The 575,521-nt window shown below is 37.2% G+C and overlaps 43 protein-coding genes and 1 long non-coding RNA gene across 59 annotated transcripts; 26 read left to right on the top strand and 18 right to left on the bottom strand.

Annotated features, from left to right (window-relative positions):
* Nucleotides 1-1,977: 1,977 nt before the first annotated feature.
* Nucleotides 1,978-12,300, bottom strand: LOC123312969. The gene is made up of 11 exons (XM_044897609.1): nucleotides 11,327-12,300; nucleotides 7,982-11,003; nucleotides 7,812-7,922; nucleotides 7,445-7,575; nucleotides 5,010-7,383; nucleotides 3,567-3,753; nucleotides 3,162-3,457; nucleotides 2,867-3,084; nucleotides 2,617-2,803; nucleotides 2,403-2,557; nucleotides 1,978-2,323 (listed from the first exon to the last, which is right to left on the bottom strand). Exons 1-11 carry the CDS (start codon nucleotides 12,038-12,040, stop codon nucleotides 2,156-2,158), a joined length of 7,563 nt encoding a protein of 2,520 aa, XP_044753544.1. The 5' UTR covers nucleotides 12,041-12,300; the 3' UTR covers nucleotides 1,978-2,155.
* Nucleotides 12,301-12,747: 447 nt separating this feature from the next.
* Nucleotides 12,748-14,122, top strand: LOC123313362 (tRNA methyltransferase 10 homolog A). Its single transcript, XM_044898220.1, has 5 exons — nucleotides 12,748-12,789; nucleotides 12,839-13,273; nucleotides 13,364-13,654; nucleotides 13,714-13,819; nucleotides 13,913-14,122. The coding sequence occupies exons 1-5, from the start codon at nucleotides 12,778-12,780 to the stop codon at nucleotides 14,059-14,061; spliced, it is 993 nt and encodes a 330-aa protein (XP_044754155.1). The 5' UTR covers nucleotides 12,748-12,777; the 3' UTR covers nucleotides 14,062-14,122.
* Nucleotides 14,123-15,072: 950 nt separating this feature from the next.
* On the top strand, nucleotides 15,073-16,778 carry LOC123314163 (reticulophagy regulator 1-like). Its single transcript, XM_044899285.1, has 5 exons — nucleotides 15,073-15,450; nucleotides 15,508-15,700; nucleotides 15,758-15,941; nucleotides 15,992-16,081; nucleotides 16,142-16,778. The coding sequence occupies exons 1-5, from the start codon at nucleotides 15,293-15,295 to the stop codon at nucleotides 16,606-16,608; spliced, it is 1,092 nt and encodes a 363-aa protein (XP_044755220.1). The 5' UTR covers nucleotides 15,073-15,292; the 3' UTR covers nucleotides 16,609-16,778.
* A 396-nt stretch (nucleotides 16,779-17,174) lies between these two features.
* LOC123313587 lies at nucleotides 17,175-18,214 on the bottom strand. The gene has a single exon (XM_044898529.1). The coding sequence runs from the start codon at nucleotides 18,123-18,125 to the stop codon at nucleotides 17,295-17,297; it is 831 nt and encodes a 276-aa protein (XP_044754464.1). The 5' UTR covers nucleotides 18,126-18,214; the 3' UTR covers nucleotides 17,175-17,294.
* A 341-nt stretch (nucleotides 18,215-18,555) lies between these two features.
* LOC123313717 (sphingomyelin phosphodiesterase 4) lies at nucleotides 18,556-22,054 on the top strand. Its single transcript, XM_044898701.1, has 11 exons — nucleotides 18,556-18,699; nucleotides 18,761-19,060; nucleotides 19,118-19,217; nucleotides 19,330-19,549; nucleotides 19,607-19,820; nucleotides 19,945-20,228; nucleotides 20,329-20,524; nucleotides 20,604-20,945; nucleotides 21,018-21,248; nucleotides 21,308-21,514; nucleotides 21,628-22,054. The coding sequence occupies exons 1-11, from the start codon at nucleotides 18,670-18,672 to the stop codon at nucleotides 21,985-21,987; spliced, it is 2,484 nt and encodes an 827-aa protein (XP_044754636.1). The 5' UTR covers nucleotides 18,556-18,669; the 3' UTR covers nucleotides 21,988-22,054.
* On the bottom strand, nucleotides 21,996-23,199 carry LOC123313718. Its single transcript, XM_044898702.1, has 3 exons — nucleotides 22,666-23,199; nucleotides 22,189-22,490; nucleotides 21,996-22,137 (listed from the first exon to the last, which is right to left on the bottom strand). Exons 1-3 carry the CDS (start codon nucleotides 23,033-23,035, stop codon nucleotides 22,045-22,047), a joined length of 765 nt encoding a protein of 254 aa, XP_044754637.1. The 5' UTR covers nucleotides 23,036-23,199; the 3' UTR covers nucleotides 21,996-22,044.
* Nucleotides 23,200-23,453: 254 nt separating this feature from the next.
* Nucleotides 23,454-25,888, bottom strand: LOC123313716 (uncharacterized protein C2orf42 homolog). 2 transcript variants are annotated; one of them, XM_044898699.1, is made up of 6 exons: nucleotides 25,028-25,884; nucleotides 24,871-24,975; nucleotides 24,551-24,636; nucleotides 24,010-24,273; nucleotides 23,822-23,950; nucleotides 23,454-23,755 (listed from the first exon to the last, which is right to left on the bottom strand). In XM_044898699.1, exons 1-6 carry the CDS (start codon nucleotides 25,680-25,682, stop codon nucleotides 23,507-23,509), a joined length of 1,488 nt encoding a protein of 495 aa, XP_044754634.1. In that variant the 5' UTR covers nucleotides 25,683-25,884; the 3' UTR covers nucleotides 23,454-23,506. The 2 variants fall into 2 exon arrangements, 1 of the variants encoding a protein (XP_044754634.1); XR_006537763.1 differs by having other exon boundaries at nucleotides 23,615-23,755; nucleotides 23,822-23,967; nucleotides 25,028-25,888.
* A 212-nt stretch (nucleotides 25,889-26,100) lies between these two features.
* Nucleotides 26,101-29,132, top strand: LOC123312905 (nucleolar protein 14 homolog). The gene is made up of 3 exons (XM_044897481.1): nucleotides 26,101-28,076; nucleotides 28,224-28,717; nucleotides 28,817-29,132. The coding sequence occupies exons 1-3, from the start codon at nucleotides 26,184-26,186 to the stop codon at nucleotides 29,070-29,072; spliced, it is 2,643 nt and encodes an 880-aa protein (XP_044753416.1). The 5' UTR covers nucleotides 26,101-26,183; the 3' UTR covers nucleotides 29,073-29,132.
* A 1,921-nt stretch (nucleotides 29,133-31,053) lies between these two features.
* On the top strand, nucleotides 31,054-33,528 carry LOC123312906 (E3 ubiquitin-protein ligase MARCHF5). The gene is made up of 4 exons (XM_044897482.1): nucleotides 31,054-31,434; nucleotides 31,486-31,731; nucleotides 31,855-32,042; nucleotides 32,160-33,528. The coding sequence occupies exons 1-4, from the start codon at nucleotides 31,258-31,260 to the stop codon at nucleotides 32,473-32,475; spliced, it is 927 nt and encodes a 308-aa protein (XP_044753417.1). The 5' UTR covers nucleotides 31,054-31,257; the 3' UTR covers nucleotides 32,476-33,528.
* A 1,309-nt stretch (nucleotides 33,529-34,837) lies between these two features.
* LOC123313195 (2-aminoethanethiol dioxygenase) lies at nucleotides 34,838-35,817 on the bottom strand. The gene has a single exon (XM_044897955.1). It carries the CDS (start codon nucleotides 35,659-35,661, stop codon nucleotides 34,969-34,971), a length of 693 nt encoding a protein of 230 aa, XP_044753890.1. The 5' UTR covers nucleotides 35,662-35,817; the 3' UTR covers nucleotides 34,838-34,968.
* Nucleotides 35,818-36,006: 189 nt separating this feature from the next.
* On the top strand, nucleotides 36,007-36,447 carry LOC123313122 (40S ribosomal protein S29). Its single transcript, XM_044897843.1, has 2 exons — nucleotides 36,007-36,155; nucleotides 36,217-36,447. The coding sequence occupies exon 2, from the start codon at nucleotides 36,240-36,242 to the stop codon at nucleotides 36,408-36,410; it is 171 nt and encodes a 56-aa protein (XP_044753778.1). The 5' UTR covers nucleotides 36,007-36,155; nucleotides 36,217-36,239; the 3' UTR covers nucleotides 36,411-36,447.
* Nucleotides 36,448-37,352: 905 nt separating this feature from the next.
* On the bottom strand, nucleotides 37,353-38,624 carry LOC123313121. The gene is made up of 2 exons (XM_044897842.1): nucleotides 38,394-38,624; nucleotides 37,353-38,260 (listed from the first exon to the last, which is right to left on the bottom strand). The coding sequence occupies exons 1-2, from the start codon at nucleotides 38,442-38,444 to the stop codon at nucleotides 37,637-37,639; spliced, it is 675 nt and encodes a 224-aa protein (XP_044753777.1). The 5' UTR covers nucleotides 38,445-38,624; the 3' UTR covers nucleotides 37,353-37,636.
* A 125-nt stretch (nucleotides 38,625-38,749) lies between these two features.
* LOC123313120 (nuclear cap-binding protein subunit 3-like) lies at nucleotides 38,750-41,144 on the top strand. Its single transcript, XM_044897841.1, has one exon. It carries the CDS (start codon nucleotides 38,941-38,943, stop codon nucleotides 40,891-40,893), a length of 1,953 nt encoding a protein of 650 aa, XP_044753776.1. The 5' UTR covers nucleotides 38,750-38,940; the 3' UTR covers nucleotides 40,894-41,144.
* A 1,387-nt stretch (nucleotides 41,145-42,531) lies between these two features.
* On the top strand, nucleotides 42,532-45,119 carry LOC123313753 (RING-type E3 ubiquitin-protein ligase PPIL2). The gene is made up of 8 exons (XM_044898751.1): nucleotides 42,532-42,696; nucleotides 42,749-43,272; nucleotides 43,356-43,634; nucleotides 43,785-43,933; nucleotides 44,178-44,329; nucleotides 44,388-44,577; nucleotides 44,830-44,969; nucleotides 45,025-45,119. Exons 1-8 carry the CDS (start codon nucleotides 42,665-42,667, stop codon nucleotides 45,107-45,109), a joined length of 1,551 nt encoding a protein of 516 aa, XP_044754686.1. The 5' UTR covers nucleotides 42,532-42,664; the 3' UTR covers nucleotides 45,110-45,119.
* Nucleotides 45,120-45,770: 651 nt separating this feature from the next.
* LOC123313488 (dynein axonemal intermediate chain 4-like) lies at nucleotides 45,771-51,110 on the top strand. Of its 2 annotated transcripts, none has more exons than XM_044898396.1 (4): nucleotides 45,771-46,176; nucleotides 46,344-46,612; nucleotides 47,773-48,279; nucleotides 49,874-51,110. In XM_044898396.1, exons 1-4 carry the CDS (start codon nucleotides 45,893-45,895, stop codon nucleotides 51,019-51,021), a joined length of 2,208 nt encoding a protein of 735 aa, XP_044754331.1. In that variant the 5' UTR covers nucleotides 45,771-45,892; the 3' UTR covers nucleotides 51,022-51,110. The 2 variants fall into 2 exon arrangements, with proteins under 2 accessions (XP_044754331.1, XP_044754332.1); XM_044898397.1 differs by having other exon boundaries at nucleotides 46,054-46,180.
* Nucleotides 51,111-53,464: 2,354 nt separating this feature from the next.
* LOC123313772 (cationic amino acid transporter 3-like) lies at nucleotides 53,465-67,271 on the top strand. Of its 2 annotated transcripts, none has more exons than XM_044898779.1 (12): nucleotides 53,465-53,700; nucleotides 59,736-59,961; nucleotides 60,890-61,018; nucleotides 62,514-62,669; nucleotides 64,858-64,962; nucleotides 65,021-65,304; nucleotides 65,441-65,678; nucleotides 65,746-65,848; nucleotides 65,954-66,117; nucleotides 66,496-66,662; nucleotides 66,827-66,935; nucleotides 66,992-67,271. In XM_044898779.1, the coding sequence occupies exons 2-12, from the start codon at nucleotides 59,736-59,738 to the stop codon at nucleotides 67,141-67,143; spliced, it is 1,833 nt and encodes a 610-aa protein (XP_044754714.1). In that variant the 5' UTR covers nucleotides 53,465-53,700; the 3' UTR covers nucleotides 67,144-67,271. The 2 variants fall into 2 exon arrangements, with proteins under 2 accessions (XP_044754714.1, XP_044754713.1); XM_044898778.1 differs by lacking the exon at nucleotides 53,465-53,700 and adding an exon at nucleotides 56,834-56,991.
* A 375-nt stretch (nucleotides 67,272-67,646) lies between these two features.
* On the top strand, nucleotides 67,647-74,459 carry LOC123313801 (cationic amino acid transporter 2-like). 3 transcript variants are annotated; one of them, XM_044898826.1, is made up of 14 exons: nucleotides 67,647-67,778; nucleotides 70,710-70,967; nucleotides 71,115-71,243; nucleotides 71,302-71,457; nucleotides 71,526-71,630; nucleotides 71,698-71,847; nucleotides 71,992-72,116; nucleotides 72,279-72,376; nucleotides 72,514-72,653; nucleotides 73,160-73,262; nucleotides 73,421-73,566; nucleotides 73,639-73,805; nucleotides 73,927-74,035; nucleotides 74,089-74,459. In XM_044898826.1, the coding sequence occupies exons 2-14, from the start codon at nucleotides 70,724-70,726 to the stop codon at nucleotides 74,196-74,198; spliced, it is 1,782 nt and encodes a 593-aa protein (XP_044754761.1). In that variant the 5' UTR covers nucleotides 67,647-67,778; nucleotides 70,710-70,723; the 3' UTR covers nucleotides 74,199-74,459. The 3 variants fall into 3 exon arrangements, with proteins under 3 accessions (XP_044754761.1, XP_044754762.1, XP_044754760.1); XM_044898827.1 differs by lacking the exon at nucleotides 67,647-67,778 and adding an exon at nucleotides 67,800-67,930; XM_044898825.1 differs by lacking the exon at nucleotides 67,647-67,778 and adding an exon at nucleotides 69,452-69,860.
* A 924-nt stretch (nucleotides 74,460-75,383) lies between these two features.
* Nucleotides 75,384-79,707, top strand: LOC123313754. Its single transcript, XM_044898752.1, has 11 exons — nucleotides 75,384-75,548; nucleotides 75,671-75,852; nucleotides 75,977-76,252; nucleotides 76,316-76,610; nucleotides 76,767-77,404; nucleotides 77,467-77,631; nucleotides 77,802-78,057; nucleotides 78,118-78,340; nucleotides 78,429-78,616; nucleotides 78,669-78,840; nucleotides 78,931-79,707. Exons 1-11 carry the CDS (start codon nucleotides 75,485-75,487, stop codon nucleotides 79,160-79,162), a joined length of 2,691 nt encoding a protein of 896 aa, XP_044754687.1. The 5' UTR covers nucleotides 75,384-75,484; the 3' UTR covers nucleotides 79,163-79,707.
* Nucleotides 79,708-80,102: 395 nt separating this feature from the next.
* On the bottom strand, nucleotides 80,103-80,709 carry LOC123313592 (39S ribosomal protein L52, mitochondrial). The gene has a single exon (XM_044898536.1). The coding sequence runs from the start codon at nucleotides 80,613-80,615 to the stop codon at nucleotides 80,226-80,228; it is 390 nt and encodes a 129-aa protein (XP_044754471.1). The 5' UTR covers nucleotides 80,616-80,709; the 3' UTR covers nucleotides 80,103-80,225.
* A 101-nt stretch (nucleotides 80,710-80,810) lies between these two features.
* On the top strand, nucleotides 80,811-83,969 carry LOC123313591 (protein Star). The gene is made up of 4 exons (XM_044898535.1): nucleotides 80,811-80,961; nucleotides 81,042-81,246; nucleotides 81,302-81,504; nucleotides 81,591-83,969. Exons 2-4 carry the CDS (start codon nucleotides 81,048-81,050, stop codon nucleotides 82,131-82,133), a joined length of 945 nt encoding a protein of 314 aa, XP_044754470.1. The 5' UTR covers nucleotides 80,811-80,961; nucleotides 81,042-81,047; the 3' UTR covers nucleotides 82,134-83,969.
* Nucleotides 83,970-84,068: 99 nt separating this feature from the next.
* Nucleotides 84,069-84,957, bottom strand: LOC123313593 (acylphosphatase-2-like). The gene is made up of 3 exons (XM_044898537.1): nucleotides 84,779-84,957; nucleotides 84,383-84,509; nucleotides 84,069-84,321 (listed from the first exon to the last, which is right to left on the bottom strand). Exons 1-3 carry the CDS (start codon nucleotides 84,834-84,836, stop codon nucleotides 84,207-84,209), a joined length of 300 nt encoding a protein of 99 aa, XP_044754472.1. The 5' UTR covers nucleotides 84,837-84,957; the 3' UTR covers nucleotides 84,069-84,206.
* A 778-nt stretch (nucleotides 84,958-85,735) lies between these two features.
* LOC123313365 (putative zinc metalloproteinase YIL108W) lies at nucleotides 85,736-88,609 on the bottom strand. Its single transcript, XM_044898224.1, has 5 exons — nucleotides 88,477-88,609; nucleotides 87,367-87,983; nucleotides 86,921-87,133; nucleotides 86,397-86,732; nucleotides 85,736-86,343 (listed from the first exon to the last, which is right to left on the bottom strand). The coding sequence occupies exons 1-5, from the start codon at nucleotides 88,579-88,581 to the stop codon at nucleotides 86,082-86,084; spliced, it is 1,533 nt and encodes a 510-aa protein (XP_044754159.1). The 5' UTR covers nucleotides 88,582-88,609; the 3' UTR covers nucleotides 85,736-86,081.
* Nucleotides 88,610-114,586: 25,977 nt separating this feature from the next.
* On the top strand, nucleotides 114,587-118,467 carry LOC123313527 (cytochrome P450 18a1). Its single transcript, XM_044898449.1, has 5 exons — nucleotides 114,587-115,028; nucleotides 115,291-115,679; nucleotides 115,761-115,923; nucleotides 116,005-116,269; nucleotides 117,025-118,467. The coding sequence occupies exons 1-5, from the start codon at nucleotides 114,662-114,664 to the stop codon at nucleotides 117,428-117,430; spliced, it is 1,590 nt and encodes a 529-aa protein (XP_044754384.1). The 5' UTR covers nucleotides 114,587-114,661; the 3' UTR covers nucleotides 117,431-118,467.
* A 190-nt stretch (nucleotides 118,468-118,657) lies between these two features.
* Nucleotides 118,658-158,195, bottom strand: LOC123314263 (cytochrome P450 306a1). The gene is made up of 7 exons (XM_044899429.1): nucleotides 158,124-158,195; nucleotides 124,554-124,866; nucleotides 120,149-120,294; nucleotides 119,894-120,096; nucleotides 119,561-119,839; nucleotides 119,142-119,509; nucleotides 118,658-118,846 (listed from the first exon to the last, which is right to left on the bottom strand). Exons 2-7 carry the CDS (start codon nucleotides 124,864-124,866, stop codon nucleotides 118,665-118,667), a joined length of 1,491 nt encoding a protein of 496 aa, XP_044755364.1. The 5' UTR covers nucleotides 158,124-158,195; the 3' UTR covers nucleotides 118,658-118,664.
* Nucleotides 158,196-159,376: 1,181 nt separating this feature from the next.
* LOC123314436 (serine/threonine-protein kinase fused-like) lies at nucleotides 159,377-162,919 on the bottom strand. Its single transcript, XM_044899726.1, has 11 exons — nucleotides 162,534-162,919; nucleotides 162,362-162,475; nucleotides 162,122-162,267; nucleotides 161,957-162,069; nucleotides 161,654-161,865; nucleotides 161,383-161,573; nucleotides 161,070-161,326; nucleotides 160,683-160,939; nucleotides 160,244-160,502; nucleotides 159,883-160,184; nucleotides 159,377-159,716 (listed from the first exon to the last, which is right to left on the bottom strand). Exons 1-11 carry the CDS (start codon nucleotides 162,642-162,644, stop codon nucleotides 159,666-159,668), a joined length of 2,013 nt encoding a protein of 670 aa, XP_044755661.1. The 5' UTR covers nucleotides 162,645-162,919; the 3' UTR covers nucleotides 159,377-159,665.
* Nucleotides 162,920-163,340: 421 nt separating this feature from the next.
* On the bottom strand, nucleotides 163,341-173,412 carry LOC123314435 (TBC1 domain family member 9). Of its 2 annotated transcripts, none has more exons than XM_044899725.1 (17): nucleotides 173,115-173,412; nucleotides 172,884-173,054; nucleotides 172,649-172,819; nucleotides 172,453-172,549; nucleotides 172,135-172,398; nucleotides 172,018-172,074; nucleotides 171,728-171,932; nucleotides 171,441-171,655; nucleotides 171,102-171,385; nucleotides 170,646-170,996; nucleotides 170,100-170,440; nucleotides 169,368-169,553; nucleotides 169,107-169,295; nucleotides 168,681-168,964; nucleotides 164,258-164,471; nucleotides 164,054-164,200; nucleotides 163,341-163,763 (listed from the first exon to the last, which is right to left on the bottom strand). In XM_044899725.1, exons 1-17 carry the CDS (start codon nucleotides 173,122-173,124, stop codon nucleotides 163,590-163,592), a joined length of 3,360 nt encoding a protein of 1,119 aa, XP_044755660.1. In that variant the 5' UTR covers nucleotides 173,125-173,412; the 3' UTR covers nucleotides 163,341-163,589. The 2 variants fall into 2 exon arrangements, with proteins under 2 accessions (XP_044755660.1, XP_044755659.1); XM_044899724.1 differs by having other exon boundaries at nucleotides 172,888-173,054.
* On the top strand, nucleotides 164,772-166,321 carry LOC123314439. 2 transcript variants are annotated; one of them, XM_044899728.1, is made up of 5 exons: nucleotides 164,772-165,013; nucleotides 165,057-165,334; nucleotides 165,435-165,593; nucleotides 165,720-165,858; nucleotides 166,082-166,321. In XM_044899728.1, exons 1-4 carry the CDS (start codon nucleotides 164,938-164,940, stop codon nucleotides 165,816-165,818), a joined length of 612 nt encoding a protein of 203 aa, XP_044755663.1. In that variant the 5' UTR covers nucleotides 164,772-164,937; the 3' UTR covers nucleotides 165,819-165,858; nucleotides 166,082-166,321. The 2 variants fall into 2 exon arrangements, with proteins under 2 accessions (XP_044755663.1, XP_044755664.1); XM_044899729.1 differs by having other exon boundaries at nucleotides 164,775-165,013; nucleotides 165,081-165,334; nucleotides 165,720-165,861; nucleotides 166,085-166,321.
* On the top strand, nucleotides 166,582-167,967 carry LOC123314440. Its single transcript, XM_044899731.1, has 2 exons — nucleotides 166,582-167,202; nucleotides 167,772-167,967. Exons 1-2 carry the CDS (start codon nucleotides 166,789-166,791, stop codon nucleotides 167,856-167,858), a joined length of 501 nt encoding a protein of 166 aa, XP_044755666.1. The 5' UTR covers nucleotides 166,582-166,788; the 3' UTR covers nucleotides 167,859-167,967.
* Nucleotides 173,413-173,500: 88 nt separating the features above from the next.
* LOC123314438 (stress-induced-phosphoprotein 1) lies at nucleotides 173,501-176,137 on the top strand. The gene is made up of 4 exons (XM_044899727.1): nucleotides 173,501-173,702; nucleotides 173,796-174,128; nucleotides 174,443-175,211; nucleotides 175,375-176,137. The coding sequence occupies exons 1-4, from the start codon at nucleotides 173,688-173,690 to the stop codon at nucleotides 175,905-175,907; spliced, it is 1,650 nt and encodes a 549-aa protein (XP_044755662.1). The 5' UTR covers nucleotides 173,501-173,687; the 3' UTR covers nucleotides 175,908-176,137.
* A 516-nt stretch (nucleotides 176,138-176,653) lies between these two features.
* LOC123313077 (protein mothers against dpp) lies at nucleotides 176,654-181,357 on the bottom strand. Of its 2 annotated transcripts, none has more exons than XM_044897773.1 (2): nucleotides 181,200-181,357; nucleotides 176,654-180,672 (listed from the first exon to the last, which is right to left on the bottom strand). In XM_044897773.1, exon 2 carries the CDS (start codon nucleotides 180,663-180,665, stop codon nucleotides 179,295-179,297), a length of 1,371 nt encoding a protein of 456 aa, XP_044753708.1. In that variant the 5' UTR covers nucleotides 180,666-180,672; nucleotides 181,200-181,357; the 3' UTR covers nucleotides 176,654-179,294. The 2 variants fall into 2 exon arrangements, with proteins under 2 accessions (XP_044753708.1, XP_044753707.1); XM_044897772.1 differs by lacking the exon at nucleotides 181,200-181,357 and adding an exon at nucleotides 180,938-181,078.
* An 847-nt stretch (nucleotides 181,358-182,204) lies between these two features.
* On the top strand, nucleotides 182,205-256,311 carry LOC123314539. The gene is made up of 10 exons (XM_044899878.1): nucleotides 182,205-182,394; nucleotides 206,682-208,855; nucleotides 210,022-210,137; nucleotides 228,996-229,091; nucleotides 230,862-230,948; nucleotides 251,057-251,193; nucleotides 251,353-251,518; nucleotides 252,005-252,438; nucleotides 252,542-252,726; nucleotides 254,616-256,311. Exons 1-10 carry the CDS (start codon nucleotides 182,344-182,346, stop codon nucleotides 255,517-255,519), a joined length of 4,350 nt encoding a protein of 1,449 aa, XP_044755813.1. The 5' UTR covers nucleotides 182,205-182,343; the 3' UTR covers nucleotides 255,520-256,311.
* Nucleotides 256,312-257,207: 896 nt separating this feature from the next.
* On the top strand, nucleotides 257,208-259,382 carry LOC123314556. Its single transcript, XM_044899905.1, has 7 exons — nucleotides 257,208-257,436; nucleotides 257,499-257,597; nucleotides 257,654-257,863; nucleotides 257,974-258,191; nucleotides 258,243-258,461; nucleotides 258,656-258,786; nucleotides 258,837-259,382. The coding sequence occupies exons 1-7, from the start codon at nucleotides 257,269-257,271 to the stop codon at nucleotides 259,229-259,231; spliced, it is 1,440 nt and encodes a 479-aa protein (XP_044755840.1). The 5' UTR covers nucleotides 257,208-257,268; the 3' UTR covers nucleotides 259,232-259,382.
* Nucleotides 259,383-259,715: 333 nt separating this feature from the next.
* LOC123314557 (inositol-pentakisphosphate 2-kinase) lies at nucleotides 259,716-261,824 on the bottom strand. Its single transcript, XM_044899906.1, has 6 exons — nucleotides 261,287-261,824; nucleotides 261,003-261,199; nucleotides 260,885-260,943; nucleotides 260,507-260,674; nucleotides 260,042-260,452; nucleotides 259,716-259,958 (listed from the first exon to the last, which is right to left on the bottom strand). The coding sequence occupies exons 1-6, from the start codon at nucleotides 261,624-261,626 to the stop codon at nucleotides 259,799-259,801; spliced, it is 1,335 nt and encodes a 444-aa protein (XP_044755841.1). The 5' UTR covers nucleotides 261,627-261,824; the 3' UTR covers nucleotides 259,716-259,798.
* Nucleotides 261,825-262,142: 318 nt separating this feature from the next.
* On the top strand, nucleotides 262,143-264,650 carry LOC123314558 (radical S-adenosyl methionine domain-containing protein 2-like). The gene is made up of 5 exons (XM_044899909.1): nucleotides 262,143-262,484; nucleotides 263,414-263,634; nucleotides 263,697-263,860; nucleotides 263,924-264,113; nucleotides 264,206-264,650. Exons 1-5 carry the CDS (start codon nucleotides 262,223-262,225, stop codon nucleotides 264,368-264,370), a joined length of 1,002 nt encoding a protein of 333 aa, XP_044755844.1. The 5' UTR covers nucleotides 262,143-262,222; the 3' UTR covers nucleotides 264,371-264,650.
* LOC123314555 (transmembrane GTPase Marf) lies at nucleotides 264,639-269,691 on the bottom strand. 2 transcript variants are annotated; one of them, XM_044899903.1, is made up of 9 exons: nucleotides 269,472-269,691; nucleotides 268,640-268,901; nucleotides 268,347-268,567; nucleotides 267,994-268,293; nucleotides 267,794-267,901; nucleotides 266,884-267,170; nucleotides 266,268-266,825; nucleotides 265,813-266,215; nucleotides 264,639-265,513 (listed from the first exon to the last, which is right to left on the bottom strand). In XM_044899903.1, exons 2-9 carry the CDS (start codon nucleotides 268,845-268,847, stop codon nucleotides 265,301-265,303), a joined length of 2,298 nt encoding a protein of 765 aa, XP_044755838.1. In that variant the 5' UTR covers nucleotides 268,848-268,901; nucleotides 269,472-269,691; the 3' UTR covers nucleotides 264,639-265,300. The 2 variants fall into 2 exon arrangements, with proteins under 2 accessions (XP_044755838.1, XP_044755839.1); XM_044899904.1 differs by lacking the exon at nucleotides 269,472-269,691 and adding an exon at nucleotides 268,977-268,998.
* A 2,909-nt stretch (nucleotides 269,692-272,600) lies between these two features.
* On the top strand, nucleotides 272,601-274,454 carry LOC123314160 (solute carrier family 25 member 35-like). The gene is made up of 4 exons (XM_044899280.1): nucleotides 272,601-272,945; nucleotides 273,385-273,608; nucleotides 273,705-273,927; nucleotides 273,990-274,454. The coding sequence occupies exons 1-4, from the start codon at nucleotides 272,714-272,716 to the stop codon at nucleotides 274,274-274,276; spliced, it is 966 nt and encodes a 321-aa protein (XP_044755215.1). The 5' UTR covers nucleotides 272,601-272,713; the 3' UTR covers nucleotides 274,277-274,454.
* A 134-nt stretch (nucleotides 274,455-274,588) lies between these two features.
* LOC123314161 (solute carrier family 25 member 35-like) lies at nucleotides 274,589-277,392 on the top strand. Its single transcript, XM_044899281.1, has 4 exons — nucleotides 274,589-275,020; nucleotides 276,010-276,572; nucleotides 276,672-276,897; nucleotides 276,947-277,392. Exons 2-4 carry the CDS (start codon nucleotides 276,090-276,092, stop codon nucleotides 277,162-277,164), a joined length of 927 nt encoding a protein of 308 aa, XP_044755216.1. The 5' UTR covers nucleotides 274,589-275,020; nucleotides 276,010-276,089; the 3' UTR covers nucleotides 277,165-277,392.
* Nucleotides 277,393-309,040: 31,648 nt separating this feature from the next.
* LOC123314117 lies at nucleotides 309,041-478,301 on the top strand. Its single transcript, XM_044899235.1, has 123 exons — nucleotides 309,041-309,144; nucleotides 349,218-349,273; nucleotides 365,710-365,905; nucleotides 374,444-374,548; nucleotides 375,356-375,472; nucleotides 391,694-391,825; nucleotides 393,070-393,441; nucleotides 393,859-394,104; nucleotides 394,853-395,106; nucleotides 395,168-395,528; nucleotides 395,586-395,954; nucleotides 396,012-397,391; nucleotides 397,477-397,770; nucleotides 397,830-399,400; nucleotides 399,483-400,920; nucleotides 400,979-401,132; nucleotides 401,189-403,654; nucleotides 403,711-403,886; nucleotides 403,946-404,869; nucleotides 405,579-405,716; nucleotides 406,454-407,236; nucleotides 407,596-417,495; nucleotides 417,866-418,009; nucleotides 418,117-418,188; nucleotides 418,302-418,385; nucleotides 422,867-423,049; nucleotides 423,165-423,656; nucleotides 423,743-426,490; nucleotides 426,584-426,880; nucleotides 426,972-427,286; nucleotides 427,424-427,741; nucleotides 427,798-428,109; nucleotides 428,244-428,552; nucleotides 428,665-428,991; nucleotides 429,114-429,419; nucleotides 429,529-430,167; nucleotides 430,283-430,591; nucleotides 430,806-431,120; nucleotides 431,310-431,636; nucleotides 431,716-432,027; nucleotides 432,284-432,604; nucleotides 432,740-433,060; nucleotides 433,139-433,456; nucleotides 433,588-433,905; nucleotides 434,115-434,756; nucleotides 434,821-436,407; nucleotides 436,481-436,800; nucleotides 436,879-437,503; nucleotides 437,599-437,904; nucleotides 437,999-438,313; nucleotides 439,959-440,291; nucleotides 440,345-440,656; nucleotides 440,710-441,042; nucleotides 441,098-441,400; nucleotides 441,523-441,828; nucleotides 441,883-442,527; nucleotides 442,580-442,897; nucleotides 442,956-443,288; nucleotides 443,343-443,645; nucleotides 444,524-444,826; nucleotides 444,885-445,523; nucleotides 445,582-445,896; nucleotides 445,954-446,292; nucleotides 446,345-446,644; nucleotides 446,700-447,383; nucleotides 447,436-447,756; nucleotides 447,810-448,127; nucleotides 448,185-448,514; nucleotides 448,568-448,870; nucleotides 448,924-449,868; nucleotides 449,925-450,245; nucleotides 450,307-450,633; nucleotides 450,696-451,001; nucleotides 451,059-452,063; nucleotides 452,117-452,431; nucleotides 452,487-453,176; nucleotides 453,238-453,543; nucleotides 453,595-453,912; nucleotides 453,967-454,290; nucleotides 454,347-454,664; nucleotides 455,836-456,150; nucleotides 456,291-456,617; nucleotides 456,672-456,983; nucleotides 457,082-457,408; nucleotides 457,488-457,787; nucleotides 457,845-458,150; nucleotides 458,226-458,543; nucleotides 458,601-458,921; nucleotides 458,979-459,983; nucleotides 460,064-460,369; nucleotides 460,422-461,060; nucleotides 461,115-461,429; nucleotides 461,519-461,851; nucleotides 461,907-462,209; nucleotides 462,268-462,573; nucleotides 462,643-462,963; nucleotides 463,021-463,344; nucleotides 463,402-463,716; nucleotides 463,774-464,460; nucleotides 464,518-464,823; nucleotides 464,875-465,192; nucleotides 465,247-465,582; nucleotides 465,634-465,939; nucleotides 465,994-466,326; nucleotides 466,380-466,682; nucleotides 466,741-467,049; nucleotides 467,107-467,442; nucleotides 467,617-467,940; nucleotides 468,065-468,649; nucleotides 468,769-469,533; nucleotides 469,759-469,950; nucleotides 470,008-470,205; nucleotides 470,278-471,051; nucleotides 471,133-471,345; nucleotides 471,472-471,657; nucleotides 471,717-473,194; nucleotides 473,251-473,501; nucleotides 473,607-473,983; nucleotides 474,240-474,674; nucleotides 475,147-475,385; nucleotides 475,565-476,074; nucleotides 476,458-476,638; nucleotides 477,146-478,301. Exons 1-123 carry the CDS (start codon nucleotides 309,135-309,137, stop codon nucleotides 477,382-477,384), a joined length of 63,411 nt encoding a protein of 21,136 aa, XP_044755170.1. The 5' UTR covers nucleotides 309,041-309,134; the 3' UTR covers nucleotides 477,385-478,301.
* A 1,473-nt stretch (nucleotides 478,302-479,774) lies between these two features.
* Nucleotides 479,775-492,706, bottom strand: LOC123313446 (vigilin). Its single transcript, XM_044898331.1, has 18 exons — nucleotides 492,667-492,706; nucleotides 492,530-492,605; nucleotides 491,734-491,965; nucleotides 490,588-490,795; nucleotides 490,379-490,526; nucleotides 490,045-490,242; nucleotides 489,740-489,943; nucleotides 489,495-489,682; nucleotides 489,257-489,437; nucleotides 488,914-489,201; nucleotides 488,611-488,837; nucleotides 488,255-488,548; nucleotides 487,995-488,192; nucleotides 486,353-486,509; nucleotides 486,033-486,296; nucleotides 483,828-484,238; nucleotides 483,457-483,767; nucleotides 479,775-481,151 (listed from the first exon to the last, which is right to left on the bottom strand). Exons 3-18 carry the CDS (start codon nucleotides 491,922-491,924, stop codon nucleotides 480,900-480,902), a joined length of 3,720 nt encoding a protein of 1,239 aa, XP_044754266.1. The 5' UTR covers nucleotides 491,925-491,965; nucleotides 492,530-492,605; nucleotides 492,667-492,706; the 3' UTR covers nucleotides 479,775-480,899.
* Nucleotides 492,707-492,925: 219 nt separating this feature from the next.
* Nucleotides 492,926-494,554, top strand: LOC123313447 (succinate dehydrogenase [ubiquinone] iron-sulfur subunit, mitochondrial). The gene is made up of 6 exons (XM_044898332.1): nucleotides 492,926-493,227; nucleotides 493,311-493,600; nucleotides 493,659-493,793; nucleotides 493,852-494,014; nucleotides 494,149-494,271; nucleotides 494,327-494,554. The coding sequence occupies exons 1-6, from the start codon at nucleotides 493,189-493,191 to the stop codon at nucleotides 494,429-494,431; spliced, it is 855 nt and encodes a 284-aa protein (XP_044754267.1). The 5' UTR covers nucleotides 492,926-493,188; the 3' UTR covers nucleotides 494,432-494,554.
* Nucleotides 494,555-494,700: 146 nt separating this feature from the next.
* Nucleotides 494,701-502,122, bottom strand: LOC123313443 (phosphatidylinositide phosphatase SAC2). Of its 2 annotated transcripts, XM_044898328.1 has the most exons (10): nucleotides 501,779-502,122; nucleotides 501,100-501,719; nucleotides 500,238-500,942; nucleotides 499,881-500,042; nucleotides 499,756-499,826; nucleotides 499,313-499,537; nucleotides 498,274-498,332; nucleotides 497,364-497,852; nucleotides 496,944-497,156; nucleotides 494,701-496,891 (listed from the first exon to the last, which is right to left on the bottom strand). In XM_044898328.1, exons 1-10 carry the CDS (start codon nucleotides 501,873-501,875, stop codon nucleotides 496,038-496,040), a joined length of 3,495 nt encoding a protein of 1,164 aa, XP_044754263.1. In that variant the 5' UTR covers nucleotides 501,876-502,122; the 3' UTR covers nucleotides 494,701-496,037. The 2 variants fall into 2 exon arrangements, with proteins under 2 accessions (XP_044754263.1, XP_044754264.1); XM_044898329.1 differs by lacking the exon at nucleotides 499,313-499,537 and having other exon boundaries at nucleotides 501,779-502,121.
* On the top strand, nucleotides 501,896-502,401 carry LOC123313445. The gene is made up of 2 exons (XR_006537741.1): nucleotides 501,896-502,037; nucleotides 502,138-502,401. It is a non-coding gene; the product is annotated as an uncharacterized LOC123313445 (long non-coding RNA).
* Nucleotides 502,397-504,138, bottom strand: LOC123313444 (dolichyl-diphosphooligosaccharide--protein glycosyltransferase 48 kDa subunit). The gene is made up of 6 exons (XM_044898330.1): nucleotides 503,943-504,138; nucleotides 503,625-503,863; nucleotides 503,311-503,568; nucleotides 503,123-503,257; nucleotides 502,913-503,071; nucleotides 502,397-502,831 (listed from the first exon to the last, which is right to left on the bottom strand). Exons 1-6 carry the CDS (start codon nucleotides 504,073-504,075, stop codon nucleotides 502,442-502,444), a joined length of 1,314 nt encoding a protein of 437 aa, XP_044754265.1. The 5' UTR covers nucleotides 504,076-504,138; the 3' UTR covers nucleotides 502,397-502,441.
* Nucleotides 504,139-507,020: 2,882 nt separating this feature from the next.
* Nucleotides 507,021-573,778, top strand: LOC123312982 (cerebellar degeneration-related protein 2). 6 transcript variants are annotated; one of them, XM_044897623.1, is made up of 9 exons: nucleotides 507,021-507,427; nucleotides 565,619-565,731; nucleotides 566,148-566,516; nucleotides 566,709-567,007; nucleotides 567,193-567,370; nucleotides 568,786-569,101; nucleotides 569,230-569,439; nucleotides 569,585-569,946; nucleotides 573,021-573,778. In XM_044897623.1, exons 1-9 carry the CDS (start codon nucleotides 507,349-507,351, stop codon nucleotides 573,495-573,497), a joined length of 2,403 nt encoding a protein of 800 aa, XP_044753558.1. In that variant the 5' UTR covers nucleotides 507,021-507,348; the 3' UTR covers nucleotides 573,498-573,778. The 6 variants fall into 6 exon arrangements, with proteins under 6 accessions (XP_044753558.1, XP_044753560.1, XP_044753561.1 ...); XM_044897625.1 differs by lacking the exon at nucleotides 507,021-507,427 and adding an exon at nucleotides 539,413-539,612; XM_044897626.1 differs by lacking the exons at nucleotides 507,021-507,427; nucleotides 573,021-573,778 and adding exons at nucleotides 554,982-555,304; nucleotides 570,155-570,548.
* Nucleotides 573,779-575,521: the final 1,743 nt, after the last annotated feature.

Genomic DNA, 575,521 nt, shown 5'->3' with positions numbered 1-575,521 from the left:
TTATCAACGCTGATTACGAAACCGGAAATCCCAATTGGATCAGACGAATATAACAGGAGATATCGCAGATTGAAATTTGCAATTTTTGAAAAAATGCCATTTCCAAGGTGAAAATCTAAACAGAGGGAGATAGGCTTTCGAAAATGCTTGCAATAGATTAAGCGTATTCGAAAACCTATATTTTTATACCAAACTTTCAGATATCTGACACTGTTTAGAAAAAAATCGAATTTATTGTTTTTCCATTTTTCATTTTCCAGTTCACTTTGAAGTGCTCTCTGGAGTGCAATTCTCTATGGAATCATCAACTATTTGGTTTGGTGGAATCAACAAAGTGAGTATTATACAGTCCATATCCTAAGACAGTAGTAGGACACCCTGATTTTCAGGCAGAGGAGCAAATAGGTCATTTTAGGGGGGTCTAACCCCTTGCTCATTTTTGACCCAAAAAATCGAGATTTTCGAAATTGAGTTTTTATGCTAGGGTGAAAGCCTTATCAACGCTGATTGCGAAAACGGAAATCCCAATTGGATCAGACGATTATAACAGGAGATATCGCAGATTGAAATTTGCAATTTTTGAAAAAATGTCATTTCCAAGGTGAAAATCTGAACAGAGGGAGATAGGCTTTCGAAAATGCTTGCAATATATTGAGCGTATTCGAAAACCTATATTTTCATACCAAACTTTCAGATATCTGACACTGTTTAGAAAAAAATCGAATTTATTGTTTTTCTATTTTTCATTTTCCAGTTCACTTTGAAGTGCTCTCTGGAGTGCAATTCCCTATGGAATCATCAACTATTTGGTTTGGTGGAATCAACAAAGTGAGTATTATACAGTCCATATCCTAAGACAGTAGTAGGACACCCTGATTTTCAGGCAGAGGAGCAAATAGGTCATTTTAGGGGGGTCTAACCCCTTGCTCATTTTTGACCCAAAAAATCGAGATTTTCGAAATTGAGTTTTTGTGCTAGGATGAAAGCCTTATCAACGCTGATTACGAAAACGGAAATCCCAATTGGATCAGACGATTATAACAGGAGATATCGCAGATTGAAATTTGCAATTTTTGAAAAAATGCCATTTCCAAGGTGAAAATCTGAACAGAGGGAGATAGGCTTTCGAAAATGCTTGCAATAGATTAAGCGTATTCGAAAACCTATATTTTCATACCAAACTTTCAGATATCTGACACTGTTTAGAAAAAAATCGAATTTATTGTTTTTCCATTTTTCATTTTCCAGTTCACTTTGAAGTGCTCTCTGGAGTGCAATTCTCTATGGAATCATCAACTATTTGGTTTGGTGGAATCAACAAAGTGAGTATTATACACTCCATATCCTAAGACAGTAGTAGGACACCCTGATTTTCAGGCAGAAGAGCAAATAGGTCATTTTAGGGGGGTCTAACCCCTTGCTCATTTTTGACCCAAAAAATCGAGATTTTAGAAATTGAGTTTTTGTGCTAGGGTGAAAGCCTTATCAACGCTGATTACGAAACCGGAAATCCCAATTGGATCAGACGAATATAACAGGAGATATCGCAGATTGAAATTTGCAATTTTTGAAAAAATGCCATTTCCAAGGTGAAAATCTGAACGCAGGGAGATAGGCTTTCGGAAATGCTTGCAATAGATTGAGCGTATTCGAAAACCTATATTTTCATACCAAACTTCCAGATATCTGACACTGTTTAGAAAAAAAAATTTCTTTTGGGAATTTTTCGATGGTAAACTGTCGAGTTTACCATTTTCCTCCAGGAAAATTATCGTAGATCTTAATGTGATACATATTCTGAAAGGGCCTTTCTTCTAGTAATAAATGTGAGAATTTCATCCATCTCGGCGCAACCGTTCGTTCTTGACGAATTTTCAACTGAGCCTATTTTTTCAGTTTCCTCTCGAATATCCACTTTGGAGCAGTGTATAAACTTTAAAAACCTTATCACAGGGGTACCGGAAAAAAACACAATTATTTTTGCACATATTATATAAAGACACACTTCATACAAATTCAAAAATAAATTCAACATCACAAAAATTTACAAAGTAAAGAAATAATCTAAGGATCTGAAATAATAGGAATCTGAAATATGTACATATATTCATACTCTGCCAAATGTAGCAGGAACTTAATATTTGGTAACTTCTATTCATTTATCTAATTTTAGTCTCTTTGTAGGTTCATTGGTCTCCGAAGTTCTCTTTCTGTATCTTTTCGAACGCAGTGACTCACTCGTTTCACCCTCTATTACTCCCTCCTTCTGAGGAGTGTCTAACCCAGTTAATGTTCGGTTGCTACGTCTTGTCCTCTTGTTAATCTGGGAAAATAATGTATTTGTCAACTTCTGGCACATTATAGGCGTCGCACAAGCATATTAGTGAACTAAATTTGCTCACCTGGTCATGCTCACTGCATAAGAATCCCAACGAATCGTCATGTCTAATATTTCCATTGGAATGAAATGGGCAGTATGAATTATTGCAAAGAACACATATTCTCGAAGTTCTCTTAGAACATATATTACAACTGTGAGAAGGGCAGTTCCACTTGCCTGAAAAATTCATATTCATCAAACGATAATTAAAAATCAACAAATTTAGACAAACTTACCGTTAGGCCAAGAATCTAATTGAACACACTCAAGGTGATATGATCTAAAGCATGTCTTATTCGAACATCTACCAACGTCCCCTCCTTTTCCACACACGAAGCAGCTATCTTTAATTATTGCATCATCCGGTTTCTCCGGTTCCACGGACTTCACAGAAGAATTTTTCTTCAGGGGCTTCTGATCTTCCTGTAACAAAATTATGCCGAATGAAATTGAGCTTTTCTACTCGTCAAGAATGAATTTACTCACCGGTTTGACCCCTATGAAACCGCTACAGTTCGGAGCTCCACACCGACAAATTTTCTTCTCCGTCCCAACGCATTCCAAGTTGTAATTGAAAGTGAGCTCGCTATCGGCTGGAATGTCTTCAATGGCGAACAATCCAACCCTGGTGTCGCCATTCACTGTCCACTTTTGAGTTTCACAGTTGGGTTGGCACGAATGGTTCATGAATCTTGCCACGTTACCTAGAAAATAGCACATTTTTTGTGATTTTCGGGGCTCTGTTGAATATATGAATCGAAAAATTCTGAACTAATAATACCTTTCGGTCCAGCATCGAGCATCCTATCTTTATCTATAGTTAGGAAGTAATAATTTTCATCCTTTTGTTGATGCATCCTAGTTATCCTCCTCTGGTACTCCTCATCGTCAATTATTTCCCCGACATACTCAATGACGAACCTTCCTTTTTTGATCGGTTCCAGAGTTTTCAACCCCCAACCCCTTCCCGTTGTCCTGTAAGGTATCACTTGGGGATACTCCCTCTTTTCGAAACTTTGATTCTTGCACCTTTGTCCAGCCGGACATATTTCCGGATTGCACTCTGTTAAAAGTATCCTGAAAGAGTTCAATGTCACCACAAACCAAACTTGATACACAAACTATCCACTTCAATTTTTGAGAAGTTTCTTTGATTTGATTCATGATTGAATAATCGCATTCTTACCTATTTAAACAGCTACTATTTGGTCCACAAGGGCTCTTATCCTTAGGATCGCACTCACAAGGAGTCGTGTTACTCAAATTTCCCTCAAACACCTTCACATTACCAACAGGTCTATTGACCTTGATCCTTACATAAGAAGGGGGCTTCAAACCGTTGTTCACCTCTTTCTGCTTTTTCGCCCTCAAGCCTACAACATAATGAAATAGCAATGAAACACGAAATGTGTGAAAAGGCGATAAAGTATCCAGAATAGGTAATTCTCCTCAACTTGGGCTACTACGGCAAAAGAAAACTGATTTAAAATAGCCTCGTTTCTCGTACACAAAGTGGCAACAGCGCCCAGACTGACTTTTCTCTGACAGGTACCAAGTGTCTGTTGTTGGAGACAGAGTACTTTCTATCCTGAGACAGAGAGGATCGACTCCTGTGAGACGCAACGGGTTTTGTCACTTACAGCTGTCAAAAAATAAGGTCATGTCTTGTTTACCAGTTAAGGTGGCATTCGGATCCTAGCGACCGCGACGCGCGACCGCGACCTGCGACCACCACCCGCGACAGACGACGTACTGCTTGTACGTATTCATATGGAGCCCCGACGGATCCTAGCGACCGCGACAGAGGCGACCAGTGGGCGTGGCTGTCGAGTGACTTTGGTCTCGCGACCTGGTCGCCACAGGAGCAGTGCTGTCTCGCGACCGAAGAGAAAAGCGTAAAAAAATGACTTCGTTTTCTCCGCAAGAGGACGAGATATTGATAGATTCAATTACCAGAAACATTTATGGACAACATAATCTGAATGTTTTTGGAATATTTGGAGCATAAATTCGATTTAAATCTAGTTTCTTCTATCGATAAAATCTTCTTGCCATTAAACTTGACCAGCTGGACTGGAGAAAAAGTTTTTCAAAGAATCGCGAATTTCGAATGCAGCTAGACTTGCAAAGCCACCTCTTTGTGACATTGGTAACATGTTTTCTGAAGGCTGATAAATTTTTGTAATACGGAACTTATTTTCTACATAAGCATCCCGTAGTAAATTATGTAGACAACAAGCTGTCAAAATCAGATAATCTTCAAATGCAATAAACAGGGACGCGGGCCTCAGCTACGTGTCGCAAGTCTCGGTCGCGAGGATCCGAATGCCAGTGGTCGCGGCCGCGACAGGCGACCATGGCAGCTTGGTCGCTGAGTCGCGGTCGCGCGTCGCGGTCGCTAGGATCCGAATGCCACCTTAAGTGATACTCAAGAATCCAATCTATGGTCTTTAATAACCTACGTTATCTGTAGGCGACGTTGCCAAATAGCGAAATGGAAACGAAGCCTTTAAATTTTAAACCTCCGAATTTATTTTTCTTATCGAGTACTTGAAATGAGTTTTTCAGGAAAATTTTGATATATTTCATAAAAAACACTCAAATATTCATCTGAGAGAGAGATTCTCACCTTTTTTGAATCTATAAACATCCGCTGCTTCCTTCAAGGCCCGACTGAAAGCCTCATCGATTTTGTTCTTGGTATTGTTCAAAACCCCAGTATCCCCTTCTTGGTACAAGAACGCCCTGCCTCTCCCCACCCAGAAATAATTGTAGGTTCCGAAAAATTTCACCACAAACTCCCCCTTACTGTGCGGCTTACTTTCGACATTGGCAGGCACTGCATTCGGAAAGAGTATTATGGCAGGCCACCACCTAAAGGTTCCACACTTCACCCAAACCACTTCGTCGTACAATGGGAATCTGCCCGATTCACAATCCTCACATATGTAAGTATCGTCTTCCAGCAGATTAACAGGTAAACACTCCGCATGCACACTGGTCGGGCAGGTTTCGCAACAAATGAGATTACCACCTTCCGAACAAACAAAACACCAAATGGTGTTGAGGGTGTTGGATTTCTTGTTACCCTCGACGTGTCTAGGACAGATGATCTGCGTTGAAGACAAAATATCAGTACCAGCCGGGACGCAATGATAGCTGTTGTGGTAGGTGGCCGGGCACCTCAAACATTTCACCAATTTGTCGTTGGGGCATCTTCCCATCGAAAATCCCGAATTTTCGGACGCGCAAATATGGCAGGAGTGGCGGGGGCAGACGAAACTGTCGAAAGCTTCGGTTTTTCTCTTATCGTGCAATATGAACGACCACTGGGTCTGATGCCAGACGTTCAGACATTCCAAATGGTAGTACCTCCCGCATTTTTGCAGCGAACACCTTTGTCTCATCGTACTCCCCTTTTTGGATACTATCGAGTTGCAGACAAAACAGGGCGGTATAACTGTGGACGTGCAGTATGGACATTTGTAAACCTCGTCTGCATACATCATTTGTTCGGAAATTTCAGCTTTCGACTTGGAAATCTCTGAATCGAACAGGTTTATTTCACGGACATCGTCCGCGGTGACGTGTTTGAAAGAACCTCTGCTTTTCTTGGGTTTTTTGCCGTTTTTATCCTGAACCGAACGATTCTTGTCAGCATCGAGGTCTTCGATACTCGATTCGCTGGATTCTATAGAGATTCGCGATTCCACATGATTCATCAGTTCTTTCATCTTACGATCGAATTGCTCTATCATGGGGACTTTGTTGTTGACCGGAGATAGGATGACGTTATCAACAAATTTTTTCCTCGATACAATTGTGCTTATTTCGACTTGCTTGTTGTTATCCGACATCCCATCTTTCTCTTTCAGCGCTATCTCCTCCTTCAAAGTACATTCTTCCGTTACCTTCAGAGAGTTCTCTATGCATTTAACGTGAAAATCACCATTACAAGGTCCCCTACATTTTACCACCTCCCCGGATTTCTCACAGATCTGACACACCTTTTCCTTGGGTACCCCTCGAAATATGTTTTTCTTATGTTCGGATAACCGTGAGACACAGTCGTTCAACAACACATTATCCACTGGTACCATCCCGTTGCTCTGAACAACTGCTATCGTTCGTCTCTTCAATTTCATCCTTCGAGGACTACACTCCACGCTCGCCTTCGATTCTTTGGACTCATCATCTTGCTTGAATTCTTGAGTGAGTCTCCTTCTCTCCAGGTGACCAGTTCTCAATCTGGTCCTTTGGAAGAAAGCTTCGCTATTTTTTCTACGAGAAACAGGCGTTCTATTGGTGGTCATCGCCTTAGGTGAATTTTGATTTGTGTCTAATTTTCGATTATTCACTGCTTCAAGATCAGGTGATTGTTTCGTTTTTCCTTCGTCAAAATCTTCCGATGAACATTGGGGACCTTGAGAACAACTCACAACGTCATCTATGCAAGAAAGAACTGAACTCTCCTTCGTAGAGATATTTCTCTTCCTTGATGGCGATTTCGATGGACTATCTTTAGATGATCTAATGGTTTTCTTCACATCCCTCGCTGAATAATCCGATTTATCCTCGTTACAATCAGTAACAGAAGGTTGCTTTAAGGGACTTTTTTTATTTGGTGGTGATGATGTACTTCCGGGTTCGAAACTTTCAACAGAATTATTTTTCACAACATTCTCGATACAAGCGAGAAGTGACGATACTTTCATTGGAACTTTTGGTTTTTCTATCGTTTTATTTGTTTTGAACTGATTTCTCATGTCCTTATTCAAGCAACTGAAAGATTTACTTCTCACTAATTTGAAACTTTCTTTAGGGTTATCTTCAGATTCAAAGTCATTCCTGTCTTCAAGAATTTCTTTACTAGACAATATACGATCGAAAAACCCTAATTTTTTCTCAACAGGTTCGTTTTTAACCGTTTCTGCTTCTTTGACGGCTCTTCTCCACTTTTCCTTATGTGATGCTCTGACCACAAAATCGGAACTTTGAGCCCCCTAAAATGTGAATTTAAACAAGATGAAGAAGGATCGAAAAATTTCCAATGAAAAATCTTACCTCAGCACGAGATTGCTCCCTCAATACATCCAAATCATCCGCAGTCTCAAACGGAATACAATGCAATGTCCAAGCTCTTTTACCCTTGTCCCCAAAAAATCGAACATGATAATATGGAGTGGTCCTTAATACTAAAAAAAAATTCATTTGAAATAATTAAGATTGATCAATAGTGATGATTTGTTATTATTATCGTTTCAACTGACGTTTCGCCCTTAAAACAGCATCTTCAGAGGAATCTTGGTCTAAGTTCGATCTCACTAAGTATTCAAAAAGAAGAAGAAATAACCCTGTGAGATGCATTCTTAGGTGGGTTCTCTGAAGATGTAGGTGAAACGCCGTCAATTCAGACAAAAAATATACATACGCCTTATTTTTTTGAAATCTGATGTTTCGGGATCCTCAACTACCAATCCTGGCCAATATGGATAATTGCCTATCTTGCCCCAAACTAAATCTCCCACTTTGAATTCATGAACTGGAAAAAAATACTCAATTATTCGCAAGAACAAGAACAAATTTCAGTTGACAATTCACCTTTCTTGATATTGTTCAAAATGGGACTCTCCACTGCATCAGCAGCCCTATTTTTTTTCAATTTTTTCTTCATAACTGATTTACTCTTAGGTATCACCTTATTTCGATGGCTGGCTTCTGAAAATGACTTGCATCTTCTTCTTTCATAAAATTTATCAGACGATATTTTTCCCAACAGTAAATTTTCAACTTCTAAATCATTTTGATCTAAATTTTTCTCTGCGGAATTAGTAGAAATAATTTGTCCCGAAACAGAATTGTTTTTCCTTGATTTTTCTTCACATATATCTTTCTCACAATTACTATCTGTGTTAGTTTGCTCAATCTCTTTTGTAACGTTTTCCGAACTGCTTTGTGCACTAACTATGAGTGATATATCTTTAATTATTTCTTCTTTTTGTCTTATTGAATTTGATATAGGTTTAAAACTTGTTTCTATATCTGTATATTTAGCTTTATCATTTGATCCAACAACAGCTGCATGAAATGATTTCGTCCTTTTTCTCATCGAAAAATTACTGTCTTGAGATTTTGAAACTATATTGTAATCCAAACGTTTCCTAACTTTCGAAAAATCCACGTTTTTTATGTTTAAATTTGCGTTCTTCTTATCTTTCAAATATTTCAGTTTAGAATCTGCCGAGAATGTTTTGAAGTATATATCACTGGCTTCTCTGCCACAGTGGAACTCTTCATGGGGAACAGACTTGCACCTTTGGGTCCTCAGCTCTCCCGATTTCATCGTCTCCATTTCTAACCTACTAGCTTCCATTACCCTTTCCAAAATTTTGCGGAAAGACGTTCTCCTATGAATATCATATCCAAAATCAAAGTACCTCTCGGTAGTTTTAGTATCATTTGGAGGTTGTACTATACTTTCAGATTTATCCAAAAGTTTAGTAGATGTTGAGTATGCTTCATCAACTTCTTTTTTTTCATTCATCGAATCATAATTTATCGCATTACTTTTGTTGCATTGTTCCAAATAGTCTGACTTGATCTCAGTTTTTTGATCTATTTTGATTTTTGTCTCTGATTTATTTTCTTGATCAGATGGTTTTTCAGGTATGGATATCTCGGATGTTTTCTTTTCTTTTACTAAAGAGTTCGAGATGTTCTCAATATTTTCAGTTGATTCTTTAGAGACCTTCTGTTTTTTTTCCTTGCAAGGTTCAGTTGCTTCATCAGAAATTCCATCAAAATGTTTATTTTCTGCTACATCTCCTAAAGGTTCACTAGTTTTACATAATAATTTATTTGAAATGCCATTGGTTTGGCTTACAACTTTTTTTTCACAATGGTTTAATACTGTAGAACTTTCTTGCTCTTCTTTCTTTTTTGCTTCATCCGTATTATCACGTATTTTATCCTGAGATTTCATTATATTTGAATATTTATCAGTTTTAGTTTCATGATTGATATCATTCAATATATCTGAATTAGCATGTTTCATTTCTTTGTCAGTTGATTCTGTTATAGATTTTGGTTCAGGTTCCTTAAGTCCGATAATTATTTTCCTAGGTCTACCCCTTTTTCTTTTCAATGGTTCTTGTATATGTGGAATAGAAGTAGTCTCATCATTATTTTTAGAATCATTACTTCCATTCAAAACAATTTTATTGATAGGTTTGATTTTATTTTGAATATCTTTCCCGTTGTTTTGAGATTGACTATCAAGTTTCAGAAAATTACTATTTTTCAATAAAATATTGTTGTCATCCATTTTAAAGCATCCTTGCTTGGAAATATCTGAATTCTTGCCCTCTTTTAACTCGCCTTTGTCCTTTTCATCATTATTACTTCTTCGAATTACTAATAACTCTGTCGATATTTCTTCCTCATCTTTTTTCGTATGTTTTCTCAGTTTATCATTAGCAATTCCATTCTCCAAAGGTTCTGATAATACTGATGTCCCCACAAGTCCCACCTTTGCTTTGGGAGGCCTTCCTCTTCGTTTTTTTACAGTTGCTTTAGTATCTAATTCACTGATAACCACTCCTTCCTCGATAGATGTATTCATATTTGCATCTGTTTCATTTAATGATGAGTCTGCAGAACACACTTCCATATTTGTTGCATTTTCCAAGGTGCATGATGTCCCAGATGGATTTACAGAAATTTTATCAGACTTTGGTTTCAAACGATGAGATTTCCTTACAGATGTATCAGTGTTCTGATGAACATCAGTATCCTTCTGGTTGGACAACTTTTTAACTGGAGAAGTTTTACTCGAGATTCTTGAACTGATTTGCGATGCATTTAAAACATCAATATTCCTCATTAAAATCTGCTCTGAACTTTTTTCTTCAATGATACCCTCATTTTTCATTTTATCACTAGTTGTATTATCTAATTTGAAACTTCGTTTTGCTGCAATATCATTTTTAGAAACATTTTCTGTCTTATGTTTAGTTAAGCTAACTCTTTGAAGTTTTGAAGGACTGACTTTTGGATGATCTTTGTTATTTCCAATTTGCTTGGAAGTGTTGACTGAAAGTGGATCAACAGCCTGTTGTCCACTTCTTCTCATTGACCTTCTAGGAGATAAAATATCAAAGACTGGGAATTTACTTGAAATTGGTTCTTCAGTTTTTTTTTCCTCTTTTTCTTCAATCTTCTTTGATGAGTTATGAAGTAAGTTTTGCTCCTTTATATTAGATGCATTATGAGTTTCCTTAGAGTGACTGGTATTATCAAGACCTTCCGAATCCACCGACAAATTATTCAAACGAGTACTTCTTCTTGAATAAGTCTTACTGGCAACACATTTTACAATATTGGAAGTTTTAATTTGCGGTTTAGATTTAGAAACTTCACTCTTATCAGATAACATGGAGTCATTCAATTTAGAATGGAATTTATTCCAACGCTCCAAAAGCGATTGTTTCCTATTTTTCAGAGGAGACAAATTATTTGCTTCGAATTGTCTGATATCATTGAAATTAAAGGGTTTTAAAAAAACTACTGGGCATCTTTTGCCATCAATAATATTTTTTTTGGTTGAAGATTTCACATCTGGAATCTGAAATCATGATGAAAATACATAGTTTTCATTCAAACAGCTATATTTGACTTATTATTTATATCCAAATAGGGATGTCTAGATGAAAAAGCGTCTGATAATGAAAAAAAAATATTTGCAAATGTTTTTCATTAAATATACTTCTTCAATGTAAAACAAGCAAGATGAATCAAACTAATTACAGTAAATAATTGCACAATGTGGGATGTTAATATATGAACTACATAGTCCATCACCCAAAATATTACTTACTTTTGTTAATATCTATTCTACTTGAAGAAAATTGTTAGAAAAACTAGAAATTCACACAAAAATTTACTCACCAACACATCTTCCTCAAAATTGAAACCTTCTCTAACCTCAGTTTCTACGCTAGCTTCTCCTAAAGGAATATTCTGAATAGTAGAAAAAGATTTCCTTCGAAAATCTTCATTTATATTGATTTCTGAAGGCTCTGTTTGATTGAATATCCATGAACTGAATAAGGAAGAAATATCAAAGCTGTCATCATCAGTTTTTGCATCTAAATCAATTGAATCCTGCTCATTCAAATTAGAGGTATCTACTGACACAAAAGGTTCGTCGGGTAAACCAAAGCTTTCAACAACAAGAGATTTATCTTTATGTTTGTTAGAATATGTCTTCAATGCTTTTGGAGAATGTTTCAATTGTGGTTTACAAGGAGTATCTTTGAGAATTTTCTTCATGGCCTCGTTTATCATAGGTATCTCATTAGAATGAACTGTTGGCTTTTCCTCTGAAGATTTACTTTTGAAAAACTTATTCTTTTTAGAATCCTTGGAGCTCCTGTGGAATTTTCCCTTGATGTTCTTACTTAGGGCATTTATAGTTGAACATTCTATATCTTGTTCAAAATATAGGATCTCATCTCCATCCCCAACAGATGAATTTTTGGGTAATGGAGTATTTAAATAATTTTCGAGGTCTTCACTGGATTCATCCATAAACAATGATTGATTGCAATTCAGAGTTGAACTGCCAGAATCTTTTCTAGGAGAGCCTTTGGAATAGTTCATTTTGGTAGACTTAACTCAAAATTCTAAATGCATAGTTTTTTTTCTGAAACTCATAGATCCTTACTCATGTTCTGATGACGACGGTAATGCCTCGATTATTCAAATTTGAACATTATTGGAATTTCCGACATATATTCCATAAGCTTTTTTAATTCGTTATTGCCAATTATGTCTAATGTTTTTGATAACATACTTTGATTCCACTAGTTTATCTATGGATTCCATATCCACCCAAACATTGAGGTTAATGTCAGTTTATATTTTTCCCGCTCTCATGAAAGTTGACAGACCGTCAACAGAAAACAGACGGGGAAAATTTATCCCATGGATATGTGTGGCATCTCTGTCTATCATTCGAAAGAGCGCATAAGTCTGCCTTTGTCACAAGCAGTATGCGGTTCGAATAGGAGATGGAGCTACCATCGATACTTATTTCGTAACAGAGACCTTTCTTATGTTTCGGGATTTTTCCTTTCAAATTTTTCCTTTCTTCAAAGGGGCATATGCACACACTCGTAACTGAGCCTCACAGATTACAGAGATGCTGAGCCTTCCAAAATTATTGAGTTGCCAAAGAGTTGACCAAAGATTCTCTTTGGGTTGGCACAAAGAGTAAGAGTTGTTACTCTTTGGTTGGCATATGTAGTAGGCACAGACTACAAAGTAGGTGGTCTGTGATCTGTGGTGGTAGGTAAACTGGGAGGTAGGTTTTTTGCGCTCATGTTAACCTCTAAAATATGGAATCAAAAGTTCGTATTTCTGTTTGTGGATTATTTAATTAATTTTTATTTATTTTAGAAGATGGATGAAAATATCCTCAAAAGACCGTTGAATGATGATAACCCCAATTCCAATAAAAAAACTTGTATTGATTTGGATAAGGATAATAAGCCGACCAAAGCTTACAATAGTGATGAATATCCTGAAACTACATTAGAAAACTCAAATGAAAATATGTTGGAAAAACCTGAACTTTTCAATGGTGTAGAAATTTCCAAGTTGACTAAAAGGCAACATAAGAAGTACATGAAAATGTTGAAATGGCAAGAAGTTAAGAAGGAGAAAAGAGCCAAAGAGAGATTAAAGATGAAGGAAAAACGAGAACATGCAAAATTAAATAACATTGATTTAGGTCCTAGTAGAAAGGAATTGAAACGTATGAAAATGGCTGACAGTCCTTGTAAAATAAGTGTGTGCCTGGACCTCAGTTTTGATGATTTGATGATAGATAAGGTACATTTTGATTTGATAGAAACATTCCACTGCAAGAAAAGATTCTTATTTTATTTTTAAGTGAATAATAAGCATTTTCTGTTTTTCTAGGATATGGCAAAAGCAATCAAACAAATTTTACGTGTTTACACTGAGAACAGGAGGGCTAAAGAACCAATGCAATTGCACCTTACCAGTTTTAATGGTAAAAGTAAAAGTGAAATGAGCAAGCATCATGGGTATGAAAATTGGGACTTGAATTTCCATAGTGAAGATTATATGGAAGTTTTCCCAAAAGATAAATTAGTATATCTTACCAGTGAAAGTGATAACTTAATTAGTAAATTAGAGTCAGATAAAGTATATATCATTGGGGGTCTTGTAGATCATAACTTTCATAAAGTAAGTTGAATGTACCTACTCTTATATTTTGAAATTTTATCATATGATTTTTATTTCAGGGTGTATGTTATAAAAAAGCTTTAGAACAAGGGATTGCTCATGCGCAATTACCTATAAGCGAATATTTTTGGATGAAGCATCGAAAAGTATTTACAATAAATCAAGGTAGACTAATAGCAGTAATCATTTAGAACTGAAAGATTCCTTCATCTGCTTCATATCTTTGCACAAAATTTTCTTTAAAATTTATTTTTTCAGTTTTTGAAATATTGTTGAGGGTAAGTGAAGGCAAAAGTTTCAAGGAAGCATTTGAAATGATTTTACCAAAAAGAATAAACATGCAACCATCAATCAAAAGTGACTCAGAAGTGGAAAAGATTGAGGAACCCATTGAGTTGAGTTCGTGATCAATTGTACATACTTTTAATATTTGATTCTAGCAATATATTTAATAAAGTTTTTATTATTCCGAATGTTTCTTTTTGTTATTCATGGTGAAAATGTATCTTTATTAACAATGAGTACATAATGAGTAGTGGCTAAGGCAAACAATCTCTTGACAATTATTGATTGACTACTTTCACAGAAACCTACGTAAAAATGCAACATGATAAAATCCCATTGACATCGGCATCTCCTATGGACATCTCTGTTGACTTTTTGTTTAAATTATAAACAAATTAAAAGTAGGCGCCCAAATCCTGGTAAAGACAAACATCGGTGATGTCATGACAACGAAAAACATCAAAGCCCTGTGGTCAAAGATTGACGCATATGAATTTTTCGGCCTTAAAAATCGCTAAATTTTCGTGAATAATTATGTCCTGTTGCCCTTGTCCCTGCCTTACACCGTTTTGTCCACCGTGTGCCCCTATAAAAGGATGTGTTCCAGTGTCTGTATGCCCCTGTCCACCACCCCCGAAATGTCCTGTACCACCAGTGCCAGTCCCTTGCTGTCCTCAACCCTACATTCTCTATCCGGTAGAATGTTATAAGAGAGTCTGGTGTGATCCTGTACCCCCATGTCCTTGTCCTCCTTGTGGAATACCTTATACTGCAAGGCCCCGTTGTTAGGTACCAGTCGGCTAAACCGTCCAAGTTTTATAATGTGAAGTAAGGTGTCGAAAAATAAAATTTGTCAAAGAAACGAATCTTTTAATTGTTTAAATATCCAAAACAATAACTATAACAAAGTGAGATTTCATTCATAAACTTCTTTTACTGCATGCAATCAAGCATCATTCTAATAACGAAACAGAAATGCATTATAAATGGACAATGCTATTAGTAAATTGATAGACCGCTTTTCGGAATCGACCGATGCGATGTGGATTATGAATGTGATTGTTAAAAAATAATTAATTTACGATTATTCAATGTAAATCACCTTGAATATTTTTCTGTGATCTGCGATACAGAAAAGTGTGGTTAGGTGAATGGCATTGGATGAGTTGTTGTTTCTTTGTTATGATGTTATTTTGGTGTATTTGTGCGTTCATCCACTAGCTTCGTCTACAGTTTTGCACGTGTTTTTCTCAAGGGGATCAAAAGAAATAATTCTGTAATGGAATAATTTAGTGACATTCATTGATATTGAATTGAATCAATTATATAGTGTGTTCTTATTCAACCTTCAGAATGGAAAGCTTATTGAGTATATTGCGTCGTTTTAAACGCGACGTAAATATTTTGGCGAAAGATGAATATACCTACTTCGGAGATATTTGCATGATGCTCAGCTGGAAATATCCATATTACACTCTAACGAATTTTATCGTTTTGAATTTTTTCTTATGGTAAAAATAATTCCTTAATGGAAACCTATGTTCTTCCTCATTAGATTATTTTTTTAGGCTGGCAGCATATTCTCAATTTCAATTACTAGGTCTTATTTTTACCATAATCTTGATAAAGTTTCTTTATCAAAATACACTTGGCTTTCAAATGAATACACAATCATTTTCTGCGAATCATGAGGAATTTCTTGATAAATTTAGGAATCTCATAACAAGCATTTCTCTGTACAGAAATGATAATCCATCAGAGGTAAGAAGTATATTTGCATTTTTGATTTATTAAGATAATAATATTTCATTTTTACAGTTTTGTGTGATGATGTCATTGTTCTTTTTTATATTGGCTTACATTGCAAGTATTTTTTCTGGAGTGCTTTTGAGTTTCTTTAGCTTATGGTGTATTTTTCTCACACCATTGGCTTATGCAAATATGCCGCCTAATATGAAAGAGAAGTTGGAAAATGTTTTATCTACTCTTGGAAGATTTCAAGGTAAGATGGTGAACTATTCCATGTATCATTTAAAAAGCTTAAAATTTCAGCAACTATTCAGGAAGAAGATTTGTTTCCTCTTCCAGTAGAAAATAATGACAATGAAGATTTGGAGAGTTTGGGTACAGACAGAACTGCAGGTAATTATCAGCAGTGCAGTCAATGTTTTCTGAGAATTTAAATCTGAATTTCGTTTATAGATTCTGTAACTAATTCTTTAATCAGTGGAATGAGTTCCATGCCTTCTTTTCTTGACGCTGAAGACGATAATGAAATAATGGAAGAGGACTTGATGCCAATCAACCCATCCCAAAATCATGAACTCTCCCCTAACTATGCAGAACTTTCTACTGATTCTGAATCTGAAATTAAGGATATTGCTTTCAAAGAATCCCAATTCAGCAGGGGAAGTTCATCTGACGAGGATGGTGCTTTTGAAGAGGGTTTACGTTTTGAGGAAACTCAAAATCAATCTCAGCAAGAACCTAAAGGTTTAGTCCATAATATTGTAGATTATGTGACGTCAACTGGAGGCTTCCAATTACCAAATTTTTTTAACAATGCTACAACTAGCATGCAAAGTACAGGAAACAAAAATATTTCTAGAGAAAGTAGCACTAGTGAGGAGGATTTTGAGATAATCGATGCGAATGAACTGAAACAATAACTATCAATTTTTTGATCTATTTGTGATATGATTTTATTCTTAATTTTATGTGTTTTTACTTTGTGATAGTATTGTGTGGATTTCTTTTAGTAACTGGTATGTTCTACTTTATTTATGTGTAACATGTATTTAATTTTTTTAAATATACTAAGTAAAGTCTTTTTACCTCACTTCTGGGAATATTTCAAATTGCCTTAAAAAATCCTGAATAAAAAGCACTGCTTGCTAATTTCACATGCTGTGTTATAACTTCTTTAGATTTTTGATCTAGCTGCTGTTAGTAGCTACGGGAAAAAAATTCTGGATAACAGATGGATACATATTCGCGTTTTTCCAAAATTCTTATGGCTTGAAATGACGAATTTCCCATATTATTCACGTTCCGCTAAATCTTTTGATTGAACCTAACATTTTAGGACCACCAGCATCAATTTCATCTTGTTTTAATACTTGCTCGATATATTTATTTCATTCATAGTAACATTTGATTTGATATAACAGTTCAGATATTATATATAATACAAATAAAACGCCTTAAAATATAAGACGAAATGAGTAAAACAGAATGAAAAATACTATTTCAATTTAGATGTAATTGTATTCTTAATTTGAACCCATGGAAAGAATATGGCGAATGGTGAAAGATGCGCACAAATGTTGGACATTATTGGCAAACAAACAAATAATTAATTGTAGAGGAGATGTCCTTTTCTCATCTCTTTATTTCTAACTTGTTGTTCGAGTTCCTTTTTCAATGGCTCCTTGGCCTCGCTCACCACGTGCTCGCCATTGAAGTAAACCACCATAACTTCATTGGTGAAAACAACAGATCTGCTCGTCTTCGGTTCGTAAGCAACATAAGCGAAATTATCACCCGAAAGATGAGAAGTTGACGGTGATGATGCCGCCTTCTCATCGTCTCCCGATTTGAAATCTCTATTATCACATTTCGGTAATTTAACACTTATCGCTTCCACCGTTTTCCCGCCCTTTTTTTTCCTCTCCTTCGATCTACGACATTTCGTCATTTTCTCGTTAGATTCCCATGCTGAAGATTTTGATGCAACCGTCGATTTTGTGCTTTCATTCAGGGCCGGCAACGAACGAGGGGATAAGGTATCAGGCGATGAAGAGGTTGATGGACATCCTATATTCAGCTCGGGGTTTTCCAGGAATCTCTCGGTTTTGATTAAATTCTCCAAACTATCTTTAGCCCTCAATAAGTTCGAAGAACAGTCGAAGTCGTCCGATTCGTTGTTAATATTCAAATCCTGAAAATTTGTAAGATTGTCGTTATCTAAGTTATTACCACTTTTTGTCTTGGCGTATTTCTGATTCACACTCAAAGATTTTATCGAGAGGGACGGTTTCAATGGCTTGCTTTTCTTCAGATTGTTCTCGGAATTGCTCGCTTTCAATTTGGAGGCTCCTTCTCGGTTCAAAGGTTTCACAGTGATATCAGGTAATAATAACGAATTGGCGGGATATTTATTGGATTTTTTTGAACGTTTAGACATTTTGTAATTTTGTCGAAATGTCTTTCCAATAGGTTATCGTTGACATTTCGATTTTGAAAACAGTTTCTGCTAATAAAAGGGGGGCACTGGTATTTTTGTGAATTTTGAAATACTCCACATTAACTCAACCATAACTTCAAAAGGCTCATCAAATAACACAATCTCATTATCTAATAAATAAAATAATAGTTGAAATCAGCAACTAATATTGTAATCACGTCTAGCGTAGTTGTATCGAACAGACACTGCCCACCATTTTTCATCTACGCCTATGGATATTCCCTTATCAAAATTTTTCATCATTTGTATGTTTTTGATGAATTTCATATTACTTCAGCATACCTCAGAAGCCATAATAAGAGTGGATATAATGGAATGAAAATAATTAAAACATGTAAATTAATCAAACTTACCATTTCTAGAATCATGAATATTCTATGTTATGTTTACAAAATTTCAAGGTCATGTCATGACATAACCTATTTTACTAAACTCAACAAAGATTTGAAATTTTGTTGTAGAGCGGGAAAATAAAACATTAAAAATGCAAGTGAAAGTATCTGAGAATTTTTTTGTTAGTATATCAATAACTTATTCCTTTTAAGGCACTCTTCATCTTTCATTTCCCTTTTTAGAATCGTGTTACAAATTCATTTACATTGCCGATAACTACTCGATGTGCAGAACTTACAGTTCTATTGGATAGGGCTAGTCTTGTAGAATTGCAGAGTATTTTTCCGTATCTAATAGATAACATTTTCGCCCCTCAAGGAGGCACAACAGGTTGGGGTTTGAGAACAACACCAGAATGTATTGGAGAAAATTTCAAGCAGCTTCGGCATTTTTTATCTCCCTGTGGGCCTCTTTTCAAATGTATATATGCTCTTCTGAAAGACACATCTACTAAATATGACTTTCCTGTATCTTATTTACCTGTGAGTATTGAAAATTATTATGAGCTATGAATTTTCAATGTACTCTTATATTTCCAGCTCAAAGTGAGGAATATTTTGGAGAGTGAATCTAATCATCCATTTTATTCAGATCTAATACAGATATCCCAACAATCAAAACAAATATCTCTCAGTTTAAGTGAGTATTTCAAATATTGATGATTCTGCTTTTCTGGTACTCTATATATTTCACATTAGAGTAACCAGCATTGCTCAATTTTTCCTTGAATAGTATTGATTTAATTTTTCAGATCCCTTTGATTATTATATTTTTCATTTTGCGTACTACTTAATAAATCCTTGGCATCAGAAATCTCCTGTAAATGTTAATTATTCTTGGAATACAGTGTACTATGTTCTGTGCTGTGATTATATATTACATTTTCTACCAACTGATCCGAAGACTCCCATATTACCGTTAATTAATTACAATGGAAAAAATCCTTTCCAAGTTATGCCACAAATCCATAGGTAATTTTTGATCTGTTTCTGGTCTTATTCAAATGATCTCATCATTTTTTCTTGTAGACCTCAATATGTTCCTTCTCTCATATCAGCAACTGTTTGGAATAAGACAGGGGAAGATTATACATTTCATCAGAATTTAGATAAACATCCTAGAAATGAAATTTGGAGAAGTGAAACAATTTTGACTGTGTTTATAGATTTGTGGTTGAACAATGACCAAATCAATCAGCCAATTCAAAGTTTAAATGGTTCATTCAATAATCCTCAAGCAGTGGTGAGTGAAGTTTTTTTTGTTTCAATTATAGATAGAAGTAAACTCAACTGTTTTACACAGAAGTTTATTGTTATTCGAGTTTTTTTTGTGCTATATATTATCCATATCCTTAAATCTATAATAGCCACGTCTTCACTACAATGAACTTCCATCTGGAGAGTATATGAGAATCGTGAGAGTTTTCATAAAGCAGATACATGCATTTGCTACCAGTGCAAAAGCAGATGACACACATTTGGGCGAACTGAAGAAAATAACTATACCCATGGTACAAGGAAAATTTTATGTTTTCATTAGGAATCTCATACACCGATGGCCTTTGGATGGATCATTCAGACTTGTTTTGGAATTATGGTTAACTTACATTCAGCCCTGGAGATATCCTCCAGACAGTCTGGGTAAACATCTGTAAGTTCAATCAGTTTGGATTCACTTTTATGGAAAAAATTCACTATAAGTGGATGAAAAGTACTTCAGTGGTGTTCTATATTTCATAAAATCGTTTTAGTAATCTGAAACAAACAAATCCCGATGTTGAAGATGTTACGCTCTCCCAAAATACTCCCGTTGAACGTGAATGGTTACCCTTTATTGTTGATAATTTATTAGCCTATATAGTGATATTTCAACAACTTCTACCAAGGTTTACACGTGTTGATTTAATCAGCCCAAAAATGGCCATCATGCTTTATAGAATCACAAAGGTAGGTATCAGTAAATTGAGAATAATGCGTAATTTTTTCATTTATTAAACATTCATTAACATGTGATTACAACTTGAAGGTCTTCAATCAGCCCAATCTAGTAGAGTTGCTCAAAGAAGTTGAACGTTGTGTTGAAAACAATACATCACCTTCACATGGCTATAATTCCCAATGGTCCAATGTTTTGCCGCCTCTTATACATACAAGTATGTGGTCTACGAACACATCAACATCTAATAACACTTATGAGTGTAATGCTAAGCAGCTATTCACTCCCGATTCTACAAACTCGAGCGTGTTATGTAACAGTTATTTTCATGGAGACAAGAAGTGGGCTTGTATTCTGAGACAGAAGATCTATGAATTGGAGGGGCCCAACTTCTACTACAAACCACTGTTCACTAAACCACCAGCACAAGAGGTAAGTCATCTTGTGAATATTTCCAGCAGACACAGGTTTGACCTTGGAATTCTCCAAATTCTGCGGTTCTAGGTTTATGATGTATCTCACCACATTTCCCGATCAGTTATGGTAGCCCAAGACATAATATGCGTCAAACAGCAAGAACAAGCGATGCAATATGCTGGCATTTGGGGTTTTTTCAAATCTATTTTCGATTCAAATAATTTGAATGATGAGTTCACGCTAGAGGAAAGGATGAAAGTTACGTCCTATCTGGAATTCTCTCTTCAGAATCTGGTTGAGATGTTCGAAATTGGTGAAGTAAGAATGAAGAAATGATCACGAGGTGGAACTATTGTGATTATATTCTGATTTTTCAGCTAAAGGAGCAAGAACCGGAGAGCAGTTCTGTCAATACAAGTTTTAACGCTTCAGATGATCTCAGCTTTCTGACCCCTTCTAAAGTGAGGGAAAGAAGGAACAGAATTAAATATGAAGGTGATCCTGATTTGAAACCCATTATGACGACAGAGAACGCATTTTTGGTCCGTTTACTGTATCATATTGCGGTGAACATAAATGAATATGTAAGTTTTTATTAAATATCTTCAAAACTTCGCATTTCAAACAAAAAATTAATCTGGTATTCAAAATTTAAAGAGCTTCATTCGTATTTCACCATTTACTTTTCGTTTTTCAGTTTGGATCGCATTTTCATCGTCTGTATTATGATCCTTCTTTCAAAGGAAGATTAGCTAGGCAGTTGTTGTGTGGACCAGTAACAGTTTTCAAGTACGATAAGACAAAAGAAGGATCGCCAAGGGTGCCAAAAATGCTACCTCCAAGAGTAAGCTTTAGGCAATTGGCCAGTTATAAATTTATTATATATTTCTTGATGGGTTTGGTATTATCTGAAATCTTAGGTTTTGGAACGTCGCTTTATTCGATATTTTTATTAGTCGTATTTTTGTTATATAAATGTGTTAAATCTATACCAAAAACACAAAGACGTTTGACAGAGAATTTTTGTAACAACATAGTTTTTAATGATTCCTTTTGATTACATTTATTTTTACAGACGTATTTGGTTTCCTTCAAATTTTTGTAATATATGTTTTCAATCTTGAGCTTCTTCTTTGATATTTCCTAATAGCAACTTTTTGGATGGGCTATGAGGACCTGTACTCTTCACTAGTTCCTCGTTATCTCCCTGAAATAACACTCCATGAGAGAAGGAAAAATTAATAAGAATATGGCATACATAAACTAATTTGGAGAAATCATGATCTTCATTTTCTGAACTATTGTCATCTTCCTCCGAACTTTCAGCTTTTTGAAGAAATAGTTTAACTTTCCGGATACTCTTCAATGAGGAAAGACTTGCCGACCTTATGGGTTTACCAGAGAAACTTGTGAAAATGTCCTCTGGAACGGGGGGTAAGTTAACTACATTATTTAGGTCGATCAATGATTCTTTCGATAAGTTTTCTGGATATTTTTCGTCAACATCAGATTTGACGCTTCTCAAGCTGCTCGTCGTTGGTAGATCATATGTTTTTTTCACTGAAAATGGGAAAATTCTCAATCTTCTACTTTTTTATGTTCAATGAAGATAACTCAGAAAAAACTGTCCTAACACTTTGGATAAAACTACTTAGCTGGTAGATCTAGAGATATTTTTTATTGGTAGATATACTTTTTCCGCATATGCAACTCATCTAATTGGAAAAACACGTACTATCTGGAATTCTTCGAATCTCGGCATTCCAAGGTGCCTCAAGATTTTGAGGCGAGTCAACTTCTGTGGATTGCTTATCGATTATCTCTAAAATTTTTTCATACTCTGAATATATGGGATCGTCCTGGTTGATCCCTTGCAATGTGAAAATCGCCAGTTTCTTAGCTCTTTCCAGGGCATTTCTGGACAATTCGTTCAAGGTGTGCACGGTTCTGTTGGCTCTGTCAAAGGAGGCTTTCAAATACGAAATATATTTTTCTCCAGAGGAACATCTTTGCTGTAGGTCTATACCTAGCTCGGTTATCATGAGAATATTGTTCAAGATTTCTCTTTTATTAAGTATATCGGTTGGATTGGTTTCTTCCTCCATATCTTAATATTGGGAAGTTAAGTGAAAATAGACGAATTGTCAATAAAGTTCGAATTTATTTTGTCACATATTTTATGAATTTGTTGACATGTAATGACAGGAAATTGGCTCAAATTATTGAAAAAAATTGAATTCTGAATTCTTCCAAATAAAAAATTTTAATTGTAGAAAAACGAAAAACTAGAATCAAAAATAATCCTAAATGTACGTACTGTACTTCTCCTACGCGGAGATTTCGATGAAACTTTGTGTGAGGGTTTGGGTAAGAATTTAGGCCCGGATGGTTTAGATCACAATTGAGTCGGGTAGGTGGCGTTGCAGTCGAGTAATTAGTACAGTGACTCGTTGGAGTTTGTTGAATCGGATAATAAATTTTATTTCAAATAAAAGGTTTGAATATGCAATGAAATGAAGAAGAAAAGATTTAGTTTTGTAATTATTTTCTCACATTTAACACAAGAATTATATGTTTCAAAGGCATTTACGTCCATACTTGAACTGCAATTTGAGTTGTCCAACCCCTATTCTTTCGAATGTCTGCATCCATTCAATGACGAATGAATTATTTGTATTATCACTGTCGTCCACTGTCAGCTGACCCACATTAAGGAAGTAAATGAAATGAGGCATCATTTCATCTGATAATTCTTCGTTCTCGTCTATTTCCCTGTAAACCGAATTATCTGATAGAATGAATCTCTTGGATACCTTGAGTTTCACCTACAAGCAGATTATTTAATTGACAAAAAGATTACAATTTTTTTACGCTCTCGATAAAAAATTTACTTTAGAATTCCAGAATATTTCTTTAACATGTCCAATATTCATGATATGCAACAATTCATAGTTCAACATCTCTTGACCTTGTGAAATATACATCGAGGGTATCCTTTTTCTGAAAGTCTTATAAAAATCCTGAAAGTATTCAGAAACTGGTCCATTAATAGAAGAGATTTCTACTGATAACTACTCACCCATGGAATATTATATACCAAAGTATTCATGATACCAGCATTTTCAAATGTTATCAATTTATTCATAGACTCAACAACAAAAGACAGCCAATTATCGAAAGACCACGTTGGATTATTGTCATCCTGATGACTTTCTTTGCTGTTATTCATTATATTTATTTGTATCGGGTATATTTTAGGCCAGATTTTTCTGTGAACTATTGGGTTTCTGGCACCTTGAAGTTTTTTCTTTTTACTTCGTGTGGAATTGATGACTGTTTCAACCTTCAAAAAATAAATCTAATAAAATACTGAGGAATGGAGAAAATGTAATAGCACAAAACAACAATTCAAACAAACTCTGAAATTATTTACATTTCTTCTTGGTTTCTCATCAAATATCCTAGACTCAATAAAAAATTAGAACTCTCTTTTTATATTAAACCATGTTATTGCAGAGACATTGTTAGTAGGTACATAAATATAATAATCCAGAGCAAAAAACATAATTATTATCATGCCAAAATATTGATGATTCTTTTATGAATTCCTCGTTACTCACACAAGCATTTTGATTGACTTTTGCACTGACTAATGTACCACAGTCATGATCAAGTTTTGGACTTGCTATGTTTGTAGTTTCATCTTCTGATTGAAAAACAATAAAGTAATTAGTATAGAAAAATGACCTCACTCAAAGCTTTTTAGCATTCTAAAAATAATGAATGCCCTTATATATTTGGATCTTAAACTATATATTATTTATAAAAAATTTCATTGAATAGTTGATGAATCTAGAGGTGCAAATGAATCAAACTGTATTTCTGTTTTATAGATCATAATCATGATCAATCAAAAAGTGTCACATACACATTCACTTACTTTCTAGCTCAAAGTTAATGAAACTCTTGAATTCCTGTGCATATTTGGGGTCACTTGCTAAAGCACAGATGCATAGATAATAGTGTATGCATTTGTAGCTATGAGCTGTAAAAAATGATTCAATTAACATATTCAATTAATTTGGTGTTGAACTTACAAGTTTTTGAACAGTCGCATATATATTTATCGCACCTCTTATCATTCATGTCCCCACTGAACGTAAGATGCAGATATCCAAGAGGATGTTTAGGTGTGACTTGACATCTTATAGCCATTACGGTTTTTGAAACCTTCTGAACTAAAGGTATATCGGTGTCATTAACTAAAATCCATAGTTTCTCTTGAATTTCTTTTGGAACCTTAAGCTTCAAAATTGAGTGTAATTTTATGGGCAAAGCTGAAGCAATAGTGTGACTCTTCCCAGATGCAATGATGTGTTGACACGAATGAATTGAAGTGGAGAAAGAATTTTGAAGAAGTCGAGGGCAATTATCAACAAAACATAATGCCACCTCATTAAACCGTTTGTTGTTAATATTCAATGAGTGGTTCAAAGGCAGTTGGACAAAGCCTCTTTGATCTGTACAATGTTCTGCAATTCTAACGGAGTAAAGTTTACGCATGTTTAACGTAATTAGTTGAACTGCATCAGAAATAGATTTCTTTTTTTCTGTATAATCCTTGAACATCATATCACAATCTTTATTTTTACAAAAAATACTTTTGGTTCCATTATGGACTCCACATTTCTCACATTTTCTGATTCCTCTTCTTGTAGGTTTTCCTATTCCAAACGTTTGAACCGTACTCATTTTTGAAATTATTTGAACGCGGACCGTACCTATCAGCTTTGCAAAATGAATATATTTTTTCCTAAAACTTTTTCACTCTTGAGAATTGATTAATCCTATGGAGCAACTTGAAATAAGCTAGCGGAAAATCAGGAATAATTTTCTCTAAAAATAATTTTGAATTCAGGATCATCGATCATCATAGCTAAAACCATAGAACACTAATATACTAGAACTATTTTTCTACAGGTCTACTCTTGAAAATGTGGATGGGGACGTCCTAAAGAAAAATGTTTCTTCGAAACACAAAATAGTATTTGTCTGAAAATCTGAAATCGAAATGGTAAGTTACATGGTTTTCTTCCATCATGAGTAAGAAGAGTAAGAATAACAATTCTATGCTTCAGGTAGTTCCATTTTAATTAACCTAACCTTCAAATTTTTAACCCTACTTTTAAAACGAGATGCTTCTGGCAGAGTCAATGTTTTTACCAGTAAAGTTCATGAATAGATTTGTTAATAATGGCAAAATCTAAGGGCAAAAAGAAAAATTTATCTGAGAAGATACAAAGTAAACGTACAAAACCCAAAAGTTCCACTAAGAGCCCGTTCGAAGTGCATATAAACAAGCAGAAATTAAAAGTCCTAGGAAGGAAAACCAAACATGATAAAGGTTTCCCTGGTTTATCAAGGTCCAAAGCAATTGATAAACGGAAGAAAACTCTACTTGAAGAATTTAAGGTTCGTAATAAATCTAACGTATTTAAGGATAGAAGGATAGCTGAACGTGATCCTACTCTGAGTGTCGAAGAAAAACAGATGGTGAGGTTTGCTGCCATCCGGCGAAAAGCACATAAGAAATCTATTTTCAACTTAGGCGATGACGATAATTCCTTATATCCAGACGAAGAAGATATTCTAACACATAAAGGACAAGCTCTTAGTGAAATTGAAAAATTTGAAGATCCTAGATCTGATGATGAAATTGATAATGAAGATGATGGAAAACTTGATAAGAAATTTGTTGAAAAATTGCATTTTGGTGGAGGATTCTTAACAAGTACTCGGCAAGAAGGAGCTAAATCACATAAAGATATATTGGAAGAAATTATTGCTGAATCTAAGAAACGAAAGGCGGAAAAGAAACAAACAAAAGATGAGATCATGGAACTGACTGAGAATTATGATGATGGTTGGAAAGATTTACTACCGTTCGCAACTTTTAAAACAAGAAAACTTGAAGATAAAACTAGTGATCCCAGAGTAAAGATGTTTGGGAAATCAATTAATAAATCTAAATTTGATCCACGGGGTACTCCATCAGATCCTGTGAAAAGTGAAGATGAGGTTGCTAAAAAAGAAGAGGAACGGCTCGAGAGGCTAGAAAAAGAACGTTTGGATAGAATGATGGGAATTGATGAAGATGATTCTAACATATATAGAAGTGCTGATGACTTGGATGATAATTTTGTGTACGAGTCTCTTTCAGAAAATGAAAATAATGAAGAAGAAAATGATAATGAAAGTAATGAAAAAGAAAATCAAAATGGAATTTGTGAGGATGAGAATGAAAGTAATGAAGGTGATGATGAAGAAGAAACTCAAAATGGAATTAGTGAAGATGATGATTCTGAAGAAGAAAATCAGAATGGAGTTAGTAGTGAACATGATGATGATGATGATGAAAATATGGTTGATACTGAGGATAATCCATCAGAAGAGGAAACAGATAATGAGGATGATTTGTCTGACCTGAAAGCAGATACAAGTGAGAGTGAGGAGGAGGACATCGATGAGGGAAAATCAGCTTCACAAAAAAGAAAAAATTTAGAGCAGCAAGTTGAGAAAAGACTCGTTGAAGAACAAAATGAAGACATCCCATTGACTTTCTCCTTTCCTGAAGATGATGAACAATTACAGAGTTTATTAAAAGATCATTCAGCTGTGAATCAGGGTATCATCATTGAGAGGATAATAAAATGCTTTCATGCAAGTCTTTCAGAAGGAAACAAAAGTAAGTTGGGTTTACTTTTCAAGTACATTCTACAGTACATAAATGATATGGCCTCTGAAGCACAAGACGCAGAATCGTTAAGAAGAACTTTCTCCATTTTTGATGTTTTGGCTCCACATTTATTCGATCTAGCTCAAATGAACCAGAAAACGTGTCATGATGCAGTGCTAGAAGTCATAAAAGAAAAATTTGAGGAATATATTAAGAAACCTAAGCTTTATCCGGACCTGGAGGTATTATTTTTCTTTAAATTGGTCAGTCTCCTATTTCCAACATCAGACTTCAAACACAGTGTGGTTACACCATGTTTTCTCTTCATTGAGAAGATGTTGATGAGTTGCCGTGTACGAACAAGGAAGCATATTGCTTATGGACTTTTCTTATCAACACTAGTGCTGGAAGTAAGTACTGAAATATTGAAAAAATGTATCCAATGCAAAGAGCTGTTTTTCTTTTTAATTTATTCATTATTGATATTTTTTGTTTCAATGCAAGGTGAGTAACAAACATTCTTCGTTTATAACACTATGCTTTTCTTTATTTTTCAGTTCACAACATTGTCCAAAAGGTACATGCCAGGATGTTTGAACTTTTTGGGTGGAATTATACATATGGCCATCCCTAAATCTACTGTGAGAATAATTAAGGTTTTACCACCATTCAAATCCCTTTCATCTGATTTGGTCTTGTTGGAGGATAATTCCTCATCTGATTATCGTCTCAAAATGGAAATTGAAGATTTAGTTGATGAAGAAATTACGGAATCCTTCAAAGTTAGAGCTATTTGCACCGCTATAAGGATAATTATGGAATTCTTCAATAATTTTAAAGAGTATCCCAGTAATTTGGAAATATTTGAACCAATATATCAATATTGTAAACTCTTAAATTTGGACATGTACCCAAAAGAAGTGGAGAAAGATATCAAATCATTTATTGATTCGTTTGAAGATTCTGTGAAGAGTCGAAATCTTGTTTATTTGAAAATGGAAGCGGCAAAACCAAAGCTTTTAAGGCTGTATGAACCGAACATTGTTGAAGTGTAAGTATATTCCTCATAAAATAATTAGTATGTTTCATTAGTGAAACATTCAACTTACTGATTTTGTTGCGCAATTGATTTCATTCAATATGTTTTCAGGTATGACAGAAAAACCCATAAAGTGCAATCCAAGGAAAAAGCGGAGAGAAGCAAGTTGATTCATAAACTTAAACGTGAAAAGAAAGGTGCCCTCAGAGAAATTAGGAGAGATAATGCCTTCCTTGGACGGGTGAAAATTACTCAACAGATTGAAAGTGATAACCAAAGGAAAGAAGCTGTTAAGAGGATATATGCTGAAGCCAATATTCAGCAGAGTGAGCTCAATGAGTTGGATAGAAAGAAAAAGAAAAAGTAGACTATTTTTTGTTAACTTATGTTTTTATTTAATGCTACAAAATAAAATTATAATATTGAATTTTTTTTTCATTTCGGCACCTCAGAGTATTTATATTATTCGTAACATTCTACACATATTACTTCGAATGTTTTGATATATTTTAATCAATGGATAAGATAAAATTTGGCGATCATAATATTTCTAAGGGCCTTCATAATTTTTCTTCATGTACTCTGGAACTCTAGGTCTTGCAAAACAAATCGGATCCCAGACAAAACTTTCCGGAACACTTCCAATAAACTTATTCAAAACCCCATTTCTCCTTTGTTCTGCCTTATCATCAGCAAGATCCAAATTTATCACCTTAATTTCTTGCCAACACATTTTACTCTGTTTTTGTCTCCCGATACTCTTTGATTTAATTTTCCAAGTTCTTCCATATTTTCTAGCTAAAATTAATCGCCTTCTTTCGTTTTCTAAATAACGATCAAGTTTATCGTCCTTTTCTTTAAGTGCAATCTTAATCACAAGTTTGAATGTTTCTCTCACTAAGCATTGCTGATAATATTTCTTAGCCTGTACTTTTTTGGAGGCAAAAGTGCGCTGTTCCAAATTGAATATTTTCCAGTTATCAAAACTACGTTGTAGGGTCCTTCTATAATGAAATAATTCAACTTCCACCATTTTTCTTCTCTTTATTTTCCTGTAATTTTTGTAGAGAATCCAAAGGCGAAAATATTTCTTTTTTAGCATAATTTCATAGTTCATCTCGGCAAGATGGAACCTTTCTTTCCTAAGTATTTCGTTATAAGTGAAAACTTTCCATGTACTGAAACAAATACGTAATAATCCCCTCTCGAAAATGGATTTAACTTGGACCAATTTCATTGTTTGATAATTTTTCTTCAATTTCCTATTCAAACGATATATTTTCCATTTACGGAAATATTGTTTTTTGCATCGAGAATCGTATAATTCTGAGGCAGCTAGGAATTTTTGTTGTTTAATCTTTTTGGTAACGGCATACATCTTCCAACATTTCAGAGATTTTTTTTTCAATCGTATAATTTTTCGTTCAGCGAATAAGGCCAATCGTTCCCTTTTGTAAAGCTTACGTTCTAAGTTAATCCAGAAAGATCTCATTGCATGCCTGAGTAATTTGTTTCGATAAAAATTGTCAGCAAATTTAATTTGATTTCTTTGGAAAGATTTATACATTTTGTATGACCCTAATTTATTGAACGTTTTCTCTTTCAATTTATAAAAATAAAACTGATCCGCACGTTCCATCTGGTCCCTCCTCATTTTTCGATATGTAATATACGTGAAAAATGCGTTGAATACACGACTCATCAGTTTTCTTATATAATATTTGTAAGCTTCCTTCATTTTTAGATTTAATGCTCTACGATTCAAAGTGAAGAGTTTCCATCTAACAAAAAAAAACCGAATTCTCCCAGTCCTGAAATTATTTTTGAAATATTGATCAGCAATTGATTTTTTCAATTTATTCGTTTTTTTAAGAGACGAGAAATGTTTCCAATTACTAAAGGTTGATTTTAAAATACGTTTTCTGAAATTTTTTTCGAACATGATTTCGGCAATCTTTGTCTTCAATTTTTTAGTTTTTTTTCTAACATAATATACGGCGAATCTTTGGTAAGTCCGTTTCTTCAATACGAAATTGTAATGCAATTCAGCACGCAAATTGTGCTTCCACTCAATTCTTTCCTCATACCAATTAATTTCCATATTTTTGAAAAGGGAATCATGACAATACTCAATACATAGAAATCAACAGAATAGAATTTTCAGAACACTCAAAATTCCATTACAAAAAAAATCCAGGAGTTTTCTGAATATAAATAATAATAAATAAATTCATATAAAAAACTGCTGAGCAGAAGTCATCGCGACTCGGAACAAATCGTCCGACTCGGAAATGAGCATCTGCGGAAGGTAAATTTCATTTATTTTTGAGGTTGGTTAAGTCTGGGCGAACGTGAGAGAAAGAACAAGAACCAACTTTCCATTTTGATGAAAGTGACATTTTGTCGAACGAAAGCGAAAGTGGTTAAAAAAACTGGAACGAAAATCAAATCAAACGTCATGCTCATGCAATAACATTTTTACATTGACACCTGGAACGTTGAACCATAATCTCTCTTTACTTCAAAATTTTTTGTTATGAATTGATTTCAGTATGAACAACGAAACACATTCTCAAAATTCACAGCCGTCTCCAAACATTGAACCCCCTCTCGTACCATTAAATCAAAGGGATTCCTCAAGGTATTGTTGGGTTTGTTTCGCCACTGAAGAGGAAGATAGGGAAGCTGCTTGGGTACAACCATGTAATTGTAAAGGAACCACTAAATGGGTATGATAACGTACCTTCTAATGTGTCTAAATAATAAGGATATGTTTTTAGGTGCATCAAGCTTGTCTTCAAAGATGGGTAGACGAAAAACAAAAAGGGGGTAATGTTGGAAAAGTTACTTGCCCGCAATGCCAAACAGAATATATCATAGTCTTTCCTAATATGGGGACTTTGGTTTTAATTTTAGATACAGTAGATAGTTTCATATATAAGGGTTGTCCTTTCTTGGCTGCAGGTATTGTTGTAGGGGCTGTTTATTGGTGCGCTGTTACATATGGTGCTATAACAGTAATGCAAGTAAGTAGCATTTAATTTGAATTTGAAAGAACTTTTCCTTAATTGTCTTTTGTGATTTATGGACGGTTTTAAAGAAACAGTCCATTGTTAAGAATTAATAATAAAAATTGAACCATCAAATAGGTGATAGGGCAGAAAGAAGGACTGATTATAATGGAACAAGCTGATCCGCTCATTCTTCTAATTGGACTGCCGGCAATACCTGTTGCACTTGTTTTGGGCAAAATGATCAACTGGGAAGATGCCGTACTCAACTTCATCAGGAATAGTCTACCCCATTTTCCACTAGTTAAACATGTGTTGCCCTTTAGGTAAGAACATAGCTATGCAATGAAGATTTCCTACTCATTTTATATGGTATATCTCTACCATTCAAATACCCTTTACATGTGGCAGATCTTGTATAGAAGGAGACAATTATATTACAGAATCGATGTGGGCCCCGCGGAAGCTTCAAGAGAAAATGACCTTCCTCCTATATCCAACCCTGTTTCCGCTACAAGAATTCTTTGCGGAGCTCTGCTGCTTCCTACTATCGCTAACATCTTTGGAAAGCTGTTTTATGATAATTACAAATCTAATTTTCATAAGACAGTTTTGGGCGGAATAACTTTTATATTACTCAAGGGATGCTTCAAGATTTATCATAAACAACAGCAATATATAAGACAATGTCAAAGGAAAATCCTTGACTACACCGAGTCAAACATCGCTACTTATGTACGAAACCGATCTTCGGAATAATCAGTTTTTTTTAATTATCATCCAGTTAATTCGCTTTATCAGTTGATGATGTCGATCCAAGTATAAACTATTTAACTGTTGAATAATTTTAAGGACATCGAATTTCTCAATAAAATATTTATTCAAATAATTAATAACTTGACTGCTTGAAAGAGATACATTTCAACTCGGCCTTATGGTGAGCAAGCGAGTGATATTCTGATTTACAATTTAGGAATCTATGTTATGTCCTTAAAATGAAATCTTGGAGGAAAGGTAATATTGATTGATTTTTGACAAAGTTAGGTAATTACATCAAAGCCTCTCTGAATATTGAAAAGGTTAATTTTGATGAATAGATCCTTTGATTTCAGAAATCTTTATTGGTTATCTAGTTTGTAATAATTCAAATCTAAGGATGAATCATATTCCGGATTTATGAGAAATATAATAACTTCAATTAACATCTCTATTGTGACGTGATGAGAACAAAAATTAATAGCTCTTTGGGGAGATCTAAGTTTTTTATTAGGTAGGCTTGGATTTTTTTGAAGGAAGGAAAATGAAGCATTATTAGCGTTTGAGCATTTTAGATTATGATTAGCAGTAGATAAATTAATAAAGTATGAGAAATTTTTCAGTTTCATATTTCTGATTCTTTCAATTTTTATTATAAAAACATCGCCTACCTAATTTAAACAATTTTCCATTAAATAACTAATGAAATTCAGTATTCCCTGAACTTTTAGGATTAATAACGATATATGCGGTCATTTTACGTTATGATAATTATTTTTGAAAACTTTGCAATAATGACTGTAAATAAATAATGGAAGGATAAAGGCAGTATGAGTAGTATCATTCCATGAAGGAACGTTTCAATAATTATCTGATCACTTCAAAAATGACCTGTGATTTCTGAGAAAGAATTATGAATATTTATTTTTGTTCTGAACTTACTTACCAATGTATGATAATATTGTATATATTCCATTATTTTTATTTTTGTAAAAACATTGAATATTCCCTTCCTGTTACTTGATTCATAATTTGTCAATAAATATTTAAATTGAACCCTTTATTTCAGTTGGATTGTAGGAATAGTAAAGTTTTGAAAAATAGGATAATCAGAGAAATATAATATGTATGTATTAAAAAAGTTGATATATAGAATCTTTTGCTTAGTAGTTGTCCATTTGGCTATTTTTCGTAAATGTATCTTCCATAGTTGGCAATCTCCAAATGAAACGTCTTTGTGGTAAATTAGGAAGATCGCTTCTTTTTCTCATGAAACTAAAGCAACATACTCTGAATCTTCGCGTTCCACATGATGATTCACATTCAGATCCGCAAGATTTACATGCTTCCGAAGTCAGAAGCAATGAGACTGTAAAAATAAATAATATATCGTCTCTCAGATTTAGATAAATTCATTTGAAAAGAAAAAGTTAGATAGCTTGGGAGATCTCCAGTGAGGTGAATGAAAAAAGATGGGGAAACGATCAATAAGATGAATGATGAATGTAGAAAATCTGAAATACTTACAGACAAAGAAGACTACAATGATGCTCTTATTTTTCATTACAATAATCTTGTTGTAAACCACGTGTGTTGTACTGGATAGCAAAAATACGAATAGTAAAAAAACCCCACTTATATTACTAATAAAAACTCTTCATCATGATATAAATCAATCAATTCAAGTAGGTTCCAACTTATTGCAATCGTAAATTTCCATTTAGATTCTTGTCGGTGCGTCCACGACAAATATCTCGTATCAGAATGTTATAAAACCGTCATTCCTATCAAATAAAAACTGGAGTACCAGCTATATGTTGAATCATGAATGAAATTCTTAAGTGAAATATCAAAATCAAATGCTTATGATGATAAAACGAAAAAAGAATTGGAAAAGCCAATGTCAAAACTAAAAATTTGTTATAATCTGATTAAGAAAAAAATTCTTTCTCATTATACAGAGTGTTCCACGCAAAATGTCTACTAGAAGTATCCAGAGAACCAAGTGAGATATTTTCTGAAAATCTGAGGATCATATAGGGTGTCCCATCTGAAAAATCAAAGTTAGTCTCAACTAACAGGCATAAACAGAAGTTGGATCTCAACAATATTTCAGTTGAATAGATCCCACAACAAATTTTCATTTGGTTCTCCAGACACTTATAATAGACAGTTTGTGTTAAAAAGCCTGTATTAGAAAATGGACATTATAGGGAAAATAATCCAATGATGTTATTTATTTTGAGTACTATAATTTATTTTCCTGATCAAATTGATAACATCTAGTACAAAACATTCACTATACACATATTATACAGTTGATTGCGCTAGTCAAAGGTGGAGTGTGTGAGTGATAACAACGATATAAATCTAATATTTTTTAATTTCCAAGAAAATTAGTAACATTTGAACACAGCACAGTAACATTACTTGCACATAAGCAATAAATAACTATACATAGGAAAAACCTAACTATCAGGAAGCGTTCTTGAATCATCACCCGAATAATTTGCCTATAAATGGTGCAGAATCCGTCCAGAATGTTGATGGTGAATCAGTCTTTTGTAACTTGAAAATATTGGGTGCAACCTCAGCTAATACTCTATAATAGTTGCATCTCCTCATTTCTCCATGTTCATTAATAGTATCATAGGGTGGAGATAAAATGTCCATAAATGCTGCTGGTCCATTTATACATTCTACTTGATGTATATTCTTATGTTCAGGATATAAGATTGAACAAGCATTGCTAGAGTCAACAGTAATTTCAGAAGTTTTTTCTGCGATGATTGGAGTCAGTGGTTCTGAGAAAGCTTGACCATTTTCATTATTGAATATTTCTACACTGTCTGTATTCAATGAGTAACTCGTTATTTTTACTTTACCATGAATAACTTTGATCAAGCCATGCATTTCTGGATGATCATGAAGAGGTAATAGTAAGCCAGGTTTCAAAATGAAAATACCCATAGTGATATCGAGATCTTCGAAGATATGGACATATGTTGCTGGTGCTTTGTTAGGTTTTTCCCAAATAACATTACTAAGCAGGACTGGATTTATTCTGACATCATCCAAACATATTTTATTCATGAGCTTCACTAGAATATCCAAATTTTGGTGAAACAATTCTCTTGTACAAGTGAATGTCTGAAGAGCCTGTTTTAAGAGCAAGTTTAACTGACTCATCTTTAGGTCACATCAAATAAGGTTTTTCAATAGCCAAAACTCGGAGGCAGATTATTAGATTTTAAAATAAGCAGATTATTCAACTTGTCATGTAGATTTTCTTTACATTTCACATAAATTTATATTTGTTTTCATAATTATAATCACAGAAGCACAGAAGTAGCAAGTAGCAAGTAGCATCGATTTCATAGAAATTTTTCATTTTTTAGTAGCTGGTTACATCAAAAACCATTTGAAAATATTTAAATTTTACAAATTTATTTATTATCTGGATAATTGCCTTTTGAGATGAAATATTTCATTGATATGATGGCAGAGATAAATTACTGGTTCAAAAATAATAATCGACCTAACTACTAAGAAGAAAAATATTATTTTCTATCTTTCTCCTCTATAGCTGCCGAGTTGCTGTCTGGGGAATTTCATATGTCATACTTCAAGAAATCGCTTCCTTTTCGAATAACCTTTACGAGAGTTTGCACGTGTTGAATAAGGTAAGTTTATTAATTTTTTCTAAGTTCTAGTTGTATTCATGAACTTATTTATTTTTTTCAGGCGAAAGTCCTCAAGCTAGCATAATGGGTCACAGTAATATCTGGTGTAGCCACCCCAAAAAATATGGTCAAGGATCTAGGTCTTGCAGGGCATGTTCAAACAGGCACGGTCTGATTCGTAAATACGGTCTCAACCTATGCAGGCAATGCTTTAGGGAGTACGCCAACTACATTGGTTTCAAGAAACTGGACTAGTTGTAATGTTATAATGTAATAAAATTAATTGTCTCAACCTCGTCTTTCTGTAAGTAGAAATAATCCTCCCTGTTTCCAGTTCATTAAGATAACTATTTCTAAAAAAGGTCAAAAGTTGCCTTCATTAAATAAACTGTAGTGTTCAATTCAATAACTAATGAGTCTTCAGTGGGGCCCTTAAAATATCGTAAGTTTCTTACTAAGCCACCCTTGAAATATACAGATAGTAAGTAAACTGATGAAATTTTGGAGTAGTCATATTCAGGATGAAGAGAAACTAAACTTTTGCTACTTCTCAAATCAATTGCACAGCTTATATTTGGTGATATTTTAATTGTATGAGTCATTATTATTAAAGTTATACTAACTTTCATATCACCACTGATATGGATAAGTAATATTCTCTAATGGCATTTACTCAGAAAATTGAGAAGGATTCATGAAAACCACTCAAAATCACAATATCATGAACCTAACGAACTCTTTGGTGCCACTCAGCCGTGCTGTCAGAGTGTGCTGATATGAAATGCCAAAGGTTGCGTTCACAAACTTACTCCGAGAGTAGAGTATGGGAAGGGCCATGCTCGGAGAGCATACTCTGGGTGTGTTCATAAACTTACTCCGAGAGTAGAGTATGAGTATGGTCATGCTCAGAGAGCATTATCTGAGGAACTAAAAGTACGTTTGTAATCGCTTCGAGTAATCAAAGCTTACTCAGAGTATGTTTGCGAACGCAACCCCATACTGTTCATTTTTTGGCACTTATGTCTTTTAAATTCTACAAAAAAATATTGTTTATAATGATAATATAATATAAAGGCACCATACTGTGGTAATACTATTCTTTTTTTGCATGATTACTGATTACTGAAATTTGCGGATAAATCTGAGCAACTTCAGTTTTACAGAATTATAATAAGGTATGAATAAATCAAATCTCTGTATGTTTTAATATTTTATTGTCAGATAACGTAATGAACATAATTATATATAATTTGAATTAGTATATTAATGAAAAACTGGTTGTTGAATAACATGGATCAGCCATTAAACTCCTTCTCCTAATTTAATCCAATTAATAAGTAATATATCCTCCATCCATTCAATATCTTCCAAGTATCTCACTCATTTCACAATGGTCCTAATTCTGTATATTTGCGAGTACTGCAGCATTGTGAAAATTTTCAGTTGCCACAACTTCAACAATAGGTTCTATGTAGAACGGATTATCTATAGTTACGTCTTCTGGCTTTGAGGTGCACTCTTGAATTAGGGTCATCATAATTTTGTCGTCTCTGATCTCTTCCAGATAGTTCGTACTTTTCATCCCAAAATTTGGACAAATTTCCCCATGGATTTTTTTGATTAACGGGCTCAGATTGGACTGTAGGATTATTATTTCTAGAATACTCGCTACACACTTCCTTTGTACGTGGCCTCCTATCCCCCCTCATTGAAAATCTTAACAGAACAGAGCTCAAATTGATGTGGCCTTTTCCTAATAGCCAGTATCCAGGAGGTATCGGCATATTATCAATCATAAGATCCCTTGTGGCACGTATAGGCATGCCATCATTATTTTGCGAAGAGAAAAAAAGTGCCTTAGCTGCATCTGATTGGTCATACCAAACAATATTGTAACTCTCATCATTTACCAACTCAACATATTTGGGGTTAAACTCTGAAAAATAATCTATAACATCTTTTACAGTCAACTCATTCGAACTTCTAAGATGGATTGCTTCAAATCTGATTTGGTTATAATCATTAGACCTTATTCCTAAACTGTTGTAGAGACTTCTCAATTCATGATCTGTGAATTCTCTCTGCTTCCTTATGGATCCCGATGTCTGTAACCATGAAAAAAAGAAACTTAATAAAAATCTTCTATCGTATTCGACTGTTACAACATTTGGACAGCTTTTGATTTGAAATTAAATTCAAAAGAACTGATAATTATTCTACATTGAAAATATAACTTACCGAAGTTGCCCCTGTCTCGGAGATCTCCATCTGTTCACTATAGTTTTGCATATTAGTAACTCTAATCAAAACGAAACCGGTATACCACGAAACCTAACGAAGTTCCAACAACATGAAACTGAAACGTACAAAACCCTTAAACGTTTTTAACTTTTGTTGATTTTCAGAAAGTAAAATAATCAACATCTGATCTGATCATAAATAATAATATTATCTATGAATCCGACGAATGTCATCAGAACTCACAGAACAAATCCATTTTTTCTTTTTCTTTTCATTCTTGTTCAAAATTTTTCAGTGGCCTGAGAAAAAAAGAAAAATATTCTCTGGTTCACAAACGTCAGTTTGTGAAATTTTTGATGTTTTGTGTATAAAGCCAACGATTTATTTATGTTATGCAGTTCCACGTTCTCCTTTTGATAAACGAAAATTTTTATAATCTGAATGTGTTCTATTACATTAGGTAACAAAGCTATTTCGACTGAATATTCAGATGATATCGATGAGTTCTTCCGCCTAAATCTGAATATTATAAAACATTTCCATAATGGCCACCAATTTAGAAAATGACAGATTGAATATACGAATTGAGATTAAAAATAATGCTCCAGAGCCGATGGATATAGACGAGTTAGAAGAAAATAAGAGTGAAGAAGAAGGCGAAATCAGAGATACTTCTTTAAGTGATGCAATAAATTTGAAAACGTCGAACCATGTAAGTTTCTATCAGTTACCTCTGTTAAATAAGAGGAATGTGAAGGAAGACTTAGGTAATTTCATTGAATTGGATAAGAAGAAACTACAAGACAGGGCAAAAAGGTTTTCCCTCAAACCAGATGAAATAAACATATTTAGTGAAGAAGATTTGAATGAGTTGTATATCAGTTTAGGGATAAATTCAGAAAATATCGATCAAATCAGATTTGAAGCTGTACATTTGAGAAGTTCTGATAACTTAACTTTCAAAGATGTTGCGACTTATTTCATGAAATATGCTCCCACTTCTGTTGAGATGATAGATGATGAAAGCTATAACCTTGTTTGGGAAAGTAAGTTGGGTGCAGCCAGAGCACTATTCTTCAGATCACAAGTTGTTCGAGGTATGCCTGTGCGAGCTGTGTCGGAACATGTAATTGATAGCTTCATATTAGATGACCCAGAAACTAATAAGGAATCATCTATTCTGCTGAATGAGAATCGTCAAGTAGAATTAGCAGATGATAGTGCTGAAGAATATAATAAAATAGTTAACAGTAATTCAGTTGATATTTCTGCTATCAATATACCAATACCACCAGGATATTGGAGACTAGGAAAGGAGGATATTAATTCCTACTCTGTTTTATTGAGATTCTCAATGGTAACTGATAAAAAACCACAATTGATCGAGAAATGTAATAAATATTTTAAGAATCCTTTTTCAAAAGATCGTTTAGATCAGCCAAACAAAGGAATTTTTTCTAGAAATAAGGACATTAGGTCAGACACTGTAAATAAAGATCCCTGGGGAATTTTAGCCAAAACATGGAATGAGGATTATAAATTCAGGGAACAGGAACGATACAAGGATACCCAGTCAATAGAAGATAAACTGCTACCTCAAATATCAGTCAACCCTGAACTTAGAGTGCGATTAACTGCAAAGCGACGGCTAGGTGAGAAACAAAGTGATGATACTAAACAATCTTCTTCGGAAAAAGAACAGAGTGAGGAATCAGACAGAGAAAATAAGAAGAAGATTACTAAAGTGCCAAGAATGCGTATGTATGCAGATGAAGAAGAAGAAAAAATTAAAAGGAGAAAACTGCTTCATACATTAAAGAAACAAACTGAGAAAATTGAAAAAACAGAGATTGCAAATACTGACCTAAGAAATATACTGAGGATAACAAATAGAAAGGCAAAAGCAAGTGTTGAAACCTATGAAGATTTGGATTTATCTTTGAATTTGAAGAATAGGAGAAACAAACTTGTTTTCACAGTAGCCCAAGATGCTTCTGAAAAAAGATCAGAAAATCACATAAGAAACCATTCAGAGAGAATACCAAACAGGGCGAGACAGACAAGGTCACCTATTCGTTTTAAAAAGAATTCTCCTGAACCAGTCGATTCCTTGAGAAGAGAGACCAGTGGTCGTCAGAGAAATTCTGTTAGAAGACAAAATAGGAAAATATCAGTAGGAAGTTTGTATTCAACTAGAGAAGAGACTGATGATTATTACTCACATAAACCAAAAAGTAAAGTTGCCTTGGTTATCAAGACGCAGAAAAAACCGAGTGTAGCATCAACTGTCAGATCAAGAAATCGAAAATATGACACAACTTCATCTTCAAGTGATAAAGACAGTTCCAGCGAAAGTAGCGGAAGTGAAGAAAGTTCTGAAGAGTCGGATTCTTCAAGTTCTGAGGATTCAGATTCTAGGAGTAAACAGCGTTCTCGCACTCATTCACAAACGAGCAGATTGAAATTTAAAGTGAAGAAAGAGAATGAAAGAAAGTGAAGAAAACAGAATTAAAAGTGGAACCATAGAAAGTTATATCTGATAGGATCACATCCGGAGCATGGAGATGCATACATGATAATATTCAGATTTCATTTGGAATATCGGCATTCTAATGGTTTACAATTTTTTTTAACAAATATTTATACCAAATTTGAAAAATGAGTGTATATTTCTGATATATGAAATTTATAATTTTGTTCAAATACATTAACATATAGACATAAGACAATAGAAGTTTATCTAAGTGACTTCATTCAATTGGGAATCCTCCGAGACAAAATGAAAAATTAATTAGTTAAAATTTAAAGAGCACATTGACATCGACGGCAGATTTCGAACACATTAAATAGTTATTGAAGATTCAGTGGTTTTAATCTATTTTTCTGTGGTTTCATGTTCACATTTTAGGTTAACTATAATTTCTTAAAATTTAAAATCACTTTGAAGGAACTGCAAAAATTATGGTTTTGTCACAACAGATAAGTTTTTTGTATTGTATAATATAAAATACGCAACATTTAGGGTAAACGTTGTTTCAACAAGTACAATTTTAAACTGACGTCCTAATGGCACTGTGTATAATAAGAAGTGCTGCCTATAAGACATTAAGATGCAACCTAAGAGAGAGTTTCAAGGTTTCAAAGCAAGTCGCTGTCAGATTTCATAATTTCCATTTAAAACCTTCAAGAGCTTCAAATCTAATGATTCAACAGAGAAGTCATTATTGGGTCAGTGGAATTCTGGGAAAGCAAACCGAAATAACTCTTAAGAACTTGGACAAAGTGCCTAATGGACTCAAGATGATTTACAGGCATGATGATTTGGATCTCCATTTTAAATGGTTATACCTTGCAGTGTTTGTGATGGCTGGCATACTTGTAACATTAGTAGTATTCAAGATTGATAAACAAGGTCCTAAATTTCATTTGGAAGAAGAAGCTTTTACAATGAGATATGAATATGTGATGGCTTTATTTATTTTCTCATTGTGTTTTATGGCTTTTCATGGTTGCATGAAAAGGATGCCAGTGAGGATTTACAAAGTACCTAAGACAGATAACTATATAATCATTGTCTACTCATCGATTCCCTTTACTACAAGAAAAATACCTTGTAGAAGAGGACAATGCGTTAAGGTAGATCCCAGTTCGTACCCTTCCTTCATACCATGTTATGATTTATATAGAATAGCTGATGAGCAAAATGTATATATGTTTGAAGATGCCTTCAAAAGACCTGCAGATCTACACGTAATGCTTGGGATACAGGAAGATTATGATGATGAATGATGAACTATTTGATATATTTTGCGTGTGAATTTCATAGCATTAATAATAGATTGCATAATTGATCTGAATTCATTGTTTCAATTTATGAAACTTTTCCGACACATTGAGAACAAAACAGAGCAAATTTAAATTATAGAACATAGAACAGGACTTTCATTCTTTTGTAAATATTGAACTCAATAAAGTTCAATATTTGTAAATGATAAAATGCTCAAATAATAAATCATTGATTTGGGGGAATGGAGATCCGAATCGGAAATTATTTTCTTAGGTCTATTTAATAAAAGACGAAGAACCAGAAATATTTATAATAGTGTTCTGTGGTCATCAATGTCATATTGACATTAACCTTTTTTTTCAAGGTCCTGTCAAAATATTTATGTCTTTCATCTCCACAAAAATATTATCTTTTTAGAATTAATATAACTACTTTGATCGATTACTTGAGCAGCAAGAGGAATTATTAGAAATCAAGCAAAATGGGGAAGAGGCAACATCAGAAAGATAAAATGTATGTTTTTAAGTTTCAGTTATATTCGTTGCTCACATTCGTATTGCTTCAGGTATTTAACGTATACAGAATGGACTACTCTATATGGTGGCAAGAAAGCAGGTCCATCTAAGGAAGAAACGAATTTCAAACGTCTTCCTCTAGATCACTGTTGTTTGTCATTACAACCTTTTGAAAATCCGTACTGTGATAAGCAAGGAAATATTTTCGATTTGGAGCCACTAATCCCATGGTTAAAAACATATAAAGTGAATCCAGTCAGTGGACAACCACTTGAATTCAAACAACTCATCAAGTTGAATTTCCACAGAAATGATGGAAAAATGGAGTGTCCTGTGTTATTCAAACAGTTTACTAATAGTTCTCATATAGCAGCAATTGCAACCTCTGGAAATGTGTATCTTATGGAAGCTATTGAACAACTTAACATTAAGAATAAAAACTGGAAAGATCTTATTACTGATCAACCTTTTGAAAGAAGTGACATTATAGTAATTCAAGATCCCAATAACTTGGGCAAGTTCAATATATCGAATTTTCATCATGTTAAAAAAGATCTCAAAGTAGAAACAGAAGGTGAGAAAAATTCGATGAGAAAAAATGAAAAATGGGTGAAATCCATAATATTTGGCATGGGAGGTTTAATTGATTTTTTCTAGAACAAATTGAAGAAAGAAAAAATTCCAAAGCGAGATTGAAAAGTATTAATCCAGAGACCAAGTATGCATTGGAAGAATTGGAAAGAGATTATAAAGAATCGTCTTTTGATGTGAAGAAAGTTGTTAATAAGGAAAAAGCTGATAAATTTAATGCTGCCCATTTCTCAACTGGTGCAGTTGCGGCTAGTTTCACCTCTACAGCAATGGTCCCTGAATTAGTTCATGAAATGGCCATTTTGCCTGAAAATGAGGTTAGATATCAGTATGTGAAAAAAAAAGGTATTTTGATTTGCTTTACCAATTGCTAGTTATGAATTGGAGAAAATTCATTTGCACCAATTGATATACTACTTAATTTTGCACAAGTTACATATCATCACAAAAACGATGTTCACAGGAAAGTGTAACTATTATTGATCATTTCCACAGGTTATGTTAGGTTGATCACAAATTTGGGACATTTGAATTTGGAACTGCACTGTGATATGGTACCTAAAACCTGTGAAAATTTCATTAAACATTGCCTGAGTGGATATTATGATGGTACCAAATTCCATAGATCTATTAGAAATTTTATGGTGAGTTATAGAGGGCCTAAATATTTGTCGAATATTCGATACAGTATTCACTTGGCAAAATCGAAAATTGTAAGCAACAGACTAAAAAACAATGAGAAATATCTGTATGAGATTCCAGAGTTGGTAATTCATGACAATTAATCTAATTGTAAAAAGAAAAAAGTTGTGGATAAAACATTATGCTTTTATCATAGATTATGTTACTCTCTCTTTGATGCTTTGTAAAAATGAATTCATCTGATAGATTCAAGGTGGTGATCCAACAAATTCAGGAAATGGGGGAAAATCCATATGGGGAGGGCCTTTTGATGATGAATTTAGGCCTAATCTAAGTCACACAGGGAGAGGTATTCTCTCTATGGCAAATTCAGGCAAGAATACAAATGGTTCACAATTGTTAGTGCTGCATAATAGTATTTGATTTGAGTTGCAATTGATTCTTTCCTTATTGCAGTTTTATAACCTATCGTTCTTGCAAGCATTTAGATAATAAACACACTATTTTTGGATGTGTAGTAGGTGGAATTGAAACTTTAACTGAGATGGAAAGGATTGAAGTGGATAACAAAGATCGGCCTATAGAGGATATTGTTCTTGTCAGGGCACAGGTTTTTGTAGATCCTTATGAAGAAGCAGATGAACAGGTACTCAAAGATTAGATGGCAAAATTTTTACATTCTGGTTGTTTGATAAGCTGGTTTACTTCAATACATCATTACAGATGAAATTTCAATTGTATCATTATATTATAATTGAAATGATCTTCATTTGATGTTGAAGTTAGCATGATTTTTGCAATTTTAATCTGTTGGTTCAACATATGTTTATTTTACCTCTTTTTTATTTTGTCTGCATATTATGTTTGGTTGTAATTTTCACCATGAAATCATTTGTAGCTGGTGAAATTGAGAGAGGAGGAAAAAACTAGGGTTTCAGCTGAGCAAATGGAAAAATCTACAAAGTCACAGCCCAAAATGGAGTTAAAGGCGTATCGTAGTGGAATTGGAAAATTTATAAATCCAGCCATTTCAAAAAAGTAATAAAACAAGATTATAATTTACTGATATTCAAATAATGTTTTTGTTTTTCAGTTCCAGCGCAAAAACAGGAGAGTCTCAAGAACCTCAGCCTAAGAAAGTGAAAATTACTAATAAATTCAATTTTGATAAATGGTAATAATATTAAATTTCGTTTTATTTCACTAAAATCCTGAATTTTTTTATAAACAACCATAGACCCAATCACAGTAATCTAATATCTTCCTTCAAAAACCATAGATGGTTAGGGATGGGGCAATGATATAACGACGAACGGAAAATGTCGGTATTTCCTTATTATAAACCACAGAATACTTCAGAAACCATAGATTAATGGAACTAAGTTAATCGATGTTCTAAAACCATCGATGTTTAGGGATGGGGCAACGATGTATCGAGGAATGGAAAATATCGGTGTTGATTTTTGTCGAACCATCGATGGTTAGGGATGGGGCAACGATGTATGGAAAATATCGAGGACCACTTTTGAAATTTTGTCGTATATTTTCCTTGTTACGCAGTAAATATGTAACGGCGATGGATAAATATTTGATATTTAGGAGTTGAATAAATTGCTCATATATTTGACATTAAGTTCCGCATCGTTTCGGGGAGCAAAATATCGCATGCTATAACAGATATTTGTGAAGATCGCCTGAATTGCCGGGTAGAGATAAAAGAGATAAATAAATACATGAAAATAGGGTTTCACTAGGGATCTTCTTGAGTGGTTTGAGTTCATTTATTCTATGCGGCTTTGTGAAAAGTACATAATTTTCTTCCTGAATGATACCATAGTTACTGAATGTTGAATCGATTGAAAATATCAATCAGAAGTGTTTTTAACTATATGTTCATAATAATTGGTTAAAAATAAATACTGTTATATTCCATTCTCAAGTTTTTCAACGCTTCGAACAACATGAATAAATCGGGCAATAGAAAATTGCTGTCTGGTCAAGCAGCTCAATCCAGCATGTACGCCTTGAAACCCAAAACAGGAATCTTGCACAAGTCGAAAGCCATCGATTACAACGTTTATTACAATGGTCTGGATGTTACCCCAAAACCGTTGAATCAGCAAATTTTCAAGGCCGGAAAAGAGAGGCAGCTTAACGTAGTGAATATGTCTGGAGCTGGAGTTGATACGAGCTCAACGAAAATGGACGTCAGCAATCAGTTTCAGAAATCGATGTCAGCAGGACGGTTTGTAAGATGTTTTCATATACTAGCTCAAAGGTTTTGTGCTTCGCAGGAAAATTCATGGGTACAATTTAGGACGGTTATGATTCTCAGCAAATGAACCGTTCCGATTGTGATTTCACCTCATTTTATCAGAGACCTGATTCGAAATAATCAACATTGTATTACAGATTCAAGACAGAAATACACACTGTCGACTTCAACAGAAGTTTTTTGGGTAACACAATCGATGATACTTTCATTCTTCAATCGGTGATGACCGACACCAATACCGAAAGTGAGAGGTTGTTGGAGGATTCAGAGGTTAAATCAGATGTTGAGGATAAGCCGCCGGAGGTTATCCCAATAGCTGACAAGATCAGTCTCATACTCAATGAAACGGAAACATTTTTCATACTAGATCTACCTAGCGCGTCGGAAATCAAAGACACACCAGAAGGTTTGTAACATTAGAACATTTTCCATATTTAAAGCGCTGAAAATCTTAGATGGCATAAGCGGAGCGTAGAATGATTGTCCTTTCAAGTAGATTAGCCTATTAAGTAGATTCGCCCATCAAGTAGATTCGTCCTTTAGGTACATTCACCTATCAGACAGATTTGCCTATCAACAAGGAGAATCCTTCCTTAAGAAGATTCACGTATTAAGTAGTTTCTCCTATCAGTAGATTCGTCTTTTAAGCAGATAGGCCTATTAAATAGATTCGCCTATCAAGTAGATTCAGTTGATTCACCTATTAAGTAGATTCTCCTATCAGTAGATTCGTCTTTTAAGCAGATAGGCCTATTAAATAGATTCGCCTATCAAGTAGATTCAGTTGATTCACCTATTTAGTAGATTCTTCTATCAGTAGATTCGTCTTTTAAGCAGTAGGCCTATCAAATAGATTCGCCTATCAAGTAGATTCAGTTGATTCATCTATTAAGTAGATTCGCCTATTAAGTAGATTCAGTTGATTCACCTATTAAGTAGATTCTCCTATCAGTAGATTCGTCTTTTAAGCAGATAGGCCTATTAAATAGATTCGCCTATCAAGTACATTCAGTTGATTCACCTATTTAGTAGATTCTTCTATCAGTAGATTCGTCTTTTAAGCAGATAGGCCTATCAAATAGATTCGCCTATCAAGTAGATTCAGTTGATTCATCTATTAAGTAGATTCGCCTATTAAGTAGATTCAGTAGATTCATCTATTGAGTAGATTATCCTATCAGTAGATTCGTTTTTTTAACAGGACAGGCCTATTAAATAGATTCGCCAATCAAGTAGATTCGTCCTTCGGGTAGATTCGCCTATCAAACAAATTCAGTAGATTCGCCTTATTAAGTAGATTCTCCTATTACCTAAGTAGATTCGTCTTTTAAGTCTAGTTAATAGATTTGTCTATCAAGAAGACCTATCAAATCCTTCACGACCTGGATTTGAATGCTATATTTCATTGATTTCGCCTTCTGCAACATTATTTCTTTGAAGGCTGTGGAAAATAAGTTGAGCATTAGATGTGTCTGCTCACATATATAGATATAAAGAAGTGATATTAGACGATATTTTTCTTGTAAAGTCCCTGGATGACCGAAACCCTAACATCGCCTCTTCCAGGAAACTACGTCGAGAAGCTGAACGCCGACTATGAGTACCTGACAGTAGGAAAGGGTAAAAACCGTAAAGTCATAGACGCCATGGTGCAGACCCACGGCACCCTGCGCAAATCTAGAGAAACCGAGGCTGTCAAGGTGAAAACGGCCAGCCACTCGACCTTCGCGTCCAACTGGGAGATGTACGACACTTTTCTGGACGACAACTCGCAGGAGAAGCACGTGGAAGAGGACAACGACTCGCAGAAAGACGAGCTGCACGGACTGAACGATACGGTGTCCGTGGAAAGCTTCAGGCAGTCGATGGAGGAGAAGCAGCTCTGCAACTTGATGAAAAACGAGAGATTCTTGCAGGCGGCCACGGTCGTAGAGAGGCTGCTCGCAAACAACGCCTACAACGTGCAGCAGAAGAGGTTCAAGGGTTTGACTGAAGGGAATGAGCTGAGGGAGAACATCGAGTACAAATACGAACTGGACTTGCTGTGGACTTTCGCCAATGACCAGACGCAAGGTGAGAATGATATCCATATCCACATGGACATGGAGTGAGCAATACCAGCATGAAATTAGAAAGAGATAAATATAATCTTCAGGCCAATACAGGTCTCTTTGCTGTTGACATGGACGTGAGTGTGGACTAATCAAAATTCTAGAAAAAAGCAACTAGCTGACCTGTTGTTCAGTTTCTCCCTGTCACCTTTTTTGTCCATTGTATTTCAGCATAGATGATGGAAAGGAAATGCTCAGTCCATGTCTTATTGTCTATGGGTATCCACTTGTCCATAAGATGACGAATTTGGATTCTACATGGTCGATGGCGATGAACTAGAGGTTACATTTTGAATAAAACTCACTATTTTGGCAGCTGTCTTTTTTTTTTCGTACTATCCTTTTTGACTTAAATTGATTGAAATAGAAAGATTCATAGTCCATCCAAGAATGATTGACATTTTGGTTGGAAAATCGAATTTAAATTGGTAATAGGCCAAGAGTTTCATCGATTTTGCTCTAGGTTCTCTAGTTTCTGGGATCCCCTCAGCGGAAATCGAATTTGGCACAGCCTGTACAGCCATACAGAAATTAGATTCAAGTGCAAAAAAAGTGTTGCGTTGTACTCCCCCCTTTAACGCAAGTTTCTCTGGAATATCCACTTCAATTGTATACCATGAAAGCAAAAGGCGTGCTAACCCATTGTTAGCACAGAGATATACAGGGTGGGTCTTTGACTCGTCCAAATATTTTGACAGCAGATTCTTGAGGTCGAAAGAAACACATTTTTCCTTTACTATTTTTTCCGAATCAGCTTGGTTTAAAAGATACAGGCTGTTGAAAAACCATAAAAAAATTGTTCTTTTAGTTCTATCTCACAAACGGTTTCATCGAATTGAATGAATTTCGGAATATAGTTTTTCATTTATTTGATGAATCTTTTTCGAACACAAGATATCACCCATGTCTTCCAGTTTTCTCATTACGACCATTACGTACCATAAAATACCAAAAATTCAAAGAACCCAACTCTTGAAACTAAGTTGGACATTGTCTAAGGAATGTTTGAACGTTTTGTAAAATAAAAGTATTCTTCATATTTTCTCGTATAATGCGCCGTTTTCGAGTAATTTGATATTAAAAAATAAAAAGTATCCATGAAATTCGGAAAATTGGGTACTTCGGCTGAATGCAACTCTGTTCGAAAGATCCACAGATCTGTAATGTCATAGATTCAGCTTGTTATTCTGAAGGGAATTTTGTTTTTCCAGAGGCGGCATAGCACATTGTGAAAACTTAAAACGGCTATATCTTTTTATCAGGGCCGAACTGCAAAAAATGGTATAGGAAAAAAGTGTTTCTTTTAACTTCAAGATTCCAATGCTAAAATATTTGTACGAGTCAAAGACTCGCCCTGTAGAAACCGACTTTCACTTGGTTTATCAATGGAGGAGAGCATCTTTCGAACAGATAATTCTGAATGGAGTTTTGGCGTTTATCACCGATACGGATGCCGTCTATAATTGTAATTAGCGAGCTTGTTGAAACGTTTCGCTTTTATCGCCTCATTAAGTGGATAAACTAATTTGTGTATTGCTGTTTTGTATCTATTTCAGGTAAATGTGTAACAGCAATAAACTGGAATCCGTCTAACGAAGATATCCTCGTGGTGGCATACGGAAAGTTCTATTTCACCGATAAAACGAACGGTATGGTGATGATATGGAACATAAAGAACCCCGTCCAACCAGAAAGACTGTATTGTTACAACGAATCCGTATCTGCTGTCGCTTTTTCCAACGTACAGCCTCATCTGATAGCGGTGGGCTTCAACAATGGTATCATCGAGGTGGTGGATATCAGGGAGAGAAACCTGACCATTGTCCATAGGAGCGGCAGAGACAGTAACGCGTCTTTCGAGACGGTAAACTATCTAACATTTTACTCAGGCGACGAGCACTACAACTACGAGGAGCAGATTTTAGCCTGTTTTAACGACGGCAGGATCTGCAAGTATAGGTTGAACCTCATGACTGTCATGCCTTGCATCCAGATTATGCGAGCGCCGGAAGCCGATGGAAAAATCAAGGGGATTCAGAAGATGACGGTGTGTGGGATTCCGGCCATTCCCCTCACCAAATACACGGGTGCTTTACTGATCACCTTCCACCCGGGTGACCCTAACATTTATTACCTCTGTACCAACACCGGGGTTATACATAAGTGTTCGACGAATTACTTTAACCAACACCTGGACCTACTGTTGGCCCACGACGGTCCCATTTACCAGATGGAATTTTCCCCGTTCTGCAACAAGCTTTACGTAACTTGCGGCGGGGACTGGTACATCAGGATTTGGGCGGAGAGCATACACGAACCTCTGCTGGAGTTGGTAACCACGATGTATCCTGTGCAGTACGTTCTGTGGAGCCCTGTACACTCCACCATCTTGGTGGCGATCCAGAGCAGTCAGATCCTGATCTGGGATCTGCACAGGAAGGTGCACTATCCGCAGAATATCATAAAATCACCTAGCGGATCTCGGAATTCCACCATCAAATTCACGGAGAATGGGAAGTGTCTGACTGTGTGCGACGTGGATGGTCATACGCACATTTATTCGTTGGAGAATATGCCCATACCGGCGTTTTTTCAGGATCACTTGTTGTATTCGGCGATCAAGAGGAATCTGATCACTAAACCGGACCTTTTGAAGAAGTTTATGGCGTTGAAGACTATGAATTTCGAGAAACCTTCTAAGTAGGAGGGTTCGAGATTGAGATGGATGGTTGTGAATTTTCGCTGAAACCAGATTTATGTATTATTTTTGTATTTGAAGCTCAACTTAATAGATTTTACAAGGAAAATACTTTTTTTGTGTGTTACATCTTTCAGATATCGTCTTCCATGAGAGATCAGCAATAAGCAATACTCAGTATGTTTTTTACAGAGTGTGCTACGTGTAAGACGTTTATAAAAAAGTGCCTAATCACTATTCTGTGCTGTTGGCGTTTTCGACGATGTCTGTAATGTCTGTAAACAAATGGGAAGGACTTGGGGAGATGATTCCTCGATGAAAATAAGCAGGGGTAGTTCCTATAAATTTTTTTCGAAATCGACCTCCCTTCCAAGATACAGCCTTTGAAAGGCGATGACGAGTTGACAGTTTTTAATTTTTTTTAAGGGTTCTAAAAACCACTGAGTCATGAAACTATACATAATATGAAGCACTTAGTTGATGTTACTCACACAATTTTTTTAGATCTCATAACTTAATTATCAGGGGTTAAAAATAACAACCCCTTATGATTTTCCTTCAAAAATTGTTTTCGTGGGATAGATTTTCGAAAAATAAAATTCTCTTATAGTTTCCCATTAAATTCTGGAGGAAAAAAGTCTCTTGCAAAATTTCGATACAGTCGATACTTTTCTCGGAATAAATAAAAACTTACAAGCAGTATACAAAGGTCTATGAGACAGAAAGTTGATGCATGTATTTTAGCGGGAGGTAGTCATTCTATGGAAAACTAAAACGATGAAATGGAATGAGTGATCAGGACTGCTTGTAAGTTTTTATTTATTCCGAGAAAATTCTCTCTCTTTCTCTCTCCAGAATTGAATGGGAAACCATAAGAGAATTTGATTTTTTGAAAATCTATCCCACGAAAACAATTTTTGAAGGAAAATCATGAGGGGTTGTTATTTCCAACCACTAATAATAAAGTTATGAGATCTAAAAGAATTGTGTGAGTAACATCTACTTAGTGCTTCATATTATGTGTAGTTTCATGACTCAGTGTATTTTAGAACCTGTAAAAAACCATCTGGAATGGTAATAACTTTGAAATTTTGGATGATGTATTCCTTTTCTCAATCTTCTATTTTACATTTCATCGAGTTGATGTTCTTCTCAATGCTAAATTTTTTAATGACTATACAGGGTGTTCCTAAATTGAACGTACAAACGAAAAGGGGAGATTCCTTAAGTGAGTTAAAAAAAAAAAAGTCCCATAAACATGGGGTCGCAAACGTTTCGTTTTCGAGATACAGAGTGTTGAAGTTTGAATTTTTTTCAAGTTTTTTTCTCATAATATCTACACTTCACAAGATATTCAACTGAAATTTGGCATAGATATTACATTTTAGAGTTCTCACCACGTGACATGGCAATTTCGATAGAAGATCTACAGGGTGATATTTTTTCTGGAACACTGCCACCTGTTCTTCTGCAGAACTTTTTTTTGGTGAGCAACTGTTAATTTGAAAAAATGTAAAAAGAAGCTTTGTTCTTATACTAAACTTTTCGGTCTCTTGTAGTTTTGTCGTATCTACCAACGATTTCGAGAAAAAAACTTGAAAAAAATTCAAACTTCAACACTCTGTATCTCGAAAACGAAACGTTTGCGACCCCATGTTTATGGGACTTTTTTTTCTTAAACTCACTTAAGGAATCTCCCCTTTTCGTTTGTACGTTCAATTTAGGAACACCTGTATAGGTTCGCTGGTGAGTATATGCCATTCTCACGTGAAAATTTGACGGTTTATGAGGTATTTATTTTCATGCAAAAAATGGTGAAATAGGGAGCACACACATTTTTTTGAATATTTCTGCTATGGTTATTTTTTTCGAAAATTTATTTTCAATTTTGCTGTTATGTAGTATTATAACACTATTTGCTGTTTGGGTCGAAAATGTACAGGATGTTTATCGAGTACCATCCATTTGGACGTATCGAATTCAGCAAAAAATCTCGAATGACAACATGTTTAAGTCTTCATTCACCTACCTTCATATGGATAGCAGCAAATAGATTTATTAGAAATGGGGCTAAGCAGGCCACTTTTCATATTCTGCGGGAATGTTTTTAAGGATCCTTGTTGTAAAACGTCTATCTCAAATGAAAATGTCGCGTTTTTCTTGGTTCATTGAAACGTTCTCTAGGAATTTTATGGTTTGAGTAACCTTCCCCAGATCCTTCAAGCACAAAATCAACTCCGCAGATAATTATCACTGGGACATTGAGTGCCACATCACGAGAAAAAATTCTCTCCGATCTGGATACGCTAATAAAATTTCCCACGGTTACTAGTGGAGATTCGCCACATCTCACGTGTCCGGTGAATGCAAATTTTTATCTTTTTCAGGTGCTCTACACCTCGACAGGTCGAATATCTCTTAATATTTATTTACCGGATCAGACGGTAGTGGGGTCGCGGCTCTACATCTCCTTCCTTCCAATTATTGGACGAAATAGCAACATTTGGATTAATAACAACTGTCATATACTGTTCAACTTCTGAACTGGTCTCGTATTTAGCATATCAGGATAGCGCGGAGTGAAATTTTATTATACGACCGAAATTTGACGAGTTCGCACGTGGTTTGGTTATAAATTGGAGATCTCTCTCTTTATGTGATTCCACGAGCGCGAGAATTTTGACGGTGAGTTTGTTTACGTCTGTGAAATTTAAGGGAAAGTTTTATAGTGTTTTCATAATTTTTTTCTTCAAGAAGATACATATTTCACGTATAGATGCTGAACGAATCTTTACCTTCATCAAACATCACACGAAAGATTATTTCTTATGAGATAAATAGCATCTCCTCTACAAAATTCTAGTATGTACCCGAAAATTTGGGAATTCACCCTCCATTTCAGTCAGTAAAATCTACATTAATCAGAATAATGTACAAAATATCTCAATCTCATATATCAATATATGATTAAGGTAAGATGAAGTAAAATCCCGAAATTATTGCAACAGAATTTGCTAACACATTCTTGACACAATATAAGGAGACCCCTTTTTTAGATTTTTACTAGGAGGCTCTTTCTTTGGAAGTTACTGCACTGCTCCCAGAATTTCGACTAAAAAGTTGTCTTATTTTGGTACAAAGCAGTTTTATAATATGCGCAATCTCATAGTGGTACCTATTTTGGCAATGGAATCCGTTAAGACAGTTTTTACTGGGCCACAATGTCTTTGGAACTACTTAACATTCACCGCGTATTTAAATTCCTTCAAAATTAGTTAAAATGTCCTCTCAATTGAAAAATTTTCTTGTCTCTGCAATTTTTTCATGAAACGCAAGATATTTGAAGAAATATCTAAGAACTTGATTCAAATTAATTAGTTTTAGTGCACTTTGATGTACTTATGGTTGAATTTCAATTTTATTCATGAATTTCAATTTTTGCTTTCTGTAGAATACATATCCCATTTGAGATTTTAATTAAATAAGGTATAACTTAAAGTTGTTAGTTTAACTTTCGCACAGCACGTGGAAAAATAATAAGTTTGTGATTTACTGGGCCAAAATTGATTTTTTTTACGTTTCGGAAACATGTTTTTCATATGAGGATACATCGATCTAGTCCAGTGAATGTTCTTGATTTCAGTGCCATATTCAATCCCTCCAACAGTATACCTAAGTATAATTATGAACGCCTGAAATTCATTAGGTAACACTGAGTTTCAAAACATTATACAATTTCTGGTCCATAAATAGTAAACCGGGTTTTCATTTCTACATGATTTGTGATCTTGACTTCGTGAACCAGATGAGAGCTGTTATTTATTAATATCGCAATTCTTCAAGTTTGAGACAGCGTAAATATCTTATTAACATGTTGTCATCTGGTTCTCTTAACTTCGTGAGCTTCTCTGACTATTTTCTGTAGAAAATAAATAATAAAAAATTTCAAAAAAGTTAATGAAACACGTTTTTAAAACAGATTGAAACTTATGGAATATCTACTATTTTTCTCCTCTTAAGCAGATTTGAAGCATATAGATTGGCATGGAAAAATGCGATTGAGAATTGAGAAATAAAAATCTATAATTCATTAGGGAAATTAGGAAAGCGATAAAAACAAAATTTTAAAGAAAAGTTATTAGTTAAGGGCAGATAATGAAAACATCTTGAGTTATCTGAATTGGGTTAAGTTTCGAGAACTCAGAGGAAATATGTGGTTTTGAAAATCATAATTCATAATTTTCTCCGCCATATTGAAAGTGATATATTGCATTTTCAATATCATTGTACCTGATTATATTGTTTGATGTCATATTACTCTCAAACAAGCAGATCATAAAAGAATTATGGGTCATTCAGTTGACAGTTTCAAACAAATGTACGCACATAAATGTGAAGCTCCATTTCCTGTTTGCGGAAGATGGAAGTGAAAGTTGTCACTTCTTCACAGTCTACGACAAAGAAGAAATCAACTGAATTTTTTATCTTCAAACTGAATATCCTCATTTAGGTATACATCGCTTTAATTAAGTCAGCATATTCGAAGGCATAACAGATAATTGATGATTATATTTTCAATGTCATGATGATCATCATATTGCATTGATTATTATAAACAGATTTTCGCAAAACTATTCATTTACACCTTGTATATAGGAGGATAATTTATGCTGAAATTATAGATGTACATAATCCTAAAAGTTTATTGTTGCCGATTTTGATGAAATTGATCGGAAGAATAGAGAATTCTAGTTTCGAACATAAAACAATCAATGCACCAACTGAAATCATGGAAGACACGAAAAACATTTCATCAAGTAGCGATAACACTCCAGATAATGAATTACATACCACATTATGTTACAATGAAAAAGATAATGAAAACTGTAGTTTCACCGGAAGAAAAACTTGAGAATTCCCAGAATCTACTTATGAAATTTAGAGATTCAATTCCTGTTATAATATTTGGCGTTTTCAATGAATTCATTCGGAGTATAAAACTCATTCACTGAAAATTCTTGGTGAGGAACTAAAGCTTCATTTTTCATCGGAAAAGATCAGAAAATTTGAATTTTATATTCACAAATCGAATTGATGCATGCATGCACAGAAAGACGACGTAAATCTCAATCATTTCATGGAAATCATAATGAATTCATATGGTTTATTCCAGTTTAAAAGTCTTTGAACGTCAATGGATGGGATTAGGAGAAATTATTTTTTATTATACCGGAATTGTTTCAGGAATGACGCTGTCTAGAAAAAAGAATGGAATTAATTTGTACCGTACTTAAGGAACTCACTAAGTAAATAGATAAAATGTATCAGTGTTTGATGAGTCAATAAATTCAATTTTTTTTCCTAGAATGCCATTTTTACGAATGTGGAAACTCGGAGAATCGAATGCCTGGAATGTGAAAAATTTTTACAGTATGGCAGCGTCAATCTGCGTCAAAAACGTTTTAATTCGAATAGGCGATATGATAAAAATGTTGAAAATCCACGAAGATAACTTTTGTATTTCATTATACAATTCGTATGTATAAATATATTTAATATAACTACTCTTCCAACTGAATCTTTGAAAATTCCAGAGAGTTTTTTTTAATTGGAAATAACAAACCAAGAAATGAGACAAGTGGAGTTATTTGTATGGACAATCATTAATACTTCAGTAGATGAAATAGGTGTATATTGAAAACTCGAGATTTAATACATTTTCGAAAATTAATGATCTAGATAGCTTCTCGATATCTGAGATGATAAAATCATATCTGGAGATAAATTCTCAAACTCTGCCCTTTACGTAGGTGGTTTCTGGTCAGGTAGATATCAGAGCGATAATATTGACTACTAATGAATGCTAAAAAAATTTATGTACTCTGGTGAAACCGTCGAGTGTTTTGTTTCACGGTCAAACCGCTCCACCTTCTAGTGTTTTGTGGTCGTAGGAGTGATCAACTACTGGTAGTTTAGGTTTGTTAAAACTATAAAATTAAACACTATCAATCCATTCCGTAGGTGTAGTGCAAAATCGATGCTTTCTAGATTCCCTTAAAACTGAGTTGATAGGTACCAGATTGTTAATAATCCAAATGTGTTAAATCCGACGATATTGAAGGACAATTGGTTTGTCCATTGTCCATGTTACTCCTTGATATTCTTTACTGGACTGTAGTCATATTAATTTCCATTTGAACCCTTTATAATCAATAATCATACTTGTTTTAAGTTTTAAGAAACCGAAGAAAGTATTAGTTAAATTCTTCAGTCAGTAAGGTAGTACCTAACTCATTATTCGTATGAAATTGAAACCCCTAAATTGAGTATACCAAAATGAACTCATCTCGATGTGGAGTTCTACAAAAATTACCATTTTTCAATATTTGCTTCAGTTTAGATTATGAACCCATATTCATTTCAGTACCTACAATTCGATAACATTGAAATTTTCAGGATTTTTTTGTGCCGGAAAAATTTACTTAATTCCAATTTGACCTTCATCGTTTCACACCAATTTTCAAAATACTTTTATAGCACTAACGACAGAAGTGTTTCGCGAATAAATGCATTGTTTAAGGTAGGGAAATATTTCCAATTTCATCATTAATTCTACTTTAAGAAGTAGACTGAGAAACCTGTATTCCGATTGATTGGAATTAAGTTTTTTATGTTGCAAGTTGGATTGAAATTGTCCGATGCTAATGATCCATACCAACTATACGAGTAGGTGTATAATAATAATTCTTCAACCTGTTCGTAACTGAAAGAAATTTCTACACAAAGTGGATTTATTCATCTCTGGAATTTTTTTTTGGATTTAATGATCCCCAAGATACAATCGACAAGTTTTGTCTAGTTTTCAAATATGATCAATTATAATCCCTGCGGGATTTATTCATTCTTATATTCGTCGAAATATATTAGATGAGTAAATATTTCTCTGTTTGTTTAGTAGTACCATTATCAGTTTGCTTTCAACTTGAATAAACTTTGGTTATTTTCTGCGCTAATTAGTGTACTTCTTCTGGTGATAGTGCAGTGAAATTTCGAAGTTTTTCAGCGAGTTGCTCGAAAAGCTAGTCGTGTATGAAGGCTTGTAAAATCATACATATCAATAGGTTTTTAAAACGATTATTCAAGATGAATGAGAAGTTTTGGTCATTTCGAACAGAGATTTCATTGAAGATTATCAAACAATTACAATTATATGAATTCCCCAATGATGATATATGGTACTCCAGATATACGTGGATGATTAGCTAGCCTATTGTTTTATCTAGAATATTTCTGCAAGTTGCGTAGAAATCAAACCAAAATCAGGTGAAGGTTCAAGAGTTGATCGACAGATATGAATGTCTATCACGCAGCAAACTCATTCATTCATGATTCGATAATTTTTTTAATTATACTCGAAAAGAAGCATGATTGCAGTAACCAGGGAATTCCTGCCTTGAGATGAATCTCTATTGAACAAAAATAATAGACATAAATATCATTAAACAATAATTCACATGATACTTGGATTTTTTTTTAAATCTGATCGTATCAAAACTAGGTAGGTAACCGAATATTGGGTTCAGTTGCATTGATAGGTACCAATGGTACCAGTAAATTCTGCAATAGTTTCAGTAACCAGGACTTGAAAGCTTTTAACGGAGTAAATTATATGAAATGCTAAACTGAATTACCATATCCTTAACAATGCGAGCAAGTTATCCATTTGCATAAATGGTTCATTGAATATTTCAATATTAAAATGAGTATATAATAATCAATCATATTATAGGAAAGTATTTGCTCTGACAGTATAATTAAATTTTAACCTTGGAATTTTTGATGCTATATATTTGCCTTTTAATCATTTTCAGCCATTTAACCGGGAATAAACATTGAAATATATGAATCTTATAATTCATTGTTACCTATAGAATATCATAATATATCAACAAAAAAATTAAATATAGAAGTCAACTTTCAAAATTGCAAAGTCTACTCGATGAGGTTTTTTCGCATATGGGAACCAGAGGATTGAATTCTTCGGCTCATAAAATAGTCAGCATCCATTCTTTCTTTGAGTGATGATAGTGGTTTGCTAATTTCAACATTCGTTGATTTTATATCAATGGATCTGAATCAGTTTTGTATACAAAGTGAAATTCATGACTAAATTAAATTTGCATTTTAATTGTAGAGCTTGGTTTTGACGCGGAGTGCATAAAATCCTCATTATCATCATATAACAGAGTCCATGGGATGAAATGTCAATGAATGCCTCATTCGTATGCATATTGTGCTACAAATAAACACCAAAATCCCAACAAGGTAATCCGTTTTAATCGATGTCAAGGCGATTAGGATAAAATTGACTGTGGTTTGGTAGACCTCATCCAATGTCTTTATATCCCACACAAATCATCGAATTATTATACAGAATTATTCAATTCTTTTCGTGAGAATTCCCAAGCTCAGATCCAATGCGAAAAACAAACAGTATAGGTACTACAGGAAAAATTAATGTGCAATTTTGTTTGTTGACTACGTTTGCCAAGAATCTCTAAAATCTGTTTTGGATTTGCCGACTAAATATGATTCAACTCTAATTGGTTTCTGTGAATTATAGGTTTTTCTACTTGAAACCCTACAATAATCTACCCTTAGACGAGGCTTTAATTTATTCTTATTTATATGGCGAAATAATATGTCTTACTTCATTTCAGATGGCCAGAAATCTTCTGGCTGCTCTATCAAGGAAGAAGAGGAACATTGATGGAGCTGAAAGTGAGCTTGCCAGAGTGTTGAGCCTTGTTGATCTTACAGCCTTAGGGGTTGGGGCCACCTTAGGTTTGGGGGTTTATGTTCTTGCAGGATCCATTGCCAAAGATGTAGCCGGTCCTGCTGTAGCCATTTCTTTCTTGATAGCAGCGTTTGCTTCAGCTGTGGCAGGTAAGATTTCTCTCGAATGTGTGGGTCTTTCACACAATTTTTTTTGAACAACCCTCAAATATTCATGTATACCCTGTATATAAATAAACAACAGCAATATTATTCCTATTGACTTGAAATTTGAATTTTTCTACGAAAACTATGTGAGACCAATAAAGATAATATTAAATATTTCTAGTTCAAACTCATTCCTTCTTCAAGTTCATGCTTGCGTTCCACATAACATATGTGGAATTATTATAAAAATTTTTCACCAAGGATACTTGAGCATTCACTATTCATGAGACATAAGAATTCTGAATTTATGTTATTCGCTACATACGGGTGGGTTAAAAATGATCTTTTTATAATTCAAGAATGTGGAATTAAACTTGAACAACTGAACTTTTCCAACTGGTAAATGATAAGGATAAAGACTCCATTCCCCATAAGGATGAAGTGAATCAACCAGGTATAATTTATGTACGTAGCTGCGAAATGAACATTAGTGATGTTTCGTTTTATGATTTCTTTTCGTTTCATGCTGCAATCTTTTGAATCAATTGAAACAATCAGGGATAAAAAAAATATAGGAGAGAACAAGGATATTCACAATTAGAGCGGTCGTCATCCAGGTAGTGAACTCGTCAAACGCTGCTTATCTTCCGGATTTTTTCCCAATATTTCCAAAAATATAGAAATATATTTTTGAATTTCAGCTCACATACAGATTTCTGCTCGCATATTATGGGCATAATTCATATGGTTTACAGATTCCAAATCCAAATTAAGTACTTATCTGTCGATTATTTCATGCACCTATGTTCGTTGGCACAAAATGCAAATAGGTGATGTTTCCTTTATAGCAAAAATGTCACTGGAATCTCATCTCATTGACGACTGATTTTCTTCAATCAAGGTTTGGATAACTTCTAGTATTTTTTTTCAGGTTTATGCTATGCAGAATTTGCATGTAGAGTACCCAAAGCCGGTTCAGCTTACGTTTATAGTTATGTAAGTGTGGGGGAATTTATTGCATACGTTATTGGATGGAATCTCATACTGGAATATGTAATTGGTGAGTAAACCGTGAATGTTTCCCTCATATATTTGTTGCACGCATGCACTACGACATTTAAAGATTTTTGCAATCTTTATTTCTTCCATTTTACACATACGACTCCATCAAAACTTGAAATCTAAGAAGAATAATCGGAAAAATCAATTTTGGGAGAGGATACTTAGTTGGGACACCCTGTATACTCCGTAGTAGAGAAAATTTTCAAGCGTTTATGTCTTTCCTATTTATGAAAGCTATTCTTTTATATAAGATTCAATGATCATGTTCTAGCTAGGTAGTTAAAATTAATGTACAGGAAGCGAATAGTCACATTGCTTCACTATTTAACGACACTAAGAGAACCTTGAGGACCAGTAATTTGCACGTACGGAAAATAAATAAAGTATTCGGTAAGTTGTGCATGCCAGGAAAAAATTAGAATTCAATTGAATCGAATCGCTGTAATTTTTCAAGAGATTCGTCAAGGAAAACGTGAGATTTAGTGATTTTTTATTTCAAATTGCAAGAGAAAACAACTTATTGTTTCATAGAATATAAAAATTATTAAGTGACACGAGAAAACAATTCAGATTATTTATTACTGAAGATGTGTCAAAAATGCTCAAGGACATGGTTTCATCTCCTGCATTTTTGCATCATCTTCAGCGAAAAACCTGTATACCAATTTCTGTTGTGTTTTTCGAGCACCTCTATATAAGGAATTATTGAATTCTGCACCTGGCTGGTGAACACTTATTTTTGACTGGTATAACTAAGTCATGGCAAACTTGCAAATGGATTATTTGATGTGATGGAGTTCGTTAAACTTTGTTTTTACGGTCTCCTACCTGTCTATTGATCTTTGCAGAAGTTAACTCGTAGTCCTTGAACAAACAACTTGTTTCGGGCAAATTTTGTGGAGTTGTTTAGAAGCAGCATTTTTAAGATCACCACTGACCCAGAAGCCCTTGATATTTGGAGCGGCATTTCACACTAACGCTATGTTTTTCCTTCCTATCTGAGACATGGTTTAAGAAGCTGTTAGAACATTAGCATTATAAACATAAATCTTCAACAATGCAGGTTTATGACAGATAATAAACCTTTGTGTAAAATTCGCACCCTTTTTAACAGATGGTGACCCTTGTTAAACTATTTCATTATTCGTTTCTCCCTATAATAATGCTACTAAGGACTTCTATTAACTTTTTAGTTTACACGTCGAAAACAACTGTTGTTATTTCGATGGAGTTGGTGCAAAATTTTAAAACCAAGCGACACAATGCTTAAAATGAAAATTGACCAGATATAAAATTGTGAATACGGATAAATATGAATTTTCGTGCGTCAGTTTTCACTCACTCTGTAGAGAAACTCGATATGATTCGACTGCATGTTCAGCTATAAACCTCATTGAAAATTGTTGGAAATTTGCAGTATTTTTTTCATCACATCTATACTGTTTATAAGCCCAAAGGCTTCGACGTATTTTCTATCTTTGCTTTTTTTGTAGGTACAGCGAGTGTTGCAAGGGGATTCACGAATTATTTGGATACTTTGGTAGATCACAAAATAAGCAACACATTGACTGATTGGTTACCAATCAATATTTCGTTTTTATCTTCTTATCCTGACTTCGTTTCTTTTGCCCTCGTGCTAATCCTGACAGGTGAGTGATACTTACCGTATTTGTGTCTTAATGATCGTTGCCATTTCACAACTTTTCCAATAAAACCGGTATTTTCAACATGAGACATTTGCGCTTTTATGGTCATCGACCTAGAGACATCAGTTCGTTGTTTATGTAAAAGAAGATGTGTTGGAGTAGCTACCTACCATGCATTTTTCATATTATTGTCGTATTAGAGTTAATTGCTTGTTTATAAATCTTTTTGTTAGGTACCAAATATTTCAGTTTACCTTCGCCAACCTGAAGATGCTACTATTATACCGAAACACTCCTCATCCTGCTGAAAATCATGTTTTTTCAGTTTAATTATCATTTTATTATTAATAATTATAAGCTCTGAAATACACTGCGCAAAAAAATTAACGCACATTATGGAAATCTCAAATTTATTCTACAACTGAAGGTGTTCTCAATGATAATTATTTTTATCAGAATTATGCATGCATATGTTATCCACTTTCAACGGTTTTCTTCAATACAGATGTTTTCTCCCAGCAGGAATGAAAAAAGATGATATTATCAGATTTTGAATGTATTGACTCCATTCTAAAATCAGTTCTCGATCAATTCTAGTGATTAATAGTTTTTCTTTCGTTTGATTTTCTACACTCGATCGCTATGCAACGCGAAACACGCAATTTGACCCAAGAGGAATGTGCCCAAGCGGTAGTTTTGCGAGAAGAAGGGTGGACATACACAAGAATTGCAGAAAGGTTTGGAGTTTCCCATACAAGTGTGTCCAGAATGTTGAAGCGATTCAGGGAGACAGGTATGAATGTCCGAAGACCAGGACAGGGTAGACCACGGGTAACAACTGCCATTCAAGAACGTTACTTGAGAGTTTCTTCGTTGAGACAACGGTTTGCAACCGCTCGCTTCCTTCAAATTCAGCTTGAGCAAACTCATGAGGTGCAAATTAGCACTCAGACAATAAGAAATCGCCTCAGAGAATATGATTTAAGGCCTCGTGTCGCGGCAAGAGGCCCAGCCCCAGCCCATCGAAGGGCGCGTTTGGATTTTGCGAGAGAGCATATCCATTGGGAAGAGGCCGATTGGGAAAGAGTTCTCTTCACAGATGAGTCTAGATTTTGCCTGAATACTACTGGTTTCGGGGGAGGATCGATTATGGTATATGGTATGGGGTGGAATATCTTTGACTGCTCGCACAGACCTAGTGGTCGTTGATAATGGAGCTATGAATGCTGATAAGTATATAAGGAACATTCTTGAAGAGCATGTAGTGCCATTTGCCCCATACATTGGTGAAAATTTCATTTTTATGGACGATAATGCCAGACCCCATCGTGCGCGCATCGTTCAGGAGTACCTTGAAGAAGTTGAAGTCTCTCGAATGGAATGGCCAGCAAGAAGTCCAGATCTCAATCCGATTGAGCAGGTTTGGGACAACCTCAATAGAAGGCTGAGAAGTTCTGAAAATAATCCAGCTACTCTTAATGACTTAGGAATCCAACTCAGAGAAATCTGGGAAGGATTAGATCAGAACATTTTAAGATAACTCATTTTGAGTATGAACCGTCGTTGCCGAGCTGTAGTTAACGCAAGGGGTGGAAATACCAAGTATTAAATCACTTATCAGCATTTCAGTAGTTTGAAAATTGTTCATTTCTCTTCTTTCGGTGAAATCCTGAATTTTTCTTCCATTTAATGTGTCTTGTTTCGTTCAAAACCTTCCCGAGAGAACATAAAAAATAAGTGATAAAGTCGATGTAGAGTTGACTTTCATTAAAATTGAGATTTTCAGAATGTGCGTTAATTTTTTTGCGCAGTGTATGTGATTCACTTCAAAAGTTTTTTATTTAGTCAAACTCAATAACTTTTAACCTTCACTTTCGGAAAGTTTATATTCAAAAAATACAGCAATGATAATTGATAGCTTGCAAAAAGAGATAATAATTTATGGTTTATGATTGATTTTTTCTGAAGATATCAGAATGGTGGTCCATTTGAGAAAATCAACCTTTTGCAAGACGAAGAATTTTAGACCACTCTGTATATCATAAGCCAAGTATCAGGAATAGGGATAGGGAAATACTCAGACGGGGAAAAGAGAAGTGAAAAAAGTTCGAAATAACGAAGTTTGCAGTTCTTTTTCGTGAAAAAAGCGACGATGAATGTTTAATCATGTTATCCCATGTGTTTTTTACAGCTTTGCTTTCTGCTGGCGTGAAAGAGTCCACCAGTTTCAATAACGCCTTCACAGTTCTTAATTTGGCCACAATCGCCATAGTTCTAGTTGGCGCAGGCATGAAAGGTAAGCCAAAATATCAACGACTAAGTTAAGGAGGCAAAGTTATCTCTTCCTCTTCCAGCTGACACTGCAAATTGGAGAATTTCGAAGGATGACATCCCAAAAAACGTTACCTGGGCAGGAGATGGTGGATATTCCCCACACGGCTTCGCTGGCATTATGGCAGGAGCTGCTAAATGCTTCTATGGCTTCGTTGGTTTTGACGCCATTGCAACCACCGGCGAAGAAGCGAAAAACCCACAGCGAGATATCCCCCTGGCCATTGTTATATCACTACTCATCATATTTTTCGCTTATTTTGGAATTTCCACTGTGATTACCTTAGCCTGGCCATACTACGATCAAGTAAGACATTCTTAGATCATATTAACATTGGGTCATAGCAAACATAGTGCAGTGGGTCGCGGTTTACAACTTGTGATGGGAGAGGACTAGATAATATTAGTCGTGATGGTTTCATTATTTGGAATCTTTATTTCAGGACAAGGAAGCCCCTTTACCAATTCTCTTCGAACACCTAAACTGGCCTGTTTTGAAGTGGTTGGTTACTATTGGAGCATTGTGCGCTTTGAGCACTAGCCTTCTGGGCGCCATGTTTCCCTTACCAAGAGTACTGTACGCTATGGGGGATGATGGAGTTATCTTCAAGGCACTGGCTAAGGTTCATCCAAGGTTTAAGACCCCCTTGCTAGCGACAATAATCTCTGGATTTCTAGCAGGTTGGTGTTTCTCAGCTCATGGAAACCTAGGTGACTTATTTACGTCAATTATGTACTTCCTTTTCAGGTTTTATGGCTGCTATTTTCAATTTGGAACAGCTGATAGACATGATGTCCATTGGTACCCTTATGGCTTATGGAATTGTAGCAATTTGTGTTTTGATACTCAGGTGAGATGCTCGTAAATATTTTCTATTCCTGCTTGAAGATTAGTTCATCAGAATGATTTTCATTTTGCGTTAGATATGTTGAAAGTAATCTGTATTCTGTTGTAGGTATGAACCTTGTGACGCCAATAAGAAATACCTCCATAATTTGGAATTGGGCGAAAAAGACATAGGGCTACTTTCGTTGTTCAAATTAGCTTTCAATTTAAACAACAATAAACAAGCGAATTTAACAACTGCCCTGTTGACTAAATGGGCAATAGCCTTATTCAGTAAGTACATTCAATTATTACTCTAACTAATTTTGAGAAGGTGAAGAACTGGATTATACGATTTCCCCTAGCATGAGGTATTTAACCACTACACGTGTTTCGCTATCACAGGAGCATCTTCAGGTTGTACCACCCTAAAATAGTGGTAGTGGTAGAATAATCATTTTGGTGAAAATTTTAAAAATTGGGTACTTTGGCTGAATACAACTCTGTTTAAAATATCCACAGATGTGTAGTGTCACAGCTTCCGCTAGTTATTCTGAAGGTAATTTTGTTCCTCCAGGGGTGGCACAGCTCATTATGAAAACTTAAAATGGCTATATTTTTTTATCAGGGCCGAATTTTTTTTGCAGAAGTATAAATGAATTTTTTTTTCAGGCCTCCTTACTATTTTTTTCTGCGCTATTCTGGCGTGCGCAAGTGAAAAAATCAAGCCCTCTGAACCGTTGATATTCATATCTTTCATCTTGATATCCGTGTCCTTGCTAGTCAATGTATACATTATTGCACGTCAACCAGTCGATGATATTGAACTTTCATTCAAAGTGAGTATTCTCATTTTATTATTATTCCATTTTATCATTCCAATTAGCACGAAAATCATAATTTCTTTGAAGATTCAACGCTATAATAAAATATAAAATGTATTAAAAGACAATTATTGAAAAAAAGACAAACTGAGAAAAATATTCATAAAAATTTATTTTAGGTTCCATGGGTTCCTTTCATTCCATGCTTATGTATAATATGCAACTTATACTTGATGCTACAACTAGATTGGCAGACTTGGGTCAGATTTACTGTCTGGCTAGCCATTGGTGAGTTTTGAGAGTCAAATGTGGTTGATATCATCTAATATTTTCGCAAATTTCAGGATTTCTTATATATTTCTTCTATGGAATCAACCACAGCAAAGAGGGCCTCTTGCAGTTGAAAGAAGACGAAATTTCTAGGATAAATTCAAACAGAACAAACGGACAACACTCAAATAATGATGTTGACAACAGAATCACCTCAAAGCTCTGAGTAAAGCGTCATTTGAAATGATGTTCGAGTAACTCTACTGAATTCCGCAATATTGTGATACTTTTAAACGATAACACTTTAATTTATTGATTGATATATTTTTTGAATATAAAATACAAAAAATCTTATCATATATTTTATTTTGGTAGTAGAAATGGGGTGGGAGAATTAGGAAAAGAGTGAAAGAGGTAAGAACTTCACAGAAGTGAGTATTATTTTTCAATACACTCAAATCGACATAAACAGGTGAAAATTAGAGGCTATTGAGTTACAGTAAATTAATGAATTACACGTTCTAGAAAATAGGCATCTCTCAATTTCATCTGAACAATGATTCCATAAAGACGAAAAATATACCTACTCCTATTGCACTTTTTCCATAAAAAGAATAATTACCTAAGTTCAAATACCATGAACAATTTTATAGAACTGAGTAACTATGAAATATCGGAATCATCGAGACAATGTTCATATTCTCTTCTTAAAATTGATTTCAGAATTAGAACGGATTATGCTTATCTCGCTATCTTTATAGATACTCCAAACTGTGAGCTGTTGGGAAACAATTGTTCGGGATGTTTTGTCATCCTTTTGCTTTTTTCTGCCAGATTTGTGGTTGTTGGTTTTCTATTAAGGTGAGTAGCTGAATACATTAGATAATTATCAAAGGATAAGTAGAGATCAAACAACAACAAAATTCCCAGCTATTAAGTACATCATAATCCGCGTAATCGACAGGTTCTGAAGTAAAACGTGATAAACTGCGCTGCTGATTTTACATTTGTTGGTAAGGAAATTCATTTTTTTTCTATCCCTAAAATAACAAACTTCCTAAACTTAGGGCTGCTTTCCAGTCAGGTGCTTTTATGAACAACTAATGGGACATGTGTTATGTGTTCATTATACAGGATAATTCGAACTTAAAATGAAATCTAGAGACTGGATGACATACTTCACGTAATAATACCTGCGGTACACAAATGTTGAACCACCTTTTACAACTTTTACATACTCAAATTCTTTTGCTTGTCCTTGTTAAGATCCCCAAAACTTTTCTGACACTGCTCAACAACACAAGACTACCCCTGTTAACAATATTGCGCCTCATAATAATTAGAAGCAATATTTATTTTTCACAAGAATTGTGTTAATTCACTTAACACATTTAATACTTCCTCAGTTGAAGTGAAAACAGTATCAAAACTTTATTCCAGTTTCTCCCAATTGTGTATTTTTTTGTACCCTTTCAATATTTTAGGAATAACTCAATTGGTGAGTTTGTATAGAGAACTTTAGATATGAACCAGTTTTCACTTCAATGATTACTCAGCTTGATAACTTCTGAAATTTATACTCCATTATATTCCATGATAAGAATAAGAAATAAAGTTACTTGACCCTTCATTCTATAACAGTTCCAGTTTTTCTCTTGTAGTTAGTTTTGTATTTTGTGTTCGTTGGTGGTAAGATCCAGAATGAAAAAATAACTCAACATGATTTCAGGCAGAGGTAGATGATTTTCCCCATATTCACCTGAGTAATATCAAAAAAATGGTTTATTCATCCAGTATAAAGCCATCTCTATATTCTGCATTCATTGGTCATGAGCAGGGCCGGATTAAGATTATATTTGAGATATGTATGAGGCCGTTTGAAAGTCCTGGTTTATGAAATATGCTTTTAGGACATCTAAACTCGAACGAACTATAAAGAATCACATTTAAGAAAACATTTTCGGTAGGACATACACTGCGCAAAAAAATTAACGCACGCATTCTGAAAATCGCAATTTTAATGAAAGTTAATAACTCTACATTGACTTAATAACTTATTTTTTATGTTTTCTCGGGAATGTTTTGAACGAAACAAGACACATTAAATGGAAGAAAAATTCAGGATTTCACCTAATCTTATGTGAAAGAAGAGAAATGAACAATTTTCAAAATACTGAAATGCTGATAAGTGATTTAATACTTGGTATTTCCACCCCTTGCGTTAATTACAGCTCGGCAACGACGGTTCATACTCAAAATGAGTGATCTTAAAATGTTCTGATCTAATCCTTCCCAGATTTCTCCGAGTTGGATTCTTAAGTCATTAAGAGTAGCTGGATGATTTTCTGAACTTCTCAGCCTTCTATTGAGCCTAATTATCATTGAGAACACCTTCAGTTGTAGAATAAATTTAGGATTTCCATAATGTGCGTTAATTTTTTTGCGCATATCATGAATGAAAACCACTACCATCAATAAATAATGGCGAATGCACAGTTTGGATTTTCTGTAGACTGTGGTGAATGTGTATTTTAGTGCTCAGTCGAATTAAAGGTGATCGTACTTATGACTAACAAACTATCGCACAACAGAAACCGCATACGGTTGGTTAGTAGCGTTAGTCGTGAACCTGAAAATAGCACGTGTTTCGTTTCATAATTATCATTTTAATTGGAAGATTCAGAAGTCGCAGACACACTGGCTGTCTCTCCATCCAAAAGTCTTCACCTTTCAATTGTCAGTGCGAAGAAATTCGATCTTATCTGGATCAATAATTGATGTACTACTGGACTTTTATTGATATTGATCCAATTGCCCAGATAGGATCGATACAACTTACCATTATAGTGGCTATGTGAGAGTTCGTTGAAGTTTTTAACGTGTCAGTTTGAGTTTTTGTGGTATATTGAATCTCAGGAAAAATGGAGTTTTTGGAGGAACTAGGTAGGTTTGAATTTCATGATGTATAAGATCATGGTTGAGGGTAGAATGAAAGCTATGCAGAAATGTGATTTGATATTGCATCATACTTGAATTTGCAGATACACATAGCTAAAAAGCATATTTAATTCTCGTGCAATTAAAACATTTTTGAATAATTACATAGACTCTTCAATTTCGATATTCAAACGAGAACAAAATGAAAATTTTCATTCGAATTTTGAAGGAATCCAAAACTTTTCACTATATAAAATTTCAAGGTGAATATAGTTATTTTGGCATCTTCAACTGAAGCATTAAACGAACCTCTAAAATGCTGATTTTGCTGGCTCATTCAAATTATTCTTCACAAATATAAAAAAATTCAGAACAAATATAATAAGATTCATCGATGTTATCTCATAGCAGAATTGTTAACAGTATACTTCCGCTTGAATAAATTCATTTCTTTCAAGAACCTCACAACGAAAATTGTTTGAAAATGAAGGATTCATAAAAGAGATTGATCAAAAAAAAAATCAATCATAAAAGAGATTAATCATAAACAGAATCTTACAATATAACATGGAACTTATTTACTAATAAACCATCGGGAACCAAGAGAACGTTTTAAATTGCTTTCTGATGTATGAAAAGCGTAGATTTTCTTTTTTGATATGAACACATCTGAGATAATTTCTCCAACCTCGATTGAAACTATAGTTTCAATCGATTTTTCTTATTCTACGTTGGGAAAGTGTGAGTAGGAGGGAGCTGTGAAATAATAAAAATTGGTGTGAAATTTTCTTATCGCACTAGATATTCTTATCGCACTATATAGTGGTTATATTCGAATTTTCCTTCAACTCGCAGGTTTCGACAGGACTATGTACCTTAAACCAGTAAACTGGTCCAGCTTCAAACATGCCTTGACCAGAAAAAAAATAGTAGACTATGACGAGGAGAGTAAACTCAGCAAGGTGTTATCTACGGTAGATCTTGTAGCACTAGGTATAGGAAGTACCCTCGGAGCTGGTATATACGTGTTGGCTGGTGATGTTGCTAGAAACACCGCTGGGCCAGCAATCGTGATCTCATTCTTTATAGCCGCAGTAGCCTCAGTTTTAGCAGGTAGATATCAAAATTGTTGATTTACCACCATTTAATTTAAGCCAGACTGGAAAAAAATGTATTTGCAGCTTATTTTTTCTTGTATGGTCAAAATACTGAGTACTTGAAAAGCATGGGAATTTTCTTTTATTTGGGTCTTTTTTGTAGGACTATGTTATGCTGAATTTGGTGCAAGAGTTCCAAAAGCTGGATCAGCTTACATTTATACCTATGTTTGTATTGGAGAATTTTGTGCATTTATTATAGGTTGGAATTTGATTTTAGAATATTTGATTGGTGAGTTCCCAAATTTTTCGTATATCCAAAGGATGTAGATCATGATATTGATTTTCAGGATCTGCAACTGTTACCAAAGCAATATTCACTTATTTGGACAAGCTAACGGATGAAAAGATGTCGGACTTTTTCAATAGCACAGTCCCAATACATGCGGATGGCTTTGGAAACTTTACAGATCTGTTTTCTCTCACATTGGCTATACTATTTTCTGGTAAATTTTGAAAATTCACCGAAGCTAATAACTATTCCTCTAATGAATAAATTTTATTCTTTATCCAGTCGCTATAGCTTTTGGAGTCAAAGAATCCTCTTTCATCAACAACATCTTTACACTGACCAATCTGACTGTGGTATGTACTGTTATAATTTCTGGATTTTGGAAAGGTGAGTCCTTACACTTGATTTGACTAGTATTCATCAGGGATTTTGAATACATTCATAAAATTCACAGCGGACACGTCTTACTGGAGTATTCCGAAGGAGAAAATACCAAGCGGATATGGTGACGGTGGTTTTGCCCCTTATGGCATTAAAGGAATAATCAAAGGTGCTGCTAGATGCTTTTTTGCCTTCATTGGATTCGATTGCATCGCTACAGCAGGTATACAATCATCTTTGACCATAACTGTGTTAATTCGTTGAGAGAATACTGAAAAACTTCCACGTGAAAAATGATAAACACTTTAGATTACTTCAAGAAGGACTTGTAACATGTTTTTTCAACTTTTCCTTCTATCTTTTTCAGGCGAAGAAGCCAAAAATCCGCAGAAATCGATACCAATTGGAGTGGTCGTTTCTCTCATCATCGTATTTTTGGCGTACTTCGGTGCCTCTGCTATGATTACACTGATGCTTCCTTATTACGAACAGGTAAACGAAAATTCAATTCAATCATCGTTACCTACATCTCGTAGGCACTGATATTGGGGAGTGAAATTGAGGAGGCAGCAACTCCGAAAGAGTGGGCCTTGTCTTTTACCAAAGTTCTTGTCGATTAATTTGGAAATCTTGAGAGAAAATTATTTTTTTCAGGACCGTGATGCACCTTTGATTTATGTGTATGAAAGAATGGGGTGGCCTGTTCTGAAGTATTTAGTCAGCATTGGGGCGCTTTGCGGATTATTTGCAAGGTTAGTGAGTTCATTACGTTGAAATATTACGAAATATTCTCTTCAGGGAAGAAGGTCCACTTTTTTATTTCTATAATCTTCGTGAATTATATATGTATTACGGTTATTTTTAGAAAAATTCAGTGTATTTTATGAAGTCTTTTAGGTGCCATGTTCCCTTTGCCCAGGATAATTTACGCCATGGCTTCTGATGGGTTGATTTTTCGATTCTTATCGAAAGTTCATCCAAAATTCCACACTCCTTTCATGGGAACCTTGGTTGCTGGTACAATTGCAGGTAAATGTGATTTTTACAAGATTTTACTAAAAAATATCGATTGATTTATGATATTATCCACACCGTCAATCCAGTATTGAAAAAAATCTAGCTGAAAATTTTCGTACGAAAGTCTATGTTTGCGAAGTTTTCGAAATATAAACTTTCATGGAAGGAATTCAGAAAATAACTTTCGGATCCCCTAGATCACCATGCATTATGTCATCATTCAATGAAGCTACAATAGCATTCCTTCATAGTCATATCGCAACAAAAGTCTTGATATGAACTTTCAGTGTTGGAAATGAATAATGTCATCTATTGTATTGTATTATCATGTTGAAAGGTGGGCAGGATGTTTAAAACCATATATCACATTGATTATACAGTGCGAATCTCTCGGTGACTTGAACTTGAAAAAATTTATTAATTCAGAGAAAGTTTTTTTTTGTTGTATATAATGATATTCAAAAGAATTTGATAATAAAAAAATGTGTAAAGTATTGGCGGTCTTTAACTATTTCCAGGTGTTCTGGCGTGTCTCTTTGATTTGGAAAAATTGTCCAGCATGATGTCCATTGGAACGTTGTTTGCTTACTCCATGGTAGCAGCTTGTGTTATGGTTTTGAGGTAAGTTGAGTAAATTAATGAGTATTTGCCAATCGAATAAAAACTATTTTTGATGATTAACATTGCAGTTTCACTCCAGAAATATTGAAAATCAGAAATACCTTTCGCACTATTATTTTCTCATTATTATGAATCAACAACAATAATAATTTTTTCAGGTACAGCGAAGAAAAATCCGTCAAACCAAAAGACAGTAAAGAGGAAACTCTTTATAAAGTTTTCCTAAGGCAGATTATTTTTCCCCAGTCTGATGTTCCTACGAAACTCACGTCAAAATTCGTTTCAAGTATGATTATGTCTTTCGGTGAGTAGGCACATACATATACTTTTGATCGTTGGGAGATTGAACAAAAAATATGATCTCTGAGTTTTCCAGGATTTCTCTGTTTGTTTGGATCGGGACTCTTGGCAGTTTTTGAGGAAGAATTGAACAAAGGAGAAATCTGGCTATTTACCCTACTTGGTTTTATTGCCGTGTCTTTGTTTCTCATTTTGTTGTTAGTATCACTGCAACCAACTTCTTCTCAAACATTAACATTTACGGTGAGTATCCATTTCAATAACGAACAAAAGGTTCTTCCTCATGTTTTCTCAACGCCGAAATAATCATATTTCATCCGGTGTTTATTTACCTATTGAATTATAATTTTTTTTCTTTTTCCAGGTACCACTAGTTCCATGGATCCCTGGTTTGAGCATAATGATCAATACCTACTTAATGACAACTTTACCAACTTCAACATGGATATATTACTTATGTTGGATGGCTATCGGTAATTTCTATACTATTTTTTGATTAATTTTTTCGGAAATATCGATGTTTCAGGTCTTTTAATATATTTCCTGTACGGATTTTGGAATAGTTTAGAGGGCCATAAAAATTCGGATACTTATCCACTGAGGAAAAGGAAAGATGTAGAAAGTTCTGGATTGTGAAGAAGCGAATTGGAAGACTTGAAAACCAACCGGAAAGCTGTGAGCTACAACCTCTTTTGGCAGCTCGTCAATATACTCATTGCCCATTGAATGCACAAGCCAAAGACTGACACTTTTATAAGATGATATCTGAATGAAGAATAACTAGAGAAATTGTAATTAGTTTGCTTCAACAATATTACAGTCAAAGGTGCATTGGATGATATAGGATTATTTTTCAATATTATTGACTTTGAATGAAATATAGTTTACTAAACAAATGCTGGTTAGATGGATCCAAAATCATTTTTTTCTGTCAAACTTCATCTTGATGTATAGTCTTGATTTCATTTTGATCAGAATGAAAAATCCAAGGTTTCGTTACTTCATGCTGCTTCTGCAGAAGACTTCTTCTGCGCCTGACAAATAGGAGCGTCAACTACACATACAAGCCTAGTATGATAGAACAGTATGATGTGTTGCCTGTATCAGTATTTTCACGGCGCGCTTTTTTCTTTGGTTAGAATCAAGAATCTAGTAAAGAGTAATCTAGTCTTCGATTTTGAAGTGCCTCTTTACATGTTTTTTGAATATTTTGCGCACGCAGATTCTAAATTCGTATTTATTTTTCTTGAAAAAAATAATTTTTTCCCATTAAATTTTCAGAGATTGTAAATGGTGTACAAAGAAAATAAATGGTGTACAAAGAAAAAATAATACAACTAATGAAGTTTCCGATTGAGCATGATCCAATAAGATTATTTCCTAAATTTCAAAAGGATACGACAGAAAAGAAATATTCTGCCTAATTTTATCCTGTCTTGGTTTTATTCCGAATAAATGGAAGAATCCAAGGCTTCGATATTGAAGAGCTTACTTTTCACGAAGAAAAATTATTTCCGCTGCTTTAACTCATAACTTTTCTTGCGCCTGACAAGTCTGAGCAGCAACCGCACATACAAAGTTAGTATGCCGGTGTAGTATGATGTGTTGCCTGCATCAGTATATTCAGGGCGCGCTCTGAATAATTTTTCCTACTCCAAGCAATTAGGAACGGCAACCATACATACTAGGTTAGTATGATAGCCTAGTATCATGTGTTGCCTGCCCAAAGTTCGATATCGTTTTCATCTCGATATATCGATGTTGTCAGTGTCACCCCTATAGAACGTTGGTTGACATTTAACAACATTAGTCATCATCTATGGCTGATGGGTGTGTTTATTTGTGTTCATCAACAACCACTTGTAAATTTTAATTAATAATAAATGTTTTTTACATTCCCATAATTCAAAAAATTTCAAAAAATGCTTCTAAGGATAAATATTATCGTGTTAATATTGTTTATTACTATATTAGGCCTATGTACAGGTAAAATGGAATTAATTTTCACTGTTTCTCAGATTCTATTCATTATTCATGCCTAATGGGTTAATTGTATCAGAAATACTTTCTCATGAATGAAAATTACTAACATAATTTATTCTTTTCAGCACAAAATTTTTGGAAAATAACTGAATTCAATAAAGATCAACCCAAAGATGATAGAGTCAAAATTGTATGGTGTACAATAAGTTTTTACGAACAAGAAAAATGCTATAGATTTGGAAATGTTACTACTCTGAGAGATAGGATAAGCGTAGGTTATAAAAAGTTCAACGTTTCTTGCATTCAAGTAAGTACATGGTCCTTCAATATATCAATGAAATGTATCATCTTTAATTGATCATTACTCATATTTTTAATGTTCTTCAATAACAATTGACATAATTACACATTGGCTAAAATATTCTTTGTAGGCATCCAGCAAAGAAGAATGCATGAAATTATTAGATGAAGGTAAAGCTACCTTAACAACTTTAGATGCTGGAGAAATATTTGTAGCAGGACGATACCATAGTTTAGTGCCTATTGCACAAGAAGTACTGAACGAAAACCAAACTTACTATTACTCAGTAGCGGTTGTAAGAAAGGGAACTCTTTCAGATGTTACTAGTTTGAGGGACTTGCGTAACAAAAAAGCATGTTTCCCAGGTGTACAAACTTTTGCTGGCTGGGCTTCCCCAATATATACAGTAAGTTCAAAATTATAATTCAATTATCATACAAATCATGCATTTTTTATTTCTAATTTATAGCTTATGAAGTATGGTGGTATGGAAATAGTTGACTGCAACAACCATGTGAAAAGTGCCACCGAATTCTTTGGTCCAAGTTGTGCTGTTAATTCCCTATCAGATAGATTCAATCCGATAGGAGACAACTCAGACAAACTTTGTAGGATATGTATAGGAAAAATTCCTGGTGGAAGATGCACAAATACTGATCCTTATGCTGGTTACGAGGGGGCTTTTAAATGTTTACTAGAAGCTGGAGAAATAGCATTTTTGAAGCATACTACTGCCTTGGAATTGACTCGGGATCAATCTTTCAGTAAGTTCCATTATCAAATTTTCATATTTCCCTTCACTTCTCTACTCTATTCTGCTCTAAACTCCTCTGCTCCAGTTGACTCCAATCACTCTATTCTAATCTGCTAGATTCTTTTTGTAATTTTTCATCAAATTTTTTTTATTCTTTTTTACTTAGTTGGCCTGGGAGGTCAAGGATTTGAGCTTTTATGCTTAGATGGTGGTAGATATCCTGTTGAACAATATGAAAGTTGCAACTGGGGAAAAGTTCCATCTGATGCTATAGTTACTTCATCTGCAGCATCTTATGAAGATAGGAAACTTTATCAAAAATTCTTGAAAAAAGTATCTAGGTTTTATGGATCAACCAATTATACATACTCCAATAATAATTATAACGGTGATGAAAATGCTAGTTATGATCAATTTGGTAACAGATTGAATAAAAGAAAAAGAAGGCAAAATTACGATTCCTACAACAGAAATAACCAGCAATATGGAAGATTCGACCCGTACGAACCAGATAATTCACAGAATCGCCCAACTGATCAATACAACGACCAGTACGATCAATCAAAGACAACCGATCAATACGGAAGACCTGTAGATCCTTTAGTTAGGGATCCATACCTGTTGAATAAAGATTATTACGGCCAAAATATTGATCCTTACGACCAAGAGCCAAGGCGGAACCAAAATGGTTACGATCAAAATCAAGACCCAAGACAAGATTTCGACGATAACGCTATCCAAGACAGTTCGGATCCCTTCTATATTTTCAAGTCGCCCAGAGACGCAACCAATTTAATGTTTCAGGTGAGATGAAAACATTTCGGATGAGTTCACACGTTGGTACTTAATCGAAATGTATCTTGCAGGATTCCACCCAAAACATTTCTCCCATTCCTGAAAACCTCCAAACGTACTCCAGTTTTCTGGGGCAAAGTTTGGATGTCATCATGGGAGTTCGACAATGTCCAATCGCCACAATGACCCTGTGTGTCACATCGGATGCAGAACTAGAGAAGTGCATTAGAATGAAGGTAGGTGAAAATGAAAAAATGGATATTTCTTATGTTGGTGAAGGATTGATATCGATTTGAATTTAAATGAATAACCCAATTGTGCACATGCTTAAAATATGTCATCTGTCATTATTATGTCATTTGTCATTGTCATTTTACCTGTCACAAAATACTTTTTCTTTGAACAGACGGCTTTGAAAGCCCAACTTTTGAAACCAGAAATGGACTGCTATAAGGGGCATTCGCACATTCATTGCATGCAGGCAATAAGAGCAGGAACAGCCGATGTTTCTGTATTCGATGCTAGTGATGTTTATACTGCGGGTCTAAATTACGACTTGATACCTTTCATTTCTGAAGTGTACAATTTGGATGATGCCGAATACTATGTGGTAGCAGTAGGAAAGGAGTCTGATCCTAGTACTGAACTAACCTATTTGAAAGGTCGGTATCAAAAAAATCTAATATTTTCTAGATTTGTCTAAAAGACAAGTTCTTTCTTAGGTAAAAACACTTGCCACGGTGGTATAAACACGGCAGCAGGGTGGGTATATCCCATGGCTTTTCTTCTTAGTAATGGATGGATCCGTCCATATGGCTGCAACAGTATTAGGGCAGCGGCAGAATATTTTTCGAAGAGCTGTGTTCCTGGAGCGTTGAGTACAGAATATAACAGTGGGTTACCCTACGACAACATGTGTCATCTATGCCATGGTTCTAGTTTCAGGTAATTATTCTCAAGGAATGATATCCTGAAAAAGATTGAAGAGAAATTTGTGTTCCCAAGTACTGACAAGTAATTTTTGTTTGTTTAGATATTGCAGAAGGGATGCATCTGAAAGTTATTACGGTCATACAGGGGCATTCAGATGTTTAGTGGAGGGTGGTGGACATGTGGCATTTGTCAAACACACAACTGTCACTGAAAATACTGGTGGTAAGAAGAGAGAATGGTGGGCTAGGGATAACCTCAACGATGACTATGAGCTTCTTTGCACCGATGGTATGTTCAATACGTAATACATAAAAAAAAAAGGTTAAAATTTCATTTCTAGGTACAAGAAAGGAAATTCATGATTATAAAAAGTGCAATTTGGGAAAAGTAAAGGCGAATGCTATAGTTGGTAGAGGGGGTTATGGTTACAACAACACAGAAATAAATACATACATTAACCTGTTTCTCTATGCTCAAACATTTTATGGACGGAAAACAACTGATGAATTCAGGTGAATATAACCTCAACTGTCACTATAATCACGTTTATCAATTTCTGAAGGATGAAGGATTCAAGGTATCAAAAATAATTTTTTTTTCAGTTTCAGTATGTTCAGCTCAGAACCGCCATTCGCAGATCTAATTTTCCAAGATGCGACCACACAATTGAAGGTAATCGATCCACAGAAAAGATACTTTTCTGCTTACTTGGGTTCCGATTTTATGAGAGCTAGAAGAATAGTCGACTGTCATGCCGGTAGCTCCAGTATGACTGTTTCCATATTTACCCTCCTCCTTTCATCCCTATTCGCCATTCTGGTTATGAAAAATTGAACCTACCCTAGCACTGTAGTCGGGTACCAGGAAAACAAGTGCCTTTTTGACAGGTCGATTTCGATTTTCATGATGGAAAGTTGTTTTCCTTCAAAATTCAGTTAACAGATAAGATTTAATTTTTTTTTATATTTATTTTGATGCTGAAACCCAGGTACCTGTTTTTAAAATTTCTCGAATAATATTGACAAATGAATATAGAAAAGTGTAAACATTTAATTGAATTTAAATTGTCTATCATCACTCGTTGTGTAGAAAAAGTTAAACTGGATAATTATTATGATAGTTGTGAATCATTTAGCATCTTATGAAAGTACTTTTACATTCTATTGATATAAATATATTTGCTGTTATTCATAGCAGCTGAGTGATGATGAAATATTCCATTCAAATATATTGTAAATAAAGCACCATTGTGCAATTTTATCCGTCCATTTTTCATGATCTGGTTGTTCTGAAATTGTCAGAATATGATTTTATTTGATGATTGTTATTTTTATATTTATAATTGTAATAATTTTATAATAAAAATTAGAAACCCTTCAGTAATTTATTTCCATTCAAAAACACTCTAGTAATGAAATGAAAAGAATTACCGACGAAAAATAACTCGAATTCACTTCAAAGATGTCTCAGAAAAACTTTAATCCACTTAAAAAATCGCGAGTTTAGGAATCACACTGTGGTTCACGCCATCTTTGACAATTTTTTAGAAATATACGCTCACATCTGAGAACCGCAAAACCCATATTGCAAATAACGCAAATTTCTTCCCCTTCAACTTAGTACTTTTGGATCATTGCTACGAATTCCGAGTAAATAGTTACGTCTATATTTGCACGACCATTTTTCGTCTTTCTATCGTAATTTGACGTCACGTGATCAAGTTTTACTACATTGAAGTAAAATTGTTCAGGGTTGAATAAAACATTAGTTTAAATATGTTTTGTCATCTCTTTAATCTTCAGCAACAATTATAAATAACTAAAATAATCTACTGGGTAATAGTAGCGCAGTATGAAAATCATTACAGTACCCAATTCTTATATACAATACATTTGTTTTATACTTCATTTTTTGCTTTCAATAATGCGGAACCTTTGGGTTTGAGTTTTGAACTTAATATTTTCATTCGTTGTTGTTCTTCAGCTTTTTTCAATTCCTTGTGCCTCTCTACTGCGAAATCAACTTCACGTGTTAACCTTATTATAGATTCGGCTAGTTCCCTCTGCTTGGATATTCGTTTCATTTGACCAACACCATAAGGTGTTGGACGACCGTCTAGGTAAGTGTAGTCTTGGCCGTCTGTTAAATTTCCATGAGCATTTGGATTTAGAGGCAGTCCTTTCTCCTTCCTCCATTTCTGAATCAAATTATTTGTGGAACTTAAACTTATGGATCTCGCGCCTATAGAATTTGAAGAGAAATGTACCAAACTCCTTGATAACATCATAATTCGAGAGACTTTTTAATTTGAAATATCAAAAAATAAATTTTTATCCGAAATTTATTTTGATCATAGAACTAGAACATCAATTTGAGGTTAGGTTGCTTTTTTTACCGGCAGGGGTGGCAATGATACATCGATATATGGAAATCAAATGAATCGACAAAAACGATGTTTACAAAATGGAAGACCACAGATTAAACTGTCACAATTTGTAGGTTATGAAAACATCCTTAAATTGATCTATGCTTAAAATGCCTTTTGTTATTGTTTCAAGTGAACGGGGTTTTTGCTTTAAGTGATTATAGGAAAATCTTCAATTTAATTAAGAGGTGTTTCTCGATTTATTAAGGTAGTAATCATTAATATATTGTACTGATTAGAACCATTCAAAATTATGAGTCATTCATCATTACTTATTGGTTTTCTTAGGATAAAATGAAGAACCAAAATCACCCCGTGGAAGCACCTCCACTTGAAAGCCCTGCATCAAATCCTTCAAACTATGACGCATCCAAAGATACTCCTGTTAAAGAAACAACTCAATCTTCTCCGGGGTTAGTTAAACCTTTAGCAACATTCTTCATGGCATTTGCGACTGTCATGACTGTTCTTATCGTGTACATGGATAACACAGGTATATATTTCCATTATAAATCATAACAATTACCTTATTTCAATGATTGTTTAAGCGATGAAGCATTATCAATTTCGGATGAACCTCAGCCAAGATTTCGACTTTTTGAGTGTTACACAGGATAATCCCCAGTTAGTGACTTATATAAAGGAGGTGTTTTTGGGACCGGCTGTAGAGCCCCATCACAAGCCTCTTGAATATTTAGCAGAGGAGCCCAGTGAAGAAATAGTTTTTGTTTTGAAACTTTTGAATAATAAGGTACATCTCTACTCGCAAATTTAATATGAGTCAATTAATTGACTGTTGAGGTGAATCTTGGTATAGACAAGACAAATTTGTTTCAGGTGAATGGTTATTTCGTAGAGGCTGGAGCTTATAATGATGGAAAAACATCGAAAACCGAATGGTTGGAAAAAAAATTATTGTGGAAAGGATTGTTGATTCAGCCAGATCCAAGACATTTTTTTAATCTTCGTAGACACAACAGATTGAGATCACAAGCAGCGCATGCATGCCTCAGTCCAATGCCTTATCCCAAAGAGGTAACACTCCATCATGACCACGATGGTGTCAGAATCAACACTGCTCTTTCCAATAACCTCATCGGGGAACCAGAGTGGTTCAATACCAGAGTAAAATGTTTTCCTTTGTATTCTCTTTTACTAGCTGTAAACACTACCACTGTTGATTACTTCAGCCTGGAGTCCCCAGGAACTGAACTGCAGATTCTGGAAACTATACCATTTGATCAAGTGAACATCAAAATCATATCGGTCCACTTAGAAATGGATCAAATGAAAATGAAAGTGATCAAACAGTTCTTGAAAATGAAGAATTATTCTTTGATGAAACGATTCAACGATTCGTACATTTATCAGATTCAGTGAAACCTTTTTTTAGATTCAACTGATTGTTGGAAAAAAGACTGATAGCAGCACAAACCATTTTTGTGTTTCAAATCTCATCATTCCATTAATTTTGTTAAGTTATTTATTGCACTGCCTTTGAAAGCCAGAGATTTCTTGTTTTGTTAAGTCTGATCTCAGTAAGTTCTACATTGATTAAACAGTAATAGTGTTCAATAATGTTTTTCAAGAAAATCCTAGGATTTTTGAGGTACATCCAGTGAAAGCCGCTTTGAGTGCCAATTTGTGATTTTTTTGGTAAGTCTCAAGTTTATCTTGGTCAAGTTATTAACTTGACAACTACTTCATTTTAAATCTGTTAATCAAAAATATCGTTAATTGTTTGTCTATTAGTATAAGCAATCCTCAACCAACATTTTATCCTCCATTTGAAGAAACCCGCTATTCTTATTTGAAAGAATTTCAGTATCTACAATGTCAAATTCTATAAATACTTCTTTTGAAGCAGATTCATAGCTGTTCTGATTTCCTAAAAAAAATGTCAATTATGTTAACTTTTCATGTAACATGAAATTTTTGAAAGTTTAATCCCCAGTTTCACAAAGCTTCGTTGATTCCGGTGACTGAATAACGAATTGTATTTTTTGCTCGTCTTACAGGGTGTTTCATAAACATTGCGAACAAATTCAGAGATATTAATTCATACGTTATTTGGAGTCGGCAAGTTGCAGGAGCATATTTTCTAAATAAACGTCGATGTTCGGCAATTGGACTCTTATATCCGTACCGCAGGCGGCCACTTCAACAATTCTTGTGATTTGAAGGTCTTTTTGCTGTAATAAAATTTATTGTTCAATCTTCTCCGGAATTATTTTGAATAACAAACCGTTCTCAATTTTTTAATCCAATGTGGTGGATCCTAGAAAAAACGCAGACTCTTATGGTTCTAAATCGAATGAGAATTGTAGAAATGAATTTATTTTTGAAAAATGCACAAATACAATTTTTTTCTTCCAAAATACGAAAATCAATGCCAGTACGCACGCCACTGTAGTTGCTGAAGACGAGGTATTCAACGTGAAATAATCACCTCAAAGTGTCATCCATTTTTACCAAATCTCGTTCAAATATATAAAGCCGTTTCGAAAATATGGAAGAATTTCTTGACCAAGGCCTTAAGGACCTTTCTGACTCCACATTACTCAGGGGAACAATATCCTGAATTTGTTCGCAATTTTATGTACCACCCTGTATACTCAGACCAAAAATATCAAATACGTGACGAATATATAACAATTGCCTTACGCATGAATCAGGAAAAGTCCTTCAGATTTGTGACTGAATCGTTGGAATATATTGGGAAAATCTATTATTATGGCTGAAAAATAATGCAGCACTGCATACTGCATTAGTGGTTACACATGCCACAAATCAATTAGATAGCATTTCACACATGTTGTTGCCTTTTCCAGAAGTACAGAAATATCGAATTTTGTTCAGTTGTCATCAGAGACAACTTATCTCTGGTCGTCGTATTATTTTCCACTTCAACATGTAAATTTTTCCTTAATACTCGTGATTGTGATGTATCCTAAAATATACAACAAAGGATCAATTGAAGATATTTCCGCTGTCATATATCGAAGAAATAGTTCATCAAATTAGTGCCTTTTTAAGAATATTAGTATTGTAATTTTCACTTGTTATAGGCATTCCTATATTTGTATAACTTTTTTAATTGGTATTTACTTTTTATACTAAAGCGTATATTTGTATTCGACGGGACTTGAGCCTCCCTTTATGTTAAGTTGCGATGTCTTTTGTACTTATTTTCATCACATTACACTTATACTTTAACATGATGTTTCATTTATTCGCCCCTTTGTTGATAAATAAACAAAAAATCTCAAGAGGTTAACATTTTTCTTGAATGAATGGAAATCTTACATAAGCCCATTAGTAGCGAATGAGTTTATTCATTAATTGTAAAGGTAAAAGAAAGAAAATACAAAATTTATGTACATCCGTGAATGGTCAAGTAATCATTTAGGTGAAGTCGTTTCTTCCGACTGCAGATCTATCAAAAAAAAAAGCTTAAAACCTTATGGAAAACCCTTTGATTTCAGGCTTTGCCAGTGTCTGCCAATTGGTAAGATTACAACGTTCAATTACACTACCGGGTGATCCTATACTAGTCAGCCAGACTACCCTGAAAAAATACGTAGACATTGGGTCCAAATTTAGGAATAAGAGAAAAATAACTGTCTTACATCTGATCTATTCCTGGTTTGGGTCCTTGAATTTTCCCGCAAATTGTGCCTTGTTTGGTGTTTTTACACCAACCGTTTAGGTTTAATTGTTCGCTCATTTCTTTGAGATATTTGGTGAAAAACACTCCTAAAAGCAAGACAGTAATACAGTCAACGGTTTTGTATCAGTTGGATCCTGAAGATAATGAATTAATAGAAATAATGATGGAGCCTGTTATTTTAAAAAATTCTCCTAATTTTTTCCAAATTCGTGTGGTAGCCAGGATAGAACTTGGTTTGAAATTGTAGATGAATATGGGAGTGTTTTCGATGAGCCAAAAATTCCCAAAAAAGTTTCACCCCATTGATCGATATGATACAATACGTAAACAAGAAAAATGTCAAGAACACGCATACCTTGAACTTTGCCGAAAACTTCGAAATCCACGGAAACCAGCGGTTCTAAAACATTCATGTTTGAGGATGTTCGTATTCAAATCGCGATAAATCAATTTTCACTGTCCAATATTGCGAAATAAGAGTGCGATCTTTGGCGTTGTGCAGATCGAACACATTTATAGTTTATTTTGGTCCTTACGAGTGATAGATCTATTTAAATCAAGTGGAGGCCGATTGAAAAGGAAGGATTATATAATGCTGAATTACTTCCGATTGACGAACGCGTGTGGCTCGAAAAAAATTTAAATTGAACTTTATTTTTTTTGGCATCCTCATTCAGTTGTGAATGATCCTGAATGAAATCATTTTTCTTCGAAAAATTCCGAAAAACACGTGGTCTCTTGAAAATTCGTCAACAAACGATTGTACCGAGGTCGATGAAGTTTCGAGATTTATTACTACATATAGAAGAGTTGCTCTTTCAGAATATGTATCACCTTTTGATCTACGATAATTTTCCTGGGAGATAAACGACTAGAAAGTTGACCATCGAAAAAATCCCAACAAGATGGGGTCAGTTGAAACTTCCTCAAGACCGAATGGTTGTGCCGAGATGGATGAACTTCTCAGATTTATGACTAGAAGAGTTGCTCTTTCAGAATATGTATCACATTTATATCTACGATGATTTTCCTGGAAGAAAAACTACTGGCAAGTTGACCTTCGAAAAACTCCCAAAAAGTTGGGTTCAGTTAAAACTCCCTCAAGACCGAACGGTTGTGCCGAGATGGATGAAATTCTCAGATTTTTTACTAGAAGAGTTGCTCTTTCAGAATATGTATCACATTTATATCTACGATGATTTTCTTGGAAGAAAAACTACTCGCAAATTGACCTTCGAAAAACTCCCAAAAAATTGGGGTCAGCTGAAACTGTGTATTAGGCAAGTGGGGTTGTTAAGAGGAATAACGCAAATTAAACATGTATCTAATAAATTTTATTTTCAACAATACGATAAAATATTACCCATCGTTTATATTGTAATTTATATTAGGTTACTCAGAAAAATACTTATAGTATTGAAAGAGTTTCAGAACAATTAAGTAACTGAGGAAATTAGAGACCGCATCTATGGATTTCCATGCATGCAACATTTTCTTCAAGTTCAGTGTAATATCAAAAATTCTAATCTGCAGACATCCTATATCCCTACGATATTCCAGTCTACTTTATCGAAGAGTTTTTTTTGCAGTTTTAGAAATGACAGAAATTTCCACGTTCAGAATTGATAATATTAGAGGCATGATGTTAATGATGGTTTTCAATATTTCAATTTCAAAATATTCCCTACGTTGTCCTCGGCGAACACTATCGAGTCTAAAGAATCGTCTGCGTTTGGATCCAGAGGTACAGGAAATGAATACTTCAAGATTTTTCCGTTGAAAACCCAGTCCTTCAAAACCATCTCATCGCTATTTCTTCTCAACTCGATAACTCGCAAACCAGCCGTCGATAGGAAAACTTTTGAGTTGTCATCGTACTTGAGAACGTATGTTGAATCCTCAGAAAAATTATTGAACCATCTGTAAGAAATATTCATTTAATATAAACTGACTTTACAGATCTACAAACTCACCTATGGTTGCTTAGTATGGTGGCACAGCTCTTAGTCCAAAAAGTATCATCAGCGTCCCTCTCAGTCTTGGTGGATCCTGTCACTTGGAATTCCTTTGGCATATTTTTCAGTCTTTCCGAAAGCAACTTTGGCTCGAAATTTTCCCTGAACTCTATTGTCTTGTGAAAATTGGTCGATATTTTACGATCGTCTTCGGAGTGTGGCGTGAAGACTTTATAGATGTTGTCGAAGCCCCTAGCCATAATTCCCGATTTTGTATGACCCAGATCGAAAGTATGGCCCAGCTCGTGGAGCACTGAACCCAGGCTGGTGGAGAAGCACGCTCCTAGTGTTCCCCTACAAGAAGCCCTATTGAACTTGATTCATAAAGAGTGTTATGAGTTGAAAAATAAGGCTCAACCAGAAGGTTATGTAGAAATAGTCAGATCTGCAAGATCTAGCCTTGGTTACTGTGAAAGGTTGTCCCGATATGCTTATCAAGTCTGGAGAGCGTGGTGGCCAATCAATTATCTTGGAAAACTCACCTATAACCGCTGTCGTCCAAAAATTTCGTTTTGTCAACGGGGGTCTGATCTTCGAAACATTTCACTATGTCTTCCATATTTTCTGGCCACGTATATAGACTGGCTGATCCAAAAAGAGCCAATCCACCTCCACCAAGAGCTACGTAAGCGTCAGTTATATTTATTAGGTCGCTGTGAGAGACGAAAGATTCGTCATACTTTTCCGAACAATACCTGAAAAATATCATGTGATACAACTTACAGCTAAATAAGCTTGTGACGATCCAAATCATGGCATGCTTCTAGAAAAGATCAACACATAGCCTTTTTTGAGCCATAATCATGAGAGAAAAGGCTCGAAAAGCTTGTTTCACTTATTGAACTGAAGAAGCAGCAAAAATTAAAAACTACTCTAAACTGCGAGTAGAAGAAGAATTCAGCTGTGATTATAAAATATAAATGCTCACCTGGTACACGAAAGAAATCCCAAATATTTCCGTCTAGCTGTACCTAGCGCAGACCTCATGATTTCCCTGCCGAAATATTCCCATAATTGCTTCTCTTCCATCTTTACAGCGTCGAGATAACATAATTCACTATAAAAAATTTGGCACTCCTCTTCCAAAACGAAAGTTTTTCTGTTCAGTGTTTTTTCGTATAATTTTTCAGCAGTAACGCACTGGAGCATTTTAGATATCAACATTATCCTTTTACAAGCGCTTTCTTTCGAATTATTCTGGTTTTCAGGAGCTTGAAACCTGCCGTCATGTCCTTTACATATAATGTAAAGGGGACACACTGTATATGTCAATATTCTCGGAACATATTGTAAACTAATTTGAACTTCATGACAGCAATACTTTATTGTTATATTGTTCGGTCCTTCCCTCAAGCTGAGGATGAATTTGAACTGATAACTTTGGCTATTGTGGAAGAATTGATTATCGAGATGTTGTAAAAATATGTTATTTTCATCGCTTTTGCCATTAGAATCTTTGTGGATGGTTCCCTTGAGTATGATTAGTTGGTAGGAAATTATTTCACCATCAGAAAAATTGTCTATTGTTATATGCTTCGGATGTGTCTGCAAACGGATCAATCAATTAGAATTGAGAAATTAGGTAGATAGAAGTCAAAAATTAACCGAAAAAGTGATAAAAACAGTGGGGCAAAGAATTAAATCTTTTGAATATTGAATTTTTCAAGTTGCGCCATCTGTGAATTTTTAGTGGAAAATTAGTGCTTCATTAAAATGAGAAGTGAGCGCCTAAGCTCAAAATGAATAAAGAAATGATAATACTAAGATAAAATTACGCAATGCATGGGCGCTACAGATGATATAACAATTTTGAACTTCGAAATCGATTATTGGGATAGGAATTCTACCCGAATATTCTCAGAAACTAAGTAACTAGAAGCTACTTGATCTAGATGGCGCAGTATGTTTTAATTCTTCTATTGATCTACTGCGGGTGTCTTGCAACCAATCTAACCTATTCATCTACGTTTCTATTTCCAAGAATTTCCTCAACTAAAAAAATTCCGGTGTTAATAATTAAGTCGCATGCAAAATTTACCATTTTCAGTTCTCGAACACAACTAAACCGAATATTTGCAGAATTTCCTCTCTTGAATGAAGCGGTTTCCACACTTCCATCGCCTTTACTCACGCACAAGCGCATAACGATTGTACCTTTAGCGTTATGTTCATTTTCTGTACCATTTAAATGGTATATGTAACTGGTATAGTTTTTTGTTCCTAGCACTTTTGTTTCTGGAAAAATCTTATAATCATGTATTAAACTCAATTAGAGATAAAGGTACCAGGATTCTAAAAATCATAAATGTTTTCGGTTTTATATTGGATGTTTACAATGAACTACTAATTTTATGTAGAAGATTGATTAGTTTTAGCATCCATAAAAATTCAAATTGACTTAGTAGTAATTCTCTATTCAAATTCGACTCGAAATGAATGATATCCTGAAAGATCTGATGTCTGCGACACCTGAATAGGAGATTGCAAATTAATTTTCCTCTTCGGATGGGACTTTGCATAATTTTGCTTTTTGTCCGTCTAGTCCGAATGGTTTCTTGGTATGAGTAGGCCAGGTCAAGGCAATCTTTCGGGACTAACAAACACGGTCAAAAACAATAAAACTTGTCTAGACTAGAATGATTCTCAGTTTTGTCCCCCAGAATTTTATTTTTTACTAGAAAACTGGTTTGTAGTAAAACGACGACACAATCGATCAATGACTCTTGTTTGGCGGCTAGATGGGGGTCTAATATTTCGGAAAACATCCTGGTGTGCATAATGATGTCCGATTCGGAGAAAAAACTTCCATACGAAGGCGTAGAAGGGTCACATACCTTTTAGAAATAATATGTGGGCCTTCAATACTTCGTACTTCCATGAGTTCAATTCGTAATATAAGATTTCTTGAACTGGTCCCAGGAATTAAAATTAAAACATAGAAATTGCTCGAGCAATTCTATAGAGATTGCTGGTTTGTTGAGTATCAAAAAAATCTGGAAGGTCATTATTGAATATCCTATTCATCATTTGTATTGCCAGTTTTTTCCGGATGAATTGCTAAAATCATCTATAAGTAGATGCAGTCTTCAAGGTCCTCTAAACACCTTAAAATATTCATAGTAAACCGATCCTTGCTATTTTGATAGCTGCATTCGCTGGCCAAAATGCACGATCACCATATTCATGAGGCCCCTCTTGGCTAGACTCCTTTTTTTAAGTTATCTGCATGGTCATTGAGTGGTCCTCAAATGGCTTCACACATCATTATGAATTTTTAGATGTCTGGGACAGTGATTTCTCTCCATAGATTTTACCTTGGGTCTGATGGTGAATTGCATCCTTCAAGGTTTCTAGATTAGAAAATAGATAAATGCCAAGGCTTTCCAGGGAGGTGCAGGGTCGGGCTATTGAGTTTTTTCTGGTCCCATGAATATAGGTAGAAAAGAGAGGAAAAAACAAAAAAAATTACTTATTATTATAAGGAAATACTGGAGTAAGAGATTATTGAATTGATTGAAGCAGTGATAAGTGGATAAATAGGACGAAGAAGGGTGTTTCATCAGGTTTTGAGAGTGCAGTGGCTTTTGCTCGATCACATTTTGTCCGAATTGCGGGTTCAAGATCATAGATTGTCGTTGAAGCCGAATAACAATTTCTTCTGCGTTGACAGTTCATGGAAAATGGGATAAATCGATGAATTATTCATCGGCAACACCTATCAAGGTTTTCCACTCAATTCGAGATATTTAAATCGTTGAACTCAAGTGAACCCCTACTGGTCAATTACAAATCGATAAATTATGAATTAGCGTCAGCTCATGTTGTTTCTATTCCGCCGTATTTTTTTCATATTTTATGTTTATATAATTACGACTTACTTTGGGATTGAATGAAAAGAAATTAAATATGGTCTACTCAGGATAGAAAGGCCTTTTAAATGAGTTATTACTTGCTCCATCATCCCTATTCAAAATATTGGGGTTGGGGTTGTGTTTTAATGGCCCACTCTATACAGGGTGAGTGTTTGACCCGTACAAATATTTTAACACTAGATTCTTGAAGTCAAAAGAAACACTCTACAATTTTTTGCGAATCGGGTCGGTGTAGATACAGGCTGTTGGAAAACCACATAAGTTATTTTAAGTTCTACGAGGATATAATAAGTCCTTTCGTTTATAAAAAAGTGTAGCACTTTTCTACACTCGATTTTAGTATTCGTTTGATGATTGGATTTACACCAGTGTAGAGGAGGTGTAGATAAAATACACCTCCTCTACACTGGTGTAAATCAAATCGAGTGTAGGAAAGTGCTACACTTTTTATGCAAACGAAAGGACCTATTGAAAAATTCTTAGCGTACTATAGAACCAAACCTTTGAGTATTCAACATTGAGTGAATACTCAAGGACCAAACAAAATTTCAATGTCAAAATATTTATTACTCAACATATTTTATTCTCAATTGGATACATTTATTACAGCGAACCTGCAACGTCTCTAGACCTTTAAAAAAAAAAAGTTTCTTCTTGCTCTGCAAACTAGGCCTCCACAGCTTTTATTACCTCCTCGTTGGAAGAAAATTTACGACCTTTTAAACTTTTTTTCAGTTGAGGAAAGAGATGATAGTCGGATGGAGCCAAATCTAGTGAATAAGGGGGGTGTTTTAGTAATTCAAACCCTAAAACACGATTTTTTTGCATGGCAACATGAGATTTGTGTGCAGGGGCGTTGTCCTTTGAAAACAAAACACCTTTGGATAGCTTTCCGCGTCTCTTCTCTTTAATTTTTTCCCGTAGATTGGTCAGTAATGTCGAATACTAATCTCCTGTTATTGTTCTACCCTTATGAAAAAAATCAATCATGGTTACTCCATGGCAATCCCATAAAACTGAAGCAAGAACTTTTCCAGCAGATTTTTGGACACGAAACTTCTTAGGTCTTGGAGAACCAGAGTATCGCCAGTCCATCGATTGTTGTTTTGTTTCTGGATCGGTTTTTAATATTTTCTCGTATAATGCGCCGTTATAGAGTAATGAAAAATGTCTGTGAAATTCGAAAAAATTGGGTAATTTATCCGAATGCTACTCTGTTCAAGAGATCCACATATGTGTTATGTCATAGATTCAGCTTGATATTCTGAAGGGAATTCATTTTCTCCAGGGGTGGCATAGCTCATTATGAAAACTTAAAATGGCTATATCTTTTTATCAGGGCCTAATCGGAAAAAATGGTATGGGAAAAAAGTGTTTCTTTTGTCCTCAAGAATCTACTGTTAAAATATTTGTACGAGTCAAAGACTCATCCCTGTATAATAGACATATCCCTTAGCTTCAACTGTATTAGGCAACTGTAATTGCTTCGTATCATGAATTCTGAATTGTTTCATTCCTTTTTGAACCATTTTCATGTAGGTAGACTGGCTCCTTTTCGAAATACTCCAGTATTGAGATCAGTAGGTAAAAGTTTCTTCTTTCATTTTGGAAAAACCTTGTGAAATTTTGAACTACCTACCCAACTTTCTACACCTGATGATAGTCCAATACCCCGATACTTGGAACAGGTGTGACGTTCCAAGAATAAAACTCAGAGGAAATCCTATTAGTGGGTCAGATCTTAAGGAGGGTACCACCTCAATGTAATCCCCATAATTTTTAACCGAATTTCAAGCGAAAAACGTAAACAATGATTAAGACTATTAAGAGAACCCGTTCCAGGAGACAGAGAAATTTTCGTAAGATGTACGAGGGTTGCTCTGGAATATGATACCCCTCTAACTTCTCAGAAGATGCGAATTTGCAACTGAATCCTCATTCTTGAAAATCTTGGGGTGTTTTCGCTTTAAGCGAATAAATTTGCCTTGGAGAGCAGAAAACATTAATCAGCTTTGGAGTGACAGCTTTTAGAGTTGAGAACACACATTCTGCTTGTTTCACTTAACCCATTTCATAATTTTCTTGAATAGGAAATGTACATCGAAAACTTTATTGTTTATGGAACTGTGTTTGACCAGAAAAATATAGGTAATGTTTTCGGATGGAGAAATTTGTTGACCAGTCCACGTACATCACTATTTCGGCTGTGTACCCATAACAATTTGGTAGGCCGGTCAGTGGCGCTTCTGGGAAAATGAAGTAAGCTTGTGGTTTAGGCTTACAGGTAGATTATAATGAACTTTAATGAATAATGGACTAAACCATGCAATCGGATCAATAGGTCAGGGGTAGTAGCACTTGCTCATGGCCAACTCCACCTGTTTTGTTATGGTTCTTTTATACCGTGGTACACTCATCGATTAAGTTCTGTGGAGCGTGGTTTTGACCAACATACCTGCTCGAAAAGGATGTTCCATCTGTGCAGTTTTCATTGAATGGATATATTTAGATCTTGATCCTGAATGATTCGAATTTTTGGGAATTTATAAAAGTTTCCACAGAATTTCAACCAGGTTTTTGTTAACAATTCCCTCAGTAACCAAAGACTGTGCATCAGTTTTTTGCACATGAACAGTATAAATCCAAACGGGGCAACAATATTCAGCAGCCGAAAAAGCCAAAGCTAGGGCTGCCGTTTGAAGAGTAGTTGCATCAGCACCCCATGAAGTACCAGCTAGTTTATGCAGGATATTGTTCCTAGTTTTCAACTTCAGACGCAAATTTTCCCAAGAAACTTTGTAATTCAGCGAGGAATCCAGCTTAACTCTTAGATATTTTGGATTGAAGTTATGTTCCAAAAAAGAATTACCGAAAACTACGCTCAATTTTTTATATTTTTGATGATTATTCAAATGGAAACAGGAAACTTCGGTTTTATTTGGGTTAGGACGCAAACGCCACTTGAAAAAGTAATTCCTCAAAATTTCTAAATCTGCAGATAGATTATTATCTATATACATCTCAAATCAGAATGCTAGAATGCGAGGGCAACATCATCAGCGTATATATATTTCTCAGAAGAAGAAGTAGGGATATCACAAAGATATAAATTGAAAAGAAGAGGGGCTAAAACATATCCTTGTGGAAGAATATTATTCAAAGTTTTGAAATTACTACTATCAACATCAAGAAAAACAAGAAAACCTTCTATCTGACAGCATGTTTTCTAGTAAGCTCACTGATAAGGGTGGATAATGTGAAAAATGATCATACACCACACTGGAAAGCAAATTATTGTCGCAAAAGATGCAAAGATCTTTGGAAAGGAATCATTCCTCACTACAAATGAATCTTGAAGTGAAAAATTTATTAACCCCTGAGAGGCTAAGTGAAAACCTGAATTCAGGAACCTTTGTTCCAATGCTCAAATTCATTTTCACTTGAAGCTACAATAATAGGATATTTTGGTAACGTTTTGGCAGGAGCTTCATTGTTATAGTTTTCTAGCTTACCACAGGTATAATTCTACTGACCGTTATATTACATATGATTTCTCAGAAATCTCTAGTTAAATCTCGACAAATTGTTATAAAAACATCGATGCATCTCGATGCAATAGTGAACATACAAGTTTAACATGGGTGAAAAATCTATATTTCCGAAATATTAATGTAAGGTCCACACCCTTAACCACAGGAAATTGTCGAGTAGGAAGTTGTTCATGGATTCTCGGAAGGTGCAAGGCAAACATCGATGAAAACATCCTCCTTTGAAGTTTCCATTGGCACACTGGATCAATTTAAACAGCTTCAAAGTCCATAAGACGTAAGAATTATATAATTCTCCAGAGAAATTCGTAACACATTTACGACCTTAATCGTCTAAGATTTGAATGGATGGGACCTTCTTTTGGCGTTATATAACCGTTGAATTTTCCGATAGGCAGCCAGTATGCTGCTCAACTAACGACTGGCTAAGCTTGGTGGGAATTTTGAAAGTTGGTCCATTTCGATACGGCATAAATTATGAAAAATCAATCAGATGCGTAACGTGTAGGGGAAATTTTTTCAATGCCGACTGGTTTGGCGCTTTCGCAATCCCTTCCAAGAGGAATCGTGGAGATGTGAGAGATTATTCATGAAGATTTCAAAAAAAAAATTGATTGTATAAATTACCAGATCGAAGCATATTCATCTGAGGGAAGGAGTAAACCGAGAGAGGCGTATAAGACGAAAAGTGCGTTAGCCAAGTAGGTTGACGTTGTGTAACTGCGATTTATTGAATATCGAATGTATAGTCAAGGTTGAAAAAGACATATCATCTAGTGTAATTCTTACAATTGCCGAAATAAAAACCGGACCCGAAAAATTTAACCTTCATCTGCCATGATGACACAATTTGGGGTCGAACTGCAATGTCTTTGGGCGTTTGCACACCTACAACATACAGTTGGGATAAATTACTGGTGTGATCAGGAATTGGTCAATGAAACGCATCAGCTGAGAGGAATATCTTTTGAGGAAGCAGATGCAACTGTGATATTAGAACGAATAAACAACTGGTTGCATAATCAAAATAATTCCCACTAACACTAAATCATCAAAATGCTTTATCTATGTTGTTTATAGAAAATAGAGATGAGAATTGACTATTGTGATTCTTTATTACCACTATCAAATTACGCATTATTGCAATGCTCAATTCGTTATCTAATAATATTCAGTTGTTTTGTTTGGCATAAAGTTTGATAACCTTGAAACGTCATTCGTCATAACGTTATGAAAAAGGTAACACAGGGCCACAAAATAAGAAGTATACGGGGTCTTTGACTCTAACGAATATTTCAACAGTAGATTCTTAAGGTCAAAAGAAACACCTTTTCCATTTACCATTTTTCCTGAATCGTCCCGGTTTAAAAGATACAGGCTGTTGAAAAGCCATAAAAAAATATTTTTAGTTCTATCTCACAAACGGTTTCATCAAATGGAATTAATTTCAGAATATAGTTTTCCATTCATTTGATGAATCTTTTTCGAATACAAGATATCACCCTGGTCTTTCAGTTTTCTCATTATGACTATTACGTCAAGTTGAACGCTATCTAATGAATATTTGGGGGTTTTGTATAAAAAAAAGTGTTCTTTACATTTGATCGTATAATGCGCAGTTTTTGAGTAATTTGGTGTTCAAAAATTAAAAAGTGCATCTGTGGAATTTGAAAAATTGGGTAATTTGGCAGAATACAAATCTGTTTAAAAGATTCACAATGAGTAGTGTAACAGATTTAGCTAGCTATTCTGCAGTTAAATTCCAGGGGTGGCACCGCTCATTATGAGAACTTAGAATGGCTATATCTTTTTATCAGGGTTTCTTTTGACAACTGCGCTACAGTTTTTTGGAGTTTCAGTTCATATTGACAGTCCAGGACTGCAGTTCGCCGGTGCGTGTATAGGCACTTTTAACATTAGGAAAGCTGGATAAATTCACCATATTATATTGGCTAAACCTAAACCTTATGGATTGTGATATTGTGATATGGTCCCTATAAGACCAATTTTGTGATGTGTGAATGCCTACTACAGCTTCACTGATGAACTATCTTTCCACAGTCTGCTAAGCATTTAACATTAACGAATAAAGTGAACAATCAATATTCCATCGAGCATCTAGTATAGACAATTAAGTAGGTTCTTTCACATTGACTCCAATTTGCATGCATCGTACACTTTGCGATTTCAGAGGTTATCGCCCAAAAGATGCGAACTACAAGATCTTATTTATCGCTTACCTAATCGCATTCGAAAATTTTGAAATATTCTGATACGTAAATGTGTATGAAGGTGTATCAGTTACAGATGAACCTTAAATTTCACTACGAGAGGGAATTGGCGCAAAACAATTTCATTCAAAATAAAAATTTGGACATGACCTTTATTATTATTGCATCTAAAAAGCACGATAAGGAGTTCTCGGTAGAGATTTGTATGGAATTCATGCTTTTGGTTAGGAGAAAACATTCAATATGGAGTAGGATCGGTCAAATCGAAGCATTTGAGCATGGGTATAATTTAAAGCCCACTGGGATCTTTCAATTCTTTCGAAATCTTCACAAAATCCTCTGAATATTGGCAATCGTCAAGAATTGAAAACAAGTGTTTCTTTTTACATCAAGAATCTACTGTTAAAATATTTTTACGAGTCAAAGACTCACCCTGTATAATAGAATATCTATTTGTTCAATTTTCCATTAATTTTCAGAATAAAAAGCCAACGATGTATAAATGAAAATTATTGACACTTTGTGTTTGATAAGAGCCAGAAGTAGTGACCGATGATGGATACTTTGTTGATTTTTTTCTACAGATTGAATATAAGTGTTCCTCGACCTTCGTTACATATGCAGATATATGAAAATTGGTCTAGACATTTGTATTCTGTGAGTTGTCCACCGTATTTGGGTCGGTATATTTCGCAACAAAAATTCGGCGTTTATCCATATTACCAAATCTTATACAATCGTATGGACACCCATGTGTATGTTGCCATTCATGTGAGAAATACGAATGGAATCAACCATCACTGTTTCAAAATTCAAACGCCAATACATAAACCTACAGGGTGAGTGTACTAGTGCAAATATTTTAACAGATTCTTGACATCAAAAGAAGCACTTTTTTCCCTCACCATTTTTTCCCTATCTGCTCGGTTGAAAAGATACAGGCAATTGAAAAACCATAAAAAATGTTATCTTTAGTTCTATCTCACAAAAAGTTTTATCGAAGGAAATTAATTTCAGAATATAGTTTTTCATTTACCGATTTGATTAATCTTCTTCTCGTCTTACAGTTTTCTCATTATGACCGTTACGTACCATAAAATACCAAAAATTCAAAGAACCCAACTCTTGAAACTAAGTTGGACACTATTTAATGAATATTTGAATGTTTTGTAAAATAAAAGTATTCTTCATATTTTCTCATATAATGCGCCGTTTTCGGGTAATTTGATGTTCAAAAATTAAAAAGTATCTTTGAAATTTGAAAAATTGGGTACTTTGGCTGAATACAACTCTTGAAATATTCACAGATGTGTAGTGTCACAGATTTAGCTAGTTATTCTGCAGGTAATTTTGTTTTTCCAAGGGTTGGCATAGCTCATTATGAAAAATGAAAATGGCTATATCTTTTTATCAGGGCCGAATTGGAAAAAATGGTATGAGAAAAAAGTGGTTCTTTCGACCTCAAGAATCTACTGATAAAATATTTGTCCTAGTCAAAGACTCACTCAGTGTGTTATATTCGGTCAAGGCAATGACGTCACGAATTGGTCAGGAACATTGTCAGAATTTCTAAACTATTTTCTTAGTGTTCAAAGTATCATATTAACGAATTTTAGCATGCTGTTAGACTGACCATATAACCAGTCCTATAAGACAATTTACCTGTACACCAAATTTTTCAAAGAAGATTCAAATCCATGAATCTTTTTCGATGGATAAACCTTAAACAGAGATTAAAAGAATTTCCTTGTGACTTGGATAAAAAAAAATCATGAGTCCATAAGGGCACACGAGATTTCAATTTGGCACTTCTAGAATCTGATATACAGGGTCACAGGGTGTAAATGACTTGTTACGATAAAATTCAATCCTTTCAGCTACATGCTAAGAAATATTTCCCATAATATTATTCCAAAAAACATTCTTTGGAAGTCTTGGATGAATTTTGATTTCAATTTTCCCAGATCGAATTCTCAGAAGAAAAGAGCAACAAGTAAACAAGATATCAATGCGAAATGAAAAAAATAACAAGTTGCTTTTTTCGATTCAAAAATCCATTTCGATTATACGTTCCCAGAACACATATCTGTGGGGTTTCTCATCCCGCTGACTATTTATCAGCCTGTTAAAGAATTCTGATAAATGGACTATAGCGCACTGTCAATGGCCTTGACTAGGTCGCTGAATTTCATTCAAACTCGTTCATAGTCATCCTTCCTGATGTGTCACGATGTTTTCCAGTTGGAAGGATATAAATCTTCCTTGAGGCCATTTAAAAAAAATCACACGTGTTTGTCCTTCTATGTTCAACTGGGGAACGACCCAATAGTGTAAAGAGGACAAAAACCTCAGCAAATCCATCACGGTGAACGACCATGATTGATTGAATTCATTATATAGATGCCAGTTCAAAATCATGGAATTGAAGAGTTGAATATTTTGAAAAACAAGAATCAGAATGCTGAAAAAAAAACAATCTGGAAAAAATAACCGAACTGCGTTTTTACCAAAATCCTAATCTTTTCCTTGACATCTAGTTGCCCAAAAAGTGATGAGGCGATAAACTTCAACGACTTTTTACTTAGGAAATGTGCAACATTGATTAAAAAATGTTATTTATCACTGATGTTTGCGAACGCATTTGCAATAGTATTACGTGTAAGCTGAATTAAGGTTCATCAGGTTCAAGTTCAATGAATGCATTAAAATTATCTGCTTTTCTAAGAATTTTGTTCTGGAATATGCCATTATGTCACAGATTTTTTTGAGAATTTTTTAATCAGCCTACTTCCAAAGACGAAATCAAAAAAGAATCAATAATAATTGGTAGATGTCTGAGGGATTTTCCGAAGAAATTTTAAATAATAATAAAATTGGACTATAAAAAAAATCATTTTGTTCTTATTCGAAAACAGCCCAAATACATATTTTTTTTTGTAATATTATTTTTTATACTATACAATTTCCATGCAAGAATGTATAGATGGGCTATGACAGATGCCGATTCAAAGAGGAACGAAGAAGTTATTGAGAGTATACAAGTATACTACAGTATGTTGAAAATGCATTGCATTGATAAATCCTGTATCAATTGTAACTGAAACTTCATAAAATTGAATATTCCGTTGAAATTTTCGATGGATTAATAATCTTTCACTATTCTAAGCATAAAAACTAAGGATATCCGCCTACTGTTTTTTTATTGGTCTTTTTAGGAGTGAAAACCTCTAACTTCTCGCAAGGTTCATATTTGCAGCTGAAAAACCTAAATTCTCTGTAACCTTGAAGGGTTTGTCGAGAAAAAAAGATACTCGTTGTTTACCTAATGCTTTAAACATAAATAGTGGAAATCTCTGACTTCAATATACTGAATACGACAACAATTTAGTTACCTGAAGCTGGCATAATTGTCAGAAAATTCTATAATTGCTTCTCGTTGCCTCAAAATACCTTTTAAGAATATTATTTCTCAGGAATCAGCAGATCTGATAGCATTGTTTGCATCTCAGCGTATACTCTTCATATACTAATCGCAGTCAACCTTAATTTTATGTCAACTGGGGTCATAGCAGAATGACCGACCTAAAACGAATAACCCTTCGTGGAGGTAACAGGCAATTGTTGGTCTCCCAAATTGTCATTTAGCATAATTTACAGCTCACTTTTGGACGTCTGCCAACAACCCTATTTAAACGCCAATAAAAGAACAACTTCCTGGTTCATTCGCGGATCAAATACAGCCGAATGTGACTTTATGCTGGGTTGCCAAGCTCTTCTACTGAACATGCTGAAACAAAAGTCGAAATTCCCAAAATTGCGATCGAAAATCACAAAAAATTCCTAAAAATTTTGTCTGACATTCAAATTCATATTTTAATTGGACACATGTTATTTATTCAGTATTCTTGGTGATTTTGAAGAAATAAATTTGATTTTAGCGTAATATAATCTTTAAATAACGCCTTAACTGGAGGCAATGAATCAATAATAACAAATAATTCAGATGCATACTACCCGATTCTACGAATATCAACAATTGTTACGATCTGAACTGAACTAGCCAATTTGCCATCGTCAAGACAACGAAATGGAGAAAGTGGCATCGAAGAAGAGCAGATGCAGACCATGGTTTTGGTCTCATTTGACTTCGTCAGAGCAACACAACTCCTTCTCCAATAAAAACGCTTGGAATTGACAGACCCTAATGAAATACTGGTAGTAGCTTCTGAGTATTATCGAGTACTTAGTACTGGAGTGCCATCCAGTATGAAACGAGAGGCATTTTTGCAAAGAGAGAAACAGGATTCAATTTCTTGAAAATCTGTCTTTGGAAAAATTTGTGAGGAGTATCAAAGAAATGTTTGGATTACTAATCTTTCTATATGTCTCTATTTGAAGTAGATGGCATGTCGAATTAGAATATCTTCGAAAATGATAACTTCCCAGCTCATCCTATAAAAAAAGTCCAGACAGGATAACCTAATTTTCGAGAAAATCCCTTATATTGGCAACCCCGACCAGTGGAAAGTGGACCACGTTTCGGCCGTAAAATTTTCGGCAATAAACCTCCTTGGGAGTCGTATATCATTCTCAGGAAACGTAAACATCAAAGGGTTCCGCATTGCGTAACCCAAATTCGGAGACGTCGGTCGTATTTTTTTTTAAATGAATTTTAATGGCTATTGAAGGATTTCGTGGAGAAGCCATAAAAGTCCGAACTTATTGTGGACTCCATTCTTCGTGAAACTGATGAAATGATCTTCCACTCTGTGCCCGCGGTTATTAGCGGAAAATTAAAGAACCAGTACGTGTTTGGCACCGATGGAACCGCATTGAAAATTCCGTTTGTGTCCAATTAAAGAGGCTTTTGTGGGATGGAGGTAACTGTAAATTCAATTGACTGCAGGTTATGATACCTATGGGTGAATTTTCGGTACTGGAAAAGCTCCAAAGAAAAAAGTTTAGAATTTACAAGTTGCGAATGCACTTGTACAATACGATATTTTGTATCATACCCGTATCATTACTTCAATTTCAAAGCTCGACATGATTTCCAGTTCAGGCTATAGAACTAAACAAAATTTCAATGTTAAAATATTTTATTAAACAACATATTCTCCTCTTAATTGGATACATTTATTACAGAGAACCTGCAACGTCTCTAGAACTTTCAAAAAAAATGTTTCTTCTTGCTCTGCAAACTAGACCTCCACAGCTTTCATTACCTCCTCGTTGGAAGAAAATTTACGACCTTTCAAACTTTTTTTCAGTTGAGGAAAGAGATGATAGTCGGATGGAGCCTAATCTGGTGAATAAGGGGGTGTTCTAGTAATTCAAACCCCAAATCACGAATTTTTTGCATGGCAACATGAGATTTGTGTGCAGGGGCGTTGTCCTGCAAAAACAAAACTCCTGTGGATAGCTTTCCGCGTCTTTTCTATTTAATTTTTTCCCGTAGAGTGGTCAGTAATGTCGAATAGTATTCTCCAGTTCTACCCTTATCCAAAAATCAATCATGATTACTCCATGGCAATCCCAAAAGAATGAAGCAAGAACTTTTCCAGCAGATTTTTGGACACGAAACTTCTTAGGTCTTGGAGAACCAGAGTGTCGCCATTCCATCGATTGTTGCTTTGTTTCTGGATCGTAGAAATGTACTCAAGTCTCCTCCATAGTAACAATTCGGACAATTCGGTTTAAGAAGTCTACATCGTTTTCAAATCGAGCACAGGTCGAATGCTATGCTTCTACACTTGCACGCTTTTACTCAACATTCAAACATTTGGGGATCCATTTTGCAGCAATTTTTCTCATGTCCAAATTGACTTGAACTATGAACGCGTTCGTATGAAATATTCAGTGCTTCAGATATCCGTTTTAGCCCAATTCGACGGTCTGATAAAATCATGTCATGAACTGCATCGATATTTTCGGGGACTGACACAGAAACTGGCCTTCCCGAACGGTCATCATCTTCAATGGAAAATTTAAATCTTTTTGAAGCTTGCATTCCAATTTTTCACGGTCGCATACGAAGGACATTGATCACCAAGGATATTAAGCATATATCTTCGTAAATCTGCTTACCTCTTAACCTTTTAAAATACAGGTACTTAATGATGGCTCGATACTCCAATTTTTCGATTTCCACAATTTCGGTGGACATCTTCTTTCTTTTAATTTATTGCGTAACTCTGGTTTACTTTTTTGACCTCAAACTTCACACTAACACTTCCAATGAGTTATTGTTCGTTGCTTTGGTAACGCAATATTCTTTTTATGCAAAGAACTGGTCTAGGCTAACTAGATATCAATACATCCTCTTATAGAGGTTTTTCCGATATTCCCAACTTGGGAAGTTGGGGATGTTTGGGAATACTGCCACTACTTGCCTCAAGAAAAATTATGAAAGACTCACACTATTTTTGACAATAACTCACCCCTGTATATCTGATCTGATTTTTGATTCACACAAAGCCTTCAAATGGCTTGGCTCAGTCAAATGGCTAGTGGTTACATCTGATATGATATACCTCTCAATGCACTTGAGCGAATTTTCAAAACTATTCCTTTTTTTATTGTCAGTATAAGTTCATGATTGTTATAACAGGTAGCTGAAATGCCCAGGAATTTCCCAGTTCATTTATTCCTTCGCTCAATTTTTTCCTTGGCATTAATTGTGAAAGTGAATAGCTAATGGCGAACAGGAAATAGTTTATTCCAAAACGTGTACTTTTAGCATAAACATTTTGTTTACTAGGAACTAGGAATACAACCTTACGAGCAAGGCCAACACTAGAAGTCAATAACCAACACCGTATTTGTGTTGATAGGATGATAATTCGTTAGAATAACTATCTAGGAATGCTAGATCAAGCGATACAACTACTACGTAGAAATCTTAATGGAATTTCTGTATAGATTGGCGCCCAAATCATTTCTAATTTGAACAACATCCTCAAGGATTTTTTTAGAACGTACTCGCAATTCACACAAACAACAACTGAAGAGCGAAAAAAAACCGTAGGTACATTGCACTCTTTTAAAGATTCCAACAGGTCCAAAGTCTAAACTCTTCAAGCAGATCCTCTAACACTGGATGACTTGAACATTTATTGCCAATAAACGCTTATCATAGTGCGATACGAAATTTTGATTTCGGTAATAGGAATAAAAGAACACTTTCTGTAGTTTTTCAAACCTCTATATGCAAGACACACTTGACACTGTTCATTTGTCAAATGCAGCCTTAAAACCAATTTTCTGGTAGAAAACGGGAATGGGAAATTTATTTTTCCTGACCCATTGTAATTTTTCAGAAACATGACATAGGAGTGTTCAAGAGGAACACCCTGTATGCTTCAGGTTTAAACTATCAGGATATGTGAAGTAGCCTTCATCATATGATTCGTATTAAAAGTCGTTGATTGAATTCGAAGCATAGTAGGTTTTCCCTTTTCCAAATGTATCCTGTATATCGAGAATTTAAGGCAGGAAATCCTATGTGAGATACGTCGAAGATGACTACGTAGTGGAATCGATGGGCTGTGATGCCATTACCCCATCTAAAAGCTCCTGGGTTTGTTGATCCTAACAAATGATATCGGACACCTTGTTTGAAGTGTGGGAAAATTTGTGGTTTGCGTATTTCACATAGTCCGCCACTTTTGGGTCACTGTACCATCATGGTTGAAAGCTCGGCTAGCGTATATAAATAAACGGCGTTATAATGTAAACAATCTTCATTGAAATCGCTCATTCATTAGGATCAGGGCAGAAATCAGACACCGGGGTTATATGATTTATGATTTTCGGGAAATTTCTTGAAAGAGATTATTAGGAAAGATATTTTTTGAATAGTCTTTTTCACTTTCCAGCACAGGCTAAAATCTGGAGACGACAAGAAAAAGTTTGATAATAAAATCGTCAAGCAGATTATGCAAATAATCCTGTATCATCCAAGATTTCCTCCGATATGGGTGCATTCTTCTACCCCCTAAGAAGGCCTCCTGACAGCAGATGCCAAAAGGAATATGTTACTGCTTTAGAATTCATCGGAAGAAGATCCTGTGGAAGACTTCTCTGGACGACTGTGTTTCCTAAATGATGAAACCGAAAGTGTGAACTTTAACTTTTATGAATCGGCGTCGGTTTGAATAAAAATGAGTAATAAAGTAGATTCTTGTACGACCTTCATTTCCAAATTTATATTATGGTAATTTGAAGGTACTCCCGAAAGGTGATTGGCCAGACTTGACAAGAAATATGATTTTGACCTCAAATGTCTAGGGAAAATGTTTCGTTTTCAGGAAAATGGGATTGGCAGGTAAATGACCTATTCACTAGCGCTTTAGGTATTCTGCGCTATTCTGTATCGCCATAAGACAATATTGAAATATTATTTGCGTTGAAACTAAGGGTTGTTATGGAGGAATTTGAAATATGAGTATGTGTTTTTGTTTAGGAAAAAATACGCATGCTTCTCCAACTGATATGTACAGCAATATCTACTGCCAAAAGTAAGTTTTTCCTCGAATATATACTTAAATTTTTTAGCAGTGAATCAGGAGTAGGTGCAAGAAAATTCTTGCCGATTCGGAAATGAAAGCCTCAACAGAAAGTTATGTTGAAAATGTCAGATGTAGAACGTTTGGACATCTGGTAATAAAATCATCTTTAAGTGACTCAATAAGTTCTTTCGTGAAAAAATTTACGGATTTTTAATTAATATTACCGATTCTCATTGATGATACTTTCTTCGTTTTCATAAGAATAGGTACTTTTTTGTTTCACTATAGAGTACCTACATATAAAATCTCTGTGTTCAAGTATCATTACAAACATTCATCAAGAAGGTATGCAAAAATACTGACATAATGTGTGTGAGCAACATTTCTTAGAATAAGGCGGATAAATCCAGACTTGTTTGTAAGACGGCCATTAGGAAATTCAACACCACTCGTCAATGGAAACTGTTCCAGGATTTCTTCGAAATATAATGAAAGTACAAAGAGTTATTCGAAGTAAATCTATCGATTTTTTTTTGATCTGCCTACCCTCAAAACTTCAATTTGAACGTTATCAGGCGAGTGGATCAATTCTTCTTTTTTCAAGAGAGTTCACGATGAACCGATGGTTCCAACCACCATTATAATAATAATGTGGTGGTTGAAGGTCAACAAGACGTCCCTAATTCGTCTAATAAAACGCAGGTAGGTGCATGGTTTTATTTTGGGGGCTCATCTGAGGTTGTTGACCTAAGAAAAATTATGTAAGAAGGCATACCTGGAATAAAAAAATGATTTCCTGCCTCTCTCTATTCACTTTTTCAGTCTCGTCTAGGAGTGGGTGCAATGAACTTTATACCCTTACATGTTTCCAACTCCAACATATTGAAAGAGGTTGTCGAACTTTATTGGATTTTATTTCCATGTCACCCTAAAGAATATGGTTTGAAAATTAAATACTAACCCATCTGATTTTTTCATATAACATCGTCTAGTTTCAAAGTGTTTTGAAGACGATGAAGATTGAAGTTATCCACTTCTTCACCCTCTTAAAGATGCTGCTTTCTTACCGAAACACGTATAGTAGTTTGTGAATTAGTAAGTCAATATGTCAAATATAGGGTTCTATTGAATATTTGAAAATGATCTGAATAAGAAACATTTTTTGTAGAATCATATCTATAATCTTCATGTTGTATTAGAAAAAATTCAGCTGAAATATTTTGGGCCAATTTGGGCAAGTTTCAAAAGTCCAATCTCCACTGAAAATTTCCAAAAATGAACGAATCTTTGGAATCGACCAATAGGAAAGTTTTGAACTCTTGCCTCTTGGAATATGAAATATCGAGAATTTTGGACAGAAAAAATGAGTCTTGCTGTGGAATTGGCAGTTTATTTTTGGAATATACATATTTCTAAATTACTCAAATCTTAGGGAATATCGATAACTGATAGAAGCGAATTCCTGATTTGGAAAGGCAAAAACCAAAAGCATAATTGATAAATTTCAGGAACTATTCAGGATTTTGATTTTACTGAGAGTCAAAATAGTTGGAGAAAGGAATGTTTCGTGATACCTAAAACTGCATAGGTAGGTACATATCTAAATTCAGTGTTACCTTCAAAATTCGCGCTTTTTGAAACAACAAAATGTTTTTTTTTTCATTTTAACGTAATAATATAATAATTTCATGGATAAAACTTAAAAATATCCTCAATTGAAGGAACAATGTTGGCTTTCAAAGTCGATGACAATCTTACAGCGGTCAGAAAGAAAAGAACCCAATTGAACTCCAAAATATACAGGTTAACGCCCTTAAAGGGACAGACTGACGAAGTCAGGTAGAAGATGAGTTTTTTTAGGCGAACGGTCGCATGGCTCAACATGTTAGAGATAGAAAAAGAGGATGCAGACACTGAATAAAAAATACCAGAATATTCATTGACGTAGGTTAAGAGTTCAGTGAACCTCAGTATCTAGAAAACAAATGATGGGGTTACCGAAGAAGTTTGAAAAGAATTGGAAGAATTTTCTAGAACGAAATTCGGTCTGACTTGATATTTTTTAGTTTCTTAGGGATTCTACACCATTCGTTACTGTTTAGTTTCGATTTTCGTCAATTCTTCTTCGAGTAATAACCATATAACTGAAATTTGGTAGCAAAAATACAGAATCTCTATCGACATTGAATTTTGTTGTAAGTCGAATCATTATTTTTTTAGAGATCGTTGGAAATATATAATTAGTAAGTGAGTTGAATCAAATTTCACTAGCCTACGTTGTTACCTATATAGATAAACATGAATTTGTTGTTATATTTCTCCGTACTACATTTTTTATATTCCTTTCGGTGCCCCATTTCAAGGGTTAATTATTGGAAACGATGAACGTCAATAAACATCCAGAAATGTTCAAAATCATTGAAATAGTTCCATATACAGTTTCACATAACAATAATATTATTTTTGGAAGCTATATGTTCCTTTTTGAGGACTCAACTCATGAACTGAGTCTCCCTTAGATAATTTCGAGGCAAACAAACTCAAAATTCAAATGCACTCGATCCATATTGCAGTGACGACTGCTAAATCAACAATTCATTCACTTCGAGTACTCTGATCTCAGTACTACATCCGTGAACCTCATATTGAGAATTACGATTACGTATTTTGATATCGAATATCCCCTGCATAAGTTTGTTGCACTCTATTATCGTGAAGGTGAACGTTTTTTGACTTCGATCTAAAAAAATCGCTTTCCACGCTAACAGATGTACGAATGCCTGATGCATGCGTGTTCTCCGGAGGAATCTATGAACTTTGAACTTGTCTCATAGAATGAAAAGTCTACGCTTATTACACTGCGCAAAAAAATTAACGCACATTATGGAAATCTCAAATTTATTCTACAACTGAAGGTGTTCTCAATGATAATTATTTTTATCAGAATTATGCATGCATATGTTATCCACTTTCAACGGTTTTCTTCAATACAGATGTTTTTTCCCAGCAGGAATAAAAAAAGATGATATTATCAGATTTTGAATGTATTGGCTCCATTACTAAAATCAGTTGTTCTCGATCAATTCTAGTGATCAATAGTTTTTCTTTCGTTTGATTTTCTACACTCGATCGCTATGCAACGCGAAACACGCAATTTGACCCAAGAGGAATATGCCCAAGCGGTAGTTTTGCGAGAAGAAGGGTGGACATACACAAGAATTGCAGAAAGATTTGGAGTTTCCCATACAAGTGTGTCCAGAATGTTGCAGCGATTCAGGGAGACAGGTATGAATGTCCGAAGTCCAGGACAGGGTAGACCACGGGTAACAACTGCCATTCAAGAACGTTACTTGAGAGTTTCTTCGTTGAGACAACGGTTTGCAACCGCTCGCCTCATGAGGTGCAAATTAGCACTAAGACAATAAGAAATCGCCTCAGAGAATATGATTTAAGGCCTCGTGTCGCGGCAAGAGGCCCAGCTCTTACCCCAGCCCATCGAAGGGCGCGTTTGGATTTTGCGAGAGAGCATATCCATTGGGAAGAGGCCGATTGGGAAAGAGTTCTCTTCACAGATGAGTCTAGATTCTGCCTCTACCATTGTGATCGACGTTCCCTTGTATACAGACTTCCACATGAAAGATATGCTCAGTGCAATTTCCTGAATACTACTGGTTTCGGGGGAGGATCGATTATGGTATGGGGTGGAATATCTTTGACCGCTCGCACAGACCTAGTGGTCGTTGATACTGGAGCTATGAATGCTGATAAGTATATAAGGAACATTCTTGAAGAGCATGTAGTGCCATTTGCGCCATACATTGGTTAAAATTTCATTTTTATGGACGATAATGCCAGACCCCATCGTGCGCGCATCGTTCAGGAGTACCTTGAAGAGGTTGAAGTCTCTCGAATGGAATGGCCAGCAAGAAGTCCAGATCTCAATCCGATTGAGCTGTTTTGGGACAACCTCAATAGAAGGCTGAGAAGTTCAGAAAATCATCCAGCTACTCTTAATGACTTAGGAATCCAACTCGGAGAAATCTGGGAAGGATTGGATCAGAACATTTTAAGATCACTCATTTTGAGTATGAACCGTCGTTGCCGAGCTGTAATTAAAGCAAGGGGTGGGAAAACCAAGTATTAAATCACTCATCAGCATTTCAGTACTTTGAAAATTGTTCATTTCCCTTCTTTCACATAAGATTCGGTGAAATCCTGAATTTTTCTTCCATTTAATGTGTCTTGTTTCGTTCAAAACCTTCCCGAGAGAACATAAAAAATAAGTTATAAAGTCAACGTAGAGTTAACTTTCATTAAAATTGAGATTTTCATAATGTGCGTTAATTTTTTTGCGCGGTGTATTAAAAAAAAAAAATGCAGCATCTGGAGATCATGATGAAACGATTCTAACTCCCCCAAGGGTGTTTTAGGACATAGATTGATATCTTTGGACTAACAGTATCTTTCCTTCTTAAAATTCTTTTTGTATGGGACGAAAACGATCAAAACATATTCCTGTTATGATTTGAGTTTTCTCGTTCCCCCAGTATACTTCCACTTCGCCTACTTTTATCTACGCACCGTTTTAAAGGCGGTGTTATTCAAGTTAACTGACCTATTCGAATTGTGAACTTTTCGTGTAGACGGACGTGTAACGTTATGTCTATTACAAAATGTAGGCCCCAAAAGTGCGTATAGAGGAGGGCCAATGTAAACTATGTCGTGGGAATCAACATTAGGACAAGAAAACGCATTTGTAATTCGTACGCAACGCTGTTACAACATAGCTGCGTATTTTTGAGAGGCGAGACGAATTTGAACCGGGCAGTCAATCAAGAAAAAAATTAAGCGGTGACCTTGTTATTCGGTGTTCGTTGAACTTCTGTTGGGCAATTTCGAAATGGTCTCTGATGAAGAAGCAGCTCATTATGCTGTTCGACCCACCAGAAACTAGGTGGAATAATCAAGAAAAGTGTCGGAAATTTTCGAGTCAAAAGAGAAGAGAATAAAGACCCAAGCGAACCACTAAGAAAAACTCTATAAAGGACATCCAAATTTTACTGGAATCCCATATACAATGTCTGAAAATACGACTGACGAACTTTTAATTGTCCAAATCCATGAGAGATGACTTAAAAAATTCAGGAAATTAACACTCTGTTTATTCTTCATGAATTTTGTGACATAGCATTCCAAATAAAGTGAATAATTGTTTTCATTTAATTATATCTAAGGGTTTATGAACTGGTGGAATAAAGCCTAATTATCAATTTGTTTTTATCTAAATTCTAAATCTATATTAGGCTGTTTATAGTTAAAACTATTCTGATTATAAAATTAATAACCGATAACGAGTTTGTTGAACGATTGCTGCTTTCCCAAAGTTTCAACCTTGAGAAAGATGTGGATTTTTGAACCAATCTATTTTGAAAAAAAATTGGAACTATAGGTAGCTTATCGGTCAATAAGCTATTGTTTAGAGATAATTTTTCAATGGGTGATGAACTATTTGATACGGTACAATGATTCTGGAGTTCATTCGAGAACTTTGGGGAAAATTGAAATTGGCATTAGGTAAGTTGGAAAAAAATTGGAAAGGTGAATAACACCACGATTATAGAACGGTGTTCTCTATGTCAAGCCTCATACGGTATCGTAGGTACATAAAGTTCAACGATTGAATTCTTAAACAACAATTCTAGCTGACATTCAGATTTTTAGCTGATCAATCAGGGTGACAGAATCAAAACATTGGTTGCAACTCAAGAAGTGTGAGTTACTGATGGTAATTTACTCTTCTATTAACGATTTTAATTTGAACAGAATTGAAATCTTTCAATATAATTAAAAAATTAGTCGATATTCTGGTCACCAGGAGACTTTATTTTATTCACAACAAAAAGCTCCAGAATTATACAGAGTGTGAATGAATGGTTGTGAAAAAGTTTGAGGAGGGATTCTTCGTCAAAAAATTGTGTGTATCTTTCATATAATATAATGAATGCATGAATGTAATTATCCCTTTGTCCTTGCTGAACAACTTCTTATGTCATCCTTCCTTTCCGTGTCCTAGAAATTAGACTTATTTTTGGAATTGATGCTGTAAAAACGAATCCCCCATGTTGTTCTAAATTTCGCGTGTTTCTCACAATGAATATTATCCAGAGAATCTTTTTCATAGCCAATTATCCCGTTGTTTTTTTGGAATAATAACAACTTTCGCGGCAGGTTCGTGTAAGGAACGAATACAGTTGACAGAATTCCGTGTATAAGCTTTACGATCATTATATAATATCATCGTGAATCATACCATGCGAAACTTCGCTCAAGTTACGTTCATGGTCAACGCCGACTTACACTTTTTATTTTGACTGAAATTTGGATGGGTCAAGGCTGAATTAAATTCGAATTCTCTGGCTGTATAAAAATAGATTTATGGATGTGAATAGTAAACAGGAAATAGAATACTCGATCGACCAATTTGTATTTACCTAATGACCATTAGGAATTTGTGTTCTCCTCTCTTTCTACGTAATATAAAAAACTACTCAGGTATACAGGGTGCGTCTTTGACTCCTACAAATATGTTAAGTTAAGGACAAAAAAAAACACTTTTCTTTTACCATTTTTTCCGAATCAGCTTGGTTTTAAAGATACAGACTGTTGAAAAACCATAAAAAAATCGTTATTATTAGTTCTATCTGACAAACAGTTTTATCGAATGAAATGAATTTCGGAATATAGTTTTTCCCTCATTTGATGAGTCTTTTTAGAACCCAAGATATCACCAAAGTCTTCCAATTTCCTCATAACGACCATAACGTACCATAAAAATACCAAAATTTTAAGAACCCAACTGTTGAAACTAAGTTGGATACTATCTAATGAATATTTGAACGTTTTGTAAAATAAAAGTATTCTTCATATTTTCTCGTAAAATACGCTGTTTTCAAGAAATCTGATGTTCAAAAATAAAAAATATCTGTGATATTCGGAAAATTGGTTACTTAGGCTGAATTCAACTCTGTTTAAAAAATCCACAGATGTCTATTGTCATAGATTTAGCTTGTTATTCTGAAGGGAATTTTGTTTCTCCAGTGATGGTATTGCTCATTTTGAAAATTTAAAATGGCTATATCTTTTTAGAAGGGCCAAATCTGAAAAAATGGTATAGTAAAAAGTGTTCCTTTTGATCTCAAGAATCTACTGTTTAAATATTTGTACGATTCAAAGACTCATCCTGTATATCTTTCAACGAATGTTAATTTGAAGCAAATTTTTCATAAAAATAAAGATGCATTTTGTTCGCACTCGTTTCCCTTTGAGTCTAAGGCTCAAAGTCCAACAAGATAAGACTTGAAATGAGAAAGTTTGATGAGGAGCCACAAAATTACTATGTTTGAGATCGTTACCTTCTCTACAAATACGTTGACCTGCAGTTCATTGTTCCAAATTTTACCGGCACTTACCTACATAACAAATTGAATTTTGTCATAGATTTGATGATATATTTTCGAGCATTTCAGATAAGGAGAATAAAGAAAATGCGAATACTCATAGAAAAGGTCGATGATCTCTAATCGGTTGCCTTTTCCAACAGGATAAAATCTACCAAAAAAATTTTTTATGGATTGAGAGCCCTTAATTTTTTCCATAATTTCTGAAAATCACTAGAAAATTAAAGCCTTATCAATAGTTATCTATGATATTCTGGACTAACTTCTGATCCAAGTAGATATTGAATCGAATTAATTCAAAACTTACAAAAAATCAATTATAGGTTGAATCAAACTTGTATACAGTAGAAAACCCAAAAGGTAATACAAGGATCAATAACCTTATCATCAAAATTATTCGTTCACTGACAGATAAGCAAGGAATGCTTAGAAGGCAATTTTCGGATAAGATAATTATGCTGTTTACTGCAACCAGCTCTGAAAATACTTATCTGTGCATGTAAACGAATTAAATGAAAAATAAAATGTGCAAAAATTGTATCCACATTAGTAAATACGATTTGAGATATTAATTTTGTTGTTTGAGAAGTATAATAAAAAATCTGTAAAAGTATTGAAATAATTGAACCCCTTAATTAAAAAGGAGTATATTCTGACCCCCTTTTTTTCATTGGAATAAAATACATTCTTGATTCATTCAAGTATATTTCCCAGAATATACAGGAAGTAGATTTCTTCTTTGGAGGTAAACTGATGGAGGTGAATTTTTCAACCACATAGTACCCATTTTGTAAAACTAACTCGAAAAATTCCATATTAACGGTAAAAAACAGAAAATAAACAAAAAGTCTCGAAGGAGAATGGAAAAATTCCATAATCTATGAAACCCAACTAAAAATTTCCATTGTATCTCATTGTCGACGAATCCAGTCAATCGAAAAAAGAAAGACAACGGTTCCCTAATTTGGTGAGATCAAAAAATTTGGGGCACACGCACAAAGATTCAGCACTCAAAGTAGGCAGAAGTGAATGTGTTGAGTCATTCCTTACACAGTGAATAACACAGATAGATAGGGGAGAATGCAGCTAAAGAAACGCAACAATAGAATGATGATTTTCTTTGTTGGAAAACAAGAATGTAAGAAGTGCAATGAACCAAACAGTTGAGGGAAAAATGATAGATATCCACCTCCTCAGACTTTGACAGATGAGGTACAGAACGCTACATCAAAAAAGAAAACCGATCAGCACATTAGAAATACGCCTAAATGATTTATATTGGTCGAAATATCTTCTTTCTGGATGGATTCATGTTTAATTTTGAACCATAACTTACATATATTTAAAAATTTCATGAAAAAAGAATTTACGTTGGAATTGTTTTATACAACACATTGTATAAGTTTAAAGTATTTTCTGTCATTTCATTTTCCTCATTTTTTTTAGAAAAACTATAAAAAACTGTGTGATCATGTCATTTTATTTTCAATAAAACCAATCTGGAATGGATAAAAATTTCCGAGAACCCTCGTAGACATTCATTTTCACTTATGCTGATAAACTTGCTGGTACCTAGCAATACCTGCCTCTGGTATTGACCATCAAACATCTATCTTCTAAGAACTTGATCTTGCAGCATGAATGTCCTCAACATTCAACTATTGAGCAAATTGACTTCTGTTGGCATTATTTCCATTAAAATAGAATTAGTTGCGCAGATAGATTGGTTTAAAAAAGGCTTCCTTTCTAAAGAACGTCACCGCTGGCAAAACAATGAAGGAATTTTTCAATTTGTTGGGAAAATGAAGTTAGTACACCCAATTTAAGTATATCAGCTTTACGTGAATTGGAGATATACTCGTTTCGAATTTAACACAATTTTTTCCCATAATTTCTACGTAAAAAAGTGTGAAATTTGATATTGACGTTGTTGAGCTTTTACAGCCATAAGTCGTATTTTTTTTGCAGTGGTTCTTTTTGTTGAATTTTGTGAAATAAATAGAATCAAGAAGATATTGTCTTTTGAATTTCGTTCCAAAATTAATTTTAAATTTTTACAGGAATCCTAGTAAGAAAAATACCAATAAATTTCTATTCAAATATTAAAAAATTGAACTTGATATAGTTTAAATCGAAGAGTGAATTCACTGATGAACGCTTACTCTATGAAACATTGAATGCACCGGTAATTCACTCGTCAACACAATGTGATAATCGATACTGTAATACCCACATAATTTTATAGCCTTGAACGCATTCAATAGTTCGTTTGAAATCTTTTCAATTTAAAAAAACCGCCAAAAAGTAAAGGCATGAATACACGATGGCCATGCTTGGGTAGACGCGACACAGCATCCAGCAAGCCGTGGACCACACTGAATAAGCAATCTATGAATGAAATGCACTCAACGTACCAATAGAAGAAGGGATATCAGGAACTCTCATTGGTCGATTAAGTAGGCTCCACCTGTGTTCTCCCACTATAACGTCTTAAGTCGCTACTAGATCTTATATAAAGCTAACTCTACTCTGTAAACCAAAGAATAGATTTCGTGCATTTGAGTAAATTATCCTCAAAAAAAAAAACTAAGACTCATAGGGCAAAATGTTGATTTTCGATAGTGCAAGAAGGGTGTTATGGGAAATACAGCAGGGGGATGTATCTACAATTCTGTTAGTTTTCTTCAGTGTACTAGTGCTTGTTCGATTACTGCAAAAATTCAGGGAATTCATTTCCCTGCCACCAGGACCCTGGGGTTTGCCCATAGTCGGTTGCTTGTACTTCCTCAAAAAGGATCTACATATCCACTACAGGGACCTGGCAAAGAAATATGGCTCCTTGTACTCCACCAGATTCGGCAGTCACCTAATCGTTGTTTTGAGTGACCACAAGATGATAAGAGAATTGTTCAGGAGAGAAGAGTTCACTGGAAGACCAATCACTGAGTTCACTAAGATTTTGGGAGGCTACGGTGAGTCCAAACTTAAATTCACCAACGATGAATGCGACAATATACCGGCAACACGCGTTTCTGTTTATAATAGTTGAGTCAGTTTGTTCGTATACGATTGACACACTTTTCTGGCCTTCTGGGGTCATCTCCCAGTAAAAGTGATGGTGTAGATCTTATTGTTATCATTATTTACGTCCATTAACCCAAATTCGCCACGAGCATTCTAAATCTGATCGAGTTTCGTCACTTCAACGTCATTGCAATTTATCACTCGTTCCAGGTCTTATCAATACCGCTGGTAAACTGTGGAAAGACCAGAGAAAATTCGTGCATGAAGGCCTCCGCCACTTCGGGATGTCTTACCTGGGATCCAAGAAGGCCCAGATGGAAACCAGGATCACCAATGAGGTCCAGGAATTCCTCAGCGTTCTCAAGACCAAGAGAGGAGAAAAAGTCGATTTGAACCCTTACTTCGCAGTGTCGATTTCGAACGTCATCTGCGAGATTCTGATGAGTGTGAGGTTCTCCTTCGATGACAAGAGGTTCAGGAGGTTCATGCAGCTCATCGACGAAGGTTTCAAGCTGTTCGGGTCGTTGGATAAGGCTGCATACATCCCAATCATGAGATTCCTCCCAGGAAACTGGAAAACTTTGAACCAGATCAAACAGGTCAGTGTTGGTGATTGGGATGACGACTCATCTCGAGTTGTTCTGTAAGGAGCTCTTGGTGAATGTTATTTTTCTTTGCAGAATCGTAACGAGATGGGTGAATTCCTACAAGAAACCATCGATGAACATAGAAGAACGTTCAAGAACGATCAAATTAGGGATATCCTCGACACTTATCTGTTGGAAATCGAAAGAGCTCAAGAGCAAGGCACCGGTCACTGTTTGTTCGAAGGAAAAGACCACGGTAAGTTACTGAATCATCCTGAGTTATCCAAGATCTTCATCGTTTGAATCACTTCAAATTCTCATGGTTAATTTTTTGCAGATCGCCAAGTGCAGCAGATTTTGGGAGATCTCTTCACGGCCGGTATGGAAACCATCAAGAGTTCTCTGCAATGGGCTGTTCTCTTCATGCTTCACCATCCGGACCTCATGAAAGCCGTCAAGGAAGAATTAGACGAGGTGGTTGGCAGAGATCGCCTTCCTCGATTGGAAGACATGCCCTACTTGCCAGTAACAGAATCCACCATCCTAGAGGTCCTGAGAAGATCGAGCATAGTACCATTGGGGACTGCACACGCACCCACAAGGTGAGAATTCAAACACACCCGGCATATTGATGCGTTCCTTACGAAAATAGACTCGCGATAACAGAGTTCATTGACACAGAAGAGAAATTGAACTGCAGCTCTTGAATGCTGGACCTCCAGACGTCGTATGTCATTGAGGTTATGCTGCGTAACAAGTTTCCGCTTGTTTCTTTAGAAATCTGGTCCCAATTTTCATCATACACAAGACGGGCAGAATATGCGTTCGCCACTTATTCTCGCCCGGACAGAAGTGAAAGTTCGGCGTGCCAAAATTTTCGACGCAGAGTTCAATAAACTTTTTTTAATACCAGTTCGAGGTTTCACAAAGGAGCTTTCGTAAACCACGCAACGCTAAGTGGTCGGAAGACAATTCCTTTATGTAACAGTACGCACTTTGGGAATATTCATTTTTAATTATTAATTTTCGGCATATGGAGCTGCAGATATTCTCATTGTGTTGTGAAACCTCGTGCGCAACGTTAAGATGGCACCATAGTTATGACATAACTTCGCTGAGACTCTGGACCGCATCTGCAACAATTCGCAGACATTCGCGAAAAAATTTTCACACGTAGAGCTTGGAGTTTGCTTTTACTGGCTCGGTGCAGTTTCAAAGGGGATTTAAAATTTTTTTTAAATTAGTTCTGGCTTGAAGGAGTAGCTTTAAACTCTACAAGGACGTCTGGGCCATCTCAAAATATCTTCACAACCATGTAGACCAAACAACAAAGCCTAAATTACAATCTTCTTTGCAGGGATATCAAACTGAACGGCTTCCACCTACCAAAACACGTCCAAGTGATCCCATTGCTCCACGCTGTCCACATGGACCCCAACCTATGGGATGACCCAGAGAGATTCAACCCTTCTAGGTTCATCAACGCGGAAGGAAAAGTCGTGAGACCAGAATTTTTCCTACCCTTCGGAGTGGGAAGAAGGGTGTGTCTAGGAGAGATTTTGGCAAGGATGGAGCTGTTCCTGTTCTTCTCCAACTTCATGCATACCTTCGACGTATCCACCCCAGCGGATGAAACCCTTCCCAGCTTGACCGGCATCGCTGGCGTTACCATAAGTCCAAACCAGTACAATGTGATGTTAGAGCCAAGGCCAAACGGTTGGGACAAACCGTCCACTAGCATAAGATCAACTGGAAGTCACTAACTCTTGTCAAAAGCATATTGCTGTTGCGCACGGGTCACAAACAAAGTACAATTGTATAGTATTTAGATTAAGTAAGTATTTATCGCATGATATATGTGTCAATCCATACCAATCAAGCAACCAGACGAGGTATAAAACAGAAAAGCGTTGTTACACATCATCACAATATTTGCGGAGTTTGTTCGTCTATGTATCTTGTATACCTGCATTTCTCAAGTCTTCTGTGAAGACGATGTCTTTAACTTTTCAATTTAGAGCGGTTTATCCATTTCCATAATGGCAGGGACATTAGCTGTCATAATAAAAATGGTACCAAATCATAGAAAGTGGCTGTTGCCTCAAAAAATTGAGTGGAATGTTAGCTCCTTTCTATGCTTCATCACTTTGAATAGAAAAGGAAGATAACCAAACTCAACACTGCCATTCAATTCCAGTTGTATTCAATGTTCCTGAATTCCTCATCAAATTGATGAGGAAATTATGATTCCATTTTATCGCAGCTATTAGATACTTAGCAACTTCGCAATAATACAGGACCACTACTATGTGATGTTACCTCAACCATTCGTAGTGGTTCTGAGTTTTAGTTTTAGGCGTAGTACTTATGGTACTTACATTTTATTTAATTGCATTCCATTAAACAGATCTCTTCTGATTTGAATAAGGCTGTGTAAAAAGTGTTCAATTATCCAGCCAATTTAAAACAAATGTTTCACCATAGTTTTAAGTGTACTAGTCAATCGTCACTCTGATTTTATCATAGTGAATTCGTCGTTTGTGTTCTGAATTCCTGAAATTTGAAAATTATAATGTTTCAATATTGTTTACCTGTTTTGTTACCATCAGATTTCCACAATGGAGCTTTGTGTTCGATTCAGCATGTTTATTCAATCTATTCGATGTTGATTCACTCCCATTTTCACACTCGTATTAATATGTATATATGTAATTTTATGTACCAATTAAGTGTGTTCATTTAAACTTTTGCCTTTTAAGTTATTTGTTATTTAAAATAAAAATGAATAATTCAGTGAAAACAGCTGTTTTTATTTCGACGCCCTAATGAATTTATTTGGTCGAGCATCATGATGAATGTAGCTCGGCGGAATCATGAGAAATATACCAGAAAATTGGTACTTTTACTCTTCGAAGTTCATAATCTGGATTCAAAAGAAGAAAGAACTTCTTCGAAATATTCATATTTAGAAGTGAAATAAAAGGGTAAGGTAATATTTCAAGTTTTTATTTGTTTGAAAACTATTTCATAATTATCAGGTGACAGAGTTATTCCACAGTCTCCGTTCAAGTTGACAGCCTCTCTTCTATTCACAGATAACTCATACTTTTGTAATATTGCAGATGCGAATAAGTACAGCAACATTTTTGCCAGTTCCTCTCCAACACATATTCTTTTTCCTTGAAGAAAAAATGTCTTATTCGAAAAAGAATTGTTCCTCATCTCAATGACGTCGTGATAAAAAAATATAATTCTTCAATCTTAAGAGTAGTACACACAGGGTGTAAATGAGTAGTTTCGAAAACATTTAAGGGGTATTTCCTTGTCAAAAAATAGCAAGTGATATCTTTGGACAACCCCTGCTCAAATACATCTTCCTAAAGATACCACCTGAACAGGAATCACCCACTGCTTCTTTATGCCATTTGAACTTTGACCTACCCTCAAAGAAAACCCATTAATAAAACAACTCACCACTTTGGAAAGGGATAAGATTGTCCGGCCTAAAAAATCTGCCATTATCGTCAATGAATCTTCGTGGATCGAAAATCTCTGGATTTCCCCAAGCATCATCGTCCATATGAACAGCCCATTGCAGTGGAATAATCATGGTACCTTTCGGTATACGATATCCCTCTATTTCAATTGGTCCCAGTGTACCATGTGGTATACCCACAGGTACTGTAGACCTAATCCTCTGTACTTCAGCTATGGAAGCTTCGAAATATGGTAAATACTGAAAATCACTCATGGTTGCAGGTTTTCCTTGTAATACCGTACTTAGTTCTTCATGCACTAGTTTTTGGAAATCTTCGTTGAGGCTTATGAAGAGCAAGTACCAACTGGAATTAAATGTTACATCGAACCATCCTCACACAAGTCAGAAAACTTACCTCAAAGTAGTTAATGTAGTATCCAGCCCTGCACCGAACATATCTGCCAGCAAATATCTAAGTTGTTGGTCGCTATAGAATTCTCCCTCTGCTGAATTTTTCTTCTTATGTTTTTCGTACAGAAATGCGTCCAAAAGATTACATGGTTCAAAATTGGGATCTTTCATATCTTCCTCTAAAGCCTGGCGATGTTTTTCGATGATGTCGTCGTACAACTTATGAGTTATTTCAAGGCCTTCTTGAAGAAACTTGAGATTCCTTCGAAACTCTGGAAGAAACCTTAGAAACCGTATTCAATAGTGAAAATGATGTGGTCAATTCCTAAAAATTTACCTCAGTATTGGGATGAAATTAACCGGACCAGCGATGCCTATATACTTAGTGCCTTCCTCTTGCAAGTGCTGTAAATATATCCAGGTTTCATCCTCCTTCGACCAAGACTCACCGAAAACAATTTCGTTCATAAAAGAACCAACGGCATGTCGTAAATGTTCCAAAGGTCGAAAAGAAGAGGACTCTCCTTTGCTCTCAACATACTGAAAGGAAAATATTTGAAAACTTGCAAGAATCACGTTTACTCCACCTCACTTCAACAAAACCGTTGGCATGTTTTAGAATCAATTTTTCCATAGCAGTCCTTTGTGAGCTCACTTTGGCACCACCAATGTTTCGCAGAAAATTGAATACGAACTTTCGTTGGTCTTTCCAGAGGTCTCCTTGGGCACAGATCAGACCTATTTCGGATGAAAAGCAACATTTCAGACAATAAGAACCTGAAGAATTCGTCACACACACGTTGACTCATACAATGCTATGATTTTGGCTTTCCCAGGCATAGAAAGGATCAAATATGTAACATTTGCCACTCTGTATTCAATTATTAATTGCTGATTTTTGGTGCTTTTACCATTCAAAAATTGAAGACAATATTCACCAGAAAACTTAGTTTATGCACATGAACAATTTTCACCACACAAAATATGGCCTTTCTCTAAAAAATATTCCCAATCTGTAGCTAGATTTTCATCATAGAACGTGTAGATATGACGACTTCAGGGCGATACGGAAAACACGTGTAAACTTGTCGTCAAACGACAAATAGACCGGTATGCCATCGTCCAAGACGTCATTCTTTCGTGGTAAATGAAATGAAGAGTGACCAGTTAGTCATCGACGGTTATAAACGGCATTTCCAAGGCATTAACGTTAGTAGTTCTCCATCAAGAATCCTTGGCGGCGTCTAGAACTACACGTGATTCTCGAGGTTCAAAGACACGAGGAGTTTCCTATACATCGAATGAGTCATGTCCACAAAAAATGTTACCATTTGAATTTTCTGTGAAAATGAAAGTTTGCAGAATCATTATCTAAACTTTCCATTCATTTTATGCCCTTCTGTGCGGTCGTTGACAATTGAAGACCGGAGTAGACGGGCATTATAGTCGTTTAACATTAAATTTTAGCCGATAGCTTCTGCAAAGGACGCAATAACAGGTTCTACAATCGTATAATGAGGTCTGTGCTCCCATTGAAACAAATGCCTCTCCAAACTCATACTGAGCCACCACCGATGCTTTTGGCATCATTATACCGCTGACCCCGTTCTCGCCACACCAAAATTCACCCATCAGACGTATATAGACGAAATCTGAACTTATCAATGAACAGGCATGATCTTCATCTATTCCAGTTATTATGTTCGAGAACGCAACGATATATCCCACGCCACTGCTTTCTAAATAATCTTCTCGCCCTCCAATTGGAGCGATTTTTTAAACATAAACTATACTACCGGTAGTTTGTCGGAATGAGCTATAAACTCGAGATGCTGTGAAGAAGGAATTTCGTCGTGCAATCAATCGTGTCAGCCGATCTTGTGCGACGGTTGTAGCTCTTCCACCCCTATGAATATATTCAGCAACCACCACTAATACGATAGAGATTCTAAGCTTCTCTAAGTACACAGTTAGCAAGATCTTGTTCAATTATACTTTCGTTTGATCAACACACGAATTCTTCAAGTTGGACTGCTTCTGAACACATGTTAAACTAGTGACAATTAATCCACAGTTATACTTTACAACACCAGATGAGTTGCAATAGCCCATTATCATCCAAACGGACATACACCTACAAGAAATGAGATTCTTGTAATTTTTTCTTTAATTAAACCATTTTCTGTCTTGAGGACCATATTTTGTGTGTGTAGGCAAACATTCGCCTCTCCATATACAGCAACACTGTTCTCTATTGCTATTCTCTCGAATAGTCGCTTCAATTTTTGAGCAGTGTGTATCGAGGACCAAGGGAAGCTGCTAATCTCTACAAAATTGATCTAACTCATCAGGAGAGGATGTGACAAATCTGATTATCCGAAATGAAAATAACGATTCACTTGCAATCAATTGGAAGGTTAACAACCAGGAAAGTGTTTCACCAGTTCAACACCTATACTCTCAGCAATATTTCGAATCAGTTTGTTGAACTCTAATACCGGGTTATATAAAATGTCATACATGATAGAAAATCCGATTGACCGCTCAAAACACGAGCCCAGCTTTCATTTACGATAAGAGTACCTGCTATTCTCGAACGAATGTATAACTTGGCCAGTGGCGTTCGTGCAGATCGGAAGATGTGGGCGTTCTTGGTTAAGAGACCAATGTCTCAGCTCATTTCAAAAATGACAGAATAGCACCACCAAAAATTCTGTAAATATCAATTCATTTGCCTCAAATTTGACGTATACATGGTACCTATTGAATGAACTCTTATAATTTTTACTACCATAAGTTGCACAATTGAAAATTGTCCTATCCTCACAGAATACTCCTCAGATTCTACTTGTTCTAATTTGACCAGAATGTTTCTCGAGTAAAAAGGTTGAAAAGGCTGTGCTCACTGTCTCAAGAACTGCCTTGCACCTTGGAGTTCACACTGTACATAAGGTACATAAGGTCAGCATCCGATCTATCCTTTTCATATCCATTCTCTCCGTTTTATATCTGTTTTATATCACTTTCATATCCGTTTTATAACCTTTGAATATCCGTTTTATCTGTTATATATCCGTTCCACGTATATCCCATCCGCTGTATATCCGTTATTTCCGTTTTATCTGTTATATATATCCGTTCCACGTATATCCCATCTGCTGTATATCCGTTATTTCTGGTGATATCAGTTCCATACCTCGTATATGCGTTTAACAGTAGTTTTGTATATGTCTTATCCATCGTATATCCGTTTTATATCTGTTTTATATCCGTTTTATATCCGTTTAATATCCGTTATATATCCGTTATATCCATTTCACGTCTATCCATCCATTTTATATCTGTCTATCCGTTTTACATATGTCCCATCTGCTGCATATCCATTATTTCTGCTGATATCCATTCCATACCTCATATATCCGTTTAAGAGAAGTTTTGTATATGTTTTATCCCTAGTATATCCGTTTTATTCGCTTTATCTGCAGATATAGCAAGTGACCCTTCGTATCTGAAGATGTTTTTATAACTGTTCAATATCCGTTATATCCGTTTTATCTGATATATATCCGTTTCAAGCATATCCCATCTGCTGTATATCCGTTATTTCTGTTGATATCCGTTCCATACCTCGTAAATGCGTTTGACAGCAGTTTTGTATATGTCTTATCCATTTTATATCCGTTTTATATTTGTTTTATATCCGTTTAATATCCGTTATATCCGTTTCACGTATATAAATCCATTTTATATCTGTCTATCCGTTTTACATATGTCCCATCTGCTGCATATCCGTTATTTCTGGTGATATCCGTTCCATACCTCATATATCCGTTTAACAGGAGTTTTTTTTATGTCTTATCTCTTGTATATCCGATATTACGAGTGACCCGTCGTATCTGAAGATGCAAAGAGTGGATATCAACGGATATGAAGTGGATATCGACCGGATAATCATCTGAGGCATTCCCAATATGAAATTATACATTCCTGCTGCATGAACCTAATATTGGGAATTCACCAAGCCTCGAACCGCCTATCTGCGAACGCATAATCCTCCCAATGGACGCCCATGGTTCGCCATTCAAGATTACCATCGGAAGCGAAAAGAAAAGACTATTAATCTTGAATAATTTCGGTGAAATTTACAGTATTCATTTCCCCTCGCCATAGGCCCTCGGGAAGGAAGGTTCAACGACCGTCATACACACAGAATATCTCATTTGTTTCCACACTAGGTCAGTGTGCCAGTTATGGTCGCAGCAGTGTGGCGTTTGAACTCACGCACGCTGATCTACGTTGGAGGATGTTTTCGACTGTCCCAAAAGATTTGGACTATTAGCTTTTGGACCATAGGATATACCGCTGTTGCTAGGCTGACACGACACGAAAATCAGACTTGCACGCACTTGGACCACCGTTGGTCGATGGCAATTTCTTTTTTGATGGATCGCGCCGCGAAGAATTCGACGATTTGATGGTATGCGTACCATTGGGTTAGGAGACGTTCGGGTCGGTCTACATTGGAGATTGGGAAACAGGCAAGATGTTTTTTTTGACTCGATCGTCTGCACAGTTATTCTTTCTCTGTTCGAGAATGGACACAAGGAAGATTCTGAAAGATGAAAGGATGAGCTGTTAACCATAAGAAGATTATGTGTTTCTGCGTCCTTATGCGGCCATAGTTGGAACTCATGATCTCCAACTGTCTGTTTTTCTTGACAATTCTAATCTAATTAACAGAAGCTATGTCATAGCTTTGAAAAAAATGGGTTTCGTGAGAGAATTTAAGTTTTCTATTTCGCTCTACAGTATCTGCTTCTTCAGTTACCAATAACCCCTAACTTGTTCATAAATACTTATACGAGACCCTTGACACAATGAGAATATAATTATCTTGGGTAGAAATACCCAGTAAGAATTGGAGCCAAGACACTATTGTTACTACCACTTTGAGGAAAATCTTTATTGCAGGACCATGATAACATTTTTAAACTTACCACATCCCTTCATCAGGCCATGAGTGACATATAAAGGAGCCCTTCCTGTGGTAACCTCTTTGGAAAGGACCTTTTTGATGAGTTTGGCATCGGAAAGAACCACTGTGTATATATTTCCCATATAGAGACCATAGATCGATCCGTATTTCTTTGCAAATTCGTGCAGCGTCTTGTATGGTTCTTTAGCATTCAGCCAGAGCAATGAACCAATTATTGGGATATTCCAGGGTCCTGGTGGGAGCAAACTGTTTTTTCTCCAACTTGATATAGCGAAAAGTGAAAGAATCACTATTAAAAAGACTACGGATAACATCTGGAACAAATTGATAAATAGGTACTTCCAGAAAGAGTCAGCACATGTTTATATTATGTAATCAGCAGAGCTTCATCAAATTTTGTTACCGTTTTTTGTTCTCGTCTATTGAGGAGATCGTCAACGTTATAGTTTTGGCTGTCTAGATTTTCTTGTGCCACCAATATTCTTGGTTATGCAAAATATGAGACCAAATTGAATTTCTACCTTCCACAATTTTCATCAATATTGTCAAATGAGTTCTAACAAATTTACCAGATGGTTACACATGTATTTACTTCACTTATCTTCCTTAAACTCATCTCAGTGTAGAAAACATATACGTAAGGAAAACTTTTTATTTCAGTTGAAGGTATAACTGCACATCGACGTTTTCACCACAGCCTAAAATCAAACACAAAGACCTCACTTCATCGTTGTATATCTGCCAACTGCCAATACAGAGAAGGTTAGGGTATAGACTCATATTTTTATACGGGTACAAACCGTCAATCTTCCTTTTGAATTTGAGATTCCCTCAATGAATATGAATGCGGGTTTCGCATTACAATATTCAACATAAATCTCGGTGTATGGTTCAATGGTCATGATGGTATGGAGTCCTTGATAACAAAAGATTATTTCACTTTTCAGCAAACACCGAAACAACGAGATGAATCTGTTACGAGGATATATTGAACAATTCTTAGCCTACTATAGAACCAAACAAAATTTCAATTTCTCCTCTTAATTTGATACATTTATTACAGCGAACCTGCAACGTCTCTAGACCTTTCAAACAAAAGGTTTCCTCTTTCCCTGCAAACTAGACCTCCACAGCTTTTATTACCTCCTCGTTGGGAGAAAATTTACGACCTTTTAAAAATGTTTTCAATTGAGGAAAGAGATGATAGTGGATGTGGCCAAATCTGGTGAATATGGGGGGTGTCTAGTAATTTAAAACCAAAATCACGAATTTTTTGCATGGCAACATGAGATTTGTATGCAGGGGCGTTGTTCTGAAAAAACAAAACACCTTTGGATAGCTTTCCGCGTCTTTTCTCTTTAATTTTTTTCCGTAAAGTGGTCAGTAATGTCGAATAGTAATCTCCGGTTAATGTTCTAGCCTTATCCAAAAAATCAATCATGATTACTCCATGGCAATTCCAAAAAACTGAAGCAAGAACTTTTCCAGCAGATTTTTGGACACGAAACTTCTTAGGACTTGGATAACCAAAGTGTCGCCATTCCATCGATTGTTGCTTTCTTTCTAGATCGTAGAAATGTACCCAAGTCTCATCCATAGTAACAATTCGGTTTAAGAAGTCTACATCGATTTCAAATCGAGCACAGATCTAACGCGATGCTTCTACCCTTGCACTTTTGGTCAATTTTTCTCATGTCCAAATTGACGTGAACTATATATGATGAACGCGTTCGCATGAAATATTCATTGATCACCATGGGTATTGAGCATATCTTCCTGAATCTGCTCACCTCTTAACCCTTTTAAATACAGGTACTTGATGATGGCTCGATACTCAAATTTTTCGATTTTCACAATTTCGGTGGACATCTTCTTCCTTTTTATTCATTGCGTAACTCTGGTTTACTTTTTTGACCTCAAACTTCACACTGACACTTCTAATGAGTTATTGTTCGTTGCTATGGTAACGCAATATTTTTTTTTATGCGTGGAACTGGTCCTAGTAGATGTTTGTGGTCTAGCGTTGTGCTGATAGAAAACAACACCCTTCTTGTGCTCAAATAAGAGTTTTTTTTTAAATAATACTTTGTGTAAATGTCTATGGTCGATATTTAGATCCTTGGCGATGCTACGACTGCTTACATGTGCGAGATGCATATTTATCATCAAAAACTTATTCTTGGTTGAAAATAGTGCACGTATTCCATTCAAACTGTCGAATGTCCTTGTCCCTTACATTCAAATCAAGAAAAGAGTTGGGCCATAAAGGTTTACGCAACTTCAGTCTGGGAATGTAGGACAGAGTTGGAAATGAGTCGGGAAAGGACTGAAATTCATTCCGAAAATTCAAAACTGCAATCTGTCTACGACTATGGAGAAGTACAATGTTTGAAAGGACTGGTAACTATTGAATAGGTGAGGATCTAATAGTTTCAGTGATAATTCTCGTAGAAAAATTGAGCTCTGCACCGTTTTTTGCACATGAGCACTATTAACCCAAACGAATCGTTGCCAAAATGTCCTGAAGATGTTGCTGAAATTTTTTTCTATGTAGGTATTGATGGTGGTATCTGGTACCTTCGAAGAGTACAGTTTTCCTCCACCACAATCAGGTAGGTACTATTGCGATCGTCGACTGCTTGAGGTCGTCGGCACAGAGCAAGATCAAGTGGCATTTGAGCGCTCAATTATGAGCACGTTCAACCGGGAATCACCTGGTACGTTTCCCATTAAGCGACTGAAAATAAAAGCGAGGAGAAATAAGAGTGTTCGCGTATTTTTTTCGACGCGAACGGCACCGCAGCAGCGGCTCTGGAATTTAATGAACCCTGTTCCGAAGCAGTCGTCCTTAGATTTTCATAAAAAAGGTTTCGTTGCCCCGCCGGTAACTGACGCCATCGTCCGATGGGATTTTCGACGAGGCCTTTTAACTCGACTGATCGTTCACATGGCTCGAATCGTTCCTCGACAACCGAAGAAACGGAGAGTTCATGAACAGTGGACTTAGGACTAATACCTAAGAAAGGTACCAATCTAATTGGCGGATGCCCTTAGGAATTAGTTTTTAGTTTCTCTGCATAGACTCACCAAAACCCTAGTGGAAGCCAGAGACAAGTCTGGTATCATCATCTATTCGTAGACAGGGGTGTCCACAAGGAACGGTTTTTAGAACTATTCTGTTCATGTCTTTTACTGGTGGTACAAATAGTGCATGCCTCAATCTACGAGGATGTAGTGATATCTAGTTAGCCTAGACCAGTTCTACACATAAAAAGAATATTGCGTTACCATAGCAACGAACAATAATAACTCATTAGAAGTGTCAGTGTGAAGTTTGAGGTCAAAAAAGTTAACCAGAGTTACACAATAAATTAAAAGAAAGAAGATGTCCACCGAAATTGTGAAAATCGAAAAATTGTAGTATCGAGCCATCATCAAGTATCTGTATTCAAAAGAGTTAAGAGGTAAGCAGATTTACGAAGATAGGCTTGATACCCTTGGTGATCAATGTCCTTCGTATGCGACCGTGAAAAATTGGACTGCAAGCTTCAAAAGAGGTGAATTTTCCATTGAAGATGATGACCGATCGAGAACGCCAGTTTCTGTGTCAGTCCCCGAAAATATCGATGCATTTCATCAGACCGTCGAATTGGGCTAAAACGGATATCTGAAGCACTGAATATTTCATACTAACGCGTTCATCATATAGTTCAATTTAGACATGAGAAAAATTGCTGTAAAATGGATACCCAAATGTTTGAATGTTGACCAAGAGCGTGCAAGGGTAGAAGCATCGCGTTCGATCTGTGCTCAATTTGAAAACGATGAAGACTTCTTCCACCGACTTGTTAGTATGGATGGGAGTTGGGAACATTTCTACGATCCAGAAACAAAGCAACAATCGATGGAATGGCGACACTCTGGTTCTCCAAGACCTAAGAAGTTTCGTGTCCAAAAATCTGCTGGGAAAGTTCTTGCTCCAGTTTTTTGGGATTGCCATGGAGTAATCATGATTGATTTTTTGAATAAGGGTAGAACAATAACCGGAGATTACTATTCGACATTACTGACCACTCTACGGAAAAAAATTAGAGAGAAAAGACGCGGAAAGCTATCCAAAGGTGTTTTGTTTTTGCAGGACAACGCCCCTGCACACAAATCTGATGTTGCCATGCAAAAAATTCGTGATTTAGGGTTTGAATTACTAGAATACCCCCCTTATTCACCAGATTTGGCTCCATCTGACTATCATCTCCTTCCTCAACTGAAAAAAAGTTTAAAAGGTCCTAAATTTTCTTCCAACGAGGAGGTAATAAAAGCTGTGCACGGTTGGTTTGTAGAGCACGAAGTTACATTTTTTTTTAAGATCTAGAGACGTTGCAATAAATGTATCCAATTAAGAAAAGAATATGATGAGCAATAATATATTTTGATATTGAAATTTTGTTTGGTTTTATAGTAGGCTAAAAATTTTCCAATATATGCTCGTATAGTGTTTGGCCAAAAATTCTAGGAGCTTAGATGAAAAGAAAGTCCGGACCTGGATTGTAGAACTCTCTCAGAAATTGGCATCAGGGGAAGATTGTTAAAGAGAATTTTTCATCAATAGGGACTTCTAAGTTTCTATAAGAGAAACATCAGCTAGCTTTAAAATGGCCACAAAATATAGAACAAAATGTTGCATCTTTGACTTAAAACGAACAATTCAAAACACGCCAAATGAAGGCTCGAAAATCACAAAAAATAATGGATTTATTTCTTCCAAACTATTATCTCAAAAAACTACATTCGAAGGTTGCTGCTGGAAACTATTTGAGAGTGGTTATAAAATAAAACAATGCAAATGTAGTATATTTCTGTCCTGAAACTACATAGCTACATTGTATATATCAATGATAGATACAAAATACTTTTCTTCAATTTTTCACTTCACATATTTAAAAAATCTCATAGATCCAAGTTAACAATTAATCATCGAATTCTCATATGAAATACGTTATTTGTGAATGAATGAAAACATGAACCAATTAATTCTTGGCACAACATATTCAACAGTGAAACCTCAGCAGACCACATCGAAGATAAGACATAATCATTCATGTGAAAGATTAATTGAAAAAATAAACCTCCCTGTCTATTATTAAACAGCGACCTTGCTCTACTATTCAATAGAACAAATATTTATAATTGTGTCATAATTACCAGTTGAGATAAATTTTTACACACTGCTCGTTAGAGATAATGTTGAGCCTTCGGGTAATCTTTTTTTTATTTCTGGAATTGCATGCTCTCTGTAGGAATTCACTCATCTGAAAGGGAATAATGTAAAATAGGTTCATTCAGGGACCCTGTTCCTTATCCATCTAGCCAACATGTTCCAAGAATGCTGTATTGGATTAAGGTTTGGAAAACATGTTGGCCAATTCACTAACCAATTAGGGTGCTTGTGATTCTTCTCAAAATTAAGATATCACAATGAATAAAAAGAGAGTAAATGTAAAAAAGGATGGACAACATCCCAATACGACTCCATGTACCTAAAACAACTAAACCAGATATCAATAAATGATATCACTATTAGCTACATCGGAAGTACAAAATTCCATTATAAAGATTCCAAAGAAATGGGCAAAAACAAAAACTGATCTTAAGAATTTTGAATACAACTTATTTTCTTCTCTACCACAGAAGAAATTTGGAACCGTCCAAATCTATGAAGAATCAGCAAAGAAAAATAACACTCTTTCTCACTTCATAACCTGTATTTACTGAAAATATCCCGCAATTTTCAATCGAAAAAATTACTGCGAAGCACAAGACCGACTGGCTGCGACTACTGAAGTCGAAATGAAAAATTGAATTCCATGAAGATGGTATCAAAATAAGCCTACGTTTAACGTGCTATGTCACCCTTGAACCTGAGGAGACCTTGATTGTGCGAATGAGCAAACAGAAACAAAGATTGTAACCCAATTAACGGTTAAAGTGGAACATGACCCAGTTATGGGAGATCTAAAAAGCGATTGCTTGACTTTATAATATACAATAATACTTTCTTGACATGGAGGTGTCTTCACTTGCGTCCACTGACCCCCCTGATTTCACTGCCATACGACCTTTCTCTGATCGGGGAGGGCGTTGATCTGCCATTATGCATATGCTATGCTCTTTCTTCAGTATATGCTCCTTTGCCCAGAGAAAATACATTGGTCTACAGGGGAGTCTTTGACTCGTCAAATATTAAAACAGTAGATTCTTGAGGTTGAAAGGAATGCTTTCATCCTTTACAATTTTTTTCCGAATCAACTTGGTTTAAAAGAAACAGGCTGTTGTCATTTATTTGATGATCTTTTTCGAACACAAGATATCACCCATGTCAAAGAACCCAACTCTTGAAACTAAGTTGGACGCTATCTAATGAATATTTGAACGTTTTGTAAAATTAAAGTATTCTTATATTTTCTCGTATAGTGGGCCGTTTCGAGTAATTTGATGTTCAAATCAAAAATTGGGTACTTTGATCAAATGCTACTCTTTAAAAGATCCACAGATGTGAAGTATCATAGATCTGTAACTCAAAAACGAAGAATCCTAGAAGGCTTTCTTTCACCATTCTTTGTTTCTCTGAAAAGAACTCCGAAATGTGTCACTTTTTTTTCTAGTTCTCGAGATCCCCTCAGTAGACAACGAAATTTGCCCACCCTGTACAAAAACAGCTATCTGCTACAATTTTTAACCAGTTTAGACAGGCACAATTTCTGATCCTGTCATGACTCCTAGAGGTGAAATAAACCGTGTGAAAGAATACATGGCTCCAAAAATACACATCGAAATCCTGAAGAAATTAAGAGCACCGATCATCATACATGTAATCATCGATCATCCGGAACTCTATGCCCGAAAAAACTGATCTCGTAATAATTGAGATATAAATCTATGTCATTTTGCCCCTGTGCGTGATCGACGAAAATGATACAGGCCCACTTAAGACCCCCTATTATCCAATAAGATCCTCTTCCGAATATCAGAGTGGCACATCTCGGAGAGAATGTGGGTCGATGTACTTTATTCAAACCGATTTCTGAGAGAAACTGGCGCTTCGGGCGCCATGTAACTTTGTTTCGCCAAAAGGAAGTGCGATCGGATCACTGAATTTGCGTTTTATTGATGCACAGAAATATCGGAGATGTGAACGTAATGCTGGCTGATCAGTATTGGAGTTCGTAGGTTTTGTCTGCCACTGAACGAAATGGGTTTCATTCGGATTGTTTGTAGCTTCTTCATGCATAGAACACGTATGAGGATTATAGGATCATAGAATTATTTCAGTGGGACAGAGATAACCAAATGAAATTTTGCAGTGGTACTTTTCAAATGCAGATGCACCTATATATAACTCAATTTCCGACTCCCAATAGCTACAGAGAGGTGGAATCGGAAACCCTTGTTCAAAGACAGAGAAAAGGACATAATTTTCCACGGAAATAATATCATATGTACAGGGTGGGCAAATTTCGTTGTCTACTGAGGAGATCTCGAGAACTATGAGAGGTAGAAGAAAACGGATGATACATAACTCTTTTTCAGAGAAACAAAGAATGGTGAAAACAGTATCCTCCTACCATTCTTCGTTTTTGAGGTATTAGTTCTCATAACTTTTTTTGAAGTTACGGATCTGAAACTTGAACCTTCTTAGGCACTTCCATACCTAGAATCTACTGATAAAAGATTTTTTACAATCCACAAGTAACAAATTCAATAAAAGTTTGCATTTAAGAAAACGTTCGCCTAATGATTGGAAATGAGAAGATATTTTGAGCTCGTCAATAGATTCTACGTAAAAAAGTGCCTGTAGAAGGTTCAAGATTCAGATATTTAACTTCAAAGACAAAAAAAACTATGAGAGCTTTTCGAAAAACTTGAATAAATCCATAACCAAGTCTCCATCTTTGAAGCAACATAACTCTTTATGGAATGGTTATAGAGGAGAAGAACCTTATAGGGAAGAAGAGCTTTATAAAGAATGATAGCCTTATAGAGACAAAAATCATTATAGAGAAAAGAAGAGTTATTATGATTTTTCTCTATAAGGCTTTTTGTCTCCAAAGACTATGAGCCCTAATAGGGAAAACGAGCCTTATACAGAAGAATCATAATAACTCATCTTTTCTCTATAATGCTTTTTGTCTCTATAAGGCTATCATTCTCTATAAAGCTCTTTTCCCTATAAGGTTCTTCTTCTCTATAAGTCTCATATCTCTGTAAAGCCCTTATTCTCTTTGCAGCTTCACTCATAATAATCTTCCATACCTAGAATCTACTGATAAAGATTTTTTACAATACAAAAGTAGCAAATTCAATAAAAGTTTGCATTTAAGAAAACGTTCGCCTAATGATTGGAAATGAGAAGATATTTTGAGCTCGTCAATAGATTCTACGTAAAAAAGTGCCCGTAGAAGGTTTAAGATTCAGATATTCAACTTCAAAGACAAAAAAAACTATGAGAGCTTTTCGAAAAACTTGAATAAATCCATAACCAAGTCTCCATCTTTGAAGCAACATAACTCTTTATGGAAACTTTTGGTCTTATTTTGAGGCTCTGATCCTACATCCACTAATCCTGGGACCCTGTATATACAAAAAAATTTTTTCGATAACTAAACGAAAAACTTAACTCTTCATCCTGGATCGAAAATCCTCGCTCGTTCTACAAAACCCATCATCTTAGAGTCAATGAGATCCTCCAGACTGGTTCAATAACTTCATAGGTAGCGGAATCAGGAGTTGTTGACCGACCATGGGGGTGAGCGATCGTTACCGTGATTCTTATGGTAATGAAACCATGGTAGTGGTCAGTGTCAAATAGAACCTGCACGTCTTCGGATGCTGATAGTACATTGATCTTGAACAGGGGACTGACTCTACGGTGTTATTCCACCAAAGAAAGATGCACTCGAGACGAACACTGATCATCTCTTTCTTGTACAGGGTGATCCTTATATAACACGAAGAATGTCAAAATTCAATAAAGCAGAACGTGAAGCTACTAACGATTCAATCAATTCAATATACAGGATAACTCTTCGACTCGTACAAATATTCTAATAGTAGATTCTTGAGGTCAAAAGAAACATTTTTTTCCAATACCATTTTTTTCTATTCGGCCCTGATAAAAAGATACATATAGCCATTTTAAATTTTTATAATGAGATGTGCCAACCCTAAAAAAACTAAATTACCTTCAGAATAACTAGCTTCTAACTAGCTTCATCTATGATGCTACACTTCTGTGGATCTTCTAAACAGAGTTGTATTCAGCCGAAGTACCCAATTTTGTGAGGTAGAACTGAAAATAATTTTTTTTGGGTTTTTGTATCTTTTGAACAGAGCTAATTCGTAAAAATGGTATAGAAAAAAAATGTTTCTTTTGACCTCTAGGATCTACTATTCCAACAGTTCTGCTCTTCCAAGCATCCTTTTGGAAGATATTTTTTCTTCGAGTATTGACAATTTATCACAAAAAAAACGCTTAAACTGAATCACATTTTCCAAATCCATCAACCAAAGTCGAATACTGGTTCTGGTTGTCTTCTATTTGTTTTGCTCGAAAATTTACCAGTGTCACTGAACCCAATGAATAATTCATATCAGATGTGCCTTCACCTACTGAAGATGGTGATTGCAACAGAGACTGGGCTAAAAATTCTTATTCGATGGCTCCAAAGTTCAGTTGAGGATTATGCCCTCGTATATACTACTCAATATGAAACGTTACAGTGAAGAAACTGTAACTGATTGCATTCCTTTCCAGTCCTCAACATCAAAAAACTTTCGAAGAAAATACGTTTCATCAACCACCACAAATAAAGTTTGATACATTAAAAGTGGTAGATGATTCGAAAACGAATAACTTGGTGTAGATTCAATGGATTAGTCTTTGGCCTTGGTGGAATTGCCTATTACCTGGTTCCGTCTAAAGGGGTTCTGGTCAACGATCTAAGAACATTATGCATCGTCCTTTGCCCCACCAAGAACGTGTCTGGGCTTACACCACTATATCCAAAATTCCCCCGATCTCTTAGTGATGTCCTATTTTTATCTGAAGGACAGCCAAATTCACCAGAGAATTTTTCGTGAGAATTCTCTGTTCGAAAGATGTAGAATTTCGATAAAAATACGACAACACGACTACTATCTATGGTTCTGAAAAATAATAGAATTTTTTGTTGTGTTCTAGTCTAAAAAGATTAGGTACTCCAGAACCTTCTTCAAATTGAAAACTTAAAAGGATGCTTCGATGAGAGATGATACGTAAGGCAAACCATGATGGTAAGCCGAATCTTCACGATTTATATTCGATTGATTAATAATTGGCTGAAAGGAACAATGGACCAAGTATCCACTGAGAACGCCATCTGTTATGAAACACTAAGAATAAAACCAAACCGACTTTATAACCATAAAAATTGACAACTCCGTGTGACTTTTTCAATTCTTTCGGTTTACAGATCTCCAGTCTCACCAGTCCAAGATGAAAATTGGTCCTCTCGGTCAGCGTTTGATCTCGGTGAAAGATCCTGCTCGACCTTGCTGATTTGCATTCTCGCATGTGCGTGAAATTCAGGCAGGCACAAAACAGTTACGAACTTCATGATTGAGTCAATAACCGAAAAGAAAGTGACACAACTATTCTATAGATATCCAATCCCCAAAATGAGAGTTTGTTGAACCTTCTGTTATGCCAGAGGGCGTGAAAGCAGGGCATTGGCTTCTGGCATAACAGATTCTTGATGATAATATGATAAAGAGAATTCCATGAGGGGGTCCTATTCGAGCATTCGAACAACAAAAGTAGAGCATAAGCTCAACCATCTTCAAATCTTTTCAAATCAACTAAACTTCCCTTTTCTCAATACAGAACACTCTCTGCCTGTTGTTATTTTCAAAATCTTTGATAATAGGAGACCAAAAGTGGCAGTGATGTACCCATAGGTTGCAATTCAAAGAGATATATTTATGAAGCAAGCTTATTAAAATCTGCTCAAAGCAGGCGTTGATTTTGAACAATCAATATCCAAAAAGATAATTCAAAATATCCAAATCCGATAGCAAATTGTTTAATTTCGGTCTCTCTTACAGCACACCAGTTTATAATTAGAAATAATTAACGGTAACTCAGATAGAGCTTCTTTCGGATCATATCAGATACCCATTCACCTCGAAGGTTCTTGAGACTTGAGATTGTGCATTTTTTTCGTCTAATTGCACTGGAATAGATGACCCAGAATTAAGAAACGTGATTAACGTGGGTGTCTGCTACGACATCCCAACTAAAGTTCAATAGGCCTAACGGTAAAAAGGTCTTCTACTGTTGAATAAAAATTCAATCGATATTCATCTCAGCAGAACCTCTCGTTTCCTAGAGAACAACATTGAAGTAGGAGAGGAACTTATTCAATGATATCCTGGAGAGATGGAAAGAAAACAATACTTCTATAAGGCTCTTCCTCTCTATAAGGCTTTTCTTATCTACAAGGCCTTTTCTCTCTATAAGGCACCATCCTTCAAAAGTGTTCTAGTCTCTGAAGAACTTCTCTATAAAGCTCAGGCTTGATAAGGCTAGAAGATACGTATTATCAGTGGACCTTCAGAGGGCTTTACAGAGATATGACTTATAGAGAAGAAGAACCTTATAGGGAAGAAGAGCTTTATTGAGAATGATAGCCTTATAGAGACAAAAAGCATTATAGAGAAAAGAAGAGTTATTATGATTTTTTTCTATAAAGCTTTTTGTCTCTAAAGGCTATAAGCCCTAATAGGGCAGACGAGCCTTATACAGAAGAATCATAATAACTCTTCTTTTCTCTATAATGCTTTTTGTCTCTATAAGGCTATCATTCTCTTTGAAGCTCTTCTTCCCTTTAAGGTTCTTCTTCTCTATAAGTCTCATATATCTGTCCTTATTCTCTTCGAAGCTCCACTCATAATACGTATCTTCTAGCCTTATCAAGCCTGAACTATATAGAGAAGTTCTTCGTGACTAGAAATCTTATGAAGGATGGTGCCTTATAGAGAGAAAAGGTCTTGTAGATAAGAAAAGCCTTATAGAGAAAAATCATGATAACTCATCTTTTTTCTATTCTCTTTTTGTATCTATAAGGCGATCTTTCTCTATAAAGCTCTTCTTCCCTATAAGGTTTTTCTTCTCTTTAAGTCTCATACCTCTGTAAAGCCCTTATTCCCTTTGAAGCTTCACTCATAATACGTATCTTCCAGCCTTATCAAGCCTGAGCTTTATAGAGAAGTTCTTCAGAGACTAAAACTCTCATGAAGGATGGTGCCTTATAGGGAGAAAGGGCCTTGTAGATAAGAAAAGCCTTATAGAGAAGAATCGTAACAACTCTTCTTTTCTCTATTCTCTTTTTGCCTCTATAAGGCTATCATTCTCTATAAAGCTCTCCTTCCCTATAAGGTTTTTCTTCTCTATAAGTCTTATACCTCTGTAAAGCCCTTATTCTCTTTGAAGCTATACTAATTATACGTATCTTCTAGCCTTATCAAATTGGTAGCTTGTTGCGTAGAAACGTTTGCCTTCAGAAACTGTAATATCTACTCAAGACCAAAAAACATTCGTACCAATTCTGATTCTTCTTCTCCATGAGGCATACGTGGTGCAGATCACTACCATCATCTTCCTCACTCGTGGAACACCCTGTACGTTTGTTTCGGAAGTGGAAGAGGAAGACGGAACGCCTACTATGGCAAAAAAATTTCCCTGACATTGAGTGCATCTTGACCGTGAGACGATATTGGCGAGAAAGTGTTAATCATCTATGAAGCGCCATTTAAATAGGTCAGACCGCATGTTCTAGCACACATTCACTGAAAAATGCATCAGTGATTTCACTCAATTATAAATGAACGGCGTCGTGTAACCCACAGAAGGAATTTGATGCAGAAGAGTGCCCCACATCGCTGGATCACAAAGGCCTGCCTTCCATTCGGACTTTTACTTGTTTTATAGCCTTTCTCGCTGTCGTTTTTCACCGCCGATTACACCGTTTCATTGTGGAAACTTTCAATTTTTTCACGTCGCGGAGAAAAGTTCTCGCACTATAGGATGTTCCACGAAAAACGATGAGCCTTCGTTATGCTGGGACTTCGTCCTAATTGCCAAAACATACCAAGACCTTCATCGCTTATGCTTTCAATAAACTATCACTTCTGTATGAGAAGACCAGCAATAACTTCCTACCTCTCTGTCGAACAAAGGAGACCATTCATATGAATCACATGCAAAAAAGGGTAGATGACAATACCCTATATTGCTAAAGCCATATACATTCAAAAATCTCCTGGTGAACCTAGACGTTTTTCCAAATACACAAGACATCGTGAAGGTCCGAAATTGCTGTAATAAATTCATTAATACTGGGTGTTCTGCTTTCTATGTCACTTAGCTTATTAACATAGTAATTACGTTATAAAATTTCCCTATACCACGAGCGACATTCGCCAAATCAGAGGATATTCAGCTCTGCTAATGAAATGTGATCTGAATTCTTAATCTCATTAACCCTGACTCACTGAATACATCTCACAACATAAAAATATTATCAGCTACAGCCTTCAGATCGTTTCCAACATTTATATGTATTATTTTAGCAGCGATGGAGGTGCCCTACAAACAAAAACCGATGACCCATTTTTATGGAATTAAATCATTATCAATGTCGCGTTCTAGTTTGAGAATGTGGTTCACTATCAATAATAATTATTGTGCTGCGCTCAAAACTAATATGAATTTCGAAAGGAGAATGATGATAAAGAAATTCCGTTACGAATTTGGTTACCAACTAGATTTTTGCAGATATACTGGCTCGGAAACCTCAGCCCAGTTCCTTGGGATAAACCCAAGAGTTATGTTCGTATTTTTTAGGAGTAACTTGACCCCTTATGGTTTTTGGTAGTTTTCTGTGTGTGGATTGGGTTAAATAAACGAATTTTGTGCAAGTGAATTGTTTATGTGCTGTGGAATGATTCTGTGAATGTTTCCAACCCTAGGAAACCTTTAATTTTGTACAATTTTGTATCTGTCAACGTTTTTCCTAAACCTAATACCAACAAAGAATATAATTGAAGTTAGAATAATGGTAAAGAGGTCAACAATTATACCATGGGATATCTCAAATCATCAAGGTTGTGCAGTTCAATGTTCGATCCATAAATTTAACCATAAACTTTTCTCCAGCTTCAGCAATTTAGGCTGAAGCTTGCCTCTGTAAAATCTCCAACATCTAGAACAGACCATGGTACATCTGTTATACATCTGTATCACCTTCTTCTTTCCAATTCCAAAGGGTGCTGGCTTGGTGAGACATCCATTTATGGCAGGCAGAACGAGTATGTCCTTGACCTATGTTTGAAAAGTAAAAAGAATGAAGGACGGTTGGGGTGTGTCTTTGAAAACCCCAAAGCATTCAGCAACACCAGAAGATCAATGTTCCCCACCGACCTCGGCAAATGGGACAACAGTCTATACGATCAACATTGTTTCTTCAACTGCCTGATGATTTGGATCTCCTTGGCATTTAGTTCAGCCCTTAGAATTATTATGAAATTTATCGTGTTTGTGTGGTTCTTGATGTAGTTTTGGAAGACTGCCTGGAATATTGTTTTGCTCAATTTTTTCCAAACCGCACTATGTATTAGCAACCCTCCATCAAAGACATCATACGGATTCGATCTACTGCATTTGTGCAATCCTTCTTCTGTGAAGGCTGTAGGACATAGGAAATAGGACAAGGGCTGTCCTCAGGTCAGCTTTAGACTGTTTTGAGATGCACACTTGTTAGAATAAATTCAGCAAGTCTACTGTAATCTTAATTCTTTGATCTTCAGAAAACAAAAAGGAGGAATTCCTCGTTTTTGGTCAATTTTGAGAAAATTCCTCTTGGATCTTGGTCAATATTAGGTTTGGGGAAATTGTATGCATACAAAATTGCAGCAAGCTTCTCTGAATTTTAGCAGTCGAGTCAGAACTACTGTCCTCGTCTGTGGGCTGCGTGCAGAGCCTTGGCAGAGTAGAGAGACAATCACTTCTTCTTGCTTCTAGTTCAGCGTTCCGGATTGTGAATACGGAAGACCATATTTTAAGTAAATGTCACAATATCATAGGCGATCTTAATGGGACATGTCGTGTAATGGCATTATTTATATATTAGTACCGTATTCGAATATTCATTGTAATCAATGTACGCGAACAGAGAGGGCCTACCACAATAGATGTTGATTGTGGAGTTTCACCTAGTGCACTAGATTCGATGGTAGTAAATAGGTCGCCGTGGCTTATCTCAGGGGTCATCTCTTTTGCTTGGGGAACATTATTCGCTATAACAACTGATGAATTTCGCGGAGATAACTGTTAGAGCTATCTGCGACTGAAAAATTGATTATTTTGACCCAGAAAAAACTGAATCAATGGATAGAACTTTTGGTAGTGATGAATTGCTCAATTCCAGAAGGAAGAGACTAAAATTCTCGGAGGAAAAGTTACAGGTCTTGCTGTAAGATTTTTTGCAGCTAGTCCTAGTGTAAAAAGTTGAATTCCAGAGAAACATCGAGTAAATTGTGTCGAGCAGTATAGCTCGTGGTGAATTCACGATATTCATGTCATAAATATCCTCCTGAACATCATCAACATTCTTTCAAACGGACCTGACAAGTTTTCTTGGGGGCATTCCCCATTTGAGAGCTGCAATTCCACTCGAGCTAGTATAATAGTACGGTTATACTCATAAAACACCATTAGAATTCAGCCAATAAACTGTGAATCACATATTCCTTTCACTTTCGTAAAGTTTATTTTTAAGTGCCGTTGAACCCTATAAATAACATTACATTGGACACTAATAAAATTTTATCATCTGTAAATGATCATTAGTAGTTTTTGTGTAGGTTGTTTGCTGTTCCATTACGTCGAAATACTTACTCCAAATATTGCCTAGTTCCCTCTTTCACATAGTTTTTCGCCCAATGCAATCAAAATTTTCGACATGGGAGGAAAAAATACATGTCAGAATATTGTTATTATGACGTCATCATGAATCCTGAAAGACGCTGAAGCCATAATATGAGAGCAGAATACTGTACTTTTGAAAAAATTATTTTCAAAATATTTCCCCTGATTTTCAATAATATCTGTATTCAATATTGCTATAAATATAAGGAAATCTCTATGTTCAGAGCCACTGTTGGAATATTCTGATTCTATAAATATTTTTGAATGCTTTAGAAACTCATGCCACAATAAATATTCAAATATACAGGGTGAGTCATTGACTCGTACAAATATTTTAACGGTAGAATCTTGAGGTCAAAAGAAACACTTTTTTCCTTTACCATTTCTTCCGAATTAACGTTCAAAAGATATCGGCTGTTGAAAAACCATAAAAAAATGCTATTTTTAGTTACATCTCACAAACGGTTTCATCGAATAAAATGAATATGGGAATATAGTTTCTCATTTATTTGATGAATCTGTTTCGAACACAAGATATCACCCACGTCTTCCAGTTTTCTCATTATGACCATTGCGTACCATAAAAATACCAAAAATACAAAGAACCCAACTCTTGAAACTAAGTTGACAACTGAGTATCTAATGAATATTTGAATGTTTTGTAAAATAAAAGTATTCTTCATATTTTCTAGTATAATGCGCCGTTTTCGAGTAATTTGATCTTCAAAAATTAAAAAGTATCTGTGAAATTTGAAAAATTGGGTACTTTGGCTGAATACAACTCTGATTAAAGGCCCACAGATGTGTACTGCTACAGATATAGCTAGTTATTCTGAAGGTAATTTTGTTTTTCCAGGGGTGGCACAGTTCATTATAAAACCTCAAAATGGCTATATATATATATATATATCTTTTTATCAGGGCCGAATCGGAAGAAATTGTATGGGAAAAAGTGATTTTTTTAACCCCAAGAATCTACTGTTAAAATATTTGTTTGAGACCAAGACTCGCCCTGTATATATAACAGAATATAAATCAATTGAAAATAATCAAATTGACAGTTGAGAGCGAAAAATCAGAGGAAATACAAGAAAATGTTACATACCTGACGAAAGCAAATACATTTCAAAGACATATTTTATACTTGATTTAACAGGAACATTATAAGTTTTGACTATTCGAAGGAATTATTTGAAAATTCTCACTATCAAATTTGTATTTCAGATAATCAGTGAAAATGTCAAAAATCAACCTAATTCATAAAATCAAATTCAACTGCAATAGGATATATAACACAAACATAGTTGCAATGAGCAAAAATCAATATCACACCTTGCTCATTTTATCAAATATACTGGCTTGATATTTTGAGCCATGAGATTTCGTTTATAAGACTGGGTATTACAGATGAAGTTTCAATGTATACAAGGGATACAAGTCTTATCAAACTTGGGAAGGTTCAAAAGCAAAACTAATCCATCTTTTAACCATCATATTGAAACAATTCATCTTAAAAATTGACGAAATCAAGACTAACATAGATACATTGCTCATTATCGAAATTACGTAGGTACTACTTCAGATTTTGGGTCTTCATATGAGCATAATACAACACAAAAAATTCTAATGAAGACATTCGACTCCAACATCATTTCATTTATGCAAAATATAGATCTGCTCATTATCAAATAACTATCTCATAAGAGCAAAACACCAAAACCAACTTGGACCAACTGTTCATATAAAATAAGATGATTAAAACCTCAAAATCGAGAGGAACAACCAGGGTACCTTCGGTAGTACCAAATGTACTGCCTCGCGAATGCTCGAAAAACAAAGGCCACGGTCCTAACCTGAGCCACTCCAATCCATAGGCGTATTCCCATCTGGTCGACGCTCGGCACTGGGTCAGTAAGCTCACCGATCGACTTCGAAGAAGGTTTCAACTTTCAGTAGGTGAATAACCCCACGGGACTGCTGAAATGTCAACGAACTCCCAATGCTAACCACGAGCGACCGGAGTTGTCGATACACTCAATTTCGATCGACTCAGATTCAGTTTCTTGCCTACTGAAGATTTGGATCGATTTTTTTTTCTTTCGGTTTCGTTTCTTCGTGGTTTTCAGATGAGCCAATTCAGGAAACATCGAAGGGATTTTTGCAGAAGGTTCTTCTGTGAACTGGGCAATGGTTTTCAAGCTGCTGCTCCCTTGGAACCTTTTTTTAACATCTCCAGATTCTCCTCACATTGGAAGACACATACAAAACGCTTACAATCCAGGAAATAACCAAGGGAATTTTGCAGAAGGTTCTTCCGTGAACCGGGCAATGGTTTTCAAGCTGCTGCTCCCTTGGTACCTTTTTTTAACATCTCCAGATTCTCCTTACATTGGAAGACACATACAAAATGCTCACAATTCAGGAAACAACCAAGGGATTTTTGCAGAAGGTTCTTCTATGAACTGGGCATTGGTTTACAAGCTGCTGCTCCCTTGGTACCTTTTTTAACATCTGCAGATTCTCCTTACATTGGAAGACACATACAAAACGCTTGCAATTCAGGAAACAACCAAGGGATTAATGCAGAAGGTTCTTCTGTGAACCGGTAAAGGTTTTCAAGCTGCTGCTCCCTTGGTTTCTTTTTTTAACATCTCCAGATTCTCCTTACATTGGGAGACACATACAAAACGCTTACAATTCTGGAAACAACCAAGGGATTTTTGCAGAAGGTTCTTCTGTGAACCGGGCATTGGTTTTCAAGCTGCTGCTCCCTTGATACCTTTTTTTAACATCTCCAGATTCTCCTTACATTGGAAGACACATACAAAACGCTTACAATTCAGGAAACATCCAAGGGATTTTTGCAGAAGGTTCTTCTGTGAACCGGTAATGGTTTTCGAGCTGCTGCTCCCTTGGTACCTTTTTTTAACATCTCCAGATTCTCCTCACATTGGAAGACACATACAAAACGCTTACAATTCAGGAAACAACCAAGGGATTAATGCAGAAGGTTCTTCTGTGAACCGGTAAAGGTTTTCAAGCTGCTGCTCCCTTGGTTTCTTTTTTTAACATCTCCAGATTCTCCTTACATTGGGAGACACATACAAAACGCTTACAATTCTGGAAACAACCAAGGGATTTTTGCAGAAGGTTCTTCTGTGAACCGGTCATCGGTTTTCAAGCTGCTGCTCCCTTGGTACCTTTTGTCAACATCTCCAGATTCTCCTTACATTGGGAGACACATACAAAACGCTTACAATTCTGGAAACAACCAAGGGATTTTTGCAGAAGGTTCTTCTGTGAACCGGGCATTGGTTTTCAAGCTGCTGCTCCCTTGATACCTTTTTTTAACATCTCCAGATTCTCCTTACATTGGAAGACACATACAAAACGCTTACAATTCAGGAAACATCCAAGGGATTTTTGCAGAAGGTTCTTCTGTGAACCGGTAATGGTTTTCGAGCTGCTGCTCCCTTGGTACCTTTTTTTAACATCTCCAGATTCTCCTCACATTGGAAGACACATACAAAACGCTTACAATTCAGGAAACAACCAAGGGATTAATGCAGAAGGTTCTTCTGTGAACCGGGTATTGGTTTTCAAGCTGCTGCTCCCTTGGTACCTTTTTTTAACATCTCCAGATTCTCCTTACATTGGAAGACACATACAAAACGCTTTCGAAAGATTTTTGACCACTCGTTATGCAATACAAACGATCAAAACTGTACCAACACCAGAAACTGGCAATGCAGCAGTGCGGTAACAACCTTGCCTACTCAAAAGGATATGCAGGTCGTTGATCGTATTCTGTAGAAAGCAAAAATTGCCACTGACAAAATAATGCGAGAAGGTGCGGAAACATCTCGACATGCCATATTACCTTCGGCTATACATGCTTGTTCGATAGATATCCGATACGCACATTTCAGAGCTGGAAACATTACAACATACACTGCCTGACACTCAAATAGGGCTGCCATCACAGTCTCATTCTGTGTTCGCAACAAATACTCAAGCTCCAGTTCCTGTAGTGATTTCTCGATCAATCTAAGTTATTGTTCAGGGAGAAACGGGAATAAATCGTAGAAATATTCTAATACGAACGTATTAACTTCCAATTAAACAAACAATGCAGACGTGGGTGTATCAGCACTGGTTAAAACTACGCAGTATAAGACTGCATAATGAGGTATCTCGCTTAACCTTTCAGCGAAGCGCTGACTTCACAACTACCTCATCTAAATTCATACCAAAATGCCAATGAACATATAAATAACGTTTTTCATCGACCGCTCGCTGTGTGGCTGATATGTTTTTATAATTGATACCTTAATGACTGAGTTATTATTGTCCGTTTCAGGATTACTCAGTGATTGTTGCATAATCGTTGTTTGTAATTGTTATTTTCAGAGCGTATCTGGGGGTTCACCTGTTTCGACCTTGTCCAGAGCACTTCAATAGGACATCTTGCTTGATTTGAAAAGATGAGTAAAAATTATTCAGAAGTTTCTTATTTCTCATCTAGATCACCTCCATCTCGATCGTCAGTAGTTATCTACTCAGGTAAGGCTCATCATTTGCCCAGAAGAGAAGAAAATTTTTTTACTAAGTTAGTCCAAAATCAAGATCTCCATATAGGCATGGAAGAACTCCTTTGATAATAATCAGTGCATCTTTTCTCTAGTTGTCTATTACGCTTCTCTTCTCTGAAGAGCTCTTCTTCTCATGAAGGCTCCTTTTTTAGGATCTTCTCTGTTAGACTCTTTTTCTCTTTTAGGTTCTTCTTCCCTAAAGAGCTCTTCATTTGTTTCAGGCTATTCTCTATAAGGCTCTTATTCTCTATAAAGCTCTTCTCTTCTATGTTGCCCTTTTTGTCTACATCGCTCTCTTTCTACCTAAGGCGGTTTAAGTTTTCATTATAACCGAAGTCAAGTATTCTCTGCCACTATTTGGGACATAAGCAATATCGTCTTTTCATGCGCCTCAATTTGGAGGTAGGTACTATAGACATGGAAAAACACCTCTGAGAAAATTCAATACCAGGTAGGCCCTTCTCTTCAAGGCTATTATTCTCTTTAAAGCTCTTATTCTCTTTAATGCTGTTCCTCTTTTTTCAGGTTATTCTATTTTAGGTTCTCCCTCTCTTTTTCTCTTTTAGGCTCTTCTTCTCGTGAAAGTTCTAGTCCTTCAAGAAGCCTTTTTGTCTACGAGGCTTTACTTCTATCTAAGAAGAAGCGTAGAATTCTTAGCATTTATTTGGAAGAGAAAACATAAAGAACGTTTTCTTGTAAGATGCAATGTGAGACACACATCTGATTTTGGGACAGAAACACTGCCAAGAAGACTCCACTGAGTCTTCTTGGCAGTGTTTCTGTCCCAAAATCAGATGTGCTTGACAGGAAAAAAGGCTCCATAGAGTAGAACAACTTTATAGAGAAGAAGAAAAAGTCTTTTGGGAAGAAGACTGACAGTGAAGAATAGCCTTATAGAGACAAAAAGCCTCAAAGAGAAGAAGAACTTTGTAGGGTGAAAAGCTTTATAGAAAGGGTAACTAAATTGTGAAGAAGAGCTGTATAGGGAAGAAGTGCTTTATAGTAGGAGAGCCTCACAGAGAGGGAGGATCTTATAGAGCCTTACACACAAAAAGAGGAATGACGCACTGTCATTCCTCTTTTTGTGTGTAAGGCTCTATAAGATCCTCCCTCTCTGTGAGGCTCTCCTACTATAAAGCACTTCTTCCCTATACAGCTCTTCTTCACAATTTAGTTACCCTTTCTATAAAGCTTTTCACCCTACAAAGTTCTTCTTCTCTTTGAGGCTTTTTGTCTCTATAAGGCTATTCTTCACTGTCAGTCTTCTTCCCAAAAGACTTTTTCTTCTTCTCTATAAAGTTGTTCTACTCTATGGAGCCTTTTTTCCTGTCAAGCTAGAAATCAAACGCTGTTTTCATATTTGTTATTTGGCGCCAAACAGATGAAGCATAATAACTTGATCAATATCAATGCATTGTTAAACGTTGCTGCCAAGTTTGATAGAAAAATTCATACCTCATATCGGAATTGCGATTCGCATGTCATCTGTCAAAAAATGACAGTTCTTTTTTTGACAAGTGACAGAAAACCGTCTCAGTCGAATGAAGACCGTCTTCCCTCGCATTCTGACCAATCCTTGCGCTCCAGCACCACGTGGGACCGCCGGATCTGAGCCGTTTAGCTACCAGTCCACTTCTAACGCATCTCTAACGTCTAATGCGAAAGGAAAGTCATAGCCAAGGCTGGGTCGTCGACCCTACACAGAAAGCAGAACCATGCAACAGTACCTCGAGTATATCAAACTGTATTCGTAGTAGCCCCCACCATAGAGCACCATATGATCTTCCTCTTCTTCTTTGAGGACCCCAGCGTCGAGAGCCATCGAACTACGTAACTGAGGTACGACATTCCGCGATTAATAAATTAATGAATGATTATGGTTATTGGTCGTTTAATGGGAAGGAGCTTTCAATGTCAGCAGTTCCTGTTCGAGATGAAGACATAATTATATGTGCTGGTTCCATGCAGCATTCCAGGGAACCTGACAATGATTTTCGGGTATTAACGATAGATATATCTATCTATTGGTGATCAATGTCCTTCGTATGCGACCGTGAAAAATTGAACTGCAAGCTTCGAAAGAGGTAAATTTTCCATTGAAGATGATGACCGATCGGGAAGGCCAGTTTCTGTGTCAGTCGCCGAAAATATCGATGCAGTTCATGACATGATTTTATCAGACCGTCGAATTGGGCTAAAACGGATATCTGAAGCACTGAATATTTCATACGAACGCGTTCATCATATAGTTCATGTCAATTTGGACATGAGAAAAATTGCTGCAAAATGGATCCTCAAATGTTTGAATGTTGACCAAAAGCGTGCATGGGTAGAAGCATCGCGTTCGATCTGTGCTCGATTTGAAAACGATGTAGACTTCTTAAACCGAATTGTTACTATGGATGAGACTTAGGTACATTTCTACGATCCAGGAACAAAGCAACAATCGATGGAATGGCGACACTCTGGTTCTCCAAGATCTAAGAAGTTTCGTGTCCAAAAATCTGCTGGAAAAGTTGTTGCTTCAGTTTTTTGGGATTGCCATGGAGTAATCATGATTGATTTTTTGGATAAGGGTGGAACAATAACCGGAGATTACTATTTGACATTACTGACCACTCTACGGGAAAAAATTAAGGAGAAAAGACGAGGAAAGCTATCCAAAGGTGTTTTGTTTTTGTAGGACAACGCCCCTGCACACAAATCTCATGTTGCCATGCAAGAAATTCGTGATTTAGGGTTTGTATTACTAGAACACCACCCTTATTCACCAGATTTGGCTCCATCCGACGATCATCTCTTTCCCCAACTGAAAAAAAGTTTAAAAGGTCGTAAATTTCTGTGGATCCATGAAAGCTGTTTAGGTCTGGTTTGCAGAGCAGTAGAAAACATTTTTTTTGAACGGTCTAGAGACGTTGCAGGTTCGCTGTAATAAATGTATCCATTTAAGAGGAGAATATGATGAGTAACAACATATTTTGACATTGAAATTTTGTTTGGTTCTATAGTAGGCTAAGAATTTTTCAATATATCCTAGTACCTTCACTACCAAGTTTTTGAACAAGAAAACTATGTTATCTTAGTTGAATCCAAAGTAGCAGCACGGTTCAAGACGCTGCAAAAAAAACCGAATGAACTGAATATCATATGATTCATCTTTTCTTTCGAAGCATTAATGTTCTTGGACGTTTACAGAAAAACACTCTGGCATCACGACCAAATCGAATGAAGTCAAATGAGGTTTCGTTCTTGATCGATCATTGAAGTCTCCACGCAATACAGCTTCTGCATTTATTTTAACCCAGAAATGGGAGATATCAATGGAATATAAGATGGTTATGGGTAACTTTGATTCATTATAGTTCCGTTAATGAACAGATTAATCGATTACATTGTGAATTGCGACTGTAAAAAAAAATAGAACTTGTTTTTCAGGGAAGTTTCGAAATACAATGATATTTCCGGATTTCCAAACTGTTTCTTTCTGATTTTCCTCGAATGATTCCCCTACAGGTTGCTTACGATAGTTTTTTTCGAATTTTGTCGATCATCATTAGGTAACAAGGCCATAATGCGCATCCCACATACATTTTCTCGATGAGCATCATCTTGAACGCTTGTCATCCAGTTGTCGACAAGTTTATCGAACAGATATAATTACGTAACGGTTCATTCTTACTGAAAATAGCACGGTTTGTACCGAATGCGTGTTATGCGTGCCATTTTGATGAGCCAAGCCGAAAAAAGGTGAGAGAATGTACTGCGTTCGAGATTATTATTCATTAGCAGGCGCCATTGTTCGAAAATTCAGTATATACTGAGTCTTTGACTCATGCAGTAGATTCTTGAGGTCAAAAGAAACACTTTTTTCCTATACCATTTTTCCCGAATCGGCTCGGTTTAAAAGATACAGGCTGTTGAAAAACGATAAAAAAATGTTATTTTTTGTTATATCTCACAAACGGTTTTATCGAATGCAATGAATTTCAGAATATAGTTCTTCATTTATTCGAGGAATCTTTTTCAAACACAAGATATCACCCACGTCTTCTGAAAATCTCAATTTTAATGAAAGTTAACTCTACATTGACTTTATAACTTAATTTTTATGTTCTCTCGGGAAGGTTTTGAACGAAACAAGACACATTGAATAGAAGAAAAATTCAGGATTTCACCGAATCTTATAGTCAGTCAAAGTCAAAGATATTCCACCCCATACCATAATCGATCCTCCCCCGAAACCAGTAGTATTCAGGAAATTGCACTGAGCATATCTTTCATGTGGACGTCTGTATACAAGGGAACGTCGATCACAATGGTAGAGGCAGAATCTAGACTCATATGTAAAGAGAACTCTTTCCCAATCGGCCTCTTCCCAATGGATATGCTTTCTCGCAAAATCCCAACTCGCCCTTCGATGGGCTTGGGTAAGAGCTGGGCCTCTTGCCGCGACACGAGGCCTCAAATCATATTCTCTGAGGCGATTTCTTATTGTCTGAGTGCTAATTTGCACCTCATGAGTTTGCTCAAGCTGAATTTGAAGGAGGCGAGCGGTTGCAAACCGTTGTCTCAACGAAGAAACTCTCAAGTAACGTTCTTGAATGGCAGTTGTTACCCGTGGTCTACACTGTCCTGGTCTTCGGACATTCATACCTGTCTCCCTGAATCGCTGCAACATTCTGGACACACTTGTATGGGAAACTCCAACTTTCTGCAATTCTTGTGTATGTCCACCCTTCTTCTCGCAAAACTACCGCTTGGGCACATTCCTCTTGGGTCAAATTGCGTGTTTCGCGTTGCATAGCGATCGAGTGTAGAAAATCAAACGAAAGAAAAACTATTGATCACTAGAATTGATCGAGAACAACTGATTTTAGAATGGAGCCAATACATTCAAAATCTGATAATATCATCTTTTTTTATTCCTGCGCTGGGAAAAAACATCTGTATTGAAGAAAACCGTTGAAAGTGGATAACATATGCATGCATAATTCTGATAAAAATAATTATCATTGAGAACACCTCCAGTTGTAGAATAAATTTGAGATTTCCATAATGTGCGTTAATTTTTTTGCGCAGTGTATTTTCTCGTATAATGCGCCGTTTTCGAGTAATTTGATGTTAAAAGTGGCACAACTCAATATGAAAACTTAAAATGGCAATATCCTTTTATCAGTGCCGAATCGGTAGATATGGCAAGATTTTTCATGAGACCTCACAAGCAGAAATAAAGGAAACATCATTCCACCTTCGTTATAACCAGTTACATATTGAGCAACACCCGGTTCAATATTCTCAGTTTCGCAAACGATTTTTTTTTCGGCTTTGAAGCTGACAGTTTTTTGTGGAATATTGATTATATCTGGGTTAGTGAACTGATACTATTCGAGTTCATTACCTCTGCATATATTAGAGGAATTAATTCAAAGGTGAAAGCTTCAAATAAAAAGTCCGATTATAAATATTAGGTAATTTACCTTGCTTCGAATGTCCTTGGGGGTCGTTAACCCTATGTAACTTGACTGGCGCGAACTCAACAAGGATTTAAACAGGCAAGCTGATGTTGACGATAGGTACCTACGTATTTCTACGTTCTACAGAACAAAAGTTTGATTCGTTTTCTCCCAATATACAGGAAAATTGAAAGAACAAGTTTAAAGTGGCGAAGAGTTGCTCTTTCAGAATATGTAAGTATCACATTTAGATCCCAAAAAGATGGGGTCAGTTGAAACTTCCTCAAGACCGAACGGTTGTGCCGAAATGGATGAAGCTCTCAGATTTATTACTAGAAGAGTTGCTCTTTCAGAATATGTATCACATTTATATATCTACACGATAATTTTCCTGGAATAACTATTCAAAAGTTAACCATCGAAAAATTACCAAAAAGTTGGGTTCAGTTAAAACTTCCTCAAGATCGAACGGTTGGACCGGGGTGGATGAAATGTCGGGATTTAACACTAGAAAGGTTACTCTTTCAGTGTAAGTATCACGTTTAACTCTACTATGATTTTTTGCTAGATACCACACCACCTAACTCGAAGGTTGAAAAATGGAAAAAATAAAAATTTCTGGTGAACAGTGTTGGATATACGAATGTCTGATATGAAAATATAAGTTTTCGAACACGCTGAATCTATTGCCAGTAATTTCGAAAGCCTATGTCCCTTCGTTTAGATTTTCATCTTGGAAATGGCATTTTTCAAAAGTTGCAAATTTCAATCTGCGATATCTCCTGTCATATTCGTCTGATCGAATTGGAATTTCCGGTTTTATAACCAGCTTTGCCAAGGGTTCCATCCTAGCACAAAAATCGATTTCGAAAATATCAATTTTTTGGGTCAAAAATGAGCTAGGGGTTAGACCCCCCTGAAATGACATATTTGCTACTCTGTCTGAAAATCTGGATGTTCTATTACTGTTCTAGGATATGGAGTGCATTGAAGTTGTTTTGAAGATTCTTGAAAACCAAACAGTGGATGATTCAATAGAGAATTGCACTCCAGAGAGCTCTCCGAAGTCAACTCGAAAATGAAAATTGTAAAAACAAAAAAATTATTTACTCCTAAACAGTGTCAGATATTCCAAATTTGGGCATAAAAATATATGTTTTCGAACACGCTGAATCTATTGCGAGCAATTTCGAAATCCTATCTCCCTCCGTTCAGATTTTCTTCTAGGAAATTGCATTTTTCAAAAATTGCAAATTTCACTTGAGAATTCGTCAAGACAGAACGGTTGCGCCGAGATGGATGAAATTCTCAAATTTAATACTAGAAGAGGTGCTCTTTCAGAATATGTATCACATTTAGATCTACGATTGTTTTCCTGGGTAAAAAACTACTGGAACGTTGACCTTCCAAAAATTCCCAAAAAGATGGGGTCAATTAAAACTTCCTCAAGACCGAACGGTTGTGTCGAGATGGAATAAATTGTCAAATTTATCACTAGAAGAGTTGCTCTTTCAGAATATGTATCACATTTAGTTCTACGATTGTTTTCTTGCGAAAAATACTACTCGAACGTTGACCTTCCAAAAATTCCCAAAAATATGGGGTCAGTTAAAACTTCCTGAAGACCGAACGGTTGTGTCGAGATGGACGAAATTCTCAAATGTATCACTAGAAGAGTTGCTCTTTCAGAATATGTATCACATTCAGATCTACGATGATTTTCCTAGAAGAAAAACTACTCGAAAATTGACCTTCGAAAAATTGGATAAATGTGGACGAAACAGTGCGCCCATCTTGAGGTCACAGTATAGTGTAACCCCCAAAGATTATAGAATACTCTATAATCTTTGGTAACCCCTTCTGAAATCTAGTTATCAGTCTTTAAGTAAAAAGGACCAATTTTGGCCATAATCCCAACGCCGATCCATTGAGGTGAAATTTCCCGAAGGCAAGGCGCTTGTTTAACAGTAGCCACTACAGTCCTGTCCCCGTCAGTCAAAACAAGAAGATTGCCCGTGTCAAGCACACGTTTATTTTCGGAACCAATAAAAAGGAAATACAAAACGAGTCGAAATTTCGCAAGATCAGGTTGGTAAAAACTGAGGTGGACGGCGACGTCTGCAAACCAACTCGAATTCAAGGAATATTGCCCAATATCACTGGAACGAACAAATCAGCCGTTGCACAATGCCGCTTTTAATGTATGGTAATTCCGAACAGCCGAAATCGTACTTTTTTTATGGGCTCAAACGAATATTTCATCGCACACGCCTTTCCCAACTTGCCTTTGCCAATAACGATGAGTATGCAACGCAGAGTTGGATTTCAGACTGCGACTGAATTTTTATATTGATAGTATCCTCGTGAGTTATCATCAGCCTCAAGTCTTACCATGTTACTTCAAGAATTTTCGAGGTTAGTGTTCAGATTAGCGAACAATTCTTCACTTCAAGGGAAAAAATCTACAGGATAGGAAAGTGAGAAGAATCATTAGTTGGACAGCATTTTTGAACAGGGTGGGAAAAATTAGATGGGATTGGATGGCAGCTCTGTAACCCTAAGACCTAGAGAAAAATGGATGGCACGTTTCCGACCTAAATTTTCAAAAGATTGTCAAAACCGTATCCCTCTATTTTTTCAAGTTATACCTAAGTGAGAACTCATATTTCGGCTCTTTGAATTGTTGCCTCTATCCCAAAGTTCAGTGGTATCAAAAAACAAATGAAACACTTTTTCATGTGGAATGCAGTGGCGTAGTCAACGATTCTTTTCAGTCCGCCACTTCACTGATGTAATAGTAATTCTCATTTGGTAGTTCAAATAGCTGACGCTGAGGTATTTTGTAGTTAGTATTCCAAAAACTTGAGCTCAGTTTATGGCTGAGATCTGCAGAAAATAGCATTCAACTCGGAGCTCGCTAATCCGCCAAATATACAGGGTTTCTGTAATCAAAAGGGAAGGACTTAGGGAGATGATTCATCGATGAAAATAAGCAGGGGAAGTTCCTATAATTTTTTTTCGAAATCGGCCTTCCTTCCAAGATACAGCCTTTGGAAGGCGATGACGAGTTGACAGTTTTAATTTTTTTTTTACGGGTTCTAAAAAACACTGTGTCATGCAACTATACATGATACGAAGGACTAAGTAGATATTACTCATACGATTTTTTTAGATATCATAACTTTAGTATGAAGGGTTGAAAATAACAACCTCTTTTGATTTTCCTCTAAAAATTGATTTCATGGGATAATTTTCGAAAAATAAAATTCTCTTATGGTTTCCCATTCAATTCTGGAGAAAATTTGTCTCTTTCAAAATTTCGATAGAGTCAATACTTTTCTCGGAATACCTAAAAACTTACAAGCAGTAAACGAAGGTCTATGCGGCAGAGAGTTGATGCATATATTTTAGTGGAGTTAGGACTAGTTGCAGGAAAGTCCATTAAGATTTGATGCCCTATCAAAATTTAAAATTGTCATTTTTGAAGGGGAAAATGGAGGATTAAGATTTCAATGAAGTATTAAATTTTAATGGACTTTCCTGCAACTGGACGTTAGTCATTCTATGGAACACTTTTATACGATGAAATGGAATGAACAGTGATCAGAACTGCTTGTAAGTTTTTATTTATTCCAAGAAAAGTATCGACTGTATCGAAATTTTGCAGGAGACTTTTTTTCTCCAAAATTGAATGGGGAACCATAAGAGAATTTTATTTTTCGAAAATCTATCCCACGAAAAAAATTTTTGAAGGACAATCATAAAGGGTTGTTATTTTCAACCCCTAATAATAAAGTTATGAGGTCTAAAAAAATGCGTGAGTAACATCTACTTAGTGCTTCATATTATGTAAAGCTTTATGACCCAGTATTTTTTATAACCCGTAAAAAAATTAAAAACTGTCAACTCGTCATAGCCTTCCAAAGGCTATATCTTGGAGGGGAGACCGATTTCGAAAAAGATTTATAGGAACTACCCTTGCTTATTTTCATCGAGGAATCATCTCCCTAAGTCCTTCGCATTTGTTCACAGACACCCTGTATGTCAATCAATCATACTTTACCCTGGTGTGCCAATTTGTCAAGCATTTTGTCGATGGTCATTGTCATTCTTGAACCTAAACTTAAGCTTTAGCTCCTCTGAGGGGAAAAACCTAGGATAGACATATCGGTTCATCAATGAGGCCATCAGGTCCAGAAAATCTTTTGTGGGAATTTAATCATTATTGAGTCACAATTGACAGTTCAGATCTGCCTTGTCCATCATAGAATTTCAAAATTAAAGCCTACTGCGTTCATATTTCGTTTGGTTGAAGACTAAAGAACACCTCTTTCGATCTTATCGATGGAATTAGGCTTATGGCCTTAGAAAAAGAGCTCTAATGAAAACATCTTGCCAAAACTGCTGGCATCTGCTTGGCTGCTCTCAACCCTAGAAACCTCGCAGTAACCCCTTTGAACAGCATCCGCCATCAGGCTAAAAGGCGGCTGTAAATTGCGGTCAGGAATTATTAGTACCGGTTTTGGTAGCAAAACAAGCGCGTAATGAAGATCCACAAGAACGCAATTCGATGAAGAACACCAAAAGAAAATAAACGACGATTTGATCCACTAACCCACTGACTAAATTGGTTTTTTACTGCCAACCGGCAGGTTAACGACCTCCGAAATCGAACAGAACAAGAAGTGTTAGCAGGGAACGGTAAAAAGGCTAAATTACATTCGAGCATTATGCTAGCAATCCCTTAAGGGAGCAAGAAACAAACTCCTACAATGAAGTATCATCGACACTCATACGATTGCAGAAATAAGAAATGTTCTGTGTCTGCATCATCAAGTGAGATGATCAAAAACCTTGTATTCTCACTGATACAAACTGTCAACACCAGCCATCTCGATAGCATTCATAAGTTGATCATGCAAATCAATATTTGTCTATAATGGTTGAAAGTCTGAGATCTATCTCATCATCTTGGATTGGCGTCATGCTGAGGGATGCACAAACCATCTATGATCACAAAACATCAAATTGAACTTGTCAATTGGAGACAACCTGTTGTCAATGAGTTGTCTTTATCGTGAGGGTTTTCGTTACATGCTTTTTAAGTTTTTTATGTTGATTGTTATTCATTATTTTGTTTTTCATAGTGAGTTTTGTTGATTTTCTGCCCATTTTCTTTGTTAAATTATTTTAATTATATCTCAATAAGCGTTTCAATATGAAACGGCTGAGTTCTCTTACTTCAACATGTCCTGGAAAACTGTGGGGAAACTCTGGTAATCAAGAAGCATTCCGGCAACGTCGTACGGGGATCGAAGTTGGTGTGGTCACAAGAAAGGGCCAAACAAAAATAGATTGGTGTAAAATGAGAGGGTCAATGTCCTCTAGAAGAACTTGAATTCATGACGTATTCGTCCGTTCATTGTATACTAACGGAGTATAGTACCAGCCATCCACTTTCACTCTCAAAGGTAGACGATCGTTCTTGGAATATCGGACAACAGACTCAGGAGCTACGAAGGGTCATCGACACAGTCCGTGTTAGCAGACAGACAACACGCTGCTTGGTACCCAGCTAGCATCTAGTGCTACTTGGGGTACCAAAATGTACTAAATATCCATCTTAGGTTCGTAAGCAAGCTGTCCATACTTTTTGACATCCTGAATCTATTTTTTGATCGTTTATCGGGGTTTGAAAAACTATGGCAGCATTTATTTTTCATTGAAGGGGGCAAAAAAGCATAAACGAGGTATTCTACTTAGATCATTCGAAGATTATCATACTGGTCGATCATTTGGTCTTTTTTTGAGGTAAAATGACTAGCTCGATTCGAACAAATTGTCTATCTGTCAACTGTGATCGTAATTCTGCTCTTTAGCATTTGCAGCCTTGTTTTACAAAGGAGTAGATTACAATCTTTAGGTGGATATAAAGACCATTATTCACGGTAAACAATCTGAAGTAAGCGAATATTTAGCGCACAATGAGGCTAGGAGAGGCTAGGCGACTCTGTTTTAGGACTGTCTACTGAGCTAGCACAAGACACATCATTTCAATCAAGAGTGTACTGATGAACATCCATTACTAATGGCTGAAATGTTGAATTGCGGTCTATTGTAGTTCACAAACAAGCCCAAGGAGCTAACATCTCAGTCCAGTCCCATCTTCTCAAGGAATGAGAGTAATTTCTGACCCTCTCTAGAGTCAGATGTAAAGGGCAGTCACAAAGGATATGCTCAGTGGTCTTCCAAGCAGCAGTCTGCATAAGGATTTCTCGACATTCTTCAGTTGTGTTGATCTGCTGTGATCTGGACAGATCCACTCAAGATTTGGTATTTTTTGACAGCCAAGGATTAGTCCTGTGAAAGTATCGCAGCCGCGGTCTGCTACGCCAGTACTCACCGACGCTGTGTGCTGAGATACGTTCATCTGTCATTCTATATTCCTTCAACCTGGTGTTGGGAACTCCGAAAACTAGTTCAGGACGAATGCACGCTGTATTCACGCCCTTCCTGTCCAGTGCATTCGATATTTCGTTGCCTCAGAAGAGTCCTGGTACCAAATTGAGTAACCCTCCTCTATAGGGGAGATTGTGCAGACCGCAGGTTTTACTTTAGGGAACCCTACAGGGTAATTTTTACCGAAAATGAATCTATGGTCTACACCTAGTAGATTTGGCTCATCAATGGCCTTTCAGTCTTGTTTCTCTTGTTATGAGAACAAGCTGTATAGCAGGACGTTCAAAGTTCTGGCCACATCTCATGCCCAGAACCCCATATTGGCCTGTATTTCATCTGAATATTAGCTGGTAAAGCACAAAAACTTTAGTCTGCCTGGGTCGTTCAGAGCTTAGATGTGCAGTCTATGAGTTGCTAGTCTTGCCTCTTTTCTCACTGACAGATGAAGGTCTAAAGAAGCCTCACACATTCAAGATAATCGCATCAACGGCAAATTGATCAAAAATCTTGAAGTGATTCAGTAAAACAAACTGAACACATTGATAGAGGATTTAACATTCAACCAGTGAAGGGTGAATAGCCTTATTGGCAGAGGGTAACAACAAGTTGTTACTCTTTGGTACAAATAAGGGCAGTAAATCACCCACATATTGTGATTATATTATCTTAATCACTCTACTCTGTAATCTGTGATCTTAATGCAGAAAGCTACATGGGATGGAATATGTTGAGTATACTAACTGTACAACTATAGTGACTGTATCATTAGTAACAGTTATTTTTATTATTTATTATAATTATCCTACATCAATATCAATTCATAACACTTGAATTAACCTTCGACATCTAGTGGTCAAAAACCGCACTTACGGCGATGGTGGCGTACCACCGTGGAAGCCATAAGAGTTAATATTAAAAATAAATTTTAGAGGAGGTATTAATTCCCACAAATCAAACTACTTCGAGTATGAGCAATATTGAGGGTACCACTTGTACTACTTTTCATGTGACTTAAATTTACTTGAAGGAACTTTAATTCAACTTACCCTATAATACTTATGAAAAACACAACAAAATCAAAACAAAACAAAAATAGGTTAGGTTACTTTTCAAATTCGACTTTGGATCTACCGAGTACTGGATTCATAATTTTTTCATCGTACAATGTGGAAAAATAAATAACAAAATGTGAAAAAATATATTGGATACACAGCAGAGAATAGTAATGTTACAATATTTATTATTATTAATTAATGATAGTCATTTGACCCACTTATCTGAGCAGTGAGTTCTATGCTTTGTAGTTCGCTATCGAAAAGTAGGCATTTTCCCATTTTCGTCAGTAAACATTTTCAACTTCAAATCTTTTAACGGTTTCTTGATTTACAATAGTTTTTTTTCACTTCTTAGAGGAAAAGTATATTTGAATTTCAAATTGTCACCTCAGATGTACTAAACTAACCGTGCTGTGTGATATTAACTCCAAAAAATGGCTAGAACTAAAGTTAAACCTGTAGCTAAAAAAGCGTCCTCTTCAAAACAAGAAACTTCCCTTCATTCCAACAATAATAATAACACTCTAGATTCATCTGCAAATTCAGATTCAACGCAAAGTACTATACAAAGTACAATAGACAATGAAAACATTTCTCCTGCTAAGCCAAAATCAAAAATAAGAAGATCAATAGTAGAAGAGAAAAGGGAGAATTACATGTTGAAAAGATTTGGAAAACTGGAAAAAATCTCGAAGAAGACTTACAAAAGCATAAAGTTTTTACAAAGTACAACCCACACACTCATACCAAAGTTACCTTTTGCTAGGCTTATTCACGAACTTGTTATGAAATATAATCAGAACGGTCTTCGAATACAAGCTCGGGCATTGGAAGCAATTCAGGAAGCTGCAGAACTACATATAATCGACGTGTTTGCCGCCTCTAATCTCGCTGCTGCTCATGCTAAAAGGAAAACTGTGAGGTGTAATGATATGTTCTTTGTTCGTACACTTTTGAATTGGCCAACGGCTCGCTATTAAAATATTGGAATTATTTCTCTGAGTACTTGAAATGTGTGTTTAAAAATTTGTTAGTTCTATAATTAATGTAAAAAGTGTATTGTAATAGTCCAATATGAGTTTGTAAAATGTATACTTTAAGACAAAGGTACTGAACTAGATATAATTGATTTTTATGACGAAACGTTATTTTTATAATGTAATGGAAAGCAATAAAAGAATTTTTTTGCTTTTATACCATAGACTTGAAGAACTGGTTTCCTTCAGCCAATAAAAATTAACTAGATGATTATAGTTTTTTATTACCAAAAAGTAAACACATACAAAGCAATTTAGCTCTTAGGATATAATCTGGAGATCATAAGATCTGTAATTTCATGCTGTTTAGCATCTAAGTTGGATATCTTGAACTGATGAGGAACCATAGTCACTGATCTATGTGTGCTTTTCCTTGATAAATGGTTTTTACATTACATTGGCTGATATATACATATCAGCAGGTATTATTCAACAGAACTAATTTCCATATGCACTGTTATAATTTGAAAATAAATTCCGAATTCTTAGGTGAAATCTATTTATAAAATTCCATCATTTTTAGTTCATCAACACATCTTTCTGCAGCCTGCAATAAACGTGTTACTTAGAGAATGTTAAAGCTATAACTAGAAAATATATTTCCACAAATTTTCATGAAAAGCTTTTAGTGTTTGCAAACTATGAACATTGAATACAACGAATTGAAAGTATGTTTTTGTACTGAAATATAATACCAACTTTTTCGAACTTACATTTCTCACAGATCCAATTGAATCAAACATTAGAGCCTCCAGAGTCTCCTTTACATTATCATCCCAAAGCAACTCGAGATTTTTGGGACATTTTTTCCCTAAAAAGAACATAAAATAGCACACTCTCTCCCTCAAGAGAGCATTTTCATGACGAAGAAGATTCACAAAATTGAAAGGATTTTCTTCATTCCCAACATCGTTTGTCAATATTTTTTCGACTAACTCTGAATATGTCGTCGATTTCCATATCATAAGAGTTAGAATGTTGACCACGTCCAATACCACTCTGGGTTTTCTTTTTGCTTGAAATTTTTTTACCTGTTAGCAATAGAAGCAACACAAGAAACACTTTGGTACTCACACAGACTGAGAAATTTGCGCAATAAACTGAAAATATTCAAGATAGCCAGTGTGTCGCAGAACTGGCTGAGGAATTCCTCTTCCAAATGTACCAAATGTGAAATGAGGATATAGAACGAACTTAACACTCCCAAATCATCTTCCGTCCAATGTAGTATGAGTTTATATCTTTCTTTGCAATCTGAAGTAGGGTTTTTCTCACGGAGCAGCAATTTCGATGAATAAACCAAGTTGGGCACTACTTTTACTTCGAGATAAACCTAACAAATGAATAAGAACCATGAAAGCAAAGGAGAGTTCAATTTCAATGGAAACACTCAAATTACTTATTTGATACTGAGTAGTTCACTTCATTATAAAATTTTCCCAGGCATTATATATTATGATTCACCACGAAGTAGATAAAAAGATCTATTTGAAAAATCACTGTCATTACTCACCTTCATTATAGTTTCAAGAGTTTTTTTTGGGAAGTTCTTTGTACTGAACGGAATTGACATCAACTTTGCAATATGAGTCAGCACTTCAGGACTTGTTGTGGAATTTTTTAAGGGCGAAACTAATATGCTTGTTAAATGAGACTGCGTTAAATAAGCTAGCTCTTGACTCATAATTTCTGCAGTAGCCTTTCTCAGAAAAACGCTCCATTCTTCAGTTTGGATTGGATGCGTCTCCTCAGAGAATTTCAAAGGTGTAACTGAAAAATGAGTAAATGAACTGAACATGTAGGGTGTTTTATGCAAAGTATCTAGGGGACAGAATGAGATTTAATTGGAAATAATTATGTATGTTGGATCAATGAGGATAATACTGCAGTTTTATTTTACCTCGATTATGACTTTTACTGCTCTGTAAATCTGTATCTGTATTTGAATCACACTTTTTATCCTGCTTTGCTCGACAGTCTTTATTTTGTGTTTCATGAACATTTATATCTTCCTCCTTAGAATCTAATGAAAGACGATCCATCTTATCACTAATTTCTGCATTGTTATTTTCAGCATCTAAGTTTTCACATTCACTCTTTTCAGACCCCTTTGGTGATTTGGGCGTGTTCTTTTTCACTTCATTCTCTTCAGATACCCTAAATGATCAAGGATAAAAAAAAATATTCCACATCTACAAATTTCATTTACTTACCTATCTCCGGACTTTTGACTAGTTCGTTCCTTCCTTTGAATATCTTTTAGTGTCATTGTATTCATAGATAACGTTTTTGTGAGTGGCTTTGTAAGATCATCTCCTAAAACTAAAATATTACCCTTTACCCAAGGATGGTTTAATAATTCAGTCCAACTAAATCTTTTCTTTGGATCCTTTTGCAATAGTCCCTAAAAACAAAAAATTAGACTGCAACTTCTTCTAAGAAAGGTACAAGCATGCTTTCACAAATTTTATACTGGTCACAAACCTTAAGAAAGGATACACAAATGCTGCTCAAAAAAGAAGGCCATTGGATCTGTTCATGCTTAATCAGCCTTATGAGGTGAAGTATAGATGATGTACAAAAAGGCGGTGCCCCTACTAGTAATTCATATATAATACAACCCAGAGACCACAAATCTGCATTATGGTCATAAGGCAACTCGTCTATTAATTCAGGGGCCATATAGAGGGGGGTGCCTGTGAACAATCATTATAAAAAGTCATTATCATTGTGGATCCAACTATTTCAACTTCAAGCATTATTTATATTGCCCATGTGTTCCCTCACCTTTGATTGAAGTTAAAACATGGGTGCCTGTACTCATATTCCTTGCAAATCCAAAATCGCAAAGTTTTGCGTGCTCTTTTGTATCCAGAAGGATATTCTGAGGCTTCAAATCTCTTGAAAACTCATTTTATAGCTTGGAGCGATAACCAACAAAAGTATACATACCTGTGAAGTACACGGTGTGAATGTAAATAATATAGGGCAGAAACAAGGTCCCAAACAATTTTTTGTACACGATCTTCTGCTAAATACCCATTTTCACCAAGAATAGTGTTCAATGCTTTATGAGCAAACTCTGTTATCACAACTATCTTGAAAATATACATATCATTGTAAGTTTTTATGGCAACGTACTGAATTGAGGAGGAAAGAATTGAAAAATATTTCTTTGAATAAGAAGCCTACCTCATTGTCGCTCTCAAAAGAATCTAACATTTGTATAATATTCGGATGGTGCAGATGCCTTTGTATCTCGAATTCTCCTCTAAGGTCCTTTATTTCTTTTAATGACCGTCCTCTCTATTCATAAAAGAAAAATGTCAAGAATTTCAAAAGTAAAAAAGGATATTGCGGGTACCTTGCTTATAACTTTGAGGGCGACGATTTGCCCATTACTCAAATGTTTTGCTTTATAAACTCTACCAAAAGAACCTTCACCTAGCGATCCGAGCACTTCATACTGGTCCATTTTTGTAAGATATGTTTACAATAATTTTAGAACTCTGGGTGATAATTAGAAGCGAACAGAAAAGAATTATACCAATTTCAAATTCATAACATAACCTGCGACAATTATTTACAAACAATGAAAAATTTAAATGTCAAAAACAGATGGCACAGGACATTTGAACTACTTCACCTAAGGGCCGGTTTACACGCACAAGCTATTTGTGTATAAACTGGCAGAGTGAAGAGGTTTTTACACCAAGTCGTCGGTTAATCTTCTAATGATGAATTTTATATCGTTTAACATTTTATTATACATCTGCCTATTTATAAAATTCATCATTGAAGAGAAAAGTTAATGATACCTGGGAATAAGATAAAAAAAAATTCATTGGGGCCTCAAGGAAACAATCGAACCAAAAGTAATACTTTAACTTTAAAATAGCTTTATTGAAACATAACATTGCTCAATCTGTAATTCATTAAATGGCACATTTGGTGTCGATGGTATTCATTGAAAAATATGCATTTCAACTCTGGACTTCAATTTCGATTGGAACACTTCTAAAAGACAAATTTCACCGAAAATCATACATGTGGAAGCAGTACTGGTTCATTTTGTAATTGAAAATTCAATATATTGAAAACACTGCACAAAAACTTTACAGGGTATAATAAAATAATTGCAAGAGTAATAATTCTAGAATGACTCATAAAATAAAACTAGTTATATTTTATATTAAGGTAAATTCATAATATACAAATTCAAATATCAATACATCATCTCAAATATGAAGATTTCTTGGGTGCAAACAATAGGTACACATAAAAATATAAAAATAAAATAAGCTGGTCGACCCATGAAATATATTCTGTCAGGGATTTTATGTAAAATTATAGGTACTGAAAAATGCAACAACTATTTCGATTACTTGAATATAATACATAACAGCTGTATATTGAAGATTCATTTGAACCTCCTTCCTTTCAATTTTTGCACATGCTCAGATATAGAGTATTTCTTTGAAAAAAATTCGGACAGAGATTCGGAGTTCAATACTGAAGCTAGGAATTGTTCCACCGTTATGTACCACTGAATTTCGCTTTGGGGTGTTGTTGGATTTCCGTTTTTATCTGGACTCTGAAGAAAAAAACGAATAATCTTAACAATTAGCAGCGTTTATGTGGTACAAGTAGACGCAAAAGTCACTTTAAATTCAATTAAATTCATTATGGAAACTGAGCTTGTAACTAATGAAAAATTAGAAGTTACACAAATTATTTCCATTGAGTGAAATACACTGCTCAACAATTGAAATTTTCTATGAAATTCTTCATTCTTTTCTGGAAAAAATTAATTGATAGGGTGATCCCTGTTGAGCAGTGCTTATCGCAATATCAATACATCTTGATCTCGCATAAAACACTCACCAAGTCTTCAAATCCCGAAGAACTATGGACAGAAGCTGCCGCCAATAGACTATCATCTGAGTCATCCCTGGAAACGAAAAATTTTCGTCCCACATCGCCCATTTTGAAGAGCATGATTCCAACGTCACCAACGGCTTGGATCATTTTCTGCGTGAAAAATAAACGATCATTCATGTTTCGGCGACGAAATGAGTTGAGACCTACCTCGTTATTCGACTCAGACTGGACAATCTCGAACACGTTCTTCCATAAGGTTATAAAATGGTGCTGTCCCATTTTGGGGACCGATTTTAGGTTCAGTTTACCGTCTTTGGATTGGACCACCGTCCTCAAATTGAGAAGACTTTTGGTTTCCCAGTTCAAGTCGTCGGTTTTTTGGTTGTTGGAGTCTGTGGACAGCTGAGAGTCGCTTGAACGTCTGCAACCGAAGATTCTCCGTCAATAATAAATTTCTAGAGATTTATCTCATTCAATAATTCTCTCAAGGTCTTTGAAAGTGCCTAAATATTCCGTTGGAGTTAACAAGTATTTTTTCAAGTGGCCAAGACAAACATAGAGGTGCACTTTAAAATGGTCAACCTGAAATGGGCACTAGTTGCACGATACACTAGAATTTTTCATTTTTTATTTAATTTTGCCCACCCAGTACATATAATCGTCATACCTTACACAAAATTTCGGGCTTTGTGCGACCTCCAATGTTTAGAAATTGTTTCAACATCAAGCTAGCAGTAGATTGACCGGCAACGAGTTGAAACTTTCAGAATCAATTTTGACAAAAACTCAAAACTTTCATCCGATGTCCAAGATAATAAAAATTCTAGTGAACAACGAAAAAATCGCAGTTTTACGACAAAACATATTCGGCATACCCAAAAACCTAAATGGCCAGCGTAGCTCCGAGATGTCAACTCTTAACACGTGGACTTTTTGCAGCAAGAGAATCGGTCAGAGCCATAAGTAAAGAATTTCAATAGAATTTTCGAATTACCCGTTTAATTTGTGGATTTTTACCGTTTTCGAGCAGCGATAAGGGCGCAATCAAGAAACTGTAGTTCCAAGAAGTGCAACTGCGATTGTCCACAAGGAGAATCCTTCATTAAGGATCCGAGGGACACGGGAGAAGAATGCGAAACTTATAAAAAATTGATGGCTAAGAAACACGTGGAGAATACCTGCCGCATTAACGAATGGCCTTGCAGCAGATACGATACGACAGTTTGCGATCCGATGGAATGTAAAGTGGAAAAAATTGAAGATAGACCGCCTATACCAGACGAAGTAATTGATAACAAAGGGTGTAGACATCGTAATAGGAAATTTGAACTACTAAGGACGATTCTGCTTCTAAATAATCATTTAAATCCGCTTTCTGTTCAAGGTTTTCGAACAAACACCGCCGTGTATACCTTATGAGGGGGAAGGTATGCGTTTCAGGAATATGTGCGAAATAGCACAGCTGAGGCGATGTTACGCTGAGAACCTAATGAAAGCCCATCATTGTACGAGTGAACGCCCAGCTTGCTTCAGTTGGGATAAGGTAGGCACACACAACATACGGTCCTCATGGCTTGATTAAAAAAAATAAATAAAAAAGACTTTCCTTTCCAATGCAACTCCCATTATATCGAATTCAACCTTATAAACACGTTCCATTTCATTTCAGACCTACCCTATGAGACACGCTGGAGCAAAACCAGAAATAGATGGCCGACCCATAGTTGGAGAGAGTTGGAAGAAGAAAACATGGGGAATCAAATGCTAAATGACTATGTACGTTCAGAAAAATATCTCTGATAATAAACAATCAGGCCTATTCTATTTGCGTATTGTTGTTATGGTCATATTGCTATCTTCCTAATTTATAACAATATGGCTATGGTAGCAAACTGAAATAACAAGATCTTCTAAAAATTGACAGTTCATATTGCTCCAAATGAATGATTAGAATACCAGTTTTTCAAACTTTTCTGTGATAGCAATATCTTTTCTATAACCATATTACTATTTCCAAACTTAATCGACCTGAATATCTGAATATCGGAAGAATATGCTGAAATTGTCGTAGAGTTTCTTCATAACAATTATTCCTACAGTTATATACTAGCCTAACCTAAAAAAAACGAGGGGATCCTTTTATAAACTCTCACATGACTCTGCAGACCCAGGCTCGATCTAAGTTCTTGCCTTAACATGCAATCACCGTGGAATATCAGTAAAAAATATGCCGTATGGGGTATTTTACTCAGAATAAATGTCTAGCATGAAGGCCACCACCATTTATACATTAATTAGTTTCATGCCAGCCATGATCTCCTCAAATGGACCTTATTTTTAATTAAATTAACATTGTTAATACTGCTTGGATATCCTCGAAAGTTGAAAATATCTCTCATCGTTTACTCAGCGTCTGCCATGGCTTGACGACGAAAAATAGTTATTTTTTCTAATCACTTCATTATGTGGGGATGAAATCCACATGAAAACTTCACCAAATAATTTCTCTACACTACAGTGGACTCCTATGAAAATCTGACTCATTTTTCGGAACTCACACAAGGACAAACAAACAAACATAGGGATTTCACATTTACAACAGAGAAAGTATAAGAATATTCTGTGGGTCTTAGAAATAATCCCTCAAAAATGAAGGAAAACCCTTCAAACTGACCCACACTGTCAAAAAAACAGTTTCGTGAATGATCAAAATCCCCAGTGAACCCATGAAATAGAAAATGCTAACCGCGGCGCGTTATCTGAGAAATTTATCCTTAATTCGCCAATGCCTGAGCCGTACGAAAAACTACGGGGCGCATTATTCCCAGAGATGCGACGTAGACGATTGCGACTGCGTCATACACCAGCCGAAATGCAAAAAACGTCCGCAGGTCGTGCGCGAAGTGAACTGCGAAAAGTGCATATTCGAATGTTGGGAGTACAAGCCTAGGCCCAAATTCGTGGCGCCCAAAACGCAGGAAGAACAGAGGAAAATTACAAGAGACTGCACCCCTTCTATGAAGGACCCCAAATGGAGGAACGTGAAGGAGGAAAAGAAGAAGGCCAAGGTCTGCCAGCATATAAACAGGGAGGAAGCGCCGGTGGGCAACTGCCCTAAGACTTTCAAGGGTGTATTGTCTACAACGTGCAAGGTAAGCTTAGATATCGCAGCTTAGGCCCTGTTAACGAGCGCTAGCTACTGCGGAGCTTGAAGGCTTCTAAATCGGTCAAAGCTCCAGAAACCGTTAAAAAAATTGTCTCTGTTCAACGATTTCTTGTTGGCACGCTACAAGTCGCAATTTTTAAGCCATCGAGCTCAATTTCGGCAGTACTATGCAGATCCACGCTGCTAAGAAACCTGTTGATTTTGGTGGAAATCGGTCAAACCGTTTTTGGGTTATTCGAATGTTTCAAGAAAATTGTTTTGGACACGCTATACTTCGCAATTTTGAATATACCGATGTGAAATTTTGCAGGTTGGCGCTCATTTGAAGCTTGAAAGAGTCTATTGATTTTGGTCAGAATGGATCCAGCCGTTTTCGAGTTTTTCGAAATTTCGAGTCCCTTTTTAGAAAGTGTTTGCTCGAATCAAACTGAATTCATTGAAATAAATACAGATATTATTGAAAATGGAGCGAGATACTTTAGAAACTTGGATTTTACGTCATCCGCGTGAATAATATATTGTTATTCACGTCAAAATACGTTTTTTTCTTTCCAGGAAAATCCCTTCAAGTTCGAAGATGAAAAGGTCCCATTACCTGATTGGGACTACAACAAAAAAGCCCAAACTCCATGGAAAGACTGATTTCCAGTACCAATTAGGTGAATCTGTATAAAATCTATGACATCTTCAAAGTGTAAATTAAGTTCTTGATAAACTCAAATTTTCGTTCAAACTTTCCTAGAGTTTTGTCTCTTTTACTTTTATAAGCACTTGTAATTATCTGTTAATTCCTTCGGGAGATACCCATTCCCAGCCACTGCATCATATGCATTTCATCATCGGGTTAATATTTTTGAAATCTACAACTGATGTAACGTATTCAAACTTTAGCCAAAAAAGATAACGAACATTAACTCCCCTCAAGCTAGTGCATATTATGATATTATACTGATCTCTTGTATTTTCCATGCGAATAACTGGATTTGGTATGCCTTCAATCAGTTTGTATAAACTTCAATTATGTTCGTCACATATTTTCCGAAGAGATTCGACATTGTGATAAAATACGTAATAACAGAAACTTTTACGTAGAACGGGCAACATAGAGCTGATTTAAAATACAAAAATGTTTTGACAAGCGTCATAACCCCACATTTTCGTACTAGACAGAGTGAAATGTGTCAAATTTCCATGGCCAACCGAATGCTAAAATAAAAGTGAGTGGAGTATTCACTTATTCTGGTTTTTTAAGGCAGATCGGTCCAAAAAGGTGGATCTCTTAGCCTGCTTGTCTTGTATAATTCAGTTAAAAACATACAAGAAACCTGTTGTGATTAAATCAGGGAGAAAACAAGAGTTATTTAAAATAAAATCGAGTTATCATTGTAAATTGAAAAAGAAAGCGATCAGACATCTAAGAAGCAAGCCTAGAAATCCGGTTTGTTAGCCCTAGAATGTACTCACTGCCAGTTGTATGTCCTGGCCGGATCCTCGTCTGAGTTCAAACTGAGGGTGTCCAAGGTGACGCTTTCCTCGACGCTCTGAAAAAATTCTGTAGCTTCCGGAGCTATCTCGTCACCAAACTCGTTGGTAACAGGCGACTGTATGTCCGCCATGCTGAGAAGAGGCGGAAGATGTATAGCGTAAAGTAGTTTAAGTCGTTGCGCAGCATCGGCAGTCGTCGTCAGACCGATGGCGGCGACCAATTCGCGGAAATCCAGAAAACTGTCGTGGTTTGCGTCCATCAGCTACAAACAATCATTCATTCCTTCAAAAAACGTCTATGGTCGTACTTGACATAAATGGTGTGGTGATTTTAGGTTATGCTCTTTTATGACATATGACATATAGTGTTATATGGAGATGATCTAAGGTGAGAGTGGTACTCACACTGAATATTCTAGCACACATGGATTCTGAAAATTCTCCCTTACCCCAAGGTGAGAATGTGGCAAAAAGTATTTTGAAATATTCGAAGTCCACTTTATATGCTTCGTACGGTTGTAGAAATGGGTCACTTTTATCCGGGACTGTTTTCTTCTGACTAATAATCTCCTCTCGGACTAAACTAAGTAATTCCTGAAAAGCAATACGAGTATTTATCCATGTTTTTCCAGCATATCAATACAACCTCCATAATTCTCAAATTACCTCTAACTCAGTCTTTGTGAAGTACCCATCCCCTATCACGTATCTTATAGCATTTCTTTCGGAAGTATCCTCCAATTCCTGCACTACCCTAACTCTATGTTTCAGTCTCAGACATTCGATTTGACCAGTGGTTACATTAGCGTACTTCGAGTATGCTTCATATATCAACTTTTGTACTGAAATACTCTGAAAAATTCGAGATTTTATATCCTTTTCCACTTCAATATCAAATTATGAGTAGAGACCAGATAATGCGTATGTTTTTATGATTGCTATAATCGATTACAATGGGCAATTCTCCTCCAGACGAAAATGAAGTGTTTTTCATTAAATTATCTTCAAAACTTCCAAATGAATCATTTCAATCTTTTCCACAGAAACAAGTATTTAAAAAAGGAGAATAAATATGGGGATTCAAAAATTAAATGGCACCATTTGGCAACATCGACTATAGATCAGGTGGAAAATAAAGGACAACAGATTGGCAACGTGGATTAGATGAACGAAGATGTTTCTTTATAATAACCAGCTGTTATTATGAAAAGTAACAATTTTCATTCTTTGACAGTTATAAGTACCCAAAGTCGTTTAATCTCATTCAGCAGTTGATCCTCTCTGTCCAAGGACAGGGGCGCTGTTGCCACTTTGTGCACGAGAACCGAATTTGAATAGTTAATGCCCAAGTTAAAACTTGCATTTGCAGAAATAACCCGAATTGTTTTATCCCCTTACCCTTTTCTGCTCGTCGTAACTCTTGCTACGAATGGCTCCTCTACCGTCATCATTGTACACCCCGTTCAGAAAATCGGATAAGAGCTGCATCGCCTCCCCCTCGTCCCTGCACTTGAACAGCTGATCCTGGTTCATCTCGAGCAACTTCAGGGCTATTTGAAATATCACTTTCGAACCGTCGTAAAAAAAGCAATCCATTATATTTACAGCGCTCTCGTACGGCATCACACACAGGAATATTGTCAGGAACCACGATAAAGAGATCATATTGTTCATCCCCAATTCGTTCAGTTTATCGTGCAATTCAGGTAAGTACTCTTTGGTTAGTTCGTCAAGGATTCCTTCAAAGGGAGAAAGATGTGAAGTGTGTTCGAAAAAATTCGTAGTCAAGTAGGCTCTGGAATTTTTCATATTGAACGGAAGGCTTAGCTTCTACAATGACATTTTGGGGTTATCTTTCAAATTTGACAGAACTGTGTCAAAATTCCATAGCCTACTTGACGAAGATTTTTTATTATTCTTTCTGTGTTATTCCTTTTGCCTTACCCTGATCAACAACTGCTCCTATAACCCTCGTGTTATAATAATCTGGCAACAGATTCTCGCACAGCGTTGCCAACAGCCAGAACGCGTCTTCCTCGGAGCAGTAAATTAACAGGACGGATGCGACAATATTCATAGCTTGGCAATAGCCTATTATCGGGTTATGATAGGCGTACGCACTTAAAATCCTTCTCAGGGTGTCTATTCCAATTTTATTCTGGAATGCGGGATGTTCTGGCAGAGACCTGTGCAGATCTCTCTCGATTTCATCGTTTGCTGTGGAAGCGTGTTTTTGAGCTTTGCCTACTAGAGACCTGTAGTAACCGGGGTAGGTGGCCTTTTCGTTTGCCGCACCTGAAGGAAATCAGGACTAGCATTGACAAAGTTACGAAACGAACTATAGCTAAAAATTCATCTCCCTGAATTTAAATCTTGTAAAGATTTTGACGGAAAACCAACCTGAGAAAGTCATCCAGATGTCCATTTTGAGCTTATCAGGTATTCCTTGCAACACCAATTTGTAAACATCGTGCGTTCTGTACATCGACACCCCCCTACCGTACTTATTGAAATGCAACTCCCATTCTTTCTCCATTTCCTCCTGTTTTTTGGCAACTAAAGGAATGTTTTTTAGGGGAAATAGTTTCATCAGAGCGGGCTGACATTTCCATGAAGTATCAACAGGGGAGGATGAGGATATTGTGGACACACTACTCTCTCTTCGATATCCGATTGGTTCTCGGCTAAAAGGAACATTTGGAAATTCACTGAGTAAAAGACGTTTATGTATATCCGTACCTCTTGGAGAAAGTTTTGGATAGCAACTCTGATATCTTTTCTACTAGAAAATCTCTATCTAAAATTTGCGCAAAAATAAAGTTCGTTTTGTTAATTTCGTTAGTTGTGGTTATGATGATAGCTTGGTCTAAGGAATGGTTGCTTTGATTGTTATCTATTTTTTCCGCTAGTTTCACTTCTCTCAATGGTATTACCAGGCTCACTAAGGCCTTCGCCTAAAAAAATTCAGGGTTTTTTCATCTATGACAAGATATTCCAGTTGATATTGACAAATTCAATAATCTTACCCTGCTCTCAAAGCATATGTAATTCTGAGACAAAAACAGTCTGCCAGTAACATGCCTTTTATTGTACGGAGTCATCAGAGTGCAATCAATTAAACCATCTAGTTTTTCTGAAGATGGTAACCTAAACAGTAGCCTATAGGCTTCTGATTGAGCCCTTGCATCCAAATCACGTTTGAGAAATGATGGTTTCTTAGGTACATTTTTACTAAAAGGAAAATTGTAGCAGAAAAATTCAAAATATTACACTCAAAACATTGATTATTAGTCAGCATTACACAAAATGATCATACCTTAATTTATTCAAGAGATCTTTATCACTACTGTAAGATCTTTTATCATCAATAAGCCTAGAAAAAATTGTTTACAAAATAATCATTTTCTATACATCAAGTATTTTACTATCTTACCTTTTCATTGCAAGATCAACAAGCTGCTCCATCAAAGTAAATGTTTCAGCTTTTTTCAAAAACATGTTAAAATAGTATTCTTTATCCCTAGTTACTATTTTGATGGAATCTGGGGCCAACATGCTATTAATTTTTTTCAATTCTTTAACATCTGACCACCTTATAATTTCCTTTGTGTGATGGCCGAGAATATATGAGTGAAAACAACAATAGTTCAAGGAAAAATATATCCAGCCTTGCCTGGGAAGTTTACCTTTCCAGTAACTGTGGAATAGTGTATTTAGTGGCAAAATGGGAGTAATATTGGGATAGTTTTACCTGCATGAATAATAATTAACCAGTTTTTCATCCTTAGGTAATTTGAATAATTTCAAGAAACAGTTTGATTTTGCTTTAAATTCCCTAGTGTCCTCATCTGAAACACAGATATTTTGTCAAAGAAAAAAGCTACCAAATTCAAATTTCAAAGATATGTACAGGGTTTATCCTATACTACTAAATTCCCAAAATATACCTTCAATATCGATAGGTTTTTGCCTGGATGCTATGACAGATTCAATCTTACATTGCACAAAATCTGTAATTTCATCTTCATTTTCGAATGAACTCAGGGTATCACATACATTTTGGAAAAGCCAGTGCCAGTCCTCTAAAATCTCTTTATGTGTCATTGCACAGGAGACCACTACAATAAATTGCATATTTATCAATACAGCATTGCTAACAAAACTGAAAATAAAATTATATACCCACTATAATAAACTTCTGACGACGGAGTCTGATGAAGAATTCTGTAAGGTGCTGGTTTTGTGTCAAATATACTATCAATGGTTCCGACAAGCATTGCTGATAATCCTCTAGAGTTTCCATGACCTTTTCTATGTTGGAGAACAAAATATAAGGATGATTCTTCTGTCTCCCTGGAAGTTTTGGAAAACGAAGAATTTTTAATTGAATAACATGGTGCAAATGTTTCTTACCAGAAGGCATTAGCAACTAGCACCTCCTCCGGTTTGATAAACATTGCGTCGAAAGAATTCAAATTGTATTCAGCCTTAACATGTATTTCCAACAAGATGAGTTAGGCAAAGGATATCATTGCAACATATTAAATAAGGGAAAAATTTCATTTTCATGTTATAGAATGGAGTTTCTTCCAAAGTATTCACGATAAATCCAATACAATCACTATTGAAACGCCTATTTTATAAAACTATATCAACTTATTGAACTTTCAACCTATCCAATTTTATCATTTGACATATCTCAGCTGTTTTTATTTGTATGATTTCGGTCAGTTGTCAAATATTTTGCGTTTTCGCCACGGTATAAAAATAAAATTAATGACAAAACATGAATCATAGAATCTGCCGGTGAAACAGATTGACAGAGAACAAGGTGCGAATATTCTGGAATGTGCTGGACTTCTACATGAATTAACAGAATTTTAAACGCGTGTTTTATTTTATTAGAATTGGTGATCAATAATATTGATACTGTTTATAATCTTTGAGTGAACAGTGTGAAATCAGTGTAATTTTAAATAAGGAAAAATGTCTGCGAATCAGGTAATAAGAAGTCTACCCTTGAACTCCATTATTTATGAAGATTTGATGAATGGAAAAAAACTGTATTTTGATAATTCATCCTTAAAATTTTAGGTCGCTTCGCTGAAAGATAAAGGAAATGCTGCCCTACAGGAAAACAAGTTTGAAGAGGCTATCAGATATTACACCGAAGCTATCAACCTAGATGGAAACAATCATGTCTTGTATTCTAATAGATCTGCAGCTTATGCAAAAGCTAACAAATACGACTTGGCCCTGAAGGATGCGGAAAAAACTGTGGAAATCAAACCAGATTGGGTCAAAGGCTATTCTAGGAAAGGTGCTGCACTAGCCTATTTAGGGGAATACGATCAGGCTCTTCAGGTTTATGAACAAGCATTGAAACTTGACCCTGACAATGCTTTGATCAAAGAAGGTGTTAGAGAGGTGAGGGTTTTAGTTTCTCCACATATATATTTAGTTGAATCTACTGAATAACAGGAAAAATCATCTTAGGACTGAATTGCTGAAAACTTCCTTGTTTCTATACATTTTTGTCTTGAGTGATGCGAACCTTTTACATATTACTATTTCCACTAAGAACATCATTTTACTCTAAAATTTGAAATGTACAAATTCTAACTGTAGTAGCTAAAAGTTTGATTTTTGTATGTGCATTGTTGACAACTTTACTGTCATTTAAGTCATTGTCATTATTCAGATTTCCATAGGTAAATAATTTGTACATATATCATTTCAAGGTATTGGCACAAAAACAGGCAGGTGCCCAGAAATTTGCTAACCCATTCTCAAGAGCAGATTTGTTCACCAAACTTAGAAACGATCCTAGGACTAAAAATTTCTTAGACGATCCTGAATATCTGAATATACTTCAAGAGCTCCAAGCAAATCCCAATAGTCTAGGAACAAAAGCGGCAGATCCTAGAGTGCTAACCACTCTGAGCGTTCTTCTAGGCATTGATTTAGACGGGCAGGAACCCATGGAAACTGAACCATCCTATGCTCCTCCACCCAGAAAACCCGAACCAAAACCAGAGCCCAAAAAGAGCTCCGAGCCTGAACTACCAGAACACAAAAGATTAGCCAAAGAGGAGAAAGAAAAGGGTAACGATTATTACAAAAAGAAGCAATTCGATGAAGCTATCCAGCATTACTCCAAAGCTATTGAACACGATCCAACCGACATCACTTTCTACAACAATCTTGCGGCGGTTTATTTCGAACAGAAAGAATACGAAAAATGTATTGAAGAATGTCATAAAGCTATCGATATTGGTAGGGCGAACAGAGCCGATTTCAAACTGATAGCGAAATCGTTCACAAGAATTGGCAACGCCTATAAGAAACTCAAGGATTATAAGAATGCCAAAATCTTTTATGAAAAATCCCTGTCCGAGCATAGAACTCCCGAAATTAAAACACTGTTGTCCGACGTCGAGAAAGTGATAAAGGATGAAGAAGAGAAAGCTTATATAAATCCAGAACTTGCCGAGAAAGAGAAAGAATTAGGTGAGTTCGGTATTATTTAATAAATATGTGTATACAGGATGTTTGTTGTCACATATACCAAAGTTTCTGAATCACTTGCATAACATTTCTTTTTGTTCAAAGTTGTCTTACCCTATGTAAAAATCTTTTTTTTTTTGAAATTATCAATCGCGTCCTTCTACAGGAAATGAACTATTCAAAAAAGGAGATTATGCCACCGCTGTCAAACATTACTCAGAAGCCATAAGGAGAAATCCGAACGACTCCAAACTGTACAGTAACCGAGCTGCCTGTTACACCAAATTGGCTGCTTTCGATTTAGGCTTGAAAGACTGCGACAAGTGCACCGAACTAGATCCCAAATTCATCAAAGGGTGGATTAGAAAGGGTCACATCCTACAAGGTATGCAACAGTCCAGCAAGGCTATTGCGGCTTTCCAAAAGGCATTAGAACTAGATCCAAACAACGCGGAAGCTTTGTCTGGTTATAGAAACTGCACTTTGGAAAGCGCCGGTGTGGGTGCTGACCCTGAAAAAGTGCGACAGAGGGCGATGGGTGACCCTGAAGTACAACAAATCCTGAGAGATCCAGCGATGAGGCTGATTTTGGAGCAGATGCAGAACGACCCGAGAGCTCTTCAGGATCATCTGAAGAATCCAGATATAGCGGCCAAGATCCAGAAACTGCTGGCGTCCGGTCTGATCGCCATACATTAAAATGTGAGAAATATTTTTTAGGAAGAATTGAATTACTTAAAAGCAGTCAGAAATGCGAAGATTTCTATTGGGGCTGCCTTTCGAAGTTCTTTTCACTTTTTTTTAATATGATTTGTATTCTATTCATGATTCAGAAGTGGAAAGTAGGCATTACTTTGTATTTAATTATGCAGATTTTCGAATATTTGCTAATGTTTCTTTTGAATCTGTAATAAATGATGCAATGGAAATGTTTTTTCTTCAATAGTTCTCTTTCATCTCTAAGGGGTAAAAAACATCAAAAAAACCATTGGACAGGTAAGTATATCATAAACCTGCTTCTAGGTCGCAAAATTGAGCACCTAAATTGGTATACCTTCAAATAAATTGACTATTTAATAGTTTTTCTCCAGAAGAAGCAATTTTAGATTGAAAAGTCAAACTGATTTTCACCATAAATCACCTATAAAATTTTCAAGATGGCGTAGTTATCATCCCTAGAAGTTCGATGCGATTTAATTAAATTTCAAATACGGAACTGTATTGGGCAACGCCAGGCGCGGGAAAATAAAACATGAATTTTGAGCATAATTTAGATGATTTTCACACTTTTTTACACTTTTACATTTTAAAAGATTTGTGGGGCTGACTTTCCTTGAAACACTTCATTATTATCATCAGTTCTACATCTACGGTTAAAAAAGATTCACCTTTGAGAACAGCCTGTAGATAGACAAACCAACTGCTGAATAAAAGAGTAAGAAAAGGACTGTACTGATAGGTATATATTCCATTAATAGAAAACATTAATAACAGTGTACGAAACATTGAAATTTACACAAAATGAATATATTGCAACTAGAAATACAATTAAGCAAGAAATGGCAACTTTCACTTATCACTCGATAAAAAAATTGTGAAGTTACACTAAAGGAAAAATAGTTCGAATATTCACAATACAGTTTACAATTTATTTGACACAATAAACTTTACAACGTTTAAAATGACCGTCGAAAATTTCACAAAACCTATAATAATAAAATCCATAATTTTTTAAATTTCTTCATTATAGGCTAATTCAATAATTTATTATTGAAGAATTTCCACCAAGCTCTTGGGAACTGTGAGTCAAGGGATCGTTGGGGGAAATTCAGAATATCGTTTTTACGTAAAAAATTCCATCTCAAAATATCGTCAGTACATAGATCAATCAATTTTGAAGGCACAGCAGCAAAAGCCTCGTTGTATTTCAAGCAGGCACGGAATCTTTGCAAAACTATTGTTCAAATTATTTGGACATTGTTATCAGTTCAATCAGCAGATCATTTCTTCAATACGGTGGCTTCTATGTTTTGAAAAACTGAAGAATCAGATTCTGGTTAAAAAAAGTAAAAAACAATTAATCAGATTTGAATAGGAAAAAACTAGCTGCAGTATTGAGGAAACTATCTGTAAAAAAAGGGAGAAGCAAGAAAATTTCAATTCAGTCTCACTTGCAGAATGCATATACTGAAAGCTTCAAATGTGTGAATAGAATTTACAAATGAGACGATGAACAGCCTGTACCTTAGGAAGAATCAGGAAGAGGATGATAATTATCAAGTAAGGTATAAAATGGTCATACTCAATATACATATTACTGCAGTAGACATCAGATGTACAGTTATAATTGCAGAAACTCAAGCAAATATCCAATCTTGTTACTGTTTTTTTCAAGACCAGTCTAAGAAGTTCACACACATACACTCGTACATTGCACAACAGGTTCCGTAATTTTTATCAATTAACTTAATGCACTCAAGATGTAAATATTATGCTTGGTGTAACATAGTAAAAAAGTATACACTGGGTTATGGTTTTCAGAGCTGTAATTGATTTCTTTCAATGAATCAAGGAGTATTTTCAGGGCAATATATTTCTGAAAATTTGGTTTTGACAATAAGAAAATTCTTGCTTTTATAGAAGTGAAATGGTTGAAATTCTGAAGAAAATTGGATTGAAAATATTTTGAAACTCTAATTATTCGAAGAATTTCATAAAAACCTCAAAATTCGAACCATCAGACAAAAAATTCAACTACATGATATACAGGGTGAATCAAAGATAGTATGTAAGATTGTACTCATAACAAATTTTTCACTCTCTGATGATTCTGGATTAGTTTATTTTCATGTTATTGTCTTACTATTTATGGTATTTTGAACACTATGTTACCCTGCTAATTTTACCATTCAAATTACAGAGATTGAGATAAGGTGATCCAAAAAAACAATATTTTTGAGCATAATCTCTAGAAATATAATTTTGTGAATAGACTAATTTGATTGATCAATTAACAGATACTAAACGAGGAATTCATCTATAAAATTGATCTTCATATTCTTATCTACCAGACAAGTAACATTATCTACATACTAGGGTATAGAAGATTTGTTTATCTAATTAACACTTGTCATAGAAATGATTGGAATATTTATTAATTGATCTATAAATAATCCTTTGTAAAAACCAAACAATTTCTTCATCTTGTAGGACATAACTGCCTTCAGCATGAAAAAAATTGAATAAGTAATGCTAAACAACAATTTCCATTAAAATTTTTCACTGAAACATGTCTTTATTTTTTTTGGTTACAATCTTTTCAATTTTCATTTGCCATAGTCAAGAAAATAGAGACTATTTACAAATTTACATTCAATAGGCTGCCGGCATATGAAAATTCAATGAGAAAATATGGCCTCTTGATATATCATTAAATGTCTAAAAATTTACTTAAGAGATCATAAAAGCACCTTTGATAAATCTTAAAATAAATAAGAAAAATTAAGTGTGTGGAATTGCTCATCTTGAATCAAAAGAAGTAGCAATATAAGGTGGTGAATATTTGTTCCATACACCAAAATTTCAGGGGTCTTAGTGTTGGACCAGCCAGTTTAATATCCAAATTTATTCAATTCTTTGAAATAACAATTTTTACATGAAATACTTTGGATTAAGTTCCATATAGGAATATCCATGAATATTACAGAGTTCAATTGTTTTCCACTTTATCCTTGTTTATATACATATAGAAAATATTGCACATTAGGGTAAATATTTTTATTGAGTAAAGTTAGAGTTGATAAATTTCATAATGAGCAATTTTGAACTTGAAATTTTACCGAAACAGTACCTTAAACTCAAGCAAAATAAAGTCTGAATAATTTCGATCCTAAAAATTAAGCAACAAAAAAGATGCAATATTTCAAAATGTAAATTCAATACAACAATAATGAGAAATTTTAAAAGTATCACGTACAAAAAAAGGGTTTACATGTCTAAAAGTAAAATTTGGTGCTTAGAGAGAATCACTAAGGATGATTCAATTTGAAATCGTAAAGAAAGAATCAGTATTGTTCACTTACTGAATTATGATACTGAACTAATCGCATTGTGAGGAGCCCCCATCTGTGTCAAAACCTTATCCAACCATTGCAGAGGCCCATGCAGATGAATCTCTATCCAGCACGGGGTACTAGTTACATCTTGTCGATGGTATTCGGCCCCCCAACCTTTCACAAAACTCATTCTGATTGTGCACATTTTGGTCAGTTCATAAACGGCTTCAAAACCGTGATTCACACACTGTGATAACAACTGAGCAAATTCCGCATTATTGAATATTCTCAAAGAGCAACCAGCTGGTATTTTGCAAACTGTGGATGGGTGGAAGTTGTGGTGATGATTGCAATTTCTAGACTGCACGAATATGGGTGAATCTGAGAGACATTCTGCGTAAACTTCTCCATTTACGTAATAGAGGTGGACACCTTTACCGATATGCCGCCTTGTGTTCTCGATTGTAGAGTTACGATTCACGTTGCTAAGTTGGCCAAGACAGAACCTATCAGAATTGTTACTAGGGTTCGTGAATCCGTCCACTATGACAGAAGTGGAATGACAATGGAAAACCTCACCAACTCTACTATTCAATTCATAGTAAGCTATAGAGGCCCAGAAAGGTTGTTCTTGATAAGCTACAGGTTGAACATCACTAGCCAAACTTTGTTCTGGATTCTGGTTATTGTTCGGGTTAACATTGTTTTCATCTGTGGGGCTGTACGCTGGAGGTGGAGTTTCTGCTAAATTAGCATAGGGAGATTGTGGATTTGACGAAACACTTCCTGGAGATGGCACATTTGATAAAGGCGAACTTGGGCTCATTTGGTTTGAATTGAAACCATTCTGGGAGTAGCTTACATTTTGGGGCATATTGGGCTCTACAAGTTGCTGGAATGGAAGCAATGAATGGCCAGGCACAAAATCATTGTGCCTTGGAACCAAAACCGGTGGTAAAACTGGACTTTCCACTCTTTTGTAATGATAAGGATTAATGCAAACTTCCTTGTGTTTGGCGGAAAATGGGTACTGACAATGTTCTAAAGGTTTTAACTCGTGATGACTTTGCAGATCAGGCCATCTCCACACTCTACAGTAAATAACATGGGGTAATCCTTTTCGATGAGACACTTGAAGTCTTCCATCTAAACTTCGGGGAATTGTGACACACTTACTAGGTGTTCCTGGACATGATAAGGCACGTTCTAATTCTTCAATTGCACCTTTTCGTTTCTTCAATTTTTTCACTAAACTATCTACAGCTTTTTCAGCCCATTTTTCTTCTTCATCGCCCTGTTTCCAGCCAAGCAATTTCTTTACTGCGGGGCTCGTGAACGAGAAGAGACTGTTCAGGGTTGACAATGGACCACTACTAGAAGACTCTCCTTCCTCTATGTCCATATTAACCCTGGAATAAAAATAATCATATTTTGATTGATCCAAAATAGTCAGCCTGCACATAAGCGCGTTGAGACTTTGGAAATATAAAGAGCATGATTGAATGTGTTGTTATCTTGCAACAGGCTAGTACAAATGTTTTCTCAAGTGCCTATTTCCTGTTCAGTGGACGTCACCAAAATCTTATTCGAATATTTACATACAATTTTCACAGGCACTTATTCAGTGAGGATCAAACAACTAATGCAATTTTGTGATACTACATAATGACTCACAAGTTGTTGAAATGAGTCAGAAAATACTGATAATCCATAATAACACTAGAAAACAAAACCGTGTAAGTATCTCCGATCTCTTCTAATCTGAATGAACTTATTTACTAACTGTTAGAACATCGGATCCCAGTATTTATCAAGGAGGAAGGAGAGTCGTTTTTTAATAGTCAACAAAAATAAAACCAGATACGGACATGGGTCAAGCCATTGGAACAATAACAACACTTCCAGAAGCTGAAACTGACGATAAAACTGGACTTACCCTGACTAGAATCCAATCTCGCTATTATGATCTATTAGATTATAATTAATAACTAACAACTGGACAATTAATTTGAATTTAATAGAAAATTAATGTTTAAGAGAACGCTGACCGCCATGAAAATTTATTCGGACCTGCAATATCTTTGCAGTGTTGTAAAATCTATTTGCCTGTTCTATGCGGCGTTGCCAAGCAGTTCAAATCACGGTAGAAAAATGTATGCCAATGTGCTTAGCGGTATGTTTGGTTGCATAAGATGATCGACAAAGATTGTAATAAAAAGGAATTTAGATGAAATTAGAAGAACAAGTTCAGTTTGGGGCTTCGAATATAAATTCTTTTTTGACGTTTTCAAATCGTAAAATTGCGATGAAGAATTAGAGACAATTCGTTAAATTTCAATATAAATGTACGTTGGTGGATGCGCTACAGTCTCATAAAACTCGAAATTTAAATTTTCCATCCACACACATCCAGGTTTGTTTTTATTAGTAGCAGTAATAAGAAGGCAATTCTCTTATTTTCCTACGGAACCAGACACAGAAGTTCATCTGGCAAATGGTTTCTGAGATGAATTTTTTCATTAAATTTCAGTGATGAGATCTCTGCAGAATTTTACACACATTGCTGCTTCACAATAGTTAGTTACATAGTTACTGATGAGTTTGAATTCAAATAGATCGAAATTTTTCAGTTATAGAGAAAAATATGTCGGACGCCTTCATAGAGGACTGTAGGACATTGAATGAAGCATTACATCGTATATTTGGGCGATCAAAAATGAAAATTGACTGCATTATGGATTTTTCCCTAAATTCATGGGATTTAAAAATAAAAGAATTATATGTTCCGACTTCAACATGCATATGTTTCGTTGTGTTGTAATGAGACATAATTGGAATTATTTAGTGATGCCTTCCGACCCATCCACGATAATTTTCCGTTGCTATCCGAATTTTCCGAAGGTTGGAAAACTCGAATGCTCCGACATCGTATTTTCATCCCATGCGCGATGGAAACAAGACATGCCTCCGGTTTTATTGATCGTGATAACTAAAGCGCATCGAAGTTATGTGTACCTTAAAACTATAAGTATGATTGAAAAGTGTTTTCTTGACGGACACAGCATGTGAATTTTTTGTGAATGTTGTTTTTCTGCAGCGTCAGGGATTACATAGGCTCCAAGATGTCGAAGGTAAGAAGCAAAAATTCACATTTCACCTCCCCTAGATCTAAAGACCGAACCAAAAAAATTCTGACATAAGTTGATTCAAATCGTGTTTTAAAACGTACACTGAACAAAGTGCGGCTATAATTGTATTAAAATGAGAGCGAATCTCTACAATTATGTCATGAATTGGTTACTTTTCCAGTGCATTCTTATGGTATCATAATGACACAACAAGAAACGAGTTCATTGACTTGATCCATCGATTCAATAATAATTGTTCTCCTTATTTCTGAAGGAATCCAGATATGAGAATAATTAATAATTATTTCCCTCTGAAGGGGTTGATTGGATCTTTAGAAATCGGTTAATATTGAAAGACAGCTTCGAATTTCAATCTGTTCAATTGTTATTAGCTATAGAAATGTAGAGATTGGGACACTTTAATGATTAACTGAAACCAATGATTATTACATGTAAATATGTATAATATTCCAATGAAATTCTATATTCCAGTGATAAAAATCGAAATAATATCGAATATCCTCTCATATATTTCATATTATCTGTTAATTTCCATAAACAACACAATTCTAAATTCACAAACTGTAATTCCACATTTTGGAGAATCTGATTCAAGAAAATAATGTTACTGCTCTATTGTATGGGGTTTTTCTGTTTTGAGCGAAGGATTTTAAGGGATGGTTCTTCAACTACTATCATATATAGTTTTATAAACTAACATGAAGTGAGTCAGTATCAAAAAATAAAGTCAGGAGGAGAAATATTCTTAATTTCTTTACATTTCCTGAGAATTCAGGTTATCTGAATTTCTCAGCAAATTAAGATTTTATTTTTTCGATAATTTTAGGAGGAGAAGTGAGAATACAGAAGAGTTGAATAGTTTTCTTCAAATCAATCCTTATTCAATTTGTAAAATATTGAAACATCGAAAAGTTCTGATAAGGAATATATTGTATAGAGATTGGTTTTCCTAAATTTTGAAGTCACAACTAATTTTTTCATAAAGAAGATTTCACACCAACAGTAACTATGGTCGGGAAGAGGTTTATAACAAAAATTGATTCTTGTTGGGGCTAATTGTTGAGATCTTTCGATTCAATTAAGAAACACCGTGTATACATTTATTCTTTATTCGTATCTCAATGAAATCTCTCATATAAAATAATAGAACACCTTGAAAGATATATTTGATTTAAATTCCAATAGACTCTATTGAAATATATGATAGATTTTTGTGGAAATTTTTTCCTTCTTTGGGTTGTTTTCAAAGACCGCTACTTGGGAAAATTCAGTGTTTTCCTTCAAAAATTTGGGTACATATAAAACCTCAATCCTCAGCAAACACAAATTAAATCCTTATTCACTAAACCAGTGTGAAATCAATGAGGAATGGAAATAATTGATACAAATTTTCCGACACCATTCTGATCGTAAATTTGGCTGCTTTCAACGACCGCTACTTGAGACTTTGGTACCGAATTCGATGGAACAAAAGGTGAGAAAAATGCAGCTGACATCGATTGACCCATTTTCCGGGTAGGATATTTATATCTGTACGGCGCCATATATTATAGCTCCCTGGAGGCCTGGATTGCAAATTGGGTAATATCTGCATTCTACATCGGCCGGAATTAGACAGGAGATATGTTGAGATTCAATGAAACTTATGATTGATTCAGGAGGAAAACATAACTATAATGTATGCTGATAAGAATAAGAAGACACCACTCTATTAAGGGCTGGTGTATTTGACTTTTTGTGGCAGAAATGAAAAGATCTTTTTTCGGTAGCAATGAGGATTCCCGAGGATGATTTGTTTATTGGTGTTTTTTTAACCAACCTTTCTTTTAAGGGATGAAATGCTGTGCTTGATTACAACTTAAATCAAGCACTATTTCATTAATAAATGAACCCTCACGAGGGTTCAGCCAAAATCCACAAGGTGACCGATCTAACGAACTGAAACAATGTATACGCGGTCTCCACTCATGAAGGTACTATAAAAAAAAATAATCCGGCAATTAGATCCGGTTCAGGTGATCCGACCAGTGTCGTTCACCGAATTTCCGATGGGGCCATCTACGCCTCTGTCCAACAATTCTATCGTTATATACGTTTGAACAAACCCATCCACAACACGAATAGTACAACGTAATGAACTTTTTAAAACGATTCCTCACTCAGTCAGTGTGTAAACTCGGTAGAAATATAGTGACCGCTTTCACGCTCTAGGTTATGTTTATTGCGATCGATAAATAATACGCGAACTACGATTTTTCGAAACGATACACGATGCTGGTTTTCGGAAAAAGTGATGTTTCTTCTGGGATTCAAAGGATGTAGGGGGTTGAATTCACTTATTGGTGAGTTAGGGTGAAAAATGGAAAAAAACATTATGTTTTCCAGTAAAAAAACTAGTAAAAATCAGTACGTCCCCCAACCCGACTCTTTTTCGAAACTACAACAAATGAAAATCGAGGAGGAAAACACCATTTCCAAGATGAAAATCTAAAAGAAGGGAGATAGGCTACCGAAATTGTTCGCAATAGGTTCAGCGTGTTCGAAAACCTATATTTTCATACCAAAATTTCGAATATCTGACACTGTTCAGGAGAAAATAATTTTTTTTGTTTTTCCACTTTTCATTTTCGAGTTGACTTCGAAGAGCTCTCTGGACTACAATTCTCTATTAAATCATCAACTGTTTGGTTTTCTGGAATCTTTAAAACATATTCTATACACTCCATATCCTAAGACAGTAATAGAACATCCAGATTTTCAGACAGGAGTAGCAAATAAGCCATTTTAGGGGGTCTAACCCCTTGCTCATTTTTGACCCAAAAAATCGAGATTTTCGAAATCGAGTTTTTGTGCTTGGGTGGAAGCATTGGCAAGGCTGATTATAAAACTGGAAATCCCAATTGGATCAGACAAATATAACAGTAGATATCGCAGATTGAAATTTGCAATTTTTGAAAAATGCCATTTCCAAGATGAAAATATAAACGAAGGCGGATAGGCTTTCGAAATTGCTCGCAATAGATTCAGCGTGTTCGAAAACCTATATTTTCATGCCAAACTTTCGAATATCTGACACTGTTTAGGAGAAAATAAATATTTTTGTTTTCCCACTCTTCATTTTCGAGTTGACTTCGAAGTGCTCTCTGGATACAACTCTCTTCAAAACATATTATATGCACTCCATATCTTAAGACAGTAATAGAACTTTCAGATTTTCAGACAGAGTAGCAAATAGGTCATTTTAGGGGGGTCTAACCCCTTGCTCATTTTTGACCCAAAAAAGGATCAGCTTGAAGTCAATAGCTGAGAGTGTCTGCAGTAGATATTGATTTATCAATAGTGTTTTTGGCAAAAATTTTTAATAGGTTTGCCCTGATCTCTACTATTTTGGTGTCAGTGAAAGTTTCGGGTTCTACAATGAAATTTTTGAATTCTGAAAGGAGTTATTAACCAAAATTGCTGAACAGCATGAATGGCAAGTCCAATTTATTGCAGCTAAAAATGAAATTTTTCATGGAAGTCAACGCAGTGGTGGTAAAACTCAACCTTCAATTTTCTTATCATTTCCCGATAATGGAAGTGAAATATTGAGTATATTCAATGAGTTTTCCGTTGAAAATCGGTCAGTTTTAACATCGATCTCTTTATAACTAAACATTATGTTTCTTGGCTTTATTTTCATTCATTGAATGTTTTATTGTACCTACGATATTATCACCTCTATATCGAGTATTCGGAATGTATTGAAGAAGAACATGAATTTCAAGTATGGATTAACCAAGGACAACATTTCAACAATTAATGTCAATAAAGATTTCCGCTTATTTACAAACAAGATTTTTCCATTTCAATATCATTCTTTACACAGACAATTAGACACGTATCAATTACTCGGTGACATTGCTTAGGATGTTATAAACAAAATAGAACTGGGAATCACTCAATAAAATACCTTTCATTCATACAAATTTGTTGTACGAGGTTTTTGGGAAAATACAAAATTAAAAACAACATTTTGCCACCACTTCTGAATTATTTCTTCAAAATTATCTTTCAGGAGCATGATTTATCAGATGATGAAATGAGTAAAGAGTTCAGTAATGATACAGAAATGTGTGATAAAAATCTCATACATACTTATAAAAGACAAATATCGTTTTTATCTTGCATTCCGATTGCATAGTTTTGATATTACTTATATTGTGAAATAATAAATCATGTACCCTACCTAAGTCATCCATATAATATATATATATATATATATTGTCAGCCTAATAGCCCAAATATAAGTTTCAAGAAAGATAGTGATATCGTTGTGATCTGATACTTAAGATAACATCAGATTTTTTTTAACAAACTTCTGATCGCCAACTAAATTCAGTTGGCTTTTTGTGTAGTTTTCGTGTTCTCCACCTGAGTATGGTAGTTGATAGTTATCATATAACCCTTATGTAACTGAATTAAATGATAAAAGATCTGAACTAGATTAACAAATTACGTAGTGTAATGTTTTGGAAGTTGAATCTACTAATGGAGGTTAAGTAAATACTGACCCTCATCATTGGCTTATATCTTGCGCTACCAATTCATAACAATTTGTTTATGACCAGACTTAGAGATAGGGATAATAAAATGGATATGAAATTAATCCTTTACAGCATCAGCCATGAGCATATCGGATCTAGGAAGTAATTGAATTTCCATCTAAAGCGATAATCATTGTATTATTTCAACAAAAACATTACTTAATAAAGAGTATTGAAAGTGAGTGAAAAATGACTATTTCCAACAGTTTTTTTTTATTTGAAAGCATGCACCAAAATTTTTTGAAGCAAATTCATTCGGAAATTTCCAAATAATAGTTCTGTCCTTCAATCAGTCGATATCATTTTCGTTACCAGAGAAAATATAGGACTTAATAGCTCATTATTTATTGCTCACGTTTTAATTTATGACGTCTCAAATTACCTACCAAGACTTTCTTCTCGCTGTGTTGAAAAAGGGGCACAATGAAAAAACGATTGATTATGATGTTTACTTTCTCTTCCTACTCCTCCCAAAGTATAAATCAACGTCCATTATAGCAAAAAAACAAACATTAGTGGACTTTTACTTCGCTCTTCAAACAACCATAATTAGATATATTCTTCGTTGCAGAAGAATCAATCATGAGTTTATTGATTTCAGTAATTATCTTTCGAAATCTTTTCGAAAAAGAATCCTGATTCTTGAATGGAATTTTGGGATACGAAGTAGATTCCGACAAACCATAAAAAAGTGGATACTTCGATGAAATATAGACTCATCATGTAAATTAACACTGACTCCAATCTTTAACTGTCTAGTAGCTATTCAGGGTAGGTTTTCCATCGTAGATCCATGTTTGGCCACAGTTTTTTGACTTGGCCAGCTTCTGGAAAACGTCACAAACCAGAGTTTCAAATTGAGTGCTTTTTCTCGATCCAGGTTTCAACGAGGGCATATCGTATCGATATACAATGTGTCCGATTTTTGTCACGTATCTGATTCGTTTCAATTGGTCTGACCTACGTTTTTCGAGTCCAAAATTCAGTATTCCACCAGTCTAGCTACTCGCGAATTCACGGCCAACTAGGAACGATCGTGTCACCTTCTGCATGTTAATGAAAGAAAAGATTTCAAACGCAATATTGAGCTGGCAGAACTGGTCGTGTGGTCTGTGAGGTACAAGTACAAGTACAATGATTTAGCGTGTTCGGAAACCTATATATTTTGAAAAATGCCATTTCCAAGATGAAAATCTAAACGGAGGCAGATAGGCTTCCGAAATTGCTCGCAATGGATTCAGCGTGTTCGAAAACCTATATTTTCATGCCAAACTTTCGAATATCTGACACTGTTTAGGAGAAAATAAATTTTTTTGTTTTTCCACTTTTCATTTTCGAGTTGACTTCGCAGAGCTCTCTAGACTATTATTCTCTATTAAATCATCAACTGTTTGGTTTTCTAGAATCTTCAAAACATATTCTATGCACTCCATATCCTAAGACAGCAATAGAACATCCTGATTTTCAGACAGAGTAGCAAATATGTCTTTTTAGGGGGGTCTAACCCCTTGCTCATTTTTGACCCAAAAAAATCGAGATTTTCGAAATCGAGTTTTTGTGCTTGGGTGGAAGCCTTGGCAATGCTGATTATAAAACCGGAAATCCCAATTGGATCAGACGAATATAACAAGAGATATCGCAGATTGAAATTTGAAATTTTTTGAAAAATGCAATTTCCAAGATGAAAATCTAAACGGAGGCAGATAAGCTTTCAAAATTGCGCGCAATAGAATCAGCATATTCGAAAACCTATATTTTCAAGCCAAACTTTCGAATATCTGACACTGTTTAGGAGAAAATAAATTTTTTCCACTTTTCATTTTCGAGTTGACTTCGACGAGCTCTCTGGACTACAATTCTCTGTTAAATCATCAACTGTTTGGTTTTCTAGAATCTTCAAAACATATTCTATGCACTCCATATCCTAAGACAGCAATAGAACATCCAGATTTTCAGACAGAGTAGCAAATATGTCATTTTAGGGGGGTCTAACCCCTTGCTCATTTTTGACCCAAAAAATCGAGATTTTCGAAATCGAGTTTTTGTGCTTGGGTAGAAGCCTTGGCAATGCTGATTATAAAACCGGAAATCCCAATTGGATCAGACGAATATAACAAGAGATATCGCAGATTGAAATTTGCAATTTTTTTAAAAATGCCATTTCCAAGATGAAAATCCAAACGAAGGCAGATAGGCTTTCGAAATTGCTCGCAATGGATTCAGCGTGTTCGAAAACCTATTTTTTCTAGCCAAACTTTCGAATATCTGACACTGTTTACGAGAAAATAAATTTTTTTGTTTTTCCACTTTTCATTTTCGAGTTGACTTCGAAGAGCTCTCTGGACTACAATTCTCTATTAAATCATCAACTGTTTGGTTTTATAGAATCTTCAAAACATATTCTATGCACTCCATATCCTAAGACAGCAATAGAACATCCTGATTTTCAGACAGAGTAGCAAATATGTCATTTTAGGGGGGTCTAACCCCTTGCTCATTTTTGACCCAAAAAATCGAGATTTTCGAAATCGAGTTTTTGTGCTTGGGTAGAAGCCTTGGCAATGCTGATTATAAAACCGGAAATCCCAATTGGATCAGACGAATATAACAAGAGATATCGCAGATTGAAATTTGCAATTTTTTGAAAAATGCCATTTCCAAGATGAAAATCCAAACGAAGGCAGATAGGCTTTCGAAATTGCTCGCAATAGATTCAGCGTGTTCGAAACCTATATTTTCAAGCCAAACTTTCGAATATCTGACACTGTTTAGGAGAAAATAAATTTTTTTGTTTTTCCACTTTTCATTTTCGAGTTGACTTCGAAGAGCTCTCTGGACTACAATTCTCTATTAAATCATCAACTGTTTGGTTTTCTAGAATCTTCAAAACATATTCTATGCACTCCATATCCTAAGACAGCAATAGAACATCCTGATTTTCAGACAGAGTAGCAAATATGTCATTTTAGGGGGGTCTAACCCCTTGCTCATTTTTGACCCAAAAAATCGAGAATTTCGAAATCGAGTTTTTGTGCTTGGGTGGAAGCCTTGGCAATGCTGATTATAAAACCGGAAATCCCAATTGGATCAGACGAATATAACAAGAGATATCGCAGATTGAAATTTGCAATTTTTTGAAAAATGCCATTTCCAAGATGAAAATCCAAACGAAGGCAGATAGGCTTTCGAAATTGCTCGCCATAGATTCAGCGTGTTCGAAAACCTATATTTTCAAGCCAAACTTTCGAATATCTGACACTGTTTAGGAGAAAATAAATTTTTTTGTTTTTCCACTTTTCATTTTCGAGTTGACTTCGAAGAGCTCTCTGGACTACAATTCTCTATTAAATCATCAACTGTTTGGTTTTATAGAATCTTCAAAACATATTCTATGCACTCCATATCCTAAGACAGCAATAGAACATCCTGATTTTCAGACAGAGTAGCAAATATGTCATTTTAGGGGGGTCTAACCCCTTGCTCATTTTTGACCCAAAAAATCGAGATTTTCGAAATCGAGTTTTTGTGCTTGGGTAGAAGCCTTGGCAATGCTGATTATAAAACCGGAAATCCCAATTGGATCAGACGAATATAACAAGAGATATCGCAGATTGAAATTTGCAATTTTTTGAAAAATGCCATTTCCAAGATGAAAATCCAAACGAAGGCAGATAGGCTTTCGAAATTGCTCGCAATAGATTCAGCGTGTTCGAAACCTATATTTTCAAGCCAAACTTTCGAATATCTGACACTGTTTAGGAGAAAATAAATTTTTTTGTTTTTCCACTTTTCATTTTCGAGTTTACTTCGAAGAGCTCTCTGGACTACAATTCTCTTTTAAATCATCAACTGTTTGGTTTTATAGAATCTTCAAAACATATTCTATGCACTCCATATCCTAAGACAGCAATAGAACATCCTGATTTTCAGACAGAGTAGCAAATATGTCATTTTAGGGGGGTCTAACCCCTTGCTCATTTTTGACCCAAAAAATCGAGAATTTCGAAATCGAGTTTTTGTGCTTGGGTGGAAGCCTTGGCAATGCTGATTATAAAACCGGAAATCCCAATTGGATCAGACGAATATAACAAGAGATATCGCAGATTGAAATTTGCAATTTTTTGAAAAATGCCATTTCCAAGATGAAAATCCAAACGAAGGCAGATAGGCTTTCGAAATTGCTCGCCATAGATTCAGCGTGTTCGAAAACCTATATTTTCAAGCCAAACTTTCGAATATCTGACACTGTTTAGGAGAAAATAAATTTTTTTGTTTTTCCACTTTTCGTTTTCGAGTTGACTTCGAAGAGCTCTCTGGACTACAATTCTCTGTTAAATCATCAACTGTTTGTTTTTCTAGAATCTTCAAAACATATTCTATGCACTTCATATCCTAAGACAGCAATAGAACATACAGATTTTCAGACAGAGTAGCAAATATGTCACTTTAGGGGGGTCTAACCCCTTGCTCATTTTTGACCCTAAAAATCGAGATTTTCGAAATCGAGTTTTTGTGCTTGGGTAGAAGCCTTGGCAATGCTGATTATAAAACCGGAAATCCCAATTGGATCAGACGAATATAACAAGAGATATCGCAGATTGAAATTTGCAATTTTTTGAAAAATGCCATTTCCGAGATGAAAATCCAAACGAAGGCAGATAGGCTTTCGAAATTGCTCGCCATAGATTCAGCGTGTTCGAAAACCTATATTTTCAAGCCAAACTTTCGAATATCTGACACTGTTTAGGAGAAAATAAATTTTTTTGTTTTTCCACTTTTCGTTTTCGAGTTGACTTCGAAGAGCTCTCTGGACTACAATTCTCTGTTAAATCATCAACTGTTTGTTTTTCTAGAATCTTCAAAACATATTCTATGCACTTCATATCCTAAGACAGCAATAGAACATACAGATTTTCAGACAGAGTAGCAAATATGTCACTTTAGGGGGGTCTAACCCCTTGCTCATTTTTGACCCTAAAAATCGAGATTTTCGAAATCGAGTTTTTGTGCTTGGGTAGAAGCCTTGGCAATGCTGATTATAAAACCGGAAATCCCAATTGGATCAGACGAATATAACAAGAGATATCGCAGATTGAAATTTGCAATTTTTTGAAAAATGCCATTTCCGAGATGAAAATCCAAACGAAGGCAGATAGGCTTTCGAATTTGCTCGCAATAGATTCAGCGTGTTCGAAAACCTATATTTTCAAGCCAAACTTTCGAATATCTGACACTGTTTAGGAGAAAATAAATTTTTTTGTTTTTCCACTTCTCATTTTCGAGTTTACTTCGAAGAGCTCTCTGGACTACAATTCTCTATTAAATCATCAACTGTTTGGTTTTCTAGAATCTTCAAAACATATTCTATGCACTCCATATCGTAAGACAGCAATAGAACATCCTGATTTTCAGACAGAGTAGCAAATATGTCATTTTAGGGGGGTCTAACCCCTTGCTCATTTTTGACCCAAAAAATCGAGAATTTCGAAATCGAGTTTTTGTGCTTGGGTGGAAGCCTTGGCAATGCTGATTATAAAACCGGAAATCCCAATTGGATCAGACGAATATAACAAGAGATATCGCAGATTGAAATTTGCAATTTTTTGAAAAAATGCTATTTCCAAGATGAAAATCTAAACGGAGGCAGATAGGCTTCCGAAATTGCTCGCAATGGATTCAGCGTGTTCGAAAACCTATATTTTCATGCCAAACTTTCGAATATCTGACACTGTTTAGGAGAAAATGAATTTTTTTGTTTTTCCACTTTTCATTTTCGAGTTGACTTCGAGGAGCTCTCTGGACTACAATTCTCTATTAAATCATGAACTGTTTGGTTTTCTAGAATCTTCAAAACATATTCTATGCACTCCATATCCTAAGACAGCAATAGAACATACAGATTTCAGACAGACTAGCAAATATGTCATTTTAGGGGGGTCTAATCCCTTGCTCATTTTTGACCCAAAAAATCGAGATTTTCGAAATCGAGTTTTTGTGCTTGGGTAGAAGCCTTGGCAATGCTGATTATAAAACCGGAAATCCCAATTGGATCAGACGAATATAACAAGAGATATCGCAGATTGAAATTTGCAATTTTTTGAAAAATGCCATTTCCAATATGAAAATCCAAACGAAGGCAGATAGGCTTTCGAAATTGCTCGCAATAGATTCAGCGTGTTCGAAAACCTATATTTTCAAGCCAAACTTTCGAATATCTGACACTGTTTAGGAGAAAATAATTTTTTTTGTTTTTCCACTTTTCATTTTCGAGTTGACTTCGTAGAGCTCTCTGGACTACAATTCTCTATTAAATCATCAAGTGTTTGGTTTTCTAGAATCTTCAAAACATATTCTATGCACTCCATATCCTAAAACAGCAATAGAACATCCAGATTTTCAGACAGACTAGCAAATATGTCATTTTAGGGGGGTCTAACCCCTTGCTCATTTTTGACCCAAAAAATCGAGATTTTCGAAATCGAGTTTTTGTGCTTGGGTAGAAGCCTTGGCAATGCTGATCATAAAACTGGAAATCCCAATTGGATCAAACGAATATAACAAGAGATATCGCAGATTGAAATTTGCAATTTTTTGAAAAATGCCATTTTCGAGATGAAAATCTAAACGAAGGCAGATAAGCTTTCAAAATTGCGCGCAATAGAATCAGCATATTCGAAAACCTATAGTTTCATGCCAAACTTTCGAATATCTGACACTGTTTAGGAGAAAATAAATTTTTTTGTTTTTCCACTTTTCATTTTCGAGTTGACTTCGAAGAGCTCTCTGGACTACAATTCTCCATTAAATCATCAACTGTTTGGTTTTCTAGAATCTTCAAAACATATTCTATGCACTCCATATCCTAAAACAGCAATAGAACATCCAGATTTTCAGACAGACTAGCAAATATGTCATTTTAGGGGGGTCTAACCCCTTGCTCATTTTTGACCCAAAAAATCGAGATTTTCGAAATCGAGTTTTTGTGCTTGGGTAGAAGCCTTGGCAATGCTGATTATAAAACCGGAAATCCCAATCGGATCAGACGAATATAACAAGAGATATCGCAGATTGAAATTTGCAATTTTTTGAAAAATGCCATTTCCAAGATGAAAATCTAAACGAAGGCAGATAAGCTCTCAAAATTGCGCGCAATAGAATCAGCATATTCAAAAACCTATAGTTTCATGCCAAACTTTCGAATATCTGACACTGTTTAGGAGAAAATAAATTTTTTTGTTTTTCCACTTTTCATTTTCGAGTTGACTTCGAAGAGCTCTCTGGACTACAATTCTCTATTAAATCATGAACTGTTTGGTTTTCTAGAATCTTCAAAACATATTCTATGCACTCCATATCCTGAGACAGCAATAGAACATACAGATTTTCAGACAGAGTAGCAAACATGTCATTTTAGGGGGGTCTAACCCCTTGCTCATTTTTGACCCAAAAAATCGAGATTTTCGAAATCGAGTTTTTGTGCTTGGGTAGAAGCCTTGGCAATGCTGATTATAAAACCGGAAATCCCAATTGGATCAGACGAATATAACAAGAGATATCGCAGATTGAAATTTGCAATTTTTTGAAAAATGCCATTTCCAAGATGAAAATCCAAACGAAGGCAGATAGGCTTTCGAAATTGCTCGCAATAGATTCAGCGTGTTCGAAAACCTATATTTTCAAGCCAAACTTTCGAATATCTGACACTGTTTAGGAGAAAATAAATTTTTTTGTTTTTCCACTTTTCATTTTCGAGTTGACTTCGAAGAGCTCTCTGGACTACAATTCTCTATTAAATCATCAACTGTTTAGTTTTCTAGAATCTTCAAAACATATTCTATGCATTTCATATCCTAAGACAGCAATAGAACTTCCAGATTTTCAGACAGAGTAGCAAATATGTCATTTTAGGGGGGTCTAACCCCTTGCTCATTTTTGACCCAAAAAATCGAGATTTTCGAAATCGAGTTTTTATACTTGGGTAGAAGCATTGGCAATGCTGATAATAAAAGTGGAAATCCCAATTGGATCAGACAAATATAACAGGAGATATCGCAGACTGAAATTTGCAATTTTTTGAAAAATGCCATTTCCAAGATGAAAATTCAAACGAAGGCAGATAGGCTTTCGAAATTGCTCGCAATAGATTCAGCATATTCGAAAACCTATATTTTCAAGTCAAACTTTCGAATATCTGACACTGTTTAGGAGAAAATAATTTTTTTTGTTTTTCTACTTTTCATTTTCGAGTTGACTTTGAAGAGCTCTCTGGACTACAATTCTCTATTAAATCATGAACTGTTTGGTTTTCTAGAATCTTCAAAACATATTCTATGCACTCCATATCCTAAGACAGCAATAAAACATACAGATTTTCAGACAGAGTAGCAAATATGTTATTTTAGGGGGGTCATACCCCTTGCTCATTTTTGACCCGAAAAATCGAGATTTTCGAAATCGAGTTTTTTTGCTTGGGTAGAAGCCTTGGCAATGCTGATTATAAAACCGGAAATCCCAATTGGATCAGACGAATAGAACAAGAGATATCGCAGATTGAAATTTGAAATTTTTTGAAAAATGCCATTTCCAAGATGAAAATCCAAACGAAGGCAGATAGGCTTTCGAAATTGCTCGCAATAGATTCAGCGTGTTCGAAAACCTATATTTTCAAGCCAAACTTTCGAATATCTGACACTGTTTGGGAGAAAATAAATTTTTTTGTTTTTCCACATTTCATTTTCGAGTTGACTTCGAAGAGCTCTCTGGACTACAATTCTCTATTAAATCATCAACTGTTTGGTTTTCTAGAATCTTCAAAACATATTCTATACACTCCATATCCTAAGACAGCAATAGAACATACAGATTTTCAGACATAGTAGCAAATATGTCATTTTAGGGGGGTCTAACCCCTTGCTCATTTTTGACCCAAAAAATCGAGATTTTCGAAATCGAGTTTTTGTGCTTGGGTAGAAGCCTTGGCAATACTGATTATAAAACCGGAAATCCCAATCGGATCAGACGAATATAACAAGAGATATCGCAGATTGAAATTTGCAATTTTTTGAAAAATGCCATTTCCAAGATGAAAATCTAAACGAAGGCAGATAAGCTTTCAAAATTGCGCGCAATAGAATCAGCATATTCGAAAACCTATAGTTTCATGCCAAACTTCCGAATATCTGACACTGTTTAGGAGAAAATAAATTTTTTTGTTTTTCCACTTTTCATTTTCGAGTTGACTTCGAAGAGCTCTCTGGACTACAATTCTCTATTAAATCATCAACTGTTTGATTTTCTAGAATCTTCAAAACATATTCTATGCACTCCATATCCTAAAACAGCAATAGAACATCCAGATTTTCAGACAGACTAGCAAATATGTCATTTTAGGGGGGTCTAACCCCTTGCTCATTTTTGACCCAAAAAATCGAGATTTTCGAAATCGAGTTTTTGTGCTTGGGTAGAAGCCTTGGCAATGCTGATCATAAAACTGGAAATCCCAATTGGATCAGACGAATATAACAAGAGATATCGCAGATTGAAATTTGCAATTTTTTGAAAAATGCCATTTTCAAGATGAAAATCTAAACGAAGGCAGATAAGCTTTCAAAATTGCGCGCAATAGAATCAGTATATTCGAAAACCTATAGTTTCATGCCAAACTTTCGAATATCTGACACCGTTTAGAAGAAAATAAATTTTTTTGTTTTTCCACTTTTCATTTTCGAGTTGACTTCGAAGAGCTCTCTGGACTACAATTCTCTATTAAATCATCAACTGTTTGGTTTTCTAGAATCTCCAAAACATATTCTATGCACTCCATATCCTAAAACAGCAATAGAACATCCAGATTTTCAGACAGACTAGCAAATATGTCATTTTAGGGGGGTCTAACCCCTTGCTCATTTTTGACCCAAAAAATCGAGATTTTCGAAATCGAGTTTTTGTGCTTGGGTAGAAGCCTTGGCAATGCTGATCATAAAACTGGAAATCCCAATTGGATCAGACGAATATAACAAGAGATATCGCAGATTGAAATTTGCAATTTTTTGAAAAATGCCATTTCCAAGATGAAAATCTAAACGAAGGCAGATAAGCTTTCAAAATTGCGCGCAATAGAATCAGCATATTCGAAAACCTATAGTTTCATGCCAAACTTTCGAATATCTGACACTGTTTAGGGGAAAATAAATTTTTTTGTTTTTCCACTTTTCATTTTCGAGTTGACTTCGAAGAGCTCTCTGGACTAAAATTCTCTATTAAATCATCAACTGTTTGGTTTTCTAGAATCTTCAAAACATATTCTATGCACTCCATATCCTAAGACAGCAATAAAACATACAGATTTTCAGACAGAGTAGCAAATATGTCATTTTAGGGGGGGTCTAACCCCTTGCTCATTTTTGACCAAAAAATCGAGATTTTCGAAATCGAGTTTTTGTGCTTGGGTAGAAGCCTTGGCAATGCTGATTATAAAATCGGAAATCCCAATCGGATCAGACGAATATAACAAGAGATATCGCAGATTGAAATTTGCAATTTTTTGAAAAATGCCATTTCCAAGATGAAAATCTAAACGAAGGCAGATAAGCTTTCAAAATTGCGCGCAATAGAATCAGCATATTCAAAAACCTATAGTTTCATGCCAAACTTTCGAATATCTGACACTGTTTAGGAGAAAATAAATTTTTTTGTTTTTCCACTTTTCATTTTCGAGTTGACTTCGAAGAGCTCTCTGGACTACAATTCTCTATTAAATCATGAACTGTTTGGTTTTCTAGAATCTTCAAAACATATTCTATGCACTCCATATCCTAAGACAGCAATAGAACATACAGATTTTCAGACAGAGTAGCAAATATGTCATTTTAGGGGGGTCTAACCCCTTGCTCATTTTTGACCCAAAAAATCGAGATTTTCGAAATCGAGTTTTTGTGCTTGGGTAGAAGCCTTGGCAATGCTGATCATAAAACTGGAAATCCCAATTGGATCAGACGAATATAACAAGAGATATCGCAGATTGAAATTTGCAATTTTTTGAAAAATGCCATTTCCAAGATGAAAATCTAAACGAAGGCAGATAAGCTTTCAAAATTGCGCGCAATAGAATCAGCATATTCAAAAACCTATAGTTTCATGCCAAACTTTCGAATATCTGACACTGTTTAGGAGAAAATAAATTTTTTTGTTTTTCCACTTTTCATTTTCGAGTTGACTTCGAAGAGCTCTCTGGACTACAATTCTCTATTAAATCATGAACTGTTTGGTTTTCTAGAATCTTCAAAACATATTCTATGCACTCCATATCCTAAGACAGCAATAGAACATACAGATTTTCAGACAGAGTAGCAAATATGTCATTTTAGGGGGGTCTAACCCCTTGCTCATTTTTGACCCAAAAAATCGAGATTTTCGAAATCGAGTTTTTGTGCTTGGGTAGAAGCCTTGGCAATGCTGATCATAAAACTGGAAATCCCAATTGGATCAGACGAATATAACAAGAGATATCGCAGATTGAAATTTGCAATTTTTTGAAAAATGCCATTTTCAAGATGAAAATCTAAACGAAGGCAGATAAGCTTTCAAAATTGCGCGCAATAGAATCAGCATATTCCAAAACCTATAGTTTCATGCCAAACTTTCGAATATCTGACACTGTTTAGGAGAAAATAAATTTTTTTGTTTTTCCACTTTTCATTTTCGAGTTGACTTCGAAGAGCTCTCTGGACTACAATTCTCTATTAAATCATGAACTGTTTGGTTTTCTAGAATCTTCAAAACATATTCTATGCACTCCATATCCTAAAACAGCAATAGAACATCCAGATTTTCAGACAGAGTAGCAAATATGTCATTTTAGGGGGGTTTAACCCCTTGCCCATTTTCGACCCAAAAGAATCGAGAGGCTGATTGTAGAACTGTAGACCTCAATTGGATGGATTGTCTCTATGAATTAGCATCTTTGCATTCCATACCTTACAGGAGGATATGTCTGAAATTATATCAGATTAGAGTTGCCGCGAACCGTGTCGACAGACGTTATCGTATTTAAATTGATCTGTTTGGATGCACGTCACTGATTCCACAAACAGGGGAGTGGTGTGCGTTCATGTTACTGGGACAAATAACTCAAATACTCGATGACATGGGATTTTTTATCGATGTCTAGGACAAAACGATTAATTCATTCTAATTTTCGAGGTTGTTGTCGAAAATAAACCTTTTTGGGTGGAATTCAACAATACTAATGTGGTTTTTTCACCTACCAGATGATTTTTGTTGAGTGTTTTCATTCTACCGTACATTTCAATCAGATCGTCTTAGACTATAATACAAGAAGGCCTTTGCAACATTGTACCTGCGTGCAAAATTTCATAAATACATATCTGCTTTATATATTTCATTTCTGTAAGTTAATAAATGAGTAATAATTAAATAAGAATTTGTTTTCAAGTGCCATCTTTAGGGAACTGTATTTTATCAGGAGCTGCAACTATTCATTAATTCACAACCTAAAAAATATCAAGCATTTTCTCATTTCCATTTGGAGCCTAGATAGTGGAAGTTGGAATGCCAAAAATCTTTGAAATTTATATCCCTATCATAGCTGAATATATTTCTTCGTCGTTCGTGAACTTAAAAGGAAGATATAAGGAGTTTATTGGCAAAACTACATGAAGCACACTTCCTGGCACCCCCATAAACATCGCTTTACAAATATCGGTTTAACCGACATGAGTAGTGCTAGATTACACGCTTTCGAAGAACGTACAAGATTGCGTGCATTTTTAAACAAATTGCACCAGGTACCTAGGAGGTAACGTGGTTCATTGAACCCGTTGAAAACTGGTTGGGAAACTAACAGGAGGCAAATGACGGGAAAACGGATAAATTGTTTGCCATTTTTAATTCAATCAAGGAAGCTATCATGATACATATATGCATTCGTGCAACAAACAATATATCATTTGTGAAAGCAGATCTTCCTTTTTCTTCGCAATTTGATGAATTACTAATGCTGGCACACCGTTACGTACATCCCGAGGATTGAAATGGAAACTGATGTACAGGGTGGACGACAACGCGTCTTATTTTATTTTACATATTTGAGCAACGAACTGATAGGTGACGGTACAAGTTCCACAGAAGTAATCGATTGCAATCTACGAGGATGTATTGATATCTAGTTAGCCTAGACCAGTTCCATGCATAAAAAAATATTGCGTTACCATTGCAGCGAACAATAACTCATTAGAAGTGTCAGTGAAGATGTCCACCGGAATTGTGAAAATCGAACAATTGGAGTATCGAGCAATCATCAAGTACCTGTATTTAAAAAGGGGGGTAAAGTGGGTAAACAGATATGCTTAATACCCTTGGTGATCAATGTCCTTCCTATGCAACCTTGAAAAATTGGACTTCAAGCTTCAAAAGAGGTAAATTTTCCATTGAAGATGATGACCGATCGGGAAGGCCAGTTTCTGTGTCAGTCCCCGAAAATATCGATGCAGTTCATGACATGATTTTGTCAGACCGTCGAATTGGACTAAAACTGATATTTGAAGTACTGAATATTTCAAACGAACGCGATCATCATATAGTTCACGTCAATTTGGACATGAGAAAAAGTGCTGCAAAATGGATCCCCAAATGTTTGAATGTTGACCAAAAGCGTGCAAGGGTAAAAGCATCGCGTTCGATCTGCGCTCGATTTGAAAACGATGTAGACTTCTTAAACCGAATTGTTCCTAAGTATGAGACTTGGGGTACATTTCTACGATCCAGAAACAAAACAACAATCGATGGAATGGCTCCACTCTGGTTCTCCAAGACCTAAGAAGTTTCGTGTCCAAAAATCTGCTGGAAAAGTTCTTGCTTCAGTTTTTTGGATTGCCATGGAGTAATCATGATTGATTTTTTGGATGAGGGTAGAACAATAACCGGAGATCACTATTCGACATTACTGACCACTCTACGGGAAAAAATTAAAGAGAAAAGACGCGGAAAGCTATCCAAAGGTGTTTCGTTTTTGCAGGACAACGCCCCTGCACACAAATCTCATGTTGCCATGCAAAAAATTCGTGATTTAGGGTTTGAATTACTGGAACACCCCCCTTATTCACCAGACTTGGCTCCATCCGACTATCATCTCTTTCCTCAACTGAAAAAAAGTTTAAAAGGTCCTAAATTTTCTTCCAACCAGAGAGGTAATAAAAGCTGTGGAGGTCTGGTTTGCAGAGCAAGAAGAAACATTTTTTTTGAAAGGTCTAGAGACGTTGAAGGATCGCTGTAATAAATGTATCCAATCAAGAGGAGAATATGTTGAGTAATAAAATATTTTGATATTGAAATTTTGTTTTGTTCTATAGTAGGCAAAGAATTTTTCAATATATCCTCGTACATAACACGGTTCCATATGTATTGGTCATCCTCAGTGCAGCAGGATGATAATTTATGCTCTTTTTGAGATGTTCCCATTATTTACTCGAGAAGAATTGCGAGAAATATCTCGGAAATAATAAACTAGTGTGTATGTAGCATTTACGTCTTTATATGAATATTCATTCGGTTAATTTTGTGCTTATTCCCTCATTGAATAGGTATTTTGCCTCAAGCCGATGCATAACAATCATGTCCCTCCTAATTTGATTTCGAACAATATGAATTGAGTATTGAAATATTCATTATGGAGAACAATAGGCTTGATATGAATAGCTATCGAATATATTCGATCCTCTCGTAAGGATGATTTCCAACCAAGGGACTACAACAATATTTTTATTGTAAAATAGGCGAAATTAACGGAAAACTCATATCAAAATGTAGGAATCAGAGTTGTATTGAACTGAATCAGTCCAATATGAGTGAGAAAAAGCCTGGATGAAATACCCATGACAATTGGGTTTATTACACCTCAAAAACTTAACCATACACATCCTGTTATTACGATTATTCCTCCGCACCTACACAAAATTTCCTATCAGACATGCGAGTGGTAAACACCGAAGACGTGAAGCTTAATTGGACACAATTTCTCACATAAAATTATTCTCGACCCACAATTATTGCAATAAAAACCGAATATCCCATCAACAAATCAAGCTTTGTTATTTTTTATTCTCTAGCAGTCGATGTTTGAAGTCCATGAAGGTTCAAGTTCATTTTGTCTACATTAATTGAACAGTCAACCACGTTATTGGTAATGATTCTTTTTTCACAAGTTCTGATGGCAGTTCTGATAGTAGTAAAGCGTTTTTGAACAAACAAACTGTGTCATAACATTCATTAGGTTGTTTATGAATGTACTAATTGAAAGTTGTTGCTTGATGGGTTCAAAATAAAAGGTTTTTTACGTTGTACTTTCAGTTTGTTTACAGACACTAGAGTTTTGAATATTTATTCAAACCGTTTGAAAGCCTCTTTCATTTCAATTCTATTACCGGAATGGAGTACAGTGCATTCGTGTATTTGTGCCAAATTAAACACATAATTTGGAAATGATAAACAACAGAGTATTTCGTTTTTCACATTTTCTGATTGAAGGAAACGTTTCAACATCAAGTGAGTTTGAATTCACATTGGAGTGAAAGGGAAATTTAACGTAGGATTACTTTGTTCTTATCGTTTGAATCTACTCTATAATCTACAGAACAATTTGGCAATAATGATTAGGTACAATTATGATTTTTCAAAGTGAAATTTGGAAAACCTGTAACTTTTAAAGAAAGCCTAGTCTGTCAAAAGGAGAATGAAATATTAAAATATACATAAGAGCCACGAAGTTTTCGAAGAGCATATAGTTTTCGAAATTACCTTGAACCCTGAATATTTATGCTTTATTGTGAGATTACTATCAGAAGTAAGGATAAGCAATACATTTATGCAATGTTCCAATAGTATCCGGTGGTTTTCCCTTCATAAACGTCATTTTCGCTCGGAACGAAGATAAAACATCAATTAATCCTCATTATGTCCATTTCTTCAGTGGATCCTGCTGTTTTTGTCGAAGAATTGTGAGAATCTAATGTACCTGCTGTAGTAATAATTCAGTTCATTTCTCACGAACCCAAGGAACTCCTCCGGTGTTAACTGGAGATGACGTGTGATACTATGACGGTCGATGCTTATGAAGATTAATTAATTAAATTCAGGATTTAATGCGAATACAAATTGACTAGTTAATTCAGACAGATGAGAGATATCGACAAAGTTCAAGGTGGATGAGATGTGCGATCACTGGCGTAAAAATCACTCTCTATTTCTTGGCTATTTCGAAATACAGCGTGTCCCAAATAATTGGATACTCGAGAAAAATACATATTAGAATCAAGACCGTTAAATCTTGAATCAATGTAACTGAATTCAGACGACTGATTTTTTAGGGACATCGAGGATTAAAGCATTACAGAATTTTCAAAATTATTCGAGAAATATCCTATATATGAGATGAATAAAAAAATTCTTCTTCATTATAAATTCATTTTCTTTGTAGGAGAAGTATCATAGAAATCGATTTCGAAATAGTTTTGAGCCAAAATACCAAAATATACATAGGTTCGAAACCACAATTCATGTTCAACTTCGAAATACAGTCTGTGTAAATTTTCTAGTTGAATGTATCAAAATTTAAAAAGTACCTTACAGAAAATTTGCCTTCGGAAAGGAAATGTTAGGAACTATAACACTCCTAGCTGCTGAAGCCAGTAATGAGATGATAAATCAATTCATTTATTGCAGCTCCTACAGTTATAAAATTAACGGTCCAGAAAAGTTAACAAGGCAAATAGATTGAAGCGCCTAGAACAATCATTAACGGCGATGAAAGAAATATAAACATACACATATCTAATAGTCATAACAAAAAACGAATTAAAAATATTTGCATAACACCTATCTTTTACTTTTTTAACTTCGATATTTAAGATGAAGATCAGCAGATCAAATAGATATACACTGATCAACGTGTGAAATTATGCTTTATAATCATTTGTCGAAGAAAAAGCGATTTTTCAAAAAGAAGCAACTATCAAAATCTCCAAAGTTCAAGAGTCTGGCTTCAACTTATGGCGAAATATTTTTTTATTCCACTCCCCAATTCTCAACCTTAAAAATTACGAAAGTATTAGGCAGTCTTAACTGAGATACGAGAAACAGATTCGTTTTCATTCATTCCCTATTTTACGACTTCCGATGGTGAATGGGAAATGCTTGACAAGAGAAACGTCCTCTACAAGAAAAGTTTTCAATGGAATTCTCCACAAATCGAACAGGAAGTGATTTTCTGAGAATACAGCGATTCAATTAAATAAGTAACGGGCGCATCGGATTTATCTCAATGTACGAGCAGTGTACATTCTGTACCTCCAGTGTGTACACCGTCAGAAATCTATGAATCAAACTGTTTGACGTTTGCACTCTAGGCAATCTCTTCAGACAATTCTTGGTACTCGTCGCCATTGGTTTATCTGCTGTTACGTTTTCAATGTTTTATCTTAAAATTGATCAATGGTGACTCTGGAAGTATTTCTACATGTACAGTACCGTATTATGAATAGTTTGGTACCAGAAGTTCACTCATCATCTGAAGAATACATTAATTTTGTTCCTATGCAAGATGTTTGTACCTGATTATTGACCATGGTGTCAAACTTCTGATGTTAGAAATGACATTGTATGTTGATGTGTGATTAGTGTGGTTCATTAAACATTAAACTCAACTAAAACTGAAACTGCTATAACCAGAATATCGTTGAGGTTATTTTGTTTTAAAGTGCCATGAGATCAGGAATATTTATCTTCTTTCATTTGAACCCATGCAACATCAACTAAAATATCTCACTCTGGACTAAATATGATCGTTTCTTTTCGATCAACTACTGTATAATGGATGCGATCATTGTTTCTCTGGTATTGATCGATGATCAAGAAACAGAAACACTGAAAAGAGCACATATCAATTCTGGAATGTACGAAATATAAGAACTTTAATCATTTAAATCATGATTGAAATAGACCCTGCTCATCACATTATAGAGAGAGTAGCTCAAAGAAAATGAACTTTAGAATATACATAAAAACGCCTCATCACTAAAAGACAACATTGGATTTTAAATACCTTCATCCCTTCATCTTCTGTATCAGATTTATTGAAGACAACAATTAAATCTGAAACCAAATCACTTGAAGTACGCCCCTGTTCATTTTGCCAACAACCTGAGGAGTTCACCTGAAGATCTTTTCCGGAGTCTGCATTCAAGAGACGCCTTCAAGTGTTTAAGGCCGTCTTTTATATGAAATAATGATAATTAAATGCTATTATATCCTTGATCCTTCGATTTATCACACGATTTTCTGAAACATGGCTTATAGTATTAGATAATGCGCCTAGGAGAATTCAGTACCTTCCTATATCTCTTTTCAGTTTTTATTGGAAACTCTCTCAAGTTCATTCCATTGGTTTTGAGTTAAGTTAATGAACGTTGAACATATGGTGTATGTGAAGAGGCTATTTGAATGGAAATGAAGATATTAAATCTCCAAGAAATGGTTGGATATGTGGTATTCTCATCGGGTATTCACATAAAAATGAAATGAATTTTGTTTCGTTTCCGTCTGTTGTATATCTACACTGTTATCGTTTCGATTTATTATCTTCCATCGTCTACCTTTCAATGGTCTTTGAGCTCATATTCTTCTGAATGATTTCCTGCGGATCAGTTACTTCACAACTTCTAAGAATCATTTGAAAATCCTGTTTCGATAAGATCAGCTGCTTTTCATGGAAAATTCACTCATAAGGCGATTCTTGGGCTGTATACTGACTGATTTCAACAGAATGGCGAATACGCCACGATAAAATTCATAGACACATGAAAGCGCATCCGCCATATTGTGCTGCTCATTCGATTAGTTTTTAGGAACTGACAAAGTATCCTTAATTAAGTTCTGAAGGGTCTTTTCTTCGATATAAAGGCTGTGGAAGTGAATTTCCCTAAGACAGTCAATTCAATATTTTTCTGATACTGATGAAATTAGAGCAGTCATTCAATTCCCAGTACCCCTTGAAGGAATATGGTTAACTAAAAGGCTGATTTGTCAATTTGTTGGATAAAGATTCAAACAACAAATTATCGTGGATTCCGTATGAAGATAACCCACAAACCCACTGACTCTCTTTGCGCTATTTGAGTCCGTTGTTCATTACATGATTATACAGAACTTCACCTGCTACTACTTATGCACACCGTTGTTTCTCTTTTCATTTTTTTACTTTCAGGACTACTTTTACTAACATTCGTCCAGTATGCGTTGTTAATTTGTTGCTTCGACATAGTAATATTCGGTTACGAGTTGATCCTCATGAATGAGTGAATACTGAATTGTTTCATGTGTTCTCCACCTATAATTGTATGAAAATAACAGTTAGTTTGTTTTGATATAATTATCATTAAAGCTTCTTTACATCACCTAGCTATAAAATGATAGAAACGGAACATTGATTAATTTTCACAGAAAAAGTTAATAGGATTTTGTTAAACTGATGAGGGGTAACTCATTTTAGTCCTAGTGATTTATTAACGTTGCCACATGAAGCCCATACTTTCCCCCGGTAGTAGTCGCTATCATAACTGATTTTTCAAGAAAAATCCATTGAATTTGATGAAATTCTCTCTTCTCTTCCAGTTGCCGGGTCCTTCAAGGATTCCAACGTTTGGAACCCGCATCCCACAGCCAGGATCGGCCTTCAAATCGAACCAGGACATCGAACCACCTCCCATCACGCCAGCAGATGTCGGTAGGCGCGTCCTCGCCGCCGGTAAAGTAGGAACTCTCCGCTTCGTCGGCAAAGTCCACTTCGCGAGCGACGTGTGGTGCGGTATCGAACTAGACGCGGATGTCGGTAAGAACGACGGCTCGATAGAGGGCGTCCGGTACTTCACTTGTTCTCGAGGCCGCGGCTTGATGACGCCACTGTCCAAAGTTTCCATCCTGAACGACAGTCGCATGGTAAAATCGGACAGTTCCTTCTCGATCTCCGGCCGCCCCCACCTGCCCAGATACGAAACGTTCGATCTGGACGAGTTGATCGATACGAACTCGCTAGATGGCGCGACGGTTGAAGATAGGGGTTCGTACGTGGGTCGACAGGACCGCACGCAGCCCAACGTGTTGAGGAGGGGTAAGACTTTCGATCAGGGGAAGAGGAAAGATGATGCGTTCACGAATAATACGCAGGCTTCTGTATATGATAACAATGAGAATAGACTGAAAAGGAGCGAATCTTATGTAAATAATAATATTTTAAAGAAACGTGGTTCCATATTGACCCAAAACGCAGATAGGAATTTTTGTAGTCCCGAAAGCGAAATAACCGATTCCCCTAGTAAAACCTCAACTCCCGTCGCTTCAACTTCTAGGTTTAATATTAAAAGTACTGAGGAAACTGTGGAAACTAGGACGATTAATCAGAAATTTTGGGATGGCAATGAACGGATGAATATTTTCCGGACTAAGGAGAAACAGGGCCAAACCAACGAATCTACGAACGCTGAAAACGGCGTAAACGATGATAGTAACGTAGGAGAACCGAAACTATGCGATAGTAAAGACCATTCGGAGCACCAAAACATTAGGACGTTCCTGTTCAATTCTCAAGAGGAAGAGAACAAACGAGACTCCTTGGACCTCGACGAATCTCTGGGTATACTCACGTTGAGTCAAATGAATGACGGTTTCTCAACAGCGGACTCCGCCTTCGCTCTGGATGATATGTCCGAACATAAGAACTTCGCCTCAGCACTGCCAAACTCCAATTTCGATTTGATGCTTCAGGAGAACGTGACTCTGATCAGTGAAACGACGATAAATCTCGATCTTACCTTGGACATCACCGATAAGTCGAAGAGTTTCCATTTCACGCGTTTGGAGGAGACGCCTTCTCCCGAAGAACTGCCCTTAGATCCCATACCGATAGTGGGGATCGAGCCTAAGGCCGAAGGCTCTAAATCGAAGTCGAACTGTTTCATCACGAGCATCACGAGTATAACGAGCCTTGATACTGGATATCAAGGAGATGGGGAGATGTCCAGACCTGGGAGTCGCGGAGCTGATAATTCTCCTTTGACCAGGAGGCCTCTACCCAGACCTCCCAGGAGGGCAGATGCGATGACAGATTCAGATTTTTTCACAGAAAGTGACGCTGATATTCACGACGAGAATATCGTCAAGGGGGACAGAAAGGCTCAAATCATTGATGGAACGTTGTATGGCGTGGACCCACAAGCCGCCGCTGACATATACGTCAACAACAGGGAAAACATGGACTCTAGCGGCATCTTCACCGACATAGAATCGAACACACGAGCCGAGGAGTTATTGATGGACGAAAAAATAGACATTTCCCCTAGCGATACTTCGACTAAAACCCTATCGGAAAACAGCCAAAACAACGTGCAAGAAATCATCGCCAAGAACGAAGCTAAGAAGAAAGACGCCCCTACGGAAAACGCCAAAAAACGTGCCACTCCAAGCCCCGCCATATCCAACACTTCGAGTACCGTGTCTCCCCGTCATCTGCCAAGGGATGATTCGATCAAGAAGTACAAGACGTTGAAGAGGGAGGTCCAGTCCAAGGTTAAGACTCTTCTAGACAATAATAACGCGAACAAACAGGAGAAGAAGACGTTCAAGAAACCTGCCGGACGATGGGACGCTGTCATGAACAAAATTTCGAAAAGCGACAGCAAAACCAACTTCCAGGAGGTCAAGTCGAAGGTTTTCAATGGGGTGGGTTCGAAATCGAACACTCCTAGTGGCGGCAGGCAGGTCAACAATCAGAAGTCGCCGAATAACAAGTTGTGAGTATTTTTTTTAATTTCTCAAATCCTTTATTCAAGGGTTCATATCCATATCACTTCATCTTTTAGGTTATATGGGTTGTCTTGCGCGTTATCGATATACAGGGTGAGTCTTCGACAGATATTTTAACAGTAGATTCTTGAGGTCAAAATAAACAATTTCTTCCTACACCATTTTTGCCGATTCGGCCCTGATAAAAAAATATAGCCACTTTAAGTTTTCATAATGAGCTACTATGCCACCCCTGGAGAATAAAAATTACGTTCAGAAAAACTAGCTGCATCTGTGACACTATACAAATCTGTGGCTTTCTTAAACAGAGTTGTATTCAGCCAAAGTATCCGATGTTTCAAATTTCACAGATACTTTATAATGTTTTAACATCAAGTTACTCGAAAACTGCGCATTATACGAGAAGATATGAAGAATACTTTTATTTTACAAAACGTTCAAATATTCGTTAGATAGCGTCAAACTTAGTTTCAAGAGTTGGGTTCTTTGAATTTTTTCTTTGGTATTTTTATGGTACGTAATGATCATAATGAGAAAACTAGAAGACATGAGTGATATCTAGGGTTCGAAAAAGATTCATCAAATAAATGAAAAGCTATATTTCGAAATTCATTTCATTCGGTATAGCCGTTTGTGAGATAGAACTAAAAAAACATTTTTTTATGGTTTTTCAGCAGCTTGTATCTTTCAAACCGAGCCAATTAGGAAAGAATGGTATAGGAAAAAGGTGTTTCTTTTGACCTCAAGAATCAACTGTTAAAATATTTGCACGAGTGAAAGACTCACCTTGTATATTCGTTATTTACTGTTTTGTAGGTTGATAAAACTTCATCAATGAACAAATCATCCATTTCTGGCACAAAAAGTTTGCCAATAAAAAAAATATATACATGAGAAGTTACGCAATGAAAATTGTCTGCAAAATAGTAAATACCGATGATATGAATTAAGTACTTTGATTTTTACTCACTCTGTATACAAAAATCGGCTTTAGTCTGCAACTACAACAGACCCAAATAAATTGTGAACACTACTGATGTAGGAACATTTCAATCTTCATCCAATCATCAAAACACTTTTTAACAGCAATATTTGAATATTGAATTGGGGGTAGAAAAACAATTCAAACAGAACTAACCTTGATTTGTTCTAGGAGGAGAGTAAGGACAAGGGTCTTGGGCTTACCCCAGCCTCCCAAAAACAGCAATGGAGAAAGTATACACAGTTCCATCAGCGACTTGAGTTCATCAGTCTCAAAAAAGACTCTCGGTGAGTACACACAGTCCATATCCAATATTACGAGGATGTAGTGAAAAATTCCTTAGCCTATAATCATAGATACAAAAAATATTTGAAGTCAAAAATTGTATTATACAGGGTGTGTTCATTGCTAAGGTGTTTCTTTATTCTTGGAACAATTCTAGGCTAACTGGATATCAATACATCCTCGCTCAACAAATAATAATAATGTGAGAGATCTTATCCAGCAAAATTCATTTCACCTCATTAATATTGTCAACTGGTATTCTGGAAGTCTCGTGACTTCTGTATTTCTCTGGTATCGAGCCCAGTACCGGATACTCATGAAGGTCTAAAAGCTTTCGGTATTTCAGAAGGGTTTGATCGCTCGCTGAATATTAAGCGAAGTGAAAAACGCGCAGTGCGGCCAATATACAGAGTGTTTGTGAACTGATGCGAAAGATTGATGGATCAATCTCGAAGTTCGAGTTTTCATTCAATATTTCTATAGGAATAATTGAGGAAAACGAAAAATTCAATGAATTTTAGATCTTCTGAAGGCGCTTTTTATGAATCGTTAATATACATGGTGTTCCATTGGAAATAGGAAAGATTTCAAAGATTCATTAACAAGTTTTGGCAGACTGTTTTTTCCACCCTATATATTTAAGATGGATATTATATGTCACTTAGGAGATCCTACATCGAAGGATATTTGACTGACAATCAATTCTAAAAGGATTCTGCACAACTTCATAATTCCAGAGTGATGGAATATTGTATGAAAACAACTGTTATACCCAAAATCTAAAAAAAATCTCGATAATTTCGAAAAAAACGCCGATACAAAATATCCTTTGACCTTTATTCAGGATGACAAAACGGAATGATTCATAAAAAATATAGGTCCTCTCTCCTGAGAGGAGACATATGTGCTGAGGCCTGCTCATTGCAGGACCCTGTATATTTACAAGATTATAAATCCGATACAAGTTCTCAAATAACGTTCTTGAAGGCTCTTGTGAAATTTTATGGTCATATGGCGAAACGTTTCTGAGTTAGAGAGATTTTTGAGATTTTTTTTATTTCCTTGTGAATTTTACTCAAATAATCCTATCGTGAACGGTCTCAGTTAACTGAGTGTTTGTTTATTCGCAGTGGCATTCTCTAAGTCTCACTTATGCCTATTTAAGTGTTCTTAGATAATCAAACATGGTGTGAGCTGATGTGAACAGAGAAATAGCATTTCATAAATTCATAATAGGGTAGAATAGCTCAGTCTTGTTCAAGTTTCACATCTCACTTCATAAAACGTCATATGATTATATTTAGAAGCCTAATATGAATTCTGAATACAAACTTATATGGCATTGAGCAAATATTTGTACACCTCGTATAATGAATTGCTATGTTTACTTCCTATATGGCTCCATTTTTGGATACAGCGTAGTAGAGCAATGTGGGTTTACAATCACCTTTCGATTTCACTTAGTACCACCTGACAACCATAATACTGTTTTTTTTTTAATTAAGAATGTGGAACATTTTACACGTGCAATATTTCAGTTGAGTTGCAGTTAGTCGTTTAGGAAAGCCACCCCTAATAATCCTCCCCTCCTAGACAAGGAATATCTATGCTACACTTGGTGAACAACCTTTCATAAGGGGGATGGTTTGATCAATACAACTGAAACATGACTTTTTCCCGAATGAAATTGTGCCTCGTAAAGTTTAAATTGTGGATCCAGGCATTTCTTGAGAAGCTAAACAAACATTTGGCAAAATTCTTTTATAACGCATCTGAGGGCATATTTTTTGCTGATACTGTAATTTCGGTTTCTACAAAACCCTGCACTCAATTCAAAAGAGGCACCCTGTATATTTTTCCAGATATTTGAAGGCCCTATCATTTCGAATTCGTACAAATGATTAGTACAAATACATAATTTGAAAAAGAAGAAATATATTACTTGATAATTGATGAATTGGTCAATTCATTAACTTTTCTAGACTCATGAGAATAAAAAACTTATAAGATATCCACCGAAATTGTGAAAATCTAAAAATTGGAGTATCGAGCCATCATCAAGTACCTGTATTTAAAAGGGTTAAGAGGTGAGCAGATTTACGAAGATATGCTTAATACCCTTGGTGATCAATGTCCTTCGTATGCGACCGTGAAAAATTGGACTGCAAGCTTCAAAAGTGGTAAATTTTCCATTGAAGATGATGACCGATCGGGAAGGCCAGTTTCTGTGTCAGTCCCCGAAAATATCGATGCAGTTCATGACTTGATTTTATCAGACCGTCGAATTGGGCTTAAACGGATATCTGAAGCACTGAATTTTTCATACGCGTTCATCATATAGCTCTCGTCAATTTGGACATCAGAAAAATTGCTGCAAAATGGATCCCCAAATGTTTGAATGTTGACCAAAAGCGTGCAAGGGTAGAAGCATCGCGTTCGATCTGTGCTCGATTTGAAAACGATGTAGACTTAAACCGAAGTGTTACTAAGGATGAGACTTGGGTACATTTCTACGATCCAGAAACAAAGCAACAATCGATGGAATGGCGACACTCTGGTTCTCCAAGACCTAAGAAGTTTCGTGTCCAAAAATCTGCTGGAAAAGTTCTTGCTTCAGTTTTTTGGGATTGCCATGAAGTAATCATGATTTATTTTTTGGATAAGGGTAGAAATATAACCGTAGATTACTATTCGATATTACTGACGACTCTACGGGAAAAATCAAAGAGAAAAAACGCGGAAAGCTATCCAAAGATGTTTTGTTTTTGCAGGACAACGCCCCTGCGCAAAAATCTCATGTTGCCATGCAAAAAATTCGTGATTTAGGGTTTGAATTACTAGAACACCCCCCTTATACACCAAATTTAGCTTCATTCGACTATCGTCTCTCTCCACAACTGAAAAAAAGTTTAAAAGGTCGTAAATTTTCTTCCAACGAGGAGTTAATAAAAGCTGTGGAGGTCTGGTTTGCAGAGCAAGAAGAAACATTTTTTTTGAAAGGTCTAGAGACGTTGCAGGTTCGCTGTAATAAATGTATCCAATTAAGAGGAGAATATGTTGAGTAATGAAATATTTTGACATTGAAATTCTGTTTGGTTCTATAGTAGACTAAGAATTTCTCAAGATATCCTCGTATGTATTCACTTTATGGTTTTATGGTTACAGTATCTTTGTGTGCAGTTATTTTCAAGGTGTTTCTCTTTCCAATTCGAGAAGAATCGTCGGAAAATCCATTTTACCCTTCGAAAACGCACCTGTCACCAAACACCCTTTCCTGGGACAGACGACGGGTGAAAACGACCGGTGTTATTATAGATTCAACCCGCCAGGTAACCCCCCAGGTAACACGGTCCAGATTTACCCGCAATTCGCACATCCGCAGATCGAAACCGGCGAACAATAATTCCAGTTTTCAGGCCCGCAGTCGTGGCCTTTTAAAACCGCTCGAGAGTCCAGTCGTACGAACGAGACTGCACGGTGCGCATCAAGTTGTCGCGGCGGCCACTTTCCGCGTTTTTCGTGCTAACGACCCTGTTTACGAACCCGCTCCGGTGCGGTAATTTTAGAAGTTCGCCGGTACTGATTGCCGAAAAATCGTCCGGTAGTGTTCGCGTATTTTTTCGCGTTTGCATCGTGGAACCAGGATGCTGTTGGGATATTGGAGCCGGGCTGTTCAGCGGGTATTTAAATGGGTGTTTTATTGGTCGTTATCCACTTGAGGATGTTCACAGTGTCGCCGATGCGTTTGCTATTTGAGTGTTGCGTTTGGGAAATTTTTGCGTTGAGATGGAGCTCGTTGATGAGCACAGTCTTGAGAAGCTGAGCTATCAACAGTTGGCCTGTTATCCATTTGGATTCCCTTCGAATATAGTTTCTTCTGAGACTTAAAGGTGTCTGATATTTCAAAGAATTGATAGATGAAGAGCATAAACATATAGAGAGTGCACAGTCAGAGGGTAATCTAAGAATAGGGATAACCTAAGAAAAATCTTAGTACTCGGAAATTTCTTCAATTAATTCAATGAAATATTGGGCAGATCTCACCTATACTCTATGCAAATTCATAATCGAACTTATAAATACTGAATAATATAAATTTTCACTACGTGTTTTGAAAAACATTACAAGTATTTCCCTACTTATTGAAAAATATCTTCAGTTGGCCGAATGTATAGGTTTTTCAGTGAAAATCTAACAATTACTCATATATTAGTTCAATTCAACATCTTACTAAGTGGTAGGAAAAAACTAACATGCAAATAATAACCATACGACATTTTTCGGAGAGTGAAATAAAAACAGAATCAGACCAGATAAGTCAAGAATAAAAATGACATCCCTTCTTTTTTCTGTTGAATTCAGTAGATATTCAGCAAATGCAAAGTATACTCTGTTAAGAGATGATTTCTGATATTATTCTTTACAGAAATTTCACACACGTTCAATCTACATAAATAGAACAGAATATAGCAAAATCTATCTATCAGAATTTTAAGTATGCAGCAAGATCTAGCATTATAACAAATTCAAACGAAGTCATAGAGAAATTTCCCTTAAGGAAAATGTGTAGGCGTAATTTACAAGAAATTGAACCCTAAGATTGAGATTTCGATTTTCTTAAATTCCATTGTTCAAAGGCCCGTACTGATTTGCATTTTCAGAAGAAATACATTACAATACCTTCGATGTATCTTGAAAATTTTCGAAAAAATAAAATCCCCTCAGTTTTTTTCGTTTTTAATCAATAGAGATCATTTACCACACTTTCAATAATGTACGTATTTGGGACTGAAGCAGGGAGCAGTGATAAACTTTGTATCAAACAAAGAGAAACTATCAAACACCATATTTGAATGAATTATCGGTAAACGATATATTTGCATTTTCCTCGAATTCAAAATCGATTGTGGAGGTATATAATCATGTTATCGTCGAGCAAACAGTTAGTTGAAGTTATTGATTCTCTTACATACCTCCATTTGCTCAGGACATTTGATTGTATATTCAATATTCACCTGAATGAAAATTTCAGTTCACAAAATACATTCATTAGAATTAGGTAAACAAAACAAGGATATTGGAATGTTGACAAGTGGACATGCGAAAAAGTATACTAATATTGATTTTCTCTTCTTTATTTCTGAATTCTCATCATGATTACATGAAAATTTTAAAATTAAAGTTTTATTATAGTATTTAATTGACAAACCAGAAAACACCTTGTTATCAATAATAGGCTACAATTTCAAATTAAACCACACTTCTGATGAGCATGATGTAAAGGGAGTTAAAACAATAGAATATTTTAGCATCCCTTTGATTGGGGGTCCATATAAATCGTCTTCTTTATCGTTCAGCATTTATTTTTTAAAGTGTCACTTGCAAATCAGTTCTATTCTGTTTTGAAAATTGGAATCAGAATATATTCTTTGAGATCTTGGAGTTGGTAACTAAGTATCCAGTAGTTTCAGAAAAAGATCCTATATCAACTTGGGGAAATGAAAAAAACAAGTGTGCTGAATACTCCCTCCTCTAAAAATTGTAATTTGTTCTAATTAATTAATTAATGGAGATTTATTCACTGAATCAATTAGGAAAGGAACCCATTGAAAACCTTATATAATCACAATGAGAATAACAATAACACTATTTCAATACGACCAAAGGAACTATGATTACATTTTGAAACCATTGTTCGGATCAATGAGATATTACGTATATAAAATCGATATTTGGTTCTATCGGTTTGTTACAAACTGTAGAGATGTGAATGAAACTTTAGACGAGGGTCATAGGCTAATATCCGTTTAAGTTATAATGATTTGAATTACAGCTTCGATGTTAATTTATCGCGAATTTATTGACGTGAAAAGATGCTAACTGAATTACTTATTTTTGTATTATAAGTCAGTTTAGCCCGAATTGAAATTTCCACCATTCAGCAAAGAATATTTGGATTTGAATAGATAATTATATTAAATTAAGCAAATTGGTTCATTTCTTCATTTAGATCGAAATAGGTTAAATTAATTGAATTAATACATCGTACTTGATTTCGAAATTTAATTAACTCTATCTAGAATATACAGGGTGGCTCAAGATCATCAGATTGATCATAGACATTTAGGAAATCCATTACGTGGAAACACAAATGACAGGAGAACAGAAAAAATGCTTTTCCTTGTTCCTTCGTAAAGACGTAGGTATTGGTCAACACTGATAAGCTTAAATGACACAAGTCGATTTCGATTTCTTAATTCTCGACACAATGAGTATCATAAGGTTGTTCGATTCAAATCATCGTTAAAATAATGGGGAATTTGTGGGTTCCAAACAGGTATGCTTATATGTATACCTACCTATACAGGTTCCGTGTAGAACTTGCTCTTTAGATAACCCAAAATTTCTTGTTTTCAGAGGGAATCGAACCAGTTCGATAAAACGAAGAAAAAACTTTTTCAACTCCCTTCCGCATAAATTGTTCATCAGAAAAGTTACCAATTTTACTTTCATCGAAGTATTTTCCCACATTTAGATCTTCGATATTGATATTACGAAAGTTGTCCATCGAAAACTCCAAAAAAAGAGATGTAGAGAAGTACAAATTTTCTGATAGATTGTCGTGGTACATCTCTTCCAATCTTAACATTTTCACTTTGTCGAATACTGTTCTGTTCATTTTCCTGGAAAAGTATCAAATACCCACATTGTTGAGTGGCAAATTATTCGTATAAGGTTGTCTATCGCATTATCATAACACATAAATATTTAATGAGAAAAACTGATAAGAATAATTGTTGGATATGAAGGTGCTGGTTCTTATCGACTCCTATTTAAATAGCTTTTAAAACGGTTATTGGCATACGCATGAATTCATGACAGAACTTGTGTACTTAAAGAAAAATCTTAATTTCGAACGAAGATCAAACGCATAGACCAATTAAAAGGTATTTCAAAAATTCGTTGCACTTAGTGGACTCCACTCACTTGGGAAAACATTCATTCAACAATATTTCGTTTCAATTTTTGAAAGTAATGTGAAATATTGGTGGTACTATTCGAATATATGATGAGTCTTAGAGATTTTCTCTTGGAATATGAATGAATTCCCTTCATACGTTTATTTATTGAGTTGATCGAAATGAAGATATGTCTAAATTGCACATCTTTCATAATTTCACAATTAAGCCTTTCGTTCACGATTGGATAGTCAAACAGTCAGTTGAAGATCTTCCTATTGCGAAAATTATGAATACATTTTCTTGGAATTTGAGTAATAATTACGCGTCTTGATTTACCTATCAATTACCAACTATTTCGAAAGTAAAACTGATTAGTTCAATTAGGGAAGAGGTCAAGCAAGTGCTGAGTCTGTTAAGACTTTTGATTTCTACTATACAGGGTGAGTAACAAACAGATTGATGGGCGTATCAAGATGTTTAGTTGAACACATTAACCATTTCACTTAAAATCCATCATGTCTGAGAAATAGGGTGTAGATATGCAGGAAATTTTCATATATTGGGCAGTACCTTGAATATCATTTCGAAAAGTCGTAAAGAATGAATGAAATTGACAAATCGTATGTTTTTGGGCAATTAAGTTCGAAAATTCAGACATGTGGAATGCTATAACTTCAGTTTGAGTACCCATAAGTTTATAATTAATTTATATTATATTCTGAGGAAAATACGTATTCGTTCGACTGTAACTTCTTACAACTGGTTATCGATGTTTAAAAATAAAACTTCAATAATCACATTCGTTCATTAGCCTTGAGTGTTATACCAAGTATCAATTTTTCCCTACATCAGTTTTGAGGAACATAAATGTGAAATTTCTACACTCTGTATCTCAGGGACCAATAGGATCGATATTTTTTGTCGTAAGTCATCTGAAAATATCTATATATAATTGAAGAGATTGTTGAAATTGAAGAATGAAATGAACCTTTAGAGTTTCTTCTAGTAACTTTATATGGTTCAAGCTCATCAGATGTGAAAGCAGGTTCAGGTAAAATAAAGACGACCTTTTATAAGTACCTCATCCGGATCGTTCAGAAAGTTGAAAATCAAGCCCATCTCTTGTGTTCCGACTAAAATATATGTCTACCGTCGAAATTAAGAAGTTCCCCAAACAAGCTTTATATACATGTGGGCATTAGGAACTTCGTTGAGTTCTCTTCTGGTGTAATTGTTCACGAAACCCTTCTTTAGAAATTTGGAATAAAAAACGAAGCAATTGTTCTTACTTATTCCGTGATATCTTGTCAATCCTCAGCTCTGCAGAGGGGATATTGAGTTAGTGCATTGACCCCTTGACAGCCTTTCTTCTGCTACAGCTCCTCGAAGTTGAACAATTTTTTCGAAATTTTCCACTAAAAGTAATTTTTTTCCCAAAGTACTGATCCTACGAAAAATCTAATCGCATATTCGTAATCTATGACCTCGACTCAGTCGGAAAAATGACCCGGGTTGATGAAGCTAATAAAATTAATTTTTTACCAGCTACCCCACCAACGAAATTTTTTCAAAAATTAAAAAAATTATTCATTTAGCTATATCGACACGGGTCATTTTACTGACTAAACCGAGGTCGTAGATGACGAATATGCATTTAGATTTTTCCTAGGATCAGTACTATATGAAAAAAAGCTTTTAGTGCAAAAAAACGATAAAATTGGTCAAATTTGAGCAGCTGTAGCAGCCAGACAAAAAGCACTGGACATAAGCTGATTTTTTTGGTGATAGATCGATTCTTTGCGAATAGAAAAAACCAACTTTCATTCCTCTACCGCGAACAGTTTAGATTTTATGATTTTTTCCGCGAAGGTCCGAAATTTCGGATTTTCCATCGACCATAACTTGAAAACTAATCCTTTCAGCAAAATTCTGTTTGCATATTCGTGATCTACCCCCTCGATTTCGTAAGTGCCCCAATTTTGGTGAAAATCGGAGAGATCGAAAATTTTTCAAATTTTCCATGCATATGTATGAGAAAAATTGCGATTTTTTGTGAAATATTTTTGGTCTCCGATCAAAACAAAATTTATACTGTACAATAATTCGAGGGCGTAGAACACGAATATGCAAACAGATATTTTAAAAAAAAATTATTTTTCAAGTTATGGTCGATGGAAAATCGGAAATTTTGGACCTTTGCGGAGAAAATCATAAAATGTGAAGTATTCGCGGTAGATTAATGAAATGAGGTTTTTTCTATTTGCAAAGAACCAATCTATAACCAAAAAAATCAGCTTGTGTCCAGTATCTTTTTTCTGCCTGCTACGACTGCCCAAAGTTGACCAATATTGTTGAAATTTTGCTCTAAAAGTGTTTTATTTCTCAAAATAATGGCCCTACAAAAAATCCACTTGCAGATTCGTGATCTGCGACCTCGACTTAGTAAGTAAAATGACCCGTGTCGATATAGCTGAATGAATAATTTTTTTTCGGACTTTGAATTTTTTTTTTGTTGGAGCGCGGTAAAACGATCTAAATCAAAATTTTTTTATTTCTCGAACGATATCAACCCGGGTCATTTTTTCGACTAATTCGAGGTCGTATATTACTCAAAGGTTGGTACTTGAACTGATCACTGAAAATCTTTGTTCTTATCCGTCGCTTTTTGGACATCCCTAGTAGTAGAAAACGAGTTGGGGAAACCTCTATTGCAAGAGGAACGTCCTATTTGCGTCATAAATAAATATGTGCTTTTTTCCGGGTTTTCTTATGAAACTCAATTCACTTTGATAAATATGCTGAAAGACTGTAGCTGGATTGTTGCCAATTCTCCGACCACGTTTAAGTTTAGATCAATATATGTGTATAATTGCCAGCTGACTGTGTGTATATTCACTGGAGCGAAACGATGAGTCAGTTGGAAGTTCCCAGGCGCAAGTGCAAGGTCAGGGGTTCCACCCTCCCCAAGAAAACCTTAGAAGGGTTGAAAAATGGGTAGACTGAGAAAAATTTCGACCCAATTTAACTAAAACTCAGTAAATAGTTGGGAAGGGCTGTACTAAGGCAGGTGTAAAATTTGTTTGGGATCGTATGACAAGAGAAAAATTCTCAGAATGAACCCAAAGAATATCCCCTAGATGAAAAACAAATTTTGCATATTCTGCATGGTTAAGCAGTCGAAAAATTAAAAATTATCAAAAATTAAACTTGACGAACGATGTGAATCAAATGTTTTTATCACGGTTTTTATTGTGAAGGTCAGTTTTCTCAACATTACCATCGGTTACAAAGATTCTTCGCTTAATATTGAACCGAATACATTCATACAAATTAGAGAGAAACTTTAGCTCACTCTGGAAATGAACTTGGGTGTTAAACTTGCAACCTTTATCAAATTGAATAAAAGCTTAGTGAACAGAAAAAATTATCTGTTGGAAAGAAAGCACTTTCAGTCAATTTATTTCATTTTCTCTGAACTCTCATTTGAGTGTGAGCCTAATCTTTAGGAGTCTTTGAGATAACACAATTTCAACTTGTCATCGAGGTAGATATCTGATATCTATGGGTCGTAAAATGAAAAGTACCTACACACGAAACTAGTCGTTTTTACTTAGGACAAATTACTCCTGCTATCGATTCATTACAGAAGAAACTTGTTCTTTTCATTGTTTTTCCTTTTTGAGACGTTTATTGAAGAAAGTAATACGATACTACCGTAGATTTTTATTTGAATACTTCGAAACGCCCACTTTTATGGCTTTGTACGATCGTAAATGTTCTCTTTTCAATGAAGGACAAATTTCGAACAATACCAAATATCGGCTTTAACGACGTCTGCATTTATGAGATTGGTTTGAAATTTATTTATACTCAATTCAACTCACGATTTGAGGATAGTATTCAGCAGAGAATAAGCAAGGATACATGGTGTGAATGAATACATAGTTGAAAAAACATTTGAGGGGCGATTCTTCGTCAAAAAACAGTAGTAATTCATATAATTTTTTTTCTGAGCAGCCCCCATTGGAGACAGCTCTCTTGAAAAGCAATTTTTTAGTTTCTGGTTTCCTAGAAAAAATTAAAAAGTTCTTTTCAGGTACAAAAATTAGGGGCTGCTCAAAAATTTTTCATGGAAGATCCACTCTATCCTTTGACAAGGAATTACACCTAATTTTTTTCACAACTATTCATTTACATCCTGTGTATATTAGGATATGCCAACTAAAACCTGGAAGGTTTAATTGTGTAGCTGTTTTCAGAATAAATGAATGAATTTTTAGTAAATTCACTAGGCAGTAATGGGCCAATGAAACCAGAGTCACTAAATATACCAACTCAGGCTAGCAGAAGATATAACATTCTGTATTCTATTAAAACACTCAACACGTGTGCTCAGAATGAATAACATCGAAATGTTAGATAAAAGCTCCTATATTTAATTTTTTTTAAAGAAAATTATGCGTTTTACTTGCCATAAACAACTCGATTCAGATATAAAAACACCTGAGAGCATCTCATTAAATGATGAAGTAATTATTATGAGGAAATTATGAGATAACATTCTATATTTATGTTAACTATTACTAATTATTAATTATTAAAATGAAAATCTGTGTGAGATTCTTCCAGAATAATAAAAAATAAACCCCCTTTGAGATTTATGGGGTGAAAAGACTATATTTTTCCGGGATTTGTGAAAACTAATTGTAAAGAGTAATATAAGGGACATATGGGTAGCTTTTTGATAAATCAACTCCTACTTCTTACGTCGCTTGAATGCTGGTTGCATTTCAAGAAATATTTCCCAACTCAATCAGTCGTTAACCTGAATTGGACAATAAAACGATCGCTATCAACCATTTATTAAGTATTATCGATGGTAGAAGGCCTTCGTCATCTTCTTTTTTAGCAAACGTCAAGGATGAAAATATACCTAACAAAGGCAGCTATTAGCAATGGTGTCCGATTTATGGTAATGACACTACACGATCTCTCCGTCTTTACATTGCATCCAGAAATAACTCGCATAAAAGATGAGGATTCCCCAATCACTTTGTGCTTGTTCCACAATGTATTCTCACTTCTCAGAGGATTCGAGGTTGACATATGGATAATCTAGAATCCATAGGTCATGTACTCTCAAAATCAGAGGTTCCAAAGGAAATTTGGAAAAATTGATACTGCCTAACGATCTTTCAAGTATTAGTACTATTTAAATTAACTTTTCTTATTGTTTTGTGGGATGTAATACTGAAAAACCTTTCTGTAAATGGCAGCAAGAGTCTATCTGGTGTTGGAGCTTCTTTATGAATCTTCGTACTCGTTGAGAATAAAAAATCGAAACTTAAATGTGAATAACGATACGTATTTTTATGGGAGAGTTTTCAATACTATTTCATTCTTCGTTCAACACTTCACAAACGAGGTTTTCGTTCCATAGTTCCATATTAGGAACCAATAAATAATATGCTAATAAAAATCGAACATTCCATTTTGTCAGGTATCTAACGGTTGATTTCCACACCCATTCTTGAAAGATTAAGATTCGAATTCTTCGGCAATGTTGTTTATGATACAATTTAGATAACATTTTCCTGATGAAACCACAATTCGTAGAAACTAGACGCTGTTTAAGTGTGAGTCAGTTTTCATCGAACAGTTTCTCCAATGGACAACCAAAGAATTCATTTTCCCCTCATCAAACTACGAGGATATATTGAAAAATTCTTAGCCTACTATAGAACCAAACAGAATTTCAATGTCAAAATATTTTATTACTCAACATATTCTCCTCTTAATTGGATACATTTATTACAGCGAACCTGCAACGTCTCTAGACCTTTCAAAAAAAAAATGTTTCTTCTTGCTCTGCAAACCAGACCTCCACAGTTTTTATTACCTCCTCGTTGGAGGCCAATTTACGACCTTAAAATTTTTTTTTAGTTGAGGAAAGAGATTATAGTCGGATGTAGTCAAACCTGGGAGTGTTCTAGTAATTCAAATTACGAATTTTTTGCATGGCAACATGAGATTTGTGTGCAGGGGCGTTGTCCTGCAAAAACAAAACACCTTTGGATAGCTCTCCGCGTCTTTTCTCTTTAATTGTGATCAGTAATATCGAATAGTAATCTCCGGTTATTGTTCTACCCTTATCCAAAAAATCAAACATGATTACTCCATGGCAATCCCAAAAAACTGAAGCAAGAACTTTTCCAGCAGATTTTTGGACACGAAACTTCTTAGGTCTTTGAGAACCAGAGTGTCGCCATTCCATCGATTGTTGCTTTGTTTCTGGATCGTAGAAATGTACCCAAGTCTCATCCATAGTAACAATTCAGTTTGAGAAGTCTACATCGTTTTCAAATCGAGCACAGATCGAACGCGATGCTTCTACCCTTGCACGCTTATGGTCAACATTCAAACATTTGGGGATCCATTTTGCAGCAATTTTTCTCATGTCCAAATTGACGTGAACTATATGATGAACGCGTTCGTATGAAATATTCAGTGCTTCGGATATCCGATTTAGCCCAATTCGACGGTATGATAAAATCATGTCATGAACTGCATCGATATTTTCGGGGACTGACACAGAAACTGGCCTTCCCGATCGGTTATCATCTACAATGGAAAATTTACCTCTTTTAAAGCTTGCTGTCCAATTTTTCTCGGTCGCATAGGAAGACATTGATCACCAAGAGTATTAAGCATATCTTCGTAAATCTGCTTACCTCTTAACCCTTTTAAATACAGGTTCTTGATGATGGCTCGATACTCCAATTTTTCGATTTTCACAGTTTCGGTGGATATCTTCTTTCTTTTAATTTATTGCGTAACTCTGGTTCAATTTTTTGACCTCAAAATTCACACTGACACTTCTAATGAGTTATTGTTCGTTGCTATGGTAACGCAATATTTTTTTTATGTATGGAACTGGTCTAGGCTAACTAGATATCAATACATCTCACCAAAAATCTCGTCCGCCTAAAATTTTGCTGAAGTTTGTTGTCCAAGAACATTCGTAACTTTTGATTGATTCAAATTGTTTGTATGACAGATTGTAGATGATTTCTTTGGTATTGAAACAAACTCCAGAAAAGTTTTCCAAAAATGTTGATAGCTCAGTTATACAGGGTGAAAACAAACATGTATTTGTAATACAATTTCTTAACACTCTGTGGAACATATCAGGAAATTCTTCAGCAATTTCTCAGTTCCAAATCACTGATCGTTTGTTGAAATTCCTCCTAAATCTCCGCGAGTTGATTTGAAGACAAGGAAATAACGAATTTCTGTGAAAAATTCCTTCCCAGTTATAAATGGTCAAAAGATAAATCCATCCAATTTACAATTCGAAATCAACCGTAATAAACCGCGCTAAGTAACTCTCATAATCCCAATGATTTTGTCGTCTCATTATGAGCCATGAAACGATTTAATGACGTCTTAAGCGTCAATTTGCATGGATTAGAGATGGTTCCGTTAAATGTAAACCGAGGCGTAATGTTACAGGATTTACCGACCAAATACTGTTTGTGCAGGTTTCAGGTTTCCTTCTACCTGCGATCAAGAAGAAATTTAGAAGGCGATCCATTCAGGTGACGTTACCGTTATGTTCATTGCATTGCATTATCGGTATGGCCATTGGTATGGGCACTGTTCCAAGAGAGAATATGGGTATCAATGTTTTCGGCTAGTTTTGGTACACGGTTTCCAGGAATTGGCATTTGAAATCTAGCAAAAACATAACCAATACCAAAAATTGTTGAAGCTCCGCCTATTTGCCATCCACTACTGAAGGTAGCCCTATTAAATTTGACTCAAGAATGGAGTACTAAACGATAACTGTACTGCCATCATTTGGTCATCTTTGCTGCTAAACTCTTCGAAGATGAATCGCTAAAATGATACATTTGTGGCTATTTTCACTGCAGAAATCTATCCCAAGTAGTTTTTGAAATTTGTTTATATTCATAACGAAAAAACCGTCTTTGATTCACTGAATTCATTCGAAGTTGAAGACAACAGAAAGAACAAGGTTTTCCTACACGTGCCAAGAATGGGAAACGCATCTAACTATCTAATTTTACAATCTTTCGTGTTGTAGATGGTAACAAATCAAGCCACTATCACATCAACCCGCATGAGTCCAATAACCATGAGTGGTTCAACACCTACACCTTGTTATAGATAAATATTACCGTTGTTATGGAATAATCCGCTATTTTATGATTTGAATATTACAAAACAGCGGGATATGAGGTTGAGATAGATCGTTGTGATCATGATTTATAATGGAAAACAGGAATACAGAATTGAATAAGTTGTTATGTTAGACGGTATTGATCAACGTAGGAAACAAAACAATGCAGTTTAATTATTATTGTTAATTGCGTCAACATTTGTTTCTTTTCCGAGCGTAGGTAATATTCCGGTTGTATTGGGAAATGTAGAGTGAGAAATCAGTGGATTATGAGGAAACTTCCAATAGAAAAGACTATTGGAGACCTTATTCCTTCAAAATGAATAATTTTTTCAATGATATATATGAAAAAGGAGAAAAGGTTCTTGCGAAACCAATTTTGGGCTGGCATTTATAGAGAAACTCCACCAATTTTGTTTCTTTATCGTCTTCTTGTTCCTATAGAATACCTGCTAAATTTCATGTCTGCCAGTTTACTGGTTTTTCAAGGAAAACATTGACAGTTGCTTTTCAGGTGCCTATACAGGATGAGTCTTTGACTTGTACAAAAATTTCAACACTATATTCTTAAGGTCAAAAGAAACACTTTTTTTTTTACCATTTTTTCCGAACCGGCTCGATTTAAAAGATACAGGTCCTTGAAAAACCATAAAAAAATGTTATTTTTATTTTCATCTCAAAAACGGTTTTATCGAATAAAATGAATTTCGAAATGTAGTTGTTCATTTATTTGATGAATTTTTTTCGAACACAAGAGATCATCCACGTCTTCCCGTTTTCTCATTATGACCATTACGTACCATAAAATGACCAAGAATTCAAAGAACCCAAATCTTGAAATCAAGTTGGACGCTATTTAATGAATATTTGAACGTTTTGTAAAATAAAAGTATTCTTCATATTTTCTCGTAAAATGCGCCGTTTACGAGTAATTTGATATTCAAAAATTACAAAGTACAAAAATTGAAAAGTATCTAATGGTGTAGGAAAAGAGTGTTTCTTTTCAAGAATCTACTGTTAGGATATTTGTACGTGTCGATTACTCACCCTGTATAATCAGAATAAATCTAGCATTAAGGTATTCTTTACCTTATGTGCTAGTAAAATTGTGAGCAACATTATTAATGTAGAATTAATTTATACTAAATTAATAAAAGCAAATCGGTTTCAATTTCACAAAAAATATTCATTATTTTAAAACTTTTCAAAATATTCCAGTTTTTACTGTTTCACATTGAAATTTCCTACTATCCCCACAATATGGTAGTATGTATCTATATCGAATAATTTTCACATTCTAGGAGTTTTTTTTTGATATATTGAAAGAAAAACTTTTTTCGTCAAACAGAATTGAAATATGACTTTGCCTTTTTCAATATTTCTTCATTTTATCACAGTGGAAAGAAGGGACTTATTTGGTCTATATTCCCATCTGCTAGACGAGAACTCTCTCGTATAAGACGGTATTTGGGACAATCGATCTCGATGCAGCTCGCAGACTCCCATTCAGAATCTTACAACATAATAGAGAGGTCAATCGATGAAAGATGAAAACTCGGCTGTGACATTTCAACATTGGCATCTTAGAAGCATTCAGAATGCCTCTCTCACTATCCTCTTCGATATATCATGGAAGAAATCATTGGATTTCGCTCATATTTGGTTGAATTTTTGAACCGTAAATCCGGAAACCTTGAGAAGTAATTGGAAAAATCTCTCTCAAGCAAAAAATCTGCTAATTTCGTACATCTACATCCTATTGATCGTGAAACTGCATTCAAAGGCGAACCTTGGCCAGCGTTCCAAGACTCACTTAAGAATTTATTTATAAGAGTCCATCGGAACTGACAAATTATCCTCATTAATTAAAAGTTGAATCAAATTGAAGGATAATTTCCATAAACTAAACTTATTCAGCTCCGTCTATAGTTACCGGTGTAAAAGCAAACCTGATACAATTTTCATCTACACTGTGAACAATCTCATGTTGGGAAATTCCATAAGTTGGCGGCAAGGAAATGTGAAATTCTCATTTCAGAATCTTCGTGATAGTGTTCTTTGACGAAAACATGGCGTACGAATCGGAAAAAACAGGTTGAAACGTAACCTGGGATGAATTAAAGAGAATTTTCACGAAAACATGGGGCAATCTCCATCCAAAGACAAACTGAGACGTAGTTCTTCGGAGAGGATCGAGAGGTCGCCTAAGAACGAGAAATACAGAAGTTTCAAGAAGGGTAAGGATGGGTATTGAATATTTCAAACTATACTCCATTCACTTTTATTTTAGCACTCGGTTGGCCATGGAATTTTGACACATTTCACTCTGAATAGTACGAAAATGTGGGGTTATGACGCTTGTCAAAACATTTTTGTGTTTTAAATCAACGCTATGTTGCCCGTTCTACGTAAAAGTTTCTGTTATTACGTATTTTATCACAATGTCGAATCTGTGTGACGAACATAATTGAAGTTTACACGAACTGATTGAAAGCAATCCAGTTATTCGCATGAAAAATACAAGAGATCAGTATAATATCATAATATGCACTAGCTTGAGGAAAGTTGATGTTCGCTATCTTCTTTGGCTAAATTTTGAATGTAACGTATCAGTTTAGATTTCTAAAATATTAACCCGAAGATGAAATGCATATGATGCAGTGGTTGGGTATCTCCCGAATGAATTAACAGATAATTACAAGAATGTTAAATTCTTCAACAAAAATCATCTCGCATCAATATAAGTAAAAGGAATTAAAGGAATTCTCAAGTCAAGATAAACTTCACGTTTGAACAAAAATTTCACATGAATAAACAATACACAAGACAACTGGCGCGTATTTGTGGCTGTTCATCTTAAAACATTGATATAATAATAATAATTATTAGGTATTTATTGGTACCTTAAGACATTTACAATGTATAGGACAAGTCAAATGAAAAATAGAAAAATCAATTTTCGGAAACTTATTCTACAATGACATTCATCGAAAATCCTGTAGTAAACTTCTCCCATTAATTCAATCAAACATAAAATTCTCAAATGCAACCACTTTTTTGGGTCTCCCAATAGAAGGCTACCGTCTGACGTATTGTGGATTTTAGAATATCAGGGTATAACTATTTGAATGAGCGGACCTGAATTCTGAATAACACTTCCTGAAACCCTGTCCCTTTTTTCAATCACTTTCGGCATTTTCGTAATAAAAAATGATATTAGTTGTGGCAACGGCGTTATGACATAAACGACATTTCATGAGTGCCAACCTTACTCCGTTCTAGTTACAAAAACTTGAGAAGATTATTTCATGGCCAACCGACTGCTAAAATCAATGCGATTGGAGTATACAGGGAATTCCCCTATAGAAAAAGCAAGAACTACACTGTACAGGATGTTCCTAAAATGGAAGTACAAACGAAAAGACGAGATTCTTCGAGTAATTAAAGAGAAATCTCATAAACATGGGGTTTACCAGATACTAGGTGTGAAAGTTAGATTTTTTTAAAGTTTTTTTTCTTATAGTATATACAGTTCACAAGATTTTCAACTGAAATTTGGCATAAATATTATAATTTGTAGTTCACACCATGTGACATGCCAATTTCGATAGCGAATGTACAGGTTGATGTTTTGCTGGATAAGATGAATTAAAAATCAAACTCAACTCTTCAACTAATCTCTATTTCATCTTCAGGTTCTATCAAGAAGAAAGATGTACAACAAGTTACACAAGTGCTTACAGCTGCCAAGTTATCTCCAAAGCCACCACAACAAACAACTGTTACTGATGGTAAGTGACTTAACTATAATACCTGTCATTTGCAAGAAGCATCAACTAACGTTTAGGAATTGTCTGTAAAACACCAGTCATTCACACTGAGAATCTGTTGGAGTCTTTCATCAAGACCAAAGTTAGAAAATGACCAAACTCTGTAGGGTTCAGATTGTTGCTTCGAGAAAAGTCGGTTTGTTTTTCAGAATCATTAGAAATTAGTACAAACCAAACTCCTGATAACGAACAACAAAAACGAGCCACAGGAAGTGCAGCAAAGCTACGCTACCACTATATTTTCCTCTCATGTTCTTGGAATGTTTGATCTTCGACGTGTCTGTCTCTCTTCCATATCCATAGAGCCTGCAATTTCTCCGTCCCATCCCACATCTCTCATCCCATCCATATCCTGTCTGGCAGATACACGAGCTGCATAGACAAACAGTTCGAGATCTCGAATTTTACAAGATGTTGTAAAAAGTCGTTTACGATCAGCTGACGGAACAGTTTCCAGCCAGGAGAATGTAGTAAAATAAATAATGAATGAGAATAAGCGGCATTTTGCACTCGCTGACCTCGTACAGTAAACCTCGGCAAGACTTCATACAGTGTAGCCACACGATGAGAATAAGGGGAGATAATATCCTATCTAATTACAGGCGGTATCAGATGAAGTTCATGACTGAAGCATTCATAACGATGGTTATGCGTAAAAATATTGTGGGGGTCTTATCAGGGGTCAAGGTTTCGGTTGGAATTTCATAATTTAATTCTGCTACCTTCATTTAGAAAGAATGAGGAGAAGATACACTTCATTTCTGCATATCCATAAGTTTCAAGGCATAATAAGTTCATTAAACAAGACCTCGTACATTTCTGGAATTTCCTATACCTTTACTCCATTTTGGCAACTGCTGAAGAAGCCATACTCACCTACTTCACGGAGGCATATAAAAAAATCAACAGTACAATTCCATTTCGACTCTGCTCGTGCTCTTAAACAGGTTCGATGAAGAACAGGTGGAATGACTCGTGAGAAACCCAGATCGAGTGCGACCTATCAGGATTTGCTATTCTCAATAGAGCACAAAGAACGGGAAGTTCTTTCAGAGCTGTAATCCGAGCTAATAAATTCCTGCGACAGCATTATCAGATTTGCCCGTACGTCCCAAGTTGGATGCATATATTGAATCGAAGGAATACTGGGGATCTTATTACTTCTCCTAAGAATGGTGGAAGCGCTGTACCGTTAGATTGAGCTGTATTTAAAGTTGCCTATGCTTTGGCGCACTATCTACCGCGTCTCTAAATGGTGGTCGATTTTTTCATCAATTATTGAGAATTTCTTGAATAATTTCAGTCATTATCCTCTCAAACTTCGGAAGATACAACTTTTTTCTTCCGAATTAATATTTTGAGTAATGTAGCTATGTTTTATTGAATTGTGGAATAAAGAATCTACTTGATCTGCCCATATTCATAGCATAATGACGTTGATGAATGAAAGTCGTGGAAAATTGAAACAAATTCATGGCAAAATTAATCCCAGTAAAATATCATATAACCAGACTTACAGTCTATACCAGATAGATACCTAGTTAACTCTGAGAAGTGTCTAGCTTATTTTCAAAAACTGCTAAAGATATTTGGATGAAGTTTGTTACAAGCTTTGTTACCTCATTGGTCCAGTTGAATTATAAGTTGAATACTTGTGAAATTGATTTATTTGATCATTTTATTATGAAAGCTGTTCTCGTGATAGAATTCTCAATAACAATTTTTTTACAGCTAAGAGACGTCCTGTATCTACACCTGAGAATAAAACAGTCAGAAAAATTTTCTCCGTCAAGGAGAAGAAGTCAACAGTTAGTAAAGGTGAGTACACATCAAGCTAAACTTCGAAAAAACATCAACAATGAATAATATACCGCATTTATTACTGTAGCAAGTATTTCCACAAAATAAACCAATAGATTTGCACGTGAAAATCATTTCACTTTCATATCAAATTTAAATGTATACAACACAAACAATTTAGTATAAATTAGCTGGATTAATTTATGCTGAATATTGATAAGAGCAGAGCGAAAGTTGCCAGAAGCGTAAAAATATGAATGGACTTTTCTAAAATATGAAAAAATAATTACTACAGACCATTATGTTGGTGCGAAATTTATTCATTCGTTAGAATATGCAATTAACGATCAGAATTTATGATTGTGGAATGTTATGAACAATACCGCTGGATACTCGTTTTTTTAACAATTCATTTACAAGGGACCTTCGGTATGTAGGATACTTATTTTATTACGTTTTATATATGTTTTATTGAATTTAATTTTTCATTCTGTATACAAGGTCTTAACTTGCGGATATTTTTTAATAGAAAGTTATTCTCGTCAAATGAAACTTATTGTAGTCTAATGGGTGGGAAAGAATGGCTACAGTTTTTTTGGGATTGCCATGGAGTAATCATGATTGTTTTTTTGGGTAAGGGTAGAACAATAACCGGAGATTACTATTCGACATTACTGACTACTCTACGGGAAAAAATTTAAGAGAAAAGACGCGGAAAACTATTCAAAGGTGTTTTGTTTTTGCAGGACAACGCCCCTGCACACAAATCTCATATTGCCATGCAAGAAATTCGTGGTTTAGGGTTTGAATTACTAGAATTATCCCCCTTATTCACCAGAGTTGGCTCCATCCGACAATCATCTCTCTCCTCACCTGAAAAAAAGTTCAAAAGGTCGTTCCAACGAGGAGGTAATAAAAGCTGTGGAGGTCTGGTTTGCAGAACAAGAAGAAACATTTTTTTTGAAAGGTCTAGAGACGTTGCAGGTTCGCTGTAATAAATGTATCCAATTAAGAGGAGAATATGTTGAGTAAGAAAATATTTTGACATTGAAATTTTGTTTGGTTCTATAGTAGGCTAAGAATTTTTCAATATATCCTCGTAATGGGCATATTCTGATCCAATTGCGTAAAATCCTATGCAACCTATACGTGCGAACGTATTACGTATATTTGGGAACAATCAACTTGGTCCATGACTGTTATGGATTGGCCTATTGAATAAGAAAAGGCATCGTCTCTTATTACGTTTCCTTTTTCTTTCTTCCCATTCAGTATTTTCTCCCAAGGCTTCTTATCGAAAAGTTCGCACGTTTTCACCATTTGTATTCACGATGAATTGAGTGCGATACGAGATTTTACTCAGAAACTGTAAAAGTATCAATTCCTTGAAGCTTGAAGTAGTTTCTTTGGTGATTTAATAAAACCGTTGAAATTCAGACAAACGATGAAGATATTTTCGATTGAACGTCGTAGAATGGATGCTTTTCTTGAATCTAGGACGAAAATATGAAATATCAACAATCCTTTAATCACAGACTTCGTGTAGATCGTGCATCACACGTTAAATATTTCAGTCCTTATTCATCAATACCAAAAAAGAGGGTGAAATGAATTTAAAAACTTCTAACACCGTACAGGATCAACGCCTGGGTATTCTTTTTCAATGAAAGCATCCGAACGTTGAATAGATTGATTAACAATTATTAATACACTGCTTGTATCCACCTTATGCATGGATTTTCCTTTGGGAGATAACTTACCAAAAGCCACGAAAAAACAAGGATTTGAACATAATTCCTATCAATTGTTGAGCAACTTACTGGCCTTTAATTTGCTCACTCTATTCAAAAGAACTTTAGATTTTATAACTCTAGCAATTTGATGGAACTCTTCGGGAATTCATATAGAAACTCAGTCAAAATCGTGGACTCTTTCACCCACACAACTGGAAGAAATCTTACGCGGATTTGCATTCACCACATAGCGTAGCAAAAACCTGTCGTACACAACTTTTCCTTCGTGTGGATTTTTCTCAACATCATTACTGCTAACTCTTCTCAAATTACTCTTCATGATGCCAAATTATCACTTGATGAATACGTAGAAACGACTTGCGAGAATAAAATGTCATCATTGTTATTCCATCTCGGAATTGCCTTTCTTGCCTTTTCTTCCGTTCACCTCCGGTACAAACAATCTACGGTTTCATTAATTCCATTTCCTCCTGTACCATCGCAAAAAGTGATGTCTCTGTGAAGTTGCGAGTGCTTTTATCGCCGAGTAATTAATTATGGCACCGCTAATTAGGCGCTGCTTCGATTCATGATCGGTATGACGTTATGGTTTTCGTTATCTGTTCTTCTAATTGCTGCTTTCACGTTTAGATTGGTCGAAATCACGGAGGTGAAGAACGATCTGATAGCGAGGAAAGTTTGGATTGGTTTCGTTTTTAGATCGTTGGAGACACGCGATTTCAGATGTTTCTTCGGGAAGAGCCAATATTTATGTTTTGAATTGAAGCACAAGGAAAAACTATGAGTTCTTCTGAAATGTTCGATACAAAACTGTATTCGATCTCCAGGCTCTTACTGGGAATTAATTGACTAAATTTATAACGAAAATATCGAGTGAAACTTGATAAAAGTCCACCTACAATTTCCCTGCAACCGAGTGAGCTTAAAGATTGAAATTTGAGGAATAGATTAGATACGAGGATATATTGAAATATTCTCAGCTTACTATAGAACCAAACAAAATTTCAATGTCAAAATATCTTATTACTCAATATATTCTCCTCTTAATTGGATACATTTATTACAGCGAACCTGCAACGTCTCTAGACCTTTCAAAAAAAATGTTTCTTCTTGCTCTGCAAACCAGACCTCCAATGCTTTCATTACCTCCTCGTTGGAAGAAAATTCACGACCTTTCAAACATTTTTTCAGTTGGGGAAAGAGATGATAGTCGGATCGAGCCAAATCTGGTGAATAAGGGGGGTTTTCTAGTAATTCAAACCCTAAATCACGAATGTTTTGCATGGCAACATGAGGTTTGTGTGCAGGGGCGTTGTCCTGCCAAAACAAAACACCTTTGGATAGCTTTCCGCGTCTTTTCTCTTTAATATTTTCTCGTAGAGTGGTCCGTAATGTCGAATAGTAATGTCTGGTTATTGTTCTACCCTTATCTAAAAAATCAATCATGATTACTCCATGGCAATCCCAAAAAACTGAAGCAAGAACTTTTCCAGTAGATTTTTGGACACGAAACTTATTAGGTCTTGTAGAACCAGAGTGTCGCCATTCCATCGATTGTTGCTTTGTTTCTGGATCGTAGAAATGTACCCAAGTCTCATCCATAGTAACAATTCGGTTTAAGAAGTCTACATCGTTTTCAAATCGAGCACAGATCGAACGCGATGCTTCTACCCTTGCACGCTTTCGGTCAACATTCAAACATTTGAGGATCCATTTTGCAGCAATTTTTCTCATGTCCAAATTGACGTGAACTATATGATGAACGCGTTCGTATGAAATATTCAGTGCTTCACATATCCGTTTTAGCCCAATTCGACGGTCTGATAAAACCATGTCATGAACTGCATCGATATTTACGGAGACTGACACAGAAACTGGCCTTCCCGATCGGTCATCATCTTCAATGGAAAATTTACCTATTTTGAAGCTTGCAGTCCAATTTTTCACGGTCGCATATAAGAAGGACATTGATCACCAAGGGTATAAAGCAATATCAATATCAATACATCCTCGTATTCTTGAAACGCTGGCAATGTACAGGTTGTGAATGAATAGTTTTCAGTGCATAGCTATAGCTTGTCTAACGGGTCCTTGATCCTTACGAAAAAGTTCCATCTTTTAGTGGGTGTTCTCAATTTAATGGCACTTATTATTACAGAAATGTGTAAACTTGCAAGGTTTTCAATAGTTGCACAAATCCTCCTAAACGTACCTAAATGGAAAAACCTCCTCGATTACCTTCAACTTTCCCTACATCAGATTCTGAAATTGGAATCCAAAGAAAGTTCCATGTCCTTTTACAAGCCCCATATCATATGGCATATCCATTCATAGATTAACTCAAGAAAGAGTAGATCAGGTTCTTAAGAAAGTAAAAGTGGAAATTTGCATAAAGATCATTTTGTTGTAACGTTTTATAACGCATATGGTCAGATGCTGTTTGTTCTAAGCGATCTGTATGTTTATTCATTAGTCGTTTATCGTTGAAATTGGGACCTACGGAGGTTGAACTCTTTTTCGTACGGTTGTTGATTTTTATGGACCGGTTATGTAAAAAAGTTGGTGCGTTATTACGAAGAAAATATTACCCGAAATTTCGACGTAATGATACCTTTCTTGATCGTTCAATGGCTGCTCGAATATTCAGATTTATTTGTGAATAGCTACGCAGTGTACCAAGTATTTCTTGCGAGATTTTTTGAGCAATACCCGAGAAGTATTTGGGGCAAAATTACGCGTGGTTGGTTTGACCAGCAAAGCAAGATACACAAAGTTTAAACTTATTTTTCCTCACGGTAAATAGTTTTTCACAGACGCCCACGAAAACTCATCTCTTCATGAGTGAAGTGTTAAGAGATTGAATAATGAAAAGTCTTCAACTTAGAGATTAAAGATGCGAAAAACGAGAATAACATTACACTCTCCGATTTTTCAGTTATTAATTCTGTCATTTTTATGCATTGCGGGTAAAGTGAAGAGCATCGGTAGTTTTCGGGACATTTTACTGTTCTTTCTTTTTTGGTTAGAACAATGTTCTGTTGACCAGCTAACCAGATATGCCGTTAAGTGGTCAAGCACCATGCAATCAGATAATAAATTATTCCGCTAATGAGATGAACAAAAAGCAGTTTGAGTCGAGTACATTATCTTCTTGAAGTATTGTAGAAAGTATAATGCGTATCTTTCGATTCAGGTGCCAACAATTCATGCAATATTCAACGTTGGTGAATGCTGAGATTGTTATAGCGCTTCCTACACGTAGAAAACTACTTGAATCCTCATGATTACCAGGAATTTCAAGAAAAAACGCTACAAACAAAATTTCAATGTCAAAATATCTTATCACTCAACATATTCTCCTCTTAATTGGATACATTTATTACAGCGAACCTGCAACGTCTCTAGACCTTTCAAAAAAAATGTTTCTTCTTGCTCTGCAAACCAGACCTCCACAGCTTTCATTACCTCCTCGTTGGAAGAAAATTTACGACCTTTTAAACTATTTTTAAGTTGAGGACAGAGATGATAGTCGGGTGGAGCCAAATCTGGTGAATAAAGGGGGTGTTCTAGTAATTCAAACCCTAAATCACGAATATATTGCATGGCAACATGAGATTTGTGTGCAGGGGCGTTGTCCTGCAAAAACAAAACACATTTGGACAGCTTGCCGCGTCTTTTCTGTTCAAGTTTTTCCCGTAGAGTGGTCAGTAATGTCGAATAGTAATCTCCGGTTATTGTCCTACCCTTATCCAAAAAATCTATCATGGTGACTCGATGGCAATCCCAAAAAACTGAAGCAAGAACTTTTTCGGCAGATTTTTGGACACGAAACTTCTTAGGTCTTGGAGAACCAGAGTGTCGCCATTCCATCGATTGTTGCTTTGTTTCTGGATCGTAGAAATGTACTCAAGTTTCATCCATAGTAACAATTCGGTTTGAGAAGTCTACATCGTTTTCAAATCGAGCACAGATCGAACGCGATGCTTCTACCCTTGAACGCTTTTGGTCAACATTTAAACATTTGGGGATTCATTTTGCTGCAATTTTTCTCATGTCCAAATTGACGTGAACTATATGATGAACGCGTTCGTATGAAATATTCAGTGCTTCACATATCAGTCTTAGCCCAATTCGACGGTCTGATAAAATCATGTCATGAACTGCATCGATATTTTCGGGGACTGACACAGAAACTGGCCTTCTCGATCGGTCATCATCTTCAATGGAAAATTTACCTCTTCTGAAGCTTGCAGTTCAATTTTTCACGGTCGCATACGAAGGACATTGATCACCAAGGATATTAAGCATATCTGCGTAAATCTGCTTACTTCTTAACCCTTTTAAATACAGGTACTTGATGATGGCTTCGATTTTCACAATTTCGGTGGACATCTTCTTTCTTTCAATTTATTGCGTAACTCTGGTTTACTTTTTTGACCTCAAACTTCACACTGACACTTCTAATGAGTTATTGTTCGTTGTTATGGTAACGCAATATTTTTTTATGCATTGAACTGGTCTAGGCTAAATAGATATCAATACATTCTCGTATTTCTAGGAACAAGAGCATTATAATTCTGTCCAAATCTGTGTAATTTTGAATTTTGGTCCGAAAATGGCCCAAAACGAATGGTTTGACTCATTGATGGAACTTTCGTGATCAATTCGATTCTAGAAAAAGATCTTCATTAGTTTTTCATTCGGAAAAATCCTACTTGATGGTTCAGAAGTGAAGGGCGTTTGATTTTCTCAATATTTGGGAAAGTATCGAACCAATTCAATTGAGACTCTCCAAGTACTTGTGAAGTAGCGAAACACAGACTTGTGAAAAATTTCGTGAGGATCGTACCATCAGAAAATAGAAAAAGACGGAAATTCTACAGATACAGCAGCAATTTTGCGAACATTCTCGGAAAAAACGAATGCCTAGTTGAACGAAACCCATAAAACTACGACAATTCATCAACAACTTCTCAATCCTTTCGACCACTTCCGAAACATCGCCTCCGAAACCTTTCCTCGAAGAAAGTCCGAGTGAGGAGCACTCAAGACCGCAGTGAGGCAGTCACCGGGTTGCCGAGAAAAGCGGGGCTTCCAAGCGGGCAGTCTCCTCCAGTCTAGCATACGCGCGAACTCGTCTGATGCAGGTATACGCGGTATCAGCGGCCCGAGGCTGATAAAAACACAAAAGTGCCGCCCATACAGACCTATGGGACCGCTTCGGAGGTTCTCCTCGTTCTTCAGTGCAAGTGTGGTTGACGTTAACAACAATAATATGGGGGTCAAGGGGAAGAAGAACAAGTTCAGCAGTGATCTAGATATTTTCACCGGCGATACGGAAGTGTTGAAGGGCAAGAACTACCTGTGGACTTCCTTGAAGATACAGAAGAGTAAAAAAGGTAACGAGACTGGGTTGAGGTCGCTGGTCTGGTCGGTCGTCTAGGTGTTTCCTGAAGCCTAGAGTCGGCGTAAACTGCCAATAAGGTGGTCAGAAATTGAGACCGTACAGTTCGAGTAAAAAAATAGGGGAAACCTTTGTAGCATTTTTCTATGATGAATCATGATAAATCAAAACACTATTCAGATGTAAGTACTTTTGCGATTTTAATTTGTAACTCTACATGTTTCGAGCTAATTCACCTCATCTTCAGGAGTATAAAAATCACATAAGTGAAGCTGAAAAACAACAAAAACTACAAAAACTCATGGAGAAAACGCAAAAATTCAAGGACAAAGTAAAGAAAATTCAAGTAAAAAACATCCAAAAACGATAAAAGCAACAAGCTAAAGCAATTATGGGTTACCTTCGAAGAAAAATGCAGCTGCAGCCCCTCAAATACGGGCCTGACAGGGTGATTTTTTATTATTATCTCCCTCTCTCTATAATGAACGATTTTTAATCGAATTAGAAATCAGTGTAAAGGGGTGTGTGAAAATTGAAGAATGACAAAACCTAGTCCACCATTTATGGTATCCAATAAAAAGAAATATAACAGTATTTCGAATGATAGTCAAGAATAAAAAAATTGAGCATTTCTTCTCCTTACTCCCAGGAAAACTCGAAAATACAGGGCGAGTCTTTGACTCGTACAAATATTTTAACAGTAGATCCTTGCAGTGAAAAGAAACACTTTTTTCTTATGCCATTTTTTCCGATTCGGCCTGATAAAAACATATAGCCATTTTAACTTTTCATAATGAGCTGTGCCACTCCTGAAAAAACAAAATTGCCTTCAGAATAACTAGCTAAATCTGTGACACTACATATCTATGGGTCTTTTGAACAGAGTTGTACTCAGCCAAAGTACCCGATTTTTCAAATTTCACAGATATGTACTTTTTAATTTTTGAAGATCCAATTATTGTAAAACAGCGCATTTTACGAGAAAACATGAAGAACACTTTTATTTTACAAAACGTTCAAATGTTCATTAGATAGCGACCAACTTAGTTTCAAGGGTTGGGTTCTTTGAATTTTCGTATTTTTATGATACTTTATGGTCATAATGGGAAAACTGGAAGACATGGGTGATATCTTGTGTTCGAAAAAGATTCATCAAATAAATGGAAAACTATATTCCGAAATTCATTTCATTCGATAAAACCGTTTTTGAGATAGAACTAAAAATAAAAATTTTTAACGGTTTTTCAACAGCCTGTATCTTTTAAACCGAGCCGATTCGGAAAAAATGGTAAAGGCAAAAAGTGTTTCTTTTGACCTCAAGAATCTACTGTTAAAATTTTGTACGAGTCGAATACTCACCCTGTATAGGGTTAAGATTCCATTGAACCCTTGCAGAAAAAATAAAATGCGAATTTTTTCAATGTAGTTTCCAACTCCCCAAAACTCCAGTTCATAAATCAGTACTTCCCATTAATTTTCCTCGAAGACTATGCAACAAATTGCCTAATATCGAACAAACGAAAATTAGCGAATCCCAAACTATCAAGATAATAGCAACAATGGCCTTTTAACCTTGCCGCAAGAAAGTACGGTTATGCAATTTGACGGGAACAAAGATGCCATTATGAAAATCGTAATGCACAGTTCACCTGTGGAGAAATTGAAACTTGAAAGATACTGAAAGATATAGCAATGAATGGGAGCTTCTGTGCAACTTCCTATTCGTTCTTCGCGATGATTTTGTGGGCGAGATTGGTGAATCAGAACATTGAAGCATGAATCGATAACTTCTGTGAGATCATTTATTCATCTAGAAAGAAAACTGTAAAATTTACATAAAGGTCATCACTATCAAAGTCCTCGATGTATTCTAACTCATCCAAATGAAGCTACAAGAACTTCATGCTCTTATAACAATAATAATACGCTCTTGGTAGGTTTCTACAGCTCTATGTACACTTACACCCTTTACATCGAAGATAGCTGCAGACCAATTAATTTTTTTCAACTTCTCCAAACCTCCCAACCAATAAACATACCTTTAAAATCGAAACCGTAAAACAACTTTTACCTATTCTTTCATTTTTCCTTTTTCTACAACCCATAGAATAATTAATTCAGCTTATCAGTTCCATACGTACAACTCCAATTAACCTTCTCGATTCAGCACAAAGATCTGTACGCTTTCATGGCGAAAATCTAACAATTACCCGATGAATGAATTCCAAGACATGTAATCTTAGATGTGACCTACATCGAATTGGATTCATCGTCTGGTAATTGAATCATTTTGCGTCGAATTGTTGCAAAGATTACATCAATGAATTTGTGTCGACCTGGTACTTATGTAGAGGTTGTCCATTGAGACAATTCAATTCTACAGATGAATGAAAAGTATTGGTTCATGATCTTCATGAATGTCACCTCTATAGGTATGCCATCGATTATTTTGAGTAGGTATATAGAAGATTTTTAAGAAAAACGAAGAAAATGTTTGCTATTCTTTCCATTTTTTGAGTGAATTTAATGTATTTATCTTCTGTAGTATGTTTTCCATTTCTTGATGGAAATGGAAAAGCATACATTGTTGATTTTATACCTACCAATTGGAGTGAAAGCTTATTGAATGTTACCAACAGCTACATGAGTGGAATATTGCATGAGAATAGCGAATATAGAATATAATAGAATAATGAATCTCAGCATCAGTGATTTTCTTATTCCTACTTAATTTTAAGTGGACTGAACAACAATCCATGGAATGGCGACACTCTGGTGCTCCAAGACCTAAGAAGTTTCGTGTCCAAAAATCTGCTGGAAAAGTTCATGCTTCAGTTTTTTGGGATTGCCATGGAGTAATCATGATTGATTTTTTGGATAAGGGTAGAACAATAACCGGAGATTACTATTCGACATTACTGACCACTCTACAGGAAAAAATTGAAGAGAAAAGATGCGGAAAGCTATCCAAAGGTGTTTTGTTTTTGCAGGACAACGGCCCTGCACATAAATCTCATGTAGCCATGCAAAAAATTCTTGATTTAGGGTTTGAATTACTAGAACACCTCCCTCATTCACCAGGTTTGGCTCCATCTGACTATCATCTCTTTCCTCAACTGAAAAATAGTTTAAAAGGTCGTAAATTTTCTTCCAACGAGGAGGTTATAAGAGCTGTGGAGGTCTGGTTTGCAGAGCAAGAAGAAACATTTTTTTTTGAAAGGTCTAGAGACGTTGCAGGTTCGCTGTAATAAATGTATCCAATTAAGAGGAGAATATGTTGAGTAATAAAATATTTTGACGTTGAAATTTTGTTTGGTTCTATAGTAGGCTGAGAATTTTTCAATATATCCTCGTACATTTGAAATAACATCAAAGTCAAAGGCTTTTCTAACTTCTCCTGTGATTGCATAAATTGAATCGTCACTTCACTCTTGATCAACTACACGCCAATTATTCATTTCTGCTTGGTCAATTTTTTGGAACGTCTATGATGGTGATTAAGGAGCAAATCTACATCTTCGCGACCTCCTCATAACGCCAGAGAATGAGATGAAACCGAGAAGTTGGGATAAATAGAACGTGAAATATGAAATACCCAACTGCACATCTGCCTATCTGGTAAGATAACTGTATTTCGACATTCATTGTTTTCTTTATTTGTCAGGGTTGGACTTGATTCGACACGATGCAAATGATGACAGAAACATCGATGTTTTACCACATTTTTACATCCCTACTCCTAATTGTTACAATTTACTCGATACTGATTTCAGTTTACAAAGACGAAGTCAGTCAATTGAAACATTTCATGAGGAATGATTGGAGGGTCATAAAATCTGGAATTCAATAACAATAGAGTGGGAAGTATGGCAAAACGGAAATATCTTTCGTGGTCAGTGAGGAATTCAAGTATGGATTTATAAATAAGATCTAGACACCCGTCAATAACCGTAACAAACCGTTAACAATAATTGTTTATCATTCACCAGTAAATATTTACGCCTTTTTAATTGTTTATTGCTGAAATCCGTGCCAAATATTAGAAAATCACAATTACAGTAATGTACGGAACAAAATGTTCTTCATCCAGTGGAACTATAATAATAGACTTCATGCTCCATGCTCTATCTCCATGAGGGACTCGAAAATTTTACATTTTAAGCTATTGGCATTCAGTACTTTTCCCAACTTTCGTACAACAGATTTTCAGGGAAACGAAAGTGTATGATTTTTTTTTTTGCGGTCCGGTTTTGAACCTCATCTGATCCTGAATTCTTCGAGATCTTCCTTGATTTTGATCGTTTTCTGTCAGCTGACGTCTTCAGATCAGCTTACATCATCGAACCTCAACCATCCTTTCTAACTACCCAAGTTGTTTGACCGTTTCCGATCTGTTTGATTAACGAAGTCAAATCCGAATTAGGAAATGAAGATAGCAGTGGCAGATAGGTAGGTGGAGAGAAAGTGATGGGTTCTTATAAGATAAACCTGTTGCTGGCATTTTTCAGTGAAAGGATTTTCGATTGCTCTGGTGCAAATAACCTACTGCAATACATAGAATGATTATAGTTCTTCCAGCTGAACCACTATCTGGATTTAAATAAACTGCCCTCAATACATCTCGAACAGTTTGTTCAATTCCATTTCGAAAACTGACCCCTTACGAGGATATATTGAAAAATTCTTAGCCTACTATAGAACCAAACAAAATTTCAATGTCAAAATATTTTATTACTCAACATATTCTCCTCTAATTGGATACATTTATTACAGCGAACCTTCAACGTCTCTAGACCTTTCAAAAAATATATTTCTTCTTGCTATGCGAACCATACCTCCACAGCTTTTATAACCTTTTCGTTGGAAGAAAATTCACGACCTTTCAAACTTTTTTTCAGTTGAGGAATAGATGATGGTCGGATGGAGCAAAATCTGGTGAATAAGGCGGATGTTCTAGTAATTCAAACCCTACATCACGAATTTTTTGCATGGCAATATGAGATTTGTGTGCAGGGGCGTTGTCCTGCAAAACCAAAACACCTTTGGATAGCTTTCCGCGTCTTTTCTCTTTAATTTTTTTCCCGTAGAGTGGCCAGTAATGTCGAATAGTAATCTCCGGTTATTGTTCAACCCTTATCCAAAAAATCAATCATGATTACTCCATGGCAATCCCAAAAAACTGAAGCAAGAACTTTTCCAGCAGATTTTTGGACACGAAACTTCTTAGGTCTTGAAGAACCAGATTGCCGCCATTTCATCGATTGTTGCCTTGTTTCTGGATCGTAGGAATATACCCAAGTCTCATCCATAGTAACAATTCGGTTTAAGAAGTCTAAATCGTTTTAAAATCGAGCACAGATCGAACGCGATGCTTCTAACCTTGCACGCTTTTGGCCAACATTCAAACATTTGGGGATCCATTTTGCAGCAATTTGTCCAAATTGACGCATTCGTATGAAATATTCAGTTTCAGATATCCCCAAACTTCACACTGACACTTCTAATGAGTTATTGTACGTTGCTATGGTAACGCAATATTTTATTTATGCATGGAACTGTTCTAGGCTAACTAGATATCAATACATCCTCGCAAAGTGTATTATTTTCGGTTTTGTGCGTATTTTATTCTGTAACTGACCTTTTTAAAATGTCAATTCTGAACTTCCAGCATAATTTATACAGCTTATTAATTACTACGCATCGCAATTCCGGTGGAAGGAAATAGCTAATGCGAATGCATGTCACAAATGGTAACATCGTTATAGCTGTATCAGATGCTACGAATTCATCATTAATTATTGGCAACGGTACACAGTAAACTCCTAGTCTACGCAGGAACAATGACGCAAGTTCCTCAGTGGATAGAACACCCAGATCAGCTTCAGTCGCCAGGTCCTGTGTGAAAAAGTTTTTCGCCAAAATTTTTCCCAACTCTCTCTAATGTTCGGTCTAGAATAACTCGAGCGTTCAGTTTAATTGGGTGAAGTTTAAGGATCGACCAGCTCTGAAATCTCGTTCGGTAGATAAATTCGTCAGTTTCCAGTTTTCGAAGAAAGTGAAATGATTTCTGACGGTGAAATCGAGTGCGTTGAATAAAATGAGGAAAAAGTGACAGAATCCATTTCCATAAATCAATATAGAAATATCAGTATTGCTTGGTAACTTCGTTCGATCAGTTCAGTATGGAAATTCATCGAAAATTGAAGTCTTATGGTCGAAATATTTTATTTTTCAACATACTCTCCTCTTAATTGCAAACATTTATTACCAAGAGCCTTTCCAGAAGAATTTTTAACCTTGCTCAACTCTACAACTCTTCGTGGGAGGAAAAATCTTAAATCAGGAACTGTTTCCATGGCAGTATACGATTTGTGGGACCTTGTCCTATCCCCTTTCCAGTTATAGTGCCACACTTATCCAATAAAAACTACGGCAAAAACTTTTTTAAACACAAATATAAATTATCTACCTTGGAAAAACAGCATTCCATAAAAAACTTCTATCTCCTACTCAAGATTCACCGATAGTACAACACAGTTAAAGTCTGCATACTTTTGAAACCGAGCACAGATCATGTTCTGAAAAAATGGAGGTATATTCATTGAGAGTTACTCAAAATACTATTTTCTTGTATAAATCCCGTCTGCCAGAATAAAAACGTTAACTACTTGAATGAGAGAACCTACAATTTCTTAACATAGTGGAAGTGCAACTGGACCATGCTTAATAAGATGTGATGTGGTTTGTACCCAGCTATTATGCTGGGATATTTCCACAAAGACCTTACTTACTGAGAAAGTGTTCGGATGTAGGAAATAAGCGTTTTGTTAGAGAGTTTGTTGTGATCCTACGTCTAAATGATAATGGTACAGATAAGCTCTTATGGAATGAAGGATCTAGATGCCTCTCCCAAAGGATATGATGTTGGATAAATCCTCAGGTGAGCGAGATAGAATTTGGATTCTATTTCCTTTGCTTTTCATGACCGAGTGTGGAATTTATAATTGTTAGGCTTTGAAAACGGATAAGAGAATATATCTTCAGTTAATATAGCAGAAAAACCAACAAATTACCTACTGTCATCAGAAAAAAAAAGGAATTCTGTTTGCCCCTTTTTTCTTCTGCTTCCTCAACATGGTGTCATTTTGTGAGGTTACATTCTCAAAGGAAACGTTGTTTGTAAACATAAGACATATTAGATCAAAAGCTAGTTCATATTGGGAAAAATAGAAGTGGAGAATTTGGCGAAGGTATACAGCTCGAGAATATATGCCCATTTCTTTTGCATTAATTTCGGACACTCTGTAGAGTGTGAATGAAAGGATTCCTCGGAAATAAATCTATAATTTGGTAAATGCCCTGAGTCATGATGGTTCTTTTGCATTGTGTATATTTTCATGGATGGACCGACCAGATTCAATTAAAATATTTGAAGCAAACTGAAGCGTATATATCATTCTGGGTTTTTCAAAGTGTATTGCCCGAAAATTCCAAAAAATCCGTCTACACTCCAGTGATATTGATGTGCTGCCCACCACAGAATGAGTCAACCAGAAAATCATCCGTGCAGTTCCAGTGGTTATTTGAAGATTATTTCGTTGTTTTATTCGATAGAAAAACGTTAATAACATTTTGGTATGGATGACATCAGTATTTTGAAACTTGTGATCAGTGAAATTCGCTTTCGTAGAGTGTCGCTATGAAATTTTGGAAACGTATGACGATAAATATTCAATTTCTGTTCTTAAGGAATGGACTGAGGTATTGTCTTAAGTGAGAATAAAAAAGCCTCTGATATTTCATCTCAGCTAACGTTCAAATTGATACGTTGGATAAATTATGTTGAAATATATATGTACAAGGAGTTATCTTGATATCTATACTTTGGTTCATCAAAAAGTGGCATAAATTTTTGGTTCCAAATAGCCCTTCAGAAATTTATTGTGTTGAGGCATGGTTCTGAATAACCAACAGTTGGTTAAAGACTGAAAAACCTTCAGTTTAGATTTTTTTCGAAGACAAACCAATCCCTTTCGATATTATAAAATTGTTTGCGCCAATTCTCCAGGATCTAAACAGGGATCCAAAGTTTCATACATCGTAAACAGGAATTGAGTGAGCTAAATATAAAGCTCGAATTGAAATGTTTCAACCCAGTTATGAGCGTCAAGGAAATATAGGATGCGTCCTATTTCCACTGGAACTTATAGCTCAACAAACGCATCAACGAAACAAAGAACTAGGTAGAAATTTATTGCAATGGGGTACCCCTTTACTGGCTTGTTTATTGACGTGTCAAGATTTTATATTGTTGTTTCTGTTGACGTTTATTGTGACACGTATATAAAATTTTCTCCAGTCGACCGTATTCCAAGTGTAATGGAGAGTAAGCCTAGTATTCGATCGAAGAAAACAATAAATTCAATTTTCCACCAACAGCCAGTTGAGCTGGTAAAGAGTTTCAACTCCAATCAGCTGTAAATGCACCATGAAATAATACCTTATTCAAGAAATTGTGATTTCCTGGAAGTTTGGGTAGATCTGTAAGAAATTGGCATTTTTCCAATCTTGAATGGAGAAACGATCAATGTCCATTTCATAACCTTGAAGATTTATAATAGACAGAATAATTTGTCGGAAACTGTAAATTTGGGAAACCTATTTATAACTTGGCTATAATCAAAATTAACGATTTGACTGTTATACGTAAAATGACATCATAATTCAGCAGTCTGAACTCACTAGATCAATAAGATTATAGATATGTTTACTTTGCTGGTTGAAAATCACTAAGATGTTTCGATGAGCGTGCTGTAAGAGATAAATATGTAGTATGGCCTTTTTATTCTTCAAGTTTGATCCGAATATCGCCGAAACTTCAGAAGTTATCAAGCTGAAACTTTTACTTCCTATAGCTTTGTTATAAAGGTTTGTGAGTCTGTGCTATGGGACATTTTTCCTTGAATCTATCTTCACAAAAGTGATGTATTGCACTCTTATGATATATGTGAAATCTGGTACAATTTATTACGTACCTACTAGAAAATATTCTTCAGTTTACTGAAACTGTTTTAAATTTCCGCTAATTTCTTGGTGCAAACTCTTCAACATTCGATGTAGTTTTTCCTGCTGATAATAACCCCAGGATTCTAGGAAGTACCCATTCAAAATTTGAGCTAAACACAGTCCGTAATTTCACGAATTTCACCATTTCTCTTTTTTACCCACAATTACAGCTATTGCTTACAATCTCAGATTAACTCCTTCTTTCCAATATGCAAATGCGGTCTCTCAGCAGCTTCTCGAGATGAAACAAGATTATTTGCATATTCATCTCACCGTTACAATCTTGTGTGTAATCGGATTTCACGGTCTCTACTACGGATACGGATGTTGCAAACGCATCTGCTGAAGAGATTAGTCTGAGATAAAGGAAGCTGCACTATTTTGCAATTTCCACCATCCATTTGTGTTTCTATTCATCTTTTTTATCTAATAATATGCCTCTATATTCCGTCTAAACAGATTTTTCATTTCTCACCATATAAACATGAAAAATTCAGCGTTGCCAGGTATTATCTAAAATCGGATTTGAAAGAAAAGAGGACCATACGAGAGAGATCTCAGGTTATGAGGCAGACACTTTGCCATTCCTGGCAATATCGGTCAAAACAACATAACCTCAATTAGGTCAGCCATTAGTCGCTCATCGTACTGAGTGAAGTTGTCTCCAGATGTTATAATTTTTGACAGGGAATCCCAACCGGATGATTGGATGAAGCAACGGGAAACGACTTCCTGCCGGATATGAAAAGAAAGTGACAAGTCAAAGGGAATAACTGTCAACTTTATTTCCAGTATTTATTTTGCCTGAGCTTTCTGGGGAGCTATTTTCGGTTTCTGATATTTTTCTTCAAACATCAGTAGAAAACGCGCGATTGTGCTAAATGCGAATTTTTGTTTTCTTTAGGAGTTTAAATGAGGCCATACCATAAAAAATAAATCCCCAAAATAACTTGAAAGTTTCGATGAATTCAGGGAAAAAGATTTCTCACACTTTTCTTATGATATTTACAGAAACAAGAATTCTTTGATTTGTCTAGATTTAACCTGGATATATACAAGGGCGTGATTCTAGAAGTCAAAATATGAAAAAAAACTTTATATGAGCGCATAATATACCCCCAAAAACCCCTTTAGTTTGGCGATTATTTTCCCTTTTATATATTCTGGGGTGCATTGAGAGTGAGAAGAAATACTTCAACGAAGAATCTTCGGCAGTTATGAACCCATGCGTGAAAATGCAAGAAAAAAACTCCATTTCTTCTGTGACATTGAAAAACCTACAAACAATGAAATTTTCTCACGAATTGCTGAAACAATAGGTAGTCTCTTCACCTGGAAACGAAGCATATCTGAATCGGCATCAAGTCTGAATGGAATATCCACCATTCTCACAACCAGCGTGATGCAGCCATTATTCTCAAGGTACTTAATGGGTATTCAAGGACTAAACGTACAAAAATCTCGAACTCGTGAAATACAGAATGAATTCCCATGCTCTCTGCCTTTCTCCTGTATGTTCTTCACCTTCACGAGCAAGGACTAAAATTGAGTGGATTTGCTTTTACATCGCGTCAAAAATTGTTGGAAGGGATTGATGCAGTAGAGACCTCACATGTAGATGATTGTAACAAAAGGATATAAATTATTTAATGCACGATTCGAATGAGATTGGGATCTGCAGACAATAAATATGAAATTGACAGCATTATTATACCTATCTTTTGTGGGCATTGTCGGTTTTATTGTTTCATTATATTAACAGATTTGCTCATGTGCTAATCCTCCTACAAACGAGTTCTAGGAGCAAAATTTCACCCTCTAGAACAGATTACATATACGATTTGCACAAAATGAGTTTTCAAACCACGACACGTGTTTCGCTACACAATAGCATCTTCAGGTGGGTGAAGGTAAACTGGAACAGTTAAAAGAGAACTCGAAAACAGCTACTTGTATGGACCAACTGATGAATGGGAAGAGACAAATTGTCTCACCCATTTTTTTTGTAACAATAAACACAAACATGACGATATAATTAGTATGCCTTGGACAGAAACGAATATGGGAAGTACCTGTGAACTTGGCTTGTATTACGTCTAAAAATAATTTACTGCATTTGCTGGATATATTACATAAGACGAAGTAGGTCGAAAATGTTGTGATTCGTTTTTACGATTTTCGAAACATTTTATGCCAAATCCACACTTTTATTGAAATGGTTGTTTTCATAAGAAGGCAAGATTTGAATTGCGTGGTATTTTGGCTGTCGTAATGAGGTTCTCTTAGCATATGATAGATATACTGAAGTCCACTTCATTCTTGAGAAAGCAGAACTCATCCAACTGGTAATGAAATTACTAGAAGTGCAAATTTGGAAGAATTTTTTTTACAATAGGTTTCTACAGGATGGCGAAACTTGCCAGTACTATCTCAAATCTCAGAACCTTGGGCTGTAGGATTATTTGAAGTCACAGAGTTGTGCCAACAGCTGATGCACAAAATTTTATTGGTTTAAAAAACTTTTAGATTTCATGGTTTACTTATCCATTTTCACTTCGCTCTTTCTTCGAAAACGATCATTTTATATTCATTCTGATGATATGAATGGCTGATAAGAATATGATCTCATGAAGAGTTTGTGCGCACATCATGGAGGATGCTTTTTGCGAAACGTATCATCAAATTGCTTCATTTCTGTTTTCATGAAGAGTTCATTGCAGGAATATATCCCGTTGATTCTTCGCAGACGTGATATCTGTGGAGCCACATATATAATTACTCTAATAGTCTAATGGAACCTCAACAGGTTTTCCATTAATAAATTAGATGATGGGTGTGAAAATCGCTCTAAAATGTCGATTGCTAAAATTGATGACCGTAATATTCATAATTGACGCCACGTCATAAATGCTCAATTTGACGTGGAACATGTTTAACTAACCGCTTGATTGGCAGTATTGCCAATGATCGATTTGAAAGCTTAATGAGCTGGAAATCTAATTCTTTCCATAATTTTTAATCTTCTCAATTTGTTTATCCGCCCTTCAATTTGGCATACGTCTAATTGTATTGCTTTTCTTCCTGATTCAATTGGATATAAAACCTCTCAATATCGCAACTTTTTTTCTAGTCTATAAGGCCCTGCATGCATTCGAACTAATCAAACAAAACAATTTTACGGAAATTACCTCAAATAAACCAATTTCTTAAAAAGGAAATGAGAAATTATGAGGTTGATTTGAGAATGTGTCGGTTACAAATCCGTTGAACCAAAACCAATTATGAACCCCGCTATAATTCAGAATGCTCAAGAATTCAACATATGGCTCCTGGAATCTGTTCCTCATAATGAGTAAGTAAGGTTGATCTGTGTTGAAGAAGAGCAGTGTTTAGCATAAAACTTAATCTTCAGGATGTTTTTGAGGACTATTTTCTGAATCGTTTTGAAACTGGGTTGTAAATTTTAGATCAATTTAAAGAAATACGTTTTTGAATTCAATTTTCTTCGAAGACTTGTATAGAAATCTCCTATTCTCACGACTGCTAATGGTCAAACTGTTGCAACATGTTTCACGTCTAATTCGCATAAAAATTTGATTACAAGAAACATCTCTAAGGTACGAATTCCTCAAATATCTATTAATTTCGCATGTTGCCGGAATTCAATAAAGATTCTGTGAAATCGATAATTGTCATCATGATATTCAGCTGACATGAATCTCTACGACTATTTCGAATTACTCGGAAGAAAATTGATTCCCACTAGAAACGCCGATAATATAGCATTATATGAGAACGAAGAGAAAGACTTGATCAAGTTAGCTGATGGCTTGATATATAATTTAGGTGGTCACATGTTAAAGAAATGCTATTCAGTCTGAAAACGTGTTTTTTCTTTCCAGAAAATGGTAGGAATACCGTGAAGGGAGCCAGAGCATCCCCTGTGATAAGATCCCCAACCTTGTCAAGGGTGGTCAACAAGCCAGCTCCCAAGACAGTAGAGGCCTTAGCTATTTTAGTACAGCATTTAGTTTTTAACGTAAGTTAACTTTCAACTGGTACCTTCTCCGATCAAAAAGCTTATTTCTCAAATATTTTCGTTTTCATCTTCTGCTTGAGAGGTCAACAAACTTCTGTCACTCAAATCTGCCTTTTCTTCAACTTCAAAGTAAAAAATTTGCATTTTTCTCCTTCTCAGGTACAAGCCTTCGAAGTTCCTAATCTAAAATCGAAAATCAAGAGGATAGAGGAACAACTATTTCAAGAAAGGCAGAAAAATGCGATCTTATTAGAAGAGGAGAGGAATAAATGGCAGGAGGAAATAGCGCAGTTGGTGAACTCTCACCAAATTCAATTATCCCAAAGTGAGTACCAAAACATTTCAAATTTTTAGTAGCTATCTGAAGGATTCTTGATAAAGCCAGTAGTTTTGAGAGTATACTGATGATGATAACTAAATTGGATTTCCTTGGGTGAATATTTTCTGAAAAAAAGCCAATTAGTTGAAGTTTCTGGTTTTTGCATTTTGGTGCACGTTAAACGTGAATAATCTTTGTTTTCAGCCTTTTTTTTATCATAATTCCATTCTGCTTTTCTCATCCTTTTCACTTCTGATGATACGTTAAAGAATGTTCACTTTGTACCAGTATGAACAATCGAATTGATTATGTAGTGGTCTAGAGATTCTAGATTTTAAAGGCCATCTTAAGATCTTTTATGCCCTGCATTAGGGGCGTAGACAACATCAAGGGCTGTACTCGTCAGTTTCTGTTAGATCCACTCTCCTGAGCTTTCCCAATTTTCCTTTCTAATTACGTGAATCCTGAACGAAAAATTCCCTTTTTTTACAGTTGCAAATCAGAATAGCGAGAACGAAGAGAAATTAACCAATCAATATGAACGATCCAAGGCGGAGCTGCGCCGGTACTACGAGGAAAAACTCCACGCCTTCAAGAAGGAATACGAGAAACTCCATAAGACCCACGAGGAGGCCTTGGACATCCTGCGGGAGGAAAACGAGGCCATCAGGGAGGATATGGACGAGAAGGATGTGGAGATAAAGCGGGAGCAAGAAAAATGCTCGAAACTGGAGAGAGATTACGTTGCCAAAGAGAAGTTACTGCACGAGCAGATAAGTCAGATAACCAAGGAACACACCAAGTTCAAGCAGGAGTTGGCTGCTTGCAAGGAGGATGTCAGCAAATTGGAGGAGGAACGAGCCAGGCTAGTCGAGGAGAACAAGAGATTGATTAGTTATGGAGAAGGCAAGGGCATTGGAGTGCAGGTATGTTGGATCTGTTTGGCTGTGGCCTCCAAGGAGTTTGAAACTCATCACGATTTCATGAAAATAGCGAAATTGCAATTCGACAAGGTTGTTTTGTTTTTAGGAGGTGGAGTCATTGAGAGTTGTACTGGAACTCAAGCAAAGTGAGGTATCGGACCTGAGAAAATCCCTGGCTGAGGCCAATCAGAAAGCTGAACTTCTGGCTGGTTGTGAGGAGAAAGCCTCTTTACTTCAAGCCAGATGTGAAGATCTACAATTGCAGCTGCAGAGAAAAAACGACATTGAGATGTAAGTATCTCTATTATTAGTATTTAAGCGACCTACATGATACACTGCGCAAAAAAATTAACGCACATTGTGAAAATCTCAATTTTAATGAAAGTTAACTCTACATTGACTTTATAACTTATTTTTTATGTTCTCTCGGGAAGGTTTTGAACGAAACAAGACACATTAAATGGAAGAAAAATTCAAGATTTCACCGAATCCTATGTGAAAGAAGAGAAATGAACAATTTTCAAAATACTGAAATGCTGATAAGTGATTTAATACTTGGTATTTCCACCCCTTGCGTTAATTACAGCTCGGCAGCGACGGTTCATACTCAAAATGAGTGATCTTAAAATGTTCTGATCTAATCCTTCCCAGATTTCTCCGAGTTGGATTCCTAAGTCATTAAGCGTAGCTGGATGATTTTCTGAACTTCTCAGCCTTCTATTGAGGTTGTCCCAAACCTGCTCAATCGGATTGAGATCTGGACTTATTGCTGGCCATTCCATTCGAGAGACTTCAACCTCTTCAAGGTACTCCTGAACGATGCGCGCACGATGGGGTCTGGCATTATCGTCCATAAAAATGAAATTGTCACCAATGTATGGGGCAAATGGCACTACATGCTCCTCAAGAATGTTCCTTATATACTTATCAGCATTCATAGCTCCATTATCAACGACCACTAGGTCTATGCGAGCAGTCAAAGATATTCCACCCCATATCATAATCGATCCTACCCCGAAACTAGTAGTATTCAGGAAATTGCACTGAGCATATCTTTCATGTGGACGTCTGTATACAAGGGAACGTCGATCACAATGGTAGAGGCAGAATCTAGACAAATCTGTGAAGAGAACTCTTTCCCAATCGGCCTCTTCCCAATGGATATGCTCTCTCGCAAAATCCAAACACGCCCTTCGATGGGCTGGGGTAAGAGCTGGGCCTCTTGCCGCGACACGAGGCCTTGGATCATATTCTCTGAGGCGATTTCTTATTGTCTGAGTGCTAATTTGCTCCTCATGAGTTTGCTCAACCGTTGTCTCAACAAAGAAACTCTCAAGTAACGTTCTTGAATGGCAGTTGTTACCCTTGGTCTACCCTTTCCTGGTCTTCGGACATTCATACCTGTCTCCCTGAATCGCTGCAACATTCTGGACACACTTGTATTGGTAACTCCAAACCTTTCTGCAATTCTTGTGTATGTCCACCATTCTTCTCGCAAAACTACAGCTTGGGCACATTCCTCTTGGGTCAAATTGCGTGTTTCGCGCTGCATAGCGATCGAGTGTAGAAAATCAAACGAAAGAAATACTATTGTTCACTAGAATTGATCGAGAATAACTGATTTTAGACTGGAGCCAATATATTCAAAATCTGATGATATCATCTTTTCTTTATTCCTGCTGGGAAAAAACATCTGTATTGAAGAAAACCGTTGAAAGTGGATAACATATGCATGCATAATTCTGATAAAAATAATTATCATTGAGAACACCTTCAGTTGTAGAATAAATTTGAGATTTCCATAATGTGCGTTAATTTTTTTGCACAGTGTATATTAGATGAAGCATTCTTACAATGAACTTCCAAAAGCATTCGATGCTGTTTAGTTAACACATAATTTAACATAAATAGCACAGTAAAAATAAGGTTTTTGTATAAAATTCAAAGTGATATGAACTGAATGTTATGGGCTGATGTCTAACTTCTCTGAAACCACAAAAATAAATTGGCACTTTGAGACAACCAATTTGTAGCACAACTAGTGCTTTAGTCAGGGTCTTGTATTGTCTTCCTCAATGCCCTCTGTCTAAAGTAATCCTTCCTACTTGTGGTTCTGCCATAGGACCTTCCAAACAATACGAATAGAAGGGCATTGTAAAAAAATCTTTGTTTGTTTCCAGGGAACTACAGACGGAAAACAAGAAACTAGAACAGCTACTCCAGGAGGAGAGCAAACTGAAAAGGAACATATCCCTGCGCAACGAGGAGCTCCAATACAAACTGGAGCACAACAAAGAGGTCATCACCAAGATCCTGGAACAAACGAACGACGATATCAGCAACAGGAGTGAGCAGTACCTGTCCTCGAGCTTCAACAGCGACAAGTACAGCTCCAACACCAGCCTGAACATGTCCTTCAAGAACTTCTACCCGACTGGAAGGAGCAGCACAGGTCCGGACTCGGGGAAAAAGCCGAAGAAGCCCAAGAATTCGATAGAAGACGATGAATCTCCCCCTCTTTCCCCCAGAATCAAGGGCGTGGTGGAAAAGTCCGACTCTGTGTCGTACGTGTTGGATTTGGACGAGAGTCCCGAAGTGGTGGCCACCAGGTTGGTCAGGAGGAGTTTCAGGAACTCGTTGAACCACAGGAACGCCCCTTCCAAGTCGCCTGGAGTCAAGAAGCCGAGGAACAAGGGTAACCCGCTCAGCCAGAGCTCGTCGGCCAGTTCCCTGATATCGTCAACCATCGAATATCAGAACAGATCGCGTTCGGTCTCATCGAGAAACGCAGACAACGATTTTTCCGATTTTAACTTGTCGGACAACAGCAGTTCGCCGTCTCCCTACCACTATTCCAACCAGAAGCTGGACAGTTCCCTTGGAAACGTGAAGGCGGACGTTACTGATTTGGATTTTTTAGACGATCACGTTCTGGATTTGACCCTGCCTGCTCTGCCTTCAGTGTTGGGGGACAACACGGGGCTTCAGCCTCTACCCAGGCCGAAACACCTCGCCGGAGAAGCGCTGGTCTCCGAGAGTAACTCAGAAGACGAGTGCACCAGTTCCTCCAGCGGACCCTTATGAGACCAACTGTTCTAAGTCAGCATTCCGATGAGTTGTGATTTTTGGATACGTTGAGGATTTTTAGCGTCTCTCCGTCTCGCTGCTGGAGATTGAGTGCGGCATTTAATAATCAACCATTCCCCAACTTCGCAGAGTGTTCAAACACCCACGTCGCAAATTTTACTTCGAACTTTATTAGATTTTATCCCAAGCGATTGACGCCCGAGAATTCCATCTTATTGCGTTTTTTTTGTTGTGAATTTTATTCTGACTGTATAGTTTTTGTATTCTGTTTACGACTTGTATAAAACTTTTATTTTTTAATTATTAAATGAATTTTGAATAATGAGGACTGAAGTGTGTTGTCAGTGGGTCTGGAGTGTAGGTGATAAATTATCATCCAATTATGTTAATTGGAATAAGGGAGAGAGTATGAATCGAAGAAACAAGAAGATTTTACCCTAAATTATTTCTAATGTGTTTTCTTATTTTCGTATTCGATTCGTATGGAAGTTACTTAAATTTCACCTGATATTACTGGTTGCAACGAGTATTTTTGTAACAAGAAAAATGATGTTATCCAAAGCCATTATTTGTTTAGTGCTGTTATAATAGGGTTGAGTTGTTTTTTATAATTGGCCGATGTATATTGAATCAGAAACTTATTTATTATTGTCTGAAAGAAGATGTATGTAATTTTTCGATTGTTAGGACCAATAGATTTGCATATTTGGTATTTATTGTATATTATTATTGAACATTTTCGAGAGAGAACTTATCGCGTTATATAATAAAGTTACTATGATTCAACTATGACGAAGTAATTATTTACCAATCCATCCCAGAAATATAAGAACGACTCTGAAAGACTTTTTGGAATGCATATTTCAGATGAAATTAGGCTAGACTTTCCTCAGATATAAACTGCTCAAAAATTGTACTGGATATTTAAGAGAAAACTTAGTCTTTGCACTTGAATCGAATTTTCAGTATTGCTGTACATAGTAGTAGTATGTTTGCGCATTATACACAAGCGTAAAATATGGTCCTTATGACACTTAATTGAAAAAATTCACAATAAACTCATTTCTTGTAGGTCTATGATATTTTTTGTGTTCCAAGCATGTGTGATAATATATGAGCTATTGCAACTAATCTAGTGTTGTGTGGTATCAATTGTCACAAGTTTAACATGCGTTTAAAAGCCGTCCTAATTGAAGAATTATTGTGTTGCTTATGCTAATATTAAACTCAGCTAACCTGTAGTAAGTAGAGCGTGGAATAGCTATCGTACTAGTGCTAGTGCAGCATTTACATTTAGGTGGAAGAGCAAGAGCTACAACATCAGCACACGATCGGCTATTAGGGTTAACTGGTCGAAGAATCCGAAATAGATTGTGAAGCTCCAATTGGAGGACAAGAAGATGCGCCAGGTGAGATCCTACCTGTTTACTTATGAGTCCAGAAGTTGAGGAACCTCTAGGTAAAATCGCAAATATCAAAATGAACCAAAGTCGAGTGCGAATAATATAACTTGACCTATCTAGGCTCTGAATATAATTGTGAACATCATTATCCAAGCCACTTGATGTATCAATTTAATATAATTGATGATAAGGCTGAAGGACTTCGGTCGATGACCAATAAAGAACAGTTATTATTATTATTGATGATAAGATTAACACTTTATCCAATGTTTTTGCATCAATATTGCATTCAATACTTGAACTTGAAATTGTTTCAACGAGTACTAGTGTATGCCAACAAGATATGGAAGTTATAACTGATCTGTTGATTTTAAGTGTCCCCATAATTGGTATAGCAGTGAATAATATGTTGAATTATAATCCTGAACCCATTTTCAACGTCTACCAAAGACCCAATGGGTATTACTGGTTTAAAGTAACTCTGATGTTCATTGTATTATATATAAAAAAGGTGAGTATATGGAAAGTTCTATACTGCAGGTAGAAAATTTGTTAAATTCACATTATTTTCAGCTGATTAACAATATCAAATTAGCCCTCGAATCTCCAGAGGATTTACTGAAATTCTACGAAAAATTGGAGGGGAATCAAGAATTATCTCCTCATAAACAGGTTGAAAAAATTCAGAATGCTCGACTTAAAAATTGATCAGTAAAATTATTTTATAGGCCATAAATGCTGTTCATTTCAATGCTGCTAATAAAGATGGTAATCATCTGATTGTTGGCATGACACGAAGAAAGGACAAACTAATTGATGGGTATATTTACATAAAAATTAATAATGAAGAGATTGGACTACTGGAGAGTGCGAAATTGCCAGATACCACTTTGTACCAAAGTGATAGTTGTGAGGGATTTGAAGCAGAGGGTTTATCTGTAGGTTCCATTAAATATTTACAATAAAGATTGAATATTATAACATCTCACTCAAGAGATGTTGTAAAAGTTGCTCTGTTTCCTAAACCTTTGTATTCATAACATTCAAGGTCCAGTGCATAGAGCCCATGAAGATATGGAGAATAAAATACCAGGGTAAAATGAAAAAGAACTCTATCCCCTCAAAAACGTTCGAAGTAGACCTAGAAATGACCTACACCTCCAATTTTCCCATCATAAATTACGGAGATGATTCAGATCCTCTCACCACTGCAAAATGCATAGCACTTGAGAGATGGAGCGGGGAATATTTCCAGTTGCTCAAAGAGTAAGAAGGTTCAAACTTCTTCAAAGGCGATGTTAACCATGGATATTTCAGGTATCGCCAAACACAGTACGAACAACACGGAAGTATTGAAGGGTATGCGATAGTTAATGGGGAAACCTTCCACTTAGATATGGATAGTAATAGAATTCGAAGTTTTGGAAATAAGGGCGATTGGAGGGACGTTCATAGATACAACTTACACATGTTTTCTACTGAAAATGGAGATAGATTTACTGTAGGAGATTTTTGTTTTCCTTTAACAATGTCAAGGTATTGATTCAGCGCCATTTTAATGAAATAAGAAAGAGAAAAATCGACACAAACTGTGTTATCCTCAAGCTGTGACAAAAACCTCCTTTTAACTTTTCGCTCTATTTGAAATGAATAGATAGACAAAAACATAATCCCCTGCATTTGATCCAAATATTATGCACTAATCCTTACTTACTTTGTCCTTGTTTCAGTTTTAAAATGGGGTTTGTTTACTGCGCCAAGGAGAAAAGAATACACCCTATAACTTACAACGATTTCCAACTCTATCAACATGGCGAATCTGGAAAATTACCATCAGATTATGCCTTCACCCTTGAAGCAGGTAACAACTAAATACTCATCTTGAAAAAATCAAAACCCCCCTTATTTCAGGAAGAAAAACGTATACTGTGAAGGTGGATGTGATAGACTCTCCTCATTTCTACATTAGTAAAGATTGGGAGAGTGAAGTAGTTAAAAGGCTTTGCTTTTTCAACGTGAATTCAATGAAAGGATGGGGCACTTCAGAATGTCAACAAAGAAATTTGTTAGGGAGAAGTTCACTTGAGCGCTCCCCTACTTTGAAAATGAAAAATAGTGATAAGAAACAAAAAGTACATGCCTCAGAAATGATTCAAGAGGAAAGGACGAAAAGTCTCATACAAACCAACGTAAAACACGTGAACGATCAGAAAAAATTAGCTTGTGAGCATTGCGAAAAAGTTTGTGATTCTAGGGTTGATCTATGGAAGCATTTGAGAACCCATGATGATAAGACAAAGCCATAAAAAGGCCGTAAGATCAAGGACAAACCAGCGATACTAATGTGATATTGTAGATTTTTGTGTGATTTGAGGATAGGTACGATGAACTTATCACTTGTGATAAATCAATAGAGATAACTCTGGGGCTCTAGGGCTTTCAGTATGAAAAAACAAATTATGTTAGGATATTGCATTCATCCCTCTATTTACTATATCCATTAATTTCCTTGACCGACTATTTTGAACTGATATATGATCCCGAACTATTCGCGATATAGACGTAGACTATGAGAAACCTTAAAAGCACTTAAATTCAAAGGTATCATGATAATGGAGAAAAATTGATCTTAACTTTTATTTCCTCGAACTCCATACAATGGCGGCCATATGCGCAGGTGATACAATGGCGGCCATATGCGCAGGTAATACAATGGCAAACATATACGCAGGTAATAAAATGGCCACTATATCGCAGGTAATTGGTGTGTCAAAAAAATTAAACTACTACTATGTTTATATAACTGTATTAATCTTTGTAAACCTCGAAAATATAATCAACAATTAAAAATACGATTTTATAAGTACACCATATCACTCCTTCATGATCTCATATAATTCTAACAACTGTCTGTTTCTTAAGACATGTTTTCTTATGGTTGACATTGGTTTGGGATACAAATCAAACACTCCAACATTCACCAAAAATGAACCGAATTTGGAATGTACAACTTTATCTATGGAAGACCACTTCCTGAAAAATGAACTGATTTAAAAAATCCCTATTTAAATAAAATCTCTTTCTGGGTTGAAATTTTTTTTTTAATTACACCATACCTATTATTATCAGTCCTGATCTTCTTCAAAGTAACCATAAGTGAGCAATCATTTGCAATGGCAGCAATCAAATACAAGGACAAGACAAGTTCCTCGTTCATTGTTGTTGTAGTGTTTGACAAAGTACATAAAGAACATTTGACACACTTAGTGGGATCTAAACTTTTTAATATATTTTCAACATATCCCCACTCAGAGTTTTGAACTTTCGAAAGTTTGTTATAATAAGAGGTCCCTTCAACATCTATCATTTGCACAGATAAAATTTTTTCTAAAATACAGCCTTTTGATAAAGAATCTCCCTGTATTATCATGTCCCATTTGCAGAATAACTTTGCACTACAATCTGGTTGAGTCTCAAAAGGCTTGGTGAGACATTGGAATAGCAAATATGCAAAATCACTTAGTAACCTTCAAATGATCCAATATTAAAAACCTGTTTCGAAAAAAATATTTTTTTCTTACTCCTCTTTTTTCTCCGAATAATTCTGAAACAGGTCCTCCAATACTGGAGTAATCTCGCATTTGGCACTATTCTCATCATACACTTTTTGTCCATCTTTAAAAATACACAAATTATTCTGAGGATTATCCACTAAGGCTAATATGGCTTTAATCATTCGTATTTCATCTCTAAAAATAATATCATACAACAGATGGTTCAAAATCATATTGAATCTTTATGATTTATTTTGAATCTTCAATCTCGACGAATTTGTTTTACAAGAAAATCTATTCCAACTTCTCATACTATAAATCTTTCAAGAAATGTTGCATACTTGGACATAAACTAACACTTCCTTTGAAAACATTAAAAAAATTGAAAACTTTTTATACACTCACCCTGAGAAAAGATCTCTTGGACAATAATTACTCCTTTTAGTTATCTTTTTTCCTTTCAGCTAAAAAAAGTGTGATGAATGTAGAACCATAAATTACCTACATCTTGTGAAATACTCACTTTCATGAACTGATTCATACAAAATATACATTCCGGAAAACTTCTTTCACTAAATGGGGTCCAACCCTTTTTGGGTTTAATCTCAATCGCAAAAGTATGCTCAGTCAGTTCGAACATTGAATGCTCAAAAGGCAACATAGTAAAATCTTGGAATAATGTAGCTCTTCCAAAATGAAGTTTTTTATGCTTCCTGAATTCTGAATTCCATGTTTTATATAATAATCCACAGCAACAATTGATTCAATGATTAAACACAGATATATGAAATTTGTTAGGCTCATTACCTGGTCGTAGCTTTGATATTTGATCTTCAATTCGGTTCACTTCTTCCCGGTACAATTTAACTTGTTTCGCATCAGAAGTGTAAGTATACCCCAACATAGGCCTCATTATGTTCAAATAGAAGAGCAAATCTCTATATTCCGCAGCCACTTCAACATTGAACAACCACCACAAAAAACTTTCAAAGATATAACTCAGCCATTGAAGGAGAGTCTTAGGCTTATCTCTTTTTCGTATACGAAGGACTTTCTTCAAGGCAGGAAGCCCTAGCACTACATGGCAATTACCTTCACCCCTATATTCCCAATCGTTTGGTATCTTAAAACAATCAAGTTCAACCATTTTTTAGGGGAAAACAAAAATAGGTTGATGACTCATTTATCGCAATAAACGGTTCAATTATGAGCTATTACTGAATATCATACACATTTTGAATCTTCTCTATACTGGCCTTGGTATCTCCGTTCAAGTTTTGGTTTCACATTTTTATTTGTTTAATTACTTTGACGTTAAGTTATAGGTTAGGTTATTATGACAGTTCCATCCGCAGCAGTGCCAAACAGAAGACACTAAGAAAAATTTGCGTTGGCTAGACTGCTATGGATTAATGATGCGGGGAAATACAGAAATTCGAAATTTCCGTCTTCAAATATCGATTTTTCAGCGAAATAAATGCAACGTCTATATAAAAAAAAATATATATCGTAAATAGAAAATCATAATCTCGTTGATCGATTAGATATGAAAAGGGATATTGAAAATGACGGAAATCTCGAAAAATTACGGAACCTGGTGAAGTCCCTATTTATAAATTCGCTTAATATTCTGCCTAGATATAAATATCGTTGCATGATCTCGTATTTCATTGTTTTTCACGAAGTGTGCAAGCTATATACATAGTTTCAAGTGTGAATTATTGGAAATTTTTCAGCGCTAAAATGAAAGAATTTCTATTATTCGCAGTTATGTGGTGGAGTCGTTTGAAACTTTTCCTCGTGGATATAATAAAACCTGCGTTACAATTAACAAGGAAAAATAATCATTCTTTAGAACCTCAAGAAATTATTCCAAAAAGTGTTAATTATCATTTCACCAGAATATGCAATTACAGTTGCGGTTTTTGCTTCCATACGGCAAAAACTTCTTTCATGTTAGATTTAGAAAATGCGATTATTGGTTTGAAGATGCTAAAAAAAGCTGGTAAGTTTTCACATTATTATTGCGCAATAATAAGGGTAACAGTTACTCTTTCGTTTTATCAAGGCAACCTATTTCTGTTCTTGCGATTATTTGGAAAATATTTATTCAAGAGACGTGCTTTTTTGCTTCCATCTTTTAAATTTCTTGAGGGATTAATATACAAAGGAGCATACTTACTTTCCATTGAGGGAGAATTGCGTTGTTGAGAAAAAAAGTCCGAAAAAATGCAGAAATTTCTTTTGATAAATTCAGAATCGCAAATAAACCATTAAGTATTAAAATATACTCAATTTTTAACATCAAGTTGTTTTCTGAGCCTGTTCTTGTCGTGTGTGAATAACAATTCAATATTTGAAATAAAAAATTATTAAAATACACGTAGGTTTATTTATAGTGCAGGAATAGGATTTTTATTAAAAGTACCTAATAAAGTTCTCAGTCAATATTTAGATTAATATCAACTTTGATATATAGCCAAGAACTTGCATTCTTTCGCATTTGCAGCGTTTTTAGGCGATCAGATTAGAATGATTAGCGATGATGCAATTTGGTAGGAATTCACGATATATGAATAAACACCAATGCAACAACTTACACGTGAATATTCATGGCTAAAAAGTAGAAATTTTACGAAATGACCTTCAAATTCAGATTAGGGCCATGATTAAAGGCTGATATAATACATATCGCTCAACAGTTAATGACTTAAATTATATGTAATAGCATATAGACGTCTGCAATTTACTTCTCGAGGAATTTTTTTTTAATATATACTGCTTATTCAGAGCTCATCCCAATTTTCTTTGTCTCCAACAAGATATCCATTCCTTAACTACAAATAAAGAGCATCTGAATTCGCAATTTTTTAATATTGAACTCAGGACGATACCTATATACTTTGTTAATTTCTTCAATACCAATATTTTTAGGCATGGAAAAAATCAATTTCAGCGGTGGGGAGCCGTTCATGCCTCTGAAGGGCAATCATTTGGGAGAAATGGTGAAATATTGCAAACAAAACTTGAAATTGGCGTCAGTGACTATAGTCTCCAATGGTTCCTTGATAACTGAGAATTGGTTCAAAAATTATGGCAAATATTTGGATATTTTAGCTATATCATGCGACTCTTTTGACGAAGAAACGAACAAGGTGTGTATTCATAAATTTTTGGAGCATAACCCACCATTTTCCATTATTTATTTTAATTATAGGCCATCGGAAGGGGACAAGGAACGAAAAATCACATCGCGCAATTGTATAAAGTGAAGAAATGGTGCTCTCAGTACAATGTGTTATTCAAAATAAACACAGTGGTTAACAGTTTGAACTGCGATGAAGATATGGTGGAAAAAATCAGAGAATTGAATCCAATAAGGTATGTTTGTTGATTGTTATCTACTATCCTTCAAATTTCTAAAGTATGCCACTCAATTTTCAGATGGAAAGTATTTCAATGTCTTCTGATTGATGGTGAAAATGCAGGACCTGATGCTCTTAGAAATGCTGAGCAATTTTACATTGATGATGAAACCTTTGATAAATTTTTGAGAGTCCACCAAGAACTTGTTTGCTTGGTTCCCGAATCCAACGTTAAAATGCAGAATAGTTATTTGATTTTGGACGAATATGTGAGTTTTTCCACGAAATGAATGTTATATCACAAAAAAAAAAAATTCTGGATTCCTTGTAAGAAAATAATTAATTTATAAATAACTTTTAGATGAGATTCTTAGACTGTCGCGGCGGTTCAAAAATCCCGTCGAAATCTATTTTGGATATTGGCGTGAAGAACGCCTTGAAGTTTTCTGGATTTGACGAGGTCATGTTCAAAAAAAGAGGTGGAATATATAAGTGGTCCAAAGAAGCCAATTCCTTGGACTGGTAATGGACAGATGATGTTCTACATGCTACAATACCTGAAGAAAAGTCCATGTCATATCAATTTTTCATTTCAGCTTGAGTTGAATACGTCAAGGCATTAATTACTTAATTAAACAATCTTTTTAATTATTTCTTTAGCTTCTTAGGAACATAGTTGAGTTTTGTTTTAGTTTACATTAGACTAGATTCTCTTACCTCATGCATTATTTTTCGTATTATTCCAAGAAGACTGATGAAATATGTATTTTTTAAGGAGTTTGCAATAAAACTGATTAAAACAAGAATTTCATTTATTTACATCAACAAACTAATTATACACAAATGATGGGAAAATTTCAGTTATTTGTATATTTTTCTTTGTCAATCACTTTTTTTCACTTCGAACAACTTCTAGCTAGAAATCTAATTCAGAATAGTTGAATGAATTCTTTCATCATCAACCAACGATTTCAGATTATCGCGAGAATAGTAAACAATGCAACATTCTGATTATTAAAAAAAATTTAAGATCCAACAACACACTATAATCGATTGAAAATTTTCGTTCCTTATAGGGATAAATTTAGAAATATATTGAAAAACTCGAAAATATATGGTAACTTTCATCAATTGATTCATTTGAATAGAAATAAGAGTAACAATAACATTTGTTAGATGTTATTTACCTTATCTGAATATGTGATTGAATTTTGATAGAAGATACTGAGAGCTCTCGAATTTCGAGAATATGTATTATCTGTTCATCATATTTCAATGAGTTAAGATTGTTTTATTTGGTTTTTTTAAATTAATCTGTATGTCCAAATAATTCCTGGTCATAATTGATTTAATAGAGTCTTTTCTTCGGAAATGTATAATCAATAAATAATTATTACTTCAGACATTTGAATCTTAATGATATAACAATATAAAAACTACTATGCAACCGCGCTCATCAATGGTGAGTTTTCAAATAAGCGTCTTCGAAAAGTTCCAATTCATGCGCCAAATAATTGGCCTTATTTCTAAGAACTTTCGCTCTACTGGCAGCGTTTTCAAGGGTGGCGGCCTCGTGTTCTAGCTTCTTCAATTGCGTGTCCATGTCACCAGTAGCTTCGTCCACCAAGTGGCATAACCTCGCAAAGGTACCACTCAGTTCTTGTTGAACCTGCAAGGAATAAATGGGGATCTACCACTCTGTTTCGATCTGGCAACAGCGCAATAACCATCGCGTCAAACAACCCTAGGCGGACATCAAACTAATGGGGACAGCTTCGAACAAGTTATTTTGAATTTTTTACAATTTTTTTTTACCCAAATGAATCTTTATCTGCCATGGTGTAAAATTAATCGAAATATAAAGATTATGAAAGTTTTGTATAGGTGATAAAGTTTATTTTGACCAGTTTCTGATGAAAAAAGACTGACCTTCGAAAGCAGCCTGAAAATCAATCTATTACAACTCACCTGGTGACTGCAGTTGGCAGATGTTAAGTCCACGATCATCCTCAACTTCCTGGTCGCATGTCCGACATATTGCTTTTTGAAAGACTTCTCCTTGGCCTTATTTGTCCATGTCAGCCTCTCGTACAGGTAAAGACAACCGTATATACCACCAGTGACAACAACTATCCTCCAACCGACGGTTTTGAAGAGAAAACCAGCCAGTAGTAAACCGCCCATGGTACCCTGCGAACTGACTCCAAGCATCGCTATTCTTGAAATAAGAGACCAATCGTCTGCTACGGAAGGCTGGTAAAAAAGTCTACTCGTATCCACCATGTCGGTGGGAGTGCTTGGCACTATAGAATTATGGGGGCTGTCCTTCTTGTTCTTAAGCGTCAACAGACCTGATCCACCGCTAGCAAATCTGAATCGAAAAAAAATTAAAAAAAAACGAAAAATCAACCACGACACCTCACCTTTGGATCATAGACGTCAAACCCCAGGAAAACCTAAATTCCAAATCCTCGTGAAAATCGGCGCAGAGGTTATCGCAGTTCAGCCTGTACAAAATCTCAAACGGTTGTCTTCGGGGTAGAATCAAGGAGGCGTTGGCCTTGTTCTTATCCGGTATTATGCTCTCCATCCTCTCCGTCATCTCCCTCTGGCTTGCCTCCATGTTCATGGCTAGGGCCGTTGATAATCTGGCCCTCAAGTTAGAGCCCAACCCCGCCTCGACATGAGAATGAAGTTCCTTCTTGTAAACGTTCAAAACTAAAGCGTCAGAGTGGAAGGGTAGGTTGAACTCGTCCACCAAAGTACTCAAACGTCTTATTTCATCATTGAGGGCTTTGGAGACCCGCTGTTCGACATCTTCCACCATATGGTGGATCTTCTGTTTCATTTCTTGGGTAATAATCATCAGTTGTTGCTCCGTGTAGTTTATTTTATCCTGCAATTCTTTCCTCTTATTCAATTTATCATCCCTCAATTTCTGGGCGTCGCTGTATATACTATCAAGAATCTCGCGCAACTGGCTGTAAAAAAAATGTAGGTTACCAAAAATTAATCAATTTCCATCGGTTTCCAACTCACGTGGCTATGAGTTTACCCCTCTGCGAGTGTTGTTCGAACTTCGTTTTGACCGCGCTTTTCGATATACATTCTTCGAACTTCCTTTCGAAATCTTGAAACTCGAAATATCTGGTTTGGAATCCTTCAGTGAAAGGAGTCGTGGCCGTCTGACCCCTTTCGGCTAATCTAGCTTGGAGGGCTTCCTTCGCAGATATGAAGAAGATACGTTCGTCTGCTTCTTTCTGGGAGCACACTTTGAGCTCTTTGACCAGAAAATCAACAGCTCTGTCTTGATGTTGCCTCTTCACCTGTGGTAATTAGAAGATGTTCAAGAAACAGCAGTATTCGACATTATCAAGAATCGTGTTTCCCAGATTTTTTCAAAATTTGTAATTTTTTTAGTATGTTCTTCATTTATAGTCAAATTAAGATAAAAAACCTATTGTTAATACATGATTTCGAATAATTCACTACTTTTCTAGACCTGACTAGTTTTTTCAGCATTTTTTCAGAATGAAATGAATGAAACTCACCTCTTCCTGTTCGTTGCAAAGCTTATGTAAAAATATATTCATTATTACATCAAAAGTTAAGTTACAAACATAATGTGAAAGCCTTAAGCATAGATTATTTGCTTTTCTATATGTGTATCTTGAAGAAGGTGAAAAGCAAATATGTATAAAGTTATGTGAAAAAAGGTCAAATAAGCATTGCAAGGCAAACAAAAAATGTGAGATATTTTCTTCAAATATAGTTTCATGTACTTTTTCATTGTTTACAAGGATGAATCAGGATGCTTCTACTAATAAAAAAATTGTAATGTTCTTTGTAACAAGCGCCAGCTCCTGTAGATCTTATAGGCGCTTGTTATGTATAAACCTTGTATACAAAGCATGAATAAAATGAAATAAATTTGCCCTTGGCTACTTACCTGATCTAGATATTCAGGCTCATTTGCAGAGGCATCCCACCTGTTGTTGAGAATGAAAATGTTCGGCTTGGACAGACGAGTAGAAACTTTGTGGAAGAAATTTTTTTCCTGAAAATTTTTTGGAAAAGATGGAATATATACACAATATCTGTATAATGATAATAATACTCTGAATTTTCCTTATGATGAATATTACTTACCGTAACCATAAGTGTGGATTCAGCATTAGCAACCAACACAAAGACGTCCGCATCCAAACAGTACTTGTCGATCCACTCGTCCAGATTCGGTGTGACATCAACACCTGGCGAATCCACAAATACAACATCATCTCTCAAGAGCAAGCATCTGTTCCTTGGCCAAAATACTCGTACCAGTTGGTTTTCGTTCAGTTTCTCCTTGCACAAAGCGTGAGCTAACTGACCTACTGAATCAACCGCACAATGTTCCTCAGAACCCTCGAGGATTAGGTATGGTTCATCTGTTGGAGAACCTTCAACCTTAACAGAAGGAGCTGTAGGCAATTTGTTATTTTCATGGCAAGAAAGAGTACCTGCAGGAAGCAGTTTGTTGTATGTCCAATTCCACTTGGCAGTACTTTATCTCTCAACATAGCATTTATGACAGAGCTTTTTCCATTCGATGTCCTGCCAAAAAATGCAACCTTCATGTGATCTCTGCTGAGTACATCTCTGATACCATGAACCCTGCTCACAAAATCCTCGGTTTGTTTGACTTTTTCAGAGTTTACAATCTCTTTTTGTTTTTCGATCTCTAAAAACAAAAATACAACAAATGGAAGAACAAATCAGCAAAATCCAATAATTCATGATATTCTTTTCATACCGTGCATATACTCGACTGTATCTTTCACATAGTCCTCAATTTCTATAAAGATATCATTGATTTTCTTTTTGGCTTTAACGAAAATCTGTAAAGGTGAATTATCAGTCAACTGCCTGGTAGTTCTGGGATCCACTATAGGAGCTATGGTTCTATTGTGGGGTCCATCCCCAGACATCAAAGATATTGTGCGATTTATGTAAGCAGCCATTACAGTCGTGCAGGTGGATTAGGTTTCAAATATCTACCATGCGACAATCAGAAACTGAAACAGAAAAATTCTTAGCTATTATACAGCAACATAGGGAAGCCTCAAAAGCACATTTGATCAGATACTGACAATCAGTGACACATAACCTAATATTCAATATAATGTATGAAGAACTACCCAGTTTTTTCTGATATATTCAACAGAAATAGAAGTAGACAAAAATTAATTATTGAGAAATCTATTTTTATTATATTGAATAGAAGTCAACTGAAACTTTTTCATGTTCAAATCAATGTGAATATTTCTCTTCTGCCGAGTGGTACCAATTTTTTCACTTGAGAGTTGACAGTTCAAGGAATAAAATAACAGAAGGGTTCACTTCTTCAGTTAACGATAAACAGTATTACATCACAAAAATTGACAGGAGATTCAGCTCAATTCTAATTTTAGCTCATTGCAATAAACATGCATTAAGACAAAATTCTTTTTAACCTGTTCTTCCTTAGACATTTCGTGTCAATCCTAAAATATTATATGATATGAGTTTCCTCACAAAAGATAATATACTAACTTCAGTATGGCAATATCCTGTTATATTTTATCATCAACAAGAAATATGCTTACTTGAGTTTTCCAAATTGTTATTAGGATGACAATGTCATGGGATTTTGATCAATTGTTTTTACCAAGTTTTTATTTCGAAATATTTGGGATAAAGGATATTTCCAAGGGTTTAATTTCCGCTGTAAATATTATTTGTTATGATTGCGTAACGAATAAATTTCATCTCCGAAAAATACACGAGTTTTCCTCATTTGACAACCTACTCTTAACCTAACTTCTTTCGATGACATTTGAGAGACGTCATCATCATGCCAAAGAAAGCAGTTTTACTTTGGTGAATGGTCCTCACGCTGAATTTACAGATGTCTTCGACTTTTATGAAAAAAAATATTTCATTGCTCTTCTCTCATGTTTTGCAATACACTCTGCGATATTTCAACTAATATTCATTATAATATGGTGTCCATTCTCTGCCCACTTATCTTCTAAAAATCTTGCAGCTGTATAGGCAACACAAAATACAAATTAACTCATAATTTCAAAACGAGACTATGAGGGGAGAATGATTTGTGTTGCTTCCGAGAATAATATTTCAGTATTTAGTGTGTACAAACGAAAAAGGAAATTCTTTTAGTTATCTTTACTTGATCAAAAAATGTCTTAGACTTTTAAACCTTATTGTGGCCTGTAGATAGATCTAAATTTCATACTATGCATCATTTGGTTAATTTAGCGAAGACATGCATCACCTTTCGAAATATGCTGCGGAGGAGAATATTCAAGATGTTATGAAATGACATGAGGATGAGGTTTTTAAGCAAACAATAACGCCTAAGTTTGTTTGGTAATATAACAGAAATGATTAACGAAATGTTAGTTTGTGGTTGAGGCTATAATTATGTATATGTTTGTCGGTTACTCAAACTTGTAAAAAATTACGTTACATAAGAATCTACACTTTTATGTCTCCAAATTGAGAATTATTGATTTTTTAATGACCTTCCTTATTCAGACAACTGAGATATGAGCCACCAATATAATCCAGAGATTATCTTATTACGTTTTATCCTCAGTTCTTCGCTGGAAAATTGCAATGAGAGCATAGGGGTTTTCCTGAATTTTATAGGTATCTCACCTGTAAACAATGATATATAGTAAGTTTTTTCGAAAGATACAGATTAGTGATATTTGGCGATGATCTAGTTTGATTAGGAGTGTCTGAGCAAATGGAAACAAACTACTTGTGTAATCTAAATCTTCTTTCGTCTGTGGCATGTGGAACAATTGATATTTTTCTTGAATTCCTAGAACTGGAGTAGGTATCATCCATAACGTGAATGTTTCGCAAAATTTTAGAAAAACACAATGAGCTGGTTTGAATCATTCAGGTTGTTTTTTCAAAAAAAGCACCCTTTGATGGTTCTTCGAAGAATCCTCGAAGGAATGTGTTCAAAATCTTTGAAGGATATTCATTATAGGCTACTATTATCAATTTTTGAACAGGATTCGAAATATGTATTATTCTCAATAGACAAATACCCTGATGAGAGTTTCCACACTCACTTTCTTCTGTTTTTGTAAATATACCAAATTGCGATAAAGCTCATCCTAGTGGCCATGAAAATCGACACGCTTCTCATCGTGATTTTTAAACACCCGTTATCAAGGATTTCTTCCTGGCAGACATCCTATGAGAGAGTGAAAAAAATAATCTCCAGACGAACCAATTCTAGGTGTCAAAGTGCAATCGATGATTTTATCTGTTTAATTAGGGTTTATCGCGAATCTATTACATTTCATGTCTGGGAATGTTTCTCGTCGACCTATAACTTGAACCCGAAGACTTTTAAAGTATTTTATGAATGAATCATCATAATTTGGCGTTCTCACTTTCTGTTTTCAGTACGAACTGAATGTATGGAAATTTGTTTGGAAAGTTTATCCAGGATTATTTGGAATTGTAGCAGGGATTTATCTCATATGGAATAATACATAAGTCTAGTATGAAGATCAGGGTGGAGCTAGGGAATGTTTTGGTTTGTTTTTCGAATTCCAGAGCCGTATTTCATTCGGGTATTACTCAGAAGAATACGATGGTGTCAAATAATAACTCTAATCAACACTCTCAACAGTTTGGATCACTGATCTTGTGATTTTGATCAGATACCAGAGTATGCTTTGTTGATATATGAAAGAATAAAGACTTTCCATTTGAAAATATGAGCTATTTCAGGTTTGTATAACAAAGAAACACATACTTTGATGAAAGCTATATAGGAATAAAAAGGAATTCATACGCGATCCCCTGTCAGTTTTGGAGTAGTGTACCTACTATACACATAAAACTGTTCGATTTTTGGGAAGACGTATGTGAGATAAAGATCGATTAGAATATATATATATATATATATATATATATATATATATTCCTGAAAGATATTCGATTTCGAATTGTTTATGTACTCCCAAGTGAAATAGGAGAATGGTCCTTAGTACTAAATATTATAGAGTAAAACTATATATCTTCCCACTTTTAAAAGAATAGCGAAATGGTGATAATATTGCCAATTGTTCCATCACTGAAACATACCTATTAGTATCTAATATTAATAATATAAAACTGAGATTTTGAACAAAATGAAACTGTTGTTGAAGGCAGATATAGGTATTGAAAATGTGCTATACATGCTATGATTTCATTACAGTGATATTCCGCCTACATAATTATTTTATTGCTGACTTATTAAAGGTTCATCGACATTTTCTTATGTTATTGTTCATACATATATTGTAAAAACAAAATGGTTGAATCCTTGTGGAAAATTAATTAATCAATACGCATCAGTGGAAAAGAGCTAGTAGATCACAATGAAAGCAAAACAAACCCTCATTCAATCCCAAGTAATACATCACCAAATTACATCTGGATGAATTATCAATATGAGGTGGAAAAGTCCAGAACTGCAATATAGGAGCATTCTTTCCGAGATAAAGGAAGCTAGGGAATCTTCCAGTTGGGATAGATACAAAAGTGCAAAATGTGAGGCACGTGTTGAGCAAATGAATCATAATTGTTGTCTGGGAAAAAATAGATAGCGAAAATTTACGAACGATAAAAAGTCAGTGATACTCCCACTATTACCTATTCGTATTAGGACTGAATATGGCTATATAAAGGCCGGAAAAACCTGTCAGTTTCCAGTTTACCACTTTTCATCTCGATCCTAAAGAATAGACATCGCATACGATAGAGTCAGAAGAAAATAGAGAACCTCCACTCGAAGTAGAATTCCTGAACAAACATGGAGTTTGTTATTGGAGGTCTGGCTGCTGTGAGTGCGGGTATATTAACGAATCCTTTGGAGGTGATGAAACATCACATGGAATTGGACAAGAAAAGTCCGGTTAATAGAAAATATCGAAATTTTATACACGCCGGATATCTAGTGACTAGAAGCAATGGCGTTAAATCATTACAGAATGGTTTGTCCCCAGCTATTCTCGCCCATCTCACCAGTTATGGGATGAAACTTGGTAAGCCCCATCAACAATTATTTGAACAAACATTCAAGGTTTCAATTCAATTGACCAGCGATTCTCAACTTCTGGGCTAAATTTTAACATCTAGAACTCTTTCAGAATCTAGAATCCAAAAACTTTATACCTACTCAAAAAATTTTCAGTTCATGTTTTACAATCCAGACTCCTTCACAGAACCCATTTATAGTGTTACTACGTTCAAGAGATTTTGAGAACTTTTTACGTTCAGAAGCATTTTCTCTACGATTGTATATTGACATCCTATGATCTAATCTAACGGATTAAGTGTAGATAGATTCGAAAATATCGAAGTTGGCTTCAGTTTATTGCTCGCTTGTTTTCAGTAACAAAAAAGTTAATTGCAAGTTCTAGTCTTATAAACTTGATAGGCGCAGTATTTGTGGGAACGTAAGGAAAATATTTTCTCTTCTAGGGACATATCAATTTTCCCAGAGAAGGGGTTATACAACAAACTCTTCAGGAGAAGTGAATGTGCCTATGAGTATGGCCTCAAGTACTGCTGGTGGACTCATAGGTCAATACATGTCCTCTCCTTTCTACCTCGTCAAAACTCACATGGAACTCGACAAACAAGAGAAAAAATCTGACAAGAATTCGTACTCTCAAATTGCTGCAAGAATATATAGGGACCAAGGGGTGAGTTCAAAGAAAATTGCCACAATTCTCCAAAATTTATTCAATATTTTGTTCGAGGATGATGATGATGAAGTTATTATTATTATTTTTTTACAGCTTCGTGGTTTCTTCAAAGGAGCAACTGCTTCTCTACCTAGAGCATTTATTGGAACATCCCAGTTGACTTCCTTTGCCATCGCAAGGGAAAATTTCAACAAGCTGGATACTTTCAAGGAGCTTCCAATGCTTACGACTTTGCTTGCCAGTTCAATAGCTGGTATAGTTTTAAGTCTTGCAATGACACCCTTCGATGCCGTTCTTACAAAACTTTACAAACAAGGTGAATATTCAATAATCTCTGGTGATTAGCCTGGTTAAAAAGAAACATTTCTATCCTTTCAGCAATTAATCCAAAACAGAATTCCCAACAAGTCTACGACGGTTTTTTGGACTGCCTGAGGAAGACTTATAAAAAAGAAGGTCTAAGACCATTTTACAGAGGCTTAGGGCCACTTTCGATGAAACTTGGACCACATACAGTGCTGTGTCTGGTATTTTGGGAGCAATTGAAAGATTTCTACGACAATAACTGTGAGATTCATGATAAATATAGTCCAAATTTGAGTTTGTATAACGAACATTTCGTCGAAAAAGTAGTACATCCAAACTCATGTGAACTTTATTGGTAGTCGATGAAGGCAAAGTAGTATTGGTTTTGCAGTTCAATGCAAATGTAATTGTTATTATTTTTGTGTGATATATTTGTTAAGATCTATATTATTTATTTATTTTAATATTGTTGTTTATTACTTATACCTTCTCATTGAATATTGAATCCACTGATTCAATAAAACATATTTTTTGTTAGTTTTTATTCATTAAAAGTTACGATTAACAACTACTCTAATGAAAAAAATTAAGGGACCACAAAAATTCCGAATTTTCAGGTAGTTTTTAACAACTTGAAGAGAAATTGTAGCAGAGGAAATTTGAAGAAAGAAAATTATAGCTCAAAGTGCTTCGTTTTTAGGACTAAACTCTCAAATTTTTAGCATCGGCGGTTTTTGAGTAATATGTTGAGTTACCACCGACAGAAAAATTTGTGAAATTTCTTCTGGGTGCTGATAACTTCAGTTTAAATTTCTTTTTTCTAAGACCTTGGTGCCATGCTCTTATAGTTTATGAAAATTTCATTTTTCCGATGTTTTCCGACAATATGCCAAATATCCTGTTACGTCCCTGATCACCGTAGCGCATGCGGTGCTATTTCTATCAGGGAATCTCCACACCAGTGTCGCCGAATAGGTAAACGAGACCTGTTCAATCTGTTGGTCTGCTACTGTTGCTGAATCACAATTGAACATAACCTCCCTAAAGCTCGATCAAGAGCTTTCAGTTTCAGAGTTTTCCCATTCGTATAACGTTACTTTACAGTGAGTAGTTAGTTTTCTGGGTGCATTAATATTGTATTTCTCAGCTTGTAACATCTTTGTGAGTTTCCTCACGCATTAAAAACCATGTGACGTTGATTTGCTTTTTATTCAACCTTTCCTTTTTCCTTATCCAATCCTGTCATAAAGTTTCATGACCTGCTTTCCTCATTCACTAACAAAAGAGTTCATTTAAGGTTGAACACGTAATCTATTTTTGGAGACAATGCACAAAAAGAAAATATACTACATCTTTGTCGCTTTCTTTCATGAGGTTTTTTAGTATTTTGCTTACTCCTTCAGATTAGATTCATGAGTAGATAATAGATTGCTAATGAAAATATTTTGAAAGTTAATTTTTTGATATTTCGTGTTGCAATGTTAGCAAAGACACCGTGTATCGTTTTTGGTGTATACTTCTGAAATAGTATCTGTGCTGTACTTTCTAACAATTCATAAATTCGCCCTAATTTCATATTTACGGATAGATCATTGATAATATTAAAATAAAAGATACCTCTAATCTTGTTCCGTCAACAATGTACAGATCCGGACTGGGATCTACATTGATTCCAACCCGAATATTCGAATATTTGCGCGAGATGCATCTCATGAAAGGTAGGTAAATTCTCACGTCTTCAAACCAATAATCAAAAACTTTTTTTTTGAAAAATAAGCTTATCTCAACAGAACTGCATCATATAACAATTCTGTCAGCTTCTAGCCGATCTTGAGATGCAAATATTGGGAATTGAAAGATACAATGCGAGAGTTGACGCTGGATTCTTAAAATTCGAATTATTTTTCGCTAAAATCATGACACATTTAGTTCAATTAGTTTTCAAGTAATCAAATAACGAGTTTTTTGTGTCGCGTTCTTTCAAATGTACTGAGATCTCAAATGAACAGATGGATTCTCAAATTTCGTAGAAATTATGATGAATATTGAGGCAAAAAATGCCTTAATCTCCTCAAAAATCTTCATTTTGCAGAAAATGGGACACCATTATACGAAAAAAGTGAGGTAACCATTCAGAATCGCATCCAAAAAGGACATAGGCATTCTTACGACATGGATTTCATCATAGGAGGCCTAGCAGCCTCCGGAGCCGCCCTATTTAGCAACCCTTTCGACGTACTGAAGACCAGGATGCAGCTACAGGGTGAACTTCAAGCCAAGGGCAAACATGCGGTCTTTTACAAGAACACTGTTCATGCAGCTTACGTGGTAGCCAAAAACGAAGGAATCCGAGGTCTTCAAAAAGGTTTAGGGGCTGCTCTCATGCTGCATTCATTGAGGAATAGTATTAGGTTAGGACTGTATTCACTGCTTCAAGATGAAGGTTATTTGACGGACGATAAGGGGAAAACCATAATGTATAGGAGTTTTATCGCCAGTGCGTCGACAGGAGCAGCTGGAGCATTCGTAGGAAGTCCTCTTTTCATGATTAAGACACAGTTGCAGTCCCAAGCTGCTCGGCAAATTGCAGTAGGGCATCAGCATCACCACCAAGGTGTTTTGGTTGCTGTGAGGAGTATATACAGTGCTCAAGGGGTGAGTTATTGATTAGGCTTGGCTGGTAAATGCATTAGCCTTGTGTGAATTGTTCAGTAGCCTTGAAAACCTATCATTTCGAATTCCGATTGTCTTCAGATACGAGGACTGTGGAGGGGAGTTTCTGGAACAGTGCTAAGGGCACTCGTAGGATCTTCTGCCCAACTCACCAGTTTCGCTGTAACCAAAGACATGCTTAAAGAATACGAGCCAATGAGGACCAATCCCTTGCTTGCTTCCATCAGTGCTGGTTTCGTCAGTACCATTTTCCAGACAGTAGCAATCACCCCATTTGACTTGGTGTCAACCAGACTTTACAATCAAGGTGGGTGTTTCACTCTTAAAAGTTCTGTAGTCACGTACAATATTTCCAGGTGTTGACGCTTCCGGTAAAGGTCTTCTTTATAAGGGGCTTGGCGACTGTTTCTTGAAAATATGGAGGGCGGAAGGATTTCAGGGATTCTACAAGGGAATTGGACCAAATTATATGAGGCTAGCGCCACACGGTGCATTGTGTTTAGTGTTTTGGGACTTATTGAGAGACCTACACATGAAATACTTGAGTTCGAAGAGATTGGAGACAGCAGTTTAACGTTTTCTTCAATTAAAGATTTGATTTGAAGAGTATGAAAGTGTTGAATACATATGGTTGACGACAGTCAAACTAATGATGGATTACGAATTGAAAATTGTCTTTCAGTTTGATTGAAAATCTTTTATGTATTAGAACGAGTACAACAGAGCAAATCCATATTTTAATTTTATAAAAATCAGAGTTTTTTCACAGTTTATGTACCGAAATAAATGAGTTCAGATTTTAGATATAGGTATATTTCTTCATTTACATCTGCTATTATAAAACTTCATGGGATCTCTTAAGATTGAAGAATATATCATTGCATCACATCAGGGCTATTCCATATGAGTATTTTCTTGAAATATTTCTGCTCAGAAGCATGAATAGAGCATGATCTATAGATTTGTTCTTCATCATAATGTTGAAATTTCTTGTTTTATTTTGTATTCTACTGGAAAACCATCTATGTATTGAGAAAATTCAAAAGTATTTTCTGATGATGCAGGTGTGAATGCAAAAAAAGAAGTAATAATTAAGTTGTATATAGTTGGAGAATCGGTAAAAATGTCTATTGGATATCTAATAGATATTCAACTAGTTAGATCATGAGGAAAATATGCTACATGGGGATATTTCATCCTAAACTTGAGGAAACCAACCATTGTATTGTTGAAAGCCTATTGTAAGGCGCAAATTATATCCAAGGAATAATTGAAATTTCCGTTCTGAGGATTGGTTTATCCAATGGTTTTACGCTCAAGCATCGTATAAATACACAATATTCTGGTTACGAATTCCCAAGTATTTGTCATTTCTGTATTGCTATATGTTCCCATTTGGAGGAATTGAGATGTGCTCGATTTGACACCGATGTAGACTTCTTAAACCGAATTGTTACTATGGATGAGACTTGGGTACATTTCTACGATCCAAAAACAAAGCAACAATCGATGGAATGGCGACACTCTGGTTCTCCAAGACTTAAGAAGTTTCGTGTACAAAAATCTGCTGGAAAAGTTCTTGCTTCAGTCTTTTGCGGTTGCCATGGAGTAATCATGATTGATTTTTTGGATAAGGGTAGAACAATCACCAGAGATTACTATTCGACATTACTGACCACTCTACAGGAAAAAATAAAAGAGAAAAGACGCGTAAAGCTATCCAAAGGTGTTTTGATTTTGCAGGACAACGCCCCTGCACACGAATCTCATGTTGCCATGCAAAAAATTCGTGATTTAAGGTTTGAATTACTAAACCCCCCCTTATTCACCAGATTTGACTCCGACTATCATCTTTCCTTAACTGAAAAAAATTTTAAAAGGTCGTAAATTTTCTCCCAACCTAAAGTTTACATGTACTTCCTTTTGCCTTGACTCAGATTACTTTTACCAGAAATTTCCAGATTAAAATTGTTCGACAACTAGCCTTGATGAAGGTGAAAGAAGTCCTCGAAACGTCAGAGTACCTGTAATAAAGTCAATAAAGTCCATATTCCTGATATTGTTCTTCTTATTCACTTTTACGTTGTTTTTGAGATCACACCACCGCTAAAATATTACCCAAGGACTGAAACCATGAACCCTTATCAATTTCACAACTTTTCTCATACAGAACATAATAAATTTGTCCCCCAACATCACATATATAATCCCCACCTGAGTGGGCATCATGTTGTTGCCCTCAGGTACTGAAATATTTATATGCAATATTAACATCGTCAAAATGCGAATCCTACATTATTATTATTACTATTTCACGGGGAATGGAAAACGTCCTTGGTGGACCTTGGAGAGCACTGACCCTTTACGACCTTGTCGGTTCTTGAAAAACATCTAATATTGAATTTTTTCGAGAGGAGCTCATGTTATGGAAATCTACCATTAAAATATCGCCTTACTAAATGTACATACCGACCGTTTAAATCATTTGAATTTGCGTCCTCAGGCTGGCTCAAATCGTTCCAGATGAGTTATGCTCGAGTACACGAAGCGATTTCAATTAGCAAGGAATATTTCGAAATAATTTTACTCCAGTGACTGTCAATGCAGATAAATAATTCGAATTAAGATATCTCAGTGGTTGGAAATGACGAGATGCTTTGATGTCTTTCATTACGATGATTTCTTGATTGTGCTTTGATCGAAATATGTTATCTGTTTGGATGCATAATGAATGAATTAATAACAATTATCCTGCTGAATCCTCATCTCATGGAGTTTTGTGAGATATATATTTCCTAATCCCCAAACAAGTTTCATACTGCATGGGCGTTCATCGGAGTTCAGAATTCTCTGGACCTTTCAAAAAAAATGTTTCTTCTTGATCTGCAAACCAGACCTCCACAGCTTTGATTACCTCCACGTTGGAAGAAAATTTACGACCTTTTAAACTTTTTTCAGTTGAGGAAAGAGATGATAGTCGGATGGACCCAAATCTGGCGAATAAGGGAGGGGGGTTTAGTAATTCAAACCCTAAATCACGAATTTTTTGCATGGCAACATGAGATTTGTGTGCAGGGGCGTTGTCCTGCAAAAACAAAACACCTTTGGATCGCTTTCCGCGTCTTTTCTCTTCAATTTTTTCCCGTAGAGTGGTCAGTGATGTCGAATAGTAATCTCCATTTATTATTGTACCCTTATCCAAAAAATCAATCATGATTACTCCATGGTAATCCCAAAAAACTGAAGCAAGAACTTTTCCAGCAGATTTTTGGACACGAAACTTCTTAGGTCTTGGAGAACCAGAGTGTCGCCATTCCATCGATTGTTGCTTTGTTTTTGGATCTTCGAAATGTACTCAAGTCTCATCCATAGTACCAATTCGGTTTAAGTCAAAAGAAACACTGTGGTTCTTGAATAGGCTGGCTAGTTTGCTTAGTTCCGAATTAGTTATTTTTCGCCATTAAAATACTCATACTTTTTTATACTTGGCAAACTGAGATATTTTGTGCCTACCGCAAGTTTCGCCTCTGTCTTCACTCTTCACGGCTGTGTAGGTGTAGCAGTCAACCGAGAGGATGCGGCGTCCTTTGCTGTCACAACCTCTCCAGGCAGAGCCCGCCATGATCCCGTATTCCCATGCTATAATTAACTTCAGTTATTTTGACGTGTAAATTTATTTAATCTCCACCGTTGAAACTTTTCCGCGTGATAGACCCCACCGCTTATCGATTCATCTGATCTCAGCGGCGAATTAACCAGATTTGGCATGTATGGCCAATTAAAAGTGAGGATTTAATGCCCGTAGTTTTTAAATAACCCGGGATTGATCGCTGAGTGGAACTGATCGAAGACAGGGATAGCGAGGAGGGGTACGGCCTACGGGTGTAGTGTTCGTTCTGATTTTGCTCGTTTTTTCTCGTTTGTAACGAGATATTATGGTGGGCTTGAGGGTGAAGTCTTGCGTGAGTTGTTTGCGAGCGTATGGAGCTCTGATAGGGATCTAAACAAAATAAGAACTGTAATGGAGATTACCCTGAAGATTTTTTATGGATTTCTGTTGATTCTCCTTCACAAGTCGATTTTAGAGTTGGGAAGTCATTGTATAAATTGTTAATTTGCAGAGATTCTTTTGCATTGTTATCCCTTCAAGTATAGTTGAAGTATAGATCATTCCAATGGTACAGATAACTATTTAAACTTTAATTGTAAAGGTTGAGATGAAAGCAAACATTTGTATATACTTTTTGTATAGGGTTTTCACTCCCAATCTCTGAAACAAAATTAATTAAAAATGAAATTAACGATTTGTTCCTTCGTAAATTGCTGCACCAACTTGTCAGGAGCAAATCAACTAGAAAAATTCGTTGCCTGACAATGAACTGGAAATAAAGAACGTTGAAATTATAATTTTATATTGTAACGTTTCGGAGTCTATATCAGACGGAAATCAATTTTCGAAAATCCTCTGAATTGTATCTTCTGTTTGACATTATATTGTTACAAAATAAAATTATAATTTCAACGTTCTTTATTTTCAGTTCATTGTCAGGCAACAATTTTTTCTAGTTGATTTGCTCCTGACAAGTTGGTGCAGGAATTTACGAAGGAGCAAATCATTTATTTCATTTTTTAATTGATTTTGTTTTAGAGATTGGAAGTGAAAATCCTAAAAAGTTTTAGGAAATGCAGAATCCTCCCAGAATAAATTTCAATCGATATTTGTATATACTACTAGCAAAAGTTGAGGAAGTTTAGAAGTTTTGAGACTGTTTGAAAAGTTCCAATTTTTTTATCCAAAACAGGACACGACAGGAATTAAAAAAGTTATTTAATTGGGATCAAAAGAACCATGAAGATATAAGAAAATAAATATTTGATTTCTCGTTAATAAATTAACACTTGGTGGACGAAAATGTGCAACTTCTGAAACAGTCACAAATTATCTGAACTTTACAACTGTGGAGAAGTATACAGGTTGAGACTTTGACTCGTACAAATATTTCAACAGTAGATTCTTGAAGTCAGAAGAAACACTTTTTTCCTTCACCATTTTTTCGAAACAGCTCGGTTTGAAAGATGGAGGCTGTTGAAAAACCATAAAAAATGCTACTTTCAGTTCTATCTCACAAACGGTTTTATCGAAAGAAATGAATTTCTTAATGAAGTTTTTCATTTATTTGATGAATCTTTTTCGAACACAAGGTATCACCCACGTCTTCCAGTTTTCTCATTATGGCCATTACGTACCATAAAAATACCAACAATTCAAAGAACCCAACTCTTGAAACAAAGTTGGACACTATCTGATGTAGTTTTGTTAAATTAATTATTTTCTCGTATAATGAGTCGTTTTCGAGTAATTTGATGTTCAAAAATGAAAAATATCTGTGATCTTTGGAAAATTGGGTACTTTAGCTGAATGCAACTCGGTTTAAAAGATCCAAATATGTGTAACGTCATAGATTCAGCTTGTTATTCTGAATTTTATTTCCCCAGGGGTGACAAAGCTCATTATGAAAACTTGAAATGTCTATATTTCTTTGTAAGGAACAAATCGGGAAAAATGGTATGGAAAAAAATGTTTTTTTCTCACCTCAAGAATCTACAGTTAAAATATGTGTACGAGTCAAAGATCCACCCTATTTATCTACCTTAAAATCGTTTTTCTTTCTTTAAAGCTGTTCCTGGGATATATTGAACATTTAGGAAATCCTCCTGGTTAGTATTTTACTGCCAGTAAATGGAAAGCAAAGAAAAAAAAGAAAGACGTCTTCCCAACCAATAGTTAGTGATGATCAAACATTGTGTAATGTTGTGTCTTTGCCTCTTTCTCTTTCGAGCTTTAAATGGTAGGCACCTTTATATGGCAAGTCTCGAGGTTAAGGAGATCGTAGACAATCAGGTCAGATAATATGTGGAATCCACCTCTTTCGTAAAATGCGATGGGTCTCACTTTCAAGAAGAGAACTTCGGAAAGCAATTTTTGGCAGTATCTACTATTCTGAGATTTCAGGAAAAATCAGTATTATATCTAAGTCATTTTCGGCCAGTTGGAAAAGGATGACCAAACCAGAAATTCATGCCGAAAGTGACAGACATAAGACGTCGTACATCTGTTATCAACAACACCTTGAAGTATCAGAGAAATATTTTTTCTGCAAAATTTTGTAGATTTTTGTCAGACATGAGCCAAAAACCACATCGATTCTTTGAGAAAGCATATGTTTTGTGCTAGAAAAATCTCTCTGATCAGAGATTCACATCGGATAAAGAAAGAAACAACCACAGATTAAGTTCAAGTGACTGTCTTAGGTCTTAGTTCTTAGGAACTCTACGTAAACCGCTCATAAGGGTTGCTATGAATGTCCAGGCCCATGAGAGCATTACTCACGTCCTTATCCTTAAAAAAAAAGAGGGGTATGGCAGTTGTTTCAACTCCTTATAGTATTTCTTGGGCGCAAAACTTTTATTCAGCTCCACATTGCGAATGGTAAATGAGCTTTCGATAAAACACCAACGCATGTTTGCGTCTAAATTGCCAGGCACTTATCCTCCATCCTTTCCTTCCATATTGGGTAAGAAAAGTCGCTTTAACTAGAGTTCAACGTAACATAACCAGTAGATGATGCTGCTTATCTGCGGAATACAAAAATCGAACAATTGTACGCTTGGCATTCATAACAACCTCTCAGGATCGTCGAAAAAGTCGACTCCTACGCCGTGACCAAATCGGACACCTCTACAAAATGTTATATATCCAAAACCGTGGGTTTTTCTGCGAAGGAGTTCGTGGCCACTTTTACTTTTCCGTCAGCGATCGTTAGTTTGGCTCGATTGGCGTTACGGCAGGGAAACAGGTCTGGCTTTGTGGGAATTGGCGAGTCGCCTTGAGTTTTTGCAAATGAGAATGATACAGGGGGAGATTGGTTGAAATCATTTGATAAAGTCTTCAAGGGTTCAATAGAAATGGATGGTAACTTAATTAAGGTTGAGAAGTGAGGATCTTTTTCAATCTGTTGCAGTTTTTCGAGATGAAATTCGAAAGTTGCTTCAGGGGTAGAAAAGAAGTAGTAGCCAGTGATGGAGAATACTTTGAATGATCTGTTGATTCATTTTATTTTCAAATAAATCAATTAATACTCCTAATATATAATTTGTATGTAAATGATGAAGTGAATTATCCATATATGCAGATATTTAATGTCAAACAAAATATTGATTCATCTTGAAAATGAAATGAATAATCATGGAATAGGAGGATATATTGAAAAATTCTTAGCCTACTATAGAACCGAACAAAATTTCAATATCAAATTATTTTATTAATCAACATATTCTCCTCCTAATTGAATACATTTATTACAGCAAACCTGCAACGTCTCAAGACCTTTCAAAATAAATGTTTCTTCTTGCTCTGCAAACCAGACTTCCACAGCTTTTATTACCTCCTCGTTGGAAGAAAACTTACGACCTTTTAAACTTTTTTCAGTTGAGGAAAGAGATGATAGTCGGATGGAGCCAAATCTGGTGAATAAGGGGGGTGTTCTAGTAATTAAAACCCTAAATCACGAAGTTTTTGCATATCAACATGAGATTTGTATGCAGGGGCGTTGTCCTGTGAAAACAAAACACCTTTGGATAGCTTTCCGCGTCTCTTCTCTTTAATTTAATCCCGTAGAGTGGTTAATAATGTCGAATAGTAATCTCCGGTTATTGTTCTACCCTTATCCAAAAAATCAATCATGATTACACCATGGCAATCCCAAAAACTGAAGCAAGAACTTTTCCAGCAGATTTTTTGACACGAAACTTCTTAGGTCTTGGAGAACCAGAGTGTCGCCATTCCATCGATTGTTGCTTTGTTTTTGGATCGTAGAAATGTACCCAGGTCTCATCCATAGTAACAATTCGGTTTAAGAAGTCTACATCGTTTTCAAATCGAGCTCAGATCGAACGCGATGCTTCTACCCCTGCACGTTTTTGGTCAACATTCAAACATTTGGGGATCCATTTTGCAGTAACTTTTCTCATGTCCAAATTGACGTCAACTATATGATGAACGCGTTCGTATGAAATATTCAGTGCTTCAGATATCCGTTTTAGCCCAATTCGACGGTCTGATAAAATCATGTCATGAACTGCATCGATATTTTCGGAGACTGACACAGAAACTGGCCTTCCCTATCGGTCATCATCTTCAATGGAAAATATACCTCTTTTGAATGCAGTCCAATTTTTCAAGGTCTCATACGAAGGACATTGATCACCAAGGTTATTAGGCATATCTTCGTAGATCTGCTTACCTCTCAACCCTTTTGAATATAGGTACTTGATGATGGCTCGATACTACAATTTTTCGATTTTCACAATTTCGGTGGATCTTCTTTCTTTTAATTTATTGCGTAACTCTGGTTTACAATTTTAAAACTTCACACTGACACTTCTAATGAGTCATTGTTCGTTGCTATGGTAACACAATATTTTTTTTATGCACGGAACTGGTCTAGGTTAACTAGATATCAATACAGCGTCGTATGTCTTTTTTCATAGAAGTAGTAGAACTAGTAGGGGTGAAATTTTAAGCATTTTTTAACTTGTTTTTGCCCCATCTTCGCTCACATGCGCAGAGTTATACTTGGATGGAAAATCCCTCGAAATCGCTACTGAACATTCTGTACAAATTTGAGACAAAAGTCCACGAGATGAAGCTGCACTTCGGCCCTGATGACAAAATACCCATCCTAAGAGAAAAATTCGGCATTCGGCATTGATAGTTACAGCACGACTTTGTTGTAATAATTCTTGTCGCGCAGATGGATGAATGTGGCCATTCTTCATTTCAATGCAGGAACGTACGCTTATAGTTTATGCACTCGGCGCAAATAAGAATTTGCACCGAGGGAAATTGCTGATTTCAATCACAATCCATCCTCGGTGGGAAATGATCCTTGCATCATTTTAATGAGGAACTATTTTCGTGTCGTTATTTGAGGAATATACGAGGCAGTCAGGAATTATATGAAATTACTTGGGCTGAAGGCTTTTATTTCGCAGATATAGAACTTCGAGATGAAATAGGACACGTCATTTACTCTCCTATAAGCAAATGACCATCGACCTAAGGTCCCTCAGCATTTAGCTTTACAATATGGAATGTTTTCAAAGTAGATTGCAACATTAATCACATACAGTGTGGTCCAACGAAAAGTTAACACGTCAATTTTCCGGCTTCAAAATGAAAATGTTGAAAATTGCTCGGACATGTCAATTTTTGATCCGAGGGGTAACAACTTTTACGATCTCTGCATCCCCGTAACTGCAACCCCTTAAAGGGGGTGAGAACAACCCCTTAATTTTTAATAGGGATGAGGGATGTTGCGATACCTCAAGTTGAAAATCTTATCGAGTACTAACTGATCCTGAAATTTCGCTTCAAAATTTCCATCCATAACGAAATGACACGTCAAATAGTGGAACAGTTCATTAAATGCTGGAAATTGACACCACTCACTTCCATACAAGTTATACAGGGTGATTCATAACTATTGGGACATAGGCCGTCAATTCACTGACCACTTCACGATCGGGATCATCCTCATTCAGTTCCTGATCTAATCGTATCTTAAAAGGATGAAATTTATGTTATTTAAGGATTCTCATTATTGTAACGCGTGAAACACCCAATACATCGGACCATTTCCTAGTACTAAAGGTCGGATCCATTGCTACATGACCTGAGACAGCCACGTCTCTCGCTTCGTCTCTTTCATAAACCCCTTTTTGTTTCCGACTGAACCAGTAGCGTCAAATTTGGCAAACAGTTGCACAACGTAAGCAGCGGATATATTTGTTCCAGGATATCGTTCGTTAAATAAACCGCAGAGTCGTTGTTTATAAGCAATGATTCTTCTTCTAAGGAATACACAATTCCAATTCTACTAAATTTACAATCGCTTTGACACACTTTTAACGTAAGGTAAATCGAAAACATGGTCCTTCGTCAAGTTTTCTATGATAAAATGGAAAGGCCACAAGATTCTTCGTCATTTCCATCATACCGCGAAAGGATTAAAATCCTACCATCCTGTCATCGTCACTGAAACTTCTCCGTTTCTCATATCTTCAGAAAAGGGGCCCGATGAAAAGAACTCCCATCTTTTTCCCAGTCAACATTCGCAGAAACCATCATATTTAAGATTCCAACCGGGTTCAGCATCATCTTCATTATTTACGTCCACCATAACCGTTATCGTCAACGTGAAAATCAGAAAATTGTATGATATTTGCAGATGATACAATTCCATTTGATAGTTCGTTCGCGTGTTCAGCTCATCTCTCCAGTGTTCTCTCTGCTTCTTTCAGTCGTATCGTATCGCATAACCGCAGGTTTTGATTTCAGGTGTATCTCCCAGAGAGGTAAGGCTGTAAAATGATCTCGCTCGATGATACCACAGCCGAAGACGTTGTAGGCCGTAATGAATGTCAGATATCGCACTAGGGCGTAAAATAGTGTGGAAAATTTTATGATTACTTCTGTGCCTGCGACAGAAGAATTTTTTAATGCTTAATGATACCTGGGGGTACGAGTTTGAGTTTATTAGGGGTTGTTCCAATGTTCGGTTCGGCATGAATGCCCTGGAAAAATTTGTAATTGTTCATGAATTCTCTTATACACTTATACTTTCATATTGAAAATGAGTTGAAATTGCAGTAGATGATACCTTATCCTAAAACATTTACACAGTGCTCACAAATTAGAAGTGGAATGAGCATTAATTTATGAAAAAATTGCAACCAAAGAATATTTTTTCTTGGAATGGCTTCAGACATGTCCCAAAATGAGTATCTTAGGTTTTTCTCCTCGGCTCAGTTGCTCATTAATAGGGGGGTAGGCTGAAAGGTGCCCCCTAAAGGGGTGTTTTCGCGGTTTTTCGATCATATCTCCTGAAGGACTGGAAATTCCGAAAAAATGCTCTTAATAATTGTTGTAGAATATCGAATTTTGTGTCAAATCAGACCAGACGTATGTATTTCGGACTAACTGTTTCCGTTATACAGGTTCTCGAAGTTTGACCAATTTTTCAGAGTAATGAGAAACATTCGTTTTAAAACCAGTTTTGTGGAAATGTCTATTAATAATAAAAGTTATCTCTATCAAAGAGGTTGAGCATTAAATTCTGCATCGAATGGCATTAAGAGCGAAGCTTTGGTTTCACAAAAGCAACCCCTGCTTATTTTCATCGAGGAATCATCTCCCTAAGTCCTTCGCATTTGTTCACAGACACCCTGTATAACTATTCATCATAAATTTGATTGACTTCATAATATAATATAACCATGAAACGATGAAACTAAAGACCTAGCTCAGATTTGCATTCAAGATGAGTCATTTATTAATAAACGAAATATCCGATTTCAAATCAACCTCCTGTCGATGAAATATGTGAAGCTGTCAACAAATACTGAAATAAATTTCAATAGTCCTATTTTTCATTTCATTTTTACCCTAACAATACCGTAATCAGCTTTCATTCAGTCTATATGACCCAGTTGACATTAAGGAAACGATTGCAACTTGTATTTGCGGGTAGGCATATTCAGGATCTTTCAGTTATGGTCATTCAAGGCTCTTTCTGAATAATTTATGGATCGGATTGCTTAACGGCAAGTCCGTTATTTCGGGAGATATGAAGCTACAATGTGGTGTAATATTTTGAAATGATATCAGGCTTGAAATAAAACATAACTTCAAAAGACAGGGCAAAAAGATAGGGTCAGTTGAAACTTTCTCAAGATCGAACGGTCATGCCGAGATGGATGAAATTCTCAGATTTATGACTAGAAGAGTTGCTCTTTCAGAATATGTATCACATTTAGATCTACGATAATTTTCCTGAAAGAAAAACTACCCAAACGTTGACCTTCCAAAAATTCCCAAAAAGATGGGGTCAGCTGAAACTTCCTCAAGACCCAACGGTTGTGCCGAAACGGATGAAATTCTCAGATTTATTACTAGAAGAGTTGCTCTTTGAGAATATGTATCACATTAAGATTTGCGATTATTTTTCTGGAAGAAAAACTACTCGAACGTTGACTTTACAAAAATTTCCAAAAAGATGGGGTCAATTGATGCCCCACCCCCCAAAATCACTTCTGGAACCGCCACTGTGCTGTATAGGATATGGATATCTTCCAGCGATGTCAATTCCACAAATATATTCCCAAGGAACCTCGATGATTCAGTGGCACCAGGATATTCTCATAGTTATCTTAAAAATCCTATGTCATGCATGCAGTTTCGATCCCTCAGCTATTTTTAAACAAACTGCATTATTGATGAAGATGACTCCATAACCACTAGCTCCTGGAGAGACGTCCTAGGAAGGTTAACAGTTCTCAAATAACAATAAGCCGCGGTTCTATTATATTCCATTCCATTAATTTGGTTTACCTCGTTGCGCTATTAGTCCATTAGGAATTCCGTAAGGCCAGCATCAATAGACTTCGGTTAATTGGTACCATTTGTAGAGCTACCACTTGAATGCAGGAATACTCTGAATCACGGCTATAATTAATTATTAAGCTTCGGTTTGATGTGTTTATCTTGAAAATTCATATTGAAGGAGTAGGTATTTGAGATTGTACGAAACGGGTTTGATTGGGATGGTTTCAGTTCATCGGTTCTGCTTGAAGATGACCCTACGTATACGAATAGATATGATATCATATTCTTACTGGTTTCTGGCGAAAAAAATCTGCGGTCAGGCAACAACTGAGCGCTGTTATTGTGGAATGTCAGCAAATAAGAAGCCAACAGACTAATAATACTCCCCATGTTATAAGATCCGTTTTCAAATCTCTATAAATAAAAATGGAACCCTGTTTTCCGTTGTCATGGCATTAGGTAAAAACGGCTGAACCGATTTTATTCATCTTTACTTTGAAATCTTCCTCATACTTTGTAGAAGGTTTTGAGGTATAAAACATTTGAAAAAGTTGCCTGGGAAATGGGTATAATCAAGAAAACTAAACGACATTTAAATTTCTCGCGTATGTGTATGTTTGGTAGTCTTCCCTCCACGGACAACCGAGTGGTAGTCAATGGTATAATAGTATAATAATTCATTTTTCATGTAGTTATTTCAAAGCATGATATAATATTCAAATTTAAGAAAGAGTAAAGTCAAGAAACATAGCCATCTAAGTTATTTGGATATTGCAATGATTATAATCATATCACTATAATTAATCCAATATGCGAAGAAAAAATAGATTAAACCGACTCGAAATCCAAATGTGAAGACGATCAAAATTGTATTTATATCGGTAGGGTAGAGTTCCCATTACATGGAGTACCATGTAATTAACGCAAAGATTGTGAGCAAAATACCAATTACACTTGGTATTCATTAGCAGACCACAATTGCTAATCATTAAGTAACCAGGTAATTCATAATTGCACGTGCAGTGGACTCAGATCAAGATAAAGTATCTGTATCGCTTCTTTGATTCATCTGCAGATTTGTGCAAGTAAAAATGTAAAAAGTCCAATAGCACTTTCAGGAAATTCAGTAGGAGGACCTCCAGGATTGTTGGAATTTTAAGGATTCAAATAATATTTGGAATTTCAGTTAATTGAAGATTCGCATACGTTAAAGTTCTGCGTCAAATTCCACAATTGTATGACAATCGACAAATGGACAGGGGGAATGTACATTATAAGTTCTTATGCAAAGAATTCTGTATGTTGGACAGGCATTGACTTTAGAACCTAACCGAATACATTTCTTATTAATGAACATCCACAAAGTTTCACTTAAGTCCTATTCAAAGCGCAATGATTGCCATTTAGGGACTAAATTTCAAAAAATCTACTGATTGGTTAAGAATAATTCTTTACAAATCAATCTTCTCTGCTATTTCAGGCTGTTCTTCTTGAAAATTAGTTTTAGAGCATCAGACCACATAGAATGTTCAATGGATATGACAATAAGAATTTTAATCATATTCGACTTAAAGTTAATGAATGTAGATCACCTATCTAGACTGGTTTTTACTTTATAATATTTTCTTATATATACCATGGTGGTTCAGTCATTCATTGTCGAACAAGGTTCAAAAGTATTCTTCCCAACATTTTGGAGGAAATTAAATGAAAATTAAGCCAAACTACATATCAACATTTTAAAAGTTATGGTTGGATCTTCCAACTCATTTCATAACCATCTAACGTATCAAGGTAAGATGCTTTGAAACCTTGAAACAAATTTGTAATTTTACTTCAATTCAAAGAATTATTTCGAATAGGAATGGTCCTTGCAAGGATTCAACTATTCTATAGTGTAATATTTCATAATAAATCCTGTACCGTTTAGTTTTGAAGTGCTCAGTGGGAAATTGGAGGTTCAAAATGAATAGGAGTTAAGTCGAACCGGAGAAATTCATTTAATAACTTCAATTAAGGAAACCTCGTGCCAAAAAACTACGACAAGCGCTCGCAAAAGCTCCCTAACAAAAAAATTCCGACACAACCTTCCAAAGGATGTCAAGAACCGTCTTTGTGATTGGAAATCTCTTCCCAATTTCAATAAATCATCCCATCAATTAGCGAACATGATATCACCCACATACGCGTCAAACAAACAGAATCCAATGAAAGAATACCCAACCTCGTCGTAGTAAACGGTTTTTCATCAATCAAAAAATCACAGTCGAGAAGACCTTCGCCAAAGAAGCACTGATTGGCTGGACACAGTGTTTAATTATAATCAACGCAAGGAGGCACACTGCTATTATGATCATCTTTTCGTTGACAACAATAAGTAATGACGTTATATTGTGCAGTGTGATGTCATTTGCATCAAACCTAATCATTTGCTATTTTCAGACAGAAACAGCGAAGAGATGTTGAGTAGGTTTGTGACGAGTCATTGAGGATTAATTACATACTCACACTTATTTTGATGGCAATTTTCCAGTCAGCAATTTCTTCATATGCTGAAAGGTTTGCACAACGTCTGAACCTATAGTGCACGTCGATTATGCTCTTCAAATTGATTTTTTTATGGCTAAGAGATGTACCGTATTTGCAATGAACCAGTTACCACTTTGAACCTATCTCCTCTTTCATTCAGCAAGATGTAAAATGATTCGAAATATTGATCGGTATAAGGATCATTATAATTATTGAATGGGAGCTTTTCAGAACTTCAACTACCAAGACTTTTGTTCTGTTACTTCAATCATAAACTCCTGAAACTGATTCAGAACTGACTACCCCATTTGTGTGGTTCGTAGGCCAGACATCTGAACACTTGTGTACTACAGCTAACTTTCCCATTCAAAAGAATCCCAGCTATTGGTAACTTCAGAAGCATTCTGGTGTAGGTTGGTAAAAACACCAGGAAAGTTTTTAACTGTGTTAACCCAGGAGTTTTCAACAACAGAGGCTTGCTACTTTCAATTGCCACTCTTGGACCGCTGTCTATTATTGGTCTTTCCCAAGCTTACAAAAGTTTTCAGACCCAAAAGATGTCTGATATCCTTCTCGCAAGTCAACACCACAATATCCTGGCACCCAAGAGCCACTTTATTGCCTTTGAAATGTTGTTTTATGGTATAATGGTATTCCTATGCCAGCAGAAAACCCTTGCTGGGGTAATTTAGATCTATTTAACCAATAAACCAATTAGATACAGCTGGGAAACCTTGATGCCACTAAAATCTCCACCCAAAACCCATCAATCGATTTATATTGTTATGGAAACAGAAAACAAGTCTGATACAATACAAAAAGACCCTCTCATCAAACAAATCTACCGTCTTCCATAAAAAATGACATCATTTTGATATGATTACAAATATTTTGTTCCGCATCTCACAACTATTTATCTCCTAATCCTAGTCATCATTGGGTCGAATAGAAATTGGATGAAATCATTCTCCGAAATATTTTACGGATTAACAGCTTCGTTTTTTGGATTATTCCCGATGCCCAACACTGAATGAGACCTTGATTATGGGTAGGCGATAATTACGAGGTAGAAAACTAAGTGTATAAATTGAGTAATGATGATCAGAGAAGATGGTCTAGGCATCACAGTATTCGGCCTTCAAAAATATGCGATTCACGTGGGCAGTGGCGTGCTATCCAGTGTATGTTGAATACAGAAGAAAATACACCCCTCAAATTTGCTTATTGTGAGAATAAAACTGAACTTAACTTCATTAAACGTAACAGCAAGAGTATGAAACTCTCTTACCTTGTTGAACTGCACAAATAGCTATATAACCGAAAGAGCTGTAGACGAAAACATAAGTTTGTTTGCTCAAAATCCCCCCTCTATCTGAATCAATGGTGTAATTCGAAAATAACGAAATTCTTAGTGGCAGATGAACCTAGAATCAATCGAACCGTTTAAAAACATATGGGAGAAGGTTTCATTGATTGCAAAAAAACTGTTAAAAAACTGTAAGTGATGATGGATGTGGCGACAGTATATACAAGCAATAAAACAACCCGTAAACTTCCTTGTTGATTATTTTTGAGATCCAAGTGCATTAATATTGATTAATAGGAAACGTAAATGCATTTCATCATGTTCTATAACTGCTAAAGCAATAAACTGAAGGTAGTTTGATGATGCTGTACAAACAATTTATGAATCATCTTCATCTATGTTCATCGTGTTTTTTATGGCCGCTTAATTCATTTCTATGGAAAGATGAAGACAAAATTGAAAAGAAAAAAGTCAAGGCACCAGTATATTTTTAAGGGTTAAAATAAAAGGCATAGCTTGAATGTTTGATGCTCATTTCGCAGGTGTTGAGTCTGAACAAATTCTTATTAACTTTTGCTGTCCAAACTGGTAGGTTTCTCTCCAATAAGATTTGGATTTCGAATAAACACAACATGAATATGGACCAATTACGAATATAGAATTACTGCATCACCTACACGTTGTAAACCAAAGAAAATACTCGTTCTACTCTGTTTCTATGTCCTCTATCGAATTAGATGATGTCTCCATATAAGTACGTTATAACCAGGATGTAGTTTTTATCGTTAATTTATTACTATTCGTAAATTATCTAGCGTTGGCTCTGGAAAACACCCACTGAGGTGCTAATCTTTTTCAGTACCATTTCAACTCTGAATCATTTCTTGGAATTTCGCTTGAGATTATGGTTTTCGGACATTTGAAATTGCCACAGCTCTCTAATTTGCCGGGTTATTGATGGATGTTCTTTACGATGCGTTCAGTTTAGCCCACGTTAATGGGAGTTTAAAGTTCGTATTTATGAACACCGACGTAGATATTCTTATCTTTCGGGTTCTTAAATAATAATCCTTACTTATCTCACTTTAAGCTTCGGAAGCTGAAAGGAAAAACATCCTACAGATTAGCCGTCTTTTTCAACTGCAAACAGTAAACAATTCTCTCAATATACAAATTCAAACAATGAGCAATTTCCAGCAGCGAAAGTGGTTGAACAAACACCAAGTGTCTATCAAAACTATTAGCAGAAAGCTTCAAGTGAACACCGTTCATTTAATTCAAGAGTCCATGGTCGACCTGACAAAACGTCGTAAGAAAATTCATATTTCCTATGAGGGAAGTGGTCAAGGCTGCTGGTTAGATTATTATTTACTACTTATTAGATTAGGGTAATTCCGAAATTCGAATTTAAATTCTGAGGTATGCTGCAATATCCTCAGGATGACGCCAGTTTGTTGCAAAGCCGAAGATTCCAGAGAGAGACGATTATGTGATTACTTCAGTTCATTACTTTAATATTGGAGTTGCTGATTGAATATATATAAATATCGATGATATGTGAAGTGTAAAATGGATTTCAGAGTCGATGATGATTCGAGAATCCAAGAGATCATTCTTTTTATTGCTGATGTTCTTTCGATCAGTTGAAGTTTCGATACGAAAATTATTTGATCATTGTTAGAATCAAAAGGTTTCTTTCTTTTATCATCATTCGGGTCTCTACATAAATTCCTTATTTACTTCGGTATTCTGATTAAAATACCATGAGTTCTGATTGCATTTATTGGATGCATTGTTAGATGAGAAATTCGACTGATTATTTTTCTGAAAAAGTAAAATATAAAGTTTCGAAGTTTATTTAGGAATGTTTTTTTCTTCCCTTGGTTGATCGCCAAGAATTTTAGAGGGTTAAGAGGTAAGCAGATTTACGAAGATATGCTTAATACCCTTGGTGATCAATGTCCTTCGTATGCGACAGTGAAAAATTGGACTGCAAGCTTCAAAAGAGGTCAATTTTCCATTGAAGATGATGGCCGATCGGGAAGGCCAGTTTCTGTGCCGGTCCCCGAAAATATCGATGCAGTTCAAGACATGATTTTATCAGACCGTCGAATTGGGCTAAAACGGATATCTGAAGCATTGAATATTTCATACGAATGCGTTCATCAAATAGTTCACGTCAATTTGGACATGAGAAAAATTGCATCAAAATGGATCCCCAAATGTTTGAATGTTGACCAAAAGCGTGCAAGGGTAGAAGCATTGCGTTCGATCTGTGCTCGATTTGAAAACGATGTGGACTTTTTAAACCGAATTGTTACTATGGATGAGACTTGGTTACATTTCTACGATCCAGAAACAGAGCAACAATTGATGGAATGGCGACACTCTGGTTCTCCAAGACCTAAGAAGTTTAGCGTCCAAAAATCTGCTGGAAAAGTTCGTGCTTCAGTTTTTTGGGATTGCCATGGAGTAATCATGATTGATTTTCTGGATAAGAGTAGAACAATAACCGGAGATTACTATTCGACATTACTGACCACTCTACGGGAAAAAATTAAAGACAAAAGGCGCGGAAAGCTATCCAAAGGTGTTTTGTTTTTGCAGGACAACGCCCCTGCACACAAATCTCATATTGCCATGCAAAAAATTAGTGATTTTGGGTTTGAATTACTAGAACACCTCCCTTATTCACCAAATTTGGCTCCATCCGACTATCATCTCTTTCCTCAACTGAAAAAAAATTTAAAAGGTCGTAAATTTTCTTCCGACGAGGAGGTAATAAAAGCTGTGTAGGTCTGGTTTGCAGATCAAGAAGAAACATTTTTTTTTGAAAGGTCTAGAGACTTTGCAGGTTCGCTGTAATAAATGTATCCAATTAAGAGGAGAATATGTTGAGTAATAAAAAATTTTGACATTGAAATTTGTTTGGTTCTATAGAAGGCTTAAAATTTTTCAATATATCAGGGTATAGCTTCAAAGATTTTCGGTCTTAAATGAGGGATGGATTGCAAGTTTACAGATTTTCTATATCTAGCCGTGAGTTCACTAATGAATTCTAATTTCTACGTCCATTGTTAACATTGCATATCCTTGGTAGCAAGTAGGAAGATATTTCGCAACCTAGCCATTCAATCATAATAACAAAATAACCATTCGTACTTATTTTCAAGGTGTCAACCACCTACTTGTACACCCATTTCAACAAAATTACTGACAGGACGAGCCTTTCAATTCGGTTTTCTTGTATTATGACTCATGAGTTCGTCAATCTTGGGGTCTGCGAAAGTAACTGATTGCAACGTAATTAGAAATTTGAAATGAATTGTGGTCTGGTAATTATTCCTCGCTCCAGAGTGGGAGTTTTCTCATTTGTGATTATAAAGGTGATTGTGGGGATTAACAGTACAATATTTGAATGTTATAATTTCGAGAAAGATATTATCTCAATGCTGATGGTTTTTCCTGAGGAAGTTGAATAAATTTTAAATAATTATCTATGTTCACCATAGGGTGTAGAATTTTTAGTTTATGCGAATAAGAGATGATAAAAAATTGAGAAAAAAAAATCAGTTTTTGTTCACAATAATCAACGGTTGGAATTTAGCATAAAAATCGTGATGTCTTCAAGTTGCATCTAGATGTTAAAACTAAATGTCTTATTTCTGTATCGCAATTGCACATACAATCTAAATCGACTCTAATCTCGCCGTAATATGATAATTCGCGATATCTACTTGAGCATCTCCAACTCCATTTTTCCGGGAACTCCATAAGAGCCATTCCACCCCTATAATAACAGCGAATATACTACAGTCCATCCCTGTGATTTGCCAGAGCCGACGTCAGATAGCGACTGGGTAATTACGCGAAATATTTCAAGAGCCATTTTAAATCATCTTCGCGACTCTGCATATTATTCAAACAAACCGATAAGAGGATAGGTAAAAAGCCCCCACATCTGATGCACTTACAGTTGGCCATAAAATCATACCATGGAGGTCCAGTCAACCTCCATCAGATCTCCGAGGAGTCCAAACAAGAGTTTTTGTCTTCAATTATTAATGTTACAATTCTTTAAAAACTCAGATAGAAACAAGAAATGATTTGATGTTCAATGAAAGAAATTTTTGTGCTGAAACTTTTCTCAAACAGAAGATAATGAATTTAGAATAAACTACCAGAGAGTTTTTGGGATATTGATTGAGCTCAATTATTGATTGACTCAGTGGGAGTTCCAGGAGTTATTTGGGGGGTAAGGACATAATTTTATATTTAAATTCTGTAAGGTACATCCATCTTGATCTCGAGCAAGTTTTAACTGACCCCATCTTTTTGGTAATTTTTGGAAGGTCAACGTTCGAGTAGATTATCTTCCAGGAAAATGATCGTAGATCTAAATGTGATACATATTCCGAAAGAGCATCTCTTCTAGTAATAAATCTGAGAATTTCATCCATTTTGGCATAAGCGTTCGGACTTGAGGAAGTTTCAACTGACCCCATGTTTTTGGGAATTTTTTGAAGGTCAAAGTTCGAGTAGTTTTTTTTCCAGGAAAATTATAGTAGATTTGAATGTGATACATATTCTGAAAGAGCAACTCTTCTAGTAATAAATCTGAGAATTTCATCCTATTAAGTTCAACCGTTCGGTCTTGAGGGAGTTTCAACTGACCCCATCTTTTTGGTGATTTTTGAAAGGTCAATGTTCGTGTAGTTTTTTTCCAGGAAAATGATCGTAGATCACAACCTGATAGATATTCTGAAAGAGCAACTCTTCCAGTAATAAATCTGAGAATTTCATCCATTTCGGTACAACCATTCGGTCTTGAAGAAGTTTCAACTGACCCCATCTTTTTGGGCATTTTTGGAAGGTCAACGTTCGAGTAGTTTTTTACCTAGGAAAATAATCATAGATCTAAATGTGATACATATTCTGAAAGAGCAACTCTTCTAGTAATAAATCTGAGAATTTCATCCATCTCGGCATAACCGTTCGGTCTTGAGGAAGTTTTAACTGACCCCATCTTTTTAGTAATTTTTAGAAGGCAATGAAAAACTGCCAAATAATCCATTATCACTTGATCCATATCAATCAATCAATTTCGATCATGAAATTGGTAAGCGAAGTCTGATTCACCTCTTATTCACTCTGAACAACAATATTTTACACCTTTTTACATCTTTGTGAAGTACTCAGCAACCTAGAACAAAATTCTCGGTCTAGACTGAACCAAATGAACAACCGATGATATTACATTCCCAATCCACCCTTTCCTGCCTTTCACAGCCTTCTCGAGATCAAATTTCGATTTCAGCTTTCAATAAAAACATCGCGGAATGCATCACTTGTAGGATATCTGAAAAAGTGCCATAATTGCAACGCCTGGCTGCGTGCAAGGGTCCAGAGTGAGATATCTGATACAGAAAGTAACAAATATGCAATATACCTTTTCGCCTGATTACAGTAGCAGACAAATAAAAGAATGGCGTATGGCTGAGAGGATGAAACGAGATGAAGATCTCTCTTATCTTGGGTTGGGCAGCAATTTACGCGTACACCAGTCCAAGGTCCGTCAAGGTCGTTAATGCACAGGCGTCCAGAAAATTGTTGGTCGGAGATCTAGAATAAGAGTCGGGAAATGTAATGGATTCGTTAGCGATGGGCTCTGGTCTGGTGGCTACCGGTTATCTATAAAATATAGCCATTTCCTTCGAGTCAATCCGAAGGACTTGGTTATGTGCGGTGATAAACATCTTACGACTTCTACAATGTTGGAGAGATGTGAATCAGAAATGGGAGATTGGCTGCTGTTGGAAAAAGGGAAATAGATGTCTTCATCTGTGACAGCCCTAGCTACACTGCACATTATGGAAATCTCAAATTTATTCTACAACTGAAGGTGTTCTCAATGATAATTATTTTTATAAGAATTATGCATGCATATGTTATCCACTTTCAACGGTTTTCTTCAATACAGATATTTTGTCCCCGCGGGAATGAAAAAAGATGATATTATCAGATTTTGAATGTATTAGCTCCATTCTAAAATCAGTTGTTCTCGATCAATTCTAGTGATCCATAGATTTTCTTTCTTTTGATTTTCTACACACAATCGCTATGCAACGCGAAACACGCAATTTGACCCAAGAGGATTGTGCCCAAGCGGTAGTTTTGCGAGAAGAAGTGTGGACATACACAAGAATTGCAGAAAGGTTTGGAGTTTCCCATACAAGTGTGTCCAGAATGTTGCAGCGATTCAGGGAGACAGGTATGAATGTCCGAAGACCAGGACAGGGTAGACCACGGGTAACAACTGCCATTCAAGAACGTTACTTGAGAGTTTCTTCGTTGAGACAAGGGTTTGCAACCGCTCGCCTCCTTCAAATTCAGCTTGAGCAAACTCATGAGGTGCAAATTAGCACTCAGATAATAAGAAATCGCCTCAGAGAATATGATTTAAGGCCTCGTGTCGCGGCAAGAGGCCCAGCTCTTACCCCAGCCCATCGAAGGGTGCGTTTGGATTTTGCGAGACAGCATATCCATTGGGAAGAGGCCGATTGGGAAAGAGTTCTCTTCACAGATGAGTCTAGATTCTGCCTCTACCATTGTGATCGACGTTCCCTTGTATTCAGACGTCCACATGAAAGATATGCTCAGTGCAATTTCCTGAATACTACTGGTTTCGGGGGAGGATCGATTATGGTATGGGGTGGAATATCTTTGACTGCTTGCACAGACCTAGTGGTCGTCGATAATGGAGCTATGAATGCTGATAAGTATATAAGGAACATTGTTGAACAACATGTAGTGCCATTTGCCCCATACATTGTTGAAAATTTCATTTTTATGGACGATAATGCCAGACCCCATCGTGCGCGCATCGTTCAGGAGTACCTTGAAGAGGTTGAAGTCTCTCGAATGGAATGGCCAGCAAGAAGTCTAGATCTCAATCCGATTGAGCAGGTTTGGGACAACCTCAATAGAAGGCTGAGAAGTTCAGAAAATCATCCAGCTACTCTTAATGACTTAGGAATCCAACTCGGAGAAATCTGGGAAGGATTAGATCAGAACATTTTAAGATCACTCATTTTGAGTATGAACCGTCGTTGCCGAGCTGTAATTTACGCAAGGGGTGGAAATACCAAGTATGAAATCACTAATCAGCATTTCAGTATTTTGCAAATTGTTCATTTCTCTTCTTTCACATAAAATGTGAAATGAAATTAATGTGTCTTGTTTCGTTCAAAACCTTCCCGATAGAACATAAAAAATAAGTTATAAAGTCAATGTAGAGTTAACTTTCAATAAAATTTCATTTCCTTCAAAGGTCTTTCAGTAGTACCACTCGAAAGTTCACGTGGTCATGTTCATCAAATACAAGTGGAACATCAGAAATGTCTTGTTGACGTTCCAAAATGAAGTACTCAAAAATAAGAGTCTATCGTGAATTCTTAAGAACCTTTGCAGAAATAACAACTCTGCACAGGCTACAGCGGCTTCATTTAATGAACCACATCCTAGAGACAAGTCCCCTCTGCTTACGTTGCCAAATTTGACACTAGTGGTTCAGTCGGAAACAAAAAGAGGGTTCATGAAAGGGACGAAGCGAGGGACGTGGCTGTCTCAGGTCATGTAGCAATGGATCCGACCTAGGAAATCATCCGATGTATCTGGTGTTTAACGCACAACAATCATGAGAATCCTTAAACAACATAAATTCCATAAGATCGGTTCAGGAACTGAATCAGGGTGATCCCGATCGCCGACTCCAGTTCTGTGAAGTGGCCAGTGAGATGCAGAAGAATCTCTCACAGACGCCACTGCCTTAGCCCATATTTCGGACGACTTTCACCCATAGGGTTGTCCGATGCATAATTTCAGGTTGTTGCCGTTAGCCACATGAAAGGGTATACCGTAGAGTGCATACCAATAACAGTTAATCATAATCTTGGCCCATGCCAGCAAGGTCCGAAAACAAAATGGGTAATGCATCACTTTCGTTTTCATTTGGAACCTTTTTTATGCGTACCTACCAGTGGGCTGGATGGTATTTTTATTCGACGATTTATACAGGTAGTTTAGACTGGAGATTGTCCCATATATCATTTGTTTCGTGCTTTTTATATCCATAAATTGCAGGGGTTTCGAAAAAAGTTGCACGGATTTCGAGATTTATCGATTTTATTTCGGATCTACAGGATGCTGCGTGTTTCTCAAAAGTGATAACGGGAGGTAAAAAGCTTCTTTTGGGCAAGGGATTATCCCAAAAAAACTTTTTCCAACAATTAACGTAAGAGTATGGAAAATTTTGTAATATCCCTTTAATTTTAACAGTTTTTAACAAATTTTGAAACAAGCAGAACTTAAAATACGGTGAAAATTCCAAAAGAATTACTACTACTGCTATTCCTAAAGAAAAATTTCCTACTTTGTTTTTCTTGAAGAATTGTGAAAGTGATATTTTTCCTATTTATCGGAAAAATATGCTGAATATGAGCTCAACATCAATGTCAACAAGTCATGTGCATTAATAAGTAGAAATTCTGTTAGAACGTTGAATGAAAAAAATAGTTCCACCTGCATAACGCCTACAATTCAAATTTGCAAGAGATCTGCGTAGAAAAATAGATTAAATGAGATATATTTTCAATATTAGCAGTTAATTTTTCCTTATCATCTTTCATCGATCATACTCGGAAAGTTTAATTATTATTAGTGTCTGAAGAAGTTAATTCTAGGAAAAATTAAAAATTGAATGAAATCCGGAGCTTATTGGACATAAAATTGAACCAATATAAATTCCTTTGGACGAAATTCGATAGCCAATTGCTTCACCATAAAATTATTTACTGTTATTATTCGCAAATTGCACGAAATTCCTCAGCACAGACTAAAGATTAAAAATCTCTTATATATGCATAAAAAACAGATTGAAACTGGGAATTTAATAAATTTCGTGGCGTCAGACAAAATACACTTGTGGGTTTTAATTTCTACGTCGGAACACTGTTGAAAAGTCAGTTGCCCTACGCTGATTCGCCAAAAGTGACACCTACGCTGAAATTCGGGCATATTTCATTCATCAATGTGTCACATAAAACGTTTTTGGAGTTCATGTTCGAACCCACTTGCACTCTCGAAGTGAAAAATTGTCGATAAAAATAATATACAGGCAGTGCGAATTTTTGTGGTTACTGCCAATAGGGAACTTTCGGAATCGTGCATTTAAAATATTGGAAAAGCACCCTGCTGCGAAATGGATCCCCGAATGTTTGAATGTTGACCAAAAGCGTGCAAGGGTAGAAGCATCGCGTTCGATCTGTGCTCGATTTGAAAACGATGTAGACTTCTTAAACCGAATTGTTACTATGGATGAGGCTTGGGTACATTTCTACGATCTAGGAACAAAGCAACAATCGATGGAATGGCGACATTCTGGTTCTCCAAGACCTAAGAAGTTTCGTGTCCAAAAATCTGCTGGAAAAGATCTTGCTTCAGGTTTTTGGGATTGCCATGCAGTAATCATGATTGATTTTTTGGATAAGGGTAGAACAATAACCGGAGATTACTATTCGACATTACTGACCACTTTACGGGAAAAAATTTGAGAGAAAAGGCGCGGAAAGCTATCCAAAGGTGTGTTTTTTTTGCAGGACAACACCCCTGCACAAAAATCTCATGTTGCCATGCAAAAAATTCGTGATTTAGGGTTTGACTTACCAGGACACCCCCTTATTCACCAGATTTGGCTCCAACCGACTATCATCTCTTTACTCAACTGAAAAAAAGTTTAAAAGGTCGTAAATTTTTTTCCGACGAGGAGGCAATAAAAGCTGTGGAGGTCTGGTTTGCAGAGCAAGAAGAAACAGTTTTTTTGAATGGTCTAGAGACGTTGCAGATTCGCTCTAATAAATGTATCCAATTAAGAGGAGAATATGTTGAGTGATAAAATATTTTGACATTGAAATTTTGTTTGGTTCTATGGTAGGCTAAGAATTTTTCAATATATCCTTGTATCTATCAGTTTTATCAATGAAATGCTCCCCATTTTCCTCTATCCCACCTAATGTTTCTTCGCCAACTATGCACCTCGTGCATTTTTTCCACATTTTCAGCAAATACTCTGTATATTGAATTTCTATGAGAAAATATTATAAAAGGAAAAAATTATAAATCCAAGGCTGCAGCATTATTGCTATTCCTTCAAGTATCTACACTCATATAGTCCATATCATCTTCCTCACCCAATTTCTTAGAAATCATCTAATCGAATCTTCCCTCAATCATCACCATGGATCATTCCTTGCTAGACGTGACCAGAATATCGAAATCAACTAACAAAAAATCCATAACGTTCTCCAGTCCTCTCTAATTTCCCCATCGATGCAAATCTGCCGAAAACCGAACAGAGCATCAGCGATGTTAATAGAATCGATCCACAATATTCTAAAAACGGCATCGGCATTCCCCGTACGGCTATAATTGGCATTTGGCGCTATGGACAGACGTCAGATCCACGAGAATCCACTTTTTTCGAGTCTAGAAATAATGGGAGAAGGAGGTTTTCAAGGACAGGGGGAAATACCTCCAGGTTGTTATGAGAGATTCCTCTTCCACTTGCTAGACCGAAGATCGGAGGATCTGTGACTGGCCGATGCTGAAAGTTGTCTGCTTCTCTTTGGATTTATACGATGAAATAGCAGAAGGTAGGAAAAATGGCACAAAGATCGATATTTTCATAGTTTCAACTAGTTTTGACGTTGAATTCCTAAAAGAATGATTATAATTATAAATTTCTGGTTGTTTTGAGTTCTCTATCTGACGTTTCGCCAGCAACTCTGGTGGGAAGCTTTAAGGGAAAGTCCACCGACTCCTATTGGTCCACTCCCTGCACTTTTTCTTGGTTTCACATTCGTCTTGTCAATGACTGGTAGCCAGGCGCTACAGGAGGCTCCTTAACGAGCGAATGTTTCGAAAATTGGGGTGAAAACACATGTTTAAACATAATGGCGACTCCAAGATGCTAGGTGATACTTTCATTACGTCCTAATTCGATCTAAAGTTCTTATCTGAGGGTTTAAGGGTCGAAGATTATGCCTCTTTCATCAAAATACCTAAATTTGAAATGACAGCGCAAAAAAGCACTGGCAGCTATTTATTCACGTTATTAGTGGTTCCTTATAGTTGACTGCCGAATTTCTTCATTATAATATAGTGAATATTTAATCCTTCGCTACAAAAACATATTTTATTGAACCTTGAAAACTTATGATGCTAATGAAACAATAATTATCAAGAAGAATAACAGAGGTCTCTGTCTGGAAAGTTTGGTTGATGGTAGGTATGGAAGAATCGAAAACAACCATTTTTTGTGAGTTCGCCAGTGGTGTTTTCATGCTTCGTTCGTTTTTATGTGGCGCTAATAGTCATAATGTTCCCTAAGAAGTTAATGAACAATAATTTTTAATAACTTCAAATAACAGGTCTGTCATATGAAAAAGTACCTATGGCCTTATGATTATTAACATTGCGTTGTTGGAGAGCCCTTGATAAAGCTTCGCACGTAAGACATTTCTCATTAATAGTCATTTGACAGTTTTGAAGTTTCGATTTCCTCAGTTTTATCTATGTTCTCTTACTTATGTTCATAGATTTGATCTAAAATAAGGAAATTTCTCACATTAATCATCGAAGAAATTGAGGGAAATATTCGAGCAGCGAGGAACCACAGAAATGAAAGCAACGAAGAAAAAGATTTTACGACTTTTACAAAGTTACGATGAAGGAATAGTAATTCCTAGTGATATATTGATTGATTTCCTCCATTTATGGCCCGTTAATTGAGCGATTTCAGATTGACGTGCTCATGGAGCGTTGCCAAAAAAGACGACACCACAGAACGAACAAAGGCCCGAATTTCGTCTGCAGGAAAATTCCCATGCGTCATCCTGCTTCCCTTAACAGTCGCGCATTGAACGCATAACGCACCGGGCCATCCGTTAAGTCGCAACGGAGTAATTACGAAAAAAAGTGGAAACTGCTCGTCATTATGGTCAAGAATGTCATGCTCTGTGCTCCGAGAAGAGACCGTGGCGTGACGAGGTAAGGGACTTTTCTGTGACTCCGACGTGGGTTGTTAGCTGATTTTTACAGCTAATGTTGTTGACATTGGGTGCTGGTCGACAGTGGCGTAGCGATTGGTGAAGAATGGGGCTTGAATTGATGGCAAACTGCGACTACTATCTTTTGTATGTAGCTTCATCCTGTCCTCAAGAAGTGTTCTTCATTTTGACAATTTTTCGAGAAGAAATTGGTTTCAGAACCATATAGCGTTTGGAATTTACGGTTATCAAGAGATGTTCGAGCATTAAACTTCTATTAAGTAATAGATTCAGTTTTTTGCAAATAAAGAAAGACTCTATCAACACTGTTTAGGAAATAATTGGTGGATTTGAAACTATCCACAACATTTGCTATTTTTCGATTCTTTTTGAGCCATTAAACTCTGAAAACACGAAGTCAATTGTGACTGCAGTTGATTAATTTACTCTTTTTCATTTTAATGATGTTTTTATCCTTTTCATCTGAGGTTATTCCTGTTAGTTTATCATTTGATATAGATTCAAGTTTGAGCTGCAACAGATCGTGTGAGACAAGACATAATCCTGAATACTAAGCCCTAAAGCTACGCCACTGTATCCAGTTCTCGTAATTATAAGTCTCGTTATATTGTGTGTAGGCATTCGCACTCAGTTTCTCTGCACTGCTAGGGCAAATATCTATTATACGAAAGCTTACGAGGCTATAGATCAAAGCTCAGATATCGCTTCTCTCAGTAAAAAATCAACTTATAAAAAAAAAGTTATTGGATCCTTGATCAACTTGACCGCTCCCAATTGCGTATCCTGCTGTTCGATACTGTACCATTTCGCTACAAATAATCGAAGAGAAAATTCTAATTTTAATGCAGTTTTCATCCCATTGATCGAATGATGAATTGTTGAAAATCATTCAATTCTTACAGAATTATATATTTCCACATAGGATTTAATAATCTTATGTATGTATGTATTTATGTATTTTTCAAATACATACGAGGATATATTGAAAATTTCTTAGCCTACTATAGAACCAAACAAAATTTCAATGTCAAAATATTTTATTACTCAACATATTCTCCTCTTAATTGGATACGTTTATTACAGCGAAGCTGCAACGTCTCTAGACCTTGAAAAAAAATTATTTTTTCTTGCTCTGCAAACAAGACCTCCACAGCTTTTATTGACTCCTCGTTGGAAGAAAATTTACGACCTTTTAAACTTTTTTTCAGTTGAGGAAAGAGATGATAGTCGGATGGAGCCAAATCTGGTGGATGAAGGGGGTGTTCTAGTAATTCAAACCCTAAATCACGAATTTTTGCATGGCAACATGAGATTTGTGTGCAGGGGCGTTGTCCTGCAAAAACAAAACACCTTTGGATAGCTTTCCGCGTCTTTTCTCTTTAATTTTCTCCCGAAGGGTGATCAGCAAAGTCGAATAGTAAACTCCGGTTATTGTTCTACCCTTATCCAAAAAATCAATCATGATTACTCCATGGCAATCCTAAAAAACTGAAGCAAGAACTTTTCCAGCAGATTTTTGGACACGAAACTTCTTATGTCTTAGAGAACCAGAGTGTCGCCATTCCATCGATTTTTGCTTCGTTTTTAGATCATAGAAATGTATCCAAGTCTCATCCATAGTAACAATTCGGTTTAAGAAGTCTACATCGTTTTCAAATCGAGCATAGATCGAACGCGATGTTTCTACCCTTGCTTTTGGTCAACATTCAAACATTTGGGGATCCTTTCTACAGAAAATTTACCTTTTTTGAAGCTTGCAGTCCAAGTTTTCACGATCGCATACGAAGGACATTGATCACCAAGGGTATTAAGCATATCTTCGTAAATCTGCTTACCTTACAGGTACTTGATGATGGCTCGATACTCCAATTTTTCGATTTTCACAATTTCGGTGGACATCTTCTTTCTTTTAATTTATTGCCTAACTCTGGTATACTTTTTTGACCTCAAACTTCACACTGACACTTTTAATGAGTTACTGTTTGTTGCCATGGTAATGCAATTTTTTTTTTGCAATTAACTGGTCTAGGCTAACTAAATATCAATACATCCTCGTATATGTTGTAGGAAACGTGTTAGATAACTTGTTTTGTGATGATGATTCAGAATGAAAAAAATAGGAAAGATCGCTATTTATATTTGCTTTTTATATCCAAAACCTCAGCAGGTGGCATTGAAAATTATAACTAAATAATTGGAAACGTGCTCTCAATAACGAACATGAAATATGATTTCGTTCGTTTGTTTCACTTTTGGGAAAAAGTATGCCTACGAAGTGAAAATCGAATCTGCTTACAAAATCTTATTCCTTAAATTCTGGACGCAAAATATTTTCAACTGATCCAGAAAACATAGATCTTGATCATGACATTTGAAAGAGTTATTAGTAGACAACAGAAATCTCATCTTAAAGACCCCAAAATTCAATAAGAAATCCATACATCACCTTGTAGCTTCGAAACATAGAAGAAAAAGGACCAATTTTTCTGAAAGGCTCAGATGATCTCCATTCACCGTCAGTCTATGGCCAATTGCCCGTAAAATACCCTGTAGAGTCATTCGGGGTAACTGAGCGCAGTGGGTAAGTGTGCGCAGTGCGTATATCTCGACTATGCAATGTATGAAAGAGGGGTTTATTTGGGTGAAGCAAGGGCGCAGAATCGCCAAATTAGTTTTTCATAGGAGTGCGCCGTGCCACGTTTCTTTAACTTTTTATTTGCAATCAATCAAATTCACTAGTTTTCTTGTTAATTTTCAGCGTCTCTGCACATTCTGGCAGGTCCAAGTTCCGAGTCCCTCATTGTTAAACAATATTTTATTCGATTATGGGAATATTAATCTAAATATATAATAAAAAATGTTAGGTTCTTTTAGCTGCTCAACTCTATAAGAACGTCAATTCAAATTTTGGCTTACTGGGGAAAGTGTGCGCGGGTAAGTGTGCGCATAGATTCATTATATGGGCATTAGTTCAGTGAGGAATAAATTATGACATTGTTGATTTTCTTGGTTAAGACTCGATCAATATTGTCCTATTTGTTCAGAAAAATATGAAGAGCCACCAAAAAGGGAATGTATCAAGTGTTGTGTTCACCAAGAATTGTGGCACGAACAATAATGCACTGCTTGTAAAAAGGCGCTTCTGTATTGACAATAAACAGCATTTTTCTAATATTGTAACATTTTGATGACATTATTTTGTAATTTGTTTTGATTGTGTGGTTCACTAAGCACTGCGTTCACTTACCCCGTGAGGGTGCGCACACTTACCCGCAATACGGGGCATGTGAACGCACTCCGACTTTCTTTATTAATTTTTTTTTTGCGGAAAGAAAACGTTTTTGTTTGTTTGCTTTTTGATGTTTTTTTATATTATAGATTAGAAAATTCTCTATCTTATGAATATGCTTTAATTTTCCCAGCTTCAATATTTGAAACAGGGTATGGCTTGAAAGGCAAAAGTGCGCACAGTTGCCCCGAATGACTCTATAGATATTTAATTTTAGCTACGAAATCTATCTGGATTCACCAAACGTTGATTTTTAGCCCAGCATTCAGCTTTTATCTCGGTTTTTTCAAGAATCCTTCCATACAAGATTCCCATCTCCACTGATATTGCAACAACACTTATTACATCTAAAATTTTAAACGATTATCCATAAAATCGTTTATTTTTTCATAAATATGACCGCTTGATTGCAAACATCGAAGTTCCACTGAAAATTCCAAAAATACTCCACCAAAAAAATTTAAACCATCAACAAGCGATGCTCTGGGCAAGATTCACGATACCTAAACGCTCTCAATTACGCTCCAAAGTACCACCGAACCCAGCATCCATACGGCGTTACATCTGCCTTCTCCACCTTGCACCCAGGCGCCAAGGCGTCCCCGGAGCGACGCTGCACTATGTGCAGAAATCCGTAGGCCAAGCTAAGGTCCTCGCACTGACTCCGGTTGCTCAAGATTTGCCCGCGCAACCAATAGCGAGACCAGTCTCACGGCCGCTAGAATCCGAACCCACCGGACTTAGCGTTCTCTATCTCCAGTCTACGACAAGACTTTTGAGTGAGAAGTCGTGCGAGAACACTCGACCGTGGAGTGATTTTAGGGCGTATTTGCCCTGGCAGACATTAGCCATGGCTACTGGTAAGTGGAGCATCGGAGGGTTCAACCCCGCTCTGGAAAGACGCCAGGGATTGGAATTGTACCCTTAATTTTTTCTCATTCACACCCGGCTGATCCTCTTGCGTCTTTCCACGAGCTGAACAAAAAAGGATAATACTAACCCAACCAGATAAGAATCCAACATTGCACCTCCTCTTCGGGATCCAGTGAAGTGTTGAGAACTGAGAATACCGACCATTGAAGTGCCATACTGAACAGTGCTTGCGAAAAGTGTTTGTGTTTCCAACCCCAGAAGAATCGACCTAATCACACCTCCAAAAGATAGCTTCAACGCTTTTTGCCTCAAAGAAATTTCAATAATCTTCCACAATAATAATTTTCTCGATAATGAAAAATTTTAACACTGTTGAGGCTATCCTTTGAGAGTGAATGTTGAGTGCAATACCAGACGACCTCAATTTCGGACTAATGGTGACCTTAACTGAACAACAACGGATGCTTTTGGAGTATTTCGAAAGTGACTTTCCTCGAGGATCTGTGTGACATGTTGGAATCTTCTTCTGACTTTCTTGCTACTAACATTCAGCAAAATTGAATCAAATTTTTGGGTGGTTTTATTGTTCATTTATCAGAATCTGGGTGAAATTGAAGCATCTCCCTAATCAATATCCATTGAGAAGTCTGAATGCAATACTGACAATTATTGTTACGTAATCAACATATATCAATTAATTATTTATAGGTTGGCATTGAGCCTCTTTTAAACGAGTACGAGAGTAATGAAATTATCCGTCAATTTAACCAATTTCACACAAATCTCCATGTGAAAGATTGGGAAATGTTCTCGAAGTCTCCAATGATTGGGACTGCACGAAACAGTAATAAACGATGTCCGTAAAGTCTTGCAAAAAATCGACACAATCCAATAAAATTGAGATTATGTAAGCAGAATACATCGAGCGTGCGTTGAGCGTTGTGACAATGGAGAAATTAGCTTTAATTCCGATGATTTTGAGGAGATCTCGATGATGGGTTAGACGGGAAACTCGGAGACTTCAACGCTAGATCAAGCTAGAAAATTTAGTGTGAAATTATCTTATCGTTATTTTCGTTGATTATTGGTTTCTTTTTGGAGGAATTATAGGGTCTGAAAAAAATTATGGTATTATATAAATGTAATGATGAATTTTCAGTGTGATTAAGGTAGAAGTTTCGTTTCTTGAAGGACGATAAGGAATTTGGGGAAAGTTTAACCGCAACTGTTCAATTTTTTTTAACTCACTTTGAGGTTTGAATTTATTGAGCCATTGTTTGAATGAATTATCGCTTAAATGACAGTATTTATTGCGATAAATCAAATTTGAGAAAATTCTTAGGTACTAGTTTATGAGATACCATAATATTCAAATTCCCACAATTCCTAAACTGTAAAATCGATTATGATCATATTGTGTAATCTTATATTGTCTTTCAGACACTCAAAATCATCCAAAAATCAAGAATATACAAGAAATGGGCATTTTTTGATGATCATTTTCGAAAAATTGCAGTGTATTTTGGGCCATCTGTAAAGTGATCCCAAAAACTGTATAAGACTAGAAAAATCTTCTGGAATTCAATAAAAAAAATTATCTATAACTGTTTTCTGCAAAAGTGGCCTACATCAAAAAGCACAGATAAGTTTTGACAATTTGGTATTGCGAAAACAGAATTTTATGTAGATTCAGAATACTTATGACATAAAATTTGGGTATTCTCATTTGAAAGAGCAAGGACTTTTAACTACTTTGGGACCAAACTATGAAGGCATTGGGTTAAAATCTACTCCTATCTTTCAATTTTTCGAGAATGATTGAATATGAACGAGGAAAATAATTGTTTATTTTGAGATTATAATAATTTTTTGTGTCGAGAATTGAGATCCTTTTTTGTCCAGCGGAATTTTGTGGGAGCTGATCAAACGTCGGTACCACAAAAAATATTACAGTTGCGCTATTATTCATGATATCTCAATTCTCCATTCAATCAACCATCCTGTCTAACGGTTTTCGTCTTCAATGACATCGACGTCCAAGAGATATATCCGACGATCAAAGTGAAATAGCTCTCCTTAAATGATAAATGACTATACGAGCTCAACGTTATGGACATCTGTGTTCACAAACGAGAGCCCTGCATTGGTACTCGAGGAAACAAACGGTCGGTCAAAGGTCAGGCTCTGACCAAGAAGATATCTTGGCTTTCTGGAAAACTTTCAGAAAGAATCGATGATTTTGGTTAATCAGGAGTTTCCTGATTTGTTTGGTATTTTGATATCAAGACTAACTGAAGATACAAAGTTGAATTTCTTAAAATATGGTAGTTTCCATAGAGATATCTCACAACGTAAATGGTGAAACAGTAAATCTTTGAACTGGCATCCTTCTAAATAGGAAATTGTGGATTCTTTCCCTGAAACTGACTCCCAAATTCAAGTAAAATTGAATTCTTTCAAGTTTCAACCCCCAAACTGCTTTAATCTCAATCACGACTCAAAGAAACAACTTTCAGACACCTACCACAATCAAACCTACTCGAAATTCTCCAGCTGACCGATCTCATATTTCATTTTTGGAAGCTTAACCCATTACTTTTATTGGGGAACTCATCACAGTAAATCCCGATTCGATGTGGATGGTTTATTCGACTAAGAATGATATATAATCGAGCTGAAGACCATGGGGGCTTAATATGTTACCACGTCTTCGCATTCAAATGGCTTGGAATGGACTCCACATGACAGATTGCTGGGAATAAGTCCAAACGCCTGGAAATCTAGCTTAATTACAGGACACTAATTTGTTTGAGAGATTAAATATTCGAAGGAACTTTGAACATAGGTGGTGGATTTCATGAGAAAAATCGAGGAAAAATACAGGGTGTGGCGTAATGAATGGATAATATGGTGCCTGGACCTTATGGCGGTTCAGAAAAATATATTTTATGTTCAGTAAAAGTCCGTTGGTTTTCGAGATATTGGAGATTTTCGAAAATTCAAGGAAATAACACTCTTCCCCACTCGTTTTGCAGGCAGGACTACAAATGAACGAATTTTTTCAAACTGTTTTTTGGATAGTATTCCTAGATAGATGCGCTATCGAATGTAAATTATTATTTTTGGAGCGCATGCATAGTTTTTCATAAAAAAAAGGTCTAACTCAAATTTTCCGTTTTGCTTATTTTTTTCCCAAGTTCAACCCAGCGTGGTGTTAAAAATAATATGGTTACCTGAGTGCCAAAGCAAGAAACATGCCTGTTTCACTGAGATTCTGAAATGGTATAACTCACTCTATTTCCAGCATTAAATACAAAATAAATTTCTATTACAATGAGTCAAGGCTGATGTAAGCCTTCTTCTTTAATTTTTAGCAACAGAAATGAGACTTGCAAGCAGCACTCGATTCAATTAAACGATATTTTAGAATTGGTTTTTTCTCTCTTATTCTTTCATTATTAAGTCCTACAGTTATACAGTTAATAGTTTTTAAGCGAATTTCAAGTAACGAAGTGAATTTTAGCACTGTAATTGAGAAAAAATGCTAAAAATTAATTCCAATTACATTGAGTCACAAGACCTTTGTTACAAAAAGGCTGAAATTTAATTCATAACTTGAAATTAACTTGAAAATATTGATTTCACAACGTTGAGGTTCAATATTAAAAGAAAACGAGACAAAATAACAATTTTAAAATAACGTTTCATTGAATGAAGTTTCACAAATGATGCTTAAATTGGCCACCATGAGTTCTGATACATGCTCTATAGTCTACACTTTCTAATGAATCATAGCTTTATTGCATATCAACAATTTTAAAAAGACTATCGTTTCATTGAATTAAATTTCACAAAAGATGCTCTAAGAGACCACCATGAGCTTCAGTAGGTACATGCTCTATACCTTCTTATAGATGATTGCTTTATTCTGCTTGCATTTCTCATTTTAGCTGCTAAAAATTTTAGAAACAGTGTTTACATTAAACTAGGCCTCAACTGATTGCAATAGGAATTTATTTTGTATTAAATGCTGAAAATACAGAGAGTTATACCATTTCGGAATCTCAATGAAACGGGCATGTTTTTTCTAGCATTGTCTCTCAGGTAACCATTTTATTTTTTACACCAGTCTAGGTTGAACTTATGAAAAAAAAAAATAAGCAAAACGGAAGGGTTGAGTTAGATCTTTTTTTCATGAAGAACTATTCATGCGCCTCAAAAATAATGAATTACATTCGATAGATCATCTATCCAGAAATACTTTACAAAAAACAGTTTGAAAAAATTCCTTCATTTGGAGTCTTGCCTGGAGTGGCGAAGGGTGTAATTCTCTTGAATTTTCGAAAATCTCCAATATCTTGAAAACCAAGGCACTTTTACTGAACGTAAATTATATTTTTCTGAACCGCCAAAGAGTCCTCTACCCGAAGGCTCCATATTATCTATTCATTACGCCAGACCCTATATACAGGGTGAGTCTTTGACTTGTAGACTTGTTTTAACAAATGAAACACAAAACAGGTCAGGGTGTAATGCTCCTTGGATCTCATATCGAAGTGCTAGAGTCTTTGGAGGAAGGTGTATCTTCCCATAATGTTCCAAACGTTTTCTATGTGTAAAAATGGCAGACATGGTGCCTCTGATTAATTCCAAAGGGTCCAGCTTCCATAAGCAACAGACCCTGTACCAAAATTCCGATACTAGGGCGCACATGGCTCAGATCAGACTAGGACTTTAACACTACCCTTATATTTGGGGTCAGTACCCAAAAACTTGCATCTCTTGGATGCCACACAAAAAAGAGCAGTAAGATTGATTGACTGGTCAACTCTGTCAGCCAAAAAGAACACTCTTTATCTCCATACATGAAAAAATGTTGAAATATTCAAGAGTCAGTGATGGTGTCTTCTGATTTCTTCGATTCTCGTTGAATCCTGAAAGTTTTAGCTTCGGTCATCGCCATCATTGAAAGTTTGCATCTGATACTCTCGGAGCCAATTAATTGCAGTCGATAAAAACCTCGATAAAACTTGCGGAGCAGTTACAATCCGTGAAAAAGTCAACCGGCGTAATAAACGAGGCATTCAGCCTCAGTGCTGAAATTTATAACTGCCCTTTTTTGCTCTTATTACCTCAGCATCTCCGCCGAGTCCAGAAAAAACGACCGGCATATTGAAATTTTATATGATCGCATGCCTCCCTGAATTTTCCGCCCAAGCCTTATTTACGGGTCGGTTCGTATTTCGAAAAAAAAGCGAAAGGTACGTTGCTATCGAGCTTAATAACTGGTTTTAGAAATGCACACATGGTTTGACGTTTTGATGACGGGGTTTTTGACGTCGAAAGAGGGCAATTTGATGGTTTTTCTCTGTAGGAGATTTCGCTCTCAATTCCCTAGAATTCACTCGTGTAATTTATAAGAAAGAAGCTTGATGGATTTCACTCCGATTTTTGACATATTAAATTAAATACAGCCTACATGGTTAAATTCATTACGTATTTTACGAGAACGTAGGGAGGAAACTTCCGCAAAACAATCTCATATCCATTAGAGAATAATTTTCTATTAATACAACGAGAATTATTGAAAAAATTGAAAAATAGAGTGAGTCTTTGACTCGTATGAATATTTTAACAGTAGATTCTTGGGGTCAAAAGAAACTCTTTTTTCCTCTACCATTTTTTCAGAATCAGCTCGGCTTAAAAGATACAGGCTCTTGAAGAAACATAGAAAAATGTTAATTTTAGTTCTATCTCACAAACGGTTTTATCGAATGAGATGATTTTCGGTATGTAGTTTTTCATTTATTTTGTGAATCTTTTTCGACCACAAGATATCACCCAAGTCTTCCAGTTTTCTCATTATGACCATAACGTACCATAAAAATACCAAAAATTCAAAGAACCCAATTCTTGAAACTAAGTTCGAGACTATCTAATGAATATTTTAACGTTTTGTAAAATAAAAGTATTCTTCATATTTTTTCGTGAAATGCGCCGTTTTCGAGTAATTTGATGTTCAAAAATTGAAAAGTATCTGTGAAATTTGAAAAATTGGGTACTTTGGCTGAATACAGCTCTGTTTGGAAGATCCACAGATGAGTTAGGTCACAGATTTAACTAGTTATTCTGGAGGTTATTTCGTTTTTCCAGGAGTGGCACAGCTCATGATGAAAACTTAAATTGGCTATATCTTTTCATCAGGGTCTAATCGGAAAAACGGTATAGAAAAAAAGTGTGTCTTCTGACCCCAAAAATCTATTATTGAATAATCGTACTAGTCAAAGACTCACCCTGTATACAGGGTAGAGTCGGCAGAGTCGATTAACGAGTTAAACTAAAATATGGCGGCCATCAGCAAACGTACACTGACTTCAGTATGTAGCGAGCAGTATGGCCCAGATTTCTTCGGTTTTTTGCAACTTAAGTTGTGGCAGGTTGTGAGGACGATGTTTGAAGACCTTGTCCTTAAGGTAGCCCCAAAAAAGATGTCGCAGATGCTCAAATCTTCCTCGGAAGTTGCCACAAGAACATCTGCCTGAAAATAGCTAATAAAATTCGAGCTGTATGGGCTGTAGCCCCATGCTGCTGGAACCAGATGCCACTCGCGGTATTTAGCAAGCTTTTCCAATTCAGGCTGTAGATCCCTAAGGAACATAAAGAGCCCTTCCGCACCTTCCTGCCCCTAAAACAGCTAAACCGAGTTTACCCTTCGAAATTCATCAATTAGTTCTTCCTCAACCTGTACTTGGCAAAGTATAAATGTATAAATTGCTCTTTAGACGTGGCGATACAAAAAATTTCACTCATTCCCAACTTGCAACAGAACCGACGGAGAAAATCGAAGGAAAGCCATAAAATTTCGCATTTCGCTTTTACGCGCACCATAAATCATCGTGCGAGCTCTAAACCTTGGGAATGATGCTCGTGAGAGTGAAAAAAAAGTCGGAGAAAACGAAATTTTATAGCCCGAAACATTTCGTTTGTTTGAAAGTCGATGCGAAGGCATTAAAAACCGCGTGGCTAATTTCTGGATGATAAATGTTCCGAAAAATACCTGACCTCGTGCCGTTTGGAGGATTTGGAGAAAAAGTTGGGTCATAGCTATTAATAGCAAATTACCAAACTTCGACTGTGTCACAATAATTTATTCCTCGTGTCTCTTCGATTTCAGTTCTACGTTAAACGTTCATTACGTGAGGTTGCGGTTTGAATGCTCATTTACACTCGTTTCGTGGAATTCTCGAATGGTAATTGTGCTCAGTATTTTGGTAATCTATATCTGGAAATACGTGAAGATAAGATTCAATTCCATACTCAATAAATTTTATTCAGATCGAGTTTTCATTATTCTAAAAAATTGATCAACTTTGAGCACTTGTTTAACGAAAACGGCTAGTCCAAAATGAATGAATTTGGTCTCATTTGACGTGAAATTCAATCGTCTACAACTTTCACTTCAACCGTTTTTATGAAATTTTCAGTCCCTCAAGAGATATGATCGAAAAACCGCAAAAACACCGCTTTAGGGCACACATTTTAGAATCTCCTTAGCACAGCTCCGAGGAGAGGAATTTCTTCATGATTGGTCGATTTTGGTGTCTCTACTAGCCTAATAGGGTTGAATAAATGTAAAGAAAGCTCCTCCTCATCCATCTATATATCTGTTTTCAAGATACAGACTGTTGTTGGAAATTTTTTATTTTGACTTTTTCACTAATTCTTACACTTCTTGTTTAGTCACACTTATATACTCGTTTCCGATATGAAACGAAGAAACAATAGCAAGGAAATATAAACTTACATTCCACGAGATGAAGAATACGAAGCCACGGAGTTTACAGAACGGTATTTCAGAAGACGCATATGGTCTTGAGGTACGGTTTATTTACCTTCTTCGCTTATCTACTCGTCAATCGGATGCTCAGGTAGGATAGGATGCTGGTCGTGATATCGTACTTTTATTTCCGAAAAAGATACGTCCATGTAAATCATGACAACGTACTGCCTACTTATCGGTGTGAACCCAAAGAAGAAGCTCCTCTTCGAAACAGTTATACGAATGGTACAGTTGACTCTTTTATTCAAACTTGGCGTTAAGTTATGAGTATTCTGTTAGTTGGCAGTACTGCCCTCAACATCTGTCGTAAAATTCACGTCAAACTATGCAATTGTTGCAGAGCCACGAGTGTTTACACACGTTGGTGAAAGTTCCTCAATGCCTGAAAGCGATTAGAAGCGTGTTCAACTTGGGACACCCTGTATGATGAATTGTTGGTGGTCATTCATGATCTGTCCCATGCAACTTCAACTAGTTCTAACAAACTAGTATTCCTGCCGGATACTCATATAAGCTAGTACATTCCCTTTCGCTTATCTATTTTTTTTTGCCCGATTTATTACAGGAAACTCAGATGCCTGAGTTTAAGTCGATCGGATTCAGCGTCTGAATTATTCGCTCATGATTAATGGCGGTAGGAAAGACATAACATTAAGATAAGCTAAATTAACAATTCATTTAGGATCATGAATAAACACTAATTACTTACACGGCCTAACTACACAGTAGCTGTGCGTTTGCAATGAATTTCCTAGCAGAGGAAATGCATTTCCTCCCTATAAACATTCTTCAAATGTTTCGGTTTTATTGGAAATCGTTCAGGAGGAATACTTGAGCAATTTTTTCCATGATGGAGGTCCACTACTGATTACTGATTACTGATTGCTGGGTGTGTTGGACGGACTAACCCAAACCTGCCACCGCGACCAACGGTCTATTGTAGCACACAAGCATGCTCAAAGAGCTAAATCTCTCCCTCTAGTCCCATCCTACCCAAAAAGGAGATGATATCGGAGGGGGAGTGATTCTTGAGTTCCTCTAGGATCATCTTCGGAGAGCCGAAAACTCCGAGTCTGACCCTGTCTGCCGCCGGGCAGTCACAGAGGATATGCTCAATTGTTTCGTCTTCCTCTAAGCAGAGTCTGCAGAGTGGGTCGTTGACGATCTTGAGTTTTTTGAGGTGGGCTCTGAGTCTGCAGTGTCCTGTAAAAACCGCTATTATGGATCTCAGATTAGTTCTAGAAAATTCTAGCCAGCGACTGGTGTATGGGCTGGGAGGCACTGAAATAGCCCTATGCGAGTGTCGCAATCCAGGACGGTTGCGCCAGTGCTCTAGGACCTTTTGCCTTATCCAGCTGTTGTTTCGGTCCCTGATTAAGGAATTGGGAATTCCTATGCTAGGTTCCGGGCCAATAAGCGTTGATGTCGCGCCTTCTCTGGCCAGAGCATCCGATACATCGTTGCCACTGAAGCCAGAGTGTCCAGGTATCCAAATCAGTTGCAGTCTGTTCAAACTTCCCAATTTGGTGAGTTTAGATCTGCACTCAAATACCTGTGCCGAGTTGCATTTGTCAGCCGCGAGAGATTTGATCGCAGCTTGACTATCCGTAAGGATTTTTATCGATCTGCCCGCCCAGCCACTGTCAAGCAAATGGCCTGCGCACAGATCAATGGCGAAGATTTCTGCCTGAAAAGCTGTCGCCGACTTTCCCAGACTAGCACTGAGTTTAGTCAGCGGTCTACGGCTGTAGACTCCGGCTCCAGATCCCTGACTGGTTCTGGAGCCATCAGTAAACCAGCAAGGTCCTTGTAAATAGAAATCCTTGTGATGGAGCCATTCGTCCCTGCTTGGAATCACAGAAACGAATGTTCCCTCGGTGCTGGTTCTTGTGATAATTTGATCAGTTCTCATGCCCATCACCTCGTCAGCCTCCAGTTGGGCCGACAGACGACTGGGCACGAAAGTGAGTTTGTCAGGCTCGTTCACGGTGAGGTGGTGGAGCCTGTGGGTTGCTAGTCTTGCCTCTCCCTGGACAAAAATGTGAAGGGGAGGGAGGTCTAATAGCATCTCCATGGACGAAGTTGGAGTAGAGCGGAATGCCCCCGAAATCATGAGGCAAGCCGTTCTTTGGAGTTTGGTAAGTTTGTTTTGGGTTAGAACGCGTTCAGTGCAGGACCACCAGGCGACACAGCCATAGGTGACCAATGGTCTGATCACCGTGACGTATAGCCAGCGGAGCTGCTTCGGCGCTATCCCCCATGTCCTTCCACAGATCCTTTGGCAGGCCCATAGGGAGTGCCTGGCTTTGTGGACGACTTTTTCCACATGGGAGTTCCATAGAAGCTTCCTATCTAGGGTAATGCCTAGATATTTGGCTTCCTCTACGAGTGGAATGGTCTTACCGTAGAGAGTTGGAGGAAAGATTTGAAATTTCCTTCTCCTGGTAAAGGGGACAATCAGGGTCTTGGAGGGGTTCACCCCTAACTGCTCCCCATCACACCAACCCTGAATTACTGTTAGTGTTTCCTGAAGAGCATCTGAGATGGTTGCATCGTCATTGCCCTCCAGTAAAACAACTATGTCGTCAGCGTAAGCCTGGACATATACGTCAAGCGAGCTGATAATTGCAATTAGATCATCAACCAGAAGTGACCAGAGAAGGGGTGATAGTACACCTCCTTGCGGACAACCTCTGCCTGCTTTGAATCTAAGTGCTTCGCCACAAAGCGTGGTTATGATGTTTCTGGAGCTCAGCATAGTGCTGATCCAATTCGATATGGTAGGAGGGACACCTCTAACCTTGGCAGCCCTCACTAGAGATTCAGTAAGGGCAGCATTAAAGGCTCCCTCAATGTCCAGAAAGGCAGCCACTGCAATCTCCCTGGAGTTGAGAGATTCATTGATCCTGCCGACAAGATTATTGAGGGCAAGATCTGTGGATTTGCCTTTCTGGTAGGCATACTGATGAGCACTCAGGGGATGCTTCCGTAGAATCACCTCTCTGACGTGCTCGTCTAGTATCTTTTCAAGAGTTTTCATCACGAACGAAATTAAACTGATCGGTCGGAATGATTTAGGCTGTGAGTCTGTTTTTCCCGCCTTGGGAATATAAACGACTTTGACCTTCCTCCAGTTGGATGGTATAAAATTCCATGCCAAGCTGGATCTGAAGAGCCTAATAAGGTAAGACATTAAGAATTCCAGTCCGTGCTGAAGTAGAGCTGGAAATATTTCGTCGTCACCTGGCGCTTTGTATGGGAGAAAGGATAAAACTGCCCTTCTCACCGCGCTCGCAGTGACAAGTTTGTTGACAAATTTCCAGCATTCCTTGCTGGGTCGCTTGAGGCGACTGGTGAAGTTACCTTCTTCCGCAGATGCGGAATCAATCAGCACGTGATCCGGAAAGTGTGTGTCAGCCATGATCTTAAGGGTTTCCGCCCCAGAGGCCGTATAGGTGCCATCTGATCTTTTGACAGATCCCAGCGTCAAAGACGGTTCTCTGGAGAGAATTTTATGGAGTCTTGTCCCGCTTGCAGCATCTTCGATGCTGCTGCAGAAGTTTTCCCAAGACTCCCTTTTGGCCTTCCTTACTTCCTTGTTGTACAAGGTGAGGATTTGACGATACACTTCCCACTCACCTGCTGATTTTGCTCGGTTAAATTTTTTCCGAACCTCTTTACGAAGTTTCTCTAATTTAGAGTTCCACCAAGATACTTTCCTATTGTCGGATTTCTTTCTTAGTGGACAGTTTTCATGATATGCCGAGACTATAGCTTGGCCAATTGAGTTGGCCAGCCTCTCTAGGTCTTCATGATTGTTAACGTTGACGTTGATGGATCTCAGATTCCGTTGCAGGGATAGTTTATAACCATCCCAGTCGGTTAATCTGGGATTGCGATATTCCTGAATGGGTTTACCGCCTAATTCAATGTTAAATTGAATATTTCTATGGTCTGAGCCAGAGGGCGTGTCAGAAACCCTCCAGTCAGTGATTTTAGTGCTCAGGTATTGCGAGCAGAGCGTGATGTCCAATACCTCAGCCCGATTTTTCGTAACAAAGGTTGGAACAGAGCCCCGATTCAATACAAAAAGCGCTTCTTCTAGAATGAAGTCAAATAAGTGCTCACCTCTTTCGTTGATGTCCGTGCTACCCCACGTAGTATGATGGGAGTTGGCATCGCAAGCAACGAGGAGTTGAAGGTTTTTCCCCCTGCAGAAGGCAACTAATTTTCGCACTTCATTTGGCGGAGGGAACATGGTATCACCAGGGAAGTAGGCAGAACAGATGACCAGTTCTTTAGTGCCCGTTTCCATGGGAAGTTTTACCAGGATGGATGTTACATCTCTGGAACAGAATCCTGTAAGTACAAAAATGTCAATAGTGTTCCTGACAAAGATACAGGACCTGGGTGATTCCCCAGATCCAAATGATATTACCTTGCCAGGAAGGTTACTGAGGCCGTTGATTCGGCCTCGGGAAGTAACCCAAGGTTCCTGGATGAGGGCGATATCTATCCTCTCGTCCAGGATTCGTTTTCCAAGGAGGTAAGATCCAGCCTTGGAATGTTGCACATTAGCCTGTAGGCATTTGAAGAGCCGCGCCATCACTAGATGTTGCGGCTTACTTCTTTCTTCCCACCGCCGGCCCCTTCCTGGCCGTTTTACCAGCCTTGGGAAGAGCCCCGGTGGGAAGGGACGCCTGCGGCGCTTTGCTCGTCGAGGGAGCAGAGTTAGACCTCTCTCCCTCGGCGAGCTCACCTTTGGAGGTGCCAACGGAGGTGGAGGGATTGGCCCCTCCTTCCTCTTTCTTTGTTTGGGTGTCCGACTCTTTGTCGGCACCCATGCCCTTTTCTTTGGCCCGGAAGGTAACCCTCCCGAAACCATAGTAGGGCATCATGTTCAAGGCTTTGAGCCTAGACATGGAGCTCTCATCTACAGAGAAGGTCCATGTCCGGCCCGGCCCTGAAACCTGGTGGTGTAACACCGCCCAGCTCTCTGCTTCCAGGTCTGGGTTCATCACACTCAGACCTGTCAGCACCTCATCCTGTGAGGGTCGATCTCCTAGTGGAGGATCAGGGATGTATGCAACGCATACGTAGGGCTTTGGCAGCTCCGTTCCCTGAACGATGCGGAGGTTGGCCCCAACCCACGGCTCGATCTGCAACAAGCAGTTTTCAAGCCATGAGACAGTAGCCTCGTCCGCGCATCTAATCATAAGCCAACCCGGCTTATGAGTGCAGCTCAAGAAGCGGATTCCCGCTCCCTTTTCCTCCTTCCTGAGGGTATGCCTCAGGATGGCGCCCTGGAGCAGGTCCAGCTGCTCAGCTGACAGATTGGCTTCAGGGTCCCTGTCGACAATGCCGACCTTGATCCCTTCCACCATCTCCTTGTAGGTCACCCCCTTGCTGACCGTTCCCCCAGGACAGTGCTTTTTCGCACTGGCACTAGGGGTACTGCCATCAGAGCGCAACCTCTTCGGAGTTTTGGCAGCAGGCGTTGGGAGGTTTGGTTCCCTCTCCTTTGCTGCTGCCTTTTCGGCGCCCTCACGGAGTACTGTCGCAAGTGCCGACTTGTAGTCGGCACCTGATTTCAGTAGCCGTTTTAGGTGCCTTTTGGCTGCTCCCGCCATTCGTCTGCGTTTGGAGGTAAGATTCAACTTCTCAACCTCCTTAGCGACTACAGCGATTGCAGCCTCGGGGATACCCTCCCCTTGTGCGGTTCCGGATTTCTCCTCCGCGCCTAGGGTTGGGTTTGTAATGGCAGAATCAGGTTTCACCCCGATTTCTGCACATTCCTCTTTCGAGGTTTCGGTCGTCGAGATAGGATTGATCCCCGTCTCGACTGGTTTTGGTGAATTTGTTAGTTCTTTGGTCTCCATAAGCGGTCCCACGAGAAGGGAAGAAATAAATGTCCGCCAGGGCAGTGCTCCCTTACCCTGGTAAGCCATATTGAAACCGGAGGGCGGCAGGTGTCCGGAGTTCGCCTATTAGGAACTCATCTTAACCCAATGAGCTACTCAAAGAGGAAGTTCTTCGGCATAGGATGTTCCACCTTGAACTAGGGGGTTTTTGATGAGGTTGTCTCCTCTCGATCCGGCCAATTAAGGCAAGATCCCCCGCAAACAAGTTTGCATGGTTTGTCAACTGCCGCCAGTCCTTGACTGTCCGGTAAAGTTGGCGCCGTTAATCCTGTGCAGGCCCTTAGCCACGACACTACAGCTGGGCAGGAGAAGTTGGTCCGCGGTGGGATTTTGGAAGGCTACCAGTAGTGTTTTTAAGACTACGAGCCAACTTATAGTCCCACAGTCCTCAGCTTCATTTGTAATCATTAGCAGAAGGACCCCTCCTATCCGCCACCTGGAGACGCGCCTGCTTGGTACTTCACCCCAATGGCCAGGGGAGGTCCACTATGTTATATCAATTCGATTTCAACTTAAGCCAGTCTAATTTAATCCCAAAATTCGCAGAAAACAAGACCAAAAATTCGAATGAATGCAATTTCTGATTCTATTTGGTAGTTTTGGTGTAGGTACACCGTTCAGCACCGTTGAATATATTTTTGCTTCGTTGCAAGTTTAAATATCTTGCTGAATTCCATTGCAAGTCGAACGCCTAATACCTACCTTCAAATAATTTATACGCGCCGAGCCTTTTATTTTAAACGAAACAACTAATGCTTTCAGCCCACAATATTTCCCGATATATGCCACCAGTCCTAAAAAACTTCATTAAAAATGCACCTAGACCAAGGAACTGATTTTATGCTAATCAGATGAAAAAATCGAATTTCTAGAGTAAACAAATTCAGAGACCAGTTTCTTTGGCTGGACAGTTTGAATCACCAGATAACCTTGCAGCAAAATGTTAAAGTTTACAATCAGATGTGATATACCTACCTACGTAGTCGGCTTTTAAACGTTCACTTTCAACTCAACAATTAGGTCGGTGTTCTAAAAATTACCAGGCAGTATTATAACTCCTGATAATTGTTTATTGTATTTTTGGCGATAATTTTGATTTATTGGCAGCTTTTCTTAATGATGCAGTCAGGCAATTGTCTGAGAAAACAAAATGATGGGGTAGGGTCTATATAGTAAGTAGTAAGGGATCATTTTTGAAACATTGCTAACATATATGTGTAAATTTTACTTCATTCACGTGAAGGAATCAGATGCAGACTTATCATTCTACTGCACCACTTAAACGGTAACTTAACCAATTCCATTGCCTCATGAGAAGAGTTTTCAAGGTCAGCGCAGAAAGTGAAATCATCCACCAAGCCTACAATCACACAGTCCTAGCCAAGTTTAATGAACATTCAGTAAATATCAGAAATGTGTAGCATTACTCCGACAATTGGGTTTGTAAAGATCTGTATTTAGTATAATTGCATGTGCGAATGGTGGAAACAAGAATCTCTTGGGGATATAAATGGGATTAATGATGATTCCTGAAACTGTATCATTTTCCTGCTAATGGCGTGCTGTTAGGGTTTCATTTCCTCTTTGGTTTTAGCAACATTGAAAGGTGAAGCCAACAACTGTTTTTAAGAGATGCTTAAATGAATATTTAGGCTCTGATTCAAGTAGACCAAACTTATTGACTTCATCAACATATAAATATTTGAGAAACGATCTTAGTGCTCTGATCCTTCTTATGTATTTTCGGATCTTTCGAAGCTTTTTGAAACTATTCCTACTTATACAGGCAATGGTTCTTTGGGAAATATAAAGCCCTCAATATTCTTTTATTGAAGCATTCCTTCAACCATTCTGAACATCAAACAAATCAAATCGTTTTGTAAAGAAATAGTTCTCGTGGTATTAGTGAGCGAGAAGGAGCATTCAAGTTTGAATTCTTGCTTCACCTTATGAAATAACATGCATATTTGCATAGCTATCAACGATGCATAAAAAAAGAGTAGTCTTCGTTGATTGAGTGGTCAAACCAGTGATCTTTACATATTTTCCATTTCGAAATGTCACCTCTTCAGATGACACAGTAAACCGCAAATATTGAGTTTAGAAATTTCTCAGTTGGCAAAACTTCTTGGATGTCCCCCCTTTCAACATCTTGAATACTCTGTGGCGAGCAAACAAAACGTCATCGCTATGTGTTTGAACTCTCGATTTCAATCGATTTCCCAGTGCCTTAATTAATTCCACTTTCTAATTATTTCGTGGACGACAATTACACGGAGGTTTTCAATGACACGACTGACCAGAGTGTTGTGTGTATAAACACGTTTAATTCGACCCGTATTGGAGCTGTTTGACTGTGAACAATGTTGCCAACATCGCCTATTCATAATGCATATATGGGAGGTTTAATGAGGTTCAGGACAATTTTCAATGGTTTGAGCTAACAAGGCTTGACTTATCCGCCTGTTAGAGGTGTATGGGGTACTTCTTGTGACTCATTTGGCCTATAGGATCCGTTGTTCTTGTTTGTGGTTATCTAATTTGATGTGGCAGACTGCTTTCGTGGAATAGTAATGGATGCCAATATCGAATGAAGAAACCAACCAGAGAAACTTGAGATTCTATGAATCACTATGGAGATGAGTCTCACACTCACCTCACTGTAGATTATACAAACTCATTGTAGATTACCAGAGTTGAAAGGGTTATCCAGTGTTCCCAAATATATTTGGATCAACTAAAAGGCTCAAGTTACGAATCAGCAATGTTATATGTTGGTAACACTGCAAAAATATGTCTCGTTGCTGATTTCTGGGTCTAGGGGTAGAGTTCTTCCTTAAGATCAGATCAAGTGATCGTTTGGACACTAGTGAACGAATGAAATGATGAGTGACCTCCGCCTTGATGTAGATGTCAAGGCAGGCCCAACATTTCTTCCATTTTTGATTCCACGAAACTTCAATCGAATGTTTGGTTTGTCAACGACCACAGAAACAAGTTGAGAGCTATCGTAAGCTTCTTCACAGAAGCTCCTTGGACGAAACACCTTTGGATACAACTCATTTTCTCCATATCGAATATACACACGTTGTAGGAACTCCACAAATGGCTACATTGTAAATACCTGACCAAACAACGTTGGCAACATCGTCTGCAATCAAACAACGAGATCGTGAGAGGCTAGAAACGATACATTCAAGAACCCATGCAAATCCAACTCTGAATATGACGTAAACACTTTCTCTCTGTCTCAGAATGCGCGGCTTAGGGTGACCTCCTTCTCTTGACACTTACATCAACCAGCATATGGTAGCAATTAAGGGGCTGGGCTGCCCTTATTCCACACCTAAGGCACAGGTGAACCATTGTTTAGATGCTAAACTAGGCGAGTTTTTTTAACGGGTTTCATGGGCTTTCTGCGAAGATGCTAGACGTTGCAAACGATAAGGGGCCTAAGACGAACGTGGGATGCTGCATTTCACATCCGATTGAGCAATTTTTCCCACGAATTATGAGGTGTTCATACCGTGAATAATATCGACCTATTGGGATAATTTATTCTGAGTCGGTCTGGAAAATATGCCATTGTTTTTCATCGAGCTGCGTGGAGGATCACGTGGCGTATGATGAAGATCTATTGACCGAATGATATAGTTTGCTTTGTTTTATGTTGTACCTAAGGAATTCAGAGATCTGTTTGCTTCCATGCAAGCAGCAGTTTCAGGGAAATTTTCAGTCTAAAAGTCAACATTTTTCATAGGGAGCATTGCAATTTCGAAGCGTGTATACAGGGTGTTAGGCATCAATCAATCAATAGATTTCAAAACGTGATTATTCGAAATGTCGAAATGAACCATTGGAAGAGTAGAGCCTTTTCAACAAGTCTCAAAAAACTGTGAAAATATTTGTTTTCTATTGACATGATAAAGGGGCTTTGAATCCTTGGGGGTGGATTTTAAGTTTATACATTTTTTTTCACATTCAGATATACTGAATCACAAAACATGATTTCAAGCCCTAAAGGGAGAAAATATATGAACAGAAACGTAGAAATTTACATATGTACAAAAAGGTTTTCGAACTATCAGCATATTTTCGATTCTTTGAACTAATTTCTAGACTTAATTAGGTTAGGTTAGTCATATGTTCATAAAGAATTCTTCAGCAAACTCTCGAGAACAGGTATTCTTTCAGATTTGATCCACTTTACGAGGAATGCATTTGCAGACTGAGATGATGGGTTAAGAAAGTAACCTTCAATTGATTTTCTTGATATTTATGTTCCTTTTGAACTTTGAAGAGTATTAGCCAGTGGAATGCATAATAAGACATTCTCTTCTTCAGGGTCAATAATATTTTACTGTTCCATATATACCAGAACAATTCCAATTAGAAAATTCTTCCTTTAAGAAATGGAAGAACCTGAACTTGTATGTAGTATGAATCTAAGTGAAAGGATAGTCGATTTCTTTACAGTGCTTCAAGCATTCAGTTAAATTTCAAGCAGACTAGTCAATCTCAGGAACAAGTGATTATTACTTCATGCAAATATCCTGATTACGTAAGTTTAGCAAGACAGATAAGATCCTCTTCACACCGGAAGACCCATTGAATTGATCTGAATCTCAACTGGAAGTTGATGGACTGGGACTTGAAGAAATCGAAAAAAAATTACCCAAACCTCAGTCAACAGATTCCAGGTATCATCTGTCGATTCCACCGCCAACGTGATCATTTTACGGCCATTTTACGATCCGTGGATGTAAAACAAGAATGGACAGACCGAAAATTAAAAGGACCAGACCGCTACAGTCGTATATTAGAAATGACACATCGCCATGTATATTATTTCGGTGGACAATAGGCATCAACATTTTGAATTAACGATGAATTTCGGTTGTCCTTCCTTGACGGTTTCATGGTCCACTGTCTTGTTCATTTTCTGGGTCAGCATTATCTGGAGAGATTCCCGCAATTCTATTGTCTTGCAAATTTCGTTGGACCTTAGAGATGTGGCCTCGAATCATTCATTCAGTATCTGCTACCACAACAAATGAAGCTTTTAGGAATAACTCACAAAAAACGTTGAAAATGGACTAATAATGGCATGAATTTCATTCCTACTGTTTTATACCCAAAATTCTTTCATCTAAAACTACTTTAAAATTTAAAAAATTTGAAGAAATAAAGGAATGGAAAGTAAACCAAAGAATGCTTGGAGAAATATTCACATATAACGAGAAGAACATTTTTTCAAAAGGGAACAATAAAAGAAAGTTTGTTATATCCAGCACATCTGTCTGAAAATTTTTTGAAAATGCAGTTATAAGTGAATTTGTTGACGTTTCATTCGGAATGGCTTCCTAGAATATTGTCGGAACTGGATCGAATGCCTAACCACAAGCTTATGAATTCTTTATGCATAAGATCACGCAGAATATTGAACCTCTATTTACCATCACTGCATCAGCATTCATTCTTAGATATTAATTAATTATATAATTATTATGTGGTACCTTGATTTATTCATACTTCAACGCATATAGACTCCGATCAAGGTCGACAAAGGTCTCCAATAAATAACCTAGGGGAGTTTAGATCAGGAAAAATAACAGATATAACGTTCACAGTAATGGTGAATCAGCTGTTTTTCTTCTATTATAGCCCAACTTTGGATCATTTGTTACCGAGTACCTTAACTTTATAGTTATATTTGCGATTTTTGCACATTTCTATTAACAGTTTGCAGAAATGAATGAAATGGCAAAATAACGGACTACTGTATATATTTACATTTCCGAATGTTTCGTTCGTAGAAACCTTTTTTCTTTGGTGAACTTGTCCCTGTTATCAGATTCCGAGAGCAACATTGATATTACCTTGAATTGAATTGTAAAAACATTCACTTTGGTTTCGTTTTATATTTGAAAAATTTGTTTAGATGTCAAATATTCTTTTGATATAGAGCTTTACAATTTCAAACATCAAACAATAATTAGGTTTACAGTATGTGTATAAAATACAGTTTTAGCAGAGGATAGCGTAAAGGGGTACCATACAATTTTGCGTATGATACAAGAGCTTAGGGAAAAACCCCAGTAGAAAATCCTTTCTCCCCGTGAGTGTAGTGAATTGTAAGAGATTAAACTCTTCACGAAATAAGCTGAAATATTTCATATTGAAGGACATCTCGCATTACAGAAATTGATCCTTTCCTCGAAGAAGAAAATCCAGAAAGTATTTTCCTAATTACCAGAATATTTCATCTGAAACAAAAAAAAACAGAAACAGAGAAATATGAGGTAATAAACAAAGTTCTATATGTCAGATTGACCTAAAATTCACAACTCAATTCAAAAACGATTCGGAAACTGCATGAATAGCTGTAAAACCATCCTGAAATTTATAAATGGACAATGATTAACCAAATGATGGTTTCTTCTGGTTCCCCGCATTCACAACTAGGGCTTTCAACTGAATTCCATCGGAAAAGCTTGCTATTCCAACGTTCGTGACATGTTCTTATACGATTCAGAATACACCATATTTTCCTTTGAAGATCAAGATCAAATTTCTCAAATGTGCTTCGAAATTCAGCAAAGAATCCAGCTTAACTCCTATTGAGACACGTTTTCATTGACCACAATGTCTCGGGAACAATTGCGTATTAGAGTTCCTTGAAAATTGTTAGAAAGACCATTCCATTAAAACCTTACTTCTCTCTGGCCATTTTTTCATGAGTCACAATAAAATCCTTTGATGGAAGACCCAATATGTGTTCAGTAACACCTCTACGCAGCTTGTATACCTACAAACTACCAGGTCTTCGGCATGTGGACAAGATCCCAGATCCCCCTGGTAGATAGGAAGAAACAAATAGTGATTATGAACAAACAATAAACCTAATTTACCGCACGAGGGAGGTGGGCAATGATTTATCGATTTCGACGTTTAAAAATCGATCGTCCGATTAAAAATTGATTTCTAGTCGCACGCTACGAAATGAATGGACAATTCCAGGCGATTGTTCGGAATCGTTGCAGGATTGTGAACGGAATAAATTGTTATTTAAGTATATCATACTTTCACGTTGGATAGCCTGGGGCGGTATACAATTTCTGTAATATGACCAACGGGCCTTTCACGGCGGCTAGGTCCAACGAAGATCAATTATTAGATAGGCTAAACAAATAACTGTCTTTTGGTGATTTTGACTGAGAGGTTATTGATGCTTAGACCATGAGTCTATGAGCTATGACGCCCAACTCGTGAAGCACTTCGGTGCACTGAACTCAGAATGGAATACGTTTACTTTTTCGTACACCACGAGGTGCCTGCAAGATATACAGGGTTATATATATTTGTACGAGTCAAAGACTCACCTTGTTTATACTAAGGAATTTATACTCGCAAAACGCCAGTTGGTTAAATCATATTATTATTTGTTTAGGCCATAGCTGCTTCACTTTATGATCTACTCAGTTTTCAAAGTGAACGCAAAAATGAATGGAATATTATATCCACCATTTGTCCAAAGCAATTTCTGAAAGAATATTCACTTACCATCATCAGACGATGGAAATTTTCAGAAATACACTTTTGAATAATCAATACTGATAAAAATTTCCAAATCAAGAAGCCTAACAATTCAAGAGTATATTTCCCGTTGTCCGATGAAGGCTTCAAATGAATTTTGTTTGAAAATATGAAACGAGCATGATATTTTTCGTCTACTTTCTTCGAAGAATGAGTTCTCAAGCCCATAAGAAAACGCTCTGCTCTCGAATTCAATGCAGCAATACGCAGTTGTTCCCACAAACCGTAAGACTTCCTTCTACGCATACGAATGAAGGATGCATCGTTGTACACTGACAGAGGTTCAGTGACAAACCCTTGAATAATGATTATGACAGTCATGAAGAGCGCTCATTAATGGGAAAATAATCATATACAAGAAATATTACGTGAACTTGGCCTGTAAATGTCCCTATTTATGTCCAATTTGTGGAACAATAAGACGAGCCCACGAGGAGAAAAAATTTCGTTTACAATTAAATTTTCGAATGACGCTGGTAATTGTTTCCGTGAACTTTGTTCTGAATACTTGAGTATCTAGAAAGGGAAAGTAGGCTATGTTGAAGTAGATTATAGAACACCTCCACAATTCGTCAGCGTTTTCAATTAAATTTTTAGGGTTACTTTCTTAATTCATCGTCTCCAGAGTAATTTGGAAAGCATTCATAAGGTAATATGTAGGAGTACAGAAAAAATCAAGATAGTCTTCTAGAAGAACAAGCTATCTAGTGATAAATCTCAACATTTCATCCACCTCGGCGCAACCGTTCGATCTTGAGGAAGTTTTAACTGAACCCAACTTTTTGGGCATTTTTTGAAGGTCAACTTTCGAGTAGTTTTTCTCCGAAGAAAATTATCTTAGATCTAAATGAGATACATATTCTGAAAGAACAACTCTTCCAGTTAAAAATCTGAGAATTTCATCCATCTCGACAGAACCGTTCGATCTTGACGAATTCTCAAGTGAAATTCGCAGTTATTGAAAAATGCCATTTCCTAGATGAAAATCTAAACGAAGGCAGATAGGCTTTCGAAATTGCTTGCAATAGATTCAGCGTGTTCGAAAACCTATATTTTCATGCCAAACTTTCGAATATCTGACACTGTTTAGGAGAAAATAAGTTTTTTTGTTTTTCCACTTTTCATTTTCGAGTTGACTTCGAAGAGCTCTCTGGATTACAATTCTCTATTAAATCATCAACTGTTTGGTTTTCTAGAATCTTCAAAACAAATTCTATGCACTCCATATCCTAAGACAGTAATAGAACTTTCTGATTTTCAGGCAGAGTAGCAAATAGGTGATTTTAGGGGGGTCTAACCCCTTGCTCATTTTTGACCTAAAAAATCGAGATTTTCGAAATCGAGTTTTTGTGTTTGGGTGGAAGCCTAGGAAACGCTTATTACATAACCGGATATCCTAATTGGATCAGACAAATATAACAGGAGATATCGCAGATTGAAATTTGCAATTTTTGAAAAATGCCATTTCCAAGATGAAAATCTAAACGAAGGCAGGTAGGCTTTCGAAATTGGTCGCAATAGATTCAGCGTGTTCGAAAACCTGTATTTTCATGCCAAACTTTCGAATATCTGACACTGTTTAGGAGAAAATAAGTTTTTTTGTTTTTCCACTTTTCATTTTCGAGTTGACTTCGAAGAGCTCTCTGGATTACAATTCTCTATTAAATCATCAACTGTTTGGTTTTCTAGAATCTTCAAAACAAATTCTATGCACTCCATATCCTAAGACAGTAATAGAACTTTCTGATTTTCAGGCAGAGTAGCAAATAGGTGATTTTAGGGGGGTCTAACCCCTTGCTCATTTTTGACCTAAAAAATCGAGATTTTCGAAATCGAGTTTTTGTGCTAGGGTGAAAGCCTAGGCAACGCTCATTATATAACCGGAAATCCCAATTGGATCAGACAAAAATAACAGGAGATATCGCAGATTGAAATTTGCAATTTTTGAAAAATGCCATTTCCAAGATGAAAATCTAAACGAAGGCAGGTAGGCTTTCGAAATTGCTCGCAATATATTCAGCGTGTTCGAAAACCTATATTTTCATGCCAAACTTTCGAATATCTGACACTGTTTAGGAGAAAATAAGTTTTTTTGTTTTTCCACTTTTCATTTTCGAGTTGACTTCGAAGAGCTCTCTGGATTACAATTCTCTATTAAATCATCAACTGTTTGGTTTTCTAGAATCTTCAAAACAAATTCTATGCACTCCATATCCTAAGACAGTAATAGAACTTCCTGATTTTCAGGCAGAGTAGCAAATAGGTGATTTTAGGGGGGTCTAACCCCCTGCTCATTTTTGACCCAAAAAATTGAGATTTTCAAAATCGAGTTTTTGTGTTTGGGTGAAAGCCTAGGAAACGCTTATTACATAACCGGATATCCTAATTGGATCAGACAAATATAACAGGAGATATCGCAGATTGAAATTTGCAATTTTTGAAAAATGCCATTTCCAAGATGAAAATCTAAACGAAGGCAGGTAGGCTTTCGAAATTGGTCGCAATAGATTCAGCGTGTTCGAAAACCTATATTTTCATGCCAAACTTTCGAATATCTGACACTGTTTAGGAGAAAATAAGTTTTTTTGTTTTTCCACTTTTCATTTTCGAGTTGACTTCGAAGAGCTCTCTGGATTACAATTCTCTATTAAATCATCAACTGTTTGGTTTTCTAGAATCTTCAAAACAAATTCTATGCACTCCATATCCTAAGACAGTAATAGAACTTTCTGATTTTCAGGCAGAGTAGCAAATAGGTGATTTTAGGGGGGTCTAACCCCTTGCTCATTTTTGACCTAAAAAATCGAGATTTTCGAAATCGAGTTTTTGTGCTAGGGTGAAAGCCTAGGCAACGCTCATTATATAACCGGAAATCCCAATTGGATCAGACAAAAATAACAGGAGATATCGCAGATTGAAATTTGCAATTTTTGAAAAATGCCATTTCCAAGATGAAAATCTAAACGAAGGCAGGTAGGCTTTCGAAATTGCTCGCAATATATTCAGCGTGTTCGAAAACCTATATTTTCATGCCAAACTTTCGAATATCTGACACTGTTTAGGAGAAAATAAGTTTTTTTGTTTTTCCACTTTTCATTTTCGAGTTGACTTCGAAGAGCTCTCTGGATTACAATTCTCTATTAAATCATCAACTGTTTGGTTTTCTAGAATCTTCAAAACAAATTCTATGCACTCCATATCCTAAGACAGTAATAGAACTTTCTGATTTTCAGGCAGAGTAGCAAATAGGTGATTTTAGGGGGGTCTAACCCCTTGCTCATTTTTGACCTAAAAAATCGAGATTTTCGAAATCGAGTTTTTGTGCTAGGGTGAAAGCCTAGGCAACGCTCATTATATAACCGGAAATCCCAATTGGATCAGACAAAAATAACAGGAGATATCGCAGATTGAAATTTGCAATTTTTGAAAAATGCCATTTCCAAGATGAAAATCTAAACGAAGGCAGGTAGGCTTTCGAAATTGCTCGCAATATATTCAGCGTGTTCGAAAACCTATATTTTCATGCCAAACTTTCGAATATCTGACTCTGTTTAGGAGAAAATAAGTTTTTTTGTTTTTCCACTTTTCATTTTCGAGTTGACTTCGAAGAGCTCTCTGGATTACAATTCTCTATTAAATCATCAACTGTTTGATTTTCTAGAATCTTCAAAACAAATTCTATGCACTCCATATCCTAAGACAGTAATAGAACTTCCTGATTTTCAGGCAGAGTAGCAAATAGGTGATTTTAGGGGGGTCTAACCCCTTGCTCATTTTTGACCCAAAAAATTGAGATTTTCAAAATCGAGTTTTTGTGTTTGGGTGGAAGCCTAGGAAACGCTTATTACATAACCGGATATCCTAATTGGATCAGACAAATATAACAGGAGATATCGCAGATTGAAATTTGCAATTTTTGAAAAATGCCATTTCCAAGATGAAAATCTAAACGAAGGCAGGTAGGCTTTCGAAATTGGTCGCAATAGATTCAGCGTGTTCGAAAACCTATATTTTCATGCCAAACTTTCGAATATCTGACACTGTTTAGGAGAAAATAAGTTTTTTTGTTTTTCCACTTTTCATTTTCGAGTTGACTTCGAAGAGCTCTCTGGATTACAATTCTCTATTAAATCATCAACTGTTTGGTTTTCTAGAATCTTCAAAACAAATTCTATGCACTCCATATCCTAAGACAGTAATAGAACTTCCTGATTTTCAGGCAGAGTAGCAAATAGGTGATTTTAGGGGGGTCTAACCCCTTGCTCATTTTTGACCTAAAAAATCGAGATTTTCGAAATCTAGTTGTTGTGCTAGGGTAAAAGCCTAGGCTACGCTCATTATATAACCGGAAATCCCAATTGGATCAGACGAATATAACAGAAGATATCGCTGATTGAAATTTGCAATTTTTGAAAAATACCATTTCCAAGATGAAAATCTAAACGAAGGCAGATAGGCTTTCGAAATTGCTCGCAATAGATTCAGCGTGTTCGAAAACCTTTATTTTCAAAGCACACATTTCTGGTAGTGTGAAGATCCAGCTTGTTCTCATCTTCATTTCAAAAGCCACTCAGTAACTTTTCTCGACATCTGTATCTCCTTCTTTTCGCGTGAAACCCTCACCCTAACCCACTGCACTTGCATTCCATCCACGAAAGTGAATCGTATCTCCACTCTTTCATCTTCGAACCGTCCGATGTTCCCAAAATAGCCGTCCAGACTCGGTCAGTTTCGAAACAATGCGCCCAACGAAAAAAAAAATTGCAGCCTTTGCAAGAGCCGAATAATGCTGGCATAATTTACGGGCCGGCTGAGTCAGATTTCGCAAGGTATCGAGGTCAGCGAGTTAGGTTCATTTACGATCTTATTCTTATGGTTGTAGAAAGCTTTTTTCGATACCCGGTTACTGCCCACCTCAAACTGGCATGGGTGATTGTGAGTTGATAATTCTATGGGATTTACAACATGCATAATGCATAATGAGTGTATTGGAAAATCTACGCGCTTATGTCACGTTGATGACAGATAGGGAAGAGGCTCGGTTGAGCTTTTAGGATGCCGACCCTGCTCATTACGAAATTTCAATCAAGAGTTTCTACCCATTGGTGGTACAGTTAACCAGAATTATTCAAATTAGAAACGCATTCAGAAAAAGAAGTCAGGATATTGGGTTTCTGAATACATGACAATTAACCCACAGTTTCACTGGATAGTATCTGGAAGATATCCCGGATACTGGAGGACCTTGGTTAATATCCCTGTACAAAACGTACATATATTTCAACAGTAGATTCTTGAAGTCGAAAGAAACACTTTTTTCTCATACAATTTTCGCCGATTCGGCCCTGATAAAAAGATATAGCCATTTGGAGCTTTCATAATGACCTGTGCCCCTCCTGTAAAAACAAAATTTCCTTCAGAATAACTAGCCGAATCTGTGACACTACACATCTGTGGATCTTTCAAAGAGAGATGTATTCAGCCAAAGTAGCAAATTTTTCATAGATACTTTTTACGTTTTGAACATAAAATTACTTAAAAACGGTACATTATACGAGAAAATATGAGGAATACTTTTATTTTACAAAATATTCATTAGATAGCGTCCAACTTAGTTTCAAGAGTTGGGTTCTTTCCATTTTTGGTATTTTCATGGTACGTAATGGTCATAATGAGAAAACTGGAAAGCGTGGCTGATATCTTTTGTTCGAAAAAGATTCATCAAATAAATGAAAAACTATATTCCTAAATTCATTTCAATCGATAAAACCGTTTGTGAGATAAAACAACAAATTTTTTTTATGGTTTTTAAAACAGCTTGTATCTTTTGAACCGAGCCGATTAGAAAAAAATGTTAAAGGACAAAAGTGTTTCTACTGTTGAAATATTTCTACAAGTAAAAGGCTCCACACTGTAAACAAAAAGATATTACAAATTAAATTAATATTCAATAACTCATGTCAAGTTGAACGAATTTATAATGAATAAACCACAGTGATGTACAGAAGATTGAAGAGTAGAAGTGAATCCAATCTGAAAGTAGATCACTTCTTTCGTGAGTCATGTGAGGCGTCTATAAAGAACATCGTAAAGAGAGTGAACAGCATGGCAAGATTATAGTAGACGCTTGTAGAGCACCTTCGGTCTTTCACTTTCAAAACCGAGTTTTGTTAACCGGAAGCTTCACTCAGGCTACAAACAACTCGAGCCGAATACCTATTATAGAGCAGATCCATAATCTTTAAACACATGTAATTTTTCCTGCTCATCCTCATCTGAGCATTACAAGAGGCGATGCCCTCATGAACTTGAAGACAGTTCCTCTTGTGGTCGATCATTATTCTGTTGGATGGTTGCATAAGTAATTGAAGAATATTTGATATAAAGGCTATAATGAAAATGAATAGTTGCGATAAAACTTGAGAGGTGAATCCATGTCAAAAATAGTTTGTGACTTTGATATAAATCTTTAGCATGATGTCAGTTGAAAAAAAAGTCACCTCAGTCGAAAATCAACCACATAATTGAAAAACTTCTCTGGTACGTATTTAAGTGCATACAACCTATCATCTTATAGATTTATACTGAATAAACCATGATGCTCTTTCCCTCTGTCATATCCTTCTTTCTTGTGGGTGGCAACAGAATTGAGGAATTTATATTTCAAACATATGTTTTCGACCGTTAACCGCGTAAAACATACAGATAGACAAAGGATAGGATAACAGGTTGGCGGAAACAGAATGTTGTCTCCTATTATAAAACACCCCTATTATCTTATCTTCCCATACGAGCAGGTAGATAACCATCATCACGTTTTTAGGATGCATTCGTTGGTATATCGCGCCATGAACTATCCTTCATTTTATTCGAGATTGAGATAAAAAGATCCGGGATTTGTCAGGTACATCCGGGTTCAATCATTTAGGATTTTGCGAGATTAAATGGTGATAGTCCAAAGTCACAAAACACAAGCATTCCAACGTAAGAATGAGTGGCTCGCAATTCAAATCACAAAGGAATTTGATTCAAATTTCTCTAATTGGTGTGATATCATAGTAGAATCTATGGAATCATGGACCTATATTGAATTTGTTCCACTGTGCTCGATGAAATTCCGAGATGTATTACTGAAAGAGTTGATCTTTTAGAATATGTATCACATTTAGTGATACAATTTTCGAAAAATTTCCAAGAAGATGGGAAATATGAAATTATGTTTCCCCCTTCAAATCACTCCTGGAACCGCCACTGACTTGAAGAGATCTATTCTATAAGGCATTTCCCTGTTCAAACTAAGACTAAAATGGGACCCAGAGAGAGAAAACAGAGCTACCTAACCTATCAACGTAGAAATTCTCCGGATTCTCAGTGAACCCATGAATTAAATAACTTGATTAGTGATAAACACAACTGCTCGACAAAGAAGAACAGGTTGGTCACCTCGACTCTCTTATGCAATTAGATCGCCTCCATTTTACATATACTTTCGAATGCAGGACAAGCCATTCATCTTGCTCTGTGTTGAGGAACTGAAAATTTACCACCATCAGATCTTTTTGAGATATTTTACGAAAGAACCAAGCGTTCTTGATACTTCGCAGTTTTTTATTTCCAAACTGAGATCAAGTCCCTTTCAAAGCTGATGAAAAATGCATAAAAGGTGATGTTCGATAGTTTACCATTTGATCCCATCGACAATTTATCTTCTTTTGTGAAGATCCCAAGCGAAGATAATAATATATAAAAGAGAATGTTGTAAACTGGCTAAATGTCAACGTATCCTTTCATTCATGTCAGCTATATTAATATAACCTTGAAGATGTTTGAATGTTGGAATCTTTAAAAAGCTTCTATATGAGATACAAGAAGAGGAGATCAATTAACTCGTCATTTTTCTTAACTTCTTTGTGGATCGATCAGAGCAGCATCCAAGGTCACTGACGAGCCAACTGGTTGATTGATGTGTAATCGTCTAAAGTCGCTTATTTAGAAAAAGGACTAAAAAAAGATGAGCAGCAGGTGAACTCAATTAAGGAACCCCTATGGGGAACCACTGTGTGAGTTGAGGGATGCTTGGAAAAATATAAAATAAGCGATCAATCAAAACAACAAATTTGTTTCACTTTATGACGTCTTCATATTTGTTGATGATGCGGTTCTCATAAATTCGTATCATTTGTCTAGAATGGAGGCCGATATTAATTGAAAATTTTCGAACAGACGCAGGTATCGATGAAATAAAAACGACCTCGCCTCCATTCATTGCATTTTTTCAATGTCACTAAATTGCAGTGGCGTTAATTTCCATTGTGGCTCCCGTGTATATCCTGCTGTAACTTCATTAACGAGCTAAGAAAAAATTGGCCAATTAAACTGCTCGAAAGTCGAATAAATTTTCAGACGAACAAAGAATTTAAGCCTAGACGTTTGGAATTCTATGTCATTGGAAAAATGAATAATTCAGGTGTTCCGCAAGGATCCATCCTGGGTCATGCGAAATTCTTGGAACTATAATATTCCGTATATCTCTATGGAACCTATAACTTCAATTCAATGACCTATAAATTCCTGCAAATCTTTATTAGTATCATCCAACTTTATCGACTATAAATTGAATGAGCTAGGATATCGTTCAGGACATTCCGAAACAGTAAGTTATGACAGTATTACCAGAATTATGGCTCCAATTGCAATGAGATACACTGATGAATAGTTTTGTTTTATTCATGACCCGTTATAACCAGCGAAGAGTATGAGTTGTTGTATGTTAGATGACTGGGCTATATTTCCTTATGAATATTGATTGCATCTGCATCACCCCATGCACAGCGAAGGTTCCGATTGGAGAAGAAATTGACTATTAATCTAGTGTTACATCTCGTTTTATTGATATTTCTCTGAAAATACGTTGGTAACTGTGCAGTTCGTTTAACTGTACTGAATCAGTGCCAAATTGAAGTCTAATCGATTTAGAACTTCCTGATTCGTAAAATCCCATATGTTCGAAACTGACCAAATTGAGATTCATCGTCTGCTACTCTTTTCTTTGGACAAAACATCCAAGTAAAATATAAGAAAAAAATCTTACAATTTATATTGAAAACGCATTCACTTCATCCAAAGCTATACTCCATTCACTTTTATTTTAGCACTCGGTTGGCCATGGAAATTTGACACATTTCACTCTGTTTAGTACGAAAATGTGGGCTTATGACTCTTGTCAAAACATTTTTGGGTTTTAAATCAACGCTATGTTGCCCGTTCTACATCAAAGTTCCTGTTATTACGTATTTTATCACAATGTCGAATCTCTTCGGAAAATATGTGACGAACATTACTGAAGTTTATACAAACTGATTGAAGGCATACCAAATCCAGTTATTTGCATGGAAAATACAAGAGATCAGTATAATATCATAATATGCACTAGCTTGAGGAGAGTTAATGTTCGTTATCTTCTTTGGCTCGAATATGTACAATGTTCGTTCTTTTTTACTGTGTTGACAGGCTGTCCTAGACAATTTCCCCTATATACAGGGGGTTTTGGTATATGTACTCTACAGGGTCCAAGGAATCTCCCCTTAAATTAACCTGACACGTTCGAGTAAATCCCGAATTTTCCTCTTGGACTATTGATTCCAGAGTGATCTGGAACCAAGACTAAAGAGAACTTTAGCACCCCCATATATACTTTGTGTCGATGACCTAGATCTTTATCATATGATTACGTATCTCCAGTTTCTGGATTTACCCTTGATTTTAAATCACCCAGTATTTGAAGACAGCTTACCAAGAACACGTCTAATATGGATAAAGGAGATGTCTTTCACGAGCTTATCATTATCATATCAGTTCATACGAAGGGTAATCATTGGATTCTCTAAAGGCCAAAGCAACCTACCATGAGTCCTCTTCCACAAACTTTGGAAATTTGTTAATTTACTCACTCAGAGCATGATAAAAAAGTCAAAACAGCCCTTCAAAACATGTACGATGAATTGTTACTAGAAAACACAATCGCGTACTTCCATTTTAAAAAACCAGCCTGTAGATATGTATAGTAGATATGAAAAAAGGATATTTCCCAGCCTGCCACCCACTGTCGTCCTCCAAGAAAAATAACTCGATTAGTCACCGAAAGGCTTCATTCCAAATATGAATGAAACATCCTTAATGACTTACCACGTCCTAGGGCCATCCACAATGGACCTCTTACCAATCCAATCAAGACATAAAAATAAGTCATCGGTCATTTGTATCAGTTCCCAAAGAGATCCCGATTCTATTAATAAACGCCTTATCTTCAAAGCCGAAGAGTTAATTCCGATAGAGGAATCGCAGAGCGTTAAATTGATATTAGTGCTGGACAAGTTTCGTAATACCGAAAGTTAAAGCGTCCGTTTAATTATACCAATTATTGGGTTCAACCACGTGGGCCCATGTGTATAGAAATACAGAACGCGTGGTGGGTTGACCCATGCGTGGGTTTTCCAAACTGATGGATCAATTTCGGATGGTGAATGGTGAATTTTGCTGAGTAATGTGGGGAAGTGAGGCATTGACAGGTGCTTTGACGTTTCATTGATCTGGGGGTTGGTTCTTTGAGGTCTGTCTGGCTTGATCTGATAACCCTGGCTATTTGGAGTTAACTTTGGGGATGGTTTGTTCTTCAATCTAATGTCATCGTATAATAAGTTCTCGAAAATTGATTTTTCTATTTTTCATTTGACTTGTCCTATACATTTTAAATGTCTTAAGGTACCAATGAATACCTAATTATTATTATTATATCAATGTATTAAGATGAACAGCCAGAAATACGAGCCAGTTGTCCTGTTAATTGTTTATTCATTTGAAATTTTTGTTCAAAGGTGAAGTTCATCTTAACTTGAAACTTCCTTCAATTTCTTTTACTTATATTGATGCAAGATGATTTTTGTTGAAGAATTTAACATTCTTGTAATTATCTGTTAATTCCTTCGGGAGATACCCATTCCCAACAACTGCATATGCATTTTATCTTCGGGTTAATATTTTTGTACAATAGTACATATTATGATATTATACTGATCTCTTGTACTTTCCATGCAAATAACTGAATTTGGTATGCCTTCAATCAGTTTGTATAAACTTCAATTATGTTCGTCACATATTTTCCGAAGAGATTCGACATTGTGATAAAATACGTAATTACAGAAACTTTTACGTGGAACGGGCAACATAGCGTTGATTTAAAACCCAAAAATGTTTTGACAAGCCTCATAACCCCACATTTTCGTACTATACACAGTGAAATGTGTCAAATTTCCCTGGCCAACCGACTGCTAGAATAAAAGTGAATGAAGTATAGAGGGTATGATAAGTTTCCTTCAATTGACTTAAGATCTGTCAAGTGAATGTTTGTGTTTCGAGAAAGAAATAGTAAAAGTTACAATAGTTTGTGTGACATTCGCAGCATATTTCTCCAACTTATTTTCGTCTCGTTCATCTTTGATTGTCAGGCGGACGTCGGCGTTGCAATTTCAGTCTATAATTGAGCTTTTTCATCGCCAATTTTCAGACCAGACGTATTATCGAGTGGAACGGCGTCAACTGAACTAACAGGAGCAATAACAACTGCCTGGCTGTATTAGAGAACAAACGCTCTGGACGTAATGTAAATTCCAGCTGAAATCCCGATAACAATCTACCAGTTTTTGCGGAATGGGTGTTGAACGCAATAGTATTCCGCGTAAGAAATGGGTTTAAAAACTCGAAGAGATACGTCCTTGCGGCCAACTTGCTAGCGGATATGTATCGAGTCTGGGTTTTTGCGAAGAATAATGTGAAAGTCTCAGAGACGCTGGATTTCATGCCGAGATCGCGATACTATTCGTTCGAAAATTGGCATTTGGCGAGACGGTTGCTGTTTGACGTAGTCCACTGACCGGAGGGTATAGGGTGGGCAAAATTCGTTGTCTACTGAGGAAATCTCGAGAACTATAGCCGCTAGAAGAAAACGGATGACGCATTTCCGAGCCAATCTTTGGAGAAACAAAGAATGGTAAAAACTGCAGCCTCCTACGTTACTTCGTTTGACAATTTCCTAAAATTTCTCATAACTTTTTTGTCTTTGAAGTTACAACTCTAAAACTTGAACCTCCTACAGGCATTTATTTACGTGGAATCCATTGATGAGCTCAAAATATTTTTTAATTTGGAACTTGTGTGGAATTCTACGTATGAAAGTGCCTAAGTAGGTTTAAGTTTCAGATCTGTAACTTCAAAGCTCGAGAATGAATCATCCACATTGTTCTAGCTGGTATAGTTCTCAAGATCCCCTCAGTAGACAACGAATTTTGCCCACCCTGTACTTTGTATCTTGGATTTACCGACGGTTCTGGGGTGAAGTTAGGTTGGTACATGTTATAAGTGATATCACAATAAGATCACTAATTTTTCGTTATACGGGTCCAAGGTATCAACCAACTCCTTATACCTACAGCCATTATACTGGGTGAGTCTTTGATTCGTACAAATATTTTAACAGTATATTCTTGAGGTCAAAAGAGGCTCGGTTTAAAAGGTACAGGCTGTTGAAAAACCATAAAAGAATGTTATTTCCAGTTCTATCTCACAAACTATTTTATCCAATGAAATGAATTTCGGAATATAGTTTTTCATTTATTTGATGAATCTTTGTCGAACACAAGATATCACCCACGTCTTCCAGTTTTCTCATTATGACCATTACGTACTATAAAAATACCAAAAACTCAAAGAACCCAACTCTTGAAACAAAGTTGGACATCATCTAATGAATATCTGAACGTTTTGTTAAATAAAAGTATTCTTCATATTTTCTCGTAAAATGCGCCGTTTTCGAGATTTTTGATCTTCAAAAATTGTAAAGTATCTGTGAAATTTGAAAAACTGGGCACTTTGGCTGAATACAACTCTGTTTAAAAGGTCCACAGATGTGTAGTGTCACAGATTTAGCTAGTTATTCTGAAGGTAATTTTGTTTTTCCAGGGGTGACACAGCTCATTATGAAAACTTAAAATGGCTGTAACTTATCAGGGCCGAATCGGAAAAAATGATATGGGAATAAGTGTTTCTCTTGACTTCCAGAATCTACTGTTGAAATATTTGTACGAGTCAAAGACTTACCGTGTATAAACTCTCTATGTGTATGTTGAAGTGTATGTTTGTTTGTCCTTACATAATTTCCGAACCAGATGTCAGATTTTGATGGGGATTAGACCACAGTATAGAGAATTTATTAGAGAAGATTTTCGTATCTTTGAACCTCTGAAGACCGGACTCCTCTCATTCCCCAAGAAATGGTCTTGACTGGATCCACCTAATTCTGCATTTTCAATTGCTATATCTTCTTGTTGTTGCAGGATTGTTGTTCTTTAGGTCACTCCACAAGTGAAATGAAGCCTAAAACCGTATGAACTTTCACATAACCCTCATCTGTGATGAAAATTTCTTGTACACATACCCGATGAAATATCTGTAACCATTCGATGAATATCTTTCCATTGCCTATAATCGGTGGATGCTGGACTCTGCAAGCTCAAAAACACTCATCTTAGCGCATGCAATCAATAACCGAGTCCAAGTAGGGTCTCATCTTAACACAGCGATTATGATAATCGAGAAGTCCAATTTGAGGAGATATCAAGAGCATACGCTCATCCGTATCTTTCTCGAACAACCTTAGATTTTCAGGAGCTCCACTCATGCATTCTTCATATCTTACGCACCCATAAATAAAATCAACTTTACAGAAAAGGAGATGCACAATCATCCATCTAGCCTGACATGCGATGCAGCTTTTTCATCTCTTTTTTGGAAGTGAGACGATCTCTAGTTTGACTTGCTCGTTTCACTGAGATTTGAGAATGTTTTCATGTGGTTAATTGTTATGCTCAAGTACTAATAGGCATGAGGGGGTATGTTCAGCTCAACTGTGTGGTCGTTGGTGATGATTGTCTTCATCTTGGAGGTCCCCTTGAAGCTGTGCAAACGAGTAGTTAAATTACTGTCCTGAAGAAGAAGATATTGCTGTATCTTCTTCGATTCCGATGACGTTTGAAGGTCATGATGTCAATAAGAAGATTTTTCTTTGATTGAAGCTTTTCTCCTGATCTCAGTGATCTCAATGAAATTCAACACTGCAGTGCTTGTAAATCTTCATCGTTCAAACAATACGATCAAATCCGCCTTGAACAACCTTCGAAAACAAGTGAAATTCAGTTGTTTAACCTCCATTTCTTCCTGTACAAGACCTACTTGACTCTGTGAAGTAAGGCATGTTTACTTATCGAAAGGAGATTCTCACCATTGTTCAGTCGAACTGAACATTGATAGTTGGCCTGTATAATCATCAGTTCAATTCAAATTTATCTTGAGTAAACCTTCGACATAACCTAGGAAACTTGTTTCACTAGGAATTTGAACAAATTAAGTATGATTGAGGATGTTTTCCAGAGAAAGCGAAGGTGTCAAGAGCAAAACGAAAGTTAGTATTCATGTGTAAGCTTCTCTTTTGAAATTTTCAACTCTTTTGACGGCTCGAATGTCTCATAAGATCGTTGGAAAAATTATTCCTGTAAAGAGCCAAACGCGAAGTCCATTAGATGAACAATAAACCTCAGATTTAATTGGGCAATTTCTATTGAGTATGAGGCGTTGAAATACCGGTAATGGCTTTCAATCAGAAGTATGAAAATATTCAGCAATGATTTGTGACACGATTATAGTATCGCTGTTATGTTACGAGAGAAATTTTTTGAAACCTCTTGTGCCTTTTATGGCAAGTCCACTTTCACCGTTTGTCCATGCCAAACGACTTGACGTTACCGAATCCTGGTGCGTGGATTCTCCTCATCTTAATGATTCGGAAGACGTCAAAAGTGGGTAGATTTGAATATTCAAAGACAGACCAGATTTATTGGGAAACCAGCGATCCTATCCTGAATTCGACGTTTCATAAGTTTCTTCGCGCCTACTCTTTTTGGTCTGAGGTTGAGCAGAGTTGGTATCGAATAAACCAAGAAGTAGTCGTTGGTGGGACAGGTCAGCATCTACATCCACCGTTCAGTGTCGCGAAGACTGTTTCTATTTTGTGCGATCGGTTCTATGTTATTGCGCAATATGATATACTGCTTTTTTGCCTTGGAAGTGCAGTAAACTGTTGGTGGTTTTTGGAAATACTTCATATGACCGAGTAAGTTCAAGAAATTTTTGGAGAATTTTGGCAGAAACCGGTGAAAAGCTTCTGGTTTCTTCATGTCTCAAAAGGTTTTCCGAATTCGAATTCGATATACGCCAATCATTGGCAAGGACAAATTTCTGAATGCCCACAAAAATTATACCGAATAGTTTAATATGAAAACAACTGGGATTATCCTTGTAAATTTTCGGAAAATTCAACCCCTAAAAAAATCTAATAGGCGACAAACCAAATACCATAAATATACCTACAACATTCTCCTCTAGATCAAAAACCTCTGTCCTTCGGTAGTTTATACGACATTAGATTAAAATAAAGAGATCTAGACCTCGCATCAAAATGCTCTGCAACCTTCTTGGTAATTACTTAATTGGCAAAGTCGTTTATTAACATATTGTTCTTCATTCTTATAAAGTATCATCTGGCGCTCCTGACCTTGTTTGGAAGTTGTAATGGATAATGAGTAATTATTAATTGTTTTAAAATATGTACTTTCTGCTGGATACTAGTTCTTTCTATTAACTATCACTCTTCAGTAATTAAATGATTATTGAGAAATCTGAACCGTAGGATTTATCAGCAAAAACGAACGATTGCTGAATAGTGTTTATTTTGCATTATATAAGTCAATCAAGTCGACCAATCAGATCAATTCGTTCAGTTTGAACAGGACTTTCATTGTTTGCCACGGTATGGGGATTTTCACATTTTGATTCCACTGTATAATTCCAAAAATGAACATACTCGAAAAAGTATTATGTAATTGGACAAATAGTCAACAAAAAAAAAAAAATTCATATGTAGAAATTAAACAAACCCTTAGATTTAACGCTCATTTCAATACCTCATAGCACCAATATTCTTGATGTTCAGTTATAATTAAGTGATTTCCGGAAAGGGTTAATTTATTTTGGCTTGAACACATGCCTCGCTGCACACAAAAGAGGCAAGAATTTCCACTTGAAGGATACCTCAATTTTTAATTGTTTGTTTGTGGAATCTTTGTATACAAAGAAACTTGCATACTGAATTCATAATGATGCTTGAGGTCCTATACATTCATTATTTCAGCACCAATATTCACACGAAAACTTGAATTTCGAAAAATAGCTGACGTTCGATAATTAGTTGCTAATTTTTTCGTATTAAACTTACCTTTAGCTCTTTATTGCCTCATTATTTCACCAGCTGCTCAAACCCAATTAATAAAAAGTTGAAACAGTAATTCAATTGGTTTACTTTCAAAAGAAAACACTTCTTTCTGCCTCATTACCTGCTTGCAGTCACTAAATTCTTCACTCGGAATTTACTGCCAGACTATTTCATGCACCTACTTTCACTATATGCTCAAAATCGTTAATCAACCTACATTTGTCCTTTGTACGAGGCATGTTTCAACCAAACTATTGGCTATTACTCGTATTATCCATTGTGGATTCACAATATTCATCTTCTTTTATGGGCATATTTAAAATATGCTTGAGAATGAAGAGCATTGTGTGTGGAATGAGCTTTAGAAATTGGCATTTTGCAACAATCTTTACGAATCCTTCGATATACATGCATAGGCCAATAATTCAATAAGTGAATTCGTACTTTTCAGTGTACGAAACATCGTTTTATGATGAGATTGAAGATGTCTAACACCCTTATGCAAAGTTTTTAATGTATTTCCGGCTAGAAGCCTTAGAGAATTCACAGGAAATGAAATAACCAGAAGCATTTATCTAAAATAATAGAAATATTGCAACTAATACAGTTTTTACTTCAATCAGCTTTTAGCTTCCATATTTTCATTGAAATCTGTTCTTGAGCTCATTATTCAGTGTTGAAGTCATTGAAAAGTAAATAAACCGATCATCCCTTGATGTATGTTTCCTATACATAATGGTTCTTAACAAGCCATTCAAGGTGTATTCTTGACTTCTTCCTGATCATTGCCCAACTAACCAGACACTTCAATTTCATTGTTCACCTGATGGAACCATCACCAAGAAGGCCGAATCAACAAACATTCGAACCCAACCATTGTGTTAAAACGAACTCCTTTGTTGTATCTTCTGCCAATCCGAACTTTTCACATTTTTTGCTTGGATGGGTTCTCCTTGAAAACAGGATGATCATACAGCCACATTCTACTCAGTTCTTCGTAGGAATGATTCAGTCATGATCAAGAGGTTTGGAAACTTTTATAGCTGGCAAAAACCTCAACTACCTCCAATAAAATATTCGTGTAATAAATAATTTATGGCTAGATAATGCTAGGTTCATTAGCATGAGTTATGGGTTGGCTACACCGGTGAAAATGAAATTTGAAGATGGTCCCCCTAGGCACATCCATCTAGGACCGCCGATTTGTTTACGGTACATTGTTGCGGGTTCAACGACCCAAAAATTCGTGGATTTGAGTGGCATCTTCTTCTTTAACGATATGAGAATAAACCTTGAGAAACTACTGCTTGTTTTCCAGATGAAAATATTTGTTAGAAGGGAAAGTTACTGTTTTTTTATGTGTATATACCTATATAGTAACAGAATCAGGGTTTTTTCATGGCAATCTCAAGTGGCAGTATAAACTACACCACAACCCAACTGAATATACCCAAAAATCACGTTTTTTTCAAGTAACTTCAGTGATCCCTCCAATTTGATTCGGAGAGCAATGTAAGCTTTCGTTTATATTGTGCTGTGTGATATTTCGAACGAATTAAATGATCGATTTCGAATTCAGTGAACCTTCTAGGACCATCCACGATTTTCTTGAATTACAGGAAATTCAACCCATGAAATCGTTCAAGCATATAAGTATCATTCGGTTTGGCATTGAGTTTTTTAGACATCCGGTCATTACAAGGAATAACCGAAAATTTGCATCCCAAGGTTTTGGTCTACCAGCCTTCCCATAATGAGGAGTACGAAAAAGTGTCATTTCAGTCTTGAATCGATACTGAAATTTGGAAGTATCTGGTGAAACCTGTATTGAGCCAATCAGATAATTCAATAGAGAACTGTTATAATTGAGTCAAGTTTGTGCAGAAAAATTAATGTTGTGGAAGTTCCTACAGGAAGTCATTTAGATATTTTTCACTTCATACCTAATCTACAATGAACGATGACTATTTCATTCATTTCTCAATGAATCGGGTGTGTAGAAATCGTGGGTTTCATTAAAAATCGATCTGGCATATCGTAAAGAACACAAATTAAACCTAAATGTTAATTCGTGACATTCAAGATAGCTATAAAAAATTAGGTGCTTCAGTTTTGCTTCAAGGTTGCGATACCAGTCTGACATATTGAGTAATGATTGTATCTTGAAATAGTCAATGAAGAGAAGCTCAGTAGCGAAAGAAAAATTCATTGAGAGATGAAATACATTGAAATGGAAATTGGAACTTTATGCCACTGTTGGATTCGATTCATTATTTGCTCGTCTCATCATATTATTATTTTCTAATTTTTATTTTTTTTTTGCAGCGAAAATGAAAATAATACTGCCATTAGTAGTTTGGATATTTCTCCACACCGTTACGGTAAGTTTTCTTCCATTAATTATTATTTTTCAAATATTGTTTATGAAAGACGTCCTTTGGGAAATCTTACTCGTTGTCCACATTCTAATGAGGCATATAAGAGCCAATTTAGATGGCATTGCGTCCACAAGAAGTCCACGAAAAATTGTCAATATTCTTCGAGCGACTTCGATGAAGAAATCTCCGGTGCTACCTGCTTAAAATTCAGCGTACGTCCTCATGAAATATATGCTAATATGTCGACAGTCTTCCATTCATATCCTTTCAGAATGAATCACCAAATAAACCATTACTCCTCTTCTCTTCGCTTGTATGCGAATCGCACAACTCTTACCAATCGGTAAAGATGCAAAATCCGAAAACTAACTCGACGAAGAATACCTAAAAATATAACAGTCCATTGACACCGGTCTTTTCAAGATGGTACGTCGGAGAAGAAAGGAAGCACGTGACCTCTGCCGGACGTCGCTGACAGTGCCTAGAATGAAAATTGATGCATAACTCATGATACATGCTACATACACTGGCATACCATTTTTTCCTCCATTCATGCCAGGTTATAAAATAGCCATTGTTCAGCCTTTGTATTCAGTTTTTAATTCCACTTTGGCTGTATGTAATAACCGGTATACGTTGGGTTGGTGCTGACAGTGAATTATACGCGTTTTGATGTGGTACCGACCGTTTGGGCGCCAACAATCAGCGTTGAAAATTAAGAAATGAAAGAAGGTTCCATAGGAAACTTCCTTGTCGCCTTTTAGATTTCATTCTGTTGTTGATGCAGCATGTAGCCATCTGGGATTCCTTAATTTCTGCTTGCAAAACCACCAAAAATGGTAATGGACATCATCACTCACCCATGAATTGTTCACAAAGTCTTCGTCTTTAATACAATGTAGTCCTAGAACTGGTGTACCTAATCTGATTTTTTAAGAGCCTCACCATGTTGCATCAAGATGAAAAAATTGCTGAAAAATGAACAGGAAGCAAGATTTTCATTCCTAAATTGCATCTGAATTCTGACTTGTAAAATAAATACGCCCCTGCAACGTTTTGCTATCTCCGAACACCGAGTTATGGTTGGCGGCTTGTTTTGACTCTTCTTCTTTTTAGCCAACTGGTCTTTGACATTGTACTGCGATTGGCAGGATGGCATAGGTACGGAATGGATGTAAGATGTATCTATGTAGAATTGAGCAATTACCAACAATTCTCAGACGCTAGCTGAATCTCTCCAATGTTTATCTCCGAAGCTCTAGGCGTGCATGTAAAATGCTGCCTCATTGTGTCTCTAATTGTATGAATCTCTGGCTGTATAAGGCATCAGACATAGCAGTAATCTGAGAAAAATTGAGGAAGGTAGAAAATTCTTCGTGTTGTATATTTTGGCTATACATGGATTGTTTCAAGCAAATATTGAGATTTGTTGTAAATACCAGTTGTGTTAATGTCAAAAGTCACAGTAAAACCAATTCAGAATGGTGTTGAAGAGGTTCCATGTTTCATTTCTCATCTTGATGGAATTTGAACAATTCAGATCATGTCATTTATCTCCATATCGAAACGAAATGTCAGAAAATATGGTCGGCCTTCAACAACCTCCATTATTCAAGAATGAACCTCGATAAATCGTATGAGCAGTGGTGGATTTATCGCCCACCTCCAATAACTCATCCTTTTGTCTGCTGCTTCCCCGATTTGACATAATCCGCCATTTTCGTTTTAACCCAACCTTTTTTTTTGGTTCGAGATGCATTCCGACCTAAGTCGTTTTTTATGTAGCTGCTTTCGATTCAGTTTATCCCTGGCGAATGTAAATCTTGATATACCGACTCTGAACTCTTGCTAATGTCGCCAGATTAAACGTTCCTACATCCATTGAATAACTTCCAGCTTGTGGATTTATTTTCTGGTAATTTACGGTATGTTACAGACATCAGAGGTTATTGTCCCAAAAAATCGTGGAAAATGAGACAACAAAAATAGTTTTTATCCACGCGATCAAGAATTGAACAGTTTATTCTAGTGTTATCTGGTACGATTCATCAATCTGTATTTCCCATATATACAGGGTGAGTCTTTGACTCGTACAAATATTTTAACCGTAGATTTGTGGGGTCAAAACACTGTTTTCCTATACAATGTTACAGGAAAAAAATGTTTCTTTCGACCTCAAGAATTTACTGTTAGAATGTTAGTACGATTAAGGACTCACCCTGTATACTCAGCTAGACAGTATTCCTATTTGAATGAAGCAGATCAGAAAAACTCCTTTTCAAATGACAAGATCTGTGCCTCGACCAGATATTGACTTGAGTGTGTAGCCTCAAATTCCTTCTTCATCTGAAAGCTTTCGAATATACATTAGAAGAATAAATAGACCGCTTATGAAGTGGCTCGGCACTCATATCATCCTGCGTATTCAAACAGGACCTCGGTTCAACAAATCCATTGAATGGGCCTCTTCGGTTGACTTCTAACTCTCGGAATACTCAACAATAGAAGTGTGTAAATCCAATCTTTAAATGGGTTCAGACCTATGGATAGCACGAGGTGAATTAATTTTTATAACAGGATCTTATGGCGATGATGTCATTCGCTAATTTCGGATATGGCGACAATGCTTTGCTGAGGATATTAACGGTACATGTTATTATTGCGTAAAAGATACTCCAACTTCATTTGTGGGCTTTATAGGATTGTAATTCCCTGATTGAAACGGTATTTTGAAGTGGGAGTATACAAGTGGCTTCGATTATTAGTCTTAAAATGATTTCGTTGAGAAATTTATCGTCAAGGGTTTTACGAAAGACGAGATACAGTACTTATTCGATCTTTTTTTTTATAATCCATTGATTTGGGATTAAATGGGAAGTTTTGCAGGTCTCTTTTTTCAAATTTTAGTCCTCGAACTCATTCCCTTGATAATTTTTTTACATGAGAAAGGATCCTTTTGAGGAGAGTTTTGATCCACACCTATCTCAATACAATTTTTCTCTATTTGTTCCAGGTAATGTGTATATCCATAGAATTTCGCAACTCCCTTCTCTCATGATTCCAAGCCAGTAGTTATGGCCAATTACATAAACTGTCCAGAATAAACGCTAAAAATAAAAATGTCTCAGTTGCCACTCATAATTGAATGAACCTGTCACACAGGTTATTAAAGAAAATTTTACACGACACTTCAATGCAACAACCTCACTTCACCTATGACTTAAGTAACCTTGGTTTCATTAGTGTTGAACGGTATAAACTCTATTTATCGAGAATACAAATTCGTAGAAAGGTTCTTTAGAAATTGAAAGTTCAGTAAATTCACTTTGTCATCGCAAAAAACATTTATTGAGTGCAAGAATTCCTCGAATGCACTGCTCATGAATAGAAGTCTATATCAATAGTCAAATTTTCAGTTTTGCTGAACATACCAGTGGTTTACACACACACAAAATATGGTTCTCATGATACTCAATGGATTAATTTCAAAATCACAAGAAACTCATTTCTTGTAGCAGTATGATACACTTTTTTGCGCTACTTCATCCTCTTTCAGGGTGATAACTCGTAAAAGTAGAAGACAACTACCGTATGGAAGGTAGATCTTATTGTTTCGATTCAAATTGGGAACAGTATTTCATCAAAAGAAGCATTGCTTGTATACGCCGCCTACCTTTCGCTTTCACAATGCGATATATGATCTCAACGACCTAGAAACTCCACCTAGAACACAAATTCGCTTTAAACACTCAACAAATCTCTTATACATTATCATACAAAAGAATTTCTCCGAATCCGTACCGCATTGGCGATGAATCTACTTAGAATTTTCAAGTTTAACCGTCATCGAATTGTGTAGCACTTTGACCTGCTGATCCTTGTATACCGCTTAAGGAATTATGTGATTTGGGTTTTACGATGGTAGTTCTGGAGATTTCTGCGGTTGCAAAACTCATAACGAGTTGGATAATGGTTTGATACCCCATTTGATCGTGGCAGCATAAGTATCTGCTTCATTACTGCTAATATTCACCACGTAACTCGAAAACTAGAGACGTTGCTGAAGTTAACTGTAATCATTCATATTCTAGCTCATATACGGAAAATAAACGAAGTTAACTCAACACATGTTATTTTCAATCGAACTAGTAAACCACAATCATTCGAAGTATTTCGTCGAAAAAATTTTGATGACTTCATTCTATTCTCTTTGTTTGATTATTGGAGTAGCTTTTTTCATTTTGTAACCATGCTTGGAAAGAGATCGAAAACAAATAATGCAAAAAATTCATAGAAGACTATCCACACAAAAACCTGCATTGAATAGATTTCCCACTATTAACTTTGAGTATCACTGACAATTTTCAGATATTTTCAACTTCCTAAAATGCCAATTACGCAAAGTCCTTTGCAGAGTTGAACACAGGGTGAAAAACCCCAGGTTCTTGGAGCGTTCTGAAAAAACTGCATAATTTGGTATGCTAAATACCCAGTAAGAGGTATCGGTTGTTGGGCTAATTGAAGTCCTAATAAGGTTAAGAGTCATTAACACCACTTCTACCTCGTTTAATATACACAGCATGCTCCTCGCATTCCCTGGTAGAATTTCCATAAATTTTCAAGATAAAGAACGACTAAAAAGTTGTTAAGGTCTGATTTTAGGAAAGCAAAAGAGCAATCGGCATCTGAGATTGAGACATTATGTATTTTTTTGTTGTAGTATCACGTCAACGTCAATTTTTGGTATGCTTGTGAATAGAATTGAATTGAAGTGGGTTTCGAAGGATTTTCGTTCATTTTCTATACAAATTACACTAGAATTACATCTAGAATCTTTTCAAATTCTAAACCTATACTTGTCAGAGATTCTTTATAGGTTTTACGAATGTCTTTTCTTTCCAGTCAACAAATAGAGATAATTCTTTCGCTATACATGTTAAATAACAGTACTGCCTTATTCATAGTAAGGAATCTGAGAGGTTATTCAACTTACCTTCAAATAACTGGATCGCATAAAAATTTTACGATTCAACCAATTAAAATTGGATGAATTTATTTCCCTTTTTATGACAGTTTCATGGTCATCTCAGTATTCGCCAAAGATTTATATTCTTTGCTATTAAATTAAGTTACAGACAGCTGGAAGGTATGAAACAGGAATTGATCATTTGAACTATTGAATATCTTGCCATTTCATTCTGAGTTATATACAATACCCAAGGTAATCTGTTGTCAATGAAGTGCAAGGGGCCAAGGGATCCAAGAGCTGATAACAGTTCTTGTTGCTCGACTTTCAAGAGATTTTCTCTTCCTATTCACCTCGTAGAAATTGATTTATTCACTGCTCAACCGTCAAGATGATTCTAACAGATTATCTTCTTCCACCCGCTGGTACCCAATTATATTTCGACGCTATAAATCGTACAATGTACCCAATCCCATTGCAGTAGCGTTAGTTACAACATTAACAGTTCACGAAATAATATGCATGAATAACAAGCTCGGAATCCTTCCAGATCGTAAATCAAGAAAATTCAAAACGAATCAACAGGCAGCTACCGTTGGCTATTTAACCATACAAAAACGTTTCCCATGAAACAGTTAAACCATTCCTTGTCATAAAGGCGTTGTAAAAAAGCTTCCTTGACGTAAATCTCCGTTGGGAACGTTTGAAATAACGGAAGGAAATTTCGTTCGTTAATTTTCGAACGCGACAATTTTGAAAATTCGAAATGACACGTACAAGCTATGTGGAAGCCAGTTTGGCAGTTAGTTCCTTCGCTTATGAAGTCGATTTCTACGAAAAGATGTAAATGCTGAATGTTTGTTGTCCGACCTCTTCTATCTTTGCCAAAGAATGCGTAAGCCACGTCTGAAGACATAAAGATGAAAATCGTAGGCTATAATTGAAATTCCTCAACATTTTTATGTTTCTGGCGGTTAATTTTGTGTCTGGCTCGTGTATTTCGTTTGTATCCACCCCAGCTTTACTGTTATTTTCGTTGAAACGCGTGTAGAGGATGAACCGACAAAGGAAAGGAAGTTTTTTCTTCTAGAATGACGATTTGCATGGCGAGTTGTACTGGGGTTTTCTTAGTTAGGTTTGGTCGCTCAATTTTGACCCAGAATTTGCGGGATTTCTCTCCTCATCAAGCATGTATCAGAAAACATTTCTTTATTTTTGAAATTGCAACCAAGCTTCAATGGATGTAGTAAATCTTAAGATGCCTTTAGACCTTTGCTACCTTGAACTTATAAGATTTTCAGACACAAAATGACCACATTAATGTAACACAATAATTGCCTCCTAGCAATGTATCCCTCCCAAGACACCCACAGTTAACAAGAAACCATACATTAACTGCCAATCGAATGAAATCAGTAGAAACCGACAAAACACTTCCACCTCGTTTCTCAACCATTCTGTGACGTTGAGCGTTACATCTATAACTGCCTCCAAATAAGGAGCCACCATAAGGATTCAAGGACATGAAAACCCACGCTCCTGATGGGTTACCATAAATGAGTTCGCGTCATTTCAATCCCAGATTGAGAACTGTTCTCGGAGATTTGCTGGAAAGAGTCGATATCTTGAGTTCAGATGAGTTCACATCTATTTGAAATCATCGCGTCTGTCGCTGATGCAGATATGTAAATCGCCCGATGTATATTTTGTCATTAACTTGCCGTAAACCGGAGTTAGCGGTAGAGATGCTGGAATAACTTCGGATTCGTAATCTCCACTGATGTCATGTGAATATTGGCTCAATCAAAATAGTCGATGATTGAATGATACCACAGTTGGTGCTGATACTCATGCAGATCCTACGAGTTATATACCAGAAGGTATATAAAGAACTTTGTTTTTTACACCATATCATCATACTTCACCACTGTTACCCTTTCACAGAGAGATTTGAGGTCAGTTAGAGTCCAATTATCCCATCGCTGATATCCCACAAATATCCAATAAATCACAGAAAATCATAACCCATAACTGTTGTTCAATGGTCTACGAAATTGGAAGGATCATACACCTAATGGAAACTATTGTGGTTTGCATTACGTTCAGTTGGTATTGTAGAATGGTTGAAACCAGTGATTGATTTGAAACCAGGAGTATTGGTAATTTATCTCAATGGTTTGTGAAAACTGCGAAATATTTCGGTTCATTCCTCTGTAAACATACAAGTTCATCTTATTTTTTGGTCGAATTTTTCCGATCGTAAACTAGACTAAAATTTATGGTCTGAAAATGTATGAAATTAAAAGATTTCATCAATAAATCATGAGAAGATCGAGTTACACTTCACTGTGAATGGTTAGTCATTAAAACTGAAGCACACATATTTCCAATCATAGAGCACTTTTCAATGAAGAAACCACATGGAAAAAATCTCCACTAAAGAGCAGGTATTCTAGAAATTCCTCACAGGAAAAGGCCAATCCACAGGATGAAACAGAGGTTCCCAATAGTCGGTACTAAAATGATAGACCTTCAGAAACCACCATCACTTTTAATTATAGATCCCAATAATAAAGCACTTTGACGCACTGGAATGATTATAATGACTGTTGAAGAAAATTGCTTTCTCTGTACATTGTAATACACCTTGGGGTGAAGATGCCATGTGAATGTTTCATCTTCTCTCTTTCTCTCTCTGAAATGGCTCTAAATGGCAAACTGCTGGTGTGTCGATAGGTTATTAGAGCTTCATGATACCTGGATGTAATGCAGCTCTATTAAATCAAATTGATATATTTTAATAAAGCTCAAAGTCCACTGCTTCATCATTTTCCTTTCCCTGAAGACTTTGTGTTTTTGATTGGTGTTGTGTTAAGAATTATTAGATTGAAAATCTTTGAAAACTTTGCTTTCTTCTGGTGAATACATTTGGTTTTACCACTCACAGTTCAATCAGTACGAAAGTGGTGAGACTTCATAACATATTCAGGTGTTACTTCTAGTACGTGATGTAATCTGAAGGTTTTTTCGATGCCCAACCGACTAACATGAGGCGAGCGAGGAATTGGTGAAATCAAAGCGTGAAAATTCTATGTTTGCGCATGTAGAGACCTAGGAATAACGTTTATTTTATAGTCCTTTCACGACACTTGGGAAATGAGTCGTATAGGTGAGTATAACGGGGTATAATTTGTTATGTTACTATAAAAATTATATAACCGAGATGTAATCTCATGAAAACAATTTATAAGGACGGAAGTATGAATGTCTTTACGGTAGATGTTTGATATCTTTAATTACAGATGATATATAAGGCAAATTATGTGTTTCAATTAAAAATTTAACTGTATCTGTGATGGAAACATCTGATCGTCATGCAAAATCATTCTTCATCACAGGATACGTCAATACAAGAGCAAATGCTATTGAAAAAACGTATACTCAGTTCTCATATTTGAAATTTTTGAGTTCAATGATTAATGAGAGTAAAGCTTTGAAGGGACGACAAAATCGATTGATAATCTTCTTATTTCCAAATGAAAGGTAAGCCAGATTCTTGGCATGTGTAGTTTCTGCTAGCCAATCCGAAATCCTTTCCCAAACAAGCAACCGTTCGACAAATTCAACGCGCAAGCAACAATAAATTTCACACTCTTCCACGAGCAAAAAGCCTCACCGTTGGAGATAATTTATGTCTCTAATTACAGCATAAACAAGTGGCAGATTGAAATTGCTATCGTATGATGGAGAAGTGCATCTAATAGGAAAAAATCGCAACAGTTATAACAACGTATGCAAAATAGATGATTGGACTTATATCTGTTTGTAACTGCTCGCACAGTTAGGCTAAAATTACGAGATTTTAATTTACAATTCGCATCTCACTGCCCCAGCTTTATGTTTTACGTAGACAATATCCGTTATTACTTGAATTACACCGGGTAATCGGTACTGGATTAGGTGAACTGATCATGCTGAAGGCAGAATTGACCAAGAAATGGGCTAAGAAATACGGTACTTGCCCGATAAATTTTTTATTCGCTGATAAACAATTACGGTTTGTTTTCTTCGTGAGGCATTCCTGGTTATTACACCTGCATTCATCTACCGATTTCCTGGTCATGCGAAAGTCGTTTGGGATGTTTTTAAGTTGTAAGAAACATCGCAGAACACACTATTATCCTTCTGGATGTCTGTAGATACCAACATTTGAAACATGGATCAACTTGCATTCTTCTGAGCTCTACAAATTATAAGTTTCGAACAAATGATGCACTGCACATACATACACTGCTCCACGAAAGTTAAGATGTTTAGTATTTCGAGAAAAGCTTCCATTTCGAAATTGGTGAAATCCAATTTTTTAAATACGCTAAATCTAAGGCCTCTTCGAACATCAGCCAAAGCCAAAGATCAGCAGGCGAAGAAGCCTTGATAGCGGCATGAAACAAAGCCATAATATTGTCAATCAATGATTGGCTCAATTTGAATCTCTCTAAGTACGCTTCAGCGGACAGATGGAGCTAGTGACTAAAATATCTTTGCAGTATCTAGCTAATTGGGATTATGATGGTTCATGGATTAAAGGATTTATAAATATATATCTGGAAAGTTCGTACACCAACGCATTTTCTCATGAAGAGTTGTTGAATTCATAATGTTCCAGTTTTGTGAAGTTGCAGGTTATGTCGAAACAACCACGAAACTTCCTCCATTCAATTTATGGCCGAGCAGACTGTTAACGTCAAAAACAATGACTTAGCGCGCCCTCTGCCGAGCATTATCGAGTCTAGGGGCGTAGAACCCGTCCAGAATGGCGGCTAGAAAACGTTGACGCAGCTTGTTAGCGAAGAATTTACGACCAGATTAAGCGGTAGAAAAGGCGAGGGTGGCACTTATCTAACCGGAGAATAAACTCCATCTAAACGGTTGTAGATAATTTTAGTGACGTGCGCTGTTCGAATTAGATACCCGGGTAGCATGCTGGTCTCCCAGCATCCTGCGATCTTGGGATAATGCACCTAAATCGCATGTTAGCACGGCGAATCTATTGCGGCAATCCACGCATCCTTGTTTGTGTAGGAAAGTTGACGGATGGACAGGAAGACATAGAGTTCAGATGCTACGAGGTACAGCAAAAGATGTTTTAGACGTAGAAGATCCTAATCATGGTTTCGATCTTATGTGATCTCGTCAGACAAACACAACCGCTCTATCCATTATATAGTTCTTTCAGAAATGTTAAAATGATTGAAAGATGAAACTTTCAAACGTCACTGTCGCCCAATCAAGTTGATAGCTTTTGCTGCTGGAAGAATTAACTTGTAGAAGTGAATTCTTCATCTTCATTCCTACCAGTTCGATAATTTGACCAATCAATTGTATGATCAGGAGAGCGTTTTGTCTAGATTCACCTTAAAACTGGAAGCGTTTGGACTAAAGAATGTGCTTGTGCAACACTGTATACTTCCATCCCATTCGAGTTTAGTCGTTGCACTTCCTTAACTCAATAACAACGAAGCCAATCAGTTCCTAGGCGTTCGTTACTGACATTTATTTTTGTTTATACTCTATGCGTTCGGTGTTACGACCGCTGCTGCCAATGACTTCCCATAATCAATTTTAGCGAGATTGGGAATGGAATGGAACGACTCCTTCAGTATGCCTAGTAAGCAATAAGGAATTCCTGCTCTAGGACTTTCGTTTTCCAGTGTTCTGCTCGTATGTCAAAGGTCAGGCAGATCGGTCGTTAAATGTAGTCAGGAGGCTGCAGATACGAGAAAGTCGAAAGGTTCGAATTGCTATGGGCAGAAGATGATCGGGGTCCTTCAACTATGCGTATAGTGCCCTCCAATTAAAAAAAATGATGATTAAATGAAAAATGTCGTTGTCAACTATTCTATGAACCATCGAGTTTGACGTTTTCGAGACCCAAAACGTCAGCTGTCGAAAATTGACAGATGGTAATCGACTAATCATCGAACTACACGAAATGTCAAACCCAAGTTCTCTAACGAAACGACAACAATGTACATCTATCGCAAATTGTCACCAGGCAAGTCCAAGCCGGATAAATGCGTAGCCGTGTTCCCGACAGCGTCATATATCTTATGACCACAGAAAACGACTGACTCACAATGGTAGCCATTTGGCGTGGCATAGACGGGACCGGAGTGCAGCAACACTCACAGCCATCTTGGATGGTGCTAATTAGCAGTTATTTCGCTGGCAGTCACCTGACAAATACGCGTAGATCTAAATGAGCTGGGAAATAATTGCGTTGAGTCGCTATTTAACGTGTTCTATTCTCGGGTTTCTGTATGATTTATGGGATCGTACGATGGCGGGTAGAGGGGAGGGGGAGCGTTCCGGAGGCGATTAGAGCTGTCGTCGGTTATCAGGGTGTTGAATTCCGCAGAGAGTGCCACTTTTTGCCACTCGTCCTAACGAGTTATGGGCAGAAAAAGCCACATAGCTTTTTTCGACATTGGCAACACTTTACCCATAGACAGAAGTCCAGTGTCGAAGCCCATAGATATTTGTCGTTCAATTTTCTATGGTAGTTTAGAAAACCGACTGACATATGACCATAGACAAATAAAAAACGTCAGATTGTCAAAGTTTCAAAAATAATTGCAATAACAATTATTATACGTGAATTAGAAGATCCTTTCAACCATTTGTCACTGTTTATTACAATTAAACGTTCCAAGAACATGTAATATTCGAAGAAATACCAGAATTCCTCTTCCATAATGACATTCCGTCATTAAAATAAACGAGATCCAACTCGAGTCCGCGGCGTTTTTCCTGTACAGGTGCTGCAACCTCGAGAAACAAAAATACTCTCACTAATAGGGTTCATACAGTGGAACAGTACAGTATTTATTTCCACCAAGTTTCAGAACTAACGGTAGATGTAGCATTGCTTGGCGGACGGAGGTCTATTATGGTTGATAATTCAAGAAATTACTTTCGATGGAAACCCGTGTATCATTAGGAACCACGTTATAACTCGTTAAAGAACTCTGGAGAATGTGCAGCATGGGTATTTTGCTTGAAAAGCTGGCGAATTAGAGTTGTTGTATTACGAGTGTTACTCGCCTAACCTGGCGTTGGAGTCTCCAGCTATGCTGGCAAGAAAATTCATAAAAACGTTGTCAGTTGGTTAAGCTGTTCATAATCAGAAAATAAATGTAATTTAAGTCAATTCTTCTCATCGGGTGGAATATATTGAAGTTTTTTTTTAACTGACCCTATCTTTTTGGGGATTTTTTAAAGGTCAACTTTGGACAAGCGTATCCTTCAGAAAAATCATCGTAAATCTAAATGTGATACATATTCTGGAAGAGCAACTTTTCTAGTAATAAATCTCTAAATTTCATCCAGCTTGATGCAACCGTTCAGTCTTGACAATTTTTTAACTGACCCCACATTTTTGGGATTTTTCGATGGTCAGCTTTCGACATGCGTATTTCCCAGAAAAATCTCTGCAGATCTAAATGTGATAAATATTTCGAAAGAACAGCTCCTCTTGTTAAAAATCTTGAAATTTCATCGAGCTCAATGCAATCGTTAGGTCGGTCATCTTCATCTACGCCCATCGAGAAACAATTTCTGTCTGATCTGATACTTTTGCAAAATAATAATTCGAAGTGATATAATTCGATGGATAATTTTCCATATGTTCATCTGTACGAGAAGGAAACCGATATGGAAGAAGACTAAATGGTCTCCTCTCGAATGAAATAATTACTCTAGAGATCTTTGACCTCCACCGGCCAATTTGCATGCGTCCATCGAATTAAAAACTTCACCCATTTTAAATACATGCTGATTTCTAATGAAATAGCAACATTGCAATTATAAGCCCGTCCCGTTATTTTTAAGACGGTACGAACGTTCTTGCAGATGGCCAATTTAGCATGCAAACTTTTTATCTCGCATACCACACGGCAAACAGTAATATGATGTTGTTGAATCAATATTAGATTCCTTGGCGGTATTCACTCTAACCAGGAAAGCGATATTATCCTGGGAATGTCTAGAAGATGAGATTGCACAATATCGAGCCACCATCCTTGACCACGGATACGGTTTTCTTGCAAGCAATAACCTCTTCAGAGTGGGCAACCAGTCCTTGAAAGACGAGGATGATTTTACACGTTTCAAGAATTTCGCTGACAATTTACGATTTGAGATTATGGTGGATTTTGAACGAACGATATCACTTTCATGCCTTACTGAACAAGAGGTATTGAATACCGCAGGCCATAACATACAGAGTGAGTCTTTGACTCTTACAAATATTTTAGCAGTAGATTCTTGAGGTCAGAAGAAACACTTTTTTCCTATACCATTTTTCACGTTTAGTCCCTGACAAAAAGATATAGCCATTTTAAGTTTCCATAATTACCTACCTTCAGAATAACTAGCTTAATCTGTGACACTAAACATCTGGGGATCTTTTAATCAGATTAGCATCAAGCCAAAGTATCCAATTTTTTCAAATTTCACAGATATTTTTTATTTTTGAACATCAAATCACTCGAAAACGGTGTGCATTATACAAGAAAATATAAAGAATACTTTTATTGTTCGAAACGTTTAAATATTCATTAGATAGCGCCCAACATAGTTTCAAGATTTGGGTTCCTTTAATTTTTGGTATTTTTATGGTACGTAATGGTCATAATGAGAAATCTGGAAGACGTGGGTGATATCTTGTGTTCGAAAAAGATTCATCAAATGAATGAAAAACTATATTCCGAAATTCATTTCGCTCCATGAAACCATTTTTGAGCTAAAAATAACATTTTTATGGTTTTTCAACAGCCTGTATCTTTCAAACCGAGCCGACTCAGAAAAATGGTGAAGGAAAAAAGTGTTTCTTTTGACCTCAAGAATCTACTATTAAAATAATTGTACGAGACAAAGACTCATCCTGTATATACAGTGTTTGCTAAAGATGCAGGAGGAGAGTCCCTGTCCGAAGACATATTAGAGTTCAATTGACTTTGGGTAGACAAAAATGCCATCTCTGTGGAGCTGAATCTAATAGGGGTTGCTGAAAAATATTTATATAAAAGACCCAAATGTTATCAATGTTATTATGATTCTGGAAGCATAATTTTTTATGGCACAATTGTTGTTGTTAATTCTTCTGTTCTTATTGCTTGGTCATCAGCTGAGCATGTTAAAAGTACCTACACTTGAGAACTAGTTCTAAATCTTAGGTATCAGTTCTTAGGAATTCATTGATCTATTGGTAAAACCAAAAAATATGAAATTAAATTTTCAACATCATTTGGAGACATCATCATAAAACTGGCAGTTACTGTTATGGTAGGTTGCCTGTAGGAATAGATCCATTCAAAATTATTCTTCTCAACCATTAATAATTGAGATAGGTGCTACAATGTGAAGTATATCGACAGTTGGAGTAGATAAAATCTCAAAACACCCATATTACAGTGGTCGCCTGAAACTCTGCGAATCTCCACACAATCTATAACAAATAACTATAGTTGCTGGTAACAATTTGCTTGGGAGGAATCGATGAAAAACAGATACAACGTAATTTCTGTATTCTCGCTCGAACCTTCTCAGATAAAGTCCTCTCATAACGCTGCTGACTCAATAAATCTGGACGTTGCAAACAATAACTGTAACCTACGATTTTTTACAAGTAATTTATGCGGAAAGCCAGGTTATTCAACTTGAAACAGATATCCACGAAGCCGTTCTCAAATATTTAATCAAGAAATGCTAAACATAGAAGATCACCGGCATCAAGTTATATGGCTTTGTGAACGCCTCCTTCACCCAGAAACTCCGGTCAGAGGAAGTGTTGCTATTTATGAACAATCATTTCATAGCCTATTATTCCCAGATATTTTCTCAGGTATCGTTTAATAAGATGTTTCAGATTCATCGCTTTGCCACAGGGCACAACATCATTCTCCTCATGTTCAGTGGTAGACAATAATATACAAAATTTGTTTTGTTGCATCCACCTCCTCAGTTCTATGAGGGCCATATCAGATCAGGACTTGACCACAAGTTTATTGTTCAGCCTTCAAGTAAGGGTTTGTTCCCGAGTTTCTGGTTGCAGTTATCCAATAAAATACTTCCGCATCTGATCCCAGATACAAAACGCATAATATCAAAATAATTATCAACGGTCGATAGAGTACGACCTTGTGATAACAGTACGGCAGACCTTGCATTTAATATTGGCGGATGTAGCTTTCGTTCCACTTTGATGGTTTCTTCGATGTAGGTGGTTCCAAGATTTTCATGCTGGTCTGTGGATCTACTCCAACAGGCCCACATACATTATTATGGTCGTAAACATCGAGCAGTTACCGAATTAAAATTCAAAGTCGATTATGATGGTCAGAAATGTAGAGTACCTACAAGCATAATTACTACTGTCTATTAATGGTTATGGTTTCGGATTATATAACTTGCAGACAGCTGGTAGGCTCGCCAATTAAAAAAAGGACTAGATTTGAGAGGAATTCTGCATTTCTTCAAAGCCCCCCATTCCTTTTCTCCCCTAGAGATAATATAAACAGATATGACATATATTTACCTACTATAAGAAACATGAATACTCATCGAAAGAATCTAAGACATTTCAAAGTAACATAGTGTATAAAAATGAATCTAAACAGAAACAATAGGGTGTACTGCATACACTCAGCGCCATCAGGAAGTTGCCCACCAATTATTGCCACAATTATTGGCGATCTAACCTAACAACATCAATAACCGAACAAAAACTCCCTGCACATTTTTCACACAACCTTAATAATATCAAATTATAGTTAATGGCAGTTCAAATTGTCCCAGAATGAGAAATCAATTAGATTCTGCATCGAATTATGAATGCCTCAATTTGACGTCGACACTTCTCCATAATAATTCTCCATTACTCATGTGGTTAATTTCGAGTTACATAACATTACTCTGCGTACGTGAAACAGTTATGGTTACATCCCATCTGACCTTGTTTCATGTAATTCATTCGGAAGTATCGATAAATAGACCGATTATTCATATCTGCAATCGTCTGTTTGTCGTCTACTTCTGCTATTAGTTTTAACGGAACTTATTCCGAGGAATTCCACATGGACCTATGCTTGGTCCAAGATTTTTCTCTGAATGAAGAGAAACTAGCTCTTCCTTCACTTTGAGCTGGTGTGTGAGGATCAATAACTGCTCAGAACGATATGCTAGAGTTTTGATAACATGTGAAATGATAATTCAGAGTTACGTGATTTTAAGACAAGTTTGTTATAGTTGAAGTCGAAGCATACTTGGCTTTGATGTGACAATCTTTAAATTGATTTCTTAGGACTATTATGATGTCTTTCCCCTACTTAGTTTCAACAGATGATGTAATATTAGATATCTTGTCTTTTGTCAGTAATATTTTCGTTAATATTTTTTTCTTTTTCTTTTTCAGACCGTCCAATCCTACGACAGGATAGGACACGGTAAACGAGAGGTATTTTTTTTAAATTTAGAGGACGGATATTTTGGATGTCAAGTAAACGAATCGACCGACGTTTTGCAACTTTTCGAACTGTCAAAATTGTGCGACGGAAGACCGAATTGCTACCTGGGATCCGACGAGAAGCGACAGGAACTCAAATGTACAGGTGAGTGTGTTTTTTTCGCATATTAGTGGAAAGAATACTTAACATTAGTGGGATGACGAATTTACTGGAATTCAAGGAGAATTTGGCCTTTTAACAGTTTCCATATTAATTTTCTATGGCAGATTTTTTCGCGACACTCTTGGCAGAGCATAGAAATAAAAGTGGTGCGAAATTTCGAGGTTGGGAAAAAGGCGGTTCTATGTTTCGTGCATTATGCAAAAATGCCTTCGGTACCGCATTGTTCTTTCATCTCCACAAATTACAAACCATATGCCGTTAGCATTTACCTAGACCCAGATACGCGGTAGCTTCTGCGTGAGAATAAGCCAGGCAAAAACGTGATAACTGGCGGATTCACAAAGCTCGGGCAATTTTCCAACGTCCATGTTAGCCGGCCAGGTAAAAAATCGCGGAATCGCGAGAAACAAGGAAATACAACAGATAATTTCTGCGATTCTTGCGGGCTACACGAACCTGAACTTGTCCAATTGATTTAAGTCGGAACGAAGATGCGACTATTAAGGTCGCTCGAGCTAGGCGGTCTTGGCAGTGTACGATTATGCAGCGAATTAGTTTCGAAACGAACTGGCGATTCCTGCTGATGCTTGTGGAAGATTCGCCGACGTGGAAATGTTTACTTTTTAAAATTGAGGTTCTCGAAGTTCCAGCCACAAACACGACATCACCAAAAAGGGGAGTTACTACAACTTGATTTCTACAGGCACTCTATTGCTGCTAGAATACCTCTGATGCGGGGTAAAATAAACCTTAAGGTCGCAGTAGAATGTTACTTCCTCAACAAACTATAACTGTCACTATTCCTTCTAGAACTTTAGGGGGTTCAACAAATTTCAACACGGTCAATGATCTGCTCAGTAACAGTTAGTAATTGATGGCAAATGCTTCAAGCTTATCACGCAGAGTTACAAATCGTGCAGATCACTCTACAGAGTGAAAACGAAACAACAGCTCTGTAGGTCGTCTTTTACACTATTCCCTATTCAATCAAGGGTTTGAGCCTTGTCAATCTTCATAGCGAATTAGTTTCGAAAAGAACTGCGATTCCTGCTGATGTTTGTGGAAGATTCGCCGACGTGGAAATGTTTACTTTTTAAAATTGAGGTTCTCGAAGTTCCAGCCACAAACACGACATCACCAAAAAGGGGAGTTACTACAACTTGATTTCTACAGGCACTCTATTGCTGCTAGAATACCTCTGATGCGGGGTAAAATAAACCTTAAGGTCGCAGTAGAATGTTACTTCCTCAACAAACTATAACTGTCACTATTCCTTCTAGAACTTTAGGGGGTTCAACAAATTTCAACACGGTCAATGATCTGCTCAGTAACAGTTAGTAATTGATGGCAAATGCTTCAAGCTTATCACGCAGAGTTACAAATCGTGCAGATCACTCTACAGAGTGAAAACGAAACAACAGCTCTGTAGGTCGTCTTTTACACTATTCCCTATTCAATCAAGGGTTTGAGCCTTGTCAATCTTCATAGCGAATTAGTTTCGAAAAGAACTGCGATTCCTGCTGATGCTTGTGGAAGATTCGCCGACGTGGAAATGTTTACTTTTTAAAATTGAGGTTCTCGAAGTTCCAGCCACAAACACGACATCACCAAAAAGGGGAGTTACTACAACTTGATTTCTACAGGCTCTCTATTGCTGCTAGAATAGTTCTGATGCGGGGTAAAATAAACCTTAAGGTCGCAGTAGAATGTTACTTCCTCACCAAACTATAACTGTCACTATTCCTTCTAGAACATTAGGGGGTTCAACAAATTTCAACACGGTCAATGATCTGCTCAGTAACAGTTAGTAATTGATGGCAAATGCTTCAAGCTTATCACGCAGAGTTACATATCGTGCAGATCACTCTACAGAGTGAAAACGAAACAACAGCTCTGTAGGTCGTCTTTTACACTATTCCCTATTCAATCAAGGGTTTGAGCCTTGTCAATCTTCATAGCGAATTAGTTTCGAAAAGAACTGCGATTCCTGCTGATGTTTGTGGAAGATTCGCCGACGTGGAAATGTTTACTTTTTAAAATTGAGGTTCTCGAAGTTCCAGCCACAAACATCACCAAAAAGGGGAGTTACTACAACTTGACTTCTACAGGCACTCTATTGCTGAAAGCAAAACAACAGCTCTGTAGGTCGTCTTTTAAACTATTCCCTATTCAATCAAGGGTTTGAGCCTTGTCAATCTTCATTCACTTTCATTATTGTTAACGTATGACATGTATAATATAGGATTATCTGCAAAAACATGATGCCACGTTTGAATGAAAAAGATACTTAATTTTTCGATCGCAGCATCTCTTATCGAAAAGAACCGATCGTGGAATTTTTTGTAGTTAAACTCCTAATGATATTCCAACTCAATTTCCTAACGACGACATTGTGATCGGAGCCACAGATAATCCACGTTCATAATCGGCCAATCCCCATCTATATTTTTAATGCCCCGCTGATTTGTAACTGTTCACTTGAGAGGAAGTGTATTTTTCCAGCAGCACTCTAGAAAATTCAACCGGCATACTTGGTCTCAGTTTATCGGACGTACGGCAGATGCAAAATAGTGAAAGATACTTCCTCTGTGAATTTTTAAGGCGCAGATCCGAACGCGATAGCGTAATAACAATACGCATATCTGGTTATTTTAACGAAGGGGCACATTTAACGGTCGCTTTACTCGGGTTTAATTACTCGGTCAGATTAGAGATATTGCGGAAATTCGCCAGAAGATACGTTTTAGACTTGATCTAGATAGTTTCTGTTCGGATCCTAATGACAACCTGCCTATCTACGACATCGCTGTTAGAGTAGGAGAATCCGTCAAAAGTTTGAGAGACTACAGCCTTTATAATCGGAGTAAGAAAGTTGTTTTTTGGAATTTACGTTTCTACTGGTTTCAGTTCACAATAAAACACACAAAATTTCAAAATTCCTGAGATAACTCGATCGCAATGTAAGTCAGACACTCATTTTTATATGTTAAGCTGAGGCGCATTCGCCATTCTGCCATACTTTCAAATAGGTTCATATTTTCCAACTAACAATAGGGACAGGTAAAACGAACCCCAATTTGTGAGCCCTATTAAAAGCTCTGAAACAAGAAGGGTATCATCAAGATACGAAGAGTGATATAAGAGAGTAAGTGAACAAACACATTTCTGAAACACTTTATCGTATATATGTAGATGTACGAGAATGCATTATTATCTAGTTAGCCCAGACCAGTTCCATGTATAATCAAATACTGTTATTCTTTCAAAAACTTTTGCGTTACCATAGCAATGAACAATAACTCATTAGAAGTGTCAGTGTCAAAAATGTAAACCAGAGTTACGCAATAAATTAAAAGAAAGAAGATGTCCACCGACATTGTGAAAATCGAAAAATTGGAGTATCGAGCCATCAACAAGTACCTCTATTCAAAAGGGTTAAGAGGTAGGCAGATTTACGAAGACATGCTTAATACCCTTGGTGATCAATGTCCTTCGTATGCGACCGTGAAAAATTTGACTGCAAGCTTCAAAAGAGGTAAATTTTCTATTGAAGATGATGACCGATCGGGAAGGCCAGTTTCTGTGTCAGTCCCCGAAAATATCGATGCAGTTCATGACTTAATTTTATCAGACCGTCGAATTGGTCTAAAACGGATATCTGAAGCACTGAATTTTTCATACGAACGCGTTCATCCTATAGTTTACGTCAATTTGAACATGAGAAAAATTGCTGCAAAATGGATCCCCAAATGTTTGAATGTTGACCAAAAGTGCAAGGGTAGAAGCATCGCGTTCGATCTGTGCTCGATTTGAAAACGATGTAGACTTCTTAAACCGAATTGTTACTATGGATGAGACTTGGGTACATTTCTACGATCCAGAAACAAAGCAACAATCGATGGAATGGCGACACTCTGGTTCTCCAAGACTTAAGAAGTTTCGTGTCAAAAAATCTGCAGGAAAAGTTCTCGCTTCAGTTTTTTGGGATTGCCATGGAGTAATCATGATTGATTTCGTGGATAAGGGTAGAACAATAACCGGTGATTACTATTCGACATTACTGACCACTCTACGGGAAAAAATTGAATAGAAAAGACGCGGAAAGCTATCCAAAGGCGTTTTGTTTTTGCAGGACAACGCCCCTACACACAAATCTCATGTTGCCATGCAAAAAATTCGTGATTTAGGGTTTGAATTACTAGAACACCCCCCTTATTCACCAGGTTTGGCTCCATCTGACTATCATCTCCTTCCTCAACTGAAAAAAGTTCGAAAGGTCGTAAATTTTCATTGTATCCAATGAAGAGGAGAATATGTTGAGTAATAAAATATTTTGACATTGAAATTTTGTCTGGTTCTATAGAAGGCTAAGAATTTTTCAATATATCCTCGTATGCCAATAAAATATAGAATTTAAGTAATGCTTCTCACTGGGATAAGATCTTGACTACTTCTCATTTATCGTTTTTGTATCCAATTCACATCTACGCTACTTCAAATATACTCTTCTGATCAAGCAATATTGTCCGAAAATTTCCAGGACAAGGTCCTTAAAAATTTCAATAAAAAAATGGGAATCTGTTCAGAAGGAAAGAAAATAATCGTTCACATTCAAACCACTCACCACATAGGGAAAGACCTCCATTACCTTCTCAAATTTATTCACTTGCAATACGGATATTACCGAGAACATTATTCGTTAACGTTTTCTTATTTGTCAGGATTTCCTCCTGAAACCCCATAAATGGATAGAACGAGTGTTGGGCTAAGAATATCAATAAGTATTCATTCTCAATTACACGGCTCCACTAAGGCACAGGTCAGGAATGAAAACCAACTCTTTGAATGGTCCTGCTGAATTGACAATTTGATAACATTCTTTTGCCTGGAGACAATCAGCAACATTGTTAGTTTAGATTCGATGGCTAATAGAAAAACCCCTCAGCATCAGATACAAGTTAAATATTTCAATATTTCCCCAAGAATTATCACTTGGAATCTCGTTTTTTTTTCGACAGAACGGGAATAACCTCATGCAATAATTCACATTCGCGGTTCTATCATCTTCACAATCCTTTCCACATAGCGTACCATCAGCATTTCTCACGGTCCTTACAATCACCATAATAATGGTAATTTGCAATAATGATTTAACCGTCCATATCATCCAATCTCCTGGAACGAGTGTACAATTCATTAGCACGTGAAAAATGAAGTGAATTTCCGTGAAAGATGGAATTTTGATTGTGCAGGTATGCTCTCAACAGAAACTCTGTTGCTGTGTCGCACTGATGCGAGACAGTTCTTCATTATGGATCCTTTCCACTATCCTATCTCCGTCTGATACATCTTCTAGCATTATATGCTCAATCACTTCAAGCAGTTTCTATCTGCCTCTAAAAAAGCCAACAATGAAGTATTCTCTTGGAAAAACATCCCAATAAACAGTCCTCTAGCTAAAGATAGCCTCTATCGTAGAAGATTTACCTCCGGCACCTAGGTGTCCATCAAATATATCCCTATACGTCAGATATATTTGCATGTTAAATCCTCACAACATTTTCAGTCGGCTTCCCAAGATCTCCAGCAGTACCAACGATAACATCAAATTTATACATTGCTGCTGCTCCTGGAACAAGTCCAGATAGACGTAGCCGGTAGATATGACTCTGAAATTGCTTACACGGCTAGATTTGCAAGAATTTGTAGCTTGTATAGAAGCAACAAATTGCTAGGAACACACAACGTTGTTTAGTTGGTCTTATCTACATTGATATTTGTTTCCAAGTTATTAGAATATTTTCTTCTTCCATCTCCATACCCAACCCTGTAATTTCCTTGGAAAATCAAAACAAATCCTAAAGATCGTAGTAGAATTCATTTAAACCTGCTTGTATCTGAAGGAGGAATATCTAATGGGTGTAATTCTTTCTGGAAGCTGTAAAATTCCATTTCCTTATTAGTGGCAAATGCTCAGTAGGTCATAAAAACCTAAATGAAAAGATCATATCTTTCTACAGGAAATCTACTCATATTAACAGTTACAGAAAATAGGCACAGGATGTAATAAAACGAAGACGCAGGTTCAGTCATTATTCACCAATTTATCGAAAAGAGAACACGAAGTTCTTCAGGAGATGGATCTAACGGCCAATGCTTTTTTGCAATTTGAATGCTCGACACTCAACAACGATAAGAAACTTATTGGATATTATAATTATAAGTTCATTCTGGTAATGTTAGAAAACGCCAACCTGGCACTATTTCCTTTGAATCGAACTAACATAGGCTCAAGAAATTGCATAAAATTCATGCACATTGGAAAAAAAACAATCAACTGTATATCAAGTTTGGGATCGAAGTATCGATGGAGATCTTCACTAGATGCGCTATATGCGGTGACATTTAATACCGAAGGCCAACCTCTTTTTCTCGATGCATTCTGCAGCAAGAATATCCCTCATCTCATATTTGCTGAACGAAGGATATCCTTCCATGAATCATTCATGGGCATCTGGATGCCTATAAATTTTGTCGTTAAGAACGTCGTCGCACTGGAACATCTTAGGTGGCTTCCAAGAAGAAATGGCCACTTCAATGCCCGTTTAGGACGTGAGACTCTTCGACTCGATTTTTGTGAGGGCTTCTTCAAGTTCGAACAAAATGTTGAAGCTTGGCAGCCAGCTCAAGAATAAAATTCAAAGTAGAGCTTGATGTTTCAATAATACGAGGATATATTGAAAAATTCTTAGCCTACTATAGAACCAAACAAAATTTCAATGTCAAAATATTTTATTACTCAACATATTCTCCTCTTAATTGGATACATTTATTACAGCGAACCTGCAACGTCTCTAGACCTTTCAAAAAAAATGTTTCTTCTTTATGTCCTTCTGAACTTTTTTTTAGTTGAGGAAAGAGATGATAGTCGGATGGAGCCAAATCTGGTAAATAAGGGGGGTGTTCTAGTAATTCAAATCCTAAATCACGAATTTTTTGCATCCCAACAAGAGATTTGTGTGCAGGGGCGTTGTCCTGCAGAAACAAAACACATTTGGATAGCTTTCCGCGTCTTTTCTCTTTAGTTTTTTCCCGTAGAGTGGTCAGTAATGTTGTTTAGTAATCCCCGGTTATTATTCTACTCTCATCCAAAAAATCAATCATGATTACTCCATGGCAATCCCAAAAAACTGAAGCAAGAACATTTTCAGCTGATTTTTGGACACGAAACTTCTTAGGTCTTGGAGAACCAGAGTGTCGCCATTCCATCGATTGTTCCTTTGTTTCTGGATCGTAGAAATGTACCCAAGTCTCATCCATAGTAACAATTCGGTTTGAGAAGTCTACATCATTTTCAAATCGAGCACAGATCGAACGCGATGCTTCTACCCTTGCACGCTTTTGGTCAACATTCGAACATTTGGAGATCCATTTTGCAGCAATTTTTCTCATGTCCAAATTCACATGAACTATATGATGAACGCGTTCGTATGAAATATTCAGAGCTTCAGATATCCGTTTTAGCCCAATTCGACGGTCTGATAAAATCATATCAGGAACTGCATAGATATTTTCGGGGACTGACACAGAAACTGGCATTCAATGAAAAATTTACCTCTTTTGAAGCTTGCAGTCCAATTTTTCACGGTCGCATACGAAGGATATTGATCACCAAGGGTATTAAGCATATCTTTGTAAATCTGCTTACCCCTTAACCCCTTTAAATACAGGTACTTGATGATGGCTCGATACTCCAATTTTTCGATTTTCACAATTTCGGTGGATACCTTCTTTCTGTGAATTCATTGCGTAACTCTGGTTTACTTTTTTGACCTCAAACTTCACACTGACACTTCTAATGAGTTATTGTTCGTTGCAATATTTTTTTTATGAATGGAACTGGTCTAGGCTAACTAGATATCAATATATCCTCGTACAAACAACCTTCTCTTGAACATCTGTAAAATCATCATTTCCTCGAAAATGTTCCTGTCGAAACTTTCACTCAAACTTAAAGAACCCAGAATTATCTTCATACCATGATACGTTGAGAAAAAAATCGGTTTTTGGGTGTAGATCATAACACAAGGTACCCAGGTTACGAATACTCCTCATAAAAGCTAGAAAAACCCCAGTCGGCTTCGAGTCCAACAACTCAAACCCTCGTTTTCCACACCTCATAGCTCTAAATCTCGTTCCTCGTCCATTCATTTTCATTACGTATCCCCCGGACTTATATTTGACCGGCAGCATCGAATATGGAAATTCGAACTCTTCGCCTCTGAGATATGTTCTGGGCAACTCTATTTATCTATTGAGTGCCGGCCATGTATGTTAATGCGAAGAACTGGCCACCGAGCTCCGTCGCACGACTTTAGAACGTGAAAATTCTTCAGCCCGATAGATTTCTAGCTATTAATGTAAACAAAGGGCATTCTCGATAGAGACGATCATGGGAAACTGCGCAGGTTGATGCAGGCCACTTTGGGAACTGGGTTTGATGATTCTGTTTGTTTCCAGATAACTGCCAGAAGGAGGATGGAAGCATCTGCCAAAACGGTGCTTGTCTGGATGGTCAGTGCCATTGTAACGATGGTTATGGTGGATGCAACTGCGAAGTACCTGGTAAGTTAAAAAATTTTATCATGAAAACCCGTAGAATTCCACCAGTTGTTATATTTTGCAATCACAGAGGGATAAACTTTCATTTTGGTTTGCGCCTACACCATTTTGCAACCATTTTGAAAAAACCTCAATTTGCAAACATCTATAAGTTGAGCTGAAGATGGTATATTACAACAGAATCTTGAGTGAAGGAAGGGCCATCACAGGCAATCATTGACTAGATATACTATTCTGTCAATGTTTCCAGAGCCGCCACATAAACTACAATCAGTTTCAACCATTCACAAAAATTCTCTATTAGAAGATTTTTTGAGAATTTTCAAAGGTAACACTCAATATCATAGGTTTGGACAGCTCTTAACAATATAACCTTGAACAGCAGATACTCCATCTTTGCATCACAGTTTTTTCGTGCGAAAATATTTCGAATAAGATCCATTTGTCGATCTCAATCACAATATCATATTACTGAATCTTCAAATGGTGCTCCTTCGAGGAAACATCAAGAATTCCTCGGAAACTGCATCGTTCAGAGTTCAACATCCTGTAGGAACGTTCAAACTTCAATATGTGTAGCAGACTAATTAGCACATGCTCCACGAACTCAAAACAAACTCCATTAACTGCACCAGCTGTTATGGAGGAACAAATAACGAAAATTAAGAATGTCATTCACCTACCTCAGGGAGTGGCAGATGGATGTGGCTCTAAATGGTTTTACGGGATTCAAAAACCAACTTTTCGAGCACTTAGTTTATCTCTAAGATGATGGAAAAATGAATACATTATAAGTGTTTTTTTTTTCAGACGAAAACGAATGCAAATATAGACCTTGCGATGTTTTTGCCCACTGTACGAATACGTTAGGAAGTTTTTCCTGTACATGTTATCCAGGTTATCAAGGAGATGGTTTCCACTGTGAAGGTAAGTACAGTCTTTATTTGATTCAGCTTCCAGTTGCGTTGCATCAAGAAATCAAGTTCTCTAGTCTAAATATCGTCACTGGAAAGTCACAAAGATGAAGAGGAACTATTTAAGAGTAGTGGAGTCAGAGATATCACCTCATGAATCATTTTCTTCTTCTACCATCGCCAATGAATGAAAAATTTTCCCTATTTCGCCATCAAATCCCAACACACCGACATTCAATTACTTAATGAGCATAAGCCATCGTAATTAAAACCAAGAGGCCTAATCAATTAGGTCTTTTTCTTTTGGAGGATCGTTCCAGCCATTTAATATCGGAATAATGGCACTGGTGTCACATTTATCATGGTACTATTCCTTCCCTTCCTGCTTCTATAGGTAATTTGACGATGACTGTGGGTATTCACCTCCTTTTTACAATCTCTCATAAATGTCCTCTTCTAAGCCGCATCCTATATTTAGACTTGAAGAACGACCGTGATTAACGTCCAAATGAATCTCGCTGGTGGTATTATGGACTATATAAGTCCATCGGAAAAATTTGAATTTTCATATGGACGCTGTTTATGTAAACAGTCAGTTTTTGCCCCTTTACCATTTGCAATTTTATGGGACTTGATCAGAGATATGGGGATCTTGATTATTTCATATTTTGTTCTATAAATTAATATGATCATCTTGGTACGTTCTTTCATCATATATAGTGTTGTTGCTGAGAAGGTGGATGTCATTTGTTACTGGGTGTCTTCGTGTCTTGTTATTGTTTTATATGTTGTCACATATGACCCGAAGAAGCAGCTTTCTCTCTTTGAATTGAGTTATTACGATTTCCAGCAATAACGAATCATCTCATGCTGAATCCCCAATATGTGGCAGATAAATCACTAAATTCTTTGGAAATTTATCTCTTACTGCGATGCTATTCTCGATTGTGCAGATCCAGCTGAGTGCTGTGCAACAGGAAATGTTCAATCAGTCAACCGCTATATAAATCATGCTACGCCATACGAAACCATATCTCTCTCGAGCGGTCGTAAATTGAAATACAGCGTTTACCTCACGCACAATTTAGCATAATATTCGTTCATTTAGCAATAAACAAGTATTCATAACCCATAAAATTCTACGGCGATAAATCCAACCCCTGTCATTAGAAACAATTAAATCCCTCATATCGTAAGCAGATAGGCAATATTTACCGTGCCCTTGTTGATAATACGTTATTGGTGGTATACAATGATTGATAGTTGGTGAGCTTCTATTTTTACGATGCTATGGATTTTTCTCTCAGGAGAGATTCTTGGCAGTGATTTTTTACTACTTCCTCACAAACCTTCAGCATTAACGGTCGTTTTCACATAGCCTTATCGAGCACTTGATCATGAGGTACAAATTGGTTCAATTTTGATCAAGCAATCATGTTCAAGATCCAAAATCATTTGTCCACTTTCTTTACAGTGATCTGGGTAATTGACGTTGGGCACTTGACTCTTTTCTTCCTTATACAGGATGAGTCTTTGACAAAATGGAAATACACTGCGCAAAAAATTAATGCACATTATGGAAATCTCAAATTTATTCTACAACTGAAGGTGTTCTCAATGATAATTATTTTTAACAGAATTATGCATGCATATGTTATCCTTTTCCAACGGTTTTCTTCAATACAGATGTTTTTTCCCAGCAGGAATAAAAAAAGATGATATTACCGGATTTTGAATGTATTGGCTCCATTCTAAAATCAGTTTTTCTCGATCATTTCTAGTGATCAATAGTTTCGTTTGATTTTCTACACTCGATCGCTATGCAACGCGAAACACGCAATTTGACCCAAGAGGAATGTGCCCAAGCGGTAGTTTTGCGAGAAAAAGGGTGGACGTACACAAGAATTGCAGAAAGGTTTGAAGTTTCCCATACAAGTGTGTCCAGAATGTTGCAGCGATTCAGGGAGACAGGTATGAATGTCCGAAGACCAGGACAGGGTAGACCACGGGTAACAACTGCCATTCAAGAACGTTACTTGAGAGTTTCTTCGTTGAGACAACGGTTTGCAACCGCTCGCCTCCTTCAAATTCAGCTTGAGCAAACTCATGAGGTGCAAATTAGCACTCAGACAATAAGAAATCGCCTCAGAGAATATGATTTAAGGCCTCGTGTCGAGGCAAGAGGCCCAGCTCTTACCCCAGTGCATCGAAGGGCGCGTTTGGATTTTGCGAGAGAGCATATCCATTGGGAAGAGGCCGATTGGAAAAGAGTTCTCTTCACAGATGAGTCTAGATTCTGCCTCTACCATTGTGATCGACGTTCCCTTGTATACAGACGTAAGATATACTCAGTGCAATTTCCTGAATACTACTGGTTTCGGGGGAGGATCGATTATGTTGGGGTGGAATATCTTTGACTGCTCGCACAGACCTAGTGGTCGCTGATAATGGAGCTATGAATGCTGATAAGTATATAAGGAACATTCTTGAAGAGCAAGTAGTGCCATTTGCCCCATACATTGGTGAAAATTTCATTTTTATGGACGATAATGCCAGACCCCATCGTGCGCGCATCGTTCAGGAGTACCTTGAAGAGGTTGAAGTCTCTCGAATGGAATGGCCAGCAAGAAATCCAGATCTCAATCCGATTGAGCAGGTTTGGGACAACCTCAATAGAAGGCTGAGAAGTTCAGAAAATCATCCAGCTACTCTTAATGACTTAGGAATCCAACTCGGAGAAATCTGGGTAGGATTAGATCAGAACATTTTAAGATCACTCATTTTGAGTATGAACCGTCGTTGCCGAGCTGTAATTAACGCAAGGGGTGGAAATACCAAGTATTAAATCACTTATCAGCATTTCAGTATTTTGAAAATTGTTCATTTCTCTTCTTTCACATAAGATTCGGTGAAATCCTGAATTTTTCTCCCATTTAATGTGTCTTATTTCGTTCAAAACCTTCCCGAGAGATCATAAAAAATAAGTTATAAAGTCAATGTAGAGTTAACTTTCATTGAAATTGAGATTTTAAGAATGTGCGTTAATATTTTTGCGCAGTGTATTTCCTGTTTATTTGAGTTATGAAAGATGGAAGAATTATTCAAATATACCTTTCTGGAGGTAATGATTTGAATCAATCAAATCCCACATATACAACAACAAGCATCTCATATTCAATGTGTGGCCTGAGAGAGGTACCAAAAGCAGGTATAAAGAAACATTATCCCTTCATAATTCAATTAAATAAAGGGGTTAAAGGGGCCGAAAAATCTTGGAATTACACATTGAGAATACGACGGGTCTCACATGAAATGCTTTGTACCTGAAGCTCGTTTTTGGAGCGTGCCAGACAAGGGGCGTTTATCATAAACATTAATCAACGTTTCCTTGAAGAATTTGAGGTATTCTGAAGTATCTGACTCGACTGCAATCTTCGGGGAGCATAGTTGAATAATTTGTGGATGAAGAGTCCTATTTTCTACAAATATTGGTACAAAATTCAGTCGGAATCTTCTATGAAGAAGAAGAATATTGACCTGTTTGGTTTGTTTTTCCGGAAAAACTGATACTCACGAAAATATCCGGTTGGAGTAATTTCTATGGGCTATCCCTGTATAATGGCTGACTTCACTGCGCAAAAAAATTAACGCACATTCTGAAAATCTCAATTTTAATGAAAGTTAACTCTACATTGACTTTATACCTTATTTTGTATGTTCTCTCGAGAAGGTTTTTAACGAAATAAGACACATTAAATGGGAGAAAAATTCAGGATTTCACCGAATCTTATGTGAAAGAAGAGAAATGAACAATTTTCAAAATACTGAAATGCTGATAAGTGATTCAATACTTGGTACTTCCACCCCTTGCATTAATTACAGCTCGGCAACGACGGTTCATACTCAAAATGAGTGATCTTAAAATATTCTGATCTAATCCTTCCCAGATTTCTCCGAGTTGGATTCCTAAGTCATTAAGAGTAGCTGGATGATTTTCTGAACTTCTCAGCCTTCTATTGAGGTTGTTCCAAACCTGCTCAATCGGATTGAGATCTGGACTTCTTGCTGGCCATTCCATTCGAGAGACTTTAACCTCTTCAAGGTACTCCTGAACGATGCGCGCACGATGGGGTCTGGCATTATCGTCCATAAAAATGAAATTTTCACCAATGTATGGGACAAATGGCACTACATGCTCTTCAAGAATGTTCCTTATATACTTATCAGCATTCAAAGCTCCATTATCAACGACCACTAGGTCTGTGCGAGCAGTCAAAGATATTCCACCCCATACCATAATCGATCCACCCCCGAAACCAGTAATATTCAGGAAATTGCACTGAGCATATCTTTCATGTGGACGTCTGTATACAAAGGAACGTCGATCACAATGGTAGAGGCAGAATCTAGTCTCATCTGTGAAGAGAACTCTTTCCCAATCGGCCTCTTCCCAATGGATATGCTCTCTCGCAAAATCCGAACGCGCCCTTCGATGGGCTGGGGTAAGAGCTGGGCCTCTTGCCGCGACACGAGGCCTTAAATCATATTCTCTGAGGCGATTTCTTATTGTCTGAGTGCTAATTTGCACCTCATCAGTTTGCTCAAGCTGAATTTGAAGGAGGCGAGCGGTTACAAACCGTTGTCTCAACGAAGAAACTCTCAAGTAACGTTCTTGAATGGCAGTTGTTACCCGTGGTCTACCCTGTCCTGGTCTTCGGACATTCATACTTGTCTCCCTGAATCGCTGCAATATTCTGGACACACTTGTATGGAAAACTCCAAACCTTTCTGCAATTCTTGTGTATGTCCACCCTTCTTCTCGCAAAACTACCGCTTGGGCACATTCCTCTTGGGTCAAATTGCGTGTTTCGCGTTGCATAGCGATCGAGTGTTGAAAATCAAACGAAAGAAAAACTATTGATCATTAGAATTGATCGAGATCAACTGATTTTAGAATGGAGCCAATACATTCAAAATCTGATAATATCATCTTTTTTTATTCCTGCTGGGAAAAAACATCTGTATTGAAGAAAACCGTTGAAAGTGGATAACATATGCATGCATAATTCTGATAAAAATAATAATCATTGAGAACACCTTCAGTTGTAGAATAAATTTGAGATTTCCATAATGTGAGTTAATGTTTTTGCGCAGTGTAGTTTTAACCAAGATTGAAGATGGTGCTTTCACCATCTTCAATCTTGGTATGAGGAAGTGAATACCAATCTATATCAGAACGTTTCGACGGATGTCACCCGAGGCTGTTGCACCACAAAGAATATCAATAATCTAATAACTTCCGTCGGGGAATACGCACGTTTCGCATAATGAACCTTAATAAATTCGCTCTCGCAATTTTACCCGCCATTGCCCATCGGATATGGCCGGGTACTGTTACGCTGCCGCGAAATGGATCCCTAAGTGGATTCCTAATCTCAGCCAGGACGATTATCGCAGTCACGACCTTCCTCGCGGCCTCCGCGATTCCCTGGTGGGTGCTGCGCGTGCGCGGTCGGGTTACATAAGCGCAACCGACGCTGTGCGGCGTGCGTGGATTATGTACTATGACCGCGAATTGGTTATAAAGTCGGATATGGCAGATGGATTGGTGACATTAGATTACGACCATGAGTAGATTGTTGGTAGACCTGTTTCTTGGTGTTAGATGAGTAGTGTATCAGAAATCGGTCAGATTCAGTCGTGTCTAGGACCTCCATCACTGCCAGAGATAAGTTTTCCCTCAGAGGTTTAGTAACCTTTACCTCATGACGAAGGCTTGCTTCAGTCAGTTGTGGATTGAGTGGAGTGCGTTAGATGTAGATGGCTTCAAGGAGTTTACCTCCTCGCTCCTGCAAGTTGCTCGTCCACAGCGTTTTTTGCGTTGACTTCCAATGACGAAGCATTCTCTCACCAACTTATCTGGAGTTTTATTCTTTTCCTCACAGAATTCGCACTCGTCATTTTCTACTAGTCTCATTCCCTTTAGGTACTTCCTGAAACGACAATGCCCTATAATCAATACAGTGAGGAGGTACAGAATATTCTTGCTTAGATCCAGAAACAACTTAGATCTGGCAGGATTAAAGCTCCCAAGAAACCTTTTTGACGTGCTCCAGTGTTGGGAGATTCCTCCAAAGTAATTTTTTACCTTGTCCTGAAAAACTCTCTTGTGAGTACACTTTCCTTCGTTATCTTCTGACTATAATTCTCGAGATGCAGAAGAAATGGATGAAAAATAGAGACATTGAGGTTGCTTTGGTAGCAAATTGACACCAATCTATGAGGCCATCGATGGTTCTGACAAATCTGGCCAAGTCCAGGATCCAGGACATCTTTGGGTCTTATAACCAGCCATTTCTGGACACTTGCCTACTAAGCGTTCGTTTCTGTTTTTTTTTTCAACCCACTAGCCTGCATGTCTCATCTGATTGTATTTCTATGAGGTACCAAAGATAATTCTAAAGACATTGTAGTTTCAGCAGTCCCATCATTACCCGAAGATCAGCTTGTTATACTTTCAGTTTTCTGGTGTTGGTCTTTGGAAATAAGACAAATCTTGTTGCCTGTGCAAGCCTAGGTATTAGGAATGTTTCTTCAGAGAATTATTCCCTTCTCTTTGTTGGACTTCTGGCTTTTATTATTCCTCTCCACGCCAAAAAGGTTCACGACAAGCAGGTGTAAATCTTTATGTACTTCTTGCAAGCTTTTAGCTAGCCACTAATACTGTTGGGTACTCCCATGTTGAAGTCATACCGTATATGCACCAGCCGAATACTCACACTGTACATTTAAAAAATGCGTTAATTATAGTCGTATCTTTTCTGGTGCCTCTCAGATCCCATCTCACCATATTATACGTTTTGGAAACTCGTAACGCATTGCATTAAGATCCCCATCACATACCATCAGCTAAATTAGCGGCCTACGATACGAAACCATTAAAAAATGTGACAAGCGACTTCCAGCCTCATGAGAAAAATTCAATCGGACAGTGTTGAGAGGCCGTCTTAAGCGCCTTCAAGTGATAATTATTTTTCCACCCATTAATTAGCAAAAACTTATTCTGAAAACGGTGAAGAGATCGCGTAATACCAAGTCCATCTCGAGACATAGTTTTTTGAATGCTCGGTATATCGAGCAGATTCAGAAGTAGGAAATTCTCTCGAACTGTACTCTGCATTTTTCTGACTTGGCTCACCGTGTAGAACGCCCGAAGGGTATTGGCTAAGCCGTTATGAGCGCGTGGATAATTTTATTCTTCAAGATTAATTTCCTTCATCTGATACCGTGGTAAACTCGATCCAGATTCTTTGTAGCTTAAGAACAATGGTTTAAGTATACGCCAAACTGAAACTCTCGTGAATTTTGAAGAAGAACCGTGTCTGTTTTTGATTCGAACTAGAAAAAATTTCATTACGAGTTTATTCAGATTAGAATTGCAATAATAAATAGTTCAGGGTTGTTTTCTATTGAGAACTACGAGGAACAATATGGCGATAAGTACTTGAAATTTTTCTCTTTTTTTTCCTAGCAGACTTCAAATAGTCTTGTACTGTAAATGCTCAACAATAAAGTGCATATTTGCCTAGTCACTCTAGTGGTCCATCTGAAACGAGATACCATCAATCGAAATTGCTAATCATCTATTTTCATTGCCGCAATGTGTCCGATAGAATCTTCGCAAACAAAAATCTATTGTTGGACAATTTGGCAGTCGTTTAAGGTTGCCTTGCGGCTTCGACTATGGATGAAATTGTTCTTGTGGTCGTCTACGTGCTTAGTTGTGAACTGTCAGTACAGCATCCGCATGCTAGCCAGAGTTGAAGGTCGCCATTTTCAAGTTCAAAGCTGAGGATTACGAAGAGTCTTCAATAACGATCGGAATAATTGTAATCTCAAAATTTCTGATGAATTGGGAGATTTCAACCTGTTTTAGAGTAGGGCATCGATTATGACAGTCATTCTTTTCCTATCCAATTCAAGGGGATCAAAAAATTGTTGAATTAGTCCAAAAAAAATGTGTGATTCTTGGGTTATCTTTGTCTGATTAGTCCTTCGAAAAATATATCTGATAAAGATGAAAATATATTTTGGATTATATGAAACTTGCAATGTATATGTTTTCTCGAGATCTCAGATCTCAGCAGGACAGCTGGACCCAACATTTTTTATGACGATTTTCACGATTCATACCAGTTCTTAACAGAACAGCTACCTGTCCAGTAAAACCACCTGAATTCATTTTTATTTCCCTTGATTTTTTTTTTCATTTTCGGCGCTAATGAACCTGGACCATACGATACCAACCCATTACTGTGAAATCAATAGCGGAAGGACTCTACCAAAACGTCTTCTGGTGGCCGTTGAACCTCAACATAACGTTCATACCCGAATTTAACGGTTTTTTTCTGAATCCACACCGTCTCCCATTGATAAGGTAGCGGAACTATCGTGTAATAAATTATAGATTTAAGAGATACGTAGCCTACGGTGCGAGATTTCGGATTACGATCATTTTCCTCCTTTTTTGCACGATATATCATGCCTAATTGTGAGCTATTAGGGGACTGATGCCTATATTTTCGGATTAGAACGCCTATTATTTATGAGTCCCGAAATTATTGGCGTCGGAAGTCGTTTGAGTTCAACGAATTGGATGTGAACAGATTTAATCTCTCAAAAACTCTCTTAAACCACCGTTGTGTACCAGAGAAATCGGTATTTGAAGTAAATTCGAAAGAATATGCAGTTATACGAGGATATATTGAAAAATTCTCAGCCTATTATAGAACCAAACAAAATTTCAATGTCAAAATATTTTATTACTCAACATATTCTCCTCTTAATTCGATTCATATATTACATTTATTACAGCGAACCTGCAACGTCTCTAGACCTTTCAAAAAAAATTTTTGTTCTTTCTCTGCCAACCAGACCTCCACAACTTTTATTACCTCTTCGTTAGAAGAAAATTTTCCGAACTTTAAAACTTTTTTTCAGTTGAGGAAAGAGATGATAGTCGGATGAGGCCAAATCTGGTGAATAAAGGGGGTGTTCTAGTAATTCAAACCCTAAATTACGAATTTTTTGCATGGCATCATAAGATTTGTGTGCAGGGGCGTTGGCCTGCAAGAACAAAACACCTTTGGATAGCTTTTCGCGTCTTTTCTCATCAATTTTTTCCCGTAGAGTGGCCAGTAATGTCGAATAGTAATCTCCAGTAATTGTTCTACCCTTATCCAAAAAATCAATCATGATTACTCCATGGCAATCCCAAAAAACCGAAGCAAGAACTTTTCCAGCAGATTTTTGGACACGAGACTTCTTAGGTCTTGGAGAACCAGAGTGTCGCCATTCCATCGATTGTTGCCTTGTTTCTGGATCGTAGAAATATACCCAAGTCTCATCCATAGTAAAAATTCGGTTTAAGAAGTCTACATCTTTTTCAAATCGAGCACAGATCGAAGGCGATGCTTCTACCCTTGCACGCTTTTGGTCAACTTTCAAACATTTGGGGATCCATTTTGCAGCAATTTTTCTCATGTCCAAATTGACGTGAACTATATGATGAACGCGTTCGTATGAAATAATCCGTGCTTCAGATATCCGTTTTAGCCCAATTCGACGGTCTGATAAAATCATGTCATGAACTGCATCGATATTTTCGGGGACTGACACAGAAACTGGCTTTCTCGATCGGTCATCATTTTCAATAGAAAATTTACCTCTTTTGAAGCTTGTAGTCCAATTTTTCACGGTCGCATACGAAGGATATTGATCACCAAGAGTATTAAGCATATCTTCGTAAATCTGCTCAACTCTTAACCCTTTTAAATACAGGTACTTGATGATGGCTCTATACACCAATTTTTCGATTTTCACAATTTCGGTGGATATCATCTTTCTTTCAATTCATTGCGTAACTCTGGTTTACTTTTTGACCTCAAACTTCACACTGACACTTCTAATGAGTTATTGTTCGTTTGCTATGGTAACGCAATATTTTTTTTATGCATGGAACTGGTCTAGGCTAACTAGATATCAATAAATCCTCGTACATACACTTCTTCCATAATTTCTCAGGCATTCTCTGCGACTTATAACACATGAAATTTTCGGTTATCTTCAGCATTACTCATTCACAGCGTGTTTTCAGCTGGTTGCCCAACAAGCAGCCAAAACTTATATGGAAAAGAAATGTCTGCAACCGTATAACTCGTTCCCTAAATTGACCGATGTTATTCGAGTGATTTGTCAAACGTCACGTCGTTTTTCTTTGAAATCATCATCGCAATCCGTTCCTCTCATGAATTATTGAGCTGAACCACCCGTGTATACCTTTCTTGAAGGAAGTAGGAACATACCAGCAGTTGAAATTCACCAAAACTTAAAATTCGATCGGTTTGTGTATAGGTACCTAATAACGTCTCCGAATTATGGTAATCCGACTGTAGAGTTTATACAAAAACCGGTATCAAAACGAAGTACTTTCGAATCCACAAATGTCCATACTTGGCGACCAGTTCTCTCTGTCATCTGCCAATTTATACAACTTATTGCAAGTGCAAAATCGCACGAAAGTGATGTATGTTATCGACTTCGCATGCCTTATGTTAATTCATTAGTCTCGGTTCGAATTTACGAGAGGTCTCCAAAAAATCCTCAACCACGTCCAAAGGATGCAAGAAATTAGTTTAGAATTCATTGTAGTCTTCATGAAACTTCCTGCTCAATGCTCTCGTTTCAACAGATCAAGAGATTTATCTGCCTATGTGACCATTTGAATTGGGAACAAATCTCCTAGCAACAACATCCTGCAACTTTAAGAGTCTATTAATTTCAGCAATAATATGGCAATTATTCATCACAAAATGAGTTCGTTCTTCAGATATCCACCTCAAGTATGAAACAACTACCGTTCCATTTAACTAAACAGTAGATCGATCTGTAAATCCTGCACAACCGGAGGTTCTAGGCCTCACAGATTTCCATATCTGGTCCACATCATCGTGTGGGCGGTGCTTGTGCCACGTATCCATCATTATTTCCTGGATTCAACCGCATTCCGGGCATCAAAAACCGAGGTGTTAATGCTAAGGTTGCCTCTCCACATCATGAGCACACTCGGCGAGTAACAGTTAATCTTCTATTACATATATTGCGTCGGTTATTAATGAACTGCGATGCTGCGTTCGGAGGTAACGTGGAGGAGTGCATCGAATCCGATTTAATTAAAGCATACGGCCGGTATAAATCTAGCTGGTTGGGGTTCCGGCCTAGGAAAGTCTGTTTGATGGGACTGTCACGCCAATGGCTCTGATGAGATTTCTAATCGGTTATCCTAGAAACGGGCAATCTTAACAACTTCGCGCTGTCAGAGCTGGATAATGAATATAATTGCTTTATGACTTATATCACATCTATCCATGATGCGAAATTTGTCCACGTTGTACTGGAGCCTGGACAATTGCTGCCAGAAAGAAGCTAGAGTTTTTCTCAAATATAGCTGATTTTCAGCTTTCAGTTTCACTAGATTTCTGGCTGAATTTCAAAGCCCATTTCAAGTTGGTACTTCATGAAGAGCTGATGCAACTACTCTTCGAAAGGCAGTTCTTGCTCTGGTTTTTTCGGCTGCTCAGTATTGTTGCCTCATTTGGGTTGATAGTGTCCATGTGCAAAATGTATTCATTTTCTCTCAGAAAAATCATCGTAGATCTAAATACATATGCTAGTAGAGCAACTCTTCTCGTAACAGATCTCGAAATTTCATAAAGTTTGTTGCAACCGTTAGGTCTTGACGAATTTTTTACTGACCCCACCTTTCTGGGAATTTTTTTTATGTAAATGTAATAGATATTACAAAAGAGCAACTCTTCTAGTAATAAATCTGAGAATTTCCATTTCGGCACAACTGTTTGGTCTTGAGGAAGTTTTAACTGAACCCAACTTTTTGAGAATTTTTTGATGGTCCTTTTTAGAGTAATTTATCTTCCAGGAGAATCATCGTAGATCTGTACGTGATACATACTCTGAAAGAGCAACTCTTCTAGTATTAAATCTGAGAACTTCATCCATTTCGGCACAACCGTTTAGTCTTGGGGATGTTTTAACTGAACCCAACTTTTTGGGAATTTTTCGATGGTCAACTTTCAAGTAGTTTTTCTTCCAGGAAAATTATGGTAGATCTAAATGTGATACATATTCTGAAAGAGCAACTCTTCTAGTAATAAATCTCAAAATTTCATCTATTTCGGCACAGCCGTTCGTTCTTGAGGAACTTTCAACTGAATCCATCTTTTTGGGAATTTTTCGATGGTCAACTTTCGAGTAGTTTTTCTTCCAGAAAAATTATCGTAGATCTGAATGTGATACTTATTTTGAAAGAGCCACTCTTCTAGTAATAAATATGAGAATTTCATTCATTTCAGCACAACCGTTCGGTTTTGAGTGAGTTTCATCTTACCCCATCTTTTTGGGAATTTTTCGATGGTCAAATTTCGAGTAGTTTTTCTTCCAATATAATCATCGTAGATCTGAATGTGATACATATTCCAAAAGAGCAGCGCTACTAGTAATAAATATGAGAATTTCATCCATTTCGGCACAACCGTTCGGTCTTGAGGAAGTTTCAACTGACCCCATCATTCAAGTCTTGTGAAATATCTCGAAATTTCATCGATCTCGGTGAACCTTTCGGTCTTGAAGAATTTACAACATCCACATCCACATTTGTTGAGGGTTCATATGGTGAAGAAATCAATTAAATAACTTATATCAGACGTAATATGCGGAAAATCGAAAAACAAACATCAGACGATTATTTCCAATCAGTTCGACTCAATTTCATTTCACTTTCCTGTTGGAGTTCTCGAAAAGCGTAAACTCTCACGGATGAGCTCACTGTCGAGTACCGATAGATATTATCAATCTACTCATCCGTTGATAATTGTTGTCCGCAGTTAATCCATTACTATTTTAAATCGAAGAGGATGACTGTAGAGGAATTCTCCTCTATACGTTCTCGTAGCCCCCAGCTAATTGCCATATTTTACTCGGTAGTTTTTGTCCGAACAAACAAATATTAGGTAAAAAACGCAGGATCAGAAAATGATCGACAGGTAAATATCGTACGATGTGAGGTCGGCAGCAAGGTTTCAATTAGTTGGAGAAATATACCGGTTGTTTTATCCAGATGAGATTTATTACTAGAAAAATTGCTCTTGTGGAAAATATTCCTTCGAATATAGAAAAACGATTTTCTTTCACCCTTCAATTATAAAATTATGACTCTCCCCCAAATTCACTCCTGGAACCGCCACTGGATATTCTTAATCTAAGAGAAACTTGAGATATCCTGTTCACAAAATGTGAACCAATTCTTTTCTTCTTTTGGAAAATTAACAATAAATCAGTATATATATAAAAAAATTCAAAATCAGGTCCAACCAACATCCATAAAATGGTGTCAACATTAGACGTTTTTCTGTAGAAAAGTAATCAGCTCTATTCATCAGTAAAATAATATATTCTTTACTCAGAGCATTGACATAAAAGAGAATCCGCTATTCATCACACTTGACATGCGTTTAGATTCGCCGATAAAAAATTCTCTTAGATAATCCCAACCCGTACTATCAAAACTATAACGTTGTCATGTCTAGAAGACCAGTTCGTTGATCCAGTATCCTGCAAGGTTGATGATCCTTTGTGACTTTATGGTTTCAGCACGCTTCTCTACAATTTCCTAGACCTGACGCAGGGCTCAACACCCAAAGCCTCTGGTACTACAAATAGCCAATATAGTGAAACAATAATCGACGAGTAAATTCGTAGTTATTAAATGTGAGCCTACGTAGGAAACTCAGGGTCGGACCTGCAGATACTCGAGCAAAAAGTAAGAACCGTTATACTGGTACTGTTCAAAGTTGTTGGATACTGTGGGACGTTAGAAAATTGCGGCGTTTATAATATCATCAGTTATGGAAGCATTTCACTACCATGACACGCTTATCATCATCTTGTAAAATCGTTTTTGTTTCGCCATTACATCATCTGTTTGAAACAATGGGAATTTACTTTTCAGGAAGTAAAACACTACCAAGAAATACCTGAATGATGCTTAAGAAAAAGATGGAAATTCATAGAAAATAAATCAATCATTTTGACAGTCGTTGTCAGATTGAGTTTGAGTCAGTTTGGCACCGATCACAGAGCGGTTGTTTTACGTTGATCGGACTCATAGAATACTGTTTTTGGCCTCGGTATTTAGGAATTTCATTTCATTATGTTCGGTCTACCAACAAGGTGGACTTCCTGACCATACGAGCATCACAGTATGACGTCATGTAGCTCCTGATTACTTACTTTCAGTGCTTTACATCCACCCATTTCGCAATTGCTATCAAATCAGTGCCACCAACTTTGGCAATCATTTCTCCGAAAAAAAAAAAACCAAACGTGGGGATATAAGGACGTGTCGTAATGAACAGAGTAAATTGATTTAATTTGCAGCGTAATGAACTACAGTTAGGACGCCCGGTGTGTGATCCTGAACGTCTTTAACAGTTATAACCCACGGACGCAGTAGTGCATATGAAATGGGCACCTATATTAGCACCTGTGGCGCGAGTACTTTAAATAATTGACTTGCAATCCAACCAGACATTATTATTTCACCATTGTCATACGTCAGAGCGATTGTTACGTGCATGACATGAGCATTGAACTCGGGAGATGTCATGGTGATTGCTCTACCTAACCTAGACCTTAGGTATTCTGATGCAGGTCCCATTCACTGTATCTTATAGTCACGTGAGAACACCTTTCGAAGTTTGAAGATGGACCTACAAGTTTTGGTGTTTAGATTAAGGAAGACGAAATCGATTTCAATATTTGTAACTTCTATGAAGAGCAACAGTTGATGACAATCTTCACATGCGCATTTTCAATGGTATTTATGGTCCCAAAACTCGAAATTTCCCAACCTCTATCTTGGAATTGTACTGATTTTCAACTCAAAAGAAAGCCACATACCAAATTGGCATAACAGTTCTCAAAATTTAATCAATCTAACCGTATTGATGACAAATTTATATTATAGAGTGATTCTACCCAAAAGTACCATTCGTAACATGAAAAATCATCACTACTTCACTACGTGTTAATCCACTTATTGAATAAGCAATATAAAATCAGAGGAATTGTTCTCTAAGGCTCTGAATAACCCATTTGGAAATGATTAATGTTTTTACGTAGCACCAGGTTACTAAATCTGAATCGTCAGTGCATATCTATCTGCCTGTTCTCTTATTCAAATAAGTTCCTCATGAAGTCCATAAACTAACGGGTACTACTTATGTCAGATCATTCTATAATGGCAACTCAATAAATAAGCTCACTTTTAATTAGAACAGGGAAGTGAGCAGATATAAATTCCTGGTAGTTGAATATCCCACCTACGTATCGATGAAGATAAGAAACCATTTATCAGTTCAACATCGAATGGCTCTGGCTGCTTTCTTTGCCAGAACCACTATTCACAAGAAATTGGAGCCATCCATTCTGTTTCTTTCAACGGACTACTTTGAATAGACCCTTATTTTACACCAATTTTATCTGTAGGCATGATAAGATCAGAATCTAAACGAAGCTATGGTTCTTTTCGAAACAGCGCTGTCTCCATAAATGTATACAATACATTCAAGTAGAAACATCGAGTTCGAGAAACATTGCAATTTCCCCATCGTTCGCTAATGCTCCACACATAAAGTTTCCAACCTAAAGGAGTTGTTTTAATTCTTCCATCGAATGAATAACATTTAGTTGTATCTGAGGATTTGGTTCAGATCAAAGTCTTTCGTAGTAAACATAATATTCAACAGAAGATACTCTGTTGGATTATATTCCAATTTCAATTCGTCTAGATCTACTTCCATTATGAATTGTCGAATATACCCGTAGTAAATCGTGTTGTAATGTACATATATGCTAAAGGAAGAGTTATTATAACCAATTAAGTAATAGGACTCGCATATTGGACGTTTTCCTACATCACCGAGGCTAATACCAAGACTAAATCGAATCGAATTTCTCACTCGTAATCTAGTAATACATTTATAATTGTGGTTATTTCGAAGTTCCACAATTTGAGTTATTACATCGTGGCTTAGAGAGCTTGATATTGATGCCTTAGAATAGATAAGGTATCCCTGATCCTGATTGAAACAAATTGCAGACATTAACGAGTGCGAGGATCCGAACATCGCTGCCAGATGTGTGGAAAATGCCTGGTGCTGCAATCTACCGGCCCATTTTCTCTGCAAGTGCAATCCTGGGTTCCAAGGAGACGGAGAAGTGCAATGTGTCGGTAAGTAATACATGAATTATGTCCCCTCTGATGAAGAAAAGTGAAATAAATAGTATTCGACCTCTCAACAACATCGAAAAAAATTTCTGGGCCCATAACCTGTTGAGAATATTGTTGTAAGTCTATGAACAGGAGTTCAAAAGCGTCCATTCGTGAATTTTTCAGATTTTTCTCAGAGAATTGTTGTTGACACGAGCCTTCGTTGAGCTCTGTACCAGTGCAACTGGTTTTCACTATTATTGGTACATATATTATGGTCGCGATAATAGAACACAAAACGATTAGGTACCAACTACCAGAAACCATTAAGGAGATCGTCGATCTTCTTTGAAAAAACGCCCATTAACCCAGGAAACTCATAATCAATTTTCAATATAATAAATCGATGTAATTTATATTTTAATCAGCGTATAAATTGCCGGCTTCAAACTTGGGCTGCCGCAGTTTTACGCAATGAAATGTGGCAGAAAATGAAAAGGCTCAGTCATTAATTTATTTATTACTTTGAGGGGAAAAGTGAACAGTCAGGTTCTACAATTCCATCGTAATATCATTAATTGGCTATTTTGTATAGGCTCACCTTTCAGCGGGTAATAACGTTAGTACAGATGCTCGGAGATGTACGCCCTTCCTATTTTTCTTGTTTAGATTAACATCAGGGGAATTTGATACGCCAATTAATCAATGAACTCACCAAGAGATCAATCTGAAGGCAATTTCAATATTTCCATCGAAGCCTTCAAAGCGGAAATTGGTATGGATGTATAGATATGGGAAATTCGACTATTTTCAATTGCCTGAGAGCTGTTCGCAAGGTTGGTGGTCATTCAGAAAGTGATCACTACAAGTGCCATTCGATAAACTGACCCTAGAGCATAATAGACTCACAAAACATCGATTGAAAGTAGCAAATTTTTGTTAACTCTAACGATCTCTTTTATGGTCTGAAAACGCCATAAAAAACTGACCAGATGCAACTCTTTTAAGAGAACCAGGGCATCGTGGTTAAGAAGAATACATATGTCAAAATCTCCAGAACTTGCCAGCTCAAGAAGCAGAGACTTCTAAGTTAAAAAAGTCGCATGACTTTAGGACCGGATCCTTGCCAGTTTCAATCAAAACATAAGGCTGCGCTCACCCTTTTCTTTGTTACATTAACCAAGAGGTGGATAGATTGGTACTGCAATTACCATTTTTGAAGACTCTTGGGGAATACAGTCGGTAAAATAGCCTCCTTCTTTCAGACATTGACGAGTGTGCCAACCCCAACGCTTGCGGTCAAAACGCTCATTGTCAGAATTTCCCAGGAAACTACACCTGCGTCTGCCCAGAAGGATTCTACGGAAACCCATACGATGGATGCGTGGACGTGGACGAATGCGATTTACCAGGCGCTTGTGGACCTGGTGCTCTGTGCTCCAACGTTATCGGTGGAAGACAGTGCACCTGTCCACCAGGTTACGAAGGAGATGCTTACACCAGTGGCTGCGTGGATGTGGACGAATGTTCAAGGTCGAACCCTTGCGGAAGAGACGCTCTATGTTCTAACCTAGAAGGGAGCTTCAGGTGTGCGTGCCCACCAGGGTTCATAGGAGATCCACTTACAGGCTGTACAGGTACGCTGGAATTCTTTTCAGTTTCAGAGAATCTCTGCAAGTTGTATATATTGTGGATAATTTTCGGAGAAACAGAAAAGCGGAGACTGATTTTCTTGTACAAAAATGTTATTTGAACCTCATCTGCATCAATTGATTCCAGTAGAAGTAACTGAATAACAATTATTGTACATTGAATTCAAAAAACTGCCTAGATCTAGGCTCTTCTCATCAGAACCATCAAGTATCACTGTCAGTTTGATATTCACGACACTCAAGCAACTAATTATTAATTAACTCAACACTCAATCACTGACACGCAATTTGAGTAATTCAAAATGTGATTAAAACTAAAAAAAACTAAAGAAAATCAATCTCTCCTGTCTAACCAACCAACCAACACAACATGTAACCCAAAATTAATACTAAAAACTTCAGATATTAACGAGTGTGACTCAAACCCTTGCTCTGCGTCCGCAAAGTGCCTAAACACGAACGGCAGTTACCACTGCTCTTGCCCGGAGGGGTATACAGGGGGAGCAGGAAGTCAGGAATGCGTGGATATAAACGAGTGTGGAAGATCGGGAGCTTGTGGAATAAACGCTAAATGCATTAACGTACCGGGGTCATACAAATGCCTCTGCCCACAGGGCTTCACCGGAAAAGGAGAATTGTACTGTGAAAGTTAGTTAAAGACGTTGAAACTCTCGTGATCCATTTTACTCAGCAATTTTTCTGTCCATCGCCTTCATATGGATATCAACACATGTTCAGTTAGCTTCGCATACATGCCTCTATCATTTTCGAATCATGTATGTACACAGATTGCGAAATTTGTTACTGCTCATAACTTCTAAACAGTCATCTCTTCTCTAATCGCATGAACAAAGTATGAAAATGAGCAAAACAAGTGGAAGTAATCAAGTAATCACGAATCATATCTCAGTATACAGCTTCAAGAAATATCACCAAAACACAATTCAATCAAGACTGATCCATTCATCAGTGGAACAATTTCATTTTCTCATATTCAATACATCCATAGCAAACTGAGAAATATTGCTGAGTAAAATTCGAATCACTTAAAAGCTTCCAAGCTATCTCTAAAAATCTCCTTTCCACTTTTTTCCTGAAGTTATTCTCCACATAACAACTGTACGACTCTTGTAGGTACTTATTATTTTATTTCCAGTATTCTTTATCTATACCTAGTAGCCTAATACTGTATACAATGTTTTTGTACAACCCTGTTCTAATTTACCTTTCAGCATACACATCTGTATTATATAATTCAGTTTCATTTTCAGCCTGTTCTGTGTATTTTTGTCTTTATCTGTTCTGTTTCTTTCAGTCTGTATTTCTGCGTAGGTTTGTTGTTTTTCTTCTGATTATTTTTAGAACATTTTCCGAATATTTTGCACACTTTGTTTAGATGTTAACGAATGTCAGACCAATCCATGTGGAAAGAATGCAGTTTGTAAGGATACAATTGGAAGTTACGTATGCGAATGTTTGGAGGATTACACTGGAGATCCATTTAAAGGATGTGATGATATTGACGAATGTACAGTTCTGGATAAACCTTGTGGGCTACATGCGGTCTGTGAAAACACATCCCCTGGGTACAATTGCTTGTGTCCACAAGGGTATCAGGCTAGTCCATCACCCAAGGTCGCCTGTGAACAGGTTAGGACTATTCTTCAATAACACCGAATAATATTTTGACCCAACATATTGAATTTTCCAGATTGATGTGAACATACTATGCAAATCTAATTTCGATTGCACCAATAACGCTGAATGTATTCAAAACCAATGTTTCTGTCAAAAAGGCTTTACACCAAAAGGTGCGACTTGTTTGGATATAGATGAATGCGCCTCTGAACCATGTGGACCTTTTGCAAGTTGCACAAACACCCTTGGAAGCTTCCATTGTGAGTGTGAAAATGGTTACGTGGGAGCTCCACCCATGGTTCAGTGTAAGGCACCGTGTGATGATGTTAAATGTGGCGAACACGCCTACTGTAAGCCAGATCGTGACGAAGCCTATTGCATTTGCGATGATGGTTGGACTTACGATCCACACAACATAGCTGCAGGATGTATAGGTAAGTTTTTTCTGTAACTCACTCAAAACGTGGTTTTTCATTGCCTGATTTCCCCAGATATCGATGAATGTGACACGATAAACGGACCTTCTGGTAGATGTGGCATCAACGCCACTTGCACTAACACCCCTGGCAGCTTCACTTGTTTATGTCCTCCAGGATTTTCTGGAAATCCTCAAAGTCAATGTCATGACGTTAATGAATGTTTATACACTGATTCTTGTGGACTTGGTGCGATTTGTAAAAACACTCAAGGGTCCTATGAATGTTCTTGTCCAGAAGGAACAGTTCCAGACCCTGATCCCAAAACGAGATGTAACGAAATTGTCACTTGTGCAAAAGACTCTGATTGTCCTGGAAATTCGATATGTAATTCCGAAAAAAGATGTTTGTGTCCTGAACCAAACGTTGGAAATGATTGTAGACGTAAGTTGATTTCACCTATGTCCATAGTTGACCCTCTTCATTCTCAATTACTTTTAGATCCTTGTGAAACCAAAGTTTGCGGTACTAACGAACAATGCACTCTGATAAACCAAGATGCCAAATGTATTTGCGAAGATGGTTTTACTGGAACTTCGACAGGTTGTGTGGACATCAATGAGTGTGTTGAAAATCCCTGTCCTTCGGGTGCAATTTGTAAGAACGAACCTGGTTCTTTCTCTTGCCAATGTCCTGGAGGCACCTCCGGTGATCCGTACAGAACGGGATGCACTAAAACTAGCACTTTGTTCGATTGCTCTGACACTAATCCTTGTCCAGCTGGGGAACAATGTATCATTGATGAATTCGTTGGGGAAAGTGTATGTATATGTGTCCAAGGTTACGTCAGGGACCACGAAACTGGAAAATGTAGGGACAACGATGAATGTACCGAATTCAGGGATAAACCAGCTTGCGGTTTGAATGCAGTATGCAAAAATCTTCCTGGAAGTTACGAGTGCCATTGCGCACCAGGTTTCAACGGCAATCCTTACCTGGAATGCGTAGAATGCAACAGCTCAGACTGCAGGTGTCAACCTCCTTATAAGTTTAATGATGGCAATTGCGTATTAGCTGGATGTGGAGCTGATGGATCTTGTCCAGATGGCGCTGAATGCATAACTATAACCGGTGGAGTAAGCTATTGTGCATGCCCGAAGGGTTTCAGATCAGCTCTGGACGGATCCTGTGTAGACATCAACGAATGCTCAGAACAACAACAAGTATGCGGTTTTGGAGCTGAGTGTTTCAATACCAGAGGTTCGTATGAATGTCACTGTCCAGAGGGATACGGTGGAGACCCATACAACGGCTTATGTGCCCCAGCACAAAAGAAATGCAGCAGCGACAACGAATGTTTGGCTAATGAACGTTGCGTACAACCAGGTGAATGCGTTTGTCCACCACCCTTCTTCACCGATCGTTCAGATCAGAACCGATGCAAAAGTCCATGTGAACGTTTCCCTTGTGGAATGAACTCCAAGTGCATCGCAAGCGATCCACCTAAATGCATGTGCGAACCAGGTTTTAGAGGAGATCCTATAGAAGGCTGTGTAGATGTGGATGAATGCGATGAAACACCTTGCGCTTACGGTGCACGCTGTCTCAACGAGAAAGGTAGCTTCAAATGTGTATGTCCTAAAGGGATGACTGGGGATCCATACAAAGGTGGTTGTATCCTTGAAAACGGAATGAGTAAAGTCGAATGCCAAAGGAATAACGATTGTGCTGAAACCTTGACGTGTGTGGATAATTCCTGCATTAGCCCATGTGCCAAAGCACGTTGCCCACAAAACGCCCATTGTGAACCTGAAAACCATGCAGCTAAATGTAAATGCAAACCAGGTTTCAAGAAAGGAAACAACGGTGGATGTGTCTCGAGTGAGTGACCTTTTTCTCATACACCCTCAAGTGGTTTTGATCAATCACTGTTTTCCTTTCAATAATGACATTGTCTCTCTTTCAGTTTGTGAGGATATTTTATGTGCACCAAGAGCTCAATGTATAGTAACATTCCATGGGCCGACCTGTAAGTGCCTGGAAGGATTCATGGGTAATCCTTTCCCAGGTGGAGAGTGTGTTACAGACGTATGTTCAAATGTACAGACTTGCCAAGAACCAAAGGTCTGTATAGGAGGTAGATGCAAGGAAAGATGTGAAGGTATCATTTGTGGAATTGGCGCACATTGCGATTCTAAAACAAACAAATGCGTCTGTAACCCCAATTTCATAGGAAATCCCGACCTTATATGCATGCCTCGTAAGTTGAAATATTTCCAAAGTTTTCGTAGTAAACTATAACCTCAATTTTATTCACAGCCATAATAGCACCGGACTGTCAACCTAATTGTGGAGAAAATGCTCACTGCGAATATGGTACGTCGAACGTTTGCGTTTGTAACGAGGGCACAAGTGGTAATCCTTACGAATCTTGCAAGGAACTTCAGAGGAACGTTTGCAATTCCAAATCGTGCGGACCTAATGCTGAATGTAGAGAAAGCTATAACAAAATTGAATGCGTGTGCTCTTTGGGATTCACAGGCAATCCATACATCGGTTGCGAAGACATTAACGAATGTGATAAAAACGTTTGTGGTCAAAGTGCTGTTTGCCTGAACACAGTAGGAAGCTACGATTGTCGCTGCAAAGAAGGCTATGCTGGAAATCCTTTCATAATGTGTTCAGAGGTTCAAGGAGGAGTTTGCAAAGATGCGGACAACTGTGATTGCAATGAGAATGTTCTATGCCCGAATGGATACTCTTGCGATAGAGGAGAATGTAAAAATATTTGTGAAACGATCAATTGTGGCCCCAAAGCTGGTTGCATCAATGGAGTATGTATATGCCCTCCAGGATACATAGGAAACCCGAACGACCTGATCGCTGGTTGTAAAGTTCAGGGTCAGTGTCATTCGGACCTTGATTGTTACGACACTGAAATATGTTTCCAGTTGGGTAAAGGTACAAGAAAATGTTTGGACGCCTGCAGTAAAGTGCACTGTGGACCAAATGCGCTTTGTGTCTCAGAAAATCATCGATCTTCCTGCATATGCACCTCAGGTTATTTCGGAAATCCGGGAGATCTCAATATTGGTTGTCAACTGGAAGAAAGGACAAATCAAAAACAATGTCGATCTGATCGCGATTGTTCAGATGGAAATATTTGCGCCATCAATATTGATGGTCTCCAAAAGTGTATCAGCCCATGTGAGACAGTTGCTTGTGGATTAAACGAGGTATGTCAACTAGACGCAGCAAAACACGCAACTTGTACGTGTCAGCCTGAGTTTGTCTGGAACCCTGTGAAATCTATTTGTGAAAAACCATCAGTACCTGATTGCAACACAGACGTAGATTGTGAACCTATAGCTTCTTGCCAACCTGACGAAATCGGTATATTGAAATGTATACCGGTGTGCTCACACTTCACTTGTCCTAACAACGCAGCTTGTATAGCTGAATCGCATAGGGGACAATGTCATTGTTTGACAGGATTCACAGGCAATCCTAACGATCGAAGTGGATGTAAACCGATAGACCAAAGTCAGTGTAACACCGATAATCAATGTCAAGAACAGGAAGTGTGTAGGAAGCACGAAAAACACAATGTACTCACTTGTAGACCTGCATGTGACTTTGTATCCTGTGGTCCAAATGCCGTTTGTATAGTGAACAATCATGTCGCAAAATGTCAATGCCCACCAGGAAGTTACGTTGGCAACCCTAACAATGCTACTGGTTGCAGATCAGTACCTTGTGTTTATAATCTGGACTGTCCACCCTCGCAACTTTGTAACAGACTGACACACACTTGCTATGATGTTTGTGATGAAGATTCTTGTGGAGATAATGCCGTTTGTATTGCTGAAGGAGGCAAAGCAACATGCCAGGTAAATACACTTCAACCAAGTAAAAAAATTAAAAAACATTTAACAAATTCCTGATGAGCATAACAAATTCCTTTCCTTTCAGTGTCCACCTGGATTCAGGCCCAATCCAGTTGCAGAGATAGAATGTGCACCTTTAGATACATGCAATCCAAATCCATGCCACGAAACGTCCATTTGCGAGAGCAGCAGTTTCGGATTTCAATGCAAATGTCCACCTGGCACAGTTGGTGATCCATTCACCTCTGGCTGTAGACCAGAAGGATACTGTCCAAACGGAGATCGAGATTGTCCTAACCAGTCAGTATGTTATCAAGGACGTTGTATCAATCCATGCGAAACCATTGTCTGTCCTTCAAACGCTCAGTGTACTGTGGAAGATCGACAGCCTGTCTGTACTTGCATAAATAGTTTCGTACCATCACCAAATGGAAATCAAGACGGCTGCGTGAGACTTATTTCAACTTGTTCTAATGATGCCGATTGTGGAGGTGGAGTATGCTTCAACCAACAATGCAGATCAGTATGTAGAGACGACAAAAATTGCCCACCCGGTGAGAAATGTTTACAGAATAAATGTATGTCGCCTTGCAACAGCCACAATCAATGTTCGGAGAATAACGCGTGTATAAACGGAATGTGTGTGTTGGGCTGTAGAAGCAACAAGAACTGCCCAAGCACTCAAGCTTGCATCAACAACAAATGCTTGAATCCTTGTGAATTAGAAGGCACTTGCGGTCCAAATGCATACTGCTCATGTCAGAATCATCAAACTATTTGCAAATGCCCTGAAGGTTTCATCGGAAATCCTACACCACAGCAAGGATGCATTCGACAATCCCTTGTTTGCGAAAGTAACATCAATTGTCCGAAAGGATTCCTTTGTTTCAACGGACAATGTCAAATATCATGCAATGATAATTCAGTTTGCGCCATAGGAGAAAGATGCACTAATAACTCATGTGTTAAAGTGTGTTACGGTGACAACAACTGTATACCTGGAGAAATTTGCCACAATGGGATCTGTCTGGGTGGTTGCAGTATTGATTCAGACTGCAGAACATCTGAAGTATGCCTTAAGGGTCAATGTAAATGCGCGAAAGGGTTCATTGCAACACCCAATGGCTGCGTTGATATAAATGAATGCGAAGCTAATCCATGCCACTCTTCAGCTAAATGCCAGAACAAACCTGGTTCATACCTATGCTCGTGTCCGGAGGGTAGTGTCGGTGATCCGTATATAGCTCCGGGTTGCTTATCACCCAACTATTGTAGAAGGAATACTGAATGCAGCAATAATTTGATATGTAAGCAGAATAAATGCCAAGATCCTTGCAAGGATGATAAGTGTGGTCCAAACGCTATTTGTAAGGTCACAAATCACAAACTGAAATGCAGCTGTCCATCTGGTCACCTTGGTGATCCCTTCGATAAATCATATGGCTGCTTCAAAGTTGAATGTTTGTTGGATAATGATTGCGATCCAACTAGGTTCTGTGAAACTAAGAGCAACAAGTGTCTGAGTAAGTTGGGTTTATATTGTCATTTCATGATATCTATTAACGATTTTTGTGATTTCAGATCCTTGCAATGATGCCGCTTGTGGCAAAGGTACTTGTACTATAGAGAATCATAAGGCGATTTGTAAATGTTTCGAGGGTTATACATTTAAAAATGGAAAATGTGTTGATATAAACGAATGCTTGGAATTTCAACCATGTCACTCATCTGCTAGGTAGATTAATCTGCATTATCAAGGAATCCAATGACTAATTTGTATTTTTTTTTTAGCTGCATTAATGTTGAAGGAAGTTTCACCTGTGTTTGCGCTGAAGGTTTAGTTGGTGATCCATCTGGAGTAGGTTGCAAAAAACCAGGTGAATGCATCACAAACTCAGACTGTCCTTCTTCGGCTGTTTGCCTCGAAAATAAATGCAAGAACCCTTGCGAAAACCAAAAGGCTTGCGGTAAAAATGCCGAATGTATTCCTGCAGGGCACGAAGCAGTTTGCAAATGCCCACAAAAAACTAGGATAGACCTTGAAGGAAATTGCATACCTATTGAATGCGAAAGCAATTCTGATTGTCCTCTAGACAAAACTTGCGTAGAAACAAATTGTGCGAATCCTTGTACTCTGTCGAATGCTTGTGGTGTTAACTCAGACTGCACTCCATCTAACCACGTCGGAATTTGTAGTTGCAAATCTGGAACAACCGGTGATCCACACCTTGGATGCGTGGATATCCAATATTGTGCTTCAGACAACCAATGCGCTTCAGGGTCAAAATGCAACAACGGTGTTTGTACAGAAATCTGTACGTCATCGAGAGACTGTTTATCCGAACAACTTTGCATCAAGGGTATATGCCAACCTACATGCAAATCGAATACAACCTGTCCGGACTTCCAATTTTGTCTGAATAATATCTGTACTCAAGAGGTACGATGTAGGGAGAGTGCTGACTGTTCCTACAACGAAAAATGCTTCTCCAACAACTTGGGAAGAACTGACTGTGTGAACGCTTGCGAAGGTGTACTTTGCGGTAGAAATGCTGAGTGCGTATCCAAAAACCACAAAGCAACCTGCCAATGTAAGTCAGGATACAGAGGAAATCCAAACGACGATAAACATGGCTGTAAAAAGGTTGAGTGCGAGAGAAACAACCAGTGTTCAAACGATAAACTTTGCGACCAATACATGTGCAAGATTGCTTGTTTGGTGCACAACCCTTGCGGTAAAAACGCAATGTGTTCCGCTGAAAATCACAAACAAGTATGCTACTGTCAGCCTGGTTACACTGGAAATGCACGTACGGGTTGTCACTTGATCGATTTCTGTGCAGATCAACCTTGTGGACCTGGGTCTCTTTGTCATAACTCCAGAGGTTCTTTCAAATGTCAGTGTCCTCATGGTTCAGTCGGGGATCCATACAATGAAGGCTGCAAAGCTCCAGCTGAATGCGAAAACAACAGAGATTGCCCAATTGCAGCTAAATGTGACACTTCTTTAGGCACCGCCAAGTGTACTGATGTATGTGAAGACGTATCGTGTGGACCTAACGCAGACTGTATATCAATAGACCATTCGGCGCACTGCACCTGTAAGAACGGATATCAAGGCAACCCCAACGATGTTACTGTCGGATGCAGACCAAAACCTGTGTCTTGTAAATCCACATTAGAATGTCCAGCAAATACATATTGCTACGGTGGCACTTGCAGACCATACTGTCAAACTGATATGGAATGCAGTCTGTTCGAAAAATGCATTCAAGCGCAGTGCTTGAATCCTTGCGAATTAACGAACGCTTGCGGAATGAATGCTAAATGTTCATCAGATAACCACGAAAAACAGTGTCGATGCCCAAATGGTTTCACAGGAAACCCCAGTCAGGAATGCTTCAGATTACCGACGTCATGCTCATCGAGTGAAGACTGCCAAAAAGACCACGTATGTCAAGAGAATTCCTGCATTCCACGTTGTGGGTCAGATAACGATTGCGCGTTCAATGAGAAATGCGTCAAAGGAATATGCAAGCTCACTTGTAGGGTAGATAACGATTGTTTCTTAGGGCACATCTGTTTGAGCAATATTTGTTCGTATGGTTGCCACAGTGACGATGATTGCTCTGGAAGTGAATCATGTAGGAACAATAAATGTACGAATCCATGCCTAGAAAATCCGTGTGGTCCGAATGCTTTATGTACAGTTTCCAACCATAGGGCATCATGCTCTTGTGGTGCCAATTTCGTTCCAAATCCCTCAGCTAAGATAGGATGTGTAAGGACTCCAGCTCCAAGCTGTAGAGAGAACAAAGAATGCCCCGCTGGTAACATATGTCTGGAGAAAGTTTGCAGAACGGTCTGTTCCAACGATCAAGGCTGCTTGAATAAAGAACGCTGCGACACATCAAGCAAAGTATGCAAGCCTATATGTCGTAGGGATGACGATTGTAGAAACGGGGAGATTTGTAACGGTTTGGTTTGCACAGTTGGTTGTAGAAGCGACAGTGGATGTGAGCCATACGAAAAATGTATGAGCAACAAATGCACCAACCCTTGTGATTCACCAACTTCATGTGGAACCAACGCAAACTGTTCTGTTGTAAGTCACAGGAAATTATGCACATGTCCTTCACCTCTCGTTGGCGATCCTTTAGAGTCCTGCAGGAATCCAATCAAGAATTGTAAATCTGACGGGGAATGTCCACAAAGGAATGTATGTTACGGCGGAACCTGCCAGAAAGTTTGCAGAACGTAAGTTTCAAATTCAAACTGATCTTTTCAGAGTTCATCAATTTGATTATTTACAGGGATAATAATTGTCTCACAGATGAGAAATGCGTGAGGGGAATTTGTAGAACCATTTGTAACTCCGATTCCTCATGTGATAAAAACCAAATATGTGAAAATAGATTATGTATGATTGGGTGTAGAAGTGACTCAGTGTGTCCCAAAGATCAAGCATGTATAAATAACAAATGTCAAGGTGAGTTCAACGTAGTTTTCCTTTATTGATTCCAGTTTTAACTTTCCTGATTTCCTCAGATCCATGCGATGGATTCACTTCATGTGGATCATGCGCAGACTGCAAAGTTAAAAATCACGTAGCACAATGCAGTTGTCCCACCAACTTCTTCGGAAACCCTCTGATAAATTGTACCCAAGCAGCAAGAAGATGTGATGGTAGATGCGAATGCGATGAAATTGGATATTGCACGAAATCCTGTCGAAAGGAGAAAGATTGCGCATGTGGGGAAGTTTGTACGCTTGGTAAATGTAGAAACAAGTGTTCCAGCCAATTGCATTGCGCTCAAGGTCAGAAATGTATGGACGGGGTTTGTCTGCCGGGTTGTAGACTGAACAGCGATTGTCCAAACAACGAAGTATGCGATAATAATAAGTGTAAGAACCCATGCTCGCTGGATAATGCTTGCGGGCAGAATGCCCTCTGCCAGTCTAGCGAACATAGGAAGGTCTGTCTTTGTCCAGACGGTTATCAGGGAGATCCAAGCATACTATGTTTGCCATACGAATGTCAGAAGAACGAAGATTGTGAAGCTAACAAAAGATGTAGCTCGGATGGAGCTTGCAGAAACCCATGTTTAGAACAGGGGGCTTGTGGTGTGAATGCTCAGTGTAGGGTTAAAGACAGGAAACCTTTGTGTTCTTGTCCTCCTGGTTATGTTGGAAACGCACTGATAGAATGCAAACAACCCAGCAATGACAAATGTTTGAAAAACTCTTGTGGACCAAATGCTAAATGCCAAACCATTGAAGACGGTTTCGTATGCAACTGCGAATCTAACTGCATTGGCGATCCCTACTCAGGTTGTGTGTGCGAAAAGCAACTGGTAGAACTATGTAAAAATAAGTTGTGTGGCTTGAGGGCACAATGTAAGATAGGCGACGATAAGAGAGCTCAATGTTACTGTCCATCAAACTACCCAGCTGGTGATCCTACAATTGAATGTGAGTAATTTTTTATATTTTCATATTTGAAGCTTTCAGATATTCAAACTCGAAATATTAAACTAATAGCGAAACACGTGTCCTAGTTAAATATCTCAGGTTTGTGAGAATCACGTTATTCAGTTTTTAGTTTGATTATGAATTTTCATCCAGTATCAGCCACGTCAATTCTATAGTTTAGAAATTCATGCAGTTGATGTCTGTTAATTTCAGCAACTCTTTATTTTTTATCGTTTTGCGATCATACATCGAAAATCACATGATTCTCACTGTTATTCTTCACATACCTGACACAAATTTTGTCGAAGGATCCTCAACATCTGAAACACAAGAAATAATAATTAAAATAACGGCTTAAAACAATACATCTGCATTGGAAATTATAAACTACTTGCGAAAATGCTAATCAGACTGCATTTAATTGACATTGCTTGGATATTCTCTATCCAGATACAAGCTGAGCACTATGTTCCATAGCCTTGCGGACGACAAATTTTAATAATGCTTGTCATATGCCCAGTTATATGTCTATACATATAAAATATCCTCTGAGATAATTCATTTTTTAAAATTGCTTTAGATTTGGTTTCAAACCAAACACTCTTGTGATCAGTATTCGTGAATGTTTTCATTTATGTACGGGTTTTTTTATCGATCGTTATCCTTAGTGTTTCCTTATGGGCTAACGAAATGAAAATTTCTGCATCAGGTTCAGAAAAAAGTGGAGCGGTAGATTGTAGAACAGAAGGATGTGGAAATAAGGCAGAATGTATAAGGGAAGACGCAGTATTTGTATGTAGATGTCTTCCAGGTTATTCTGGACGTCCAGAGGTAGAATGCCAGAGGGGTGAGTAGATAAATAAAGGTCTCCATAATGGATATGTTTCACCGTATAATGTATACAGTATTAAGGCTTACTGCTGGACTAATGCTAATGAGCATTAGTGATAATACCCGATTAATGAGACATCACTGTATAAAATTCGCACTAGAATGATTTAATGAGTATTTTTTACAAAGAGTCGTAGGCAGTTGTACAATTATATTTTACACTGGTGATAAGAAATATGTGCACCAGATCATGTGTAAATATTAAATTTTAGTTTTTGTTCTAGTTGAAATTAAAGGTTTGAACCCCTTACATGTGGAATGTACACTTCAGGCTTCCAATCTGCCTTTCATTCATTCCCGATTATAACCCCACAACACATTCCACACATTCGGTAACATTGAGAGTTATTGGATTATCGGTCAGAGTACTGGTCACTTGAATCAGGCAGTCATATTGAAAAGTGCAAGCTATGTAGCGGGTATGATGGACAAAGTCAGATTGGGAAATATGAAAGGTGCATTCTCACATCCTTTGTATATTAGCGCTAAGTTGCATCGTGTATCAGCTCAGAGCTGCTGCTTCCTGTAAATATTGCCGCTTGTTCGGTTCTGTTGAGATGGCCTCTTTCATTTCTCTCACCCTCTGACTGTCTTAGTCACACCCGCATGTGTTGTGTTGTGTATTGTCAGATTATTGTAACCCCTTTCACGGTTTCTTACGATTGCTTTCTTTTTCTATTCATCCCGAAACAGAAGCGGAGTGTAACACTGACTTAGAATGTAGCAACGAGAAGGCGTGCATCAACTTCCAGTGTATTGATCCTTGTACACTCAGAGGCGCATGCGGATTGAACGCCCTATGCAAAACTATAATGCACAGGCCGAGGTGTTCCTGTCCAGAGTGTTACGTGGGAATGGCGAATACTCAGTGCAATCCCGACCCGAAATGTCTCGAGACACATCCCAGACCGTCCGTCTCTATAATTTGTAATTCAGATAAAGATTGTGCACAGAATGTGACTTGTAACGTCGCTACCGGCGAATGTATAGACCCTTGCAGCAATCCTTCCTTCAAATGTAGGGGCAACAAAAAATGCGAGGTGCACAACCATCGACCGACTTGTGTTTGTAAGAACGGTTTCGTTGTCAACGAAAGAGGCGAGATATCTTGCGCCCCAGAGAAAACCGAATGCTCGACAAACGACCATTGCCCATCGAATAAGGCTTGCATTGAAGGAATTTGCCAAAACCCATGTAACGCCGCTACGCCACCATGCCCACCGGAAAAAGGCTGCGACGTTCTGAACCACAAACCTATTTGCATTTGCTTAAAGAATTGCGTACCAACGCTGTCGATTTGCCTAAGAGACAATGGCTGCCCACGACATCAAGCATGTAGGGCATTCAGATGTGAAGATCCATGTGCGACAGCGAATTGCCCGGAAAATTCCCCTTGCACTGTTGAAGATCATAAACCAATATGCGAGTTTTGCCCTGAAGGATTCGTAAGAGACTCGAAATATGGATGCCTGAAAGGTAAAAAAAACATACATTTCGGTACAAACTTTAGTGCTTGAAGAAAAAAAAATCAGTGAACGATGAGCTTTCGGTTTCAGTACCTTTATGCAGTAAAGAATCTTTGCTATATCGATGCCTTCTTTCGTAAGACAGTTTAAATCTGCAGCAGGACGTTCTATTGTTTGTCCTCCAATCTTTCTCTCACTTTTTGGGTTATTTCTTGAGTATGGTGTTTGTGCCTCTATTTACCGCTTCCAGTATTTTACAAGCTTTCTACTACTTCTCTGCAAACTCTTACGCTTCGCAAATTAAGTATTTTTTTGTAATTATTGAACTAATAACTATTAATAACCTCTATGTATAAATAATATTCACAGCTACTGACGCAAAAATTGGCAATTGTACATCAGACAAGGATTGTGAACCAGCAGAATTATGTTACGACCATAAATGCACCACTTCATGTACCGAAAACTGTGCAGAGAACGCCATCTGTGAAATCGATAAACACAAAGTAATTTGTACATGTCCTACAGGTTTTGTGGGAAATGCTTCAGTCGAATGTTTCCCTGAATTACCTTCCACTTCAGTCCCAATTATTCCCGAAACATCTACTATTCCCGAAACATCAACTATTCCTCACTCAACAATCCATACAACTGAAAATATTGAAATCGTTTTTCCCATAACAACAACACCTGAAACTGTAGCTACTGTAACTTCAGTATCATTAAATGTAACAACGAAACAGACCACCTCCTCATATGAACAACAAGAATTCACACAAACCTATGAACTAACAACCGAAAAACACATCAATAGAACTACCCCAGCTACAGTCGAAAAAACAACACTAACAACTGAAGGTCCAACTAATCTTGACGTTATAACTCAAGGGAGTTATATTCATAAAACATTTCCGACTAACGGATTGGAAAGTAGAACAGAGCCAATGGAAGCGATTGGAACTGGCAGCACCAACGAAACAGAATTTCTAAAGTTGACGACTCCGTCAGTTAGTACTTACTCATCCACGGGACAAACAGAGCTGACTAGTTCCGCTGGACTCACCACCGCAGAGTTTACCACTGCGTCAGTTACATCACAGAGTACGTCTCCAGCATCAGTTACTGAAAATGGAGGCACTGCGGCTACCGAATATCCCGAAATCACAACCTATTCATCTACGGGGCAAACAGAGCTGACTAGTCCCACAGGAATCACTTCTGCAGAGTATACCACTTCTTCGGTAACATCACAAAGTACCTCTCAAAGATCAGTCACTGAAACTAGAGGCACTGCGGCAACTGAATATCCGGAAGTCACTACCTACTCATCCACGGGACAAACAGAGCTGACTAGTCCTACAGGAATCACTTCTGCAGAGTATACCACTTCTTCGGTAACATCACAAAGTACCTCTCAAAGATCAGTCACTGAAACTAGAGGCACTGCGGCAACTGAATATCCGGAAGTCACTACCTACTCATCCACGGGACAAACAGAGCTGACTAGTCCTACAGGAATCACGACCGCTGAGTATACCACTGCGTCAGTTATCTCACAGAGTACGTCTCCAGCATCAGCAACTGAAACTGGAGGCACTACGGCTACCGAATATCCCGAAATCACAACCTATTCATCCACGGGACAAACAGAGCTGACTAGTTCTACAGGAATTACTTCCGCAGGGTATACCACTTCTTCGGTAACATCACAAAGTACCTCTCAAAGATCAGTCACTGAAACTAGAGGCACTGCGGCAACTGAATATCCGGAAGTCACTACCTACTCATCCACGGGACAAACAGAGCTGACTAGTCCTACAGGAATCACGACCGCAGAGTATACCACTGCGTCAGTTACCTCACAGAGTACGTCTCCAGCATCAGCAACTAAAACTGGAGGCACTACGGCTACCGAATATCCCGAAATCACAACCTATTCATCCACGGGACAAACAGAGCTGACTAGTCCTACAGGAATCATCACCGCAGAATATACCACTGCGTCAGTTACATCACAGAGTCCAGTATCAGTTACTGAAACTGGAGGCACTACGGCTACCGAATATCCCGAAATCACAACCTTTGCAGCTACGGGGCAAACAAAGCTGACTAGTCCTACAGAAATCACTTCTGCAGAGTATACCACTTCTTCGGTAACATCACAAAGTACCTCTCAAAGATCAGTCACTGAAACAAGAGGCACTGCGGCAACTGAATATCCGGAAGTCACTACCTACTCATCCACGGGACAAACAGAGCTGACTAGTCCTACAGGACTCACCACCGCAGAGTATACCACTGCGTCAGTTACATCACAGAGTACGTCTCCAGCATCAGCAACTGAAACTGGAGGCACTACGGCTACCGAATATCCCAAAATCACAACCTTTGCAGCTACGGGGCAAACAGAGCCGACTAGTCCTACAGGAATCACTTCTGCAGAGTATACCACTTCTTCGGTAACATCACAAATTACTTCTCAAAGATCAGTCACTGAAACTAGAGGCACCGCGGCAACTGAATATCCGGAAGTCACTACCTACTCATCCACGGGACAAACAGAGCTGACTAGTCCTACAGGAATCACGACCGCAGAATATACCACTACATCAGTTACATCACAGAGTACTAGTCCAGCATCAGCAACTGAAACTGGAGGCACTACGGCTACCAAATATCCCGAAATCACAACCTATTCATCCACGGGACAAACAGAGCTGACTAGTCCTACAGGACTCACCACCGCAGAGTATACCACTGCGTCAGTTACATCACAGAGTACGTCTCCAGCATCAGCAACTGAAACTGGAGGCACTACGGCTACCGAATATCCCAAAATCACAACCTTTGCAGCTACGGGGCAAACAGAGCCGACTAGTCCTACAGGAATCACTTCTGCAGAGTATACCACTTCTTCGGTAACATCACAAATTGCTTCTCAAAGATCAGTCACTGAAACTAGAGGCACCGCGGCAACTGAATATCCGGAAGTCACTACCTACTCATCCACGGGACAAACAGAGCTGACTAGTCCTACAGGAATCACGACCGCAGAATATACCACTACATCAGTTACATCACAAAGTACCTCTCAAAGATCAGTCACTGAAACTAGAGGCACTGCGGCACCTGAATATCCGGGAGTCACTACCTACACATCCACGGGACAAACAGAGCTGACTAGTCCTACAGAAATCACGACCGCAGAGTATACCACTGCATCAGTTACATCACAGAGTACGTCTCCAGCATCAGCAACTGAAACTGGAGGCACTACGCCTACCGAATATCCCGAAATCACAACCTATTCATCCACAGGACAAACAGAGCTGACTAGTCCTACAGGAATCATCACCGAAGAATATACAACTGCGTCAGTTACACCACAGAGTACGTCTCCAGTATCAGTTACTGAAACTGGAGGCAATACGGCTACCGAATATCCCGAAATCACAACCTATTCATCCACAGGACAAACAGAGCTGACTAGTCCTACAGGAATCATCACCGCAGAATATACCACTGCATCAGTTACATCACAGAGTACGTCCCCAGTATCAGTTATTGAAACTGGAGGCACTACGGCTACCGAATATTCCAAAATCACAACCTTTGCAGCTACGGGGCAAACAGAGCTGACTTCTTCGGTAACATCACAAAGTACCTCTCAAAGATCAGTCACTGAAACTAGAGGCACTGTGGCAACTGAATATCCGGAAGTCACTACCTACTCATCCACGGAACAAACAGAATTGACTAGTTCCTCTGGACTCACCACCGCAGAGTATACCACTGCGTCAGTTATATCACAGAGTACGTCTCCAGCATCAGTAACTGAAACTGGAGGCACTACGGCTACCGAATATCCCGAAATCACAACCTATTCATCCACAGGACAAACCAAGCTGACAAGTCCAACAGGAATCACTTCTGCAGATTATACCATTTCTTCGGTAACATCACAAAGTACCTCTCAAACTTCAGTTACTGAAACTAGAGGCACTGTGGCAACTGAATATCCGGAAGTCACTACCTACTCATCCGCGGGACAAACCGAACTGACTAGTTCCGCTGGACTCACCACCGCAGAGTATAACACTGCGTCAGTTACAGCACAGAGTACCTCTCCAACATCAGTCACTGAAACTAGAGGCACTGTGGCAACTGAATATCCGGAAGTCACTACCTACCCATCCACAAGACAAACAGAGCTGACTAGTTCCGCTGGAGCTACCACTGCAGAGTACACCACTGCGTCAGCAACATCACAGAGTACGTCTCCAGCATCAGTAACTGAAACTGGAGGGACTACGGCTACCGAATATCCCGAAATCACAACCTATTCATCCACAGGACAAACCAAGCTGACAAGTCCAACAGGAATCACTTCTGCAGAGTATACCACTCCTTCGGTAACATCACAAAGTACCTCTCAAAGATCAGTCACTGAAACTAGAGGCACTGCGGCAACTGAATATCCGGAAGTCACTATCTACTCATCCACGGGACAAACAGAACTGACTAGTTCCGCTGGACTCACCACCGCAGAGTATACCACTGCTTCAGTTACAGCACAGAGTACCTCTCCAACATCAGTCACTGAAACTAGAGGCACTGTGGCAACTGAATATCCGGAAGTCACTACCTACTCATCCACGGGACAAACAGAGCTGACTAGTTCCGCTGGACCCACCACCGCAGAGTATACCACTGCGTCAGTAACATCACAGAGTACGTCTCCAGCATCAGTAACTGAAACTGGAGGCACTACGGCAACCGAATATCCCGAAATCACAACCTATTCATCCACGGGGCAAACAGAGCTGACTAGTCCTACAGGAATCACTTCCGCAGAGTATACCACTTCTTCGGTAACATCACAAAGTACCTCTCAAAGATCAGTTACTGAAACTAGAGGCACTGTGGCAACTGAATATCCGGAAGTCACTACCTACTCATCCACGGGACAAACAGAATTGACTAGTTCCGCCGGACTCACCACCGCAGAGTTTACCACTGCGTCAGTTACAGCACAGAGTACCTCTCCAACATCAGTCACTGAAACTAGAGGCACTGCGGCAACTGAATATCCAGAAGTCACTACCTATTCATCCACAGGACAAACAGAGCTGACTAGTTCCGCTGGACCCACCACCGCAGAGTATACCACTGCGTCAGTTACATCACAGAGTACGTCTCCAGTATCAGTAACTGAAACTGGAGGCACTACGGCTACCGAATATCCCAAAATCACAACCTTCGCATCCACAGGGCAAACAGAGCTGACAAGTCCTACAGGAATCACTTCTGCAGAGTATACCACTTCTTCGGTAGCATCACAAACTACCCCTCAAAGATCAGTCACTGAAACTAGAGGCACTGCGGCAACTGAATATCCGGAAGTCACTACCTACTCATCCACGGGACAAACAGAGCTGACTAGTCCTACAGGACTCACCACCGCAGAGTATACCACTGCGTCAGTTACATCACATAGTACGTCTCCAGCATCAGCAACTGAAACTGGAGGCACTACGCCTACCGAATATCCCGAAATCACAACCTATTCATCCACAGGACAAACAGAGCTGACTAGTCCTACAGGAATCACCACCGCAGAGTATACCACTGCGTCAGTTACATCACAGAGTACGTCTCCAACATCAGTCACTGAAACTAGAGGCACTGCGGCAACTGAATATCCAGAAGTCACTACCTATTCATCCACAGGACAAACAGAGCTGACTAGTTCCGCTGGACCCACCACCGCAGAGTATACCACTGCGTCAGTTACAGCACAGAGTACCTCTCCAACATCAGTCACTGAAACTAGAGGCACTGCGGCAACTGAATATCCAGAAGTCACTACCTATTCATCCACAGGACAAACAGAGCTGACTAGTTCCGCTGGACCCACCACCGCAGAGTATACCACTGCGTCAGTTACATCACAGAGTACGTCTCCAGTATCAGTAACTGAAACTGGAGGCACTACGGCTACCGAATATCCCAAAATCACAACCTTCGCATCCACAGGGCAAACAGAGCTGACAAGTCCTACAGGAATCACTTCTGCAGAGTATACCACTTCTTCGGTAGCATCACAAACTACCCCTCAAAGATCAGTCACTGAAACTAGAGGCACTGCGGCAACTGAATATCCGGAAGTCACTACCTACTCATCCACGGGACAAACAGAGCTGACTAGTCCTACAGGACTCACCACCGCAGAGTATACCACTGCGTCAGTTACATCACATAGTACGTCTCCAGCATCAGCAACTGAAACTGGAGGCACTACGCCTACCGAATATCCCGAAATCACAACCTATTCATCCACAGGACAAACAGAGCTGACTAGTCCTACAGGAATCACCACCGCAGAGTATACCACTGCGTCAGTTACATCACAGAGTACGTCTCCGCTATCAGTAACTGAATCTGGAGGCACTACGGCTACCGAATATCCCAAAATCACAACCTTTGCATCTACGGGGCAAACAGAGCTGACTAGTCCTACAGGAATCACTTCCGCAGAGTATACCACTTCTTCAGTAACATCACAAAGTACCTCTCAAAGATCAGTCACCGAAACTAGAGGCACTGCGGAAACTGAATTTCCGGAAGTCACTACCTACTCATCCACGGGACAAACAGAGCTGACTAGTCCTACAGGAATCACCACCGCAGAGTATACCACCTCGTCAGTTACATCACAGAGTACGTCTCCAGCATCAGTTACTGAAACTGGGGGCACTATGGCTACCGAATATCCCGAAAACACAACCTATTCATCCACAGGACAAACAGAGCTGACTAGTCCTAAAGGAATCACCACCACAGAGTATACCACTGCGTCAGTAATATCACAGAGTACGTCTTCAGCATCAGTAACTGAAACTGGAGGCACTACGGCTACCGAATATCCCGAAATCACAACCTATTCATCCACGGGGCAAACAGACCTGACAAGTCTTACAGGAATCACTTCTGCAGAGTATACCACTGCGTCAGTTGCAGCACAGAGTACCTCTCCAACATCAGTCACTGAAACTAGAGGCACTGTGGCAACTGAATATCCAGAAGTCACTACCTATTCATCCACAGGACAAACAGAGCTGACTAGTTCCGCTGGACCCACCACCGCAGAGTATACCACTGCGTCAGTTACATCACAGAGTACGTCTCCAGTATCAGTAACTGAAACTGGAGGCACTACGGCTACCGAATATCCCAAAATCACAACCTTCGCATCCACAGGGCAAACAGAGCTGACAAGTCCTACAGGAATCACTTCTGCAGAGTATACCACTTCTTCGGTAGCATCACAAACTACCCCTCAAAGATCAGTCACTGAAACTAGAGGCACTGCGGCAACTGAATATCCGGGACTCACTACCTACTCATCCACGGGACAAACAGAACTGACTAGTTCCGCTGGACTCACCACCGCAGAGTATACCACTGCGTCAGTTACATCACATAGTACGTCTCCAGCATCAGCAACTGAAACTGGAGGCACTACGCCTACCGAATATCCCGAAATCACAACCTATTCATCCACAGGACAAACAGAGCTGACTAGTCCTACAGGAATCACCACCGCAGAGTATACCACTGCGTCAGTTACATCACAGAGTACGTCTCCGCTATCAGTAACTGAAACTGGAGGCACTACGGCTACCGAATATCCCAAAATCACAACCTTTGCATCTACGGGGCAAACAGAGCTGACTAGTCCTACAGGAATCACTTCCGCAGAGTATACCACTTCTTCAGTAACATCACAAAGTACCTCTCAAAGATCAGTCACCGAAACTAGAGGCACTGCGGAAACTGAATTTCCGGAAGTCACTACCTACTCATCCACGGGACAAACAGAGCTGACTAGTCCTACAGGAATCACCACCGCAGAGTATACCACCTCGTCAGTTACATCACAGAGTACGTCTCCAGCATCAGTTACTGAAACTGGGGGCACTATGGCTACCGAATATCCCGAAAACACAACCTATTCATCCACAGGACAAACAGAGCTGACTAGTCCTAAAGGAATCACCACCACAGAGTATATCACTGCGTCAGTAATATCACAGAGTACGTCTTCAGCATCAGTAACTGAAACTGGAGGCACTACGGCCACCGAATATCCCGAAATCACAACCTATTCATACACGGGGCAAACAGACCTGACAAGTCTTACAGGAATCACTTCTGCAGAGTATACCACTGCGTCAGTTGCAGCACAGAGTACCTCTCCAACATCAGTCACTGAAACTAGAGGAACTGTGGCAACTGAATATCCGGAAGTCACTACCTACTCATCCACGGGACAAACAGAGCTGACTAGTCCTACAGGAATCACCACCGCAGAGTATACCACCTCGTCAGTTACATCACAGAGTACGTCTCCAGCATCAGTTACTGAAACTGGGGGCACTATGGCTACCGAATATCCCGAAAACACAACCTATGTATCCACAGGACAAACAGAGCTGACTAGTCCTACAGGAATCACCACCACAGAGTATACCACTGCGTCAGTAATATCACAGAGTACGTCTTCAGCATCAGTAACTGAAACTGGAGGCACTACGGCTACCGAATATCCCGAAATCACAACCTATTCATCCACGGGGCAAACAGACCTGACAAGTCTTGCAGGAATCACTTCTGCAGAGTATACCACTGCGTCAGTTGCAGCACAGAGTACCTCTCCAACATCAGTCACTGAAACTAGAGGCACTGTGGCAACTGAATATCCGGAAGTCACTACCTACTCATCCACGGGACAAACAGAGCTGACTAGTTCCGCTGGACTCACCACCGCAGAGTATACCACTGCTTCAGTAACATCACAGAGTACGTCTCTAGCATCAGTAACTCCAACTGAAGGCACTACGGCTACCGAATATCCCGAAATCACAACCTTTGCATCCACGGGGCAAACAGAGCTGACTAGTCCTACAGGAATTACTACCGCAGAGTATACCACTTTGTCGGCAACATCACAAAGTACCTCTCAAAGATCAGTCACTGAAACTAGAGGCACTGCGGCAACTGAATATCCGGAAGTCACTACCTACTCATCCACGGGACAAACAGAGCTGACTAGTTCCGCTGGACTCACCACCGCAGAGTATACCACTGCGTCAGTAACATCACAGAGTACGTCTCCAGCATCAGTAACTGCAACTGAAGGTACTACGGCTACTAAATATCCCGAAATCACAACCTACTCATCCACGGGGCAAACAGAGCTGACTAGTCCTACAGGAGTCACTACCGCAGAGTATACCACTACTTTAGTAACATCACAAAGTACCTCTCAAAGATCAGTCACTGAAACTAGAGGCACTGCGGCAACTGAATATCCGGATGTCACTGCCTATTCATCCACGGGACAAACAGAGCTGACTAGTTCCGCTGGACTCACCACTGCAGAGTATACCACTGCGTCAATAACAACACAAAGTACCTCTCCGAAATCAGTCACTGAAACTGAAGGCACTGCGGCTACCGAATATCCCGAAATTACAACCTATTCATCCACGGGACAAACAGAGCTGACTAGTTCAGAAAAAATCTCAACCGCAGAGTATACTGAAGGAACTACGAAAACTGAATATCCTGAAGTTACATCAACTCAAACAGAGATCACTAGTTCAGAAATAGTTCCAATTTCAGAGTTTACATCTGCAATACCTACTGTTCAATCACAATCGACACTTTTCTTCACTGAAGGAACGGCAGCAACCAGAAGACCTCTACCTGCAGAGCAAGTCACTCAGGAGAGGACTGATATACCCGCAACAGTATCTCCTTACGAAACCACTACATTCGAAGAAATCGTTGCTACCACCGAAAACGAGACTGTTCAAGTAGTTTTTCCTTTCACGACGACAACAGAAAAATTCGTTACAATCACACCATTACATATCACGGAATCTACAGTACCTACGACTGAAATGAAGCCAACCACCCTCAAACCAACCACACGGGAGTCAAAAATGCAAACAGTCACCACATCGGTTTACCCCTCTGTCGCTACAACTCCTCAGTTTGAATACACATCTTCTCCTGAAAACTGTACACTAGACGATCATTGCTCATCTGCCGAATCATGCATAGATTATCAATGTATCAATTCATGTATCCCCAACCCTTGTCCAGCAAACTTCGACTGTCGCGTTATCAACCACTCACCTCAATGCATTTGTTCGACCAACGAAACGATAAAGGAAATAACCGAATGTCAATCACCAGAAGGTAATAATGAAATAAAGATATCACTGCTGCAACTGCTCTCTTCAATATTACATTCGAATATTGAACCAAATATACAGGTCAATCCATACTTGAACCTGCTGAACACCACCATCATTGCATGGTATAGGAAGGTCAACACATACCAAACGTTTTGGTGGACTGGACAAGATCATGATATCAAACTACATGTTTCATTCAGGGTGTAAATAGGGAGGTTGTGGTAAAGGCTTTTGGTTGAGGTATAATCACTTATCCATAACAGCATTGTATATTTTTGCTTTTATGCTTTTTTTTTTGTTATGTGTATTGATATTACGAATGAAAATCATCACCACCAAACTTTATATTCAATCCGATTTCTTATATTCAGATATTCAGTGCCGATCGCATTCTGAATGCACGTCGCAGCAAGCATGCATTGGAGGAAAATGTAATAACCCATGTTTAGTTTCAAATCCCTGTCAAAAGTCACAAGATTGTCAGGTACAGGACCATCAGCCAGTTTGTGTGAAGGGTGAGTGCCTACTTGACTAACTCTCCACTTGAATTCTCCTATTTCTATTGAAATACAGCGAAATGTCATTAAGAGCGGGCCCTCATAAGCTTTCATTTTTGTTTTAGTTTGCCAATGTAGAAAGCACTCTGACTGTGGTCGTGCTAACTATGTCTGTGATGGTTGCAACTGCGTTTTACGTGAGTACTTTATCATTAAACTGTTAAAAATTCAGGTCATCAATTTTTCATTGCATAAGATATCAGAATAAAAACTATTGTTACATTTGATTAAAACTTAGTGTTTCCTGCAGACGAGGAACCTGGAAAAACTACAGGTTGTGAACATTGTCCACCAGGAGTAGCATGTGATCCAACAACCGGAGCTTGTATCAGAGGTAAGTTCACTTATATAAGCCTCACTTTCGTCCATTCATATCCATGTGTTGCTGTTTTTGGATCATGTGTCCTTCCCTTCAATCCTTTCCTATATTCAGCCATCAGCAGGAGAACTTCAAGCTGAAAGCTTCATTCGAAAGATGTTGGGCCATTGGAGCTTCGCGATCGGATGGAAAATGTTGTGGTTTGTTGCAGCTTCTATCCATCTAACTGTACATATTGTCTAATAATTCATTTTAAAATAGCAACACTTTCATTTTCTCTATCCTCTTTCGTTTCGAAAGCTGTACATGCAATTTCAAGTACCTACTTTATTGAATTTCAAGTGTTTTTGAGACAGTTCAAATGCACTTCCTCGTACAGGTGAAAGTAAGGGTTGTTTTCTCAATTGGATTTTACTGTGGAGTTCGTTTCGTTTCCTATTGGACTCTTGGTGATGGTGGTTATCTAGAGTTGCTTGCTGCTGCATGTCATTAACATCATCCACACGGTGTATGCTTTTTGAGGAGTTCTAATGAATAATCGAACTTTTTTGTTTTTGGTATAACAGATATGGGTACTGCACCTCCTGAAACACTAACAGAAACACAAACCGTGGCTACTGTAACATTAGTAACCCAAACACCTAGTATTTCTGTAGAACTAGAAAAGAATGCCTCAACAGCATCAAGTACGGAAGAATACACACAATCTCCTTATAGCACATTGAAAACCGAAACAATATTTCCGGATACATCAAGTTCTACACAACAATCACCATCAACATCCACAGTGGAAAAAGGCCGACAAATCTCGGCTGGTACTGAAAAAACAGAACTTGTTTTTCCTGTAACTTCAACAACTGAGAGTTACATTACTGTCACTTCAGCCGGTAATGTAACGTTGATCCAAGAAGAAACCACATCGTTATCAACTGAGGGGTATTCAACTCCTGTAACAGAAGAGACAAAAACCTCTTTTTCAACATACACTGGATCAACTTACCGCACTACGGAAAGTTCCACAAAATTGCCGACCACACTTACAGAAACAATTACCACTGTGAGGGAAGAAGGATTCACTCCTCCTGTGGAACCTGAAATACGTGAACCGGAAACAACAACAATTGAAACAGAAGTTTCTTCTATATTTGCTGGAGAAAGTACTATTACAACCAGTGAAAAATCTTCACTGTTAACAGAACATACTACAACTCAAGCATCGACACAGAATAGAACAGAATCTTCCTATGATTTCATGACAATTCCTGTCGTTGTCTTCATGGAACCTGAGCGGACTACAACGGAAAAGGAGAAAGTAATAACTGCTTCCACTCCTTTCAAGACAGACTCCAGCGAACCTACTGTTCGGCCAACTATCTCTTCAAGTAGTACCACAACTCTTGGAGAAACAAGTACTCAGGAATCGAGTACGAAACATCACCTTACTGAAGAAAGCAAAGAAACTATAACACCAAATGTATCTTTTACATCAACTATGATACCATCTAGTGAAGGTGGGGAATACTCAACAACTTACTCTCCTAAAACTGCACCTACAACTCTTAAGAGTACCATAGATGTAGTAAGTTTGCCAGGGCAAACTTCATCAGAGGAGATCAGTACCCAAGCAGCCTCTTCAACGTTTGGTTCATCTACAGAAAGGGAAACAACATTTTCTGGAACAACAGAAAGTGAAGAATTTACAACTACAAGTAAAATAACTGGGGGTATGTCTGCAGCTACTACACCAAAGGAATCTTCCACAATATCAACGACTGAGGAAGAAAAATCTTCAACAACTTACCCTCCTGAAACTACTCTTTCAACAGTTCAGAGTAAAACCGTATCGTCGGAAGGTATTCCAACGCTCAGTGGATTGACAGAAAAAGAAACAACTCACAGTGAATCGACTCCTTATTATGAAACAGTAGAAAGTGGAGCATTCACATCTGCCATGAGAACCACTGAGGTTGTTCCTGAACTGACATCAGTTCCTGCAATTTATACGAGTACAGAACAAACTTTCACTCCTATAGAATTATCGACAATGTCGGAAATTCGAACCAGTGAAACAACCGAATATTCTTCTACTAAATCTTCTACCCAAACTGTATTTTCCACTCTGGAAAGCAAAACAACAATGGTTAGTTCTACAGAGGAAATCTCTTCAGAGGAGTTGAGCACGTCTGCAGCTGTTACATCAACAGTGATGGGAACCACATATAGTGGATCGACAATTCAATCTGGTACAAAGGAAACTGAAGCTTACACTTCAGCTGGTGTGACTACTGGAAAATTTTCAGGAACAACTGGAACATTTGCATCAGAATCAACAGTTACACCAACGGGATCATCAACATCATCTACGAATATTACAACGGGAGAAGAATTATTCACAACTACAGATCATACTACTCAAATGATACTCACAACCACTGAGGGTGTAACAACAATTTTCAGTTCTACAGAGAAAACTTCTTCAGAGATGATGAGCACTGAAACTCTCTCAACGTTCAATGTAACAACAGAAAGAGAAACAACTTACAGTGAGCCAACTAGTTATTCCGAAACGGCAGAAAGTAGAGAGTATTCATCTGAGGGTACAACATCTGCAACAAAATCCAGTACAGAATTCACTCCGATTAAAGAAATTCTCACCACTTTACTTACCAATGAAACAACAGTAGTTACCACTGAAGCAACTCGAGAAATTTTTTCTGTACCCGAGGCAACTGAAAGTGAAATAATGATAACAAAAGGTCTCTCTACTTCAACAGAAATTGTGGTCACATCTGAATTGATTCCAACTTCTGTAAAAGGGGAAACGACAATAGTATCAACAGAAACAGCTGCTACTTCTGAAACTGAAGAAACAACCGGAGAAGGTACAACACATTTATTCACAAGTGCTTCTATGAATTATAGTGAGACCACAGTAGCAACAACATTGGGAGTAGAAGAAACTACAGTATCCAATGTAACTGAATCAGTTTTATATACGAGTCCAACAAGATCTGTATCTGAGGTGACTCCGCAAGAAACAACAAGTTTTTCGGAGGAAATACCTTTTACCAGTGCTACTTTATCAGAAAAAACAATAACTGTTACAACCGAATACCCATACACAAATCCTATTATGACAACAACACGCACAACAGATAAACCAAAAAGTACAGTCGAACAGAAAACAGATAAAACTAAAACGCCGAAAGGGATCACCGAAATTGATCAGGGAAGAACCACAACAGAATCAACGCGTTCTACTTCACTGGAGCCTTTAACCACTATCATGACAGAAACCACAACAGAATTGATGTTCAACGAAAGCATTCCCATAATTTCCATAGGAAATTATTCGGAGTCTTTGCAGAACGAAACCATTTTCTGTGGAGCAGAAACAGACTGCGCTACCGATGAAGTTTGTGTGAATGAGAAATGTTTAGGAGGGTGTTCTTTGGGTCACTGTGCACCAAACTCCCAATGCACAACGGAAAATCATCAAGTAACTTGCGAATGTCCACCTCGTTTCGTGGGAAATCCTATGAAGATGTGCTTCAAAGGTATAAGAATTATTTAATTTTTGCGTTATTGAAATGAAAATATGAAAAACTTGTAAATATGTACATAAAGACAGTAATATTGAACACGATTTGGTTAAGGGGTTTTTTAACTTTGCTACATTTCTTTGGAGATTACAAATGCTTGTATGGGTCGAGTTTTGGTATGATTTCTCATTTCCTGGATGAAATTCCAATCCTCGTGTGCTGTTGCTAATCTCCAAAGAATTACAGCAAACTAACGTTATGATGTAGATATGTAATGCATGCTAAGTATGCGAATGCCCAATACCGTGTTTTACACCAACTGATGGAAAACAGTCAGAAAATTAACAATTCAAACAAAGTTTCGTGGGCTATCTGCCCACTAAATAATAAACCAATAATATCATACATTTTTAATATTAATATTGTCTAACTTCTAACTAGAACCAGGTCAACCAAAAGTACCTAAACCATGCGAGTCAGATATGGATTGTCTTGAAAGCGAGGCATGTTACATGTCGGTATGCCAAGATCCGTGCGAATTTACTAACGCCTGCGCAGCCACTGCCAAGTGCCAGGCTAAAATGCACAGGCCGATATGTACTTGCCCCAAAGGATACGAGGGAAATCCTGCGGTTAAATGCTTCAAGTCTGAGACAAGTAAGGCCCCACTGCACATATAACTCCTATACATATACATTTTAAAACCAAATTAATTTATTAATCAACAATTTAAACAAAACCATAACGATAAAAATCGACTGAAGAAATAAATATGAAAGAAAAACATCACAGCAATATGGTAGTCCAATCAAAACTCCTGTAAAAAAGTTTGTTCATTTGTACGAATAGTTTTCTGGTAATCTCTTTTATAAATTATGTGAATACTCATATACATACATGTATATATTAGATTAGAATCTCTACTACTTTTCTTTTTTGCACCTTTCCTCTTAGTACGTTGCACTGTAAATGAAGAGTGTCCCATAACTGAGGCCTGCATCAACTACTCATGCCAAAGACCATGTGATGTCCGAAACCCTTGCGCCAACAACGCCATATGCATAAATACCAATCATGGATCAGATTGCAGCTGCGCTGAAGGATACCAAGGAAATGGTTATGTTGGATGTGTACCTGGTAAGTGTTCAAGTGAATTATTGTCTGGGGAGTTACTCATAAGCAGTCCCATGTGAATATAATCGAAAAAGTCCTGCTCTCTTTTCTAGAATTTTCAAGGTTTTCCTTTTTCCAGTTGCTGATTACAAACCAGTTTGCCAATACAACGAAGACTGCCCACCAAACAAGCTTTGCGATCGCTTAAACAGGATTTGTATAAATCCATGTTTCGAAGACAGCTGTGGGGATAATGCCGAATGTCTTCCGAAGGACCATGGAACCGAATGTAGATGTCTACCAGGTTACGCCGGAAACCCTTTCATCTCTTGCGAGAAGGTTTACGGTTGTAGGCAGGATGAGGATTGCAGTTCCAACGAAGCGTGCATCAACGGTCAATGTTCATCTCCGTGTCAATGTGGAACCAACGCTATCTGCGAAGTTATTTACCATAGGGCCACTTGCAAATGTCCTCCGGGATACTTAGGTAACCCAGCTGCGGTATGCCAACCTCCCAAAAATCCCTGCGATCCAAACCCTTGTGGAACCTTCGCTCTGTGCGAGCTAGATAACGGTCATCCGATCTGTTATTGTCCAAAAGGATTAACGGGAAATCCATTCAAGAATTGCGGTAAGTTTCCTCATACGAAATAAGCATATCTTTGATTAATAGTACCTACAACAAATTTCCTTTCACATTAGTCGCTTTTTTTACAGTGCCGGAAGGAGATGAGTGTTCACCAAACCCTTGTGGACCGAATTCAGGATGTAGGGTAGTAGGTGGCAAAGCTGTTTGTTTCTGTCTACCAGAATACGAGGGAACTCCTCCACAAATACCATGCGATTTGCCAAAGAACCCATGTGATCCTTCACCATGCGGACCAAACACCCAGTGTTCGATACTTAGCAATGGATTCGCAAAATGTACCTGCCTACCGGGATATCTGGAAAGTCCAAATACTATCAGAGGTTGTATTGAACAAAAGAACCCATGCGAACCCAACCCATGCGGTGTTGGTGCTCAGTGCGATCCATTCAGGGAACCAGCATGCTTCTGCCCGGTGGGGTTGGTAGGCAACCCTTTCAGAAGTTGCGGAGAACCTGTTATTACCCCGATGTTATGTTCACCTGGACCTTGCGGACTCAACGCCGATTGCTACGTCTCTAACAACCAAGAACAGTGTTATTGTAAGCCAGGATTCATGGGAGATCCTTACTATGGATGCAGATTAGAACCACCGACTCCTTGTTCACCAAATCCTTGCGGCCCAGGTGCTCAATGTATTGTAACACCAGAAGGAAACTCGTTGTGTAGATGTCCAGATAGTTTTGGAGGAGATCCCACAGGTCCTGGTGGCTGTCATGGATACGAATGTGTTGTGGATGAAAATTGCGGTGAACATCAAGCTTGCATGGGATACAGATGTAGAGATCCATGCCCGGGCGCTTGTGGAGTTAATGCGGATTGTAGAGTGGAAAAACATCATCCAGTTTGTACGTGTCGCCACGAGTACACAGGAAATCCAGTGATCAATTGTTTCAAGGTACCAATTATAACAGAGAATGATCCGTGTATGCCGAACCCATGTGGAGTCAATACCATTTGTCAAAACGTCAGAGGACGTGCCGTATGTACATGTTTGCCTGATTTCAAGGGAGATCCACAGTTTGGTTGCCAACCAGAATGTATTCTCAACACAGATTGTCCGATGACTCAAGCTTGCTTGGATAGACGTTGCAAAGATCCTTGCCTCAGTGCTTTGTGCGGCGTTAACGCACAATGTCAAGTGAGGGACCATACAGCTTCTTGTGTTTGCTTGGACGGCTACATGGGAGATCCTCTTTATCAGTGCGTGGCAACACCACCAATTAAGATACCATCGACGAATATTAGCACTCCATGCTCACCATCGCCATGTGGTTATGACGTCGAATGTAATGCTTACGGTCCACAAGTAGCCATTTGTGATCCATGTTTGAGACCAGATGCAGCTTACAACCCACAATGTAGACCAGAATGTTTGACCAACTCAGATTGTGCATTCGATAAAGCTTGTTTGGGAAACACATGTCAAGATCCATGTTTAGGATCGTGTGGAGTTCACGCAATATGTCACGTGGTAACACATACTCCGATATGTACGTGCCCACCAGGTCTACAAGGAAATCCATTTGAACATTGCACAGTACCGATGAAACCCGAAGATAGAACGGAAACTTGTGATAGTTTCATGTGTGGCGCCAACGCAATATGCACGCAAAAGAATAATGGAGTTACATGCAAATGCAGAAAAGGTTTCTTCGGAAACCCTTGGATATCATGCCGACCAGAGTGTGTGATAAACACAGACTGCAGTTTGAGCCAGGCTTGCATTAACAACAAATGCGTTGATCCTTGCAATGGAGTATGTGGAGTTGGAGCTCGATGTGAAGTTTCTAATCATATTCCCATATGTATATGTCCTCCAGGTCAAGCTGGGGATCCATTTGTATCTTGTCATCCATCTAAACCTATACAACCTTCTGGGAATCCGTGCGATCCATCACCATGCGGTCCTTTCAGTAGATGTTTACTTTCGCCACAAGGATTTGCAACCTGCTCTTGCTTACCAAACTATCTCGGCTCTCCACCAGCCTGCAAACCTGAATGTATTGCTACTTCAGAATGCCCACAAACGAGGGCTTGCGTAAATAGAAAATGTGTCGATCCTTGTATTGGAGCTTGTGGAAAAGATTCTGTGTGTAATGTCATCAATCATAATCCAATATGCAGCTGTTCTCCAGGTCAACACGGAGATCCATTCGTAAATTGTTACACACCAAGCCAGCCAGACATACCAAGAACGAATCCTTGTATACCGTCACCGTGTGGACCAAATTCAATTTGTCAAGTGAATAAAGATAGGCCGGTTTGTTCATGCGTGGCTGATTACGTTGGTAGTCCACCCAATTGCAGACCAGAGTGTGTGATCAATCAGGAATGTCCGAGAGATAAGGCTTGTGTGAAGGAGAAATGCGTGAATCCTTGCGTTAATTCTTGTGGTAGAAATGCAAAATGTAACATCGTGAACCACGTTCCTTTCTGTACCTGCTTGGAAGGATACGAAGGAGACGCTTTTATAGAATGTTCGAGAATTCCGATGCCGATGCCTAAGGATCCATGCAATCCATCACCGTGTGGTATAAACGCTCAGTGTACATCGAGTGACGGTGTGGCTAGATGTAGTTGTATTCCTCCATACATCGGAAATCCGTATGCTGGAGGATGCAGACCAGAATGTACCATTGATTCGGACTGTTCGAGCAATTTGGCATGCTTAGCACAGCACTGCAGAGATCCTTGCCAAGGAAGATGTGGAACCAACGCTGAATGTTACGTAGTGAACCATGTTCCGGTATGTTCTTGTGCTAAAGGCTTCGTTGGAGATCCATTCACCTCTTGCAGGCCAGCACCACCTCCCATTCGTGAGTAAATTATTAGTTTTCATAAAAAACATGATAAAGATCCTCGATAAACTGGTAAGACTGAGAATCATATCGTGAATTTCAATATTCTAGCTGAAAATCCATGTGAGCCTTCTCCATGCGGACCAAACAGCATCTGCCAACCGAACCACAACAGGGCAATCTGTTCATGCCAACCAGACTTCTTCGGTAGTCCACCAAATTGCAAACCAGAATGTCTGCTCAGCTCAGAGTGTGCTCTGAACAAGGCATGCATCAATCAGAAATGTGTAGATCCTTGCCCTGGTACCTGCGGAAGGAATGCCAGATGTCAAGTGAAGAATCATAATCCTATTTGCAGTTGTCCGCCTAATTATTTCGGAGATCCATTCGTTTTATGTGAGAAAGAAAGTAAGTCTATTTCATATTGGTCCCTAGTTAAAAAAAATTCGATTATAAATCATTTGGTGTTGTTATTATTTGATGTTTTTTTCATTTATAGCGAGAGAAGTACCACCAACGACGCCATGTGTTCCATCGCCTTGTGGTCCTAATTCTGAGTGCCGCACTAGTCAAAACAGGGCAGTGTGCTCTTGTCTACCAGGAATGTATGGTGCTCCACCAAACTGTCGACCAGAATGCGTCATCAACCAGGACTGCCCTTCACACCTGGCTTGCCTGAACAACAAATGTAAGGATCCATGCATAGGCTCCTGTGGATTCAACGCTCAGTGTATAGTAAGGAACCACAATCCAACTTGCAGCTGCATAACTGGTTTCGAGGGTGATCCATTCTCTGGTTGCAATCCAATTCAAAGTGAGTCGATTTTCTTATGGTTTTTCAGTATTTTGGAATATTTTCGTAACCTACTTTCCAGTTTTATGGTTTTAGACGAATACTTAAGTGGTATTTTTATGCATGTTACTTATTGTTTCTTATTTTCGATTCTATAGTCTCGCCCGAACCAACTCACCCTTGCAATCCCTCACCTTGTGGCCCGAATGCCATTTGCAAAGAACACAATAACGTGGGATCTTGTACATGTCTACCGGAATATTTCGGTGACCCATATACTGGTTGCAGACCAGAGTGCCTAATGAGTAGCGATTGCGCACACAACCAAGCATGTTTCAACATGAAATGTAAAGATCCTTGTCCGGGAAGTTGTGGTTTGAACGCTGAATGTAGCGTTATAAACCACAATCCACAGTGTTATTGTCCCAACGGATACACCGGAAACGCTCTGACCCTTTGCAGAAAAGTTGAACCTAGTAAGATCAATCTAAACCTCGCGTGTCTCACGATCCTAATCTTTCTCTCGCTTCAGTTGAAGAACCTAGAAGAAACCCTTGTATACCATCACCTTGTGGCCCGTACAGTATTTGTCGTGTACAGAATGACAGACCGGTTTGTTCTTGTGACGTTGGGTATATTGGAGCTCCCCCAGCATGTAAACCCGAATGTTTGATTAGCGCTGAATGTTCAATGGATAAAGCATGTAAAAATCAGAAATGTATAGATCCTTGCCTTGGTACTTGTGGCTACAATGCTCATTGCAAAGTGATTATGCATAATCCTGTATGTAGCTGCCCATCTGGGTATATTGGAGATCCATTCAGTAGATGTTATTTGCGACCAAGTAAGCATGATCTTCCAGGTTTTGGAAATAACTAGTGTGACCTCAAACTCCTATCTAAATCAATTGAATCATACTAGATATTTTCAGAACTCTTAGGGGCTTTTTTTCAGCATATTGCATGTTGCTTTTTGTAGAAATACCTGATGTCGAACAAAATCCATGTAGTCCATCGCCTTGCGGTTCATTCTCTCAATGCCGTGTACAGAATAAGAGGCCTGTTTGTTCTTGCTTGCCGAACTATTACGGTAGACCACCTAACTGTAGACCCGAATGTACAGTAAGTTCCGAATGTGACCCGATGAGAGCATGTCAAAATCAAAAATGCATAGATCCATGCGTTGGTTCATGCGGTATCAATACAGAATGTGAGGCAATAAATCATGTACCCGTCTGTTTCTGCCTTCCATTGTTCACCGGGGATCCTTTCGTTGGATGTCAAGAATGTAAGCAAATACAGGAATAGCCAAATAACCATCGAGTCTAAGAGTTTACTAACTGATTTCTATGTATTGCCTCACGGTAAAAGCGATTTTGTGAGATATGATGAAATTTCAGTACCTCCACCAGTGGAAGAGGAAAGACATCCTTGCAATCCCTCACCTTGTGGTGCCAACGCAGTTTGTCGCGAACAAAATGGAGTAGGTTCTTGTACATGTTTACCGGAATATTTCGGCGATCCATACGCTGGTTGTAGGCCAGAATGTGTAACGAATAGCGATTGTACGATGGATAAAGCATGTTTCAATAATAAATGTAGGGATCCTTGCTCTGGATCTTGTGGTCTGAACGCAGAATGTAAGGTTTACAATCATGCTCCCAACTGCTATTGCCTACCAGGATACACAGGAAACGCATTGGTCTCTTGTCACGTCATACAACCTAGTAAGCTCTTTTCTTTTCTTCCAACTGGATCAATATCAAGTTATCAACCACAACAGATAGATATTGCTCCAGTTGAAATACTCTTCTGTCTTCCTTTCCATACATGAAATGTTTTCCTTCAGTTGTGGAAGAAAGAGATCCATGCCAACCTTCACCATGTGGGCCTTTCAGTGAATGTAGAGTTGTAAATGGGCATGCCGTATGCTCATGCCAACGGAATTATATCGGTGCACCGCCAGCATGTAGACCAGAATGTACAGTTAGTTCTGAATGTTCCCAAGATAAAGCATGTATTGGGCAAAAATGTAGAGATCCTTGTCCTGGAACTTGCAGTCCTAATGCGAGATGCAAAGTTATTAATCATAACCCGATATGTAGTTGTCCGCCAAGTTACACGGGAGATCCTTTCCAACTGTGCATCGAAGAAAGTAAGATCATTTTCCTTTCCTCATGCAAACCATTACAATCCGACTGTACTGGTTTGCAATCATCTTCTTCAATGTGTGAACATACTCTTGATTCTTCATTTTTATTTAGGAAAACCTTTACCAATACCACCTAGCGATGCATGTTTACCATCACCTTGCGGACCGAATTCCCAATGTAGGAACATAAACGGTCGAGCCGTATGTTCCTGTTTGCCTGACTTTGTTGGTCGTGCACCGAATTGCAGACCTGAATGTACCATTAACACTGAATGTCCTGGAAACTTGGCTTGTATCAGGGAAAAATGTAGAGATCCTTGTCAAGGTTCTTGCGGTTCGAACAGCAATTGCAGGGTGGTTCAACATTCTCCAGTTTGCCAATGCAACATTGGTTTCACTGGAGATCCATTCGTGGGATGTACTCAACAAACGATAGTTGAGGAAGAGCCACATCCTTGTAACCCATCGCCTTGCGGCTCAAATGCTGTTTGCACCGAGAGAAACGGCGTAGGATCTTGTACGTGTTTGCCTGAGTACTTCGGGGATCCTTACACAAGTTGTAAACCTGAATGTGTGATAAACAACGATTGTCCTAGAGACAAAACATGTGTTAACATGAAATGCAAAGATCCTTGTCCAGGAACATGCGGCTTGAACGCTGATTGTAGGGTATTCAATCACGCCCCAAGTTGTTACTGTATCGATGGTTATACTGGGAACCCAACCATAGCATGTCACATCATCCAACCTGGTATGTACTCTTACTTCTATTTCTCTTTGTTTTCAATTTATCCTTATTGTTTTTCTCTACGAACTATTTCTATACTATACTATAATTCATACTTTACTATTCTGTACAACTTCAGTGGTTGAAGAGAAAGACCCATGTCAACCATCTCCTTGTGGCCCATACAGTCAATGTAGGGTTGTAAACGGACACGCAGTATGTTCTTGCGATACAAACTACGTAGGTTCCCCACCAAACTGTCGACCAGAATGTATGATAAGCGCTGACTGTCCAATGGAACTTGCATGTATAAACCAGAAATGTCAAGATCCTTGCAAAGGAACATGTGGTATAAATGCAAGATGCCAAGTTGTGAATCACAATCCGATATGTAGTTGTTCCCCTGGTTTCACCGGAGATCCATTCGTCAGATGTCAACAGGAAGAGAGTAAGCGCAATAATTGAAACTAATACCACACATATACTTAACTACACCGAGCGTAAACTATAGAAACAATAGAATATTAACCAACTAAAGCTATCAACAAAAACATCGCCGAATGACTAACTGAAACACAACACGGAGCACGGCATCATTTTAAATCACCTACACAAAATTACTTGACAGGGATATATTTTTGAATACACGATTTCAACTCTAGGAAAACCAGCTCCTCCTGAAAATGTATGCGTTCCCTCACCATGTGGACCAAATGCCAGATGTAGAGAAATAGGAGATATACCAACATGCTCTTGTCTAGCAGGTTATATTGGTAGACCACCGAATTGTAGACCAGAATGTACAATAAATGCGGAATGTTCAAGTGCTTTAGCATGTCAGAACGAAAAATGCATAGATCCTTGTCCAGGGTCTTGTGGGATAAATGCTGATTGTCAAGTGATAAACCATCGTTCCGTATGTTCTTGTCGAGTAGGATTCACCGGTGATCCGTTTGGTGGATGCTCACAAATTCCAAGTAAGGCACTTGTTAAGTTTTCGAAGGTACACCCCATTCAAAATGAAGGCGTTCGAATATCAACTTTACCTTTTAAAATTTTGAAATTGATACATTCGGTCTTTTCGCCAAAAAGAATGGGGATTCCTTCGATTCGTATGAAATCCCGAAATGAAGGACGAGTGTGAAATTGACGTGGAAAAATTTTAGTTGTACAACCTACTGAAGAACCGAGAAACCCATGTAACCCATCACCATGCGGCGCTAATGCTGTTTGCAAAGAAAGAAACGGAATTGGGTCTTGTACATGTTTGCCCGAATATTTTGGAGATCCTTATACCAGTTGTAGACCAGAATGCGTGACCAATACTGATTGTCCCAGAAATAAAGCATGTGTTAACAATAAATGTATAGATCCTTGTCCTGGAACTTGCGGCTTGAACGCGGAGTGTATTGTGAGCAATCACGCTCCAGTATGCAATTGTTTCCCAGGGTATACAGGAAATCCCCATACATCCTGCCATCTACCGCAACCTAGTAAGACTCTCTCTTTTTCCTATTCTTGTATCTATTCAACATTGTATGAACTTTTCTCAACTCTCTTATCTTTCTACAGTTGTGCATGATCATGTAAATCCTTGTCAACCATCTCCATGTGGACCTTACAGTGTTTGTAAGATTGTAAATGAACACGCTGTATGCTCTTGTCAAGCCAATTACATAGGATCCCCTCCTGCATGTAGACCAGAATGCATGGTCAGCTCAGAATGCCCACAAGACAAAGCATGTATAAAAAATAAATGTCAGGATCCATGCCTAGCCACATGTGGAATCAATGCAAGATGTAACACGATAAATCATAACCCTATATGTACATGTCCCTCAGGTTTTGTAGGGGATCCATTTGTCCAATGTATAAGGGAAATAAGTAAGCTATTACCTTTCTTCGGTGACTTTTGTACATTTAGTTTTTACTCACTTCATTCTTTAAATCTTTCTATATTCAATTCAGTTCTATTTGATGTGATGATTTTCCGATTAATCTAGTGGCAAATTCCGCATACCAATCAAAATATTTGGGTACTTTATTCAACCAGAATACACAAAACAAGTTACAATTCGAAATCTGCCACTAGATCAAACTTTTCCTATTCTTTTATGCATGTATCATTTGAATTTTTTAGCAACTACTCCGAGACCTAGTGAAAACCCTTGTATACCATCGCCTTGTGGTCAGAATTCTCAATGTAGAAATGTGGCGGGTCAAGCAGCATGTTCTTGCTTGCCAAATTACATCGGGCGCGCACCAAATTGTAGACCCGAATGTACAATAAACGAGGAATGCCCAAATAATCTAGCATGTCAGAAAGAGAAATGCATTGATCCTTGTCCAGGGTCTTGTGGATCTTTCACTAATTGCATTGTAGTGAATCATGCTCCAAACTGTCAATGCCTAGCTGGTTTTACTGGTGATCCATTCACTGGTTGTTCCCAGATTCCACCTTGTAAGATTCAAATTTTCACAGATTATATGGTGGATACTTCAATAGTCAATACCTTTCTTAGTTGAAATAACCATCATAAAATCAATTTGCCTTATACTCTTGAGCTTCTTCTTCATTTCTGCCTTTCCCTTCTAGCTCCGACTACTGAAAGACCTAGAAATCCATGTGATCCATCACCATGTGGTGCTAACGCTGTATGCAAAGTACAGGGAACAGCAGGTTCTTGTACATGTTTGAATGAGTACACAGGAGATCCTTATACTGGTTGTAGACCAGAATGTGTAACGAATACAGATTGCGATAGAAGCAAGGCTTGCGTGAATAATAAGTGTATAGATCCATGTCCAGGCACATGCGGTATCAATGCTGAATGTAGAGTTTTAAATCATGCTCCATCTTGTACCTGTATAGCAGGATATACTGGTGAACCTACACGACTTTGCTACGTTTTAAAACGTAAGAAATCATTGCAGTTAAAAAAACTTTAATTATTCAAGTCAAACGTTTTTTCTTAACTACCACTTTTTTGTACAGCGGAGAGGAAGCCAAATTTCCCTTGCCAACCTTCACCATGTGGGCCATACAGTCAGTGTCGTGCTATAAACGATCAGGCTGTATGCTCATGTTCGCCAGGTTTCATCGGATCGCCTCCTATGTGTAGACCTGAATGCATCATAAGTTCAGAATGCCCTCAAAATCTCGCTTGTAAAAATCAGAAATGCATTGACCCATGCCCTGGTACTTGTGGATTAAACGCCAATTGTAGGGTCATAAACCATAATCCTATATGTGGCTGTTTGCCAGGTTTCTCTGGGGATCCTTTCACAAGCTGTTCTCGAATACCTCAAACAAGTATGCTCTTTATATTTCCTGAAAGGAAACTGTTGAGAAATAGTATTTCGAACAACACTCAACATTTTCTTTTCATTCTTTACATGTTTACTTTCCTATTCTATCATTCTATACTCATATAATTCTTGTAGCTCCTCCACCTAGACGAGTAGCATGTGAACCTAGTCCCTGTGGACCAAACTCTCAATGTAGAATTGTTGGTGATCAGCCTGCATGTTCTTGTTTGCCAAATTATATAGGTCGTCCACCAAACTGCAGACCTGAATGCATAAACGATCTTGAATGTCCGAATCATTTAGCATGCAAAAACGAAAAATGTAGAGATCCATGTCCTGGATCTTGTGGAAATAATGCCCAATGTACAGTTGTGAACCATAAGACTGTATGCTCTTGTTTACCTGGTTATATCGGAGATCCTATCAGTTCTTGTAGAATTGCCCCTCCTCCATGTAAGATAAACAAGTTTATTTTTCACTAACAACAGTGCACTTCAAATATTTACCTTTTCTCAATGCGGTGATTTTCCTGATATCCAAATGCCCTTACACCTTAACGTTTCTTCCGAATAACTGATAGATTTTGTAACATTCAAATAGGTTTGATAGAACGAACGAGCCTCAACACCGAAAATTTCATACTCATTTACTCAATATTTCAGCTACTGAGGGACCACCACCATCACCTTGCTATCCTTCACCTTGTGGACCAAACGCAGAATGTAGAGAAAGAAACGGCGCTGGGGCTTGCTCCTGCGCTACTGGCTTTTTCGGAAACCCATACGACAAAGACCGAGGTTGTCATAGAGAATGTGAAAGAAGCAATGACTGTGCCCCACAGTTAGCTTGCGTCAATTTCAAATGCGTGGATCCTTGCCCTGGCACTTGTGGATTATTGGCCCAGTGCAGTGTTACCAACCATATACCTACGTGTACATGTTTGGAAGGATTCACTGGCGATCCGTTCTCGCAGTGCACAGAAATAAGACGCAAACCGGAGCCGATGCCACAAGATCCTTGTCTGAGATCACCATGTGGACCTAACAGTCAGTGTAGAAATGTCAACAGACAACCTGTTTGCTCTTGTTTGCCAAATTACGTTGGAAGCCCACCAAACTGCAGGCCAGAATGTGTAGTGAGCTCGGAGTGTACAGAGGATAGAGCCTGTATCAACAACAAATGTGCTGACCCATGTCCAAATACTTGCGGAATTGGGGCACAATGTACCACGAAATACCACAATCCCATATGCGCATGTCCTCCTGGTTACACAGGAGATCCATTCACTAGGTGTTCTCCGCAACGTAAGTTCTCGTTTTTTTATTAGTTAATGTTCATTAATCTAATTATACATTGATCTCATCACAGCTGTTGAGGAGGAGCAAACAGAGAGACCTCCATCTTGCCAACCATCACCATGTGGTCCAAACTCTCAATGCAGGATGATAGGAGGAAACCCATCCTGCTCTTGTTTGCCGGAATACATCGGGATGCCACCAAATTGTCGCCCAGAGTGTGTTTTAAGCTCAGAATGTACAAGTCAGTTGGCTTGTATCAAACAGAAATGTCGAGACCCTTGTCCAGGATCGTGTGGTGTGAATGCCAAATGTACCATACTGAACCACACTCCTATTTGTACTTGCGAAGATGGTTACGAAGGTGATCCTTTCACCCTCTGCTCCATCAAACCAGCCGTCACAGAACCACCACCAAGGAGCGATCCATGTAATCCATCACCATGTGGACCAAACACAAGGTGCGACAATGGAATATGCACGTGTCTGCCAGAATATCAAGGAAATCCATACGAATCTTGTCGTCCAGAATGTGTTTTGAGCGCTGAATGTACAAGGGACAAGGCTTGTATCAGGAACAAATGTGTAGATCCTTGCCCAGGTGTGTGCGGACAGAATGCCAGATGCGATGTTATCAACCATATTCCAACATGCTCGTGTCCAGATGGTCTGGCTGGAGATCCATTCACGTTGTGTAGATCAGCTCCGAAACCACCAGAAAGGAGAGATCCTTGCAATCCTTCGCCATGTGGACCTAACAGTCAATGTAGAAACATCAACAATAACGCTGTTTGTTCATGTATTTCCGGATATTTTGGAGCTCCACCAAACTGCAAACCAGAGTGTATTGTCAGCGCAGAATGCGCGCCAACCAGAGCCTGTATCAATCAGAAATGTATAGATCCTTGTCTAGGGTCATGCGGTATTGGCGCTAGGTGTGAAGTGATCAACCACAGCCCTATATGTAGTTGTCCCGAAGGACAGACTGGAGATCCTTTCACTTCATGCAGAGAAATCAGAATTTCTCCCACTCCACCACCGGTCGTCAATCCATGCGATCCATCTCCATGTGGACCAAACTCATTATGTAGGGTGGTAGGTGATCAAGCATCTTGCACTTGTGTCCAGGGTTACGTTGGAAATCCACCTAGCTGCCGACCTGAATGCATAATCAATCCTGACTGTCAGGCAAACTTCGCTTGCGTCAACAACAAATGTATAGATCCATGCCCAGGAAGCTGTGGAGAAAACACAGTATGTAAAGTTATAGGCCATACAGTATCATGCTCTTGCTCACCAGGATACACTGGCAATCCGTTTGTACAGTGTGTCGTTCAAGCTAAAGACGAAAAAATAAACCCTTGCGAACCGTCCCCGTGTGGAACGAACGCTGAATGTAAACAACAGAACGGAGTGGGGTCTTGCAGCTGTATTCAGGGTTACCAAGGAAATCCATACGAGAGTTGTAAGCCGGAGTGTGTATTGAGTTCCGATTGTCCAACGAATAAGGCTTGCAACAGGAATAAATGCGTGGATCCATGCCCAGGTGTATGTGGAGTAAACGCTGAGTGTGCTGTAGTAAACCATATTCCAACATGTACATGCGCTACAGGATTCGAAGGAGATCCATTCACGGAATGCCGAGTACCACCACCACTACGTAAGTACCCAACCCTTAAACTTAACCTTTAACGATACCATTAGACTTAAACCTAATGAGGTCGTCTTTGCAGCTACTTCCCCTACAGTATTCGATCCTTGTCAACCGTCGCCATGTGGACCAAACAGCCAGTGTAGGAACGTGAACGGACAAGGAGTATGCTCCTGCCTGCCAGAATTCTCAGGATCACCACCGAATTGCAAACCAGAGTGTGTAGTCAGTTCTGAGTGTTCACCGAATCAAGCGTGCCATAATTTCAAATGTGCCAATCCGTGTGCTGGCTCTTGCGGCTTAGGAGCCAGGTGCGAAGTTATAAATCACAATCCGATTTGTAGTTGTCCAACTGGTTTCACTGGTGATCCGTTTGTTAGATGCCGAGAAATACCGCCAGAAGTAAGTGGCTATTTCCAGTTTACCACCACATCGAATACCTCCAACGAATTCAGTTACTCATTTATGATTTTTTCGCAGCCTAAACCCAGACCAAATCTGAATCCATGTGTGCCATCGCCCTGCGGGCCAAATTCTGAATGTAGAGTGATCGGAGAACAGGCTTCATGCTCTTGTTTGGCCAACTATCAAGGACCGCCACCAAACTGTAGGCCGGAATGCATCGTGAATACAGACTGCCCCTCAACGAAGGCATGTATAAGCGAAAAATGCCGAGACCCCTGCGTTGGATCTTGCGGTTTCAACGCAGAGTGCAGAGTTCAGAACCACATCCCGATATGTACTTGCGTCGAAGGTTTCGTCGGGGATCCTTTCACCCAATGCCAACCTAAGAGGGTTGAACCGGTTGTGCCGGAAGATCCTTGCTCTCCAAACCCTTGTGGGCCAAACGCTCAATGCGACAATGGGTTATGTTCGTGTTTGCCGCTTTATAATGGGGATCCGTACAGGGGATGTAGACCTGAGTGTACGATGAACACCGACTGTTCGCCGAACAAGGCTTGCAGCAACTCCAGATGTATTGATCCTTGCCCTGGAGCCTGCGGACAAAACGCTGACTGCTCTGTCATCAACCATATACCAACTTGTAGCTGTCCAGCTGGATACGAAGGAGATCCGTTTACTGCTTGCAGGATTGCTGTACCAGGTTTGTTTCCAGCTATATCTAACTCTTGATCGCACCAACCTTGACCTTATCCTCATTAGTACTGGTTTAATGCTCTTCTACTGTTTTCCTTCCAGTTGTGACTAGAAACCCTTGCGAACCATCACCGTGTGGACCGAACAGTCTCTGCAGAGTGAACAACGATGTAGCAGTCTGTTCGTGTCAGCCAGGATTGATAGGAAGTCCACCATCTTGCAGGCCAGAATGTGTTGTAAGCGCGGAATGTCCACTTCAACAAGCCTGCTTGAACAACAAATGCATCGACCCTTGTCCTGGAACATGCGGCATCAACGCCAAATGTCAAGTGGTCAATCACAATCCAATTTGTAGCTGTCCAAATGACCTCACCGGAGATCCGTTTTCTAGATGCTACCCAAGGCCAGGTTAGTTGAAAAATTCATTTATATTTGATGGTTTATTCACAGTATCATCGTATAAATTTGTACGTTCGAATCTAATCTGTATTTTTTGTTGCAGTCGAACCGCAGCCGCCGATAAACCCCTGTCTGCCGTCGCCGTGCGGTCCTAACGCCGTCTGTCAAGTGCGCGGTGACAGTCCGGCATGTTCTTGTCTCGAGAATTACGTCGGTTTGCCGCCCAACTGCCGTCCGGAGTGTACCATCAACCCGGAGTGTCCCAGCGACCGTTCGTGCATAAATCAAAAGTGTCGAGACCCTTGTGCGGGCAGTTGCGGTTTGAACGCGGTGTGTAACGTCGTTAACCACAACCCGGTGTGCGCGTGCGTGCAAGGTTACACCGGAGATCCGTTCAGAGGCTGTTCCGTCCAACCTGGTAAGTGCCTTCAAGATTTCTCATGTTTAGATCTGAGGTTTGGAAGGTATAAATGTGATTTTTTTTGATTAATGAGAATGATAAGCTACTGACTTTGAGTTCTATGAGTAACTGAAGTATTCTTGGAGTTGATTTTCATCTTGAAACGAAAATGAAGCTAAAAGGTGATGCATATGCAAAAGAAGAGTGAGAGTCGGTTATCTTTTGATGATATACCAGAATAAAAAAGTTTTTTACCACGAAACGGATTCGCTAAAATTAACGATCAATAATGAAGAATGTTCCAATTATTCAAACGCTCTAATTTAAGTTCTTCCTCGCCTTCGAAAAAAGAAAAAGACAAAAGATTTTTCTAAAAGAGATACAAACGACAAAATCTGATATATTCAATTTGTATCTCGTTTCGTTCATGATAAAGACCGCGTCGTAGGATCTTTTCTCTATAATCATATCAATGTTCATTGAGGAAAACTCACTTTCATCTTGTGAAATGACTCGAAATCTTTGAAGCGGTCACTCAGTATTAGGACTTCGTTCACGCATTTTTTTTTCAGGTGATCCAGGAAGTTTTCTTTCAAGATGAAATTCCGAACGTTCCAAACCTCTGATCCATTTGCATGTTGGATTTATTTTAACTGAGAAGAATACATAAACATGGATGATACTGAATCACGATCGAGAATACATAAACTTTCGAATTTTCCTAAAAAACAACATAGGATTTCATACGAACTATTGAAATTAATTTTTTGACGATTGAAATGTGATTGAAAGATTGAATTCGAAAATTTCGATTAAAATAGTCAAGTTTTTCTGCAATTTTCATTATATAGCTGAGAATTTGCTGCCTTTGATGCAAAGAGAATAATTATAGAATAATAGATTTCTAATTTACCAATATTGGTGTAAATTTTCACTTCCAAGTCGTGTACCTAACAAGCGTTTATGACGTTTATGTATTTCTTCTCAGTTATTCATATTTTTTTAGGATAGAAATTTCAGAGACTTCAAAAACATTTAACTCAATATTTTCAAGAGTCTGAAATTTCCATCTGATCAAATTGCATGTTGATTAAAAGTTTTATTAATGCTTCCGCTGTATATTAACTGCTTCAAGGGGATAACAAGGTAAGGAACAATCCCCCAACGATAACAGCGAGCTTCCGAAACAGCAAAATGAGCTAATATCTTCCCCCGCCACGTGCCCCCACCCCAAAAGCTACAAAGCCCCCGCCCATAACAATGCTTAGCGTCAGGTTTAAGAACCCCCCACCCCCCTATAACAATGCTTAGCGCAAGAGAACAAAGTTCGAAAAGTACCCCATATACCCCACATAACACCGCTTGAAGAAAATCAGGTTTTGAAATGGCCCCTCCCCTATAACACGCTTCGAAAGACATCAGGTGATGAAATATGCGAAAAAATATATATTCCTCCCTAACTCAAGCTTGAAATTGATGAATGCGTACGCTTAAAACTTAAAAGGTATTTACCCCACCACCAAATGCCTTATTGACGAAAATGAGCAGCTAATAATTTGCGAAAAATGGTATGCACTGATACCGATGCACACTGACAAACTAAACGGATTAGCGTTACGGTTTACGGCTAACGAAATATATGTCAATATCGATCTGATTCTAGTTCTGGTTGCGCACGATGAACAACTGAACCCTTGCGTACCATCCCCGTGCGGTATAAACGCAATATGCAAAGAGAGGAATGGTGCTGGTTCATGCAGCTGCCTACCAGAATACGTTGGGAATCCGTACGAAGGATGTAGACCAGAATGTATCTACAGTTCCGATTGCCCGTCTAATAAGGCTTGCACGAGAAACAAATGTCAGGATCCGTGTCCAGGCAGTTGTGGTAGCAACGCGTTGTGCCAAGTTATAAACCACTCTCCAACCTGTACCTGTTTACCAGGGCATACAGGCAACCCTATGTCATACTGTAACCCTTCACCATCCTTCGAACGTAAGACAAATACAATAAATAACAACAAAACCTCTAAACCGAAAATATTACAGCTGTAAGAGACGAAACAAAACCATGCCAACCATCGCCATGCGGACCAAACAGTCAATGCAAAGAATACAATGATCAAGCTGTATGTTCTTGCTTATCCAGTTTCCTAGGTAGTCCTCCTAACTGTAGACCAGAATGTATGGTCAGTTCGGAGTGTCCGTTGAACAGGGCTTGTTTGAACAACAAATGTGTAGATCCTTGTCTGGGAACATGCGGAATCAACACAAATTGTCAAGTCATCAACCACAGTCCAATTTGTAGTTGTAGGTCTGGCTTTTCTGGTGATCCATTCACACGATGCGTACCCTTACCTTGTAAGATAAAAAGTTAGGTTCACATATTCTTCTCTTAACCCCCCAATTTTCAGCACCTCCATCAATTGTCGAACCTGTGGTGACTAATCCCTGTATTCCATCACCTTGTGGTCCCAACTCACAATGTCGAGAGATAGGATCGACGCCATCTTGTTCTTGTCTTCCAGAATACATAGGAAGTCCTCCGAATTGTAGACCAGAATGTTTGATCAATCAGGAATGTCCCAGTACTCAGGCTTGTATCCGCCAAAAATGTAGAGATCCTTGTTTGGGCGTTTGTGGATCTGGTGCTTTATGCCAAGTGATAAATCATACACCATCTTGCATTTGTCCACAGGGTTTTGTAGGAGATCCTTTCAGCGTCTGCTCAGCGAAGCCAATATTAAGTACGTCGATGATCCAATCGAAAAAAAAAAACAGTTTTAATTTTTTAACTTTTAGCCGCACCTGTGGAATCTGATCCTTGTAATCCTTCGCCTTGTGGTTCCAATGCCTTGTGCAATAATGGACTCTGTACGTGTTTACCGGAATATCAAGGTGACCCTTATAGGGGTTGCAGACCAGAGTGTATACTGAACAATGAATGTCCTAGAAATAAGGCTTGCGTAAGGTCCAAATGCATTGACCCTTGTCCAGGAACGTGCGCTTCAAATGCGATTTGTGAGGTTATAAATCATATCCCAATGTGTAGTTGTCCATCTGGATATGCAGGAAACGCTTTCATGTTTTGCAACGTTATACAAAGTAAGTCTCAATCAAAAAGATGATTCATTCGAAGCCATTTTGATCACATAAAGTATTTTTGAAAAGTCTCAGTTGAAATTCGGTTCAATTTCTTCCATTCAATCAATTTTATTCCCTTTCAGAACCAGTTAACATAAATCCTTGCTCGCCTTCACCATGCGGTCCAAACAGCCAATGTAGAACCATAAACGAGCAAGCTATTTGTTCTTGTATACCAGGTTTCATTGGTTCACCGCCTACATGTAGACCAGAATGTGTGCAGAGTTCGGAATGTTCAATGAACGAAGCTTGCGTGAACCAGAAGTGCGTGAATCCTTGTCTTGGAGCTTGTGGTGTTAGAGCCGAATGTCAGGTTGTGAACCACAACCCAATATGCACGTGTCCTTTGTCGTTCATTGGAGATCCTTTCGTTCGTTGTATTCCAAAACGTAAGGTTTCACCTTTTCTTTCAATAACCCACAATGAGAATTTCCATATTTTAGCTGCAGATGAACAGCCAGTGCTGAATGTTTGTGAGCCATCTCCCTGTGGGGCTAATTCGCAGTGCAGAGAGATAAATAATTTCCCCTCATGTTCTTGTCTTCCTGGGTTCAGAGGCACTCCACCTAATTGTAGACCAGAATGTATTAGTAACAACGAATGCGCCAATCATTTGGCATGCATAGACACCAAGTGCAAAGATCCTTGCCCTGGAATATGTGGTCAAAATGCTGAATGCCGCGTGATAAGTCACGCGCCAAATTGCGTCTGTTTGCCTGGTTACGAAGGAGATCCTTTCAGTAACTGCATATTCAAAATCAAACAACCTTTGATCCAGGAAACGATAACTCCATGTTCACCTTCACCTTGTGGTGTTAACGCCGTCTGCAAGGAAAGGAATAACGCTGGATCTTGCACTTGCCTACCTGAATATATTGGTAATCCATACGAAGGTTGCAGACCGGAGTGTTCGTTGAATTCCGATTGTCCACTGAACAAAGCATGCTTGAGAAACAAGTGCATCGATCCATGTCCTGGAACTTGCGGTCAGAACGCTGACTGTCAGACTGTAAATCATATCCCTTCGTGTACTTGTCGACCTAACTATCAAGGAAACCCATTCTTGATTTGTCATCCTGCGCAAGCGGGTAAGTAAAGAAACAATCCGAAACGTATTCGTTCTCAAAACTGAATTTTCAGTAACAACAGAAGTTGAAGTCAAGAATCCTTGTCAACCTTCCCCTTGTGGTCCGAACAGTCAATGCCGAGAAGTAAACACGCAAGCGGTATGCTCTTGTTTGCCCGATTTCATTGGTAGTCCACCAGGTTGTCGACCTGAATGCGTGATGAGTCAAGAATGTCCGATGAATGAAGCTTGTGTAAATCAGAAATGTGTAGACCCTTGTCCTGGAACATGCGGTTTGAATACCCAATGTCATGTAATCAAACACAGTCCCATCTGTAGTTGCTTGAATGGTTTCACTGGGGATCCATTCACTAGATGTTTCTCAGTACCACGTAAGATCTTCCATTAGAATGACATCCATTGTGTTATTAAAATAACTGCGATTTTCAGCAATGAAAGACGAGCCCATTGCTGTTGTAACGAACCCATGTGTGCCATCACCTTGTGGTGCATATTCAGAATGCCGTGACGTAGGTGGACAACCGTCATGTATATGTTTGCCAAACTATATCGGAAGCCCACCAAATTGTAAACCAGAATGTGTCGTCAACTCTGAATGCCCAAGTAACCTGGCTTGTATACGTCAAAAATGTTCAAACCCTTGTTTAGGCGCTTGTGGTTCAACAGCTCGATGTAACGTTATAAATCATACCCCAATATGTTCTTGTGAGGAAGGTTTCACTGGAAATCCTTTCGATTTTTGTAGACCAGCTCCTCCACCAGGTATATTTTCTGTTTTCAACAAAATGAACTTTTCTCTAGACAATTCCATTTTAGCACCCGTAGAAACACCAGACCCCTGTAATCCAAGCCCATGTGGCCCGAATGCCCAGTGCAATAATGGTATTTGCACTTGTTTATTGGAATTCCAAGGTGATCCTTACGCAGGATGTAGACCAGAGTGTGTTTTGAACAACGATTGCACAAGAAATCTTGCTTGCGTGAGGAATAAATGCGTTGATCCTTGCATAGGAACGTGTGGTCAAAATGCTCAATGTTCTACTGTGAACCATATTCCGATGTGTACTTGTCTGGAAGGATATATTGGAAATGCTTTTGTGCTATGTAATAAAGCGCCAGGTAAACAATTAGATACCAAATAATCCCATGGAATGGGGTATTTTCCTAAATTTCAAAATATATATCAACGAAATCCTCATATCTCAAATATATGGAAAAGTATTTTTTTTCTATTTTAACAGTTGTATTTTGCCTGTTTTTAATTACGGAAATTCACATCGCGGAGGCATTCTCCCAGAAACATTCTACGTCACTTTTACAATCCGGCATCGTTGGAACACTCATCAATGTTTCTCATCAAATTTTCTGATCTCCATATATTATTGCGTCTATGGTTGTGTATTGCCATCAATGACTCTCATCAGTGTTTTCTGATCTCCATAGACTTGATAATATATTATTGAGTCTATGGTTGTTTATTGTCAGTTAATATTCGATCTTCCTTGGGCTGTTATTGTTGATGAAAGAAGGCATTGCTGATATATTTTATAGGTTCCTAAAGTCATCAATATGGAAAAGTTTACAGGTGGTAAATTTTCACTGCTTGCTTTTGAAAAATTCGACTCCTTTTCCACAAGTTATAACAATCTGACGAGAACGTTTAAAACAGTGTCAGAAACTGTCATCGGTTTCAGGAAGATATAATTCTGTATCTTGGAACATAAATACATAAATGCATTTATGTTCCAAGTTCTATATAATATCCTCTTGATCAGTTCCGATGTTGTCGAATTCACAAAAATTACTAGACTCTAGTAAAGGCATTCTACGTCACAAGCTCTCACAAATTTTTTTTCAAAGGCTATATTTTTTTTCCTACTGAATTTTGAGTGGAACCTTTTATGTGGTGACTAACCAATGGAAAATGGTTTCCAAAAATAATTTTTAATTCTTTTTTTGAGTTTTAGGAAAATACCCCATTCAATGTTATTTTTCAGTTCGTCCAATAAATCTCTGCTCTCCATCCCCTTGCGGTCCAAATAGCCAATGCAGAGAAATAAACAGTCAACCTGTTTGTTCATGCGCTCCAGGATTCATAGGCTCACCCCCAACATGCAGACCAGAGTGTAGTAGTAGCTCAGAGTGTCCTCTCAACGAGGCCTGCGTGAATCAAAAATGTGTAGATCCATGTGCTGGTACCTGTGGCTTGAGTGCTCTCTGTAACGTTGTAAATCATAATCCCATTTGTTCCTGTCCAACTCAAATGATTGGTGATCCATTCACGAGGTGTACACCAAAACGTAATCATTTTTCATTAACTTGCATCAACGACATATTCCAACCTTTATTCATTTATAGCATTGGAAGAACCCGTCGAAATACAGAAAAATCCTTGTCAACCATCTCCATGCGGTCCAAATTCTCAGTGTCGAGAAATAAATGGGTCCCCAAGTTGTTCGTGCTTAGAAGGATTTGTGGGATCTCCACCTCTTTGCAAGCCAGAATGTATAAGCAACAGCGAATGTCCGAATAACCTTGCATGTATTAGACAAAAATGTAGAGATCCCTGTCAAGGTATCTGTGGTCAAAACGCAGAGTGTCGAGTGGTAACCCATACTCCTAATTGCGTTTGTTTGTCTGGGTTCAACGGTGATCCTTTCACCAGCTGTATTAAGGAAGTAACACCTCAAGAAGTTCTGAATCCTTGTAGCCCATCTCCATGTGGTCCTAACGCAGTATGTTCACATAGAAACAGGGCAGGATCATGTACTTGTATTAGAGACTACATAGGTAACCCTTACGAGGGTTGTAGACCAGAATGTTCGATTAATTCAGATTGTTCGTCAAACCTAGCGTGTGTTAACGGAAAGTGCAAAGATCCCTGTCCCGGTTCTTGTGGACAAAATGCAGTGTGCCAGGTTATCAATCATTTGCCACAATGTACCTGCTTCTCTGGATACTCAGGAGATCCTTTCAGATTTTGCAGTGTCATACAACGTAAGGCTTTACGTGGATTGATTCATAACCCCAATATTCTAATACGTTGATATTTTAGCGGTCGAGGAAGAACCAACAAATCCTTGTCAACCTAGTCCTTGCGGCCCCAATAGTCAATGCAGGGAAGTAAACGGACAAGCAGTCTGCTCCTGTTTGCCAGAATTCACTGGAAGTCCACCTAGTTGTAGACCAGAGTGCGTTGTGAGTTCGGAATGTCCCCTAAACAAAGCGTGTAGTCAACAAAAATGTATCGATCCTTGTCCTGGTGTTTGTGGCCTCAATTCGAATTGCCAGGTTATCAAGCACAGTCCAATCTGTTCTTGTAAGGTTGGATTCACCGGTGATCCTTTCACTAGATGTTACCAAATTCCACGTAAGGAAGCTAACCCACCACCAAATCTCATGCATCTTATGGATTGTCAATTTTTAGCTCCCTCTGATGAATTTAAGCCTGTCGTCGTTTCTAATCCTTGTCTACCGAGTCCATGCGGACCTAATGCAGAGTGTAGAGATATAGGTGGTTCGCCATCTTGCTCGTGCTTGTCCAATTTCATGGGATCACCACCAAACTGTCGACCAGAATGTAGCATACACTCGGAATGTTCAAGTGATCAGGCTTGTATCAGGCAGAAATGTAGGGATCCATGTCCAGGTTCTTGTGGAGCTGAGGCAATTTGTAAAGTTTTAAATCATATTCCAACTTGTAATTGTCCGGATGGTTATGAAGGCGACCCATTCAGATATTGCTCTCCAAAACCTCCGAAGCCTGGTATGTCATTAATTTAATCCTAGGAGCTTTCAGTAGTTTATCGATCATTTAGTTCCAGTTGAGACTGACCCATGTAATCCTTCACCCTGTGGATTCAACACTAAATGCAACAATGGTATATGCACCTGCTTGCCAGAATACCAAGGAGATCCTTATCAGGGTTGTAGACCAGAATGCGTATTGAATAACGATTGTGCTTTCAATAAGGCTTGCATTAAAAATAAATGTGTCGATCCTTGTCCTGGTACGTGCGGACAAAACGCTGAATGTTCTGTCTTGAACCATATTCCAATGTGTTATTGCCTTCAAGGTTTAACAGGAAACGCCTTCATCTCTTGCAATGCAGTCTCTGGTTAGTTACGCGGTTTACATCACTGGGCCATATACTATAACATCCTCTTTTTCAGATGAAATACCCAAGAATCCTTGTAATCCATCTCCATGTGGGCAAAACAGTCAATGTAGAGAAATCAATGGACAGGCCGTTTGTTCTTGTATTCCAGGTTACCTAGGCAATCCTCCCACATGCAGGCCTGAATGTATGATCAGCTTAGAGTGTTCATTATCTCAGGCATGCGTGAATCAGAAATGCATCAACCCGTGCCTTGGAACTTGTGGTCTTAACGCTAAATGTCAAGTCGTCAATCACAATCCGATTTGTAGTTGTCCGCCTGAATATATTGGAGATCCGTTCACCAGATGCACCCCAAAACGTATGCAATTATCATCAGTCATCGAGGATGAATTCACTCATACCATTTTACTTTTAGCACCAACTCCAGTTGAAATCCCTGTGAATCCATGTCAACCATCACCGTGTGGACCAAACGCCATTTGCAGAGAAATAAATAAATCACCATCTTGTTCATGTCTGCCAGAATTTTTGGGATCACCACCAAACTGTAGACCTGAATGTGTGACTAACAGTGAATGCGCAAATAGTTTAGCTTGTATCAACAGAAAATGTAAAGATCCTTGCGTTGGAATGTGTGGTCAGAATGCTTATTGTCGTACTGTAAACCACATTCCGACTTGCATGTGTAACTCTGGGTTCTACGGCGATCCATTCATTCTCTGCAACGTTGAAAGAAGTAAGGTTTATTGCTCATCTCCTAGGTTTGTTTCTATTCCATATTTTTCTAGATATCACACAGGAAATTCTGAGCCCTTGTAATCCATCACCATGCGGTTCCAATGCTGTCTGTAAAGAGCAGAACAGAGCAGGTTCTTGTACTTGTTTATCAGACTATATTGGCAACCCTTACGAAGGATGCAGACCTGAATGTACCCTAAACTCTGACTGTTCATATAACAAAGCTTGTATTCGAAACAAATGCAAGGATCCTTGCCCTGGAACTTGCGGGCAAAACGCGCAATGTCAAGTTGTAAATCACCTTCCTATGTGCACCTGCTTGCAAGGTTACACAGGAAACCCTTTCAGTTTCTGTAACTTACTACAACCCGGTATGTATTCCTGCGAATGCCTTTACATTCGTAAACTGACGATCTATTTTCAGTTGAAGACGAGGTTGAGCAAAATCCTTGCCAACCAAATCCTTGCGGACCTAACAGTCAATGCCGTGAAATAAATGGTCAAGCAGTTTGCTCTTGTTTACCTAATTTCTTCGGATCACCATCAGCTTGTAGGCCTGAATGTACGGTTAGTTCAGAATGTAGTCTGGACAAAGCCTGCGTCAATAATAAATGCACTGATCCATGTGCAGGCAGCTGTGGATTGAACAGCAATTGCCAAGTTATAAATCACAGTCCTATTTGTACTTGCAAATCTGGATATACCGGAGATCCATTCACTATTTGTAGGCCCATACCACCAAGTAAATACAACTCACATTTATTTTTGGCAAATCAAATTAAATCAATGATTTTTTTAGCTACAACAATCATAAAGCCTGTTGAGACGAACCCTTGTATACCGTCACCATGCGGTCCTAACTCCCATTGTAGAAATTCGAATGGATTCCCATCATGTTCATGCCTGGAAAATTTCCAAGGTGTTCCACCAAACTGTAGACCTGAATGTATCATCAATTCCGAATGTCCAAGCAATTTGGCGTGTATAAGACAAAAATGTAGAGATCCTTGTGCTGGATCTTGCGGTGCTGGCGCTGTTTGCAACGTCATCAATCATACGCCATCTTGTACTTGTCCCGAAGGATACACAGGAGATCCTTTCAATTACTGTTCACTCAAACCCAAACCTAGTAAGTTTTTGAGTAAATTGGTCATATCATTTCTACAAAAATTTCAATTGCAGTAGAGCCAGTCATTGTTGACAAATGTAATCCTTCCCCCTGTGGTCCTAATACCCTGTGTAGAGATGGTATCTGCTCATGTTTACCAGAATACCACGGTGATCCTCTACGAGGTTGTAGACCTGAATGTGTGTTGAACAACGATTGTCCAAGGAACAAAGCTTGTATCAGGAATAAATGTGAAGATCCTTGCCCTGGAACTTGCGGTCAAAACGCTGAATGCTCCGTTATCAACCATATTCCTATGTGCACATGTATCACAGGTTATCAAGGAAACGCTTTCGTTGCTTGTAATCCCCAGCCAGGTAAATTACGACCGAAAATTTCGGGTTATGAAGATTAATTGATTACGTTGCAGTGCGACCACAAAATCCATGCAGTCCATCTCCTTGTGGACCTAACAGCCAATGTAGGGAAATAAACGAACAGGCAGTTTGTTCTTGCGTGCCTGGTTTTATAGGAAGTCCACCCACTTGCCGACCTGAATGTGTCACTAGTGCTGAATGTTCTTTGAATGAAGCATGTTCAAACCAGAAATGTATCAACCCATGTCTGGGTACTTGCGGAATTGGCGCCAATTGCCAGGTGGTAAACCACAATCCCATCTGCTCGTGTCCATCTTACATGACTGGAGACCCGTTCGTAAGATGTTTAATAGTTGAGGACGAGCCCGTGGTTTCTACCAACCCTTGTCAGCCTTCGCCTTGTGGACCAAACGCCGAATGTCGCGAAATAAACGGATCGCCATCTTGTTCTTGTTTGGCCACGTTTATTGGCGTGCCACCAAACTGCAAACCCGAATGCGTTTCGAACAACGAATGTCCTAACAACTTGGCCTGCGTAAATCAGAAATGCTCAGACCCTTGCCCTGGCATCTGCGGCACAAACGCTGAATGTAGGGTGGTCAGTCACACGCCTAACTGCGTTTGCGCGCAAGGTTTCGTTGGAAATCCATTCCTAAGTTGCCAGCTACCATTACCGACGCCTGTAGAAGAAACGAGGCCATGTAATCCGTCGCCTTGCGGCTCAAACGCTAAATGCACGGAGAGGAACAGAGCAGGATCTTGTACTTGTCTACCAGATTACATCGGGAACCCCTACGAAGGATGCAGGCCTGAATGTGTAGTACATTCTGACTGCGTTTCGAATAAGGCATGTATGAACAACAAATGTCAAGATCCTTGTCCTGGTACCTGTGGACAGAACGCTCTATGTTCAGTCGTGAATCATTCACCATCTTGCACTTGTATCGTTGGTTTCACAGGCGATCCGTTCAGATATTGTAATCCGCTTCCACCAGTAGGTAAGGCTTGCATTCCAACAAGTTAAAAAAACGATCCGTCATTCATCGAATTTCAGCTGTCGAAGATGAAAAACCATCGAACCCATGTCAGCCAAGTCCTTGCGGACCAAATAGTCAATGTAGGAACGTGAACGGTCAAGCAGTCTGCTCATGCTCACCCAATTTCATTGGAAGCCCTCCAGGTTGTAGACCAGAATGCGTGGTCAGCTTTGAATGTCCTCAAAACCAAGCGTGCGTCAATCAAAAATGCGTCGACCCTTGTTTGGATGGTCCATGCGGACTCAATACACGTTGTCAAGTAGTCAACCACAGTCCAATTTGTACTTGTTCGGCAGGGTATACAGGAAATCCTTTCACAGTTTGTCAACTTATACCACGTAAGATTCTCCTAACCCACTGTCGAAATCTCGAAAAACATTACATATAAATACTTTTTAGCACCTGAAGCTGATACACCGGTTATAACGAATCCTTGTGTTCCATCTCCATGTGGACCAAATAGTCAGTGTCGTGAAATTGGAAACAGCCCGTCTTGTTCATGTTTGTCTGGGTACCTAGGTTCCCCTCCACAGTGTAGGCCAGAATGCGTTATCAATCAGGAATGCGCTAGCAATCTAGCTTGTATACAACAGAAATGTAGAGATCCATGTCCAGGTTCCTGTGGTTCAGGTGCCCAATGCAGCGTTATCAACCATAACTCTATATGTACATGTCCAGAAGGTTACACAGGAGATTCCTTCACATATTGTACCTTGAAACCACCAAGTATGTACCCCCACCCTAATGAACCAATCGGCATAATTCATTCATCCTATGTTTTATTGTAGCACCTGTGGTTGTCGAATCAGATCCCTGCAATCCTAATCCATGTGGATCAAATGCAGATTGCAACAACGGTATATGCACTTGCATTGCTGAATACCAAGGAGATCCATACAGAGGCTGCAGACCGGAATGTATAACTAGTTCTGATTGTCCAAGGGACAAGACATGTTCACGAAATAAATGTATAGATCCATGCCCTGGAACGTGTGGACAAAACGCTCTATGTACGGTTCATGAGCATATACCGATGTGTAGTTGCTTACAGGGATATTCTGGAAACGCTTTCGTTATCTGTTCACCTATACCAGGTTAATATTTGAAGAGAATCTCACACTCGATCAGACCTAATGATATGAACATTTCAGCTCCAATAATTCAAAACCCATGCTCTCCATCGCCGTGTGGTCCGAACAGTCAATGTAGGGAAATAAACCAACAAGCAGTGTGTTCTTGTTTACCAAATTATATGGGAAGCCCACCTACTTGTAGACCGGAATGTGTCACGAGTTCAGAATGTTTACTGACAAAAGCTTGTGTTAATCAAAAATGCATAAACCCCTGTCCTGGATCGTGCGGTTTGAACGCCATTTGTGAAGTGGTAAATCACAATCCGATATGTAGTTGTCCACCTCAACACAGTGGTGATCCTTTCTCGAGATGCTTGCCTTTCCGTAAGTCTACTATATCAAATTATTCAATCGAGATTAGATCGTGTTCCTTTTTAGAACCAGTTGAAGATTCCCCTGCGACTCCTTGTCAACCTTCTCCGTGCGGACCAAATGCTCAATGCAGAGAAGTGAATGGAAACCCTTCGTGTTCCTGTTTGCCAGATTACACCGGTAGTCCTCCAAATTGTAGACCAGAATGTGTCAGCAACAATGAATGTCCAAATCATTTGGCTTGTTTGAACTTGAAGTGTAAAGACCCCTGTCCGAATACTTGCGGTTCCAACGCTGAATGTCGAGTAGTAAGTCATACTCCGAACTGTGCTTGTCTTCCAGGACATACAGGTGATCCGTTCACGGCATGTAGCATTCAAGCGGCGATCATACAACAAGAAGAACTCTCACCTTGTCAGCCCAGTCCTTGTGGCGCGAATGCTCAATGTAGGGTTCAGAATAGAGCAGGTTCTTGTACTTGTTTGAAGGATTACATCGGAAACCCGTATGAAGGATGCAGACCTGAATGTACTCTCAACTCAGATTGTGCACCTTCTAAAGCTTGCGTAAGGAATAAATGTATAAACCCATGCCCTGGAACTTGTGGATTGAACGCGATATGCCACGTAGTCAATCATCTACCATCGTGCACTTGCTTGCCTGGCTTTACAGGAAATCCGTTCAGCAACTGCAACAACTTACCTCCACAACGTGAGTGGTAACAACCAAACGAAAACGTTAAATATTAAACCGAGTAATTTCAGCTGTCTACGATGAACCGAAAAACCCATGCCAACCATCACCTTGTGGTCCTAACAGTCAGTGCAGGGAAATCAACGAACAAGCTGTTTGTTCTTGCCTGGTATCCTTCGTAGGTTCACCACCAAACTGTAGACCAGAATGTGTTACCAGCTCAGAATGTACGCATGACAAGGCGTGTTTGAATCAGAAATGTGTGAATCCTTGTGAGACCAACTGTGGATTGAATGCTAATTGTCAAGTGATAAATCATTCTCCTATTTGTTCTTGTCGCGCTGGATACACTGGAGATCCGTTCTTCAGATGCGTTGAAATCATTCGTAAGACCCTGAGTCCCCTTCAATTTTTCTGTTTGCTCACATTGGTCATTTTCAGTGCCTTCAATCATCAACCCACCAGTGGTTCAAGATCCTTGCTATCCATCTCCTTGTGGGGCAAACAGCCAATGTAGAAATATAAACGGTATGCCATCTTGTTCCTGCCTAGAGAATTATTCAGGAACACCACCAAACTGCAGACCCGAATGTTCAATAAATTCTGAGTGTCCAAGTAATCTAGCATGTATAAGAGAAAAATGCAGAGATCCTTGTCCAGGTTCTTGCGGAAGCAATGCTGTTTGCAATGTTATAAACCACACTCCTTCATGCTCTTGTCTAGAAGGATATATAGGAGATCCTTTCAGTTATTGTTCTTTGAAACCAGTACCTAGTAAGCCTACAATAAAAATTAAATTGGACTGTTTTCAATTCGTACATTTTTTAGCTGAGCCTGCGATTGTCGATAAATGTAACCCATCACCGTGTGGTGCAAATACCAATTGCAATGAAGGTGTTTGTTCGTGTCTACCAGAGTATTTCGGTGACCCTTACATAGGTTGCAGACCCGAATGTGTTTTGAACAACGATTGTCCAAGAGATAAGGCTTGCATTAGGAATAAATGTCAAAATCCATGTGTTGGAATTTGTGGACAGAACGCGGAGTGCTCCGTTGTCAATCACATACCCATTTGTACTTGTTTGCAAGGTTTCATCGGCAACGCTTTCGTTGTTTGCAACCGCGAACAAGGTAAATATTGAAATAACGATGAGTTTTAAGGACTCTACCCATAATTCATGATTTATTTTAGCCGTTGTTGCCACAAATCCATGTCGACCATCACCTTGCGGACCAAACAGTCAATGTCGAGAAATCAATGAACAAGCTGTTTGTTCTTGCGTGCCTGGTTTCATAGGCAGTCCTCCTTCTTGTAGACCCGAATGTGTGACCAGCATGGAATGCTCTCTTAACGAAGCCTGCGTCAATCAAAAATGTCTGGACCCGTGTCCAGGAACTTGTGGTTTGAACGCGTTATGCAAAGTCGTGAATCACAATCCAATATGTAGTTGTCCAGGAGATTATATCGGAAACCCTTTCAGTAGATGTACACCAAAACGTAAATATTCCTTTTTACAACTGGGAACAACTTCTGACTATGTCTTTTTAGCTTTGGAAGAGCCTGTAGAATCGACTGACCCTTGTCAGCCTTCTCCTTGTGGACCATACTCGCAATGTAGAGATATCAATGGATCATCATCTTGTTCTTGTTTGGCTGAGTACATCGGAGTACCTCCTAACTGTAAACCTGAATGTATAAGTAACAGCGAATGTTCTCACAATCTTGCTTGTATCAACCAAAAGTGCAAAAACCCTTGTATGAATGCATGTGGAACAAATGCAGAATGTCGAGTCATTAGTCATACCCCTAACTGTGTTTGTTTGCAAGGATACATAGGAAACCCATTCGTTAACTGTGAACTTCCAAGTGAGTCTAAAGTGAAAAAACAAATCTTCAGAGTGTAAAAACGATTTTTTTCAGTTGCCCCAATCGAAACTATAACACCTTGTTCACCATCACCTTGTGGGCCAAACGCAGTTTGCAAAGCGCAAAACAGAGCTGGTTCTTGCATGTGCATCGAAGGCTACATAGGAAATCCATACGAGGGTTGTAGACCTGAATGTGTTTTGAATTCCGATTGTCCATCAAATCTGGCATGTATCAATAACAAATGTAAAGATCCTTGCCCAGGAACTTGTGCAACGAACGCTTTATGCCAAATTATAAATCATCTTCCAACTTGTACTTGTATCGAAGGTTTCACTGGAGATCCATTTAGATATTGTCAAACAATACCTCCCCAACGTGAGTCATATTTTGCGCCCCTCAATTGACTCGAAATAAACTTTCTGAAATTTTAGCTGTAGAAGACATACCACAGAATCCCTGTAGACCAAGCCCTTGTGGACCTAACAGTCAATGCAAAGAGAGTAATGGTCAAGCGATATGTTCGTGCTTGCCAGATTATATCGGTAGTCCACCAAGTTGTCGACCTGAATGTGTTGTGAGTTCTGAATGTGCCCAGAATAAGGCTTGTTCCAATCAGAAATGTGTGGATCCATGTCCTGGAACATGCGGTCTAAACGCTGATTGTCAAGTGATAAATCATAGTCCCATATGTAGTTGCAAGAATTCTTACACTGGAAATCCATTCACAACTTGTTACCTTATGCCACAAAGTAAGAGTTTTCCTCTCTTCTCATCTCATTCCTCGAGATTCATTGTTAATTTTTGATTTTAGTACCAGTCGTTGTTGAAGATATTGTGACAAATCCATGCTTCCCATCGCCATGCGGTCCTAATTCAGAATGTAGAGCAATCAATGGTTTACCATCTTGCTCATGTCGACAAAATTATAACGGCAGTCCTCCTAACTGTAGACCTGAATGTACTGTCAACTCAGAATGTCCCAGTAATTTAGCTTGCATGAGAGAAAAATGTCGAGATCCCTGTCCAGGCTCTTGTGGTGTCAATGCTGTGTGCAACGTCATCAATCACACACCAATATGTTCTTGTCTAGATGGATACATCGGAGACGCTTTTACCATTTGTAAAATAAAACCTAAACCAAGTATGTATAAGGTAATGGAGATTCTCGAATAGGTTTGCATAATTCTCAGTTTTAGCTGAACCTTCGAAAGATGATCCTTGTAGTCCTTCACCCTGTGGTCTCAATGCTCAATGCAACGCAGGATCTTGTACTTGCCTACCTGAATACCATGGGGATCCATATAGAGAATGCAGACCTGAATGTGTTTTGAACAATGATTGTCCATCAAACAAAGCCTGCGTGTCCAGAAAATGCGTTGATCCTTGTCCTGGAACATGCGGAATCAACGCTGAATGTTCCGTTTTCAATCACGTGCCCATGTGTACTTGTATACAGGGCTTTATTGGTAACGCTTTCGTTCAGTGCAACAAGATACAAGGTATATTTATCATCGTAAGGGGTAACAGATGAATATCTAACGGCAAAACTTTCAGAAATCATTCCTCAAAACCCATGCAGTCCCTCGCCTTGTGGTCCGAACAGTCAGTGTAGGGAGATAAACGGACAAGCCGTGTGTTCTTGCGTTCCAGGTTTTATAGGAAGTCCACCGACATGTAGACCAGAATGCGTTTCTTCCACCGAGTGTTCATTGAACAAAGCTTGCGTTAATCAGAAATGTGTAGACCCCTGCCCAGGTACTTGCGGTATAAACGCAATTTGTCAAGTTGTGAACCACAATCCGATATGTAGCTGTAGGCCAGGTTTAACTGGAGATCCTTTCACTAGATGCGTACCTATTTGTAAGTGCTACTCAAAAGTCTCATAAGGACAATATGTAAAAGTTAAACTTTCAGATGAAGAACCAGTAACTGAACAGACAAATCCATGTCAACCATCGCCGTGTGGTCCAAATTCGCAATGTAAAGAAATCAACGGTTCGCCATCTTGTTCTTGTCTCGCCGAATACATCGGCGTACCGCCCAATTGTAGACCGGAATGCGTCAGTAACAGCGAGTGTTCTAGCCATTTGGCATGCATCAACCAGAAATGCAAAGACCCTTGTCCTGGAATTTGCGGACAAAATGCGGAATGTAGAGTTGTAAGCCATACGCCAAACTGTGTATGTTTGCCGCAATACATCGGTAACCCGTTTGTACAGTGCAACATACCACCACGTAAGAATCAGAACTATACCAATTTATTAGCTGCTCAATTTCAAGCAAACCCTAACTGCCCCCCAATACTAATCGCAAATGGTTTAGAATTAAGGTTTGAATCGATTCATAAAATTTACCCTCCGAATGTAATCTTTCAGCACAACAACCTGTTAAGGTAACACCCTGTGTCCCATCACCATGCGGCGCCAACGCCATTTGCAAGGAACAAAATAACGCTGGATCTTGCACTTGCCTTCCCGAATACATTGGCAATCCTTACGAAGGTTGTAGACCTGAGTGCGTACTTAATTCTGATTGTGCCTCCAACAAGGCGTGTGTTAGGAACAAGTGTATAGATCCTTGTCCAGGGACATGCGGACAATTCGCTCAATGCCAAGTAATAAATCACCTACCATCATGTAATTGTTTCGAAGGTTACACAGGAGATCCATTCAGATACTGCAGTTTAACACCAGTTACACAACGTAAGATTCATAATCGAGTAGATGAATGACTTGGTTAACCAAAACTATTTTTAGCGGTTGAAGATGAGAGGAATCCTTGCGATCCAAATCCATGCGGTCCAAATAGCCAATGTAAAGAAGTAAACGGACAAGCGGTTTGCTCTTGTTTGATAGAATTCGTTGGAAGCCCACCCAATTGTAGGCCGGAGTGTGTTGTAAGCTCAGAGTGTCCACAGCATCAGGCTTGTATCAATAACAAATGCTCCGATCCTTGTCCTGGCAGCTGTGGTTTGAACGCCAATTGTCAAGTTATTAATCACAGTCCTATATGCAGTTGTGTCCAAGGTCACACCGGTGATCCATTCAGCAGATGTCTTCCACTACCTCGTAAGCATTTGAAATTTCATATATCCCAACACTAGCCAATAATGTCCTGATCAATCAATCAACTCCAAACTTATATCTGACCAAAAAACTTTTTTTAGCGCCTCCAGTTCCAACACCAATTATAAACCCTTGCGTGCCATCTCCTTGTGGGCCAAACGCCCAATGTCGGGAGATAAATGGATCGCCATCTTGTTCATGTTTGCCAAATTATATAGGTTCGCCACCAAATTGTAGACCAGAGTGTGTAATAAATTCTGAATGCCCCAGTAACATGGCGTGCATCAGGGAAAAATGCAGAGATCCTTGTCCTGGTTCTTGTGGAAATGGAGCTAGTTGTAGCGTAGTTAATCACACCCCAATCTGCTCTTGTCCTGAAGGTTTCACAGGAGATCCTTTCAGTTATTGCAACTTAGCACCAAAGCCTAGTGAGTTTCGAAGCGTTATTTGCTTCGTATTCCTCTTTGTCAGAGAATATCGAATAAATAACCGATAATTTCATTTTAGCAATTCCTACAACTGACCCCTGTTCACCCTCACCATGTGGAGCAAATGCTGAATGTAATAACGGTTTGTGTAGTTGCTATCCAGAATATCAGGGTGACCCATACCAAGGTTGTCGACCTGAATGTGTACTAAACAACGATTGCCCTAGAGATAAGGCTTGTATCAGAAACAAATGTAAAGATCCATGTCCGGGAACGTGTGGCCAAAACGCTGATTGCACTGTAATAAATCATATTCCAACGTGTTCATGTAGACAAGGATTTATTGGAAACGCATTTGTCTCGTGTTCGCCTGAGCCAGGTAGTTTAAATCCCAACCAAACAATCATTAACAGACTAATTAATTTTCTTTCTCCAGTTGAAACACCGCAAAACCCTTGTTCTCCTTCACCTTGTGGTCCTAACAGCCAATGTAGGGAGATAAACGGACAGGCTGTATGTTCTTGCGTACCAGGTTTTATCGGTAGTCCACCAACTTGCAGACCAGAATGTGTAACAAGTTCTGAGTGTCCTTTGAATCAAGCTTGCCTCAATCAGAAATGCATTGATCCTTGTCCTGGTACTTGTGGTCTCAATGCCATTTGTCAAGTAACGAACCATAATCCGATTTGTAGTTGTCCACCGCGTAATACTGGAGATCCATTCACAAGATGTTTACCAATAAGTAAGTTCTCGGTTTCATAAGAATCCTCTCATTTTGGAAGTAAACATCACGATCAATACATTAACTCCTTTCTAGTGGAAGAGCCCATTGAAGTACCAACAAATCCATGTCAACCCTCGCCATGTGGACCAAACTCACAGTGCAGAGAGATCAATGGATCTCCATCCTGTTCTTGTTTACCAAATTTCATCGGAACTCCGCCAAATTGCAAGCCTGAATGCGTTAGTAGCAGCGAGTGCTCTAGTCATTTGGCTTGTATCAATCAAAAATGTAAAGATCCTTGTCCAGGTGTTTGTGGACAAAATGCTGAATGTAGAGTTGTCAGTCACACTCCTAACTGTGTTTGCCAACAAGGTTTTATTGGAGATCCATTCACAATATGCAGTCCACAAAGTAAATACCAATCGGATTTTGTCTTGATCTATTCAATAAACAACATTGGTTTTACAGCTCAACCTGCGGTACCTGTAACACCTTGCTTACCAAATCCTTGTGGAAATAATGCCTTATGTAAGGAGCAGAACAACGCAGGATCTTGTACCTGCGTCCAAGGGTATATTGGTAATCCTTATGAAGGCTGTAGACCTGAATGTATATTGAACTCTGATTGTCCTTCGAATAAGGCTTGTATCAATAGCAAATGCGGTGATCCTTGTCCTGGAACATGCGGACAGAATGCACAATGTCAAGTCATCAACCATTTACCGTCATGTACCTGTTTCGCTGGGTATACAGGAGATCCATTCCGTTACTGTAATTTAATACCTCAACGTAAGTCCTTTTTCGAACAGTCTCTCGTACAGATAACTTCACTACCTAAAATTTTAGCGATATTGGAAGAACCGATCAATCCTTGTCAACCAAGTCCTTGTGGTCCGAATAGTCAATGCAGAGAAGTGAACGATCAAGCCGTTTGTTCTTGTCTTCCAAATTATGTGGGAAGCCCACCAGGTTGTAGGCCAGAGTGTACAACTAGTTCGGAATGTCCATTACATCAGTCTTGTATTAATCAAAAATGCTCAGATCCATGCCTGGGTACCTGTGGTCTCAACACTAACTGTCAAGTGATTAACCACAGTCCCATTTGTTCATGTTTGCCCGGAAATACGGGAGATCCGTTCACCAGATGTTATCCTTCGCCAAGTAAGCGCTTTTCTTCAAATGAATCTATAGAAGGTATTAATTCTCAATGTTCTTCAGCGCCACAACCTGTGCCAGAACCCATTTTGAATCCATGTCAGCCATCACCATGCGGACCGAACAGCCAATGTAGGGATATAGGGGGCAATCCATCTTGTTCTTGTCTACCAAGCTTCACTGGTAGCCCACCAAATTGTCGACCAGAATGTTCCATCAACTCTGAATGCTCCAGTAATCAAGCTTGCATTCGTAACAAATGTATGGATCCATGTCCTGGCTCATGTGGATTGAACGCCCAATGTAATGTCATAAATCATACACCAATCTGTACTTGCTTCGAAGGATACGTAGGTGATCCATTCGTTGCTTGTCAAGTTAAGAAGGAAGAACCTAAACCGGTGATTCAAGATCCTTGCAATCCTTCGCCATGTGGTCCAAACGCATTATGTGATCATGGTGTATGTAGTTGTATACCGGAATACGAAGGAGATCCCTACAGAGGTTGTAGACCGGAATGTGTACTCAACAGCGATTGTCCCAGGGATAAGGCTTGTATAAGGAATAAATGTACGGATCCTTGTCCAGGAACATGTGGTCAAAACGCTCAATGTTTGGTTGTCAACCACATACCAACTTGCACTTGCAACAATGGCTTCCAAGGGAATGCATTTATTCTATGTTCCCCAGTACCAGGTAAAAATATTTTCCAATGATTATCTTAGAATATTCGACGGAATAAACGGTTAAATTCACACCAACTCATAACTTTTTAGAACCTACAGTGACCCACCCATGTCAACCTTCTCCATGTGGCGCAAACAGTCAGTGCAGAGAATTTAACGGTCAAGCTGTTTGTTCTTGCGTGCCAGGATTCATAGGAAGTCCACCAACTTGTAGGCCAGAATGTGTGACAAGTTCAGAATGCCCATTGAACCAGGCTTGTGTTAATCAAAAATGCATCGATCCATGTCCAGGAACATGCGGTCTAAGTGCTAACTGCCAAGTTGTCAATCACAATCCAATTTGCTCTTGCTCACCTGGATTTAGTGGTGATCCATTCACACGTTGCGTTCCCATAAGTAAGAATTTCGTAATTCCACACGCGAATTCCATCTAAATCTATTTTTTTAGGGGATGAACCAAAGCCACCTGTCAATCCTTGCCAGCCTTCACCATGCGGTCCGAACTCTCAGTGTAGAGAAGTGGGAGATGCGCCTTCTTGCTCTTGTTTGCCAGAATTCATAGGCACACCGCCAAATTGTAAGCCAGAATGCGTGAGTAACAGCGAATGTCCAAACCACCTGGCTTGTATTTCGCAAAAATGTAAGGATCCTTGTCCTGGATCCTGCGGACAGAACGCGGAATGCAAAGTCCTCAGTCACACCCCCAACTGTGTTTGTATTACCGGATATGTTGGAAATCCGTTTATAAATTGCCAACCGAAACAAGAAGAACCAGTAGTGGAAAAACCTACACCTTGCATTCCATCACCTTGCGGTACTAACGCAATTTGCAGGGAAAATAACGGAGCAGGATCTTGCACTTGTTTACCAGACTTCATAGGAAATCCTTACGAAGGATGCAGACCTGAGTGTGTACTCAATTCCGATTGTCCATCTAACAAAGCTTGTATATCAGGGAAATGTAAAGACCCTTGTCCTGGAACTTGCGGAGCAAATGCAGATTGTCAAGTTATCAACCACTTACCAACATGTACATGTCGTCCTTCCTATTCGGGAGATCCGTTCAGATTTTGTCAGTTGCAACAACGTAAGACAAACGATTCTCTTGATACTTCCAGTTTTTACCCTCATGTTCTTTCAGCCGTTCAAGAGGAACCAACAAATCCTTGCCAACCAAGTCCTTGCGGTCCAAACAGTCAATGTCGTGAGGTAAATGGACAGGCAGTTTGTTCTTGTTTGCCAGAATATAGCGGTAGTCCACCCAACTGCAGACCAGAATGTGTTGTCAGTTCGGAATGTGCATCTGATAAAGCTTGCATAAATCAAAAATGTACCGATCCTTGTCCAGGCACTTGTGGTCTGAACACAAACTGTCAGGTTATCAATCACAGTCCCATTTGTAGTTGTGTGAATGGACACACTGGAGATCCATTCACTAGATGTTATCCTTTACCACGTAAGATACCTCATATTGCCATTAATTAATTATCGAATGTCTTAGCTCTTTTTTGATCCAATCTCACAATCGTTGGAATTCATTTTCAGCTCCACCACAACCTGTACCACAACCAACCATCAATCCATGTGTACCATCACCTTGTGGTCCTTATTCTCAATGTAGGGAATTAGGCAACTATCCAGCTTGTTCCTGCGTGGAAGGGTATATTGGTAATCCTCCCAATTGTAGACCGGAATGTAGTATAAATTCCGAGTGCCCAAGTAATTTAGCTTGCATCAGAGAGAAATGTAGGGACCCATGTCCTGGATCATGTGGTGCAAACGCCATTTGCAACGTTATCAATCACACCCCTTCATGTTCTTGCCCTGAAGGCTACACTGGAGATTCTTTCACTTATTGTACTCCAAAACCGATCATAAGTAAGATACAAATGACTAACTCACTAGAATCTGTTTTCAAACCGCAATTTTACAGCTGAACCTCAAATCGTCGACAAGTGTAATCCCTCACCGTGTGGCCAAAATACAATTTGTAACGATGGTGTTTGTACATGCTTGGCAGAATATCAGGGAAATCCACTCATTGGATGTAGACCTGAATGTGTACTGAACAACGATTGCCCCAGAAACAAAGCATGTTTGAGGAATAAATGTGTGGATCCTTGCGTTGGTGTTTGTGGCCAAAACGCAGAGTGTGTCGTAATAAACCATATCCCAACTTGTAACTGCTTACAAGGATTCATTGGAAACGCTTTCGTTCAATGTATTAGTGAACCAGGTAATATTTACTCAAAACAACCCAACCGTCGGTTCTTCAACCTTGTAATTGTTTTTAGTGAAAGAAGAGACCAACCCATGTAGTCCATCACCTTGTGGTCCAAACAGTCAGTGCAGAGAAATCAACGGACAAGCCGTTTGTTCTTGTGTTGTAGGCTATATAGGAAGTCCACCAAATTGTAGGCCTGAATGTATAACAAGTACAGAATGTCCATTGAACGAAGCTTGCGTGAACCAAAAATGTATAGATCCATGTCCTGGAACGTGTGGATTTAATGCTCTCTGTCAAGTCGTCAACCATAATCCTATTTGCAGTTGTCCTCCAAACCATTCTGGAGATCCATTCACTAGATGTCTCCCAATAAGTATGGAAAATTTCATAACTCCTTGCCCATTCCTAGTTTCATTGATCTCAATGAAAAATTTTATTTTAGGGGAAGAACCAGTTGTTGAACCTACCAACCCATGCGTACCATCTCCTTGTGGTCCTAATTCACAATGTAGGGATATAAATGGATCGCCATCTTGTTCTTGCCTTCCAGAATTCATCGGAACTTCTCCTAACTGCAGACCGGAATGCGTCAGTAATTCCGAATGTTCATATAACTTGGCCTGCATAAACCAGAAATGTAAAGACCCTTGTCCAGGTAGCTGCGGTGTCAATGCAGAGTGTCGTGTGGTTAGCCATACGCCAAATTGTTACTGCGTCCAAAATTACGTTGGTAATCCTTTCATAAGATGCGAAGAACCTAAAGGTACATAATAATGATTCCAGTTTTGAACTATCGCTCATGTATGTATACTCTTTTTAGCTCCCAAACCAATGGACTCGGTCAATCCTTGTTACCCCAATCCATGCGGGGCAAATGCAATTTGTAGGGAACAGAACAATGCAGGGTCTTGTACTTGTATTCAAGATTACATAGGAAATCCTTATGAAGGCTGTAGACCAGAATGTGTTCTGAATTCGGATTGTTCATCAAATAAGGCTTGTATTAGGAACAAATGTGCGGATCCTTGTCCTGGAACTTGCGGACAAAATGCTGAATGTCAAGTTATAAACCATCTACCTTCATGTTCTTGCCTATCCCGGTTCACTGGAGATCCATTCAGATATTGTACTTTGATAGTCGAACGTAAGATCATTGAAACTTATTCCTTAAAAGCCTTGTCCTCATTTCATTCAATTTTAGCTGTAGTTGAACCACCAAGGAATCCTTGTCAACCAAGTCCTTGCGGACCTAACAGCCAATGTCGCGAAGTGAATGGTCAAGCGGTTTGTTCATGTTTACCGGAGTACAGTGGAAGTCCGCCAAGTTGTAGGCCAGAATGTACAAGTAGTTCAGAATGTCCTCTAAACCGGGCTTGTATCAACCAAAAATGTGCTGATCCTTGTCCTGGCAGTTGCGGCCTGAACGCTGTTTGCGAAATTGTGAATCATAGTCCGATTTGTAGTTGTCAGGAGGGACATACTGGTGATCCATTCAGTAGATGTTACCCATTACCTCGTGAGTTTTTGGGCGCGTTAAATGGTTGAAAGTTTCTATATATTCCTCGAATTTCAGCACCTCGACCAGAGCCACAACCGGTCTTGAACCCTTGCGAACCATCACCTTGCGGACCTTATTCCATATGTCAAGACATAAACGGTTCTCCATCATGTGCCTGTTTGCAAAATTACATTGGTAGTCCACCAAACTGCAGACCTGAATGTACGATAAATGCTGAATGTCCAAGTAACTTGGCTTGTATGAGAGAAAAATGTAGGGATCCTTGTCCTGGTTCTTGTGGATCAAATGCTCGTTGTAACGTTGTCAATCACACACCTATCTGTTCATGTCTTGAAGGCTATAGCGGTGATCCGTTCAGTTTTTGTTCAATAAGACCTACTCCAAGTACGTATAATCCCATTTTGTCATCGAAATCCTTTACCGAGCAAACATATATTTTAGCGCCAGTCAAAGATGATCCTTGCAATCCATCACCTTGCGGTCCAAATGCTCAATGCAACAATGGCCAATGTACATGCCTCCCCGAATATCAGGGTGACCCATATAGAGGATGTAGACCTGAATGTGTCCTAAACAATGACTGTCCTCGAAACAAGGCATGTTCAAGGAATAAATGTGTAGATCCTTGTCCTGGAACTTGCGGCCAAAACGCGGAATGTACCGTGATAAACCATATAGCCACTTGCAGCTGCATACAAGGATTTGTAGGAAATGCTTTCGTACAATGTAACCAAATACCAGGTAATCTTAAATTTCTCGACTCACCGATGGTATCTCACCCCGATCATTTCATTCTAGTGTCTGAACCCAAGAATCCTTGCAATCCATCACCTTGCGGACCTAACAGTCAATGTAGGAATATTGGAGAACAAGCTGTATGCTCCTGTGTACCGGGTTACATGGGAACGCCTCCAAATTGTAGACCGGAATGTACAACATCTTCAGATTGTCAGTTAACCGAAGCTTGCGTGAATCAGAAATGCATAGACCCATGTCCTGGCACTTGCGGTTTGAACGCATTGTGTCAAGTGAACAATCATAATCCAATTTGTAGTTGTCCACCGAGGTATTCTGGAAATCCATTCACGCTGTGTCAGATAATATGTAAGTTTGCCTTAATGAACCTCGAATCCATTCTAAAACATTATAATTCAGATGAGCCCGTTGTTGAACCCAAAAATCCATGCCAACCATCACCATGCGGTCCCAATTCACAATGTAGGGATATTAATGGTTCTCCATCTTGCTCCTGTCTGCCAGAGTTTGTGGGGGTACCTCCAAACTGTAAACCGGAGTGTGTTAGTAATGGGGAATGCCCGTATAATCTAGCTTGCATTGGACAGAAATGTAAAGACCCATGTCCAGGTGTTTGTGGAGTAAACGCAGATTGTAGGGTAGTTAGTCACACGCCTAACTGCGTATGTCTGAGTGGATTTTCTGGAAATCCATTCGAACGATGCGTACTACCACAACGTAAGTTATTTCTTCTAAAGATCGATGCGTTTCTATTTAAACCTCAATTTTTAGCGCCACAACCTAAACCTGCAGATCCGGTTAACCCTTGTGTACCATCTCCATGTGGAGCTAACGCTGTTTGTAGGGAACAAGGTAATGCGGCAGCATGTACTTGTATTCCTGGCTACTTCGGAAACCCCTACGATGGCTGTAGACCGGAATGTACTATAAATTCAGATTGCCCGTCCAACAAGGCTTGTTTCAACTACAAATGTCAAGATCCTTGTCCAGGAACGTGTGGTAACAACGCTATTTGTCAAGTTATCAATCATCTACCTACATGCTCCTGTCCTCCACCATATACTGGGGATCCGTTCAGAATTTGCAACTTCGCTATAGAAGAAGAACGTAATGATACTCATATTTTTTGTAACAAATATACTGAAAGTCATTTTTTAGCGATACCTGTGAATCCCTGTCAACCAAATCCTTGCGGACCCAACAGTCAGTGCCGACAAACCAACGGTCAGGCTGTCTGTTCTTGTCTTCCAACTTATGTAGGTTCACCACCAAGCTGCAGACCAGAATGTGTGGTCAGTAGTGAATGCCCCTTGGACAAGGCTTGTATAAATCAAAAATGCCAAGATCCTTGCCCTGGAACTTGCGGTATAAACGCCCGATGCGAGGTCAGGAATCACAGCCCTATCTGTAGCTGTAAAATAGATATGACCGGAGATCCTTTCGTCAGATGTTACCCCTTGCCTCGTAAGACAACGATAAAAAACTTTTCGAACTTGTTCTCAACGTCATATATTTCAGCATCACCACCCGAACCAAAACCTGCGGATAACCCTTGCGTACCATCCCCTTGCGGTCCTAATTCTCAATGCAGGGACATAAATGGGGTTGCCGTATGTTCTTGTCTACCCAACATGGTCGGTTCGGCACCAAACTGCAGACCTGAATGCGTTATAAACTCGGAGTGTATAAGCAGTTTGGCTTGTATTAATGAAAAATGTAGAGACCCATGTCCTGGTTCCTGCGGGTTCGGAGCTATATGTGAAGTTATCAATCATAATCCGAACTGTAGGTGTCCAGAAGGGTATCAAGGAAACGCTTTCGTCTCTTGCTTACCAACGCCCAAACCTTTGCGTAAGTTATTAACGGGTAGTTGGAAGGACCAAGTATCATTTATGTATTTTTAGCTACTCCACCTCCGTCAGACCCTTGCAATCCATCACCTTGTGGTCAAAACGCTGTGTGTAATAATGGTCAATGCACATGCGTGCCTGAATATCAAGGCGATCCTTACCGAGGTTGTAGACCTGAGTGTGTGTTAAACAGCGACTGCGCAAGGAATAGAGCTTGCTTGAGGAATAAGTGCGTAGATCCTTGTCCAGGTACTTGTGGTCAGAATGCCGAATGTAGCGTTTACAACCATATAGCCATGTGCACTTGTATCCAAGGCTATAACGGAAATCCATTTATCGCCTGTTCGAAGATTGAGAGTAAGTTCAGGTTATAATTTTCCCAGTCCCAATTATTCACGTGTATATTTCAAACCAGATCCTCCACCATCGAACCCATGCTATCCTTCGCCATGCGGACCGAACAGTCAGTGTAGGGATATAGGAGGACAGGCAATCTGTTCTTGTCTGATAGGTTACTTCGGAAGTCCGCCATCTTGCAGGCCCGAATGTACCACCAGTACAGATTGTCTGCAAAACATGGCTTGCGTGAACCAGAGATGCGTCGACCCATGTCCTGGAACTTGCGGAATAAATGCGCTCTGTCAGGTTATCAACCACAACCCAATCTGTAGTTGCCCACCAAACTATAGCGGAGATCCATTCATAAGATGTCAGGTTGTAATCGGTATGTCACATTCGCTTTGTAGCTCGGGAAAACTCCTCACCCCCAACTATTTTCCAGTTGAAACAAGACCCAATCCCGTGGTTATACCAACGGAAGACCCTTGCGTTCCAAACCCTTGCGGTTCGAACTCCATTTGCGAACCTACAACAGGGGGAAGATATCAATGCTCATGTGTTGCTGGATATTTCGGAAACCCACCATTCTGCAGGCCTGAATGCTTGCAGAACGATGAGTGCTCGAGGGAGCTCGCTTGCATCAATATGAAATGCAGAGATCCATGTCCTGGGTCTTGCGGATTGAATACGAGATGTGTTGTGGTCAACCACGTGCCGAACTGTGCTTGTTTGGACGGTTTCGTCGGTGATCCATTCAGATCTTGTTATCCAAAACCAAGTAAGCAATTCTTATCCGAATATTGCAGGTTCTCAAGGAGATTTCACTTCAAGTATCAGATATTATATGCTTCAAGTGGAATGTTCATTGTGAACCTCATCTTTTGAGTCACCAATACTAACTGCATGCCTTACATGTGTCCGGGAAACATTCTTATAATCTACTTTATCACAGAACCAACACCACCGCCTAAGGAAATCAATCCTTGTCAACCATCTCCATGTGGGCCGAACGCTGTGTGCAGAGTGATTAACAACTATGCCGTCTGCGAGTGTATACCAGAGTACAGAGGAAACCCTTACGAGTCCTGTAGACCAGAGTGTCTGTCGAATTCGGACTGTACAATGAACAGAGCTTGCATAAGGAACAAATGCCAAGATCCATGTCCTGGAACTTGCGGTATCAATGCTATGTGCTCGGTCTTGAACCACGTACCAATATGCAGTTGTCCGGATGGTTTCACAGGCGATGCCTTCAGAATTTGCACAGAAGTTATAGGTGAGCATAATGACTTTAGTCAAAAATCATTTTTTTTTGTTCTCCGCCGAGAATTTGATAACCTTCAGCTTCTCTCAGGTGACCAAAATAACTCCATATTCTGAACAACCATTTTTTTTTCCAGTACCACCACCTCGTGATCCATGCAACCCTTCACCATGCGGCATGAACACCGTCTGCAGAACATTGGGCGAAAACGCCGTCTGCGAATGCCTGCCAGGTTTCTTCGGAAACCCAACGAGTGGAGGTTGCAGACCGGAATGCACCATCAGCGCGGACTGTCCCAGAGACAAGGCTTGCGTCAACTCCAAATGTATAGATCCTTGCGTGGGCGTATGCGGTTTCAACGCACAATGCCACGTGGTCAACCACAGTCCCATCTGTAGCTGTCCGCCGCCACTGATAGGAAATCCGTTCGAGCTGTGCGTGGAACAGAAAGAACCGGCAGATCCATGCAATCCTTCACCTTGCGGACCTAACGGTCAATGTAGGGTTATCAACGGTGTGGCAAGCTGCAACTATCCAGAATGTATCATCAATCAGGACTGTCCGAGGGATAAGGCTTGTTACAGTCAGAGGTGTGGGGATCCTTGCAGGGATGCTTGTGGAGTTAATGCGCTCTGTCAGGTCATCAATCACAAGGCGATCTGTAGATGTCCACCAGAATACGTCGGGTCTCCAGAGGTACAATGTCGACTCGAGCCAAGAGGTGAGTTTTTCGAATGGTTTTTTTTTTATTAAGAGACACCATTTGGTGTTTGAACGTTTCCCATTCTTGGTGTAGCAGATATAATTTGATGACATACAAACGTAAATTCCTACTTACAGTGCCTCAACCCAAGGTGGAATGCCTTCAAGATTCCGATTGCACCAACGACAAAGCCTGCATCGACAACCGTTGTCAGGACCCATGCTCCGTATCTCAAGGCATCTGCGGTCAAAACGCGGAATGCAGACCACAACTGCACAGAGCCCTCTGCATCTGCAGAGAAGGATACACCGGAAACGCTCAATCGGCCTGCTTCGAAATCGGCTGTCGTTCGAACTCAGACTGTCCACCGATACAGGCGTGCATCAACAGAGAGTGTCTTGACCCTTGCTCGTACACCTCTTGCGGATTGAACGCCCTGTGCAAACCGGACTCGAACCACAGGGCCAGATGCTACTGTCCCGAGAACTTCAAGGGAGATCCGTTCATCAGATGCGAAAGACCGGAATGTACCAACGATAACGAATGTCCTTACAACTTGGCGTGTAGGAACGAACGTTGTGAGGATCCTTGCAAGTGCGGATTGTCGGCCATTTGTTCAGTTAACAACCACAGGCCGCAATGTTCTTGTCCGCCAGGTTATATAGGAAATCCACTGGTGTCGTGTAATCTCCAACCGGTGGTGTCAGCCGAATGTAAAATGGACGCTGATTGTCCCAGCAAACTGGCATGTTTCAGCGGTAAATGTAAGAACCCATGCACAGAAACTACACCATGTGGAGTCAACGCAGAATGCGTGGTAGTGGACTCTCTACCACTCAGAACCATGTCATGCATTTGCCTGCCAGGGTATGTTGGAGATGCAGACAAAGAATGTAGACTGGGTAAGTTAAAATCATTTTTTCTCACTACAAAAAGTTTTATGCTCGAAAGGGGATTATAATCCATAAAATTAACGGATGTCATTCACTAATGAATCGATTATTTTTCAGGTTTAACCTAAAGAATCTCCCATATCCCTACTATTTCTCCTCTTAACAGCAACACTAGCTAACATTTCCCTCCCAGACAACTTGTGGAGATACTAATATACTCGGTATGTTTCACAGAAATCGAAGAGGGTTGCAAGAGCCATAACGACTGCGCATTCACGGAAGCTTGTTTGAACAGGAGATGTGTCAATCCTTGCGCTGTGGGAAGTCCATGTGCCGTTACGGCCCTTTGTGACCCACAAAACCACAAGGCGGTTTGTAGATGTCCATCAGGGTTCATTGGTGATCCATTCGTCAAATGCTACGAGGGTAAGTTTAGTCCTCCACAAATTTTCCATTCGGAACTGTTCAAACCCGTTTTTCCAGGTCTGGTACCTAAGGAGGAATGCTTAACAAGTTTGGATTGCCCCAACGACAAATCATGCATCAATCAACATTGCCAAGATCCATGTTTGACTTCGAACCCTTGTGGAACTGACGCTCAATGCAGGACCTTACAACATCACCCCACCTGCTCCTGTCCGGAAGGTTGGGGAGGCAACCCACAAGTCTTGTGTTATAAACGTAAGTCAACAATTCCAAACCTTTCTTGGTATTAAATCTCAGATGACGTTCATACTTTATTATTATTTCCAGCTGAATGTAAATCGAATGACGAGTGTCCATACAACAAGGCTTGCATCAACGAGAACTGTCTGGACCCTTGCAACAGCTTGTCTTGCGGAAGGGGTGCAGAGTGTCTGGTTAAGAACCATTGGGCTCAATGCACATGTCCAGCTGGCACACAAGGAAATCCGCTGATATCATGCATAGCCGGTATATGTCAATACAACGAAGACTGTGGAGATCAAGAGGCTTGCGATCGACTCAACAGAGTGTGCAGACCAGTTTGTCAAGAAGACACATGCGCGGATACAGCGATCTGTGAAGCCCAAGCACATCAACCTAGATGCAGGTGTCCACCGGGCACTGAAGGCAATCCTTACCAAGAGTGTGTGAAAGGAAAAACACCCGAACCAAGCCCTGAATGCAAGATGGACATCGACTGTCCATCTCAATACGCTTGTATCGAACAACGTTGCTTGAATCCGTGCTTGGAGAACAACGTATGCACGCCTGATCAAGAATGCAGAGTGTTAGACACACTGCCGTTACGTACCATCATGTGCCAATGTCCACCAGATACAATAGCCGATATATCAGGACGTTGTAGAGCAATTGTAGTGGTAGAACCACAATGTAGGGTCGATTCGGATTGTACAGACAGAGAGAAATGTATATCAGGGAACTGCATCGAAGCTTGCAGGATCGATATGTGTGGTATCAACGCCTTGTGTAATTCGCAACACCATCAAGCTATCTGTAGCTGTTCACCGGGCTATACAGGAAATCCACATATTGAATGCACAGGTGAGATACTTCGAAAAACGTTGGGAATACTCCGTGGTTATTGTACGGGCGCTAAATTTCACAATATATGTCTGATTTCAGTTTCGAGACCACCAATTACTGGACCTGTCCCTGAATGTTACTCTGACGACGAATGTAGTTATGACAAAGCTTGCTCGAATGAAAGATGTATCAATCCTTGCCTGAAAGATAGACCATGCGGGGTTGGTGCTTTCTGCTCGGTGAACAATCATAAAGCAGTTTGCACATGTCCAATTGGTTTTGAAGGAAGTCCACACACTGAATGTTTACCACGTAAGTACATATCTACCTACTTTCAAGATGGTGTTCGAACCAGATCAACAAAAGTATCAATTTTGAATTTGAAGATTTCCCTTTCATCCAGTGGAATAAATATTTGATGATTACTGATATTTCCAGCACTTGGACCAACGGTAGGATGTACATCGAACTCAGAGTGCGCGCAGACAGATTCTTGCGTGAACGGCATCTGTATCAACCCATGCAACTGCGGACCTAACGCGCAATGTAACATCATAAACCATTATCCAATGTGTTTCTGTAAACCTGGATATTCTGGAAACCCACAACTTGGCTGCATCAAACGTAAGCTTCAGAATTATTGAATTTATCAAGATGATACTTATGCCTTCTTCCCGTTTCAGTGGGATGTCAAAGTGACAACGAATGTAACAACGACCAACAGTGCTACAACGGACAATGCGTCGATCCATGCATACTGGGCGATCCGTGCGCAACGAGCGCCATATGTTACGGCAACAACCACATAGCCTCGTGCAAATGTGCCCCAGGATACGAGGGTAATCCATTCGATAGATGCGAGAGGATAGAGTGCCACACCGATTCGGAATGCCCGAACAACAGGGCTTGCATACAGAAGCACTGCGTGGACCCTTGCAGCACCGTCGCAAATCCACCATGTGCACACAACGCCATTTGCTACGCGCAGAATCACGTGGCCGGTTGTCAGTGTCCACCGCATCTACCAGAAGGAAACCCGTTAGCTTACTGTACAGCGCCGGTGATAATCGGCAAAGAATGCGAACTAGACCTGGATTGTCCGAGCCAGTTGGCTTGCATCAAGGAGAAATGCGTCAACCCTTGTAAAACGTTGTCACCATGCCACAGCACCGCCCACTGCAGCGTTTTGGACACGATACCAGTACGAACCATGATTTGTACTTGCCCAGAAGGATGGGTGCCTAATGAAAACGGAGAATGCCACGCTGTAGTTATACCGATACCACCCGGTTGTACATCCGACAACGACTGTTCTGCTAAAGAAGCCTGCATCAACAGAAGGTGTAGAAACCCTTGTGACTGCGGTACAAACGCCAACTGCCTCGTACAGAACCACAGACCAATCTGCTCCTGTTCGAACGGTTTCGAAGGCAATCCAAACATCGCCTGCTACGCCGTCGGTTGTAGGATTGATTCTGAGTGCGAGTCTGGAAAGGCTTGCGTGAACGGAAACTGCGTCAATCCTTGTTTGGTGGAAGATCCATGCGGCGTTAATGCGGAATGTTACGTTTATCAGAACAGGGCTCAGTGCAGATGTATCAGCGGTTACAGGGGAAATCCATTCGAGAGGTGTAACATCGTTGGGTGTATATCCAACAGCGACTGTCCTGGTGATAGGCAATGTAGAAACACTCAATGCGTTGACCCTTGCATTTACGACAGCCCTTGCTCACCGAGAGCAGAATGCAAGGTGCAGAACCACATGGCTTTATGCAGGTGTAGGTATGGTTTCATCGGTAATCCTTACGTGGACTGCAAACCGGAACCTCAGCCTGAGTGTAGAGAAGATCCGGAATGTCCATCAAGGCTGGCCTGTCTTAACAACAAATGCCAAGATCCTTGCGTTGTACTGGAACCATGCCACAGACCATCAGAGTGCGTGGTTGTCGGATCAGTACCTGTACGTACCATGATCTGCGTGTGTCCACCTGGTTACATCAGCAGCGGAAGCGGTACCTGCCATCCTGTGAAAGCTATAGAGGTCGGAGCCTGCGTGGTTGACGAGGAATGTCCAGCCGATAAGTCTTGCATCAGCGGAATCTGCAGAGACCCATGCAACTGCGGTCTCAACGCAGAATGCAGGATCAAAAACCACAAACCAGTAAGTAAAACCCAATGTCAATCTTGGAAACATAACTTATCGTTGACATCTTGCAGGTATGTACTTGCAAGCAAGGCTACGACGGAAATCCAGAGATCGAATGTGAGAGGACAGGATGCAGAAATGACGAACAATGTTCAGGTCAACACATCTGCGTGAACAGACAATGCGTACCAGTTTGCGATGTCGATGGATCCTCTTGCGGAAAAGACGCTGTCTGCTATGGCGTCAACCACCATGCAGTTTGCGATTGTCCGCCAGGTTTCATCGGTAATCCAGAAATATCTTGTGTTCTGGTTGGTTGCAGGTGAGTTTCACAATATAACACCAATCACCCTGTCATTTTTTTTCATGTTTGAAAATTGTGGTTTGCCTTCTCCGTTGCAACTTTCAAGCTAATTCCTTCTTTCAGATCTGACAGCGAATGTCCTGGGGGTAGGGCTTGCGTGAACAACAAATGCGACAACCCGTGTGAGACCGACAATCCTTGCTCCGCACCAGCAGAATGCAAGGTCTACAACCATATGGTCGAATGTGTATGTCCACCTGGCACCGTCAGTGACGGTAAAACGGGCTGCATCGAGGTCGGAATCGAGAAATGTAGGAAAGACCACGACTGTCCATCGCAATACGCTTGCATTGGTGGCGAATGTATCAACCCTTGCAAGGAAACCGACCCTTGTGGTGTGAACGCCGAATGCACGGTGCTTGATACGGAACCAGTCAGGACCATGGTTTGCAAATGCATGCCTGGCTATGAGGGCAACGCTGCTGTGCAATGCGACAAGAGTAAGTCACAGAATCTATGAAATACCATCAATTTCGTTTTTGGTCGCTCGAAGATAGAGTGGATCACACTGGAAGGGTCATTCTTATAACATACATCAAGAGAACCTTTAGTCAAGGATGCTATCGAAAATGATTAACACTGTCCAAGTACATAGCTCCTTCTTTAAGTCGAGACAAATTGAATACAAAACATCGTATATACGCAATATTAAGACAAGTTTCTTATACCCAATACATTAAATATTTTTCGTTACAGCCGCCATATGCAGAATAGACAAAGGCTACATCCGCACGCCTGATGGCAAGTGCGTATGCCCGCCAAACACGGCCTTGGACGAAAACGACGAATGCGTACTGTGCCCCGTACAAAAAGGCTTCAAGATCGACGAGAAAGGAAGATGCGTCTGCGCTCTAGAAAGAGGCTTCATAATCGACGACAGGGGAAATTGCGTCTGTCCAATCAACGGTTACCATCTCGACGCCAGGGGCAATTGCATCAAACAGTTCGGGCCCAAATGCGAAACCGACGACGACTGCCTGGATCAGGAGTTCTGCGAGCCGAACACCAAGACCTGCCAGGACCCTTGCCTGTACAAGACCTGCGCGGAGAACGCTTTCTGCAATGCGACCAATCACGTGGCTGTTTGCAAATGCCGAGTTGGTTTCACCGGCGACCCAGAGGTCTATTGCAGTAAGTTTAATCTTTTTTTTATCTCACACACACATTTGTCTTGGTCAATACTTTTCTTGGAGGTGGAGCAGTATTCTAAGTATCAAATTTGGGGCAGTAAAATTAGCTTACAGATTATATTAAGCAGTTACTTTGCAAAGTTTAGAATATTCCTCTTTCGATTACTTCCATCTGCTGAAACTATTTCTAACAGGATACTTACGATAGGTAGCATTTGATACTGGCCCTAAATTACTTCAGCGCCAGTTCCTGTGGGTTTTGAAACAACTATGCACCATTTGGTGGTACTCCTTTTGAAAGTTTTGGTGGTGCATTTCTTTTCAAGTCTTTCTTTCAAGTCAACATCGTAGTAAATCCCACTGCAGAGAAGTTTTTGGTCAGGAAGGACCAGCTTCTCAGTTTTCTCATCCTCTGTACCCTCCATATGGATAATAAGGGTGTTTCTAGTGTACTCAACAATTTTGTTTTACAGATCAAACGTCTCCCCTACGAACTGTGTTCCCACGACCGGAAATGGTCGTGAGTTGTCTGTCTGACGGTGTTCAGGTGGAGATACACATAGCTGAGACCGAATTCAACGGAGTATTTTATGTGAAGGGTCACAGCAAAGACGAACAATGTAGAAGAATAGTAACACTGCCATCGAATTCACTGCCAAGGACGGAGATTTTCAAGGTGCAATTTGGAAACTGCGGACTGATTCATGTCAACGTAAGTATATCTATCTTGGAGATGGTGACAACAACAAGTCATGATTCATGGATCAACAGTCTCAGTTACAGTGTTGTCTTTCAAACGTCCAAAAGTCGAGAACATATCGAGCTTTGGCTGCTCTCATCCGTGGCATCTTATCGATCGTTGAAAAATAATCCAATTTTTTCCTTCCACAGGGCCAGGCCAGCTTCGTGCTTGTGATCCAGAAACATCCCAAACTAGTCACGTACAAGGCGCAGGCGTATCACATAAAATGCGTGTACCAGACCGGCGAACAGAACGTCACCCTTGGCTTCAACGTGTCCATGCTGACGACGGCCGGTACCATTGCCAACACAGGCCCGCCGCCCGTGTGCACGATGAAGATCGTCACGCCTACCGGTCAGGAGATCAACTCTGCCGAGATCGGCGACAACCTGATGCTGCAGGTCGAGGTACAGCCCGGGTCCATCTACGGAGGCTTCGCCAGGAGCTGCGTGGCCAAGACGATGGAGGCTAACGTCGAGAACGAGTACCCGGTCACGGACGAGAACGGATGCGCCACTGATCCGACCATATTCGGCGAGTGGGACTACAATCCTGACACGCAGAGCCTGTCGGCCAGCTTTAACGCGTTCAAGTTCCCCAGCAGCGATAACATCAGGTTCCAGTGTAACATCAGGGTGTGCTTCGGAGCCTGTCAACCTGTAAGTAACCAAGGCTGTCTCTGAAATGTCCCAACTCAAGGCTCAGCCTTGAGTAGTACATTATTTCACCAAGTTTCTGTTAAATCAGACAGTTAGCAGTCATTCAGAGGCTCAAGCGTTCATATGTATTAAGAGTTTTGAACCTCACCTCCATTGAACCACTGAACCGAGTTCTCAACGTCACTCGAATTAGTCTAACTGCTGGTGTGAAAGCCCTTTGGAGGCGAAAATCCAGAATATCATCCGGGATGCGTGCCCCCTTTTCTTACCGTTGACTTCACTCAGTGAAATAACCATCTCTCTCACTGCTGTTGGTACATAATATTCAGAGAATCGTCTAACTGTTTTCTATTTCCGTCTATTGAACTGTAACTTCCTTCCAGGTGAACTGCCGTGGGTACAATGCCTTCGGAAGGAGAAAGAGATCTATTGAAAACGAAAACACGGATCTGGCTGTGTCTGGAGATCTGATGACAGGACAGCTGAGGGAAGAAATAACGATTTCATCTAACGCAATATTGACGTTCGAGAGACGAGAAGAGAAGCTGGTAGATCCTGCAGCAGGTAAGATTCATGTTAAATCTTCGAAGATCTTCAATAACACATAATCTAGTAGGTAGTGCTCGATTTGGTTGCACACTTATGAGTTCAGATGTAACAAATTTGTGGCTTATTGTGTCAAATAATCTTTAAAACCTTAGTAGGAGTGTTGGCTTCGTGACTTTGCTACAGGACGCGTGGTTCGTTTGAGTAAAAAATAAATAAATTCAATTCAAAGATCAAACTATATAGTTCCTAACCTAACCTAAAGAAGACTTCAAGGATTTCTAAACAGACCAAAAGATCTTGAAGAATAATTGGTAGGACAATATCCAATATCAGAATTATCAATGTGAGCTTGTACTGATGATCTGTAATGCCGCCGAAACCGGTCTGTAGTTACGATAAAAGCTTTCAAGTATTTTGGAGTTACCTAGATTGAATAACGACTAGAGACTAGAGATAATTCAATGTGCCACTGCTAGGATATATTACTAAAGGTTTTTTTTTCAACATCCTCTATTTCCACAGCTGCAGACTACCAGAGAGTCGAGGACATCTGCGTCTCAATGATAGGATTCATAATATCATTGGTAATAACTGCCCTATTAGCACTGGTGGCCATTGCTGTGGCTGTGTCCTGTTGGCTGATGGCCTACAGGCGCAGGCCGAAGGCTTCTGGGCCTCTGCCACATCCTCCAGAGTTCCCAAACCCGCTGTTCACAACACCCGAACCGATGGCCGAGCCCAGTCCAGACTACCTCACGTAATGATCAGTGTATCTTCGTAGTAGAACATAAGTAAGAAAAAATACTCCCAAGTATACATAGATATATACGAACTACGACTATATGTAACGACTCAACAAGACTCAGAAAATACTCGATTTTACACTTTTATATGTATATTTAATTCCCGAACGTTCCACATTTTTTTCAACGTCCGTCCAACGAACTTCTCACTCTGAAACGAAAACTGCCAAGAAATGTGGAATGTTGGAACGAACTAGAGAAATTAGATATATTTAAATGAACGAAGTAATGTTTGCATCCGACCGTTTACAAGGTGCAAATATTTCTGCTATCTTTTCCACTGGCTTTCCCAATATACGTGAATGCGCTTACCAGACAAGGGAATTTTCTACTAAGGGTGATGGTCTTAATCTGTCTTGTAACAAATCTCTTCGAATCGTTTTGTCGGCCCCTTCGTCTGTCCCTTTTCCCGATGTTACTATTGTAAATATTAATGTTTCGTCGAAGCCACTGGAAGATGTAGTCCTAGACGTAAGGCTAGATATTTTATAAATCTGTATAAATTGTTTGAATGTGATTTTTGAGTGTGGAGTTTTTCTCCTATAATATTTTTTGGTGCTGACTGATAATTTTATTATTTCATACAGTCATTATTTAGTCAATCTGTCCTTGATAGTACCTTTAATTTTATTCAAGTCCAAAAAGACATAACTCTTAACCAAAAAAAGTATTATATAAATTTTGAAGCTTGATTTTTCATTGTAATGGCTGTTTTTTCAAGAAGCCAACTATTATTTCCATATGCTATTCAGGATAATTGTTCAATATGTATGTGAAATATTGTTCTCTGTTTCTTTTGTAATTTTTGATCTAACGATGATTCCTTAATTGTCATTTTGTGATAATCGCTTCTTTAATAAAGATTGTTTAATAAATGAGTGATTTATTTCAATGCACCTACCCACCTCTTTATTAGTCCACAGCTAAAATGGACGAAATGGTTCTCGAATTTGTTTGAGCTCACGTTGAAATTCTGTAATCCATGGGATCATTCATCGTCAATAAGATTATGGAATGACTCACCTGACCTTTCTTGAAAACTGACAATCTCCATCCATCAACATCCGAACCATGAAGTCCAAAACACAATAACGATTTAAAATTTCAATTAGAACCACTATGACTTATATTACTGCATCAGATACTGGTCAACAAAATATTGTTCACGTATTCCAGATTCTCCAAATGGGAAAACTCATCATTTACAGTGAAGCCAGTAACTCGCGAAACAGGGTAAAGTACAATAAAATATAACAGAAAGCGATACAGTACAGCAGTGTCAAAGAAGTAACCGGTGTAGGTCTAATTAAGAAACTGAACGGTAAAGACGGGGACCTACCTCCTTTATTTCAGGCACTCGCGGAAAACAAACGAAAACTAAAAATTAATTCCTAATAGCACTAATCCTCGCAACACAAAATTATTTCTAAAATCGTTGAACGGAACGGAAATCTGCTTTTATAGGCAAATCCCCACACGTTAAAAATCTGAAAATTCCAGAATGCGACAAAAGTGAAAAACGTCGTCAGCTCCGGTTTATCGCATATCAACATCAGAAAAACGTCGAAATCTTCAACGGCATGCAAGAAAAACAACGTTAAACACAGATAAACGGTTTTTTACGTTTACTCTGCCTATCGGAATGAATGTACTGAATATTTGAGAATTAAATATTTTCAAAGGCGGAAATATGTATGTAATGAAAGGAATGCACTAAAATGAACTCCAATTTTTCTCAAAAAACTGGAGATCATAACAACCTATTGATAAAGCAAAGTCCCAAGCACTTTCAATAGTGTCTCAATTTTTCTACACTGCCTTCACCTTACCTCGCCCATCATTTTGTTTAACAGAGACCCCTTAAACAATTATTCAGATACTCAAGAATGTACTGAGCCTTTGTAAACAATGACTGTCATCTTCTTCGTTCTTCCATAGTCCAGTACTTGAAATTTAATCAACTTCAAGGTCTCATAACTCCGCCATCTTAAATATTTCATAACGGGAACATTTCTACTTACTGTCAAGAAAAGACTCAGGAACAATCTTCTTAACTAAATACCAACAAGTTGAATCCCCTTTGGTATAAGTAGGCGTGGCTTGAGATGCTGACGAGCACAACAAGATCCGATTGGTAGCGAGTATTCAAAAATGGCCAATCTGAATGAAGACGACGGTTTTAAGCCCGCCCACTGTCAAAAACGAGTCACCCAAGGAGTAAGCTCCGTCAAAATATTAGAGTGGTGCATCTTGTTGGTCTTTGCCTATACTTTATTCGTGTTTTATAACACAAATACGATGAAACGGATCCTGATTATTATGAATGGAAGGAAGATTGAAAAACCAAGTTATTAATTAATTCAATATATTATTCTCTCCCTCAGGTAGTCCTGGGCTAACAAAAAACGACCGCAAGGACTCAAGTATATAATAATCATTATATACATTCAGTATAAATAGCAAAAACCAGTAAGTTGCTTAAGTAGTGTCGATATTATAATTATCTGTTCGGCACAATCAGTCTGCATCATTTTATATAAATATATCTCTAAATAAAAATAGTCATCCTTCACCTTTACAGGAAAACAGAAAATGCAAAAAATCTCATACAACCAGAGTACACAATACGGTCATATAAAAATGAGAAAGGCACCAAAGCCTCAAGTAGGCAGAGACGTTATGACACAATCACAATAAAATTTAAATAATAATTCAACTAAAGAGATATAAATCACAATAAACATGAAGGAAGAATTGAATAAAATAAAAAACCAATAAGATAGGTAAACGATGAATTATATTCAGATAGCATCATCAGTGGAACGTAACAATGAAAATTAACTCAGTTGTAATCGATTTTGAATTTGAACTGATAACTATGATCAAAGTTACCCAGGATACAAACAAATTCCTAACAGCTAATTATTCATTCAATGAAATAGTAAACATCTGAATAAAAGATCATAACTTCTCTACAAATTAGGGCCGTAACTAGGCCTGTCCACCCCTCAGATGTCGGGGGAAGACTTAATATCTTGTTGAAATAATATATTGTTTCCGTTTTTCGTCTTGATTAAAGTCAGTTTCCGTTTACGAGTCCAGAATTCATTGCCCGGCCTATATAATTCAATGCAGCAAACAGTGAGGGAAAAGGATACATATGATAATTTTTAAGATAATCGGCTAAAACTACAGCACGTTTTGCTACGACCGCAAACATTGGCAGTGCTTCTCTCATCAAAGCTTCAAAGGTGAAACGAAAATGGGAAATACAAGGTTAGGCTTTTAAACCTATGGCACTCGAAGAAAAGAACAATTGGAAATCATAAAAAAGTACGCGGAAGCGTTGATTCTAAGGCGGTTCCACTCGGGAAAACCAGTAAATTGAGGGGATAAATCGGGGCAAGATTGACGTAGATCGAAAAATAAAAAAATCTATTTCACCTTCGTAGCAAAAGTGCCGTATGCGACATCTAGCGGCGGGAGCCCCAAGCGCCCGCAACTGGTGTCTGCCTGGGTTCTTCGGCGTTACGGCCGAACGATGGAAATTCGGTGACGCTGTTGGTGTTCGGCGCCCTCTGTTCCCAGGGACCGCCCTGGACCACGAAACCGTTGGGTTCGTTTCGCGAATGGCCGCGGTGGGACTGGGACCCGCCCACGTTCTCGAAGTGGATGTTGAGGGTGTGGCTCTGGGAGCGCTCCGCCTGCTCTTCGTAGTCCTGTAACTGTAACGGAAACAATTTTTTGGTTAGGTTATGTTAGGACAGGTTAGGTTGGGTTTTTAAATGTTATCGTTGGTTCATAGAAATGCAGTGAACTCTATAAGAACTAGAAAGGCCTCTAAGAGAGGGAAGACGTTGGGCAACCCCTCACTTTCTAATTTCTCGGCAACCAATCGAACAACCGCATCAGACGTCGGAAGTAGCAGTCGTTACAGTGACTATATACCCCCACAATGGCGACAACGGGTCATAAAACTGTCAAAAATCCGCCATGTTTTGTCAAGGACGTAGACAAATGAGCCGGTCAGAGGAAAAGTGGTATAAGTCACAAATTCCGATTTTTGAGTTATACCGATATTTGGGTACCAAAGGTTGCATATTATTCTTCTTATGATATCGTATGAGTCAAATCGTCGTTTTGACCGAGTTTTACCCATTTAATGTTTTTCCTCTTAACAAAATTTCCCATATCTATCAATGCCTTTGGTACCCAAATATCGGTATAACTCAAAAATCGGAATTTGTGACTTATACCACTTTTCCTCTGACCGGCTCAAATAATCATAGAAATAATGATATAGGTTAGAAATTATATGGAAATACCAGTCATTTTGACGCGGACGTCAAAAAAACATGGCGGATCAACCAATAGAAAATGAGACAGCCTATGTCGCCACTGTGGGGGGTATATAGTCACTGTAGCAGTCGAACCACTTGAACGCCCCGGGTATTTTTGTTTACATTGTTATAACCCAATTGACAGAGCGGAGAGAGAGAGATAGCTTGCTCTACATCTTCCTTTTCAGTCTTCCTCAGTTTGCCTGCATCTTGATGCCGTTCCAGTTTAGAGTTCACTGTAGAAATGCAGCGAAATTTCAACTGTCAAAGTAGTAATCGGTATATACAGGGTGAGTCTTTGACTCGAACAAATATTTCAACAGTAGATTCTTGAGGTTAAAAGAAACCCTTTTTAGCTATACCATTTTTTCCGATTCGGCCCTGATAAAAAGATATAGCCATTATAAGTTTTCATAATGAGCTGTGCCACCCCTGGAAAATCAAAATTACCTTCAGAATAACTAGCTAAATCTGCGACACTACACATCTGTGGATGTTTTAAACAGAGTTGAATTCAGCCAAAGTACCTAATTTTTCAAATTTCGCAGATACTTTTTGAATTTTGAACCTCAAATTACTCAAAAACGGCGCATTATGCTAAAAAATATGAGGAATACTTCCATTTTACAAAACATTCAAATAATAATTAGATAGCATCCAACTTAGTTTCAAGAGTTAGGTTCTTCGAGTTTTTGGTATTTTTATGGTACGTAATGGTCATAACGAGATAACTGGAAGACGTGGGTGATATCTTGTGTTCGAAAAAGATTCATCAAATAAATGAAAGACTATATTGCGAAATTCATTCAATTCGATTAAACCGCTGTGAGATAGAAGTAAAAATAACATTCTTTAATGGTTTTTCAACAGCCTGTATCTTTTAAACAGAGCCGATTCGGAAAAAATGGTAAGGGAAAAGAAGTGTTTCTTTCGACCTCAAGGATCTACTGTTAAAATACTTATACGAGTCAAAGACTCACTCTGTATAGTCCATTCAAGAATGATTGATATCTCGGTTGGCTATGGCTATTGAAGATCATTCTTTTATGACCAGATATTAAGGTGCGTCTGAACTTTCAAGGCATATTGGGATGTCGATAATTCTTCAATGGACTGTAGTCTACTGGGATGCCAATCATTCTTCAATAGACTATGGTCCATTGAAGAATATCAACGTCCCTTGAACCTAATATCTGCTCTGAAGAGAATTTTTTCGTCATTATATTGATATGGTCAACGTTTGAACATTCAGAGAGTTCTAATGAAAGGTTAAATGGGTTAAGTTCATTTCCAAGGACAAAATGATATCTATCTTTAATTTATTGTCAGATTTCCAGGAGTGCCATAGCTCATTAACAAGCCAAATAGGAAAAAATTCAGCCTGTATAGGATTTGGCATCATCAAGTTTTTTATTTTTCGAAAATAACTCTTCCCCTTACATGATCTCAAATGGAATTCAGAAAATTCCCAAAGCTGATGAAAAGCTTTCGAAGAGAGACCCAAAATTTCAGCAAATTTCATAAACTCCGAAAGGGCTGGATCGATTTTGACCGGAATCAATAAGCTTCTTAGCATCGTTGAGCTCGATAGCTTCAAAACTGCCACTTGAAGCGTGTAAACAACATCGCATTACAAACACAGACTGAATTTTTCCGCGAGGGGGCGCTAGTCGACAAGCAGATTACTCACATATTCTTCTTCTAAATTGAGCAAATGATCACGAGCCTCAATGACGTTATCCTCGTCACCGGAGATCACAACCAGATTGGGGTTAGAATCCTCGCTCCTTGGAAACTTGATCTCGACCTTGTAGTCGTCCATTATCTTGTGGATAGAGCGACCCCTACTGCCGATCAGACGTGAGTGCACGCGGGAGTCGATCTCCACCTCCTCCCTGTAGATGTCGTTCAGGTCGTTGACGATCTTCATGATGGCGTCTCGGGCGGCCTCCGCCTTGTGCTGGTAGCCGGTGATGGTGATGATATGTTCTTCTGGATCTCCTACGGATTGAATAAATGAATAAATAAACCCTCATCCCCATTAACCCTCAAGTTCCTCACCTTTTCTTGGTAAATTGATTTGTACTTCGTGTTCTTCCTTGATCTTGGTGATCACGGCTCCTTTCCTACCGATGATCTTAGGGTGGTAATCCGGATTGACCTCCATCTTCAGGGAGAAAGATCTCAGCTCCCTGTCCCTGCGGTCGGCCTCGAGCTCGGCCACCCTCTCCATCAGGGCCTCCTTGGCGTCTTGGACGTTGTGCGGCGCTCCTGTTATCTTGATCACGTCCTCTTTCACCTCTGGCGGCGAGAGTTCGATGTGGACGTCGAACCTGCCCATCAGCTCCTTGACGCCGCGGCCCTTCTGGCCGATGATGGACCGGTGCAGATCGTAGGGGACGTCCACGTTGATCGATATCGGCACCAGGTCCAACAGGGCCTGTTTGGCCCTGAGGCAGTTGTCCTCTTTGCCTGAAAGGCGAGAAAACAGCGTGAAAAAACACCAGATAAGTTGCAATACCCCATTTACAAAAATATCATACACCAACATTTTTTCTAATTCAACCATTAATGGCCATTAGCACTGTTTCGTCAAACGAGATTAATTCCTTAAAGGTATTTTTTTCCATACAGATTCTATGCTTTAACGTCGTTTTATAGTTTAAACGAAGTTTAATTAAACGTTGCATATGGCCATAAGTGCCACGAGGACCATATTTTGTCTGTGTGGAAAACTCTCAACATACGCAAGTGCAATAGTAACTTTTTCCTCGAATTTCCACTGAAATTTTGAGCAGTGTATTCAGTAGTAGTTAATTTCAGCGGTGGGAAAAGCGTCTTTCAAAGATGTAAAAAAAAATCGTCAGGCGATACTCGAGCGTGTCAGATTTTCATACAGATGGTTAGTCTCGGTGCTGCAGACGTGTTGACCCATTAATCTAACACTAATCAGGGGAGTTTGAACAGTTTGACAGTTTAAAGATGATAACGAAGCATTTTTTTAAATATCTACCCTCCTGTACCTCTAATCGTTTCTGTATTCATTATGAAAGTTGTAGACAATAAAATTCTATACAACTTTCGTCTGAAGCAATTTTTCATGCCCTTAACCGTTTTCGAGCTAGAGGGTGCTAAAGGTGAGTAGCTTAGTCACACATGAGTCAATGTAGAAACCCAGTGTGATGTACAGATTGGACAAAATGAGTTGTCTACTGAGAGAATCTCGAGAACTACACACATTTCCAAGCATTTTCGGAGAAAAAAGAATGGTGAAAACCACAGTCTCCTACGATACTTTGTTTTTGAGTTTGACAGTTTCATAAAGTTCTCGTAACGTTTTTGTCTTTGAAGTAACAAACCTGAAACTTACACCTTCTACAGGCGTATTTTACGTAGAATCCACTGATGAGCTCAAAATATTTTTTCATTTCAAATCATTTGGTGAACTCGTTGAATTCGTTATTTTTGAATTGAAAAAAAAACTTTTGTCAGTAGATTCTACGTATGAAAGTGCCTTGGAAGGTTTAAGTTTCAGATCTGTAACTTCAAAGACAAAAAAGGTATGAGAACTTTTCGGAATCTTCAAAACCTAAATTTTTGTTTATAACTCGAAATCTAAAAATAATAGGCCGACTCTGTTTTTAGATTTGGATTAGTCGTGAAAAAAGAGCTAGAGAATGGTAATATCCGTTTTCTTCTAGCTGCTATAGTTCTCGAGATCCCCTCAGTAGACAACGAATTTTGCCCACCCTGTACATTTATCGCCATATATCTCAGAAACGTTCAAACGTAGAAAAAATTGCTTCGGACAAAATTTGTAGAAAATGTTATGCTCTACAACTTTTATAATGAATGCGAAAACAATTGGAAGCACAGGACAGGAGATAATTCAAAAAAACTGATTTTTGTGACCTTTATAGCCAATTTTCACTGCTTCAGCTTGCCGACGTTTTTTTTGCAAGTTTGGAGACCTTCTACACATTTTCGTCACGCTTAAATTGTCAGATTAAGAGAATATATACTTTTTAACATGTTATCAACCACATATATCTTGTCGCTCGAGTATGTACAACGATGTTTTTTTTTACTCTTCTGACAGGCTGTCCTAGACAATTCCCCATCTACACAGGTCTAATTTTCGGTAGAGGTACTCTACAGGGTCCAAGGTATCTCCCCTTATATCAATCTGTCACGCACGAGTAAATCCCGAATTTCCCTCTTGGGCTCCCCAACTAATATTCCAACAACCCCAACAATTTCACCAACCTGTGATTGTGATAATATCGCACGGTTTAACTTGATCCGGATCGACGTCGCCGTTAACTTGGGAAGGATCGTAAGAATCGCGATCGGGGAACTTGACCTGGACGTCGAACTCCGACGTTATCCCTTGCACCTTGTGCCCTTTGGCTCCCATCACGTTTCGATGGTGTTTCTGGGGGATGACGCATTCGATGGTGACCATGGATTCGAGATCGCTGATTATCTCCCTGATCCTTGCGATGGCGGCGTCCATGGCCTTCTTGGGACCTGAAAAATCGGACATTTAGTTATCGTATAAAGTTTTTACATGAAGAGAGTTATACCTATGAGCGTGACTTGATCGTCGACCTCTCCGAAGCGAGGGAAGGAGGTTTGTACGCCGTATTCTTCGTTGATCTGGTTCAATTTCTCGGCTTTCCTAGCCACGAAATGTTTATGATGCTTGGAGTCTACGGTGATCGTGGTTTGTACCCAATCCTCCTGAAAGACAAATAATTTCGTTCAGTTTTCAGTAGGAGGATGTATCGATATCTAGTTAACCTAGATCAGTTCCATGCATGAAAAAAAATATTGCGTTACCATAGCAACGAACAATAACTCATTAGAAGTGTCAGTGTGAAGTTCGAGGTTAAAAATGTAAACCAGAGTTATGCAATGAATTGAAAGAAAGAAGATGTCCACCGAAATTGTGAAAATCGAAAAATTGGAGTATCGAGCCATCATCAAGTACCTGTATTTAAAAGGGTTAAGAGGTAAGCAGATTTACGAAGATATGCTTAATACCCTTGGTGATCAATGTCCTTCGTATGCAACCGTGAAAAATTGGACTGTAAGCTTCAAAAGAGGTAAATTTTCCTTTGAAGATGATTACCGATTGGGAAGGCCAGTTTCTGTGTCAGTCCCAGAAAATATCGATGCAGTTCATGACATGATTTTATCAGACCGTCGAATTGATCTGAAACGGATATCTGAAGCACTGAATATTTCATACGAACGCGTTCATCATAAAGTTCACGTCAATTTGGACATGAGAGAAAAGGCTGCAAATTGTATCCCCAAATGTTTGAATGTTGACCAAAAGCGTTGAAGGGTAGAAGCATCGCGTTCGATCTGTGCTCGATTTGAAAACGATGTAGACTTCTTAAGCCGAATTGTCACTATGGAGGATAGGAGAATTGGGTTCATTTCTACGATCCAGAAACAAAGCAACAATCGATGGAATGGCGACACTCTGGTTGTCCAAGACCTAAGAAGTTTCGTGTCCAAAAATCTGCTGGAAAAGTTCTTGCTTCAGTTTTTTGGAATTGCCATGGAGTAATCATGATTGATTTTTTGGATAAGGGTAGAACAATAATCGGAGATTATTATTCGATATTACTGGCCACTCTACGGGAAAAAATTAAAGAGAAAAGAGGCGGAAAGCTATCCAAAGCTGTTTTGTTTTTGCAGGACAACGCTCCTGCTCACAAATCTCATGTTGCCATGCAAAAAATTCGTGATTTGGGGTTCGAATTACTAGAACACCCCCCTTAATCACCAGATTTGGCTCAATCTGACTATCATCTCTTTCCTTAACTGAAAAAAATGTAGAAAATTTTCTTCCAAACTTTTTTTTAAAGGTCTAGAGACGTTGCAGGTTCGTTGTAATAAATGTATCCAATTATGAGGAGAATATGTTGAGTAATATAATATTTTGACATTGAAATTTTGTTTGGTTCTATAGTAGGCTAAGAATTTTTCAATATATTCTCGTAAAAGGCGGATTTTGTGATTTGTGATTTTTGTGATGCTAAACCTAGATTGTTAACCTGAATATCCCAGACCCGCCCACAAGATCTAACCAAAATCCCCCCCGAAATTCAAGAAAAAAAAATTCCATATGTGAAGTCAACATAATCGTAGAGTTTTCTGAAATTTCCCTAGCGAATGGTCGAGAATAACAGCCCAGGCATCTCAATCACTCACCAATTCTTTGATAGAAGCTTCGAGAGCCTTCTTCGCCTCTTTAACGGATTCCTCTTTCCCTATAATCCTTATAACTTCCCGATCCTCATCTGTATTCGAGGGGAACTCGATTTTAGCCCCGGTAGAGTCACGAATCTTCTTTATCCTGCACCCATCTTTACCAATAAGGTATTTGTGGTGTTCAGGTTTGGCACGGATCTGGAAAAAAATCACATTTAGTCAACGGATGGTCGAGATACGAACAGAAGTGGTAAACTCACTTCTTCGGTGAAACTGGAAGCTTTCTTCTCGTTCACCCTTTCGAGCAGTTGCTGTTTGGCACGTTCGACGTCACCCTTGAGCCCGCTGATGACCACCTTGTCGCTTTTACATTCCGGAGACGGGAATTTGATGGTGACGTTACCGCAATCTTCCTGGATCATCTTGATCAGTTTACCCTTGGTACCGATGATAGAATTGTAGAATTTCGGCAGTATGGTGATCTCCTCTTCGACGATCGACTCGTGCTCGTCGCGGATCTTGCGGATCATTTTTTCGGCCTTCTCCACGTTTTCCTGAACGAAAAAAAAAAAATTAACAGGGTAAAAATTTATTTCTTCCGAATGCATTATCTAACCTTTTTGCCTGTTATAACGATAGCATCACTTTTGTCACCTTCCGAAGGAAGGTCTATTTTGGTCTGGGTCTCCTCCCTGATCTTTTTAATGTTGACTCCGTCTTTTCCAATTATGAATTTGTGGAATTGCTTGTAGACCGGCACTTCTACCACGTACGAAGATTCGTTCAATTCTTTCACCAACTTCTCAAGATGTCTGCAGCACTTGTCGACATCTTCTTTTGGACCTACAAAGGAAATATATCAATTTTCCCAACAAACAAAATGAAAAATTAAAGTAAAAAATTCCTAGATCCCACCCACCTCTGACTTTCACGATTTCGTTCCTCTCTCCGGGACCGGGGAAAGTGATCTGGACCTGGTTGAATCTGTCCCTGATATCCTTGATGTTCGCCCCTTTGACCCCGATGATGCTCCTGTAGTGTCTCTGGGGAATGATGACGTCCTTCTCCTTCTCGTTCTCGAGCTTGTTAATTTTCTCCTCCAGTTCTTGATCGATTTTATGCACCTCGTCTCTGTTACCCTCGATACGGATCAGACCGCTCTCATCGATGTTAATCGTAACGTTGTATTCCTCCCTAAGCTTATTAACTGAAAGAACCCGATTTAATTTTACTGTGGAAGCATATAATTATTTGTTGCTCACCGTTGGTTCCATTCTTCCCAATGATATGCTTGAAGAGTTTGGTATCCACATGTTTCTCTACGTAAGTCATTTTCTTCACGAGATCTTTGGCCATGGCATCTAACTGCTCTTGTACTTTTTCCACTTCCTCAGGTGGTCCCTGAATCCTTATTTTATCTTCAGCGGTGAATTCGACGTGGATCTGAAAGAATTGGATCATTAGCCACAATTTCACTTGATTTTGTTGTCGATGACGCACTTTTTCCATATTTTGGGTTATTTCCTTTATGGTCTGACCTTTCTTGCCGATGATATATTTGTGCAACCAGGCGGGGGCGTCAACATGGCAAGTTTTGACGGAATTCGCTTTTTCGTACACCTTACTCAGAGCAAGGCCCAGTTTATCTTGAGGACCCCTGAGAGTAATTGTGCCAGTAGTCGAGTCGCCTAAAAATAAAATAATCGTTAATCAAGGAACTTGAGAACACCTTGTCCGTTATTTACCAATTGGCATTTCAACGCTCACACCGGTGGTCTGCAGGATCTCAGCGATGGTGGATCCCTTGGGACCCACAACGTATTTGTGCTGTTCCTTTGGAACTTCCACGCTGACAGTGTTACATTTCTTCTCCATCTCCTTGTAGATCGCTTCGATTCTTGCTTTAGCAGCCGCAACACCCTCCTTGTCTCCAGCAATGAAGATTTCATCTAAATAAAAATTTTTTTTAAATAAAACGAGATAAATTGAAAATTAATGAAAAATAAAAAATTTCTCAAAAAGTTTAGTTATTCCAACTTGTTTTTGTTACCTTTCATGACTGATGGTGGCGGTATGTTGATTTTAGCCCCAGTTTCTGCTATCAACTGATTGACGTTCTCATTGTAAGCACCAGAAATGAACGGATGATACATCCTGGGAATGTTGAGACGTTCTATAGCTTTCTTTGACTGCTGGTCAGATGTTATCCTGATTTCATGTTCGGCTTTTTCAATTCCTTCCTTGGTTCCTGAGAATTAACACAACATAGATAATAAGGTCAGAAGAAACATTAAAAATCATTAATTTGCACGAGATTTTTCTTTAGAATGAAAAGTTTTAGAGCTTTAATTCAAAGTTGAAATAATGTTAACAAAAATTCTTACCAGAAATGGTAATAACATCGGACGCGTCATTTTGAGGTGGGACAGATATTTTTGTGGCAGTCTGCTTCTCCAACTCCTTGAGTCGGTCGCCTTTCTTTCCAAGAATCCAACCATGGTGTTCTTTGGGAATCGAGATCTGTTTACTCGCCTGCAAAAGAATAGCATTCAAACTGTTTGTCATTCAATTAAATAAAAATATTTCAATTCACCTGTGTTTGAAAGTGCACTAAGATCTTCCTTCGTGCCACCGACACCTCATTTGGCTTTCCCGTTACCAAGAAAGTGAGTGACTGATCTTTTCCGTGAGATATTTCGATGTGAGCTCCGGTATCTTTCATTATGTTAGCGCATGTTTGGATAGATTCGCCTTCTCCAAACTTCTGGCTGTGGTCAAGTTTTCTTTCTTCAAATGGAACTCTGGAATGAAAATATTGAAATTGGAAAGTTTATTGGGTATCATGTTCCTTCAATGACCCTTAGAAATGTATGAGCTCATTCAAGTGGAGACATCTGGTAAGATTTTGAGGAAGACTGCTTATGCATAGATCTTGTATTTATTTTCACAAGGAAGCCTAAAAAGTTCTTTGTCAGAGAAATGTGGAAAATAATTTCCTTTTTCGTTTCTGAATGATTGGCTTTTCCCAATGAACTACTTTTTCATTAAATGTCTTTGAATATCATATATTAATAGGCCTGTAGCAGGAGAAAAATTTCAGAACTCTCAGACATAACTTGATGGAAAGAATGGAGGAAAGATGCAAAGAAGTTATTGTTCTATGTGGATGATGTACTTGGTATTGAACAACCATGAATTTTTAAAATTCTCAGAATTACAACCTACATATACATATGTATATGATAGGAGGTTTGGTTTATCTGAAGAGAAAACACAAATTATCTCAATATCTAACTTTTGACAAGCAGTTTATCTGGAATATTCATGGCTTTTTTCCATATACATTCATATTTTGAAAATAAAGATGATAAAAAAAGGCAAATCATAGCATAAGTTGGTTTTTTCCTATTCTCATGTAAATCCTACATTTTGGCTGAACCAAAGCTACTGCTTATGCAAATATTCTTCATTTCACAGAAGGAAAGTGATGTCTATACATTGAACTAATCAGTAGATATTGTAATGATAACTCTGGTCAACATGCAAACACAATAATAAGAGATCAAACAAATATTCTTGTACCATCGGAATCATGACTCATTTAAACAAATAAATTCATCCTTCTATTCTGCAAGAAAAAATCTTGAGACCCTTCAGGATCTGTAATAAAACCTAAACGATCTGAGGAAATCAAATAAACTTAATCCAAAACATTAAGAGTATACTTTTAATCGCTAACCTGAATACATGAGTGATGACAGATGTGCCAACCCTCATCTTGTTGGTCTTCTGGTGCCATCCAGAGGCTGGTAGGCTGTTTTGGCCTGTCACAGGGGTGGATTCTGGCAGAGCCGGAAACAAGTCATCGTAGCTCCGCACTGATGGTGTTTCATAACCCACATTACCTTCTTCGATCACTGGTTGCTGCATTTTGGGATTGTCCTGATTCGCGCCAAGTCGTTACAGCAACACTTTAATGATACAGATGTGAATGTTGAGAACCGGAATACCAAATACATAAATGTGAAAATTCCTTTTTGGCATACTTCTTTCATATTCTTTGAATGCCACATTTTCGAATTCATCTTAATTGAATGTCATTAGCCTGGTCATAAATATAAACAATTTTCAAAATGATTAAATAATTATTAGCCATCTCTTAACAAGATGACATCTTCTCAAACTCTTAAATAATGATTAGTTGAAAAAACAAAATTCTGAAAAATCATCAAGTGCATATTCATCAGTAATTGAAAGCCTATCATTAACATTAGTTCAAAATTTGACGACCAAAGGGCACATTTGAAAATGCTTCTACCATTCTAAATAGATTCAACATATGGATTAACTAATTTTCTGGAAGGCAATTTCAAGTGCAGTCCATTGCGGATTTTGACATTCACGCAAATTATTCCCATTGAATCTTATTGCATATGTTAACAAATTGAATATTTTCAGAGCCCCACAGTCGACGTGTCACTTCGGCCAGCATGTTAAGTTTGCCCGACTCCGCAAAAATAGAAAATACTACTCACTGTACTGTAAAAACAGAAAAGCCGTCCTAAAAACTGGAACTTTTGAGTTTCTCCAGTTTTACTTGGGTTTGTCTTGCTAAAACACGTTTAAAAAAAGATTAGATAGAGGTATTGAAAACAAGTACATTTTCACCTACCGACTGCCAAGTAGAAAATGAAGAGAATGAAGGGATAAATAAATTAAGAACGTCTACAGCTGTCAAATTTTTGATAAGTGGTTCGAATTTATTTCTACTCTCTAGCAGAGGGCACTATGAATGTAAAAGCAGAATTATGTAAGGAGAAGATAACATTAATTCGGCCTTGAAAATCAGGTGTTCGCGACAGGTAAAATTTTCCCAAGCACTACAGGGAGCTTTACAATTTATATCTGAATTTTTGGAATTCTTCTCACCAAAATTAAAGTTAATCAATCAAGAAAATCTTTCTCATATCTGTTTTTTGCTTACACACCAGACTGCAGATTTGCAGAGCAGATAACTGTACCTCTCGTTTAAATCCAGTTCAGTTCCTTTTTGCACAACTTTTTGACGTTTTCAGTTTACGTGAACGTCAAATGTTTTCTATTTTTGCTTTCGAATAGAATACCAAATTTTTTGCTGAATAAAGGAACGACCACTTGTATTCGGTTTTTTATTTGAAGGTTTTTCCTCATAAAAATGAATGTTTTAAAACTGACAAGGAACTCTTTGGGTTTGGTAAGTAAAAGTACAGGAAATAGAAATTATGTAATTACATCTGGTATCAAAAATAATTATATTCAACTCGCATTTCTTACTAGGCTCGTGGATTTCATCTAAGTGCTATTAATGCTGCTGAAGCTCAAGCCAAACCCAAAAGATTGAAGAAATTTGCAATCTACCGATGGAACCCAGACGACCCAAAAACTGAACCCAAGGTTCAAGAATATGAAATAGACTTGAATGAGTGTGCTCCCATGGTTCTGGATGCACTGATAAAGATCAAGAATGAGATCGATCCCACCCTTACTTTCCGAAGATCTTGCAGAGAAGGTATTTGTGGGTCCTGTGCTATGAACATCGAAGGTGTTAACACGTTGGCTTGCATATGGTGAATATAAAATTGAATTAGTGTTTTCAATTTCGACTATGTATATAATTTGTTGCAGCAAGATAAACACAAATACTTCGAAGGTTTCAAAGATCTATCCTTTACCACACATGTATGTGGTTAAAGATCTGGTTCCAGATTTAACCCACTTTTATGATCAGTATAAATCAATTAAACCGTGGCTCCAGAGGAAGTAAGTTGGTACTCGTAATTTGCATCTTTAACAGTTATTACTTGATTTTTTGTATTAGGGACGAAAGTAAGATGGGAAAATTCCAGTATTTGCAGGACGTCAAAGATAGGGAGAAGTTAGATGGCCTTTACGAGTGTATAATGTGTGCCTGTTGTTCAACTTCTTGCCCAAGTTATTGGTGGAATGGGAATAAGTACTTAGGACCTGCTGTTCTTATGCAGGTAGATAGCTGAGAATTCTAATCTTATAAATTTTCACAAAACAAATTAATCAGCCTTCAACTAAAAATTAGAATGCTTGCATGAATATACTGCTGAGAAAATCAATTTGAAAATTATTAATTTTGTTCAATCAGGCTTACAGATGGATCATTGATTCGAGAGATGAAGCAACAGAGGAAAGATTAAATAGTCTCAGGGATGCTTATTCAGTATTCAAATGCCACACTATAATGAACTGTTCCAGAACTTGTCCCAAGGTAAAAAAATAGTAAATCAATCAATGCAACAAGTTCATATGATCAAACTTTTCAGGGCTTGAATCCTGGAAGGGCTGTTGCTGAAATTAAGAGGCATTTGGCTGGCCTTACCAAAAAGGCTCCACCAATGTTAAATCCAGTTGGTTTGGCCAATGCTTAAATCTGATGTTAAAATCTGAGATTTTATTGTATTCAATGATATTTTAGGCACAATTCTGTAATTGTTTGAAATATATTGACAGTATTTTAAGATAAAAAGACCGAATAAATGTTTTAATGTGAAGTATTTCAAATTCCTATATATACCTTGCCAAGGCCCAGAAACGAACGAAAAATAAATAAATTAAAATCGAGAATGAAACATTAGGATAAGTTAGGACCTCAGAGCTGAAATTGTCAGGGTTGTTGTATTGGTGAATAAAAAAATTATGCTTTCTAAAGATTTATTCTGAGTGCATAATTCTATAATTCCAATAAAAAAACAATTCCTAAAAGAAAGGAATGTTTAATAATTGACATGTTTGCTATAACTAGGTTTCAAGCTGTGATTAGGCTAATTATTTGTTCAAAATGTCCCTATTCTGGTTTACAATTGTAGCAAGTATTTGGCAACTTTTGGGCATATTTTCTCCTCTAGAAAAAACTAAATCGTTGTTTAGGATCACATTCGGTAAATTTTCTAACAGAACTAACACAAGAATTCCTAATTTTCAGTCAAGTTATTTCGATCCACGAAATTCGAATTATATATGTCCAGGAAATTTTCAGAACAATCCAAAAACTTGATTGAAGTGTGAAAATATTTTGGAAAATTATTATTAGTCTCTGAAAAATTCATCAGAATAGAGAGCTGATCAGCAGTCGTCGATTTTGCAACAAATATCCAATAAGTGTGAAATACGCGAAAAATACAGACAAGAATAATCGTTATTTGAGCAAAACCAGTCAAAAAATTTTTATATTCCATTCGCATTTCACACTTTCACAGTTTTGTGAATGGTGTATATGAATCAAAGTAGAATTGTAGAAGCTTTCTACCTATAAATGAGCAACAATGATTTCTAACAGTAACAACACATTCAACTATTATAAATATTTCTGACTAGATCAAAAGAACATAAGTATAAAATAAGTACATAAAGAATGAACAATTCAAGAAAAATATCGTGTTGTGGTTAAATAATAAAAAATTATCAACTTAAAAGCTAAAAATACTGTTTATAATTTGAGATTATCATGGAATAAAAAAAATGCATAAATAATTTATGATAAATTCATCAATACTTTCGTGAACCATCATGCCAATTTTCCTCTGTCCAGAGTTAAAGAATTAAGATTGTTATGTGTTGTGATAATATAACATGTGCCACATAATTATGACAATGATTATTGTTGCTTTCCCTTACAAATTGTGTGAAAATCTAATTATGGAAGTTATAAGAAATGGAAAACATTAGAGAATTTAACATAACACTTTATAATAATTGCATTCCGTTTTCACCATAGGATTTCCTTCCCCATCATAATTTTTTTCAGCCTTTCCAGGCAAAATTTTCAACTTATTTCAACGAGTGATTCTGAGGCAATCTGAGAAACTGCTTTGTTTGGAAAATTAAGTGTCTGAAAGAAAGTTTAATTCGAAGATTATTTTTCAAGTACATACCTCCTTTACGCTCATTAGTTGTAGCAAATTCCCAAGCATTTAGAAATCCACAGACAAAACTAACAGTCAAAGCAGCCTAGTACATCAACTATAAACTGAACCTTTAGAGGGCAATCAGTTTTGTCTTGCAGTTATGCCATTTTTCCTGAAGCATCCTGTGCTCTTCCAGCTCCTTCTCCGATACATTCCTCACTTGCCCGCTGAATTTTCTATCTATATTAGATCCAATATTCTGTACACCTTTCGCAAGTTTGCTGAAAGGCGAGAATACCAGATCCCTAGTGACAGAAGCTACTGGTGATGTTAAGTTAGTCAATTTATTCTTCAGGGCCGATTCGCTCTGAGACTGCGAGATGTTCAACGTAACCTCATAGTCTGAACATGATCGTTTGTCCAGTCTAGCGCTGGACGGGTTAGAGTTATTTATACTTTCATCGACTTCACTGTAAGAGTGACTCATTTTTTTATCCATAGTTGAGGTGAGTTCTGAATCGAACAAAGCGTTACCCGAGTTTATTTGAATGTCTGGTTTGGTAATATTAACGTTTTGCATTATACTCGTTAGCTGTATGTTATCGAGGTTAGAATCTTGATGTTTAAGCAAATGACTTTTGGAGTCAAGGGCATTTTTACCGTCACCATCGCAGTTACTCGCCATCACTATACCAACTCCGGGTAAAAATGAATCTGGTTTACTTCCCGATAAGTAACTTCCCTCATCGGCTTCCTCACCCTGCTCTATCTCACCACTCGAACTCGTATTGCCTCCATAATTTGGATCTCTAGCGTCTGGTTGAAATATACTGCTATCCCCTTCCTCTTCGGAATCGCTGGACACTTCCAACTTATTTTGTCCAACCACAAAATTAGCCGGTCGAGATTTCCCTCTTTTTAGCTTACTTCCGATTCTGTTCAGTTTCGAGAACTGGTTCGACATGTTGGACAAAGCTTTGGATCCTGAAATCAAACGTGCCAAGATTTCAAAATCTCCCACAAGGGGTACACTCACCAACATTCTTAAGGACCAACAATTGACTTTCAGAAACATTTCTGGTCATTTGAGGTATACCAACCACGTCCAGATACATGTTTCCGGATAAGGGTTCATTTATTACCTTAGATTTGCGTTTGTCTAAAATTTGTCCTTGGGTGCATGGTACCTGCGGTAACTGGCATACATCGAATGAAATCAAGAAGGATTCGCAGATCGACTTCAAATATTCTAGAAAACAGATTCAATTAGAAGCCACAATATTTTGAAATGCACTGCAGCACACTACTATAGCAACTTAACCTTAAAATCAACTCCCTAATAGGGCACTCTAACAAAATGTCAAAATCTTTGGTTGCCCTTGGTTACCTGGGGCGTTTCCTAGAAACGGCGTACCTGTAACCAATGGCAACAAACGACTTTGACAATTAAACTTACCCATTTCATCCTCTGTGCTCTTGATGCACATGGGCATATTATTGAAGAATCCAAAACAAGCCGATCTGAACATGTGATAATATCCACCGATATTATTCACTTTGTAGTTGATCCTCAAGCAAGGTTTGCTCTTGGAACTGCCAAACAACGATTTTCCCATATCACCCATTCCGCATTCAAGTGAAGAGATGTCCTGGAGCAACACTTCTTGGTACTTTGTGATTTTATCCACTTGGTCATCATAATCCGCTATGAAATATGAGCCTCTAGTCAAAATTAATATAGAATCGATATCTGTTTCATGCACATCGCCTGTTGTGGGATCTGCGTTGATCAAACCCCAAATACCGAGGGTGTGTTCCGGTTGTTTGATCAACATCTTTTTGCAATCTTCGAAGAGCAATTTGATATGCTCTGCTGTGGCCATATGATCGTCCTCAGGCTGGCTTGCTTTGGAAACAATGAAGTTTTCTTCTGAGACCTTATTACCTGAAAGATATGTTAGGTAAAGGAATCGGGAAAAATTACTAATAATTATAGAAATTAACAGTAATGAAAAAAAAAAACTTTGATTGGATTATACTTACTAAAAAATTCACATTCTTTGTTTGATTTATATAAACAAAGCATAAACAACACTTTAATAAATGAAATTTTGTGATAATTTTGAAATACAATACAAAGAATTGCGAAAATAATAATACAGACATAAATAACATTAAAATTTTGCAGTTTTTCAAAAAAATCCTAAAGTCTATTGCCAATGTTTTATTGAAGTCCGTTATTTATCACTTAACCTTTATAGAAAAACAGATACTATACATTCTCAATAATTTGAAAAAACAATTATCACGTCATTTTTCACAGCACCGGTAGAATGATTCTTATTTTTTCTTTCAAAATAACTCACCTAACATCAAATCAATTGTTCCCTGTCTAGTGGAATCTTTGAATCGGCTCAAATAATATCTGAAATTATTCAAAAAATTAACAATACGTTGATTTGATTCATTTTCATGAGAAGGCTTCTTTTATTGCATCACAAACCTAAACTCTTATAAGGAAAATAGTATAATACAAATTCCGTTGCATGCATGATGAATGGTTATTATTTTTAAGTCTTTTATGCGAGCCAGCTGAAAATTAGTTTAACTTCGGGAAAATCTAGAAAAGCATTGTTATAAATTCATTGCAATTTCAACCCAAAGAAAGTAATAGCCACTTTATGTATGTACTTATTAATAAGCGTCTGCTCCTGGGGAGCTTATGGTCGCCTTAAATTGAAAAAAAAAATTGCTTTTAGAGGACATAGATTTTTTTTTTTTAATAATTTCTGTTTGTGTGTGTAACGCTTTGTTGTGGAGGCTCTAGAAGACGCAATTCTGAAGCTATCGAGATCAATTTCGTCAGGACTATGCGATGCTACGATGCTTAGAAGCCTATTTGTTGAAGTTTTGCAAGTTTGTGATCATCTGAAACGTGACAAAGCATATTGATTTTGGGTCAGAATCGATTTAGCCGTTTTTGGGTGAGGTTCAAGAAATTTTTAGCTCATCAAGTATGGGGATTTTAGTCAGATCTCACAAATGAACCAGATTTGGTCAAAGATATTACACATGTAATATCTTTGGATTTGGTCACCTTTCCAATCTCTTCAGTGAAAATGTATCTATTTGTGTACCAAATGCCTATGCTAGAAAGCCCTACAGTGGAAAAGATGCAGTTGTGCTGGATATGAATTATAATTAACATAATGTTAATAATCAAGAGTCAACAACTTAATCAAACATGTTCCTTTTCATGGTTATTTTTTAAGTATTTAAGTCATTGCAATTCTAATACTCATCAAAACTTATATTTCCTTGAAACCGAAAAGCAAGTAGGTAAAGGAGTAAGCCTATGTACAACAACCAGGATATAACATAACTTCAAAACATCAGAAAACTAACCTAAACATATGATACATAACATTGGCTAGAGCGTATTCTTGATCGAGTGCAAACTGAGGTGTGGAACATAACGTTGTGTCTTCCGGCAGATATTCTACAGCGATATTCGATATTTTATTCAAGTAACTCCACATATCACCCAGATCAATTTCACTCAAACGTTCCCCATGTAATATATCGAGGCAACTTTGTCTTATGGAGTCTTTGAAACGATTATTGTAGTATCTATAACATTAACAAAATGAATATGCGTTATAACTACGAATTGATTAATTTAAGCGATCAGATTTAGAAGGAATGATATGAATTCAGTGAATTTTCCGCAATAATCAACATTTATGGAAACTTGGATGATTTGTTTGTTAAAACGTGAACAAAAGATTGGAATGACTGAGTAAAAACCAACAGATGTTATTTTGAAGTATGCGAAGGAAAAAACATACCTATTAGCCGAATTCATCCCATCTTTCATTATTCCAGAGATTTTTCGTTCTCCAGTTCTGGTGTAATCCCCCTGAAAAATTGAATATGAAATATTTTTTTTCAATTTAATGTGAATCTGGATTACTTTCAAAGCATTGGTCCCTGCATATTGTTTGCTTATTGTATCTCCGTTATTTGCCCAGAGCAGCTGGAAGGTACTCCTGATATTTTCGGGTATGGGACCTTCTGGTGGCGTAAGCCCCAGTTTACAGAATTGTATTTCCATAACAGCTTTCCCGATTGCGGTCTAAAAAAGTCCAACAAGCATATTGTCACAAAAGTAGGCAAACTATTCAAATGCATGCTGTTTAATCATTAGCTCAAGCCTTAAACACTTCCAACACACATAATCAAAATCTGATTTGTCAAACTGTCATTGTTAAATAGGTTATGTTAGTCAATCCCCCACACACCTCAGTTACCCATGAATTTATCAACTCACCTGAACAACATTTGTTCTGTCAAGACAATCAATACAGTTCACCCTAAAAACCCCATTCTGGGAACAGATATGCCCATGCTGATCCCTCCAACAATAGTTCATCTCTTTCAATATGTCCGCTATTGCGTTCATAAGGACAGACACATTCTCAAAATGCATTCCTCGACAATACTCATGGAAATCGAAAGTAACATACGTAATGAAAGGACTGTCAAACTGAAAAATCTGATTAGAATAAGCATCGAAAATAACTTTTTCGTGGCCTGACTGATCGACCAGATTTATAGCGCAGATGGGACCATAGGTCTTTATTTCATTGCAGAAATGCTTTTCGAAAGCTTCCTGATTTTCCTTTTCTCCCTTATCTATACGGGGTGGGGGTCTATATTTGTAGCCTGGTTGGGACCAATACACCGGTACAGATCCTCTGACTTGAACAAATGACACTTCGTGACTGTGATACGATATGAGTTGCTCGGTTTCCACATAATTAGCTACGTGACCCTGCTCATCCACACCTCGTCTCTTATACCTAGTTCCAGCTCTAAATCTGCTTCTTCTTGATATTATGGACAGTGTGAAAATTTCATAAGATTTATCACATGGTATATTGCTTTGGTAATACAGCTCTGTGTTAACCCTGCATTTTTCTATTTGGATATAACCCTGAATTATCGGTAAAATCCATGGGTCATACAATGAACTCTGTGAAAAATGAACAGTGTGAGATTGAGGACCGCAGAGAAAATTTTGTAGTACTCCAATAACTAAAATTGTATGGCAAGTTGGGAGCAATTCAAATATAATGAATATCGATATCATTAAGAGTTAGTTAATTGATCTATCATATTTTCAAACTCACATTTGGCTCGATAAAATCCTTAACCATAAATTTGTTCCAGAAGAACTTGTCATCGGCAATTCTCCACAATGGAATTCCCTTTATTTTACCCGTTTTTTCCAAATTACACAATCTTTGCAAGGAATTTGTAAGATCAGTGGTATTTGAGTAGTAAAAAGAATTTGTGTCAGTGAATATTTTGTGAAATTCTTCAATAATTTGACGCTCAAACCGATTTCTATCCCTTCCATCTCGTTTTTTTGGTGTTCCAGTTGCAATGGCAGCTGCCTGTTGGGTTGTGTTTTTAATAGAATTTCCTGCATTCTTTATTGTTCCCCATGTTTTACTGAATGCCCCGCTTTTCTGTATGTCGAATATGGAATTATTTTGTTTGTTAGCGTTTGAAATATTTTTATGTTTATGGCAAGGTTTCAGATTTATTTCAGTTTCTTCCAAGCAAAGAGGTATGAAAGCTATGGATTTTACTTTATAAACATTGTGTTCGCCGTGAAGTGTTCCAACAAGAGAGCTTTCCCGAATCACCATCAGTCGAGGATCAAAAACAGAAGCTGATACTTTTCCAATAATACCGTCACATGTACCCAAACATACTGGATCATCTGCCTCAGTTAATGACCAAGCTAAGAAACAAATCATTTCGAAATGAAATTTTGTTAGTAAGCATAAATTTATTATTTACCTGTTTTTGGTATGAAACAACCAGTTGATCGATCGCACCACAAGGAATTTTCTCCTTTTTTAAAGATATAGAAAGAATCAGTACGAAATACTTCCATATTTTCAGCTGTTGATCAGAAGGCAGAACGCAAATTTCTATTTCCTGTTATCTGATGCAAGATGAAACTGATTAAATTAGGCAAATTCAGCAAAATCATCACCTCTCTTTCTACAAGCATTCACGCCCTGTAAATTCTTTTCCACATCTTCGTAAAACATAGGTAACAGATTTGATAAGAGGGAAGAAATATTTTTGTCGATAACAGAATTTCTTTTATGACATATTTAGATATTTGAAGGTTATGTTTCTATTTTTTTCAGATATGTCAAAACAAATCTGCGCAATATGTGAAAGTGATACGTCCAAGAAGCGCGGATTTGAATATGTTTTCGGATTTCACTGGAATTATGGAGAAAATTAACAAAATAGTACGTCCAATCTTTTCATTGACGGCAAACCTTTTACAGAATATGAACAAACAACTTCAACGTTAGTGTAACTAGGAAATTTCCTTTACTTTTCTCCAATTGTTGCATTCTTTCTTTGAATCAATGGATGCATTGAAAATAAAAAGGTTACTGTAGTGTATTATTTTATTAAATAAAAAATTCACTTAAAATAACACTAATCACTCTTTGATTTTTTATCATCATCTTTGAAATGCAAAAACACAAAAGAAAACAAAAACACACCAATCATCATCGAGAAGGCGCCAGTATAATATGGATAAGCACTAAATATGAATCTTTCATATTGGGTGTGCTGCAACGGCCTCACAGAAACTTGTGTTGTACTGAAAAGTCGTGTATATCCAATCCTGTCATAATCGACTTTGAATTGATACACCCCATAGACATCAGGTATTTTGAATTTGGCTTGATAGTTGCCATTGTGTGTTTTCTTCAGCGTAGTCCTGACGAATGGGTCGATTCTCACAAATTCCAATTGAATATCGTTGGCAACAAAAGGTTCCCATTTACCCTTATTCAAGATTTCAATTTCAATATTGTACACCTAGAAAGGAGAAATTTAATATTTTTCCAAATAAGAACATTGTTATTCTGATGGAAAAATGCCTGTATTCATTAGACTTACAGCATCATCCATTATGGTGTAATCTGCAGGAGGTTTACTTTCCCCAGCTTTATGATGATTTACAGATTTTACCCTCAGTTGGCCATGTTCTTTGAAAACCCATTGACTTAAGGCAATAGCAACATCTTGATTTCCAGATTTCTCATATTTCTTTCCATCCTAAAAATTCAATTTGAGCAAGTGCATTTACCATGAATTCCAACCACATACCATGGCCTTCTGTACAGAAGAAGTGAAGAATTCATCAGAGAAGAAAGATAATGATCCACTAAATACAACACGGGCATTATTTCTTGCTTGAAGACCAGCAATCAAGAGGGTATCTTTTCCAACAGCATGAGGATACTTGAAACATAATATTAAGTTGCAAAACATTCAGAATGGTTTGAAGAATCTACCTCTTTAATTTTTTGTCCAGGTATATAACTATAAGAAGTACTGTGACCAGAAACCAATGAGAGAACAAGTGGATTCTCAGTATCAGCCAACAGACCTGTGCCTTCGTAAATCAAAGGTGCAATATTAGATCTAGCTTGCCCGAAAATAACTTTAGAATCGATAAGATTTTCATTGCCTATGACCAATTTAGTATGTTCTCCCTCATCGGTTATATCATAATTCAAATGATCAATGACATATGCTCCTTCTTCGTCGACCTGAAACAAGAAACATTTTTCACAACTTCTTTGGGGTTCTCAACTGATGAGCTCACTTCGAAGCCACATTCTGATGCTAATTCTCTCAACACATCACCAGTGATGCTACTACCAGCAATCAAAATATTTCCACCCTCATCAATAAACTGAGTCAAAGTGTCTACATTTAACGATCCTCCAAATTCTTCCACGGAAGGTGCAAAGACAATCAAGTTATCATACAAAGACTCGCCATATTTAGAGAGTACTAAAGTAGAATCATCAGCTACTTTGAAAGTTAAGCTATATCCTCGTTCTGGAAATATAACACTGCATTATCTACAGGAAAACCCCGATCTAATGGGGTACCGGTTGGATAACCTAAAATTTCTCACCTTGTAACGATCTAAAAAATATGGAATGTGTTTCGCGAATGACCTGGTTATCGAGAAGAACTAATGTTCTTCCCTGTGCGTTTATTTTCGCAAGAAAAATAGAGAAAACACATATCAACACCTGAATTTTCATCTTGAAAACAGTGAAAACTACTCTAAAGAATACACGTCATCAGGTCTATGGTTTCTACATCTAATCTACCATGGAATCGCTACATGTGCGAGTGCGTGCATTTTGGTATGAAAACCGCTTTAAAAAAACAGAACTATGTGAAAGAAAAAATGGTTTTTTTCCTGTTATAGAAACATTAACTAATAAAGATACTTTGAATTCTCTCAACAATAATTAGCCGGTGACATGAGTAATTAATTTTTGACAATTCCCAGTTAAGTATATTCAAAACAGCGCATCCACCATTTTAATTCCATTAAATGATGATTACTAGGAAACGAGTATGACTCACCAGACTTACCCCTTTTCAGTAAGAAATTGTTTACAGCTCTCTTTCAGCTTTGTTGTAGAGTTGTTCAGGTAGACCGATCCGGTCAGAAGTTAGAATTAAAAGATTTCGAACTTTACAAGTGGACACATCCAACGGAATTTCCGTTTGTACGAATTGCCCCCCTAGATTACAGATGAATGGGAGATGAAAATTTCTGTCAGAAAAGAGGGTTCGCCAGGTATCTAGAGTTTAAAGGTTTATCCTGGGATTTAGCCTTAAATTTTGTAGCGTCCCAGCTTGTGACTGAAATGGGGCAACTGGGGACCCCATCATTAAAAGTCATCAATATTTCAGACCCCCAACTCTATACATTGGGTCTTCTCAGGGATGACACATAAAATCGAAAGATTTACCTTGTAGTACTTTCTCCAACTAACATGACAATAAGTGAGAATAACAAAATTCTCAAATGACTAAGAAGGGTTAAGGGTTAGCACCTTTCCGAATTTCAACAACAATATTCAAGGCTCAAGCTGTCTTGTAAAAATAATCCACAAAGATTTATGATCCAAGATGATGAGCTAGGTATTTGAACCTAGGGAAGCGTGAAAAGGCCAAGGAATATGATTTTATTTTCAATACCGACTAATTTGTCGGAAAGAGTTCGTTTTAAAAAGAGGAAGATGATCATAAATTTTCGAATAATTCAATCAGGTGGTTTCAAAAAACATATACCACGATTTTTTTATTGAAGAAGGTAAAGTTACTGAAGGAAATTCAATTTTTGACCAAAAAATACGAAAAACTGTGCTAAATATTGTCCTCAGTTTCGCATAAAATAAACTTTCAAAATAAAAAATGAATTTGCGAAAATTATGGGGGTATAGCAAATTTCAAGAATATTTAACAGAATCACTAACCAGAACATGTGGTCAAAAACTGTTTTTACAGGGTAGGTATAAATTAATATTTGCGGAATTGAATTTGAAGCATAATTCCGTGTAAAAAATAGTGTGGGTTTGAACAGCTTCGGCTTTGATAAGTTTGATACAGCTTCATAAATATGATGGTCCTGAAAAGCAATTTTCTCTAACTCGTACAAATATTTTAACAGTAGATTCTTGAGGTCGAAAGACCTCTTTCCATTTCCCTTCCCATTTTTACCGAAACGACTCGGTTTTAAAGATACAGGTTGTTGAGAAACCAAAAAAAAAATGTTATTTTTAGTTCTATCTCACAAACGGTTTTATTGAATGAAAAGAATTTCGGAATATAGTTTTTCTTTCATTTGGTGAATCTTTTTCGAACACAAGATATCAGCCACGTCTTCCAGTTTTCTCATCATTATGACCATTACGTACTATAAAAATTCCAAGGATTCAAAGAACCCAACTCTTGAAACTAAGTTGGACGCTGTCTAATGAATGTTTGATCGTTTTGTAAAATAAAAGTCTTCCTCATATTTTCTCGTATAATGCGCCGTTTTCGAGTAATTTGATGTTCAAAAATAAAAAATATCTCTGATATTTGAAAAATTTGGTAGTTTGGCTGAATGCAACTCTGTTTGAAAGATCCACACATGTGTAGTGTCACAGATATAGCTAGTTAATCTGAAGGTAATTTTGTTTTTCCAGGGGTAGCACAGCTCATTATGAAAACTTAGAACGGCTGTATCTTTTTATCAGAGCCGAATCGGAAAAAATGGCATGGGAAAAAAGTGTTTCTTTCGACCTCAAGAGTCTGCTGTTAAATATTTGTACGAGTCAAAGATTCACCCTGCATATAAAGGAAAAAAAACAAACGATGTTGAATATAGCAACAATTTTTGACCAGTGTATTTCTTGCACCTAATATACAGGGGTAGCATAGCTCATTGTGAAATCTCTAAATGGCTATATATTTTAATCAGGGCCGAATCGGAAAAAATGGTATGGAAAAAAAGTGTTTCTTTTGACCTCAAGAATCTACTGTTAAAAATTTTGTACGAGTCAAAGACTCACCCTGTATATACTGGAGGCTGGAATTATCTTCAAAATTATTAACCTAGTGAGCAATATCATTCTGATAAGGGGAACACCACCAAAATGTTTCCTCTACCCTAAAACGTCTGATCAATTTGATTTCTGTCAGTTTTTTGAACCCTACTGAAAAATTTTTAGGGTTTTTTGTGCAGAACTCCTCATTGAAAATAAAAAAAAAATGCACAGGAAAACAGAGCAAGTTTTTTCAACAATAGGAGCATCGATATTTTCGTCTTATTATCGCCACATTGTAAACCTTTACCTTAGGTCCCAATTATAATGGAAACACGAGGAATATGAATGGAATACATTTCAAAGGAAAATTAATCATATCCTGTGATTAAATCCGACAAAAGAAAACGAATTACATGCTAATATATTGAATCTCTGATACGGATATCTCGAAAACAATAAACTCGCAAATAATGAAACCGAAAGGCGCGGAAGTAGCAAAAGTATTTCTTTCAAAAACCAGTACTGCGCACCTGTAACAGATACCTGACAATAGGACAGACTCCTCCCAGTCTCATCTTACCAAAAACCGAAGAAGAAGACCAGGACTGTTGATAAACAGGTTCACCTTTCGGTCTACACATTTAACTTTGCGCAGTGCTTACATGCGAAGATAGTTTGCAGGAGACTCCAACACCTGTCTGTCCTGTTATCTTGTGCTGTGCGTGCGCTACGAACTTAACACTCGAAAAAGTGCGCGGGAACAATTTGACCGATTCGATATTTTCGCAGCATGTGATATTTTTTTTCGGTATCGCGTTTGTGAAGCTGATTTCGGTTCTTTCTAATTCGGAAACCGAAAAGAACATGTAGATTTTCCTCGTAGAGGAGTTTTAGGACGAGTTTTCGTGATTTTTGAACGTTTTACGCGTTTGTGTTATTTGTGTTCGTGTTTATTCGATTTTTTAACGTTTATTGACGAGTTTTTCTATGATGGCAACTCATAAACAATTAGAGGACGAGTGGAGATTATGTCTCAGTGAGGATCTCGACGATTGGGTGGGAAATGGTGAGTAAATTTTTTTTAGTTGGGTGGTGAATTGTTTTGCTTATATGATGGGTCTACCTCAGATTTTCCTCAATTTCTGACAAATCGTGGGTAGAGATAAAATTCTCATTTTTATTCAGTCCGAATAATTAGGTCTAGCTTGTTGAACAAAACAGAAAACAGGTACACCTGAAGAATATCAACTTGTCAATATCAAAAATTTAGTAAAACAATAGCAGAAAAAGTGTTATAGTTCAAATTTACCCCTCAGCCAAGGGTGGTTCTAGTGAAGAACTTGGAGAGAATAAATGATTTTATTTTCTTCTTCAAATACGAATGAATTTCGAAGGAGTTTGCTGCCAAACATATAGCTATAACAGCTATTACAATTATAAACATACCTATTTATTTTAAGTATATCAACAAACACTTTACAGAATTTCACATACTAATTCATATCTCATGTTCACAAGAAAAAAATCAATTCCATCAATACTTTCCTAACACAATTTTACACTTCATCTATAATTTCTTCATGAATAGTGTATCGATGTATAGAATTTCCTAAGCTCTAATACTGAGAGTGAAGATAATTGTTGTTATTTGATGTGCTTCGATACATAATTCATTAAGGCGTGTGATGTTAAACGGATGAATGACCATATTCCTTAGATTTCGCAGAGAATATGGATGATAATTACTAGTATAACAATTTCGGAATTTCAACGAGTGTAGTATTTCATAACGTGGACAAATTGAAATTATTATACCTCCTAATTCAATAATAAATTATTCACGTACTTTTTTTTCAATCAGGATTTATGAATATTGATTTCAAAGAATAAAAAAATCGAAAGTCTGAAACTTCTTTATAGTTTTACTACAAATAACGAATAGTTCATATTTCCATCTTATAAAATCACCTTGTATATGAACATTCTATACATTCTTCGATCCATAAAAGTGTAGTATTCTCGATAAAATTTTCCAAGGTTGTACAGTACACTTGGTGCTCCACTTATGCGAAATGCAAACTTGTTTTTTCTACAGCTGGGTACTATTTACTAATATTGTGGCACCTTCACTATTTTTTGTTATGGATAGTTAATTTCCATGGAAAATGATGACATTTGCGGAAGTTTGTCATAGCATTCATTAACGCAATACATTAAATAAATGGATAAAAATTACGGAATTGGTATTTTTGAATCTATGCATTAAATATCATTTTTGAAATCAATTTTGTTGGAGAAATTATTGAATCAGCCTTACTCATATTCTTAGTCCAGTCAGTTTAATATCCATGGTGTTCTCAAAGAATATGTTGATTCTGAAAAAAACCAATTAAGTTAACGAACTGCACATTACTGGATCATTTTTAAGGAACATTATTATGAACTATTATGAACGTCGTTTAGTTTCGCATTATTTGCTATTATCATGATGTTATTTCGATGTAACACTCAGAAAAGAACTGCTTTATTAATGGACCATACTAAAGAATGAGTCATTTGTTGTTGATGGAATAAGATTTTTTGGAAATGTCATTGTACGAGAATTGTGATCTCTCAGGGTTTTGCCTCAAATTTCGATCAGTTACAGAGCAAAAGTTCAATGCTTGGGTGAAGCGTAGCCAATGCATGCTGATTATAGAACCGGAAATCCGTAATGAAACTTTAAATTTTTCCATTTTTCAACCTTCGAGTTAGGTGGTATCTAGCAAAAAATCATAGTAGAGCTAAACGTGATACATACACTGGAGGAGTAATCTTTCTTGTGATAAATCCCGACATTTCATCCACCCCGGCGCAGCCATTCGATCTCAGGAAAGTTTTAACTCCACCCAACTTTTTGGGAAGGTCAAATTGCGAATAGTTGTGATACATATTCTGAAAGAGCAACTCTTCTAGTAATCAATTCAAGAATTTCATACATCTCGGCTCAACCGTTCGGTCTTGTCGAATTCTCAAGTGAAATTTGCAATATTTGAAAATTGCCATTTTCAAGATGAAAATCTCAACGAAGGGAGATAGGCTTTCGAAATTGCTCGCAATAGATTCAGCGTGTTCGAAAACCTATATTTTCATACCAAACTTCCGAATATCTGGCCCAGTTTAGGAGAAAATAATTTTTTTTGTTTTTGCACTTTTCATTTTCGAGTTGAATTCGAAGAGCTCTCTGGAGTGCAATTCTCTATTAAATCATCAACTGTTTGGTTTTATAGAATCTTCAAAACAAATTCTATGCACTCCATATCCTAAAACAGTAATTGAACTTCCTGTTTTTCAGGCAGAGTAGCAAATAGGTGATTTTAGGGGGTCTAACCCCTTGCTCATTTTTGACCCAAAAAATCGAGATTTTCGAAATCGAGTTTTTGTACTAGGGTGGAAGCCTAGGCAACGCTGATTATATAACTGAAAATCCCAATTGGATCATACAAATATAACAGGAGATATCGCAGATTGAAAATTGCAATTTTTGAAAAAATGCCATTTCAGAGATGAAAATCTAAACGAAGGGAGATAGGCTTTCGAAATTGCTCGCAATAGATTCAGCGTGTTCGAAAACCTATATTTTCATACCAAAATTTCAAATATCTGGCCCAGTTTAGGAGAAAATAATTTTTTTTGTTTTTGCACTTTTCATTTTCGAGTTGACTTCGAAGAGCTCTCTGGAGTGCATTTCTCTATTGAATCATCAACTGTTTGGTTTTATAGAATCTTCAAAACAAATTCTATGCACTCCATATCCTAAAACTGTAATAGAACTTCCTGTTTTTCAGGCAGAGTAGCAAATAGGTGATTTTAGGGGGGTCTAACCCCTTGCTCATTTTTGACCCAAAAAATCGAGATTTTCGAAATCGAGTTTTTGTGCTAGGGTGGAAGCCTAGGCAACGCTGATTATATAACTGAAAATCCCAATTGGATGAGACGAATATAACAGGAGATATCGCAGATTGAAAATTGCAATTTTTGAAAAAATGCCATTTCAGAGATGAAAATCTAAACGAAAGGAGATAGGCTTTCGAAATTGCTCGCAATAGATTCAGCGTGTTCGAAAACCTATATTTTCATACCAAAATTTCAAATTTCTGGCCCAGTTTAGGAGAAAATAATTTTTTTCGTTTTTCCACTTTTCATTTTCGAGTTGACTTCGAAGAGCTCTCTGGAGTGCAATTCTCTGTTGAATCATCAACTGTTTGGTTTTATAGAATCTTCGAAACAAATTCTATGCACTCCATATCCTAAAACAGTAATAGAACTTCCTGTTTTTCAGGCAGAGTAGCAAATAGGTGATTTTAGGGGGGTCTAACCCCTTGCTCATTTTTGACCCAAAAAATCGAGATTTTCGAAATCGAGTTTTTGTGCTAGGGTGGAAGCCTAGGCAACGCTGATTATATAACTGAAAATCCCAATTGGATCAGACGAATATAACAGGAGATATCGCAAATTGAAAATTGCAATTTTTGAAAAAATGCCATTTCAGAGATGAAAATCTAAACGAAGGGAGATAGGCTTTCGAAATTGCTCGCAATAGATTCAGCGTGTTCGAAAACCTATATTTTCATACCAAAATTTCAAATATCTGGCCCAGTTTAGGAGAAAATAATTTTTTTTGTTTTTCCACTTTTCATTTTCGAGTTGACTTCGAAGAGCTCTCTGGAGTGCAATTCTCTGTTGAATCATCAACTGTTTGGTTTTATAGAATCTTCAAAACAAATTCTATGCACTCCATATCCTAAAACAGTAATAGATTGTTTTTCAGGCAGAGTAGCAAATATGTGATTTTAGGGGGGTCTAACCCCTTGCTCATTTTTGACCCAAAAAATCGGGATTTTCGAAATCGAGTTTTTGTGCTAGAGTGGAAGCCTAGGCAACGCTGATTACATAACTGAAAATCCCAATTGGATCAGACGAATATAACAGGAGATATCGCAGATTGAAAATTGCAATTTTTGAAAAAATGCCATTTCAGAGATGAAAATCTGAACGAAGGGAGATAGGTTTTCGAAATTGCTCGCAATAGATTCAGCGTGTTTGAAAACCTATATTTTCATACCAAAATTTCAAATATCTGGCCCAGTTTAGGAGAAAATAATTTTCTTTGTTTTTCCACTTTTCATTTTCGAGTTGACTTCGAAGAGCTCTCTGGAGTGCAATTCTCTATTAAATCATCAACTGTTTGGTTTTATAGAATCTTCAAAACAAATTCTATGCACTCCATATACTGAAAGAGTAATAGAACTTCCTGTTTTTCAGGCAGAGTAGCAAATAGGTGATTTTAGGGGGGTCTAACCCCTTGCTCATTTTTGACCCAAAAAATCGAGATTTTCGAAATCGAGTTTTTGTGCTAGGGTGGAAGCCTAGGCAACGCTGATTATATAACTGAAAATCCCAATTGGATGAGACGAATATAACAGGAGATATCGCAGATTGAAAATTGCAATTTTTGAAAAAATGCCATTTCAGAGATGAAAATCTAAACGAAAGGAGATAGGCTTTCGAAATTGCTCGCAATAGATTCAGCGTGTTCGAAAACCTATATTTTCATACCAAAATTTCAAATATCTGGCCCAGTTTAGGAGAAAATAATTTTCTTTGTTTTTCCACTTTTCATTTTCGAGTTGACTTCGAAGAGCTCTCTGGAGTGCAATTCTCTATTAAATCATCAACTGTTTGGTTTTATAGAATCTTCAAAACAAATTCTATGCACTCCATATACTGAAAGAGTAATAGAACTTCCTGTTTTTCAGGCAGAGTAGCAAATAGGTGATTTTAGGGGGGTCTAACCCCTTGCTCATTTTTCACCCAAAAAATCGGGATTTTCGAAATCGAGTTTTTGTGCTTGGGTGGAAGCCTTGGCAATACTGATTATAAAACTGGAAATCCCAATTGGATCAGACGAATATAACAGGAGATATCGCAGATTGAAAATTGCAATTTTTGAAAAAATGCCATTTCAGAGATGAAAATCTAAACGAAAGGAGATAGGCTTTCGAAATTGCTCGCAATAGATTCAGCGTGTTCGAAAACCTATATTTTCATACTAAAATTTCAAATTTCTGGCCCAGTTTAGGAGAAAATAATTTTTTTCGTTTTTCCACTTTTCATTTTCGAGTTGACTTCGAAGAGCTTTCTGGAGTTCAATTCTCTGTTGAATCATCAACTGTTTGGTTTTATAGAATCTTCAAAACAAATTCTATGCACTCCATATCCTAAAACTGTAATAGAACTTCCTGTTTTTCAGGCAGAGTAGCAAATAGGTGATTTTAGGGGGGTCTAACCCCTTGCTCATTTTTGACCCAAAAAATCGAGATTTTCGAAATCGAGTACTTGTGCTAGGATGGAAGCCTAGGCAACGCTGATTATATAACTGAAAATCCCAATTGGATCAGACGAATATAACAGGAGATATCGCAGATTGAAAATTGCAATTTTTCGAAAAATGCCATTTCAGAGATGAAAATCTAAACGAAGGGAGATAGGCTTTCGAAATTGCTCGCAATAGATTCAGCGTGTTCGAAAACCTATATTTTCATACCAAAATTTCAAATATCTGGCCCAGTTTAGGAGAAAATAATTTTTTTTGTTTTTCCACTTTTCATTTTCGAGTTGACTTCGAAGAGCTCTCTGGAGTGCAATTCTCTATTAAATCATCAACTGTTTGGTTTTATAGAATCTTCAAAACAAATTCTATGCACTCCATATACTGAAAGAGTAATAGAACTTCCTGTTTTTCAGGCAGAGTAGCAAATAGGTGATTTTAGGGGGGTCTAACCCCTTGCTCATTTTTGACCCAAAAAATCGAGATTTTCGAAATCGAGTTTTTGTGCTAGGGTGGAAACCTAGGCAACGCTGATTATATAACTGAAAATCCCAATTGGATGAGACGAATATAACAGGAGATATCGCAGATTGAAAATTGCAATTTTTGAAAAAATGCCATTTCAGAGATGAAAATCTAAACGAAAGGAGATAGGCTTTCGAAATTGCTCGCAATAGATTCAGCGTGTTCGAAAACCTATAATTTCATACCAAAATTTCAAATATCTGGCCCAGTTTAGGAGAAAATAATTTTTTTTGTTTTTCCACTTTTCATTTTCGAGTTGACTTCGAAGAGCTCTCTGGAGTGCAATTCTCTGTTGAATCATCAACTGTTTGGTTTTATAGAATCCTCAAAACAAATTCTATGCACTCCATATCCTAAAACAGTAATAGAACTTCCTGTTTTTCAGGCAGAGTAGCAAATAGGTGATTTTAGGGGGTCTAACCCCTTGCTCATTTTTGACCCAAAAAATCAGGATTTTCGAAATCGAGTTTTCGTGCTAGGGTGGAAGCCTAGGCAACGCTGATCATATACCTGAAAATCCCAATTGGATCAGACGAATATAACAGGAGATATCGCAGATTGAAAATTGCAATTTTTGGAAAAATGCCATTTCAGAGATGAAAATCTAAACGAAGGGAGATAGGCTTTCGAAATTGCTCGCAATAGATTCAGCGTGTTCGAAAACCTATATTTTCATACCAAAATTTCAAATTTCTGGCCCAGTTTAGGAGAAAATAATTTTTTTCGTTTTTCCACTTTTCATTTTCGAGTTGACTTCGAAGAGCTCTCTGGAGTGCAATTCTCTATTAAATCATCAACTGTTTCTTTTGATAGAATCTTCAAATTAAATTCTATGCACTCCATATCCTAAAACAGTAATAGAACTTCCTGTTTTTCAGGCAGAGTAGCAAATAGGTGATTTTAGTGGGTCTAACCCCTTGCTCATTTTTGACCCAAAAAATCGAGATTTTCGAAATTGAGTATTTGTGCTAGGATGGAAGCCTAGGCAACGCTGATTATATAACTGAAAATCCCAATTGGATCAGACGAATATAACAGGAGATATCGCAGATTGAAAATTGCAATTTTTGGAAAAATGCCATTTCAGAGATGAAAATCTAAACGAAGGGAGATAGGCTTTCGAAATTGCTCGCAATAGATTCAGCGTGTTCGAAAACCTATATTTTCATACCAAAATTTCAAATATCTGGCCGCGTTTAGGAGAAAATAATTTTTTTTGTTTTTCCACTTTTCATTTTCGAGTTGACTTCGAAGAGCTCTCTGGAGTGCAATTCTCTGTTAAATCATCAACTGTTTGGTTTTATAGAATCTTCAAAACAAATTCTATGCACTCCATATCCTAAAACAGTAATAATCCTCCTTGTTTTTCAGGCAGAGTAGCAAATAGGTGATTTTAGGGGGGTCTAACCCCTTGCTCATTTTTGACCCAAAAAATCGAGATTTTCGAAATCGAGTTTTTATGCTAGGGTGGAAGCCTAGGCAACGCTGATTATATAACTGAAAATCCCAATTGGATGAGACGAATATAACAGGAGATATCGCAGATTGAAAATTGCAATTTTTGAAAAAATGCCATTTCAGAGATGAAAATCTAAACGAAAGGAGATAGGCTTTCGAAATTGCTCGCAATAGATTCAGCGTGTTCGAAAACCTATATTTTCATACCAAAATTTCAAATATCTGGCCCAGTTTAGGAGAAAATAATTTTTTTTGTTTTTCCACTTTTCATTTTCGAGTTGACTTCGAAGAGCTCTCTGGAGTGCAATTCTCTATTAAATCATCAACTGTTTGGTTTTATAGAATCTTCAAAACAAATTCTATGCACTCCATATACTGAAAGAGTAATAGAACTTCCTGTTTTTCAGGCAGAGTAGCAAATAGGTGATTTTAGGGGGGTCTAACCCCTTGCTCATTTTTGACCCAAAAAATCGGGATTTTCGAAATCGAGTTTTTGTGCTAGGGTGGAAGCCTAGGCAACGCTGATTATATAACTGAAAATCCCAATTGGATCAGACGAATATAACAGGAGATATCGCAGATTGAAAATTGCAATTTTTGAAAAAATACCATTTCAGAGATGAAAATCTAAACGAAGGGAGATAGGCTTTCGAAATTGCTCGCAATAGATTCAGCGTGTTCGAAAACCTAAATTTTCATACCAAACTTCCAAATATCGGACACTGTTCACGAGAATATAATTTTTTCTGTTTCTCCATTTTTATTTTCAAGTTCCCTGGAGTACAACTCCCTATTGAATTATCAACTACGGATTTGGTTTTCTCGAAGCTGCAAAACAATTTCTATATGCACTCCATATCCTAGGAGAGTAGGCCCCTCAAGAATCTTGGAAATGGTTATGAATTTCATCATTATTTGCAATGAAAGTAAAAAATTAAGTTTCATTTTTTCTGAAAAAATTCATAATTTGTGATTGATGCGACTGGTTTCATGTTGTTCACCCAGTATATCGCGATTCAACTCAGTGTATAACAAACGAACTGTTTCCAGTCCAAAAACAATATAATCAACGATTTAGCTTGCACAGTGCGTGATTATCAAACTCAATACGTTCGATATCGTACGTTTTTCCCATGCATATCTATCGGACAACATAGGTGTTGGATTTTGGGTTGGGTAACACCTCCTGCGTGCTGATTCCTGCCAGATCCCGTTCTGCATAACTTAGAAGGCTCTTCTTCATCGTGCACTCTCGCTGAATTCGAAGAATGGTTGCGGGGAGAAGTCAACGAGTTCAATAAATTCGTTGGCAGAAGTTGCGCTATGCTATAACATTACAAAATGCCGAACTATGCATATCAGGACGGCATTCCGAAGAATACGAGCCGGCTCCCGACGCAGGACCGGATTTTGGTGAAGGCGATTCACTAAATTCGATTCACGAAAATAAGTAGGTACGCGACTTCTTCTAGCAATGAATCTAGCGAAATCGAGAAAGAAGATAAGTATGGAACTTAACCCAATATGAGATCGCCTCCTAAGGCTTTTGGCTCTATGGGACCGCTCTACATCTCCCAGGTGCTTTGTGGAGCAATGGTTTGCAGTCTATTCTACTCATGATGTGTATGTAGTAGAATCACCTTTGTGTTTTGTACAATATGTGGCTTGAAATACTGCAGCTCGACTCTACCGAACACAACTGATGAGATTAAAGCAGGGAGTAAAGAAAATATGCTATCATCACTATTTCAGTCACCATAATGTCAATTTCCATGTTGCTTGTTCAAAACTTCATTCACATTAATATTGAACAGATATTGCCCTCTCCATTTATCACTATAAATTAATAAAAATTTTGTGCACATATGAATATTCATGAAAGATTAAGCGTTTTCTCGATGTAGTATCCTGATTCTGTGACCAAAATGTGGAATAAAATGATAGTCGTTATCTAAACGAAGGGAGATAGGATTCCGAAATTGCTCGCAATAGATTCAGCGTGTTTGAAAACCTATATTTTCTTACCAAACTTTCGAATATCTGGCCCAGTTTAGGAGAAAATAATTCTTTTTGTTTTTCCACTTTTCATTTTCGAGTTGACTTCGAAGAGCTCTCTGGAGTGCAATTCTCTATTGAATCATCAACTGTTTGGTTTTCTAGGATGTTCTTAACAAATTCTATGCACTCCAGACAGTAATAGAACTTTCTGTTTTTCAGGCAGAGTAGCAAATAGGTGATTTTAGGGGGGTCCAACCCCTTGTTCATTTTTGACCAAAAAAATCGAGATTTTCGAAATCGAGTTTTTGTGCTAGGATGGAAGGCTAGGCAACGCTGATTATATAACTGAAAATCCCAATTGGATCAGACGAATATAACAGGAGATATCGTAGATTGAAAATTGCAATTTTTGAAATATATGCCATTTCAGAGATGAAAATCTAAACGAAGGGAGATAGGCTTTCGAAAATGCTCGCAATAGATTCAGCGGAATCGAAAACCTATATTTTCATACCAAAATTTCAAATATCTGGCCCTGTTTAGGAGAAAATAAATTTATTTGTTTTTCCACTTTTCATTTTCGAGTTGACTTCGAAGAGCTCTCTGGAATGCAATTCTCTATTGAATCATCAACTGTTTGGTTTTCTAGATTCTTCAAAACAAATTCAATGCACTCCATATTCTAGGACAGTAATAGAACATCCTGATTTTCAGACAGAGTAGCAAACAGGTGATTTTAGGGGGGTCTAACCCCTTGCTCATTTTTGACCCAAAAAATCGAGATTTTCGAAATCGAGTTTTTATGCTAGGATGGAAGCCTAGGCAACGCTGATTATATAACTGAAAATCCTTATTGGATCAGACGAATATAACAGGAGATATCGCAGATTGAAAATTGCAATTTTTGAAAAAATGCCATTTCAGAGATGAAAATCTAAACGAAGGGAGATAGGCTTTCGAAAATGCTCGCAATAGATTCAGCGGGATCGAAAACCTATATTTTCATACCAAAATTTCAAATATCTGGCCCTGTTTAGGAGAAAATAAATTTTTTTGTTTTTCCACTTTTCATTTTCGAGTTGACTTCGAAGAGCTCTCTGGAGTGCAATTCTCTATTGAATCATCAACTGTTTGGTTTTCTAGAATCTTCAAAACAAATTCTATGCACTCCATATCCTAAGACAGTAATAGAACTTCCTGTTTTTCAGGCAGAGTAGCAAATAGGTGATTTTAGGGGGGTCTAACCCCTTGCTCATTTTTGACCCAAAAAATCGAGATTTTCGAAATCGAGTTTTTGTGCTGGGGTGGAAGCCTAGGCAACGCTGATTTTATAACTGAAAATCCCAATGGGATCAGACGAATATATCAGGAGATATCGCAGATTGAAAATTGCAATTTTTGAAAAAATACCATTTCAGAGATGAAAATCTAAACGAAGGGAGATAGGCTTTCGAAATTGCTCGCAATAGATTCAGCGTGTTCGAAAACCTATATTTTCATACCAAAATTTCAAATATCTGGCCCAGTTTAGGAGAAAATAATTTTATTTGTTTTTCCACTTTTCATTTTCGAGTTGACTTCGAAGAGCTCTCTGGAGTGCAATTCTCTATTAAATCATCAACTGTTTGGTTTGATAGAATCTTCGAAACAAATTCTATGCACTCCATATCCTAAGACAGTAATAGAACTGCCTGTTTTTCAGGCAGAGTAGCAAATAGGTGATTTTAGGGGGGTCTAACCCCTTGCTCATTTTTGACCCAAAAAATCGAGATTTTCGAAATCGAGTTTTTGTGCTAGGGTGGAAGCCTAGGCAACGCTGATTATATAACTGAAAATCCCAATTGGATCAGACGAATATAACAGGAGATATCGCAGATTGAAAATTGCAATTTTTGAAAAATGCCATTTCCAAGATGAAAATCTAAATAAAGGAAGATAGACTTTCGGAATTGCTCGCAATAGATTCAGCGTGTTCGAATTAGATATTCGATATTCATAGAAAATGAAGGAAACTCATTTGTACTCTAACAAGACGATATACAAGAGAATCGCTGGAGACTTGAACGATCGGCCAAGCGAGAAACTGCGCTAACAATTGCAGACTGTCCCTCGCATTCATTTAACGTAGGTGGCAGCAATATAAACTGAATTCCACACATACCGAAGAATAACACTGAAAAAAATCATATGATCGTGTCTGAGAGAACATTCTCGTCTAATACCCCTCTGTAGGTGTGTTGAAGTATCTGCTGGACATAGGTATAGATATATCGGTCTCTTTCTTCCTCGGACTCAACCTTCAACGCAAGTCGAAGAAAAAGAGCGACATACACGGTTAACCTGTTAGAATTTAATAATAAGTTACCGTTAATTCGATAAATTCAGAATTATATAACAATACGGTAATTAGCGGACAATTCGAACGGAACTGAATGGTTTATAGTGTGCGCACAAAACTGTCATAATGATAAACATTTTTTGAGGCATGTGGTTATTGAATTAATCAATGCAAACTAAGCGACGTAGAAAACAGAACATCAACTGTTACTGAATTTATTTTAACAATTTTTTGTACACATGTTATTTTGATTTTTGTTAGAAATTCTATAGCAACTTTCGAATGGTGAACATCAAAAGCCATCTACTAGGAATATACTCAGAAATACGGGTTTTCGAAAGACGTAGGTACCTACTAGCTTTGAAAGACACACACTTTTTTTGACAGAAGTAGAACTGGTAAAAATGATGCGTTTCATAAAAATCACCTTTAGATACAAATTCAAAATGACAAAGTTGAAAAAATATTGAGAATTATTAATGAAATAGATCCTAATACGACCCTAGACCGTTTGTTAGCTGAATTATTGCAAAGCAGTGAGAAAAAACTTATCACGACCATGTGGTTCCGTTTAGGATATTGGCTCGTTCGATATTTAGGTAGTAATGAAAATGGAAACTTAGTATTGCCGAATTGTTCTCATCATTTTTTAGTAACTTACACGATTCTATGAAATGGCTCATTTCGATACCAACTGACAAAAGAGTCTTAGGATAAAAGTGCAAAAAATAGAATAATACTCCAAAATCTCACCAATAAAATTCGTCTAAATTATTCACGAATTTTTTCACAATGGGCATCACAATCTTCTTGTTCAAACATTCCAACAATCGTCGTAAAATGGGATGAAATGGGGAAACATCAAAGCAATTTTTCAACATAACTAACGTAAGCACTTTCAAGAAACTGCCTCGATTTTCTACATTTTTTTTCACCCTAAATTGCACGATAGGTACAACAATTATGATTCTCTCAAAAGTGACCTGATGCATCTATTCCGATGAACTTGGTACTGAACCATTCATTGTCCAGCCATATGTTTATGTTTTGTTTCGCCTTCCACAGTTCCGTACTTGAAATTCAATGAAATTTTGTCGAACTTCTACAGACTGTATCTCAGCCGTCTGGGATGTTTTATACAGACAATTTTTGGTTAAACGACTTATTTTGATGAGTTCTACCTTCTGTCAAAAAAATGCCTCACCTTTGAGAACACCCTATATAGGTACAAACTTTGAGAGGAGTCCTGAGCTCAGTTTTCGTGAAGAGTCCATTAGTGAAAACAGTTTCGCGATTTCTTCATCTTTCTTGAAGATATAACCAAATTTGAATATTTTGTCGATTTCGAAAATGTGCCATAACTTCATCATTTTCGAAAATATCTATCTAAAAACGATAAAAACTTTCTACAGGCATTTTTTCTCTGGGAATCTTACGACACTATATCTATTCAACTTCTTTTATTCCTTGTACTAAGGTTTGAAAACATTTACCTTCATAGTTTTGAGTGTAGGTAGGTAGATATACTTCGGTAAAATGGGTTTTAGAGGAATTTACCTATCTAGTCTGGAAGTACAAATATGAAGTCCTAATTTTTATATGATACTAAAATCTAGAGAATTTGACGTTTAACTCACGAGATGATTGAAATTCCACTCGGTCATCTCAGAGGTGGAGGTTCACACAATAGCAGCATTGATAAATTCCGAAGAATTGATGATAGAAAATGGAAGAAAGTAAATTCCAGTAGCAGTGCCCATTAGTTGCACATGGGCATACATTCCGTCTTTGTCAAGATGGAAAGTACGAATACCTTCCTTTGAAGTCTTTCCATGGGCCCCTTCCATCCCGCACCCAGATAGGACTCTCTTCTGTCGCTTCAAAATGATCCTTTCGACGATTTTTCTGCATACTAACCTAGGAACCTCGTTTTATCGTTACTTTACGACGATAAATTCGAAACGCCTCTTACTTTGCCGACTATGTGTCAACCGTTCTTTCGTTTCAAAGTGAAATAATGGGAATGAATGAAATATTGTGGTGTGAACGGGGCCTAAACGTGATCACCACTGGCACGCGCGACCTGCGGTGTTCTGGATACCGTAACAGGTTTTTTCCTGCCACGGTGGTTTGTTATATTCTTCGGGAGTAGATGGACACGTTGTGAATGCAGTCGAAACTAATTGGACGCTGAAAGCTTCAGTTTCTATGCTTTATATACTGTATCTTTAATATCGCAGAATTACAGGAGATATGGCAACTCGCATAAGTCAGAATTCTTACTTCTATCCTATAAAATTCTGATTTGTATCTTACAATTCTGACTTGTGTCTCAGATTCAATACTTGTCTGTCTCAAAATTCTCAATTCTATCAGAGATTTTTGACTCATAACTCAGAATTCTTGTCTGTATCTCAGAATTTTAACATGTATCTCAAAATTCTGAAATATATCCCAGAATTCTAACGTGAATCCCAAAAATTCTGACTTGTATCCCTGAGTTCTTACTTGCACCTCATATTCAATACTTGTGTGTCTCAAAATTCTCAATTCTATCAGGGAATTCTGACTCGTAACTCAGAATTCTTGTCTGTATCTCAGAATTTTGACATGTATCTCAAAATTTTGAAATATATCCCTGAATTCTAACGTGAATCCCGAAAATTCTGACTTGTATCCCTGAGTTCTTACTTGCACCTCAGATTCAATACTTGTGTGTCTCAAAATTCTCAATTCTATCAGAGAATTCTGACTCGTAACTCAGAATTCTTGTCTGTATCTTAGAATTTTGACATGTATCTCAAAATTTTGAAATATATCCCAGAATTCTAACGTGAATCCCAAAAATTCTGACTTGTATCCCCGAATTCTTACTTGCATCTCAGATTCTATACTTGTGTGTCTCAAAATTCTCAATTCTATCAGTGAATTCTGACTCATATCTCAGAATTATGACTCTAGGCTCATAATTATCACTTGAATCTCAGGCTGCTGGCTTGTACTTCAGAATTATGACTCGTACCTCAGAATTCTTACCTGTATCTCAGAATTTTGATATGTATTTCAAAATTTTCAAATATATTCCAGAATTTTGACGTGAATCCCAAAAATTCTGACTTGTATCCCTGAATTCTTACTTGCACCTCAGATTCAATACTTGTGTGTCTCAAAATTCTTAATTCTATCACATAATTCTAACTCGTATCTCAGAATTATGACTCTGAGCTTAAAATTATGTCTTGAATCTCAGTCTGCTGACTTGCATTTCAGAATTATGACTCGAAGCTTGAAATTCTTACCTGTATTTCAAAATTTCGACATATATCTCAAAATTTTGAAGTTTATTTCAGAATTCTGACGTGAATCCCACTAATTCTGACTTGTATCCCTGAATTCTTACTTGAACCTCAGATTCAATACTTGTGTGTCTCAAAATTCTCAATTCTATTATAGAATTCTGACTTTTATGCCAGAATTTCATATGAAATTATGACACTTACCTCAAAATTATGACTTGTAGCTCAGGCTTCTGATTTGTACCTCAGAATTATGACTCAGAATTCTCACCTGTATCTCAGAATTTTGACTTATATCTCAAAATTTGGAAATATATCCCAGACTTCAGACGTGAATCTCAAAAATTTTGACTTGTATCCCTGAATTCTAACTAGCACCACAGAATTTTTTGTAAAACTTGGCACTCGTACACTGAAGAATCCGTTTTTGATCTTCTTTTCTTTGGATAAAGTTAGATAAGTACGCTGATCTTATCTGACCACTTTTTCATAGCTTTCATGATGCTTTCAGCTCATTCCTAAGATTGTTATTAGGTACCAGGTACATTGAATATTACCACAAGTCCACAAGTGAACCATCGGCCTACTTGTACAATATATCAAAAAATCTAAGGCGTTCCAATAGATCAATTCCAAAATACGATAGCAGGTATGTCTATTCGATTATCTGGATATCTGGAGTAATGCTATTTGTAATTGGTCGATATTACTTAACCATTATCTATAATAAACATTTTCCACGGTCGGCTGAGCATACTCGCCTCTAGATCTAGATGCACATAATATCGTGATTGATATGCTCGCCCAGGGATCTCATTTGGCGTTGAAAGAATAGATTTTTTTTTCACTTTATTCCATTGTTCGAGCTCAGAGGTGAGGTATACCTATACAAGGCCTGGAGGTTCCGTTTGATACAAGATCGAAGAACTGAGAATAAGTTCTTCATTTGAAAAGTGTACGGAAATATTTCAAATTTGGAAAAACTGTATGGGGGTTGAAAGGGATATGATATACCTAATCCAATTTTGAGCATCATCAAAGGCTCTAAGTTTATATGTTGAATTTTGTATTGATAGTTTTACTAATATTCAGAAGCAATTCTAGTCGAATGACCAAAGAATTGGTATCACTCTGACATTTTGATATCGCGTATATTGTTTGAAATTCCAGATCTCGAAAATTATTCATTGGAAATACCGTTAGATAGAGTGAAACTATTGGAAATGTGACTTCACTTAATGATCGAAAAACTATTCCATTCAGATTTCAATTTTATGTATCATATGAGATCTGGGTGACATCAAGAGTTGATTTATTTAAGAAATGGTGCCTCAGGTGTGGCCAGACTAATTCTGATCTCCAATCGCCATGTGTTTATTCTCAGCCTCAGATAGAAACTGAAGATATGATAATTTCAAATCCGAACTCCAACTAAGACAAAGAACAATAAAGATTTGTTGGAAAATCACAATTCACGACACTGAAATGCATATATTCTCCAAAAAGAAGAGGATATCCGACTCCTATTCAATAAAGTCACAAAACTATCACTTTCAAAATAGGCAAAACACAATGTGAAAGCATGGGAAACCGGCAATTAAAATTATGCGACTCCAAATTAGACATGCTGTAATTATGAATAATCTAGTATGTTCTTTGTAATAAGTACTACGTTCATAAGTTTGTTTTAACAGCTCCTGAGATGTAAATCGTTGACAGAAAAGGAAACTAAACCAAAGCCAGTTTTTCATTATAGTAAATCGAATAATTACAATATAGGACGTCCAACTTCACACTGATATTTACAAATTATTGGTTATTTCTATGGTATGGTAATACTTTCATTATCTGTGAAACCAGTCTGAGTTGAGTTTGAATATTATAGCCAGAAAGTACTTGCATCTTGTTAGATTTCTGGTCAGATCCAGTCCTGGATTATCCACTCCAAGGAGAACGCAACTTACTTTTCAATTAACCAAAAATGGTGCAAGTTATCGATCAAGTTTTTGTACAGTACAGTGCAATATTGCTCGAATGCAACCTCACTTTCTCTGTCGAATGAAAATGAATCTCTTTGTGAGTACCTACCGGCTAAAAGTACCGAATATTGGTTGGTAGAAAGTCAAGTACACCAACAATTGACGAAAAATGCTGCAGTTCTTCACCTTGACTTTGAAAAGTGGTCAACACTTTGGTCGTCTGTTTTTATTCGAGCAGAAATGAAGAAAAATAATTCATGCATATGATAGACAGTGTGTCCCAGACTGATGGAATGTAATTCCATTTCAATTAAAGCACAAATGTAGCCTGTTGAATCCTGAGATTTTTCTGAAACGTCAATCCGAATATCTTGTATATTCGTGACAAGTTTTCGCTCAATCCAAGCTTATAAATCAGATTTAACCATGCCAAAATCATCCGCAACAATTTGTCGAATAATTAACTATGATATAATATCCCTCGAGATGAAAAAACTTTCTTCGTAGTTTGAATATTCATAACTAGATCTGCAGAGTGAGTGTTGGTGTTGAAGAGTGTACCTCGAAAAAGTGCTTTCACCTTACTCAATGCGTACTAATTCATCAGAATATAATGTAATTATTTAGATTGTGAGTAAATAGTTTTACAAGATTAAAAATCATATGAGAATGAAAGTGTGGACGGAAGTCCTATAACAGCAACAATAATTATCGACTTTTTCTACAGGATATTCCAATTATATTCATTCATATTTCTTGGAGTAATTTCCGATTTGTGGCTTGAGTTCGATCGGAGTGTATCATTATGCAAATTTTTCTATTACATTGTTGCACTGAGTTTACTACGAGATCAAAATAATTCATTTTCGGTACTTAAAAATCAATTCCTCCAGTTTTTTATAGATACACCTCTGAACGCATAACAAACGGCTCACTGAGATTGCCAATTGAATTGCCACAAAGCTCTCAGATTTAACAACTCTAGATTTTTTCTTTTGGGGACATTTAAAGTCGGTAATGGACAACATTTTGAAAATCTTTTCGTGTATCATTGCATCTCTCGGTATTGTAGCTGTTCTACTTATCTTCGGGAAAGTACTAACAATAAAGGTCAGGAATACAGCAAGTTGCTGATGTCATCATGCTCACAGGGTTGACACAAATTGATTGCAAACCAAAGTTTACATGAGGGCCGAGACACATTTTATACACTGCGCAAAAAAATTAACGCACATTATGGAAATCTCAAATTTATTCTACAACTGAAGGTGTTCTCAATGATAATTATTTTTATCAGAATTATGCATGCATATGTTATCCACTTTCAACGGTTTTCTTCAATACAGATGTTTTTTCCCAGCTGGAATAAAAAAAGATGATATTCTCAGATTTTGAATGTATTGGCTCCATTCTAAAATGGGTTGTTTTCGATCAATTCTAGTGATCAATAGTTTTTCTTTCGTTTGATTTTCTACACTCGATCGCTATGAAACGCGAAACACGCAATTTGACCCAAAAGGAATGTGACCAAGCCGTAGTTTTGCGAGAAGAAGGGTGGACATACACGAGAATTGCAGAAATGTTTGGAGTTTCCCATACAAGTGTTTCCAGAATGTTGCAGCGATTCAGGGAGACAGGTATGAATGTCCGAAGACCAGGACAGGGTAGACCACGGGTAACAACTGCCATTCAAGAACGTTACTTGAGAGTTTCTTCGTTGAGACAACGGTTTGCAACCGCTCGCCTCCTTCAAATTCAGCTTGAGCAAACTCATGAGGTGTAAATTAGCACTCAGACAACAAGAAATCGCCTCAGAGAATATGATTTAAGGCCTCGTGTCGCGGCAAGAGGCCCAGCTCTTACCCCAGCCCATCGAAGGGCGCGTTTGGATTTTGCGAGAGAGCATATCCATTGGGAAGAGTCAGATTGGGAAAGAGTTCTCTTCACAGATGAGTCTAGATTCTGCCTCTACCATTGTAATCGACGTTCCCTTGTATACAGACGTCCACATGAAAGATATGCTCAGTGCAATTTCCTGAATACTACTGGTTTCGGGGGAGGATCGATTATGGTATGGGGTGGAATATCTTTGACTGCTCGCAAAGACCTAGTGGTCGTTGATAATGGAGCTATGAATGCTGATAAGTATATAAGGAACATTCTTGAAGAGCATGTAGTGCCATTTGCCCCATACATTGGTGAAAATTTCATTTTTATGGACGATAATGCCAGACCCCATCGTGCGCGCATCGTTTAGGAGTACCTTGAAGGGGTTGAAGTCTCTCGAATGGAATGGCCAGCAAGAAGTCCAGATCTCAATCCGATTGAGCAGGTTTGGGACAACCTCAATAGAAGGCTGAGAAGTTCAGAAAATCATCCAGCTACTCTTAATGACTTAGGAATCCAACTCGGAGAAATCTGGGAAGGATTAGATCAGAACATTTTGAGATCACTCATTTCGAGTATGAACCGTCGTTGCCGAGCTGTAATTAACGCAAGGGGTGGAAATACCAAGTATTAAATCACTTATCAGTATTACAGTATTTTGAAAATTGTTCATTTCTCTTCTTTCACATAAGATTCGGTGAAATCCTAAATTTTTCTTCCATTTAATGTGTCTTGTTTCGTTCAAAACCTTTCCGAGAGAACATAAAAAATAAGTTATGAAGTCAATGTAGAGTTAACTTTCATTAAAATTGAGATTTCCAGAATGTGCGTTAATTTTTTCGCGCAGTGTAGTATAGGATCCTCACAAAGATACAGACAAGGTTCCTAAGAACATTGTCGAATGTTCTCAATAAAATCGTCCTTCCATTGATCTAGCGATTCTAGAAAAACGCCAAAACTCCTAATCGAAAGATCCATATCGAATCTCTCACGAAAATCCGCAGATCTTTCACCCACGCATCAATCATCTAATGAAAGTAAAATCCAAGAACGTATAATCAACATTCATCCGATACTTCTGGTTCCTGAGACTTCGCATTGTTACCTCTCAGTGTCAAATATCGAACCATTTTTAGACCGTCGAAAGTAACACCGAAGATGATTGATCTAATCTCCCCTCACTTCTGGTATCGTTTTTTTCGATCGACTTTCCAATGACTCGAAAAAAAATTATCGTAGAATCTATCGAAAGGCGCAGATTGGAAAATTTTCCTATAGGATCTTCGATCTGTCCTCAATCTTATCTTGAGTGATTCCTCTCGTATTAATTTCGAATTGCTGCAATTTCGCCATTGTTCTCGAGATGTTCCCACCGATTTTCAACAACACGCCACAACAATGGGAGGTAAAATCGGGTGTTGAATGGATTTTGTTACTAGAATATTCGCACTTTAGAGCTGGCTTTTTATGTGAAATAACAAGGAATTTCGCAGGCAAATGAAGTTGAAGCCAAGAACACAATGGTAGATTTTCGATGGTGTCCTATAGAGGTTTTATGGGAACTAAGTATTGGTCAGAGAAGTGAAGTATGCAGGGTATCCCAAATTGTTGATTTTTCACGATATTTTCATTTATCTCGAAGTTATAACCAAGCTTTGATATTTTTTCGATTTCGAAAATGTGCCGTGTGGACAAAAGCTGATTTTTTTGGTTATAGATTGGTTTATTGCGAATTGAAAAAACCAACTTTCATCAATCTACCGCCAACAGTTTAGATTTTATGATTTTTTTTCGGCGAAGGTCCAAAATGTCCGATTTTCCATCGACCATAACTTGAAAACTAACCCTTTCAGCAAAATTCTGTTTGCATATTCGTAATCTACGCCCTCGATTTAGTAAAAACTGCAATTCTGTTGGAAATCGAGGAGATCGAAAATTTTTCAAATTTTCCATACATATACAGGGTGTTCCTAAATTAAGCGTACAAACGAAAAGGGGAGATTCCTTAAGTGAGTTTAAGAAAAAAAAGTCCCATTAACATGGGGTCGCAAACGTTTCGTTTTCGAGATACAGATTGTTGAAGTTTGAATTTTTTTGAAGTTTTTTCTTATAGTATCTACACTTCACAAGTTCACAAGATATTCAACTGAAATTTGGCATAGATATTACATTTTAGAGTTCTCACCACGTGACATGGCAATTTCGATAGAAGATCTACAGGGTGATATTTTTTCTGGAACACTGCCACCTGTTCTTCTGCAGAACTTTTTTTTGGTGAGCAAATGTTAATTTGAAAAAATGTAAAAAGAAGCTTTGTTCTTATACTAAACATTTGCTGTAGTTCAGTCCTTTGCGGTCACTTAGTTTTCTTGTTATGATTCTTTTTTAGTTTTACGTTTCTTGTTGTAATACATTTTTTGTTATGATTATACGAGTTTATCGAATCTTTATGAATCATCGCTACAGATCAGGAAAATTTCCATATAAACTGACACTGAATTCATTCACCTCAGCTTACAAAGTTGCCTTCCCATCATAATTTGGATTTTCACGAGGATTTCGAGAGAATCGTTCAAAATTTTTTTTCTCGAAATCGTTGATAGGTACGACAAAACTACAAGAGACCGAAAAGTTTAGTATAAGAACAAAGCTTCTTTTTACATTTTTTCAAATTAACAGTTGCTCACCAAAAAAAAGTGTTCCAGAAAAAATATCACCCTGTAGATGTTCTATCGAAATTGCCATGTCACGTGGTGAGAACTCTAAAATGTAATATCTATGCCAAATTTCAGTTGAATATCTTGTGAAGTGTAGATACTATGAGAAAAAAACTTGAAAAAAATTCAAACTTCAACACTCTGTATCTCGAAAACGAAACGTTTGCGACCCCATGTTTATGGGACTTTTTTTTCTTAAACTCACTCAAGGAATCTCACCTTTTCGTTTGTACGTTCAATTTAGGAACACCCTGTATGCATGGAAAAATTGCGATTTTTTGAAAAATATTTTTGGCCTCCGATCGAAACCAACGTTTTACTGTGCACTAATTCGAAGCCGTAGAACACAAATATGCAAACAGATATTTTTTTAAAAATTTATTTTTCAAGTTATGGTCGATGGAATATACGAAATTTTGGACCTTCTCGGAAAAAATCATAAAATCTAAACTGTTCGCGGTAGATGAATGAAGTGAGGTTTTTCCTATTCGCAAAGAACCAATCTATCACGAAAAAATCAGCTTATGTCCAATGTCTTTTTCTCCATCGAATTCATCGACTCTCTTCCGCATCGAATAAGCAACCGATAAAAATACAAATTCACCAGCTATTTGGCGCACCCTGTATCCGAACAACGCCCGAATACCCAGCACTAACCGTCCGTCTAGAAAGGAGTCTTCTCGAGCAGTCGAAACATTTTTTTTTCCGCGTATAAAAGTGAGAGCGGACCTCGGAAACTCACCTACACACCCACTACATCTCTTGGGAGATTTGCGACGAACCGCTCCAGACTCCGGGCCGGATTTTTGCGCTCGGTCGGACACCTGCAGGGTGTACTTATCGAAAATATCGTCTTTGCTTTCTCTAATCATGCTCGGATGTGGATTTATTGTTATTATCGCGGCGTCGGGCCTGATATGGCTTTTAAAGGGGCTCGGGTCGTTTTCCTGCCCAGCGTGTAATGATCCGGATTAGTTTCCCTGCTTTATCCGGACTTTTGACTTCACTTATCATGAACAACCACTTCTGGACCTCATGATTGTTCTGTGTGAAACACCAGATACATCGGACAATTTCCTAGTACTAAAGGTCGGAGCCATTGCTACATGACCTAAGACAGCCAAGTCCCTCGCTTCGTCTCTTTCATGCACCCTCTATTTGTTGTGAACCAGTAGCGTCAAATTTGGCAACCAGTTACACAGCGTAAGCTAGCAGCGGATACATTATTTCTAGGATGTCCTTCGTTAAATAAAGCTCTTGTTGTTCGCATAGAGTTACTTCGATACTTATTATAATACACATCTTCCTAATGAGATTCTGAACTGAACCAACTCTCCAGTTTGAAACAAACCAATGTGTCATCGTTTCATACACAAAGAACAGTCATTTTCTTTCTTGAAACACGGGTGTTAATTGAGCAAGGAGAAAGGCTTTCGAAGTGTACAGGAATCGAATGAAAGTGAATTAATTCGTTTTGAATTTGCGCTAAAATAATTGAAAAAAGATTATTTATCAATTTGTTTCTGATTACAGTAGAGCTGCGTTAATTTATCTACACGCTTGCAATATGGTGGTAAGTTTAGATTCTCTATGAAGTTGTATATTCACAAAAGAGACTAATCTATTGAGTATTTTCAGTCTAACTTGTAAAAATCTTCCTGGAAGGACTTAAGGTATAGAGCGTTTACTGCAAATGTGTTCGGTTAAGTATGCATTTGACAGAAATGAGATGAGAAAAACATAACTCAATACAGAGCAAGTTAGATGTGAATCATTTTTTGCTTCTTCTTGCACGATTTTCATGGTTTGTCATCAGAATAAATGAACCAAACTTGTAACTTCTGCTTCTGATTTTAGTTATGACTCTGATCGAAATCATTTATCTAGATAATTAAGAGTGTTGAATATATAGAGCAACGAAAGGTACAAATTCACTTTCAGCCCAGATCTGATATCGTTAATTTCAATGATACGACACATTTCATAAAGTGTAGCGCAAAAAATCTTTAAACATCAGGATAATATCGTATTACTCCGCTATCATAACATCAATTATTATAATGAGTCTATGATAATTAAGGCAACCCATTCGAAAACTGCCACAATTCTCGTAAACTTCATCTAGGTTCAACATAGCCAGATATAGAAAAGGCGAATTTATATCCAATCATCGTTATAGTCCTGCAGAACATTTACTTACCCGTGAAAATGACATTAATTATTCGAATCGAGGTGAAAATGCTAAGATATAAAGTCGGATCGAAATCCAATCTACAGTAGGAAGAATTGTTATAACTCAAAGGGATTTTTCACAATATAATTGGATTTCTAATTTCCTACAGGGAACCAGCAATGAAAGCGCTAAGATACAAGTGGAAGCATTAGAATTCTTATATTGCCATTCCTTATAAGTGGAACTAAGTGTATGAAAGTATCTGGAAATCACTTCATTCTCTTTCGAAAATAATTACTCACCAGTAATAAAACTAAATATTTTCAATATTCAACTGATTCTTTATTTCGAGAGTTTCCGAGGTAAAAGTCAGCCAACTTATATTTATAGTTGTGTAAGTATTGTCCTTGATTGATAAGTCCAAATAGCTATACTAAGTGACATGAAGAATTTACAGGAATGAAATAGATTCAGAGTGTAATATATGATCGTCCCGAGTAGGCAACCAACCTTACGCATCAGTGATTGATTGCTTGCCAGAAACTTCATGAAGAGGCGCAGTAAAGTCTTGCAGTTCAATGAAAGAATTTAAGAACTATCGTGAGAATCGATCAGCGATCGATTTAAAACCGATGTTACTCAATAATGTATGCGAAATGCATGTCGATTTCTAATGCTAATATCACATATTCGCATCTACGACGAACAACAAACCAGTTTATGCGGTTTTTGCAGACTTGCTTGCCCCGAATGGGATTTTGAAATCAAATTTATTACTTATGCTCGTTTCATTCTCATACGTGTAACGTGGATGAATGAATGAATGGAATTATTCACAGATATTACACAACACTATAAGGAATGGTTGCAAAGCTGCATTCCAGATAGGAACAAATTTTCAGACTGATCGATGTATCTCATGATAAAACTCTTTTTTCTACAACGTATCCTAAAACTGTGGGAGTCACCAAGTTTTCACAGATTTCCAGGAAGCTATATCACACTGATATAATGAAATCAAAGGCATTCCTAGGGGTGTAAAACCACTCTCATCTGGCTTCAGACATCCAAAATAAAAAAGGGATAATTTTTTGATTCGAGGAAATTTATAACCCACATGAAATATGTAGGGTGATACGACAACTCCAGAGTTTTTCCAAACTATATTTAGCTTGACAAGTGAAAAGACTCACAAATACAATATTTCGAAAAAATCAACTTCAACGAACTCCAGTTCAAGAGTTATCGTGCTCAGGAATGTGTCGATAGACTTTATCTAAGATCCATTAAATTGTGGGAATGTGGTGTTTCTTAACGGTTGAATTGACACGACACGAATGATTGCAATAAACGGAAAAAGGATATTTATACTGGATTCTGAATGAAAATGGAACCGGGTTTGCCAAATGAATGATACACGTAAGAATGCTGTATGAATTTGTGCAATTGAGCGTTAAGTTGTAGTTGTGCTGACCACTTATCTCATAGTATGCGAAATTTTGTTACAATGTTTTAAAAATAACAAGCAAATTAGTTCGAGAATAGATAAAGCGGTTCTTATCGAAAAAAAGGTCGTCAACTCCAAGATTTAACACTTCCTCTTGACAAACTCTGCAGGATGTTACTTTTGGTTTTTATCTGAACAACTTGAATAATATAATTGGAGCTCTACAATGGTTATTGCCTAATTTTGAGGCAAATTTTTGAAGCAGCCACTTGTCTTTTGAAAAATGCTAATATGATGATGAAAATCTAACCGAAGAGAGATAGGCTTTCTATTTCACTTCTTGATATCTGACGCTGTTTTCGAGAAACATTTATTTTTTAATTTTTCTCTTCTGAGTGAACTTTGGGTTCTTGGAAAACCACTTGTGTGCAGTGAGGAAACATTCATTCTCTTAATATTCTATAGGAGAGTAATAGAATGTTGTCACAAGAGCAAATAGACCGTTTAAGGGAGGGTTTTTTATAATCTTAGATTTTAGAATTAAAATGGAAAATTTGGTGGGAAATGAGTACCTACCAAACCTACCTTTTAATGTTTTTGCAAGAATGCATAGTGGAAACATGAGAAAGAAAGCATGAAAGTTCAATTCTAGTGAATTGACCCCCGATAAAAACTTCCACAATATGAAATTTCTATCTTTCTCCGCCTCCATCTCAATATCGACAAGACCGTTATAAAAGCCATGTCCTGTTAATGGTTATCAGAATCGAGCAAAAAGTGACATTTAACATCAATATAAGGCACCATTCCTTCCATGTTGAATGTCTCGCTCTGACATGGGAATTTCGTTCTGCCAATCGGTTTAGGCACGATTTTACTATTTTTAACGTTCGCTGATCGAGGTGGTTGTCTTCTATCAAGCATTTAACTCACTTTCACTGATTTTCTGGCCAGAGCGATCCCGTGTATCTGCCAGGTTCAAAGGAAATCTTGAAAAAAAAAAAAACGTGCAGAACGGAAGAACTATTATTTTATCGTGGTTTTGGTGGAATTTCTGTAGCAGGAACGGACTTCAGGTCAGGAATTAGTAGATTTAGAGGGTTAGTAACAACATGAAAAGAAAACAAGTAAAAATTTTGCAACATAAGAGGTAAGCAGATTTACGAAGATATCAAGGGTATGAAAGAATGAATGTCCTCTGTATGCGACCGTGAAAAATTGAACTGCGAGCTTCAAAAGAGGTAAATTTTCCACAGAAGATGATGACCGATCGGGCCAGTTTCTGTGTCAGTCCCCGAAAATATCGATGCAGTTCATGACATGATTTTATCAGACCGTCGAATTGGGCTAAAACGGATATCTAAAGCACTGATTATTTCATACGAACGCTTTCATTATATAGTTCACGTCAATTTGGACATGAGAAAAATTGCTGCAAAATGTATCCCCAAATGTTTGAATGTTGACCAAAAGCGTGCAAGGGTAGAAGCATCGCGTTCGATCTGTGCTCGATTTGAAACGATGTAGACTTCTTAAACCGAATTGTTACTATGGATGAGACTTGGGTACATTTCTACGATCCAGAAACAAAGCAACAATCGATGGAATGGCGACACTCTGGTTCTCCAAGACCTAGAAGTTTCGTGTCCAAAATCCTGCTGGAAAAGTTCTTGCTTCAGTTTTTTGGGATTGCCATCTAGTAATCATGATTGATTTTTTGGATAAGGGTAGAACAATCACCGGAGATTACTATTCGACATTACTGACCACTCTACGGGAAAAAATTCAAGAGAAAAGAAACGGAAAGCTATCTAAAGGTGATTTGTTTTGGCAGGACAACGCCCATGCCCACAAATAATAGGCCTGTTTTGGTTCGCTTTTAGGATGGTTCCAGAACGGTTCAAAACAGTCGCACATTTATTTATTCAGCGTAAGCTCGCGCGTAGCATGCGTGTAGCTTCCCATACCATTGCTGCTCCACTACTTTGAACCGATTCAGAACCGCCTCAAGTGCGAACCAAAACAAAGCTCTTATGTTGCCATGCAAAAAATTCGTGATTTAGGGTTTGAATTACTAGAACACCCCCCTTATTCACCAGATTTGGCTCCATTCGGCTATCATCTCTTTTCCAACTGAAAAAAGTTTAAAAGGTCGTAAATTTTCTTCCAACGAGGAGAAAATAAAATCTGTGGAGGTCTGGCTTGCAGAGCAAGAAGAAACTTTTCTTTGAAAGGTCTAGAGACGTTGCAGATTCGCTGTAATAAATGTATCCAATTCAGAGGAGAATATGTTGAGTAATGAAACATTTTGACATTGAAATTTTGTTTGATTGGATTGTAGGCTAAGAATTTTTCAATATATCCTCGTACCACCAAATAATCATGAACAAATTTGTACCCAGTAACTGAACAAATCACCATATTCCCCTGATATGGCTCCGGTACACTTTTTTCTCTTTCCAAACTCCGAGGCATTCGTTTTAAGTCCTGTGTACGGTCCTGCAACTCTTATCGCTCACAATTCCTGACGATGTAGTATATGTTTGATGAATTTCTCTAATGAAGAACGTGATTTGGTCGTTTGACTAGGTCGTAACGGATTTTTGCGACACAGAACGAAGATACCATGGCACATCTCACTTTTACCCTAGGAATTAAACCACGAAGCCGGGGTTTCGTTCTGCAACAGGCTAATGACGTGATTGAATCAATCCATCACCTGATCGGTCACGGCAAATTGAGATGAAATCTTCCTCCAGTTTTCGATCTCTACGACTCGTGGAAAATGCAAGTGACGGAGATGAGAGTGGATTCCGGTTAGCTAGGCGGAAGTCATTATGTAGATCCAATTAATCAGCTTCTTTTGTTGCTATAGCAGTGTCTTGTTTAGAGGTTGTCTCGTTAAGTTGTTAACTGTGGCTTTAATCGTAACTATTTTCCTGTTTTTTTCTTGATTCCTGAAGGGAAATCAGACATTCGTTTTCTGAAGGGTGTCCTTTTTTGTCATCTATTATTATTGTCATATCCTGATTTGAACAAAATGTTTGTTACCATAGTTAATGAATTTTTTTGGCCATATACGTTTAAGATTATGAGATTCTACTCAGTCAATTTAAGGATTTAAGATTTAGGGCATTATTGATGATTTATGTAATGGAAAATTTCATCAAAAACCATGGTCCTTCTAGCGTAGCCTTGAGGGCCATTTGGCTGGTAAAATTTCCGCTTACCAATGGCAGACCTGCTTGTCAAATGGGGTTCGGACAGAAAGCATAATTTCAAGGCATTATCGAACTGTTGAAAAAGAGATTAAACTCCAAGATTAGTGAGTAGTTAGTTGATTTGAACATTTAAAGGGCTTCATTCCAGCAACCCCTTTACACGCAAGAACTTTATGCGTGGCACGCTTCACTTTCGTTCGTTCCCCTCTTGTTCTACCACCATTGGCGTCCCTTTTCTCAATACTCAAGGGTACAAAATGCTATTTTTTTAAATTGATGTATTATTGACTTATTATGAATTAAGTGAGCTAAAACCAGCCGACAGAGTTGTTTATTGGGTACTTATGGGATAGTATACTGGACTTTGGTGTACCACAGTGACTCAGATCAGATATTCCATGTTTTCCGTTAATTTTTCATTTATAATTTATAATTAAGCATTTTCGTTCTTTACTAATATATTTTTTATTTGATTACAGGTGAGTTTTCGCTGCATATCTAGTTCTCGACCAATTGGTAGGGGGTAAGTTTTCCGTTCGTATTCGAGATTGACTTCGATATATACAGAGTGCGCAAGTTATCTCTGGATAAAACAGAGGCAACTTGAAACAAAATTCCCATTGAGAGATTACCTTCTATTGTGAGTTTCTTGAAGATTCTAATGTCTTGTAATGTTTCACAATTTTTCAACTCAAAACAAGTTACATCTTGAGAACTGTAATCTTAATCGGAAATCTTTGCTATGGTATACAAAGATTTTTGATGAAGATGATAGTTTTCAAAGTATGCTATATTTTGGTGAGAAAAAAGTGACATAATAGTCCATACTCTTTTGGAATTTTTTGTTCCAAATAGCCTGTAGAATCAGATTGTGAAATTTGGCCAGAGATAAATTGGCATCCTATATAATATACAGGGAGTCTTTGACTCTTACAAATATTTCAACAGTAGATTCTTGAGGTTTAAAGAAACACTTTTGTACTTTATCATTTTTTCCGAATCGGCTGGCTTCAAAAGATACAGGCTGTTGAAAAACCAAAAAAATTGTTACAATCTCACAAACCGTTTTATCGAATTAAATGAATTTCGAAATATGCTTTCTCATTCATTTGATGAATCTTTTGTGAACACAAGATATCACCCACGTCTTCCATTTTTCTCATTATGACCATTACGTACCATAAAAATACCAAGAATTCAAACAGTGGCGTAGCTTGCCTTAGAGGGGCCCCGTATCAAAATATGTTGAGGGATCCTAAGGAAGGGTGAAGTAAAAATAAAAGTAGCAAAAAATGTTCGATTAGTATCGAAATGATTATATGTACTTATAATTAAAAGTTCTAACTCATACTTGGTGCTGGGAGCGAAATAATACACAAACAAATAACATACAAACAATATAAAATAATATACAAACAACATAAAATGATAAACAAACAAATAATAAACAAAAAATACCAAAAATTAAAGATACGCTTTTCCAGCATTTATTTCAGCAAATCTATTTATCAAATGAGCCATAGCTGATGACGATTTAAGTTTTTTAAGTTGTTCCCCTTCTATTGACAATAATGACATGTCTGACAGCCGTTCCTGTCCCATAGAATTCCTCTGATAATTTTTTATGAGTTTTAATTTTGAAAAATTCCTTTCAGCGATTGCAGTTGTAACTGGAATGATCTAAAATAAAAGGCATGCAGTAATATCGTCCAGAAAACTGGATGCAAGGCTATTGAATTTTATCAGGACTAATTCTAAAAGTTCTTTGATGGCACGAATTTTCTGAATTTCAGATTTTAAGTATTCGTATCTATCTGAATGATAGATTCGGTGTAATGAACGGGATTTTGAAATGAATGGTTGTTTTAGCAGTTATTTTCAAAAATGCTACTGTAAAACCTGTAAGAGGTTTTGAATAACATTTTTAGGAATTTTTTGCTTACAGACATTCGGGGGCCCCTAAAACCTGGGGGCCCCGTATCACTGATACCGCTGATACCGCGGTAGCTACGCCCCTGAATTCAAAGAACTCAACTGTTGAAACTGAGTTGGACGCTATCTAATGAATATTTGACCGTTTTGTAAAATACAAGTATTCTTCATTTTTTCTCGTAAAATGCGCCGTTTTCGAGTAATTTGATGTTCAAAAAAAAAAATATCTGTGGAATTCGAAAAATTGGGCAATTTGACAGAATGCAACTCTGTTCAAAAGATCCACAGATACGTAGATTCAGCTAGTTATTTGGAAGATTTTTCCTGGCTTGGCACAGCTCATTGTGAAAATTTAAATTGTCTTTATCTTTTTATCAGGTCCGAATCGGAAAAAATGGTACAGGAAAAGTGTGTTTCTTTTGACCACAAGAATCTACTGTTCAAATATTTGTACGAGTCAAAGACTCACCCTGTATGTATACCTATTCCTAAAGTATTTTTCTCGTTATTAAACATTTTCGTGAATTAGAACTCAGACTGATGGTTCTGTAGAACGCTAGCTAAATTTCTGTTGAAGAGGAATGATAATTTATTGATTATCTATATGGAAAAGTCATTGTTATGAAATTAATGAGCAACATTGGAATTCAGGTGTTCGAAATTACTATTTTATTATAATTAAGTTCCTTGTTTCTATGTTTCTCCATCATAAAGTGCATTATTCAAATGAATACATTCATTATTGATGTGAAGAACTGTTTTCAAGCACCTAATATTCAAAGAAATGTCTAGAAATTTCTCGATTGTGACATTTATTTATAGGATCATGCCGATTTCAAGTATTCCTAATGTGAAATTCCGACTTATACTCAAGTAACAAGTAGAACCTATCTCAATTCTTTCTAGAATACGAAAACTTGATAAGAAACAACTGATATATTCCCCACAAACATATCTGAAGTTCCTTAACTACTGAATGGAAGGCTCATTAGTTTTATCGTCCTTCAATGAAATTTTCAACGCGTTTTCCATCTTTAAGGTGAAAATCCGATATAAACGTACTGAACATGCCACAAACATAGAGATATTTTGTAGAAGAATAAAGGATCAAATATTCATATCAGTAGGGGGTAAAAAAGGGAACTTTTCTCAAGTTTTCTTGATATTTCGTAGGAAACGAGGTTATCCGCCCACCTTCTCAAAAATCACTTAATTTTTCCCCCATTGGTGGCCAATTACAAGACCTTCTTCTGGATGAGCCGGATTTCCAACAATTGGCCTTTAAGGTTTTGTGGATTCGTCATTTGCTGCATGAACCTTCTAGTAAAGTACCTCCCTGATTCGGGGACTTTAGAGGGGTGAAAACAAGAACCAAAAAATATCGCAAAGGGTTTGTTTCACTCCCACCCTGTATAAAGGTCAACTAGAACCATCCCCCCTTCCGACTCGGGGACAAAACCGACTTCTGCCTCCCCAAAACCGACCCCAACGATAAAACACCCCGTCTACACCCCTGAAAACCCCCCCACGTCCCTCGCCGCCCCGACGCCAACCACCCCAAGACGACCGACGTCGCTTCGACGCGTCGCAGCGCGATCGATACCCTCGCCCAAAACGCGCCTGAGCCCGAGACCGAGGAAATCCTTGTCCGTACACATCAAGTTAGCCTTGCCGCCGCCGTCAGCTGTTTTCGAAAACAAAGTCCAGTCGCGAAATCGTCGCCCGCTAAGATACCGAGCCGGACCGCGACAAAAGCGACAGTTTTAATTTTTAATCGCGAGTTAAAGGTCGACGCGGAGTTTTACACGCACGAGTGGGAAAAGGTGATGGATTAGAGGTGAACATGCTGAAGGGCGGGTTCAAATCGGAGTATCAGGAAGACGAATTCGGCAACAGGACCATTCTGGACGGTGAGTATGGGAATTTGGACGGAATACCGCCGTCGGTGCCGGTTCTCGTGGAGATGAGTCAACCAGAATTGCGGTATGTCTGCTTGCTGAGCGGGAATACCAGTAGACGGTTAAGTGGTTTGAGAACAGACGACCGTGAAATCGGTCCAAGACTATAAAGCAGAAGTTCCACTCACCACTGTCTAATCTGTGTGAAAAAGGATCTTCGATCCTCGAGGAATGCCGGAATTTCATGGAGTACATCCAGTAGATCTCCTATACTTCATTCACTTTTATTTTAGCAGTCGGTTGGCCATGGAAATTTGACACATTTCACTCTGTATAGTACGAAAATGTGGGGTTATGAAGGTTGTCAAAACATTTTTGGGTTTTAAATCAACCTTATGTTGCCCGTTCTACGTAAAAGTTTCTGTTATTACGTATTTTATCACAATGTCGAATCTTTTCGGAAAATATGTGGCGAACATAATTGAAGTTTATACAAACTGATTGAAGGCATACCAAATCCAGTTATTTGCATGGAAAATACAAGAGATCAGTATAATATCATAATATGCACTAGCTTGAGGAGAGTTAATGTTCGTTATCTTTTTTGACTTACATCATTTGTAGATTTCGAAAATATTAACACGAAGATGAAATGCATATGATGCAGAGGTTGGGAATGGGTATCTCCCGAAGGAATAAACAGATAATTACAAGAGTGTTAAATTCTTCAACAAAAATCATCTTGCATCAATATAAGTAAAAGGAATTGAAAGAAGTTTCAATTAAGATGAACTTCACCTTTGAACAAAAATTTCACATGAATAAACAAGTAACAGGGCAACTTTCGCGTATTTGTGGCTATTCATCTTAATACATTGATGTAATAATAATAATTATAGGTATTTATTAGTACCTTAAGACATTTACATTGTATAGGACAAGTCAAATGAAAAATAGAAAAATCCATTTTAGGCAACTTATTCTCCGATGACATTTATCGAAAATCCTGTAGTAAACTTTTCGCATTAATTCACTCAAACATAAAATTCTCAAATGCCACCACTTTTTTGGGTCTCCCAATAGAAGGAAATTCTTTGTCATTCTCTTCCTTTCTGATTGTGGAAATATCCAGCTGAAATATATGTCGTTTAGATTCAGATGAAACATTACATGAATCCTCTTAAATTGAATATGTTCGCTACCGTCTGACCTATTGTGGATTTTAGAATATCAGGGTATAACTATTTGAATGACCGGACCTGAATTCTAAATAGCACTTCCTGAAACCCTGTTTTTTTTTCAATCACTTTCGGCATTTTCGTAATAAATATTGATATTAGTTGTGGCAACGGCGTTATGACATTAACGACATTTCATGAGTGCCAACCTAACTTCGTTCTAGTTACAAAAACTTGAGAAAATTATTTCATGGCCAACCGACTGCTAAAATAAATTTGAATGAAGTATACGCACAGTTTCTCTGTTTATTGCCCCATTTTCGAGCCTTAAAACGAGTCGATCAGAGCTCAGAGCTGGGAGGAACTTCACCGGACTTTTCTCGATATTTGGACCAAATTTCATCGGTAGTTTGGGAGGATGGGAGACATTCCATGATAAACGAGAGTCTTCATTTGATTTTAAACGGGGTGAGTCTTGGACTCGTGAAGATATTTTATCAGTGGATTCTTGAGATCAAAAGAAACACTTTTTTCCTATACCATTTTTTCAGATTCGGCCCTGATAAAATAATATTGCCATTTTGAATTTTCATAATGTGCTGTGCCACCCCTGGAAATTACCTTCAGAATAACTAGCTTGCGGCCGGTTTCATAATCAACCTAAAGTAGCTTTAATTTTGAAGCTTCCTTTTACCCTACTAACGCCCAGTTTCATAATAATCAAATTTGAAGTCACTTTAAGCTTAAAGCTTTCTTTAGTGCGGTTACGGCCGGTTTCATAATCAAACCTAAAGTCGCTTTAATTTTAAAGCTTCCTTTAACCCTACTAAAAATGACAGTAAAGGAAGCTTTAAGCTTAAAGTGACTTTTAATTTGATTATGAAACTGGACGTTAAAGGAAGCTTTCAAATTGAAGGGACTTAAGGTTTGATTATGAAACCGGCCATAAAAATGACATAATGACATAAAAATGAGTCCAGTTTCATAATCAAATTTAAAATCACTTCAAGCTTAAATCTTCCTTTAGTGTCATTTTAAGTAGGGTTAAAGGAGACTTTAAAATTAAAGTGACTTTAGGTTTGATTATGTAACCGGCCGTAAAGGAAGCTTAAAGTGACTTTAAATTTGATTATGATACTAGACGTGAATATGTCCACACATCTGTAGATCTTGTGAACAGAGTTGTATTCAGCCAAAGTACCAAATTTTTCAAATTTCACAGATACTTTTTAATTTTTGAACATCAAATTACTTGAAAACGTCGCATTGTACAAGAAAATATGAAGAATACTTTTATTTTATAAAACGTTCAAATATTCATTAGATAGCATCCAACTTAGTTTCAAGAGTTGGGTTCTTTGAATTTTTGGTATTTTTATGGTACGTAATGGTCATAATGAGAAAACTGGAAGACGTGGGTGATATCTTGTTTTCGAAAAAGATTCATCAAATAAATGGAAAACTGTATTCCGAAATTCATTTCATTTGACGAAACCGTTTGTGAGATATTACTAGAAATAACATTTTTTTATGGTTTTTCAACAGCCTGTATCTTTTAAACCGATCCGATTCGGAAAAATGGTGAAGGAAAAAAGTGTTTCTTTTCACCACTAAAATCTACTGTTAAAATATTTGTACGAGTCAAAGACTCATCCTGTATACAGGATGTCCCAAAACTAGTAAATCAAACGTCACACCACGATAGAGTAGACCGAATATTATCGAATGACACCAACATTAGTTCAACGAAAATGTACCGTTTTCAAAATAATCAGAATTTTATTAAAATACCTAAAGTTGCCGATTTTCCAACTTTTTCTTAATCACAGGGCCAGTTTGTGAAAAAGGATATCGATTGTAAATTATATTGAACTAAAATTATTGTTTTATCTCCCCTAATTGAAATTATTTTAAGTAGTTAATCGATAACCTAAGTAAATTAAATTAAAACAATTGCTTTTCCTACATGATTTTCATTACTCAGAATAAACCCCCTCTATAGGGGAGAAAAACGCTATCCTTAATCACAAATTGGCCTCGTGATTGAAAAAATAGTTCGAAAATCGGCAACTTTAGGTTAGGTTTTTTCAGAAACGGTACATTTTCGCTCAACTAATGTTGGTGTCATTCGATAGTATTTGATCTACTCTATCGTGGTGACGTTTGATTCACTAGTTTTGGGACATAACAATCTGATACAAAAACCTCTCCAAAATCAACCGACTATTTTTATATACCGTTGGAAACTTTTGTAGAACCCACGCCAGAAAAAATATTATCTTTCGCGAATCATAATAGAAAAGTCAAAGTTTATTTGTTGAGGAGGTTGTTCAAATTCCAATATCTGACTCATCAGTTCTACAGAATACAATACGGACGCTTATTCAATTAGTTTAAGTACTGAAATCTATCCTATTATTACAGGAGGTCCTTTGTTATCTCTTTACATGTATACGAAAAGGTTTTAACCGACAATAAAGAAGTGAAATATGATCATTACACACAAAAATCGTTGTTTCAGTACATATCCATTATAAACGTTGGAAATTAAAGATTTACGACCACTCATGGAAGATTAAAATGTTGAAATAAGAGGTTTCCAAAATCAAAATACCATTTGATATACAGGGTGAGTAAAAAGTGACGCACAAAATTTGTATCTTGCGCAGTTTAAAATGCACATAAAACTTCTCATTATTCCAGTTGAACATTGTATTTAACACACCACTGAAGTCATTTTTATCCCCATTGAAATGAGAGTGAACTTGCTGTGCACGTTTCAATTCGATGTTATGACAAGATACAGAATGAATTTCGTGAACAACTTTTCTATTTTACAATTAATGGAATGTGCTCCTTCTGCGCAGTACGTATCATAATCTAATTTACGATAAACGTGAGCAAACCTTTATTTTGGTCCTTCACATGATCACGTCAATTTTTATCTTCTCACCACATCTCGATTTTCCTCCGAGACCTTCGCAGTCCAGACTGAACGAAATGCTCTATTGGCCAACGATTCGTTATGTTAGCTAACTTGACGGATTAATAAGGCTCATGCAGGGTAAAAATTCCGCTAATGAGAACAATGCAGTAAAAGTCGTAGTCGATTGAGCTGTTTCATAATTCTTCTTGGTCTAATCAACCTAGGTGAGTTTGCTTTTCCCAGGTAGAAAACCGAAGAGCATCCCAAACTCCTTTCTTGTATATATTTGTAGTTCATATATTTGCCAATCTCAATTTGCCAATTTCTCGCATTCTCATCGACAAGTAGTCTTATTGTTTAATGAACTGAACGGTACCTACCTGTCGTCTGGTGTTGCATAATTTTCTATTTATTCATGCAAATTGTATTTGTGAATTGGAAATAATATGGGTGACGCAATAACCTGAGTTCCTATCGTTTTTTCATCTTTGTCCTCTTATAAACATCATGGATTCTCAAGGTGGTCCATGTTTCGATGAGGTGCGAAGATCAATCATAAAAAATTTAAATATTAGGTGCAAGAAACACACTGGTCAAAAATTGTTGCAATATTCAACATCGTTTGTTTGATTTCCTTTATATACAGGGAGAATCCTAGACTCGTACAAATATTTAACAGCAGATTATTGAGGTCGAAAGAAACACTTTTTTCCCATGCCATTTTTTCCGATTCGGCTCTGATAAAAAGATACAGCCGTTTTAAGTTTTCACACTACACATCTGTGGATCTCTTAAACAGAGTTGTATTCAGACAAAGTACCCAATTCTTCAAATTTCACAGAGACTTCTTAATTTTTGAACAAATATTCATTAGATAGCATCCAACGTAGGTGCAAGAGTTGGGTTCTTTGCTTTTGGTATGGTACATCATGATGATAATGAGAAAACTGGAAGACGTGGGTTACATCTTGTGTTCAAAAAAGATTCGTTCCTGAGATGGAACTGAAAATAACATTTGTTATGGTTTTTCAACAGCCTGTACCTTTCGACCTGAGCTGATTTGGAAAAATTGTAAAGAATTAATGTGTTTCTCTTGACCTCAAGAATCTACTGTTAAAATATTTGTATACGAGTCAAAGACTCACCCTGTATAATTATACAGACATGTACGAAAATTATACACCTAAATTTTTGAGCAGCATATACGTACTTATATGCCAACAAAATTAGACATTTGTAGCGAGCTAGACAAATGGTTAATTACGAATTAATTTTAGTCCAATATTTCTTTTATGCATATTTTCAATTATAAAAATTTGTGCTCTGTTGAAGGTGAAAATATTCTACCAAATCTCCTTGGTCGGACCAATTGAATTACAAATCAAACCGTATTTCATGGACTATAAACGGGAGGTATTTTATTCGTTGAGACATTATGAAGGAACATGAATATGGGAAATATACATAACAATAATTTATACCTATTATTTTAATGATACAACTATGTATGTAATATCGAAATGGAAAGTAGAACTGAAACTGTAAGATATGGAAAATGAATCGTTGGATAAATGCGTAAAAGTGAATATTTCAACAATTATGGATATAAGCATTTTGCTCGAATTTCTATGGTTTTGGGGGCCAAATCTGGTGAATGAAGGGGGTGTTCAAACCCTAAACCACGAATTTTTGGCTTGGCAACAAGAGATTTGTGTACAGGGGCGTTGTCCTGCAAAAATTAAACACCTTTGGATTGCTTTCGCTTCTTTTCTCTTTAATTTTCTGCGTAGAGTGGTCAGTAATGTGGAATAGTAATCTCCGGTTATTGTTCTATCCTTATCCAAAAAATCAATCATGATTACTCGATGGCAATCCCAAAGAACTGAAGCAAGAACTTTTCCAGAAGATTTTTGGACACGAAACTTCTTAGGTCTTGGAGAACCAGAGTATCGCCATTCCATCGATTGTTGCTTTGTTTCTGGATCGTAGAAATTTACCCAAGTCTCATCCATAGTAACAATTTGGTTTAAGAAGTCTACATCGTTTTCAAATCGAGCAAAGATCGATCGCTATGTTTCTACCCTTGCACGCTTTTGATCAACATTCAAACATTTGGGGATCCATTTTGCAGCAATTTTTCTCATGTCCAAATTGACGTGATCTATATGATGAACGCGTTTGTATGAAATTTTCAGTGCTTCAGATATCCGTTTTAGTCCAATTCGACGATCTGACAAAATCATGTCATGAACTGCATCGATATTCTCGGGGACTGACACAGAAACTGGCATTCGATTTTCACAATTTCGGTGGACATCTCCTTTCCTTTAATTTATTGCGTAACTCTGGTTAATTTTTTTATCCTCAAACTTCACACTGACACTTCTAATGAGTTATTGTTCGTTGCTATGGTAACGCAATATTTTTTTTTATGCATGGAACTGGTCTAGGCTAACAGATATCAATACATTCTCGTATTTCAGATCCAGGATGAATTTTCCATGTAAAATCGCAAATTTGTGATACGGAAATGGAGATGAAGATCTCTATATGCACATTTTCTGCACATATTCTGCCTTATGAGCCGGTTAACCTTCACAACGATCAACTGGTAAAACAGCGTCAGTTGCCGTATCAAAATACATGCACTTCTCGGTTACACACACACAATTATTGAAAATCACCGAGGGGGAAAATATCGTTTCAACAACTCTATATACAAGAATTTTCCGACACGCAAAACGGTTCTTGTATGCTGCACGAGAAAGGTGATCTTCTCCCATCATCGAATATCAACGTAAAAACCTTCGAATGACAGAATTTTTCAATGCAAAGGTAAAAAGAAGTGAAGTGATTTAAAAATAAATCATTTTGATATACCTACTTTTTTTCAAATATTCTTTGGCTGAAAATTTAACGGCTGTCATTCATTCTTGGTATATTTCTGTATAATTTCCAATCTTTTATCTACTGCTATGAAGGATCATAGGACAAGACCTTCAAATAAGTTTCCCAGGTTTGACTAGAGCTCTACGAGTGCCATTTTCAAAATCGGTTAACTGGTTTCCATTCCTGAGACAATGCAGGCATCAATCAAGATGTCATCGGTAAAAGCTCAATCTCAAATATCAGATATAATCACCCTGTATCGAAAATTATCATGCGATTACCCTAATCCATCATTTGTCCCAATCGAAGTTCAAGTGAATAAATCATTTCTAATAGGTTACAGTCAGGATGCATTGTTATTGAGACACTCCTTTTCAATCACAACTTCAACACCTTTGGGTGAATGAACCTTCGCAGAGAACAACCGCTAAATTGATTTAGTTACATCAGTTTATGCGAGAAGTAAGTTTAAACGAAAGCATCCACTATATCTTCGGTAATAGCGAATAGATCAGTTTTTTATTAGAATTAAGCAACTTTTCATGAATATTTCAGTTGTTTATCATCCACCCTTTAAGAGAGTGGGGGTAGTAGAGTTTCTTTTGTGCTTGAAATGGATTTACCTTTGGTTGTTGAGGATTATTGATGGTAGAGGAAATGGTTAAACTTATTGAATGATAATTTTTCCCTTTTCGAAGGTATTTTGAGGCAGTCACATGGTTTAACGTATACATGGGGTAGTCCAGTTATCTGAAATATAATATTTCTTGAAGGGTCTATCGCATTGTTTCCATCATTTTAATTTTAGAAGAGTATTAGCCAGTCCTCTTCATGGTGTATTTCATTTAAAGAAGTTATCTATTCAGTTCAACTTTTTAAGCATGAAAAACCTCTTGTAGTTCGTAAATGACTAACTTCTAATCTGTCAGGCTCTAGTCCAGGTAAAAACTTTTGATTCAAACTGGATTTCAGGTCATCTCCTTCAAATATATCATTATTGGTGCCCAGACAGATGATGCACTATAATGAGAGTGTGGGTTATGTACTTTTCAGTTGTCTTCGGTCTGGTCTTATACATATATCCTTCGATATTACAAAAGTTCATGGTTTTCGATCCAATAGTCTACAATCTTTGGAGATTTTCTTATTCCTGTTTGTAAAAGGCGTTTTGTTGCTCCATGTACTTTCTTCGCATTATCATGAGCGAAAAATAAGTTCAATTTTTCAATCAATTCGCCGATAACGTTATATTTCTATTTCCGTGCGTATCCTTGAACATTAGTCGCTATTTAAATAATAATTATCCTCGTATACTTATCGAGGAGTGGGAGCACTTCCACTTTTTCTTTTGAGGAACAACGTATTCAATGATTCGAATATTTCTATCACTAGATAATACGTTGTTATCAAACAACTATAGCGATAAATAATCACTGTATTTTGTTGATAGAAGTCTGATTTTGGAGTATGGAAATGTAATTGCTTTGTTTCCTAAAGAATTAGGATTAAAAAAATCAAGATTCGGATTCTATTCATTCAGTTCCACATGAGAATGATAAAGTTTACAAAAGTTTGAATACATAATTGAAAGGCTGGTTAGAAGGTGATCAAATGAAATTCAAACAGTGAATCTTTCTGCATAATAGATCAGGGTAACATTATTGGTTTTATAAGCGGTCTCTTCTCTAATTGTTTTTCCAGTTAATGTTAAATCGTATATTAAGTCTGTAATTTCTAATAAATTTAACCATATATTCAGAAAATACTCGAAATCAAATTCCACAAGGAGTTTGTTTCGTTCAAGAAATCATACTTTGAAATTTTACGACGATGTATTGATATCTAGTTAGCCTAGGCCTAGACTAGTTTCATGCATAAGAAAAATGTTGCGTTAACATAGCAACGAACAATAACTCCTTAGAAGTGTCAGTGTGAAGTTTGAGGTCGTAAAAGTACACCAGAGTTACGCAATAAATTAAAAGAAGAAGATGTCCACCGAAATTGTGAAAATCGAAAAATTGGAGTATCGAGCCATCTTCGAGTACCTGTATTTAAAAGGGTTAAGAGGTAAGCAGGTTTACGAAGATATGCTTAATACCCTTGGTGATCAATGTCCTTCGTATGCGACCGTGAAAAATTGGACTGCAAGCCTCAAAAGAGGTAAATTTTCCATTGAAGATGATAACCGATCGGGAAGGCCAGTTTCTGTGTCAGTCCCCGAAAATATCGATGCAGTTCATGACATGATATTATCAGATCGTCGAAGTGGGGTAAAACGGATATTTGAAGCACTGAATATTTCATACGAATGCGTTCATCATATAGTTCACGTCAATTTGGACATGAGAAAAATTGCTGCAAAATGGATACCCAAATGTTTTAATGTTGACCAAAAACGTGCAAGGGTAGAAACATCGCGTTCGATCTGTGCTCGATTTGAAAACGATGTAGACTTCTTAAACCGAATTGTTACTATGGATGAGACTTGGGTACATTTCTACGATCCAGAAACAAAACAACAATCGATGGAATGGCGACACTCTGGTTCTCCAAGACTTAAGAAGTTTCGTGTCCAAAAATCTGCTGGAAAAGTTCTTGCTTCAGTTTTTTGGGATTGCCATGGAGTAATCATGATTGATATTTCGGATAAGGGTAGAACAATAACCGGAGATTACTATTCGACATTACTGACCACTCTACGGGAAAAAGTTGAAGAGAAAAGACGCGGAAAGCTACCCAAAGGTGTTTTGTTTTCGCAGGACAACGCCCCTGCACACAAATCCAAGTTCATATCTCTAAAACTGCGTTTACGAATGAGGTGCTGATTTTTTCCCAAGTTCTATAGTCATCTCAGAATGAAAGCCAAGTGGAAAAATATCATTTTTCGAAAGACTGCGCTGACAATCTACATAATTTCATGCAGCATCATTTCCCTGGTGTGAAAATTTTTTATACGGTAAACCGGCAATAAATCAAAGCAGACAATGGTGCATACTAACGAGGTTTCCCATAATCTCTATCTGGAGATTCCATCGTGTCGTCAGCATGTGCGTATGTGGGTGAAAGAACCGCATACGTAATGATGTGGTAAATGCCGGCCAACGCCTTCTTTCCTGCCAGATGCACATACCGCACTTTTTTGCAGCAGCAATCGCTCTACTGCTCCAATTATTTCACTATCTAAGACCGGCATATCGCATCTACCCGGTATGTGTACTTACTGTGTACGTGTGTGCAGTCTCTAGAAATCGTTTCTCTGAAATTTTTTAGGCATGACTTAACGTTAACGAGTGTCTAATTAACGAACGAATTTCACGGGACGACAGCTCTGTCGATTGCCTTCAATGCGTGTGTGTCAGTTTCGATATCTGAAAGGAAAATTGGATCAGGAATTTTTGCTTTCCGTTTTCTAGCTGGTTTTTTAACCTGGTCTTGTTGGTGCTCGGTGTTGACAAAGGAAGGCCTCAATTTCACCTAGATTGGTACTAGCTGAAGATGGACAGCAAAGCCTCTATGTTTCATCGACTTTCGTATATTTTTCTTGGTGCAAAAGAAGGAGAAGAGCCATACTCCATTCGCTTTTATGGAGGCACTCGGTTAGCCTCGGAAATTTGACACATTTCGTCAAAACATGTTTTGGTTTCAAATCAGCGCTATGTTGTCCATTCTACTTGAAAGAATCAGTAATTACGGATTTGTTGCGATGTGAATTTACGTCAGGAAGAAAATAAATTCGAAAATCTGTCATAAATATAATTAACGTTTATACAAACTGATTCGAAGGATTCCTAATCTAGTTATTTGCAATTTGCATGGAAAGGACAAGTGCATATAATCCCACATTCATTAGCATAAAAATTGACACAGTACGCCAATACTGAAGTGTCCATTTTTCAAATTTGCCGATGCAGATCTTTTCTCAAATGAAGTACCACCACCTTTTTAAGTATCCCAATAAAAATCAATTCTTTTTCATTCTCTTAATTCACGATATATCTTATTAAGAAAATATTCAGATAAAATACAAGTCGCTCAGCTTAAGATGGAACACAATATAAATTTACTTACCTTGAATATACAGAGTGAGTCTTTGACTCGTACAAATAGTTTAACAGTAGATTCTTGAGGTCAAAAGAAACACTTTTTTCCTTAACCATTTTTTCAGAATCGGCTCGGTTCAAAAGATACAGAGTGTTGAAAAACCATAAAAAAATTTCATTTTTAGTTCTATCTCACAAACAGTTTTATAGAATGCAATGAATTTCGGATTATAGTTTCTCATTCATTTGATGAATGTTTTTCGAACACAATATATCACCCACGTCTTCCAGTTTTCTCACTATGACCATAGCGTACCATAAAAATACCAAAAATTTAAAGGACCCAACTCTTGAAACTAAGTTGGACGTTACCTAATGACTATTTGAACATTTTGTAGAATAAAAGTATTCTCGAGATTATACTTCATATTTCCCTGTATAATGCGCCGTTTTCGAGTAATGTGCTGTTCGAAAATTAAAAAGTATCTGTGAAATTTGAAAAATTGGGTACTTTGGCTGAATACAACTCTGTTTAAAAGATCGACAGATTTGTATAGTGTCACAGATTCAGCTGGTTATTCTGAAGGTTATTCTGTTCTTCCAGGGGTGGCATAGCTCATAATGAAATCTTAAAATGGCTATATCTTTTTTTTTTTTAATAGCACTGATACTCTCTGTTTTCTCCCTTTATCAATAAATTTCGGCATTTTTGACATTTCATGTGTGCTAACCTTACTCCTATGTAGTTACAAAAATTTCATGGCCAACCGAGTGCTTTTAAGGAAGTGAATGAGGTAACCTTTCCTCTTTCACTCTGTAGAGTGTAGTGTGTAAAATAATGGACCAGATGACGATTACGAATGGAGAAACGTCGATTTTTCCAAATCATCCCAATGCAGCATTCTGTCCCCGATAATAAGCAAATACTTCCTGCCTGCCGAGATGCAGTTAGACGCGGAATTTTTTCGATCCAGTCAACCGTGTCCACCTCCTTTCTTGAATTAATTTCTGAAATCGTGATCTCTGAAATTCTTTTTCCTTGCGAACATTGAAGGTTCGTTCAATTCTGCATGCGGCTGGAACTTCAATCGTATAACGGTAATGAGCGAAATGGTGTACCTGGTGCCAATGAGGAAGTGAGCTACCTCCAATTTTGCATCGGCTTCATTTGTTGCCGACAACGGACATCTTCGGTTGGAGCAGGAAAAAAATTGATTTGGATATTGATCTGTGGCTGTTTCTCATCGATGAAGTGAGCTAGGGAAAGAGCTGATTGGAGAAGGCTAAAACTGGTGAAAGCTCAACGTTCAGTACTCCATTTTATGGAAAAATTGTAATTCCTCTCAAAGGTTCATTAATCGCAAAAAATTGTACTATTTCAACTTTCACTGTTCCAAATGAAACTTTGACAGAAACATACAGGGTTGGTCTTTGACTCACCCTGTATATAATAGTAGATTCTTGAGGTGAAAAGATACAATTTCTTCCTTTACCATATTTTCCGATTCAGCCCTGATAAAAAGATATAGACATTTTAAGTTTTCATAATGAGCTGTGCCACCTCTGGAAAAAGAAAATTACCTTCAGAATAACTAAATCTGTGACACCACACTTCTATGGTTCTTTTAAACACTATTGTATTCAGCCAAAGTCAGTTTTTCAAATTTCACAGATACTTTTTAATTTCTGAACATCAAATATTCATTAGATAGGCTATAGGCTCCAACTTAGTTTCAAGAGTTGTGTTCTTCGAATGTAGGTATTTTTATGGTCATAATGAGATAAAACGAGTATCTACATGTTGAAAAATTGGGATTCAAGGCTTTCCTTCCTTGTTATAATTAGTTTTTCTTCAACTCCCTTTACCTTGAGTATGGATGGCGCTGGGAACATTTCTTACTGAGCAAACCCTAATTATTTTTCAGTTTTCTACCTACCTTAGAGACAGGGTCACCCTTTTTCGAAACACCCTGTATATGCTTCACAAACAGATTTTTTCGAATAACAACAACAAAAATATTCCAATCTGAACATAATTAATGGATATTATGAAAGATGATTAAGTCGGCTTAATAAACTTCACTAGGATATGTGAAGAGATACATTGGGTCAAACTGCACCTTTCATTCTGATAACTTCTATGGTCCTCTCGAATTGGGAACACTGCAGCTTTGAATCGTTAGTCAGAATAAAAGGGTTTTATAAAAAATTTCATTGTGAGTATTTCGACATTGATTACTTTGTATTAAATAATTGCAGTCCGTAAGCTTTATCGCAACTCTTCCTGTTAACCTGATTGAATTGTGTTGAATTGTTGATTGTTAAAAGTCCTCAAATGCTTGTTGAAACAGATATGATTAACGTTTAACGTTGGCTTACTCCCTTGATTCACGAAATTGCAAAAATCTAAAATAGGGGTTCCCAAGTTTTGTCTCGTTAATCTATATCCATATTTTGTTGCATTAATTTCGGGATACCCTGTATATCGATTCAAAATTCAATCTACTTTTCCTATTCTTCTGTATATGTACAATTCGATTCAGCTTTGCTATTTTCTTTCCGCCTTAAACATTTCATTTTTTCTGATCATAATCTCGATAGCATTATTCTATTCTCAACGAGTTAATTAGTGAGACAATGACTCCACATTTCGGTTGCTTAATTGCTTCGGAACGAACGTGTCTGTTAAAATTTTTCACCAGAGCCTTGAACTTAGATCGAAACTTTTTCACATCTGAAAACGTTACGCTTGAGCTAAACACATTCATTCATGTTTAATATAAACTTTCTCACGCCTGTCCATTATAGTAATGGGATTAATACTCACTATACGTTCTTCGTATGTACCGAAGGAAAAAAATTACGGTGTTCCAATGTAAATATTTCACAACTGTCTTGAACGAATGCAGTATAACTTGTAATTTTCTTTGCTACGGCAACGTGGTGAAATTAACGTTTTTTTGCGTGCCATTTATGTGGGAGTTAAGATGAGTTATCTCTTTGATAATTGATTTCCCATGAAATATCGAATTGCACATTGTATGCAATGAATGCATTTTATGAGCTATTGTGTGAATGGTCCATTTCCTTATTCACGTTGATTTTCTATATTTCTAATAGTTACGTAAAATGTTAGTGGTTGAAATCTATAGTTCTGTTAAGTTCTCATCTGTAAATGAACTGCTGAGTAGTCTGTATTCCCTGTTCTCGGCATGATTGATCCATCGATATTGCTTCCTTCTTCAATTAGTGTCTATTCGAATCTAACTAGGAAAAAAACAGGTTTAGATACAAATACCATATGATTTTTATGCCACTATCTGCAACCTACAATAATTAATAGATTTCAGAAGGCAAGTTTCAGTTAACTTGGTGTAGCTCAGAGTCAGATATTCTCAAAATTTATTCCAACAAACAACAATTCAATAGGCGACGTAGTTTTCAAATTATGGAGTATCTTTTTCAAATTATCCATAATTTTATCTGCGATCTGTTATATGGATTTGAAGTTGTCATTTTGAGCCCTACTAAAATTGAATTCAATTCTTTCCATTTCCCATTGTTGTTATAAAAGGAATGAAATTGTTTGAAATTAGTCTCGAAAATTTCTCTGATAATTGAGTCAATTTCGGTTGTTGAAAGTCATTATCAATTCCAGACGCGTAGTTAACGGTTATTTTTGCCCAAATCATTAAAGTCATTTCAGGAAACAGATGCCGAGCAAGAATACAAAGAAAGAACTGTTCATTATAGTTCTATAATGAGAGTACTGCAAATTCAACAACTATTGATTTGCCTCCTTTCAGATATAACAGTTCATTTCAATATAATACAATTTTTCTTGTGAAATTAGCAGTTTTTTTGCTTTAGAAGTGGAAAATGGTAGGCATTTCAAGGCCGGAGGGGGGCCCATAGCCCCCCTCGTAGAATTTGAGAGAAATATTTTTTCGAATATTCACATTTAGATCTAGGTTAAAATTGAACTGTGAATTTTTTTTTTTGAAAGGCCTAGAGACGTTGCAGGTTCGCTGTAATAAATGTATCCAATTAAGAGGAGAATATGTTGAGAAATTAAATATTTTGACATTGAAAGTTTGTTTGGTTCTATAGTAGGCTAAAAATTTTCCAAAATATCCTCGTATATGGAGTATAGGAACACAACAGATAACATAAAGGGTAGATGCTTCTTCGACAGCGACTGAAAGGTATGCTACATGTTCATTCAACTCAATAGTCGAGCAGTGTATTCCAGCAATACGTTCACTGCTTCTATTTACCTTTGATCGAGCACCTCTCCAACCTCGGGTTAAAGTCTATCTACCAGCTCGTATTCCACAGTTTTAATCAGTCGTTCGTACTATACAGACAGCAGGTGAACCGGTACCTGTCTTCGCGAATTGGATCCAGTTTATTGCAGCCATAAAAAATCGAAGATTCGTGGTGCTCTCTGAACAGAGACGGGCGATACTGCATTTGTCGCAGTACACGGTGTATGCGTAATATCTCCGCTTTTTGGCAATATTTTTGGCCGATATTGAGACTGCCCATTTCTGATATGTGACAGTTTTTTGGTAGAGCATTTCAGTATGTGCGACGATGAAAACTTGACTTCTCTCAATTCTGAGTGCTGGGATTATACGGTGGAGTTGGAGTGTCTACGTGGTAATCAAGGTATTTTTTTTTACTTGAAAAGGGATTGTTGAATGGTCATATTTGGGCTATGCCAGGTATATACATCAAAAGACATTATTTGTATGGGAATAAATAATGAATACAAAAAGCATCAGCTGAAAAATTTTATAGTAAACCATAAAATTACCGAAATGTAATACTGAACGATCGAAAAAAGTTAATCATAGTGTAACCACCGGGAGACAAAAAATGAAGAGTAAGAGATAAGCAGCTGCCAAGGAAAAGAACTCTATATAACAGTGATTTACGCAACGAAATCCTTTATATATACAGGGTGAGTCTTTGACTCATAAGAATATTTCAACAGTAGATTCTTGAGGTCAAAAGAAACACTTATTTCCTTCACCATTTTCTCAGAATCGGCTCGGTTTAAGAGATACAGGATGTTGAACAACCAGAACAAAATGTTATTTTCAGTTCTATCTCACAAACGGTTTCATCGAATGAAATGAATTTCGGAATATAGTTTTCCATTTATTTGGTGAATCTTTTTCGAACACCAGATATCACACACGTCTACCAGTTTTCTCATTATGACCATTACGTACCATAAAAATACCAAAAATTCAAAGAACCCAACTCTAGAAACTAAGGTGAACGCTATCTAATGAATATTTGAACCTTTTGTAAAATAAAAGTATTCTTTATATTTTCTCATATATTGCTCTTTTTTCGAGTATAATGCGCCGTTTTCGAGTAATTTGATATTCAAAAATTAAAAAGTATCTGTGAAATTTGAAAAATTGGGTACTTTGGCTGAATACAACTCTGTTTAAAAGATCCACAGATGTGTAGTGTCACAGACTAATTATTGGTATATAGGTAATTTTGTTTTTCTGGGGGTGGAACAGCTCATTATGAAAACTTTAAATTGCTGTTTCTTTTTATCAAGGACGAATCTGAAAAAATGGTAAGGGAAAAAAGTGTTTCTTGTGATCTCAAGAAGCTACTGTTGAAATATTAGTACGAGTCAAAGATTCACCCTCTATAAAAAGAGCGAAAAACTCAAAAACAAGAACCTCCAATTTTTCTATAGATATTTTACTATATTGAGTGCTTCAGAATATCTAGTTGATTCAAAAATTTGCCTAGTATTCGTACAAAGGATTGAAAATCCCATTGAATTGAACTGAACGCACAATTGCCTGAAATCTACGGTGCTCAATCAAAAATAAATGTATATCATTAAGTTGCGATCTTAATAACCACAAACAATCAAGATTATAGTTCGAATCCAGTATTTTTCTTATCGTTATACCTCATGAACTGTAATTCATAATGGTGTCATTACAATAAGGCAAGAAATATACTGCTCTGCGGAAGTCAATATGGTAGCATAGGTACAAATATATTACAATACTATTTTTTCGGTTAGATCCAATAATGAAATGAAGCAATTCCAAAACCATATTATCTAGGTTCGATATAACTGATATTTATTCCAATTATTATTTTAATCTTCGATATTCGCTAGCTGAGAAATTGCTTCGTGATTATAGATAGAAAGAGTAGAATGACGTGATGGAAGTCTCACTGAATTTTGTGCTGGTTGAGCTTTTGTTCTTGGTCGATACGCATCTGAGAACTTAAACAGGGTGTTTTCAAAGGTGAGGCTCTTCTTTGACAGAAGGTAAAAGTCGTCAAAATAAGTTATTTCACCAAAAATTGTTCATATGAAATAATCTAGGGACTATGGAAGGTTCAGTACATCCGAGTCTATCTGATTAGTTGCATCAGGTCACTTGAAAAAATTGTTGTATCCTGTGATTTTTTCGAGAACACACCGAAGGAGTTGAAAAACAAGGATAATTTGCTTTTTCACTTCACATTTGAATGCTCGAAGAATTCTAGGAAAAAAATTCATGAATTCGATAAAATAATGAATGCGAGAGCTACATGTGGTTTCCTGTTCAAGCAGTTATTAATAATCATGGAATAATTGTGGCTATTATGATATCCTTGGACGTTGCTCCTTATTAAAATGATCAAAGTCAGCTTGAAATTTCCCTGTCATACTTACGATACCTATGAGGATATTTTTCGAACGCCTACAACTCGAAAATTGACTGGCTTATAGTATCTAAAGGCAGCTTATTCGACCTTATGAATATTAAAAAAAAAGTTGGAAAACTATAACAATACAACAACTGATGTGAAGAAGGGAAATGTCTTCCAAAGGGTGATGGTCAGATATCTTTTTTGAGCAAACTTTGTATTATTTTTTCTTTCTTGCATCATATCAGAAGAAGCCAGAAGTCCTATTATCGCTTACACTGACGGGTAATAAAATCAGATGTGCTCAATTTGAAATGATTGAAGAAGTCTCTAGCTGTAAATTATCATCTAGGAAGAAAGTAGCAGTGAAAGGATTTGTCATTCGTTTTTGTACGATATGTGCAGGGAGAGTGTGAATATGTGGATAATTCCACATAAATGATGTCAATACGAAAGGAAACAGATAAATACGAAGGTGGAATTTAATGTATTCAAATTGTGTGAACTGAAAAGGCATGCGGATACCAACCAGCACACTTGATAGCATTGAGAATTATCGTTAACTGTTTATAACAAGTAAAAGTGGATAATTTTGTTTGATTTATTGAAATCTTCATCGTTTATAATGTATATTCGGCATCAAACACATTACCCTAAAAGGGAATCAATGTAAACTACTGACGTGAGAACCGAAAAAAAAAACTACCATACTATACTCCATTCACTTTTATTTTAGCAGTCGGTTGGCCATGGAAATTTGACACTTTTCACTCTGTATAGTACGAAAATGTGGGGTTATGACGCTTGTCAAAACATTTTTGGGTTTTGAATCTACGCCATGTTGCCCGTTCTACGTAAAAGTTTCTGTTATTACGTATTTTATCACAATGTCGAATGTCTTCGGAAAATATGTGACGAACATAAATGAAGTTTACACAAACTGATTGAAGGCATACCAAATCCAGTTATTTTCATGGAAAATACAAGAGATCAGTATAATATCATAATATGCACTAGCTTGAGGAGAGTTAATGTTCGTTATCTTCTTTGGATAAAGTTTGAATACGTTACATCAGTTGTAGATTTCAAAAATATTAACACAAAGATGAAATGCATATGATGCAGTGGTTGGGAATGGGTATCTCCCGAAGGAATTAACAGATAATTACAAGAATGTTAAATTCTTCAACAAAAATCATCTTGCATCTATATAAGTAAAAGGAATTAAAGGAAGTTTGAAGGCAAGATGAACTTCACCTTTGAACCAAAATTTCACATGAATAATCAATTAACAGGACAACTGGCGCGTATTTGGGGCTGTGCATGTTAATACATTGATATAATGATAATAATTAGGTATTTATTGGTACCTTAAGACATTTACAATGTATAGGACAAGTCAAATGAAAAATAGAAAAATCAATTTTCGGCAACTTATTCTACGATGACATTAATCGAAAATCCCGTAGCAAACTTTTCGCATTAATTCACTCAAACATAAAATTCTCAAATGCCACCACTTTTTTGGGTCTCCCAATAGAAAGAAATTCTTTGTCATCCTCTTCATTCACAATCTTTCTGACTGTGGAAATATTCAGCTGAAATATAAGTCGTTTAGATTCAGATGAAACATATAAATTCTCTTACATTGAATATGTTCGCTTCCGTCTGACGTATTGTGGATTTTAGAATATCAAGGTATAACTATTTGAATTTTAAATAGCACTTCCTGAAACCCTGTCTCTTTTTTCAATCATTTTTGGCATCAGTATAGGTATTGCTCCAAAAAAAGACTTCAATAACTCCAAGCTTTAACCAAATCTCTAGGGAGAAATTGATCAAGGCTGCTTGAATAGTATGCAAAGGCGTTATCTGTGAAACTTATCAAAAAATAGACAGAGAAATGGGTTAGATAAGTGAGTAAACATTTAGATCTCTGATTTTGCAAAAATTGGTGAAGAAAATTTGAAACTTTTGAAACACTCTCAACTTTTGGGGTGCAATGATGAAAAATTCCTACCTAGGCATCTCATTTTACATATTTTCGCTTGCCTTCTTCGATTTTTATAATTTCAATAATCGATGCATTCAGATCAGATGAAATATCTTGATTTTTGTTTTTACCACGAGTCTTTCTCGAGCACTTTTCGATTAATCCAATTTTTTGCTGGACAATTCACCGAATGGCAGTTATAGCTATCACTGGAATATTCTTGTGGACGAAACGAATTATTTCCGTCGAAATTATCTCAAAATCCTCTCGACATCATGCGTTGTCATTCATCTTAATTATACACAGCTTCTCGTTCTACTACGCTGATTCATCTCATTACTACTCAATGTAACCGATATACCTCATTCATAACATTCAGCCAATACCCCGAGGAAGTGGTGAAAGTTTGCGATTTTCTTTTACACCCTCCCAATTTCGACATAATGCCATCCGTTTTTTTGGCACTAGAAGAATCGAACTCTTTGGGTGTGTCCACGGAATCGATTAAAAAGAGATCGCTTGCCGATAAGATCTATCATTGTGTTGGAAGCCTGATGCCCTGCAGATCGTAAATTGGATTTTTTTTGGAAAGTGTGGAGGCGAAATGCCATGTTTAAATTTCACCTATAAATAACGATGAGGTTGGTTTGGGTTAGGAACGTATCTAGCTATGGAGTAAATGATCTATAGTGATTGTATAATGATTATTATTATGTTCATTTTGATACCATGTTTTACACGGAAACAATGATAGGCAATGGAGAAAAATAACTCACAAATTGATGGATATATTATTCTATAACCAAAGCACTTTATACAAGGTTTAAATCATCGTTAGATACTAAGCATGGGCGGTCCTACGGGGGGGGTAAAGGGGGTAATTACCCCCCCCAGAGCCCATAACGAATACGATTTTTTGAATTTTTCATATAAAAAAACTAAGAAAAAACAATATTATAGTGAAATGAAAAGGAGAGATTCCTTTACAGTGCATCCCATCTTGGCTGAGACAGCCAGGTTTCTCGATTGTTATTTAAAGCCCGTTTGCAACAGCCGAGAATTCATGCGCCGTGAATTATGTACCGTTACATACGCACTTTCGGTAGAATTCTCTGTTCAGTTGCATACAAAATAATCTCTGCCGTTTTCTAACCAAAATTTGGTAGAGAATTCTCGGCCGTTACAAACGGGCTTTAGATAGAACTTTTTTGTGAAACTCAAGTTATCCTAATCAGATTTTGCATAACTGTTTCCGTTTATGAGATACAGGGCGATGTTGGAAATTGATACTTTTCGTATCCCTCCTTTATCTCCGAAGTTTTGAGAAATAATGCTGAGCTGAAAACTACGTCTGATACAAAATTTTGCGTAGAATACAGTGTCGTCTTCAATTTTTTTTTCGGGGTATGGTTTTGAAGATACGACACAAACTTATATTTTTTTCAATGGAACACCCTGCATGTACTTTATTACTTCGTTGAATTCAGAAATGCTGAAAAACACTAAAACATCACATAATGATGATTTTAGAGAAGAAGAATCAATTAGATGACTCTTCTATCAAAGATAATACACTCATCACTAACACGAAAAACAAAACGAAGGTACTGTTATGGTTTGCGTTTCCCCAATATAATATTGTTTAGTTTAGTTTTTGCAATGAGTACTAGGAATTAGAAGAAATTTTATTTAATTTATAAGAAATTTATTCATTATAGATGCTATGCTAGGAAATTTTGGATGGCATGGAAACAAAAAAAAATAATAGGGAGTTGTCGGTCAAGAATAGTTTTCAGAAAAGTCACTCCTTGAATAGACTAATTGAAATAATTTGCTTTTTATAAGTTACGATTCTGTTGATGGATTTTAACAAAATAATATATAAATAAAATTTGAATTCAGCGGTTCGTAACAGTACCTACCTAATAGCAGCACATAAATAATACAAAAATTCATAATACAAATTAGATAGAGAAGAAATACCAATAAAATATTTATTGGTATTGATACAAATTTTCAACATTGCATAATATTTTACTAATTATAATTAAACTGTTCAAATTGCTGTCCGTTTTGCCTAATACATAATTGACAAACCTTTTCAATACGTGGTATAAAGACTTTATACTTTATAGTGCATTTAATATTATAAAAGGGCTGTTTTTTAATTTCTCTGTTGATGCACGAAGTTCTTCGGGACTGTTGTGTCTAAACACAATAAAAATGCATAGCGATGACAGCTAGATCAGATTTATTTTTTTCTCTTCAATGCCTACTTGATTAAACAATGCTTCCAAATGTATAGTAGCCATAATAACAACGAGGATGTTTGTATCATACATGAAATACTACGCTTAATAATCATATATGCCATCCCATATATGCCAGCTTGACAACTTTTAATAGCATGCCAGGTCATATCAAGAATTCATTAAAGTGTACATTTAATAATTTCAAAAACTTAGTTATAAGTCAACTATAATAACAACATAATTGTTGAATGATAGTTGTATTTCAATAAATAAAATAAATAAATAAATAAAAATAAAAGTAATAATCCTCTTATTGGAATCATTATTATGTGATGTTTGAGCGTTTTTTAGCATTTCTGAACATCCTACCTATATAATGTTATACATAATTTTGAAGGGAAAAAAATAACGAATTCAACGAAGTAATGAAATACAGGATGTTCCATTGAAAAAAATAGAGGTTTGTGTCGTATCTTTAAAACCATACCCCGAAAACAAAAATTGAGTAGGCCACTGGATTTTACGCAGAATTTCACAAAAAAGTAGGACAGAAACGTGAAAACCGCACGGCTCTATCTTAAATAACAAGCGAGAAACCCTGGCTGTCTCACCCAAAATGGGATGCACTGTACAATTTAAAGAAAAAAAAATATGGTACTGCAAATGCAAACTAAAGATACCTACAGGGTGTTATTTGAAGTCTCAATTGGAAATTTCAATTGTTCTTTCAATTACTACCCCCCCCAGAAAATCAGTCTAGGACCGCCCTTGAATTACTAAGTACCTTAATCATTTCCTATTGTTTCAAATTAGACGATTCTCCAAATGTAGAAATCTACAAAATCTACAAAACTACACAGGGTGTGTCCCTTCGAATTAAGAAAGTTGAGAATATCAGGAATTACAGTAGTTATACCTAAAAAAGATATACCGAGTACCAGATACCATCATCAGAATTGAATCGTGGGTAGTTTCTGAAAAATAAGTAATGTTAATCGGTCATATCTCATGCCAGAATAACGGAAACATCTAATTACGATCTCTTCATGTACCCTTGGCCTAACAAACTTGGAATATGAATGTTTATATGTATACATCTTCCTGCTTCCTTTGAACGTGAAGTCTGAATTCTAGTACAACAAAACACTTTTAAACTGTAAAGAATTAATCACAGGTTTCTAATTATTTTCAGAGCGCACTCCATTGAACAGAAGGTGTAGTGTTGTGTGCATCAAATGAGTACTTGCTAATGATTTCATTTCGTAGTAACACCGATTATTTTGGGTTAGCAAGCTCTGCATTACTTAATAAGGAGAGCAGTCTATCGTAAATATTTTGAAATAGCAGGAAATTGCCAGTCTATCAGGAATTTGTACATCAGATTAACATGAGAGTGATTCCAGGCAAAATTGATTTATGTTTGTGCATAACTGTGCTGCAAAAGATCTTATCTTTTATATTGAAATTGGAATTGGGTTTATTTTGAATGGATATTCAAAATGACCGCGCTTATGTATATATCACTTTCGTCATACGTATGAAGCTCTATCATTGGTTTACAGAAATTCGACAGAAGTCTTCGACTGTCATGAAGCATCTGACGGCTCGTGATCGAAGAACTGTATCACTAATCGATAAACTATTGTAGGTTATTTTTCTGTGTGGTTCTCTGCAGAAGTTTTTTTACATTGCTTTTTGCAATAAACACAAATTGAATAGAGGGATTTCTCAATTAGTCTTCCTTAATCCACATGTGCCGTTCAACGTAAACTCAGCGTCTTTATAAATAGTGCTCGATTTAAAATTTCCTCCGTGATGAATTTGGAAGAACATCAGGAAAGGTCACATATACCGCGATAAATGTTCTTTCTATCCTTTCGTTAGCTAGTCCTGAACAAAAAGTTTAATCTTCTCACTTCAACGCACACTGTATACCATCTTTAAGTACAGAGACGTACTCGCATGTTTTCAAGAAATGTCGAAACACGAGGAAATTCGACAGTTGTTGAGTGTGAGGATTTAAACTCTTTCCAAGGAATTTTGCAGAAAGAGCTACCCCGAAAAACCAACTTTGTGCTTGCCAAAACGAATTTTTGGGGTAATTATATCTGATATTAAAAATTGATCTTCAGGGGCTGTTCAGAATTATCAAAAACCAACTGGTGAATAGGGGGGTGTTCCAGTATTCAAACCCTAAATCACGAATTTTTTTCATGGCAACATGAGATTTGTGTGCAGGGGCGTTGTCCTGCAAAAACAAAACACCTTCGGATAGCTTTCCGCGTCCTTTCTCTTAATTTTTTTCCCATAGAGTGCTCAGTGATGTCGAATAGTAATCTCCGATTACTGTACAAAAAATCAATCATGATTACTCCATGGCAATCCCAAAAAACTGAAGCAAGAACTTTTCCAGCAGATTTTTGGACACGAAACTTCTTAGGTCTTGGAGAACCAGAGTGTCGCCATTCCATCGATTGTTGCTTTGTTTCTGGATCGTAGAAATGTACCCAAGTCTCATCCATAGTAAAAATTCGGTTTAAGAAGTCTACATCGTTTTCAAATCGAGCACAGATCGAACGCGATGCTTCTACCCTTGCACGCTTTTACTCAACATTCAAACATTTGGGGATCCATTTTGCAGCAATTTTTCTCATGTCCAAATTGACGTGAATTATATGATGAACGCGTTCGTATGAAATATTCAGTGCTTTAGATATTCGTTTTAGCCCAATTCGACGGACTGATAAAATCATGTCATAAACTGCATCGATATTTTCGGGGACTGTCACAGAAACTGGCCTTCCCGATCGGTTATCATCTTCAATGGAAAATTTACCTCTTTTGAAGCTTGCAGTCCAATGTTTCACGGTTGCATACGAAGGACATTGATCGCCAAGGGTATTAAGCATATCTTCGTAAATCTGCTTACCTCAAACTTCACACTGACAATCCTAATGAGTTATTGTTCGTTGCTATGGTAACGCAATATTTTTTTATGCATGGAACTGGTCTAGGCTAACTAGATATCAATACATCCTCGTACCAAAATGTCATTAAGTTTTTGAAAAGAATCATGCACTTGAATAAGTTGGTGAATACTTCCACCCTGTATACTACAAGGGCATTTTTGAATGGTGAATTGCGACAAAACTACCTGGATGAATAATGTTATTAATTTCTTACAACCTACTTCTTAATTACTAAAGTCTTTGAGCAATTGCTGTAAAGATAGTCTAGTCAGGCCTTGATAATAACGACATGTTTCGTAGCAATCTGGGATTAGTATCAAATATTCGTGACTACTAGGCCCTGAGTACGGGACTAGAACTTTCGTTCGGCTGCTGCAGCAGTGCAGCATCCCAAACCACTCTCATTTTCTTCTTCGGTGACCACCGGTCATGGATAACTTCCATTCAGATTGATGTAAGAAGATAGCTTCGAAATCACCTTGAGCCAGTCGTTTGTTCCATATGAATATTGTCGAATCGTGATGGCACGTACGATTTATCTGTAGTTTTCGTTGTATCGTGAGAATATCGAATATCATTCGATTACAAGCGATTAATCCCATATTAGTTCTGTAATGTTACATAATTGCGAAATTGTGATTGTTTTCACGGTCAGTGACATTGCGAATTTTTGCGGTTGCTCGAACCGTTGAATTCGAGAAACCTCCTTCCAGGGGCGTATCAATGATCAGGGGCCCAGGCGTGTATGAGCAAAAATTGAAAAATCTTTCTATGTCAATCCAAGCTCAGGCTATACTCTGAACATTTCAGAAAAAATCATATCTGATATCCCAGCCTTACATGTTATAAGAAGATAAATGATACAGGGTTGGGCATAAGTCTAGAATAAAATTAAAATTTCTCTATAACTCGAAGTGAAAATACTGAAACTTGGTATTTAATTATCCATAATTGAATGGAATACAATTATAATAACGTGGCCATCAGAAAAAACACAAAAGTCTCTTGAAAACAATTTGATCAATGGTTTCTCAAACGTTATTATCATTTATTTGAATAAAACTAATAATTTTTTCTCTTTCAGACCTCCAACTAGCCGCTGAACTAGGGAAAACCCTACTAGAAAGGAATAAAGAATTGGAAAATGCTCTCAAACATAGCCAGAATGTCATCGATGACCAGACGCAGGAGATCATGGTAAGATATTTTTCAAATACATGAAAAAAGAAATAAAGTAAAAACAGGAAATTCTGCTATTGTTAATTGCATTACAATGACTCAATAATTGTTGAATAATCACAGAGTGTGAAGACTTTCTTCAATCGGTTCTTTTTTCATGCTTTGTCATCAATAATGAAGATTTCTCAACTATTCATTTATACCTTGTGGAAGGAAGTCCTTAATGAAACTCAAAATCAGAAACGTTGTCATATATAGGAAATACGAATTTCAATTCATATAACTTGAGTCGTGTAGATTAGTTGAAGACCTTGAACAGAACCTTGATGAACTCCATCAGAAACACGAATTACTCCATCAAGCATCCAAACCCTACCTCCCCATCCCATATTCGTGTAAGGTAAACCAACTGACAACATCCCCCGAATTTTCAGTATCTCAGCAAACAGACGACTGCCCTCCGGGAGGTCAACGAGTCTCGGTTGAAGATCTACGAGCATCTGGAGGTCAGTATTCAGGACTTGGAGATAGTCAATCACAAGTTGAATATCGATTATGCCAATGAGAAGAAGAGGACGAAAAACCTCGGCGCCATGTTGGAAAACATGGAGTCGAAGAACAACGAGCTGCTCAGCCAGATCGACGACCTGACCTTGCAAGTTGACATGTTGAAGAAGAAGCTGGGAAGACAGACCGAAGTCCAATCGACACCCCTCACGTCTCCGATGTACAGCAAGTCCTTCGGGAATGGTTTCGGTGGTTCGCAACCGTCTAGTCCTGATAAACCCAATGCGCAGGACAAGGTCAGTATCTTTGAGGAGTTTCTTTTCATTCTTCCTGATTTTTTGAACTCAAATCAGGTCAACAGAAGTCAGTTTGACGTATTTTGGTACCTAGTTGCTTTGGGTTACAATTTATTGTTGAAACACACGATAATTATACGTTCAAGTTAGATTGTGAAAGTTTTAATCAATGAATTCTCGTATTGATTTCAGATCAACGCTTCAACACCCAAAGCAGACAAAAAGACTGACACCAACCAAGAACCCCTGACCTCGGAGACATTAGAGGACGGGACAGATGCTCTTGAGGAAGTTTCCAAATTACTTGCTCAACTGAGGGATGTGAAGTTGATGCACGCTAAGGAACAGAGGAAGGTGACAGAGCTGGAAGAACATCTGGACGCCTTACAGCAGCAGAATCAGGCGCTGGAGAACCAGGTCATCAAGTTGCATCATAAAGGGGACGAGTTCAAGAGTATCCATGAGGAAATTTCTCTTCTGGAAGAAGTCCGGTGAGATACTATTTCATTTGAATGACAACGTTAAAGGCGCAGTCGCAGGTCCAACTTTGGGCACGAGATGTTCGAGATTCTCACGCCTGCGCAGGGTCTTCGAACGTTTCGTCATTGAAAAGATACAATAGGTTTATCGTAACTGAAGGAAACTAGAATTTTCAATGGGAATTTATTTTCTGTAGGAAGGGCCAAATTTGTAGTCGCTGCCTCACAGATATGGAGTACGTAGACCAACAATCCCGACTCGACGATCCCGAGGAATTCGAAGAAAACATCCCTGAAGATGACGATTCCAGTATCCTTCACGAAATTATGAACGCAACTCCGCCGTTCATATCCAAATTCGATCTGAACGTCGACGTAAGTATCATAAGAATCTATTCAGATGTCAGTTATCATTAGTTATTTACATCCTGAATCCTGAAAGATTTTTTAATATCACGAATTTCCGCTTTCAATGAAAAACGAAACGATCTAGAGTTTGTCCCGAACATTTATTGTGTTCTATTATGACTTTTTCATTAACTTCACAGTGTTCTGATTGAATATTCCACATGATAGCATCTTTTTGAATTGATTTCACTGCGAAATCTCTTTCTTGAGAAGTTAGACATGACAACTTGGTTGTTCATTCAAAATAGGATTACCTCTTTCGGTCTATTAAAAATCCCAAAAGCCTTATTAAGAAAAAATGGAGCATGACCTCATCTCGCATGTTTTTCGTGTGAAAATCTAGCTGCTGTGTTTATTTCCCAGGCCTGTAGAGATCTACGCAGCTCCGTTGGACTCAGAATGTCCATATATAACTGGTGCACAACAATATCAAACCTTATAAAATCTCTAGTCGATTTAATATCATGCTTCAAAGACGTCAACTTGATGTCCCTCATTTACAAAACAGTCAGAGTGCCTCTGATTTTCTTTCACTACTATATCAAACATAAATATCATTAATTTAAGGTATGTAATCGAATCCGCATAGTCAGTAGACTAGTTTGGAGGTTTCGGCAATATATTGATTCATCAGAGATAAACCAATTTTGAAGATAATTTTCAGTCTTATGAAAAACTTTTCGAACAAATGAATCAGCAAAATTAATCGATTGACTTTAGGGGGTTAATTTCAGTTCTTACACATCAAGGTTTACCTGATGAATTAATGCTTCTTTCACTTTCACACTATATCATCAATGGCCATCTGTTGTTTGACTGCATTACATGTTGAATACTTTCGTAACAAAGTACTAAATATCAATTTCTTCATTGACCATAACTTTTGGAGCCTGGGAACTAAACATTGCTAATTTCTAAACGTAATTTATAGCCGTTGCTTATTGTTGAATTTCAGTAGAAGTAATCATTAGCAGAACATCGTGCCGAGATTTGTAGTGGCACTCATTTTTATGTAACATATAAGTTTAACACATTTGTTCTAAGGAAAAACATTCAGTGTGATAATTTTCTCATGACTTATGACACAGTATTCCATCAGCACAAAAAATTACCATGGTGATTCTGTTTTAATCTTCATGCTGAAGTAGCTTCAGGCTTGTAGTCTCCTTGTAATGAAGGTGCTGTAGCTTTCATACGTAAACCAACCTTTCCCAAGAAAATATTCCACATATATCCCAAACAACAAAATTTCCTGTACCTCAACCCTAAAGGAAACCGTCTCGTCCAAGCTAAGACCCAAGACCCAACAGCTTCTTGTGCTAACCTCTCAGTTCGCGCATAAAGCTCTCAAATTCCGTCGATGAAAAGTGATCTCCTTCCAGGACTATAAACAAACGCCAAATTCAAAGCCTCCATCAACATCCAAAAGCAGCAAAAACTTCTACAGAGAGTTCGTCGAGAAGTATGAGCCTCTTTTCATTGACCACGCCAAAAAGATGCCGGTCAAGAAACTGTTCGCATCGCTTGAGGAAGAGCTGAAGAACTCCGGAGAATTTTCCAGCTTCGGTCACAAGGATCAGGACTACGAGAGTGGTCAGGATGATTGCTCATCAGATAAGCAGAACGGCAGCAAAAAATCTAGGAAGATGGCGTCACGGACACCTACTGACTTTTCAGAAGCGGAGACTAGCTCATCAGGTCAGTAAAGAAGCTGGTACCTTACAGCACTAGTCTGCATTGTGTGCACCTTTATGCTCCTCAATGTTTTGTGTATTAGCCTTTACGATTTATGCTGTGCATGTCTTAAACCATTTGTGTTTTTACAGGTTTCGCAGATGAAATGTCAAACAGCTCCAAATCGACGCAGACTGACTGTATATTGGGATCCTTGCTATGTTCCATCTCGGCTGGAGAAGATTGCAGTCTTGGAGTGTACAATATAGCAGACAATCAGATGCAACAAAAATCCCAGTATTTGGAACTTTTCAAGGAAATCTTTACGGTTTTAAAGAAGGCTGCCGAGAACAAAGATGAAGGTAAAAAACAGATAGATAACCACACCAAATATGCATATACGGTTAGATCATTTGGAACCCAATTTTCTTGGTTTTCAATAAGAACAAAATACTTCCAATTCGTTCTCTACAAAATTCAATGACAACCCTTTTTTGCTTCTTCCAGTTCTTGAATCCTCACGTCAGCCAGATTTCAACGAACCTTCGATGAGCACTACCGCTTCCGATACACAGTTGAGTACTGGTGTGCCAGAAGTCCACAGTGACGACACTGCCAGCGTTCAATCTTCGACCATCTCCTTGACAGTACCCCTGCCACAGGAGAAGGTCGAAGATAACACGGAAAAGAAGCAAGAGTCTGAGGAAAAGAAGGAACACCCGAAGAAAACGAAGCAAGAGAAGAAGAAAATCCAGGACAAGAAGGAGAAACCAGAGAAAGAAGAAGCTAAGGAGACCAAGGTCGAAGTGCCATCATCATCAACTTCGCCGGTGGCCAGCGAAGTCCCCGTTGAAGAATCCAAACCACAGGTAAATACTGATATTCGAGGTCGAATGGACATTGAAGGAACAGTGGATCAGAGTATTTTCTGTAAAATCTGACTCAATTGATTTTTGGGCTGTGTGGTATCAACGAAGTTTCCTGTCATCCACCTTTTCTACGATGATCCATAAATGCGCGTTCATCTTTCGTTGAATCTCACCAGAAGATGATGAAAGCACTGTTATCTTTCTCTAGGTACGTCCATCTTCCTCGTTAAGCGTCGAAGATGGAATCGTAAAAAATTTGAACAAATTCAGAGAGCTCTACATAAAAAGTACCCTGCGACATCTCTCAGAATTGCACACTGTTTTAGACCTCAATAACATAACGAAAAATGGCGTTTCTCTGGATGAAGATAGAATTTGCCTAGCAGCAATGGGTGCTGCAGATAAGTCGATAAATTCCACCATTTAGGCTGAAGAGTATTAACGATCCTCTTGAGATGTTTGATCGAACTTGTTAGACTAAGTAGAAAGACGACTTTTTTGACGCAAAACTGAACCCAGGTTTAACATTTGACTTCAAAAGTTTTACTATAAAAATGGAAGTTTGCATCTCTATTCCAAATTAAATACCAAGCCTATCTGTTCTTCCAAAACGACCATCGAGTACTACTTTCGCAGGTAATGGGGTCAAAAAAATGTGGACTTCTTGTTATACTTGTGAGTCTTTGGTCTAGAATCGAATGCATGATCAGTGATGTTTGTAAACGTTACGACAAAAGGAAAGTGCCTATATTATGCAGCAAGTTTTGTGAGTGCCACATTAGCAAAAAGTTGATTTAGTGTCTAGTTCAAAAAAATGTGAAAATGTTCGTGAGCTTCTTGCATAATATAGGTTCTTTACGACCAATCCAAATATTAACAATATCCTCGAAAAACTTTATAATTAATTCCCCCCCCCTCAACTCACCCGCATTCCTTGATGAATGTTTTTACATTCGATGACTGCGGGAAGTAGTTGAACTTGAGAGCTATTAACTGTTATAGGAGTCTGCAGAAGTGAGGTTTGGTTCAGTCTTTGCGTGACAGGGGGCGTATCGTGATGAGAATATCTCAAAACGTTGCTCCGAGATCGCTTTGACTACCATCCTCCGTTCGGAAGATTCAGTGCTATACTGTATTGACGAGGGAAAATCCCGAAACCGGTCTACAGTTGCACTTGCATCCGGAATTGTTGTTTCTATTAATTAATTAATATTTATAATTAATTCTGTTCTGAGCTGGAATAAATTTTCTCTTAATCTAACTTTATTAGCTAATACACTGAGCAAAAAAATTAACGCACATTCTGAAAATCTCAATTTTAATGAAAGTTAACTCTACATTGACTTTATAACTTATTTTTTATGTTCTCTCGGGAAGGTTTTGAACGGAACAAGACACATTAAATGGAAGAAAAATTCAGGATTTCACCGAATCTTATGTGAAAGAAGAGAAATGAACAATTTTCAAAATACTGAAATGCTGATAAGTGATTTAATACTTGGTATTTCCACCCCTTGCGTTAATTACAGCTCGGCAACGACGGTTTACACTCAAAATGAGTGATCTTAAAATGTTCTGATCTTATCCTTCCCAGATTTCTCCGAGTTGGATTCCTCATTAAGAGTAGCTGGATGATTTTCTGAACTTCTCAGCCTTCTATTGAGGTTGTCCCAAACCTGCTCAATCGAATTGAGATCTGGACTTCTTGCTGGCCATTCCATTCGAGAGACTTCAACCTCTTCAAGGTACTCCTGAACGATGCGCGCACGATAGGGTCTGGCATTATCGTCCATGAAAATCAAATTTTCACCAATGTATGGGGCAAATGGCACTACATGCTCTTCAAGAATGTTCCTTATATACTTATCAGCATTCATAGCTCCATTATCAACGACCACTAGGTCTGTGCGAGCAGTCAAAGATATTCCACCTCATACCATAATCGAACATCCCCCGAAACCAGTAGTATTCAGGAAATTGCACTGAGCATATCTTTCATGTGGACGTCTGTATACAAGGGAACGTCGATCACAATGGTAGAGGCAGAATCTAGACTCATCTGTGAAGAGAACTCTTTCCCAATCAGCCTCTCCCCAATGGATATGCTCTCTCGCAAAATCCAAACGCGCCCTTCGATGGGCAGGGGTAAGAGCTGGGCCTCTTGCCGCGACACGAGGCCTTAAATCATATTCTCTGAGACGATTTCTTATTGTCTGAGTGCTAATTTGCACCTCATGAGTTTGCTCAAGCTGAATTTGAAGGAGGCGAGCGGTTGCAAACCGTTCTTGAATGGCAGTTGTTACCCGTGGTCTACCCTGTCCTGGTCTTCGGACATTCATACCTGTCTCCCTGAATCGCTGCAACATTCTGGACACACTTGTATGGGAAACTCCAAACCTTTCTGCAATTCTTGTGTATGTCCACCCTTCTTCTCACAAAACTACCGCTTGGGCACATTCCTCTTGGGTCAAATTGCGTGTTTCGCGTTGCATAGCGATCGAGTGTAGAAAATCAAACGAAAGAAAAACTATTGATCACTAGAATTGATCGAAAACAACTGATTTTAGAATGGAGCCAATACATTCAAAATCTGATGATATCATCTTTTTTTATTCCTGCTGGGAGAAAACATCTGTTTTGAAGAACACCGTTGAAAATGGATAACATATGCATGCATAATTCTGATAAAAATAATTATCATTGAGAACACCTTCAGTTGTAGAATAAATTTGAGATTTCCATAATGTGCGTTAATTTTTTTGCGCCGTGTATTACTTCCACTGGAACAAGTGAACTACATATGTAGTTTGCTTGGTTCCACAGAACCCTTGGTTAACCTACAGGGGATTCCCGGTTATGCTCATTTATGGTGTGTGAATCAATAATGTATTCAGGCTGGAACGCTTATAGAGAACCTATCACAATTTTGTTCTGAAAATTCGCATGTTTTGGGGTCTTTCAACTTGCCGCGTTCAGATGGGATCAGAAACTCTCCCCTGTGCCCTTTTTCTTTTGGTTTTCGTGTTAATCATCCAGATACGAAACTAGCTTTACTAATTATCGTCTCTTTCCAGGAACCCGTTCTCAGACCTCTGATCCGACAGCCCTTCGAGTACATCCGAGTTGAGCACCGTAAAAGAAGTTCCTCAAGGCGCAAGAACAGAAACGTAGAACGTTCTGATTCGCCCATGACTCACATAATCGGTAGCCAACCAATTAACTACACAAGTCGTCCGAACTCTGGTCGTCGCCGCAGGGAACTGAAGAATGCCCAGAGGAACTCGACGCCAGAGCCTTCTAGTGAGATGGCATGGAATGGCAACACGCTTCAATTCTGGTCGTCCAACAGGGCGAGCATTCCTTCGCCCACTCCAAGTCAGAGCAGCGAGAGAGGAGTGTACGAGTTCAAGCCGAGCTTGGCCTCTCAGGAGATCAGGAAACTGAAGAACCTAGATAAGAGTTACGCCGAAGTGTTGAAGTTGGGGGAAAGTAGGAAAAGGGACCATCACCAGAGGCATAGAGCGAACAAGGGTACCACTCAACACCGTTAACTCGAAGCTCAAGAATCATAGTAAAACGTTTTGGCAAACTATAATGCATCATTCTGTGACTCTAATTTCATTTCACCAACCCCAAATTTGCATCGTCTCAATTATTAACGGTTGCAATAAGCCCACTATACTTGATGCTGGTTGTTAGAAAGTTCTCGATGTTTCCAAAAGCTATTTTTTTGTTGATGAAATACTCTTTCATGTTATCGTCTCATTTGTAATTATTTCCATTGTGTCATCGTATATTAAGATTTAGTGAATATACTCTATTTTAAATTTCATTGTACATTTCTTAATTAGTGTGGTAGTTTTTGAAATCCAATGTCACTGAAAAAAATGTGTTTTTCTCCTTTGTGATTCGTTACCCAAAGCTCAATTCCTGAATCGACTTAAAATCGTCAGATCCAATTTCTTCCGGACAAAATGAATTATATCAAAAATAATAATTATTCTGAATATAATTCATTTTCGTCGTCTGTCCAATCTGGATGAATTTTATTCAAGAACAAATCGTTACAAATGCTCTTTTATTCATCGTGAGATTAAGTGAATTAGGTAGGCTTATGAGATTGCACAATGTAAGTGTGACCATCGATGCATTTAGCCTTTTTCGAAAAAGTGCCATCAAAAGATATAAAATTGCAGTGCAACTCGTGGAGAGATTTTACATTACTACTATGGGATACACTGAATCATTCTTACCTAAAACCCCCTAAAATAGGCTTATACTATGCGAACTGTGCCAATCATTGGAGAGAGCATTTTAACTTATTATTATTAAGTTAATATTTTCATTTCATGAACGATCGCATGGTCGAAAGAGACGTAAAAGAGAAATCTAATGGTTTATTTGTGAAATGGAAGTTATATGAATGTAGTATGCAAAGTGGTTTTATAAATCAGCTAAGCATTTTTAATATTAGGACATTAGGAATGTCATCAATCTAGTGATTACCTCTTAAAATATATTTTGATTGTTAAAGCATGTTTCATTTCAAATGAACGAACCTATTCCCATAAAAATATCATTCGCAAAGAATAGACATCGGTATTGCATTGAGTTTATCTAGTATAATGGATTTTTCTAGCACTTTTGGAGTTTCTCATTCGATTGAAATTTATTTTTTATCGTAAGCGAATAAACGCATTGATTTCAAATGAGAATATAAAATTATTCTTCACTATCACTTCATATTGAACAAGAACTTACATGAATTGACATGATAAAGGATCCAAATGAAAGCCGAATATACGAACGGAATTTCAAAGCAAAGAACAGAGGTACCTAGAACATAAAACTATCAATAATAAATATTGGTTGTGCTTATTTATGGAAGGTGAGAGTGACTCAACATCACATTTAGTAATGAAATAAAACTATTGTTTGAAAATACCGTATTTTTCAATATAGGTATCCGAATACGAAATCTCCACAAATCATCGTTATAATCCCCCACCGTAGATTCGTCATCGAATTACATAATGCATTATTCATTCAATCGCGTTGTGTAAGTGGCGGTGTCGGTTTGCGTTTAGAATTCACGGAGTACGGACGCTTTTATTATCGCTCGTCGTGTTTAGTGCTCGATTTCTCTTGGGAATTTTCCGATATATTCGGGAAATTGTAAGATTTTGTGGAAATTTCGGAATTAGTAGTGAAAAATATTCTATTGTTTGAATACCGTATTTTTCAATACATTCAAATCGGAAATTTCCACAAATCATCGATATAATCCCCCTCCGTATATTCGTCATCGAATTACATAATGCATTATTCATTCGTCGCGTTGTGTAAGTCGCCCGGTCAGTTTTGAATTAGATTTCGCGGAGAACGGACGTTTAAATTTTCCCTCGTTCACTCGGTTCGTATAAAGTGCAGAATTATTCTATTTTTCTTGGGAATTTTCCGATATATTCGGGAAATTGTAAGATTTTGTGGAAATTTCGGATTTAGTAGTGAAAAATACTCTATTGTTTGAAAATACCGTATTTTTCAATACATTCAAATCGGAAATTTCCACAAA

This window comes from Coccinella septempunctata, chromosome 5 (genome assembly GCF_907165205.1).
Source record: "Coccinella septempunctata chromosome 5, icCocSept1.1, whole genome shotgun sequence".
Lineage (NCBI taxonomy): Eukaryota > Metazoa > Arthropoda > Insecta > Coleoptera > Coccinellidae > Coccinella > Coccinella septempunctata.
This window is presented reverse-complemented; position numbering and strand designations above follow the sequence as displayed.

Excerpts from the sequence above, each read along its gene's own strand:
- LOC123312969 (XM_044897609.1), bottom strand. The coding sequence starts at position 12,040 with ATGAACTATTCCAAAGGCTCTCCTAGAAAAGATTCTGGCAGTTCAACT. Across the intron at positions 11,004-11,326 it reads ATTTTGAGGAAGATGTGTTG|ATTCCAGATGTGAAATCTTC; the intron begins GTGAGTAAATTT and ends TCATGATTTCAG. Across the intron at positions 3,085-3,161 it reads GCTCGATGCTGGACCGAAAG|GTAACGTGGCAAGATTCATG; the intron begins GTATTATTAGTT and ends GCTATTTTCTAG.
- LOC123313362 (XM_044898220.1), top strand. Across the intron at positions 13,274-13,363 it reads ATGATTTGATGATAGATAAG|GATATGGCAAAAGCAATCAA; the intron begins GTACATTTTGAT and ends CTGTTTTTCTAG. Across the intron at positions 13,655-13,713 it reads TAGATCATAACTTTCATAAA|GGTGTATGTTATAAAAAAGC; the intron begins GTAAGTTGAATG and ends TTTTTATTTCAG.
- LOC123314163 (XM_044899285.1), top strand. The coding sequence starts at position 15,293 with ATGGAAAGCTTATTGAGTATATTGCGTCGTTTTAAACGCGACGTAAAT. Across the intron at positions 15,942-15,991 it reads TACTCTTGGAAGATTTCAAG|CAACTATTCAGGAAGAAGAT; the intron begins GTAAGATGGTGA and ends TTAAAATTTCAG. Across the intron at positions 16,082-16,141 it reads GGGTACAGACAGAACTGCAG|ATTCTGTAACTAATTCTTTA; the intron begins GTAATTATCAGC and ends TTTCGTTTATAG.
- LOC123313587 (XM_044898529.1), bottom strand. The coding sequence starts at position 18,125 with ATGTCTAAACGTTCAAAAAAATCCAATAAATATCCCGCCAATTCGTTA.
- LOC123313717 (XM_044898701.1), top strand. The coding sequence starts at position 18,670 with ATGCAAGTGAAAGTATCTGAGAATTTTTTT. Across the intron at positions 19,061-19,117 it reads TTCCTGTATCTTATTTACCT|CTCAAAGTGAGGAATATTTT; the intron begins GTGAGTATTGAA and ends TTATATTTCCAG. Across the intron at positions 21,515-21,627 it reads CGGTGAACATAAATGAATAT|TTTGGATCGCATTTTCATCG; the intron begins GTAAGTTTTTAT and ends TTCGTTTTTCAG.
- LOC123313718 (XM_044898702.1), bottom strand. The coding sequence starts at position 23,035 with ATGGAGGAAGAAACCAATCCAACCGATATACTTAATAAAAGAGAAATC. Across the intron at positions 22,491-22,665 it reads GATTCGAAGAATTCCAGATA|TGAAAAAAACATATGATCTA; the intron begins GTACGTGTTTTT and ends TCCCATTTTCAG. Across the intron at positions 22,138-22,188 it reads ATTTCTCCAAATTAGTTTAT|GGAGATAACGAGGAACTAGT; the intron begins GTATGCCATATT and ends GTGTTATTTCAG.
- LOC123313716 (XM_044898699.1), bottom strand. The coding sequence starts at position 25,682 with ATGAGTACGGTTCAAACGTTTGGAATAGGAAAACCTACAAGAAGAGGA. Across the intron at positions 24,637-24,870 it reads CATTAACTTTGAGCTAGAAA|AAGATGAAACTACAAACATA; the intron begins GTAAGTGAATGT and ends TTTTTCAATCAG. Across the intron at positions 23,756-23,821 it reads AAATATTCTGGAATTCTAAA|GTGAAACTCAAGGTATCCAA; the intron begins GTAAATTTTTTA and ends ATCTGCTTGTAG.
- LOC123312905 (XM_044897481.1), top strand. The coding sequence starts at position 26,184 with ATGGCAAAATCTAAGGGCAAAAAGAAAAATTTATCTGAGAAGATACAA. Across the intron at positions 28,077-28,223 it reads TATCAACACTAGTGCTGGAA|TTCACAACATTGTCCAAAAG; the intron begins GTAAGTACTGAA and ends TTTATTTTTCAG. Across the intron at positions 28,718-28,816 it reads GAACCGAACATTGTTGAAGT|GTATGACAGAAAAACCCATA; the intron begins GTAAGTATATTC and ends ATATGTTTTCAG.
- LOC123312906 (XM_044897482.1), top strand. The coding sequence starts at position 31,258 with ATGAACAACGAAACACATTCTCAAAATTCACAGCCGTCTCCAAACATT. Across the intron at positions 31,435-31,485 it reads GTAAAGGAACCACTAAATGG|GTGCATCAAGCTTGTCTTCA; the intron begins GTATGATAACGT and ends ATATGTTTTTAG. Across the intron at positions 31,732-31,854 it reads GTGCTATAACAGTAATGCAA|GTGATAGGGCAGAAAGAAGG; the intron begins GTAAGTAGCATT and ends ACCATCAAATAG.
- LOC123313195 (XM_044897955.1), bottom strand. The coding sequence starts at position 35,661 with ATGAGTCAGTTAAACTTGCTCTTAAAACAGGCTCTTCAGACATTCACT.
- LOC123313122 (XM_044897843.1), top strand. The coding sequence starts at position 36,240 with ATGGGTCACAGTAATATCTGGTGTAGCCACCCCAAAAAATATGGTCAA.
- LOC123313121 (XM_044897842.1), bottom strand. The coding sequence starts at position 38,444 with ATGCAAAACTATAGTGAACAGATGGAGATCTCCGAGACAGGGGCAACT. Across the intron at positions 38,261-38,393 it reads CCGAGACAGGGGCAACTTCG|ACATCGGGATCCATAAGGAA; the intron begins GTAAGTTATATT and ends TCATGGTTACAG.
- LOC123313120 (XM_044897841.1), top strand. The coding sequence starts at position 38,941 with ATGGCCACCAATTTAGAAAATGACAGATTGAATATACGAATTGAGATT.
- LOC123313753 (XM_044898751.1), top strand. The coding sequence starts at position 42,665 with ATGGGGAAGAGGCAACATCAGAAAGATAAAAT. Across the intron at positions 42,697-42,748 it reads CAACATCAGAAAGATAAAAT|GTATTTAACGTATACAGAAT; the intron begins GTATGTTTTTAA and ends GTATTGCTTCAG. Across the intron at positions 44,330-44,387 it reads AATACAAATGGTTCACAATT|TTTTATAACCTATCGTTCTT; the intron begins GTTAGTGCTGCA and ends TCCTTATTGCAG.
- LOC123313488 (XM_044898396.1), top strand. The coding sequence starts at position 45,893 with ATGAATAAATCGGGCAATAGAAAATTGCTGTCTGGTCAAGCAGCTCAA. Across the intron at positions 46,177-46,343 it reads AAATCGATGTCAGCAGGACG|ATTCAAGACAGAAATACACA; the intron begins GTTTGTAAGATG and ends ATTGTATTACAG. Across the intron at positions 48,280-49,873 it reads CGCCAATGACCAGACGCAAG|GTAAATGTGTAACAGCAATA; the intron begins GTGAGAATGATA and ends TATCTATTTCAG.
- LOC123313772 (XM_044898779.1), top strand. The coding sequence starts at position 59,736 with ATGGCCAGAAATCTTCTGGCTGCTCTATCAAGGAAGAAGAGGAACATT. Across the intron at positions 61,019-62,513 it reads CATACTGGAATATGTAATTG|GTACAGCGAGTGTTGCAAGG; the intron begins GTGAGTAAACCG and ends CTTTTTTTGTAG. Across the intron at positions 65,305-65,440 it reads CCTGGCCATACTACGATCAA|GACAAGGAAGCCCCTTTACC; the intron begins GTAAGACATTCT and ends TCTTTATTTCAG.
- LOC123313801 (XM_044898825.1), top strand. The coding sequence starts at position 69,839 with ATGGAGTTTTTGGAGGAACTAG. Across the intron at positions 73,567-73,638 it reads AAGTATGATTATGTCTTTCG|GATTTCTCTGTTTGTTTGGA; the intron begins GTGAGTAGGCAC and ends TGAGTTTTCCAG. Across the intron at positions 74,036-74,088 it reads CTTATGTTGGATGGCTATCG|GTCTTTTAATATATTTCCTG; the intron begins GTAATTTCTATA and ends TCGATGTTTCAG.
- LOC123313754 (XM_044898752.1), top strand. The coding sequence starts at position 75,485 with ATGCTTCTAAGGATAAATATTATCGTGTTAATATTGTTTATTACTATA. Across the intron at positions 75,549-75,670 it reads TATATTAGGCCTATGTACAG|CACAAAATTTTTGGAAAATA; the intron begins GTAAAATGGAAT and ends TATTCTTTTCAG. Across the intron at positions 78,341-78,428 it reads TGCCATGGTTCTAGTTTCAG|ATATTGCAGAAGGGATGCAT; the intron begins GTAATTATTCTC and ends TTGTTTGTTTAG.
- LOC123313592 (XM_044898536.1), bottom strand. The coding sequence starts at position 80,615 with ATGATGTTATCAAGGAGTTTGGTACATTTCTCTTCAAATTCTATAGGC.
- LOC123313591 (XM_044898535.1), top strand. The coding sequence starts at position 81,048 with ATGAAGAACCAAAATCACCCCGTGGAAGCACCTCCACTTGAAAGCCCT. Across the intron at positions 81,247-81,301 it reads CGTGTACATGGATAACACAG|CGATGAAGCATTATCAATTT; the intron begins GTATATATTTCC and ends TGATTGTTTAAG. Across the intron at positions 81,505-81,590 it reads TGAAACTTTTGAATAATAAG|GTGAATGGTTATTTCGTAGA; the intron begins GTACATCTCTAC and ends AATTTGTTTCAG.
- LOC123313593 (XM_044898537.1), bottom strand. The coding sequence starts at position 84,836 with ATGAATGTTTTAGAACCGCTGGTTTCCGTGGATTTCGAAGTTTTCGGC. Across the intron at positions 84,510-84,778 it reads AGTTTTCGGCAAAGTTCAAG|GAGTGTTTTTCACCAAATAT; the intron begins GTATGCGTGTTC and ends TCTTGCTTTTAG. Across the intron at positions 84,322-84,382 it reads AAACCAGGAATAGATCAGAT|GGTAGTCTGGCTGACTAGTA; the intron begins GTAAGACAGTTA and ends GTATTTTTTCAG.
- LOC123313365 (XM_044898224.1), bottom strand. The coding sequence starts at position 88,581 with ATGCGCTTGTGCGTGAGTAAAGGCGATGGAAGTGTGGAAACCGCTTCA. Across the intron at positions 87,134-87,366 it reads GGATTTCTTTCGTGTACCAG|GTATTGTTCGGAAAAGTATG; the intron begins GTGAGCATTTAT and ends GATATTTTTCAG. Across the intron at positions 86,733-86,920 it reads TTGGACGACAGCGGTTATAG|GGGAACACTAGGAGCGTGCT; the intron begins GTGAGTTTTCCA and ends GGCTTCTTGTAG.
- LOC123313527 (XM_044898449.1), top strand. The coding sequence starts at position 114,662 with ATGTTGATTTTCGATAGTGCAAGAAGGGTGTTATGGGAAATACAGCAG. Across the intron at positions 115,029-115,290 it reads TAAGATTTTGGGAGGCTACG|GTCTTATCAATACCGCTGGT; the intron begins GTGAGTCCAAAC and ends CACTCGTTCCAG. Across the intron at positions 115,680-115,760 it reads CTTTGAACCAGATCAAACAG|AATCGTAACGAGATGGGTGA; the intron begins GTCAGTGTTGGT and ends TTTTCTTTGCAG.
- LOC123314263 (XM_044899429.1), bottom strand. The coding sequence starts at position 124,866 with ATGTTATCCGTAGTCTTTTTAATAGTGATTCTTTCACTTTTCGCTATA. Across the intron at positions 119,840-119,893 it reads AATTTCATCCCAATACTGAG|GTTTCTTCCAGAGTTTCGAA; the intron begins GTAAATTTTTAG and ends ACGGTTTCTAAG. Across the intron at positions 118,847-119,141 it reads TCTTATCCCTTTCCAAAGTG|GAAAAAGAATATGTGTTGGA; the intron begins GTGAGTTGTTTT and ends TTTTTCTTCAAG.
- LOC123314436 (XM_044899726.1), bottom strand. The coding sequence starts at position 162,644 with ATGGACCAGTATGAAGTGCTCGGATCGCTAGGTGAAGGTTCTTTTGGT. Across the intron at positions 161,574-161,653 it reads TTTGTGTATCCTTTCTTAAG|GGACTATTGCAAAAGGATCC; the intron begins GTTTGTGACCAG and ends TTTTGTTTTTAG. Across the intron at positions 161,327-161,382 it reads AGTCAAAAGTCCGGAGATAG|GGTATCTGAAGAGAATGAAG; the intron begins GTAAGTAAATGA and ends TTGATCATTTAG.
- LOC123314439 (XM_044899728.1), top strand. The coding sequence starts at position 164,938 with ATGGCCAGCGTAGCTCCGAGATGTCAACTCTTAACACGTGGACTTTTT. Across the intron at positions 165,014-165,056 it reads AGAATCGGTCAGAGCCATAA|TGGATTTTTACCGTTTTCGA; the intron begins GTAAAGAATTTC and ends CCGTTTAATTTG. Across the intron at positions 165,594-165,719 it reads CTTGCTTCAGTTGGGATAAG|ACCTACCCTATGAGACACGC; the intron begins GTAGGCACACAC and ends ATTTCATTTCAG.
- LOC123314440 (XM_044899731.1), top strand. The coding sequence starts at position 166,789 with ATGCTAACCGCGGCGCGTTATCTGAGAAATTTATCCTTAATTCGCCAA. Across the intron at positions 167,203-167,771 it reads TATTGTCTACAACGTGCAAG|GAAAATCCCTTCAAGTTCGA; the intron begins GTAAGCTTAGAT and ends TTTTCTTTCCAG.
- LOC123314435 (XM_044899724.1), bottom strand. The coding sequence starts at position 173,158 with ATGTTTATCAAACCGGAGGAGGTGCTAGTTGCTAATGCCTTCTG. Across the intron at positions 171,656-171,727 it reads ACATATGCTTTGAGAGCAGG|GCGAAGGCCTTAGTGAGCCT; the intron begins GTAAGATTATTG and ends GAATTTTTTTAG. Across the intron at positions 164,201-164,257 it reads AGTCTGAGTCGAATAACGAG|AAAATGATCCAAGCCGTTGG; the intron begins GTAGGTCTCAAC and ends TTTTTCACGCAG.
- LOC123314438 (XM_044899727.1), top strand. Across the intron at positions 174,129-174,442 it reads TCAAAGAAGGTGTTAGAGAG|GTATTGGCACAAAAACAGGC; the intron begins GTGAGGGTTTTA and ends TATCATTTCAAG. Across the intron at positions 175,212-175,374 it reads CGAGAAAGAGAAAGAATTAG|GAAATGAACTATTCAAAAAA; the intron begins GTGAGTTCGGTA and ends GTCCTTCTACAG.
- LOC123313077 (XM_044897772.1), bottom strand. The coding sequence starts at position 180,975 with ATGGATTATCAGTATTTTCTGACTCATTTCAACAACTT. Across the intron at positions 180,673-180,937 it reads CTGACTCATTTCAACAACTT|GGTTAATATGGACATAGAGG; the intron begins GTGAGTCATTAT and ends TTTTTATTCCAG.
- LOC123314539 (XM_044899878.1), top strand. The coding sequence starts at position 182,344 with ATGTTGTTTTTCTGCAGCGTCAGGGATTACATAGGCTCCAAGATGTCG. Across the intron at positions 182,395-206,681 it reads TAGGCTCCAAGATGTCGAAG|TTGCCGGGTCCTTCAAGGAT; the intron begins GTAAGAAGCAAA and ends CTTCTCTTCCAG. Across the intron at positions 252,439-252,541 it reads GCAAGGGCATTGGAGTGCAG|GAGGTGGAGTCATTGAGAGT; the intron begins GTATGTTGGATC and ends TTTTGTTTTTAG.
- LOC123314556 (XM_044899905.1), top strand. The coding sequence starts at position 257,269 with ATGGAAGTTATAACTGATCTGTTGATTTTAAGTGTCCCCATAATTGGT. Across the intron at positions 257,864-257,973 it reads TTGAAGCAGAGGGTTTATCT|GTCCAGTGCATAGAGCCCAT; the intron begins GTAGGTTCCATT and ends ATAACATTCAAG. Across the intron at positions 258,462-258,655 it reads TTTCCTTTAACAATGTCAAG|TTTTAAAATGGGGTTTGTTT; the intron begins GTATTGATTCAG and ends TCCTTGTTTCAG.
- LOC123314557 (XM_044899906.1), bottom strand. The coding sequence starts at position 261,626 with ATGGTTGAACTTGATTGTTTTAAGATACCAAACGATTGGGAATATAGG. Across the intron at positions 260,944-261,002 it reads GTATGAATCAGTTCATGAAA|CTGAAAGGAAAAAAGATAAC; the intron begins GTGAGTATTTCA and ends CACTTTTTTTAG. Across the intron at positions 260,453-260,506 it reads TATTCGGAGAAAAAAGAGGA|GTTACTAAGTGATTTTGCAT; the intron begins GTAAGAAAAAAA and ends GATCATTTGAAG.
- LOC123314558 (XM_044899909.1), top strand. The coding sequence starts at position 262,223 with ATGAAAGAATTTCTATTATTCGCAGTTATGTGGTGGAGTCGTTTGAAA. Across the intron at positions 262,485-263,413 it reads GAAGATGCTAAAAAAAGCTG|GCATGGAAAAAATCAATTTC; the intron begins GTAAGTTTTCAC and ends CAATATTTTTAG. Across the intron at positions 264,114-264,205 it reads ATTTGATTTTGGACGAATAT|ATGAGATTCTTAGACTGTCG; the intron begins GTGAGTTTTTCC and ends AATAACTTTTAG.
- LOC123314555 (XM_044899903.1), bottom strand. The coding sequence starts at position 268,847 with ATGGCTGCTTACATAAATCGCACAATATCTTTGATGTCTGGGGATGGA. Across the intron at positions 268,294-268,346 it reads CAACAAACTGCTTCCTGCAG|GTTGAAGGTTCTCCAACAGA; the intron begins GTACTCTTTCTT and ends CCTTCTGTTAAG. Across the intron at positions 266,216-266,267 it reads TTGACGTCTATGATCCAAAG|ATTTGCTAGCGGTGGATCAG; the intron begins GTGAGGTGTCGT and ends TTTTCGATTCAG.
- LOC123314160 (XM_044899280.1), top strand. The coding sequence starts at position 272,714 with ATGGAGTTTGTTATTGGAGGTCTGGCTGCTGTGAGTGCGGGTATATTA. Across the intron at positions 272,946-273,384 it reads CAGTTATGGGATGAAACTTG|GGACATATCAATTTTCCCAG; the intron begins GTAAGCCCCATC and ends TTTCTCTTCTAG. Across the intron at positions 273,609-273,704 it reads GAATATATAGGGACCAAGGG|CTTCGTGGTTTCTTCAAAGG; the intron begins GTGAGTTCAAAG and ends ATTTTTTTACAG.
- LOC123314161 (XM_044899281.1), top strand. The coding sequence starts at position 276,090 with ATGGATTTCATCATAGGAGGCCTAGCAGCCTCCGGAGCCGCCCTATTT. Across the intron at positions 276,573-276,671 it reads GTATATACAGTGCTCAAGGG|ATACGAGGACTGTGGAGGGG; the intron begins GTGAGTTATTGA and ends GATTGTCTTCAG. Across the intron at positions 276,898-276,946 it reads AACCAGACTTTACAATCAAG|GTGTTGACGCTTCCGGTAAA; the intron begins GTGGGTGTTTCA and ends CAATATTTCCAG.
- LOC123314117 (XM_044899235.1), top strand. Across the intron at positions 430,168-430,282 it reads ATGTCACATCATCCAACCTG|TGGTTGAAGAGAAAGACCCA; the intron begins GTATGTACTCTT and ends GTACAACTTCAG. Across the intron at positions 465,193-465,246 it reads ACGATGCGTACTACCACAAC|CGCCACAACCTAAACCTGCA; the intron begins GTAAGTTATTTC and ends CTCAATTTTTAG.
- LOC123313446 (XM_044898331.1), bottom strand. The coding sequence starts at position 491,924 with ATGCAGCAACCAGTGATCGAAGAAGGTAATGTGGGTTATGAAACACCA. Across the intron at positions 488,838-488,913 it reads CGAAATCGTGAAAGTCAGAG|GTCCAAAAGAAGATGTCGAC; the intron begins GTGGGTGGGATC and ends TTTCCTTTGTAG. Across the intron at positions 488,193-488,254 it reads CTTCCAGTTTCACCGAAGAA|ATCCGTGCCAAACCTGAACA; the intron begins GTGAGTTTACCA and ends ATTTTTTTCCAG.
- LOC123313447 (XM_044898332.1), top strand. The coding sequence starts at position 493,189 with ATGAATGTTTTAAAACTGACAAGGAACTCTTTGGGTTTG. Across the intron at positions 493,228-493,310 it reads CAAGGAACTCTTTGGGTTTG|GCTCGTGGATTTCATCTAAG; the intron begins GTAAGTAAAAGT and ends ATTTCTTACTAG. Across the intron at positions 493,794-493,851 it reads AAACCGTGGCTCCAGAGGAA|GGACGAAAGTAAGATGGGAA; the intron begins GTAAGTTGGTAC and ends TTTTTGTATTAG.
- LOC123313443 (XM_044898328.1), bottom strand. The coding sequence starts at position 501,875 with ATGGAAGTATTTCGTACTGATTCTTTCTATATCTTTAAAAAAGGAGAA. Across the intron at positions 499,827-499,880 it reads CAGGGACCAATGCTTTGAAA|GGGGATTACACCAGAACTGG; the intron begins GTAATCCAGATT and ends TCAATTTTTCAG. Across the intron at positions 497,853-498,273 it reads AACAATTGATTTGATGTTAG|GTAATAAGGTCTCAGAAGAA; the intron begins GTGAGTTATTTT and ends CATATCTTTCAG.
- LOC123313444 (XM_044898330.1), bottom strand. The coding sequence starts at position 504,075 with ATGAAAATTCAGGTGTTGATATGTGTTTTCTCTATTTTTCTTGCGAAA. Across the intron at positions 503,258-503,310 it reads CTGGACAAAAAATTAAAGAG|TATCCTCATGCTGTTGGAAA; the intron begins GTAGATTCTTCA and ends TTATGTTTCAAG. Across the intron at positions 503,072-503,122 it reads CTTCTGTACAGAAGGCCATG|GATGGAAAGAAATATGAGAA; the intron begins GTATGTGGTTGG and ends TTGAATTTTTAG.
- LOC123312982 (XM_044897622.1), top strand. The coding sequence starts at position 555,220 with ATGTGCGACGATGAAAACTTGACTTCTCTCAATTCTGAGTGCTGGGAT. Across the intron at positions 567,008-567,192 it reads TCTCTTCTGGAAGAAGTCCG|GAAGGGCCAAATTTGTAGTC; the intron begins GTGAGATACTAT and ends TATTTTCTGTAG. Across the intron at positions 569,947-573,020 it reads TTGAAGAATCCAAACCACAG|GAACCCGTTCTCAGACCTCT; the intron begins GTAAATACTGAT and ends GTCTCTTTCCAG.